Source organism: Sebastes umbrosus, chromosome 13 (assembly GCF_015220745.1).
Source record: "Sebastes umbrosus isolate fSebUmb1 chromosome 13, fSebUmb1.pri, whole genome shotgun sequence".
NCBI classification, from domain to species: Eukaryota; Metazoa; Chordata; class Actinopteri; order Perciformes; family Sebastidae; genus Sebastes; species Sebastes umbrosus.
Genome location: NC_051281.1, coordinates 10,398,200 through 10,830,375, shown reverse-complemented (window position 1 = coordinate 10,830,375; position 432,176 = coordinate 10,398,200). Strand labels below are relative to the sequence as shown.

Sequence of the window (432,176 nt, the reverse complement as noted above, 5' to 3'; positions counted from 1 at the left end):
AAGAAGGACTAGTGCAAAAAAGTGGGATTTATTAACAAAAGGATCACTGAAACAAATGGAAAAAAATTTAACCCAGGATATTCAATAAAACTATGTTTAAACTGAATCAAAAGAACACAAAAAAATAAAAAAAAGCTGCAGCATCACAGCAAGCTGCCAACTCTCTTCACCCCTCCTCCTCATACTTCAGTGAATGGGATGTTACCTTCTCAGCCTCACCTTATTAGAACCACCTGCCCAGGTACGTATAGGGTGAGCTAAACCGTGCAATCATTCTCTCACTCAAGTTGATGCTGACATCTCAATCTATCTATGGGCACCTATCTATATCAATGAGCCCATCAAATATTACAGATTGTCATTTACTGCAAAACTATCCTACATATCTAACATCTTAACAGGCCCAGCCCCTCCATGCTAAGAGGACACAATGAGACAAACCTGTTAACACTTTCCTAAATTGAGCTGCTGGGCAGCTGGTCTACCCCAACATCCCAGGTAGGACAACAACAATCCTATAAACCCATAAAATAAACAAACTTTACACGCTGGTGTCATTTACACACCTTAATTGATAATGCATTAAATTAACTGAAACTTTGGACTGAAATTAATAGCTAAGCAGACACAAAAGCATGGTTAATTTTGGGGAATAGGGAAAAGTGAAAAGGGAGAAAGGCAACCTTTGAATGGATAATAAATATTTATTGATTGGCAGGCCAGGGCTTCCACAGAGCGACCCCTTCCACTCTTTGGTGTCTACCTACTTTCAGTTCTTAATTTCCCTACTGTACGCTTAACCAAATGTTTTAGTTACCGAAACATAACCATGTTTTTAGTAATATAGGTATCAGTGGTCTTCCAGAGTCCGAGATCAAAACTGCGTCCATAGCAATGGTCTGCTATTAAGAAATAACTGACCGTAGAATGTTGAGACTGACCAATCACAATCGAGTATTCAACAAAGATGTGTAATAACTATAGTAAAGTCATGATCGTTTTCTAACCATTACCATATCATATGGTTGCTATGCGTGGCCATTGTAGAAATAAATAACTTTTAAAATTATCATTGCATATCTGGGGTTTCGTAAATTGTCCAATCTCAGCATCCTGTCTGGTTATAGGATTGTCACAAGACATATCTTTCACTGTACCTGTCTATACTGGACCTGCACTTTGTCCACAAACCCTCCAACATCTGTTAACCAGCTTCCAACTGAACCACCTCAACCTCTGTTTCTAATCCCTTCCTCCTCCTTGTTCCCCCGGCCACATCCAATAAAGCATTTTGTTTCCGATCATGCATGGTTAAAGTCAACTTGTTGTGTGATTTTAATGTGGAAGATCTGCGTTGTCTCTTTTTTTTTATTTTTGCTGACTGGGAGGAGATGAGATGTGTCAGATAGGGGAAAGAGTGATGGTCGCTCTGCACAATGTTGAAAGGCTGACACTATCCAGATGTTCCCAGGCAGATGTGCACGGAGAGAAAACAGGACACTGCCCTCCGCAATTCAGGAAACAATGAACACAGTATGCTTGACAACGCCACCAATTTGGTCTTTGTTTTTCATCTTAAAAAGCCTCCATGGTACTGAAACCACCGGGGTGATGGGGAAGACAGAGGGAGGGCGGAAGTGGGGGAGGTAGAGAGGGAACCGTAGAGAGGAGGATGGAAGGCAGGTGTGCTGGAGGTGTGTTGGATGGGTTCTGTCCAAGTAGATAAGAACTTTTGGAACAAAGGCGATACGATAACGCAGGAGAAGATTAACCAGCACCATTCATCATCTTGCCTGGCAGCGCACTGTTGAAATGCGCTCCCCTAGCTGCAACACATACAGAAAGCCTGGTTCCACTTGGAGAGTAATGATAATGAGAAAACAAAGTCATGATGTGTAAAATTCATTTCCCAGTTTGAACAGGGGTAATATGCAATCATCAGAAGTACAGCTCCGCGTTTTTCAGATTTTTGACATCCACCATTGTTTCTATATGGACTCGGATGTCTCTGAACAGTCACTGACAGATTTACTGCAGTGGTTTTTAACTTTTATTTGAGTAAATAACGTACGCTCTTCATGGCAGTGGTGGAATGTAATTAAGTACTTTTACTCAAGCACTGTACTTAAGCACAATTTTGAGGTATGTGTCTTGAGTATTTCCATTTAATGCCAATTTATACTTCTACTCCACTACATCTGACAGCTATAGTTACTAGTTACAAAAAAACAAATATATGATCAGTTTATAAAATACAATTTGTTAAGAAGTAAACCAGTGGCAGCTCTAGTTTGAGTAGTTCCGAGTACTTCTTCCACCACTGCTTTATGGGCCAAACCTCCTCAAGCCTATATGCACATGCACACATCAAAGCAAGGAAAAAAAGAGTAAAATGTTTATGCTGACTTGACAATATTTTTCTTTTCCTTTTCTTTTAAGAAGCTTTTATTTTTTAAATTATGTGTCAAACATTATCTTCATAGTTATTGTGGGTCCCAAGTTTGAATTTTGGCCTGTGCATTCATTTGTTTTCATTTTAAAGCAGGAAATATAGTCATCATTAACTTCCACCAAAGAACTGTAAGAATTCCTCAAGTCATTTTTTAATTTTCTACTGTCTGTATGCATGTTTCATTTCTTAAATACAGCTGATGGATTTGTTGGGATAAAGAGCAGGACAGTATCCCAGCCTTCACATGTAGAGATATCTCCTCCCTTTGAAGCCTGTTCCTTGGCCTCATCCCTCTATCTCCTCTCTCTCTTCCCTCTCTGTTCCTGGTAAACTGGCCTCCAGCTGTGTGCAGCTGCTTTGCAGGGCCTGACGCCATGTTGCGCACTCACACTGCTCCGTTCAGCTACCCCCGCGTCCTGCTGTGAAAATGTCATCCTAGTGAGCTCACTTCCTGGGTTCAAAGTTCACTGATAAAGGACCGGGATGTCGTGTGTTAATTATCTTTGTTGCAACATGTTTATCTGTCTGCAGCAGTAGATTGTGGAAGAATTAAGGCTTTCCCCCTCCAGCTGTGCAAGAACACACACGAAGTGAGGCAGTGCTGACACAAAGTGGGTCTCATATGTACACATGTACACTGCAGGGAGCACTAAGCTGTCACAATACTGTCTCCGCCACACACACACATGTTCACGTGCACACATACAAAGATAGATGGATGTTTTTTAACGCCTGTGCTCTCAATGGAACCTGAGCACACACTGACTCTTCAATCATTTTATTACCAAAGTAACATGCAGTGTTATCATCACACACACACACACACACACACACACACAGGTCCCAGAACTGCAGTGCTCAGGCCGCTTCTGTCACTTTAACAAATGGTGCCATCTCAAAGGGAAGTGAAGCTATCATCACAGCATCCCCACTAGTGGTGGTACGGTGTTCAGACGACTACAACATATTTGTCTTTTCAAGTGGAAAGTACAGGTAGGTGTGTGTTTTGATCAAGCAAGGTAAAGTCACTGTCACCACAGCGTCTCAAGTGGGATGAAATAGTAAAGAAACTGTGTTTGTGTTTGCTACAAGTTCATCAGAAGTTTAAAATCACCCTCCGGATTTTTGCATGTCAACACAATGTTCTTGCTGTCAAATATTGGATTGGGTTTTCCCACAGCTCCATCCATGTGGGCACATGACAACACAGAAGTCTCAGAGGCCTGAGAGATGCTGTAAAGCTAAACAAGCCAGGTAAGACATCAATCCCATCAAATTAGTTCACTATATTTACGGTATTTACCCAAAATGTGTGGTTTCAGCTATTGTCTTAAGAGGAAATCGAAAAAAGAAAATGAATACTGAGCTGTCCAAAGCAAGCTCATTACGACGTGACCTTGTCACCTCTTCGACCCACACTACACACTGAGAAGAGGACATTTAGCTCTTTGAATGACAAGTAATAGCTTCTTTTTTTTCCCCCCATGTTTTTCACCACAATATTCATGTGACTCAAAGTTGAATTATATTGTGCCTTTGATTTAATGCTCGCAGCTAGCAGTGGAGCATGATGAATGTCATGGTCTTGGGTTTTTGTTGGAGCTGCTTTAATTTGAAAGATATTCTCCTCTGTGTTTTGTCTTGCTTCACTTCCTGTCTTTGTTTGTTTCCCGCCTGTGTGATAGTCTGCCCCGCCCTGATTAATTTCACCTGTTCCTCGTCAGCCCTGCCATCACCTGGCCCTCGTTATCTCCCTCCTTTCCTTGTGGATTTAGTCTCTGTCTGCGCTGTCCATCAGGTTTACTCAATTCATCTTCATTGCTGTGTGGAGTTTTTTAGTTTCTGTCGCCTTTTTATCTGTTACTTGCCTGCTAGAGCCTATACTGCCTGCTAAACATTAACATGTTAACATTGTTGTCACAGCATGCTGACATTAGCATACAGCTCAAAGCAACACTGTGCATTGGTACAGCCTCATAAACTGAGGTTAGTGTACTTAGCTTAGCTTGTTTAATGATGAACTAGATTTATTTCAATATAGTAACTCATTGTTTGCACAAATAGTGATATTTAATGTCCAGCAAATATTGCAACACATTCTCATTATTCCCCTTGGCGTCACTTCACTCAGGTTCAGGCAACAAAAACACTTGGGCTTAAAACTACTGCGTCTGTAAAATGAAAATGAAACTGAATGATGTGAACATGGGACACGAACGAACAGCTGATTGTAACATGAAAGTGAAACTTAACGCACGGGACACAAACGGTGGTCTCCTGGATGAAAGCCCTGTGTATTTTGGACCCATCCACCTCCCCTCCCGCCCACCTGCCTTTAGTGTGTATTTTCGCTCTTTAAACTACATCACCACACTCTTTCCCAGCACACTTACTCTGACCATTTACTGCTGCCTTGGATGGGTTTACATTGTATATAATGGAAAGCCTTGTGCGTCTCATTCAGGTGCGGTGCTATCACACGCCAACGGCCGTGATAAAGCATCGGTATTTGACACCCTGGGAATGAGAACAGGCTGAACATTGGTATAGCCACTAGCCTATATTGCCTAAAGTTACAGATGAGGGATTTTTACATTTTACAGAACCTCCATGGCCACCAATTAAAAATAAACCATCTATTGTGGATTAAACACATGACAAAATTGTGGCTTTATTAAAGACATTATTTCTGCCCATACAACAAGACAAATGCAGGTTTTATGGTTGAATTGAAAAAACTTTTGCCTTTTTGTAGTTATATTCAATATTCATACATGTATTTTATTTTGTTTTTCCCCTCAAAATTCCACAAAATTACCTCTTAAAACTTCATCATGCTATACATTACCACAAACCTCTTCTGGAGCCAAGCCCAGAACCCTATATGAAGATCAGAGTGACTGTGATGATACCTGAAGAGTGCTATTACCACTCTGTCTGTTAATGTTAATGGTGGAAGCGAAGCTATAGAGCTGCTGCTGGTCCGTCCTGCCTGCTGTTGACACCGCTGTCCATACCGGAGAGAATTGATTTTCCATGAAGGCTGAGTGATGTGGAGGGACTGCTGGCCCTCTGATGTCAGCACTCTGTCATCTCTCTCTCTCTTTCTTTCTCTCTCTCTACAGTACATCATCTCTGTCACTCTCTCCAGTCTTTTTTTCCTCCTTTTCTTCCTCAGTTTCTTTTTAGTTCACTATCTTTTCCTCTCTCACCTCTCTGCCCTCTGTCTTCAGTTTTCAGCTTCTCCTCTACTTCTCTCTCATCTCCTCGCCTCTTGTGCTTTATGGGCATCACGTATGTAGTATTCATTAAGATCAATATACAGCTAATTAGTATCAATTAAACAGAAGTAAATAGCCAACCCTCTCTCTCTTTCTCTCTCTCTCTCTTTCTCTCTGTCCTATATCAGCAGGCAGGATGATTACATGTTAATCACGATGCTAAATAAGAGCCTGATTTCCACTGCTGTCACACTCTTTGCATCATTCCCATGAATGAATTTCACACAGTTGAGTGAGATAGAGTCTTTATTTTGGAACAAGATTGCCTTTTGTTTAGTTCGCATCCAGCTCTTTGCATAAAGGGAGGATGTGGATGTTAGAAAAAGTCTTTTCTTCTTCTGCATTCCTCAACAAATACATGTAAACAGGAAAAGGCCTAATCTGTGTGTATTGACATACACTGATGGCGATGGGAAAAACTTCTTGTATTGTTGTTGGACTGAAATTTCAGCCTTTGGGATATTGAAACCATTTAAGGTTTCTCGATATGCAGATGATCACGATTTATATTTGAATTAAAAAAAGTTTAAAATATATGAACGTGTTTGTATATATTAAAAAGTGTTAATATGATTTTGATATAGTTTACTGTAAATCACAATTAGGAAATCTAAATTGCATATGAATTACTGAAATTTATGTTTTATTCAGTGATTTTAAAGGCCCTCTTAAAAACCACATAATTAGCATGAAGTTTCATCTTATCTTGTTGACTTTTTAAGAACATTTCCTAACAGTCTACATTATCTAGAGTTGCAGAGTCGTGCTGTAGTTAAATTAAGTTAAATTATTCTAAATCTAGGTTGAGTGAATCTGTGCATGGCATTGCTGATTATTTGATTCATACCTAAACATCCTATCAAACATATTTGTAAGCACACATAGCTATTTGCAATGTCACAACTCAAATTATAGTTCTATGTTATTATTATGAAGTTTTCTTCTGATGCACACACTTTCACACAATCTCAAAAGTTTCTCTCTCTGTGCCACTCTTCTTCTTCTCTCTCTTTGTGTCTGTCTTGCATTCTCTCCACTGCCCAATCTTTCCATCCACATATTAAAGCCATACATCACCGGGATCAAACCCAGTGTGTGAGAGCCAGCGACAGGCTGATTTACTGGTGGCTTTCCTCTGTGTCTGTGAGTTTTATGATTGGGGTCGAGGGCCAGGGACACAGGGATACATTTCTGACAAGGTCTCTCTTTGACTACTGGTGTTTCTAGCGCTTTTCATGCAGTCCTGCTCGGATTGACCTCCGTGAATTGCAAGGCCACATGTTAATGCCACTTTTGACTTAAACAGCTGAGTTCCAGAAGATGTGTCGCAGCCAGCGATCACCAGCTGCTGCGGTGGTTAAGGAATGATCGTATATTTTCTCAAGTGGGTTGCGATATTGTTGAAAAAAAGTCTGCACTACTATTTGGTTAGAGAGGCTGGATTCCACTTAAAATCAAGCTTATTTAAAAAATTATTGGTGAATGGGTGATATGTAGAGTGACTGAAATTAAAGAGTAGCTTTTTATAAAAGAAAAAAAAGGCAGAACTTTACAGCAATCTCATACAAATAGTACTAAAATCAGAATACAATGCAAATGGCTGTTACACATGAGATTTCAATGATTTTTTTTCCCCATAATGAGCTGTTGATAGCCTGTTGAACCTACCTATCAGTAGTGAACTTCACATTTCTTAAATTCCTTAAACCAGATTATACTCCACATATAAGCGTAAAATACTTTTTTAGACAAATTCATAAATTTGTTAGATAATTATTTCCAAAGTGTTGGTATAAGTGTCGCTGCATCCTGTGCTTAGCAACACCCAACATAATCGTGATTTTAAAGAACTACAAACAAGCCATAGCTTTTTAAAATAAGAAGTAAAATAATTAATTTTCACACATCAAACTCTGTTAATATGTCTTGTAGAGTACTGCATACTGTATGTGCAAGAGAATGTATGCCTTTTGTGGCTCCAGAGGGAGCTGCATGAAGTCTGATAATTTGCCTCACGTGATGTCACTTGAGTCAGTGTTGGTTGAGGCTGAAGACTACAAGTATGAAAATGAAAAAAAAAAAAAAAATCTGAGGTTGTGGAGTTAGAAAGATGGGAGTTTACCAGACCTCTGTAACCCGCTCCTTGGTGTTGGGAGGCTACATTAGTCGCTACTAGCTTAGCAACCAAACTGTCGTTGGTTGAGTTGCATTGTGGGTAATGTAGGCAACAAAGAAGAGGAATTCACGGATGCAGCTTCTGCTGCAGTGATCTCATTACCCAACACACATTAACATTTCAGTCTAACGTTAATACAACGCAACATATCGTGATGTCATGCTGAGTTTAGTTATTTTTCAATGATACTTTTGCTTTCCAGCTAATTCTCTGAATGTTCCCGATGGAGCTGCTGTGTGGGCAGCTCTTCCCAGAACAATCATAAGCTAATCCATACCCAGTCTAGAAGGACTCGGGCCAGGAACCATGACCTAACCAGTGAACACAACACTGCGCTTGCACACATAAATACCGAGCACTGGGCAACTGGGACATAACACAGTGAAAACAACAAATGACACAAGCAGACGCACTGCTGAGACCATAAGGCATGCATGCATGAACGCTTCCACATAGTGCGTAAAGATCTCTATCTCTCATTCTTTTCCTCTCCCTCCCCTTTATCCGTCCGTCCTCTTGTGTGTCTCCATGTCAGCGGAGGAGACATGACAAGTTCTTTCCGGCCTTTCCCCGAAGCGAGCCAGTTCAGATTTTTACCACAGTCCGTCTGTCAGCCAGCCAGCCAGTCAGTCAGTCATACCACACTAGTCCTGCAGGAATGTGGAAGAAGAGTCCAGCCCTGGGTTAGTCCTTTCATCATCACTCATTTCAACTGCAATTTGATCACACTGAGGAAGAGAATGTGGAAAAATACACATACAAGTGTAATGGCATGGTCAATGTGTTCCGTTGAAAAGCCATAAATGTTACATGGTTCACATATGTGTAATCTGTTTACACTGTCAAAATGTATAATTTGATGCTTTTGTGGACGGATCATATTCCCTTTAAGATTTTAATGATACAGAAGACATGCTATGAGGCAAGTTGACGACTGACTTGTGTAAAGCTGTGTCTTAGCTTAGGGTTGTGCTGCAACGTTTCTCCCTTCCTACTTCTCATATACACACATAAGGAACGTGAAGCTATTTATTCTTGTGTTAATTCTGCCTGACATTTACAATTACCGCCGTGTTTGGTTGCAGCGGGGCCTGCTTTAATAGGGCTGTTGACTGTCAAACTTGGTTAAGTCCCCTCAGATCTCAGCCCTCCTTTCATGGGGACCTTATTGTTTGTGTGTGTGTGCGGGGGAGGGAGGGAGGTATGTGTGTGGAAACGTGTGCTCACACATGTGCTTTTATTGTACAGTTCTAAATGAATGTGAGCAATGACAAGAACGCCAAAGCTCTGTTGGCATATATGGGACATTTTTGTGTGGAACTTTTTTTTTTGTGCACCTGTATATATGTAGAAGGACTTTTGCAGGCCCAGCGAGGGCCCTCAGGAACCGGATGCAGCTTATTGCTACAACGAGAAATGATAAAACCATTCCACTTCCGATGATTGTCATAAGAGGGAAAACGACATTAACGAGCCAGGGCCGTATCGGCCGGCTTTTCATGCTCTGATTTTGACTTCCTCTCCAGTTACAGCCGTCCAAACAGTTCAGGGAAGTGCCTGCCGTAATGCACTAATGACATGACCAGTTAGCAGGGGACAGACAGACGGACAGACAGACTCGTGGGGACTGTCAGACATGTCGGTATTGATCTGGTAAGATGACACTTTGTCCTAATGGAGGCATTATGTTGTTAATACAGCATTATAGCAAGCCACTGGAGGAACGAACCTAACATTTAGGGGTAATAAAAGCCTTTTTGCTCTATTGATTACATGTCTGACTACATGTACACTTATACTTGCATGTATGGAGAGTACTACGCTTAAAGTTGTGATATATATTGTGTTTTGCAGGGATTTAACACGTAGTAGTATTGACTGTTGCCGAAGGAAGTCTTTGGCATTGATAGATACAAAAAAATCAATCAGGTGCAAAAGTAAATGTGGTTTGAAATTCATAAAGCTATGATAAAACAACATCCAAAACTGCTATGCTTGCCCTTACAAAAAAGTAGCATACTTAAAGTTTATTTTATGAAGTAAACTTAAATTTACTTTAAGAAAATTCCCAAGAATATTTTATGTAATAAGTATAATAATATCAATGTACTTGGAGTGTAATTGTAAGTGTACTAATTCAATACTTCTTGTGACTAAATTGGGCCACTTTTTAGTTTATAAAAGTATATGTTTAAGTAAACTTTAAATGTAAGAGAAGTACACTTTGAGTAGACAAATATTTTACATTCAAGTTGTAGTTTGTACTGCAACTATAATATGAACTATACTACAAGTGAACTTATACTGTAGATATACTGTTAGTTTACTAGTTATATACATGTAGCCCATTTTTTATTTTATGAAGTAGACTTTAAAGTATACTCTCTGTAAACTACTAGTTCAAAGCTTTTACTGCAAGTTTTTTTAAGTGCACTTATAGTACTTAGCCAAATATACTTTTCTGTATACTTTTCAGTATAAGCCAGGTATACTTAAATATAATTTTGTTAAATTTATCTCTGATAAGTACAGGTATAATGTGAAAGCGTACTCTCTTATTTTAAGTTCAGTATACTAATAGCACACTTGAATAAACCTTGTTTTTTTTTTTAAGGGTCACATTTATACATAGTCACAGTTCTACTAGTCGCTGAGTAGCCCCACTGGGTTTGTTTGAGAATACACATCTTGATTAAAGGGCTTTTAAATAACAGCGCTCGAGGATTAAACTATGAAAATGATTAAAATTATAACCTTCTGTGAGCCCACTTCAACAACGAGACTATTAACATCCCTGCTTTAAGGACACTACTGGAAAGATATCAGATGATTACATTCAAACTGATTGATCCCTGAGGTAAAAGCATGAACAGAACGAATAGCATGATAAGAAAAAGTGAAAAAAAAAACATAAGTAAAATGAGAGCAAGCTTTAATCACACAGACTTTGAGCACACAGGCATAATGAGTTAGGAAAAATTACTTTAAACACGACACTATCCCTAATGAATTATGATCATATTCAGTATTTTGCATAATCAAAACATTTTTAGGGTTATGTAATGCACATTCATTGAAAGCTGTCTCGGCCCATTGGACCAAAAAGTAGTTTTCAACATAATGGGTGCAAAGATATCTTTGCATTTTTTTGCATTTCTAAATCGCTTCTCAAGATATTAGACAGAAGTTGGATATAAAAACACGCCAAATTTGTGAAAAATGACACATTTAAAATTCTACACACAGTGTCAGCGAGCAATATGTGACAAACTAAAATAAAATGAGGCGTTAAAAAAAACAATTTGTGTATTTACAGAATTACAACACTTACAGATCACAATATGTTTTGGGTTATTTCAAAGTGTCAATGAGGAAGAGACAGAAAACAGTTTAAGACTGCACGAGAAGGAGTGAGCATACATTTAAGACAAATGTCAGATCTTGACAAAATCTTATATTTCAGCCTGGAGCACACCTTGGCAAACTGAAACGGGCCAAACTGGTGGATGAGACACAGACAGACACACACACAGACAGGGCACCGTGCCTACTTTCCTTTATAACAGAGGTATGGCTATCACAGCCCTTGTAATGATGTGATGGTCTGCTAGCGCCTCAGCCTTTTTGGATGGAAAATGTGAGAAGAGAACCTAGTAAAGGTCCAGTCTGATCAAATACAATCCACACAAACCCTCCAAATCCTCCCTCCCCCGCCCCCCCGTCTCCCTTCTGAGAAGCAAGGTGGAGAGATCGAGAGGAATATTTTCATTGTATTAAAGCGGCTTCGTTCGGATACCCTGGTCCTCGTCAAGCTTGTAAGCTCTACGAGCAGAAGACCTAAAGGGATGATCACTTCATCCCACTTGGAAAGTCCTTCTTCCTCCCTCATTTCTGGTCCGGAGAATATGCACTGTTCTTGTAAGATGACATCATTAGATGGAAGAATACCGTCAGTGTATGAAGAATGTGAAGGAAGGTGGACAGTGTGAGTAAAGGTCAAAGACATTTGGTTCTCATTAAGGCCGGGCCCTGCACTCTGTCACAGCATAGGCTACAGCAGTTGCAGGGAAAATGCATGGTTTATACTATACAATTAAACAAGAGAGGTTCTTGATTGTTATAGTAAACATTCAGTATAAACCAATAATGACTTAAGAATCTTCAGAATTTAGTTATAAAGCTGGTTAATGACCTTCTTTTTGCAAAATGATTGAGATATTGGTGTTTGAAGTGAAATGGTCAAACATGTTGTGTCTAAAAACGCGTGGAAAACGCCAACTGTGCCGCTTTCATCCTTTTATTGTTGGTTGTGCTCTTGTTGCAACTGCCATTACCAAGCAACCAAAACCTGCATGCTGGGATAATGATGATGATGAGGTTGCGGAAATTTAAAAGTAACCTAACCATTACTCACTAAACTAAACAAATTCAAAACCAAGATGATTTCCAGCACTGTAAATCCCACACAGTAGCTTTAGCTCTTTTTGTCTGTGTCAGTTTGGCTCACCTTTCAACTGGATGTCGTGACGTCCTTGGACGGAAAGGGTGAAGCAAGTAAAATAGTCTGTGGGAAAGATTGGAAAGCTCTGGGTAGCGCTGCACTAAAATGATTAACTTCTCCATGTATTAACCATAAACCAATATTTATGGAAGTAGGAAAAGATATCTGTGAGTTGTGATTGTTGTCACATGACATGCAGAGCGCACTGCAGCATTCCAAAAGTTGAATTATTTTTGTCTCGGAGCACGGCCGGGAAAATAGGCGCTTGGGAAAGCTGTCACGCTCGCTTTGGAGTGAAACATCCACGCATCTACATTGAGAACGATGGATTTGAGGGTGCAAAAAATGTGGCATGTGAACGGCCCCTATAAGGAAACTTTGTCTTCTCTCACAGCAAGACTGGCAGTAGTAGTAGTACTAGTAGGGTAGGAATCCTATGGTAGTCTTAAGAAACCTAAAGTCACAGAGACACTAATATACAAAAAAGGCATAACTAAAACTAAACCATATTTATTATGTTACAGGGGACAGATAATGTTCAGTTGATGGTCAAAATTAGTTCATAGTAAAACTAATTGTCTAGCTAACAGTTAGCCTTAAGTGCCATATAACTGACATCTAACTGATACATGACACAAATGTCAAGACACATAATGGATATAGATATAGTAGCAAGACAGTACACTACACATTCACAAAACCATGGGTAGAGCTTTTCACTCTTCACACAGGTTGATTGTGATTATCTAAATAGAGGTTCTTCCAGGAAATCGGACCTGGGCCTTTATTTACACTCCGCATATTTCAACCCGTTGCAGTCGTCTCACCTCCGTAGAGCTTGGAATCCCTATCTGGGTGAGATCAGAAGTTAGTCATCAGAGCCGAGACCATCTGTTTACACCAAGACAGGCCACAGAGCTCTGAGTCAGGGTTACCCAACACCGGCAGACCAGGCAGCTGACTTCCAGTGAAAAAAGCAGACCTTGTGGGGTAGCGGCCGCCACTTTTATGAGCATTCTGATCGGAGATTTTCCAAACAATAGAAATGAAGTGGAGCGCTGTTATGAATAAGGTTAAGCTGATATAATGAGCTGCCAAAATGATAGCTCACTCTGTCAGCATTCTCCATGTCTTGTGTGGTGGATACAGTGCAGTTTGGTTGAATATATACTGAAGATTTATTTTACATCAACAATCCATCTAATACATTGGTTTTCTATGGGAATTCTGCTATTATTATTTTTTATTTTTTTTATTTTATTCTATTTTTTATATAGTAATAGTTATAGTATAGTATCAATAGAACATAATAAAATAAAAAAATCATTCCTTTCCATTCTGTATATATGTGTTCATTTTGTTTTTTGTTCTTATGACAGAAGTACAAGGGCTGAAAGATGGGAAATAGTTTGTTGAGGGCTAGGATTATAGGGAATTAGGTGTTGTTTTAGTGTTATTGTTGTGTGAGCACAATGTATTGTTGTGGGAGGGTGTGTAGAACACCCACTAGGAAAGCTCTTACAGCTATGATATTGTCGGCCGTGTTCGACTCAGCTGGTAATATTGTCTCAGTCAAACATTTATGTCTGGGAGAAAGAGTTATTGTTCACTTTGTTGTTGGGTCTCACCCAGAGGTGCCTCAGGAAATTCTGGAAATCAAGTTAAGTCACAAAGAAAGATGTTCTTTTTTGTAACAGCCCTCTTGGCAGTCCAGACGCTACCTAATAACAGTTTTTTTAGCTGCTTTTTCAGTTTACTTGTTTTATGTTCTTATTAAAATTATAATTTAAAGCAGTTCACCAAAACTTGCAGTAAATTGATTGGTCTTTATTTGTGCTAATCTTTGATCAGATTTTATTTTTAGGAGTTGAAATATTTTTTTTTTCCTATTGAGTAACTTGGAGCAAAACAATTTCTAATTAGTGACAGAAATAAAGTTTCAGCGGATAGTGCCTATGATTATATATATATATATATATATAGTATATATATACAGTATATATGCATATATATACTGTATATATATATTTTTTTTAAGAAATACATCATTATTGATTTTTCATATATCCATCTGTGTGGTGGGGTGCTGTAATAAATAAATAAATGATTAAACATGACACATTCATTTTGTCTTCTCCGTATTCTACTGTTTAGACGTAATTGCTTGGCTTGTCGCGTTTCACGTGTTCCGGTTGACGAAGCAAAAAATACTTGTTAAAAAAGTTTAAGTTATTTATGTCCTTTAATTAGAAAAATACGCCTGTTGTTTTCAGTATTTGTATCCTGTTTTTCTTTCTAAATTTACTACAGAGCAAAAAACAGAACAACTGAAAGTGATGAGTTTGACACCATTGTTTGTATTCTCTGAAATCAACAGCAGGAGCTCAGTAGTATCACACTTCACTCACTGGTGCATCTTCCAAGATTAGCTCATTCAATAAACAACAGGCTTGCACACAAGTCTTCACAACAATTCTACCGTATACGTGTGAGTTCTCACCTACTTTCAATTTTCCCTTCCTTCCCATTGGAAAGGGAAACAATGTGTGGAAATTATGTCAGTGTTAACTTACTTTAATCTTTTGGTTCAGTCTGCAGCACGTCAGTCTCTATTCTCGCCGTCCAAAATCACTTCAAACCTCCCATGTCATTAATTGAATAAAAAAACAAAACTTGTTTATTTCATGAATATCCATCACATGATTTACTGCAGACGCAGCCTGTCTGAATATAAAACCTTATAATAAACAAATTTCCAGCGGGTCAGCCAACAACAACAGACATTAGCAAGCAATTGTCTCATTCCCCAGCTCCATTATTCCCATACACTGGGTAATTCCCCCTTTGGCGTAATTGCATGTAAAAGCCATTATCATCTGGGTCCATGCTAATCATATTTTGAGGCTGGGCTCTGGGGTAATTGTTGAACTTTCTGTCAATGTGTGGAGATAGAAATGCAATCCTGGCAGTGGCATCGCTGCAGCTGCTTCCCTTCTTTGGTCTGAACCCCTAAAACCGCTACAGATTGGTTTTCACCCCGCCCTATCGGACTACTGAGTTCTTTTAGATGACTTGGAGTTTTATTCTTGTTACTGTACTTTGAGAGTTTGGCGCTTCGGTCCTCGGGATGAAAGATTGACTCCAGCGTGGCTCAGCCAGAGCGGAAAGACAGAGAGAGAGAGAAGTGCCAGCAAAAGTGGGATGGAGAGAAGAGGGAAAAGAACAAAGGGAAGGCAGAGCGGGATGGAGAGTTTCATGTTAACAGTGTATGTAGAGACAGCTGTCACAGAGCGCCTCGCTCTTTGGAAACACTTACAGGCTCATCAGTCAAAAGAGCTGCACCTGCACCAGTGTTTGTGTGAGACGTACATATGCAAGCATATGTCACTGTTACATTTAAAGTGCGTGTGGGCACATTTGTGTGTGTGAGATGAATTACATTTTCGGAAACACTGAGTAGTCTGTGTTTACATTGCTTTATGCTCAGTTTACATCTGTTGCACGAGGATTATTGTACTTTAAATTTCCTCCCACTCGGCATAAACTCGCTGTTTCCACAATGCTTTCACTGATCCAGAGTCTGATATAGATGATTTACTGAAGGGCCCTACAAACACTGGAAAAGTTTGGGGTGATCCTGCCAATAGTTGGCAGTGTGTGCCAACGTTAGTAAGGCTAGGAAATTACTCAGGAATTCATCATCTTCTGCAGAACCTTCACTGAAAGATCCAGCAACAACAATAAGAGTAATGATACATCATAAAATAGAAAACATACCATAATTTATCTATTTATTAATTAGTTTGTTTGTTTTTTAGCAGCATCGAGCCTACAGCTGGTACCGATGCCTGGACAGCAACTTGCATCTAAATGTTCTCAAACAACCTCTCAGTGGAACTTTCCATAATTTTAATATGTACATACAAAATGCGTACAAATATATTCATAACCACTAAGTCTCATGAAACATTCATCACAGCGATATGCGGTAATGATCCTGGCGTCACATTGCTGGGGAAAATATATGGCTTCTAATTACAACGCCATCAAGCATATTTTGCCTCCCGATATATCATCCATAATGTGGGCTGGGATCACAACCACAGGCAGGTTTGTGCTGTCACTCTCTCTCCTGCTACCACATCTATTTTATTTTAAGACACTTTAAAGGGAAAATGCCATCCTTTGGATATAATTTCAAACTTTCAGTACCTACTGGTCATTTGGGTGTTACAGTTTAAAGGTTTCCTGGTGCACTTATTTTTTTGTCAGGTCATTTTAAGATGATTTGATGAAAGACAAATTAGATCATTTGGCCTAAAATTTCAGTAGAAGCTGATATAAACATCTCAGTTTTATGTAAAGTAGACTGAGTTTTCACTTACTTTACATTTAAGTAAATATTTTACAAATTAAAAGATGAGTTGTTGTTGTTATTAATTGATTTATTTATCGGTATAGTTAGTGGTTTATATAGCCTTCCTTACCACATGTCTCAACCTCATTTACAGTCATAAACAAAAAAGACTTTAGAAGAAAATAACTTCTTCATCTCAGCTATATCAACAACATTCTCAATATATTACATCATAATACATATTTTTTTGTTGTTTAATAATTGATGAATCATAAAAAAAAAACTTGTTTCTCTCAAAAATTCCAACAAAATCCTAATACTCATACACATAATACTGTATATGTGTATCTATCCTTATTTTATACGGTACACTTCAAAGATTTTGTCTGTGAGCAACAACATAATTTTCCCTGTAAACTCTTAAATTTACTTTTTAATAAATGTTTATTTTTCAAAAAACTTAATACCTCTGTTTTGAAATGTTAATATCCTTGAATATAACTCCAGCTTTTTTTTTTTAGCAAACTAAATTTTTTATTATTATTTTTAATAGCTTGTCACTTTGGATTTGCATTTTGACATATGCTCTTAATGTACTGCATTTTTTATATTCTGCAGTGAGATTCATTGGTTCATTTAACCTCGTCAAGTCTGGTCAGTTTACATTCCTTTGCTCTATTTGTTTTCAGTCACTCTTGATTTATTGTTCTCTAATTCCACTTGTGATCTCTGTATATTGTATATTTTCTGTACTTAATTATTCTGCAGACAACTTGGCTTTTTTTTATCCGACTTGAACCCAAAGAACTGCTAACCAGCTGCAGTAGCATGTCTGCTTCCCCTCAGAGTGGCTGTCTCAAGTTTGACACTGGCCCGAGGGAACAACAGTGTAAGTACTTGCAGTGGTGTTGTTACACACACGCATTAAATTGAAAGCATAATGCGGTATTTTAATAGAATTCAGATTTATAAAAGATAGACAATGCAATACTGAGTAGGATACGGTTTAACAGTTTACATGCCTTCCCACACATTCAAACAATCTGCCTCCAAAGACAAAAAAGAAGAAGGCATTGAGGGACGGGAGGCAGGAGGAGGAGAGTGAATGATGACGAGAACAGAAATGCAACAAGTTTCATACCGTACCTAAACGACAAACCACCAATATCGTTGAAAGAAACCAAAGTTGACTGTTGATGTGAGACGAGATGTGAGCCACAGCCTCCAGTGTCAAAAGCTTGATCCAATCATCCACCCTGACCTCCAATATAAAATATAATGTGACAGTAAAACAACTTCACGCTGCTTGTATGAGAACTCCAAAGTCAGCACCTTAATTTAAAGTTAGAAAAACTGAAACATTGCTGTGGCTGTGGTAGCAGTCTCAAATATCCTAATAACATCCTGGACTTCTTTTTTACAGAGTCAAAAGCCAATTTGGAAGCGTATAAAAGAAAGTTTACATCACATGAACTCTGCAATCTGCTCCTGATAAAGCAGATTATCCAGCTTTCAATTAATACCAGAGTTGAACTGCAAACCGCTGAGCGGTGCAGCCTAATTCCTGGCTTTAAACAGGACCAGGCTTTGGATGTGCGTGCGTACAGTATGTGGCATAGAGTGTGCCGTTCTGGGGAAAAGGTTCACTGAAAGTCTTCCTTTATGTTTTGCTCTGCCAAGTCGGCATTCTGTCACCAGTGCAGAAGTGTAGTAGAAAAGTCATATCCTCAATGTCGACCACCGCACTCAGCAACACACAAACACTCTCACGCACAAAGCACACAGGCTAATCATCAGCCATCACCAGGAGGCTTCCACAGCAGAGGTTACATGGCAATCATTGTCTGTTGAAAAGAGACGGGATGTGTGGTTAACTAATGAATCCCATGATCTCAGTAGCATTCAGCACCAGGAGTTGTGTCACTGGATCTTGCCAACCAGTCATTTCCAAATGCCTCACTGAAAGACACGGGATTGAAGTGGAAATGATGTGATTAATGACTTTAAAATGTCATCTAATACACCCCTCCTACACAATGTAACCACGTCAGTAGAATAAAAATGAAGTGAACATTTGACTAGTGACTGGAAATGACTGATAATTTTTTCTCACGTGATCAGAGCTTGATCAGGATCACACATACTGTGTTTTGGTCGTACCTTTAGATTCTTAGCTTAAAAATAATCAGAATGGTAGAAAAAAAGTCTCAAAACATCCACAAAAAATCCTCAACCACTCCAGCACACCCGATTTGACTGTTATTAGGCCATTAAATAGGCGTTATCAGTCGCAATAAGCACCATAGATGTGGATCATTATGGGCCTACTACGCCTACTACATTGTAAACTTGAATGTGAAACCTAAAAGCAACACGTTCTAACACGTTGTAAAACTGAATGAAACGTCACGTTTTGAACACAAACAAAAGAGCTTATTTAGGTTTAGGCAACAAAACTACAACTTCTTTAGTTTTAGGCAATAAAACACAGTTAAGTTTAGGCAATGAAACTACAACTTCTTTAGGTTTAGGCAACAAAAAAACAGCCACTAAGTTTAGGGTAAAACATCGTGTTTTGGGTTAGATAACTACTAACACAAAGACAATTACACATTGATGGTTTCACACGGGATGCGAATTCCAGTCTCCTCGGTGAAAGTCCTGTGTTTTGTGTCCCATCCATCATCCCCCAACCTCCATAGTGACATCCAACCCTTACGGAGTTTCAGGCTGTCTATACTACAGCACCTGAGTTCCACTTCTGCTCCTGCTATAATTACTATGGTTTCTAGAAGTTGCTGTTGTGTTCTTTTATACATTCTTTTGGTGATCTATTATGTGAATATATGATAAAAGCTACTAGTGGGGAGAGTAGGCCCCTATTGACCCACATCTATGGTGCTTATAGCGACTGATAACACCTATTTAATAGCCTGATAACAATCTACTCGGCTGTCCTGCAGCACAATCCACTCCTCCATATGTCCATCCATATGTTCAGTATGTTGCAAACACTTGCCAAAATATGTCTTTATTCGCTACTTCAGAGCTTCAGAGCACGAGCCAATTAGCATGCTCACTGTGAAACCATCACCTGCAACCACAAAAAATGTGTTGTCCCTTGTGTAATGCATACATTATTGTAAACCAGCATGCCCTCGACAGGAACCGCACTGCTAAAGTAGCAGACAAAATGTTCAAAGTGACCAGATGCACTTGTGTCGTCATTGAAGCGGCGCACTCTGTGGCTGATGTACTCTGTTCAGAAGAAAGCGAGATGTGTGTTGCTTAACTCTCTGTTTGGGCTGTAGGACCGGGCTGTTGGCTCACATGAAGGAATAGAGTGCTGGATTACAGGCCTATATAGAGCCAGTGTTAATGTTTAATGCGTGCCTTAAGGCTGAGTATGCTTATTACAGATCGGTCAAAGCAACTGTTGCCTTTCAGAAGGTCTGGTGTGTGGATGGAGCTGTTTATACTGTACTTCTTAATGTAAGCTGTATAACTATTACAGAGCGTGGTGGCTGATGCGGCTGGCGTGATGTCTGCAGCTCTAATGTGTGAAGAGCCGGCCTGCTGGAGTTTCTGAGGGGATTTGCTGGTCCCGTTATTGATGTTTAAGGCTGCAGTTGTGTATGTGGGGAAACGGGAGTGAGCTTATAGTGGAAAGGGTGTGAGAAGATTGTGAAGGGTGAGTTTGCACTCTACAACAATCTTTAACTTACATACAGGCAAACATATCGAACAGTCAGATGACGATGACTTGAAAACAGTTGCTACTAAAAACTTGATAACATTTAGTAAAAGAAAAAACATATTGTCACACTTTCAGATACAATTAAAAAAAATCAATGTATTTAAACACATATTTTAACATACAGTATATATTAACTTCAATGATAAATGCATGATTTTCACACTCCCCCTTAACTCAGTGTGAAACAAAATGATCCACTTGCCAGTCACATGAGCTAAAATGAAAACAACATTCAGGATCTGCTTCAGGCTGCCAACAGTTCCACTGGCATGCAAGGGTGTAATTTCCACTGTGGAATGGTGTGTGTGTGTGTGCGTGAGAGTGAGTGTGTCATTTTACTGCCCACCCTCCATAAAATGTGTGTGAATGAAGATCTGAGTGGATAAATATGCTGATATCTGAGTCACCATCAGTTATTTCCTTTGGCTCAGAGCAGAAAACTTAAAGGGACCGTGTGTTGGATTTGGTGGCATAGTGGTGTGGTCGCATATTGGTTTGTCTGTTCTGGGCTACTGTGGAAACATAGCGGAGCAACATGTCGGACTCCTTGATGCAGATATGATGGGCTCATAACAAAAACACAATGAGGTGATTATACACAAACATAATTATTAATATTACATTCCATTTCTGCTAATAGATCCCCTGAAATGTTACACATTGTTCCTTTATTAAGCATCAGAGGGTGATGCAGCAAGGGATTTGTATATACAGTATATATACACTTTCAGTGTCCGCAAGGGTCTGCTTTGGTCTGCCTGACAAAAATGATTCTGTAGTGTTCTATTTAATATGTTAATTTTTACAGTAGTGAGTCAGGCTTCTGATACCAATTACTAATTTAAAAGAATAACCAAAAGTAAACCGTGTTTTGGGAACCTAGCTCTCACTATAGGCTTTAAAAGTGTCTCTGAAATGTTTGTAGTTTTCTCCTTCACGGAGGATAGCCACTGTATAGCTTGTTTCATGATGATGAAATGTTACATAAAAGCCGCTCTTTGCTCTCAGAACACAACAAGTAGCATAGCTGTTTGATAGAAAGAAAATACATCATGAGAAGGGATAAGACTAGGTGTTACTTTTTAGTGTAATGATGTAAATGTTGGTGAATCAGTGAATCATTTGCTTTAATTTTGTGCAATATATCATTTAGTAAGTGAGTGTCATTTTATGTAAATAGATCACAATTTGAAAGGAACTTCTCAGTACGAGTGTTTATATGATGCGTGAGCTTTTCCCCTCATATGGAAAAAAGCAAAACATCCGTGGAATAAAATTGATGATGTTTGTTTGAGTAAAGCCCTAAACATGAACAAAACTGAACACATGTCTAGCACTCAGCTGTCTGTTTAGTGTGAGCTGTCATTAGGTGATCTGACTTTGTTTCTAAACATGTCAGAAGGGGCTCATGTTTGTTATGGGACAAATCCGTGTGATTCCTATACCCTGGCTGAATTAATGACTGCCATATGATTAATAGAGGCAATAAATGAAGGACCACCATGATGGAGAGGCTGGAGGCAGGGCTAGAAGCAACATTCAGCATTTTTATACAAGTCATTTTTGTTGACAGTCAAATTATACAGTAAAGTTCTGTATTATGCCAAAAGTAGTTGGGAATATGAATTTACTGTAAACTGTGTATTTCCGAGGCTTTACGGGATAACTGAGATGGACCTTGCTCTTTGTCCATCGGTGATGACTTCACCATTATATCATATGTTAGCAGTGTATTAAATATAAATTGATGAAAATGCTTTGAAATATACAGTAATGATAATATACATTATATATATAGTACTGTAAGCATTACAATATCCACATTGTAGCATAAGGGTGTAGATTTGGGTTGAGTAATAATTGTAATCAATCAATCAATCAGAGCTAACTTATGTAAGTATCTATACGATCAGAGAGTTCAAAACCCATTCGGTTAAATGATGTACAATATATTGAGTATTTGTAATATATAAAATTGAAACCTCATGGTAAGTTAAATTGATGTTTTCTTATAACATAACTCTCTCTGTGTCTATATTGATAGCTTGACAGCTCACTTGAGTGATTAAACTGCATGCAAATCCCACTTTATTAAATGTTTTTATTGAATTTATTTACTGAAATGTATTGAAACATTCCGGTACAGGATATAAATCCTCCACACCGAACTCTCCAACTACAACAAACAAACAATACAGCAAAAATGAATACCACTTGTTTAAAATCACACTTCCACGAGCCAGTTAAACGCAGTGCAAGGGAGTACTGGACTGGGTGAGATGCCAGGTTGGTTGATGAGGTACTGTGGTGCTTTTTCATCTAAAAATATGATGGCAGATGGATGATGCTAATTGGTTCTTTGAATATCTAAAAGGGACAAAGTGATGGAGAGGACACATGGTTCTGTCACACAATGTGTTTAATCCCCTCTGCCAGATAAACAAACACACACACACACTCTGATAACATACAGGAGAGATGCAGAATGTGGAGCTAATCCATGAAGATTGGGTTTTATCTAAATCCACAACTCCCTCTATCTGTTCTCTGGTGTATGAATGTCCGCAGGGTTTCTCCGTGTACGAGTCCAACCTGTCACACAACTGTTTACTTATTACTTTGGCGTATACTGTATCTCTGCCTCCCTATGCTTTTTCAGCACACTTTAAATAAACTAATACAACTACATACAGTATACTATTGTAAATGGGTGACATTTGAGCTTGAATATTTAAGGGAAAAAACTACAAAGCAAGAAAAAGTTGTTTGAAACTCTTTCCATATTTTTGTAATGTTAAATGAAGTCTGACCAAAATAAAAGCAGTCACATGAAAAACAAGTTAAAACAAAAAAGGAGAATTTTGTGTTTGTTTTTTTCAAAGAAAACACAATATCTTATAATATGCTAAAGTCATGAATCCAAACATTTGCATTTCATAAAAGTATGGTTTACACAGAGTTCTTCTAAGTTATGGGACATTACTTCCAAGATATGTCATTGAAATGTTCAACATTTCTCATTACGACAACCGTATTATTTGATCTTTCTCAACAACAGCTGTATAAGGCAAATAAATGTGTGCCAGAAATCTAGATCTTGGCCATCACTGAGATGGGCCTGAACATTTTCCACCTCCAGCGGTGCAGCTTTGTAGTTGACCCTGACCTCTGACCTTTCTGTAAAAGGGGGCAAGAGAGAAATCATTTCCCTGCAGGGACCAATAAAGTGTCATGTTAACATTATGGCTTCCTTCCTTATTTTTAACCTCAGCCTTTAGAACAGAAATTTAAAAAATAAGTTTTGTAGATGCGGTTCATAAACACCATGCACATACCTAATGGAGGGTTGCACCACAGCCAGAAGCCATTGGCTCTGTGTGAAGTTGAACAAAGGTACTTACTTTACTGATCACATTGAATTTCTGTCGCAAAAAACATGTACTTTTCTAATAAACAATAACAGTAAACCCTCTAAAACCACCAGCCTGAATATCTAAAAATATTTTAATGCTTATAACTAGAGAGAATACTTTAATACCACGAGACTGAAACCTCATTGCACAGAAACCACCGAATAACTGAACCATGAGCCGCTCCCCTCCCATCCCCTGCTGCCTGTCTCAGATGATGGAGGTGCAAACAGAGAAAAAGCTCAGTTGCAACACACGTCTCCGATTTCTACAAGTCTCCCACATGTCCTCTGACATTGCGCCTCAGATCCAGGACACCCTATCACTAAATCACCACTAACCCAGAATACAGGCCTAGTTCGTGGGATAGTGAGGCAATGCGAGCCCCCTGCTGACCTCCCTGGAGCTCTACCATCCCGTGTTTCGGTAAATCAGTCAGCTGGCGCTTTCCCAAGGCTGCTCTGACTCGGAGGGTCAGGGACGGGGAGGATGTGACCTGAGAGGGTTATAGGCCATAGGGAAAGTAGCTTAGGGCCCTGAATCCCACTGAGAGAGAGTAAGAGACAGACAGGGAGAGAGAGCGAGAGAGAGATGGGGTCTGATATATAGAGGCAAAAACAACAGAAAGGCGAGGGTTGAGTGTTTGATGGATAGAGGAATAAAGTTGTGAAAACGACATCCTACTGTGGTTTGGTATGCATGGAGGGAAGCACAGACACACACCAACAGTACAGACCCCCACACAGCCTACAGCAGCTGGAAGTTAAGGGAAAATGAACAGTATTATTTAAGAGTATTACTTATTTGGTTTAAACTACTGATCCCAAAAGGAGCAGCTTTTAAAGCCAGCCAGTTGCACACATTGTATTTCTCAGACGTCACCCAAACTTTAATATGCTCCTACCTACTGAGTACTTCTACATGTACAGACGACCCAGCTTTTGCACACACTTGGTGTTATTCAAGTTACTGAACCATCCTGTGATTGAATCTTCCCGTTGCCATGAACAACCCGTCCAATTTATCAGAAAATACCATCCAGAGGTGTCCGTTGTTACTGGTAGAGTTGTGTTGTGTTGTATTGTATTGAGAGGTGTCTCTAATATTCTGTCCCATTCATGTGTGGAAGTATTGGTATACAAAACAATACAAACACCAAAAGAGACCTGATAGAATGTGTTGAGTTATTACAGTATTGGACTCCATTAGATAAGACTGGTACAGGTGTAGCTGATAAAGTGGTTACTCTGTAATTAGATGGTCTTGGTTGTAAGAAAGCAATCTCTGACTGAGAATAGAGCACACACACACACACACACGCACACACACGCACACACATAGCTCATAGCGAAGCCACTTCTGGCCCAGGAGTGAGGTGAAAATAGCATTTTCTTCTCATCTGAGGCGTCATTCAAGGTTAGTCAAGTGAGAAAGAGCTTACCACACGATGTGTTGTAGCCCAGCCTCACAGTTATCTGTCTCTCAGAAAGGTGTCAAATTGACTCTTCTACCTCCCTTTGTTTTGCTGGGGACTTTTTGATAGCGTACAGTGGGGGATCCCTGATGTTTGAGGTACTATATATTCGGTTTGTGTGAGCAGTGTTAGTGTAGAGTGATAATTAAATAAATTCCACAGGGATGTACACAGCCTCTAGGCTGGAGGTTTCTGAAAACTTCAGAGGGGGGTGGATCAGTTTGCTTGTTTCAGAAATGTATTTTTCATAAGAATGTGTCCGAGACAAACAGTAGAAGTGTTACCTGTATGTATATGTTAACGAAAACTATGTGTTCATTAGCAACCTTTTTTTCCATGACTAAAATAATGTGATGACGAGACGGCAATGATGTCATTAAACACTAACTGTCACTATACATGCAGGATTGTTGAAAAAAGACGAGATGTCATGGTCAGGGTTTTTGCTATAGTTTGTTTCCTGTTTTATTTTGAAAGTCCTCTCCTCTTGTGTCTTGTCATGTTTTACTTCCTGCCTTTGTCTGTTTCTCGCCTCTGTGATTGTCCGCCCTGCACTGTTTAGTTTCACCTGTTCCTCGTCAGCTGCTTTCACCTGTCCCTCGTTATCTCCCTCCTCTCCTTGTGGATTTAGTCTCCGTGCTGTCTCTTGTGTTTCGTTGGTTCGTCTTCATCTTCTAATGTTTACAAAAGCAAACTTACAAATCACATTTTCTAAACTATGAGTTATTAATCAAAGCGATCCAAGTATATGCTCTAAACATCACATGTCTGTGTTACATCAGGAAATACTTACAATCAATATTAAGACTTAAGAGATTGTTGCCGGCTTCTTTTCACTGTTCTGCGGAGGCTTTTTTTAAACGCATAAGCAGAAACGGGAGGAAAGAGGGTGAAAGCCTCACAGAAAGGTCGTGAACCTCTACCATTGATTGGAAGACATAAACGTGTGAGAAGAACTTGACTCTGTGTTTGAACCTGGGAAAATTGATGCCCTGCATGTGTTGAGAACACGTTATATCTGAAGAGATTAGAGGTGTGAAACAACATTTAGTGAGCAGTAATCAATTATTTATTGAAAGGGGATTCATTAAACATGTGGAGTTGGATAATAGGGTTAGACATACACATACTCCAGTCCAGTAGAAACTCGGTAAGGAAGGTAACACGATGGTGATTGAGTCTATGGTCCACCTTGCATTTGCAGTACTTATATAGTCTTAGCTTTTCACATTACATTACAACCAGTAGATTTAACTTAAAGCTACTGGCCTTAATGGTAAAATACAAATAAATGCTGATGGTTTTGAGGCACAGCTTCTCTCCCTTGCCTCAGTTCGTTCTCCTCTTCATTGCCTCTTCATCACTGTGTCAGTTCTGCAGTCAGTGGAGCAATATTTCCAAACAGACAGTTCAAATGAGTGATCCCATCAATATCCGTGTTCCCTCATCAGCAGTTTTATACTCACTTTCTATGGCAGTGTGTACGTGAGTTTGTGTGTGTGTGTCTGTACAACAGATGGGCCTCTGTAGGGAGCAAGGTGAGTATGTGCCCATCTCCTGTCGCCCCCCCAGGACCCATAAAGCATGTAGAACAAACAAGCTAATTAGTCCTCTACACACACACACACACACTTCCTGGGTCAGATTCATATGAATCAGTGTAGTCATATGAAAACTTCACATCTACGTACAGTATATATACTGTGTACTTTAACCTTTTTATGACCTCTTTCTTTGCACCTCATAAATTAGCTATTGTTGCCTATATGTTGTCTTTTATTAAAATAATAAAAGTAAAATCATGCCAAACATAATTCTCTGATTGGAATAGCAGAGGCGCTACTATACTATAGCTCTATAGAGTGCTGCAGGAATGAGTCCTCATCTCGAAGTCAATGGGTTTTTTGAATGTGTTTTTGCTTATGGACCAACATGTAATATAAATCTAAGTTACGGTAGCTACTGTGTCTGTTTCCTTCCTTTTGTTGTGACAAATGCTCAGGCCAACAGATATGATTCATCAGATTTACGGGACACTGATAGGAGCTGTGTTTACTCAAGCACAAACCGGATTATTCAAACACGTCAGGCGGAGACACCAAGGCCACGCTGCTGACAAATAAGAGGAGCCGGCCAACGCTAGTTGTTTGTTGACTATATGTCACATAAGCTGCATTTTGTGTCTCTGCATCGACGCTCCATATCATGTACGGCATGTCTGCATATTTCAGTATTTTGCGTGGACGGATTACGTTTAATCCCATCCACATCAACAAGCAAGTTTCTCCATTTCACATTGGCACAGAAAACAAGTAAACACGAGGATTTACATTGTTTTAAATGTAAACTGTTAAAGAGAAATTTAAGCTTATGTCAGCGCTGTGCCAGAAAGAGCTTCTTGGATCCACACAAGGTCAACGACAGAGATGGTGTGTGTGTGTGTGTCTGTGTTTAGCTCTCCCTTAGGGGCCCTTTTGTTAAGCCACTGTCATGCACCTCCAGTCATCAGACAGAAACTAATCTGTGTAGAGCTGGTGGCTACCTCTGCTGCTCTCTGACTTTTCTGTCATGTATGTTGTTATCCGTGTGTGTGTGTGTGTGTGTGTGTGTGTGTGTGTGCACAAACATGCATGCGTGTGCCTGTGAGTGTGTTTTCCACAGGGTAAGGCCTGAGATGAATGTGTGTTTGTCAGTGATGAATCTCCTAAATCTGTGAAACACTGGTGTCCTTGAACTTCAAGGTCTGCCATATGCTGCCCAGGACAGAGCCAGGGGTAATGTATGTGTGTGCGTGTGTGCGTGTGTGTGTGTGTGTGTGTGTGTGTTGCAAAGGGTAATACCCCCAGGCAGTACTCTCAGACCAGCATGATGTCCAGTAGACGCCGTCTGTTTCACAGAGGTCATCGGGTCACTCAGGGAAGTCTGAAATGTTGCGCTGACTGGCTTGATTGGTGGTGTTGATTTATCGCCATATTTGGCACATTTGTCATGATGTGTGAAGTATGGTAGGGTTGGTGTTAATATTACCTTGCCCAGGAAGACAATTTAACAATTTAAGTGCATAACAAAATATTACTTGTATAATTAAATTGTTCTTTTTTCTTTTACATCAAATATTCACAATTTAGAACATAACCTTTCCCTCACTCTGTTTTGTTTTTCTTTTATCTCCTGTTCTCTAAAAAGTTCTGATGACCTTGAATTTAATATCCCCTCATTAACTGAAAAACAAGCAATGCATGCACAATTCATTATATATAGGATGTGAACTAAGTAAACCTCTAGCAAAATCTATTAGAATGAGATTGGCTCTAATCTTCTTGAATAATATTGAATCACATTTTCAATTTTCTTCCTGGCTTGACTAAACTGAAAATGAATGAACCCTCAATAAGACGTACTTAGTGGCTCTTATTTCCCCTCAGCTTGTTCTGTCTGAAGTGTTTACACTTTCTACTTTCACACTTTGACTGTGGAAAGTGAAGTGTAAAAAAAAAAAAAAGCCTTTCTCCAACTAAGTCTTTTTGTTGTGGGAAGTTTAGAAAAAAAATCTGTGGAGAGGTATATCCATATCCAATGTCATCCGTTTCCTTTAGAAGATGGATGATAATGTAAGGTATGATCCAAACACTGGATGGGTTTTAGAGGGCCAGGGAGACATTATTTAGGTAGGACGTTGGAGTGATATATACAATCAAATCTTACAAGAAGGAAAAAAAGAGCTTTGTTTAGACTAATACGTCCTCATACCTAAATGACAGAACTTAGGTTGTTTGACTCCCAAAAACGACATATATGACTGTTGGAGAGTGCCAGCAACAGGCGCTCGCTGTGAAATGGTCACATGGTTAACGTTGTGAATTGAAATTGTATTTTTGTTTTGTACTTAGATGCTTTGGCAACATTGTTTTCTGAAACTTTCATACCAATAAAGCCACTTGGAATTGAATTGAATCAAATTGAATTGAAACAAACTGATTTTTTTGGGTTTAGGAAAAGATCATGGTTTGGGCTTAAAATAAGTATTTTGTTATATAATTTATGTTACATATGCAAGTTAAGTATGTTACGTAAGTTAAAGGACCAATATCTTATACATTTGCGATAATAAATCATAAAATGACCATTATATGTCATAAAATATTAAGGAAACGTGCTTAGTTGAAATATTGGCTTCCCCGACAACAATGCAGCCAGTATGTTCTCCTCTGAAATGTTCATTTTGAATTTGAGCTGCAGTACCCATTTTAAAACGTTAGCTGTCAGTGCTACATATTGTTCCTTTAACTTACGTACATAAGCTGAAATACGTCAACGCTGACTTCTGGCTTCACGTGGGACACGAGCAGCGGTCTCCTGGGGGATTTGACTCACCTATTGACCTCCTACCAACACAGACTTTATCTATAGTATGTCACCTGACTTCCACCTTTGCTGCCGTCATAATTACTGCGGCCACTAGAGGTCGCTGCTTAACAATAAACGCAAATATGGGTCATAAGAAGTTGCATGCAGAGACAACCTATAGAGCCGTTTTGTCGGTGAGGACGGTCTGGTTTAGAGACCTCAGTCAACCAGTAGGAGTCACTAGTGCTGTGACATGGATGTGATCCCCCTCTGGCTTCCCACCCACTGTATGAACACTGCCAATTATGTTAGTCAACACATGTCTGGAACCAGAGATACCACTGCAAACATTTTAACTGAAATTGTATTTCACATTTATCTAGAACAATGTGTTTCAATATAAGGTTTAGTGTCAGTTTAAACAGTGTTAAGGAGGGTCTATTCTACGGAGTAAATTATCATCAACATTATGTATTTGTGGACAAGGTAAAGTTTAATGGTGGAATCATATGGCGTAAGCATTTGGTTTAACTGTATTGAATTCTCACTATAACATCATGAGTCTTGGGATGATTTATATCTGCTGTACCGTTCATGTCTATTCATCATGCCAATTTGTAAAGAGGGTTCAGAGGAGACCTGCTTTCTATTAATTAAAAGCTGTCATTGAATTTTACACTCGCCATCCATCGAATCTACTTCAGAGGGAGGAGATGACAGAGAGCAGATTAATGACGGTTTTTACCTCTGAGAGTGAAGTAGAAGGTTGAGAATCACTGCTTTTTCTCTCTAACTCTAGCTGCTAAATAACCAGCGTTCCAGTGAGACCAAAAGCCCAGATGAGCATCATATTTGCCTATCTGCACAACAATATCAACATCCTGTCAGTGATAATGTTTAATGCAATACTTGACATTGCACTTTGCACTTTCATCCATAAGATGAGACTTTGCTGACATCGCATTTGCCACCATTCCGTAAATCATTGACCTGCAAAAATGACCCATATTAGATCAATTTTGTAGTTGTAGTTAATAACAAATATATAGATAACAATAGCCAACTGATGAGGTGCAAAAAATAAATAAAATCGGAATCCACTAAAAACACTACGCTGATTAATATGAATTTGACCCTCCATGTGTGTGTGTGTGTTACGTGCAGGCTTCTTGCCAAGAGGGCTGGACGTAAAGCGGGCCGTATGGAAACAGCAGGTTTATTTCTCCTGAGTTTATTGTTTATATGGAACATAATTCAATTACTTGTCTTCTCCTGTTTCAAGTCATGAATAATTGCTCCATGCACATATACAGTATGTGCATGTGTGTGTGTGTGTGTGTGTGTGTACGTCTGAGGAAATGAATTACTAACAGTCTGCATGAGCTAATGGACTGCAGCCAGTAAACACGATGTTTAAGATGTCCACAAACTGCAGCCATGTGCTAAATAGAATAATGGAATTGTCTTCCCTTCTTGCTGGCCTGCTCTCTTTCTTTTACTTTCTCAGCCTGCCTACGCTACTTATGAAAAGAAAATAGCACTCAGAGTCCTTTGTGATGCCAGTTTTATTCCCTGAGCATGTTCAGTATTGTGCTTGCTGGATAATTGTTGAGTTTTTTCAAAAGAAAAAGTCAGATCCTTGGAGGACTTGCATGCAGGCAAAGTTGCTTGCCAATGCAGATGTGTGTGCTGTGCATGCATGTTATCAGTACATGAATATGAACAGACTTTATACAGTATGATGGACAAGTATAGACGTCATGATGAGCTTAGAAGTTGAGTAGCTTTGGAATTTAATTTGTGAAATGATGCATTCTCACCTGCTTACTGTGTCAATATAAGGTATTTGTATAATTTCCCCATTAAACATGTTTTGTTTTTCATTTCTATTCATTGTCTATTGTCATAATATCCCATCTGGCCTGGGAACGCAGGATCAGGATCTACCAGGAAGAGCTGGAGGACACGTCTAGCGAAAAGGACTTATGGGCTTTTGGGGTTTTATATTTTTGGACATTCCCCTTTCTTCTTTAATCTTTGGGATCAGATTAAGATTAGAAATTCAAACTTCTAAGAATTTCCCTTTCACCCTGAAATAAAACCCTGGTATTTCTCTCCGAAAAGTTATGATTACAGTGATTACAAAGGCCATTTGAATATAAATGACAGCTATGAATTTATAATCACTGTATGTGCAAAGGCACATTACAATATATGACTGGGGGAAAAATCTTAGTCTCTAATGACGGTAGCGGTTCAGAATCACTGATGGAACAGATGAAGTTCAATGAGGTTTTGCTAATTAAATAGCGGCATTATAATTCCCTCTCAGTGGCATTCACTCTGCCTCTCTCTTTCTCTCTCTCTCACACACACACACACACACACACACACAATGGCACACAGTGCTGCGTGTGCGGCAGAGCAGGAGGTCTCGGAGGCCTAATCTCTGAGCTAGCAAGGTACAGCCATAAAACTGACAGGCCAACTAATTATCCCAAAAATTACAACATCTTAATGTTCGCGCTCACAGCAATGTTCACTAGGAACTGAGGCTGCGTGCGAACGTGCACACTCAGGCTCGCATATTTGCTCGTTTTTGGTGTGTATGCGTGTGTGTGTGTGTGTGTGTGTGTGTGTGTGTGTGTGTGTGTTGGAGAGAGTGTTTATTATGCAGACAGCTGGAGGTGGTCGCCTGCATGCAGAGTAGAGAGGACAGATGTGTGTTGCGGCTCTTTGTTCTGGTTCTGCACTTCTTACAATACACTTACTCTAAAGAAAACAACAAAAAAGCAAAGGAGTTTAGTGCTCATCAAAGTTTAAAAAAAAAATCTTTTCAATACCTCTTTTAATTGACATTCTTAAAATGTGTTATTTTCCTCCATTCACTGGCTTTGTATCCCTCTCAGTTTGCCTCCTACCCCCTCCTCTCCTATTGTGTCTTGGTCTTTGTTGCATGTTGTGAGCCCCATGTAATCCCTTAGCTCTGTTCTTGTCTGATGTCCCGTAATGTTCACATCCGTACCTAATCTTGCTGTTCTGTGATCAGCTGACTGAACTGAATCCTTTATCAGTTTATTCTGTCAGGATTCATTTCAGGTGAGACAAAGAAGAAACACAATATAAACCAAAAGAGATCCTTGATTTCAATAAACATGTATGTGCCTCTTATATGTATTCTTGTATAGCATGGTAGCCAGACAGAGAGACAGACAGACAGACAGACAGACAGAGAGACAGACAGAAAGAAAAAGAAAACAAATCATAGTAGCCACCTCTCTCCTTCCATCGCTGTCAGCGGTAAGCCGGAGGTGAATGTAATCCCTGGGTTTCTATGACAGTAGATAGGCAGTGTGATAAGAACTGTGCAAATACCATCATCGATTCATCTCTGCTAAGGCTCCAATACCCTGTCGGAGAGCAGACACAGGATTACAAAAGGAACAAGAAGGGATTTTCCCCGATCTCATTCTGCTCCTGATAAAATACCACAATGACATATCAAGCTACCATATTACTGGAAGTGTGGTTACAATAATTAACAAGAAGTGTTGACATAAAAGTCTCTACCGTTGCTGCGGGAAGACTCCCATATTGAGATGCTGATATACAGTATTATGCTCAGTGAGGGCCTTTAACAAAATAAAATGTCTTTCTAAAGGAATCTGGAGTCAAGTTTTGGCCTGTGAAACGCAAAGTCAGCTAAAATAAAATGAATTTTAAGACATAGAAGTAGCTGCTTCTCTCCTGAGAGTTTCATCAGTGTTGATTCCAACAGTGAGTTTTTAATTCTAAACTTATTCTACAGGTGCATTCAGAGAGAAAGGAAAGTTAATTTTACCCCGCATCATTTGCGCATTCACATACTCCAGTGATAAGTATGGGCCGTGTATCCGTTTAACTGCAGCTTTTACAGTTTTTGATAATGCATTGCAAAAGAGGAAGAAAAAGAAAAAGAAACTTCTCCTTCCTACGCACATACACACACACACACACGCACACACTCAGGTCACACTGTTGTGCTAATGCCTCAAGGTCATTAACTGTGTCCCTGATTAGTTAGTAAGAAAACTAAAGCAAAGCTAGGGAGAGTTCACGGAGAATATGAATACTGCATGAGAGCTACAGAACAAAAGGTTTCAGGGCAAACTTCTTTTGAAAGTCCAATTCCTTCTCGTGTATTCCTTTCTTCTCTAAAGTACGGCGCACAAAGACAAACTTTTTTTTTTTTCTCTCTGTCAAGAAAGTCTGACTGTAGTAATTTTGCGAGAAAAGATGAGAGCAGAGAATGGAGATGGAGAGACTGATGAATGGAGATTGGCAAGAGATAGGGAGGGGGAAGAGAGATGGACATCTGGGTCGCGGTGATGGAACGCTAGATTGATTTGGAACGAGTTTGAGGAGTCTCTACAGGTCAAAGCCACCATCTATATTACTGTCCCAGACTATTCATCTCATCCACTGATAAACTATCTTGTCTGGTCATTGGAGGAAAGAAGAGAACAGAAGAGAAGGCGAGACAAAAGAAGATATACAAATACAGGCAGAGAGTAGAGGAATGGTAGCAGGAGAGAAAATGAAGAAGGTGATATGGGTGAAGGATGTAGACAGCTGACGACAGCTGATAGCTTGTAAAAACAAATGCTATTTTCTTTGTAATTATTACACAGAGATCGTGATTTCAAGTCAAACTGAAATTTAAATTCTCCTCACTCTTTGCATGAGGAATTACAATTTACGTCACACTTTGCAGGTCTATGACTGATTAGCAATTACTTTGTATTTGTACTTAGAAATCGATCAAGTGAATGGTCACATGAGGTTTGCCTGCAGTGAATGCTGACACCTATGAGCTTGTTATGATGGCATAGCCAAATGTCTGCTTTAACTGGTGGGTTGTAGCATCATTTTCTATCTGTATGGCGCCCTGGCAGGAATGTGAACCCAGCATGTTGCACAGATTGTAATACCTTTTTTTCTGTGTATTGGGGAATGTAGTGATGGGTAATTTATGCTTGATTAACAAGTCATATAAATGTAAGGAAGTGTAAAACACAGTTAAAATGTAACTTTATGGTTTTAAACAGTTTTTATAACATTGCACTGTGGCAGACTCCAAAGCGCAAAGGCGCTAATGTATTGGTGTACATAGGCAGTGTGTGTGACCGAAGCTGATAGTTTTATGTCTCACATAAGGTTGGAGTGCTCTTCAAAAAGTAAGTACTGCAGTAAATCTCAAGTGAAAAAGAAGTAGCTAATATTTACTTATACTTTGCACCAGTGGCTTGAAATATGTCTCGTCTTGCCTCCATGCGCAGTGAGGTCAGAGATTCAAGTTAAACACAGAACATTCAGTGGTTTACACAAGGATACTTCAGCAGGGTGTTTGTCTGCTAATATGTGCACTGTTATGTGGTTATCCATCTCTTTATGCCACTTCACAAAAGCAAAAGTCCAAAATACATTAGAGAATACATTATGCAGTGACATTTCCACTGGATGGCAATACAAATACACAAACAGAAGCAAAGAATAAGCATAGAAACAGAGATGGAACATACAGACGGACGGATTCGTGGCATGAGAGATAGTAGAAAAAAAGAAGGAGAGGGATCAAAGTTCAACATCAAAAGTACGCCCATGAGATGCACAGAGATGGCAAGAGTGGCTTTACTGAAAATACATTGATACATCAATCCACAAACACACACACAGCAACAACAGGTGTATCTGAAGTGCTGCTCCAGTAGCTACTGTATATAGAGCACAGATAAAAACATGAGGCCACCCACAGATAGAAAAAGAAAGACTGGAGAGCAGGAGAGGGCAGGTTGAAAAGCATGAGATCATGTGAAAAGAGAAGTGCACTGGCTGTGTTCTTATTGATCCAGTCTTGTGTCTCACACCATCCGGTCATTGTTTTACCTCATTTTTCCAGCTTTTGTACTAATTTCCTGTGCTAAAGTAGCCGGTATCAACACCAGCGCAGACTCCCTGTCTGCAGCAATCACAACTTTAGCCTCAAGCCACATGTGACCGTCTCCTCTCACACCTTGAACTCAACCACTGACAAAGGTGTGTATGAGGCTGCCTCCGTGTGAATTGTGGGTGGCGGTGAAGGAAGCGCGTGGAGTGAATTAATGCGGGAGCAGGTGGTCAGACGGCGAGCTGAGAATGATGTGTTACAGTTGTGCGACGGCACGATTTGCTGTCATTGTCATCACATACACGAGAAGATGTGGCATCATCTTTTGTTGACACATCCTACAGTATGTCCATGAGAGGGGCCGTGGGAAAGAGTAAGAAATACAGTGTGTGAAAAAGGGAATTACTCTTTCCTTCCCAGTGGCGTCACAGAGTGAAGTAAACACGGGAAGTGAGGAATTATCTACAGGTGGGACTCAGTTGTAAAGTGGTTTGTTCTTCTTGCCAGTGATAATGGACCTGGCCTTGGTGCTTCAAATTGCTTCATGTCTGAGTGTTTTGCTTCCCGTATATTCACTTTGGAGTTGCAAGGTTTTTGTTTCAGTATTAAAGACAATCATCATGTCCTACTTCATTTAACACAGTGACACCTTTTGGCAACGGATATGACTGTAAGCTGTTATCTGTTATCAGATTGTTGTCATCAAGTTCTAGGCAACAAAACCACAAAAACATAAGGATTTGGCTTAAAATGACCTCTTTGTAAAGTGAAAGCGAAATTTAACGTCGTGAACATGGTACACAAACAGCTGTTTGTAATGTGAAAGTGAAACTTAAGGACAAACAAGACGTTTCTTTCACACGGGAAAGAAACACTCCTGGATGAAAGTTCTGTGTTTGTTGGATAATAAGTTCCTTATTTTGGAGATGAGACATGAAATCAGAATCAGTGGGTATGGAGCATTTTCATCAAAAACAAACATTCTCTGCAGCCATTAAGCCAACAATGTACTGACTTGGCATTGACTAAAAGCAACAGCAGCCCCTGCTGTTATATTATGTCCAGTTTGTGCAAAGAGGCAGTAAACGTGTTCTTTTATGTTAGATATGGGACACGTGTGCTGGCCATGACTTCAATGGAAAGTTGTTTCAAGGAATTACCAGCCACGACAACAACGTGAGTCCGTGTGTGTCATCATGGCACACCCAGCTCAATCTGAACGTGTACCAGCATTGTTATTAGCATTGCATCATGAAATAGCCATTTGAATAAAGGCTTTTTATTTTCTGCCAGAAGAGTGCTTTTAGAGAGCGACACCCCCTTTTTTGATGTCAAAATGTGGTCCTTGAGACACCTACTGTAGCGGGAACTACCACAGAGTTGGTTCTGAGTACTTTACCCGGTGTTCACATGTCTGTCTGTCTGTGGACAGATTTTGTCACCATGATAGCTTCACAACCGTGTAAGAAGCAGTCTTGAAACGTTAGAGGTGTGTAGTTGAGATCAAAATGAAGGCAGAGTTTGGAGATGGGTGTGGTCCGAGCAAGGGGGATAGGAAGTAGGGAAGGGGCCATTGCCCCACCACTTTATGCCTCTGGCTCAATTTGACGTCACTGCTGGTGTGATCCCATTGCAGGATAGCTCTAAGGTTTAATTACTGTAAAACATACCGGACATAAACAACAAACTCAACAAGACCAGTGCACGTAGAGTCTAAAACATGAAGATTATATGTTTTGTTAGTAATTTCTATTTCATTAGAAGTCTCTGAGATGTATTCACATCAGACCCTGGGTTTTCCTTGTGTTTCATTGTGTTTCACCCTTCCCCTGTCTGTATATCTGTCTAATGTCTGTTTAATGTGGGCGTGGTGCTCCTTGGCTCCCTCCTGGCTTCCAGTATTGTTGATTAACCACACCGTGCTGATTATTCACATCTGCCTTCCATCAAGCTCAATACCATGCACTCAATCAACACTGGTTCTCCAGTCGCTCGTCGCCCGACCATTGTTGCAACCACAGGGGATCACTTACCTTTGTCTCTTCAGCTTGCCTGCCACTCCAGCCACACACCCATTACCCTCAGACTGCCTCTCATACTGACGCTAAAGGGTGCCTTAAGCGTTGGTATCTAACGCTGACGGCCGTGATAAAGCATTGGTATTTGATGCTGTGAGAATGAGAACGGGCTTTTACCCTCCACTTACTGTCAATGTCTGTATTTGGGTCCACCTGCACCACTCATAACACAACCACCTCTATGGTGCTGGCATGGTTGAGTGGTTAGGTTCCATCTATTTTCATAAAGATTGAACTAGAACAGAGAAATATTTGTAGAGAAAAATTAAAACATTTATGTTTTTTTTAATCTAAAAAGCCTGTGTTGCCTTTACCTTAATGTTAGCTCTTTACTGCAGTTACAGCCCTCAGAGGTGCGTTTACAGATGCCAGAGTTATAATCATATTAGTATACATGGGGGATTGATTGCTGCACGCCTCATACCAAAACATCAGACACCTACAGTAGGGCACAAGCCCATTTGGACCTGTTCCCAGTCCCAGAGTGGATTAATGGCTTTTTGCCGTCATTTAGTACTTTGTCTGTGTGAATGTGTGTTTCCTTTGTGCTGCCTGTTTCCATATGGCTGTGCATGTGTGCAAAATGCAAAAGACTGTCTCCACGTGATGTATGGTTTGGGGATGATAATCCTGCGTTATGAATGAGGAGCACGGAGAGTAATTTATTGTGTTTTCTTTGAGCACCCCAAGTACATTTTCTCTTCAGCACGATCCAAACCAGACAGATGACAGAGCGTCCCTCTTCTCCGTCTCTCTTCCTCTCTCCAGCAGAGATCTTTCTCTTCCATCCTCTCAATTCTCACTCGACTCCCTTCGCTAAAGACTATTTGTCATATAAATTTGGGATAATGGATCATGCTGTGCTGGAATGACAGATGACTCAACGCTGGAGGTATGAGTATCTAGTTGGCATGTCGAAACTATTACAGTTGCAGATATTTTTCATAGATATATCATACATGTGTTGTAGAATGTACCTCCGTGAGCGACTGTGTGTGTGTGTGTGTGTGTGTGTCCAGTTTGTATGTGGGTCATGGGATCACTCTGGTAACGAGGACCTCGGGGAGTGTGATCGTTACACATGAGTTTGATTGAGAGGTAGACTAGAACATGGACCATAAATCACCAATACATCAAACGTCTCCTATCATATATAACTTTTTTATGAGACTTTCCCATGAACTCGTCTGAAGGAAACAATTGTGTCGTTATTTAAGACTGTTATCTTTGTCCAAGTGATCTGCCTTATAAGACTGAAGGGAATTAAATGTAGAATGGTAATGTTTGAGATGGATGTTTGCATCAAAGTGGATTATATAAACATATGTACTATAAACTAAACACATATATGATGCCGTCCTGCCTCTGAAGTATAATGATATGCAAACATTTTGTATCAGTTTTAAATGCAATTTTTTACCTAAAGTACCTTAAGTGTCAGTATGTTTTTTAAGTGTATCTTTTGTCAGAAAGAACCACTCTTTATAGCTAATCACTGCGTTGTATAGTTTTATCAATTAAATATGCACATCTTGAGACCAATAATCTAATACAGATGTGTCTGGCTTGGCTTGAAGTTCACAGTATGTTTCTGGTGATTTCATAATTTTATGAGATCAAAACTACACTAAACTGGCAGCTCAAAGTACTGTGAATTGGCTTCTTTTAAAGTCATATTTTATATTTTTCATATGGTAAGGTGCATGTTCGTTTATCTTATATTGTGACATCAGATGACCACAGCAGAAACTTGTCAGAGGTTAATTTACTACATGGTTCAGAGGGCAACCGTCTTTCTAATTACGTATTTTCAGTCTTATACTTAAACAGTTTTACAACAAACTGCGACTTTATTGACTTGCAAAATTATGTTTTAAATTGACAATTATCATATGTGATATGTGGCGCAATTCAAACAGGATCAAAAAATGATAGGTCCCAAAATAAGGTCCCTTGGTGGTCCACCTGAAGGGGCGGGACTTCACCTCTCTATTATGTTCCCATACAACTAAACTGCCTTCTCAATTTTGTGTCATGGGAAACATTTTCTCCCGGGTTACAGTTCCATATTTAAACAGTTTTAAGCATGTGGTTAATGTTGTAAATTGAAACAAAAGAGAACATAAAAAATCAACAAAACTGCTTGGTTAGGGTTAGTAAAAAATATTTTTTTTATGGTTTGGTTAAAATTACCTTTTGTTACGTTATTAAGCTACGGACGTAAATTAAAATAAGTGAAGGTTGACTTTTAGTTTCACACCGGACACAAACAGCAGTTACTAGCTGCCACTCATCAGTCTGGTTGGGTTAATTATCAGTGAGGAGGAGCAGCTGTGGAGTCTGATTGTCCCTGATGAGGATCAGGTGTGTGGAGCCGATATCTACCCCTGGTTTCAGTGTTCAGATGCTGCCTCACTGTCTCACTGTGAGAGCTTCACTCTGTTGCTTGTGTCTAGCTGTGTAGAGGTGTGTGAACTGGCAGAAGTTACCACGTGAACCTATCTGTCTGATTTGCTCACCATTTTCTGGCTTCTCAGTTTTGACCTGACACTGCTGCCAGTGTCTTTTTCTTTAACTTCACTCTGTTTCCCCGAGAGTTTATTCTCCAGTCAGCTGCTCTGCAGGCAGTGGTGTTTTAGTTTACTATCTGAGTCCACTAAAATAAATATCTTAGTGAGGGTGGGGAGCATTTCTTTTTAGGCTCATTTTTATTTGCCGTTTCCCCTCTTCCTTTCAATCACGTGTGATTTTTGTGGTTACCCTTCTGGGGCTAACTTGGTCGCAATTGCGTCCCACTCTCCGATACCCTGACAAAGTACTTTGTTGAATATTATTACAAAACATATTTGTAATGTGTGAAAAACAATCATAATCCACATCAAAATATGTTTCCCTCGAAACCTAACTCACAAAGCAGTTTTGGTGTATTAGGACGTAATTTTTCAGAGACAGGGCTGCAAAGGGATGGGACTACATTTGCCAGGCAAGATGTAGGAAAAGCTCCAATGACATCCTATTGTCTGTTGATATTAAGACTTACAATAGATATCAGTATTATACATTTACAGTAAAATATATATATTATATCAGAGGTGTTGCACGGACTACAGCTGATATCCCATATTTAATATGAGACTGATATTTCACTCAAACTATAATTGTGTCCATTCATTTTTTCCACTCATCTTACCAACCACCAGCACATTGTTGAAAGCCGTGGAAAGGGGGCCGCACCTGCCGTGGGTTTGCGAGCCTTATGAAACACGTCGGGCTGTCTTTGACTTGAATTGATTTGCCGTGACATCTGGATGCAATATGAGATTCCAGACACATGCGAGTCGATGCACTCGGATAGTCATGCACGGACAAGCACGCACAAACGCATACACACGGACTGTTATCGTTCACACGGCTACGCTATATCTCACACGCACACACATTTGTGTGTCCTTACTTGTGAGGACTGTCTATCAACTCCATACACGCTATAATTCCTTACTACTATGTGCAAAATCACACCATTAAGTTACACACAGTAAAACACCATTAAGCACAACAGTGACTTATCCATATTCATATTTAAGAGAAGATTTTACGGAACAAAGAAAAATCAGTGTGAAGCATTTCACTAAAGGAAAACTTAAATCGGTATAAAACATTAAAAATTAAAGATTTATTAGTTAAAATTCTACCCTTTTTAACCTTTGCCCTCCATAAACCCCGAACTCCTTCAACAAAAATGATCTCACATCACAAGAATGTCTCCACTCCAAACGTCTAAATCTCAAATTGGTTCTCACAAAGATGGAAGCATAAAAGCGCGCGCACACAGACACACACACACACACACACACACACACACACACACAGACACACAAGCTCGTGCTATTCAATCCTTGCCGTCCTGTTTTAATTTATGGCAAAGGAGGCTGCTCCAGACATCGGTTCCAATTCCCCGTCCCCGCCTCGCCGCTCGGCTCCCACTGGCGTCTCATCATCCATCAGCGGGGGCTGAAGTTGAAGACGACACCCAACTGGGGCATAGCAAGACACCGCGGCTGTGTTTCCTGTCAAACACACCTCTGAGATCTCTTTCTAACTGCAGTACGTTTCTGTGCATCATCGCTTCACTCTTAAGTCTTGTTCTCTTGTGTCTCTTTGTCATTTGGCCCTTCTTTCTACAGCAACCTCCCCTGTGTTATCTCACTCTCTGCCCCCGTCTTTATCCTCCTAATCCCAGCTAGTCTTAGTTTTGACGGAACGCCGCGTAGCACATTTTTGGTACGTGCAGATTTATCGTGTAAAATCTAACTCAACTTATCTGATCAGACATTTTGTAGAGACGTGAAGCAGTGATGCATTAGAGAATCATTTAAAGTTGAACCTCAGCAGCTGGCATCTACTTGAAGGGGTATAATGATATCAACAAGACATGCTCCAATCAGAAGACTAGCAGCCCCTATGTTACTGACTCCGTCGTCTCCATGAAGCAGGCCTCCCATGCGCTCCTTTTTGTGGTGAAGGGATACTTTTCACAAGTATCTGCTTCAAAACCGCGGGCAGATTTTCTGTACACCTACCTGAAATTTAAGATTTTACAGCACGCATCAAACAATTTAGATTCCCCACTTAGACATTTCCACAAGTAATCAGTGATGTAGGGTGGATTCAACCACGCTGACCACTCTGTTCATTTGCAGTTCACCACATTTTTTGGGCCGTTCTCACACACCATTTGTAGCTATACCTATGAAAAGTAATGCACTGTAATTCGTATACATCCCATGAGATCATTTCATATTCAATCCATATAATTTTGAACCAGGAAGTATAAAGACCAACAAATGCCACAAAGGGAGAAGTTCTGGGTGAACGGGTGGGCCCAAAAATATCTGACTTTTGTCCAGGAGGTTGCTGTTCAAGTACCGTGTGAGCCCAGATGTCAATGTTGATTTATTTGTCATGTAACTACTGTATTTAAGTTACGTCACTTCTGTAGTTATTTTAACCCAAACCATGATCTTTTCCTAAACCTGACCAAGTAGTTTTGCTGCCTAAACCTAACCAATTCTTTCAAACATAGTTATTTTAACCCAAACCACAATCTTTTCCTAAGCCTAACTAAGTATTTATGTTGCGTAAACCTAACCAAGTTGTTTCTTGTGAAGGCAGAAGTTTATTTTGAAAAGCACGTAATGCACGGAAATTGGAATTGAGTGTTGTTGGACATTTGTAGGAAAATGCACGAAAAATTAAGAATAACTTTCCGTTAGATATCATACCAACTGTTGTATGAGGATACATTGACATGATACAACTTAAACTTGTATAAAACTTAAAATTTAAAGATTCAATTAAAACAGCATACTGGGCTATTTCAAGGTTTAAACTAAGGGGCCGTGCACATGCTGTCTCTAAAAACAAATAGAAAATGCCAGCTATGCCTCTTTTTTTTTTTTTTTCTTTCCAAGGTGCTCGAGAGGTTTCGCTCCTGTCGCTCCTGCTGTTACTAAGAAACCAAAACCTGTGTGCTGTGATGACAATGATGATTGCGGTAATTTTGTCGGAAGCTTCCCTGACTAAACTAAACACAATCAAAACAAAGAAATGCATTTCTATAAATCCCTCAAAGTAGCTTTACTGCTTGACTTCTGTCAGTTTGGCTTTCCAACCGGGTGTTGTGCTGTCCTCTGTCAGAAAGGGTGAAACAAGTAAAATAAGATTTCTGCCATACATGTCACATGACATGTGTTGCGCGCTGCTGTGTTCCAAAATGTTTTACTATTTTTATCTAAGGGCTCAGCCGTCACTGCCCGGAAAATAGGCGCTGGGGAATGCTTGCGTTTCCGTGACGGCATCGCTCAACAATGGATTTGAACGTGCAAAAGACGTGGCATGTGTACGACCCTAAATCAGAAAACCGGTTTATGTTGATTTTGGTGATTGGTTCACATTATTGATCGCTGTATGAAGTCACAGCCCTCCATTTGACTTCACACCACATCTGTGTTAATTCTACGGAAGTAAACATTTCATTTTATAAGGCTTTTATACGATTCTGGCCACAAGAGAAAAGTTTTAATGTCTGAGATGTTTCCTCCTCCCTACTGGGACTCTCCTACATCCTGTCATCCTCTCAGTGTGTGTGTTTGTGTATACAGTACAGATGTGTGCTTATGTGTCTGTCTGATGATGATGATGATGTACGATGTGAGTGTTTCACTTTTTCCGTGTGGCAGATGACAGACGCTCCACACAGCACTTGCTCTGGGTTTCCTGCATTCTCAGCTGTTCGATACTCAAAAGCTGAATGTAAACCATCTTTTTCTTACCCCGTACGTACAGATGTGCACTGGCGCACACACACACACGCACGCACACACAAACCACACACACACACATACAAGTCCGGCGTCATTTTTTCCTTCTCTTTCCTTTGAATGTAGGCCAAATGTTAAATGGAATCTGTGATAAGAGAATAAGATGTGGGTGTGTGTAAGTGTGTGTTAAGACGCCCCCAGCGTTTTGTAACGCACGGACAGAGGCACATCACCATTCATTTATTTTAATTGCTCTCCACCTGCTATGATAATCAGGACTTAAATAGAGAAATTTCCATTTTCAATTAAAACCTCCACCACATGCGTATGGGAATGAAGCCCACCTTATTATGAAATGGAATAAAAGATATTAGTCCCTCACTCCTGTGTAGTTTTGCTCCGCGCTGCATGATCTCAAATGTCAAAAACAGCAATGCTGGAATTCCCCATCTAAAGTAGCTTGTGTTTGTGTTCATGATGCAGCTCCAAATTTGAGGAAATGTATCTCTTGTTGGCTGTTTCATGTTATACTTTATTCTTTATTTGTCGTCTGACACTAACTGAATGCTTTGCCATTGTCATGTCTGTGGACAATTAATCACACAGGTTTCTCTGATGTACCGATCTTGTATTCAATTACAAATCTAGAATGAAGCAGAAACAAAAAAAGCTGGAAAGAAAACAACGGCTCTAAGAAGTTCTGATTATTAAATAATGAATACACATCCAGTTTTTGCAACATTTGCGAAAGCTTGCAGTTTTGTCCTGTCGCCACAATATTGTTTTGCAATGAATGGACTATTATTATGCACCAGAAGATCAGTTTCGCCCTCACCGATTTAAATATTATCACAATAAATTGCAAAATAACATTAAGAATGCAAGCTGTGATGCAAGTTTGTAAAAAAAATCTCCCAATAATTATTGTAATTGAGTGGGAAAACTGAATTTAATTTACAAAATATATCCTGAAAACTGAATAAAACACTGTCTGTGTGCTTTCCATGTTTGGTTCTTTGTTTTAGTTCCATGTTTGGCTTTGGCCCATCTCCAGCACTAACACATATTCTCTCCCTGCTCAGCCCCTCAGCCTTTGTTTGATGCATAGTAGAGATTTTTGGGGGCACACACACACACCAGCAGCTCCTCAGTGAGCTGCCATAACACCTTCGCTGCTTTCCTAAATATGGATCACATGGATTTTTGCAGGAGCATGATACAGCCTTAAAGGGAGCAGTGATACGTCTGCTGGAGACATCTTTCCTAATACGTATGATCGCAGAGTGTTTGAGATCAATCATAATCTTTGGCTACTCGAAGGCTCACCGGATTGAGGTCTGTGTGTGTGTGTGTGCGTGTGCGTGCGTGTGTGTGCGTGTGTGTGTATGTGTGTGTGGCCTGTGTCTCCCTATAGAGATCATTAGCAATGGAGCGCCTCTTGGTCAATACTACTCCTCAATGCACTGTCTCCCTCTCTGTGTAATAGAGAGAAAACTAATTCACAGGAATCCCAAATGTGTTAGACAATAAATGTACCACAACACCCAGAGAACTGTGAGATCACTCGGAGGCCCTCAGGGGGTGAATTGAGGTGGTTTTACACCTTCTGATGTGGTATTCCTCTTCGCTGTGGTGTGAAAGTTCAAACTGCAGTCTGTTGTAGGGTTAGAGGCAAGCAATCTACACGTACACTGGGGCTGTGTATGAAATGTGACAGCTGATACCAGCACTTCAAATTGTAATGACTCAGATTTATTCTAAACGGCGTGAGAAATCCTTTGAATCAGAGTTTAGGTTACCGGATACAGGGCATGCAATCACAGTGAGTTGGCCGTCTTGGTTGATGTTTTTTTTTTTTCCAGAATTTTTGTTTTGGGTTGTTTAAGATCACACAAATAAATTAGCTTTTATTAAAAGATAAGGCTTGTGTTAATCTGCATTTTACAATTTGACAAAACACTCTAAAAGACACATAAATAAACACCACTGGTGGCTTATTTATGTTTTCCTTTATTGGGCATTGTATTTTATTTTGAGTCAATCACACACACTGGTATAAATACTCACTAGTGCACAAAATGGGTATTAATCCGCAGCTGAAAATAGTCCCCAATAAATGCACTAGTTACTCCTGATTGAGTAAATTTATGCAGTACTCTATTTTTTTATTATTATTATGTTTTTTAAATGAAAATATTTCTGATCATTAATTAAAGATTTGTGCCTTCAGTAAGAATGAACAAAACGTATTGAGAGATGGACTAGTGCATTGGTTTATATGACATTTATTGACAATGAGAAAAAAACATGGAATAACGACCATCTGTAGAACAGAATGACATTGACATGACAATGTCATTTGACACCCATGTTAAACCTTTTAATCAATTACATTTATTTAAAAAAAACATATATTATATTTAAATGTAAAAATAACATATATATTACAAAATGTAATATAATATGTAAAATAGTTAAATATTCAATCAATGTTTTTAAAGAATGCATTTTACTGCCAATAAAACATCATTGATGTACTAATGCACATGTAAAGCAACTCTCTCACATATTCACTTCAGTTTAAAGCCTGTTTACACACACAAAATAGATTCTACCTTTATAAACCTACTCAAGCCTGCCTCCATACTTGCTTTATTTGTTACACGGAGGAAGTTTTAAGGAATATATGAAGTAAAAGTCCAACAAGCCACAGTACAGAAGGACAGATGCAGAGACAAGGAGGGCATCGTAATGACTATATCCATCACTGTGACACACACCGGCACTCTTCATGGATCAGAGACTTTAAGTGTTGAGCTATGGTGGGTTCAACAATAATGCACAATACAATACCAACCAGGGAACTGATTTATTACGGAGCTGACCTGCCCCCACGCTGCTTGTAGGAACATAACCTTGAGCGTGTTTACAGTATGTGTGTGTGTGATCTTCTCTGAATGGAACTGATAATGAAATGTAATGGCATTTCCTCACACAATGATGATTCTGATGAATAGGACTACACAGAGGTGTGTGTCTGCACCAGCTTTCACTTTCCCCTTAACTATAGAATTGTCAGTGCAAACACAACCCAAGGTATTACACAATCTGCCTTGGACAACTTACTGAAAGTGTCTCACATACAGCTCAAATTCTCCATCAAGAGGAAGACATGTATAGTGCAGACTGAAATCTTATTCACATGATTTTTTTGCAGTGACTCACTTGTACCCACTTTGCTGTCTGTTTTAGAGGAGACTAGAAGTAAAGAAGGGAAATTACCATGACATTTTTGTTGCCATTCTAAATGCTCCATCATAAAAGATGAGGCTAACCAGTGCCACCATATCAAAGGCGTTCTGTGTCATAAAGAAGTTTCCCTGCTGCTCCGCAACAAAACACCATTATTATCTGTGAGGGCTAAATTATTTCCATGGGAAATATGCAATTAGTGTTCATCTAAAAATATTTGCACTGTTGTGGAAGGGACTGAATTAAAAAAAAAGAACAGCAGTTATGAAAATTAAAGATGCTAACCCAATTGTTCCTCATCTGGAGGATCTTTTTTATATATATTGAGGGTGGGGGTACAGTTATCTCACACAGCAGCTGGATTATCGCGGTGTCACAAAGGCAGGATCACATATTACACAAAAATCCATCTTGTCAGGCTTCAAGTATTGCATTTGTGGCCAGCAAGCCAGAGCACGGACCAATCGGCGTCCTGTGAGGAACTAAGCCCCATCAGTTAGATCAGAATTAGAGAGTATTTCTTCATTGAAAGAAGAGCAAAAAACAGTGTTTTGGCTTTTCTCCCGACTGGCTTTGGCAAGAGTTTGATTGACGGATAGTTCATCCAATCACCTGCCAAGTATTTTTTGAAAGTGCCTGCCCTTTTCCAAACAGTTTCCAGTGACGGCTTCTTGGATGGTTATGTCTGTGTAACAAACCATTTGGAGGGTCAGGTTAAGGGTACAGTGATACCTGGCTGACACAATTCTAGTTTTCATTTTTTCTGTAGATTATGTAGATTCTATGGGAGCAACTTAATTGGGATCAAACTACAGGTCCTACATGTCCCACTAGCGTATTGCTGGTTAGGCCTACTGTTTTATATGTTTATATGTAACTAAAAAGACACTGCATAGGCTGCACAAATAGTGCTGATGCTGAACTGCATGGAGTGAAGAGCGTGACCTCCCTTCAGCCTATAGACTTCAGCTCTTTGTGTACTTATATCAAGGCAAGCGGCATAGCGTGTACACCGTCTATTGGAAGGGTGAACACATTAACCTTTTAACAAGGATCTCTCAACAGCATGTTGTATAGGAAATGAGAGTTTGACTGCATTGTAACCATGAAAAGATGATACAATTCAGCATAGAAGTGACCTAACTTAAGAAATTTGTTCCGTATTCCAAAGATAAAATTCACTCAAAATGTTCAACAAAAGTCTTATGACTCTTTTTTCCTCAAAATGAAACGAAAATAAAAACGATGCACAATATTAATGGCGAACAATGTTATCACTGTTCAGTTAGAATAGAAGACACACTACACACACAATTATCAGCTCATCAAGGTCAAATACTGTATAATTGTATTGCTATTTGCACAAATGGAGCAACATGAACATGCCTTTCAAGTGTCTTGCTGAATGAACCAAGAAATGTTATACAATCTCAGAATACACTCACTATACCATTTAACCCTTTGCTTGTCTCTATAGAGAAGCATTCGCAAGGAATTGTTCCTTAATTTTTTGCTGCCTCTGCTGTTTCTACGTCGTGTCTGTTGACCCTCCGCTAATCTCTTTCTTTGACCCTCTCTGTCCGTCAATTAATTTCTCTCTCTTTCTGTTTCTGTCTGTCTCTATCCGTCGTTATCTCTCCGTCAAAGTGTGCCACCGTCTCCAGCTTTGCCTTACGTGACTGGAGCTCATATCAGGGAGAATAATTTATGGCTAGCATGAATAAGAGATGCTGTGGAGTTTCCAATGATTCAGGTCTGATATGGAAACAGTCTGAAATATTTGGACAGCGGAGGATTGAGTGATCAGTGTTCGCCAGCCTGTTGTTGGCAAACACATGTCAGTGAAACCAGCTGTCAGGAAGACCCATGAGGCCGGAGGCAAGAAGAGGGGAGGAGGAGAGGGGGAAAAGACAGAAGAAATGAGCACAATACAAAAATGAGGAAGAATGTTTGGGGACAGAAAGAAAGAGAAATAAAAATAATTAGAAATTTGAATTACATTTTCTTTTATCATATTAAGTCACAATTCCTATCAATCACCACATGGTGACACATAAGTGGATAAGTGGTGTACAGGTGTCCCTGTGAGTAGCTGGTAATGGAAAGGTTAATGGAAGTGTTAACACAATCATCACAAGGACACTCAGGTGTCTATCACCTGTCGTTCTCCCAGCAAATGCTTGCTGATGATGAAAGATTTATTCGCTTCACCGCACACAAGCTCCCATACGTCTTCCAGAAACTCCAATAATAATAATAAATGTGCTCTAGCTCTGTAAACCTGTCATGTTGTGTCTTCCTACCTATTGTTCAGGAGATAGGGATATTCATGTGTAAATGTACACCCACGGACAAAATAATGGGTAAATAGAGTTCATCCTACAATAGTATTAGTTCATGTAAGATACTAAGATGAGATAAAAGCATGTATATAAGAAGTGGACGTAGTCACAGTGACGTCACCCATTGGTTTGTTGTGGACTGCCGTTTTGAAGCATTGGGTTCTGCATTTTAGCCGTAGCCATCTTGGTTTTTGGCCCTCGCCTTCTTGGGTTTCTGCAGCCAAAAGTGACAACAGTGGAAGGAGCTAATTACAACTGAACACTGAATAAAACATTTTTAGGTGACCAAAAAGATTCAAATTAACTTTCATGAACTGAAAAAAACACTGTGAAAGGATTAAAGCTGTAACACGAAAAACACGGACAACTCCCAGACCGGACAACGCTGTGGTAGCAACCTGTCAATCACAAGGTAGCCACGCCCTAAAGCATACCCTGCTTTAGGGCGTGGCTACAATGCAATGTTTACTGAGGTGATAAATCAAGTGAGAAGTAGGGTCATTTTCTCATAGACTTCTATACAATCAGACTTCTTTTTGCAACCAGAGGAGTCGCCCCCTGCTGGCAATTAGAAAGATTGCAAGTTTAAGGCACTTCCACATTGGCTTCACTTTTCAGACCCGTAGGTTGCTGCCTGGATAAAATTAAACTGCATGTTCATATTCAGTACTTTGGTCCAGACTGAAATGTCATGCTAAACTATCCTAGTGAACATGGTAAACATCACACCTGCTAAACATCAGCATGTTAGCATTGTCTCTGATAGCATGCTGGCATTAGTATTTAGCCTATAGCGTCATTGTGCCTGAGTAGCTACAGCTTCACAGAGCGGCTTGTGTGGCTGTAGACTCTTAAGTCTTGTTAAATGATCTATAGCCAAATTATTTTTCAAGGAACTTAATTGCTAATGAGATAAAGCTGGGAATTAATCAGTCAATAATATGACACCTATTGTTTGTCAGTGCCCTCCAAAACTCATCACAAAAATGATTCATATGCGCGTCCGCTGATCTGCCACCTCCACCAGTAGGATTTGGAGAGAGGCAGATTGAGGCCCAGGTTAAAAGATTATGATAAATGTCCAATGTAAGTAAGTTTTTCCCTTCACTGTGGGACTCCTGACAAGATAGATTAGTACCACTACCTGGTTCCTGACGTCCACTGTGAAGAAACGTCCAAAAGCCTTTAAAACCATTATCTGAAGAACGCTGGTGCATTAGAAAACCAGCTGTCCAAAAGTCAAAACGTCCACTGAGTATTTATGAGTGCTATTCAGATAGGAAATTTTAGAAGCACAACTGTGGCAGCTGTGTCATTTTGATGTCACGGGCTGATGTCTGCATACATTTTTCTTGCATGGAATCCATAGGTATTGGTTTCAGTGGAACCTGGACAGACACATGATGGCCTCATTGGGGAGGGACCGAGTGGTGGGCCAGCTGAGACATCCACAGGAAGAGGAAGGGATGGACAATAAGTACAGTGTAGCATGGGATGACAGGCTGTATCCAGATGCACTATAACTCACTTCATGAAAAATTACGACATATTTTACAATATAATGGCTTGTTAATCCAGATAGGCTACATGTCTAATACACCGTGGTTATGAAAATCACTTGGATCTGATTGGCTGGTATATGTGTCCGTTAAAGTCATATAACAGGTTGACTTAAAGTTTATTAAACTGCAAGTAACCATGGTGACAGTACTTCTGCTTTAAGGCACATGGCTGCAGTTCTGATTTATACATTTTAAAGTTATCTTTTAACGCTCATCAGTGTTCATCGACGTCTCCTAGATTATTTAACAATACTATAGATTTATGTTATGGCTCAGTTTTGATTATTGCAACTCGCATTTTTCATGTCAGTTTGGCAAAAGGCTCCAAATATGATACCCATGAACCTCAGCCGTCATTGCTATGGAGAATAATCCAGTTAGAGGTGCAAATCTGACTCTAAATGTATTATCAGGTTTCAAAGAAGCGTAATATTTAGCTTCCACCTGTCATGAGCTGACCTGATATTTCTTACTGAAATGCTCCTTGGGAGGTTTAGTTGATATCTCTCCCTAGATTTTTAAATGTCAGTTGACTTATTTTGCCTTACTTTTCTTACGTAACTTACGTAATTAACTAATTCCACCTTTGTAAATTAAGAAACAAAAATGCTTTATGTAACAAACATTCTTATTTTCACCCAAACCACAATGTTTTCCTAAACCTAACCAAGTAGTTTTGTTGCCTAAACAGGTTCTGCACTGTGTTGCTGGACATTCGTACGCACAACAAATGAGAAATAACGTTTCGTAAGATATCATATGAACCGTTGTATGAGGATAGGTCGACAGGCTTGGCTTTTCATCAAATACTAAGTACATCATTTCTTAATGTAAAGTACTGATGATAAACATTCAGGCCTTGGAAGTGCACTGCCAGTCACAATATGGGTGAAACATGCTGACAAACTTGGAAATAATAAATCATTTTACCAAAGCTTCTTTTTGGCCTGTGGTAAGCCACATTATAATAAACAAAATACATGAAAAATAATGGACTTGTACACTCCCTCTTCCATTATTGTTTTATATATCAATATAATTTTAGTTTCCCCATAAAGTGTATGAAATGGAGTAAACATTACCATTGTGAAATGTATTTAAATCACAGTGATATATGTGCAGTGTCATTGTGTTATGGATATCACAACAGTCTGGACAGTAGTAAAGTAAACATGTTGAACTGTATGATTCCTTCTAAAATGTCCATAATGTTGGATACAAATTGTTGCCTGTGACACTTCATCCAGAAATCTACTCTGACTTTTCCAGTCTTGCAGTCCCTGTTGAAATGTAATGGGGTGTCACAGAGGGTGCTGTCAGCGTTTGGCAGGTCCCCTGTGGATGGGCCCCGGAGCCCCTGGCCCTTCAGATCTCACATACAGTTGATCCCCCCCTCTGTCTCTCTGTCTCTCACTCACACTATACCGTAGGTCTCATGGAGAAACCCTGATGTCCTCTCAGACTCATCACTATTCTTTCCTGTGGTGGTCTCCATTGGGGTCGCATGTGTTTCTCTTCTTGTACGCTACACTTTATGAGGACTAAATGTCTTATCATGAGTAGGAAGGGGAGAGAAAGTGGTTAGTTCAGGCTTAAGGTTTGAGATTAATGTTACAGTAAACAAATAATCTGCGTAAAGTAATGATTCAAGTCCTTTTAGAGGAGGGGTTAACATATTGTTTTGGGGTTAGCACATGTACTATCAATACACAACGTACATTACAAATATACAGTGTGCAGACAGTTTATGCCCAAATATATGCGTGCATATACAATATTCCTTAGGAATAGGAGACATGAAATGAATGGAAGAGAGGGATTCAAGATATATTTAAACTTATTTTGGATTTGTCATCTTTTACAACATTATTAACATTTTTTAAATACAAATTAGACCCAGTTAAATTTTGAGAATATGTCTGTTAGTTTGTCCCCTATTTCCTACCAGCACTATTAGATCAGATTGTGCAACATGTTGGGATTGATTGAATACTCTTTTCCAAATATGCACATGTGTGTAGTCGTATTCAGGAAATAAACAGATGTATGTGAGATTATGTTCTGTGGCAAAATGTTTTTGTTCTCACTTTATTCAATAGGACATTCACAGTAGAAATCAGAGCTAAAAGGATTATAGGTTTGTGTGACAGAATGATTAAAAACACAAGGCTACTCACTCTCGAACACAGCTCTTCATCTCCTCTAATATTGGCATCCTTTCACACCTCTCCTCTTTTCTTTTCCACACCACACCTTCACCAGATTAAAAGTCTCAAACCCTCAAACAGTCCTCACCAGCGCCTGCCGCTTATTGCATTTCCCAGAACCTCTCTGTTCACCGAACGCAGCGGCTCCGGTAATAGCTCTTCTGTCATCTGGTGGAATCCCTCCCTTTTCCAGTGCCATGCCTCCAGACTGAAGAGCAATTTAAATGCCGTTCACTTCACATTTATTTGAAATCTCATTAACTGGATATAAAGACCCAAAGAAATGTGTTGTAAATAGAATATCTTGGCCACGTGGATGAGGGGAAATTTATTCATGATTAGTCTTTTTTTCCTCCACTTCCATTCCGTGGAGTTCAGTGAATGTCTGTAAAGTGTCAGCAGTCATTTTCAGGGTGAAGCCCAGTATCTCCTCTAAATACACTCTATTTAAACAGACACAAGAGGCTGCTCACAGACACAGAGAAATTGAATGCATAATGAAAAGGGAATGTGAATGACATTGCTGCTCAACTGACAAGCATGGAGGAGAAATAGTGTAAAGTCTCATATATTGGGCAAATTAAAGGGAAACTTTATCCAAGTTGACAAAGATAAAATCATGGGGAATATATTGTAACTTCTTTTATTAAATCTGCATCATGCACCTTCATCTTCAAATAGTAAACATTTCTTACCTTGTTTATTTTTATGTTGGAAATTCGAAAATCAAGTAACTTGACATAAAATGCTGATGCTTATCAGCCTGGCCAGTGTGTTATATTTTGAGCCAAAAGACACCAAAAGGATAAGAAAGGAAAAATACCTATTTAGCTTTCTAAAAGCAGAGTGTTTGTTGTCATTTATATGCTCTTATGTTTACAGCCTCCTGAGGTTGTAAATTGTTTTAGTCACAAATGGACGGATTTACAAGATCTTGAGTGGGAGTAACAGGAGAAGCCACATTATTCTGATTTCTGTCATGGCCCCACTTGTTGATTTAAAGGCTGCAATATTGAGTTTATTTGTATTTATTTTACTGCAATTTACAGAGCAGTCTGCAATTCTTTTGACCCTATAAATTGGATTTCTTTATGCATAATAAAATATACAGTATAATTGTATACATAATTAAATAGTTTAAGATATAGATAGTGAATTGGTGTTTATTTGTCAAACAGGCTTACAAATATTGTAATATTCCTGTATTTTTCAAACCGACTTTAAACAAAACTTGAACAGCAACTTGAATAACTTCTTTTAACTTTTTTCCAAATTCAAATCTGTCAGTTAGTTTAAGAGTGAAAGCAGGTTAAAATAGTAGCTTTGAATGTGATGGTGGGGTTAGGGCATTCAGAAAAATAAATTGGGAAGAATAACTGTAAAAACTATAATAATCAATGTGTGCTGTGGAAGAAACGTCTGTTTCTGTGCCTGGGAAAATAATCACAACGCGCCAAAGCCTTTAGTCCCACTCTGTCTCTCATCTCATTGTTTCACCACGCTGCATACATCCTGAGCTCCCTGGAGCCTCGTGGCCCCTAACGAGTAGTGGCGATAAATAAATAATTGGCAGAATTTGGGAAGATTATGCTTATGAAGTGACATGTTTCACACAGAGGCTGTCCTCACTACTGTAAATCATCTCAGGCACCGCACTGTGTCTTTGTGTGTCGTCATCAGCGAGCCGCGATGCGCTTGGTTTGGCCTTACAAATCTAGACATTCAACACACACACACACATTTCTACGACACTTGCCAAGGGCTGTCAGATGGAGGGCAAAGGGATGTGTGGGCCTAATGAGAGCCTGGCCAGGAGTCAGGAGCTTTATGAAGTCCCTGAGGTGAGTCCTGGACTGGGGCGAAACCACCGTAATCCATAACCCAGTGACACTTATGATTGTTGGCCGCTCAACTCTCTCACTGGAGCTATACAGCACATATTTCATCGGGGAGAAAGAAAGAAAGAAAAAATACACTGAGGAGATTATAATCGTATGAATCAATTTTTCCATTTTAATTTGAGGCACAATTTTGCGGACAAGTTTAAGTGTTGTCTCATTATCTTTTACTGGCTAATGGAAAAGCTTCTCTGCATTCCCTCAGGTGCAGTGTGTATGAAGACAGATGATATCAGTGGGACAGGGGAAATATTGGATAGATGGATGAAGAGACAGATGGAGGATAAGAGCCAGAACAAATAATGTTTGCCTCTAGTCTATACTATATACAGTACATGCACACATACAACCAAGCATGAAAACATTCATTCAGAAAATGATTTTTTTTCTATGCTTGTTTGGTTTGGGATGGTGTTTATATGTTCAACCACAATGACTCAAAAAACCTGTTTGATTTGTTGAAATAATAATACAAAAAAAACGTTTAAATCAATATGACATTTCACAACCCATGACATTTATGTATATATATATATATATATATATATATACGGTTTCTTACTCTAATGGAGCCAACCTTAAAGTGTCCAATGTTAACTTGAGAGTCAATGGGCTCCAGGCAAATTAATTGCATTTTATTTTATAGCCCAATATTGTATTATATTGCAATGCAAAATTATATGTACAGTAAGTCACTTGTTTTTTTATATAGTATCATAAAATAATTTATATAAAAAAATTATTAAAAAACAAAGTAAAATATTTTCATCTTGTTGCGGTATCTTTTTTTCCATAATAACATTCAGTAAAGTACCGTTCTTTTTTTTTTTTTTTTTTAGTTAGATTGATAGAAGATAGACAATACATCCTGTCTGTGAATTTTATTGATGGTAAGAGCAGATACGACAGATGTTTTCTTTGCCCGGTTCAACAGAAGAACGGGACTCTGAATACAGATACGGTGACGTTTTGTGACTTTTATTGTTGTTCACTTCAAATGAAATCCCACATGTTACTTCCTGTTATAAAATAATGCTTTATCACTCTGCTTATTGGGGAGGAAATGTGCGTTTTGACTTTTCACTTAAGAAAACTTATCGATAATTTACAGACGTTTCATTGATAGAAAGGCAGAACTCCTAGTTATGCTAAAACTTGTACTGTAAATATATTTAACACATGAGCCCGGTATTACAGTGGAAATAATTTGTTATATTAAATAATACTGTCTAGACTTACTACACACATGCGAATGCACGCAGTTTACAATATATCTTCATGTCAGCGGAGCACTTCAGTCTGGCCTGTAGACTAGACACAACTTTCCACTTTTGATTATGATAGCAGAAATTGTGCTGAATGCACTTACCGCTCCTGCACCGGACCACACAACTGTTTCCCCACACGGTTATCCAATAGAGTAAATAACATTATGAAGCTTAGGGAGCCATCTAATCAATTTCTGCAGAGTTTGATGACAAGGTGGAGTAGAGCATGGAGTCAGGATCATGTTACTTGTTACGCAGACTGGCCTGGACCGAGACAACATCAGGTCAATTGGTCTTAATAGCTTGTGTGCTGTTTCACAAGGTCAGACGATTGTCTATACGAAGGGAAAAAAATGTATGGAAAATTATAAATTGGTGAAATATTGTACTTGCTCAGACTTTTTTCTACTTTGGGGTAGATAAAAGTAGAAAGTAGAAAGATAAAATTCAGCAATTTCACTCATGTACTCTATGCACAAAGCAGAAGACAGTCAGGATTGGGGGTACAGCTGTGTGTGCATCTTGTGTGTTTGCTTATGACTAATTTCTGTGTACACGCCTAAGAGTGTGAGTGCCTGTGATGCTGAACGTGTTCGCCCTTTCATTACAGAGAGGATTAACCATCAGGGAGGCTCACAGTTCCCTCTGAGCCCAGACAGCGGTAAAACAAGGCAACGTCCTCAGAGACATGTTTTATTCACCCACGTCTCAGCTCATTTTCACCTCTCCTCCGCGCTGATGTGTGCGTGTCAGCTGGGCCCTCCCACTGTTCACCCTTTTGTCGTCGAGTACATTAATCAATACTGAAGAACAGAAAGGGATGCTATTGAGGTTGAGGTAACAGAACATCAATGGGGCGCTATATACAGGTTGACTGTGTAAGACCATTAACAACTGAAATATTCAAAGCTGGAGTGAAAAGCCTGAGGAGAGCTGCTTTATTACTTCGGAGAGAAGTAATGGGCAGGACAGTACACCAACGGGGACTGGATTTGAGATATCATAATTCTTGGATATCAGCTCCCTCTGCTGGCCATTTCCCACTTCCCTGAGGGTCCAAGAGGAAACTGATTAATAGTTTAGTCATTAAAATTGCACTCTCATGTAGAGCAGTTGCATTGAATATGAGAGTGGAATAGAAAATGTAATCCATAATCATCAAGAAGTTACAAGAAATGAAACATAAATCAGAGGTCAGGGACTTCTTCAATTAAGTTTTACATCCATTCAAACTACTGAATGCTGTTGCTTTATGTTACAATGACACAAAGATGTGAGAGCAGTTTTCTTTCATTTACACTTCTCAAAGGATCATCTGAAAAATGTCATTCCTTATGTTTAATTTCATGAAAGAAAAGCCCAGTACAATGCAGATCGAGCATTTCCTCCGTTCATTGGATGTGACTGACAGGATGATTGCTGGCTCTATTCACAGCTGCAGCTGTGGCAGTATGCATCATCTCCGCTCAGAGTGTTCCCACATCTTCTCATGTCTTGTTTTACATCTGTCAATATCACAACATCATTTGGTAGAGAAATGGAGAGATTCTGAAGGAAACAGCTTGTTTGAGCCTGAGCCAAGGGGAGAGTCTAGTGTGTTGAGTATCTGTAAAGTAGGTGAAAATAAACAAAGACCTGATTATAGAGACCATCTTGCGATGGGGATCACACCAGCTGCGACTCCAAAATGGGCCAGGGGCGTAAAGTCCGGGGCAATATCCCTTCCACTTCCTTCCCCCCTACTTCCTGCATCATTGCTCGGACTCAGGGGCTTTTCTGCATCAAGTTATGGGGTAAATGTCTTTATTTATGTAAAGGAAAATCACAAAATACAGGCACCACGTGACAATTCAATTTACTGGATCCACAAGAGTCTCAGCTTTCCAGTGATACCCAATTTATGCAATTCCCAGACTGTTTAGGGATCCGCTTTTACAGAAATATTCAAATACACCATTATTAGAATAGGCAAAAATAACACATTAACGGCATGCAAAAAAACAGCATGGTTTTTGCCCCAAACTGCATGTGATTATTATAAAGTGGGCATGTCTGTAAAGGAGAGACTCGTGGGTACCCATAAAACCCATTTTCATTCCCATATCTTGAGGTCAGAGGTCAAGGGACCCATGGGAAAATGGCCATGCCAGTTTTTCCTCACCAAAATTTAGCCCAACTTTGGAGCATTATTTAGCCTCCGTCCCGACAGTTAACATGACACGGTTGATACCGATGCATTCCTTATGTTGTCTAGATTCACTCTAGCTTTAAGACTGAGCCTGAAACAGCCTCTTAAAGACGATAATGTTGGCCAGGATTGTCGGCGATCCCGCAGGTCTTATTTTTTAGGGGTGCTGAGATTAAATTTAGTTTTTCTTGATCACCCCTAAAAAATGTTTAAAATCGCCACTGCTTGGACCAAACCATCATCGAATTCGGCCTTCATTTTGATATCAACACTAAAGTTTGGTGACTGCTTCTTGCACGGTTGCGACGCTATCGTGGTGACAAAATCTGCCTACAGACATATAAACACCTGGCAGAGTTCTCAGAACCGCCTCTGTAGTAGTTCCTGCTTCAGTATTTGTGTTCAGGACCACATTTTGCCATAATGACACACACACACAGACTCACAAGGTGAAAATAATACCGGCGTCGCTGTCGCTGCTGGTAATAAATCCTGCAAAACTACCCAACTCATAATTTGAATATTGTCGTGGTTATTCTTGGGGAACTGATACAAGGCCAGCGTCACAGTCTGGATATACTGTACCATAATATTATTCCGTTGTCTTGTCCTTCCATCACTGCGTACTACAGAACAGTGGCCATAACAACCATAATGTGTGACAGTGAGCTGACATACACACAACTTAAAATGCTCCCCTTTGTTATACACCAGTTCCACATGTGCTGAGCATTAAACCCAGTGTTCATTCATTCACCCACCTGTCAAAAAAGATGAAAACATTTTAAGTCAGTGTAGCAGCTACACACATATGTGTCTATTAACATTGACTCTATCTGCATGGGATCTACACAGATGGCTTACACACAGATGTCACGCACCGACCTTCCCAGAGCTCTTATTACTGGAGCTCATATATCACTCTGACAGAATATTTAAGTTTGAACATTTATCCTTCGATAGGTGATAAATAATATTCTGACATTAGCTGGTTTACAAAACAGGGGCTACTAAAGTTTACCTTTACATCTCAAGCAGTCTGTTATTAAGAGCTTCTTGAAATGAATAACTAAGTCAAAGATGCCAGAAGTGTTAACATTTACAAAGAGTTCCAAGGAGCATAAAGGTCAAGGCCTCACTGGTTTTATAACATTGCTGTAGTCATAATCGAGGTATTAATTGTGCCTTTTACCTAAATCTCCTGATGAACATTCATTTCTAAAAAGTCTGCAGAATATATAAGCCATGATAAAAGTCTGAGATGTCCAGTCCTAAAGGTCTTATTGATAACATGTTAATTGAAATTTAAAAAAATTATGATCGTGAACTAATCATTTAAAAAATGTTGGTCGGTCCAAAATTATTTTTTTATTTATCTCTGTGGAAAATATCTGAGGTTTGGTTCCCACTTCTAACAAGGCTTGTGAGCCAATAGAAAAACAATGTTGGTATCATGTGGTACCTCTTGGTCGTCAGATAAATGGTTGAGATTGATGTTAAGTGCCTGGCAATGACTTGTTGTGAAGTGAATGCAATGAAACGGGAAAAGGGAAAAGGGAAAAGGGAAAAGGTGACATCTAGTGGCTGAATGTTATCAAAGTTACATATAGCACCTTTAAATGAAAAGGATAGTGATATAATCCCATGTTACACCAAAACATCCACTGTACCTACAATATATGTATACATATGCAATATCTATTCCAGCACTGTTGCTGTCACAGTTTTGCTCTGTGTCCAGATGTCTTCAGACCTTTTCTAGACTGGAGTGAGTTGTTTTCTGTTCCATTCTCAAACAGGATGCGACTTTTGTTTTAACCCTCGGAGACCTGTAGGATAATCACAGCCTCACGGAACTTTACAACCACAAACAATAGACCTAGGACATTCAGAGGATGGATGGCTTTCCTAGGTAGATTGACAATAAGGGGGTTTCTGAACAGTTTCCAGAACAGAAGCGCTCAACATTCAATCGCTGAAAAATGCAATTCTTGCAGAAATTTCAAAAGTGTTTGTCACCAAATCACAGCATGGCTTTTCCATGGTGTTCCTCAAGGGCTTGGTGTCTCAATGTGGTATTTTGGAGGGATTTCTGATCATTTTTTATCAATTCTCAATAGATGAAAAATTGTTAAATTTAGCACCAAATCTGTGTAACAAATGGTATCAACCCAAAAATTGCTGCGACAACTCTTGAGACATAAATAAGCATGGGAATGGTCATCACTTCAATCATAATGTTCTTAACCCTTATACACTTTTACAATTCATTTTAAACAATAAATTAATTAATTAATTCATGTTTATTTCTGATTTATTACTAGAATAACTTTACACACAGTGCTGAGCAGCAACTCAAATGAATCTTCAGGTTCCCAGCTTTGAGATGATGTACACCACTTCTATGTGACATCTACTGTATAGTGCTGACCTGCTATCTCCCCCTCAAGACCCTCTGTACCCCCCTAAAAAATTGTGGTTCTCAGAGGGTTAACTCTGTAATGGATGCGACTTGAAATGTTGCAAAGTACAAAACTTGTGATAAAAAGTCAAATTAACAATACTCAAAAAAAGTACGAGTACATCAAAAAACAACTTTGTTACAGCAACGACAATAAATGTAATTCTTTACTTAAACCCCTGTCAGAGTCTTCTATAAGAAGCTGAGATAAACTCAGCACTGTTGCAACTAGCAACAAAAATGTTCATTCAACTTTGAAGACAGTATTTACATCATGCAAACTCAAGACTCTAAATCAGTGCATCCGTTGTATCATTGCTGGTGCTCTAGCTGCTACTGCTGCTGCCAGGCTCACTGTGCAGTGATTTATGACATTGTGAGGGTCCTGATATCTCTCTGTTCACATTTTGATGGGAGCGATAAAACCAGGCAGTAAAGTAATGTCAGCTCTCTATAACCACAGCTGGTGTTACTCACAGGAGGGCTGCTTTGATGTTCTTCAGACATTTGAAGAGAAGTCTTTGGGATCCACGCCGTGACTGACAGGGCAGATAGAGGAAATATAGGTACAGTACATAGCCACGTACAGACGTCACTGGATCTCTGTCAGCCGTGATCAGCACCGTAAACTCTCATGTGTCTCAGATGTTCACATTATCGTTAAATCACGAGTGATTGATGGGCTTTGTCTGGAAAGTGGGCAGAGGCTCTCACAATGAATGTGGTTGCTGTATTCAAATGTGGAGCAAGTACAAAAATAAAAGTTACTTATTTAGAAAAAAAAAGCCATAATTAAACACTGAATTACAGTAATCTTTCCTTATCCTTCATCAGCATAATTCTGTTGCTGTGAACAGCTTTTTATTATATTTAGATGGTGGAAAATAAAGGTAACCTAAGAACCTATAATATACATTTAAATTTTGTTTAGAAGTTAATTACACAACCACATAATGATGGGTGATGAATGGTGTGTATGTCAGTAATTCTGTTGTGTGTTTAGCCAAGTCAAAATAGAAGATTGTCAGAAACACAACAATGCTGCTTTGTAGCCAAAATATTATAAAGAAGCTGTGACAAATACGGCCGTCTTTGAGTGCAAAGTAGATAGAAATCACATCGGGGGAACAGGCGTTATGTCTGTGCAGAGTTAAAACACAATGGTAGAGAGTCAAAGGTTAAATCTGATTCGGCCGAGGAACAAACTCCCGGTTGGCTCCAGGCTCGGTGGTTTCAGATGAAATATTGGATAACAACTTCGGAGCTGTGGGTAAGCAAGACGAATCCACAGAGGAACCTATAAACATTAGAAAACTGTTGTTGTACAGGGCAGCTCCCAGAGTGTGTAACTGACTGAATTTGAAGCAGCTGGGAAAAGAGCAGCCCTTACCCAGCCTTACTCAGAGAGAGAGTTTTGCTAGGGGGTCAGACGTCCAGAGGCTTCTGAACTGACCACTGTGCAGTCTCCCATGGCCTGGTGTTCTCAAGGACGGCTTTTATAAACCCCAGAAGCTTCCTCTCTGGTCCGCAGACGCTCTCCTCCCTGCTGCTCTGCTGTGCTTCTGTGCATTTGGAGAAATCCCACTTAATTTTATCTAGTTGATTTTCTACTTCCATTTGTTGCCACTGTTCTTTGTGATGCTGGCTTTGAATTTGCTGCTGTTTCTGTGTTTTGTGTTACATTCACCCTTAGGTATTATCAAGAGAAAATACTTTGTTCCACAATTTTCTTCCTGAGATGGCAAGACATTCAACAAAATTAAAAAAAAAATTGGTAGAGCAGGAGTTATACTTGTGGCAAGTGATGTTCTTGTTTTGAGTAATGACCTCCATGAGCTGTTTATAATGGCTCAACAACACTGACCACACCACAACAATATCTATATTTTCATTCTAAGGACATTTGGGAGTGAATTTCACACTGTGCAGTTGTGTTTTCCAAGTATAACACTTGCATTGTTACATATTTATGTGGTAATATGCCCTTTAACAGTTCAAACATTAAGTGATAACCTATTTCTTAACTGGCAATTATCTCTGTGAACACTGGATGGCATTGTTGCTGTTCAGGAACCCTGCAATTTGCAGCTGTACTTCATCTTTTTCTCACTACGGTACAGTATATGTCTGGGAAGAGGCAGACACTACGCCGTGCTGCATTGCAATGTATTGTTAGTCAATTTAAATATTCAAATTTACATATCTGATGCATTTATGGCTTCGTTTCAAAATGCCGAGAGTGAGACTGATAGACGACGCAGACGATCAGATTCAGGAAAAGACTTTTCCAGTCAGACAACACGCAGAAGTCATCTAACACCTCAGATCACACACGTTACACCTGGTTCCTCCACTAGACCTGAGAGAGGAGTGTAAATACCGGTAAACTAAATAAAGCACCTCATTGACAGGTAGTGTTTCTGTAGGTGTCACATGAGTCATCAATACCCTTGAGAGCCAACTAACTTACAAAAAGGTAATTTTATGGTACTTATGTGTTGTCCGTCAGCCTTTAAGTCAAACTAAAGTCATGTATGTATGCTTTTAATGTTTTTGTACACCTATAGGAGTCATTTTATTTAACAAGAAGACTATTTGTTTCCTCAGAAGCAGTCGTAAGAAGATTGGTGATGCGGCCTTTGTCAACTGTGCCCCAAAATTATGGAACGCACTACCCATAAATATTAGGGAAGCAAACACGCTAGACATTTTCAAAAGACATCTTAAAACCTATCTTTTTACCAGCGCATTTTCTCTGTAACTTGCACTACGAATTTTATCCTGCACTATTTATATTTTACTATTTCTACTGTTCTAAAATGTTTTATTATTTTTATCATGATTTTGTTGACTCCATGCACTGCTCTTGCTGCTTGTTTTTAATTTATTTTATGTAAAGCACTTTGAACTGCAACTCCTGTATGAAATGTGCTATATAAATAAAGTCTTACTTACTTACTTACTTACTTACTCTACAAGTTAACGGTTCTGTTTACTCACTGTTCCCTACAGGAACTTACAGTATACTCTTTGGAAGATAGCCTGGAATAGTAGACAAACCAGATTTTCCAGTCTGACTCTGGCACACCCAGTTCACCTGTATTTTGTCCCAGACACCAGACACCATGGGTCACTGACTCACTAAAGAGCATCACTGTCACTGCTGAGGAGAGGCCAGTTTAGAGCCATTCAGCCAGTAAGTGAGATCAAGTATAAAGTCTCCAGGAATTAATTACTGATTTATCATAGCTTAGTCACTATTGCCGCAGGGAAAATGAGTTGGTATGTTCAACACAACATGAAGTAAAAGGCGAAAGGTGAAACAGGATTACCTGTCAACAGGTGTGAGTGTATTGATTGGTTATACAGCATATTCCCAGTATTATAGTCTATACTGCTGCTTCTCCCGCAGGCGAGAGCTTTCCAACCGGTTATTTTTGTGCGACACAATCATTTTAATAATAATGACACATTATGGATGCCAGCGTTTTTCATCCGAACAATGTAACAGTTCCAACATTCATAAATCGAAGCTCCACTCAAAAATACAAAAACATCTAGAGAAATTAAATATTTCCTGAAATGTAGAACTTCAATGGTTTTCATCACTATGGTGGACATATTTTGATCAAGGCTCGTTATTCAAAGTTTTACTTGAATCCCCGCCTCTGTGAAACCGAATAAAGGAATAATATTTTTTTTTGTTCACAGAAAAATTATCATACTTTGAAATGCAAATGAGACTGGTGACTAATGGTGAAACAAGTTCTTTTTTCATCAGCATGTGGACCAAGAATGAAATGAATACATAATGGCTCAAAATCTCTCTCTCCACGACCTCGAAATTTAGTTTGTGCTGAAAGGACAAAAATATATAGATAAGTCTTAAAGTGCACGTACTGTATAAAAAAATAAATGGTCATTAACTAGAGCTCCTGTAGCAGAAAAAAAAAAACATGAGAGGCTCTTTCGTCTTGCTGATGTAGCAGTGGCGGAGGCAGTGGTCTCCCCTTGTTTGTGACCTCTGTCAGATGACAGTGAAGGTCTCCAATAAGCAGCAGTGTTGGTGAGTAGCACTCACTGAACTGTCTCTTCCAATAGAAGTCGCCTCACATCCTCTTGAAAGAAACAATTGCCTCAAATACCAATTCTGGCTTTTCCCCCTAATTGTTTTCTATGCTCCGCTGGATCCGTCTTCACCGTCGCTCTGTTCAACAGCGAAAACTGCAGTGCCTTAACCTCCACCGTAATGGTACTTGAATCCAACGTTGCTCACTCCCAAAAGGTAAGTGAGACTTTTGAAATAAAACATTATTCAGAACAACCATTGAGGTAAAAAAAAGAAAAAATGCACGTTTTATAAGCAGCATCTCCAGGGAGGGCAGCAGCAGCAGCACAGCTGTCGAAGTGGGTTCTTCTTCTTGTATCTGGCGGCCGTCTTGAACTTCTCATTAGACACAGCCACGTAATCCTGCGTCCTCTCTACGTTGGTCTGGATGTTTTCAATGTAGGCCCCTTGTTGCTCCACCAGCATGAAAATGTCCACGAACAGGTCCTTGAGCTCCTTCATGTTGTTCTCCAGACTCAACAGCTCCTGTTGGTGGAGAAGGATACTGGGATTGATACTGGAGATATGGGGAACATTAGTCAAAGGATAGAGGTGGTGGGAGACAATGGAACACATTTTCATCCCAACTCGTCACATACTGACGCTTTGTCAGATCCCTCGGCATCACTTTTTCCGTCGCACTAAACACATGCTTAACGACCCCTCAGCGTCACCCTTTTCGGTCGCAGTAAACACATGCTTAATGTTGTGAATCAAACAAACACTTGTTTAGGTTTAGGCAACAAAACCACTGAGTAAGGTTTAACAAAAAAACAACAGTTGTAACGAACGAGACGGCCGGGACAAAGCATTGGCATTTGACGCCCTGGGAATGAGAACGGGCTAGACAACCAGGAGACAGATCCAGCTCTTTATACAACATAACCATCATCATTTTATACTTTGTTGTGCTGGTTCCTTTGAATATCTTGTGGTTGCCAAGTTATAGTCATAAGTTATAGATTATCTGTCCTCCCACAAAGTTCATTTTATTGGTTGGTCCACTTCCAATTTCCACTTCCATTTATTTCCTTTCCTTCACCCATGTCTGTCAGTTAGACATGGTAATGTGTAAGATATGCTATGATGGCACTTTCTGTCATCCCAAGTTATGGGAAAGGTTCTCATGTTTAGGACTTCATTCATTTCATTGATTCATTATCCATAATCATCCTATTCAGGGTCGCGGGGCAGCTGGAGCCGATCCCAGCTGCCATTGGGCGAAGGCGTTTAGGACTTGCAAACAATCATTGTGTATGAGTGCAAACCTTGTTATTGGCTATGAGCTACAGTTATATGATGGTTATTTAGCTTGAATGAGGCATTTTAGCTGACTTCTGGCACTGAAGGTTGTTTGATTTATTTCCATATTGAGCGCCTACTTGGATAAATTACAGCTTCCAAGACTAAGAGAGAGAGATTCCCAGCAATATATCATATCTAACAAATCTACCACTATCCTCACCTTGTGTCGCTGTTCAATCTCAGATAGTTGCGACCGTGTGATTCTGGCATCATTCAGCAGGTTTTCATTGAAGACTTCCCATTTTCCCGTGTCCACCATCTCATTCACCTCCTCCTCCGTCGTATCCCTTCCAGATACCTCCAGCTGACGGATAATGAAGTGCTTACAGCGCTCCTGCTTGGTCAGCAGACCCTCATTATGCTGCAGCATTACCTGGACATAATGATAGAAAATGAAAAATGAGAAGCTATTTGAGTTCCACCGTGCCACTGCTATAATGTCACTCATAAAATTCAGTTTTATATCCAGTATTGTATCCAGTATTGTTTGGTATGTATTTTTATCTTTTAATGTGTTACTGTATTTGCTCTCTTTCCTGTCTGCCAACAGTCATTGCGTTGCCCTCTAAATTATACCAAATTATGTGATAAATATGCCTCACAAAACATTTTTTAGTTTTGTAAACCAAGTATAAATGTTAAAAATTCATAACTTCCTGTGAACTCAAAAGAAAAAAAAAGTGTTATATAAAGTTCCCATAGCATAGCGGTAGGGTCATCTTCCCAACCTGCTGGAATTTGCGGTAGAGCGCTGTATGCTGGGAGCGCTGTATTCGCGTTGTAATAGCAGTGGGTCCCTGCTGGTCCGCAGTCCTTTGGACCTGTTTTGAAAGGGCTTCTAAGCGTCGATGGATGCTCTCAGCCTTGAGCTTGATGTCCCGGGTTATACTGCTCTCTTTCTTCATCACACTGAAGCGACGCATGGTTGCCACCAAGGTCTTCTGCTGCTGGCCAAACTTCAGGACCTGTTTGTGATTGAGGATAGACAGAATGTTGTGTTCTGTGTCACTTATGACTAAATATTAGAATTCAACCACGAACTACATGATCATACAGACTTAATCTTCCATTCTTTGTCAAGTTTTACAATAATGAAAATTATGAAAAAAAAGGACCAACAATCATAAAAATCATCAGCAATAGCATTGCAACCGAGGTTGGGTATCTAACTAAAATGGAGTCTCTGTATGTTTGTCCTTCAAGTTTCTCAACAACCGTTCATCCGATCCACTTCACACTTGGCAGGTGTATTGCTGAGGACCCAAGGACGTGCAGTGTTGAGTATGAAGTTGTTTGTATTATCGGTTCTTTGAGAAAACTGAAAGCAGAAATACCGGACGCCAAAAAAATCTACCGAATGGGCACCACAAATGCAGTGCAACAATTATCAACAAAAATAATTGCATACTCCATCCAAAGAAACCTCAAAACAAATTACCTCTATGTCCAGTATTGTGATATCATCTCTGATTTGCTGAGCTTCAGACAGGAAACTCTCAATGATTGGCTCTTCCTCGAACACCACAGCCTGAGGCGTGATGACCGCCACAGAGTCGTCATTATCACCCTCCGCTGAGAAAGGGCTGGGATTCTCACTCTGTGCCTCAGAAAACTCTTGAGCCCTCTGCTGCAGCTCCTCCAAGCGGTCTCTCATTGTCGCTCCTCAGGACACAGAGTTATTATAGAATGTACCGTTGTTGTCAATGCTGACGAGAAGATGCTGGAAAAAAAAAAATACCATATAACTTAAATGATTCCTGTTGGCTAACTGGGTTGTTGCAGAAGATAACAGAATAAAGCAAAGCAGAGAATATTGAAATTAAAGAGGATAAAAAGGAATACATCAACTCATGCTAAACTGAACAGAGTTAGGAGTAAAAGTGCAGATGGCATTATTATTAACTTGTAAACAAGAGAAACTCACGGATGCCTTATTTCTGTCTACATGAAGTTTAAAGAGATAGTTTACGTAATTAGTGACTTTATAAATATAGAAACCACATGTGTATCAAGTTGATAATTTAAAGGTAACAACTGCAAACACTGCAAATGAGTGCATTGTATGAACCCACTTTCGGTATTTCGGTACAGTCAGACTAAATTCAGATTGAATACAGGCCTCCATGAGATGTCTGTAGTAGAAGCAATGTGGGGGGTAATGAGTAAATATGGTATAATCTTCCCCCAAAAACTAATTACTCCATTCCATGACACATGGACTATACATGTAGATAATTAAGTTCATATAAATAAAAAATTACAAATAATAGAAAACCACCACCACTATATATTTGGTTGGCATTTAGTAATGAGGGTGATTTGGAAGTAATAATCTGCGTATACCGTCTCCTGATTTGTTGTTCCAGTTATGTAATTGCTGCCAGGAATATATATATAAATGGGAAGATATTTTCCAGGGAACGAAGTGGATTATTATTTTCCCCTGTCCTTATCCGGGTGCTGTGAGTGCACAAACCTAACCATACAAAAGTTTAATAATGGGCGGATATAACAGGAAAACAAATAAAATATGTTGTCAGTGAACATCTTACTGATACGTTCAGTAGCAACATTTTAGCAACTCGCTGGATATGTTAATTTTCTCATCATGTTTCAACAAAACATGATTTTAAACTTAGCAGTATATAAAATGTGATATATAAAAGATGGGGATGGCTTCCTTTACAAAATACAGCTCCTGTAGTTCAAGCAGTGGTGGAAAGCAACTAAAGTACTGTACTTAAAATGTTGAGGTTGACTTGTACTTAACTTATTATTACCATTTCATGTTACTTTATACTTCTACTCCAGTACATTTCAGAAAGAAAAATTGTTCTTTTTATTCCATTACATTTATCTGACAGCTTTATTTACTAGTTACTTTTCAGATTAAGATTTTTCTAACAAAACATTTTATTTTTTTATTTTTTTATTTATTTGTGTATTTATTTATTTTTTTATTTTTTTATTTTTTTTATTTATTTATTTATTTTTTTTATTTATTTGGCAAGGATAATACCTGTAGGCATTGTTACATTTAAATAAAGTGTAACCGATGCAATATATGTAGGACTCTTAGCCATGGCTTGTTTGCAGGCCTTGTCCCTGGTTAGGCTTTTAAGAAATAAAATTACATAATACAACATCATACATGGCCTATATGATCAATTTATATAACATGATAGTTATAGATTAAACTATCCAACAGTATATAAAGTATTTCAAATTAGTATCACCTCCACCAGCTGTAACATTAAAATGCTGCTTGTGTGTTACAGTAATGCTTCAGTAATAACAGTCAAATAATATCTGATATTATAACACTCTAAAATGGACCATTATGCCTAACAAGTACTTTTACTTTTGATATTTTAAGTAGATTTTACTGATACATTTGTACTTTTACTTAAGTCAAATCTTGAATGTAAGACTTTTACTTGTATCGAAATATTTTTTGACATTGTGGTATTTCCACTTTTACACGAGTAAAATCTATCTTCCCACACTGAGTTGATACATATGCACCTGCAGTTAAGTGTGTACCCTGGTGTGTCCGGTGTGAGTCAAAGCCTGATCAGTGTTTGTTTACATCATTATAAGTTCATCCGTCCCGAGCATAACTGATGAGCCATGTCTGCACTCTGCCGCTGCACACCCAGATATATTTTTAACTGTATGAAAAACAACATAAGCAGAAAGTTTATCTGCGACATCAGTCAAATTGACTCGAGTTCCTTTTCCCATGAGAACGGAGCGGGTTGTTTATGTTCAACTCAGCAAAAACGAGAGAAGAAAAAAGATTGTCTCACTTTTTAAACATTGACACGTCTAGGAAAAGTGACCTTGATAAACACATTCACTAAAACAAGCACAGACACAACATATCCAATCTGACTGTTGTGTACGAAATATTTTTGAAAAATATCTTCACAGCAACTGCTAAACATTGAACACATTTCACTTTCAAGTCTCCCACTCCAGCTTGATGATATCTGCCAAAACTGAAGTAAACAAGTGAGGGGCTTATGATTAAAACCAGAATCTGACTTCCTGAATGCCTTTGACAAGTGAAGTGTAATTCAACCACACATTCCTTTTCATTCAAATGGGCACACCGGAAAATGTGAAACTGCCTAAGCAACACAAGGATTTGGGTTTTTAGAGGCCCTAAACATAATCTCCTGGAAGCACATGATTGTGTGGGGGGGGACAGAGAGTTCGGCTGCTGAGAAATGGAGCATTTCGAATCACAGACTATCCCATTTCTGGATAGATTTCAAACAGGAAAGACCCTATTTTGTGTGTGTGTGTGGGGAAGGGAGGGGGGTTGTAACTACAAACTTCTCAGAGCTCAAAGAATGTAAAAGTATCTTTTATTTTCTTGCCTGAACTCTCTCTCCTTTCCTCTCCCTACCTGCCCGACACAGAAGAGCCGATTAAAATAATTGCTCAAAGGATTTGGGAGCACATTCTTATGTGTTTAGCCTAAAAACCTGGAAGAAGTGGAGCAGGGTTCGCGAAGGAGTCTAGCCTCTCTCTGTTTGATTGAATGCTTTGTTTCTCTAAAACAAGCCAATGTTTTCTTCCTGCTACCCATCTGCTCCTTTGTCTCTGCTTCTGAAGGAAATGTTATGTTGACATTCTCTCATCTCCACGCAGGTGGAACAGTAGGAGTCCCCAAATGTTGTATTTTATCGCAGGTCAAACAATTGTTCTGTGCTTGCTTGTCTTTTAACTTCACCAAAAACAATTAATTCTGCTTAAAATATTCCAAAAGTTATAGATAGTCAAGCAAGTGGTCTTACTTCCATTAATAAACTGAAAGCATACAACAGTGAAAAACTACCAAAAAAGATAAAGCCTATATGGATTCATTACCACTGACTTGCTCTTCAATCACGGCACACTTTTACACACATTAACAGTCTGAGGCTGTAGCAGGCATTCAGTCTGAAATAAGGATCTTACCTTAATGTTAGTATTCCATCACTGCTGATATTCCCATTCAGAGTTGATCAGGACTATAATCCAAAAACAAGCTCACACATTCCTTCATATCATCACGTCATCTTCAGATCTCCTTACACTCACTGACGCCCATCAGCTGTGAGTTACAGGTCTGAATACTCTGCTACAGTTGTGCCACCAACAAGCAGGGAAAGTTTTGAAGAAGTCTGGTTGAGTCCGAACCAAGCACCTCCCCTCCTTTTGAAGACAGGCCAATAGGAGAGGAGCTCATTTGCTTATCTAAAGAAATGAGAGGTGACGTGATAAAGTAAATGAGGAGGGAGAGCCAGCATGGAGAGCACATAAACCCTGCCCTCAGGCTTATTCCTGAACAGGAATAATAGAGCAAATAGAAGTGTATTGTATGCACTGGTAATGCCAAACAATGGGGACCGCAGTTAGAGTGTCAACGAGAGCGTTTGGTTTCTGATCCGCAAAGTTAATTTCTGTGTGAAGTGTCTGGGTTGGCGGGGTAAGCCCTCTTGGTCTGGGGGTATTGTACTCTTTAGGCCCCAGTAACTCCGCTGAGCACTTTTGACAGATTTCTACTGACAAGCTCTCTAAAACCCAGGCGCCTTTTCAGCAACGGGAAGGGACGCAGTCACTCTTTGCTATGCAGCATATACCACGCTGTGAGAAAGCTGTTTGAAGTGCGCCGTCAGAGGGAGAGAGGGGAGACAAGTTTGGAGGATGAGAGGAGTTCGGTGGGGACAAGAGTTCAGTCTTCGTCACTTGAAACTTTGGAGGCTGGTTGCAGAATTTCACCCCCGACTGTAGGGTGAAAATCTTGCAAGATCAAAATGTTGCAGTCATGTTATTAGTTTGGTGGCCAGTGATGTATGGGAGGACATTCCTTAGTCTCTCTCCAAAGTGTATTTTTGAGTTCATCCAAGTGTCATGGGTCTGTTTTTACCAAACAAAGAGCACCATTTCATCCTTTTAACTAAAGTTTGGAAAGCACCAAAAACTGTAATGATGAACAAATACCTTCCAGTGGGTGGTGGTGTGTTACTTCAGAAAGAAATGAAAAGCACATTAACCACTTGATGACTAAGCAGAATGCTGAGGTTTTATCTCTGTTGTACCAGATGCTACTCTATGTCTGTAATAACGCCGCAGCGGTGTGTTAACTGTGAGTCATCTATCCCTTATGGCAAGATATTATGGCAACAAAGCAAAACCAGTTTTCCAAGTGTCAGAATACTCCTTCATCAGCAACACAGGAACAAGCTAACTGTACTTTATATGAACCTGTTTCCTGTAGCTGATCAGTCGTCTAACATTTTTCGTTGATTCTCGGATGATTAAAGGGATTTGCTTTCTCTCTCAGACCTTGCAGCGAAACGGCTCTCATCTAAACTTCTTTTAATTGTTTCTACTCCATGTGTAGAATTTAGATTTATATAGAACAACAACACTGGAAAAGAAATATCAACTAAGTAGCTGAAGTCTGCTGAGGTCAGAAGACTCAGGTGTGTTTCCTCACTGGCTGTAAACTAGTTTACTCCAACAGGTGCTACCAATCTAAAGCTTGGGATAAACGGTAAGACTAGCTGAAACCTACAAAGACTGGACAAACCACCATAAAGATGGTTTCCACCAATTTACGCAGATTTTTTTTGTCCTATTTACTGAGTAAATACACTAGACGACACACTGAATGACAGTAGTAGTAATGTCTGGAATTCTTAAAATATGTATGTACAGTATACACTGTATAAAAGTGGAAATCACACAGTAAAAGTAAAAGTAAAATGATAATCTAAGACATAAAATAGTACAGTTAAAGTTTGTAAAACAAAGCTAACTTTGGATAAATCTGTTTCTTTACTGGTATGTCTCCCTCAAGTGACATACAAGAGATGTCATCGGTCGCTGATGTCATTCACAAATATCCATGTTTTAAGAAACGTTATCAGAACGACTGGCAATCGCTGGATGTGAAGACTTAACATACAAAAAAACACAAATATAGCAAGGCAAAAAAGCCAAGAGGACAAAGCTCGTTCCAAAACGAGAGTGAATCTGGGGTTGGCTTTCACTTTCGCTACCTATGTGATGCTGTGGGAGGTACACTAGGCTGTGTTCTGTGTTCAACCGTGGCCGGGGGGAGCAAAGGCCAACTTTCAATGTTGTGTTTACCAACAGTATAGCGACAATTACTGCATAGTATGCCTTTAATTAAGCAAGTGGTTTTTCACCTCAAATACACCCAATATGAAAGAGTGTGTCCAGGTGTCTTGGTCACTGTATCAAGTAGAGTTTGTCTCAAAATATAGCTGTTGGAGAGCTCTCTGGGTATAACTGTAATTGAAGGGATGTCAGAAGCGGTGCTTTGATATTCTTCAGTGTAGAGTCCAGAGAGAGAGTGAGAGACAGAGATAGAGAGGGAAGTAAGACAACAACTCCCAAACAGCCTCTCAGCCACAACCTTGAGAGCGATATTTAAACATTGCCAGAGAAAATATGCAGTGTTTTCTCTCCGAAGGGGGGGATTAGATGAAACTGATAGGGCGTTGGAGGCCAATACTGATACGGACATAGTGATACTGTTAGACTTAACAGCATATTCAGTAGTTGACCATTTTAATGTCGCAATTCAAAATAGACCTTTAAAGGCGAAAAAGTCCACATGTTGCCTCCAGTTCTTTCTGGTCAGTGTGGAATTCCCCTGCAGAAGGTGTCCACTGATTTCATCGCAGCATCTATTAGGTATCCACAGTATAAACTTGAACTTGCTGCAGTCACAGAGGAACCTCCATCATACCATACGAGGATGACATGACAGGGCAATATCCTACTTTTAAAAAGAGTACCCAATATCAGCCTGATATACGGGTCTAACACTGGGAGAACGAGAGAAAGGAAAGATTAATTGGTGAGGAGAGAGACGGTCAGAGGTGCAAGGATAATGAGGTCAAAATCATCGTTATTAAGCCAATCAGAGAGATTGATGCTGAGGTCTGTGACCTTGCCGACTAAAACGAGGCAATCGGAGATCTGGATATTAAATGTTCCTATTGGGCACTGTATGAGATTGTGCCTGGGGTCATTTAAGCTTTAATTTACAGTTGAGCAGCATAGACTTTAATTGCTAACCCAGCCAAAATCCCCTGTGTTACACAAGCAATACAAGTCTCTGTTCACCTATACTTACTTATCTCACAAGCCAGACATACTGTACTGTAAAGGCCACAGAGGTAGACGTGTAGAGGGAGCAAACAATTGGTAAACCATGTTTGAAACCAATGCAAAGAATTATGAAATAGCCGTCCTGCCAGCTATAGGCTTCAGGGGTGTTAATTCAAGCACGTAATTTCGACAATGTTATTGTCAACAAAATCCTGCTCGCAACCAAGCGGCAACCTCTGGGTCTGAGAAGTGAAGCCAATGCTGAAGCGCCTTAAACTTGCATTCTTTCTTATAGCCAGCAGGGGGCGACTCCTCTGGTTGCAAAAAGAAGTCAGATTGTATAGAAGTCTATGAGGAAGTAACCGTACTTCTCACTTGATTTATTACCTTAGTAAACATTGTAAACATGAGTTTATCGCTAGTTCAAGTCTTCTTCAATACAGCATGATGTTCATTTTGTAAATTATGGACCAATTTAGAGTCAAATAGACCATAAAGCAGAGTAGGCTTTAGGGCGTGGCTACCTTGGGATTGACAGGTCGCAACCACGGCGTTGTCTGGTTTGGGATTTGTCCGCGCTTTCATCTTACAACTTCAACCCTTTCACAGTGTTTTCAGTTCTTGAACATTGTTTATTATAACATTTTGGTTGCCTAAAAATATCTTATGTCCACTTCTTATATACAGTCTATGCTCGCAACACACAATGGTAGTTAACATGAGCGTAAACTGGACATACTATATGCCAGAAAAATCAAGTACAAATGTGTGTAAAAATAAACACAGCGTTCTTCGAGGGAAAAGCTTTGTGTATAACCACCATCGCTACACTGGTGGGTGAGGTGAATGATGGGATACAGGTGGCTGTATGTGGCCTTAGAGCAGAGGCCCTAACACGCTGCCAGTCATCACCAAGAACTGTCAACTAGTTGCCTTCATATGTGCATTGTAGTCACAAAGTGTCCCTGCTGAGGAAAACTTTATTAGAAACTTGACTAAAAATTCAATCCCACATATCTGTTTCATTACAAATGATGATCATTATTATTATGGGCCTCAGGAGAGCTAAGGACGGCTAGTTTACAATCCCTGCAGCTAATTAATTGTATCCCCTTCTATCCCCTATTTAAATCAGCCCCTACTTTTGTTGAATGTCTGGAATGAAAAGCAGCAGGCCTTTATCCTCTCCTGAGAGCCGGGATAAAGATCCACTGCTGCTCCACACACACTCAACACTGTGGAGCTTTGGACTCTCCTTCTCTCTTTAAGCAAGCACTTCAACCGTGGGTCATTTCACCCCCTAGTGCCAAGAGGCTGGTATATCATCCTCTGGCCTGTGTGGCAAAAAGGGAGGGTGCATAGCTAGAAGCAACAGTGCAGGAAGATAAGCTATCGTGAGTGCAGCACATCAGACAGAATGACTTTCTCAACAGTTGGTGTTGATTTCTTTCAATTTGCTCTACATGTAGAGTGTACCAAAACTGACCGACTGTTGTTCTTTTCTATTTCCTGATACTTCTTTCTGAACAAAGCAAGGAAACAGGAATAACTGCTGTTACTATAGTAACACTACCAAAGTAAATATTGGCACCAAATTCTTGACTATGCTGTCATGTTCATTTTTAATATATAACAAAATAAAGACACCTTAAACACACATTGAATAAGAAGATGCAAGGTTCCAAAATTGAAAAAAACATCCCTAACACACACACGTATACACGCATGCACCTTCCCAACCTAGAGCCTATAGATTACTCCAGTGCAGCCAGTGCCTTCTGAAGGACACCAGTATGACAGAAAACTATAGGTGGTGATAGATCCTGGATAGACTGGCGAGCATTGTGTCCACCTGAGGAGAGGAGCAAACACATTTAGTCCGGACAAACAGACAGCTTGGTGTGTGTGTGGTTGTGTGTATGTGTGGTCCCTGTCTCTCCCTGTTTGCTCCAACAGGGATTTAACAGAATGAATTAAGCAAACAGTGGCTACAGAAACAGGCCCATTTCAGTAAATAAACATTTATCCACCAGGCGATGGTAGACCTGAGCCTCGATAAAACACAGTTAAGGTGAAGGTATGCGCAAGGTGACGCAGAGTCTCTATTCTGGTGATTGTAACATGTGTAATGTCTGTATGTTTACTGAAATTCCCCATGTGTATGTATAGTATGCAAGTGTGTGCACAAGGATTTGCCCAATATGATCGTTACAGAATTAGTTGACATTGTTTCTAATTTAACCTTCTTTCCACTGTGTAATAACAACAAACATTTTCATTTTAGAGGATATAGAGGATATTCATTTTAGTTGCAGAAATTTGGAGCATCTTGTAAATGAGGAACTTCCAAAAATTCAAACAGAGGATGCAAATTCTGTCATTTCTGGATTCATTTTGTCAATTTCCGCACATGAAACAAACTGTAATACAATGTATTAAATGTCAAATGTCATAGAAGTACATGCAGTGAGTCAGAAGAATGATGTAAGGTATATTTTTCACTGACGTCAGGGACAGACAAAGAGAGGTGCTTTTATTGGAAGGAACTTGGGATGAGCTGAGGTTGCTTTAGTGGAAGATGAAATGCAGACAGAAGATATGAAGGAACATGAATAGAGAGCTGAAGATTAAAAGGAGTCATATTAGGCCAATTATAACCATATTGAACATTTGAGATGCCTCCAAATCAAATTACCGTACCACAAGAGACTCAGTTGATATTAAAACTGTAATTTAGCCAAGAAGAATAAGAATAAACTGGAAAAGGGAGGAGTGGAAGGGGTTAAAAATGCAGCAGAAGTATTCAGTATATCTCACATGTAGAAAAATTCTTTGTGCACGCATGTGCAAGTAAAAAGCTGCCATAGTCAGCTAGTGTAGTATTGATCACGCCTAAAAACAGCATCATATGCGTCATTTCAGAGGTGGACGATATTGACACATGGGTCACATGTGTGTGCATCCATTTCTCTAACATCAATAAAAAATAATAATAATAAAAAAAAAAGATTCACACCATTTCGTCAATTATCAGAAAATGCCAGATCTGAGATTGTCTGCTGTTAGCTGCCATTTCCCATCTCCAGGGGACAGTAATTGTCATTGTGGAGGTGAAGTGGCGATGTTCTTCAGATCCACACCATGACAATGGCTTTGGCTTTGACAGGTGGATGACAGGGAGTAGGAAGAGGGGGATGTTGCAGCACCGGCTAGTTCAGCCTTAGACCACACGCCCCCCACTTCCCCAATACACACACATACATGCACTTAACACATACACAGGCTCGCCTCCCGCCAGCAGGCCACCCCTAATCGAGATGGAGGAGCGCTGTGGCAGATCGAAATGCCTGCAGATGACAAGGTGGGAATGGATTGGCTCCCGTGCCCTTGTCATGTTGCTCCATCTGCACCAAACAGAGAGGAAGACAGATGGATTCCATGGCAGAAGGCCGGGTGGTATGCAGGCAGACACATGTAGGAGGAGACAGACAGTGACTTATGTAAATGACATTAAAGAAAATAAAAACTCTTAGAAAATTTAAATTTTTAAAATAAATCAATCATATATCTTTTTGGTGGAGTATATACACTAGTATATTTTCTGTGATTGGAGACTCTCTTCATACTCTATTGAAATAGGTGGCTTGTTGGGTCACATGTCCTAGCCGCCACTGTAGTAAAGTCTCTTTTCTACAACATTTAAAACCGAGCCATGGGTCACATCTCACTGCACAACAAATGCGAGGCTGCTAAGAATTTCAGCTCTCATTGCAGCTTCAGGAACAACATTTAATGTGTAATGTTTGGCTTCACTTCTTCTGAATTTACCATGCCAGGTTGGAAGCTTGTCATACCCTAATAGTGTTCAAATTGAAACACAAGGAGTGTACGATATGTGCTAGTCATTGGGTGGCATTGGTGAAAGGCACAAATTCTTCATCCATTTCCTTACCTTTAGCCTCATTTGGGACTGTCCTAGATGCTTCCCATCCAAAATTTTTGTTTCTATGGGAAACTTTCAGAAGTGGGGACGAACATTTGCACTGCCAACCAGCTAATCCTCATCCTTGAAGGCTTCTGTCTCATTGACAAAGCATAACTTGCACTTTTGTGGCTAGTCCGAGGTTGTTTTCACGCGAGGAATGGGCTAATGGCTGCCCCTAGTTTCACAATAGGAAAAATAAACACCCACTAAAACTGTGGTTCTCACCGTAGTTGTAAAATGTGTTTTCTGCTCTGTGACCTCAGGCGACAGTAATGAGCCCATTAGGGCTCGGCAAACCAGAAGGAAGCAAAGATAATACTGCTTTCAATAAGCAACTCAGTGGTGAGATTCAATTCATGCGTTATCGTGAGTGTTTTCTAACACCATGTTTCAGTTTTACAAGAGAGGCTTCAAGGATGAGGACCAGACGCATGTATGATTGAGACTGTGCCAAATGGGGCTACCTTACCTTGAGCTGTTGAGCACATTTGGTTACGACTTTCACTAAGCTCTTGAAGGCTTGAAGGTTATTTCTGTAACACGCGATAATTGCAGTTGTCAACACAGCGCCTTTCTTTATTAAAATGCATTCTTGTAGGCATCTTAATTTTTCATTTGTCCATATAAAAATAAAGTCTTTTTTTTGTTTTTCACTATTTCATCATTGTTTAAGCTCTTTCTCTGGAAATAAATTGTACTGGACACAGAATTCCTGCTGTAGTGAGCTTTTTTAACAGTTAACATATCACTGCAAAATCCTCTCCTATATAAAGTGCTGGAGGTGCTGGAGGGCATACTTAGTGTGGATGTTACCCAATATCTACCTACACAGACTACAGTGGTGATCCCTTTCTATCCCTGGCAGTCTTTTACAGGTCAGTGATCTCCCATTACTGCTACAGGAGATCTGAACCATGTTCCTAACAATCCTTTTCCTTTTTTAGCTGCACCAGATAAGGCCATCAGTCTCATGAGGGGAATAGTACTGTACTTTACACCGGTAGGAGAGATCATTCATAGTCAGAAGGTTGCTCGCTTGCTGATCAAAAAAACTTCTTGAAGTACAGCAGCACCAGTTAACCATGACCCGGGTCAATCCTATTTATTTCTAGGTAATGGCATCTCCGAGGGTGAAGAAAACAGAGTTATCTTAGAATTTGTATTCAATTAATTCCAATTAAACTGCACGACCCAAATTTTGAGGAATATGGGAGTTGTCACTCACTCACGCTAGCCTCATCATCCCCGACAGTCCAGTTAAAGTAGAGGGCTGATGTTTTAATTAGTTCAAGGATTCTGTGAAAAATGCCACGGTGCTTATGATCCAACCTTTATGGGATAATATGCTGTGGGCCGTTAGACTGGTGTGGTTTTTCTAAGGCGATGTGGTGGCAAATGCTGAGAGGCAGGTTAATGTTGTTTCCCTCCCCGGGGGATTAATCACCTGGTCTCATAACTACACTACCTGCCAACATAATCATCCTGGAGAGATAGGGAGACTGTGCCAACAGCAGACCTGGCAGAGCGCAGGGGAAACACAGCGGGACTGGCGGAAAGAGAAATTAACCACTTACATTTTGTCATATTACCACTAAATATTTTTGTCACTGTCTGTTACTCGGCTTGTCTGTCTGTGTGCACGTCTCTATCTATTTCTTTCTTGTCTCAGTCCAGGCCGGTCGCACAGCAGTTCCTGAAATAGTCACAAAATAAAGTAAAGTATTGATTCGTATACATAGACATGAATTTCACATCACTTTGTGATGGCCAGCACAAAATCAATTCGTATGTAATCGGCGCAATTGTGAACCGGGAAGTATAGAGAGCAGCGAGCACCACGAAGGGAGGAGGTCAAGGTTGACAAGTGGGTGAAATAACACAAGACATTCGCTCACGAGACCGGTGTTTGTGTCCCGTGTGACAGAGGTCAAATTTGATTTATTTGGCACGTAACTTCCGTACTTAAGTTACGACACTTCTAGAGTAATTTTAACCCAAACCACAATGTTTTTGTAAAGCTAACTAAATAGTTATTGTCACAGAACGTCTGTACTTAAGTCACAGCACTTCCAGTGTTATTTTAACCCGAACCACAATCTTTACCTAACTAAGTAGTTTTGTTGCTTAAACCTAACCAAGTCGATCTTGCCTAAACCTAACTAAGTAGTTTTATTTTTGAAAAGACTGGAGCGGAAATTGACACGTGCGTCATGAGTTGTTGAAAGTCGTGCTGAGCGTCACAAAAAAAAAGGGAAATTTGTGTCTATATACACGAATCAAATACATTTTATGACTATTTCACGAACTGCTGTGAGACTGTGTTGCTCAGTTACAGGGTTTTACCCATTTAACCCAGTAAAAAGAACACACTGAAATACTGATGTACTGGTTTAAGTGATGAAGAAATGGTGGTTTCATTTATTGTTGAGACACATAGGAAATTACACTTTGAATTTCGAGACTTTCAACACAACTTTGAGACCTCAACATCTTATTATTCTTTTACATCTTATTGTGAGAATTAGAAGAAAAAATAATCAGGGGAGGTATTGTTTTATAGCCGATATATGTTTTCCATCTGTCTTGTAAGCTGTCAGTAAGACAGGCGTGTGGGCTTGCTCAATATTTTACATAGAGAATGGATGTCAGAGAGAAAGAAAGACAGGGAATGTAAAGCGTAGGAGGGCTTTCTAAAACAACATGTCAGATTGAGATCGAATCCATCCCATTTGTTCCTGTTAGCTGGGCGTCTCCCATCGACATCTGCTGATGAGAGTTTGTCTTGGACGACGTCCTTCATTTCACCTCCCAAGGTCTCTCCCGGTACTCCCTCCCCTCTCCTCCCCTTTACACTGCCTTCCCCCGCGTTGAGATCATAAATTGCTGAATATAAAGCCTTGTTTCCAGTCCGTTAGACGCGCCGGCCGATGCCAAGGGCCTTCACATCCCGTTTTGCACCTCTGAAGGCACTTAGGTGGAAAAATCTGCCTCTCTCTCCTTGTCTCTGATATGTGCATACATCATTCAAGCAGCAGCCCAGCTTAAACCGCATCCCCGAACAAGGCCACGTCGTAGCGACGCCATTTATTGTAAGGGGACACTTTGTTAGAAAACCTTAGATTAACAAATTGCTTCCCCAAAAGACAATATATATCTTTCCTGACAATTTATCCTGTAATGGCCCAGTGTCCCGGAAGTTTCCTTATTGATGCTCAGGCAGAATCTGTTGAACTGACCAAATATAATACATGGAAAGAAATTGTGTGGATGTTTCTGGAGCAAATGGAAACTTTATATTGAATAAATGAGATAATAATCCCATTTAGAGAATGTATTGCGTCATCATTTTTCTGATTTTGTTGTCTTTTATGCTCAGTCTTTCACACTACTATACTGTATATCACACAGTAAAACGTAAAGCTGTGGTAACCCTGCACTCTTCAAGGCTGAGACATGCATCTCTGGGCTGCACGTAGGTGAACATACATGGATCAATGGATCAGTTTACTTGACGCCATGTCTGCACTAAGCATTGTTAAGATTTTAGAGGAGTTGGCATTGGTTGTCTTCGACCTATGATAACCATGTAAGTCCCCAAAAGAGATGGCTGTAGCTCAGGTGACCCAAGAATGTGGCTTCACTAATTGTAGAGTTGTCAGCTCAATCCTCTGCTCCTCCTGTCCACATGTCAAATTGTCCTTGAACAAGACACTTAACCCGGATTGCTTCTGACAGGTGAATGTGAGGCTAATTGTAAAGCACTTTGTCCTGTTGAGATAAAAAAAAAAGTTACATACTGTATATACGCAGTCTGTTTACTATTTCACCCTTCTCTACGTCTCTACGGCTGTTCTCATACACCGTTCGTAGCTATACCTACGAAAAGTAATGCACTGTAATTTATATACTGTATATCCCACAAAATAATTTTGTATTAAATCTCCGTAGTCGTGAACCACGAAGTATAAAGAGTGTCAAACGCCGCATTTAGGGAGGAGGTCTGAGTGTGTGGGTGCAAAAACACAGGATTGTCGCCCAGGAGACTGGTGTTCGTACCCCGTGTGAAACCAGAAGTTGACATTGATTTAATCATTTGTATTTCAAATCTAGTTAGTTAAACCTAAACTACAATATTTTCCTAAACCTAACTAAGTAGCTTTGTTGCCTAAACCTAACTAAGTTGTTTCCTGACGGATGTTTATTTTGAAAAGACTGTATGCATGTAATGAGCGTTGCTAGACATTCCTTGGAGAATGCATGAAAAATGAAGAATGACTTTGTGTAAGATATCACACGAACCGTTGTATGAGGATGCGTTGCTCTCGATGTTGCCCCCTCTTCTCAGCACTATGACAGCACGGACAGATGGTGCTTGATTGACAGCTCCCTGACTCTCCTTTGAGACATGACTTGTGTGGTACCCATGCCAATCATACTGTGAATGTAAAACTTATTGAGGCAGCTTAACTCAGTGGGTGAGTCGTGTGTTAAAGTTAATGCCTGAAATTGACCTTCACATTACATACTCTTTGCAGATCATCATTATAGAGTCCAATCAAAGTTATTGCTGGTATGGACGAACCTGAATCCTCATGCATTTTCCCGATGCAGCCTGAGGTGATGGGTACAATTGATGGGGGACATTTTTTCTGATGTGGCCCCACTTAACACTAGCCATGTGTTCTCATGAACTCAACAGTGAGATGGGTATTCTGTCATTTGAATCACAGGCTAATCTCCATGCACAGAGGGGGGTGGATAAAACAGAGAGGGAAACTAGTTGAGTTATTTACTGGGAATTGTCACAACTCAGCGATCAAAGCACAACACAGATGTGGTATGACCTCTATAAACAAATCATCGCACGCATCGTACATCACATAACATCAAAATGACCCTGTATGAGTATGTGTGCTGGTGTGTACAGATGCCCATTAGTTCTTATAGATCTGTGACAAACAGGCGCCACACCGCTGCTCCCCACACACAGCTGAGCTGTTGTCAGGCTGTCATCGCGAGACAATTTCAGTGTCAAATAAACAGTTATGAATCTCACCTTGCAAAAGTAATTCGAGTACAGTATTCCACATTTTGTTGGAGCGTGGAGACATTTGAGCGAAAAGGTGGCCTTGGTATTAAACAGAGAGAGTACTGAGCCAAACACTGAAGTCGAATATCTTTCATTAGGAAAGATGGCTTATTCAAGCATATCAGTACAAAATAGATTCTTCTATTCACCTCTTCAGTATTACCTTTTGGAATATCAACATTGAGCTGCAGAGAGAGAGAAAGGTGAGAAGCTAAATGAAACTGATGGCATTTCTGTCATCAATTCATTTTTCATCAGAAGGCCGGGGATAATATACAAAATTTGTCATCCATTTCTTTCTCACTTTATTCCACCTCAACAGGCTATCTATCTCAAAATAGAAATGCTGCTCTTTACGTCTTGCTCTCTCAGGTGGATTTCTGTCTTTGGTAAAACTCTGGCAGTTTGTCACTTTTTCTCCACTACTTTTTCATATTCTGCATTTAGTTGAGCCTCTTTATCCAGAGCAATTTAAAAAAGAAAGCATTGTTTTAGTGTTGTACTGAAGAATAGACTACTCTACTAGACACTCTTTTAGGCTACAACTCTGGGCTACATGTAGGCGAACGCCCATAGGCGTCATTAGGAGACATTTGTTTGTTTCTTGCATAGATTTTCAGTATGGCTACACTTCTTCTCTGTATTTTTCTGCACCCACCTCTGGACAGAAGTTCAACCAATCAGCTTGCTTTACATGCAGTTCCGCGCAACGCCTTGTTGAGATTTGAGAGGTGTCTGCAACCCCACTGTTACTCATAACATTTTTCTTTGCGTAGGTCCACAAAGATGTTTTTATGTATCTTCACAGAAGCATAAGCATGTTTCCCTGCATTGGCAATACAGATTTCATGCTTCTTCATTATTTTTCTTCCGACATTTTTTTCTAAAAGTGATGTCAAAAAGTTATGTCTTGTTTATAACATGTTTAAATAAATACTCAAAAACATCTAAACTAAATAACCACAGTCCTTAAAGCTACTCTGTGGAACTTTGATTTTGTGTTGATTTTTGGCGGTCCCTCTGGACAAAAGCGGTAATGTTTCCAAGCACCAGATTCCCTTTGGAAAACCTCTCATTTTGCTGCAGCAGTCTGCCCTGCACAGTCCTGGTTCTGGTTCTCCTGAAACTACCTTCCTTCCAGCAGCATGGTGTCCGTCTTGCCTCCCAGCGGGGACCGGCAGAGCAGAGAGGCGAAGCTCTTCTCCTGGTCGGAGGAGGAGCTGCTGCTGCCACAAAGCTCCCTACCTCACCGTCAGAGCTCCGACTGCAGGTCAAAGGTGGCAGCAAAGTGGCAGCAATTAAGCCGGATCTGTTCGTGGCGGACTGGTCACTGAGTCTGAGCTGAAGGAGTTTCTGGTGGACCTGCACCAACGACAGGCATTAAGTATAACTATATAGAAATAGCCAATCTGTTCGCTGATGGTCTCACTTACTTATGTATGTCATATAGAGGCATCAGTATTAAACTGTTTCATGATGTTAAAAACTCCTCAAAGTAACTTTCTCTATAAATACCTGAACATAAGTGCAGTACACTTGCATAACTGTACTGGCAGGTGGTTGATTCAGCCCAAAACTCACTCATAATGTTGGTTGATTATTCATACAGTATGTCTATAAATCATCTTTCTCAAAGTATGTCTTTTTGTGTGTCTCTTGCTCTTGCTTTGAATATTTCGTAGCACCAGTATGCTTTTGGAGAATGATCAAAATCTTCTTGACTATCAAAAGCAGCAACTCCAGAGGCTTTACGGCATTTAGCATCTTACAAACCCTATATAGACAGCCTTCTTCCTGCCAAGACAGATGTCTGCAGGTTTGCAAACAGAGCGCCAGGTGAAAAACAAATGTTGTGCACCAGGCCTCGTTTAACCCAGGTAAGAAGGCTCATCAACTGCTGCCTTAAGGCTGTTTATACCTCCTCTACTTTTGGCAGCAAAGTGTATACAGTGCTGCTGCATCTCTCTGATAGTTTGATATGTTGTTTTGTCTGGGTAAGTTGTCATGCCCTCTATTTAAACCCTTGGTAATGTCAGCTGGAGAAGACAGTTTGCTGAGGGATTTGTTTGTTGTAGTTTTGTTGCTGAATGTCTACGGTGTTGAACACCCTTCGTGTAAGAGACAAACAACTCTCAGTGGGATTTCTTCAGAGTAAAAATTCAAATCTGTGTCCTAAACTAAAATGTATGTAAATCTAAGGTGACTTATTCTATCTATACTGACTTTCAAATCCACTCTAACGTGGTGTGTTAACGATGTCCTGAATGACCTCCAGTAACAAGGCATTTAGGATTTCTTGGAAGAAAAAAGAATACAGCAACACCTCACTATCGGTTCATCAAATCTTTCCGTCAAAGGATAAAATGTGCTGCCATGCCTGCTATACGACTTTAAACGTTAAGGCTGTTTCATTTGCAGTCCCGGAGGAATTACTCATTTCCTATCAACGTTAGCCCCTCTGCTGGCATAAAACCCCGACTCAGAGTCTATTAAAGTCATGTAGGACACAGGTAATTTAATTCATAAGCCAAGATTACATCGGAGTTGTAATGGCCCTAATGATGAAGCATGATGTTTGAGTTTCAGTAATAGGATCGCCTAATAGATGACAGGGACCAGGCTATTATCAGCTACTAAAGAGCACAACATACAGCGAGCAACACATTTTGCCAAGAATCTCATTCTCTCCTGCTGGCGTACAGTTACCAAGGGCTGGATGTACCGTTCACGTCCTTCACCAATCGCACGTCCTTGACATTCAAAATTCCATTGTAGGTTGTAAAAATATTGTTTATTATCTTTAACCCTCTGAGACCCACAACAGACACATTTTTGTCTTTTTTAGGGTGGTACAGGAGATAACAGGTCAACAGTAGATGCCATATAGATGTGGTGTACGTCATCTGAAAGCTGGGAACCTGAAGACTAATTTATATGCAGCTCAGCACTGTGTCAAGTTGTTCTAGTCATAAATCAGAAATAAACATTAAAATTAATTAATTAATTAATTAATTAACTGATTAAAATAAATTGTTAAAGTTTATAAGGGAATAGAAAAAGCCATGCTGTAAATTGGTATCAAAGACTTTAGATACATATGTGGAGATTTCTGTAAGAATTACATTTTTTGGTTGGATGGTGAGCACTTCTGTTCTGGAAACTGCTCAGAAACCCCCTTATTGTCAATCTACCTAGGGGAGCTATCCATCCTCTGAATGCTCTAGGTCTTTAGTTTGTTGTTGTAAAGTTTCATGAGGCTGTGATTATCCTAGAGGTCACCACAGGTCATTTAATACAGTGAGGTCAAGTTTCAAATATTGGTCTTACTACAATAACAATGCTACTATGGGGACTAACATCTTCACACATGAATACAGTTGGGCTCAGAGAGTCTCAGCTTTACAGCGAAACCCAATCTATGTAATTCCAAGACTATTTAGGGACCCCAGTATGCAGAAATATCCAAATACACCATTTTTAGAATAGGCCAAAATAACACATTAATACTTCATGCAAAAAACTGCATGGTTTTTGCCCAAAACTGCATGTGATTATCATAAAGTGGGCATGTCTGTAAAGGTGAGTGGGTACCCATAGAACCCCTTTTTAAGTCACATATCTTGAGGTCAGACATCAAGGTACCCCTTTGAATGTTAGCACGACATGGTTGGTACCAATGGATTCCTTAGTCTTTCTTATTTCATATGATATCTGTACTTCTACTGCTACTACTCCTTCACTCTAGCTCTAAAACTGAACCTTCTACAGCCTCTGAAAGACAGTAAAGTAGGTCGGGATTGGGCCTCTAATATTCCACAGACAGTGAAGAGAGCACTTTCCAAAAACACTGGGCGCCACATTTCTACAACTTATGTGCACTGGGAGCTGCACATTACAACCATAGCTTAATATTCTCAACCCCTAATAAGCACTTTTGAAACACTTATGGGCCCAGCTCAAGGGCATTTTGTCAGGAGGTGTTTAGGAAAGGAAGAGTGTGTCTTACATTTCCCCAAGCCGGGGGCTCGGATTGCAGTCTTCCTTTTACAAGACCTCCAGGCTACTTTTGTTGGGCACAAAGGAGTATTTGAGTATCTTGTTGAAATGTATCACACCCGGCTTCAATACAAATGCTTATTCCTCGAATCAGTTAGATTCAGGTTCAGCCACCTCAGCTATCATCCTTTTGGAAAACTAAAAAGTGAATTTGTGATTGACAGATTACACGTTGTCATCTTGCTCTCGACTCTTGCCTTTTTTTTCTATCTCTACTTCTGCCTTTTATTCCTCCATCCTTCAGTGTAGACAGGTAAAGTTGTTTAAAGCTGAGAATCTAGAGCTTAGATAACCCTGAATTTCCACCCCGGAGGTGTAGGAAGAGAGGTGCTGACACACAGATTAATAACGCTCTCTCTCTCTCACACTCTTTTTTTCTCTGCCTCGCTCTTTCTCTCTCTCTATTTCGGCTGGCTGCATATCAGCAGCTTCCTTTCCTATTTGTCAAACATATGAATAATAATTACACGCCGTGCTAATTCATTGTTTCTCTCGACCAGTATTCTTCGGAATTCATGCATACTTAAACTGCCATTATTCTGATATGGGTCATTTCATGGCAACAATAGGCTCTGCTTTTCCAGGTCTGTGGTTTCTCTTTGGTCTCCTTGGACGTTTCATTGCCTGCAGGATCCATGGATCCATTTTATTGTACTGCATCAGCACACGGGTTTGCAGAAATATGCATTTTTCATATCCCCAAGAATGAACAGTGTTATATTGTTAGAATGAACAAAATAAGGTTTGCACAAAAATGACTGAATGGCAATTCATGTTTAAACAATGTTGCTATTCTTTGTGATCAAATATCTTTCTTTAGTAACTAGTAATTATTTTTTCTTTCTTTTATAACATGAGTAACAATAAGTTTGTTTATTAACACCAATAACTGTGTTCAAAAGTAATTTTCATAAAATTTCACTAGCTGTGAGAACAAAACAACTTTAAATAGTCCAAATAAATGACGTGGCTTCACCAACTGTTCCACCCTGTTGAAACAGAAGACACTGCAGAGAATGCAGTTTTTCCTGTTCATATATCGCCACCGGTAATTTAACTTTAATTGTGGCAATTTTCATCCATCGGATAATTGGCTTTTAAGACTGAACTCCGCATTATCCCCGGCATTTACAGTATGATAAACAACATTTAGTATAGGGAAAAACAGTGAGAAGTTGTGAGGCGCTCAGAGGGGATGCTCATTCACCAGAGTCTTCACATGCAGAGGTAATGAGTCCAGACACACGGGCTGCACAACAGAAGTAGAGGAAGAGGACAGAGAAGGTTGCTAGAGTGCCTACAGAAGGAAATAATATGGTACACAGTAAGAGAATATAGTCTTGTCAGTGTCGCAACATCATCATCACTGGAATAGAGCATCATTTTAAATGATAGGTGAATGTTAAGTGCACTGTGATCCATGGTAAGCAGGCAAAAACATTTAGTTACTGCATAATATAGTGTTGATTATAATTGGCAATTCTCTTTAGAATAAGAGAAGCGAGCCAACTTTACAGGAAGTAGTTCCTCCTCCACCTTAACCTACAGCAGCTTCCACATGCGTCTCCTAAACCCTCTAAATACTTGTGTCAGAATGTAATTCTTAGGAGAAAGGTTATTTATGCACAAGCCTACCACATGCATAAACATTTAACAAGCATCTCTTGTTGAACCCGTATTCACTGTTAGTATTTCACACCCTGCTAATGGTGAGACAATTTCCCTTTTAACTGCTGAACTTTATTGGTATTCGATTGTTAACACCCTGAAATTGTACTTATAACGTGTGATAGAAACCCCATAATAACTCAATGAGGTGACAGACTCTTAGCTGCAGGTTGCACCACTGTTTAAGCACAGCACATTTTAGGAAGATGCATTTGCATCATGGAAAGTTCAACTCGTTCCCCGCGTCCTCCATCTGAACTCTGTGTTTATCTCTGCAGCAACCCCTCTTCCATCCTCATTCCGTACATTTCAAAGGGAAGCATGAGCCGCTGATTTGCATAATCCAGAATGTACCGCGCGCGTGCACGTGTGTGCATGTGTATTGGGATGAGCATTGACTTATTCTCTGCATTCCCAAATCTAATTATCCCTGTTGGCCTGGGGACAGGGCCCACTCAACGAGCAAGAGAAAGAAGCTGGTCACAGATGAAAATGGGACGGACAAAAAGCAGTAGATCTGCAGAGGAAGACGGAGAGGAAGGAATATAAAGAATACGCCGAGTTCTCCAGAACTGGGTCACTGTTTTTCTATAGCTCCATCCATTTTTGGACCGAAATGATGTCCAAAAACTGACTGACCCAGACAATTAGGGAAGCACAACTGCAACCTGCCATGCAATTTAGTGAGAATTGAAAGACCCACTTTTTTTGGCTACACTTGATTAATTGCACCTGTAGGAAAACAGCATACAGACACAAAGGAGAAAATAGAAATAAAGCTGCACAATATATTGGTGTTCTCTGTGTCATCCATAAAAGTAGTCATGTTGTGTTGATAATATTTTGACTTCAACCTCATTAGCTTTAAGAAAAGAAAATGCATTCAACTAAAAGAAGAGTTGATGGATAGTTTAAGCCCTAATACAATCCATTATGTTGATGATGTCGATCATTCATTTCACTTATCGTTTATTACAAGACTTGGACTAACTATAAGTTATGAAATGGCTCTGATGGCGGTAATTGGAAAACTTAAGTTGACCTGAATTAAAATCAGCAAACAACATCTATGATACTAACTTGCATAAGTTGGTCATGTAGAATGAGTTAACTGACCTTGTTGTTCTCATACACCATTTGTAGCTATACCTACGAAAAGTAATGCACTGTAATTTATATATCCCATGAAGTCAATTCGTAATCCATGTAATCGTGAACCAGGAAATATAAAGAGCGACAAACGTTGCGTAGGGACGAGGTCGGGGTGGACAGGTGTGTCGAAAAACACCAGACTTTCGCCCAGGAGATCGGTGTTCATGTCCCGTTTGAAACCAGATGTCAACGTTGATTTATTCTTCCCATAACTTCCGTACTTAAGTTACGTCACTTCTGAAATAAGTTTAACCCAAACCATAATCTTTTCCTAAATGTAAGTTTTGTTGCCTAAACCTAACCAAGTTGATCTTTTCCTAAGTCTAACTATGTAGTTGTTGCCTAATCCTAACTAATTAGTTTTATTAGCTAAACCTAACCAAGTCAATATTTTCCTAAACCTAACTAAGTAGTTTTGCTCTCTGAAATTGAAATGTGTTGCTGGATACTTGGAGGAAAACACACAAAAAATGAGGAATAACTTTTTGTAAGACATCATACGAACCGTTGTATGAGGATACATTGAACTCGATGCAAAGCTGTGGATATTAAAATGGAACACGCTCCAATGAATTATCAAATCATGTGCAGTCATACTTCCTAGAAGTTACTTCCTAGAAAGTTTTCAGACAACAGGACCACCTTTAGGAAATGCATACTGTATAAGAAACAACATCAGATGATGATGAAAAGGACATTAGATGCTTCATGCTGCAGCAAAGTTCCCCACCAAAGAAGCCTGTCTATATCTTCATCCTCTCTTCAACCAAGTTATAATGGAGACTCCACAGACAGGGTGAGCAAGAAGTGGCAGAAGCAGACAGACAGGCACTCAGACTACTGAGAGCCGGCGCTTGGCAGAGATCCGATCCACATGAGAGCCTCCTTAGATCAGAATCCTGCCTTCACTAAGGTGCGCAGATTCACTTCCACCTCCCCCTCCACAGCACCCCCTCTCTCCCCTTCTCCTCGCCTTCCTTCATCCTGGCCTCCCCCTCATTAAAACTCTTAATTGACTCATTCACACCTGCTCGTGCACTGGCTCATTTGGGACAAGCCTCCACCACCAGAGCAGATTTTCTCATCAACTGCGAGTTCACTCCGGTGCACACTGTCCTTCACTCACCTACAGGGCAAAACAATGATCTCAGGCTGTGTGTGGGCGTGGGTGGATGTAAGTGTGTTCAATGCCGCCAATATGTGAGCGCACACACATAGGACAAAGTCGAAGATTCTTCGAGAAACACAAGGGTCTGATAGAGGTTGTAAATAATGTATATTAGTGATATCAAAGAGGAGTTATCTTTAAACCATGCATTGGAATGTACATACACGTTTATTGCTATGTAAAACTGCATCCACATAGATGTAGTAAATTATGTTAGGTGAATATGGAACCAGGAAGCACAGTAGCTCTGCTAGATGAGGTTCCCTCATAACTTCTCTTGGGAACGCTACCTCGATGGTATGTTGTTGTCCCTTTCATAGCTCATTTAATCTGAGCTAGCTTTGTCATTCTCATGCTTCAGCTCTGGTTTTAAATAAAAAACGAATTCCTCATCCGTAGCCTCAGATAGCTACATCTTCATTTCCAGAGCTACTGTCATCAAAACCCTCCAATATCAAAGAAAATGCTGCTCTGCACTAAACCTGACATCTACAGTGGGCGCTGCACCATCAAGTTACTGTGCAGGCTGGACTCATACATTGTTCATAACTACAAAAAGTGATGTGCCGTTATTCGTGTATATCCCACGAAATCAGTTCTTGTGTAATTCAAGTAATCGTGTACCAGGAAATATAGATAGCAGCGAACGCCGCGTAGGGAGGAAGATGGGGTGGATGGGTGGGTCAAAAAATACCAGACTTTCTTCCAGGAGGCCAGTATCCGTATTCTATTTGAAACCAGAAGTCACCGTTGATTCATCTGTCATGTAACTGATGTACTTAAGTAACACTTCCGGAGTTATTATATATGGAGGACGGAACCTGCCAAAAAACAAAAATAAATGAATGAATAAATAAATGACTTGATAAATAAATATGGTATTAAGTATAGCTAAAATATTATTAAAAATAATTTCAAATAAAAATATTTATGTATGTATTTATTTCTATTGTTTTTTTACATTTATTTATTTAGTTTTGCATTTATTTGTATTCTTTTATTTTTGCATTTATTTTTTAATGTGTATATTTATGTATGTATTTATGCATTTATCTATTTATTTATTTATGCATGATTTTCTCTTCGTATTTCACCCCTTTTTTGTTTCCCCAAACTTATATATTTAGAATTATATATACATTATTGTATTGTATGATATTTATGTATTATTTCCTTTATGCATTTCTTTTGACATTTCTTTATGGATTTCTGCCTCATTACGCATAATGAAGGGGCTGTCACTAGACATGTGTCATGGGGTCAGAGCATGGGTCGGAGTGCATAGATCGACTATTGATCAACTAGTGTGTGTGACTGTTAGAGCCTTTTTTGATAGAGTGCGCAAGCAACCTACAGATATAGTGATAGTGACACCTGGCGTTCACAGTAGGAACTGCTTTTTAATATAGTCAGTGGGCAAAATATTATTTAAAATTTTAAAAAACTCTCAGGCCGTATATAGTGAAGTGTCAGGCCACACATGACTCGTAGGCTCATAGTAGCCATATGCTTACAAAGATGATGTACAACTACAAGCAGCAGGTGAATAGAGGTACTTATCTGTTTTTAACCTTGTGTGAGATAAACCATCAAGTCTTTAGCTTTTCAGCTTTCCATCTCTCTCAGCTCTCAACCTCTCTCCTCCCTCTAGTCCGTCTCTAGCACCACTAATAAATGCCTCATCAAAATCACATTTCCTAAATGTAGATGGTAACCTTTGGGAAGCGGCAGGAAATGAGGTTTCCCAAAATACATCACAGAAGCAGGTCAGTGGAAGCAAGTGGCCAGTTGTTAAGTGTCCAAACTGTCATCCGTCACACAAAGACATATCCTGTCATGTCAAGGTCTATGTCCCCAGTATATCATCATGTCTCACTGTTAATGGCCTCTCTTTCTCTATGCAGTCTGTTGCTGCTGTCTCTCTTTTTCTCCCCCCTTGATCCACCTTTTTCGGAATATTTTTCCTGGGAAAATTGACTGAAAGCCTTTCAATGTATGGATCTATCCAGCTCCCTATTATTCCAGTTTGCACAAATTGAGTCCTAGAACAAGCACACTTCTCCATCGCCTCAGCTACTACTCCTTCCTTTCTCTTAACTCTCCCTTAGTCTTGTTTTCCCTCATTCTTTCTCTCCTTCTCCCACAGTGAAGTGAATGTTGTGGCTTTAATGAGACTTTGCAGTGCCCTATGAGGGTAAGAGGTCACAATGCTAATGCTGAGGTCACAGCATGTGTGTGCATGTGTGTAGGCCTATGAATGTGTTTTGGCAGAGAAGATGGGCTAATTGACTGTGTGCATTTGCAGGTGTACATCTTATCAGTGTGTGTTTGCTGATGCTGGCCTTCTTGATTATCTAAGTCAATAATCAGTCCACCAACCTAAATTCTTATGCATTCAGATCACATCGCACAAACAAGTATGAATGAATTTGATTTCATTATAACTTTTAGCAAGGGATGGCAATGTCTGCCAGTCAGTTGGCTGGTCTGTAGGTCATTCCAGACTGAAATATCTCACCATTGGATGGAGGATTGCCATAACATTTTTGCACAAACATGCATTCTCACCAGAGGATGAAGGTTACTACAAACTTTGGTTATCCACTGGCTTTCCTATCCTGTGAAATATATCAACATCTTCTGAATAGATTGGAACTTTTCTTTTTTTTTTATTACAGACATTCATACATTCGTTTCCAGAGGATGATGCCTAACTAAATTGGTGATCCTCTCTCTTTTCCTCGAGTTGTTACGGGGGAGTAAACTGACTGAACCCAAATGAAAAAACACAGAACACTGAGACAGAGAGCTGGTGCAAATGAAGAATTTATTAACAACACTTAAATGTGAAAGGTGGGCAGAGAGCCTCTCGGTCAGGGGAGTGCAGGGACTGAGCCGTGAGGCGGAGGATTGAGCTGAGCTAGGCAGGAAAGTGAGCAGGGAAGCCAGACAGAGTGAGTCCTTAATCCCAGGGGAGAATCTTTGGGGATCCGGGAGAAAACAGGAGTGGGATGAAGGCAGGAGTTGGGGCAAGACAGCTGCAGACACAAGAGACAACAATTAGGGTGGGGCGGCTGTAGCTCAGTGGGTAGAGCAGGTCGTCCTTTAACCGCAAGGTTGGCGGTTGGATCCCGAGCTCCTCCTGTCTGCATGTCAAAGTGTCCTTGAGCGAGACACTGAACCCCAGGTTGCTCTCCGGTGCTCCATGTATGTTCCAAGCCCCGAGGAAGAGTGCCGGGCTTTAAAGCAAATTTCCGTAGTGGCCAAACGGATAACTTCCATGTCCGTCACGTGATGCCATTGGGCCCAAAATACTTTTTCCTATAGACTTACATTGGGATAGAGACGACTGCAATTCAGCAGATAATTGTTTTATCCCACTATAAACACTTAAAAAACCCATATTCAAATCATTAGGTCCTAAAATTCTGAATCCAGAGTTTTTTCCCTTCATCTGTTCATGTGAATGAGACCCAGACCGAGACTGGACCGCGGGCTGGGAGGCGGAGTTAAAGGAAACGCTGCTGCGCCTGCTCTATGCGCCCAATGGATGAGGAAGATCGCCGGAAGATCCCGGTACTTATGGCTTGGTATTTTGGCTTCATGCGCCACTGAGCAACTCTCATAGGAATGAACAGGAAGCCGCCTCTGACGCTCTATCCAGTTCTCTTTATACATCCATGGTATGTACCTGTATGAATATGACAAATGTAATAAAGTTAAAAAAAAAGAAGACCAGAATTAGCTAAATATTCATTTAAACAAACAAGACAATCATGTACTAAAAGTAGCAGTGTTTAAAGCAGCGTTGATTGAAGATGATTAGCACCTTGCCAACCGACACCCACACACCTGATCCCACTCCTGTAATCCTAAAACACCCAGACAGACACTAACAAAGAAGCTCCAGGCTGGGAGAAAGCAGAGGTTAGGATACGAGTGGCATTATAAGGTTCATATTTACGGACATTCATGTCCTCATCAGGATGAATTAACCTGACCTTTTATCTGGCATGATTGTCAGGTCAATTTTTATTTTTTTACCCCAATCCCTTAACACCAAATACCTGCAGATCTGCTGGAATTCCCATCAGCTCAGCTGTGCTCTGTGTTGTATTAATTAGCATATGTTAGTATGCTAACACACTAAACTTTGCAAACTGTTAAATGAAATGAAACCCTTCTTAACCAGCCTGACGGATTTGTTAACCCCCTGAGAGATTTTTTTTTTCTGTTTTGATTATGTTTCAACACTTACCCACAGAACAGTCAGTCAGTAGAAAACACTGAAACCTTTTGTTAGATGCTTTAAAGACTAACACTGTAGATTTCAAAATACTAAATGTTAGCTGCATCTTCCATCAGCAGTCTTATAAAAAATGAACAAACAAAATCATTATCTTTATCTCTTGGTAACATTATTAATTTCCCCCTCTTCACACGGACACACAGTAACTCAATCATCTGCAAAATGTCTGCAGTGAAACAAGATCATTCACGTCTGTGTTTTGTGTAGCAGAGAGACTGCCAGTTTATCAGCAATAAAACTGTTATCTGTGAATAAAATTCACATCCTCATCACAGGAACTCTTTCTAACACCCCCTCCCACTCACCAATTTACACTCCGTCATTTTTTTCCAAGTAATTGGTGTTTAATATTCAGACTCGTGTATGCTGTTATATATTGCAGTCAATACATTATTTGACAAAGCCACGTTGGGCTCAGGCTGCTGAAGACGAATTTGGTGTAAATTTAATAAAGGAAATCTAGATGCTTAAAAGCTCCTATTAATCATCAGCAGACAGCCAAATTATTTCAGCACATTAGTGAATCCAATAAATTAGACTCATTTGCCGATATGTCTATTGACAGGGAGCAGAGTGAAATAAGCTTTTAATGTTTGAGATTATTTAGGGTATACAGGGAGTGTGCGCTCTTGTACTTCTATTTATGTAGGGACCTATTTGAGATATAGACCTTGAGAGTAAGGACATTTTTGCAGAGTGGGGACATTTTGGCTGGTCCTCAGTTGTTAAAAGGGCCGTTTGGTAATTGGTTTTAGGGTTCAGGCTAGAACTAGGTTTAGGTCACAGTCAAGGTAAGGGCTGGGGTTCGGCATGTTGTTGGGATGGCAGAAGTCAGAGTTAGAGGCTTGGGAATATCCATGTATGTGTGTGCAAGTTCAAATAAGTTACAGTGAGGATGTACACAGAAAGGTTATGAGAAGATATTCAATGAGGTGTTATGTGTAATTCACTGAGATGAAACTATGAAGTCATTGTGCTACCACCAAATTCATACAAACAAAGCCCAAGAAAGCTGAGAAAGCCTTACTCTGCCAGACAACACCGTTGATATCGCATGATGCTGCAAAACCCTGGATTATGTTCCAATGCCGGCATTTTTAAAATTGATTTTTCTACATTATCTGCACATGGCACCTACAGTATGGTTAAAGGTACAGTGTGTAGGATTTAGTGATATCTAGTGGTGTGGTTGCAGATTGCAACCAACTGAGTACGCTCACTCCTCCATTTCATTACAAATCCATGGTAACGCTGTTTGCCGTTATGCGACGCACCGGGCTTTCTATTAACTACAATGTAAACCCATCCGTGGCAACAGTAAACACTCAGATAAGTGCTGTGGTGACGTATTTTAAAGAGCGAAAATACACTCGGGGTGGGCGGGAGGTGAGGGGAGGAAGATGAGCCCAGCAAACTGTTTGTGTCCCGTAACACTGAATGTAAACATAACTTTTGTTCATCTCAGAAAACTCCACAGGGCACCTTTAACATACAGTGCAAAAGCAGACGGTAACTAAACCAAACTACTACAGGACATGAAGGTTATTCTTCACTGTCCATCACGGATGTCAGCAAAAGAGTTCTGCAGTCTGCAGCATGACAACTGTATTGTGTTTGTGTTTCCTTCCTCGTCTCCTCTCCTTCTCCTCTCTTGGCAGCTGCCCTCTGACAGGCTCGAAGATCAAATCTGCACTCTTGTCATTCAGCAACCAATCAATAGGACAAATGACAACCTGTGACGGAGACACAATGTTACTTTGCACTTGTGCTTACCAAATTTGAGGCCACAGGGATATAATATTAAGTTTCTGCAAGATTGGAAATAAAAAAAAAAAAACAATGTCTAAACTGATTTTAACAGCATCAGTACATGTCTGTTTACATATTATATACAAATACTTTAATAAAGTCTTTAGCCAGCCATTCACCATGTTGCATGTGGTAATGATATTTCTTCAAGGTTTTACATACATCATGCTCCAACACATTCTCTCTCCCAACTCATCATATGCCGTCGCTTGGTCAGTGCCCTTCAACATCAGAGAGCGATGCACGGGGTACCCCACTTTCATTACTTTTGGACGGACCAGGGATGTCGTGACAAGATACACTTGTTACATGCATAGTGTCCTTTCAAAATAAACTTCAGTTTTCACAGGAAGTTCGGTTTAGGCAACATAACTAGTTGGAGGGTTAGGGTTAGGGAAACGGTTGTGGTTGATGTTAACTTCACAGACTTGACTCACGTGACTAGCGACTCACAGGATTGACAATAACAGATAAGTCAACGTTACTTTCAGTTTCACGAACACCAGTCTCCTGGTTGAAAGTCTTGTGTTTGTTTGACCCATCCACCAACCGTCCAACCCGCCCTAAGCGGACTTTTACGATATTAATACTACGTCACTTGCTGCGACCATCGAATTACGCCGCGTGTGGATTTACATTGAAGTAAGTCAGTTTGTCACAAACTGGCGCTAAAGAGTACCTCCGTGCGTCGGTCTCCGATGCCGAGGGGCGCTGCCCAGTCGGCAGTGTTTTACCAGTTTGGAGTGTGAACGGGTTGCATACCTCGATAAATGAATGATGATGCCAGCCTGAGGCTGCAGGCTGCAATTGTGTGACATCCAAGAAGCGTTGTTATCTGACTCCCTCAGATCCCCTAAAAGACAGCAAATAAAGTAGCTTAAAAAAACCAAGTGGTCTTGCAGCTATTTTCATGCTCAGTGCCTTTCTCTGCCCCCTCTGCACCCTGTACTTCACACCACTCAGAGATTAGTTCCCCCTGAGTGGTGCTCGCTCCAGGAAAATGGCCTCATTAACAGCCAACGAAGCCACGCTGAGGGCAATCTGACTCTGTCTGCGATTAGGCCGCACAGGGCCCTTAGCCTGCCCAGCGCATGATGGACACTGGCGGAGAAATTGAAACCGTCCATGGCAGGGCAGCCCTGTGTTATTATAACATAAAGAACAGTTATTAAAGTGTCTGCAGTGTGGGGGAGTCAATCCTAATAAGCTCCACAGTGCTGCCTCTGCTCTCTCGCTGTGTACTCGCTCTCGTTTCCTTCTCGTCGTATCACTCTCTTCTCCTCACATGCACTTCTCTTTCCAAGCTTTCACTTCTGTCTCTATACTCCGTGTGTGTGCCAGGAAAGTGCTGTGAAAAGTATATTTATCCCTGGTATGATATTTTTGACAATGAACATCAAATCAACCTCCTGGATAGTTGGTTGTATCAGTTTGTATTTTTTTTCTGTGAATAAGCATTTAAATGTTGTTTGTTTCAATATCACAGTGACTCATCATAAACACAGACAGGTTAGTCATTTACAATGTCAGGTTTTTCACTTATACCTAAGTTTTACCTTTCTAAGAGTTTTCAGATAAAGACTGTTTAGTATTGTGTTTTCATGGCTTCCAATTCTTTTAGGCCCAGCTAGAGCAAAACGACATTTTTGACACGAGATAAGACATGTAGGTTTTGAGTTTAACTCGATGTAATGAGGCATGTGTGAAATTGAAAGACACAATGCTGTGGTGAATAAAACATTGTTCCAGAAATCACGACAATCATTCAGATGCTTTTTGACAAATTTGGCAAGGGTGAAGTTTGTCATGAATCCCATTTATTCCCACTATCTCACTGATGGTGGAAACATGATCACAGCAAAAACGGCACATATTTGTAATGGTTGAAAATGGTCGAGTTTGAACCCTTCTTCACCCACACATTCAAACTTTGGAATTGGAGAGGCTGTGTTCGACTGTAACTTTGCAAAACCGTCAATCAAACCAATTTGCCCACTTCACGTAGTGTTTGTTCATTCTTTACACAACCATTTTTGTTACTTTCCGTCTGTACAAACAAGTGCAACACTATGAATACCTTCCGGGGGAGACTTAAGAGAGTCTGAAAGGGTGTGCACAGCTGATGGCTGGCTTTTCGTTGGCTGTTCGGAAATAGTTCTTTTGGAGTAAAACCAAAGCTTTATCGGTTTTGGTCTGGTTTTAACAGATGCTAATGTGGTGGCATCTGCTGTTTCATGTGTTCATTCAGCTGTACTCCATAAAAAAGACAGAGAACTGATGTTGAAAGCTCCTAAAAGCTAGACATTTGAAATTTGATTATTTTGTGGCGTACTGTTCCTAAAGGTCAAGAACAAACTTTCAGTTCAGTTAAAAGGAGTTTAATTCCTTTAAACTGATCTGTTTTCAATGAGACGGTGAGAATTATCTTTTACACATATAAACACTTCAGTCTTGATGACCTCGTGGAAAAGATGAATAAGGCAAACCTTGGATGTTGATTATTTTTCTATTTGTTAGACTACTGTGAAGTGGAAAATGTGCCAACATGCTAAAATGTAGCTATTATATATATGTTTTGTCACATTCAGCTAAATTATTGTTTACCCCAAAGTGCAAAGTTGTTTAACGTACCCTCATACAGCGTTCGTATGATTTCTTACGGAAATGTATTCCTCATTTTTCCTTTGTTTCCCTACGAATATCCTGTGTCAAATTCCACTCCAGGCTTTTCAAAATAAACTTATGTCTTCACAGAAAACAACTTGGTTAGGTTTAGGCGACAGAACTAGTTAGTTAGGTTTAGGAAAAGATTGACTTGGTTAAGTTCCGCCACACCGGAAGTGGTTACGCGCACCGGAAGTGGCGTGACTTAAGTACGTAAGTTAAGTGACAAAAACTACTTAGTTAGGTAAAGCAAAAGATCGTGGCTTGGGCTAAAATAACACCAGAAGTGGCGTGATTTTAGTACGTAAGTTAACGTGACAAATTAATCAACGTTCGCTTCTGCCTTCACACAGGGTCTCCTGGGTGAAAGTCCAGTGTGTTTTGACCCACTCCGACCTCCTCCCTACCCGCCGTTCACCTCTCTTTATACTTCCTTGTTCATAATTGCATCGATTACATACATTGATTTCATGGTATATATAGGGATTACAGTGCATTTACTTTTCGTGTAGCTACAAACAGTTTGTGAGAACAGCTTGTGTAACGTCATTCTCTATAGGTGTAGTTAGGAAACAAAAACTTTCTCCAGTCCATTTAACAATTATCTTCTTGAACCTTCTATGCAAAAGAGTGGTAGTTAACAGTGAATAATTAGGTTATCCTACACTGTGAATTTGATATAGTCAGTGTATCCTCCCGATCAGAGGCGATATTCATAATCCCCAGGCTTGTGACGCTAACATACAGCATGCTGTGGTCCAAGTTATCTGTTAATGTTTCGTTTAAGGCCCCTCCATACCGTTGCCTCTCCAGATTGCTTAATTTGTCAACATGCCAGGGCCTTGCATACAATGCATAATTACAAAATGATTTATGTGTAGAGCAACTACCCTATAGAAGTTCCTTCCCTCGCCGAGGCACAGTATCGGTGATGAAACTGTGTGAAAGGCATCAAGCTGCAGAAGATTTGTTTAAGGTTGTGTCACTCGGCACAGCGGTGGCAGATTTGCAGTTGATCACCGGGAGAGTGTTACTCTCTTGATCGGAGTGCATCGCGATGGTCACACTCAGTGATCATAGATGAGTTATTGACCTCCCACAGAACAAAGGCTTAGTGGAACTGCAGCAATTCATCACATGCCTCGCGGCTGGAGATAAAAGGCTTCTCGTATGACTTTCAGGAATTAAAGGAAACTCAAGGTTCCATTTTGCTTCTTGTCTCTTGTATGTTGCGTTGTCAATTTTAAATGTAGTTTCCAGTTACGCCAGTAGACTACACATGTGAACTACACCCCAAATATGCCATCTATAGCTATTTCATTAAACTACTGCAGTTCAGTACGGCTCCAGAGTGTGACCACCTTACTTGCATACAAATTTATTTGATGCCACTAAACATTTTTGTTGGTCACAGCAGTTTGACGGAGAATCTAGTCGGCTTGATTGACGTTTGATTGATGTCTCTGCTGTGAGTGCACAAACAAGTCTACTCTCCCTACTCTAACTCCTTTTTTAGGCACAGAGACAACAGAAAATTTGGACTGTGCAGAGCACACTGCAGGCGAAACATAACGGATCATATTTGCAGGTTATATTACTTATTTACATTTATTAACAGTTTTTATCTTAACAACTAAGGACATGAAGTTCTATGGGAAAATAGTATCAACGTTATCATCTGTTTATCCAAAAAATCAACTAGAAATGATAGTAAGTGTGGTAGAAATCACCTGCTGGGACATATCTGAATAGGTGTTGCTAGAAGTGCAACACCCTTAAAAAATTCCACACACAGTGAGCAGCAGCACTTTCCTGTGTTATAGGATTCTCTGTTGATAGACTTTAAATTGGATTCTCCAATCACTGTCAGCGAAGCAGCACTGTCATCTGTCTTGCATTTCTCTCTGATAGGTCAGGCTTTGGGAGGATATATATGACAAATGCCACTAATACAAGCTCTCATACACCGTTTATAGCTATACCTACAAAAAATAATGCATTGTAATTAGTATATATCCCGTGAAATGAATTCAATCCACATAATCAGGTATCAGGAAATATAAAAAGCGACCAACTCTGCATACGGAGGAGGTCGGGGTGGATGGATCTAAAAACACTGGACTTTTGTCCAGGAGACTGGCGTTGGTATCCTGTGTGAGTCATGTAACATTAGTACTTAGCAACACCACTTCCATGATCTTTTCCTAAACCTAACCTAAGTGTTTTTGCCTAAACCTAACCAAGTATTTCAAGCATAGTTATTTTAACCCAAACCACGACCGTTTCCTAAAACTAAGTAGTTTTGTTGCCTAAACCTAACCAAGTTGTTTCCTGGGTAGACTGAAGTTTATTTTGAAAGACTATGCATGCAAAGAGCGGGAAATTGACAAGTGTTGCTGGATATTCAAATGAGGAAAAAATGAGGAATCATTTTGTAAGCTATCATACAAACTGTTGTATGAGGATAGTTGACTAATAGCTTACAGCATGTATTTTATATTTTGTAGTTGGGGTTTGTAATCACAACAAGACTGCAGAGGTTATTATAGTAGTCTGATTCCCTCAAAATCAGTCGTCGTCGCAGGGATTCGATGCCCCTAAAGGCAAGATGTTTTATTTTTTAAGTTGATAAGAAGTAACACAATTGTGCAGTGACACACACTTACAACAAAATACTACACAACCATATTTTGATAAGACAGTGGCATTGACTGAAGTCCAATAGGCCTAGAACCCCATGAGATTACATCTGTTACATTTAGTGTCAATTTTTGTGTTTTTGTGTGCTTGCACCATGGTCTGTGAGCATATTTGTTTGTACGTGCACATACGTACATGTGTGCGTAAGGAAAGGATTTGATCTGAGATGTATCTCCGTTTGAAAGTGTGTGTGTATGTGTGTACACACGCAGGAGGACTACCCACAAGGTGAACCCAGCTCAATTAGGAAGAACAAACAGAATGTGTGTATTGCTCACCGTTAGAGCAGGGACGGGTCCTGATCAATAGCTGCCTCTCCGGGCAGAGCTATTAGCAAACAGCGCCATGCCTAATAACTGAGGGCTGACCTTTTAGTTTAATGCTTTCTCCGCTCAGCTCCCGGTCCCAGCCACCGTGCAATAGCTGTGCGGCAAGGAGAAAAGGTGAGTGTTGTTTTAGTAGTTTGTAAATGTAATGCAGATTGATCACTGTCTTGCAGCTGTTATTGCTGTTCGTCAAGGCTGCGGGGAATAAAAGGGACAGGGCTGAAGTTCTATACTAAAGTGATTCATGGACCTGCCTGTCTTTATTTATATTCAGGCATGGCATGTATCTATAGAGGGCCTGGCATTTTTACACTTGAAGTCATTTTCATCTTGCATGCATAATCGTGTCCCATACATCACTTAAACTGTTCCATGGACATGGCTGATGTGTTTTCCGTAGGAATAATCCTCCTACTGCCGCACTTGAATTGAAAATCTTTATGAAGTTAGTAAAAAGTGAATTGCAAGAAGTTAAATCGAAACTACAGAACATTACAGACTGTTAAAGTGAAAAGACTGTGAACCTCTCTTAAAAGAAAGGTGACAATGGCATAACACCAATCTGACTTTCTCCCAATTTATTTCCTTCCTTCATCCAGTAACTCACACATTCTCCTGCTGCTTTTTGGAGGAGTACTTTGCATAAAGTAGCAGATGGACATCTCCATTAGGAACCCCTGACTGGGCCACTTCATCAGACTGTCTATCAAACTCGTATTTTCTCTCTGATCTCTACTCTTCCACAGGCGTGACAGAGGACAGTAAAGGCCCCGGTCCCCCCGCAGTGAGCACTTCTGCTGGGAGTCAAGCTGATACTCAATAATGATATCACTTCCACTGGCTCCGTCTTGTTGGGGTGACGGGCCTGACGACGGCCCGGGAAAACTCACATCTATCTCGATGATAAATTGGCGCATGTTTGGGCAAACGACAGCTGGCGAACAGCCTCGGATGTGTATGCAGTTTTGTGTATGTGTGTGAGACAAACATGGCGAACTGTGTGGATTCTGCGGTTGGCAGCAGCTGCTCTTCTACAACGCTGAGAGCTTGTCGATAAACATCCATTCCGAGATTAGTCTTCTCTCCCACTTGCAACATCCAATTCCACACTATTTCCCAAGTGGAAAACGTGTTTAGTTATGAAAATATTACTTCCAGCAGCAGTTAAGTAACAATACTTGTTGTGAATTAGGTCGCAAATGAGCCTGCACTGTGGCAGGGGATATTCAATATATTGACTATTACTTTGCTAATGTTACCTTACAAATTAGATTGCAGATTGATTGAAGTAAATAAGTCTTGCTCCGGGTAAAGCACATTCAGTTCTGTAAGAAGAAATCCATCATGGTTACAACTAGAAGAGACCAAACTGTACAACGCAGTCTCACGGCAGTTTGTGAAATAGTCATGAAAATTTAATCTATTTGATTTGTGTACATAGATACGAATTTGCCTTTTTTTCATGACGCTCAGCACGACTTTCAAAAACATATTTTTCATGTGTTTTTATTTTCGCTTCAGTCTTTTCAAAATAAAACTACTTAGTTAGGTTTAGGAAAATAGCGACTTGGTTAGGCTTAGGCAACAAACTATTTAGTTTGGCTTAGGCAAAGATCGCGGTTTGGGTTAAAATAACACCGGGAGTGCCATAAAACACCTGAAGTGCCGTAACTTAAGTATGTCAATTATGTGACAAAAGCTACTTAGATAGTTTCAGGAAAAGATTGTGATTTGTGTGAAAATTACTCTTGAAGTGGCGTAACTTAAGTACGGACGTTACCTGACAAAAAATCAACTTTGACTTGTGGTTTCACACGGGACATAAACATAGGTCTACTGGGTGAAAGTCCTGTGTTTTTTGACCTGCCCATCCATCTGTTCACCTCTCTTTATACTTCTCGTTTCACAATTACATGGATTACATACGAATTGATTTTGTGCTGACCATCACGGAAAAAAAATTTAAATTCATGTCTATGTACACAAGTCAATACACTAAATTTCTTGACTATTTCACGAACTGCTGTGCGACTGGGCAGCACTTTACCATGCTGCCTTATAGGATGCCTCCTCAAATAGCTGCACAGCAGGAAAAAGTAGCATCTCGGATATGCCTGTTCAGTCAAAGTTGATCAAACATCACAAGTATAAAACCAGCAATCGTGTTTACGCATGCTAATTGTTGGCCGGCTTGTGCACTTGTCTCTCTACTTGAGTTTACATACCTCGCCATTCACCCGTTCCATCTGCTTTGAAGCAGAACTCATTTGCATGCAGCCTACTCGAAGCAGAAACACGACAGGCGAGGCTCAAGCCGGATTAGATTTGACAGTGCCCCCGAGACAATGGCAAAGGTAAACAGGCACTTCACAAGAGTTTACACAGTCATTTACAGCTCTTTGCCATAGGTAGAGGAACTTGCTAATTCAGCATTCTCGCTCAAGGGATGCCTTTTGTTGTTTTCTGGTTTTGTGCCCTAAAACTCCAAAACTAAAGCAGGACAGGGAAACAGCAGAGGTTCAAAAGGAGTACTAAGAAACACCCAACAGGGCTATGCATACACTCCATATTTTACTGGCATGTCAGCTAAGGGAGAATGTGGCAGATGTAGTGTGCACTCAATTTACAGTATGTGTCTGAAAATAACTCAGAATTGAGTATGGCCATAGGGTGATGTGACATATTGTGAGAAATTAGCAAGTTTTTCTTTGTTCTCCATGTTTTGTATCTATTTGCACATTGAGTTTAATTGTAATGACATGTGCTGTATAAATAGAAGAGCCTTGCCTCTCAGTTTGGTTTGTTGAGTTTGGTGTGAAAGTTGTCGACAACATCACTTCCAGTCAGACTCTGCTGTGGTTTGTGGTGTGAAAGCTGAGGAAAGGTGTTTCATGGCAGTCCATCCAATAGTTGTTGATATATTTTCAGTCTGGGCCAAAGTGGTGGACTGCCATCCCTAGAAATAAGGAAGTGCAAATCAAAAAGTTTGCACTTAACTGTATTCAGAGATGATTGGGCAATGTTGCTCGATATATATCAACTTGACTCAAATGAACTGTCACGGCGTGAAAAGTGTGGAGGCCACATCAATCAAAAGTGATGTCCTAACAATAACCAGCCCGAACACAGCTGTGATGTGTGTGTGTGTAAAACTGTGAGTGTGTGTGTGATCTGTCTCGGGATGTAACAGCCACTGAAGTGGGAGTGTGTCAGCTCATCTGTAGTGTCAGCAGATGGAGAGGGAAGAATATAGATAACACAGCTGGTCCTGTGCTGCACCGCTCATATTGATCACCAGGGAGTTTACCATCATTTCCCAGGCTAGAGATGTCCTTTGTATATCGGTGTCCAGATATAGAAAATACAGACACATTAGTCATGCTTATGCAACGCCTATTTATCACAGTATCATGTTAAAATCATAAGGCGTTTATCAGTAAGTGAAACAACCCTACCATATACTTTCCAATCATATTCGTAAGATCTTCTTAAGGTGATTGGTATCTTGTACGGTGAATGGTTAGAAGAAGAAAAATAGGATCTGTGGAAGTAATTCGCAACACCTCCTAGGAGCAAAAGAATATGAAAATCTTACATTCACGAATCCGTGCAAAAGCTCCTCAGATCATTTTGTGTTGGTCTCGTGAAAATTTACTTTCAAGAGTCCACCTGGTCTCTTCTGAGACCATCTTCTCTGAGAGTCTGCTGCTGATTAGAAATTATACCCATGCTCCTTTAGGAACCCTTTGCTATCAAATTACTTCTCGAGTTCCAGTCCAGTGCATGCCGTACACACCCAGGAGAACGGCATTTCACAATCTGAAGAATACTTCAACCAGTTTGCATGTACCTAAATGGACTTCTCCAGAGAAATTACTTTACCGGGAGGTTTATAGTATATTTTGATCATTCATTTTATAAAGTTTTACATTAAATAGAGGTCACTTGAGGGCTTATAGTGGCTGGCGCTGCTGCCTTACAGTTAGAAGTGGATGGCTTCACTCTCGCGGCTGTTTTGAATCTTGAAGCCTTTCTGTGTTGAGCTTGCGTGTTCTCCTCCCCTGTGGTTGTGTGTATTCCCTGCAGTCTGAGGACATACAACTCGGGTGAAGTGGAAAACTTATTTGTGTATCTTATGTATTAACCTTGCCATAGCCTGAAAACAAGTCTGGGTTGTAGCCTGCCTTTCCATCTGCCAGTGACCCTGAGCAGAGCAGGCTGTTCTCATACAATGTTTGTAGCTATATCTACAAAAAGTAATGCACTGTAATTTGTATATATCCCACAAAATCTATTTGTATGTAATCCACAAAATTGTGAACCAGGAAGTATAAAGAGCAACAAACTCTGTGTAGGACGGAGGTCAGGGTGGACGGGTGGGTCAAAAAACACCGGACGCTGTTTGTACCCCATGTGAATCCAAAAGTTGACTTTGATTTATTTGTCACAAAGTTACTACATGCTACTTACAGAGTTATTTTAACCCAAACCACAATCTTTTTCTAAACCTAACTAGTTAGTTGTGTTGTCTAAACCTAACCAAGTTGTTTCCTGAGAAGATGGAAGTTTATTTTGAGAAGACTGTATGCATATAACAAGCGGACATGTACATCACGTGTTGCTGGACATTCGTAGGAAAACGCATATCATGCGAACCGTCGCAGGTTCAAATCTGGTTTGGGGCCCTTATGTGTGGAGTTTGCATGTTCTCCGGCTTCCTCCCACAGTCCAAAGACATGTGCAGGGTGTACTTCGCCTTCGCCCAATGTCAGCTGGGATCGGCTCCCTATCGGAGGATACGTTGCGCAGGAATGAGGGTATAATTCTGTAAATGGATGGCTGCACAGAATTGTACATGGTCTCAACAGTTTAAATATGCAGAAATGCAACGTGTCACAGTCTGAGGCAAGAAGGAGTGAAATGTGATAATTGAGTTGACAGTAGCAGCAGTTGAAGTGAGCGAGAGAGAGCGTAGCTGTGTGAGGAGGTTTGTTTAGGTGTGATACAGTAATGTATGTGAAGAATGAGAGCAATACCTTGACAGGACAGAACACATGCACAGCCCCATATCATCAGAGCTTTAGTGTAACTATTTTATATATCACTGCCCTAATGCATTTATTACCGTGTACAAATCTGCTCTGGTTTTATGAAGCTGTAAAAGCTAGAATGAATGAGGAACGCATGAATAAATGTTCAATGAGCTAATCCTACTTTGTGGAGAGATCTAAAACACGGTTACAGAGTGGGTTGCTTTTAAATACAATAGCCTGTTACACGTTGTTGCTGTTGTCATGGTCTTGGGTTTTTGTTTGGTCTGTTTCCTGTTTTATTTGATTGGTCCCTCCTCTCATGTCATGTTTGGTTTTCCCGCCTTTTTGATTGTCTGCCCTGCCCTGATCAGTTTCACTTGTCTCTCATTAGTCCTGTACTCACCTCACCCCCTGCTCACCTGTTCTCACTTCTCCAGTTAGTCAGTCACTACTTATACCACCTCAGTTCCTTTGTTGGTTCGTCTTTCATTCAACACATTCTTGCCCAACTCGTCACATACGGCCACTTTGTCACGCACTTTGATGCCCTTTTATTTTTGACATCAAAAACACAACTCCTTGGCATCACTTTAGGTTTAGGCAAGAAAACCATGTAGTTAGGTTTAGGAAAAAACTACATGTTTGGGCTTAAAACTACTACATTTATAAAGTGAAAATGAAAGTGAACATACCCAAACATATATCTTTTTTTGTCTTCTTACGAGTTTCATTCACCAAATACCAATTGCCATGGCCTATTGATCGTGGGAACGCCACTACTCTACAGCAGTTCCACATGGGGAGGTGTATTGACTGTTGTGTGTTGCAACATTAAGGAGAAAAGATGAGTGTGTCTGTCCTGTTATGATGGATGGCCGTGGGCTGCGGAGGAGCTAATTGGCTCTTGATGAGGCTGGTGTTGCAGAGAGAAAGCATACCAGGCTAGATTAGCACATTAGCAGGGTTAATCAATGAGGAAATTAAGGTGTGCTGTTTCCCCCCTCACTGTTTCTCTTTTCTGTTTTCCCTACACTTTATTTTCTTCAAGTACGCTACTCATTTTGCCCTATCTGATCTACACTTCATTCTGCTTCTAATAAACAAACTCTCATAAATGGTATTCACGTTAAAAAATAAGCAGTGTCAACTTACATTTTGTAAATATTTTTAAAAATCTGTAAGGCTCTTGTACAGAAATGTATTCAGATAGGCCTAACTGGCATTTGGACACTCAAGAAAGCTACAGCAAGTTAAAGCTTTTGCACATCAATGCTGTATTTTTCGTATATGTTTTTTTGTTTTTAATCCATCATCCAATAAAAAATTGTTATGCGCAGAAACCTCGCACACTGAGTCTGATGCATTTCATTATTCTCTTCATTGCGAAAATTCGCAATACAAGACAAAAACTGAATTAATTACGTGGGTGCCGCACAATGGATAATGCTAGTTGGGGCTAATGAATGAATGACATTAGCAGGAAGCTATTGCTTAGCTGCCTAAAGCACAATCACTACTCTCTAATCTTTCCTACATCTTTAGTGTTGCGACCATCCCCGATGCCAAGCTGTTCAGCAATCACCTGCCACTTTAAATTCCACATCTCTGTATTCTCTGATTTCTTTATCGTACAGTGGTTTGTGCTGGGAGACGAAGTGAATCAGTTTATCACATGCAATTTATGATGATGACGTTTGTGCAGAAGGTGGCTCTGAGCGGTCCAACCACCTACTTTTCGCTTTTGATGCGGAAAAATCAAACCTGTTCTGAAAACTTTAATGAGTTTCAGAACTTTAAGAGTCGGTTTGTAAACATGATTGACACAATGTGAGGTCATATTTTTTTTAAACGTGTGACAGTATGGGACGAAAAATACTGCTACTTGGTGTGCAAAAGCCTTAAGAGTTCCCGATCAGTTGCGGGTATACTTTGCCCGTGCATATAAATTTGGGGTTACCTAACAGCAATATGTTGTCCATCCACCAGACATTGATTTCAAAAGGCACATACTGTCTTCAAAAGCAAGACAATCTATATAATAGCCATGTCACACAGATGAATGACGAGGGAGGTGTCACACTGGTGATTGTTTTCTCCAGTTTCCCTAGTTTCCCAGTGTGTTCTTGCCAAAACAATTGGACCCCCAAAAGTTTGATGAAACCCCATGTTTCTCTTTGCCATATCAGTCCATACGAGTTGCACAGTTTGAAGGTTTGAGGATATTGGTGACATTTGACTAAACATTAACAATGTCAGTTAAATTGCAACTGTACTGGAACTGTGCAAGTTGGGGTTGCCACAATAATGTTTAACTGAAACCAACCGCTGGTGCCAGAATAGTGGAATACCAAAGAATTGCGTAGAGTCCTGTTATAGAGCACTTGAGCAAGGCCCTGAACCCCCAATCTGTTCACTTGTTGTAATTCCCCTAAAATACAGGCTCTTAGCTCAGCACAGTGTAACAAATAGGATAAAAACTAATAGGGTTTATAAAAACACGACAGAACTACTCTATGTGAAAAAATAATTTCAGATATTACAACAAAACAAACCTACACATTGTCTTTAATTATAGGGGCTAAATAAAGCGTGTGCCATTTCCTTGCATTTCACCACAGCTTCTACTGAGCAGAGGAAGAGTGAGATGAGCAGTGGCGCAGTATTCTAATTTCAACTCTGGCTGAACCCTGCATTTGAATTCTTTTGAAATCCTCTACAGCCCCGTCATGCAATTTTAAACACTTCTATACAATAGTTGCCGCCTTTCATGTCTATCCGCATATCCTCTTTTTCCACTTATTGTAGCATATTTCAAAAATAGATTTTGCTGAATTTTTTTAACCGGTTTCATCCTTCTTATAATTTGTTTAATTTATACATATTCATCCAAAACCTTTGTGTGGATCACTGCCCTCACACTCACTCATACCTGCACTCATTCTCCCACATATGTATCTACATGTATAACTATAGCACTTGTTGTTTCCTTTCCACCCAATAAACTGTACATATTATCAATCATCTGAATTGATGGGAGACCACAATATACACCTTATAGTACAAAATAATAAAATGAAATAACAGTAAGGAGGACTATAAGGAGGACTTAAAGGCCCTGACACGCCAAGTCGACGTTCGCCCGTTGGACAGATTGGGGCCGTCGGAGAGCGCCTGTCACCTTAGTTTTTGCAGTGTGTCACGCACACACTGTGTCTGCTCTAGTCTGCCCATGTTGGAGTTTTTTGGCAAATTCAGCATGTTAAATTGGCGGCGGAGCCCGTCGGTGAGAGAAATCTCGCTCTGAGATTGATGTGAAAATGGTCGGTAAAAGTCGCTTTGTTTCATGTACGTATCATAACAACAGCCTGTATATCTGTAGTCCTCTGTCTTCAGGTTTCCTTTTTGAATGATGAATACAGACTACCGCGACCTACTGGTATTGAGAGTTATTTCATCTAAAGCAGGCACAGAATGTATGTGCTAACTGGCCGTTGGCTGTCGTCTTTGCGGTGTGTTCAAGTGCAACTTGTCGGCCAAGTAAAAGGCAACATGGGGCAACTTTATCGCTGTTAGTTCGTTGATGTCGGGTTAGTGTGTCTGGCCCATAAAACTAGTACAACACACAGCAGCCCACAACACCAGACTATTAGACTTGAAAGATGGAATAACAGTCTCAAGTTTTGGAGAAAAAGCCAAACTGAAAAGGTTAGTGGAGGATTTTACACCTTCAGTCACTGAAATCATCTGGATAGGCACCAAGTTATTTGAGGATGCTGAGAAAGATGTCAGTGTCGACATCTTATAGCCTCAATGAAGAGCTGGAACAAACTGATACAGAATGTGTTTGTGATACTGTCAGAAAGTGTGGAATAAAATGATTTTCCAACCTGGCAGCTCAAACTGAAAAAAACGGTAAACTGTATGTTGATGGATTAATTATATGAGGAGACATGTGTGGCAGGGAGGCTTTGACGAAACCAGTGGGGAGGGGATCAAGCTGACAGGTGGTGGACTCATCTCTGTTTCTGTTTTGCCTCCACTTCTTTTCCTTCTATGTTGCTATTCTGCCGTTCTCAAGTACTCATGTTGCCTTCTCTCATCTACCCCTCATTTACTTACATGTAGCAGCAAACAGGGAATTCTTGAAGTGACCATGCATTAGGAGTACTGTAGGTGACAGTACACAGTGTGTGAGTAAAAGAGACAATCATTAATAATGATTACATGGTGACTGGTCTATTTAGCCCATGCTAAAGTAGCTTCATTTAACAGATACATACAGTATCTCATTAACACCATCCTTTCTAATTAGTATCAGGATGTCCTACTCAGTACTCAGTTCTGTCTTCACCCACCACTGATCATTGTAACTGGAGCTGGTGGAGCGCCCATGATGAGGAGACTGATAACAGCAACAAGCAGCATCTGGCATTCTGGGTGCAGCTGCATATTTGGTGTACTTTAGTGAATTTCCAGTACTTTTCAAACTAATTATTCTCATAGTTGTGGCCATTATGAGCATGGGTCATTCTACCACCTGAGTTATAGGGATTCGGGAAACGTTAATTACGGCAAAGCTATGAACTGTAAGGAGTGCGATCCTCTTAAAGCTATTCAAAAATTCAGTAATAATTCTGCTCAACGCTTTGTCAAACCGGCGTCTCAGTAGACATGGAAAATATAGACTCTGAACTACTTGCTACTTTACCAACATATACAAGTAGACATTGGCTGCATCATTGTTCACATACTGTACTTGCTTATGTACTTTGTGTATATCTGGAGAGATCACAGCAGAAAAAATGGCAGGGCAGACAATGTAGATGGTTTCTCAGGCCCTTAAATCAAGAACGTTGTGATGAATGTCGTGTATATTTCCCTACCGCCAACGAGAGAAATTGATGATGAGAACCACCGTCAACATTTTTGCATGTCCGCCAGAACGTTTGTTGACTTGCTCAGTCGGATTTTTCCACAACACACATATCAATCCAGTCAGTGCAGCAGAGCGACTTGTCATCAACCTCCGCTTTATAACGGGCAATGCCATGTCAACAAGCCTCAAAGTGGGATCTGCAATGATTGGCTATAGAGTCGGCAAAGTGTGCATAACAATATGGACAGTTCTAAAATACAAGTGTGTGGCCTCCCAAAATATAGATCAGTGGAAATGCATTCAGAAAGATTTGTGGAACTATCCGAACTGTGTCGGAGCTATAGATGGTACACATGTCTGGATCCGTGCACCAGCAGATTCTAAAGGTGTGTGGACATAGAAGCATATGGCCGTGATAGTGATGGTGGGGTGTTCTCAAGAAGCCCGTTTGGATCCTATTTTTCATTCAGGGCAAGCTTCTCATGCCACCAACATCTTCTCTGCCTGGGAGAGTCCTGATAGCCCTGTGTTCGTGGCTGATGAGGCCTTTCCACTGAATGTTAACCTGATGCACCCATTGTCAAGTGATTGATTAACTAAATTGTCCTCAACATGAAAATATGATTTCTCAGAAACAAAGTTGAAATTATAACTGATGGCCATGACATATTGTTAAATATCAAAGAAACCCTCATGTTTTTGTTGATGAATATTGGGGATATCGTAAAAAGAAAAAAACATGAAAGTGAAATTTCCTGTTGGGAAACATACTTCCGTAAGGTGGGTCCTCCCAATGACTCCCTTATTTGGTTCAGAAAATGTGTGTCAGGTGGGCTAACATTAGGGTCAATGGATGGCTCGAGCACTTACTCTGGGCGTCTAATATTGACGCGGGTGGGTGGATTGGGTTGAAAACCATATGAGTCACTGTATATATGCCAAAGGGAACCTTTTGCAAGTCTGAAACACCGACAGGTTTGTAAAAATGGCGGAATGAGAATAGGTTGTCCATTCACATACTGCAGTATGTTAAAATCATGCTCAGGAGAGCCTCTTAAAGGTAATCACTATGTAAAAATATCAGTCCACATTAACACATACAAATAAACGCACCTATATATTCACACACTCCACAAGAAAACCCCACTTTAAAAGGATGGACAGAAGAAAAGGTAAGTGAGCTATGCATAGTCATGGGTATTCCCAGTTGTGGATCAATTAGCAAGATCAGAGAGGCCTTCATCATTCTTCTCAGAACCATGGAGGGGCCTTGGGGAGTCACCTGAGAATAGAGGTGGAAGGTTTGATTGGGGCTTTCCAAAGAATCACTCCTAGAAGAGATGATGGCGGAAATCAGAGGTCAATGCTCCTCTGAGACAGTTGTCATTTCAAATGTTTTTAGAGTTGAAATATAAGCCCTCAGACAAGGTTGAGAAGGGAGAGGATCACACTGCCATACTGAAAATGTACTCACTCTGTGTGTGCAATATACTGTATGTTTAATCAATTTGACAAATATCAACTAAAGGTCCACTTATTCTTTTGGTCTGGACCTTTTGATCATAACACGCAGTCTTCATCAGCAGATTGAGTTTGCTCAGTTGCCGTGGAAGTGTCAAATGATTCTGAGCACGTCTAGGGCTTTTCATCCATGTTGACTTAAAGGTGAAATGTGTGATGTGTAATGACTGGGTCCATACAATCTAAACATCAGTTATATTAAAAAAAAAGCCAACTACTAACTAACAACAGGGAAAGAATACGCAAAATTTGACCAGACTGCTGAAACTCTGACCTTAGCAAGAACATAGTAGCAAGAAAACAGCCACATCAAAACCGTATATCGATGCCATTTTGGATGTTATTTGCTACGTCTGTGTTGTTATTGCACTAAAGATATATTTTTTTAAATAGCCAATGTTAGATGTTACTTACCAGTCTAAAAGAAACGTTGCAAGTTTAGCATCTAAGAGTTGTCTCCAGCAGTAGAAAGCCACACCAATGTTTACTCTTGTTTCTTTTTATACCACTTCTTTTCTTTTCCGCCGAACGTGGTTTCTTGCCAGGAGCAGGTGGTTTGGATGGCGATAAAGGTCGCTTACCAAGAGCTTTAGCCATCTTTGTGTTTACTGTGCCACTAACTGGGGGCTGTACCTTCAACGTAATTGACAATCCCACGGGGCAGCTCTACTTCTTCGTCCCCTCATGATGGACTGAGGTGGTATTACAAGACAGGACTGGCTAGGGCTAGCTGGTTATCATGCTCATTACAGTAGATATATCTGCAACACAATACATAAACGTCTTTGACATATCAAAACTTTACTTCTTCACATTCTGTTGGTAATGTTTTTGAATGTTTTAAGCTAAAATTCTGGCCATATCTTACACATTTCACCTTTTAAAGATCATCTAAAAATCAGATAATTAACTCGTTATCTTGATTTACAAAAAAAAAAAAAGAATGTAGCCGCTATAGGCTTCCATATGCAACATTGCTTTAAAATGACAATGTCTTTTATTCCCAGTAATTTAAAGTGATTGCTAACAATTTAACAACATTTAATAAACCTTTTTATTTGAATAGATGGTGAACTGAAAAATTAAATGGAAGCCTTCCAAACCCAATGTGTAATTGACAGGAAAGCAGAAACCAAACTATTCATATGATAGCTTGTCTTTCTAGAAAACCTTGTCGCTGGCGAACTGGCTGTCTGCCTGCTGACAACCAGCACCCATTGTGATTGGCTTCTTCTGTCCTGACTTCCTGTCAGGTTGACCCTTGTGTGAACCAGCTGCTTTGCATTTGCATAATACCAAGATGACAGCTCATCAGCAGCACACTAGGTTCACAGGCTCCCTATTTCTCTCTCACTGTCTCACACAACCAGTCTCCCTGCCACTCTCGCTTTTTCTCAGACACTATATATCAGTGAAGTAGTCTAATGACTGGGATGACTGCCCTGTAGTGAGGTATCAGAGCTTTTTGTGTTTATGGCTATTGTTGTGTCAAGGCTTTAAGTCTGCATTCTGAGGTTTAGGGATTAGTTGAAATGTGGGTTATATTCTGAAATCACTTCAGATCAATCAGGTTTTGTGACTCTTTGGGTCAAATGCATTTAATTCTAAGCCCTAGTTGATTTAGAGACACTACATCATCTAACTGACACTTAGATTTGGTGAAAACAGCTGTCAAAGAATATTAGACACTTCAAGGATTGTGCTCATAAAACAAATCCCACATAAACAAAGATACATGGACATGTCCCTGTGTCCTTGGCTGCAGACAATAGCTTGTCTTTCAGTGGTTCGTCATTAAACTACGAGGACAGACTGGTCCATAAGTTTTTAGAACTTAAATAAGATAAGACATAAGCCTAACACCTTGTCTGAGCAGATGTGTTTCATCTATTTGTCTGAAATTCATCTGATGGAACAGCAACACTTCAAGTTTAAACAATGCAGCTGTTTATGCAGGCCATATAAGGACTTGGGCTTCACTCTTCATTCATATTTTTAATCATCATAGCCTTACTCAACAGTACAATCTGCCATGTTTTTTCTTCTGAAATCAGTAGTACCATATGTCTGATGCTCACAAATGTTGCCATTTAAAACTATCCATCCGTTATCTGTAACCACTTATCCTATTCAGGGTCGCAGGGGGGGCTGGAGCCGATCCGAGCTGACATTGGGCGAAGGCGGGGAACACCCTGGACAGGTCGCCAGACTATCACAGGGCTGACACATAGAGACCGACAACCATTCACACTCACATTCACACCTACGGGCAATTTAGAGTCAACAATTAAACTAACCTGCATGTCTTTGGACTGTGGGAGGAAGCCAGAGAACCCGCAGAAAACCCATGCTGACACTGTGAGGCGGCGGTGCTAACCATTGCACCACCATACCACTCCCCATTTAAAACTAATTTAGACATTTTAAATCACCACTGTTTTTTGTTGTTTATTATATTTTTTGTGGATTTTATCTACACCAATATACCTCCTTGCTGGTTAAAAAAAAAAGATGTATTTTTGTGATAAATCTGTTTTCTGTCAATGAGCATTCGTGGTCAGCAGACCTACAGTAACCTGGATAAATAAAGGTTATAAACTGAGCGATGCAGCAGTAACATAAAGGTTAGAGAGGCAGGCTTTTGTGGGCTTGTGTGGGCTTGTGATGGCAAGATCGATCTCCAGATGGGCTCAGAAGTGAAAGCCTGCTCTGCTGCTAATAGATCACACTTTGGTCTTTGCAGGTGTGAATGTTTGTGACTGTGTGTGGATCAAGTCCTTCCAAGAAAAGAGCATTGGTGCTCAGGTAAGATGAAGGTCAAATTTTATACGCATGGGCACACCATTCGATATTAACTACCGATTTGAAGTGTTTTTTCTCACTCATGAGACAATGATACTTGCCTAGTATCACTCATTGTAATGTACTGTATGTTAGTAAGTTAACCAGTGGGACAATCTCCCCAAACCAATTACACACCCTCTCTCCTCCTACTCCTCCTCCCTCTTTTCCTCTCCTCCCCCCCATCATGTGTGATAGGTTTTACCATCTCCTGAGACTCCAGGTTGATTGACAGGTGGGAATTAGCCATGTGTAAACACTTCACGCATCCATTTGCATCCCATCATCCCTGGCATCACCGGTCTCAAACACCCTCCACCCCCACTGGTCCTTTGCACATTGCCGTTTCTGCTGTTTCCTGCATTTTCACTGTTAGTTGGAGAGAGACATGGATAGACAGAGCGAGAGAGAGAGAGTATGGGCTGCGGTGGGTCCTGTACACAGTTTGACTGCAGGGGTCACCTTTCTAGATGGAGCGGAGGTCTCAGCGAAGCTGCTTTGAAAGTTGTCAGACCCAGAACTCAGATACAACCAAAAGAAGCTCATATATTCAACATGAATTATGATAATATGTAAAAACTTGTGGAAACTGAAAATCTGACCAAATAACCCATATAAACACAGGACCTTCACCCAGGAGACTGCTGTTTGTGTCCCGCGTGAATCCAAGTCAACATTGACTTATTTCACCTTAGTTTTGTTACATTTCCTGTGAACACAAAAGTTTATTTTGAAAATTCACTATGTACCGAGCGGAAACTGACACACCTTCCCTGACTATTACCAATGCTGCCTTCCAGTTACGTTGGAAATCGGAGGTCGGAGCTGGGAATGACATCTCACTCGAGTTGACTTTGTTCCAGTACAACAAGTCCAAGAACTTAATGGGGTTTGCTCCAGCCAGGTTAGTCATTGTTAGTAATATAGTTGATAACAATTACAACATTACTCTGGTATTTTGCGCATACAAACACCGTAGCAACATAGATGGAAGTTGGAGAGTACCATGTGTACGATTGACTTAATGAGACACAAATAAGACAGAAGTGCTAATAATCAGTATTTACTTTCGGACTTTCCCTCCTTTCCCAATCACCTGACTGCCACACCCATCTACACACCTGTTCCCAGTTTCTTCATCTGCTCTGGCTGGCCTTCCCCACTCACCTCCTCAACTGCATCACCTAATCACCTACCTGCTTCTCATTCCCTCTGATTATATCCACCTCCACATATACGGGCTCTTTGTTCCTATGTCAGCTTGTCATTGCCTGCCAAACCTACTGCCATTTGGACTCTCTGTCTGTAATCTATTCACAATAAATCACTGAATTCATCCTGCTGCTTCCAACTGTTTGCATTTGGATCCAATCCCTGTTGTCCTGCATTACCAACCTTGACATTTTGAGGATGTTTACCCTGTACTATACCGGGGTAAACAAATAAACTGATACACAGAAATGGCTGATGTTGGGAATACCAGATATAACATATTTTAATAAGGGGAGTAAAACAGTTTCACAGTGTGTTACTTTGATTCCATTAGGTAAGACCAGGCTGAAAGAGGAGGGACTACACAAGCAAACAAGAAGCACAACTGAAGTACAACATTCATACAGATGGGAGAATGATCGAGCACACAGAGGGAGAGAGACGGAGAGGCTGAATCTCCTGGAAGAAGGAGATGTGGAATGAGGCTCAAACAGCCAGGAGAAAAAAATGTCCCAGGATGGCTGATGGTCCACCACAGACAAGCCTGAGTTAGAGAAAGAGAGACAGACTCAGCTGTGCTTGTGGGACACAAACAAGTAGAAGGTTATTGAGATGCACTGGCTTTCAGAAAGTTAACATTATTCTCATCCGCAGGACAAACAAGGATTGAGACTGAGACTGACCCACCAGCCTAATAATAAAAGAGCGTTGCACAGCATGTCTAATCCTGAATGTTAACATCCTGCAGAAGTGTTAAGAACTGCATGTTAGCAGTTGTGCTTTTGACACATTTTTGTATTGCAGACCGGCGCTCTCTCCATCTATTTCTAGTTTGTCCCTCACCAGGAGAGGCGATCATGCTGGTTGAATCCCAGCAAATTGAGGCAATAGTGTTATTGATCTGCAGTCATTTTACTCACCAAGTTCAAAGCTATTGATTACCCCTCAGAAGGTTGTCCGCACAACAAGGGGAAACTCTGAATCCTGGAGGCAAAAATACAGCAAGACAACATAAGAAAACATCCACAAGGTCGGCCACAGCACGCTATTAATTTCAAAAGCTTTCATTCCCAATATAGAAGCATTAATAGGTACATTTTCTTTCAACAAGGGGACAATGCTCTGATCAACAACAGGCATCTCCTATCCTCCTCCATCACCTACAAATGTGCTGTCATCTCACTGGTTCATACACATGCACACAACCTGAGAGCAATTGTATCAGGCTATAAAAGACAAATAAATAGATCAAATTAGAATGTCTGTTTTTGTCTAGGTAGAGTATGCATATTACCATAAATGGGTGCATGCCATGTGTCCATGTGTGGTGTTTTAGGAGGCTGTAGTCATGCATGCATTAAGTACAGGGAGCCCAGAGTTTTATAGCACTATTATCCTCACCCTGATAATATGAACAAACCATTACTCTCACCAGCCCTGACATTAATGCCCAAATGAGCGATAATTAACTCAGACACTAAACCACACGCATGAGCAGCTTTGCAGAAACACATATACATACACACTTAAGAGGAAATGTGTGTATTTGGGTATGTTAATTTGTTTTTACCCCCTCTTGGAGCATGTAAGCATATACTGTACATACACACATTTTGAAAATTAAAAAAAATAAATTTCATTTAATTAATGAGACTGAAAGTAGATTATTTTTTAATGCCGTATTATTTTGTCAGCCCTTATCATCAATGCTTACCCAAGCAAAAGGCACTAAAGTGTTATGGAAATGAGTAGGGGATGTGCAGAGATAGATGTAAAGGGATGCCTGAGCCATTCCATTAAGCGTCAGGGTGCCCGTATTATGTGCACAAATTAGTGCCTTACCCTTAGCATGAATGAACTTGCACATTGAGTATTTCTCATAAACAAGTGAAAATTAAAATATCCACTTGAGTGAGTTTTGTGGCTGTACAAGCAAGTGGTGTCTTGTTTTGTCTTGTATTGCACCATGATAAGGCTGTTCCCGCCTTATCATGGTGCAATACAGCCTTATGTATAAATCAAGCCGCGGCACACAAGCTGCACTCGCACTCTTTCTCTGATACACGAGCATGCCTGCGCTCCCTTGTCGGGAGACTGTTTGAGCTGCCAGAGCGCTGTGAGTTTGAGCACGTCCTAATGACTGACAAGCAAGCAGCGGCTCATGCAAATCAGGCAGTGGTACCAGAGTTGAACCCCTGCATCTGTCTTGCTGAATTCACATCTGCACTGCTCACAGTCCCAATTACAACAGTCCGTCTGTGTGCATATGTGTGTGTGTGTGTGTGCTTGTGTGTGAGTGCACTTCTACTATTGCTGTTAATTATTGCCATTTATTAGCTTAGAACTCAAACAGTTAAAAATATGTTTTCTTTTTACGCAATGAGGAAGTGGTGTTTGTGTTGTCAGCTTAGAAACCGTCAAAATCACTACATGGCATGTATAAGAATAATTTAGGGGAACAATATCGAGATGTCTTGTGTCACAGTAATCTGACAGTAGTGTGTTTATTAGGGCTTTGCCAATGTGGGGGGGGAACAGCCGCGACAGTGTGAGTGTTTTTTCCACTGCACAAGGTAAAATTGTTGTTCAGTTTGCATCAGCAGTAAGTTAACACAGCTCTGATACAGCTGAAAGCGATCAGATCATCACAGTAAAATAAGGCTGGTATCGGGTTGACTGCTTCGTCAGGCATCATTACCGGTGTCGGGGATGACGCGTTAGTTTGTATTCAGTTATTTAGTTACATTTTCAAATAAGCAATCCATTACAAGAACATCATAATGAAATACAAATTGTGCCTGGGGGATAAGTGTCTCTCAGTTGCGAAGAACTATACTTCAAATTTGGAGAAGCACCTGCATACGCACAGCTCCACAACGCTGGTGGGCGGCGAGGTGCATCGATGAGGAGAACGACGCCGGTGCTACAGCTTTCGAAACAGCAGCGGCTTTCGGCTGTCACTCTGAGAGAAATTAACGAGCCTGTAGCTGGTTACGTGGTGGAGGAGATGCTACCAATATCAACTGTAGAGTCTCCATCTTTCCGTGAGATCATTAATAAAATCCCTATGAGGCGTAACATGGAGGGAACAGTGCCTGACAGAAAAGCACATGTGCTAGCTACCTCGATATAATAAAGAGCTGTAAAGGGGATATAGCGTCTGTCATTCCAACATGTTCTCATCCAAACCCGACATATACCGCCGCTTTGTCACACCCCTTGGCGTCATCTTATTTTCCAGCCCAGTCGCACAGCAGTTTGTGAAATAGTCATGAAATTTAATGTATTGATTCGTATACATAGACACAAATTGCTAATTTTTTTGTGATGGTCAGCACAAAATCAATTTGTATGTAATCCACGTAATAGTGAAACGGGAAGTATAAAGAGCGAGGAATGGATGGATGGGCGGGTCAAAAAACACAGGACTTTCGCCCAGGAAAAGTTGATTTATTCAGCATGTAACTTCCGTAAATTACGTCACTTCCAGAGTTATTTTAGCCCAAACCACAATCTTTTTCTAAAGCTAACTAAGTAGGTTTTGTCACGGAACTTCCGTACTTAAGTTACGACACTTCTGGTGTTATTTTAACCCAAACCACGATCTTTTCCTAAACCTAAGTAGTTTTGTTGCCTAAGCCTAACCAAATTGATATTTTCCTAAACCTAACTAAGTAGTTTTGTTGCCTAAGCCTAACCAAGTCGATCTTTTCCTAAGCCTAATTAAGTGGATTTATTTTGAAAAGACTGGAGCGGAAATTGACACGTGCGTCGAGTGCTCAGTGTAACGAAAAAAAGGCAAATTCGTGTCTATGTACACGAATTGAATAGATTCAGTTTTGTGACTATTTCACAAACTGCCTTGAGACTATGTTGCATTTAGCGCATCAAAACCACTATAGTTACCTTTGGCGCCACATTTGGATTATGCAAAAAAACATAGTTAGGTTTAGGAAAGAACTATATGTTTGGGCTTAAAACTACTACGTTTGTATAGTGAAAGCAGCAGACAGCAGTCTCCTGGATGACATCCTTAGGTTTGTTGGACCCATCCACCCCCCTCCAAACCACCCAGTGTGTCTTTACGCTCTTTAAACTACATCACCACACTCCCGGCGCACTTTCTTGAAGTGTTTACTGTTGCCGCGGATGGGTTTACATTGTAGTTAATGGAAAGTTTCATACCGGCACTAAGGGGTGCCTTGTGCAATGGTATCAAATGCCAGTGGCCGTGAATGGCCGTCAATGGCTTTGAATTTGCCAACCCGTGCGATTGTGCACACTCACTGTATTCATGAATGCATTTTCTCACATTCCAGCACAACTCACATCGGCATCATCACAGCTGTACTTATCTGCCACTTAATGAAAATAGCTCTCTGCTCTAACAATTGTAAAGCCCTGTGGCTTCGGCAGGATGATTGCAGCGAGCAAGTAACCCTCTCATCTGTCCTCTGCAATCTGAAGGTGCGATCTCATCCTCAACAGATGGCACACAACACCAAGACTGACTGAATACCAATTTAGCTCCCCCATCTGTTTTCTCCTGCTCACTTCCGATAACAGACACTCAACAGAGCGCCGGGATGTTCCTTTATCCCTTTTGTTACTTCTAGGCATGTTAAGAGTGGTTTTGGCATCGTCTCCGGTTGTTTTGTTATGTCGTCTTGGCTATGGTTGTTTCCTGCTTGAATGAGGACTTGGGCAGGCACTCAGAATGTTATGGATGCAACAAAAATCACCGGGGCTTGTTTGATATTTTGCGCTGACGTTGAATGGTATCTAAATATAAAATCGCTGCTATTCCATATCATATCAGCCTCTGGGTTATAACATAAATAATATTGAGAGTATGAGAGCAACAGGGAAGGGATGGGACTGGCCTCTCAACCCTCAGAGGTGTCATCACTCATCCAACCTCTTTCACCTTTCCTCCCTCTGTCCCCATCTTTTACCCCCCACTCATTATACAAATAATCATTTCATTGCCAGCATTCTGCACATCTCTTTTACCTGCATAACAATGACTTAATGTGGTTTAATGGTGAGGGCTGTATCGAAGTAGGGCCTTGGGAGTAATATGGTGTGTACTGGCTGACAGGGAAGCCAACAGCTGGGTCAGAAGCCAAAGAAATGCTGCCTCGGAGGCTGTTTGTTATGGGAGGCACACCTCAAGACATACAGTAACTAGGCAGGTAGCTGCACACACACATGAAGCAGCTGGGCAAATAAATTAACAACACATTATATGGAATATAGTGCATTAAATATGTGATATACACGCACACACCCAAAACACATCTACACAAACACATGCACACTAGTGAACCCATTGGAGGAGTGACCCCAATGAGTGTTAATGAGGGGTCATAAACCCTGAGAAGCCTCCGTCTCCCAGAGTCCAGGGTCAGCAGGGCCACAGTCTTAAACCCATGAATTAAACATCAGTCTATCTGTCTGGCAGGTATAAATATTTCTCTTCCATTCTGACTGGACTAGTGTGACACAAGGCCAAAGCCCTTCCACAGAGTCCCCGACACAGTTTGACATAGGGAGGGAAGATGATGATTGTCGGCGTAATGGGATACAGGGTGAAGCGCAGTTGTAGAGTAGGTTTCATATTAGGCCTGTGAAATGATGTACTACTGCAGAGGGGGTTGTAGAGGGTGGTGTATGTGTGCGTGTATGTTTAGAGGTTGTCGTTGTTGCTCTTAACCAAACTCATGACTGCTTCTCGAGGTACGCTGCACTGATCATGCTGCCACTTCATGAACTTCCAAACTCATATGCCTGGTGCTCGTATGAGCTCTTTTTTATTAAACTCATCGGCAGCCATGTCAGTCTTCCACTTCCCTAAAGAATGTGCTTATCTTAGAGGCTTCCATTGCATCTGCGGTACAATATGCCAGTGGAGTGTGGAATAATCTAATGCTGCAATACCAGACAGATAGAGATGTCAATAAAAAAAGGGGGAAAACTTGTGATGCAGAAGTTATTGAAATGATGCAATGACATCACAAATGAAAAAAAAAAAGTATAACCCTGATCGCTTGAAGTCACTGGAACATCATAGAGGGATAATCTACAATCAGTTTAAGAGACAGAGGGGCTGCCCTGATGGAACATACTGTGTGATTCAAGTGGTAGAGACTATTTTCAATCCTTTAATCTGCATTTGGTCATTTTGTTCCTCGGAGATGGTTGTGCTCAGGTGAGAATTCAGCAAGAACCAATGCACCAAACACAGAACCTGATGGAACTGACAACAATAACCTTAACAACCTCAGAATGCCAGTTAGCAGGTAGAAAAATCTGTGTTGGCCCATGAGGAATTGTTTTATTCTAGTCTGGTTCTAGTCTGGATTTTCTGCATTCTGGTGAATTTTTTTGTAACAATTTATGGTGGAAATGTTTTCATTTATGTTAAGGAAAACACAAAATCCTCTGTGACACACTCACAGGCTTTCCCCACACACACTTTTTTTCTAACAAAATGTGTCAGATTGTGTCAATGTGTGCACTGTCCACACGAGGCATAAAAAAAGCACCTCTGGATGCCGTTTTTACGCCTCGTGTGGACGGTGCACACACGCCTCTGTCTGCTGTTAGCATCTCCTCTCCTGTAGATGTAGGTTATTTCAGAGTTTGCAGGCTCTCTCCCCCTAAATGGCGGAATTTTGAGGCTGATGTCTCCGCGCATTATGCACCTCCACTCCAGCTGTGCCCGGCTGCAAGTTTGTACGTAATGCAGCCTCCGGAATCCGCACATCCTGTAAATAGACAGCGACAAATAGTAAATGGAGTGCACTCATCATCAGTAAACAAAATATAGAATTCACCAATTATTTTTTTGCATGTCTATTTATACTACTTAAACCCAGTATTAACGCACAGTTGCAGATAAAGATCAGGCTACACTAAAATGATATCGAGTCGTGGCTGTGATTGTTTCCATCTCGTGTGAGCCGGACATTTCAAATAACTCCAGAGCGTTGTAAAGTCCAAAAAAAGATAGATGTCATTTCCAAAATTCATATGTTTTTATCTAAGGAAATATTGTGCTTCAATCCATATTTGTTGGCATTTAGCCTTTCAAAAAACAAAATTTTCGCTGCAGAAAACCGCTCGCTTCTCCAGTTTGCCAAATCTGCCATTCAGGCAATGCGAAAGGCAATGTGCAGATGCACCTTCCATGGGATAACAATAAATACAACCCCTTTGCCCCTCCATTGTGCCTTATGTTGCGCCCAGATAATGTGCAGTTTAACTAGCAAAAGTGAAACTGGACACGTCCTAAATACACTTGCAGCATGCACTTTAGTCCATGCGCAATTTAAATAGGGCCCGGTGTCTCTCCTACCCCTAACTAAATTCTTCCCATACTCCCCAGTCTTCAAACTTTGGAGTTTGTACTCATCTGGCTCCTTCCTGAGGTCTGACAATGAGAACATAGGCCTTTGTTTGAAATCAGGAGGTCGACTGGAGGTCAAGCCAATAGACGATCAAAGCATGTGTTCCCCGGCACTGAGGAAGAACCGCTGCCTTTGATCTCCACCTTTCTGTGGACAGGATGGTGAACTGCTGCTGGCTGCTTTGGATCTGTGTTTACTTTACCTCAAGGGTACTTTTCAGAAAGAGAATTTGATATGCTCCGACATTGTGTTAGAGGAAAGAGAACGCGCACAAGCACGGCGATTTGGCTAAGTAGAAAGAAATTAGTCAGGCCAACTTCAAAGCTCTTAGATATGAACACTTTGGATTTTCATATTCAATAAACATGGATGATCAGATTTGTCAGCCTTTTCACAACCTTCAATTGTGGGTCATGGGCTCAGATAATGACTCAGCTACATATGCAGTACTTCAGAGTTTTTACGTGGTTCAGAATAATTCAGAACAGTTCAAGTTATAGAGTAGTCAATTTAGAAGAAGCTGGAGCATAGGAATGTGTTGCTGAAGTGTTACGTAAAAGTGTATTTTAGTATAACTAGTAGATGTACCTTTGTGATGTTACTGTGTTTAACATATGCAAGTAAATATAGTTCCACTGTTTGCATCCGTAGGGACTGTTAATTTTCATTCTTTGTTTCTTCGAAGAATTTAACAAGTGGAAATCAAGTTAGGTTTACTTTCCAACCCCTCTATGAGAAGCTGCAGCTCAGCACACTCACTGTTGCAGAAATAGAAATGGAACAATACAACAAGGGATAAGAAGGAGGAATAAGATGTCCTGGTTCATGATGCAGACAGTCTGAACACTTCTTCCCACATTATGCGTCTCTGCATGTCTTCCCTTCCCTGTCTCCTCAGTGTCTACCAATATAAACTCATACCTTGTGCAGTTCTCACATGAGGTGCTGTCATTAAAGTGCTCCCTTTTCTCTCTCTTTGAAAAACATATCTTAGCAAAGATGATGGCTTCATTTTGCCACTGCTGAGCTATTGCCTATAGATGTGCTGACAAAATTACAGCTCTTGTATTGTCAGCCATCAGGGTTTGGAAACAAAGCTTGAAAATGCACCAGACAGATTGTTTCACACAATTATCTGCTAAGTGAAATGTATTTTAGTTGAAGATCTGTTTTTTTTTTTTTGTTTGAACTTGATCTCTTGTGTGCTTGTAAAGCAAGAACATATCCACACAATTCTGTTAACAATCAATCACTTGGAAGAAGAGCACCTCCCTCTTCTTCCTCTTTAATTACACCTCTCTTTCAGGCTATCATAACCCAGATAGACATATATTTTGGAAGTGGTCTTGAGTGGTTAAGAGTTCATGCAACTTCTAGGTCTCAAGGTGGTTGCCCAATCTGGTGGTGGCACTGTATGGGATGAGCACTCACATGGCTTTTGACATTTAAAGCCTCATTTAATGTGTCAAAAGCATTGCCTGCCAACTATTTCCCAGATAGTCCAGATAGAGTTAGGATTATTCACACCACACCATTGTATTTACACCGTGGAGAAAACCAACTGTGTTTGGGCTCTAATTGAGGATTGCTACATCAACTTATGGTAGAGATGATAACGGTGTTGAGAGCATAGACTGTATATAAGAAGAGGATGTAGACATCGTGACATCACCCATTGGTTTGTGGACTGTCATTTTGAAGCATTGAGTTCGGCATTTTGGCCTTTGCCATCTTGTTTTTTTGCAACCACAAGTGGCACGAGAGGGTTGAGTACAACCGAACACTGAATAAGACATTTTTTAGGCGACCAACAAGGTTACAATTAACTCTCATGAGCGAAAACTTTGAAGTTTTAAGATGAAAACGCAGACAACACCCAGATCAGACAGCGCTGTGGTGCTTTATTTACTTCATTGTCTATCTTAGCCTACTTTACAATGTTTACTGAGGTAATAAATCAAATGTGAAGTAGGGTCATTTTCTCATAGATTTCTATGCAATCGTACTTTTAACCAGAAGAGTCGCCCCCTGCTGGCAATTAGAAAGAATGCAAGGCACTTCCGCATTGGCTTTACTTTTCAGACCCGGAGGTTTCCCACTGGTTGAGAGTCCGGCAACATTTCCTGCTCTTCCTCAAGGGCAGAGATGTCTTAGTACCACAAGACTGTGGCAACACACGTCAACAGGCAGAGATGTGTTGGATCGCCTCTGCTGTTGACAACTTGTGGTCCAAGTGTTGCACATCCCCAATCTCTAAAACATCAGTACACACATAGTGCTCATGGGCAGCTGAGGACATGTTCTTCTCAAGCCAGAACACCACTTACACTATGCGGTCCATTCTAAAAAAGCCAAATGTTTCTCTTCACAAAAGTGGTAAGGACACAGGGATGGACCAGCCAAGTTTCCCCATCAGGTGCATTCTGTCATTCCATGAACTTCTACTGAGAAGAGACCTTTCATTCTTCCTTGCGTCAATGTAGCCTACAGTATTTCAGCTCCACTTTTCGAAAGACAGCCATCCCCCCATGAGGTACTTCTTGAATGGGGTCAGGTAGTTACACATGTAGTCCTCATGGCACTGTCTGGGTAGTCTTTTAGAAACCAATGGCAAAATCCATCTCGACCTGTTGTTTATTAAGACAGTGCCGCTGTTTGCTTTACGTCAGCCAAGAGGGATGATGAAACAGCTCCCCTCTGGGCTGCAATGTGTGGTCAAAGACGATATTGTGCTGCAATAGTCGTTTTCCAGGTAAAGTGGATACGCAAATGAATACAAAAATATTCATAAAACTGACCAGTAATTGAAGGCTAACATAGTTATAGCAGCAAGAGGCTGAGACTGGCAAGATAAAAAAAAAAACATATTTCTTTCCTCCGTCATGTTTTCCGTAGTTCTTCATCTCTTCCTGCTGCTAGATCTTACCCCCACGGTGACCTCGTCCTTATCTATTAAATCTTGATCTTTTTCTGCCTTTGTTTTCGCAGATTTCAGCAGCATACTGGGCCTAACTATGTAATGACTGCACAACTGGTTCAATGCAGTTTTCGGTTTATTGGCAGGTTCATTCAGGATTCAATTTAGTGGAGCAGGGATAAAAAAAAAAAACGTGATTGTTCAGTGCTGGGGTTTTTTTCACTTACACTCACTCTGCACTTCTCCATCCCAAGTGATTCAAGTGTTTCATTAATTTCATGTTTTTCTATTGCCAGCCTTTTCAGCTATCCAAAGTAATACCCCTATAACCATAATCATGCTGTCAGCATACCCATCATTGTAGTACAACAAAGGACTGAAGTCTGGAGACAGCAGCAGAGGACGCTCTCTGACTTTTTTCAGCACAGCCTGACCTGAAATCTTATAATAGAGTGATGTGTGTGTGTGTTGCTAAAAGCTCTCTCCACTTCCACCCCTCCTCCTCTCCAGTCTGTAACACCAACTTCATTTAACATTTGTTTTGCTTGCACCATCAAACTCTGTCACCATCAGAAACTGTGATATTCGAGGAGAAGTCACGCCGGAGCGCTAACCCCCCTCCCTAACGCGAGGATGGAGAGGCTTGTTAAATCACTTCTTGTCACGCAAGCCTCCACTTCTTCTCTCATTTATTTATGACTTAGTCACTAAAAAGTGAGGCGTTGTCATCACTGCCTCTGGTGGCAGAAACCTATGGAGCGTTATGGGAGTTTAAAACATCATGAAACCCGTCCACAGAGGATGTGTGTATACAGTATGACTGTTCATCCATGTCTCATTTCAAGATCAATACAAAGTTTGTTCTGTCTGCAGTCTGTGCTTGTATTCTGCATGGTCCCATATTTTGGGCTGCACAGGGACAGTCCACATGGAACCTCCTGGACAGGAGCAGATGCTTAAATGCATTCATGGCCACGTGGAAAAAGGGAAAAAGCAATGCTCTCATTGTCCGCCCAGTGTTGCTAAGTGAGCATTTAACTACAAATGGCAATTTTCTCACAACACCAATGGTTAAGGACCTCAAAGTAACATTTAAGGGTAATAGCTTCCTATAAAAAAGCTGCACTTTTACTATTTGCGAGGACTCAGAGTTACAGATTTGATTCCTATAATGTAAGTATATGCTATAGAACAAAGCTATTAAAGCAAAAATGGTGTTACAGTGCTGCTAATTAATATGTGGTTTAAACTAAATACCACTGAATGAGTGCAATGGAACAAAATTAATGTAATTATCATTATTGTTAATAATAATTATAAATAATTATATAATTATATTTTTCATATTCAGCTTATAAAATTTTAAGATTTTCTTTTTTCCACAATCAACTATACTCCTCCTCATTGTCCTCTAATTCACTATACTTCTCTTTCTTTTCCCGACTTCTCTTCTTATACTTACCGTGTCATTTTCTTGTTCCTCCTATTTGCCACATCTTCTCTGTCATGTCGTCTTCCTCTCCTCTCTTGTCGTCTATTTGTTGAGGGCTGTGTGTGTCATCACTCTAAGACAATGTTTGAACAGTTTGCTTGTCAAAATACAGTAACATCCAACACATTCGTGACCCCTCCGCCCCAGACTTCTCTATAAAGTGAGCCGTATAGATGCCCCAGGCTCTGGTCTGTGCACTGGGAACAAAATCCAGCCCTGGCTATTTTCATTTGGCAGTGCAGGTACACTGACTTGCAGCCAACAGCACAATAACTAAATTCCCCAACACATGCGTTCACTTGCATCTGAACAGGATTTGCAGTACAGGAACACTCAAAGTTAACAGCACAATAACTAGAAATATATTCACTTACTGTATATCTCAATAAAACAGGATTTACAGCGCAGGTACACTCAATTAAAGCCAACAGCACATTAACAAAATACATCACTCTCAACCAAAAATAAGCGATGCGCTTAAGCGAGTGGTACATCACTGGCAGCGCTGCTGCTAACTGGCTAGCTGCGTTAACACTCACTGCATGCTGGGAGGTCCTTAACGGCAGCCTCCTCTTGCCTCCGTTCTCCGCTGGAATCAGATTGCTGCTGGTCATCTGTCAACACTCTTTTCCTTCTCCTCAGACTGTAAATGTTAAAAATAACAATGTTATTTTTGAATAATAAATGTGTTATCTTAAAACATTTTTTCAGCATCAGCCCCAAAATGTTGTTGTCTTTTTCTCTCTGACCTTTTCTGCTCCACCTTTTTCATTTTTTGGTCCTTTTTTTATCCATTTCATTTGTGTTTTCATTCAACTCCACTCTTCCTGTCTTGATTTCATTTGATTATTTCCCGTTTTACCTCTGACATTATGTGGACAGATCCACTTGAAGGGTTGGGGGGAGGTGACAGCGGTCACTTCCACTGCACATGCTGCAGCCTATTGACAATTTAGAGACCGTCTAACCCCTAATCAAATGGGCTGTTCCAATAAGAAGTGGGCGACGACCGGCAGGTCAATTTTATTTTTCACACAATTTTTTTCCCCACATTGTTGGTGGTGGCCTTGCGGCCCATTGGGCATTTGCCAGAATTTCCACATTGCCAGTTTTCTCTGTTTGCTTTGAAAGATTCCTATATAGGAGAAGCAGAATGGAGTTGCCAAAGCTTACAGCCAATATTTGGAAACCACTGAAACAGTATTGATTCCTGCAGGGAAATTGAAAAATATATGGCAAAAAAAATAAAATGTGTGTGAATAGAAAGACAGAGGTGCAGTATAAGTATTATTTTGGACTTCCCTTACCATATCAGTTCAAGTATGAATGAATTGTACATTTATCATACAATGTATGACCTTCCAGTCTTAACTCTAATGACGGATGATATCAAAATGTCCTCTTATGCAGCATAATCAAAGTCTCAATGATTACATCTATATTTCTGTTTTTTTTTTTTTTTTTCAATGTATTGGTGACTTCTATGAGCCCAACCAAGTGGAAAGACGAATACACTTGGAAAAAACCAAGGGACGGGTGGTGTAGAAGAGTGAAGTGGCAGAGCGTGTTGCACCATAAATAGCTGTCGGTGACACAGTTGGAGCAAAGCCTGTAGCAACAGAAGGCTAGAGGGTGGCTGTTTAATAGTCCTTATACAGGTCAGTATTGTCATGTATTTTAATAAGATATTTCAAAATATACCTTTTTTCATCTTTTGCATCCCACCAAACAAAACATAAAATAAACATGTTACTTTGATTTATGATATATTTGTGTAATTATTTTCACAGCCAGTCACATTATTCATCTCAACCTTTAACAGCTGTGCTAATTAAAGAAATGATTGATGGAAATGGCACAACACACAAAGATAATCAAAACCAGTTTTGTTTATGAAAATGAATAAATTAAAAGTATGAAAATAATATCATTTGTTCTTTAGGTTCACAATGTGTGAATATACCACTCCACACATACTGTATGCAGGAATCTATATGGATTATAGATAGGTTATAAATGAATGATAACTTAAATGCTGCAAGTCAAATATTCAATTAAGGTCTGTAATCAGCTTTCGGTGGCTGAGTGACAGAACCAGCACAGCTTTGATTAGTAGTCTCATAATTAATGCTATAATCTGTGACTACAAAATTAAAAAGAGATCTGAGCAGCATCAGGTACAAATTGTTAGCTGAGAGATGGAATAAAAAGTGTTCAGAAAAACTGCAACAACGGGTGTAGCCTTTTTTTTTTTTTTTATCATCATTATTTATTTTGCACACCTCATTGTTCAGGGTTTTGTTAATTGTATAATTCATAAACTCAAATTTGATTCAAAAGCAAAATCAGCGATATTTACATATACAAATGTTGTTGTATAATGTCAAATTTAGCTCCACACTGGAGCACTTTATAGGCTAACATTTATTTTACAGAATTAGATGCTTCACAGCTCAAAATTCTCAAAACATTATATGATATACATGAACTATTTAACTGAACAATTAATGCATTATGCGATCAGACAGATTGTTTAACTCATTATGAAGAAAAACATCCTAGTCCACTTACTTTTGTATTAAAATGATGGTTTAACATTTTTTTGAACATTTATATTTTATGTTGTTTTCAAATAATCAAAAATATTTCAGAAAATGTGGCTGTTAAATAAAATATTTTAGAGTTATTATCGACATTCAAAAGCCCACATCGACCAAACCAGACTGTGTATGTGTTTTCTTCCAGTTTCTTACTCTTTCTGCCCTTCTGCACACATCTGTCTCTGTGCCTGCATGTGAGAGACTGAGTTGGAAGTGCAAATTATCCTCTCAGCATGCCCTTGCCCTTGTAGCCCTGTTTTGATTCCTCTGTCCTCCTCTTTCCCTTCCTTCTCCTTTCCTCCCGCTTCCTACGTTTAATTTCCCACTTCACAGTGTCCTGGACAGGTTCTGGCTTTATCACAAGCACCATTTAATCTGCTATGGAAAATACATTGTACACAATTGGGGGGCCCTAATTGATTTATACAATGTAATTACTCCATTCTCGATCGTCTCATGAACGACAAACCTGGTCCCAGAGCCACTAATTAGAAGGGAACAGGATTTGCGGCTAATATAATTCATTATTTCCAAATTAGAGGCAGAGAAGTTGTCACAATATAATGATCAGGCAAATGAACGCAGTTGTTTTCTGCTGTTGGGCCTCGTGTTTTGTTGTGAAAAGAAAACAGAGAGTTGGTCGCAGTGTTTGCCTCCATAGCTGTGGCGATGGCGGTTCCCTGGGGTGGCGCTCTTTTGGCACACTTGCAAGGAAAAACAAGAACATGGCTCTTCCTTTTTTCCATTTTTTCCTTTTTTTTCTATTTTATTTGGAACATTAATGCTAAACACATGATTAACTATTTGCGCAACCAATTTTTTGCTTCATTGTGTCAGAACCTGATGCTTAAATAATGAAGGTTTAGTTCCCTTTTCCAATGAAATTAACATACATTTCATACATATGTTTCTGATTTCTTAGAAAATCTTCTACAGAACTATTTCTTGAAAATAAATAGTGTACATTTGGGCTGTCACTTTTTATTCAAAGTTTCAATGGGAAATATCCAAATATTCAATCTGTAATGATTTTACTAAATTTGAAATTCACAGTGATTAAACAGAGCCCGCCAACGCGTGTGTAAGGTTGTCTGCTAATGTCACTCTAATCTATTGTAAACGCTGTTGCTCTATCGGTAAACTGGGTTATTGTTCTTCTCTTTGATAACACTAAAAGGAGGAAACTAGCAAGGCCTGTTCATTCATCTGAGAAGTAGTGTATAGAAGCTTTTTGAATTATTGTGCTATCACACTATTGTGCTATTATGGATTAACACTAGGACCGGCAGGATCTTTAGTGGTACTATTTTCTCCAAATTCCATGCCAAAGAGCGTCTGCATCCTTTTGTCCATGCTGATGGGCCATTAACGCCTCATCAGTCTCCATCTCTTTAGAACATTGTGGTGACTCAGCCTGTGCCGCTGGGTTTCCGTAGAGCAGCAATGACATCAGTTGATACGCAGACCCCACATACCATACACAGCTAATCCAACAGTTAGAACCTACATAAAACTGGTATACTCCTAGCAGTGTAAAATATGCTATTTTTATAATGCGGTGGCAAATCCATGGCAAAGCAAAAGTACCGGAAACAAAATGTTGTTTTTGAAAGGCTAAATACCAACAAATAAGGATTGAAGCAGATTATTTCGTTAGATAAAAACAATGTGAGGCTACTTGCTGACTTTGAAAAATGCAAATGCCTAACAGTCGCATCACCACGATAAGAAATCTAAAGTCAACTGTCAGTTTGTCACTCAAGTAAAGCGAATGAAAAAAAATAATGTCAATTCAACTACATGATTTAGGATTAGGCAGCACACTTCAAACAAATTACAGTTACATAACAGCCGTAATATCTATGTAGTGTATTTGTACATTAGTTTGTTGATGATTTGATGTTTTGACAGGGTGACATTTTTTCAACGTATGTTGAAGATGTCATGAAAATGTTTGGCGGCCAATTGCAGCATCCCAACATCAACTTCTTGGTAAACGTCTCTCAGTGACCATCCCCATGGATGTACGGACCATCCCAATGCACTGCACAGTGGCACAAGTGGGCTTTAACCAATTTGTGCACCCAAATTCAATATTTTTATTTCCTTTGGCGGAAATGCAGCACAAATAATGTGAAGAAATTTTCAAAATTGATCAAACTGTTTGGTTGAAAAGTTAATTTTTCTTATCTCTATATCTAGTCTTTGGGCACATGGGACTACTGTTTTTGCAAATGACTCCATTATATTTAAGGAAATATTTTAGTATGAAAAAAAATGGCTGTATCTCAGAAACTTCAAGGAGCACATACAAGTGTCTGGTAACTATGAATTCAAATCAAGTTGAATATCAAAGGTATACACACATATACAGTATTGAAAAAATCATACGGAAAACATTGAATAAACACAATGTCAGCAATTTTCCTAATTTTTCAAAAATTCAAAAATGTTCATGTGATCTAAAAATTCCAAACTTGTACTGTTAGACTTACCCAAAGTATGTCTGTACCAAATTTCAAGACTTCTGGCCAATCAGGACAAATGTTGTGGCATTTTTCCTTATCATACTAAATATAGTCTTCACAACCACAAATGGGTTTTTACAGTTTGAAGACTTCCCTCATATTTCAGTAACTATGGAGATAATGTTGTACACTGAGGTTATTAAATGCATCATTTTTGCTATTACATTTCCATATTAATTAATCAATCAATTGATAGAGTCCCATTAATCAGACACAGGTGCTCAAAAGTGGTAATGCAGGCTTACATTAAACAACATACATGTACAGCTCAAATTAAAATGCATTTCCTTGGTTCATGTTGTAAATGGATTTAAAGCAGTGGTAGTTTGACATGTCATAAAGCACTCTATGTTACTGTATGATTAACTGAAGTGTAATGCACTGAAACATGTCCCCAAGTGACCAATTAACTGTGAGTGTCATTTGGAAACCGATGAATCAGAGAAATGTTTACAGCTAGATATTACCCAGGATGCATATTTAATACCACGTGAGTCAGTCATAAAAGCAGTTTTATAACATGAAAGTTGCAGACTTGAAGCCCCAGACAAGAAGAGAAAAAAAGCTAGACGCAGAAAAATGCTCTACTCGAGATGTCCTTGAACAAGGTGTACAACCCCCAACTGTTAGAGCGAGATGCTCAGAAGCAGCAGGCCGAGGTTGTACTGGGTGAGAATGAATGTAACAGCATGAATGTAATCTTGTTGCAAAAGAGCCGGCAAGTCCAGTCAACCTTCTGTGGATAAGGAGGATAATTGTAATTTGAATAATTGTGCATATTCAAAGATGCATATCTGTGTTTTTGTGTGCATGCACAAATATGCACATTAGTGTTTGTGTCAAAATGCTTGCTTGTGTGTGTGTGTGTGCAAGACAGAGAAAAGTAATTCATTCGATGTCTGATGTTTGGGCTATTAGAACAAACAGCCATAGGGGTGTGGCTGTCAACACTCATTAGTGCTGCTGTCACCGTCGCCACTCCAATAATTACTGCCACTGTAAACCCACCAGCGTCACTGCACCCAGCACGCCGCTACCTGAGATAGCATTAGCCCAGTTCTGTGCAGCCACTTGGGCCTGTCAATTAGCGCGAGTCACAACAGATTTATTTGCACGAGAATGTCCTTATTTAATGTCCCGGTGAGAGACGGGGCCGTTTCGCAGAAGTATGGGGTCGTCAGATGTCTTGATGTTCTTTCATTTTCCTGTCAACTTCAATGAGTGTGCACGTTGGTCGGTGTGCAGCGTGTGCTCCTTACTGTGCGTAAAGCAATATGAGTTGCATGAAGGATTTAAAATAGGATTGCTTTTGTTTGATTTTGTACTTTTTTGTAATTACACATGGCTTTGACATTAGGATTTTTTATTCTTGATTTGTGTTTTGCAACATATTTGTGTTTGCAGCTATTTATTTTTATGCTGAAGATGCTGTCAAGTATCATGCTGGTAATATTGTGGTTTGTACCAGGACACAAACAAGTTGTTGTGGTTAATTAGGCTTGCTCTGTTTTGTGTTTCTCAGTGAAAAAAAGATGACATTTGATGTTTCTCAATAGGTTTAAGATAAATTATAAAAAATACAGTTTGTACTGTAAGCATGACAGTACAGGATATATCAAACCCTTGTGGTTACTATTATATTAATAGCCTAATCCCTTTGGCATTTATGTCATTTTCATAATAGTTATGAATTTTCGGTTCACATTTCATAATCCTTGTGGTTTAATAATAAGTCTGTCATTGTAGTACAGATTTCTCTAAGAACTTGCAGGATTTTAATAAGAGATACCATGAAGGAGAATCAGCCGACAGGAACATTTTTTTTTTATCTTTTTAATTTCTTCTGTTTAATATGTACTTTAATAGACAAAGGGCCTCGTTAGAAAGTGAGCTGAATATATTACCTCTCCACATAAGCCATTTCTGAGCCCTCAGTCCCTTTTACAGTCCAAAAATGTGGTGGCTTTTTCCTTTATTTGTCCTACTGAGGTTATTATATTCCATTCTGATTTGAATGTGCTGCGTAACAAATTATGTATGTATGTTTCTTATTGTTTACATAAAGTAGGAGGCAGCATTTGACTTTGGCAAATCTGTGTGGGTCTTGTTTACCCAGTCATTGTTTTGCAATGCATGCGCTGAGCACATTTAGTTTTAGTAATTTGACATTTCTAATATGCATGTTCTCAATTGTTATGGAATAATTGGTTGGCTGTAATGTTGCTGGATGCTGGGTGCTCTAACTAGAGCACACCATGAATACCAATGTGGCATTCGCAGCATGAAGAGACACGCAGACATACTGTGGCTGTCAGGTGCAAAACATTGGGTTTTCTAGAAAAATTAGATATATTTACAGAAAGACAAAATACTTTAATTAGACTAGTAAGTAGTGCTGAAATGTGCCTGCTATTCAAAATAAGATTTGGATCAGTCAGTGTTGCCACAAGGGTTGATGGAGTTTGAATGTATTGTTTAATTGTACAATGTTATATTACACAATTGTGATAATGCAGCATTGATTATTGGTTACAGTCAGAAGGCGATTTGAGGGGGGATGAGGGCGGATGCCACCCCCCTTGACAGCAAAATGACCAAAACACATCCCCCTTGTTAACCTGCCATACCCCCTCTCCATCCCCTAGTAGCAGATACAGTGCAGGTACAAAATATGTCTGTCTAGTCTGTCTGATTTATTCATCCTTTATAAAGTTATGCAGTAGCAGACAGATTTGTAATTGCCTAAATCCGTACCCCCTGGAAACAGACCAAAATATATGTCTTGTAGCAGGCTGGTCTCATACACTGTTTGTAGCTATACCTACAAAGGAAATATACCAGGAAATAAGAAGAGCGGCAAATGCTGCATGGATGGATGGGTCAAGAAATACTGGACTTTTGTCCAGGAAACCGGTGTTCATGGCCGTACTTAAGTATTGCCACTTCCGGAGCTATTTTTAAGCCAAACCACAATCTTTTCCTGAACCTAATTTTGTAGTTCTGTTGACTAAACCTAATTAAGTAGTTTTGTTTCCTAATCCTAACCAAGTCGATCTTTCCCTAAGACTAAATAGTTTGACTGCCTAAACCTAAGGAAGTTGTTTCCTGTGAAGACGGAAGTTTATTTTGAAAAGACTTTATGCATGTAACGATTGACATGTGTTGCTGGACATTCGTAGGAAAACAAACAAAAAAGGAATAACTTTTTCGTAAGATATCATACGAACCGTTGTATGAGAATATGTTGCCTGTAACCATGTATATTGTGTTTACTATCTGTTCACATCAGCCCCCCAGGTGTACTAAATCAAGGATGTTTTATTTTTCATTATTTCAGCTTTTCATTTTCTGAGGAAGACTGTGCTCTTTTTTCACCACAAATTTATGTAGGCTTGCTTTCAATTCGAACGACTGGATATGCCATGACATTGGGAGCGAGACAGAGAGTGAGAGTAAGAGGGAGCGAAAGTGAGTGAGAGAGGATAAAACGGGCCAGCAAGGCTAGAAGAGGAGAACCAAGGAGAGGTCGATCCAGGGTCGGTGAAGGCCCGGCGGCCATGGATCCTTCTCTAGGAGGACAGACGCTGATAAGGCCCAGGTAGCTCATACAGTGCTGAGGTTTAAGAGGGCACCAAGATAACAGCCTGCTGATAGGACCAACCAACGCAGCTGGACTGCAGATAAGAGGCAAGGACTTGTTGCCCTCAACAGGAACAAGACTTCTAATTTGAGCAGGACTCGCGCTGGTATTCTGCGGTGGCAGCATTACTGTTTCTGGTGTATTGAGTGGTATGAAATCCTAAATACACCAGTAGGCTGACTTGATTTTGTGATCCATAGAATACATTCAAATACCATAATGCTTTTCTTTTGTTTATTTATTGACCATTGTTTTATGTTTTAACATAATTCCTATTTGATAATTTCTTCCCTTGACTTCATAGTATTGTTTCTACTAAATATCAAAATATTTTATTTCTTGCATTGTTCTGTCAATAGCAGTTTTTTATTGGAGAGTATACATAAAATTCATAATTATATTGACTTCTTCTTAGAGTAGAGATTGAACTTACTTTCTTTAAAGTGTGTTTTAGTCAATGTGCAGCCTCGAGGTCTGAAAAGTGAAGCCAATGCAGAAGTGTCTTGCATTCTTTCTAATAGCCAGCAGGGGGCGACTCCTCTGGTTGCAAAAAGAAGTCCACAAATGTCATGGTCGACTACATCCACTACAGTCTATGGTTTTAGTTTGTTTAGTTTGAGGTGTTTCACGCCTTCTAATAGTGACATTGAGCGAAACACTGAAGGTTTTGGGAATGAAAGGTTAACATTATTTTGTCAGCATTGTTCCAAACATACTGGCAATGGTATTGGCCCCTTCAAAACCCGTATCAGTCAAAGCCTGATTTCAGCTGCTCTAATACTATGTTTATTATTTATGACACACAGCTGTGTGTGGTGTACACTTCTACCCAGAGGCGTGATGAACCTGAGCTGTGCTCTTTTACCTTTCTCCTTTATTGTGCGTCAGCTGAAACACAGAAGTCAAACCTCCAAATGGAGCCCCAAGGACAAAAGACATTAGGTAGGAAATGTTTCATTTTGGAGGGAAGCACGCTCATTCTCTGATCTCTCCCGTTTAGCATTCGTCTCACTCTGCGTGCTCCTCCTACAAGCTGTGCTCCCGTTGTTTGATGTTAACCCAGGCTACCGACCGCCTTGTTAGCTTAATAGTTTGGATATGCAATCTCGGAGTGATTTATCACCGGCCACTAAAGCAGCCTCCCCACGTACTCGTGGCGTTTGTTGATTTATTTATTTTTTTCTTTTATGACAAATTGCAGCAAGTGGTGCGCACTCAACTCAGTCCACACTCAACTCATAGTGCGTGTGGAGTCACTGCACTTGTCATCCACAGTATGGCTGCTTCCATTGTGAGATAAACCTCAGCGTCAGCTAAATTACACCATAGATAAAAGTATAATATATGAAATAATGAATTCATGCACATTCTGATAATGAATGAATGGTTATTCAAGGAATCTGAGCCTCAAATCTACGTGTGCATCTGAATAAATTAATTATTTTTTTAAAGAGCAGAAGGTTATGTGGTTGGACTGGGAAGCTCCCAGTGCAGCCTGGTTTCCTAAAATTTACATTCCCAAACAACGAAGCTGCATTGTCAATTATGTTTCAAGGGAAACGTATTTTCTCCCTGATTATGTTCTTTTTTTCTTTTTTAAGTTTATTTATTAGGGCTTTTATTGCTTTTAGCTTGAGAATGGGAGAAAAGGGGGGAGAGAGAGAGAGGGGATGACAAGCAGCAAAGGACCACGGGTCAGAATCAAACCCTGGGCCACTGCCTTTGCCTACATGGGGCGCACGCTCTACCCGGTGAGGTAGAGGTCGCCCAAATTATGTTTGTTTTGACGTATCACAAATACTTTGCTAATCATAGGCCATGGAGGTTGTGTCGTATGCGTGGGTCAAACAAACACAGGGCTTTCACCCAGGAGGTCGCTGTTCGTGTCCCGTGTGAAACCAAAAGTCAACGTTGACTTATTATAATTCATGTCCGTTACTTCAATATGGTAACAAATGCCTTTTAAGCCAAACCATGATGTTTTGCTAAGCCTAGCAAGTGTTGCCTAAACATAACCAAGTAGTTTTGTTGTCTTTTTGTTTGTTTTGTTTTGTTTCAATTTACGACGTTTAAGGTTCAAAATGTGAAATTGGGAGCATCTCTATTGTCTCTGCACGGCTCTCAACATGGTGACAGCTGAGCTAACAGTGCTAACAATGCTAACAGGGCTAACGGTGAAAACAAAGGCAACGGTGCTGACTGAGCTAACAGTGTTAGCCTGGGGGGGACGGCGGTCAGGGCGACGTTATCAGCTGTAACCGCCGTATGAGAGCAGTGCAGAACGGCGGCAGTGAGCTAGCCAGTGGGGCACGCTCACATGCACGAACATGCTCTAAAGGGCAGACGTGGCCGGCCCAGCTATGTCAACAAAGCACAGAGAATCTCGGATTACAACACACACAGAGGGAGAATTACTTCATTCTCTGCTCAGGTAGACATTATTCCTCTATATATTTATATAGCAAATCGTAGTTTGCTGCTATATTAATGCCTTAAATATCTTATAGAAAACCTTCAACCACATGGTTAAAACTGCAACCAGGAGAAAATGTTTCCCTCGAAACGTAATTGAGAATGAAGTTTAGTTGTATAACATAATTTTACAGGAGACAATGTTGCCCAATGAGAACTGAACATGGTGGTGGAGTTTATCATTACTGTATATATATATATATATATATATATATGTGTGTGTGTGTCTCGTGTACACACGTCTGTATAGCTGAGGCCATTATGTATTTACGAGAGATGAATAATGTACTATAAAGAATAGTTTTACAGGACTAGTTACATCCGCTCCATAATTTACTGTTGGCAGAGGTGTTCAGGGAGGCCAGTCACGCAATGGGCAAAGTATTACGACTCAACGCTGTTCCATTTAGTCGGCCAACTTCTGATACCACCAAAGTTAACTCTCCAACTTCACCATATTACCATTCATGCTGTGGTAGGACATCATTAATCAGTGCCATATGTTTATCTCAACGTCCACTGATGTGTCAGACCAATTACATGATGTTTATCTTTATGAAGGATAAAGGAAAGTACATTCTGTTGAAGATCAGGTTCTTTATAAGGTAATAATGAAGTGCTGAGACAGTATACAGTATGTGGGACATAGATGGTATAAAAATGTGTACTGTAAGCTGTAATATCAGAACACAGCCAACACTTTTACTCATCAAGTGCATTTGCACATCTGCTGTTTAAGTTTACTGCATCTCTATCCCATCAAAGTTTGTCGATTTCTCTTACATCCCCTCTCTTGATTGAATTTTCAGTGGAACTCCTGTAAAAGTTCTGTCCACTCATCCAGCTTCCATCCTTGCATATATTATCTGTCCATCTGTCCATCTATCCAGGGGGTGGCTGAGGGTTATTCATCAATCACAATGAGAATGAGAAAGACTGATGAAGATTTGTGTTAGTGTGTGTGCATGTATCTACAGTATGTGTGTGTTCCTCGCCAGTACGAGACAGATGTGGATTATTATTTGTATGTGTTCTGTGTGTGTTAGGCCAGACTCCTGCTACTCTGTCAGCCATCTCCCTCTGTTCTATCTATGGCTCCACCCCTGCTGTTTTCTGCACAGGGAACAACTGGTAGGTGGCGAGGAACGGGTATCAATAATGCTACAAACCCCTGTGGATACGCTCCATTATTGATGACAGTGCGCTCCCCCTTTCACCACTGTATTACGGCAAGGTGTCTGGGTACAAATTCAGGTGAGCAAGAGGAGTTTGCATACTATATGTAGTCAGGAACAAGAAGTGTGTGAGCATATGTGTGTGTGTGTGTGTGTGTGTGTGTGTGTGTGTGTTAGGGCTGTCTAAGTTAACGCAATAATAACGCGTTAACAGAATTTTTTTTTTAATTCAGTTTTTAAAAACTGGCATGGCCATTTTCAAAGGGGTCCCTTGACCTCTGACCTCAAGATATGTGAACGAAAATGGGTTCTATGGGTACCCACGAGTCTCCCCTTTACAGACATGCCCACTTTGTGATAATCACATGCAGTTTGTGGCAAGTCATAGTCAAGTCAGCACACTGACACACTGACAACTGTTGTTGCCTGTTAGAATTGAGTTTGCCATGTTATGATTTGAGCATATTTTTCATGCTAAATGCAGTACCACTTAGGGTTTCTGGACAATATTTGTCTTTTTTTTGTTGTTGTTAATTGATTTCCAGTAATAAATATATACATACATTTTCACAAAGCAGGCACATTTGTCCTCTCCCATGTCGATAAGAGTATTAAATACTTGACAAATCTTCCTTTAAGGTACATTTTGAACAGATAAAAAATGGGTGATTAATTTGAGATTAATCGTGATTAACTATGGACAATAATGCAATTAATTGCGATATTTTAATCGATTGCCAGCCCTAGTGTGTGTGTGTGTGTGTGTGTGTGTGTGTGTGTGGAGAGGATGCTCCCATTAGACAGCCTTAAGGAATCATTTTAAATGCACAAAGACGGTGGGTTTGGCAGATGTTCTGCGCAACCGTCTCATTTCATGCCCTCTTGGTTTCTTTTATCTGGAGGTTTGTTTTTCTCTTGATGTCTTCAAATCAAATCAGAGAAAGCAACAAAAGAAAAAAATAACTTCAGGTGCGACGGCTAATTCTCTGATGAGTGCCGAAAAGACAATGAAGAGATGTGTTTAATTTAAATTTATGATGTCAGCCTCTGATGTACACTATTTGGGATTTGATTACAGATGTTCTCTGTCAATAGGGAGCCGTACGGGTGTGTAACGGTTTATGGGAATGCGGGCCCAATAATTCAGTGCTTTTTTTTTATATAGGAACAACTCAGCCGGGAGCCATGTAAAAAAAACCTCTGGGCGCAATCTGTCTCGATTACTGGCCAGACGCCTCCTTGTGTGCTATCTTGAAGCAATTAGACCACACTTAAACATCCTCAGTCTGAATCATTTGCTCGCCTCCCTGAACGTTGTTGCTGTCATTTTTCCAGTTGGTCTTACACATTCTTTATTTTCCCCGATTTCCCCTCTTCTTCTTTTTCTCACATCTGTCCTGCTGAACTCTGTTTATCCATTACTTTAGCCAGCGCTCTCACACTATGTCTCGTTCTCTCCTGAGTCACCTTCACTCCTCCTCCTCCTCCTCCTTTTCGTCCTCCTCCTCCTACTCTGCTGTGTTTTATGGCTAAAAGCTGTTATTCCGCTCGGCTGCAGCCCGACTCCTCTCTGTAATATTTCATTCATCAGAACAATTAAAGCGGAACATTGGTTTCCAGGGTGATAATTAGGGTTTGATGAGTGAACCTGAACGCCACCAGGACAAGACAGCTTGATTACTCTCATTTGCCGGTCTCTGTGCTATTCCAGGGGTTATTATCCATTGTCTTGTCAAGCAAATAGAGGAAGAAAACAGGCATGAAATGGAGAGTGGTGGGACTTAGAGAGACAGTTAGAAATAGAAGTGTGGAGGTAGAAAGAGTCATGGGAGAGTTTGTTGGAGATGAGTGGCTTGTTATAGGAGCAGGTCTTTGTGATAGTGATACACCACATTAACTCCGTCTCCTGCTGCTTTTCAGTAAAACACCTATGGCATCTCTAACCCTGCAGTGCCCTGCACCGGGGAACTTCCTCACAACTTTTCAACCTGCTTAAAATCCTGTTTTAATCTTTTGATGATTCTACTTTTATGTAGGCCTTTATTCATGAGACAGGTCACCTCCACTTCCTGATTGAGAGGCACATGGGATTTTTGCACCTGACCAAATCCTTATGTAAAGTGTAATACAGTATGTTTTCTGTTATTACAGAAACTCCAACACGTCCTCATCCTAACTCGTCACATAGGGCCGCTTTATTTCACTTTATGTTTGGCATCAAAATCACTATAGTTACCCTTGGCATCACTTTAGGATTAGGCAACAAAACCACTATAGTTAGGTTTAGGAAAGAACTACATGGTTGGGCTAAAAACTACTACGTTTGCACAGTCAAAATGACACTGAATGTTTTGAACACAAGGCACGAATGAATAGCTGATTGTAACGTGATGCACGAGACATGAACAGCGGTCTCGTGGATAAAAGCCTTGTGTTGGTTGGACCCATCCACTTCCCCTCCCGCCCACCTGGTGTGTGTCTTTTTGCTCTTTGCTCTACGTCAACCCATTCCTGGCACACTTTCTCTGAGAGTTCACTGATGCCACAGATGGGTTAACAATATAGTTAATGGACCACCCAAAGGGGGCGCTAAGGGGTTCCTTGTGCCTCGGTATTTGATTCCCTGGAAATGAGAACGGGCTGGAAGCTCAGATGCCAAAAAGAAGAAAAAAATGACAAATAATTACAGTAGTTTGTCAAATAAAAAAAAAATCCTCACTCAGCAAAATTATTTTTAAATATTTATGTAATGAAAAGGCTACTTTACATTATGAAAATTGTAATCTACGCAGCAGAGTGTCATTGTGATGAACATATGAACTCAGACTCTGGTTGTAACGTAGCATAAATAGTACAACTGCCGACTGATTTGGGCATAAAGAGTCTTTGTCGCAGCAAATAATTCAAATTAGAATCAAGCATGCATGAATTAACAGACTCTGGCATTGTTTGATTTGCTTCAATACGACTGTGTTGTTCTGCACCACTTCAGATCGCACACATATGTCTCAATTGCAAAGTTGTAGAGGCCAATTTCAGTACGCAGGGGGGCATGGTGGTACACATACGTGCACTGCAGTGTGCGTTTATCTGCTTCAATTATTTATCCCTAGTCAATATGCTCTATATATTCTCTCAGAAGTATCAACCAATCAATTAATCTGTCTTTACCTAGTCAAGGTTGTGACCTGGGAGGATCAACCAATGAAAGAGCCGTTTAATCTTGACCCCATGAATACCAAACAGCACTGTGCATTTGTCGATATGTGTTTGTGCTTTTGTTTTCTGGTGTGGACTTGTATGCATATGCATGTATGCCTATATGTACACTAAGGTATGCACAAGTCAATACAGAAACTCTAACGGTGTTAATGTATACTGGTGTGTGTGTGTGTTTTTGTTTTCTGGTGTGGACTTGTATGCATATGCATGTAGGCCTATATGTACACTAAGGTATGCACAAGTCAATACACAAACTCTGAAGGTTTTAATGTATACTGGTGTGTGTGGTTGTGATGGTGAATGGGGGGCTGTAGTGGGAGTGACCCAAATGCTCCAGAAGTTTTGCATTAGCTCGACAGGTAAGCAGCTGTCAGCCTTTTTTTTTCTGGATGTAAATGTTGTTGACCTTCTGGAGAAGCTGTTTCTCGCAGCGTGCAGCGCTAGAATAATAGCCGTGTGATGTTTGAAGCTGGAGCTGACCTCTCCGTGCTGCTTTCCCACCAAGTGGAAGTAAATTGCTTCCAGTCCTTCTTCCCTCTCTCGTTTTTTTTTTTTTTTTTTTAGGCCAGCTGAGTGACATTTCACGGGGCCGTGGCACTTACATCTCAATAGTAATCACTTCAAACTTGTGACGCTCCATTTGCTTAACGATTAAGCACAGAGAGGAGGCTGAAAGAGTTTTGCTGCTAATTCGATGCTTTAATGAGCCTGGTAATTAGAGCTAAATGTTAGTGAACGGTAGGTAGTGCAGTTCAGAGCCCAAGCAGGGGTTTCCAGCTAAACCCAATGGGATGGGATGTCTCTGAACAGATATGATGCCATGAGATGAATACGAACAACACAGAACTCCTGCACTAACGTTGTGACTGCTCCTATGGATAGCCAGAAATAACTAACAAAAACCACTACCAAAATAGATACAGGTGATGAGAGAGATGCATAATCACTTAAAATGATTTGCAGGGAAGCTCACCAGAATGGAATAGAAAAATAAACTTGATATCTAGAAAGAATATGCACCATCCACCACATTATCCACATTATCTAACAATGGTTTTAATTCAATTACAGAGTCATGAATCTCTTTAAATTTGCTGAACCCGAACGACTTGAAAATATTTAAAAATCTAAAAATATTCAAATTGATCTTCAAATCTAATTGTACTAAAAATGGGTCTCTGGAGGAGCACTAACTGGGAGTTAAGGAGGGGTGAGGGGGAAAGAAAGCCGATGTGGGGTAAGGATGCAGTCTCTCTCTTTGTGTGTGTGTGCCAGAGAGAAAGAGAAGGAGAGAGGAAGTGGTGTTCCCCCTGCAGCAGTCTGTCGGCTCGGCGTTCACGGTGGCTGAGCAGAGTGGAAGGCACAGCCGGCCCGCAGGGAGCACTTGGCACGCCATCAGCTCTGCACCGGGCACGCTCGCCGCCCAGCCAGCACAGCCCAAACACACAAGCACTGGCGATCAAAACAACGCCAAACAAACACACGCCGAACACACTGACAACATGTGGGGGGGAGGAGGGGACACAGACACAGCAGAGCAGCAGTGGAGCTACTGTGTCTGCTGCTGGTGCCTCGTCCTGCTCAGCCATATTTACAGGCTGAGGTGGAAGCAGCACTCAACTATACTGCTGACATTTTACTCAGGTTAAAATGCATAAATTACTAATAATACTCTATTAAATGTAGTGTTGTATTTACAACAACATACATTTACATATGAAGAAATTAGAACCCTGTACTGTATTGATTGGAGCTACGTTGATTTTATTTAGTAATATAAGTTTAAAAATATGGAAATAAAGTTAAATAAAATACAAAAACTTTTTTTTTTTAACGTTTTTTTTTTTTTTTTTATCAATGTGTTGCACCCCGAGAGACATGGGGTGCCTCCTTAAGCTTAAACATATTTCAGATACAATGTATTGACTGTATTTTAGAATGGAATAGCTGATAAACAGCCAAAACATCATATAATAATTTAATAATTTTAGATTTCTGTATGATCAGCGATATAAAATGTTTACTTGTGTCACTTCTAAATAATATATTCATGAATTAAAAGGTGTGACTGTGTACATTTCTGTATGCTTTTCATTATATTACATCCTATTAGATTAATACTAAAACTATGTTCAATGGCAATGTTTTTGAAAATTTTTGCTTTGCACAATAACAAAACTTAGGTTTAGGAAAAAGCATCATGGTTTGACTTAAAATTACTGTGTTTGTTTAGTGAAAATGAAACTTAACGTATCAAACACAAAGACAAACAACACGTTGATGGAACACCAACAGCGGTCTTCTGTATGAAAGCCAACACGTTCTCATCCCAACTCGCCACATACTGAGACTTTGTCAGACCCTCCGGCGTCACTTTATGGTCGCAATAAACACATACTTAATGTTGTGAATTCAAACTAAAACACTTGCTTAGGTTTAGGCAACAAAACCACTTAATTAGGTCTAGGAAAAAAAAACACATCATGGTTGGGTTTAAACTGACTACGTTCATAAAGTGAAAATGAAACGTCACGTTATGAAAACGGGACACGAACGAACAGCTGATTTTAAGGTGAAAATGAAACGTAACGCTCGGCACACAATCAGCGATCTCCTAGATGAAAGCCCTGTTTTTGTTGGACCCATCCATCTCCCCTCCCGCATGCATTTTGTGTCTTTTCGCTCTTTAAACTACGTTGCACATTCCCATACCACTTTCTCTGATATTGATGTGTATGGATTTACATTGTGGTTGCTTGAAAGCCTGGTGTGTCTCATATCGAAGCTCAAGGGTGCCTTGTGCGCTGGTATCACACAGCGAGGGGCGTGACAAAACAGCGGTACTTTACGCCTTGGGAATGAGACAGGGAAAGACCATGGGTATATCAAATAAAATATGGTTGAGGTATGTTTGGGTTTAGACAACTTAAACCCTTAAATGTTATATAGACATACAGACAATATAGACATAATTGCTAGGGATACTGTTCTGGAAAATTTAATCTTTTAATTAGAGGGCCCCTGTAGAGATAACCTATGCATCTATCACTTCCAACTCCATATTTCTGAGCATTACGTCAGTTTCACATCCTGGAGAGTATTTCGACATCCTGCGGCGTGGAGTAAACTCTCGTTCTCCTTCCCGCCCTCCTCATAAAGGAGAGGCACTGTGTCCCTCCTTTCCCTTTTCTTTCTACTCAGTGCCAGTTGTCTATGTGCCAGTAAAGCAAAATAAAAAGAGACGTAAATGGCAGCACCATCTGGAGTCTGCCCTGCTGAAGAGCGAACAGAGAGGTGGAGGGGGGTTGATTTCCAGTTGATTTCAATCAGCTCCTTTACAGCACAGGAGCCACTCTATCAGCAGTCCCCAGGCAGCAGCTCTTAGAATGCCTAAATATGCCAACACAAGTGCCAATGGGAACCAAGTCCCAGGTTTCAGATTCCCTAAGGACGTACTGATGATGGACAAAGCAGGGCTATTTATTGCCTATTCTGCCTTAGGTTTGAAAACTAAAAAGAGCAGTTATTTTGAGGTTCACTTTGCAGCCTGGAGGGTGAGACAGAAACACCTCAGCATGGGATGGGGATGACTAAAGTGAAGAAAAATTGTGGGATGCAGTCCAATGAGCATTCTGGGCTTTTAAATTAGAAGTTTGAAAACAGTTGTTAACTTTCTGACTCAGTTGCAGGCTATTCCTAATGAAGGCTACACTGGCACTACAAGTTAAATTTGAATTTCTAGTGTGAATACTTCGGGGTTTTTTGTTTTTGTTAGATCATATGCATTATATTTTGATGGTAAAGCAAGATAACTTATTTTTTCAGGTCTATCTTAATGTAACACTTACATGTCCAGGTTGAAAGAGTTTTTGGTAGGTGTCATTGTTCCTGTCATAATGGCTGTGAAGTGATCCCTTCTTTGTGCAACTATATACGCTGCAAAAAATGGAACCAAAATCCAAAGTCCATGTTTCTAATTTTTAGTACAAGATTTGCTCTTTGTGTTTCTATGGACAGTTTCCATCCAAATTTAGTGTCAATTCCAACCAAATTCACAGTTAATCAACAAAATAAAATGCAAATGAATACTGTTCATCTTCCAGCTGCTCTGGTTAGAGGCCGCCACAGTCGATCATCTGAGACCTGATTTTATAATCTGCATATTTATATCTAGGGGGAATATATATTTTTTTGGTGCTGGGAGGAAACTGGAGAACCCAGAGGAACCCACACAAACACATTGAGAACATGCAAACTCTACACAGAAAGGCTCCGCCCAGACCGGACATCGAATCCCGGACCTTCTTGCTGTGCTGATATTAGGAGTTAGGAGATAAACAGCTGGTTGCACTAGCAGGAAACCATTAAACCATTGCAGAAGAAGATGGAGCATAGAGATGACATAGTTAAAAAAGTGACGGTCAAATCTCAAACAAGGGGGAAAAAATGAATGAGAACATAATGAAAATATTGTATTTAAGATCATTTCATGTATTAATTTGAGAAATATTACAGTGTCCTCAGCTGTCAGCATATATTGGATGTTTTTGTCTGCTGCTTTTTTTCATCTCTTCTGTGGAGCGGACGCTTGAGTAATAAGCGCTAAATGGACATCATGATTTATTTGCTTTGTCTTTTTGCATTGTGCTTATTCGCGCTTTGTTTTTATCAATACACCAACTTTTCCAGCCATGTATAAATGCTTTTTCAATGGGCAAAGTGAGAATGTGCATTAAAGACAGGTGGATTGAAACTGCAGCTGAGATACAGTTATATAGAGGGGACATTTCTTACTAACAAAGACTGCAACTTTGGAAGATTCTTATTTTATCTTTTAACTTAGCATACTGAACCCTTACATTAGCTTTGGTTGAATACAAAATGTACTGTATTTTAAACAGAAGGACTGTAGATTTTCCAACAAACACATGACTTTTAACCAGGAGACTGGTGTTTTGTTTTGTGAGTTATGTTTGTTACGTTTGTGACGTATTTTCCGTACTCATGCTACGTTGTTTACGTACCCATTTTACTTAGATGACGTTTATCCTAAACCTAACTAAGTGGTTTTGTTACCTAAACCTAATTGGAGACATTACTGTAGTTTTGTTGAGTAGAAATGACACGCGAAAAGGCTAAATTGCGTCCTCGTGACATCCAGAATGTCCGCGAAATGTCATGCTATTTATACACTTTCCTGTGAGACAGAGTTCATATCTTTTAATGTACATATAGGCATGTGAGCAATGTATTAAGATGGATTTAATACCTATCCTTTTAAAGTTCACATCTAATTCTTCCTCAGAACATTTTTTTGAAAGTCATTAGGACATTACTTGAGAAGAATATGATTTTGGACTAAACTCATTATGCGGAGACGTAACATGTAAATGTCCTTGTAAAAGTCTCAGTGTTCCCGAGAAGTTTTTTTTTTTACCACAGGTCTTCAAAGCACCCACCAACTCTGTCCATGAAGATTTCAACGCCGGTCAACCATGATACACTAATTAATTAACAACTTCCTGTTTAATCTAATTAAACAGGTTGTCAGCATGGGAGCCTAGCCTCGAGACTTTCATCACTCACCTTTTCTTGGATCCAACCCCACACAGTTTGACTTGGATATAATTAGACAGGTGTAGCCATTTTGATTGCTTTTTCTTCCCATTAATTAGCGGTGGATAATTAGTTAAGACGAGCACTAATCTGGGTAGGCTACTACAGCTCTTTATCCTCCCGACCTGAGGGAAGTCACGTAATGGAGTGAAAAGTTCAAATGCCAGAGTCAGCAACACAGCCATCGCCTTTTACGATAAGACTCTTTTTATCGCTTTAAATGTCAGTTCGAACCAAACCATTCGTGGCACACACATACAGGTGTGATGATGGAGTTGTCTATTTAAAAGCAGCTTTACATTTGATTTCTAACTATTCATTAATATAAATTTACAGCGCAGTGACAATTATAGTGTACAAAATACAATATTTTTCTTCAAATATAAACAATACAGTTGCAACAGAAATTCCCTCGAGTATGTAATTGAAGGAATCAGAATATAATGAAGGTTCCCCATGGGAGAAAATGTGACTCGGGTGGCAGTGAGACAAGAACAAATCAAATGTTACTTTCATTTTTCAAACCAACCAATTGATTTTGCAGTAGGTATTAAAAGTGTTACATAAAAGACTAAAGGCACAATGTGAACAGACACTTGCCAATAGCCTACATGGTGTCAGACAAGCAGCATAAATTATGTTTTTCGTCACCGTCAAACATCACTGCCGTCAAACATAGCTTCTCTATGCCTACTCTGGGTTATAAAAGTATGAGAGATGGAGGGAAGTGAATTTAGGAGGGTAGTACAGAGAGCATAGAGGATGATGATGGGCAGACAGAGGAGGAAGAGAAAGTGGGGTATACAGAGGACTTTAATAGGTGTAGAAAATGTGAGAAAGGAGATGATGCAGAGAACAGGTTGGTAGGGAGGGAGGTTGGCCAGAGGACAAGATGAGAAGAGATGACGAAAGAAAGCAAAGTCAGCCTGGGAAACTGTGGAGGAGGAGAGGCGAGAGAAGGGGGAGGAAGAAGAAGGGGAAGAGAAGACTGAGCACCGGCGTTCTTGGCAAGTTCACATGTGTCTTCAGTATTTTCTAACTTCTTAATTTTCAAGAAGCAATTCCAAGTCTATAACAGGTACTTGGAGAGTTTACAGAAACCTACGCACCATTAACGACCCAGGATCCACAGTAAATGTAATATAGGCTACCTCTCACTCCTGCAATACTGTAGCTAAACTATATTCGTAAAGATAAAAAAGAAAAACATTTTCACTAATATTTCTGCGATAACAGGATTTGCAACAGGTTTTCATCCCAAGTCAAATACTGGCGCTTTGTCAGACCACCCCGGCGTCACTTTTCGGTCGCAGTACACACACGCTTAATGTTGTGAATTAAACAAAAACACTTGCTTAGGATTAGGCAACAAAACCACTATAGTTGTCGTGGCTTTCTGAACACAGTACACAAACGAACAGCTGATTGTAACTTTAAAGTGAAACGTAACGCATGGGACATGATTTGATCGAACTTCATTCTCTGCTCAGGTAGACATTACTCCTCTATATCTTTACATATAGTTGTTTGATGCCATATTAATGCTCTGGATATTGAATAGAGCACCTCTAAATGCAGGGACTAAATGAAACATCATCAAAAGTTACATCACGCCACTGTTGTATGGCCACTGAATTAGAACTTATGAATTATATATTTCCTTTTTGGTTCTGGTAAAGACTTTTGAAGCAGCAAGGGCTGAGCAGAAACGGCCTTCTTTCCTTCATTAATAAATCATCTGAACTTTCACACATGCACACGCACAAGAACTGCAAATGAAATACGTATAACACACAGTGACTGTACAGCATGTAATTGGCTGTTTCCAAAGAAATGTATCTAAATGGGTTACATCCACGTGTACAACTTTACGACAGAGCTAATGTACAAATTAGCCAATATAATATGCAGCAGCTTTTAACAATTTATTGTATAACTGACTGTGTAACCTAAATAAAACCCTCAACCAAAGACTATTTAATACAGTTTTATTGCCATCATCTTTCATTTCATAGTTCTGTAGTCAACATGCTGCCTTAGGGGCTTTTTGGAGTTGGAGTTTTGGGCTACTTGTCTTATTTTTTAATGATATATTTGATGCAGATATTTATAACCTTTACATTTATGTTTAGATTTAAATACGCCAAAAACAGCATATGAATATATAGCTATGGAAATGTCAAAAACCACATCAGTCAAATGGTATTTTTCAAACGCTTGGCAGAAAAACAGCAACAGGGAGGTTATAATGAAATCAATTCATTGCTGCTCTGCGGAGGCACTGTAAATTGGACTGTCACTGGTTACCAATGCCTTTCTCACCCAGTAGGACCCGGTTTGTCTACATGGCATAGAGCCAGGTCCCAGTGCTTGTTGTGTATGGGGATGGTTAAAGATGGAGGTGGTGGTGAAAGGAGGGTTGGGGGTATTGGCTGACACTCAAAAACACATGTGAGACCTGGCACGCCACGCGTCGCTCTGGCACTTGTGCACTCCCTCTGCTGTGCTGGAATTAGTTAAATGATCACTGGATGACACATACAGGTGGCTTACTGTGTTTATAGGTGTGTGGTTTACATACTTGTACGTCACTGTCTGCTCTGCCTATCAACAAAGTTTCACTATTGATACCTCAGCAATTGCACAACTCACTCTTTGGTGTTCCACCCTAAAAGGTTCCTGATCGAGGCCACCACTGACTCTGTGAGGTATAGGAGTACGATGGTTTCCATCTCCGGAGCCTGCTGTCAGCGATCATGCGGCTGTAGTAAGCCATCAGTCAAAATTAACAGCCTCATCGAGCATTCAGGACGGGCATCAATTAAAACCAGTGGAGCTCAATATTGTTTTATGGTATATTTACATTTTAAAGCTTGATTTAATTATCCCGGGAGCAGAGAGCTTCCACAGTGGCCCTCCCCCACTCAACGCCCACACATCACATCCTTCCATTAAAATATGGATGGGTAATAAAGGACAGACTTAGTGCTGAGCTGGCTACAGCAACCACTTGGTGCAGGATGTAGAGTTAATGGAAAACCTTTAATCAACAAATGGGGAAAAAAAATTCAATAAGGTCTGGATATTCAACCCAATGTCATGGGTAGGCGTATGAATGACACATATACTATGGACATTTGTACGCCCCTTTTTGTGTTAGAACGGCAATGAAATAAATGATATCAAATAGCACCTAGCTCTATCAGTCTAGCTAGCTACACAGAATACTGTATAACACCATGATTACTGCTGGACACCAGGCTGATCCAGGGCCTGTTGTTTCTGTAGAAGGTGCTGACAGCGCTGCTTAATAAGCTTCCACAGTGCATTGCCACTGGGCAGTATCTGTCCGTGGTGCTGAAAAGGCTCTGCTGCATGTTTCCACAGTGCTGTGATTTTGTTCTGTTGGCTCACAGGATAACTTGTCCGGGTCATCGTATTGTCTTTGCTCTCGCTCAGGGGACTGGTATGCCTTCTAAAGGCTCACCTCTTGATTGGTGTTGTATCAGAGTGTTACAGCACAAAGCAACACTGTTTGTCCGTAACATGTGATTATGTGCAAATAATGTGATGATGTTATTGTTCAGGTGATTATTGTAAAATTTTAACACAATATGTTATACAATAATGCTCTAATTTTGTAATATATTTCTTTAAACAATGGTTTGTATGATATCTTACGAAAAGTTATTCCTCATTTTTCATGCATTTTCCTACAAATGTCCATTGTCAATTTCTCCTCCAGTCTTTTCAAAATAAACTTCTGTCTTCACAGGAAACAACTTGGTTCAGTTTAGGCAACAAAAACACTTAGTTAGGTTTAGGAAGAGATCGTGTTTAAGTCACGCCACACCGGTAGTGGCGTGACTTATGTACGGAAGTTCCGTGACAAAACTACTTAGTTAGGTTTAGGAAAAGATTGCAGTATTCTCGTAACTTAAATACGGAACTTATGTGACGAATAAATCAAAGCTGACTTCAAGCTTCACAGTCTCCTGGGTCCGGTGTTTTTTGACCCACCCATCCACCCCAACCTCCGCTCTTTATACTTGTTCACAATTGTGTGGTATATATACGAATCACATTGCATTACTTTTCGTAGGTATAGCTATGAATGGTGCATGAGAACAGCCTGACTAAAGTTGACTCTTTCCTCTTTCTTAAGTGGGCAGTTGTGATGGTGCTTTCTACTTGCATGCAGGGAGTTCCTCAGATTTTCAGGAATTGAGAAAGATGTGGGAGTATCTATTGAAAGGTCTGCTCCTGATGCCATCCAGAGTCAACAGTAAAGAACACCTTCCACTTGACAACCCCGCTTCCTGTCTATATTCTGGAGGGATACACACTCTGAGCTCTGCTTTTTACTGGCTTAAGTGCAAAAATGAAAGAACAGGGCTCCTGTGGGCGCGGACTGCATGGGCTATATTTGCTCATATAGGTGCAGTCTAGGTGCCCTTTGCCTCTGTTTTCTTTGATTTTATGTGTGTGATTTTATGTGTGTGCGCATGTACTCTAGTTTTTATACTTTTTCCAGAATGGGCCATCAAAGCTCTCCCCCAGTGCAGAGCAGTGCAGAAGTGACATTCAGGGGCCCTTTAAATTTGCGTTATAGATGGCAATTAAGACTTGGAAGTGAAAACACCGTTCTGGCAGTGAAATGCACAATACAGAGAAAAAAAAGCAAAGGTTTCTCTTTATTCAATCTGGGATTTGATTTTTGTTTTAGGGCCATTAACTTGTCTTCAGTGGAAGAGGGAGGAGCTGGCACAGACTGAGAGAGCAGCAGAGAAAACAAAGAAGGTGCAGGGAGAGAATGACAAAGGAGGAGGATAATATAAAAGAAGAGGCACTCAATGCGGAGATGAATAGAGTGCATTAAAGGTGTGAGAATCTGGGGGGAAGAAGTAATAGCAGAAAACTGAGAGGAGGTAGATGGACAAAGTGATTGGGAGAGAGGATTAAGAGATGAGAAGCTAAGGGACTACTGCGGGTGGTATGGTAGGGGTGAATAGTGGGGAAAGCATACAGGGATCTACGGGCACATGTGCAATATATGGAAGGTAGAAGAGAGAGAGGCGGGGGGGGTAAGGTAGTGGGGAAACCATGTATTAAGTCAATGGGGTAATGATGTGTCAGAGCATGACCATGCTGTGAAAATGGGAAAATGTCTTTCATCATCACTAAAGTGTCCTCTCCCTGACCCCTTCAGGTGAAAATTAAAATGGTGGCGACTCGATGGAAAAACTGTTTCAATTTACTTCTAAGTGGAGTAACATTGATTCTGGGTTGAAAGCAGAGCCTGGAGGCTCACAGACACAGGAGGCCAGTCTCCGTCTCCCTCTCTCTGATAGAAACACAGATCATCATGACATCTATCTGCGTCTGGATATTGCCTAATTGATTTCCTGTATTTAATCACGACTTCCTTAATCGTTAAAACCTGCCCCTAATAACAAGTTTATTACAACATTTTTCATTTGCAAGTCCCACAACTGTGTTTACTGTATCTTCATCCAGATCAATATACAAAGTGAAAAAAACATTGGAAGGAAAAGACATTATAGAAAAGAAGGAAAGATAAATCATATATCTATTTTAACTGATATATCACAGTAGTGATGCAAGCTTTTTCCCCAGTTCATGCACACTTTTACATTTTATGTATTGATCATGTATCTGGATGTTTTTTTCAAGGCACTTTCCTCTATTTTCCTCTTTGTTTGGGATACAGACAGGACAGGACAGTTGACTACAACACTGGATTTTCAAAGCAGAAAAAAACATAGTAAAGGACAAATCTCCTAAACTAATCACCAAAGGGCATATAGGCTATGTATTTGCACAATAATGCTTTATTTTATACATTTGGTATAACATTGTAATTGTTTATCAAGTGCTGGATATCATCTGACTAATATCTGGCCTGCTCTAATCCCTTCTAAGCACATGTTTTGAAGATTAAAGTCTAAATTAGAAACTGGCTTTCAAGGAAATTGTACACTGGCTGTGAGGCTCCTGGGGGACTTCAGCTGGTCCCACAGCCCCATAGCGTGTTGCGTGTGCTGTAACCCAGCATGAAGGTTTAGCCTGTAGCGTGACCAAGCAGTGCCTTGAGAGCAAGGGTGAGAAGGTAAAAGAGTAGACCACCCCAGGCATTCACACACACACACACACACACACACACACACACACACACACACACACACACACATTCACAGAGACACACACACATGAACATAACCTGCAACATTTCCTCAGGTACAAAATAAGAAGCGTAAACACACACACACACCCACTCACAAAATTGAAGGCATTCATCAACACATACATAAGTGAATGTGTCAACACACAAACACACACATTCTTGTTTTGGCGGCAAAGAGAGACCCAGGTTAAAATGCCGATAAATGAGGACCTATATTTTTGTGGATAACAGATGCTTTATTCTGACAATAGGTTATGTTTTTAGCCATGTGGAAAACACAATCAAGCTTCTTTTTCTGTAAAATACAATACGCCAACTTTATCAGGGAGAAATTTGCTTAATCGTCAATAAAAAGGCCACAGATTTCAGCTAATATTCCTAGATGTTCTAATTTTATTAAGCAATTCAAATTTAGCTCATGCAAAAGTCAGAAAGTAGGTGTGGACTATTTAGGGTGAAGTTTGAATGGAAGGCTTGATTTTTAGCAGCTAAGGTTACTGCTAAACGACTGAAATTGAATGGAAAATCCCTGGTAATACATTATGTTCATATGTCTCTAAATCCAGACGTTCAATGTCACAAATTTGTTTGCTCAAACCTACAACAGCATTGTAAAAACATACACTAATAAACTACAACCTTTTGAGATAAAGACCAGCAAATTGGCCTTACTTTGGAGGGCTTGCTATCTATTTGTCTGAAAACAAGGCATTCTGATATCCGATTGGCCTCAGTGTGCTCACACAGTCACGGCTATGCGACACTTATGAATGCTTGGAGAGAAAAGGCACAGTGACACATATTGACTTCTGCTGGGCTGGAGACAGTATTGATTTCCCAGTCAGAGATCCAGAGACAGAGGCATACAGCGGGGGAGAGAGAGAGGGCATATTAACTCACCGGATGCATTCCAGGCAACATTACTGCTCTTACAAAATATTTTCTGAACCAGTCCAAACCAAATTTCTTCTGCACATTTATACAGGTGGAACTTTGTGGCCATCTTATTATTTATAGTTTTGGTCTGCTGTGTAGTTTTGCGAGCAGGAAAAACACCTTCTATGTCCTACTAGAATGACTCTAAGTGTCTATCAGGAAAAAGGCACACCTGACGTGTGCGCTTGTGTGCACTGATGGCGTGTTTGACATACGTTGTGCTGTATAGTGTTCACCTTGGTCAAGCGCAGCGAGGTTAATGGCGGCCACATCAGTGGGTGACTTAAAAAGCGTTTAGCAGATATAATTGATGATGCAATTACTGTCCGGATAAAGCAGAAGTCTGTTTCCCCTCTAGCATTACGCCCGAGGAGCCATACATCTTGCTGCAGGCTGGCCTCTCCTCCTCATTCCTCCACTCTGCCAGCTCCCCTTTAGGGGAAATCATGTTCTCACCAGAAGGGTTTTAGTTCAGTGTGGTTAGTGCACATCATGTAGCTATTAGGTCAATATTGGCAAAGGGCTGAAGGAGAGGTAGACTATTACTCATGTACCATTACATAAAACTCTATTTTCAGTTTGGCACCAATATTACACGTATGTATGAAGATGCAGTACCAGCAGGAGGCAACAAAACCACTTAGTTAGGTTTAGGAAAAACGTCACGGTTGAGCTTAAGTGCGTAAATTAAGTACAGTACATACAGAAACAACATAAGTACGGAAAACACATCACAAAGGTCACTAATGTAATTTACAAAACTAAACACCGTGCTCCTAGTTGAAAGTCCTGTGTTTGTTGGATCCAATCCACCTCCCATAAGCAGATTTTCTAACTTTTTATTCTACGTCATTAGCTCTGAGCGTGGCATATTTACGTGGATGCATTTACATTGCAGTCAATACAGACTACATGGCGTTCAAATGATACAGCAACAGCAAGAACGGCGTTATTATTGCCATTTCTGCTTTGTGCATTATGGTGTCATTTGCGTGCGAACGGGCTGAAAAATGTATTAACATTGGCAAATATATTTCTCAGATATGGATTTAGCCTCCTGAATTTGCCTTTAATTAAATAGATTTGTATATAAATTCAAAATAATCCATTTAAAGCTTCATCTACACTAAACAGAATGCAAAGGTAAGTCATACTTACAATCCCTAACTAATAAAGTCAGGGGAACATGGTAAAAACATGCCAGAAAGTTTCAGAAACCCTGAGTCAAATACATCAAAGGTGGGCTATATTGACAGGGAAGCACCTGACTGAATTAAAGATGATATCCTCATTTAACCCGAACTGCCGGCCACATGACAATAATTACCCCCTGCTCAGGTTCATCCACCAGGTGAACCAGTCCAATGATGGGTCAAGACAAAACTCATTCAAGCCGTCGGGTGTGTTGATGTGGGTTTGGATAGCCCACCCTTCACCTAATTAGAGCCTTGTGAGACCCCCTGGGTGGCCGCTGGTGGTAACCTGCAATATAAGCACAACCTGTCCGTGAGAGGAGTGTGTGTGAGTGGCACCGAGTTCATTTCGCACAGCAGGTGGGGACTTTTACTGTTATTACCTGAGGGCTGTTATGCAGACAGATGCCTTCTCAGCAGGAGATATTCAGGTGAGAAACACACACTTATGGATGCCAGGGTGCACACTCACACCCACATAGTTTCATTTGTACCGACTCAAAACACACACTTTGTAAGGTCGATATTAGTTTGGCCTTTTAATAAAGCAGCCATTAGTAACTTAGTGGATGGATGTTTTTAAAGGTAATTAAAAATAAATGACTATGTGTGATAATCAAAAATTGAGCCGAAACTCAGAAACACTTGTAGTCACCTTTTCGCTGACTATTCTTTTATTACTACTGATACTGGTTACAACATTTTCCTCATCTGCTTCATTTCAGAGATACAGGGTTTCAGCAGGACCACTAGACACATAACTTTGCTTTGTACTACAGGATAACTTTTCCAAGTACATGCCAGCACCAAGCTGTAAATATGACATGCAACATGCTGTCCTGCTGCTGATGACACATCTCTCTCCCCTGGTATCTCTTCTCAGTTCATTAGCTCTCTGTATGCTTGGCTTTCAGGACAGAAATCTGAACATAGGGATGGGTGATGATAATGGTTGTAATACATTTTCTCCTTGTTACACGCACTATTCAAGTTGTCATAGCTGTTTTCACAGTTTTATTACTGGTTTACCTGGCAGTTCCTCTTTGGCTCCATGTTTTTCAGACTCACTGTGGGTGGTGGCAGGCAAAGAGACAGGGGCTTTTGGCTCACCAATTTACTAATTGGTAAGCCTGTCAACCTGTGCTGCCGTGTCATTGACCTTGTCTTTGCTTCTGTGTTTTTCTATGCAGAGAGTGCCACTATTATGCCATGGATTTAAATAGAAGCTTTTCACAGCATGTTATGAAATTCCCTCTGTGCAAAACAATGTTACTAAATGTATTCATATGATAAATATCATAAAGCACTAAACTGGATTTTGTGAGAGGGGTGGGATGAGCAGTCAGATCCAATTTTCTAATTCCTACTTTAGGTTGTATTTTGTAGGCAACTCGTTTAAAGTCTTGTGTGTAATCTTGTGTGTGTGTGTGTGTGTGTAATATAGTAGAGTATATTATAGTACATTATAGCATAGCATAGCATAGTATAGTATAGTGCACTATAGTGCAGTATAATATAAAGAGGTATAGTTTAGTATAGTATTGTACTGTAATAGAAAGTGTAGTATAGTATAGTGCAGTATAGTATAATGAAGTATAATATAGTTTAGTATAGTATAGTTTAGTATAAAGAAGTATAGTATAGTATAGTATAGTGAAGTATAGTATAGCGCAGTATAGTACAGTATAGTATAGTGTAAAAACATGATAAAACACTTGCTCTCTAGATATCTAATTCATCAACATACGTTGTTGTTTTTGTAGCCTTATTTTCAGAAACAAGCTATTGTTATTCTGTTTTAATGTCAGTGTCACTGCACAGTGTGTTTGATGAGCTGTGAAATCACCCATGGGCTCCCAATATGTCTGTCATTGGAATGTCCTTACCTGTTAACAAGTGCCTGTGGATCTGTCTGCTTGTAGGTGCAGCTTGTTGGCTTTATGTGGCATATCTGTGTGATTCTGCGTGTGCATAGGCAACATTGTGCAAGAGTGGCTTTTATTGTAGAAGTGTTCAAATAGTTTGCAGGTTGAGTGCTATAGGTGGATGCACGTGTGCCAGGGCTATCACAACTGTTTCCTCTGTGGAGGGAGAGATGATGTTCATAAAGCTTTTAGTGACAACTGAAAGTTGATTGATAAACAGGAAAAACACTGATATGTATTAACGTTATGGTCTTAAAACCTGCCCTGTATGTAGCAACTGGCTCATCCTGTGCAGATTGAGAGCCCAAACTACTTTTTTGTGAGACAATCTGACACTGTATGTTATCCAGTTTGGACGTGCAAAGAATAGTGAACAAATCATTTTAAAGCTTCAGTGGGTAGAAATTGAGCGAATATGATTTAAAAAAGTTATTTTTATAAAACGGTTACTTTTTCCCAACAGTAGTGCATGAAACAGGTAATCTGAAAAAAAAGCACGTGTCTCTGTGTCCTCCGGTGCTAATAATGGCATTTGCACTATTTCTCAGACCAACCAATCAGAGCCGAGCTGGAGTCTGCCGTCTCTGAGCAGCTGTCAATCACTCATGAACTCTGATCAAACAGTCAAACTAGGCAGCGCTGATCAAATATTAATCAATATTCTGTTACTGCAATGCCTATTTCTCGCCTCACAAATGTTTTCAGAAACATCTTGTAGTGTACTGTTTAGCTGTAAAATTAAAGTTTGTGACCCGGCAGCCACGTTGAGATCAGTTAAGGAAATACAAAGCACCGCCCACCAGCCAGAGCACAGCCAATAGGAACGCTCTCTCTGAAATGGCCTGTGATTGGCCAAAGTCTCTAGATTTTTTAAAGCCTGAAAAGTCATGAAGAGATTCAGAAGTCTAGTTATCTCTCAGAACACAGACAAATTAAAATGAGTTGATGGGAAAAGGTTTTCTGTTCACATCTAAACACTGCACTGTCTAACAGATCAAATATCCCAACTCTTTTCCAGAACTTAAAAAATCAGCATGCGTCATAATCTGCCCTGCTCAGTGTTTTCCATTCATGTTTAGTGTTTCCTGTTTTATTTTGTTATTCTCCTCTCGTTTCAGATCACGTTTGTGTGTTTTCCCGCCTGTTTTGGATGTCTGCCCTGCCCAGATTAGTTTCACCTGTCCCTCATTAGCCCGGCACTCACCTCACCTCCCCCCCACCTGTTCTCACTTCCCCAATCAGTCATTCTCTATATAAACCGGCCCAGTTCCTTTGTTCTCAGTTTGTCAAAATTGCTATGTGGTGTTCTGCTGCCTGGTTTCCTGTAACCTTCAGCCTATTTGGACGTTTTCACCTGCTAAAACTTCAATAACTCACTTAAGTAATCCTGCTGCCTCCTCAACTCTGAGTATTCCCTGCACCGTGACAGCATGAAAAAGTTGGTGGTGTGAACCAAAGGGCTCAAAAAAAGAAGCGAACAGACAACTCATTCAACTGAACAGTGCCCTCTAGCAATGACATTCTCAATTTATTGTGCAAAAGCACAAAATGTGAAGGAATTCTATGGCGTGAACGGTAATGTCAAACCCTGCTGCAAATGTAATGATGGATTCCCGCTTCCCGAGCACGTGGAAAAATAATCAAGGAAAAAGCACCCACTTCCTCATATTGAAATGTCTCTTGTCTTTTTCTGCCTCTCTCTCCGTGTCTCTTTTTTTTTTTACTCTCATCGCTCTCTCATTACTCACATAATTCTGTTACCTAGCCCCAAGATGAGACATCAATTCTTCTGCCACTGAGAATTGCAAATTAGCTTTGAGTTAGCTCTTGAGGAGATGGGAGGAGACAGGAGTGGGAGGCGGAGAAGAGATAAGCTGATGAGTATGTTTGAATTAGCCCTCGCACGCAGTGGGAGAGAAACAATGCTGGGAAATTTGAGAGACTTTCAGTGACAAATTGGGGTGTTTTAATGTCATGAGTGACGATTTGCATCAGAGCGGCGTGCTGTGTCGGCTTCATTCCAGTGTGGTCCGGGTCTCGCCGAGCAGCCAGCGAGAAATTAGCATGCCACCGAGGCTCAAACTGGCTGTGCAAGGTCAGTTGACTGGAAAATAATGAGCAATGAGCTAAACATGGGGGAAATTAGACCAACCGGTCTGCTCAACGTAGAGCAGAGATTTTATTATTGATTGCAAAATGATTTGCAGGCTTTCAATATCTTTAGAAAAATTTCAAGAATATTCAATAAAAACATTAAATGGAAAATCTCACAAGCGTGTTAAAACACACTGATATTTTATTAAAGCACTCTGCCTCTCTTTGCATGTTTAGTCAAACACTGCCTCCTTTTGATATTTCAGCATTTTTCCTCATTCTCTTACACAAAGGCCAGACAGGGACAGATTAAATTTCAAGCATAAATAAATATTGTGAAAAGGTCACCTTTCCATCTGTTATTTGTGCAACCTCTAAAAGTAATTACATACAGAATGGTGTCGGCAAAGCTGTTTGTGTGCTTTCGTTGTCCAAACAGCATATCTCCCAGAGCTCATTCCATATACACCTGAGGACTGTGCAATGGTAAACAGGTGAAGTAAACAAGAGTAAATAAATGCTAAGTCTGATTGCCTGCACGCTGATATACAGGCTTATTTAAAGGTATTAATTATAAATTGTGAAAAACTGTTTCTTTTTTTGTTGACTTCTTTGGAAAATATATACACTGGTTGGGATTTAGTCAACTTTGATATTTATTTGCAATATGTTTTTGAGTCATATTAGTAATTGAGAGACATTTTCCTTTTCTCTAATCCTACTGTAAATATCAAAGTGGCCCTTTACAGAAAAGACCATCATACAAATGTGTAAAGCTTTTAACACCAAAGGTACAGTATATTAAAACATGTGTTGTCACAGCGCTGTGGAATTAGACGTCATGAGCTAATAGACAATAATGCATGCATTATGAATGACATAATAGGCCGCGTCTTCCCTGCAGCACAGCATCGCGTGCTTGCCTCCTTTTAGGAGAGGCAACAGAAAGAGGTCAAACGTGACATCAGGGGAAGGCAAGTGATGGCACTGAAGCACCACACTGCACTTTGAAGAGAGAGAGAGAGAAAGAGAGAGAGGGAGAGAGAGAGAGAGATGGAGAGAGAATTTTCTCTTGGGAATGATTTTAAAGGCCAGGTGGCTTTCTATGTTGTCTAACTTTAGATCCAGGTTATATTGGTTGTTCTCACCAGGGAAGTTTCTGAATAGAATTGAATTTGGTACTATTTCTGAAAATCAAGCACTGGTATGTCATTAACACATAAAAAAATATATGTTTTTATTGTTAATATAAATGTGACATTTTATAAATAATTTATATTATTTTTTTTTTATTCATTATATTCATTATTCATATTAACACAAATTACTCAGTATAATCACTCATCACAGTCGAACCCGATCTCACAGTAAGGTGTATAAATAGCATGACATTACAAAGACATTGAGAATGTCACGAGAATGCATTTTAGCCTTTTTGCATGTCATTTTTACGCAACAAAACGACAACAAAACATGATGGCTGGGCTTCAAATAAGTACATGAACTAAGTAAAATACGTACGTAAACAACGTAACAGGAGTACGGAAAACAAACGTCTCAAAAAAAAAAAACGCTTCCCAAATGTCACTGACGTAACTTCACTAAAAACAATACTCTAGGACACGAACATCAGTCTCCTGGTTGAAAGTCCTGTTTTTGTTGGACCCATCCACCTTAAGCAGTCTTTCTCGCTTTTTACTCTACGTAGCTCTGAGCGTAGCATATTTACACGGAAGTGTTTACATTGCAGTCAATACAGACTATATGGCGTACAAAAGACACACCAAAAGCAAGAACAGCGTTCTTATTGCACACTAAAATTACTGGCACATTTAGTCATTTAATCATAATTTTCCTGTTCGTAGCGGGAAGGTCGAGGCAGTTGAGGTAACTACGTATATGAGATTCCGTCATCAATTCTCACTTCTCTGGGGATCACTAGCCACCTCCATCATTCTCATGCTCCGGTTCTGTCTTTAAATGTTCTGACCAATAAATGGCACAAAAACTAATTCCTTATCACCAGCAGCCTCAGGTACATCTTCATTTCCAGAGCTACTGTCATCAAAACCCTCCAATATCAAAGAAAATTATGCTCTGCACTATCACATCCTGTTACCGTGACAGTAAGCTAATGATTGTGTCTATATCTATTCATAGTAACAGCGAGACAACAGTGCAGTTGGAACCAAACATTCTAGCTGTGTCTATTGTGACATGTAAATCTCATTGTGATCACTCTTTAGGCCAACTAATTATGTGACCATACAGACCATTTGCCACCATAATAAGACTATTTGACGGCCCAAATGATGCCTACAGTATGTCCGGGTACCTATTACATTCATATTCATCTGTGAAAGCTTTTCAGATGAGTAAAGCTATTGAGGAGCTGAGTGCGTGAATGGAGTTGAGTGACAGAAATGTCTGCGGCTCACTCAAAGAACACTGTTTATCTCCGTGCTCTCAGCCGCTTCGGGCTGTTTGTTTGCCGTTCCCCAACAGGTTTGTGCTCATGCTCAGAGGAAACCTGCTTCTTTTTGCTCCATAGCAAATGTGGAGAATGCTACCCCTTAACTGCATTATACAAGGCAGAGCGAAACTTAGGCATGAAAGCGTCATGGAAAGACGAAACAGAGGTGAACAGTTGCCAATTCATTCTAGACAGCATGAACTGAAGTGAGGACATGCTTGATCGAGTTGCAAATATTTAAACTTCAGCAATTATCCTGAGTTTTACAACTCCAACTCCTTAATGTTAGAGGTAAATAAAGTCAGACAAAACTCTGCTTCACTTTGTATCTAAACAGATGCTCACTGGATCTCAGAGCAAGAGATATCATCGATGTTCTGAAGCCATTCCACACTCGTTCTCAGCACCGCCTACATATCCAGCTGGGGAGCCATGTTAGTTCCTTCTAAACAGGACTGATGATTTGTATTGGACTCCAATGGTGGTCAAGAAACTGACAGATCTGCCACTACTTTTGGTAGTTGACAGAAATAACAAAGCCAACATTTTCACAAAAGAGAGAGTTATCACACTTATACTTTCTAAAGCAATACACATGGCAATAACAATATCCAACCATTATCTGTAACTGCTTATCCTATTCAGGATAGGGGGGGGGGACACCCTGGACAGGTCGCCAGACTATCTCAAAGCTAGAGACAGACAACCATTCACGCTCACATTCACACCTACGGGCAATTTGGAGTCAAAAATTAACCTAACCCGCATGTCTTTGGACTGTGGGAGGAAGCCGGAGAAAACCCACGCTAACACGGGGAGAACATACAACCTGCATTTGAACATGGTTTGAACCTGCAACCCTCTTTCTGTGCCGCCCGTAATATGCATTTAATGAGCGCTGTTGCTTGACATTCGTCACATGCTGCTGGGCAAAAGATGCTGCTGGGTAAAACGCACAAAAAAACTTTTCATAAGACATCATATGAACCGTTGTATTTGCAAATGGAAGATGGGTGTGCTTTAAATGAATTGGGTGCTTTACTGAAATGACAACTTATAAACTGGTATAGCATCATTTCAAAACCCCAGGGAGATCTCTATAATAATAATATTACTACTGCTATTTGCATGCAGCATCCTGCACTGAAATGGTTGAAAACGATTAAGACACTGTATGTATACACTTTCTGAAAAATTTGTAAAGGTGCATGAAATATCCACTCTGGGGTTGCGTAGTGCTGTTTTGACACTCTAGGATTGCAGTTTTAAAACCTGAGCCATCTGTGCCAAGGTCTAATGTGAAGCAGCTTGTCGTAAACTCTTTGTTGGCCTCGCAGTCCAGGAACCATGAGGCTAATAACATCACTGTTGTTAAAATTTACTGTGTTTCTACTCGCCAGAGTCAGATCCCTCATTGATCAGAGTAAATCAACTCTCACCAAACCGTAAAACATCATCTCGAAGTGATACCGCTAATGATCTGCCCCAGCAGACGACACCCGCCCGCCGTCTGAAGGGTTGCTGCTGTATCAAAGCCATGCCGTCTGTCTCCTCTCCCCCTATGGCCTCATCACACTTCATCTAATAATGGGAATTTACTGCAGGTCTTTTTTTTCCTTTGCTCGCTTGGCGAGATAAACAGGCGATTGATGAATCAGGCGTAATGCACAGGCTTACGGGCACAGACAGCACGCAGCCCACAGTAAATATGTGCAGACAGGATCGGATTTCGGCATTAGCAGTGAGGAGATGCATTTATTTGCCTCTCACCCAGACTCATAACAGCACTGAGTCTCAATTACCACGTCTGAGAGGTGCAGATAATACATGCAAACGGCACCACTCCCAACCATTACCAGCACACATATACAGTTTGCTTCTCACACTGTCTGTCTGAACTGCACTTCATTGAGCGGTGTCCGTAACATCTACAGTAGAGTGATTATTCTCGGAGTGATGTGCGAGTGTGTGTGGTTGTTGCATGTGTTTGAACATGTGCATTTAGCTACCCAGCCTTTGCATGGGGAAATAAAAGCATCACATGGTCTTGCCTTCTGCTAGTAAATTTCTCTGATCACTATCACATCATCTAAAATGGGTCTACTCCAGGCGAGAGCCCATGTGTCATAAAGTACATGCTTCAGCTATACTTTTTCATGTCACGTTTCCTTTTTACTTATGGAGCATGGGTAATTTATGAGGGCTAATAAGCTCCAGGCCAATATGTCATGTGAAAAGAAGTAGAAATAAAACTTTTAACATCTTGGCCCTCGGGACTCGCACTGTATCTCAAGTTAATGCTACATACTAATTCTACCTGGGTTTCAGCTAGAAAAGTGCCAAAGTTACTATAAATTAGGCAGCAACAGGGAGGCCTTGCATAGCCAAGAAGCTTGAGAATTACATTTTCCGGGCTATGTATTGAAACAAGTTAGTCGGGCTGTGTAAAAAATACTTTAAATACAGCACTGACAGGAAGATATTCTAATGTCACATACCGACATTTTAATAGTCAACATTCAGACCCAAGTATCTTGACTTGCAATTTCTGAATAAAGACTTGTGATTTGACTTGAACTTTACCTAAAATACTGACTTGGCTTGAGATTTGTCTATAATGAATTGAGACTCAATTTGAGCATGCAGAAGCTAGCAAGAGTATCCTGGATTTTTAAAAACCCTCCAACTAAAAATCCCAGCCTAGTGTTGCCCATACTTTTCCAATGAAAGTAGCTAGCAGCACTAGCTCCAAAAGTTGCTAAATCTAACGAGAAAGTCACTAAATCGGCAACACTGACAGTCCATCCCTTCAGGCCTCCCTCCAAAGCCACACAAAGCCACAGCCCAAAATTATCATTCTGAATGTAAACGTATCCGTCATCCCAACTCGTCACATACTGATGCTTTGTGAGACCGCTCGGCGTCACTTCTCAGTCTCAGTAAACACATGCTTAATGTTGTGAATTAAACAACAACACCTGCTTAGGTTTAGGCAACCAAACTACTTAGTTAGGCTGAGGAAAAATTAACATGGTTGGGCTAAAAAATTAATACAGTTTTACAGTAAAAATGTGAGCACAAGACATGCAAGACAGCTGATTGAAAAGTGAAAGTGAAACATACTTTACGGGACACGAACAGCGGTCTCCTGGATGAAAGACTAGCATTTGTTGTTCCCTCCCGCCCTGTGTGTCTCTTTCGCTCTTTAAACTAAGTCACCACAGCACTTTCCCTGAGCATTTACTGTTGCCGCGGATGGGTTTACATTGTAGTTAATGGAAAGCCTGATGTGTGTCAGACCACCGCTAGAGGGTGCCTTGTGCAGCGTATCGAACGCTGATGGTTGTTACAAAGTGTCGGTATTTGACGCCCTGGGAATGAGAACGGATCGACATATCATAATGACCGTAAACAACGAACATGGCTATTGTTAGTACTCACAGCTGTCAAGCTTGCAGCTTGTGGAAGACTGCGGTAACGTGCAACGAGTGCACAGCATTTCATCGTCATTGGTCAGGCTTATTGCAGTCCTACGACAGCCACAGATACCAGGTTTTTTTCTTTCTTTTTTGAGACTTTCTCTGTCAAAATTGAAACTTGAACTTTTCTTGAATGATTTAAGACTTGAGTTGGGACTTACTCTCCAAGACTTGAGACTTGACCTGGACTTGCCTCAAATGATTTGAGACTTGACTAGACTTGCCTTGGACTTGCCCCAAAAGACTTACAAAACGGCCCTCATAAGAGTTGCAGACATCATATTACAGCAACTTTGAGCCTCTTCACCCTCACTGAGTTCTCAGTCTCTCTGCGTTGAGCACCAGGAAAAGGCCTCGCTAAGCCAGCAGCTTAGCCGCAGTGCAGTGCTTGCAGCCTGGGTACGCTGTCAGCCCCCTCCCCTCTCCTCCGCCCACTGGATGTCAGCCCTGAATTGTGTTTTGATGTTTCTTCAGACCTACAATTGAGCTCCATTCTCAGCAGCCAAAACAGACATTTGTCAATTCATATGCATCAGGGCACTTTTTTTCCCTCTCATCCGCTGCCACTTTCTGTCTCAGCTGTGCCTTCCCCAGTTTTAACTCCACCACTGCACTCAGTAACACCAACCAGTATGAGGATATGAGTGGCCACGAGCCCCCCTGCTGCGAGCGGTGTCACATGTGATTACCATTATTTATAAAACTCACTCAGGCTCGGTTGCGCAGTCGGCCCTTCCCGGCCCTCGGCCCTGCACACTACAGTCAATATTTGCACGCAATCCTGAACTGTTGAGAGTTTCCATGGTGGTGAGAGCCTCCATTACATGAAATATTCAGGGCGCGCGGAGACTCCCGTGAGGCCCAGCGCAGGGTTTTTACTCCGATTTGATTATACGACATGATTTTTTCATGAGCTATGACAGTCCTGTTGAATTAGAGTCAGCTCTGAATCCTTGTGATAGTCACGGAAGCCAGAGAGGAGGAGGAGGAGGAGGAGCAGGCTGTCCTCTTCCCTTAGTCCATCTTTAACTCTCTCTGTCTGAATAAGGGGAGAACAAGTTTAACCAGAAAAAAAGAAGGATCCCTTATAGAAAACACAAGACATACATCATGTGGACACATGCTGGGTATTACATAATATCATCATGTCATATATAATAGATCATACCTGTACCAATCCCCTTTTGTACTGTCTCCTTTGAAAGGTGTTACAGATATCAATGTTTTTAGGCCATAACCAACAATTGGTTCCTATATTTTTTTCCTTGGCATCATGTTAAAGTCTGTGAAAGAGCTTTTAAAATGTATAGAACAGTAAAATTAGGTTTTATTTGCATTTAAATATATAAGTTAAATAAATAAGAAATTATCTAAAACTTAAAGGAACAGTTTGTAACATTTGGATCTATTCGCAAAAACGGAATATAATATTCAAAACTATGTTTTTATTAGTTTATAATCACCTGAAACTAAGAATCGTTGTGTTTTCGTTAGCTTAGAATGAGCACTTCATATCTACATGGGAGCGGATCTTCTTAATGGAGTCCGCCTTGTTGCTTCGCCATGTTTCAGCAGCCCAGAAAAGACCTTTTGCATTTTCACGTTACCTGAAGGCCACTGTAGTTCTCCGACACGCTTGTGAAGTAACTTGAGCTACAGAGTGCAAAACCGTGGTACCGCCAGCCGCCGCCTGACTTCCGTTGCTCCTAAAGTAATGTTATTATGGTAAGGATGGCCTCTGAGCGAGGCGGTCTTAGAAAGGGAGGAGTGAGCGGAGAGGTACTCAGTTGGTTGCAATCTGCAACCACATCACTAGACGCCGCCAAATCCTACACACTGCCCCTTTAAATCATTTTCACATTCATAACTATATTAAACAATCACCAATAGTTGTATGGAAACCAGTATAAATATCAAATTTTTGTCAGTGTAGGGTATAGGGCATCCCATTAGAAAGTCAATGTACTATAAGTCATTGAATATTTTACCAAACAAACTGCATCACATCCATAATTTCAGAGTTGCATGACACCGAGAGACTGATCTCCACTTTTAATATGAGTTATGTGAACTGGTCTAACCTTATGAACCAGACCTCTATTTCTGCTGCACTCGTTCACATTTTAATGCCCGATGCTGCCACATATTGTAATTATCTGTAACTTTCTTATGATACGCTGCAGCTTTCATAAAGTAGTAAAGCAGTAATTTACTCTAAACCATTTAAGACAACAGTAATTACAACTAAGCTGTGCATGATATCAAGGACTAAGTGTTTGTTGAAATGGTCAGCTTGAAAGCCTTGAGTACATGAATATATGAGGGAGGGAGTGTGAACAGAGAGAGAGAAAAAACGAGGGTAATGCATAATGAAGTATTTGACGATAACAGTGGTACCACAGACAGTTATGGTATAATGAGCGTAAAATGATCATTAGGGGGCTTCTAATGGCAAAATCAGTCATGCTACCACACACAAACACCGCCTGTGTAAAGGGAAGTTAACAACATTGTGTTGTTGCTGTGTGATCATTTTATGCTCCATAAAGATATGCTATATGTTCTGAGATCGTCGAGAAGCAGAACCTGACATGTTTTAAACATCTTGCTAAATGAAATAACAACACTCAAAATAGAAATGCTATGTTGTTATGTAAAAACAAATGTGATTAAAAATGTATTCACTGATTTATTAATAGAATTACTTTTATACCACATAAGCTCCAAATCATGCACCATTTGACTGGTTTGATAAACACATTCTTGTTTGGAATACAGATTATTTAATAATGATTATATGAAACAATATGTAATTATTAAACAGTGGTGAGGGCAAATCTGATTTGGCTGAAGTTATTATAGGTCCACAACATGATGTTGAATAAAAGCTGAATGGAAATATATTATGACTAATTGTGGTGAAGAGAGAGCAGATTAATCTATTAGTTGGCTGACGGAAAATTAATCGTCAACTAATTCTGTATTCAATTAATTGTTTTAGTCATTTATAAAGTAAAAACTTGCAACATTCTCTGGTTCCAGCTTTTCTAATGTGAGATTTTCTCTATTTATATCTAACCGTAAAGCAAGGAATCTCTGTCTGTCTGCCTGTCTGTCTGTATGTGGGTATGTCCTTCACATATCTCGAGAACCGTTCATCTGATCTACTTCACACTTGGTGGGTGTGTTGCTGGGGACCCAAGGACGTGCAGTGTTGAATTTGGTGCAAGGACATGGACACGTTCAATATTAATAAACTTTGAATAAACAAGCTCTGTTCAGCAGCAGGGGGCGGGGCTTCAGAGCTATGCAGACTGGGTCGAGCATGTCGTCTGCAGCGGGCCTTTACAGGCCGCAGCTCATTGACCGCAGTTCACTTTTGCTGTTGGATGCTGGATATACTAACGTTACAACTGAAGTCTTCTTCATTTCACTTCGTCAACAAGTGATAAGCGGTTCTCGACAATGCTGCAAGCAGCACTTCCGGGGGGCCAAGCAATCGGCAACTCCAAACGGCCAAGGGCTCCAAAACGGGCATGCCTCCCAACACCGGTATAAGCAGCAATACCAAAAGCCAATGGGACAGTTACGAACAGAACAAAAGCTCCGAATGGCCACATCCTCAATGGCCGCTGCACTAGTCATAGCAAATTGACCAGCTTTGGCTTTTTGACTTTTGATCAAACAAAACAGGCAATATGAAGACGACACCTTGGACTCTGAGAAATTGGCATTTTTGACTACCTTCTGATATCTAACATTATCCATCAAATTTATTACATCATCAGTTTTAAAAAAAAAAAAAAATACCCGACTAAAATGGCCTTAATGACACTTTAAATATCAACCACAGTCATGAAGTAGATAGCAGTCTACCAGATTCCCTTTTTCAAAGATTTCCAACATTTTGACAGCAGTACCTTGAGAAAATCTTATCTCCTTTTATTATTCACAGAGTTGCTCAGTGATGAAGACTTGCTGTGATATCTTTCAGTTACTGTGGGAGTCTGCTCCTCACTAGGACAGTCAAGGTCATTCTCAACACATGCCTTTGGTCCACTGCACCGGATGATTGTCAGTTGAGTCCAACATTGTCGATTTGGCCTTTTGATTCACACAAACACGCATTTAAACACGCACACATACATGCACACGCACACAGAGTGAGCGTGAGAGATTATTGGCTCCTGGCTTTGACAGACTGAATCCTGGCTTCCCGAACACGGACCTGTTTATGTGTGAGCCAGCTCGAAACGATATGATTGGTCAGGGTCAGAATGACAGCACGGGGAGTGTACACACACACACACACACACACACGCACACACACACTGGATGGCAGTCTGGGTTGAATACAGATGGAAAGTCGTCCTTCTTTTTTCTCCAGACTAATTACTTTCCTTATAGCTCCATATAGTGACAACAGCTTACAATACGTTTCTAATAACAGCATACATTAACAGGATAGAGCTGCTTGATTCTCCTTTTTACATCCATAATAAGGAACCTTTTAACGTCTGATGACTGTAGTGTATTCTATAACCTGATCTTATTATTAGAGTTGTCTTTTATGGTAACATTTTTTGCATTATGAAAACTGAAAATAAAATCAACACTTCCTGCCAGAAGTGGATCAGACGCATTGATAAAAAAAAGCTCTGGACTAAATTATAATCATGCTTGCATTTCCTTCCTATAATGTTTGGATTCTCATGCGCCACAATTACCAAACATTTTAAGAAAGATCTACATTAATTTATCCAACATTTTTTAAATGAATACTGCAATTAATTTAATATTTCAACATATATTACATAATGCTCCTGCATGGCTAGTCTTTGTCAAATGACAGCTTCTATGTGTTGGACTAGAGCACAGTCCTGTTAATTAATAATCAGTATTATTCATATCAAGTATTTTTTTTTCATGCTGCTACAGTGGCATATTATTTTATAATATAACCGCAGTGAACTATTTGCCCTAGACCTTTTTTTGCTATATAATATCTTTTGATTAAAAAAAGTCTGCAACAATCAGTTTAATACATAATAATGACAGGATGACATTACTTAAATAAAATAATTGAACCGTGTCACTATAAATGAGAATGCCATTGTATTTTCAAGGAAGTGGACAGCCTCAGTAGCCTCTGCTTTAAATATTACACTATATTTGTCCATATTTTCTTTAGCAATAGACTGTTAAAACAATTAGCAAAAGTGTCACTTGGACACCTTTATAAGCGGTGGCCCACAGTATAATTTTCATGACATAATTAAATATGGAATGTTGGTAATTCATATAAAACATTTATTTTCATGTTCATTGTATTATATTACACATTTTAAAGTGTAGCTCATGTGAGATTTAGGCTAGCTTACAGCTTGAGTTGTTAAAATAAGTTTAATTTTCTAAAAAAAATATTGCAATAAAATATTGAATATTTATTTCATATTGTTCATGAAAGAATGAACAAACATGCTAATGAAGTGCAGCGTCACTCAGTGTTGTTCTGGATATTATAAACTTGTTGATACTATTACGCTGTGTTTGCAGAACCACATCATCTTCAGTCTAGAAAACTGTTTCCATCAAATCTCCATCTGTGTCTCTGCAGAGCTCTTAAAGAGGCTGCAAAACCTGCAGATGGAACATTTTGATGAACCAGGTTTGGCAGAGTGAGGAGACATTCATATTAAAAATACCTCTTTTATCCCAGTGATGTAATGAACCTTAGTACATTTACTCAAGTACTGTGTAGACATTTGAGTACTTTACTTGAGTATTTCCATTTTCTGCTACTTTATACTTCTGCTCCACTACACCTTGAACACACACTACATTTATCTAACAGCTTAAGTTACCTTACAGATATATAGTTTGTATTAATAATCTGAATCAACTAATACATTATTATATATTATCGTAGATTAAGCTGCCCAGCAGTTACGTATTTAAAATTTCCCGGACCATAACCAGCTGCAATATTAATGTGATGTATAGGCCTGCATCAATAATTATAATCCAATAATATAACATGTTCTGACATGGGCCATTCATTTTTATTCATAACAATAAATATTTGATACTTTAAGTATATTTTGATTCTAATATTTTTGTACTTTTACTCAAGTAAGATTTTGAGTGCAGGACTTTTACTTGTAACAGAGTATTTCTATACTGTGGTATTATTACTTTTACTTAACTATAGGTTCTGAGTACTCCTTCCACAACTGTCTTATCCTAACTTGTCCTAAATCACAATAACAAAATCAAACTTACTGCATAATATTAAGACAAATAAATGTTTTATAAACACAAGCATGATGCTAAAATCTTGGGAATTAATAGTTATTTTTAAAAAATTCAGTCACTGAATCATTCTGACATAATATTCATATTTCAAACACTGGTTTGTTGTTTTGTTAATTTGAATGTTGGTTGCTGTCTGACAATGCCATTGCATCGCAGTGTTTTTTTAAGTAAATCTCACGAATATGCATATGGAACACTATACACTATATGCATATTTATATTTGACCGTCTAGCCAGGCCATCACAAATCTATGATTCCTCTTGGCTGCTCTCATCAAACCCATCCATGCAGATCTCCAATTAATCAATTTTGTCAGGAGAAAAGGTCAAGTTTGCATATTTGCTATTCAAGGAGCCATACTTACCATTTCATTTCAAACAGTAGTGCCGAGGGAAGCCTGCTGCTCTGGAACAAATCAGACCCATCACTTGAGAGCGCTGCTCTTTCTGATGACTGCGGGGATCGGACTGAGCAACTGTGGCTGATTGTTCAAGTCACTCTGTCAAACAATGTGACTGTCCCTCCTCACTCAGGACTTTGCATGTCCTCTTTTGTACTTATTGATCATTTAATGGCACTAGTGCACTGAGCTGTGATAAAATATGAACATTTATAATGCATTGATCCTCAGGAAATTCAGGCTAAAGCCACAACGTACCTCATAAATGATAAACAGTGGCCCAGAATGTAGGATGGTAGAAGACTGTTGTGTGTTATCACTGGTCTAATTGAAGTGGTAACAGCTTCATCACTACAGCCGCAGGGTGTGGAGAAATGAAGAGTACAGACTGTGGTTATCTATTATGCTGCTAATTATAGGAATACGCCTTGGGCTTAGCAACTGTCCCTGGCGCTACGCTATCTGTAATCTATTCCAAAACTTGAGAGTGCTTTACAAGGTTAGAAATGAGATGCAATAGACGGCACAGTGGATGGAGCTGATGCAGTATTATCTGACGGCATTATCTTCAAACAAAAACAACAAAATTAGCTTTGAAATGAAAGAAAAGTTTGATTGGGACTATTATCTGCGTGTGTGTGTGTGCGCAGCTGTGTGAGGGTGATTATGGTGTGACAGCTGCTGACAGAGAGTCCGACTTGAGGCAAGTGAAGAGGTCTTAAATAAGGCAGTAGCTTTCTGAGTAGCTACTCTCTTCTCTGCACACTTTCCCCCTCTCTGAAAGGCTGCAATTACCATGTCAGCTGCCATAATGCTAACATGAAGAAGATAGCTCCAGCTAATTATTCACTCTCTTGTTCAGTCAGTAAGAAAGGGGAGGACTGGGAAACATAAAAACTGAGAAATGGACAAAGGCATGGTAATGATTCAATCTGATGACAGATTAAATATGCAATGTTGATCATTGATGTGAATGTTCTGCCAGCTTTATGAAAATAGGCCTACTTTTGCCCTCTAAGAAAGAGAGACACTAACTAGAGTCAAGACTTGAATACTGACACGCAGCTTGACTTCATGGCTGCATCACCTCACCACTATAATGTAGAAATTATTTAAAAGTTTTGATATTTGAATTATGATGACGTTTAGACTGTGTAAGACCAATGGTAGTGCAGAAATGGCCTTGCAACCATCACATGGCTAGCCTAAACTTGGGCTAAATTTGTTTTAGCTTAGCTCCCTCTCCTAACTTATAAATCAAATAACTCGTACTTTAATATAGTGTAAGAACAATGCCTAAACTACATCCAAAACTTTTCTTCAAAGACGTGCAAGAAAACATAAAGTAATAAAAGTAGATTGAGATTTTAATGCATTAACAGTTTGGATTTATTAATGCTTTGCATAGGTTCAATTGGCACAGACAACTCAAAGACAACTGGTGCAGCAAGCCAAAAGGATCTGCATGGTTTATTTTAATTTATTTTTTGTGGTGATGGTGTTGGTTGAACTTGGTTGACTGACGTTACAGGAGTAGCAATGTCATCAAGAATGTTTGATTTATTTTTACATTTTGAAGGAAACTAACTTTATACATTATACTATATATCATCAGAGGTGTTAAAAAAAAATAAAAAACAATAAATGTGTGTTCATCTCATCTAATCTGATGTTACCACAAAGCTTCATACAGGATATTTCAACATTACACTTGCTGAACAGACCTTTGAATCTGCCCACTCCACCGCCACGGGTGGGTCTAACGCCATTGTCAAGCTGTTGTGAAGCTGTGTGCTGGAAGAAGGCAGCAACCTCCGGTTCTGAAAAGTGAAGCCAATGCAGAAGTGAATAACATTCTTTCTAACAGCCAGCAGGGGGCGACTCCTCTGGTTGCAGAAAGAAGTCTGATTGTATCGAAGTCTATGAGAAAATGAGCCTACTTCTCTCTTGATTTATTACCTCAGTAAACATTGTTAACATGAGTTTATGGTCTCAATCGCTAGTTTCAAGTCTTCTTCAATACAGCATGATGTTCATTTAGTAAATTATGGTCCCATTTAGAGTCAAATAGACCATAAAGCAGGGTGTGATTTAAGGCTACCTTGTGACTGACAGGTCGCTACCATGCCGTTGTCCGGTTTGGGTGATGTCTGTGTTTTCATCCTAAACTTTAACCCTTTCACAGTGTGTTTACAGTTCATCAAAGTTAATGGTAACATTTTGGTCGCCTAAAAATGTGTTATTCAGTGTTCGGTTGTACTTAGCTCCACCCTCTTGAGTCAGTTCTGGTTGCAGAAGACCAAGATGGCGAAGGCCAAAAACCAAGATGCCTACGGCCAAAGTGCCAAACTCGAGGCTTCAAAACTGTAGTCCGCAAACCAATGGGTGACGTCACGGTGACTAGGTACACTTGTTATATACAGTCTATGGTCAGAAACAAGGAGGAGTAATAACAACAATGGCAACCACTGTAGACAAGATAGACGCTCCTATCGAGGCTGTTCTAAATCATCACAGGCTGTTCACACAATGACTTAAATGGTTTTCCATTCATATAACTGTAAACTGACCAAAAAGAGCTAATAGCCACAGTGTCTTTATCTATCAAAAACACTCAATAACACAATTAAGTGTGCCTGCACAGTATGAATTCTGTAGAAATGAACCAGGAGTTATCTTTTCTCAGATCCCTTAATGAAGATGTTTTTAAGGGCTGGCTCAAAGTGTTTGAAGTGTAAATACTCTATTTATAATCTTAATAAAGTAGCTGTGCAGAATTGGTCTCTCACTTTTTTTCAAAGACTTTTCTGGATGTTACCTCTGAACTTGTTCCTTTATTGTCTCCTGTATTTGCATTTTTGCAGTACACTCTGTTTACTTCTCTGCTCATCAAAAGGTAATAGTCCTCTCACTGTATATAAATTTGTTTTTTTCTTGTTTTCCGTTGTGAAGCGAACCGATTATATCAAGTTGAGATACTTTCCTTTGAGGAAAAAACTTCCCAAAGATTTAATAACACCAGGAGTAAAGTCTTCTTATCAAAATCACTCAAACCTAAAGGTCATTCAGAAATTCTGCCACTGCTCACAATTAAGCGCCCCCCCTGGTGAGAGGTGTATTTAAGTGGCTTAAAAGATTTTATGTGGTCTGATGTCTGTCTTCCTTCTCAGTGAAGTTACTTACAAGTACTTTTCACACATGACGCATTAGTCTAATAAGACAGCTCTTCGAGTCTCACTGTTTCTATCTGTCCTCTGAAATAACCCTATCCTCATATAACCATTTCAAACAAAGTTAGTGAAGTCTTATAGATGAATAACAGGGTCCATGCATGCTTCTTTCTGTAAGAGAGCACAGTAAAACACACATGAATAGTAGCAAAAACAGTCAGCACTTTAAGTGTTTTAGATGCATGCTCAGGTATGTTATTGTCATTTCACTTCACACGTTAGTTTACAGTGATTACCCCACTGTGTATGATTATGTGATGACTATATCTTTTCTATATCTAGCAGAGGCAGGCAGCAACACAGACACATTGCCATTACATTATTTATCCGGCTGTTGCACTTAACTACACACATGCATGTTGGCACTATACATGCTTGGCCACACTCTCACACCACACAGTCACGTGCACACACACGAACATGCACCTGTCGATGACTGACAGAACATTTTTGCCTTGTCATTGTTTATCTCCCCGACGCCATTGATTTAACTGAGTTGGACGGGTCCCTCTAATCCCTCGGGTTATTGGAATTTTGCTAAAAAAAAAAAAAAAAAAGGCTTATGGGAATGGACAGGCATCTTAAAAGGGACAAGAAATTCTCCCAGAATCCATCAAATCACTGTGAAACAGTGCTGATGTAGAGGTATTGATGCCATCCCCTTGTCCGGATGATTTTATCTAACACGCAAAGACAAAATGATAAAGAATCACCAATATTTATTGTCACACTTTACAGCAGCTTCTACCAAAGAATTAAATGACTTGCAGTGTGTCTTTTCTAAGTCAGGATGTCACAAGAGTGCTCTGGATAGATAATACAATGATCGAGAATGCACATTATTTGGATTACTCCACCAAAGCTCAATTTATTTCTTTTCATTTGAGTTAAATTGATACATGTCAGAATCAGCAATTACACATCCATTTATCTTTCATTGTTTTGAGTCTTTTAAACCCTTAAATTGTTAATATTTCTGTGTTAGGACAATTACAGTATAATATTAGTCATTGTTTTTACACAGAAATGTTGTTTGTATGGTATTTGTATGATTGTTAAATGGCATTGGTTTGCCTGGTAGGAGGGGCTTCCTGTATAAAAAGCAGAGATAGAAGCTCCTGAGAGGGTTGAAGGTTGGTTGAGTTCAGGTGCAGACCTGCTGGAAGCAGTATGTGCTACAGTAGCTTCCCAAGAATCATGGGGCCTAGTGCAGGTTTTCTTATGTTGACCAATGAATTGCTGTATGCTCTTTTGACAACTGCTTTGAGCTGCTTTGTTTGTCTGTTGTAAACTACAAATAAAACATACGCCGGGTGAAAATGACTGTTTGTTCTCCCTTCACCACTCCACCAATCCTTTACACCCACACTTATTAGAAATCCATAATAGAGTCAGCCTTATTACCACATATAGTTAACAATTCAGCATTAAGCAACTTCATGACAACTAGAAATTTTATGCACATTTTTTTCATTTTTCTTCACTTTTTGCTGACACATCATGAAGAAAAGATTAGCATCCTGAAGGCAGCCACAACTTGGAGGTGAACTTGTCAGTCAGTGTCAAAGAGAATGTGGCCACTTTGTTATTTTACGCCTTATAGTTTTGTTATTCTTTTTTTGAGTATTACTTTATTGACCATTAGATTTACATAAAATGGAAAATTGTCTTTGGTACCGGCATATAAGACAACACACACCATACTAAAAAAATACACAACATACACACACAACAATTCATCATTCTTTTCTCTGATGAAAGTTAAGGGCAATGCTACCTAGAGGAGACGCATCTTCAATGACTTGCAAATGCATCAGTTCTATCAGTACTTAGTGTTGTTTTTAGCACAAATTCAATCAACTTACAATTTATAACAGCAGAAAAATGTGTCTTTATAGCTGAAATAGTTGTTTTAGAGCAGGAAAAATGAAAACAACCACAGTGCTGTATCCAGTAACACAGAGGTCATGAGAACCAGGCTCTAAAAAGGCTTGTCAGACAGAGTGATGCTCTCTCACCCCATTTAGCCCCTGTGATGGATGGATCATTTTATACACCATTAATCCATCCATTTGTCAATTACTAATGGAAATTTTGGGGGTTGAGGGTGGTGTGGTGGCAGGTTTCAGGAACTGTCAAGTCACTGAATGCCACGTTGCATCACTGCTGACTGTAATTACAGAACCTGTCTGGAAAGTGGAAACACTCAAAACACACACAAAAAAAAAAGGTGCAACGGGGTGATAATGATGTTGCTCTTCATGATTATCATCAACACCATCATTTCCAGTGGGAATTCATTTTGCATTTGTACTGTGAACATGATTGGTTGAGTATCATACATTGTTTGGTTGTATAATAAGCATTCACGGCAAGACAAGTGGAATGCTGATGGCACTCCGCTGAGAAAATTATACTCTGTTTCGACTAGAGAACATTGCATTTAGACACAATGGAGAACAGAGATGGATTTGTTCCCAGACACCTTTCAGAACTCCTTTAATGAGAGAGAATGTGCAGGAATTATAGGAGATTATGCAAATAAGTGTGCAATGGTATACTCAAGGGTTTGTTATGTTGTTCCATCCCTTTAAACCAAAGTCTGAAGAGTAGACGAGCACATTAGAAGAGTCTTTATTTCTTGCAATCCGCTGAATAACATTCAACTAAATATATTTACAAAAGAATTATACAAGGTGTCAATCAATTATATACAAAACATAACCCATTGTTCTTTTTTATTGGTTCTATGGTATACAAAAAGTATTACTGTAAGGGTAAAATAATAAATCTAGTGACAACAAATAGTCTTAAAATGTCTTCTCCAGGAGATGGAGAAGAGAAACAAAGCCTCTTGAAAAGCTGAAGGGACATTATGGAGGTTGAAAAAAAAAAAACAGGTTTATGAGAAGCTATCTGCTGTCAGTCCGTGGAAATTACCCCGGCCTGTGAAGGCATCCCGTTTCCTTCCCTCATCTCTGAACGATGGGCGGATGTCTCTTTAACAGCTGGGGTTACCGACACACTGGCTCGCAGGCCTGATGAGCTGCTCTCTCTATTTGCTCTGCTCATTCTCCTGAGCACCGTGGCCATCCAGATTAGAGCCTATGGCCCATTAGGCAGCCAGGGAGGTGGGCAACCACAGAGGTGTAGCACGAGTGTGTACTGTATGAGAGTGTGCATGTCGGTGTGCAGTAAGATAGACACCACAAGTCATTCTAGAGGGAAAAAATTGGTCTGTAGGAGAGTTTGTGCTCTTGTATCTCTATTCTGTATGGGGCCGAAATGCTCTAACAAAGACAAAAACCTGAGGAAAATAGACTTCACTTTACAGTTTAACATACATAAGGATAAGTAAGATAAGTAGTAAGGGTTAATCAAGATTTCATGTTTGGTGAACACACTAACTTGAGAAGAATACAGGATAGAAATGTCATTTGGGTCACAAGAATTGAGCAAGTCACTTGTGAATTGGTGTCACCTAGACTGTGACATTACAAAGATTTTCTTTGAATGAAATTGGAGTTTCTGTAAGTAGGGCTCTTTTCTTTTCATCACATTTCATACTGACCATCCTAGTCTTCCTATCCCTCTTCCATTCGAAATGAACCCACTCAAAAAATATTTCAAAGGTTAGTAAAGGTGTGAAACTGTTCAGTGTGTTCAATGTGTCCTCAAATTGACATGTCCTCAAAGTATATCAAAATTATAATATACAGTTTGAGCTGTGTGCATAATGAAAACCCAATTTCTGTCACGTTCTGTGTACAATGCTACTTCAGAGAAAAATATTTTAAAACATCCCACTGGGAATGGATTACTGGAAAACAGGCCAGATGCTGGCAGGTTTTACAGACTTGCCTAAAGCTATAGATGAAATTAGCTTAGAAAGCTTCCAGCTTCATGCTACACTGAAGGCATTTTGTCTTTTTTTCACAAACTTTAGACAAATACACATTGTTGCAAATTTATACAAGCCAAGTCAGCAATCACTCTTTCTCATGCCACCCCTTTTGAATGTTATCAGCCAATTGAACGAGCATTAGTGGTTATCTGCTTCAGGCGGACCAAACTGCAAGTACCATGTTGTGAAATTAAATCTTAACACTGTGAATTGAAACAAAACCGCTTTAGGTTTAGGCCACAAAACTACTTGGTTATGTTTAGGAAAGGATCGTGGTTTGGGTTAAAATAAGTACGCAAGTTACGTAACAAAAGTACAGTAAAATAAGTCAAAGTTGACTTTTGGTTTCACACGGAACACAAACAGCGGCCTCCCGGGTGAGAGTACTGTGTTTATTTGACTCACACATCGACTCCGACTGCCACCCAATGCAGGCTTCGTTTCTTTTTATATCACGTCAACGGACTTCCTCCTTTGCTCCCGTCATAATTACTACGGCCACTAGAGGTCTTATTGTATTTGTATCAGCGATAATGGCCTTCTGAACCTATAGTAGGTGTAGCAGGCCCCTTTTATCCATATATATGAGGCTGATAACCATAACACCCATTCAATCGACTAATAACATTCAAAGTGGGTGCTCACACTCACATTGGTGCACAGGGCAGTAGTCTTAACCTTCACAGTCCCTTCTGGGATATGTATTATGCAAGCTCCTGTGTTAAAGTTCCCAAAAAATGTCTATAATCAATATTTCTATAATAACAATGTATCAAATGACAATGTGAAAACAATTCAACAATGTGTAAAGGGTCACTTGTAGTGAAGAACCTACAGATAATTTACCCCCAAAATCAGAGGTTGGTAGCGAGTTTGAGCTTATTGTTTGGCTGCCTGATCCAAAACTTTACTGTTTTGGTTCACTCTCACTCATCCTCACTTTCATAGCGTTGTTGTCCTCCGCAGCAGGCAGCTGCATAAAGCAGCTCATTAAAAAAAACAACTCCAAAAACCCACTGTACACTAACAGGTCAGCACCAAACAGCAGACCGACACAGTTAGCGATTCGCTGGTGAACACAGCCAGATTTTCTCCTCAGGAGTTGGTAGAGCCCAAAACAGAGCTAAAGAGAGATTGAACATTGGACTTACATTCACAGAGTGGCCATAAACGTGGATGATAATGTTGCTCTGTAACTCTGTAACTGGATGTGTCAATAAGCATCTGTTTGCTAACAAGCTGCCAGATCAACTTAAGTGATATGTCAATGTCGTGGTCAAGTTTCTGCCCATGGGACACTGCTATGCTTCATTTTTACCCTAATGGCAATGGAGCTATTGTTTGTCTTGTTTGCCTAAATGCCCTCGTGGCAATAAAAATTAAACTCTTGGCTTAACAGTATGCGTGGAAGAAGTCCCTGATGGAGTCGGCGCACAGCAATACATCCACCCATGCGTGTACATGTGTAGGTTAATGCTCTCAAATGTGCTCCACCCTCAGGGGCCTGAGTTTCTAGACCAGACAGCTCCATACCAACGTGTCATGTAAATCAAAAGCTGAGCTTGATTTTGAAAAGCAAATCGGAAGACGAGGCAGACTGTAAATTGCTGCCGGCAATTTCGAAGCACTGTAATCATGGTTTGTTTTTTCAGCAATTGTTTTTTTCCACTGTCACCACTTTGCGTTATGCTATTTGAAAATATTCAATGTCATCTTCGCCTTGGGCAACAGAATGAAGCTTCACATAGATAACCGAATGTTCCCTCAGGGCCATTGCAATAATCAAGAATAGGGAAATGGGTTTACTGCTGCAGTGCAAATCCTTTGAATCTCAAAAGTTTATGGAGGATGAGGTGCAATGTATCTCCTACCATGGGAACGAATATGCTAACACTTCATTAAATCACTGCTGAGGGAATGTCTATAAAATGTACAAAATTCACACATCTAATCAGCAACACATCAATGTTGTATTGTGTATTTTCTATAATTGGTACACTAGAGCAATGTGTAATACACACAGAGATTCAGATGTCGATTTTTGTTTTGCTAAACCATAACAACACAGTTTAACAGCCCTATAAGTCCTTAGACAGCACTTCTTCACAACAGTTTAATTACTGTATCTTTACTTGGCTTGAACTGGAGAGTTGGGCTGAATTGGGCTTCTGATGCTGAATACCAATGCTGTTATTCAGCTGACATATTCATTATTTTTAATTTTGTCAATTTTTCTTTCAGACTAAAATGTGTTTATGGATTCCCACAGAATTGTATTAATGTCAGTTCCCCCTTAGAAATCACTTAATAAGCTAAAACTCTTGATTAAACCCTTACCAATTCAATTATTATAGGTGTGTGAGCAGCTCTGTTCAATGTGATGCAGGTTTCATTGCATATCTTACAGAAAGACACCCCAGACGCTGTTGAGATGCTTTCTTGCTTCACTGCAATCACATCATTTTATTATAGCTTTCTCCATTGGACTTATAGAGTTAGAGTTATATAGTGGACAGCACTGAATTGTTGTGTGGTTCTTTGTAGTAGTAACAAATAGGACTTGTTTGAAATTAACGTTCAAATTACTTATTAAATTCAAATTTAATAAAATTGATATGGCCTGATATTTATAGATATATATGTATGAACATGCTTATGCCCTGAATGTAGCCCTACTAGCGCCTATAATGTAAGCTTCTACATCAAACATACTTTTTAATTTACATCTTCTATATATATACACTGCAACCCCAGGGAGCAAGTCTGAACTTGCTGCATCCAGCTGTGCTTTGGTAAAAAAAGGAAATTATTGAGAGATCAGGGAATGTTGGAAAGATAGGCCGTATCTTGAAAGTCAGTGTCTTCGGGTCTAAGTGGAGAAATTGATATTTCTGCTTCTTTATGACAATTAAGTTTGTTTAAACCATACTAAGAATTTGACAGAGACACCACAATTATAAGTAATATGCCACTTAACGTGAAGTCATGTCATCTACATTGTTGTACTCATCTAGGAATAACTATGCTAACATGCTGATGTTGACAGCTGAAGTTAATGTGACGGTTATCAGATTTGCAGGCACTTGAACATTAAACCAAATTATTGAGTAAATTCAAATTTTGACCTGATGATGGGCCTTGATGGAAAGTCAGCGGATCACCAAAGTTATTGTAATTCATCCTGTGGGGAACATGAATGTCTGTACCAAATGTCATGGCAATAGTTGTGCAGTTATACGGAATAAAGTTACCCTTTTGTGAACGTCAATTGACGAGGTAAGTAGCCTACAGTAGGCAAGCAAGAGGATGAAAATCTTGGCTGTTAAGTCTGGTTGGAATATTTTTGCAGTATAGAGTTATTTTAGTCACATTAGTAACGTATACAGCTTGTTAAGGAGCTACTTCTTTGATCTGCCGAGTTGCCTAAATCCATGATATGTAATTATTAGCCCGCTAACTATTCTGCTAACGCTTGCTACCTAAAACATCACAACGTGTATTTTTCGGGGATGAAAATCTGGAAGGTCGCCTTCAGCTGAATGCTTTGAAATGCTCTCTGCCATCTTGCTCTCTTAGTCTCTTTATAAACACGCAGCAGTTCTAAAGGGAGGTACTCAGATGCATTAACATGCACACACAGCTGGCCCGTCTTGTCACTTCTGGCTGCAAAAACACTAGATGGTGACAGACAAAATGCCGAACTCGAGGCTTCAAAACGTCAATCAACAAACCACCTGGGTGACGTCACAGTGACTATGTCCACTTGAGTTTTATGTGCTAGAGGAAAAGGCAGGGGATTACTAAAGTCGTTGTGATTCATCCTCTGGGGAACATGAATGTCAGTACAACATCTCATGGCTATGTATCCAATAGTGGTTGAGGTATTTCAGTCTGAACTAAAGTGTTGGACCAACCAAACTATACATGACCAACATTGCCATAAAGCCAAAAATACTTGACCAATCACCATGCTGCAATAGCCCCAGGAAAAAATACATTGCTCCTATTAACAGTGTTAAAGGCATTTGGGGTGAAAATGTTCCTTTAGGCCTCAGTCTTTAACAGTTTGGATTCATGTGGGTTCAGTTCTGTATGGGCTGGCACTTCATCGTGATGAGGACATTAGCCAAGCTATTAGCGTTATAAAGTCTCATTGTCTCTGTCAGTTGTGCTGATGCGGTCTCGTTCCAGTTCTTTGCTTGTGATGAGTACAGATGGACGGAGCTTGTTCTCTCTGGACGCGGGTAATCATAGCTCACAGTTAGGCCCCCTGTACACTACAGTCACACCTCATTGACCAACATTACAGCAAAGGAAACCAAATCATTGCAGCGAAGGGGGCATTAGAGGACCTCTTCTCAACAGTTTGTCCTTTTTTCCTCATCATTCTCAGTTATCACCCTCTACAGGGGTGAGAGATGATTTACGTCATCGGTAATATGTTCTAGTTTGTATTTTTAGAAGTAGTATTAGTAGTAATAGCTTAAGAACTAGTAGATCATGTATTCATATTGGAAATAATAGTGGTCAAGGTAGCAGTAAAAGAAGAAGTTGATGTACTCATTACCAATATAGTGAAAATAAAGAATTCCAGGCAAACATTTGCTGACATGTAATAGGTTGCTGTTGAGGTATAAAGGCCCAAAATAGTGGCAAGTGTGAAAGTGCTAAGAATATTTAATTCTGTGTCCCCATCAATGACAAATCTAGTACACGCACTGTTACCACCAGTCTAAAATTTCTACATTTAGCCATCTTTTTATAGCTGCAATGCATCTGCCCGCTGACGTTAATAGCTTGATCCATTTGTGTGCGGCCTCCCTCCAGCTACAACAGACACAAACAGGCCGCTGTGGTCAATGTATTCTACTCTACAACCCTCCGTCCTCCAATGTGTTTGCACGTTGCGCCGCACAAAGTCGGTAGTCGGTTGGCAGCTTCTCTGCATTGTTTGGTGATTGGCTTGGAGGTAAGTGGGGGTGACGGATTGTGATGTTGATGTATTTACCTCCACTGTGCTGACAGGAAGCTGTTCCTATATGTCCTGATTGACTGGGTCTCATCACAGCAGCCAGCGTTGCTTTGTTTAACCCGGTCAGGTTGGGGAGGGTTTGCTTACTCGCTCGATGAGACGTCCATGAAGATGAGAAGAAGACCTTCCCTAATCTTGGCTGACATTGGCCGCTTGGCAAGCAGAGCAGCTCACTGGTGCACTGCAAATGGGTTTATATGTATATACGCTTCCTCTGAGACAAAGTTTCTTGTTTACACGTGTTGAACATCGGATGGCTGCTCCACATCAGCACTGTTGGTTGAATAGTTACTATCTGTAAAATAAAACTTTTTTCAGGAGATAACATTATAACACCACCTCCAAATAAATTAAGTTATTCCAATGACTACATCAGTTAAAACCTAATAGCTTACTTCTAGCTCTTTTTGCCAAGTAAAAAAAATAAAAAAGTATTTTTTTGTAATTAATAGTATTTGAAGTAGTTTGAAGTATTTTTTTTCTTTTAAATACTGGGTCAAGAAATAGAAATACCCAAACACATACACCTTTGGAATAACCCATTGCCCAAAACTATTCAGAACGCCCATCTATAGATGTGTATAAACAGTGGAATTCAGAAATGATTGGATATTATAAAACAGAATTCAGCACTTTTAATTCGGGAACAAAATAATAAATATAAAGTTAAATAGGGCCTACATATATATTTTTTTTAAGTATTTACAATTGAAAAAAATGGATAACAGAAATGTTTGACCTTGGAAAAAGAGTTTCTACTGAGATTGGTGAAATTCTCAATGTGTGGGTGAGGATGTTAAAAAGCATTATTTTGTTGTTTTTTTACATTTGACATTTGATTTCTTGAAGAAAGGAGTACTATGTGTATCATGTGGACTATTGTATTCAGACTCTTCTTCACTCAATACAAAAAAATATTTAAAAAAATATATTCCAATGACTACGAAATAAGTGTGATCAAATCACTGTCCCTAAGCAGGATATCAGTGCATTATGATTTTAAGTGAGGGATTCATTGGATGTTTTCAGTTGGACAGTTCACACTGAATTAATTGACTGTAGACTAATTTTGTTTATTTGCATGCAGCACTTCCAGGCTGCGAATCAAAAATGTGCCCATATCCCAATAAATCACTGTGCTGCCAATGGAAATTTCTATTATTCACAGTCGACTGGGAAGTCCCAGAATTTGTCTCTAGGACATCATCACCACAGTCTGTCTGATTTAGATGTATCTTCCCTTTAACTGCTGATAAAAGAGGCTGCAGGCAACAAAGTGTTATGCACATAATATATGTCTCAATGCATAAACCTGTATTTTAATTGACACACTGATTTTATAAAGGGGGTCAAAATTAAATATTAAAAGAAGAATGAATGCATTTTATTAAGTTTCATTGGTTGATTTAATTGCTATTTAATACACCAAACCATGTACAAGAAACGTATAATAACGTCCATATGTTACCACCCTGGAAACATTTGACATCCCACAGTAATTTGTCTCCAGGTGACATCATCACCACAGTCTGTCTGATTTAGATGTTCCTTCCCTTTAACTGCTTATAAAATAGGCTAATGTATGTCTCCATGCATAAACCTGTATTTAAATAGACACACTGATTTTATAAAAGGGGGTCAAAATTAAATTTTAAAACAAGAATGAATGCATTTTATTAAGTCTAATTGATCATTGATTTCAAGTACAGTTTAAATTGTTATTTAATTCACCATAACCATGTACAAGAAACGTATAATAACCTCCATATGTTACCACCCCTGTAGACTGTAGACTCATTTTGTTTATTTGCATGCAGCACTTCCAGGCTGTGAATCAAAAAATGTGCCAATATCCCAATAAATCACTGTGCTGCCAATGGAAATGTCTATTATTCACAGTTGATGTGGAAGTCCCAGAATTTGTCTCCAGATGACATCATCACCACAGTCTATCTGATTTAGATGTCTGTTCCCTTTAATTGCTGATAAAAGAGGCTGCAGGCCACAAAGTGTTACAGTAGATGCACATAATGTATGTCTCTATGCATTTTAATAGACACACTGATTTTATAAAGGGGGTCAAAATTAAATATTAAATCAAGAATGAATGCATTTTATTAAGTCTAATTGGTCATTGATTTCAAGTACAGTTAAAATTGTTATTTAATTCACCAAAAACCATGTACAAGAAACGTCTAAGAACCTCCATATGTTACCACCCTGGAAACATCAGTAACAGGCACTAACAGCATGTTCTCTCACATGGGAGTTCATCAGGGTGACGGTCAAAGTCACATCATCACACAGCTCTATATTTTACCATCCTGAGGTCCTTGTGGAGACATTTAGGAAGCTCTGCACTTGAACCAATGAGATACCACACACACACACACACAAACACACACATACAAGCCACAGCCTTGTCAGCTAACCCCCTCTAGTGCCGAGCATCCTGCACAGATGCGCACAGTCTCCCAGAGAGTGTAGCCGCCGCTTTCAGCTGCTGCTCCTCCGCTGCATCCCATCACTCCTCCTCCTCCTCCTCTTCCTCCGTTCACCGTCACCGTGTCGCTACTGCAGCGGACCGGACCGGACCGGGGCTGCAGACACCGGAGGATTTCTAAAGTCTGTCAAGCCCCCTGTGCGCTCCTGGAGACGCACTATTGATAGAGAGTATATCTTTGAAACCATGCACAACTGAAGTCCGTGGGAATTACGCAAAGTTGTTAGGAGCTAGAGGTGTTTCTCTCACCTGTCTGAACAATTTTTGATTGCACTTTCAAATATTTTCGCCACTTTATCCAAAAAAATCTGTCCTTTACCTCGCCATCGCCGCTGCCTCCTCCTCCAGGTAAAAGGGATGGATCTCCTTTTTCTCTCCTACCGGGACCGAATGTAAAGGACCAGTGGATCGGTGCTTGTTGGAGGATCCAGCTGCGCTTTTTTCACTCTCTTCGCTAGAAGTATACCTCGTATAAAGCCGGTGATAAATGTTGCAGCAGACATGAGTTTTGGAAACAGATTTGTCCTCGTTTCACTCTTTCTTGGAATTGTCCTCACGCGCTTGAGCCACTGCAACCAAGGTGAGTTCAATGATTCCCTCCTCAGATAACCTGAACTTGTTTATCCTCTATATACACTGACAATTTATTAAACCAACTCTTGCTGTGCTTTCCCACTTAATACCTCATTTCAATAATGTTCAATGTGGACACTGACATGCAGCACTGTTATCACTGTAAGAACCACGAGCATCCACAAAAGTAAGTTAGACCAATAAACTGATGACATCCCTGCAGCAGACCATCACTGAGAAAAGATCATGCACTACTGACTTAATCCCTCAGGGTCAGGTGACTTGATTTGTACCCGTAGGTAGATTTGTGTTGCAGCAAAAATAGAGGATGACATCCGTATTGACAATAAGGTAGAGCACCAGACAAAAGAAAGACATACCAAAAACATGACAAAGAGTACTCAGCAAAAAGAAAAGCAGGCCACAAGAACAATATAAAAAAAACACTGAAATATCAGGACAAAAAATACACAATAAATGAGAAAAGGGATAAACTTCCCATAGATATGTGCAAAAGCCATAAGTATGTGCAAAAGCTGCTAGGACTTATTTAAAGGGAGAAGCTGGAACTCAACAGATAGAGGATGAGAGTCAACGTGTGACACTGTTTGGGCTACATGCCGCACTGTTATCACTGCAAGAACCACTAGAATCCACAAAAAGTAAGTAGTTAAACCAATAATCTGATAACATCCCTGCAGCAAACCATCACTGAGAAAAAGATCCTGCACTACTAACATTCATGCAAGTGGTGCGCAAAAATAGAGAACTTTTTGTTTTGCATTTGTCTATATCTATCCTCTTTGATTTATTTGTGAAATAAAATATAAAATATAGCCTATTATTACTCTCTTAACAATCTCGAATTAAGCCTTCTGTTTGCACATAAATGCACTATGGGATTCAGACTTAAAGTTTATTATTTCCCAGGAGAGTTCAATGGATTGCCTCAGCTCTGTTTTTATCCCAACACTGAATCAGATAATAAAATGAAATACTGCTTTTTATGGAAATCAGCTGCTGAAGTGACAACCCGGAGGCTGCTTTAATTACACATTCTGCATAACACACACACACACAGACAGTAGACAGCAGAGCAGCCACATATTGAATCATTAAGTGGGTGACAGAGTGAGAATGTGTGTGCACAGTTTGAGTGTGTATGTTTTGTGTTTTGTGGGTGTTGCAGGATATTTTAGAAGCACAGTAAAAGGCTCTGAGCTGCCAAAGGTGCACTTATTCCGTGAGAGTGTGTGCATGTGTTAATGTACTTGTGTGTGCACTTTATCTTGCTCTTAAATGCACATGATGTCTGTATGTGTACGGTGTGAAAGTGTCACTGTGCACACACAGGGCATCGCTCCTGCATGTGTACTTCTTGTGCAATAGCTTGCACTCCACCTGCCTTTTTATATGATGCTCACATGTGTGTGGGTATGCATGGTCACACGCTTTTGTGCGTGTGTGTGTGTGTGTGTGTGTGTGTTCCTCAATGTGCACACACACATGCACTTGCAGCATCATTGAGGTTTAAAATAGTCTTATTGATTGTGCGGGACACAGCGGGATCTGCCCCCCCCAGGTTATATTTTATTGTTCTCTCAGTTCAATAAGAGCGATGCTACTCCCTGTCCTCCCAGACAGCTGCTACATAACAGCCTCACTCTGTGTTTTTCTCTGCCACAGATTGAATGATTGAACTGATGTCTGCTTTCTGTTGTACTTTAGTCTCTCATATTGACTGATCTGGGACTTCAGTGGCACAATCGCAAGTCGTTGTCGACCACAGAGCGGTGCGGCTCAGAATAGAAAAAGCCGATAATAACTCAGATGACAGAGGAAAGTGTCTCATTAGGTGCTGAAGCGTAAATGTTTCTCACTTTTCCACATCACGCTTGTTTCTCAATGTGTTGCTTTTGAATTAGCCAGAATCCTTTTAGGTTCCTGCTGTGTACGGTGGCTTGTCGAGGACAATTCAGTTCCAGCCACTTCATAACCATGAAAAGGAAAACATTGTTTTTTTCCTTCTCAGCTACAGTACACACTGTTATGAAGGTAGACTGGGGACAACACCATTACACGGAGGCGTTTTAGTGTAGTTTGATGCGTCTGAACACGGACAAACAGAACTCAAAAGATTGGGGATTTCACAGACAAAATTGGGCGAGATGTCAGCTGTTAGGAGAACAATGAAAACCAATCACCTTTTGCTTCTCGCCTGTGTGCTTCCTCTCACAGCAACACATCAGATAATCCCTCGCATCAACCCAACTGGGATTGCAGACAGTTATTAACAAAGCTTTACTCACTCACTGCCAAGTTTGAACAAGCCCGTTTCCCCCATCAGTAGATTTCCCATCATCTTTACTTTTATTAATCATTTTTTCCCCGTTTTCCTCCCCTGTGAAGTCGGCAGCAGCTATATTTATTATAATGAACATTCACAAATCTCATTTCGTAAGCTGATTTCTTGAGCCCTCGTAGATTTTTCCCGAGCAGAAGATTGCTCACACCCAGTAAATCGGGAGATGATGTCTTTGTTCCACACTTCTGACATTGTTCAGATTGTTGTTTTTTTTCCTGACAGAGAGATTCAGGCATGAAAAATCAAGAAAGCAATCCATCCTTGGAAATGGATGAGTCAGATCAAAGCGCCACATGTGAATGTTGTTTTCGTTGGTCAAATGCACACTGCTGGATCTTTGAAAGTTTGAAGCCAGTCAGCAACACATGGGAGGAAACTGTCGGCCGAGCTGCTTACGGTTACAGATTGCAAGACAAAAGAAACTCGCTATGAAATCATCATCAAAATAAAGCAGCTTTTTGCATTGATTTATGCAGACGGATGATTGAAGCTTTTGCTCTCACTGGCACGTCCCACAGAGCAACAAGATCACCATCACTGCTGCAGATGAAGCAGATATTCACCAGCAGTGTGCTGTCAGGGGAAATCAATCAATCAGTCAATCCAGAGCAGCTGCAAAAAATGTTAACGCTGCACCTTTGACTCGCACGCCACACTGTGTGTTTGTGTGCTGCGACCATGTGTGGACGTGGATTCCTATCACACTGGGAGATTCTTCAGATTTGTCTTCATATTTGTTCACAGGTGTGCGTGTACTGGTACGCTACGTTAAGGCTGTGAAATGTACTTTTATCCAAGTGAAAGTTGTTTCTACCTAAGTGGAGCACATGCAGCTACCTGTAATAAAAGGTGTTTCCACAAAGGTCCCTTGCATAGAGAGACTGAGATGACTCCAGGCTGGAGACTGTTCATTTTGTCCGGGCTCGGCCTCCTCAGAGGCGTTCCTGCATTAAGATAATGACTGTTGAGTTGTACTGTATGTGAGCTTTATGGCCACCTGGTGAGCAACATCCACTTCATACTATACACTTGAGGAAAATAACTCCTTGAAATGTCATTTTTATGAATAAGCTTTGGCATTAAATGGACCGTGCTGGTGGATGGTGCATATCTTAGCCAATTAACTACAAGTCGTATGTGTTTACCTGCATATGTAGTATATTAATGGTGACCATTATGCAAAACACAGACTTATACTATGAAGGCGTACACCCACACAGGTGTTTTTGCATATAATTAGACCTCCTCTGAGGACTGTGAGGACATGTAGAGACTGAGCTTGACTGACAAAGTCCCCAGTGCTCTTTTCTAGCTTTGTTCCACCAGTGAGGGCGGAGCTTTATCCCTTTATCATCCTTATTGGTTCACAGAGTTTGGAGACCTCATGTAATTCTCAGCATAGCTCCACCCAACTTCAACCTTAGCACAGGTCTAATTAGCCCAAATAAGTGAAAACACCTATTGCAGGGCCTTTAAAGGTGCAGTGTGTAGGATCTGGCAGAATTTAAGTGAGGTGGCAGATTGTAACCAACTGAAACTTTTCTCTTATGTGCCAAGTGTGTAGGAGGATAAGAAAACGTGAAAATGCAAAAAACACCCTTTCAGGCTCCATGAAGAGGACCCGCTCCGTATGTAGATCTAAGGGAACGAAAATACAATGATTCTTATTTTCAGATGATTATACACTCAAGAAAATATACTTTAAGAGGACCTATTATGCTTATTTTCAGGTGCCTACTTGTATTTTAGGTTGTTACTAGAACCCCCCCTGGAGCAGTGTTTCTGTGGGGGATAGTAACTCTTTTTGGCGTGGAATATGGGCTTTGTAACTTTGCAGATCTTTTACATGCACAAAAAACTACATAACACATTAAAGGAAAGGGGAAACGCACAAAAGCATAATAGGTCCCCTTTAATATTATATTATATTTCTGCCAATAGATCCCCCTAAATGTTACAAATTGGTCCTTTAAGTAACGAATGACTTTTACAGTTTGGGAAAAATATCAAATGATAAAAATGTAACTTTTATCATGTGGTATCATGTGGCAGGGAGTTGATTACAGTTGTGCATTTATTGTTTATTATAGCATCTGGCATAGTAGGAAATAATTTTACAAACTTGTGTCATGCTTTGAAAAAGGGTCAGAAATGTTATGGGAACATTGTGAAGTATCTGCAAGTAAGTGTTTCAATAAATTAAATATGTGCAAAAAAAGATTTGTACATTTCTGTATGCAATTTTTGAAAACATTTTTTAAAAAGTATTCTTACTTGTGAGTAATTGGGAGAACAGGGTTGGCTGTCACATTCATTGGATCTCACTCCTTAGAGGGCGCTGTTAAAAATGTTGATGCTGACATTTTCAGATTTGGGGTCAGAGGTCACCCACATTCATTTCAAGAGTAAACACTGGACATTAAGGTGAGAGGACTTTTAGTGTTTTTTATGTCAAAATGTAAATATTCAGCTCTTCTGTGCTTCTTCACGATGGGTTTATAATAAAACAAACATTACCATTATAAAGAATGAAGGGAGAGCTAGTTTAACTAGGGTTTGTTTTATTATCTAGGCTACAACAAATGTGGTTTTTACCTTAGTTGCTTGCAAAAAAATCCCTGTTGGGGATACTTGTCACAATCTCTTCAAGGTTGGATGTGAGTGACTGACAAAAGGAGGAGTTGAGTGTTAATATAGGCCTACAATGATAAAAAAAAATGCACTTAGAGGGATGATTTCTCCGGTTTATGTTCTCTTGATGCAGGAGATGTTAGGTTGTCAATGGAATTAAATTTTTGAAATTAACTTTTAAGATTGCCTCCATTTTTAAAACATTTTCTCCATTAAAATAAAATAGGGACAACCCCATAGTGTGTGAAAACCAACCCCACAATGGGGATAAATCACAAGTGCACAAGACCTATTTGAGAGTCCTTATCTTTTGAAGAAAATAAGCTTAAGCAGAGTCAGGTCACTCCATTCCTACTTGACACTTTAGGCTTCCATTATACATTGAAAGGGAATCTATTACAATTTTTGAGGGATTCAATTTTAAGTAAAACGTGTGATGACCAACCCCATTCTCCCATACTCTGTGGGTATATGTATATATTGTATAACACTGCTGTTGCACTCTGTGGGCACTTCTAGCTGTGCCCTAATCAGTGACATCACTGATTGATGTGCGGCCAGAACCGCAACATACTTATACTCCACATTGTAGCAGCAGTGCTTCAGTGTTGAATGGCCGATTCACATGATATTAGCATGAATCCCCTTCACTAATGTCTCATTTAAAAACACTTACAGCCTATATCAGATTTAATCAACCACATTCGAAGATTTGCTCTGCTGCCATGTGTTACGTTGTTGATTGTTTGATCTTGGTGGGGTGTGGAGAGCGTGTTGAAAATCGTGTCATGCCTGTCAGGTTGCCTCTGCTATGGATAGTCTTCCATTTCACAGCATATCATCCCCCTGTGTTGAGAGCCCATCGCTTTGTTTACACCACTAAATGACAGTGTGCAATCCTCACTTAAATACTCACCAAAATCAATTTTCACGAGTCTCTGTTCATCAAATGCTGTTGTTTGTCTTTCTTGCTGTTTACCGGAATGGGTACGTAGGGAGCTTGCAAATTAAAAGCTTTTGTTCAGAGGTAAGGCTTGCTTTGCTTTTTGAACCATAGGCGGAAAAAAAAAATTCTACTGCATACAAAAAATGTTTCATTAATCTTTCACCACAACAGAAACCAGTGTGCTGCTATAAGCAAATGCATGACTACATGAAGATGTACACACCTGTAGACAGCCAGTATCATTGTTGACTGAATACTCAAACGGCTCCCAGTTCTAATTTGCATGATGTAACACTGGTTGAGACTGTATGCCTTTGGGTCTTTTGTTTGGGCTGTAGTTATTTTGAGGTGTTTGTGTGGCCTGAGAAGGCTGTAGGCCAGACAGGAGATGTCATCATTCTACTGGAGCTCCATATATTTATGAGTCGGCCAGCTCGTGTTCTATTTATATCGAACCAGTGGAAGTCCCAGAGGACCCTCGGCTCCAGGCAGCGTCTGTGGGTGCCTCGCTGAGAGATAACTCTATGGGGGATAGAGGGAGAGGGAGAGAGAGAGAGAGGATGGATGGTTATGTACATGCAGGCAGTTTTACTGTACACTGCTCAGTAGACATTTACCCAAACTACAATACACACACACGGTCAAGTAAAAGTGCACACACAAATATGTACTAACATGTGCACATGAATACACATGCACACCTGGCGGCAACCTATGGTTTTGAAAAGTGAAGCCAATGTTGAAGTGCCTCAAACTTTAATTATTTCTAATAGCCAGCAGGGGGCGACTCCTCTGGTAGTAAAAAGAAGTCTGATTTTATATAAGTCTATGAGAAAATGAGCCTACTTCTCACTTGATTTATTACCTCAGTAAACATTGTAAACATGAATTTATGGTCTCAATCGCTAGTTTCAAGTCTTCTTCAATACAGCATGATGTTCATTTGGTAAATTATGGTCCCGTTTAGAGTCTAATAGACCATAAAGCAGGGGATGCTTTATAGCGTGGCTACCTTGTGATTGATAGGTTGCCACCACGGCGTTGTCCGATCTGGGTATTGTCTGTGTTTTTGTCTCAGAACTTTAACTCTTTCACAGTGTGTTTTCAGTAGACAAAAATGTCTTATCAAGCATTTGGTTGTTCTTAGCTCCACCCTCTTGTGTCACATCTGGTTGCAAAAAGCCAAGATGGCGATGGCCAGAACGCCAAACTCAAGGCTTAAAAACAGCAGGCCACAAAACAATGGGTGACGTCACGATGACTACATCCACAATACTGTTATCTGGAAACCATGTAACTACATTTTGTATTATAAAATATGTTTATTAATGAATAAATAGGTCAGTTTCTGTTGTCAGGTCACACCTGTAACTCCTGTAATGTCAGTTCAAAGTAGTGTTTTATTCCAAACATGTTTTGTCTTTTGTACTAATCAAGCACTTCTGTACTGTAACATTAAGATATACAGTATGGAGCGTTGTACAAGTTGTACAGCGAATAAACACCTCATACAACTTTTCCATCAAGACTATTTTTCTTAGCTCTTACAAAGTTCGAAACACAAGGTTTTGACCCAACAGTGCAATGTTCCCTGCTGGATATTTCTCCACGCTGCCTCCTAATGTACATCAGCTGTGTCTTTATTTATGGCAAAGTGAAGTGTGAAACTGCTCACTGCAGTGAGCGACACGGCCAATTCTCAGTAATTAAGCCGTCCTCTGGGGTCTGTGCTGCTTACCTGCCCACAGTAGCCTAATGGTGTCCATTAACACCATTGGCATTGCCAGCTAGTCCTCCAGCCTGGCACTGGCACTGACATGGCACAGACCCGGCATTGGTGGGCAGAAAAAGACACTGGAACTGATCCAAAACCAGCCAACATGGAGGAAATATTAAACTAAGCTAGCAGAGCAGAGAGGACATGATTGGAAGAAGAGTATGAAATGATCAGCGTGGAGACTTCCCTTGCTGTGCTGGACAGGATGGTCAATTAATAGAATAATCTGCTACGTTTTCATATAAATCAATGTCCATTTTCTCCAATTTAGCTCAGATAGATATAACAGAACAGGATTCATTAAATGCTTTGTGTTTGCTTTTAGTATGAAATATCATCTGGTGTACATGATTTGATTTACTTAATGCTTTCAATTTGTCTGAACAGAGGAAGAACTGGGTAGGTAGCATGACCAGTGATGTCACGATGGTCTGACAAAGAAAAAAACACTGCCTACTGAAATTCAGACTTTCTCAACAAAAAACTAGAAGGGCACTCATAGCGTGCACACCTCCGCCAAGGCCAAATGCCTTATCTTGCAGTGTTAACGAAATTAAAAAGTAACGTGTGTAGCCGCCCCATGATTTGGATATGCTCCAAAATTTAAAGAGGACCTATTATGCTCATTTTCAGGTGCATACTTGTATTTTGGGTTTCTATTAGAACATGTTTACATACTTTAATGATAAAAAAATGCTATACTTTTCTCATGCTGGCTGTGCTGCGGCACCTCTTTTCACCCTCTGTCTGAAACGCTCTGTTTGAGCTCCTGCTCTGATTGGTCAGCTGGCCCACTCTGTTGTGATTGGTCAACCGAACCAAACTCTTCAGACTCCACTCCAACTCCACTCTAATTAACTTTGTTTGAGGGTCCGTGAAACTAGCCGCTATAGGAAGGTATTATGTGTTAAATGTGTTACTTAGTGACATCATCATGTTACGGAAGAAAAGGCAGGATTTCAAGCAAGGCATTTCAGGCAGTTCACGAGCAGTGTTTCTGTGGGGGAGAGTAACTCCCTTTGGCGTGGACTTTAGGCTTTGTGACATTGCAGACCTTTTACATGCACAAAAAAATAATATAACACACTAAAGGAAATGTAAAAGAACAAAAGTATAATAGTTCCTCTTTAATGAATGGGTTCTTCCTTGGCCTATGCGACATCCTTCCAATAAGTTTCATGGAAATTGGGCCAGTAGTTTTTCCGTAATCCTGCTGACAAACAGACAGACAAACAAACTGAAGTGAAAACATAACCTCCTTGGCGGAGGTAATAAGAGGAGTAAAATGTTTTATGTTGGTCCTTCTGATGGGATTTGTGAAGCGCTGAAAGTTCACAGCAATTCCCCTCGATAGCATTTTTGTGTCCCACCATGATTTTCTAAATTTTGTTTCAGAGGTCGACCCAAAAAGTAATCAAATCCTGGGGTAAATGCATTCTGAAAATGGATGAATTTACAGCCCCTAAATATCATAATAACATTTATCAGAAACCTTAGTCAAAATATATCCGTACTGATCAAAATGCATATAGGGCAAGCCTTAGATACGACTAGTAAACTGTCAAATACCGTATGTCTCTGCACAGCGTGTCTGTCTCTCTTTTTCTGTGTCCTCCCTTTTGCTCAGTGAATCTGATTTTACCAATCCCCAGCTGTCAGTCATGCACACAGCATATGGATTTTTACAGATGACATTTCTATAATGCTAGCTTGAAATCTTAGGGAGAACACATTTCTCTCTCCTTAAAAACCTCAAGTTAACCGAGGTTCCTGGAAGCACACATAGCCATTATGCTTTAGAATACATTGTCTGGCACACCAGGAGTTCCCACTCCATTAACATGACCTCAGCAGCTCATTGCTTTTACCTCTCCTTGCATATGTCAATGGATTTTTGGTTGGTGAGGCAATAAGGCCAGAGTGCATAAAAATGTGTACTAAGTAGTAAAATAAGGATATATATATATATATATATATATACTGTATTGTATATTAGCAATGGATTAAATGTTTTAACATTTAGCTCATTATAGCAGCAGCAATTCATTATTAGTTGTATGATATTTTACATCATCATATTAGCATGAGAAATCATTGTCTGTCAGTTCATATATGAACAGGTTATATTACATTTTTGACAATTTCTTTAATGATATTTTGTAAATCAGTTGAAGATACAAAATTTGTTGCAGAGCACCTCACAAGAATTTCCTTTCTTCCACACTGACGCTGTCAGATCTGTATTTTTGGCCTCTGTTTTGTTTGTTGACTCTGACAACACGCCGGTCCCACATCCTGGATGGTTTTCTTAACTCTTGGATGTCGTGATACATCCGTTTGGCTCGATCCAAAACAGGTGTTACATTGTGTCACTGCAGCGTGTCCTGTAGCAGCTCTCTGGGAGACGAGTGGAAGTAGAGGAGCATTTAGTTGTGTATGACAGACGCATACATGCACACACAATGAAAACCTCAGTGAGCAGATGCTTGGACAATCTCTGTCAACCACGCTCCATCAGAGGTGTACTGGCTCATAACTGGAGAGGAGACGCATTCAGAAATGTCCCTTCTCCCTTTATGCTTGCCTTGATCTTGTCAGAGTACATTCACAGATATAAATATCACTTTTCTTCTGCCTTGACATTGTAATTCGCAAATGATAATACTAAAGCATTGAAACTATTACCTCCTTTGATGCACATTCAGCTCTAATAACTATCTATCCCAAAGCAATGATGTTAATGGAGATTTATTCAGGAATTATTGTCACTGATAGAAATTTGTGTTGGCATAATGAGCCCCCCAAGGACCACTTACAGAGCTATAAGTGGACATTCGTGACTGACTGACACTTTAAACTCTGTCGTTATCCAAGTAGAAAAATACACTCTGATTTGTCAGAAATCAGTGTCACTATAAAGCGTGTGGGATCCACAGCTTGACATTTAAGGTCTAAGTCAATGGCTGCTCAAGGACAAGTTTAAAGATGAGATTTTTGGCGACTGATTTTTGATGACTCATAGCGTGTGAGAGAAATGATTGGCTTTAACCAAGCCTCTCGAGTCTAGTGTTGTTTTTCTGCCAGCTATCACTCTCTCCCTGAATACCAATTGCTTTCTTATACCCACTTCATGATGCAGTGCATCTACACATAATTAGGAGCTAACTGTATTTTCACACATACTGTGCATTTGACAAGGTGACTGGATGGGCTCCATGTAATATTTATGGGTTGTGAAAATGAAATATCTACTGTCTATTCCCTAATGTTGTCGCAAGTGTAGGTAAAAGCATTTTTTTAATTTAGTGGCGTCATGCTGGCATCACACTGAATGTAAACTCAGGAAGCCATGTCTGCTCCTTTTCACTGTAGATCACTTGTCGCTGGGAGAGACACTTTCCTCCTGAATTATTAAATCTACTGTCCTTGAGAACAAGACAAAATATTGTCAAGGATGGCAATATTTTCCAGGGTGAAATTGCTTTGCTTTTTAACACTACCAGGAAGGTTAGAGTCAACTGACAATGATATTATTTTGCTGCACAGATTAATATATTAATCTCTGGGAAAATGCAATACCAAGGCTCTAATTTGCATACCTAAAGTCGTGATTAATATTTAGCATAATGAAACACATATTCTCATGGCATAAGAAGAGATGAGGATCCCTGATTATATCTCTTGAACAGGCTCAGTTATAGGCAGAAGAAAAGCATATTGTTGTTAGTGATGGGAGAAAGCGAAGGCGGGGGAGGGAATGGACTGTTGACAGCAATCTGACTGTAATCCATCAGTCCCCAAATTGTGTCACAAGTGGCAAAAATGTTGCTCCCACTGTATACGCCGCCACGCTCATAAATATTCATCTGAGAAACTCATTCCTGTTAATACAAAAAAAATGTCTAAATGGACACGTTTATGACTGATATTTCAATTTCCAGTGTGAAAATAGGACTTTTTGTGTGTTGACAGATTGCTAATGGTTGTATTTTCCTCTCGCCTCTTTTTCCCATTTCAGTTGTGCTGCTGGATACGACGTCTGTGCTTGGAGAGCTTGGATGGAAGACATATCCTATAAACGGGGTAAGGAGGGAAACTCTTCTCCCAATTATTGCCTTCGGTCTTACTGTCCAGTGTGCCTTGTTCAAAATGCAAGACCGTTTCTGCATCAATGAGATCAATTATATTGATTGTAACAGGTCAGAGTGGGTAGCAGTGATCTGTTTCGTATTCACATCCCTGTTTTTGTTCAGAGCCCTTTATCTACATAGGAAATACTGTAACTTGGAGACAGATAATGAGCCAAGGTCTCTAAGGAAGTTTCCCTTATGCTGTTCAATCTTCTCCTACCAATTGTGTGTGTCCCTTTAGGGACACAGAAATATTTACTATTTAAATGTTAGCTAAAGGAAAGAGTATATAGAGTGGCGATCAGTCAAAGCCATGCTCACAAAGCTAACTGCAAAAACGTAGTGTTCTCCATTTCACCTCTCTTTGCCTCTCACTTACTAGAGAAACTGCATATCCTGTACTTTTTTCTGCATTTTGGCCAGTCAACTACCCAAAAGGGTATTCCCATTTTGTTCTGGCAGAAAGTGTCTCCAGCTCCCCAACAGTACATTTTCCGTCTGAAAATAAAAACTTTGGAAACGGCCGCGAGTGCCAAACTGAAGGTATCATAATAATGAAATATAGATGTGCTGACACCAAACTGTAACATCTTCAGATCAAAACCTTTATGTTGCATCAAAACCTCTCTGCGCTGTCTGGATACCTGAGGGATTGATTGAAAATGTCTTCTCGTTATATAGTGAGCAACAAATGCAGAATTGGCCGACTTCCACCTCTTTGTTCACCTCCATTGTCCTGGTTCTGTCCATTTAAGATAGAGACTGATTACGCGACAGAGGCAAAGGCTATACAAATGTGTCCATACAACTCTGACTATGTTCAGTCCTTGTTTCAGCGTGTTTAACTCTCGATTTTCCCAGAATATAAGGGTAACCAATCCATTTTATTGTCTGTTTTATTGTCAGGAAAATGCCTGGGGCTTTAACCTTCTTTTATGTAGTGTCTTTCAAAATGTCAAGTGCTTTACTCAATGAGGTTACTGCTTGTGGTTGCAATTTCGATCTGTGTCATATCTTATCAGTTGTGATCTCTCATGACATAATAGAGATTAATTAGTAAGTCTGTTGAGGAGAACAATCGTGTTTCGAATTTTTCTGTAAGCAGTACAGTGTGAGCAGAAATTATTAGTTGCTAATGCGCCATTCACCCAAATGTATTGTTTGTATGATTAAATATCAGTCAAATCGGGTGTTGGATGTTATAAAGCCATTAAAAAGGCATTATTGCTCGCTATAAGCACCATAGATTTGGGTTTATAGATACCTACGACTTTGTAAAAGTGAAAGCAAAACTTAAAAGCAACACGTTCTAACACGTAGAACCTAATGGAACGTTATGTTCTTAACACAAACAAAATGTATTCTTTAGGTTTAGGCAACAAAACCAATTATTTAAAGGAAAAACATCATGTTTTGGCTTAAAATCACTATGTTTCAATTGTGAAAGTGAAACTTAACACCTGTGAACACAAAGACAACTACACGTTGGTTTCACACAGGATGTGAACCCTCATCTCCATACTACAGCGCCTGACTTCCACTTCTGATCCTGTCATAATTACTACGGCCCCTAGAGGTCGCTGTCGTCTTCTTTTATTCCTTCTTTCAGTGTTCGACCATATGAATAGATGATAAAACCTACTAGTGGGTGTAGCAGGCCCCTTCTGACCCACATCTATGAGGCCTATAAGCACCGATAACACCTATTTAACGGCCTGACTACAGTCTAATCAGCTAATACAACCTAAGTTAATAAAACAGACCTGAGGTGGCAACATCACACTTCCTGTTTACATCATCTAAAGCTAAATGGATTCTGTAGTGCCAATAATCTGAACATATATAAAATCTATCCAAAATATAAAAAGGAATCAGTGAAAATCAACTTTTCTTTGCACATTTTTGTCACTGCAAAGCCAGAACACTGACGTTCTCCTAAAAAGCTGAGGGCTCAAAGTTTTTATCATTTACTAGAAGTTCCGGCAACATATAGTACAGATAGCATATTAGTTAGCTGAAAACCAAACTTTCAAGTAGGGGATGATCTATCTATCTCACAGGAATACAATAATGACAATGTTATTGTGAGAAAGTGCACTATCTGTAAAAAGAGAAAAGCAGATAAATGTGTTGTGGTGTAGAGATGATAGGGATCCGAAAACAGAAGCACCAAGCGCACTAGATAGGGGAAAGTACACCGACAGTTAACAGCTCTAAATCTATAGTATAGCAACACTGACGGTTCGAGTAACCCTCTTACTCTTGTTGAGGATGTGTTCAAGTGTTTGAGAGGCCTAGCAGTAAGTACAACTTTCTGCCTTTTTTTCTTTCTTCTTGGAGCTATGCAGTGTTTCCTCCATCCTCCACTATCCTTACGACTTACCACAGTAAGTCTCCGCGGGTTTTGACTTTAAATGATCCTCTGCTGGAAGATCCCTAAGGTCCCCCCAGCCCTTCTCTGTCTCTCTATCTCTCCCTGCGAGGCCCTCGGTGGCCCATATCAGGGTTATGGAGGTGATTACATCATGTAGGTCGTGGTGACAGCCGCCCACAGCGTTAAGGAAGAGGAGAGAGGGAGGCTGCTGCCTCCATGATTAAGCTGTCAGCCCTCTCCCATCCTCACTCATCCACTATCCTCCGATTTACCATTAATATTTAAGGCATCGAGGTGAGAGGGCCTGGGGGAAGGTGTGAAGATCTGGGGAGGTAAAATAGTTTAAATCCCCCTCACTACCTGGGAGCCAGCAAGAGGAAGTCAATCCCCACCATATTAGACACAGCCTGGTATCAGGCCGATACAGCAGCACACCATGTAGCTGCCTATCAGAGTCACACACTGGTTCTAGTTCTGGATATAAAATGCTGTCAGTCAGTCCTGCCCAATGCACATCTTAAAATAATTTCATATGCAGTAACTGCTCCAACATGATTACCCGATGATGAGTTTGCCGGGAATATAGCTGGTCGTATGATATGAATTTGAAGGTGAAGTGGAAATTGGGGTGTATATTTATGGATGAGTTTTTATCAAAAGCCAGTAAACAACCTTTGTAAAGGGAGGAAGGTGGGTGGTTTTGTAGAAGAGGAAGGTTAACCACAAGTACACAGTGGTGGTCTGCCAGCATTACAACATAGGACACTGTGGCAATCTGCATGATCCCAACAACAGCGATTTTGAAGTGTCCTTGAGCAAGACACAGACACCCTATAGCTGCTTACTCACTGTCAAATATTATGAATAAGAGCGTCAGCCAAATAACCAAAATATAAATTCTATTGTTAAGAGGAGGGAAAGTTGTCAGTGCCAAAGCATGATTTACACCAGGGGCAGGGGTGGAAGCAACTTATACTCATACAATATCTCACAAAAAAGTTATTCCTCCTTTTTTGTTCATTTTCCTACGAATGTCCAACAACACGTGTCGATTTCCGCTCGTTACATACATACATTCTTTTCAAAATAAACTTCCGTCTTCACTGGAAACAACTTCCTTAGGTTTAGGCAGTAAAACCACTTAGTTAGGCTCAGAAAAAGAACGACTTGATTAGGATTAGGCAACAAAAATGCTTAGTTAAAGATCATGGTTTGGCTTAAAATAACTCCGGAAGTGGCGTTACTTAAGTACATAACTCACGTGACAAATAAATTAACGTTGACTTCTTGTTTCACACGGGACACAAACACCGGTCTCCTGGGCGAAAGTCTGGTATATTTTGACCCACCCATCCACCTGAACCTCATCCCTACTCGGCGTGTGCTGCTCTTTATATTCCCTGGTTCACGATTACATTAGTTATACACAAATTGATTTTGTGGGCTATGTACGAATTACATTACTATTTATCACAAATATAGTATTTCGCGACATTTCAAGTCATATCCGTTACAGAATAAAAACAAAAGTCACATGAAAAAGTTTTGATAAACTGTGTAAAAAAGCAGGTGTGTCTGCGGCCGCTGGAGAGCAGAGCTCAGGTCCAGAGTGGTGACACTCTGGAAATGATTCGTTATAAATGCGTTAACGGGCCGACGAGTTCACGGGCCGGGGCTACTTCAACACAATCAAATTAAGGGGGTTTGGTTATAATTAGCATTATTGTACCTCTGCATAGTTAAAAAAACAGTTGCATCTATCTTAATTAATGACTGATTTAATGCACCTCGAGGTGATCACTCTAAATGACACACCCACGTTGTTCTTGACCAGTACATTAGGGGAATGCTGGGTCCGGCTAACATGCTCATGGTGGATCCTCCAGCGGTCTGGCTAGTGTAAGAGTTCATTAGTAATGCTGGACTGTGAATACCTTGCTACGGGCACACTTGTGTGTGATTATCACCGTTGCCTGGGAATAGTTTTCATTAAAGTGAAAATTACAGGAAAAGACTGAGGCGCTTCAATCAATGAATTAATTGTGCTGCTTGGTCTCCCTCCTCACTAGCATACATTTCCCTGTAGGTCCAGGCATCTCCAGAACACTGGAAAGCTGCAAATATATGTTTACATGCGCGATCATACGACTTGGTCATGCGTAGCCTTCACTGCAAGGTGCCTTTTGATTATTTTACCTGCTTTGCTTGGAAAGTAAATAGACGTATTTCAATTGGCCCACAAGGGGAAACCATGCCAGGAGGACTGTTGTTATGTTTGTTAATGACTTTACCGAATGTGGGAATATCCTCAGAGTTAGAAAACACATTCACCCTCAAAGGTTTTACTCATTAGATGTGTGCATATTGAACAGCAATTGATCTATACTCTTTCTTTCAAGGACTCAGCAAACTTTTGCCTCCAGTAGAAGTTAATAATTGTGCGCGCTTGAGAACGCCAACGGCAAGCTGATTCTTCGGCGAAAAAGATGTTGAGAGGTTGTTTCCACGGGGCAGAGATGTGTGTCTCTATTCTCAGTCCGTCTCTCCATGTTCTGAAATGCTGAATAGTGATGAAGAACAGGGCGTCAGAGGGGTGAATGAGGGAGAGACAGGAGAGAGGAGAAGGAAAAGAGGGTTGATTTGGCGTCTGCATGCAGCCACAATAAGCTCCACTCAGAATGGGCAGACACACTGCTGAAATATGCATGAGTCATTTCCCAGTGGTGGGAGTGGGGGGAGAGAGCGGAGCCGAGAGGGGAGCAGTTTATTTATTAAATTACATGAAACAGCTTTAAGGGATTAAGAATGCCTAATGTTGCCTTTTGTTTTCAATCATTGACATCAGAATGGCAATTGAGCGTCGGCAGGTTGGGGCGACAAAGAGCGATGGTTGTCCGTTATAAAGGGAGGGAATAATCCTATTTTAATCTGTTGTCAGAGATCCCAAGCAGCCAATAAGTCAGATCTACCGGGGGCGTATAAACACAGCGTTATGTAAGCGGGGAGCACAACGCTGGCACATTGGTTTACTGATGCCAGAACACTGCTTAGTTAAATATTAGGCTGTGCAACCCTGATGCCTCACAAGTGCTCAGCTCAGAGCAAGACATTTATCTCAGAGTGTTTGTGTGTGTGTGTGTGCAGATTATATTTAAGGGAGATTTGTTTTTAATAGCAGCCAACTACTGTGTCATGCATCACTGTCAACTGTAATGCGGATATGATGCATGGATTTTGAATGAAATTGTGATTGAATACAACAATTATAAGAAAGTCTACTGTAAAATAAGTCTGATGCATCAGCAGTTTCAGTCGAGTCCTCTGTTTGTCAGCCCGCTGCTGATAACTGGCCTCTTCGCTCAACCTGCATGTATTGTCCATTCCCATTGATGGAAGTGGGGTGAAGGAATGGGTCTTACCTTCATTACAATACGGTCACCATTAAGCCTCAAAAGTCAGGACAGGCTTCAACATTGGAAAACCTGTTATTAATTTGCTATTGTGTCTAGTACGATGACATAGTGAGAAGTGATTGATTCCATTAAATAAAACAGTCATAATCTTTTTCTATTTAACAAAATGAACTAGCCTGGTAATGTATTGTATGATAACTTATTAATTATTAGAATCCTACTTGGAGTGGTTTGTGGGGATGCACCAATACCGATACTGATATCCGATATCGGCCCGATATCGGATATCAGCTCAAATAGCTGCTTACTGACTCAAATAGCTGGATTGGGTATTGGTTACAATGGGGCTGATCTATTCAATTCAGTTCTATGTATATATATATATATATATATATAATATATACACTATAGTATATACTGGAATTTTAATCTGTTGCTGTCTTAAAAGGTTTACTTGTAATTCCTGTTAATTTTGAAGCTTTGTTACCAAGTTGCTGGTGTACAATTTATTATTTTAATAACAACTAACAATTCAATAAATGTATTTATTTCTTACATTTTGTTTTACAAAGTTAAAAAAGCAAGGTTTAAGTCAAGCCTGATGTTGCCTTAAACATAAAATAATGATCCTAACCACTTCCACACAGCAACGTATATCCTCATACAACGGTTTCTATGATATCTTATAAAAGTTATTCCTAGTTTTTCGTGCAACGCGTGACGAATGTCCCGCAGTGCGTGTTTGGGTCACGATTATGTGGATTACATATGAATTGTGCATTACTTTCCGTAGATAAAGCTACGGTCTGTGTTTGAGAACAGCCTGCACATGTTGAGGCATACAGCTTATTAATTAAACACTGGTATCGGATCGGTACTTTGTATCAGCCGATACCCAGGTATCGGTATCGGGACTGAAAAAATTGGATCAGCGCATCTCTAGTGGTCAGTATTTCATGTTACATGTGCTGTTTGTAAATATTCCTAATAATAACAAATTGGAGGAATAACTTTAAATGTTTCATATATCTTATTCCTCTGTGACTGGAGCTCCACTGTTGTCCAAAAACGACACCCCTCCCTCCCCATTATTTAAGAAGGATGCAGTAGAAACAAACAGACTTGGGATTGACAGACTGGGGGAAGCAAAGTATTTTATCCACACCGTTTTGGATGCCAAATCGTTTATGATTTTCCCACTGTAGCTCTGACATCCATCATGCGGCCTCCCACTGTGTTATTGTGTGATGATGCACCACGATAATACCCAGCTTTCTTTATCATTCTCACAATACAACAAGAGCAAGCTCAGGCAGCCGCTGGTTGACATAAAGTCCTCTGAACAAATCGGTCTGTCAGTTTTGGGGAAAGTTTTCAGAGACTTGCCGTCAGATTCAGGCTTTGAGTTTGGGGGCAGGGAGAGACGGGGCTGAAAAGAGAGAGAGAGAGAGAGACAAAGGAAGATAGGAGGCCATGTCGGGGAGCGATTGAATATAACGAGTGAAAGTGAATAAGATGACTAACACGCATTCAAGTGCTTACACACTGCGCGAAGGCATTTGCACGCCCTCTCAAGCCTCTTTACTTTCCCCCAATACTAATCCTTAATCTTTTTATTGCAATATTTAACCACAGTAATTGATTGCAACTACGTGACCTGGCTTATCTCAAAGCACTTCCTCCATCCCTAATACTATTAGCCTTGAGAGTGAGCCCTGAACAACAGAGAGGAGGAGAGAGAGGGAAATCAGTATGTCAGTGTCCTTCATAGCTCAGATAAACTTCTCTAAAGGCGCGCTGCTGAGTGATGGCCGGCAGCGCTGCGAGAAAGAAAGAAAAAAAAAGGGAATAATCCAGAATCACTCCACTTCTCCCCACGGAGGCTCTAATATAAAAAAGGTATGATGATTTAGCACACCAGTGTTCGTCTCAGGGACCTCTGCCATAACCGGGCTTAAGCAGTGCCGGGGGATTCCTTAATTGGCTTGTTTCTTGTCAGGGACACACCGAGGCCAATATCTAATGCGCTCCCACTCGGCATCTCGCTGACAGCAGAACATATTCTGACAGCTTTTTGGGCTTACCCCCAGCGTGTGAGGAATACAGTGAGGCTGACTTAGAGAAAGAGAGTGGGAGCAGGGGGGATCGAGGCACTGGATGGATGCAAATGGGAAGAAGAGGAGAAAATAGAGGGAGGGAAGAGTGAGGAGGTTATTAGCGCCTTGCTGAATGCAGGAGCTGAATACATGAATATGGGAAGTAGCAGAGAAAATAAAAGTAAGACAGCAGAGTTTAGACAGACAGACGTGTGTTTCTTTTGAAGAGTAAAAAAGCCCTGGAAACCTTTATAGAACATTATGTTTTCAAATGCAAACAGGTCAATAGTTCAGTCTTAATAAAGAATATTTTAAGGTGAGGTTTATATTAGGGCTGTCAAAGTTAACGCGGTAATAACACAAATTCATTTTAACGCCACTAATTTCTTTAACGCATTAATACAATATTCTGGAGGATTGTACCAGGCTCAGTTTTAAAGCTAGAGTGAAGGTTCTGGCATCATATGAAACTACAAATCGTAAATCCATTGGTACCAACAATGTCATACTAGCTTGTTGATAAGGAGGCTAAATAACGCTCCAAACTTTCGCTAAATTTTGGCAAGGAAAAACTGTCATTGCTATTTTCAAAGGGGTCCCTTGACCTCTGACCTCAAGATATATGAATGAAAATGGGTTCTCTGGGTACCCACGAGTTTCCTCTTTACAGACATGATATCTGGTTTTGTTTTAGATTGGGTTTATGGTTGCTAAAGTACCCCAAATTGTCCTTTTTAGTTATTTTCTATCAGTAAGGAGCTTTGCACACAATATACAAGTAGCAGGTTTCTCTTTTACTTGTGCTGATTATCACTTTTGCTGACTGTAATGACAAATGGAGCCGCTGGCAGATTATATCAGCTGTATCTAATTGACATTATTGCCGTAAGTAACCCAAAGGCCAAAATGAAACTCGGCTAATGTAGTCAGTGTGACTCTCTGCAAGTTGGTGTCAGCCAAAGATAGTTTGTTAGAGAGAGGAGCACCACTGTGTAACATGTAACATGTAACATGTTAGGTGTTCTTGCATTTCAACAAGACCAACAGAGTTGTTGTCTTCTTTGGTGAAGTGAGCGGCTGATCATGACACCGCAATTTCGTATTTGGAATTTCCCACTTAAGCCTTCTTACTGTGAAATATAAGTCCAGTGTTTAGGCTGTTTAACCTTGAGGAAAGATAAATCCTCAAGTGTCAGTGTAATTTTACTGACTCTCTCCCTCTTCAGTTGTCTTGGTCTGTCAACCATTTCTTCTTATTCTGTTGTCCTCTTCTCTCCTCCCTGTGTCTCCCTCCCTTAGTTTGACCACCCTTATCCCCTCCCCTCGTCCTACCTTTGGTGCATGTTGACGTCAATGCACTGGAAGGGAAAATAACTAGGAGTGTGTGTGTGTGTGTGTGTGTTTGGTTTAAGATGAGCCGACAAATGCTGGCAGAAAACTCCTGCTTTAAATGCTCAGCCAAAATGAGACAGAAAGAGAGAAAGAGAGGCAGCGAGACAGGGAGAGGTTAAAGCTGGGAAACCATTCATTTTTTTATATAGGTAGTTAGACAAGCAGTTACACAGTTATGCAGGTATTCAAACAGTCAATCATACATTATAGCACAGACAGGCAGATAATCAGAAGGTATATATTCAGACAGGAGGGCAGCCATTAAGACACAGACAGTCGTATATATTCAGACGGAAGAAAATATCTCTTTAGGCTTACATTTTTGTATCTTACAAAGTGTATACGATGCTGGAAAAAATAGCCTCTTAAACGTTTTTCTTTAGTTCCATGATGAACTGGTGCTTTAAAGGTGCTAATTATGGGATTGGGAGCATTTCTATTGCCTCTCAACGGCTCTCAACATGGCGACAGCGAGCCGGCGGATAGCAGCTAACGGTGCTAACAGCGCTAAGAGATAACAGTGTTAAACTAGGTTGGGATGGGTAGGACGCTTCTGTGACGATGACGCCGTGAGTCGGGACGGCGTTATTAGCTGTAACCGGAGTATTAGAGCATTGCAGCGCGGAGGCTGTGAGCGACCCAGTGGGTCACGCTCACGTGCACGAACATGCACGAAAAGCATGCACGGCCGGACCAGCTATGTCAACAAAATACAGAGAAGCTCGGATAATGTATCAAGTAAGATTCGATACATTTTGAGGTAAATATTGGGGTAATTTGGCAGTAATTCCAAAGAAATTTTAATTATCATTATTATTAAAATTGGTAATTATCACCTAATTACCATGACATTTGCGGACCTTTAAAATGAAGTGTTACTTTTGTTTTTATTAAACAGTAGTGGACTAATACACTATGCATTCTTAAATGGTTCCTTATTGTACTACAGAGAGCAGGAAACCTGATTTAGTAAAACATGTATAGAGTAAAACTAAGAGACTGGTTCTGGTTCTGGTACTGCGGTCAGTCAGGTAGGAAGGGTTGGGCTCGGCTGGGAATTGACTAAGAACACTGTAATACTGTAAAGGGACAGCCTGCTGATACTCACTCACACACAACCACACACACACACACACACACGATAACACACAGGAACAGGATCACACAAACTATTTTTTGCACATTGAGATGTCTCTTCCTTCTCAACACATTCAGGTGCACTGGGAGTTTTTTTTCCTCAAACATCACCAGTTCCTTTCTGTCTCTATCTTGCTGTTCATGCACACACACAGGTACACATGCACACACACACACATGCTGTTGCACACATTCTCATGCGCACATGCACTCCAAAAGAACAGCGAGGTGGCCCAGTTAGATGAAACCTGCCCAAGGTCACAGTGCTTTATCTCTACTAGGCTGTTTACTCCTGTCTGTTTCACTTGACTTGCATCAAAAAAATAAATATTACAGTGACACTGACGAATGTCTACGGTATTCCAAACCTGAACCTCAACTCTGCACTTTACTAGCAATGAATTTACTGCAGTGCCAGCAGGCTGATCACAGCCCCAAAAAAAGACATTACATCTCCGTCACACCAGACAAACACTTGGCTAACCGAGGCAAGAAACGTGGAAGTATTAGTGGAAGCACTCACTTATCATTTCTTCTAAAAAACTGTATTACTGGTTAGAGGTTCAACCAGGAATTCTGGCACTTTGTTACAGTGTGTGTAGATGCTACATTGTGCCATGATGCTAGTTGATTGATTCTGGAGCTGCAGGTTCACAGAGGCTTTCTGCTCTGTTATTTCTACCTCGTATTAGAACCTTTTAAAGTCAGTCTTTTGTGTCAAAATATTTTAGTGCCTTTAAGCCCTGACAAGCTCTATGTACATAATCCTGCTAAATGGCACGCCGCCTTTATAATATCTCTGACATTTGAGATGTCTGAGTGTTGAAATCATTTCAGTGTGGTGTGAGAAGACTTAGTGATATTTGAAGTGCCAGAAATCTGCACTGGAACTTACCTTGCATACCTTGAGAATTTTATTTGTTTATATTTCGGTGGAAAATGGTATTATGTAATTGTTTAAAATACAATTCTAGGGGAATCACTGAATGAAAGGTACGTTGGCAAATATAAATATGTTATTATTTCTAAAGATAACATAAGCAAAATTACCAGTTACGTTTTATAATATACATTTTTATAACCCAATTTGTACAGGAAGATCTACAGAAAAAGAATAGCTTTTACTTTGGTGAGTGGTGAACCAGACAAAGGTCTAAGAAATCAGCCTCCTATTCATTGTCACTGGAGCAGCTCTAGAAAGTATTACTTGTCCATCTCCAAGATAACATTTCCAGGTGTCTTCCTGCTATAGAGGGACACACAATTGTACACAAATCTGAATTCAACCTTCTGAGATACTCACGGATTTAAAGTCGGTATTAGAAAACGGTCTTCCTTCAGGACGAGGGCCCCGACTCTTTCTATCAACAGTTGAACATCTTTCTTTGTCTCCCAGATTATGTGTGGTTGATTGAAACAGGATTTTTCTTTGGGGCTGTCTATATAGTCTTGTAATAGCTTTGTGCCTAGCAGAGCAATCGCAGTGCTCCATCAAGCTCTGACACATCCATTTGTCACACTCTCTGTGGTCTGATAGAAAACCAAGGGAAGATGCACACACACACACACACACACACATACTGTGCACTGTGATGTAACTCCCAGTCTACAGTACATATGGCTTATTGTATTTTCTTGTCAGAATAGAACAAAATGCATCTTCACCTGTTGTATTGTTTGGACATGGACATGTCAGTGAGCTGCTGAAAGAGCCATTGAAGAAAATCACACCTGACACTTTCAAATGGAAAAGAAATTGTTACAAACAGAAATTAATCAACACAAAGTTGACATTTAATATAGCTGGTTTGATAAATGAAGTGACAAGCTTGAGTGGAAAAATGCATTATCTGTAGTAGAACTAAAGGAAAGCACCGTTGATTAGGTCATTTGTAAATGTTAGATACATATCAGTTTATTGAAATGCTTCCGTTTGTAGCAATCAGCAATTTTAATATTTCCTTTTCATCTTTTTATGCCTCGAAAAATAATGTCAGTGAAAAATAATGCAGGCAGCAGCAATGGCCAGCATTATTTTCTAAGTTGTCCGTTCCATCGCACGTTCCATTCTCGTGAACGCAATATCTCAGGATCGCCTGGGGAATTTCTTCAAAGGCACAAACATCCACCTGGAAATAAGGATGAACGGATTAGATTCTTGTGGTCAAAGGTCAAAGGTCAAGGTCACTGTGACCTCATATCCATTCTATTCTCATGAATATGATATCTCAGGAGTGCCTTAAGCAATTTTTTTCACATTTGGCACAAACATCCACTTGGACTAAAGAATGAACGGATTAGAATTTGGTGGTCAAAGGTCAAGTCTGATTTCACAGTGGGACAGTCCTGAGCCCTTGTGAACTTAGCCGGAGGCACGTCCGTAAATCTGGGTTTTAGTTCCCATCTGGTTTGATTCTGCGTCACTGTTGTCAGGTTTCACAAAAACATAAAAATACGATTATTAAAATACTTCACCCACAAAATACCATTTGTATATCAATTACTCGCCCTGCGTTGCCTTGAATTCTTGAAGAAATCTTAATTTTTCTCGCATGCCTCCATGGTGAACGGAGAATCAAAAAACAATTTGATTAAACGTGGCCCCCATTTACTTTACTTTGCCTTACACTATATCAAGACTTTTCTCTGTTTTTTGATTCTACATTCAACGGGAAGGCATGTGAGAAAACATTTTATTCTTCAAGAATTCAAGTTAACACAGGGTAAGTAATTGATATACAAATGGACATTTGTGGGTGAGGTATTCCTTTAAAAAGCTGTCAAATGAATTGCAATGGAGATGTTTGATGAATTTAATTGAATAATTTTGGTATATCTTGCCAACCATGACTATTTTACATTATGACACTATATGATCAAACCACTGAACATTAGTTGAGACCAATCAGAAGCCCAAGATCATGATACTTATTATACAGTGAACTGTATACAGTGAAAAACCCTTTCCTGGACCAGGATAAATTCTGGATTACCCTATATTTACCACCTCTAATCACACCCACAGACAGCAACATATACTACAAAGTACACATTTTCCCTCTTAAAGATAATAACCTCATAATCTGCCCAAGTGTGTGACATCTCCGTCCTCCTTCACTCCTCTATCACTCACCATCTCTCCACTCTTCCGGGACACATTGTGGCATCTCAGCAGGAGTTTATACAATAAAGATGGCCACCATCCATCTGCGTTACACATGGATTACACCCTTTACAGCCGCTACTGCTGCTGCTTCAGTGCGCCGTTGCAGCTGGTGAAGGTCACGTATCCTGTCATGCCGAAAATTGAAATGGTTCTCTTACATATTCAAAAAGTCAAATGGTTTCCAATGGGTTCAAATAATTTGCATCCATATTCATAGTTTGTGTCGACAAGGAGAAATGTGCCAGTTTGCAGGGTCTTTCAGATTCAAATGATATTTGAGCTTATTTCTCTTGGTAGCTAAGTAGAGTTTACATGTTTCTGTGTAAAACTGCTGGTGGGGCAAACCGGAAACCTTCCATTTCAGCTCAGTCAATCTGAATATAAGTCACCGCTCGCCTCCCAAACCACCTCAATCCCAATTCAAACCAGTGGAGGGAATGGATGGATAGGGGTTCTGCTGCATGTTGTAACAAAATGCTGGGGTAGAATGATCACAGCACCGCAGGACAAAACCGCCTCCTTTCTCTTCTCTCTTTCACCTTTGGTTTCAATTTACTAAACCCTCAGCGATGGCAAAGTCCCCGCATCTAATATCATTTGTCTCCAAGGCTTCCAAAACCCATTTATAAACTACATATCTGGGGAGAGCAAAGACACATCACTGGCATATTATTAGCCAGTGATCAAGTGCTATAGTAGGTTTATATTTCAGTGCATTGCTATTTTATAGTGGGAAAACATTTATGCAAATAATTCCAGAGTTACCATTCCCTGCATGTGGTTGTTTCTCATTTATATTCTTCACATTCTTCAATGAAATAGAGTTGGAGTTGTGATAGAAGAGAGACAGGGTCACTTGGCTTAGATCCCTCCCCTGAAGCTCCAGTTTATCTTCTTTGTCTCTTTTACAAGCAGAGGCAGAATAACGGGGGGGAGAAATATCTTGTTTTCGTCTCAGCTCTCGAGTTTGACTTCAGTCCAGATCTCAGATGTTACACGGGAAGGTGTGTGGGGGCGTTTGGGGTCAGAAGACGGTTCCCGTTAAAGGGATCTGGTTTCATTGGAGATGCATGTTATGTCTGGCAAGCTTTCTGAAATGCACTTAACATTTTATACAAATTCTGAGGATGCTGAGAGCCGTGCCTCACCGCACGCTTTCTCGGCCTATCTCTTCGCTGCTCCCTCTGTCCTAATTGATCGAGCAGGCCAGACAATCCCGTTTTGTCTGCACTCATTTCCAGTCAGGCTTGTTTAAGCGTTACAGACTGGAGTCAGATGGCTTTGCTAAGGGAAGATGTCTCCTTACGTTACCAGACAGAGACACAGCACCATGCTAACTTAAAACCCAGAAGGCAAAGGCTAAAACTATGTTGTTCATCCTGGAAGTATCAAAGAGTCCTAATGGATATTTGGCCTAACCTTTATATGCACCTTTCTTTAGATGTCAAAATAGCTGCTGTTTTATAATTCAACATTTCAATGTTTCATTTAAAGTCTCTTACCGACATGTATTGCATATGTTATTAAAGGAACAGTGCATAGCATTTAGGGGGATCTATGGGCAGGAATGTAATATAATATTAATACATATGGAGAGGGTCCTTTTCACGGAGCTGGCCACGTTTCTACAGTAGCCCAGAAAGGACAAACCAAACACTGGCTCTAGATAGGGCCATTCACGTTTTCATGTTTGCAATCTGCAACCTCACCCCTAGATGCCGCCAGATCCTACACACTGCACCTTTGAAGCCTTACAAATGAACTCAGTTGCCAGTTTATTAGGTACACCTAGCTCAAACCAATGCAATGTAAGACAACAGCCCCACAATAAATCCTACCTTAATGTAAGTTCTAACGTTCAGGTGGCGATTCGACCAATCATTTTAGAGGCTGCCGTCTGTGGTGCTGTTGAACGGTACTGTGTTATACTGACAGGTGTTTCTGTTATTTTGTCCACCCCATTTATATCAATGGAGGTAAGTTAACAAATCCTCTAGTTTTTAGTCATTATTTCCATGGCAAAAAAAGGTCACTTATCAGGAAAATGTATTAGATGAATATTTTTAATCTGTCTATTTAAATATCTTTCAAAAAGGCAAGACAATTAATGGTATTATTATTATAAAAATATCAGAGGACTTGTTAGAATAATCCATTTTATATTTTGGACCTTTTTCTGGAAATGTAATGGCTTTGCAAGCTTACAATTCTTTATTTTGTTTTTCTCCCTATTTCGAGTTTTACTTTTTCATTAAATTCAATGTCAGGTATCACAGGCTGTTTGCAGCAATCACTATGTTTAAGCCTCATCCCACTAGCTAAGCCTACAGTAATCCTGATTCTCACCTTAACCTTCAGTCTTCATCCTAAAGCATTCCTTGAAAACTGTCCTCTGCTGAGTATTTTCCTTATCGTTTCTATTGTTATGAGAGAATATTTGGCCTTCGAGCGTACAGAAGTGCTGCGACACACACACACATACACACCATCCTCACACACTGGTACATACAGCTCAGCATGCGCCTCCCTCTCTTTACCTCTTGTCCGCTCTGTCTTACTGTCTTGTGCCTCCGTTGCTGTTCATCATCCCCATCCTCTTGATATCTTTCTCCAGCTTCTTCCTTTTCACTACCTCTCTCTCTCTCACCCCCTTCTCTCTGTCTCTCTGACAGCCTCTTCTTAACAGAGAGCAGCAGACTGTGAAAACAGGCGAGAGGCAATGTGTCGTGGGTGTGTTTGTGAATGTTTCATCCTGTATGTCTGCAGAGGGAGGACAGCATAATTAACTAAATGAAACATTACAATTAAAGTGATATTCATTATGTTACTCCAGATGACGTTTTTTTTATTATTTACATTTAATCAGGTCTTCCCTCCTCATGATACTGCTGCCTTCAGGTGCACTTTGAGATATTCACTCAAGAGGTTTTAGTAGGAAATCAAATGGACAAGGCGTTGTTTTGATCTGTGGTGGAAAGTAACATTTACTCAAGTGTTGTATTTAAGTACAGTTTTGAGGTATTTGTACTTTACTTGAGTATTTCCATTTTTTGCTACTTTATACTTCTACTCCATTACATCTCAGAGGTTAATATTGTACTTTTTACTTCACTACATTTATCTGATAACTTTAGTTGGTTTGCAGATTCAGATTAATAATTCAAAATATAATCAAAAAATTAATTATGATAAATAGAATATTACTATAAATTAAGATTAGACTTAGTTGAAATAAACTCCAACTTTATCAGCTGCAACATTAACACACAAATGCATCAATAATTATAATCCAATAATATAATAAACATTATTCTAAAATGAGCCATTCTGCTTAGTAAGTACTTTTTCGTTTGGTATTTTGATGCTGATACTTTAGTACTTTTACTTAAGTACATTTTTGAATGTAGGACTATTACTTAACAGAGTATTTCTGCACTGTAGTATTTCTACTTTCACTTAAGTAAAAGTACTTCTTCCATCACTAGTATGTAGAGGTGCTGCAAAGACCAAAGTGAACAGGAAAAAAAGTATACTGATTTAGCAAAGATCACACATGTAATAAACAGCATAACCTTTACTAGAGTCTGTTTTCTTTGCTATAAGGATCGTTTTGTATTGACTCCTTCAATGGCAGCATAATATTACTGTAACTCAATCAATACAATATTGTTTCAGCAAGACAGGTTTCTTGTGTGTCAGACCAATACAGCAGATTTGAATTTAAGTGAATTGGGACTGAGAGAAAGAAAAGAAATGAGATAGGGCTGACCTTTTCTACAGCTTTAAAATGCCAACGTTGTCTTTATCATTGACTCCAGTGTTTGGCTAAAGTTGATATCAGTTAGACCTCTGCTTTTGACTCATGAGTGCACATCAAAGAATATAGCTTTCAATACTGATTAGGTTAGAGGGTATACAGAACTGAGAGTCACAGAGAAACCTCTCATTTATTAAAGACCCATAAAATAGAGCAGTGTAACATTTGCGATAGCTCCCAAGAACAATGTTTGAGAGCAACCTTTTTGTGTAAAGACAATTCGACTTTGGATTCATGTTGTGGGTATAGACTCTATTTGTGTGTGTCCGGGCAGCATGCTTCCCTCCACCTGGGTGACCTGGTCTTATCTAAGCTGTCTATGGCTGCTACCTCACCCACTGGCAAAGTCTGTGTGTGTGTGTTCATTGTGCCGCTGTGTGCAGCCGTCACTGTGATCTCACATCAGTCAGAGGCTGCTGAGCCACACATTGACATTCCAGACTGCCTGCCTGCCTGCCTCTTTGGCAAAAATAGATATGTAAAACGACAAGCTCTTTCCCCCTCGTTTTTCCCACGCACAGTTTGCCTGAGCTGGTGGGGGGAGGAAGAAAAAAATAAAAAAGGTCTCTGGTCTGTGTCAGCTCAGATGAGAAAGAGCCAGCGTTTTGTAGAGGGCAATGACATATCACCGTTTAGGCAAATGAGATAGAGGAGAAGAGGTTGAAAGGAGACGAGGTTCGTGCCCTCAGCGCAGTGTTGATCCTGCAGGTAGATAGGCTTTTTACTGGCGTGTGGGTTTTCAAGCTGCTGATAAATCATATTTTTGCCAACAATGAAGATACTGTGTGTTCGCTGCGACTTGAGATCTTGCAGTTTTTATATGCAAAAAAATAGGAATTCGCTGTTTTTTGTTAGCCTGAGGGTTGAATTTGCCCCAAGACAACTATTATCCAATAAAAGAGACATTAAATGCATTGGATAGAACCTGACTCTTACTTGGAACATTATAATTCTGTTTGCTACATTTAAGAAACCAAATTCCTGTCACTTTTGCTCAAAACACATTTTCTTTTAGTACAAAGGAAGATTTACTTGTGAATTTTGATCTATTTCTTGCTGATAAGACAGTTTAAAAAAGATGCAAGTAAACATAAAGTACAGCTGAAGCTGATGGGAATGTCCTTTTTGCAGGTATTTGGTCATAAAAAAAAAAAGAATCAGACAAATAAACATTTGAACCCAATGACGACGCTAGATGAAAAGTTAAGGGATCACTCAAGTTATTAGAGGTCATCCTGAGAGAGATTAATGTATGTACCAAAAATCATGGACAGCGGAACGCATCTTAACAAGGAGGATAATGATTTCCAGATTTGCGGAGAGGATGGGGGGCATTGAAACAGACAGGCCTATAGTACTGATGTGTGAGTATTGAGTAATATTACAGAACAGTTTTTTAATCTGACACCCAGGCGCCAGTGTGAAGTGACTGAGGGGGCTGTTAAAAATTGCAGAGGCAATTTTAATACAAACTAAATTCATTGATTTAAGCATGCAATAGCCTCAGGAATAGCATCAGCATAAGGGTACTGTGTTAATCAGAGCACTCGCATAAGAATGTTGAACTACCAGAGCACTAAATATGTTTTGAATCTATATGAATGATGGCGCTATAAACAACTATTTGCGCCCGCTTGAGCAACAGCTACAGTATTTGTGGCTTTCAGCTCTCTTTCTTTCTCTTTACAACCATGAAAAGCAAGCAGGTTAAGAAACCGAACTAAGAAACTATGTTCTGTCTATCGATCGCTCTGCTCCGTTTCAGCAGTACGGGCAGCGCCGCATCTACACACACACACACACACACACACACCCTTTACACACAACAAACAGTGCTGTCCATGGTTCTGTGTCTTTAAATTGCATAGCTGTGGTGAATGGGTGATGGTGACCAATATCGTTTGGCTCGTTTAAAGTAGGCTACAAGTTTTGAGGGGAAAAAAACAGATACAATTCAGGCTTTTATTCATTAAAATATGCTACCAGGCTTTCACGGCCTATGCTAAAAATCATGGCATCACATCCAATAGTTGTCGAGACATTCACTCAAAATTATAATGTCAAACTGCTGGTGATGCTACAGGAAAAGTCAGTTGAATCTATATTGTGAAAAGCCAACATCAGCCTATGTGTGTAACCCTTAAATCATGCATGTGACACAGTGGATTTTTTTAATTAACATTCAGTCAGAGGTGAGAACAGCATCCCCAGAGGTGGTGGGACTCTTGCTCATGGACCATTCATCAGGGTGGATGTTTATGGTGCAGTGTGGGAAACAGAGCTGTCTTTTCTTAAAGGACAGCCTCTTTGACTCGTTGACTTCAATAAATGGTGCTTGTTTGCATCCATTAATGCCAGTCGTGATTGATTTAATATCAGCAAGAGGAGCGATCTACAGCTGACACACATGCATGATAGATGGGGACCCTCTCCAGAGGCCGTCACTGTAACGGACATTATACTATGCTGAATGGCATAAATGTGTTACTGCAACAGCTCGTGCTAAATGAAAGGTGCGGATACGGAATTGAGGGCATTTCTGCTGGGACCTTGGCTGAAAGGAAAGCTTTCCGCGATGACATGGTGAACGCGGGGCTGACTCGTCACGCTCCTACGGCGCCATTTGCGGAAACCGGTTACAATGGCTTATCTATCCACCAGTTGGAGCAGTGATTATCGAAGCTGAAGTGGTTAGAGGCTACTGCACCTGAAATCAGCTGTTCTGTTCTTATCATATCCAAAGCACAGAGAAGACAGATTAGCACAAACAGAGGGAGAGTGACTTCATCCTCTGCTCAGGTAGACATTACTCTTCTGTATCCTTTCATAGCAACTAGGTGTTTTCTGCTATAATAATGCTCTGGATATTATATAGAGAACCTTTAAATCAATTACACAACAAACACATACTGTGAGGTGGTGACAGAGCCAAACATGTTGAATGTCAAAGCACGCTGCTTTTGCAGAAAGTCTCCTATTATTTTCCATTATAACAATGACATTTATCATCAGCCACTCCGCTGTCTGTTTAAGGAAAACATATATGGGGCTTTACATGACAAATCCATTTTGCATAGATGAGTTCTGTTATGCAGGGATCAATAACATTTTGATGGATGGCCCTGATCATTGCGCTGGGCTGGTGAAATGGTTGTTACACAGCGAGGCTCAGTCTCAATGGTGCTATCCTCTTTCCCCATTGTCTCAAGCTTGAGGTTGAGTTCAGGTTCAGTTCTAATACATTTAGAAATGTGAAACTGTTATCTCTTCTTTCTCCTGCACCCTCAATGCCTCAACATAATATCGTATCTCAAAGAAGTGTATATACAAGCATACTCTGCAAAGATGTCACAGAGGGCAGAAAGTATAATAACCTAAGCTGCTTTGTTTGCTTTGGTCTGGCGTCTCTCAGATCTGAGAACTGTGATAGTTTGCTCTGCGTGCTGCAGCTTCGCCCTCTTCGCTTGTCCAAACAAGATGGCAAAAGCGCAGTTCAAATCGGGTTAGAAAGGGGTCAATACGGTATTGTATGGTCAATACATTGGCTTATATTTGAAATCTAAATCAAACAGCAGCCAGGCTGTGCTACTCTAATAAGAGGTATATGGCTGATTATTATGTTGTCAATGTCTGACCAAAGAAATCATTCCACTGTAATGGGAGGAATTTACTCAACAGGCTGTTAAACCTGCAATCAAATATGTCTCAAGGGAACTACAAACACTTAACAGGATTTTATTAACCTTGCTCTCACTGGTTGTCATTAATTTTCTGAGGTGTTTACACAATACAGCTCTAGAAGAAATACTTAATCTGTGTCATTTGGGTGTTGCGTTGACTTTCAAAAAATGGCCAACAACACACAGAAAGATACTGAACATCAGCTGCAAACATCAGTCCAACATGAGCGGTCTTTAAAATGTCACACGGGTCGAACTCTATCTTCAGCGCCCTCGGCTCTCTTTCGGAGGATGACTGAGGCCATGACCAACAGGGTGTCACTGTGTGAGAGCACCACAGGGATGACAGATGGGTGCGGGCGCTCTGGCTCCACCCTGCTGCTGGCGACCCATCCACCGTGATGGATGTAGGACTGAGTGAAGCACAGGGCCTTTGGATTCCATTTGCTCACCACTGTTCACTTGTTCCTATTGATTTAGGGGTGTGCTGGAGACGGCCAGTGGGATACCGCGTGTGTGTGTGTGTGTGGAAGAGTAATGTGGGTTGCATCTTACTTGTTTTAAATTGAAGAATCAGTCCCTAAAGAGCAGTGACAAACAACCAGATATCTAAGAAGAACTTTATCAAACTTACAAGTCAAACGATAAGCAGCATTCTCTGGTAGCCTACAACCGAATCATCTAATAAATAACTACAGAAACTAGTTTACTTGATATGGAGAGCAGTGTTCATACTTACAGTATATGTTTGGATCATAGCTGCCGATTACTGACATTTTGCTGTAAGATTCATTATTTTAAAGGGACAATATTTCCCATTTGTTTAGTACTTATTTGTTGAACATCTATATTTTCTATTTTCATCAATGTTTTCACTGTATATATACAAGAATGCTCTGGATTGATGTAGCCAACTTTCTAAAAAAGAAACTTAAGAACACTTAAACATACATCAGCATGATAAGAACTATCTAAAATGTAATAAATCATCTTTGGGAAAAATGTATTTAGTGTGTAGCCTACTTTGAATGTTAGTTTTGCCCATGACCCATCGCTAACATGGAGGGGCGGGATATTAGAAGGATTTTGCGAGATGATTTAGGTTAGGCATTGATCTTGAATAGTTAAGAATAGGTTGTTGGGCAGTGAGTCTCGTGAGAGTTTTTGCAGATCAGATTTTGCAATTTTTGTGTTACCTTCTAGACATGAACCATACTGCAGCCTGCCACCAGGGGGCGATTGATATTTTTTTTTGCCTCACTTTTGGGGAGCTGTCATGTTGTCCATCTTTATATACAGTCCATGCTTTGGAGTCTTTTTCATTGAGAAATAGAAATGTGTTAGTAAAGAGGTGTGGTTAAGCTTTGTGTTGATTAAAGGACGTTACTGTGAGTTAACTAATGAAGTGACAAGGCTCAGATGAGAGAGCGGCTTGGCAGTTGAATGCATCGAGTGTAGTCAGCAGGGAGATGCCAGATTTGAAAGTGTCAGGGCGCACTACGACTTCACATGTTTCCAGATCATGGATTTTTGTGGAAGACCAGCACTGTTGTATTTTTGGGGATCCATCCACCAACATCCTAAATTGAACTGAAGTAACGTACCAGAAAGAGGCCTCGTCTGAGGGACCCACTAACTGCTAGCCCACCGACAGGCCTGTTAACTCGGTAATCCAACCTGCCTCCCTAACCTTAGAAATCGGTCCTGTTTTGGTTTCTCTCCTCGTTTCCCCTTTTCTACACTCTCCAGTGTAGGACTAGTATTGGAGCACTTAACCCTGACTAGTCTTTAACACAAGGAATCAACCATTTGTAGCAAAAGCTTATACAGTTAGATTTGTGAATGAATATGAATATGAATATGGGACGCTACTAATCAGCTGATCGCCACACAGCTGAGAATGAACCGGTGATTTGAAGCATGCATGAAACAGATGATGCCAGTCAGCTAGTGCAAGTGCAACTTCAGTGCTGTCTGAACTTACACTATGCTCCATCTGGCATATGGGGTCTGGGTCTGAATGATAAAGAGATGAATTTACTGAAATATCCAAGTCATAGTCCAGCCTGCTCCCTGTGAGTTTGAATGCTGTTTTGCATATCATTGAGAAAAACGTCTGTTTAATTTTCTGATGTTTTCAAGATGTTTGATGTAGCAGACGTCTGGGTTTCTTGCAGTCCGCTTCTTGCATAATCTTATTTTTATATTTCTGCATCCCACCAGCACAGCCTCATGATTATATAATGCAACCATTAGTAATTCTGCTTATAGAGCCATTAAAGAGAATAGAGCAAGTGCAGGCTATGTGTGTGAATGTTTGGCCTCCTCGTGACCGCAAACTTAATGCGTTGATCTAACTTTTAACAAAGGTGTTTCAAAGTTATGTCTGTTATTTTACACCAACCTGACAAACTGACCGCTACACACCAAGGAGACGTTGGAAATAAAAGAGAGAGAAATCTGACTACAAAGTTAGGATTCAAACTAACATTACATGCTATGTATGCATGAGGAGTAGTTTCCCATCAGGCTGTCATATGGAAGATAGTGTGTTCATTCCATTTCACTAAAGTGTCAATATAAAGTATTTTCTGACACGTTCAATATTGTTATGCAGCTTCTCTCCAGTGTCAAATCCTGTCAATATTCCTCACTAGCACACCTTTAGTTATTGAACTGGAAGTCCTGAAGTACACAGTGAAAATCTATTTCCATAATTCTCCAATCAAAGTATGGATTGTCTTGTTGGCACTGTTAGACACAATGACACAGCCGAGGTTGCCAGATATTGACACAATCCCCCAAGTTAACCCCCGCTTGTCCCTAATGAGCCCTCTATAGACCAACTGCAGATGGCCATATGATTTAAGCCAAGCTTATACTTGAGAACAGTCTGTCTATAATGTGAGAAAGTGGAAGTTTTTAATATTGAATATATCAAATATCATATGTGTAATATTTCAGTCTTGCTGATGGTGTTTTACATGTTCCAATGAAACAGTGAACATTGGTATTGTAAAATGCATTTTATTATATAAGTGCTTTTTGGTGAGTGAGTGAGTGACTTTGGAGTTAATGAGGTGCTTTGAATGTAAAAATGTTCCTGATAGTCTCTGAGACTAAATCTTATCAAATGGGGGGTGAAGGGGTGGGGTGGGTGATTTTATTCACTCTCTCTAACAGTCAAAATTTCCAGCCAGTGATCATTAATATTCATAAGTCATAAAAATGCCGGAAGAACACATTTAATTTGGTAGTTGCAGCTTTTTTTTTTCTTACTTTCTCCCACTTAGTTTTTAGTTGTTTTACTTTCTTCTCGTTGTTTGTTCTTTTCTCATAAAGTCAAAGAGCTGACATCAAGTTCCCTAGTGAGCAAAGACTCTTCATCCATCTCCCTCATTTCTATTACTAGTTTGTGTGTGTGTGCAGGAGGTGGAGGTTTTTCATCCATCACTGAGGGAGGCTCTGGGATTAAATAAAAAATCTCTCAATCCCAGTGACAGTGGCATCGCACTCACGCACACACACACACACACACACACACACAGTTCAGCATGCGGAAGACAGAGATAGAGAAGGCATCAGGTAGAAAGAATGAGACAAACAGAGAGACATGGGAATAGAGAGGGAAAGGAGAGAGAGGGAGGAATAATGGATAGATAGATAGATAGATAGAGGCAAAGAAAATGCAGATGAATTTTAAGAGTTTGAGTTTTAGCAAACTTTGCAAGAAATACTATTAATTAATTTGTCCTATTTGCTGAGTGTTTAAGAAAGCACACAGGTATCGAGAAATAATGAGTCTCCTAAGAGAAGCAATTCTTCTTGTTAGAATAAGAACAAATTAAAATTCCTAAATAGACTTTACTGAATCAAATCGGACCCTTCAAAACTGAGTGATCCCTTTCTGCCACTTGGGGAGGATTAAGTGTGTTATGTTGTTTTTAGAAACAGAACTAGTGTTAACATACCATTAATGGGGTTAAATATGTATTTAGAGCTGCACTCGGCAGCGTTCCATGTTCGTGTTGCCAAATGGCTCTAAGTGGTAACTTTTCCCGTGCAGACATACTGTAATGTGATATGTAATTAATATTTAATCACCCGGGTGATGTGTGATGTTAATGCCAAAAAGGAAAAGAGAGATAAATGGACCAACAGGGGAGAGTCCGGCGTTCTGCAGAGGGAGTGATTTTTTTAAAAGAGTTTATTAGTTCTTCCTTATATGTAAATTTGTCACTTTTTGTGTATCAAACATGACATTTAAAGTATAGCAGGTTTTGCTTTTACCTCAAGTTCCTGTCTGGTGCAGCTTTAATTGTGTCAGAGATTGCAAAGGGAATTTTAATGTTAATAATGTTTTTGAGTAGAAGTGTTTGTCTGGAGGAGGGAAAGAAAATACACACAAACAAAAAGATGGATAGTGGGAGTGATCTAAAGAAAGAAAGCCGCTGTGGGTGATCACGCCTGCCAGTGTTTTTTTTCTTCTCCCCAGTATTTATCTTTGCTTTAATTGAGAGAGGAAGTCTCTAGAGACCGAGGGAAAACGCACCTGCTCCCAACTCCACTAACTCTGTAACACACTGTGTTCTAAGTAAAGCAGGTGAGGCTATGGGACACTTTGTACTGTCCTAGAAGAGAAAAAAGAGATTATAAATATTTATACAGATCTAGTCTCCTGTGGCCTAAATGGACACCTGTGATTTCACTGTATTCTTCTTTGCCACCAACATTATACAATATGCAGTGTCCTGTTTGTTTCTCGTAGGACATTTGTAATTCCTCCCTAAAATTGCTGTGGGGCCTGCTAAATTCCAGCCACCGGATGAAAATATGCACTGTTATTTTGTATTATTTATTATTTAGGCACACAAATAGCTCATAGGGATGTCACAATGCCAGAAATTTAGCAGTCGATATCAATGATTCTTAAAACCAAATTGGATACCATGGTAAAAAAACAAAAACAATGAATACTTTGAGCTAGTGTTAGGAAGTTAAACAGGTCATAATTCCCTTTCTATTATCTATTTTATATTGCTGTAGAAAACATCTCCTTCAAACAACTGTATTAATTCAGATTTCTCACCAAAAACTACAATTTACAAGATTACATTTGAACACATCATGATAACGTTAGAAATTACCTTCGCCTAATACTCATTTTTATTCGAACGCATCATAAGAAAACTCAATGCAACCTCCGTAAACGTTAGCTGTTAGCTCCGCAGGACTCTGCTGCCCACCGGCTGCTAACAGCTAATGTTAACTAACTTTCCTCTTGCCGATTTCAACGCGGATCAGGGAAAAAATAGGATGCGTCCCCCCGGATGCGTTGATAATGAGTTTACTGCGTCCTTTCGGATTTAAGACGCCGTTAGTCTTGAGTACCTGACGTACTGTAGAAAAACGAGTACCGCCATGTTTTCCGAATTTTGGCAACGGTCTGGTATCAAAGCATTGGTATTCTCGTGACATCCCCAATAGCTCATATATTTCAGGAAGGCTCAGTAACCTTATATCTAATCATTTCCATACTTTGGAATGTTTAGACTTGTTAACTGTCATTAATTGAAATATACAGTATAATGGGTGTGTGTACACATGCATCCTTGGAATGGATGAAGCAAGTGTTTGTGTTTGTGCTTCTGTTGTGTGTATCAATGAATTTGGGAATTATAGTTCATACTACGCATGAAAAGACACACAGTCTCATGGTATCAATATAACAGCTGCCAGTCATATCTCCAATGGCCACTTGCTCCCAGTTGGTTCACACCAACAAAATGTGCAGGAGCCATGCTAACTGCAGGAGACTTTCCCAAATAACAAAATGGCATATGCCTTGCTGCCACCCTTCAGTGTGTAAGATACTGACTATTTAATCAACTGGAATTAGTGACCTTGACCTCTGACCACCAATATCTAAAGTAGATGTTTGTGCCACATTTGAAGAAATTCCTTCAAGGTGTCACTGAGATATCGTGTTCACAAGGATGGGAAGGATGGGAGGTCACGGTGACCTTGACCTTTGGCCTTTTAACACAAAATGTAATCAGTTCATCCTTGAGTCCAAGTGGACGTTTTTGCCAAATTTGAATAAATTCCCTCCAGGCGTTCCTGAGATATTGTGTTCACAAGAATGGGATGGACGAAAGGACAAGCCTACGGACAGACGGACAGAAGGACAGACATAAAAACATAATGCCTCCGGCCACGGCTGTCCCGGCGCGGAAGCATAATAAAACTGTGTGTGTGCATGTGTGTTAGCCAAATCTGTAACTATTTAAATGTTTCACACAATGAGCACTTCCATCTCCTGCCAGTCTGACAGTAGACCTTTTAAAGCTTCACTCCTGAACCTGCCCCACTGGTTTCTGTCAGTAGTATAGTTATTAAGTAATTATTTAATAGTAGGTCATAACACTCTCTCATTTACACAGAGGGATATTTGACTTTTAATTTGTGTTTAATTCTTTTTTTTTTTTAGACCCTAGTACCAAGTGGTGGGAACATTGAGGATCGCTAAATGTTTCATTTCGATGGAGGACGAGCGGAGCGGGTTATGACACTATAGTTAAAAGTGCTGTTCTCAATAGGGCTCCGGGTTTCACAGCTTAAATAAAAGGAGCTCATCTCCGGGCGAGTGGCCAGTAAAATGACTGGCTCTCTTTCATGTGAGAGAGAAATGGGCTATGAGGGCCTTGGTCTCAGGCTGCAATCAATCAACCACATTTTCTGACCGTTTTTCAATTATGCATGTTAGGGCTGGATGGCAAGGTATTGAGGTGGCCAGGCAGGGCTTCACTTAAAGTTTTACACTTTGAAAAAGAAGTTCACGTTCAGATTACAAATCAGCGCCGCACACACAACAAAGAGCCTCAGATCCTGTCAGGTTGGTGACTCAAGAGGATACAGGCTTTGGCCCAAAGGTGTGATGCTGTCGCTTTTATTTTGAAGTCAATTAAGAAAGAATCAATTTCATTGCTTGTAAGACAATTTAGAAAGAAACAATTCGTAGCTATTGTAAATGCGAAGCTGCAGAGTGACTTATTTAAAAGTGCTGACACCACATAGCTGCTTGACATTATCAGCCGACAAAATGTGAAAGAGGCTTTTAGATCAGCTGTGAATGGTGTTTAGTCGAGGACTCAAGCAGCAAAGTGTTCCCATCACCGTGGATTGTTTTCCCCCTTTGGGACAAATGACACTATCTCTGCCTTTATCTCTCTCTCTCTCTGGCCACAGTTTATCTACGATGGCGTTTGAGCTTGTTTAAATGCCTCCTAACTTTAGTAATTCTCTTGTATCTCCTGATAAACACTCTCCAGCATAGACCTCCATACATTCTTAACATATTTTGTATTTCATCTCCTCGTTCTTTGTCTCCTGCTTTCTATCTTCTCTTTCTCCGTCTCCCACGACTCTCACACTTCACTTTGTTATTAAAGAATGTAGTCTAACCGAAGGAATGTCTTCAATATTAAAACTCCAATCCCTTCAGTACAGAAAAAAGCCTTGATACATTATAAAATGTCCTGATTAGAGAGGCTGAAGGCCATGTCTGACCTTTATCTGAGTGCACGTGTGTATAAAGGCTTATACATACACACTGGTGTTGCTCAGTAACTGTTAAGTGGCTTGTTTGATTTCCCTTAAGCAAGGAACATAAAGTTTAACTTAGACGCTTAACATCACTCCTCACTTTTATGTCGGTGAAGCATCATAAACTGAATTGAAAGTAATTGACAGAAACTGAAAACATTTTTTGTATTTGGTCGAGAAAAATTCTGACAAATACACAGAATTTGCAGCAATATTGATCATCTGGCTTATCAAATACAAGTTTCATCTTTTCTTTATTAGGGGAGACAATCACCCCGTGGGCGTCCCAACAATACGATATTATCACAATACTTACGTCATGATGCAATCTTATTACAATTTTAAACATTTTGTGACATGCTGAGTTTTGCAATAAGATATATTGCAATTTGTTACCTTTTTTCAACTTCAAATTATGCAGTTTGTCAACATCTGTTTTATCAAATAAGATCTCTTTTCATCTCAGAGTTTTCATTCACATATCTTGAGATCAGAGGTCAGGGGACCCCTTTGAAAATGGCCATGCCAGTTTTTCCTCGCCAAAATGTAGCGTACCTTTGGAGTGTTATGTAGCATTCTTCCCAAGTTAGCATTACATGGTTGGTACCGATTGATTTCTTAGGTTTACTAGTTTCATATGATACCATGATCTTCACTCTAGCTTTAAGACTGAGCCCGCTACAACCTCTGAAAGACAGAATAGCTGCCCGGGATTGTTAAAAGGTTAATAGTTTATATAATAAAAGGTCGATACTTTAGGTCCATGTATCGATACAATATTGCCACGCAAAATATCCCCCACCCCTATTCTTTATCTCTTTGAGCTTGAAGCTATTGATACAGTTACAAAAAAACCTTTATCACCAATCTCAGTTTGTTTGTGTCTTCAGCAAAGACATGCTTGCTCTTGTTTCTATACATCTTTATGATGACCTTTTTCAATTCCCAGGTCTCTTATGTGGAAATGTCAAACATTTTCTTTTTAAACCAAGACAAGCTATTCTCCGGTATATTTTCAATTTCTTCAGCAACACTCCTAAACTGGAGAGCTTTACCACTGTTGAAAGAAAGTGTTGGAGCCCAAGGGTGCTGATGCATCTTTCCTCCTACAAACACCTCTGCAGGTCAACGGCTGACTAAGTGGTCAAATCACATTTGAAAAGGCCTGAAGGGTGGATTGAATCAGCACATTTCAGACCAAGCTGAGTATCTGTGTAATAAAAGCCATGGAAACCACCTAAAAAAATTAAAAAGTATTGTTGGAAAAGAAAGTAGGTCCATTTTTAAAATGGTGTATGTAGATGGTTGTGAGACAAGCAAGGAGGTTGACTATGGATACATTGATAGATCAATGTGGTAGAAGTTTCAGTTCACTAAAACACAATAGCAAAAACATATTTTAAATACAATTAATAAAATGTTCCGTATAATGGTGCCACATGTATGTTGTTACATATTGCATATGTCTATACCCATGTGTGTTCTATTATAAGTCTTCAAACTGGGTGATGGGTTAGGCATTTTAATGTTTTAATGTAGGGTATTACAATAATGTATGAGGTGGGTGCCCTTTTAATCCTCTCATCTAACTCTAATATCATACAATGTTGAACTATTCCTTTAAGTCAGAATATAAACTAACATACGTACAATAGATCAAGGAAATTATGTAGGTAGATATGTAAATGAGTAAAACGGGTTATTAACTTACCCAAGAAATTGATTCTGAATATTTTATTTGAATTATACTAAAATTAAATATTCATGCCCCACTGTTAATAATATTAATGTGGAAAGTTGGACACAATGGTTGAGTAGTCTTTGTTACTGTTCCTTATTTCCTGGGAAGTTAACATAGCTGTGTGATTTTTGGCCAAAGTTACAGCAACTTCCTTTTTTTGGCGAAAACCGCTTTTTCGTCACCACGCCATGGCAACATAGTTCCATAAAAACTCAAGCTTTTAATAACTTTTCATCACAAAGGTCTTCAGATTGTACTGACCAAATATGGAGTTGTTTGGGATAAATCTCTAGGAGGAGTTCGTTAAAGTACAGAGCCTGGAAATCGACTAAAATGACACATGAAATTAAAAATAACGGACTTCCTGTTGGGTTTACAGTAAACATCCAAAAGGCTTTTTTGTAGCTCTCAACATGTTACACATTTCTACCAGGATTTGTGTATGCCCAACAAAATTCACCGTGCATAGCCCCTCACGTGTGATGGGCAATATCACATCTAATCAAAATCAATTTGTTTGACTGTAATGCTTCAATTACACCTTGAGGGAAGAGCAGATTAAAGCCTGTCGTCTTTGGATGATTGAATTAGAACATGTTATTAAAAAGGATAATGAGTATGTGAAAGCAAACATCAAGCTTTGATTACTACTCTCATCAAGAGGTAATATTTAGCTAAGTGCAAAACAGCTTATTAAATGCACGAGCTTATCAGGCAAATAGTATTGGTAAATTAACCAGCAGCTCTATCGCAACTCTCTGGACTGTGTTTGCCTATAAAGGAGTTGTTTTCCAGCCATTAATTAGAATGGGGATCTCTTCTCTCAGACCGGAGAATGGGAACATTAAGTGTGTGTGCGTGTGTGTGTTTGTTGTCGGTTCACTTTTAAATACAAAATGATAGTTACGTGAATGTGTTGGTTGGTAATTAATAGCTTCATGGTTGGCCTTCCTCACCTAAACTCCCACATGCATCTCTTACTTGTCTCTGAGAAAATGTGTTGATTATAGTGTTTGGCTCATACCAGGAGACAGTACTGGGTGTGCAGCTATGGGTAAAGTAATAGTAGTATTAGTAAAAGTAGAAGCAAAATCTTTTTTATTATCAGTCTGAATATAAAACACACACACACACAAAGGCAAACGATGCAGCTTATGGAAGGTCCAGTGCTGCATTGTAAGCGAAGTGATTTGAGAGCCCTTTTTCCCAGGCAAGTAATTTGATTCTTGGAGGTCGGTGTTGGTTGGTTTTGGGGTCGCCCGTGTAGCCAGTCCCCACTCTAATAAAACCAGAGAGCCGAGCGGGACCAGGAGGCTAAAAACCCCCATTAACTTCTCTCCCATCAACATGGGGACAGGTAACCTCATGACCCTGCAAAGCTGCCATGCGCCCTGATCATGTGACCTGGGAGTTGCAGAGCTGATGACTAGGCAGCTGGAGTCAGACAGCATTCTAAGAGAAAAGCTTCCCTGAAATACCTGAAGGAATAAGAGGAAAAGTTTGTTTGTTCGTTTTTTTGGGGTTTTTTTTGCCCTGCCAGTGTTGAGGATAATATTCTGTCCGTCCATAATTTTGGTCCATTTCCAAATGTCTTGACAAATCAAATATTCATGCTCTTTTGAGTTCCACTTGACCAACATGCCACTGTATTTCAACAATAATGGGTACCTAAATGTAAAGACATTTGATGTAATGGTCCCGAGAAGAAGAATCCTTTTTTTATGATTAATTATTTATTTAAACTTTGTATAAGGGAGGGGAAGCACCATCACAGTTACAGATGTGACATGAGGAAAAGTGATATACCCGCAACTTTTAGGGGAAGAGCATGGTTTGGGTTGAGAAATATGTCGATCAGGTTAGGAAAACAACGTGGTTTGGTTGGTTGAAATTAGTGCGGTAAGGATGGGGGAGCTTTGTCATTATGGTTACAGTAACAAACAAACAAACAAAGATGCTGATTGATGGTTGGAAACTGGAAACGAACAGCAGTCTCCTGTGTTAAAGTCCGATGTTTTGTTGACCCATCCGTCCACCCTGATGTCCTATCTACACAGACTTTGTCGAGCTAAAATCACCCGACTTCCTCCTTTGCTCCGTCATAATTGCTATGGCCACTAGAGGGCGATGTCACTTGAACATAAATATGTCATTTAAGGCCACTTGCTGAAACAACTAACACAGGTGTTGCTCTTGGGAGGACATTCTCAACTCACTTGAGCTTTCTTCTCATGCAGTTTGTAGCCCACCATCTTTACACAAGGTGTCTCATATTAGGTAGAAACGGGCAGATTGCAATTAAATTTGCTGATCACATTCATGCTCTAAAAGATATGAAACTTGTGGATTTCAATGACCCCACGGCGTATCCTTCAGTGCCACAATAAGGACAAAATTAACATTTTAAGCCTAACTAGTAAAAACAACAAAGTGTTCTTGATTCTGTCCGTCACCTTTTGTATTGAACAGAGTTGCTGATGGGGCCACCAGAGGGACTGAAGACTTTTGGTCTTATCATTTAATTACTATTGATTAATTAATTCTTTGCTTTTCCCTCTTCTATCCCCCACCCCATTCTTATTTCCTGTTTAGTGGGACGCCATCACGGAGATGGACGAGCACAACCGGCCCATCCACACGTTCCAGGTTTGCAACGTGATGGAGCCCAACCAGAACAACTGGCTTCGCTCCAACTGGATCTCTCGGCAGGCCGCCCAGAAGATCTACGTGGAGCTTCGCTTCACCCTGCGTGACTGCAACTCCATCCCCTGGGTGTCTGGCACCTGCAAGGAGACCTTCAACCTCTTCTACCATGAGACCGATGAGGCTCACGGTGTCAAATTCAAGCCCCAGCAGTACACCAAGATCGACACCATCGCTGCCGACGAGAGCTTCACTCAGATGGATCTCGGAGATCGCATCCTCAAGCTCAACACGGAGGTGCGCGAGGTGGGTCCCATGACCAGGAAGGGCTTCTATCTGGCGTTCCAGGACATCGGTGCCTGCATCGCTTTGGTTTCAGTGAGGATTTACTATAAGAAATGTCCGTTCACGCTGAGGAACCTGGCCTCATTTCCAGACACAGTGCCTCGTGTGGACTCTTCCTCATTGGTGGAGGTGAGGGGGGCTTGTATTGACCACGCTGAAGAAAAAGACACACCCAAACTGTTCTGTGGAGCTGATGGAGACTGGTTGGTCCCCTTGGGAAGATGCATCTGCAGCGTTGCGTATGAGGAGATCGATGGCTCATGTGCTGGTGAGTTTTTCATTTTGCTTTTCATTCATCAATGTAGCATATGTTGAGACTCCAGCAAGTCTTGCAATACTGTGAAGCTATTGTTAGTGAAACAGTCTCTGGTTTAGAGTGTGGACCTTGTCAGTCATATGCTCCAGCTAATGGGTGTAGCTAGCATGGGTTTTGTCTGATAAGCTTTTTCCCACTTGAAACACAAGTTCATGTAGTCAGGATTTTGTACCTAAACTCAAGGATACATGTTATATTCTTTGAGGGTTCACCACCTGGAAACTAACATGAAGGGTATTCTTTTAGAGTTTGCAACTTGAAACTGAGGGTTACAGTATTTTTTGCACTATTTGCTGTCTGAAAACTGAGGTGAATTGCACTGTCAAGGAGGAAGCTGATATCTCCTGTCCAGTCCATTAAACATGAATGCAGCACTCTTTTTATTTTTTACTGAAATGCTTCCCTCACTTTCACACTTTCTGTATCTTATTCACAGTTTTCTGTCTGTCCCCATTTATTCATATAATCTCTTATCAACATGGTGCGACATACAGTGTGCTATAGTAACTTGGCCAATTCTTTCATTTGATCTACTTAACATACTGCTCGTATTGAGGCATTAGCCAGTCAGATAGATAAGCAATGTAGATAGATGATATAATGTCTGCAGGGCTTCATTTCCATTTACTTCATGTGTTATTACAACGCATGCAACAACTACAAATGATGCCTTATAAGTCAGTCCATCTTTCTATTGCTGTGCTCTCACACATAAACGATTTACAAAAGCAAGTTTATCTTTCACCTCCCCTCTCCATTCTCTCCTTATCCTCATCACCCTCCTTCATTTTCCTCTGCTACCCTGTTATTGTTTGCTGCTAACTCTATGGAGAATAAGATGAGATCTAATGTGAGGGGATTAGAGTGTTTAGGGTTGTTAGTGTGACGGCATGGAGCTTCCCCAATTCTGTGTAAGGCTTTATTAGTATGTGTGCCAGCCACTGTCAGCCCAACAGCCAGAGATTGCCGATATATTCGCAGACAGGAGATGTTCTGCCATAAAGGGTTTATATTAACCAAACCATGCTCTTTTCCTATCCAAGTAAGTTTGTTGCCTAAACCTAAGGAGATTTCTGACAGAAAGCTCTGAAGGCAAACTTCTTCACCGTAGTAGAGTGCTGCAGGGATGACGTATTTTTTGTAGGCCAACCCGGAACTTAGCATCACCCTGGTTCCCTCGACAAAAAGCCAATGGGATTTTAGCATTGGGATTTAAATTATTGCCGAAATCTCTGTGGCAAACTATGATACTTACATGTTTTGTTCCGTAAAATAATCTCCACAAATGAACACCACTTTCATGATTTTTGAAGTGCGAATGCAATTGACAGAAGTAAAAAGCTAACGTTAGGCTATAAACAAACTACACCACAGTCGCATGAACGTGAGTATACACAATGTGTCTGTAAAGGCAGACGAGTCAACGGGATGACGTTTTGTAGTCTCATTTAGCCACTTGTTAGCAACCGCCTTTTTTAACCTACATAAAGGCTTCAAAATTCACACGTGGGTTATTTATTGACGTATTTCATATCGTAGAACAAAACGTTAAAATTCCTTAAGCTTGTCTTAACCGCAGACCTTATTTCAGGCATTTAACTAAAAACCCATTTTAAAAAAAATGGAACCGGAACCGGAAGTACTAAACAACTAATTAAATTCTGTCTTTAAGGACTCATTCCTGCACCTGTTTCAGCCGGAAGATGTGTTCGAGAGTTCACTGCGTGTGCACTTTGTTTTAGTGCTGTGCAAGCTGCCTGCTGAGCAGCTGCTCATCACTCGTTCTTCGGAGGCAGACCATTGCAAAATAAAATTACAAAAATAAATCCCCTAAAAAACACAACCGGCAATGTACTCGGCCGATAGCCGATATATTCGTCCAATCGCCCAATGCATGCATGTAAATATATATTTTATATTTAAAATATCTTGAACTTGGTTACTGTGTGCGTTATTACCACTTTCTGTTTTTCTATCAAACATGTTTTATTCTATGAGATTAATTTTGCTAGACACTTTTGAATACTACAGGGATTCCAAAGAGATCATTTTTGCATGGCTCAAATGCACTCCGCAGTATCTCTGGTTATAGTACATGCTAGATTAGTGGAGGGGCTTGCTATGATAACACAAATCCTAAACAGTGTTATCAAGAAAAGTGAATGCTTGAATAGTTGCCTTTGGGTTTAAAATTCACCCAAACGGTTCAAATGACAAAAAGTATTGTTCTGTGTGTTTGTCATGGTGAATTTTATTCCAACTGTTGTGTATTACTTGAGAGGCAAACATGAAGATCTTGTTTGTGTGATGTACAAGGAGCAGTGCATTAGGGACTTGTCATAAAGTGAATCATAGTGCTGTGTCTTGTGTCGAAGTTGAAGATCCAGGAATCAGAACTCTTTCAGTGGATTTGTAATCTGTGTGTGTGTGTGTGTCCGTGTGATTTATATATACAGAGAAAATGGAGTGTGTGTGTCAAGAAATGTTGTGTATATCAGTGGTCTACCTCCCGCTGTCCCAGGGGCTACCTCGGTGTGACAGATTACCCCGGCTGGCTTGGTAGCAGTTTGATCCTCAACTCTCTGATATGAGCTTTGGGTTATCGCTGGTAGCACCGCTCACTGGGAATGCTATAGTACAAAAAAAACATACCTTCATGAAGGTCCAACGCAACTTCCTTTCAAGCCACATAGCGGCCTGATGTCAGGTCAACTGGTGCACATGTCTGTAATGTATAGTAGATAAATCTGCAATCTACAAGCTTCCCAATGTACTTACAGAGAAACTAACTGCTCCATTCACTGACTAAACGCTGAAGTCTGAGCATTCATCCCTGACAAGTAGCAATATATCATATGGTCTTACGTGATTAACAGTGATTTTAACACCTGCAAGTGCTAAATTCACTGCAAACAGTTTAAAATGAAGAAAGACGCTGGCACTCAGAGAAAAGTGCCAGTTGGACACAAACCCAATCTTTCATCAGTATCGAGCTGACATTTGTTAGATTTAAATAAACACAATGTACCCTCGCTTTGCTTTTACCACAATGAACGGGATGCACAATAGCTGGAAGTATTGACACAAATTGGATGACACAGTGCAATTTCGTTCCCCTCCACATCTATCCAACACCACACCACAAACTACAGCCTTGCTTAGTGCTCTTTGGAAAAATGATTTCAAGACTATTCACCGCTCTTCTTCTGCCATCCAGAACCAGATGTCCTTGTACAGTTGATTACGATTCATCTTGTGACACGGGCCGGCGCAGCTTCCCAGCTGCACTCGCAGCTGCATCGCAATCAACGGGCCAGGGGTTAAACCACAGCTGTGATTAGAGCCGGACTGTACCAAACTGGCTGCTTCATTCGCCGCCCGTCCCTTTTGTTATTTTTCCCTACTTTAATAGATCATTTTTGTGTTGCCAGAACAAGCTTAGTAATGATGAATAAACTCGCTCTTGAGAACTTGGAGGGGAAAATGGATTGCAAAGTGAGTTTGCTTGGTGGTTGAAATGTATTTGCAGGTTTTGTTCTTTAAAGAGGTGATGGTTTGATGTGGTCCATCCCAAAATGTACATGTACAGTGTACTCAGTGTAACAGTTTGAAAGGCAAGAACTGACGCCATGTTTATCTATTTACCTTAAATCTGTCTTGGCGTTTGCTTCACATCATATCCATCATAGTTTTGTTGAATAACTAATTTCTGCTCTTTGCCATTTACAACAATAAGCATCCACAACAAGGTCACCTATCTGCATCCCTATAGGCCCTATAGACTACAATAATGTGCCTTCCCTCCTCTCTCTCCTTCACCCCTCACTCTCTAAGAAGCAGATTTCACAGTTGGGTTAAGTTTAGCCCTTCGGGCAATGTGATGGCATTTTACTGCAATGTCAGCCCTGAAATGCAGCCCTTGCTCATTGTTCCAGGATTCAAACAAGCGTCGTTATTAAAAGCCTCCGCACAAGGTACCACTGGAGCGCCTTGGGCATTGAAGGAGAAAGACTGAGGTGGCTGGCTAAGCTAATGCTTCAATTCCCAGTTTACAAGCGACCGGTGCTTTAAATGCTACGGCTGCTTGACTATAGGCTGGAAAGAAATGACAGGTTTGAATGATTCGTGATTTCAGTAAAACAATATCGTTTGAGTCTTTTTAAAAGCATAGCATTGACCTGTGTGCTCCTCATCTCTGGTTGCTTATGTGTTATGAGATTTAATGTTTATGCAGTTCATGCACTCACTGTAAATCGCTCTTAACAAGAGCACAGGTTACAGCCTAAACTGTAACTGTTGAAAGTCTGTTTGACCGTTGCCATGGTAATCAACCTCCAAATTAGCAGTTGAATGCTTCATTTGTTTGTTCATTTAATATATAAATATGCAGTAATAATGTATAAATCCCCAAATAGCCCATGAAATAAGGAATAATCCCACAATATAATTTAATATTCATACTCAACAGACGGATATCGCTGTTTTTTGTGTGCAGAGATGCGTTTGTGTACAGTAGTGCGGCAGCGGCGCTGTCACGGGCACTGAAACGAGGGAAATGGAGACAGACAGACAGAAGAACATGTCAGCAAGTTGCACCGCGCCGCACCACAAAGCTCCGAATACCTTTGAATATTCCTCACCAAAGCTTCGAAGCCCAAAAAATGGTATTCAGGACAGCCCTAATTGTTATGTAGAAGAATAATACATATATATATAAACATCCACAGAGCTTTTAGAACGGTGCCGAATAAAAGTATCACTTTTCCTAAAAAAAAAAAAAAAAATAAAAAATAGGATTGTGAATTAATTACTTTAAAAATGTTGACAAAATGAAAAAAAATAACGGCTTCAATCCCTGAGGAGCTACATTAGCATTTTAGCATTAGAGCCAGTTGCATCCAGTTACCTAATGTTATAGTTCCCTCAAACAATGTGTAAAAAGATGCGCATCAGAGGCAATTTAGAAGTGGGTGGCCAACTGAAAAATAAGTATGCCGTATACCTGCGTTTTCGCTGCATTACACTACTGCTTTTATGACAAGCTAAATGTTACCTAAAACTAGATAGCCATATCCTGAGATTACCATGGATTACGTTACATGAATCTTGAAACGCCACCGCACAAAGTAACCTGAATCTGTAGCTAAACATGTTACAAAATGACTTCATACTCTACCACGAAAGATTCATCACTTGACATGACCGATCAATGACATCTGTCTCACTCCACTTGACCATAACATGCAGGTAGTGAATGCAATGGATCGGAGGAAGGAGAGTGTGACATCTACTGGCTGAATGTTATTAATGTTAATTGCACCTTTAAATAGAAGAAATGATTTGCTGTTTCCAATCCTGACTGACTGTGTTTGAGAGGAGAGAGGCTAAATGTTGAATAATCTTTCGAGTTAACGTATTTCACTCTGTAATTGCAACAGATTCCTGTTATATTGTCTGTGGTCTGAGCAGATGTGTGGGCCAAAGTTCTCCTTCTCACATTACTTTGTTCCGGTCTCACTAACAGAGCTGCAGATCAGTTTAGTATTTGAATTCTTTTTATTACATGACCCCAAACACCAACCCAGATATGTGTCAAACACTCCAGTTCTGACTTGCGAACCTTCATTTATCCAAGAGAACAGACGAGCTGTGTGAAGTCTAAATAAAAGGATTTAGCTCCACTGAGGTAGGAAAAAGGACATGCTCTCCACCTAGCTAAAGCCAAATAATCTTTTTCTCTAATTCAAACCCAGTGCTTTTGGTCACAATAGTACTCTAATCCCCTATTCATTTCCTGGATGAAGTCTGGAGTGTCAGTGTGCTGCAGTGAGGCTGAAGTTAATCAACTCTATCAGCTAACAATAACCCCACGTATCATCTGGCATGCTCCTCATCTAGACCTCGTTTTAGCACACATTTTCTTGTTTGGGCTTTTTAGAGGATTTCCAATTTCATAAAGACTTAAATGTACAATTACCAGTTTGGTTATGAGACCGAAAAATTTGAGTCATGTTTTGATCACATGGCTCAAATGAGACAGCAGCTGGTTTTGTGGTACAGAAGTGGAGTTTTTGACCACTAGTAGCACTATGGATGTGTTTTTATGAACGGGCCACAATCTTGTTTGCTCAGTGCACGTGGATTCACACGCATGAGCATGCCAATTGACGCAATACACAGTTTTGCTAAAGGTTCGGTACTATTCCTCTAATCTACAGCTGTCAGTAACACATTGGTTCTTTAATGGATTGGTTTGATCTGCCCTAATTAATCATTCATAATGTAGCTTTGCAGTTAGAAGATTAGATGGAGGGACACTTTTTTAATAAAATAAAGAAATAAGTAAATCAATAAATAATTGTTTTGTTGCAGGGGCAGAGTAAAATATAAAGTATGGGTACATACTAATGCACCTTTTTGACCAAATAGTTCCAGACATAACCAACAACACAAAGTCATCAAGTTGTTCTTTGTATTCACTGTGGAGGGACTCTTCTGTTTGAATGGATGTAATGAATGAATGAAAAGGAGACATGCAGAGGTGGACAGGTGGACTGAATTCTCCAGAATGTCTCAGTCTACTGAGTGATTTATTTATTTCTTAGTATGTAACCGCATCGAATCAATGTCCAGTGAGCGATGTTCAGACAGCACAGCCAACTCCACCACAATAACTCCTGGGCCATCACAAAGTTATATAACCGGGTCAGAGACTTTTGAAGGGCCAGGAACTATGGCAGAGGAACAAAATGTAGACCCTGGTTCCCCCTTTCAAAATGCAGGTCAACTTCCTGAATTCCTTGAGGGCAACTTTCACTTAACACATTAGACAGTGTATTTCACTTTCTTACTGTACTTGTTGCTGTGTCAGGTTTTCCTAAAGTCCATTCAAAATGCTACTTTCTTCATATTCTCTCTCTCTCTTGGTCTCTCTCTCTCTTTCTTTCTCACATGCACATGTGGACTTTATAGATAACACTCATGTTCCACATCTGAACCCTTGATGGTCACATTGCTTACTGGATAGTGGTGCTAAGGGACCTTTTAATAGGAGTTAAATAGGAGTAAATCATTATTTTGGCTGAGATGGACACATAGGAGCATTTAGATTGCAGATAATAGTGGCCTATAGTTGCTTGTTTTCTTTGTCCTAAATCTGAGACAAATAAATAAGAAGAATTATTTATATTACAAATAATGGTTCTCCTTGCTGTTGACACTTGCCGTGCTCCTCTTCAATGGTGATGTCAGTGTTGGCATTAATTTCTTTCAGAATGAGCGTAACACCATCAAACTTGTCTGGAAATAAATTACAAGGTTATATTTCATTCCTAATTGGTTCTAATTAATCATTTCATTAGCTCAAAGTCCATCACATGCAGGCTATAAATATTATGTGATGTACTGTTAAACCGCTAGCCTTGAGCTCATGTAATGTGTAGGCGAATATTCTGTAATTTCTTTATACTGATTTCATTAGGTTGTGTTAGATATTCTTGAGCCCTTCATTGTAATGCAGCTTTCACAAGTAACATAAAGCTTTATAAACAAAGTTTCTTGATGCACATCCCTTCTCTAAAGAGAGGCAACAGAGGAAGAGAAAGAAAAAGCTGAGGAAGGCAGAGAAAGAGGTGCTTCTTTGTAAAGCAACACAATTTATCTCCATTAAGTCTTTTTGTCTCCATGCCTTTTGTTACAGGTGTAGGTGAGCATTGTTCTTTGGACTGCACTACGACTATTTTGTTATATATATTCTGCATTATGGCAGTTTGTTTTTACATGCATGTAAGTGGACATTGTGTGGTGCTGAATAACATATCCTATTGTTAATACTTTTTTTCTTCCAAGGACATAGTTAATGGGTGTGTGTGCATGCCACACATCATTTGATGACATACTGTTATTTAATAAAAGTATATAGCATAATATATACCTCCGCCACCTGCTTGGCACCCCTCCAGCACTCTACCGGCTTGTATGCCTATATGTCTAAATATAGGCCTGCACACAGACACATACACAAACAGACCAAAACATCAATAAGAGCAATCCTTGTTGTTAATGCAAGAAGACACCTTGCTCCACCTAAATGATTGACACACACACAGACATGCATTCAGTCTCTCTCTCTCTCCATCCCTCTCACTGTAAGACAATCTAGCTGATGCTGTTACCACTCAGTGTTTTACAGCAGCTCTCGCGTGTTCGCCGGGCTCCGTGTAAGAGCTCTCTGCAGTGCTATGAATAATGTAATCACAGTGTGTTTATTTATATGTGCATGTGCACCAGCGTGTTTGTAGCTGGGCGCTATTTGTTATATGCTGAACCAAAGTGGTTTTCCCCTGTGTTAGGCTGGAGCGACGTAAGAGCAATCTATTTACATTTTAAACTAATGCCATGCCACACACATTGAGAATTACTGTGCACCTCTCATATTAAAGAATGATGAATACCCCCGAGGAATGAAAATAACACAACATGCTGTGACATTTTGTTACTTGACTTGTGCTATTTTAAAGTCCATTCAATTTTAAAAACAAAACACAATGCAGTGTTTCACCAAAACAAAAAAAAAAGAATAAAGCAGGACTGGATTGCTCTGTAAGCTTGCTCTCCGTATGGTAGCGGAAACTTTTTTGGCCTGTTATCTTGAGATCACAGATGAATTATCTCATTCATTTGTTGGGGTGGGGTGAAAAATTTATACAGCGTAGTGTCGCAATATTTTGCATGGCAATATTGTATTGATATACTGACGTCAAGTATCAACGTTTATTTAACAATCTGGCTGCTATTATGTCTTTCAGAGGTCGTTGTGGGCTCAGTCTTAAAGCTAGAATGAAGATAAAGATATCATACGAAACTAGAAAACCTAAGGAATCAATAACCATTTCAGCTTGCCGGGAAGAACATTAAATAACGCTCCAAAGTTACGGAAAATTTTGCCAAGGAATAACTGGCATGGCCATTTTCAAAGGGGTCCCTTGATCTCTGACCTCAAGATATGTGAATGAAAACTCTGAGATGAACAGAGTGAAAACTTTATCTTATTAGACAAAACAGATGTTGACAAACTGCATAATTTGTAGTTGAAAGAAAGTTATAAATCGCAACATATATTATCACAATACTATATCTTAAAATGTTTAAAATCGCAATAAAATTGCATTGTGACTTTAAAGTATCGTGATAATATCGTATCATGAGGCTTCTGGGAATTCCCACCCCTATTAATTTGAGATCACAATTTATCTCAAAATATTTAAATCATAAATTGTTCCGACAGTTTATGTAAGCCTTCAATTTTGAGGCAACATTTAAGACATGTCCAGCATGGCATTGGATGCACATCGGGCGCCTAAGGTGGGCTACACATAGGTAATTGGGCGGCTACCAGGAGCGGCTGTATTAATCTTAATTGGCATGCTGGTATACACATCCTGAAGAGAGTTAAGACATTTTCAATTACAGCATGAAGACAGTCAGACAACAATTACAGCACATATCCTTCAACCTGTCAGCTCACTAAATGAGATGTCACACACAAGAGAGGGGGAGGCTGCACCGGCGAAGACACACATAATGAATCGCATGAAACGCACACAAACACCGGGGCAAAGACACAACAGCCCGTACCACATGCTAAACCACCTGGCATCTTGGTCAACAACAAACAACACACACACACAAAAGCCCCAGATTCTCTCAAGCATTCACGACGGAGTGTTGATGCGAGAGGCAACATTTTGCTCTAACAAACGCACACAAGGAGACACACCAGGGGGCTCGGGCTGGCATCAGCAACAGAGCTGTTTACAGACGGGCCACACTGCAGGGAGACACTGTGACATTTCAGAAAAGGATGGTTTTAGTTTAACAAGCATGACCCTTCAGGCTTAATTGGGAGTGTCTGGAGAGAGAGAAAGAGAGAGAGAGTGTGTGTGTGTGTGTGTGTGTGTGTGTGTGTGTGTGTGTATGCTGGTAGTGGATCTGGAGATTGTCAGAAGAGTTTAACCCCACTTCATTCAGCATCAACACACACAGAGTTCTGAAGGATGCGTCTCTTCCTAAGGGCAGAGCTGATGTATATAAAAGGCACGGTCTCCCAGTGGGCAACCTCCGGGTCTGAAAAGTGAAGCCGATGCGTAAGTGGCTTAAACTTGTATTATTTCTAACAGCCAGCAGGGGGCGACTCCTCTGGTTGCAAAAAGAAGTCAGATTGTATAGAAGTCTATGAGAAAATGAGCCTACTTCTCACTTGATTTATTCCCTCAGTAAACATTGTAAACATGAATTTATGGTCTCAGTCACTAGTTTCAAGTCTTCTTCTATACAGCATGAGGTTCATTTAGTAAATTATGGTCCCATCTAGAGTCAAATAGACCATAAAGCAGGGTATGATTTAGGGGCGTGGCTACCTTGTGATTGACAGGTCGCTACCACGGTTTGTCCGGTCTGGGAGTTGTCCCAGATCATTTTAACCCTTTCACAGTGTGTTTTCAGTTCATGAAAGTTAGTGATAACATTTTGGTCGCCTAAAAATGTCTTATTCAGCGTTTGGTTGTACTTAGCTCCCCTGCCTCGTGTCACTTCTGGTTGCAAAAAAATACTCAGAGATGGCGACGGCCAAAATACCAAACTCAAGGCTTCAAAACGGCAGTCCATAAACCAATGGGTGATGTCATGGTGACTATGTCTACTTCTTATATAAAGTCTATGGTTTCTCCTTAATCCGGCATGATGACAACTCTCTTAGTCTTTTTCTCTTTCTCTCTCCCTACATATCCAGTGCTTCTCAGTAAATGACAACATTTCCTATCAGACATGACATTTTTATAAATTTCCCATCATGTAACTAACTTTGAATTCACAGTCGTATGTACTTTATACTTGCGTGGATGCAAATCCCACAGTCTGGCTGAACTTGAATGCATGGCATTTTGTGTATTGTCTACACAGCCATTGTATTAGCATTTGCCTCTGCAGCCATCACAAATAATATAATGGAAAGCTCTTTGAACACCGACGGTATGCTAATGCATATTTCCCCTTCCCTCATTAAGTGTACCACTGAAAGGCGTGGAGTTTCCCTGCCGAAGGCGTGATGTGTCTTGAATTATGCCCAGTGTAAATAGCTGCTGTCATCCCACTGCTCCTTTGTCTGTCACTACATGCTGTCAACATGCACGGCGAATAATCACTGAAAATGTAAAACATTCATCAGACATTATTCCAAATCAAAACATTTAATGTTACATGTGAATACTCGTAAAGTTGATGAATTCTGGCAACACAGGAATTTACAGTAGAGTTGTTGATGTTTGAAACACGCAAGAACAATCTTCTTGTTGAAGAAAAAGTTATTACTTACCTTAATGTCATAATCTCCCTGCACGATTTGTATGTGACAGGTGGCTATATGCACCTGATTGCACCTGTTATCAGCTCATTAAATGTGCGTTTTCAGTCATTATAAGCCTCATAGATATGAACTCAAACAAAACAGCTTGTTTAGGTTTCGGCACCAAACCACTTTTTTAAGTTTAGGCGAAAAAAATATTGTGTTTTGGCTTAAAATAACTATGTTTCAAAAGTGAAAGTGAAACTTAAGGTCGTGAACACAACGTAGTTATTGGTTTCACACGGGATTCAAACCTCCGTCTTTACGCTGTCTCTACTACAGCGACTAACTTCCGCTTTTGCTCCTGTCATAATTACTACGGTTGCTAGAGGTCGATGTTGTCTTCTTTTATTCCTTCTTTCTGTGATCTACCATGTGAATCGATGATAAAACCTATTAGTGGGTGAAGCAGGCCCCTTCTGACCCACATCTATGAGGCTTATAATCACTGATAATGCCCATTTAATGACATGATAACAGTCTAACCAGCTGCTATATGACTTTTTACAACTTGGAATGAGAAGTTGTTTGGCTTAAGTTTAAATTGACTTGTGATTGCTTTTGTAAGAGGACGTGCTCTTTGAATCTTGCAGACTTTGACTGAGTTCTCGCCATGTGAGACTCCTTTGTCCCACTGATAGGTGTTGACCAGGCAGTAGGGATCAATGGCCTCTTGGCATAGTGAAAAATGGGCTCCATCTGGACGAGGCCAGGGAGGTCATTGTGTGGGTTGCAGTGATGGAGGGCGGTGGGGTCCTCCTCATGAACTCAGTGGTCATCTTCCTATTCATGCCACAGCTTGATCTTTTCCACTGACTCGCTCACTGACATTTCACTGGTGTGGAAGAGAGAATTGCCGTCGCAGACAGGGAGAAACCTCGTGTGACCCCGGCATAGCTGATAAGCTTTAAACCAATAGTGAAATGTGTTAGATAGCATGTGTACAAAATAGAGGTAGTTGACCATAACACTGGTACGGTAACTCCACCATCCATCATGGTCCTTTTCTGCAATAACAGCTGACCTGTATTAGTCGACAGTCAACAGCAGACTTGATGAATTTATCTTATCGGGCTATGTTATAGAGGCCATTATCCAATGTAACATCCTTCTTTTTAAATAAGTTTTGTTATTACAAACATGGCTAGGTTTTGAACACGAAATTTGAGTTAGGATGCCATCTTTAAATCAGTGACCAACTTCTTCATGTAAACATTGTGCAAGTCTGACTGGATCTACTCGACACTCTGTTCTGTGTGATGCAGTGACCTTCAGTCTAGTTCAGAGTCTAGGTGAAGAGGCTGTTTGCCCCTGACTCCAAGCTTATCTGTCCTTGTGAGGACCCATTTTTGACAGTTCATTGTTCTTGTGAGGACATTATGGGCAGATATTCACATTAAGAAAAATTATAGAGTTTGCGATAAAGCTAACGGCTCGAGATAATTAGAGTTACAGTAGATTAGAACAGGGGTTGGGTTAAGGTTAAGTAGTTATAGAAATAAGCTCAATGCTCAAAGGTTGTAATAGTGTTATAACGTGTTCTAAATGTAATGTTAGTGAGGCAATCAAGGTTTAGTTTCATTTAAGGGTTTTGGGGTGAGGAAATAGGATTTGATTCTAAAATAAATATTTGGTACTGACAAATATCGGAAAACTATGTGGGTGTGTTTGTCTAGAAGGTCCGCTTTGAGGCATTTGATTGATGTGATATTTGCTGAGATCTGACGGAACATCCATAAACAAACAGAAACTCAGTTAAAACTATCAAATTGAATGAACACATACGTATCGGCCTACTTTCCCCCCTGCCCGAAAAGCTTGAAAACAAAACTTGCTATAGTTCAATAATAATTTTATTATTCACACACATCACAGCCTTCGTCTGAACATTTAATTCTTCTGGAAATGTTTGCCATGTAAAATCGTATTCAGTAAATCAATAGAGCAGATTAAGTAAGCTTTGAAATATTGTTTCATTAACTATATTTATTCTAGCCTATAGCCTAGACCCTGGGTTCCCAGCTCCAGACCTCCAGACCTCCCTACCTGCCCTTTTCCACTTCTCTCTGCTCTAGCACACCTGAACCAGCTGATGCTCAGCCCTGATCCAACAGTAAAGGCTGCTGAGTTGTATCAGGTGCACACACAAAGTAAAAACTGTCTGCACAATGTCTTGTCTAAATGTCTGAAATGTGTTGTACTGACAGGGCTGGAGAGCAAAAATATGTTGATAGTTGATTGTGCATTCATGTTCTTTTGGGTGTCCAAATCAGTGGTGCTTTACCTTCCACTGTCTCTCTTTAAATCAGTCACTTGATGAGCATAAGAGGCTCTCGTGTTGTCGCTCTTCAAGCTGTAATTGAGAACAAATGTGGAGAGGGAGAGTGTTTAATTGGGGTTGTCAAGCAGGGGGGCGGGTTTGTTGGGTACCTAGAGATCTCCTCATCTCTTTGCATTTCAACAGTTTAAGGAATAAATTATGCAGATTGCAGTTTTTTGCGAGTCCTAGTTGCGATGTGAACTTGCGGTGACTTCTGCTCGGCTTCTACCCCCTCCTTCGCTGAGAGTTACTTCAAAGCTGGGAAGTGATCAAAGACAGTTGAAAAAAAATAAATTCCCCAACGTACCAGCACCCTGCATACATACATGCAGCGCCTGCCTGTCTCGACACCGAACACTCTCTCGCTCTGAAAACAAAAGCAAGCGACACCGTCTGATGTTTTTCTTTGCTTTTTTTTTGTCTCCTCGAGCACAGTCCTGTCAGACGTTGCAACATTTCAATTGATTTCCCTTTTTTCTCACATGTGTGTGTTCTATTTTAGTACATAAGAGAGAGAGAGAGAGAGAGACTGAATTAGTCATTAAAGGGTATGTATAGCACGACATGGCCCAGATAAGACATCACAGGGCTGGATTGAAGAGCAGACTTGTCATAAATGAAAGAACATTTTAGGAGCTGGAGACAGCTCCTCCCCAGCAAAAAACAAGAAAGAGAAAAAAACAGGGGTTATTGGGGGTTCAGCGTCGATGATGACTGTGTTTCGTCTCCGTGACAGTTTGTTTATCCTGCAGATATAAAGTAGAAGAGTTAATACTCTTGTGTACAACAATTAAAACATATAATCATGTTTCATCTGCCATGTAAAAAAATGAATGATTTATCAGCCGCCCTCATTAGCGTGAGAGGTGGAGAAGGGGTTTTGAAAGTTTTTTCTAATTAAGATATCAACATCACTATTTTGATTTTTCTCATGCATACTGATACATGAGGCAGGATTTCTCGACTCAACACAATTACCCATCTAATGCACAAGCAAGCTCCACACCTGTACACAGAGATCAATCTCTAACCTGTTCATGCATTCACCCCATCATCACTTTTCTATTCCTTAAGGCAATATTTTTTGTTATTTTAGTGCACAGGTGTAGCTGACTTTTATCACATTGGCTTTGAAGTTACTTTTGCTAAATACAAGTGAAACATTTCAAACTCAGTTTTTTATTATTTGTCACATGCAGCAACTCAGACATCAGTGTCACATTTAGACAAAACATGGGGATGTAATTAATCGACCACTTTGTTGGAGAAAGATTGACACGTTTGTTAAAGTCTGGCCCAGAAAGTGATTCAGTTTTCTTTTCATTAAACTCAATGGCCTTAATTTTCATGTTGGCACATATCTGGCAGTAGTGAAGCGACGCCACTTTCGTTTGGCCGCTTGTTGATTTCTTTGCACCTGCACTCGTTTTCTGGCTCCAAGCGAAACTGCTTGCGCCAAAGTGGGTGGAGTGGCACGGATGAGGTTGTGTTTTCATAGAACAGACGGCACAGTGCTATTTTGGTCATTTTGGCATGAAGCTGTTTTTGCGTTTCCACCTGCTCAAAAAAAACCTTGAATCATAAATGCAAGTATAAATCCTAGTTTTTGTCACAAAACATCATCCATGTGTGCAATTTAAATCTTCCAAAATGGTGCTGGGATGTGACCACAACATACTGATAATCTATTGCTGATAGATTCCAACTTTATACAGTGAGTACAGCAGGGACTCTGAGCTCTATCAAAGCTGTGTGGACATTTTTTTAATTAAAAAAACATTTTTTTGTGTCATGTCAATGCAATTATTAAGGTGAGTTTTTGCTGCTTACATGCAATTATGTCTCACAGTATTTTCAGTAAAGGCATTGTTGTGAACATGGACATGTGGAGCCAGAACAATGACTTTGAAAAAAGGCTATGAAAGTCAAATTTGGCATTCAAAACACTCGAACAAATTGTATTCGCAGTGAAAAAGTTCCACTGAAGAATAAAGAACGAATGATATTGATATTTTTTGTATTCTGATGGATACAAGTGTTTCAATCATGGACTATAAGAAGTAGTCACTGTGACATTATCCACTGGTTCTTGGCCTGCCATGTCGCTCTTCATGGTTTTTGTCAGTTGCCATCTTTATTATTTGCAACCAGAAGTGATACGAGAGGGTGGAGCTAAGTACAACCAAACGCTGCATACTTGACTTCTATACAATCTGACTTCTTTTTGCAGCAAGAGGAGTCGCCCCCTGCTGGCTAGTAGAAAGAATGCAAGATTAATGAACTTACGAATTGGCTTCACTTTTCTTACCACTGGTTTCAATGCTAATATTTCCTTTTTCAGGTCAGGTTTTGTTTTCTAAAGTCACTGTCCTGGCTTCATAGACATGTACCCAGTTGTGTGAACAACAGCAAAAAAGTCAGTGTTAGTATAAGGTTGATATTGTCACTGAGAGCATATTTGGGTACAGTATATTGTTGTTGTTTAAACCCACCCCCAAGTCTGGTTTAAATCACACATCATAATATTCTGTGATTTTGCTGCATTTCATATGTTACCATTTGACAAAATATGTGACTGTGTCTCTATTTCAACTTTTACAAAAATGTCAGCCCAGTGACAGTACTTTCACCTCGTTGATACTCTTCCTCACCCCATGAGGGGAAGATGACCCCAGGGTACAAAAGGCTTTAACTAGCAGTAGGTGTCTCTCAATCTGCCGGACTGCAACAGCCAAGCTTGTTAGTCACACTGGTGGAATTGCTCTCACACACACACACTCTCTCTCACACACACACATACACACACGTGCACAAGTGTCCCGTGGATAGACTTAATCCAGCCATTGAATGCGGCAAGCAGCGATAGCAGAAGTGGGTCACTTCTAGAGAAGACCGCGGTGTGAAACCGTTCCCCTCGCGGTGCATTGGGGTCTGAACTTTGGCTGACCCCCCCCCGACAAGTACAGACGTACAATGAATCCTCAGAATTTGCCGGATGGAATCTGTTTGAATTCATGCTGACAACTTCATTGATCAGGCTAAAACGTGGGCTTAAGCCGTAGGAAGAGTATTTTGGACATGGATAGAATAGAGTAGCTGTAATTGGGTTTTCTTCATGGTGAGATTAAGTGGTGAGAGGAGGAAGTTTAAAGCTGAAGAGCTGGGAACGATGATGACTCACTCCTCTCGCGGTTCGTACTTCACATAGACATTTTAGGAATAACACTTCCTGCTAGAAATATTAAGGGTTGATTTAAGACGCCATGTTTTAAGTCTGTTTTGTACATGCGTCTCTTCTTGTACTAGCTGAGTTTAGGTTAGTTTACATTTAGTTTTCTGTCTTTGTTAGCTACAAGTTGATTTCCATAACTAGCTAAAGGGAAGGTAAAGGTTAAAATAAAATGGACTTGTTTAGGTATTGCTAATTATTTTGTTGTGCATGTTATATAAGCAAATTGTTTACCTGATTTTACAGTGTGAAGTTGGAAATTTACTGATGAATTCAGTTACAGGAAGCTTAATTTAAAGGGGCTTTCATGTATAATTTTCACCCATATTTAAGACCCATGAGATCATACATTTTCTTCCACAGTGTGCGTGCATAGAGCAATGTTTGGTTTGATGAAAATGTTACTAAGGGTCAGGGTTCAAAATTAATGTTTTGGGGGTTTTTTTTCACTTGCTCGGTTGGGCATGTGGGTTAGAAATCGACTTGCCCAATGTCAATTGTTACTTGCCCCTATACAAATTGTTTTATTTATTATTGTTTTATTTATTAGTGGTTATCAAATAACAACAAAGACCAAAGTTAATTGTCATGTTTAATCTTTATTTAAGTGAATTAATCTAAAGTTTTGCCCATGTCCTTTAACGCCTCCCAAATAAATTCCCGTTTCCAGGATAATTGAAATGCTCGCTTGCCCTTCAGCTCATAAACTTTGTCTTTAGCTGACACCATTTCTTTGTGAGTGCGCGATTGGTACTGCACAAATCCAACTCTCAACAGAGATAAGATGGAAGTGAGATGGCTCACACTTTACCTACTTCATGTTAGCTTGTTGGGAAGAACACAAAATAATGCTCAAAAGTTACGCTAAATTTTGGCAAGGAAAAACTGGCATTGCCATTTACAAAAGATTCCTTTGACCTCTGACCTCAACATATGTAAATGAAAACTCTGAGATGAACAGAGTAAAAACTATATCTTATTAGATAAAACATATGTTGGCAAACTGCATAATTTGCAGTTGTAAAAAGCTAATAAATCAAAATATATCTTATCGCAATACTCAGCAAATTGCAAAATGTTTATAATCACAATAAAATCATATCGTAACTTAAGTATTGTGAGAATATCATTTTTATTATGGTGAAGAAAAACTTGAATGCAGTTACAAAACTTCCCATTGCTGGAACACTCCATCACCAGTGCGTATGGAACAGCAGAGGCCTGAAGGTAACGTCGCAATACGCAGAACAGGGAGAAATATCTGAAGCAATCGACATATCACACAAAACCACCACATCCTTCACTGAGGACTGAGTGTTGGCAGCAATAATGCAATACTTATACTGTGTTTGTCTGTACATCTTGCCAGGTACAATAAGATAAATAATGGCAGTACTGCCACTACGGATACAGCTATTCTCATTGGGTTAAACGGCTCCAGCTTTGGGACTATTGACTTTAACAATCTAAAAGTGTTCAGTCATTGAGCGGGAATATTAGCCTATAGTGATGGAGGAAAATCAGAAAGTAAACGTACAAAACAAAACATGTATATTCATTTTTCTGTACGTACACTTTTTACTTTTACTGGTTTCCCCCCGTGTGCAATTTGAGGTTGCAATTTAAGTGGTAGTACTTGGCCACAAATCAGCTGAACATTAGAATATTGCCCTTAGTGGAGCCATTTCAACCCGTCATTACTCTTTGTAATGGTAACACTCTGCACCATTAGGCTTCAGCAACTGGTCAAAAGGATGGTTCATCTGAAATCTGTATAACCCCCAAAAATGCAAAGTGGCTTTTTATACCACAGTAAAGGCCAACAGTTACAGAGACAAAGGAGCACTTTGCAATCTTATACTGTATATTTATTATATATGTGTGTGTCTGAATAGGAGAAGGAAGAGCAGTGGTGGTGTGTGAGTATGATACTCTTCCTCTTAGTGTATGGATAGTCTGCGAGTGTCTTTCTGTGTCCGTTTACATGCAGGAGATTGTGTGTGAGACCGAATCTCTTCTAGATGTGTGTATTTCTTTCTCATATTCTGTGTTGTGTGTGTGTGAACTTCTGTGGTTGCGCGTCCTTATTATCTATCACCAGCTGCAGCTAGCAGGCAGCTCATCCCACTCCAGCTGATGTATGCTTATTGGGCAGCCGGAGGCAGAGACTGCAGACCTGATTTATAAACCAATACAGCTTGTTTTATGGGGGATTGATCCGCCCGTGTCTCCATCAGTGAAGCATTCTCCTTGTCTTTATTCAGAGTGACAGCAGGTAATAAAGGCATGGCGATGAAAGAAAACGATGAAAGTGTTTACAATTATGCTGCTTAGTGCCATCACCTTTTCTGACATCCATACAGTATATTACGCTGCATTCCAGACATGTAGAAAAGTCGCAAACTTTTTTTGTACTAGGAAAACACAATAAAGCACAGACACACGAGAGGCAGACACTCTTACAGTATCGCTTAGTATTATTTATATTATTTATAGCCTGCTTATATTATAAAGATCTAATGAAATCACAGTAGAAGTAGTTCATATCCTATTCTGTGTGCTTTGCTTTAGCTTACTTTTGCAGAATGTTATAGGCAGCCCAGAATAAACATGTTTTGAGCTGAAAAAAACGTCTGGCATTAAAGCTGCAGTGGGTAGAATTGGAGCAAATATGATTTAAAAAAAAGTTATTTTTATAAAACGGTCACTATATCCTGACAGTAGTGCATGAGACAGATAATCTGAAAAAGATCATGTGCCTCTGTGTCTTCCGATGCTCCTAATGGCATCTGCAAGATTTCACAGACCGAAGGAAAACAACCAATCAGAGCCAAGCTGGAGCCTTGTCGTCTCTGAGGAGCTGTCAATCACTCGCAAACTCCGATCAAACGGTCAAACTAAGGCGCGCTGATCAAATATGAATCAATTTTCTGTTACTGCAATGCCTATTTCTCGCATAAAATGTTTTCAGAAACATATTTTAGTGTACTGTTTAGCTGTAAAATGAGAAAGTTTGTGACCCAGCCATTTGTTGAGATCAATTGATGACATACCAAGCACCGCCCACCAGCCGGAGCAAAGTTTCTAAGCTTTACAGTACAGTACAAGATGTTTCTGGAAACATTTGAGGCGAGAAATAGGCATTACAGTAACAGAATATTAATTAATTTGATAAGCTCCCTAGTTTGACGATTTGTTCGAAGTTGGCGAGTGATTGCAAGCTGCTTCCATTGAATGAACAGCCAATAGGAACGCTCTCTCTCAATGAAATGACCTGTGATTGGCCAAAGTCTCCTGTCACGGGCTGGATTTTTTAAAGCCTGAAAACAGAGCCATGATGAGGTGCAGGAGTCTAGTTTTCTCTCAGAACACTTGAATAACAATATGCTGAAAGGTTATTATGGGTTTTTTGCCTAATGATGCAAAAAAAACATTCTTCCTACTGTAGGTTTAAGGTTCATTTTGTAGCTTTTCTTGAGCTTTTGATCATAACGCATGATCTTCCGCAGCAGATGAAATTCTCCCAGTTGTCATGAAAGTATAGATGTTTTTCTAAGAACTTTTAAACCATCCATGTTGGCTTAGATTCACTATTTATTTTTGACCTTGAAAACAAAATCAAGGTCAATGCAAAATATGGACTGTGACTGACCCTTTAGGACACACACATAGCTGCATAAACATGGGTGGCATTATTTGAATATTAAATTACTTTATATTAACTGTTATTATTATTATTATTATTATTATTATTATTATTATTAAAGGAAAAAAGGCTGAACTACATATCTGCCTCTAAGCAAAGGTGTCACTGTACTGCTGCCAGTGTCATACTGCAAGAGAGTATTGCCAGTTATATAAATAACCTTTATGTTAATCTGTGTCTAAAAATGGACTGTAAATTGAGTGTGAAAAGTAACGCTCACTTGCCTGTTAACACAACCAATACTATTAACTTGAAAGTTGCTAATAGATGCATCTTGAGTTCATTAATAATACATCTGTTACGCAATTATATGTGTGACACCCTGCTATAGGCTGCATCACACTCAAGATGACTCATAATGTAAAGCATAGCTCATTGATGGATGCAAATTTCTTTCGTGAAAGTGCCCAATTTAGTATTTTTCATGCAATACATAATTTATAAGTCGGGCCCCAGACTCTTGTCTAAGCTTAGAATACGTTTGTTAAAGGAGTCTCTTCCTCCTGTGTGTTAACAGCAGCAGGACAGGATCATGGACAGTGATTAACATTATGTGGGTGTCAGGGCACCAGAAGACCTCAGGGTGTCGGACCCAAACCTCTGCACCTGACTGCCGTCTGTTTGCTGCCTCACACACACACACTGATAAAACACACACTCAACTGCACACAGAATCAATAAAGAGGCCACTTACTGGCCACCTGGTTCTCTCTCTCTCAGTGTCGGTTTCTCTTTCTTTGTCTCCTTTCAATCAACCCGAGTTAAAAAGAAATGGTGCTGTAAGTGAAAAATACCTGCAGCCACTGTGGTTTTCAAAGACAGAAGAGTAGTGGCCTACAGAACAAACACGCACACACATAGTCTCAGTATCGAAGTTGCAGTGCTGCAGAAGTAACTGGGGTCCAGTTCATGTGTGAGGATATGAAAGGGATCATTTTGTTTCATGCTGTGTGTGTGCGTGTGCGTGTGTGTATGTGTGTATGTGCCGATGCACTAATCCAACTGATACTGATCTCTCTTCCAGGGAGTAGGATGGGCAGTGGGGCCGGGCAGTAATTCAATCATTTATCGTCTTTTCATAAAAATCTGATCTTGATTTGCTGACATCATATTTCTATTTCTACATTATTCTTATTTAGGCTGACAATAACAAAAGCATTTAATTAAAATAACAGTGTGTAACATTGCGAGATTCTATTAGCAGAAATGGAATATAACATTCATAACTATGTTTTCATTAGTGTATAATCACCTGAAACTATGAATCTTTGTGTTTTTCGTTATCTTAGAATGAGCCCTTCATATCTATATAGGGAGGGTGTCCTCTTGTCGGAGTCCGTCGTGTTTCTACAGTAGCCCAGAATGGACAAACCAAACATTGGCTCTAGAGAGAACCTTTAGCGTTTTTATGTTACCTGAAGGCCACTGTAGTTCTCCAACATGCTTGCAAACTGCAATAACGTGAGCCGCAGAGTGTAAAACCGTGATACCGCCAGACGCCGCCTGACTTCCGTTGCTCCTAAAGTAGTGTTATTATGGTAAGGATGACCTCTGAGCGAGGGCGAACGGTGTTACCAGTTTTGCACTTGTTACCGCAGTCTTGGAAACGGCGGAGTGAGCGGAGGGGTACTCAGTTGGTTGCAATCTGCAACCACACCACTATCCTACACACTGTACCTTTAAAAGTTTATCATTAAGGTCTCACATCAATCCTTATATTTACACCACAACCTCAAGTTATTGTTACTGAAAATGCTTTCATAAAACAATTAAGTTCCATTCCACGTAGTTACCAGTAACCAAACCATTTAGATTCATCCAGTCCTGGTCATTCAGTGACCTCTCTGCCTCTGGACATCCAACAAACTTTGAATAGAAGTTGAATGGAAGCAATAAGCTTCCGTCCACATGAATGAGAGCTGGTTGACATCCTGACATATTGGTCTCATTTTGTAGAGCTTTAAAACAGCATTTGGCTCGTATTCCCTCTGTCACTCTGCTGTATATGGAAGTCTCTTTCCCCACCTGCTTGTCCTATAGAGAAGTCCACTGCTACAGTAGCATATATTCCTTCCCAGACCTTGCAGCAGATGGTATGATAATAACTTTACTTTCCTAAAGGTGTGATAAGTCATTTGAAACTAGACTAAACAGCAGCACACTACAAAGTGAAAGCCTAATGCTTCTCGTAGATTTATAGAGTTTTAAACCCCTTGCTTTTTGTTCTGTCGGCAAGTAAACAATAGAGACCTCGGTCATGTTTCACCAGACAAATTATGCAGCGCCTACAACCTAATTGAATGTTGTCTAATGCACACCAGGTGGACGTGTGCGTAGGAGAATTAAGTCCCTGCAAATGAAGGAAGTGGACTCCTGCACACTGTCAGCACTAACTTCATCACTGTCTCTGACCAAAACATATTTTTAATAAACCTACCGCTGAGGAGTTCATTACCTTCATTTGCGAGTCTACAAGGGAAAACTGTTTATCTTCCTTATGACACGCTCGTTCAAACCTGGAAATTAGTCGGTAGAACTGCAAGAACAGGGCTGCAGGGAAGGCTCCGTGTGGAAATAGCGCTTATCAGCAAGGGGCAAGAAACACCTAACAACACTGTTAATGTTGGATGGGACTGTTTAAAGGCCTTATCAGAATTTCTGGACGACACACATTTGAGGTATTTTCAGTTTTTCACAAACGTATTTGAAGAGTTTAAGTCATAAAACATATCTGCATTATGTGTGTTTGTGTGTTCTTGTGTATCTGGATGACTTTTAATGATCCAGAATCCAATGATTGCAAATATCACTGATCAGCTTTACAAAAGAACTTGTACAGAAATGTGCATAATCTGATTGCGTATCCCTTTAAATCCCTTTAATAGTTCACGCTTGTCAACCCTCCCAATTTGCATTGCCTTCTGCTTTATTTCTCCTGATTTATGACAATATTTCACATCTTTTTTTCCCTTTTCTTTATCACAACCTGTTTCTGTCACTATGCAGCATATATAAGCCTTGCTGTTTCCACCCAGACAACAATACAGCTACACCGAATGTCATTTCCTGGCAGAAGAGAGCTGCTTAAGACAGCGCACATCACAGAGCACATCACAGCGCACATCACAGCTCGCAGCGCCCGAAATTGGGCTTTTCTTGATGCTACAAAATGCCGTCGTGGTGTGATTGCAAGCCACTGGAAATGATGGGTTTCAGAGCGCAGTGGCGCCATTGTCGCGTTGTGTCTAAAAGGGCCTTCAGTGAGTGAGAGATGGAGAGTACGAGAGAAAGAAACACTCAAGGAGGGGCAAAAAATATATGAATGAAAAGAGTTATTAATGAAAACTGATGAATAGTTTATGCCGGAGATTCACACAAGTTCACAGCAGAGGGGTAAATTAATCTGTGTCCTTTCTTGAGAAATTGAAAGCTTTGGCTTCCTCTCTATTTTTGAAGTCTCAGGGTTGGCAAATATGTTATAGTTTAACATACATGAACACAAACTAACTGGTATATTTGTGAGTATCTGTGTGTGTTGTTGCTTGTGTCCGTCTCTATATAGGAACATAGCCAGGTACTGTACTGTCCTTTGTTCTGGGTGTTGGCACAGGCACAAAGAGAGGTGGAGGGTTTGAATTAATGCTGCAGTAATGCTGTTTCTGTGTGCTCAGTTGTCATAGCCTTACACAGAGACCTTTGGTTAGTTATATTGTTCAACAGTGTTGTTGCACAGTTCAAAGCTTCCAACTCTGGTTTTCCCAACAAAGAAAGAGTTCATCTGTGTTTCTTACAGCACAACACAGAGAGAGAGAGAGAGAGAGAGAGTTTGTGCTCTCCTTTGCACTTCAGTGATTTATTTTTTTATGCAGACAATTTCCTCACATCTGCAGTTCGCTCTGCATGGAGGAAGAGAGGCTTTTTGTCACCGGCCTAAAGAGACAGGAGGGAGCACAGGTCTCTGGCCTTTCTGTGGGTTCCACTCACGGCGGCTGCTCCAGAGTGCAGGAGGAGGGAAACTTCAGCTTCTTCTGGAAATCCAGCAGGCAAGAGAAGATGAGACAGAGGAAAAGGGAAAAGAACAATGGCGGCGGTTGATTCAGTTGAAAGGTTTTTAGACTTCTGTTTGAAATTGATTGCAGCTGCTTGGGAGCTCAGGAGGGTCACCTACTGGAAAACAGGTGTTTGTCAGAGTCACAGCTGCTGGCAGTTTTTTTACAAAAGGAATTATAGTTTTCAGGACAGCTGATTGCGATGGCAGGTCCTCATACCCCAAATGAAGTTGTAAAATATTTTTTATGTGAATGTGTTAACAATGGTTGTGTCCATACGTGCGTCTGCACATTAGGGCTGATCGATATGGAGGAAATCAAATATCACTATATTTTTTAACGAATATCTCTATCGATAATGCAACGATATTGTTGGCTGACTATTGGTGCTTTCACAAAATATTTACACAGTGACATTTTTGATGAATAATCATCAGTAATATATGGATATAATGACTAATTGGGTAAAGGCAAATAATAGAACAGTCTGGTAAGTTCAGAAAAGTACTTCACTTTACTGTAATGCAGCCTTTAAAACCAGTAAAAGACACGCCATGTTACAATATCCAAAATCTAAGACGATATCTAGTCTAGGGGTGTAAGAAAATATCGATCGAGTATCGCGATATTATGTTTTGTGATACTGTATCGATTCTCAAAGACAATATAAGTTTTTAATTAAAAGTTAGATAAATGCAAACACATGTCCCACTGTTCTGATTGCATAAAAAGTAAAACTTTTTTTACTCAGATTTTATGCATAAGGTAGTGCAGTTTTCTTAAAATTGGATTTTAAAAATCGCAATATATCTCCTTGCTTACAGTATGCATCATGATACGTATCGTATTCTTGCTCATACATAGTCCTAATATAGTCTCACAATATCAATATAGTATTAATATATTGCCCAGCCTTACTGTACAACACTGATTAGATTTTGACCTTTTACTGCATATGTGTGCAGGTTACTGAGTAACTGTAAGGAAATCAAGTGCTTCTTGTGAAGGTAATTCTTAATATGAACTGAGGAAATGTGCAAACCCTGCTTACAGATGAAAGAGGCTACTGTACAGATATTCATATTCCATTCCACATAATGGATCCATCCAGCACACGCTCACATTTTCCATCTCATATCTCCATCTTTTTTTGTTTTTTAGTTTAGTATTGAATTGCCCACGTTTGAGCTCATGTCCAACAAAACGGTAGGAAATGGGTATTGCAGAGCCTCAATCTGCTTTTCTCTCGCTTCTAAGCAATCACACAGATGTCTGACCGTCCTGAACCTGCCAGGTTGAGGGCTGAAGCAGCCCACACACACAAACACACTCAGTGTTCTGATTTGTCTGTCTGATAGTGCTGTCAGTGAGACTGGATGTCAGATAGAAGGAATCTATTACAGGATCGATTTGGCCATGCAATTAGGTGGCAATGGGAATTTCTCATTTCACTTTTCTCTCTGTAACAGTCGTCTCTCGGGAGCTTTGAAGGAGGGATACAGTGATGCACTGTGATGGCTGGCAGAGGAATAGAAAAGAGGCCGGATTATGGGAAGAGATGGGAAAGTGTGAGTGTATTTGTGCTCCTTTGATAGATGTGGGAGGTGTTTATGCTATCTATAGAGGCACAGAAAGTAATGGTAGGTGGATCATATTCATCTGTCAGAGTGTGAGAGCACACATTATATGACTTACTCACTTTGTAATTTGTCCGTTACTCATCCTCCTCTTCAGACTGCTCATCCTCCTTCTACCGCTCATCCTATTTGCTCGTCTCTTTTTCACTGTTTAGGAATTGCTCACTAATTGGTCATCCTGCAAACTTAACAAGTGCATGAGCAGCATTTCTCTATACACTTGCTTTTCAACTGGCATCACTGAAACATAGATAAATTAAACCAAAAAAAATGCGACAGATGTCAAAGTTTGGAAACGGGCCGAACACTTCTTCCGATTTTACATCACAAGCGTTTTTGTATGTGTGATGTTCAAATGTGTGTGTATGTTGGTACTGAAATGAAAGCCTCCTTACATCATCCATTCCTAACGCACATTCATGTTGTTGGCAATCACTCAAGCTTAAAGTGCTGTACTTCCTAAGTAGTGCTCAGTGGTGCTAGAATATCCAGCTGTTACACAACTTTAGGCAACTTTTCAGTTGAAATATGAACACTGACTATCCCTATTACTGGATGGGGGCTGTTTTGAGGCAAAAATAATTTTTTAACACATTTAATGTAGCCGCAACATATGAAGTCCATCTGGTGCAAAACCTTGAGCTCTCCATAGACTGTATATAAGAAGTGGACATAGTCACAGTGTCGTCACCCATTGGTTTGTGGACTGCCGTTTTATAGCCTTGAGTGGGTGGAGCTAAGTACAACCGAATGCTGAATAACACATTTTTAGGCAAACGAAAAGGTTATAATTAACTTTTATGAACTGAAAACAAACAATGGAAAGGGTTAAAGTTCTATGACAAAAAAGCAGACAACACCCAGACCGGACAACGCCGTGGTAGCGACCTGTCAATCACAAGGTAGCCACACCCTAAAGCATCCCCTGCTTTATGGTCTATTTGACTCTAAATGGGACCATAATTTACTAAATGAACATCATGCTGTATTGAAGAAGACTTGAAACTACCGATTGAGACCATAAACTCATGTTTACAATGTTTACTATATAATGTTGCTTATGTTACCTTGTTTCTATACATATAGTAGTTAGTTTACGTAAGTGGTTTTGTTGTCTAAACCTAAGTGAGTGGTTTTGTTGGACAGGTGGGCCTATTGTACGCTTTGGCGTGAAACATGCCCACATACCGCTAAAGACTCACATGACGCAATTGGCGGCGTTGACAGCGCAAAGATTTACATCCCCCATATACCAGAAAAATTGCCAAGCCATCAGCAGTGTCAAGCTGAGTGGAAGATTTATCTGATTTCCCCTTGCCACCATGTAGTCCTACCTAATGGCAGTGAGAGTTTTGAATCAGGACAGCGCCTGGCAGGACGGAAGAGGAGAGATTTAATGAAGCTTCCTCTGCTGGCTAATTAAAATCTTCCTCTCCCCCGCTCTGTCATTAAGCAATGTTTTAACAGGAAGACAGGAGAGAAGATAGCCTGGGAGGTTTCATTTTGTAGCTCTCCTGCTGTACCAGGTTTGTGTGTGTGTGTGTGGTGAATATATTTACAGCATATACACTGCATGCCTTTGTATGGCTGTTTGTATGGCACTGCCACTACCCGCCAAAGGTTTACCTATATCCTGTGTTGTTCCGATTACATTGGACCTGAGGGGGTGGTTCTGAAAACATACACACACACACTTGCAGCAAAAGTGCTCCTTAAAAAACAGAAATAAAGTCTTACCCAACATTCATTCTTCTCCACACCCTCTCTGAGCCTGTGGATAGGCTAATGGGCTGCGGCATCATCCTCTGACACCAGACATTTTTCTAATATGTTTGAACTGCTGGAGGACTCCACTGGGGTTTAATTGCCAGGGAAGTGCACAGATATGTACATAATTAAATCCCTTTACTGAGCCATGTTGTCTTATATTTGCATTTTATTTAGAGGTTGAGCTACTCTGTTAACTACGTCGTGATTTACAGGAGATCTCCCCAGTTCTTTATTAAGGAACATTCAGGGGTTTTTCTCTCTTTTTTTTTATGCAGCAGAGACAGGGGCTGGCTCAAGGGAGCTTTTTGGCTCAGTGAACTTGTTGGAGAGCTGCACATTCAACAACTTTTAAATGATTTCAATATGCTTATTTTGATCTACTGCATGTCTGCTACAGGGAGTACCTAGCCCTAGAGCCTTTGCGACTGTATTAAACTTTACTACGCAGGCTCTGAGCTGCATATTGGCAAATACACTAAGCTCGAAATGAATAGAAAGCAGTGCCCTGGAGTGTGAAGCTTAAACTATCATAGTAATAAACTATTTGAAAATGGGGAAAACCTCATATTTGGCTCTTGAGTCACTTCATTTGTGCATTGACTTTCAGCTCCTCAGTCTGCCTCTCTCAGTTTAACAACTGTATTATCGTGGCAGCTTGGTCCATGCTGTACAAACTGTTTGCAGAATGATGTATAAACAACACCGTGTAGCCACAATGACCAATATGGGTTACACTCCTGCCATAATGTCAAATCATCCACCATTTTCACACAGCTCTGAAGTGTTTTCCAGCAAATCAATCGTTTGAAAAATCTTTGAAAAATCTGCACTAAATGATCCATCTGTAGTATTGTGAACACTATAAGTATGCACACTAAGCATGCTTACTTTTTCCGTTACAGAAATACCATTCAAAGACCCAAGAAAGGATGAAAGCATCTAAATTACAAAGTTTTGCAATTTCATCCTTAAAATAAGCTGAATAACAAAAGAGTACTTTGAGCATCCAAACGTCGTGCCAACCATTATGCAAACATTTTCAGACTAAATATGTTTTGTAATTTTTCTCTCCGTACCCTCCAGGCAGCCTTTGGTTTCCATTCATTTCAGTAGCATATATGGAAATTAACTTTGAGACATTTAAACCTAGCTGTGGTTAGGTAATCCATCACAGGATACTCTAGGTCCTCTTTTGTTTTGGTCACAGTTAAATTATTGTTACATGTTAATGTGGTAGGTGGCGGGGAAAGAAAACTCTTCCTTTCGTTCAAGGGCTTGTGGGAAAGCAGGGATCTTTGTTTCTCTCCCCTTTGTATCTATTTACACTACAGTTTGTAGTAGTAATAGTGCTGTAAATTAACTATCATGTAAGGTTATCCAAATGTGAATGGTCAAATCAACCAAATGTTGGTCAGATGTCTTAAACCAAAGAGGAACATCATATTTTATACAGACATGGTGCACTAAAATCCAGAGTCGTGTTTCCATTCACTTATTTTTATGCACATTTTGAAGTATTGCATTGAAAAGCGACAAAACTCAACGAAACCTCAATTGCAAAAAAAAAAAAAAACGTTTTTACTGTCACCTAAGGTGGTTTTTGCTTTGTCAAAAAATAGCTGATGCACTAAATAAAGTATGGAAACGCTTTTGCATAATAAATTCTGATATAGCGAACATTTAACTCACAGGACTGATCAGCTGAACAGCTTGTTTTGTTTCCGGTTCGCAACCTCTTCTTCTTCTACTCTGTTAACTGGTGGATTACAGCCATGCATAGCCTACAGCACCAACTTCTGACCAACCTACACTGTAGTCAAGTTTATTCGCCCCAAACTAGTTGATTTTTTTTTTTTGCGACATTTTAAAAGTTAGCTTAAAATTTGCTCAACAATTGAATGTAAACACGGCTACTAAAAGCTGCTTCATTGCTGAACTGTATTGCAGAGATGAAACATTAGTATTGTGTCCACAAGGAAAACACTGACGCCATGCCAATACGAATGCAACACAACATCTGTAGTCAAATCTGACATAAATCCTTTATTTGAAGAGAACACAAGAAAATCTTCCCAAAATTGAATTCACAAGGCTTTCACGTGACAGAACTGTCTGTGAGACAGACTGTGATAGGAACGGCCCCTTGCGGTGGATCCATTTAACCACTGGAAGCCACATTGCTCGGACCGACGGCGTCCAGCAGCGGCAGTGACAGCTTTAATTTGGTAGCTGGCGGTCAACATGATTAGCGAACTGCAGGAGGCTTTTACAAAGTGGACCAACTGCCTCAGCCGCCCACGGTGTGGGAGGAGAGCAGCACAGGACGAGCAATGAGAAGATTGTTAAGGCAGATACACACAGACTGTGAAGATCATGTGTGGCGCTGCTCTTAACACATATTATTATTATTATTTTATGAAACACTGTGAGGAAAGGTGTTGTGTATTAATGCATGTAAACAGCACAAACAGTATGCAGAAAGTGTGTACTCATTACATTGGACAAGATGTATGACATGCACATAATGCACAATGTTTTTACATATTATATTCTACATGCACACACACCATTCACACCTTTTATTTCATATGCAAGCAGAGGCCCAGCCACTGCTTAATTTTCCAGTTGGCGGGGAGTTGATGTGTTCAGATATGATTTATTGATCATGTTGAGCACATTAGTTTACCCACTGTGTTCAGTTAAAAAGCAATAACACATTTTACACCCTGTGCTCCGTGCGAATGCAATAACGCTAAACTAATTACGCAAACTGGGGACAGCGGTGTGATTTGTAAAAGCCCGAGCTGCATGCCGACTCTGCGAGAATATTGGAAGTAATGCGCAGATATTTGATTAATTCATACACACCTTAGCTCTCTCCATTCACTGACTTATATGGGAAGAGAGCCATAGGGCAGAGAATGTGTTTACATGTCAGAGCAGCCCAGATAGTGGCTATCGTTTTGTCTTGTTAGTCAATGACACTCTCCAGATCCATTAATAATTCAAAATCAACTGTTCAATATAGTAATATTAGGGATCAAAACCATCAACAAGAAAAAGGTCAGGATTTAATGTCAGAGCACCAGAACCAAAGAATAAGAGTTTTGATAATAGACTAAGCATTTCACACCAACATTACCCTATTTTGAAATCCGTCTTGGGAGATACAGGGACACAGATTTCTGCAGGCAAAGCAGACGAGACTGCAATGAACACATGTTGTGTTTTGTAAGTAAGGAGCCCAGCTCACTTTTGCTCCACTGAAATAAAATGCATTCATCCAAAACAGTTACATAACATGAGGTTCCACAAGAATCAATTCCTGGCCCTTTTTAATCAAATTTCTACATGCTGCATCTCAGACATTTCATATAGAGAATATTTAATAAATATTCAGTATATACACAGATGTGTCTCTCCAACACGCTCTCATCCAAACTCGTCACATACTGACACTTTGTCATGGCCGTCGGCATCACTTTTTGGTTGCAGTAAACACATGCTTAATGTTGTGAATTAAACAAAAACACTTACTTAGGTTTAGGTAAAAACATCATGCTTAAATCTGCTATGTTTGTACAGTGAAAATGTGACTGGACGTTGTGAACACGGGACACGAACAAACAGCTGACTGTAAAGTGAAACGTAACGCATGGGACATGAACAGCGGCCTCCTGGATGAAAACCTTGTGTTTGTTGAACTCATCCACCTCCCCTCCTGCCCGCCCTGTATGTCTTTTCACTGTTTAAACTACGTTACCACAGCACTTTCTCCTAGCATTTAATATTGATGGGTTTAAATTGTAGTTAATGGTACATCTCAAAAGCGCCGCTTAAGGGTGCCTTGTGCGGTATATGGAACGCCGATGGACATGACAAAGCGTTGGTATTTGAAACGTAACAACGTCACGTAACAACGGAACGGAACAACGGAACGGAACAACGGAACAACGGAAAGGAACAACGGAAAGAAACAACGGAACAGAACCACTATAGTTAGGTTTAGGAAAGAACTTGAGCTTAAAACTACTACGCTTGTAAAGTGAAAATGACACTGAATGTTGTGAAAACGGGACACGAACGTACAGCTGATTGTAACGTGGCGCACGGGACACGAACAGCGGTCTCCTGGATGAAATGCCTTGTGTTTGTTGGACCCATCCACCTCTACTTCCGCCCACCCGGTGTGTCTCTTTTCGCTATATAAACTACGTTACTTGCTCTGACCAAATGCAAAAACGTACACATTCAACGTATCCCTGGTTTGCAGAAACATCCAATGCCATAATTTTTTCCTGGCAACTGGGCTGGGTATTTGACGAGAACGGGCTGGTCTCTATAGGCTGGATTGCTAACCGGCCAAAGTGGGCACAAACAATTTGCACTACTGAAGTAAAATATCAACGAGGTCTTGCTTTATTATGTCATATTTTTTGACCCCGTCTTGTAGAGGTGCCATCTAACATCTTTATTCTTTTAGTTTATATTGTGCACACATGGTGTTTTTTCCTAAATAAAGTCATGTTTCATCCACAAACTAACTGACACACAGAAAACCTTGAGCCAGGTAGTTTTCCAATATAGCAGTGTGGTGTCTGGCTCGCTGTGCAAAATACAAGGCAGCTGCAATCTATAGTGTACTGTGTGCACTGTGCGTGATGGTAACTTAAAGGCAACAGGGACCCAATAACAAAGTTCTTTCACCTGCTGGTGTACCTAAGCAGGTTAATCTGGTCATGGACATACTGCACACCTCTGGATGTTTTTATCTCAGACAAAAAGAGGTGAAACTTCGGTGATAAAAAAACAAGGGAATACATTAAGGTTTATCTTGGTTCATTGCATCTTCACTTTTCTGAAACCATACCAACAGTGGTACAAGATCGATGATTTATCACTTAAGAAACATTGCAGGAATAAGAGGATTCTTACCAAAGCCACCAGGCTTTTGAAATGTTAAAGTATACAACTATAATGGTCTTTCTCAGAAGACCGTAGGGAGGCTGCACCCAGAGTTTTGACAGGGATTTTCAAAGAGAGCATATTACTTCTGTCCTCAAAACAATACATTGGCTTCAACTACGTACTGGAATTCGCTTTAAGATAGTTTAGCTTGTCTATAAAGCATTGAATGGCCTTGTTCCGCTATGTTAGACATGCTGAAAAGCCATGAGACTCACATTTCTCAGGTCATTTGGCACCAACACACTCTAACTCCCAACTCGTCAAACACAGAGGCTTGGTCAATGGCCCTAAGCCTCAAATTATGAAGTTCTAGTTACCCCTCTAGCGTCAGTTTTGGATGTGTGGATTGCATGTCAATATACACTCGTTACGTGCATAGACTCCTTTCAAAATAAACTTCTGTGTTCACAGGAAGTTAGGGTTGCCTCAGACAATATCCCCTTTTTATTTGATTTTTTTCCTTCTCACTTATCACATGACATTATGATGGTTTATACCTGATGTTTGGTGATATTTAAGTTGTATATCTCTGTACAGATTCTGTGTATATTTTTTTGTGTATCAACTATAATTTATTTACATAATGCATTATAGTGTTTATATATACAGTCACACAGTGACTAGTTTTCACTATGTACTGTACTTTAGTGTGACCATGTGTATATCATCTTGTATATGATGTATACTGTGTATCCGAGGGAGCCTATTAGGACCAGGAGACCTGCCAGGTGACCTGGCCTAGTATGTATTAATAGGTGTGTCTCTATATTGCAATCTTTGCCTGAAGAAGAGCTAGATGCTCGAAACGTCACTGGTGGTAATCAATTAAATGTTCATGGGGATCAGTATCTAGTGTACGGACTCCATTCTTCTGTCCTTTACATGTTTTTTTGTCCAGCAGCTAGTATTTATCGTCTGAATGTGCGTGCTTTTGTAAATACATGAACAGCGGTCAGCTGGGTGAAAGTCCTGTGTTTGTTTAACTCATCCTCCACCCACTGACGTACTGACCCAGCTGCGGTATTTGACGAGTTGGGAGAGAGAACGGGTTGTTGGCACTGCTCTTCTTGATGTGTTGTTATTTTTGGTGAACTTTGCTGAAGCTGCTTTTAGTCTTTATACTCTTAGTCGCTAAGGCAGCCTTCCTGAGGATTTGAAATGTGCTCAGTCTCTCACATATTTTCTCCGTTGCCTCCTTAGAATCAATATTCCCTCTTTGTTGCTGAATAGCTTGTGTGCTTGCTGCGGGCAAATAGATGTAAATGAATCTTTTTAATATCTATCTTGTAACCTATTTTCAGTATTGGTTTCTCATTTTGTTTCATCTTATTTTCTTTTATCTAAAGCACGTTCTCCAGTGTTTGAAATGTAATATGAATAGATATTGCCCTGTTTTGCCTTTTCATAGTAAAGCTTCATCTCACCCAGGTTAAGTTGTGACTAGGGCTGTCAGTCGATTAATATTTAACCATGATTAATCGCACATAAATCACACATTTTTATCAGTTCAAAACCTTATAAGGAGTTTATCGAGTATTTAATACTCAAATATGCTTGCTTTATGCAAATGTATGTATATATTTATTATTTAACCTCCTTCCCAACAAGCTACTATGACATGGTTGGTAACAATTGATTCTTTAGTTTTTCTAGTTTGGTGCCAGTATCACTCTAGTTTATCTTACTCTAACTTCCAAAAGATCGATTTGCATTAATGTGTTAAAGAAATCAGTGGCGTTAAAACAACTTTGCATTAGCATGTTATCTTTATATACCCCTAGTTGTGACATTTTGTTATGTTTCATAACCAAGTGATGAAATTTACTCATAAAAACTCAAAACCAGAGAGTTGCAGAATTTTCCTTGAATCCTCCCTTCATGCAAATACAATCCAACTGTTTCTTTCTGTCCACACACAACCATAGGATACAAACACATTCCCGCCCGTACACATTTTGAAGGCTCTGCATTTTTGCCACTCCTAGGTCTCATATTAGGCCAATCAGTATAATTTTTCCTCATCATATGCTGTTATCGCTCTATAATATAAAAACATATTAAACTAAAATGAAAAGAACAGCGAAGGATTTGAGGAAATGTAGCATCCATCAGCTTTTTCCCCCTCTCTCCCATCAGTGGTAATTGATATTTGAGGCCTCGTTTTGCGCCCCGGCCTCCTTTTCTTGAAATGAGCTTTTGGAGCGCGGAGAAAACAGCTGAGGCGGTGGAAATGGAATTGGTTGTGTGTCGGTGCATGAGAGAGCGGGATTATCCCGGCGTAATGTCAGCCTTATTAAACACTATTACACTCTATAGATCAGAGAGGGATCTGAAAAGGATATACTGCAAGCTCATCTGTGTGTGGAAGTGTGTGTAAATTGGGATTATATGCCCATAAATTAGAGTTTTTTACTAAGTGTCAGATGTGATCCAGTGAATGTGATCCACCTCTGATGCAATGCAATATGTCTGAGGATGTATTATAGCTATTATTTATCATTATTATTATTAGGAGCAGTAGTAGTATTTATAATAATTGCAGGACAATGCAATTATGCTACAACAATGCATATGTTTATTCTATGTTTCTAACAATCAAAATGATTAATAAACCAAACCCTGGCATTAAGCTTGATCATACTGGGCTACATAAGTTTCACTTTGTAATTTTATGTATGGAAATGATTTCACTACACAAACAAGCTTTGCTGTAAAGGATATTTTGCCATCACCATATGCCAGATCAAAGTAGCTATAGCTTTAGAGCCAGAGACCAGCTGCCATTCTGCTATCCGATGTAGCGTTAATACTGGCTGTTTGTCAAAAACAAAAAGAGAGAGAAATCAAAGCAATGAAAAATAAATTAGCAACTGTTGAAAAACATCTGACTTATATTAGCAATAATATTAACAAGCACATTATTCATGACTGGTTTCACACCAAGAGGCAGCCTGGTTGTTGTGCGCGGTCCCATGAGGCTCAGCAGGAGAACACTAAGACATCTCACCGTGCATCATATTGTTCAGGTGATAACTGAGCTGCTGTTGGAGAATCAGTGCAGGGGAGGGAGGGCTAGCACAACAGCTAAACTGTGTTACACTTCGAGCCAATCAGCTCAACCTGAAGGCAACTTCAACTCTCAATGTTTGTCTCGAGCCGTGGACACACACTGACAAAGACGACCCCTGGTCTTCAGATAAAATACTCAGATTTTTCAAATCTAAACAGATGTTGAAAGTGTGAGAGACCCCAAACATAACGACATGATAAATGTAACCATTTTGTTCCTATAGTGTGTGTGGAGAGCTACAATTTGGCCAAAACAGCCCACCATACATTAACAGATTCCATTCATGAACAACAAGAGTCCCGACTCTCAAAACCGGAAATCTCTCAAAATCAACAAGTTGGTCTTCCATTTTTGAGGTCCATTTTACTACTACTTTTATGCTTTGCGTTTTGCATTAGCTGCGGGCATCGTGACGGCAGTTGTTGTACTTCCGCTTGGGTCCCAATTGGCTCACGATCTTTCCCACATGACTGCGTCCTCGGCTGTCCTCGGGGTTCCACACACACACAACAGGATATCCGATCGTAAATACTGAACATATTTAATATTGGCGATTTGAAATTGGTGCAGCCAGGATTGGGAGTTTTAAAAAACACTCTTAACATACCTTACACCACAGGAATATCTGGAAATATAATTTAGAACCATCAAAAAATCAAGGCTTTGCTGACCGTTGTCGGAAGGGTCCCAAAATCGTCTTGATTCTTGTGTAGTTCTCTGCATTAGAAAAGTGTGAATGTAGAGTCTGAGCCATGCCTTTGTATGTAACTGCCACAGCATGGCTGTAATTAGCATGCAAGGACCCTCATTTACTGATTGGACCCTTCCCTTATTGCTGTAGATGGGAGGCAGGTAAGGGGAAAGCAGAATTAATCCCTGATTTTGTCCTGTGGGGAGGAAATGAAGACATGCTGGAAGTATAACATGAGCATTAAACCCATGAACAGTACTTCCGGTAAACTCAGCACCTCCTACATACAGCATATTGCGTCTTTGATAGATTTCCCCGAGAGTACATATGTTCTCTACGTTCAGTTCAGGGAAATGAATGCTGTGCGAATGTTGGAACATTTCCTGGCTCTGCCTCAATGTATCTCCCTCCGTTCATGCTTTGGTGTTTTGATTGGCATATCACTGTAGCGTTGAAAGGAAATAAGATTCAATCTGTTCCACTCGTCAGATGTCACTTGATGAAGCTGCTTTTGATATAACAGAACTGCCATGACGTCAAAGAACTTTGGTAATATGAGTGAGTTTGGAGAATGTGTGTGTTTGTGATTTGAGTCAGCGCTCAGGGAGAGCGTGTTGTCCTCAGATCATTAACAAGAGAAGCTCGTGCTCCAATTGTGCTCATTCTCCCCTAATTACTGGCAAATGCTTCCCGCTAGTCCCATGAAGGCACACTCCATCATCCCAGATGACTGCACTTGGAGTGCTTTCTGTCCTTTGCTAAGCAAGTTAACTAAGTCACAAACTGCAACTGGACCAGAAAGGCTCATAGTCTTCATTAGCACTCCAACCATAAAGAAAAGCAAGTGCAATATAAAATGAAAATAACAATAATTATTTTTATATATATATATATATATATATATATATATATAATGACCTTTTATCTTATTGTCATTTATCTCATAATTTTTTATAATTTTCCAATTAATACTCTAAGTCCAATTGCCACTGAAAATGTATTGACAGTGGCTAATAAATAGTATTAATTGTTCCTGGCGGTATTAAACCCTCACCCACTGCAGATCTGAGTAATAGCTGTAAAAAAAAACAGGCATTTTGTTCTCCATGGAGAAAGGCAGCTGTGGTCAGCTTTAATTCATGTTGGTTAAAATGGGTTTCTATAATGAACACATGTATCAAACTGTTAAAGAAACCACTTCGGCAGTATAATCAACTTCATTGCTGTCCCCCTGAATGCTCTGTATATCCCAAACACTATTTAATGGCCAAAATGCGGTCAAAATCAACACTTCTGTGTCATTTGCCATCTATGATCTAGTCTCGCATAGCCAGTGGGGCTGCAACTAATGTTTATTTTCATTGTCGATTAATCTGTTGATTATGTTCTCGATTAATTGATTAGTTGTTTGGTCTATAAAATGTCAAAACATTTTGTAAAATGTCCATCAGGTGTTTCTCAAAGCCCGAGATGACGGCAGAAATAGGAGGCAAATGGCAGACTTATACCCACAGCTTACATCTGGTGAGTCAGACTACAATCTGACACATGAGCAGATGCGAACAATAGAGTGCCTTCCTCCTGCAGCGCTCACAATTAAGGATGTCCTGTTGTCCCGGGGACAATAAACATAGCACCTGGGATACAAAGATAACGTGTCTAGGACAATTCTGGGACAGTGGAGAAACTAACTAACTCATTAAAATATGAAATTATTATGTTCATGCGTCATGGTTGGTAGTTACCAACTTTTTAAACGAGAAAACAAGACGAGTTGTGTAAAAGTTGTAAAAGCTGCCAGAGAGTAAGTATGTCCATCACGGGTAACAGACATATTGCACACTTCGGCGTGTGTATTTTATACTGCTTCATCAAGATGTAGTGTGTTAAACTCAGATGCTAATTGCAATTAGCACATTGGTGCGCTAGTGACAATAGCACCTTTTTCAATGTAGTAGCAGCTAATGTATATGTGTTGCTATGTGTGTGTTAACGTTGTAATGTTTATAGCTCAAACAAACTTGACATGAGAAGTAAGGAGCTTTGGGAAGTGAAAAGTGGCTGAGAAAAAGAGGTTTGCATTTTTGCACTGCAGTTTGTAGTGATACATTTATGAATCAAACAGTTAGACATAAACAAGAAACAGTAACTCAACCTATGACTAAAAGAATAACAAAAAGATAGAGTAGATAGTGCAGGGAACTACTAGCAGAACTTCCATGGTGGACCAGAAACCAGAGTAAGTCAGTGAAGTAATGTGTGTTAACTCGCTAATAAATTGTTTATAGAATTAAAAAAAAAAACTTTAATTTGGGACATTGGTTGTCAAGCTGGGACAGTTGAAAGTAGAATCCGTGACGGTTGCGAGACACTGAGGAAAAAAGTTATTCCTTCACTTCCGTCGGCCTCTGGCTCATTCATTGGCCTTAATTCTAATGGTGGTTTACGGTTATTTTTTAGCAAAGAAAAATAACTTGTCAGTCCAAAATTGTACACTAAATATACCAAAATTTCATGGGCAGATTGTTATGAAATTAACCAGTGGGCAACTCTGGGGTCTGAGAAGTGAAGCCAATGCTGAAGTGCCTTAAACCTGCATTCTTTCTAACAGCCAACAGGGGGCGACTCCTCTGGTTGCAAAAATAAGTCTGATTGTATAGAAGTATATGAGAAAATGACCCTACTTCTCACTTGATTTATTACCTCATTAAACATTGTAAACATGAGTTTATGGTCTCAATTGCTAGTTTCAAGTCTTCTTCAATACAGCATGATGTTCATTTAGTAAATTATTTCCTTTTACCATTTTTACCATCCCCATGCCAAAATGACAAAGTTGCCCACATCGCTTCAAATACTCTCCCGGGCAGACTGTCGTAAAATTGTCACTGTTTACACAAAACCATTTTACCTTCATTTAAAATAAACTTCTATTCTTCTCTTTTACTATTAATAGCTGCCAGTACATTGTAAAAATAATCACCATCAGTTACCAAGTCTTTTCACATGTCTGAATACAAGAGAATAAGATCATGCTCCTCCTAGAGATGCTGATACTCAACAGTGTAATCACGCTGTCGTCTTTTCCCTCCTCCTGTTTTGCCAATCAGAGTGGCACTTGCTCTTATCAATTTCTGCAAAGTTGTTTCTAAATAGATGCAACGCCTTCGCACTCACGATGTGACAGCAAGATTTTCTCACTTCTCACTAACCACACTGCACGTCTCGACATCCTACAGCTGCTTCACGGAAATGTAATTTGACACTTTTTTATCCATTACAGTATCACTATAATCATTATTTTGTATTATACCTTTATATTTTCTGGACTCCAAAATTGATTTGTTTTGAAATAAACTGGTTTATCTGAGAAGTAGACCTGTGAGACAGCACTTTTTCAAAGCCTTTCGGGCATCTTTTGAGTTTTTCTTCAGGTTTTATTCTGCCACCTCCTTCGTTTTTGTCAACAGCAACAACTTTTCTCTTAGTTCTCTTTGTCCATTAGAGACGCTGCAGGAGCCTGCTTGTCTCGATGGAAAATAAATGTTTACAGATCTTGATACTCATGGTATACAGTATACTTCTTTGCATCTGTAAATATGTTTCTCTTATGCATACACTTGATTTGAGCCTGTTTGCGTAAGGAAAAAGAAAACGGAGAGAGAGAGAGAGAGAGAGAGCATCACCAAAGGCATTTAAATTGACTGATCCATTTTAATTTCACTCCAGCTCCATTATGTTGTTGTTGATGTTACTTAAGGGCTGCCGTGTCATTATCTCCCTCCTTTGTTTGTGCTGTTTTTGAGAAGACATTGCTGTTGTTTATTTTCCACAAGAAGGCCTCTATGCTAATGCGACCTCTGCTAAAGACGATTTGCTGTCGATTTAACGGCGTGTTAAAATCACAATCACCATCAATCATGCGGAAGGGAGGCAGCGAGCGAGCGAGGGAGAAGTTTGGGTCTAAGTCATGCTAATCTTCATAACACCTTCTAATACATTCATTAGGCCTCTGTGCACACACACATTGACACGCATCCTCTCTTCTTCAAGAGGCATATAGCCTTGCGAGTTTCATAATTAAACTTAGGAACAGTGAATACGGGGATGAATACGAATACAGAGGCAGTGAATGAAGGGCTGTGCTATAAAGGAGCTGCTTTATTTTTTTTATTTAATTTTTTTATCCCCTCTCATAGTGATATCACAAAACCTATTCACAGCCTGAATTTCAGTTGATTACACCACATTATGTACCTGGTGTCTTCACAGAAGATTGAATCTGCTTTCAATAAACTGACATTCACACAGAGGAACAAAAGCGTACTGCAGACATCTCTGGTAGAGCACGAGACAGAGAAGTGACACGCAACGGAAGAACAGTAGAGGTGAAGTGAAAGTAAATAGGTAGTAATAATGGGAAAGGACTGACACAAGAAAAAAAAAAAAAAACTACAGTTGAGAGTTGTGCCATGCATACTCTAACCTGATCCACCAGATGGTTTGTCACACAGAACATAGTACATGGCAAGTGATTGGATGCAACATCTGTCAATCAAACTCTTGCAGAGAAGAGCGAAAACATGGCCTTCAGGAAGTTTGTAGTGATGCGCGTCCCACAGGTTGATCCATAGGTTGGGCCATAAGTTATTAATAACTTACAGAAACATTGTGTGCAATAGTCCACCTTCTCTTCCCCTCTCTCTGTCTCTCTCTCAAACACACACACACACACACACACACACACACTAGCCGTGTTGGCGGCACATCATTTTAACACATTCCATGCCACCACCATGTAATGCACTGTCAAGAGGTCATGGTCATTTCACGTATGTCTGTGAAATGATGTTGCTCACGCACACCCACACAGATACCTCGAGCCGTGGCGCTCCAGTCCACTTGTCTCTGACCTCAGTCCTTACAATTGTGTTAATGCATAAAGTTGGCGCTTTGGGGGTCGGGTTCAGGTGGTCGATCAACGCATATTTTTGGCTCTCATAATGGGTCAGATAAAAAAAACAAAAACTGACTCGAGCATCACTAATAGTTTGACAATTTGGTGGATTTTGTTACTTTTGAACAGAACCAGGTTAGCTGTTTACCCGTGTTTCCAGTCTTTATTCTAAGCTAAGCACAAAAAGGTCACCTGTCTGTAGATCATATACCATACTCACATGAGAGTGGTATCGACCTTCTCATCTGACTCTTGGCAAGAAAGATGTCCGACTATTCCTTTAAGACTTCTTACTCTGGACTAAAGTGATAAAGAGATGGACGGAGCAACCATCTGACATCACCATCCTTAAACTCCACCGTCTGCTTGGCAACAAGTGTCACATTCCACCAGTAGTTGATGGCGTCTGTGCCCACTAGCCAACGATAAGCACTATAGATTTACTGTTATGATCATACATTAGAGCTATCTTAATACAGGTCCGCGCTGTCTGGGCGCCAGTCAGGACATTATCTCAGCAGTGGAGCTCTGACTATAAAAACACTGCTTTACTGTCCATCCCGAAGCCTCTACCAGACACCGTTTTGTCTCCAAAGTGAGATTTAGAGAGGAGCTCATGCTCTCTCTGAGTTATCGGATGTCTTTTGCGAAGTTTACTACTCCGTTAGTTCATTTGGCACAAGACTCTCTCTACGCTGCTATAAACATTGCCATAAAGGGATCAGTGAGGCTGACCTCTGTAAAGTCCATAAAAAGATCTTTGTCTCTGATAATGTCACTGATATATCAGTGATGGCTGCCCCTGAATGAGCCCATCCAGCATTGTCTTTGGTGAAAACAGGCTCTTACTCTCTTGCTTTTTTTGTGTTTTCATCTTCGTCTCATTGTCTGGTTGTTTATTAGCTCTTATGTTTTCCTGTGTGTTCGTCTCTGTTCCCCTCTCACCTTTTAAAATGATTAAAATCCAGTGTACCGATACATTTTACTAAGCTGGATACCAACATTGAAACTTTATGAATAAAATCATACTCTTCTATTGATGCCAGGCGTCTCTGTTGTTGCTGTAATTAATCTTCCTGCAGTGTAGAAATCTACATGGCCATTCACATCACACAGCAACAGGAACAAATTGTGTCTAATTTTGATACACCTAATTGTCTAGTAGTATGTGAGGACATTTTTGCATCAATAATTTGAGAGGACACATGCTGGTTGATGGGTTGTTTGTCCAAAAAATCACAATAACTGAACCTGAATCAGTGCACACAGTACAGACAATATCCCAGTTGTGTTGATGTCTCCACTTTTCAACAGTCACAGATAAATGTAAGATCTCCTGTGGAGGTTATAACCACTAGTAGCACTATGGAGCAATGATTTTGTGTGCAGGTCCCTGTTTGGTTTGCAGTGGTGGGATACTTGTACTTTAATTGAGTATTTCCATTTTATGCTACTTTATACTCCACTAGAGGGAAATATTGTACTTTTATATGAACGCTTTAGTAACTTTTTCTTTTTAACAGATTCAGATTACTACAAAACGTAATTAATATTCAGCAACAATCAACCAATAAATTCTGATGTATTATTGTAGATTAAAGATGCTCTATATGATATACAGAGCATTAATTTAGCATCAAACAACTATTTGCTATGTAAAGATATAATGGAATAATGTCTACCTGAGCAGAGAATGAAGTCGCTCTCCATCTGTATGTGTTGTAATCTGAGTTTCTCCGCGATTTGTTGAAAAAGCCAGGTCGGCCACACGTGCATGTGAGCACTGTTTGTTCCGTCAGCAGTGTTTGTCGTTTCACCGTTAGCATCGTTAGCTACGCGCCGCCAGCTCAGCCATCAAAATGTTGAGAGCTGTGGGGAGGTTATAGAAATGCTCCCAATCTCCCATTTAGCACCTTTAAGCTATCTGATAGTATATAAAATAGATAAAATTAGCTCCACCTTTACCAGCAACAACATCAGTGATGCTTACACATTAATACAGCAATAATTATAATCCGGTAATGTAATATATATTATTCTGAAATGAGACATTCTGCATAATGAGTACTTTTAATTTTGCTACTTTAGTATATATTAGATGCATAATGTACTTTTAAGTCAGTACAATTTAGTATTTCTACGCTGTGGTATTGCTACTTTTACTTATGTAAAAAGATCTGAATACTTCTTCCACCACTGTTGGTTTGTCACATGTATGTGTACACAGGTGATGCAATATACATTCCTGCCAATGGTTTCACACTATCACTGGTCTACAGGTGGACCAAGATATGCAGTAATGTGCAAGCAAAGGCAAGGAAGAAGAAGAAGACTGCTAGCAAGTAAACATGGATGTCAACTATGCAGGATTTAAAATACTGTTTTATGAGGAAGGGAATACGTTGAGGTGAGGGAATAAGGAAGAGGCGTGCAGAGAGGAGATGATTGGCAGGAGTGAGAAACTCAAGAGGGGTGAGCGGTGGTGAGATCAGAAGAAGAGTCTGGAAAGTACCACAGTGAAAACAGGGCCTTGAGAAGGAAAAGAGTTTGCAGCGGGAGAAGTATTTAACAAAAACATTGTGGTATTGTAGTTGAAGTAGACATTGCATTAAGCAGCGACTTTAATGGTGCTGCTGGAGAGCGTAGTAAAGTGTAAGTGATTCAAATCCTTTAACGTCTCAAACACCCCCCAGTCTGCATGTTGTCAATGGAAGAGATAATTAGCTCTGATTATCCTAGTTAATAGTATTGTTTTTTTTCCTACTTACAAAAATGGCCTGCATTAAAAGAGCTTATTACCTCTATTACCTGTGATCGCCAATTATGAATCTCCAGTCATTGTATCTTATCAAAGCCTGATTCAACGCAATAAACCTTCATGCTACAAAATACCAGTCTAATTAAACTGAGAAATAAAAATCAAAGCAATAGATGGAAGTTCAAATAATTGTCGCAAGAAGGTACATAAAGGAACAAATTAAGCACAAGTAGTGAATGATTTGCATTAATGACATTACATTTATTCAGAGACGGGAAGATGATACAAACACAATAGTTAGTGGGGAGAGACTCACTCCTTCATCATTGAGGCAAGCTCGCTGTGTCCAAGCTAGCCTTCGCTATACGTTGCTTGTAAACATTGGTGCTTTGCAAAGCCGACAGCCTCCGTGATCCGTAAATGCCGTGATGGAGATTAAAATCAGGAAGCAAGCAAGAGAGAGTGAATACAAGAAGGTAACAACCAGCCTGTACAAGAGATGGCTGAAATAGCAGGTTGTAAACACGGGTGAGGTCGTGCAAACATGTGCATGTTGAGTGGAAGGATATGAGGTAAAATTGATTTTATTATTTTAAGATCATTTAAAATTTAAGGGTAGCTACTATTTGTACTTGACTAGCACATATTGGATGTGTCTGATATGATGCAGTACAGAAGAGGTATTCATACAAAACATAAATATGCCATGCATACATCACATAGAGGAAAATACTAATATCCCACAGGAAATGCAATGTCAATGCACTGTACAGTCATATATGCTGTGTCTAAATTTGGATACTTCCGTTAATTCATTTCCATGTAGCACACTGTGCACACTATGTACTTACTTGCGTAGCGGTGAATTTCGATAGGGTAGCGTCGTCTCAAATTGCACACTCTCTCGTACTGTAGTGCACTCACTAGAAGCTCGGTAGATCTGCTGGCGACCGTTGAGGCTGAGAAGTGTCCCGCGTTCCACACTCAATGTTTTGACCGTTTTGAGTACAACATCCAGGTAATTAGAGTGCACTGCAATTTGCCATACTCAGTGTGAACGCACTTCTGCATTCAAAATAGCAAGTGGAAGTACTTGAATTGAGACACAGCAATAATCTTTAAAATATGTCAACTTTATTACAATCGTCATATACATACAGGTACATATATGAAATTTGACCTCTGCATTTAACCCATCCTAAGCATTAGGAGCAGTAGGCTGCTGTAAAGCGCCCAGGGAGCAACTTGGGGTTCAGTGTCTCACTCAAGGACATTTCAACATGCAGACAGGAGGAGCCGGGGATCGAACCTTGTGATTACAGGGTGACCTGCTCTATAGGTTGACATTATAAGACTGGCTGGAGTGCAGTGGCTGAAAGTTGCTTGACAAACCTTTGACGCGAGGGTTAAAGTTCACGATACTGATTGACGATGATGACGTAGATGATCACAATATATCTGATATAATAAGTAATGAAAAGAAGATCAAAGTTTTATAGTTATTAATAACTTTAATAACTAGCTCGCACACAGCGGGCCTGCTTTTCCTCTGTCACCTTCTGCCGCTAATTGAGAAAACATCATTCTCAAAACTTGAGCAGCGATGTGTCGAAAAGGGCCGCTAATCCTCGAATCAGAGATAGCACTCACTGCTCTCTAATGAAGAGGGGGAGAGGAGAGCTTTTCATGTTGAGTGAGAGTGTGCGATAACTAAGTACTGTTTATCTGACTTGTATCACGGCACTGTATCATCTTAATGTATCTCGCTCATATTGGCTGGATTTGTTTGTTTTGTTTGAAAGTGAATCTGACTATCATGTTGCATGAGCAAAGGAATAGGGTTATAATTTTCCCCTGGAGGAGTATGATGAATATGGAGAAGGAAAAGGGACTATGCATTCTGATAGTATGTAAGATATGCATGGACAACATGTGTACTGTGTCAGCACAGAGAAAAAGCAATAAGGCTTTTATTTGTATTGTTATATAGTTTCTATAGAAGGGAGACTGAGGAGGGGGATGTTTGTGTGGAATGAAAACTGAAAACGGTCTTGCTTTTTTTTTTTTCATTTGCAATAAGTTTCAGGCTGCATCTCGCCTCTAACGCCACCATCTCTGCAATGATCTCTCATCCTTTGCATCGCCTCCTCACCGCGCTCGCTGCCTTTGATTTCAAGAGCTGAACTATTCTGCAACATTTGTTGATGTGGTTCTGCAAGTAAATGCTGCAGAATTGTGCTCCTCTTGGAATTGTTCTTCTTCGCTGACCACCAGGAGAGGCACCCACCGTCATCGGCTATACGCACTGCGAAGAGCCAGAGAGTCATTTTCGCATGCAAACAGGCCTGCAGACACAAATATGCAGATACCATTGAATGTGTTGCGCTGGACAGATTGGCAGTGATAGGTTGAATTTTATACTAATATTCTATTCAATGATTTTTGTTAGGATGTTTAAAACAGCATTTAGACCCTTATGGGACACTAAAACTTTAACCTCTCAAAGCTACTTTAAGTGAGCTCAGTTTATACATCAAGATCTAAGTCTGGAAACATTCACCGACTAAGGATTGATAGAGCCGGATTGCATAAACTATTAAACAAGGTGTAATGATAATAAAATGATTATGAAATAAAGCATATTTTTAATGCATGCATATACATATTGTTTTTAGATAGATGACAGGAAGTTAGGGGGGAGAGAGATGAGGAATGACCAGCAACAGAGGTCTGAACCAGGGATGTTGTGGTCCATGGTTGTCACTTTAACCTATAGGTCACCAGGGTTCACCAAAACATCATTCAGAACATGGTGGGATGAATAGTTTAGGCAAAATATTTAAGTGTTTCCAGAGAAACTGCCATGTTTTGTTCATGTTTAAAAATCGAATTTAAAGTTCAGTGATTCGTCCAATGTAGTAAGGGTTATGGTTGATGCTTGACTGAATGAGAAATGTGTTGTTTATGGTACAGCTCAATTGAAATCTTAAGTAAATGTCCATAGGTTGTGGAAGTTGGCTATTGAATTTTTCAACCTTGAATGTCAATATTGGACGATTTTGCCAAACCTCAGGTTCAATGCCAACGTTTTCTTTCAAATTCTTTCTGTTTCTACGATATGGCATGGATACTACCTGTATGGTACAAGGATAGCGAAAGATCGTGGTTATGGAAAATAAATGACGTGTACTGTATGGTTGGGGTCGGGCAACTAATACATTTGATTAAGGTCAGGGAAAGATGTGGTTACAGTTAAAAAGCCCATGCACCACACCAACCACCAACCTTTATATCAGTTGATTCTGCCTCAGTACATAAGAGCACATTACTTTCTGTGCTGCTGGCTTTGAATGTTGGCAGTGGACACAAATTGTCCACAATGGAAATAATTCCTAGGGATACCGGGCTAACAATTTCCAATAGAAAGTGAACCAATTGTGGTCAGCACCTGTCTTTAGACGGGATGTGTTTCATATAGTTTTTATGCATAAAAACCCCTCTCACATTTTACTTCTGTTCCTAAAAACATTGGTGGAACCACCATATTGTCCAACTACTTTAAACAACAGAACCACTGCTTAGCTAACCAATATATTTATTTAATCAATTAGAGAGGCAAACTGAGTAGAAGTTCCAGCAGATGGTCATACAGTACAATATAGCCAGTAGAGAGACAGACAGACAGACAGAGAGTCAGAGGAAGACAGACAGGTCTACTCCCCACACATGATCTGCCTGCCAGTTGCTCTGGTGTTGTTCAGGTCCAGTGAGTATGAAGTGGCAGGCCTCACCAACCAATCTGCTGCCTCTGGGTCTCAGGGCCCGACTCGAGGCTCTGAGATGTAGATTTACTGGATGACTTCCAGATCTCATTAACCTTGGGCTGAGGGCCCAGAGTTAGATCAGAGCCCCAAAGGCCAGTGGGTTAAGATGCTACTCTCTCATCGCCTGCTCAGCTCTAGTCTACTGACCTCAGAGGTGTGTACAGTAAACCTCACACCTATGGAGGGAATCCACACAACATGGAAGATTTTTGTTTTTAGTTCTACTGTATCTTTAATAACACTTTATATAAAGCGCATATCTGTAATTGAATACCTGCATTGTAATGTATGCATAATACATTTTAAGAATTGATAAAAAGCCTTCATAATATATTATGATGGGTTATATACATTAAGATATATATAAGACATGTTGACTTTATCTTAGGCATGCAGTCAGATGAAAAGCTTTGCAATTCAGTGACCCTCATGCTTGATAAATTTCATAATCTAATGATACGTCATTATATGTGATGTCTTCTGAATCCCACTCAATAGCTGTGGTTGTGTTTCCTCTGTGCTCCCACATGTTCACTGAAAATATCTGTCATGGGCTCTGGTGTCAGGATCAACAAACAGCATGACGGGGCAGAGAAAAATACAGTACAATATGTTCTCACAATATCAGTACAGCTCTAGTACAGCTGATGCAGACAGGAGCTCACATGAGGCATCATGATGGTCATAACACCGTATAACCGTTATCTTTCTAAAGGAGTTGAGTGAATATGATCAACTATGGTTTGTAATTGTACTTATAATCCTTAAAGGGATAGTACAGGTGTTTTGAAGTGGGGTTGTATGAGGTACTTATTCATAGTCAGTGTATTTCCTAAAGTAGATGACGGTCGGCACACCCCCAGTTTGGAGAAGCAGTCAGGAGATACCGCACGGAAGCAAAGCAATGTACTGCTGTGGACGGGGCCGGCAGCAAAACACATTTCAGGCACATAAAAGAAAGCCTCACCTAAAAAACATAATTATCAGTCTAAGTGTATGCTATGTATTGTGTGACTTTGGTTAGTTTGGATTCACCAAAGTCCCACAATAGCACAAAAAATGTCTGTGAAACAACGGTAGACCCACAACCCATGTGTTTTGCGAGGTAAAATGAGAGTTTTTTTCAATGGAGTCTGGTGGTTTTGGCGAGAGTATAGACTGATACATCTTCAGTTCCCATTCGGAAAATTCCGTCTAAAATGTAATAATAATGTATAATAAAACACATAATATTGTACGTATACATTACAACCTGTGCTTATTTATATAGCTGTTTTTATAAGACATCTTCATTATGAAGGTTCATAACTTTATTTATTGCCTCATGCATGTTCCATTCAGTACATTCAGTTTAGGTATGAGCTTCACAGAAAATGGTTACCTTACTTTTGTTTTGATACTTGTATGACCATGATGAAACTGTTACAAAAGGGATTCACTTTAGTAACACACACACACACATGACACACACATTCAGCCTTGTTCTTCTGCTTCCTTCTACTGTGCTATTTTGTTTTGGCTTTCATACTTACTAGTCACCTGACCATCAGCAGCCTTATGTACAAACTCTATCCAATACAGAGTTATTTTCATCTGTATGGATCAGACGTATATTCACAGGGGAAATAACAGAGATTCATTGTAATGATTGTAATATTGCTCATACAGTCTATATAACAGCTCGAACGTCAAAATCCCCATGAGTCATTCATTTGACAAGCCTTCTAGTTCAATGTTCTGTTTGTCATTGCTGTTGCCGTGTCCACTGGTGTGTGTGTGTGTGTGTGTGAGTACCAGCATGTGTGTGCTAACCTCCTTGCCACCGTGTGCGTGTCCATCCTCGGGTGATGCATGGTCAGCCACTGTACAGCACCACTGTGGCCTTGGAACAGAGCCTGGCCAGACAGATTGCAGCAGGACGCTGTGAGGTTCGAAAGGGAACATCCCCTCAGTTCAGCGAAGGTCGAGGCAGAGGCATCGTTAGGTTGACAGAGTCTGAAACAGGGTCCAGTGGGGTGGGGGAGTTGACTGACGGTTTTTGACTCAAGGACACGCCGGTATCAGAGGTTAATGACGGAGGCAGCCTTGGTACGCCATAGGGTACGCCGCTTATCATACTGATGTATAGTATGTGTGTGTGTGTGTTTCATGTCAAGTTTTTGAAGGCAAATAACAGATGGAGTATTTTGAAATTGAACTAGTCAATGATCAATATTAGGCATTTTTTGAATTTGAACATTTTTAATACCATTTATTTTACTCAGTCATGGGATATTGAGACTTTTGATTGAAATGAAGGATATCAATAATTGTAAAATACAAATAGTCTTGTATAGAGTCTGATCAATACAACATAAAAGGCCTGATTCTGATATATTTCAACTGTAATATTTGTCATTATACAATAAATGTGTAAATTAATTAGGGATGTCAAACGATTGAAATATTTAATCGTAAATGAATCACACATTTTTCATCTGTTCAAAATTAAGTATTTAATAGTCTTATCAACATGGGAGTGGGCAAATATGCTTGCTTTATGCAAATGTATGTTTATGTTTATTATTGGAAATCAATTAATAACACAAAACAATGGCAAATATTGTCCAGAAACCCTCACAGGTACTGCATTTAGCATAAAAAAAATATGCTCAAATCATAACATGGCAACCTTCACAACAAGCTAGTATGACATGGTTGGTCCCAATTGATTCCTTAGGTTTTCTAGTTACATATGATGTAAGTATTTTCACTCTAGCTTTAAAGCCTGCTACAACCTTAAGATTGCAAGTTGCGTTAATGCGTTAAAGAAATTAGTGGCGTTAAAACAAATTTGCATCAACGCGTTGTCACATTAATGAACAATCCTTGTACAGATAAACACTAAAAAAGTCCACGCCGACTTGTGCCTCATGTGTGTGTGTGCGTGCGTGTGCGTGTGCGTGTGTGCGTGTGTGCGTGTTAACCTCTTTGCCTCTGTCCTAATTGTCCCCATTTGATGAGAGCGGTCGTGGTTTAGAGCGCTTCCTTGTCCTCCCTACAGCTCCATTTATCACAGGCAGCAATGGAGACACACAAAGGCACTGCTTGAAGGTGAATCCCAAATGGCTCAGCTTGTGTTACCTTGTTAAATCGATGTGCTTGGTGACAACCGGCAGCAATGGAAATCTCACCAGGCAGGAGACTTTTACACGTCTCGGTGACATGGAAGTGCATAGCAGGTTGAGAAAATGCTATTAAAAGCCGTTGCAGTTGGTTTCTAATGACTTTTGTAAACTCTTGTAAGCTTTTAGTTAATTTTCTTTATAATAAGGGAAGCTGCTTTAATGTGTTATGCTTTATCAGACAAGAAACATACTTTCATGCTGTGGCGGTACAAAACTCACAATGCATGCATTCTTGTCCATTTTCCTCTATTCATTCTGTGAATTTTAATACCAAAAAATGTGGGTTTGATAGTAATACATGTGTTTTGTGTGAATGTGGAAACAGAGAGCCTCTTCATTACACGCTTTCATACACAGAGCTTCTGGAAAAAATTCAGCAGCTAGCGTTGGATTAGAACCAAATACTCGTTTTGCAACATTTTTCATGCACCAAGCCAACGAGTTTAAAACCCCTCTCTCTGTTTGGAAAGAGTACAGGGAGTAACAGCTTTACACATATTCTCTCTAAATTATTGAAAGGTTATGCAAGTATCACTTGTGTTCTTAGTGGCTAAGCTGAATGTTTCTTCTAAATTAAATTACTATTTGTTTTCTTAAAGTATTTCAACAAGGTTTTATTTCCTCAGCTTTAACACTTGACTGATATTATGTGTCTGCTGAGAGCAGAGAGGTTTTTATCCTTACTTTCCAATGCCACGCCAGTATGTTTTCTTTGCAAACTGCTGTTTAATAAGGCCATATGGATTTGTTTTCATTCATGAATGTGAGACACAATCACTTCTGGTTTAATGGTGCTGTGAGTTTATCACACTTTTGTTCAGCATGTACCATCTCTATTACTGTAAATAGCCTGGTGTCGAATGAGGCGTGCTATGCAACTGCAAGCTATAAATTAAGGTCCCTTTGTCCCTTTTTCCTTTTTTTATTCAGTGCCACAGCACTTGTCAGATCAGATTCTATGTTTTTAATATTATACTTTGTGTTTTTATTGTAATATGCCTACTATTAGCATTAACAAAGGCTCTGTTCTGTTTGAGTGTCACAGTTTGCCAGCTATTAAGCCATCATTCATGTTACCATTTGCATTTAATTTTGCAGTTCATGATGACTGTTTGCAAAATGTTTTTTGATAGATATTAGCCTACATATTTGCATTGGTTAATTTAAGTTGAAGGCCCAGTGTGTAACAATTGGAGGGATCTATTGGCAGAAATGGAATATAACATTCAAACGTATGTTTTCTTTGGTATATAATCACCCTTAATAAGAATTGTTGAGTTTTCATTACCTTAAAATGAGCCGTTTATAGCTACATAGGGAGCGGGTCCTCTCCACAGAGTCCGCCATGTTGTACCGCCATGTTTTCGCCAACTTTTCCTGCTTGGGCCGGAGTCGATAACGTTACTCGCTCCCGTTGCCGCCGCTCTCTCTCTCTTGCTTCACCACTCACTTCCCATATACACACACGCACACACACACTCAAAGCATTTTATTCTTACAAAAACTGTCTCTAGAGAAGGCCATTCCAGTTTTCACCTTGGCCACCGTAGCAATCCTACACGCTTGGCACACGGGAGAGGTTGTAATCTGCAACCTCACCGCTAAATACCGCCAGATCCTACACACTGTTCCTTTAAGTCAAATTCTGTTGGCATCGTTGATTCTTTGCAACTTTTCATATTCTTTGACCCCATGATGTTTTTCTGTTGAAGGTAAAACACTCAGAGCAAACCAACTGTAGTTGTAAAAACTCATCCTAAGCAAGGCGTAACTCGTTATGTTTTTGTATGTTTTCTATTAAAAAGCCTTTCTATCATCACATTTAATCATTCAGCTTTAATTATTCATTGAGAGTAACACACCAGCAGTAAATATAAATTAGGCATTAAAGCTGTGTCTAATGCTATCCGCAGGGTTAAGCTTTTTCTCTCATTCAGGAAGGGAGGAGAATAATTTGTGTCTATTGATTCTGCATTGCAAGTGTTTTCGATTGCAGTTGAGAAAAGTCAGATAATTTTCATTGAAGTCATGAATATCTGTGTCCACTAAGCTTATTTTTTTATGTAAAATGTAAATCTCACTTTTTAATACTAAGTTTCCAAAAGCAGAGCAGATGGCCTCATTATATTTTAGTGAACCTTGCTGCATTGATTTCCATATTTGAAAAGAAAATCTGTTTTCATGAATCTGTTAAAACATATTTAGTCCTCTGAAATATGAATTTCTGATAAATACCAGACTTGGTTAGCATAAGTGGTGATGCAAAACTCATGATGATTGACCGACACCAGATCACTCCAATGCCTCTTGTTTAGGTATGGCTGCTTTAATACTATGATATAATATTTTAGAAACATGATGTCATTGCTGGTTTCTCGTCAGCAAACAATATGTGTCCACTTGGGTCCTCATGCATTGGGAGGATATGTGATGTTTGCATGTGATATTCTTACCCGTACGTCCATAACGTGGTATGGCTTTGCTCTCATATATTGTCATATTGTCTTCCTGTCACCCCCAGCATGCCACCCAGGCTTCTACAAGGCACTCTCTGGAAACGTCAAGTGTTCAAAGTGCCCTCCACATAGTTTCAGCTATGGAGAAGGGGCCGCTAGCTGCCGCTGTGAAACGGGCTTCTTCAGGGCCGAGAGAGATCCTCCAACTATGGCTTGTACACGTGAGTATACCAAATACTTACTTATTGCTAGGGGTGTAAATCAGCAGTTTCATCACGATACAATATATAGATTCTTTGGACAACGATACGATATTTTCCCGATATCAAAAAGTCTGTCACGATGCAATTTTAGATTGATGGATCTACTTATTACACATAACCACATTGATGTTCAGGGCTTTTAGTCCTCCTGTCTGATATGAAGAGGATCATGGCAGAACTTTGAGCCTCACTGCAACTTTCTTAATTGTGAATTCACGTTAAAGATCTTTATACTTGGGTATGCCCGACAGTCTGGCTAAGTTATTGCTTTGTCTCTATAGAGCCGGTGGATTACTCCAGTGCTCTCTCAGAATTAGCTGTGTCTCGTCTGCAGGACTTATCTGGTGTGAAACTGTGCATTAGAGAGTCTCTGGATGAATTACATGGCTTTTGTTCAGCTGCCTCGTCTTCATTGATGATTCACCGACTGTCATTACAACTTCATATTTGCATTAAATTACAGTTTAACCGGACTAATTCTCCTTTAATTAAAAAGCCATTTAGCTGTCAGTGAGATAGACGGGGGCCACGTCTGAGAGCTCTACAGGGTGGAGGAGTGTATTTGTCTTTTACGGCGAGACAAAGCCGAGTCATTGTGGGGAAGCTGTGAGTTTACTGTTCCCCTGCAAGATGCGCTGTTTGTGGAGGAAATCTTCAGAAAGGCCTGGCTCTATATACATTGTCGTCATCTCTAAATTAAGACTCAGATGATGCAACTATGAGCAGAAGCTCATAGAAACCCATACATTTATACTTGCAGACAACAGTCTCTTACTGTTTGAAAGCTATTATATATCCAACAGTACTGTGTAATAGGGGTGGGAAAAAAATCAATTAATTGTATCGTGTTTTGTTTTTTACGATTTTGTAATAATCTTTTTTTAACGGTGGAATCTACCTAATTGCTCTATTTTAGTCTATGCGGACTTAGAAGGAAGTTACTGCTTTTATTTTTATAGTCTGAGTAACGTGACATCATATAAATAAAAAATAAAAAAATGAAGTGAGAAAGCAGAAAATGGCGAAGGGCCCAGAGGAATACAACCTGCACCCTCACATGTTAAATCCAAAGTGGTAAACACTACACATACAGTAAAGTATGGAAACACTTTGGGTTTCACACATTTCCAGGAAAAGCAGAGCTAGACATCATGGCTATAGCTGCATGCTAATTGTATTGCGGTAACGTGCAGTCAAGCCAACCGTCACTCGCATCTCCGGGGTCAAATCAGCCGATGCTACAATCGTAGAGCACCCATATACTGACATTTATGTTTGTTAATTGCATTCAAATGGCCCCGATGGAGCTGACCATGGGTGTATAAAGAGAACGGAGCTGATGGGTGAGCTGAGGACGGACTTGGTGAAGTTAGCGGAAGTATACACGTGTGAATACGTCCTGTACTGAACTGTATATACAAAATATATATATGGAAATAAGATTGATAGATTATATTCACCAGTAGTTTAAAACATTACATGTCCCTTATAAATGAATAGAAAATACCACTGATTTGTGAGGGAAAAATATTAATAAATATTTTTTGACAATGACTGATATATTTGACTTCAGGACATCTTACTACATAAACGCTGAAAATCAAATATTTTTACTGTATTAATTTAGGTATTTTCCAAAATAAAAGTCCCTATAAGTGTATGATTTAACTTTTTCCCATGGTCTAGTGTAAAAAAAAGTTAACAAAAATCCCAATAAATCATAATATCGAACCGCAATACTTAAAAAACGCAATACATTTTTAATCGGCACCCATGTATCGTGATAGTGTTGAATTGGGAGATGGCATATCGTCCCAGCCCTACTGTATATAGCTATTATATACTGATCAAACATGTTTAGATGCCCAAAAAAAAACCAGCATAAAAACTGTTCTAGTTTATTTCAAGACCTCTTTTTCACCCCTGGAATATGAAGAAGACATTATACCAACGACCAGGCTGATGGCATCTAAATGAACAATATTTACATTTAATATAACATATAACACCAGCACAAAGCCAACTCTACTTTGAAACTGGGTGGGTAATTTATCTCTGTGCGAGCATTGAATTGAATTTTGGAGATTAAGTTGAAGTAAAATATACAGTACAGAAATGAATGTTGTTTTGTGGCTCTACAGCAGTTGTTGTTTGTTGTTGAACTATATCTTCCAGGCAAAAGAACATCCTAAATCTCCCAGGCCACTTTTTGCTCCCAGTAAACATTGTATATAAAGGCGTGTGGTGGTGTGACAACCCAGCAAACTAAAAGGTGCAGACTACCACATCTATTCTAACAAGCTGTGAGTTCTGTGTTTACTCATATTGCATTTTAATCAGCAGCGTGTAGGCCAGAGCATAAACTATTTGCTTGATGTCTAAGTAAAAAAAAAAAAAGAAAGAAATGGAGATTAAAGACTGAGGGCCTGAGAGGAAGACAAAGGCAGAGAGCAAGAAAGAAAGGATGTCACAGGAGGAGAGATAAAGGTGGAGAGCGAGACAGTGTAAAGGCTGGATGGAGTAGACAGTGAGGAGAGAAAGGAAGGAGGGTGCTGATACCAATCTGCCCCTAGAGGAGAATAGGAGCTGATTGATGGCAGTGGGGTTGCTCTGCAGGAGGGGACTTGGGTGGATTCTCCTCGATGGAGAGAATAGAGGAGGTGAGATAATGGCCGATAGACGCAGAAAGAGATAAAGAGAGAGAGAATGGACCTTCGCTGACAGAAGTGGAGGATGGGTAGGAGGAGCTTTCCTGTCTGCTGAGACTTTTAGCAAAGGTATGGAGGGAGAGGGATGGAGGGATGGCGGAGGAGAGGGAAGCATCCCATTGTTGAGGCAGACAGTGAGCTTGGCAGGACGGGAGTGTTCAAATCCCTTCGGCCTTTTAACTCCACCCTGTTGACAGCTGGCTGCCTGCTATAGCACAATACTTACCCCGACACACAAACACACTCACACACACACATGCAGAGATCATAAAACAATACCTCAACAAGTGAATGTGAGGGAGGTGAAATAACTTATTGTTTACTGCACAACTTATATGAAGATGTGGTGCAGCAGTAATATGTGATATTTAACAATTAAATACTGCAATGTACCTGTGTGAATTACAGCTGTCTTTAGATATAGATTCAAGCAGCAGTGGAGCCAATATGATTCAAAAAGTTATTTTTATAAAACGGTCACTATATCCTGACAGTAGTGTATGAGACAGGTAATCTGAAAAGAAATCATGTCCCTCTGTGTCCTCCGGTGCTCCTAATGGCATCTGCAAGATTTCACAAAACAACCAATCACAGCCGAGCTGGAGTCTGCCGTCTCTGAACAGCTGTCAATCACTCGCCAACTCCGACTGAACGGTCAAACTAGGCAGCGCTGATCAAATATGAATCAATATACTGTAACTGTAATGCCTATTTCTAGCATAACATGTTTTCAGAAACATCTTGTAGTGTACTGTTTAACTGTAAAATGAGAACGTTTTTGACCCGGCAGCTATGTTGAGGAAATACCAAGCACCGCCCACCAGCCGGAGCACAGCCAATAGGAACGCTCTTTCTCTTTGAAATGACCTGTGATTGGCCAAAGTACATTTTTTAACGCCTGAAAACAGAGCCATGAGAAGGTGCAGAAGTCTGGTTTTCTCTCAGAACACTTGAATTACTATATGCTGAAAGGTTATTATGGACTTTTTGATCAATGATGCCAAAAATATACCGTCTACTGCAGATTTAAGGCAGAGGTATTCAATTAATATTCAAAGTGGCAGTTTAGAAGGTTTATTTCCTGTGCTCTCAGTTTATATTTGAGTGTTTACTCAAAGGATTTGTGCTTTGTCTCGTAGTGGCCGCTTTTAATAATCGCCTCGGTCCGGGAACATATGGTTTTGATCTGCCCGTGGGAAGAATGAACATGCAACAGTCTGTCCATTCTTGATTAAAAGCACTGTTTGTCTTCTTTTCTCTTTTTTAGAGCCCACCAACTGAAATAACCTTTCTTTGACTAACTTATTATACTCGTCGTATGATGTTTTTTACTAAACCTAACCCAGCAGTTTTGTTGCATAAACCTAACTAAGTAGTGTTATTTAATTTTTTCTTTTTTGTTTACAATGTTAACCACATGTTTAAAACTGCGATCGTAATGGTGGTCAATGGTGGATTGTGCAATTGTAGGTCTTAAAGAGAGAAAATAGAAGATGAAGAAATAGCAGAAATTCACTCACAGAGGAATAAAAACAGAAGGTGAAAGAAAAGATCACCCTCATGTAACTTTCTACAAAACCTCATTTGGGTCAAAACCAGCTGCTAGGCTGTTAAATGGATCTATAGGAAGAGGAGACATTATGTCATTGCCACCAGGGCTTATAAGCCATAAAATGATCCACTGTTTCAACCCACACACATCTAATCATGGCTCTTCTTTTCTTAACATCAGTTAAAACATTTTAAAAGTACCTTATAACTGATTTATCTATTCATTATTTTTTTTTCTACTACTGCAGGGCCTCCATCTCCTCCCCGTAACTTGATTTTTACCCTGAACGACACCTGTGTGATGCTGGAGTGGTCTCCTCCCAGCGACACCGGGGGCCGCGTGGATCTCACCTACAACGTCCAGTGCAAGCGCTGTGGCCCCGAGCCCGACCAGTGCCAGTTCTGTGAGGAGGAGTTGCGTTTCCTCCCACGGCCACAAGGCCTGACCAACGCCACCGTCACCGTCATGGACTTCTCAGCGCACGCCAACTACACCTTTGAGATCGAGTCTCTCAACGGCGTGTCAGACATGAGCTCCTTCCCTCGCCAGGTAGCCCTCATCACCGTCAGCACTGATCAGGGTGGTGAGTAGTATTTGAATTTGACTTGATGTTTAGAGTTGTATGTTGCGTCACTTTTACTACAACACTGTGATATTTAAATGGTAGATTCTGCTTTAGATTAGTGTGAAAATCTTCCCATTTATATCTACCTTACCTCAAGTATACAGTAGAGCCACATTTCATGTTTTATTTCATGACTCGTAACCCTGAAGATAAAGCTTTTTTCTCTTGAAACTTAACATAAAACAAACTTTTTAAAGGCACCCTGTGGAGTTTTTGACCACCAGTAGCGCTGAGGAGCAATAGTTTTATCAGGCAATACACATTCCTGCAAAGTAAACATGAATGCAAATGCGTTCAACACATTTTTTAGAACTCAAAGATGCTTTTTGGTGAGAAATACTGAATATAATAGGAAAATTCGTTTACACGAAAACTCCACAGGGCACCTTTTAATTTTTCAACATTTGTACTGCAAATTTCATGTATTTTCCTTTAATTGTTTGCCACATTCATCTACTGTTGGTACACAATAGCTTTTTTATACGTGATTAAATTGTAATCAAATTCAGAGGACAGGTGCACTCAGGTCTACTTGGAGACACTTGATAAATTTGAATAACCATAACTCATTGGTCATAAGTCTGAGTGTAGACTTTTCACACTTCATCCTTGAACCCTTTTCCAAGACAGGAGTTCTCTATTCTCTAAAATTCATTACCACCGTAATCCAGTCAGCATTTGCAATTGTTAAAATGTATAGTACTGTCAGGCTGTTCTCATACATTCTTTGTAGCTATACCTATGAAAAGTAATGCTCTTTAATACGTATCCACAAAATCAGTTCGTAAGTAATCCACATACAGTAATCGTGAAGTGGGAAGTTTAAAGAGCGTACAGGCACAGGCATTCCTGTCCTGTGTGAAATCAGAAGTCAACGTTGACTTATTTGTCACGTAACTTCTGCACTTAAGTTACGTCACTTCAGTCTTCATTTTATCACATTTTTATTTTGCATATTTTGCTAATAACACAATATTTACTGTTGTCGTATATGTAGTCTTTGATGCAAATGGCAGAGAAAGTCAGGGTTAAAGTCAGAATGACATCAAAGTTAATGTTCTTTCGTATTTTTAGTTTTTCATCCTTAACTGCTGTAAATGATGACAGGAGGCGAGGAGAGGAGAGGTTCTCTCTACCTGCCTACTTGCTCCAAATAAGGTTTTTATGCTGAAAGGCCCATATTTCCTCTGGGACAGCGGTCTGTATGGGAACACTTATGCTTTTAATTTGCGATTTGCAAACACTGTGTTTTCTGTTTTCTCCCTCCTCCTCCCTCTTTCCTCCCTTGACTATTCTCTCTCTCCATTTTTCTATTGGTTGTTTGTCTCTCCTGTTTCTATACATATTTGTTTTTTCTTTCTTCTCTCCTCCCTTCTTTCTCTCCTTCCCTCCATCCTTGTGTTGTTGTGGGAGTCTGGGAGCAATACATTTTCTCATACAGCCAAAACACATTAAATGCATTATTCTGTGTCACAGGGGACAGCTCGAGTCTTTACAGGTAACTCAATGTTACACGCAGCCTTTTTATATCATTAGGATGCCCAGTTTAGCACGTAGTCCTGGCAGGTCCCCGAGCTGTACACAAGACCCACTTCATCACTAATACACCCAGCTGCAGCTGTTTAAAATGCTCAAGGGAAGAGGCAGATTCCTGGCCATCAGCCACTGATAAACAGCCTGATGATGTATTTTACCTTGACAGAAATGAGAGGTTGGTCAGAGAGTCAATGGCAGGTGTCATTCATGTGCAATTTGATTCCACAGCCGGTTGCATGTAGGCTATAATTGTACACTTAGCAATCCAGCCCATGTGCTGATGATCCTGCTTTGGATTTCAAAATAGTTGTGAATATTTAAACAGTGCAATATCTGCTTTTTGTGACAGGTGGTCAGTGGTGGTTTCAAATCCTTTACTTAAATGGAAATACTATAGTTTGAAAAAAAACTCTATTATAAGTCCATATTTAAAAGTCCTGCATTCAACATGTTACTTTAGTAAAAGTACTAATGTTTATCAGTGAAATGTAATTAAAGTATCAAAAGAAAAAATACTCAATATGCAGAAACACACCTAAGAGAGTGTAATAATGCATGGTATTATTGGATATTACTACTTAGTGTTGTTATTTACGTAGGTAATTCTAGGTACTTGGTAAACTACTGGTTAATTTAATAGCAAAGCTCTGTGTCATATTTTATAAGCTCTTCATATGTTTTGCATGTAAAATCTTAATCTGAAAAGCATCTGAAAATTGACCTCTGACAGCTTTAACAAAAGTAGTACAATATTTATCTCGTAGTGTAGTAAGATAAGATAAGATATACTTTATTATCCCAAAGGGAAATTTTGCTTGGGCAACAGTGCTCCACATAGCTGCAAACAACTTGAAATAATACATAGCCAACAAGACATTAGAGTAGTACACCTGAAGACGCAGTAGAAAAAACATGTCAAATATTGCACATTCCCTGAGAACAATATATATAAATACATATGCAGTAAAGAGTAAGTATAATGTAGCATAAAAAATTCAAATTCTCAAGTAAAGTAAATGTACCTCAAAATTATACTAAAGTCCAGTACTTGAGTAAATGTTCGTAGTTACATTCCACCGTAGCAGATTTGCTCCTGTACTAGTGTCAAACACTGGCCAGATGTTGTTGTTTTCTGCTTCACATCTTCCCAACCTTGTGCTTTCTAAATATTTTACACACTTCTTAGTCTAACTTCTTATTTTCACACTTCAACTCGGAGCTAATTTGAAAGGATTTGTTACAGAGGCGGATATTAACATGCATATATGAGACCTGCTGTCTCTGCTGGGAATGGAGGACGATGATTCATGCACACAAATAGCCCACACAGTAGTACCAAGTACCTAGACTGAATTAGAGCTTAATATACAATTATTTATGGATTAAACCAGTATAGGCTATGGTTTACAAACTGCATCAGCCATTTATCCTCAAGCTTTGTGAAATATAATGTATCTAAGGAGCTTTTTGACAATTACACAATACATCTCAAAGGGGTTTATCCTATAAAACAATAAATCTGAAACATTACGGTATATCATTGGTTGCTTTTGTGAAATAACTGTAATGCAAAATACATCAATCTCAACAAGTAATTTGGCCTCATCTTCAGTGCAATTTCTTTGTTCCATGAATCCTCAAGTTGCAAATTGAATCTGAAAAAGACTTATTCATAGATAACTCTTAAAACAAGTTGTTTTTGTTTTTTTCAAAAACTGGAAGTATAAAAGTAATCTTACACCACTGACACATTTGCCACTTTGGACACACATACATGAGATGCATACACCAGGCTGTTCTCATACACCGTTCGTAAGCTATGTCTACGAAAAGTAATGCGCTGTACTTTGTATATACTGTATCCCACAAAATCAATGTGTTTGTAATCAAAGTAATTGTGAAGCAGGAAGTATAAAGAGTGGCAAACGCCGTGTAAGGAGGATGTCGGGGTTGATGGGTGGGTCAAAAAACACCACACTTTTGCTCAGGAGACCGATGTTCGAGTCCCGTATGAAACCAGAAGTTGATTTATTTGTCATGTAACTCCGCTTCCGGAGTTATTTTAACCCAAACCACAATCTTTTCCTAAACCTAACTAAGTAGTTTTGTTGCATAAACCTAACCAAGTAACTAACCTGTGAAGACGGGAGTTTATTTTAAAATGAATGTACGCATGTAACGAGTGTAAATTGACACATGTTGCTGGACATTTGTAGGAAAACACACAAAAAATGAGGAATAACTTTGTACGATATCATACGAATCGTTGTGTGAGGGTACGTTGCCATACACATACAGTCAAGCACTTGTAGTAGGAACAGACTGTGTTTTACTGTGAAATGATACGTACTCTTCATCTAAAAATGATTTTTCTGCTGTTGTAGTACCGGGCTATTGTAGCAGTGATTACATACAGCACTGTGAAACCCAAGATTCATTATCAACAACAGAGCATTTATGTTATTCTAACGTATGTTACAGTGCTGCAAATACTGATTAACAGGAGCTACAACATGACCCTGGAGGAAGAATCAGGACCGTCAACCAGGCACATTGTTTTAATGAAGAATGCCTATCGCATTGGCAGTAATATAAAACCTGCAGTGGTTTTTGAAAAGGTTTTAAAGCGTGCATAAGGTCAATATATTCACTACAACCATGCAAGCCTTATTAAGAAAAGGAAAACTCGCATGCTGCAGTGAGCCGTTTTTCTGCGACTGCACTGATATGCATACATACAAATACGGTTGCACATATGCTTCCCTAGACACATCCACCTAAACCACTCTGTGATGGGCTTGTTTGGAAAGGTGCACAGAAAATTCTAACACCATTAGCATAGCGTTGCCATCAGCAGAAATGAGACAGCCATGTGCATTTCTCTGTGTTGTGAGGAATCAAGAGTCTCCTGTAATAATGTAGGCTGGCCATAGATAAATTAGGCGTAGTCATTAAAATGCAGATGGCCCTTTCGGTAAACGCTTAGTGTCAGTGGGGTTAGTATATGATTTGTTGTGCCTATGATAGGCTGTTTTGCAAACACACACACACACAAACACACCAGTACTGTGCACATTCATGAGTGACACATAGAAGTTAAGGCGTGTGATAATTTCCTGTCAGCCATAACCTTTTCAATATTTTATGATTTATACAGTGAAGCATATCTGATGTATGCACAAGCATCAATCTCTACAACACACACACATGCACTGAGACATTGTGTGGAGAATTATAAAGCATAAGGATTAACAGCAGGGGAGTGTCTTGGCCTGGAGTAAATCCCCTTCATATTTGGAGAAAGAGAAAAAGAGTCTGGGGAAATTATGTGTGCATTTGCAGTTCTTGAAGTCGGCACCAGGAACGTGGCACTGCCGTGATCTGGCAGACTTAAAAGTTTACAGCTCGGGGAGGTTCACATCCGCCATAATGGTGTTTTTTCTCCACCAGATAGAAGGAACTCTTGAAGGCCATCAAGAGCAGGCGGAAACTCAACCTCTCATTAGCTGCACCTCGGCACTCTGGAAGTTTTCCTTGCACATAGCTCTAAAAGCAGAATTATTTTTCATCTGTGAAACAGATTAAAGGGGCCATATCATGAAAAACTCACTTTTTCAGTGTTTGTGCACTACGGGTGGGAATTGCCAGAGACCCCACGATACGATATTATCACGATACTTAAGTCACGATATGATCATACTGCGATTTTAAACATTTTGCGATATGCTGAGTATTGTTATAAGATAGATTGCAATATATTGCGATATTACCTTTTTTGTTGTTGTTTTTTTCCGTTTGTCTTCGGTCGTGTCTAGAAGGGAACCAGCAAATTGGGGAAATTCTTGCGAGATGGTTAAGGTTAGGCATTGACCTTGTATAGTTAAGGTTAGGCATTGAACTCGAATAGTTAAGGTTAGGCATTGACCTTGTATAGTTAAGGTTAGGCATTGAACTCGAATAGTTAAGTTTAGGCATTGACCTTGAATAGTTAAGGTTAGGATACGTCGTCGGGCAGCACGTTTTTTGCAGATCTCAGATCAGATTTCAAAATATGCAAGTTACCTTTTAGACACAACCTTTTTCCTAGCCAAACTTTTGCATAACTTTAGAGCGTTATTTAGCGTTCTTCCCGACAACCTGATATGGTTGGTACCAATTGATTCCTTAGGTTTTTTTAGTTTCATATGATACTAATATCTTCTTACTGAACTCACTACAACCTCTGAAAGACAGAATAGTGGACGTTGGATTGTTAAAAGGTTAATAGTTAATGTAATGAAAGATCGATACTTGACATCCGTGTATCGATACAATATTGCCAAGCAAATTGATTTTTTTCCTCCACTCCTTGTATGCACATATTTGGGTATCTGGAGTGCCGACAAAACCAACAAACTGTGAAATAAGACAACCCAGTCAGTTTTTTAGAGATCTAGATCAGAAAACATGTGATTCAACAAGCCATTCAGATTTGGCTCCCCTTCCTATGTCACTTGCATTAGAATATACCGCCCCCCCATCTTAGTATCTCAACCCACGGCTTGAGAACCTGTGCAAAGGTGCACCATATTTTTCAAGCAAACCAATCTCGGCAGACTGGACTTTTGTTTGGAGGGGGGCTTAAAAAGGATCCCAAATATCAGAAAAGAGGTGTAATTGCCCATGCACTGCCTTGCTCAAGGAACCCTGGGTGTCTTCCTAAAGTAGGTGATGGGGTCAGGAGGAAAAGAAAAGAGCCGGAGGCAGGCGGAGGACAAGTGACAGCTGGATGAGGATGTGGAAGGTTAAGTGAACAGAGGAGATGTGAAATGAGGGAGTAAGCCTGAGAGGTAAATAGAGAGGAAGAGAGAAAGAGAGAGAGACTTAGGGAAAGAAATGAAAGAGGGAGAGAGCGGTGTTATGAGAGCAGGAGAAGGGTGAGACAGAGACAGATGAAGTGACAGAGGAAGAAGAAGAGGGTGAAAGAAGATGAGAAGCAGAGAATGAGAGGATGATTGAGTGAGGAGACGATCGAAAGAGTAAAGAAGGCGGGGCAGAATGAAAAAGCGGGTAAATTAGCTGACAAGAAATGTGGTCAGAGGATAAAGAGTGCGGGGGAAGAGATGCAGACACTCACAGACATCTGTGCACTTGTGTGTGAGCATTGGGAAAACTTGAAGTTATTGTTCGCCTTAATGCATTTTTTGACTAACCTAAAAAAATATATGCTCATCACCGAAACATATAGGTCCATCAGGCAGAATCCAGCTGTGGTTTAGTTAACTACTTTGCTCATGTTGTCATCTTGGTTACAACGGAGTCTTGTGGATTTTGCAAGGGTTGGCATCCACCATATTTTCATCTCCCCCGATTGCTTGGAAGTGGAAACACATTTCTGTCAGATGCAATTCAAGACAGCACCAACACACTAATGGACTTTGACACTAAATTGCATTTTCGCTGATATGCATTACATTTCATTGTACAGACATCTCTACTTGTTTGGCCACAGATCTAAGTTTAGTTTAGAAATGCTTTTAGTTTATTATCATACCAAACAGCATGTATTTTATTAAAAATCTCCAGAATATAAACAAGATAGGTATCCACTTCAATCACTCTCCTTTGTAAGGCACTTTTGGCACAGATTTCTAATTTGTGATTCAGCATCCATCGTGGTTTTTAATGTGACTTCCAGCAATACAGCAATTCAACCTGTATTAATTAACTACCAACTCTTGTCAATATATCTAAACAGTTGTTAATTGATCCTAATTTTTTAATAAGGCCAGTTTGTAATATAGGATTTGGGGGGATCTATTTGCAGAAATGAAACATAATATAATCACCTGAAACTAAGAATCGTTGTGTTTTCGTTATGAGCCCTTCATATCTACATAGGGAGCGGGTCCTCTTCACGGAGTCCACCATGCATGTTGCTCCGCCATGTTTCTACAGTAGCCCAGAACGTATAAACCAAACACTGACTCTAGAGAGAGCCTTTCAAGTTTTTACGTTACCTTAAGGCCACTTTAGTTCTCCGACACGCTTGTGAAACTGCGGTAACGTGAGCCGCAGAGTGCAAAACTGTGGTACCGCCAGCCGCCGCCTGACTTCCGTTGCTCCTAAAGCAGTGTTATTATGATAAGGATGGCATTCTGAACGAGGCGAGTGGCGTTAAAACAGTTTTGAACTCGGCGGCTCACGTTACTGAAGTCTTGGAAAGGGAGGAGTGAGCGGAGGGGTAGTCAGATGTTTGCAATCTGCAACCACACCACTAGATGGCGCCAAATCCTACACACTGTCCTTTTAAGTTTTAGGCTCAAGCTAAAAAATAAGCAAACTTTTCATAGTTTTGTTTAATACTTGAAAACTTGTGTTCTGTAATCACACTCAAAACTTAAACCTTTTTAGAGGAAGGTTTATATTGCATTAGCCTTTTTGTTTTTACAGCATGTGTTTTTTCTATACAGGTGTATTAATTCTGTAAATTAAATCAAATATAGTGTGTATGTTGATGTATATGTGTGGTTACATTTAGTTTGTTTGACAAATATTATCTATTTGCATATGGATAGGGGGGATTTGCAATGCAATCTTGGAAATAAATGGTGAAAGGGGGTGGACAGGTGGATGACGCAAAGGACGAGGAGGAAGAGAAGGAGAAGGAGGAAATGGCCTAGAAACAGGAGAGTTGCTTTAATCATAGGAAGCAGCTGGATAATTGTGTATGTCACTGAGAGCAATCAGAGACCGATCAGGTTCTCAGTTGCAGCGACGCATCAGAACATTCATGCAGCAAACTTGAGCGACTATAATCAGACGGTCTTTTGTAGATGACAAGCCGGTGGGTAAATTTAACAATCTGAGATCTGCATGCTGATATGGAATAACTTGGGAGGAGCTGGCGAGGTGAATGAAGCTCATTGATTGCAAGTGTCCAGATCATTTTCATTAGCCTCACTCACCTGAAGGAAGATGTAGAAATTGTGCAAATATATTATACCATCATCCACAAAATCAAAGTTAAACCATGCATAACCTCAGGGTTAATGTTGATGTCGTGTTAGTGCGACTATCATAGCAAAACTGAATGAAAGCATGCAATCAAACCTGTGTATAACTGGTGTAATGTCAGTCTTTCATATAGCACTGATTACATTGGCTTTAACCATTACTATCCTTATCATCTTCATCTGTCTTTCTCCAGTAAACGGTGCAGACCGCACGGATATGCCAACACCGTGCATAATCTGAGACTTCATCAAAATCTAAATTGATTTGAAAATGTGCTTACCTGGCATGCAAGCTTACTACACCATGCACACAGAGGTTCGGGAGTTAATGGTGTGCAGAATAGGGTGTAGTAATGAAAGATGAATAAAAATGATGATTCGATGTTGGTGCAGAATGCTCGGGGATGCCGCCCATCACAGCAAACCTTATCCACACATATGGTCAGTATTCTCGTGCCAGTATCAAGATATTATATAGTGTCATCGCATCTTCAATTGTAGATCACTGTGGGTAGTCGATTACTCGTCTCTAATTTCTTATGAAATATTTAATTTAAATTCCATTGTAAGGAATGGTTAAAGGAGCAATATGTAGCACAGCTACATTTAAAATGGGTAACAGCAGTCCAAATTCAAAACATTGGTGTGACTGATAACAGTTAGCGCCAATTTACGCAATTTGAGGGTTACCTTCCATACATGACCGCGTTAGCCTCTGGCCACCAGCAGTAGTCAGAATCACTTCACCGGCTGTGTGTCTCAAATACTCGCTGCCTTGACAACCCAGCTGCACAAAGACCACAGAGGGATGTGCCGAAGCTTTTCAGGTCGGTAGAACCTAATGTAAATGTTATCTCTGTTGGTTCAGTTCGTTTGCTTGCTTCCATGGCTGCAGAAGGCTGCGTTTGCGTGCCAGTTTGTTTCATATGTGGAAACGGGCAGTGGACAGGATCACACCGAGCAAAACAAAAACATACGTTCCGGACCGGAATCAAAATTTCTAAGGAGAACATGCTGATCGGAGAAGCCAGTATTTCAATTTCCTTAATCTCTGATGACATAATGGTCTTTTTGTGATTTATTGCAGTAAATATATTACATATTGGTCCTTTAAAATGTAGACATCCTAAACCCACTGCAGTAATAAACTCCAAATATGCCAGACTTAACAGGATTACTGTTTTAACAACTTTTTAAAATGTGGCACTGACTCGGCTGACCTGACCTGAGACTGAGAGGAGGTTGTGTTGTTGTGTTAGAGCTTAAACAGTAAAAGCTTGATCTTTGTCCTTCTGTCCTGCAGTGCTTTGACTGTGGATCTTTTAACAGCATTTGGTTTCCAGACCTCAGGAATATATAAAAGAGACGAACCGCAGAGGGCTTTAAATATAATCAAAACTATATTTAAATGAATTCTGAAATGAAAAGGAAGCCAATGCAGAACTGGAGACGTGCGTTCATAAGCCTAAGACCTCTCCCCTGTGTACTTTATTTTCGTGATGAATATTTCATTTGCTAACAACAACAAAAAAAACAACTAGGGCAATCGATGGTGTTGGACATTTAAGAATATTGACACTGACATTCCTCTTAGCAGTTCTTTTTATTTTACATGCCAGACTCTTTAACTCTGACTCTGTTATAAATAATAGATATAACTAATGTTGCCATGTAGTAAATGCTGTTATATTGACATTTTGTTCAGGTACTCCATAAAGGCTCTGTCCAATGGTAATCTTTGTATGAAATGAAGTTTTAGCATCTGACAATCCCTGCACTACAAAACCTTTATCACTTGTCTTTTATAAGCACGGGCACTACGAATGTGTCCACATTATAGCTTCTCTTTCTCTGGACCCACAATTTCTCCTAAAATGATTAACTTCTCGGTTATATGAGTAGTGCTCATTCTACTCTTCAGGCTTATTGCTGTTTTAGTCTGTAAAAAGTGAATGAGCCGGATGATAAATCTTATCTATGTCTCTTAAACCTAAATTTGCCTCACCAATTATTTTTTTTTTTTTGCACATTTTTGCTCCTGGATGCTATGACTCATTCAGACACGGCTTTCAAGATTTGCTGACATATTGAGAAAGAGAGACAAATATAAAGACGACAGTCGACAGACAGACGAGGATTTTTAAGAGTTCTCGGTTTAAAGAGACAGGTCACCGGTTAAACACTGGTATGTCGGCACATTTAATACGTTTAAGGCAAAGTAAATGTCACCCACCTAGGGTTCACAGACTCAAATATATGTAGGACCAGAATCTAAGTCTGTAGGAGAGGATGAAGGAGAGAATGACAGACACAATAAACAACTGGAGCCACAGGGTACTTTCAACTTAAACTATATTGAAGACTTCTGCAGAAAAAAGCATTCTAGTGTTAATTAAACAGTGGATACAGTATTCAATGCATCCAGTGCAACAATAATTGTTTTAATTGGTGAAAATGAAGTGTAACAGAGTTCAGGATTCCTTTGGTTCGTACATTTAAGTCATTATAGCTTCAGTCAGATAGGGTAGTGTGTCAAGTTAGTTTCTGTGCAAAGTGCCCTTAGGTTTGTTCAAAGAAAGTCAAGTAGTAAGATGTGGGCTTTAAAGGGTAACCAGTATTTTTCAACCTGGACCCTAGTTTCCCATGTTTTTGTGTCTAAGTGATTAATGGGGACAACAACCTTTGAAACTGGTCCAGTATTGAGGGAGAGCGCTGTAGATGGCAGCTGCTAAACGAGCTGCGAGGGCAAGAGAGCAGCGTCAGTGTAACGTTACGTTCACTAAAAGTGCTTGTTTTTGTCACTGACAGGCTCAGATTGTTATTATAAGTGTCTGACAACATTATGGAAAGGACCCTACAGAGAAATAAAAAACATTTCTTACCTTTTACTCTATCCGGTCTGTTTGTTATTGTGTCCAAGTCCTGCTCAAGGAGACTTGACTTAATGTCAGACACTTATAATAACATAATATCAGAGCCTGTCATGGCAAAAACAAGCACTTTTCGTGGATGTAAATGACGGTGCCAGCTTGCCCCAATAGCACCATATTGCAGCCCGTGAGCAGCTGCCGTCTACAGCGTTCTCCCTCAATACTGGACCAGTTTCAGAAATTATTGTCGCTATCAGTCAGTTAGACACAAAAACATGAGAAAATAGGGTTCAGGTTGAACAATTCTGAAGTAACCCTTTAACAGTCCTACCACAATGAATGAAGGAATGGGTGGTCTCCTCCTCTTGGGAAAAAGATCCTCTCAGTCCAGCTTCTCTGGCTAAGGAGGGTGATCAGAATCAATGTTGGCTCGCCGTCTCCTTCGTCAAGTAGAATCCAAAATCTAAGAGTCTTTCAGGGAATCTCAAAACGTAGCCAAGACGCTGCCAAAAGTGATTAACTCCTGGCACACAGGTCCTTGGATCACCACTTTCTCTTTACATAAGTGCCATCATACGCTTAGCATTCACAACAAAGATATCCACTTCCACTTGTTTTAGTTGGTGTAGTTTCTAACTCGAGTAGCACTCGTCTGCTTGAGTTGTTTTCTTTTAATCTGTACTGTCGAACTTCTACCTGAAAGGGGGGGAACTTAGTTCCCCTCTACGATAGGAAGTCTGCATTGCATGATATAGCCAATAAGAACCAAGTCTGAGAAAAATAACTCTGACTGACACATTGTTTAGCAAACAGGAAATAATATTGGAAATAAAGTTATCTAACAGCCCAATTCTCTACTCGGTTCGATAAACATTTAGCCAGCGTCAGCCCAATATCACAAATCACAATCTGTACAGCATACGACATCCTTAGATCCTCAAGTTTAGTTTAATTTACCTAAGACATGAGGTATTGTGTTTTTAAATTCAAATGGTCAGATTCAAAGATTTAAGTCCTGGCAGAGAGTCTTGGTTTTAAAATAAATTAAAGTTGTGACTGGTTGTCAAACACACATAAATGTCAAACCTTGTGTACACAAAATTGACAGATTCAAGGAAAACCTCTGGCCCACCTTGATCTGCGATGGCCCCGTGCCATGCCCCGAGCCAGCGCCAACGTCATTATGCAGCACTGGCGATAAATGAATAGTGTGTGTTAAAGTCCTGCCCTTCTCAGCGACGTTATACCCCTCCTCTCCCAGGCAGGCAGCCCTCTGCCGGCATCGCGCCACGCTCTAACTAACTATGACAAATTAGCCCCACACTTAATTACCAGCCTGGGAAAATCACAATGATGTTTATTAGGCGCGGCATCATAAAGCGGTGTGTCCGTGCCCCAAGACCAAAGCGCTGTGCTGGAGAAACACTAATAATAACAACAACCATACAAATTGGCTGAGTGGAATGACCGGGGTTCCCGAGGCGCCGGCCGGGCCGGGGTGAAGGGGAAGGTGACTTTCCGTGGATGAATCAATACTGTTCTCCGCTGTGCTGCGCTGAGCTCCGGCTAGCACTGTAGATCTGCCTGAGACGGCTGAAATCTACTCTGCGTGTGTGTGGCTGTGTGTGTGTCAGTGATGTAGATTTAGCTGCGATCCTTACTCCATTATGGGTTAATAGGAAAAAGGAGCCGCTGATGAAAAATGCTGAATATATCACATTATGAGTTTTTTTTCCTCCCTTGACATACAGTTATATGGGCACGTGTATCTTGGGGGTCTTCTGTCTGATAAAGATTAAGTGTATATGTGTGTGTGTGTGTGTGTGTGTGTGTGTGTGCGTGTGTGTGTGTGTGTGACCACAGCTGGGCTGGTGGCACTGGCCTTGTGAAGAGAGCGGTCGTAAATAGAGCCCCCATGCTCGCCGGCTTATTAACGGTTGATTTATCTGCCTCTCTGTAAGGAATGCGCGCCCTTGGCACCCGCGCCCAGAGTTTGGCCCCAGGGGGCCCCAATTACCCGCCGCCATGTGTGTACGTGAAGATGTGTCAAGGGAACGCTTTGCGTCATGGATGTTGTGCGTGTGCACGTGTCTCATGCTGCTGTATACATCAATGCGACTATTCAGTACCAGGGTCATCTTCATCATCACTCTCTCTCACGCACACACACTCGCACACTCACACACTTTTGTATGCCAACTGTGGAGAGAGATACAGGGGGGGGACAATAGGATGGGATAAATTTATCCGACAGCTTTCTCCCCCCACAGTGATTTATCAGAGTATTTATCCCGCTGATGTGCCTTTATCTTTCCCTCTCTTCCCTCTCTGCCTCTGCCTCGTCTTTCTTTCACTCCCGTACTTTTACATTAAGGCCATGTGTGTGTTTGAATTGTGTGTGTTCATCATTGTAAGCACCAACACTACATGCCATTTATAGTTTACTGTGTTAAGACAGCTGTGTGTTGCATTGATTTACTGCATTAAAGGGGAACTGCGTCCATTTTCAAAATTCATGTTGTCTGAGAAAGTCCAAAAATATATGCAAACATGAACAACTCTCTCCCAAATCCAAACACTAGAGTGCCAAAACTCAAATTTGTGATCTCATAGGGTATAAAGTGTGGAGCTGCTCCAGAGACAATGAATAAAGAAGGATGTTACTGATGACACTGACAGCACCCGGGAGAATGTTCTGAGTATATGGTACATTTTTTGTTTCACAACTGAGAACACTACAGTAGTATAAAGCTCATTTAAGAAAACAAACATCCTGTCGGTCCACAAAATCAGCTCCAGACTTTATACCCTATGACATCACTAGATTGAGACTTACTCCTCTGGTTTCTGGATTTGAGAGCGAGTAGCTCATGTTCACAAATATTGATTGAACTTTCCTTGGCCATGGAAATAACATATTGAAAATCTTAATTTGGGTGGTGTTCCCCTTTGAGGCTGAAGTTTAAAGGCCTCGTCTCATTATATTCATAATCTTTGCCTTTCTTCCTTTGTGCATTTCAAGGATATGTTTCCTCTATACTCTTATCTGTAACACGTCACGATGATCAAATATGTTGTTTCTTTTTAATCTTCCCCTGTCTGATCTTTTTATCTTGTGAAAGCAATATTTCACATATTTTGTTTGCATCTTTTTTTATCACCCTGTCACAATTATGATGTCAATACGGTTTGATTATGATAAGTGCAGAAAATTGTAATGAGTTATGAATCCTGTTTAAAGCTTTACTCGCAGAAAATAAAGAGTTCTAAGATGATACTTGAAGGAATACATTTACTGTCATATTCATGTTGCACGTTGTATTTTTTTCTATGAGGTTATTATATTGCCATTATACAATTTTATTTTTTTGTTGTGACAGCAGATTTTCAATTGGTTTGTGAATTGTTGGTTCCCCAGAGCTACTGATTGTACCACCATGCTGACTGCTCTACAAATTTCCCCCCAGTTAAGCCTCTACATTTAGAAAAGCTGTATAGCAGTTTATGGTCTATCTTTGCCTGCAGGTACACTATATGTTCCACATAATATATGATACAATTACTGTAATTAAATGAATTGTAATCACTGGTGGGTAGAATACAAAATAATCATAACTCTTCTCAAAGTTTGACAGTTGGCTCCTAAAATTGAAAATTGTATTATTCCCTAATAACCCTCTTTTACACGGCATATTACATGATCATATTCATTATCATCAAAAGTGTTCGCTCTCTAATCCCAGTTAGTGATTAGTTGTGTTTGAACACCATGTTTGGTTTTCATGTGGCATGTTCAGTTGAATGTTTGGTCAATATGTTAATCTACTTCAGATTTTATTTCAGTTTGATCACATTTGATTGAGTGTCCCTTTTGTGTTGTGTTGCACCCTCTTGTCGTCCCCAAACACTACGGCGCGTGTATACTCTCGGCACCATACTGGGTCTGCGATACAGCGCTTCCGATGATCAGTGAAGTGCAAGATGAAAGACTCGCATTATTCCATGAAAGTGTTACCTGGGGGAAATTGAGTGTATCAACACTTTGCAGCATGAAAAGATATTTGCTGTTTGTCACTACAGCAAAAAAAAAAGTGTTGAAAGTGTTATTTTCACAAATGTCCCTGTGAATCCCATCTAGCATCGTGTGTGAGAGATTTTACTGTTTCAATGTGGAGGTGTTTGGAAAATGTGATTAAAATAGCGCATGCATCTGGAACCTGTGATCCAAATTTATGCAGATGATTGTTTTTTGGGTGCAATATGAGAGATTACACCTCAGCTCAAAACAGTGTGTTAATTTGTTATGAAACAAGGACATTTTTGGAAAAGGTGGAGATGGAAATTTCATCAGCTCTAGTTTCTAGTTTGTACACCTTCCCATGAGATTGGGTTGTACTGTACCACTCTCTCCAGCGCTGCTTAACTTTTGATAATAATCAGAAATATGTTACCAAATAGACAGCAGACCTTATCTTTGCTTTTCTTGTGGAATCAAGGTCAGTCTTTTCATCGCTGTTATTGCAGAAGAGCACTCCAAAAGCTGAAAGATTCACCTGCTGTGGAAGTTTGTACTGTAAGTACACCAGTGTAATGGTTTCTCTGTGGTCTTTTCCGGCCCTATCCAACACCTTCTGACTGACATCAGCACCCAGGGGTGACTGATCCCATCACACACACACACACACACACCAGCAATTCCCTACACTGGCATCCCCACAGTCATCATCACTCTACGTTCACACTCTGTAACACTGGTGATGAATAACAAACACATCAGATCAGGCTTCAGCTCTATTATTGGACGTAATGAAGTGTTCGCTTTATGTTGCTTTGTTGTCATGTTTCTCCTAACATGAAGAACACAGAGGATTTTCTCCCACAGTAGTCAGCCTTGTGTATGTACATGATGTGTTGCAGTCTTGTTTTCTTTTTGAAGTGATGATTAATCATACTAGAACAGAGAGCTGTGTGGCCAGATGAAAGGGAGATGGACGTGACATATGGATAGTCGAGCCTCTTATTTTTATGCGTGTGTGTGTGTGAGTGGTTGGTTGTTTGTAGATGTGTTTGAGCTTATAGGTATTTGAGCATATGCATATAAAGTATAAAAGTGCAATGCATCACAAGATACATTTTAGATCCTTTACTGAAGTAAAAGTAACAATACCACAGTGTAAAAATATTACAAATACAAGAAAAAGTCCTGCATTCGAAATTCTGCTTGACTCAAAGTATATAAGTATTACCAACAAAGTGTACTTAATGTAGCAAAAGTAAAAGTACTCACTATGCAAAATTACCGCTTTCAGAGTGTTAAATTATGGAGCCTTCAAGGTCATGAAAGATGATATATATATATATTTGTATCTTATGCACACAAGATTATAATTTGTACAAGCAGGTTATTATCGTGTGGAACAAGATACAAATATTTCTTTCAGGACTTCAGGGGCTTCTCTCCTTTTGTTCTGGGTAATTTACAACTTCTACAAGTACATGATGACCTCATGTAAATCCCAGCAGAGCTTCGCACAACTCCAGCCTCAGCAGGTCTAATCAGCCACATATCTGAAAAGAGCAGTAATCTATAACAATGCATCATATTTCATACGTTGATCATGTGTTGTCATATGTATATTAGAAGTGACTATTTCAGTTAAATAAATGTAGTGAAGTAAAAAGTACAATATTTCCCTATGAGATGTAGTGGAATAGAAAAATAAAGTATAAATTGGATATACTCAAGTAAAGTACCTAAAAAGTGTACTTAAGTACAGTACTTGAGTGAATGTACTTAGTTACATTCAACCACTGGTAGATTGGCAAAAGAAAATCCAATGTTATGATTTCTTAAACCTGAAATAACTTTTTTAGTTTTGCCTCTTTGTCACCCAAAGTAGTAAAATTATGGGTCAAGAAAACCAAACCAGTGGGCTGAAAGACAGTAAAGAGCTGCTGAGGGAGAACTGCGGAGTTGATTGATTATTATCTGTGACCTCATCACTGCAAGCAACCTTTTTTCACATACAAGTGCTTTGATCCATTGTTAATATAAAAATATCGATTAAAGCCGTTTTAACTTTTAAACCAACACAGACAAGAAGTCCTTGTAGTCATCACGATTTCTTGTCTTTGATTTTGTATCTGTGATATTTGGAGCATTCAGGGTTGTAACATCCTCTGTGTGTTTGATGCTTACTTGAAGGTTCTTTTCACGAACTTGTCCTGCTTTCCCAGTAGTGTCGTAGCAAAGGATTTATTCAGTCTTAACTGCTACAAAAAACTGTCTAAAATATAATAAGCTAAACAGAAAACTTCCTCCATCATGGCTTCTCTAGTGTGACCGCCTCAGACATCATCACAGTAAAGACAGCTTGCTATCGGCCAATAATGTTAAATCACATGTTCACCAAAGGTCCCCCACACTTGAGTTAACTACAGAAGCAGTGACTTCACCCCTGCAGGAGTGTCCTGGTAGCCATGGTGTCTAAACGCAAATGTAACCACAACATCCCTGCTGCATTCAGCTCTGGACATTTTTTACATCTCCAAGATGTGTATGTAGTCATGTATTGATTTAAATACATATCATTCTCATGACATGTACATACAGTACATGCATATAGGACGCCTCTACATGCCTATTGTGCAGCTCAGTCGTTCGTGGATGTACTTGGTATTATTAGAACCCGTTGACGTATATGTGAAAGCAAACCCACACATGCTTCACCCACCCACCCGGCTTATTATACGGTGGGAAATATGGAGATATAGATATATATTTCATAGAATATTTAAAGCTGGAGGAGAAAAGATCAAATCTAAGAAGATTCAAACCCACTCGTAGTATGCCATGTCTCCTACTAATCCTATTCCAAAAACATGTCAAGGACATAGCATGGAAATGACATGACAATGCTCAAACTTCCCATCACTGAGGAGAGCAGCTGGATGTAGCTACCGACATATTATCCAGCTAATCTTTGACTTCAAGATTTGGTGATTTATATTCACCATTTCTAAATAAATGAAAACAGATTTACTTTACCTACTGTTGCTTTTAGATTATAGATTTTACTCAACATTTGAATTCAAAATTGAATCATAAATATATCTTCATTGTTGGCATGCTCTCTGTGCATAAACTAAATGGTATGCGCAGAGAGCAGTCTGTACAAGAACTACTGTACCAAATAGAGTGCAACATATATTTAGTAGGGCTGTCAAAGTTAACGCGATAACAACGCATTTACGCAAATTTGTTTTAACGCCACTAATTTCTTTAACGCAATAACGTAAATTGAGATTTTTAGGTTGAATAATATAAACTATTAGTCTCTTAACAATCCAATGGCCGCTCCTCTGTCTTTTAGAGGTCACAGACTCGGTCTTTAATCTAGAGTGAAGATACTGGTGTCATATGAAACTATAAAACCTAATGAATCCATCGGTACCAACCATGTCATACTAGCTTTTCGCAAAGGAGGTTAAATAACATTACCTCAAGATATGTGAATGAAAATGGGTTCTATGGTTACCCACGAGTCTCCCCTTTACAGACATGCCCACTTTATGATAATCACATGCAGTTTGAGGCAAGTCATAGTCAAGTCAGCCCACTGACACACTGACAGCTGTTGTTGCCTGTTGGGCTGCAGTTTACCATGTTATGATTTGAGCATATTTTTTTATGCTAAATGCAGTACCTGTGAGGGTACCTTGACAATATTTGTCACTGTTCTGTGTTGTTAATTGATTTCCAATACTAAATATGTGCATACATTTGCATAAAGCAAGCATATTTGCTCACTCCCATGTTGATAAGAGTATTAAATACTTGACAAATCTCCCTTTAAGGTATTTTGAACAATACAAAAAAATGTGTGATTAATTTGCGATTAACTGTGGACAATCATGTGATTAATCGCGATTAAACATTTGAATCGATTAACAGCCCTAAAATGTAGCTTTATTTATTGATATTGCAGGACTCACCAGCCATAGATCCACACTATCCCGGCACATGGCAGTTGAACTGGGACCAACACTGACAAATGTGACTCACTGACACCTACTGTACTGTCTGCCAGCAAACCAAAGGAGCTCTCGTGCTTTGGAGTAAAAATCTGCTTTGAAGGTGTTCACCCTCAGTGTACCCCTGCCCTCAGACTGGACCTCTTCTCCTCTTCTTCAATCTACTGTATCACTACAGTACCTCTCTCTGCTCCCCAGTCTGTAATCATGAGAGAAACCTTTGAAGTAGGACACAAACAGATGAAAGAGAGTAGGAATAAAGGAAGACAGTTTTTCAGAAAAGGTGTAGATAGTGGAGGTGAGGACAGAAAAGATGACACTATATCATCTTTGTTCTGCGGGTTTAAAAGTTCAATTTGGCGTTCAAATCTTGGTGTATTTTAAAAAGATGATTTGGTCCTTGGTGGAAAATGTAACAATTCTTTGTAGGCAGATGTATTTTCTGCTAGATGACACTTTTGCAGATACAATGCTCTCACTTGATGGGTGTGAAATCATCAGTGAAACTTCCAACCGTGCTCATATCCCCCGTCTGACAGAGCGTTGATATTGGACCATCTGCAAAACCCCAGATTACGTTCAATTACAATGGGTTTTTTTAGCATCATTGTCAACATTTTTAAAATTGCTTCCACACTTCCACAACATGTGGGCATAGCAAGTACTGTTGAGCTTTGGGGACTTTTTTAAATATACTTCTATACACCACTGCACATAATACACAAAATGTATTTCCAAAGCTGTTTTTGTTGTTGCATTCAAGTGCTCGCTACTCACAGAAATGCTAGTATAATTTCAAACTCTTTATAGTCGCTCTGTGCTGCGAAGCTCCTCTCATCTCTATTGAGCAGATGAGAAGGTCTCGGCGGTAAATATGTGTTTGATTTTTACACACTTTATAAAGGGGATGAACTTTCAAACTCACCTATCACTTTGAGTGCTTTGGGGAGAAGGTGGGTGCTTGTGCGCGTGTGTGACAGTAAGTTCTTTCAGTGTGTGCATAATGCTGTTTGTTCTCTGGCACTCCTGACTTTTAATAGATTCATTCAAACGTCCGCAAGGAGAGCGAGGAGTCACACACACACAGACTCACACACACAATGGGCTCACACTTTTTTCAACTCTCTTCAAGACACATTATTTATTTCCACATAGAAAGTGGTCTGTCCATGAACCCATCAATTTCAGACTGCACCAAGCTCCTTTAGTTTAGTTGTGTTTTTTAATAAGGAAGCACAAAGAAATTAAACTGAAATTAAACTTTAACTTGACCTTTACCACCCATTTATCTAACTTTCCATTTAAATCTTTCACAATATCCACTCTCACACACAAATTACTTTATATAACTTCATTCTGGTCTCTTTGCCTTTGTTTGTGCATGCATTGCTCTTAATATTTATAATATATGTGCGTCTATTTGACCCTTTTTATGATGGTAAGACATCAAGTCATGTCCAAATCCCCTTCTATAAACAGTGCCTCCATAATATACTATACTAATATGCTGTAAATCATAGAAATGAAAGCAGATGTCTGAGTTGAGCGCCAGAAACCTCAAACCAGATTAATTATCACTTTTGTTGGTGATAATTAATCAGGTCTGCATGTCATTGTCACAAAATGCAGCATGGCAAACAGAATTTGTTCTTGTTATATCCAAAATAAAGTTTTAGTAGCAATAAACTTTGTGCATTTTGTGTGTTAGTGGCAGCTCTTGGCATCATTGTGAAGCTACAAACAACCCGGTCTCGTGTGAAGTTGTATAAATAGCACGACATTACAAGGACATTCTGCGTGTCATGAGGACGCATTTTAGGCTTTTTGCGTGTCATTCGTACGCCACGCAACAAAACTACGGTAACGTCCATAGTTAGGTCAAAACGGCAGTCCACAAACCAATGGGTGTCGTCACAGCGACTAGATCCACTTCTTATAAAGGTCACAAACGTCACTAAAGACATGTGACAAACATCATGTGACAAACGTCACTAACATAACTTACAAAATAAAACACCGGTCTCCTGGTTGAAAGTCCTGTGTTTGTTGGACTCATCCACCTCCCCACCCGCCCACCGTTTTATTCTACGTCACTAGCTCTGACCGTAGCATATTCACGCGGATACATTTACATTGCACTCAGTATGGACTACATGGCGTATAAATGACATGCCAAAAGCAAGAAAGGCATTCCTATTTCACACTAAATGCCTTGCAGATTACCGTGTCAGTCATATGCCTTTTCATGAGAACGGCCTGTTACAAAATAGTTGATTTACCCTCTATTGGTGTTGCCAAACTAACAATCTGATGAAATATCCTACTTAATACATGTTCTTCAAAAGTTTATATTAATTGACCTGAAAGCCAAATATAAGTGTCCTGGTAACTCGTCAACCTTTCACAAAAGCTTGTGGAGGTAAACTCACAGTTTTGTCCTCGCCAGTTGAATAATGCTGTATTCGTAAAAAATTAGCATGATTGAGTGCACTTGTCAGGAGAGACCGCTGTATGTATTAGGAGAGTGGAGTGCTGTGTTTGCAATTGTGCAAATAGCACTGTACACACAAACACACACATGCAGACACACGCAGGCATAACAGACTCGCAACAGAACGAGGGTTGTGTGAAAAACCCTGCACCTGTAATGGAGTGATAATGCTGAGTAAGACACACACCAACACACACACACACACACACAAAGACATAATGACTATAGCTCCATCAAGCTGGCGTGGGCTGCAGAGTAGTGACCTAAATGGGTTGGGATTGCAGCATCATTGGTGATTACCATTGAAAGCCTTGTGATATATAGCACCTATAAACAGTCTATAGGGGAACAAATTCACACTGGAGCGCAGAGCTATGTGCAGCTCTGCAGTCTGAGACAAATACTGTAAATCCATCATTAAGAGACATCTCTGCACAACGGGTTCACAACATCATATAATAAGTTAAAGCAATTTAACTTTTGTAGCAAGAATTACTTCCAAATTGGCTTATATTATGTTGTCAATTTGTGTGATGCCTATGTGCCGCATATTTTACCATATTCACTATATCCCTGTTGGTTAGTGTACAAATGAGTTGCAGTTGGCATGTGTTGTCATGACTATCCAGATTAACGATTCCCAGAACTCAGTCTCAGTGCTGTACAGTATGATGGAGCCTCTCTGGGGTCATATGATAGAAAAAAGCTGAATGTGTAGATCCGTGCAAATGGATTTTCAAACCATGCCCTCGGATTCACAAAAGATTTTGTAATCCATGCCCTCTGATTTACAGATAATTTTACATCCATCTGGAATTACATCTGCTTGTAGGCCTATGCATGTGTGTAATACCCAGTCACTTTCCTTTCTACTGTAGTTGTTCTGCAGTGTGCTGAGATGTCCCACTACAGTGTCTTTATAGTATTTTTATAACTAAGCCTACCCATTGTATATTTATAGCACTCAGTAAATTCAATATGACCTTACTGTACTTTGTAATTTTATCTGCTGTTGTATCACTACAATATTTCTAAAGGGAACTTATGAGTCTGTGGTACTTAATAATACATTTATACTGACCTCTCTGTACTTTTGGACATTTTTATCTACTATGGTATCCATTTAATAAGGTTCCTACAGGGAGTTATATCAGACCATGCAGTGTAGTTATGTTCAAGTTTATAGTGAACATATTATTCCCATATAGTACATTTTGTTTTCTATGTTGTATATATTGATGTATTAGTCTCTATATTTTTGCCACATAGTAGTCATGCTGTAATATTTATTCATTCATTCAGGCTTACTTATTCATTTATATGTTTATTGTTTTGTTTAATAATAATAATAATGGTTTGTGTCCTGGACTTTTTCTCCTGTTCTGAGTGGTGGAAGAAGAAGCCATATCCTTTATTTATGTAAAAGTAGCAATTCTGCAATATAAAAAAACTACTACATTAGCAGTAAAAGTTATATTAAAGTAAACGTATGTAAGTATCATGAGCCAAGTATTCCATGTGTAGGGATTGTGAATCCGAGGGCATCATACTCATTTGGCGACACTGATATATAAATTTGAGTATCGTCAGCATATTATGATATGCATTGTTCCTGTTATGCATAAAACTCTCTTGTAGTTGTTTAATAAAAGGGGCCCAAGGGTTGAGTTATGGGGAACTTCACGTGATTTTAGTTCTTTCTGATACATTTACCACAAAGTTCCACCACACCAGAAACAGTGCTACTGTACTACTACTACCTGTACACAACTTAAGCATTGGTACTGTTCTACTACTGCTTCTTTACATCTGACAAAACATCCAGTCAAACAGGCACTATTTTAGATAATGCACAAGAGGGAGTGCTACACCTGGCCTTTGACTTAATGCCACAGTGCACCGCTCCCAATATCAAGTGCATTATTGTATTGAGTGTATGAAATTATTATTTCCAGGTTAGAAATTAATAATCTGGTAACAAAAATTATCAAAGACTTCCCCCCCTGATACCTTCTGGGCTCTGTAAATTAAATGATATAGTAAGTACACTGTATTTTGGGAGAGATGAGTCAGTTTGAGAGGAATTCTGACAAAAATACTTCCAATATAAGGGCATCTGACCTTCAGAGTAAAAGCTTTAATAACCATCCAATTACAGGTTTAGCAGTAACATTGAGGGTAGCACTGTAAAAATTGTAAGGTCAGCGGACAAATGTAATGGAAGCCGGTGCTGAAGGACTTAGAAACTAAAGTACAATGAGAGTAGAGGAAGTTGAGAAATGAGGAAGTTGATAGAAAAGAACAGATTAACCGTTCAGTCAGAGTTTCAGACTTTTATTTGAAGTTTTCCACATCTCATGAATAGTGTGGGGATTTTAACCATTTAAAATCTTTCCACTGGCTTAGAGGACAGAAATTAGTTGGATGGGTTAACAACACTTAAGTCATGATTTACTTGTTTGGCTTTTCAGTCTGGTCTTCAGCAAGTGAAACAACTGCTCTGTTGGATTGAGATCATTTGATTGACTTGGTCACTCAAGAATATCTCACTGTTGGTTGCGTTTGCTCTATATATGTAGGATCATTGTATTTGAAAAATGACAGACTATTTATAAAAATGGCCTATGAGTCGTACACTGTTCACCCAATACAAATGTGAAGACTTAATGCACTCTTAAAATTTTAATTCAGCACTTAAAACTCATCATCGTTTTTTCACTTTAAATCCAATGTACGGAGTACAGAGCTAAACATACATCTGTCATAATGTTTTCTTCCTTCAACATTAAATCAATACTGGAAATATAAAATCAAGAGCCTAGAAAAAAAGCCCAGAGATGTTTCAAGGAATGTCCCGTGGTAGATGTTTTAAAAATAAAAAAACATAAAAAGGGGACAGAAACTCAGCCGGAGCTTTACTGACTGATCTAAATCAGTTTAGTTTGTGGAGAAACTTCTATAATGTGCCCCTTAGACCTGTGTTGGGGTACACGTCTTTGTGTGTTAATTTCCATTTAGACACCTTATGCATTATTGATTCTCACACTATTAACACATTAGAGCCTGCAGATGGCGTGGTCTCTGATATTCTCCAAGTCTCACGGAGAAAGAACATCTATTAGTTCTTGTATGTGTGTGTGGACATTGAATGCCCATCTATTAGACTATTCACCACTGTGTGTGTGTGTGTGTGTGTGTGTGTGTGTGTGCAACCGAACCACAGATGGATGACACACACAACTCACACACACATGCTTCACTAGCAGTAAATCCCCCACAGGCTACACAGTCCTGTTACCAGAAGGTTTTCCTGTCAAAGTGTCCTTGAGTGCGACAGTCAACCCCAGCCGGGTCCCTCATCACCAGTCAGATAGGAACCTCTGCAAGATTTGTAAAATATGATGTGAATATTCTTGTAAAGAGCTGCATGCTGTAGAACCACAGAAGCACGTAGAGGGAAACTGTGTCAGACTGTTGTAGATGTAATTTTATCGAATTCCTCTGGGATAGAAAGCAATTTTCTTCATCAGTGTTTTCACCTCAGCCGTACTTTTCTTTATCAAGCACAACAGTCTCATTAGAAAATATTGCAACGGTAATTAGTTATGACTTCACACACAGACGCAGATTAACTGTTCATTATTTTACCAGTAGACTTTTATTACTGATAGTGTATCAGATTTCTGGATTATCTTATTTATGTATCTTATCATGCAATCATGCATTGACATCTTTAAAAACATTTTATGAACCACAATGATGTCAGCTAAGTCTAAAGTGATTTTTTCTTTAGTTCTTTTATTTGGTTGGGAGTTTTCACAATGTCTTCTCAAATCAACCCTGAAATGTTTCATCTAAATGCGCTTAGAGGAAGAACTGTTCAACTCTGAAGTGAGATGTGTCCAAGACAGCTGTCTTGGAACATCTTCAGGGTTTTATCCACCAATAGCCAAGGGACAGAGGGTTGTGTTGAGGGGGTTGATGGACAGAAAAAAAAAACATGACGTTTGAGACAAGGGAGACTGAGGGATTAAAAGACAGAGTGAGGATGAAGGTCCCCTGTGTGATTAGAGCCCAGAGAGACATGAAGGAATGGAGACCGAGGGGACGGGTGGGTTATACAGAACAGAGCTGTCCACTTTATAAGAGGCTCATATCCAATTTTTCATGCCAATAATATGGTACGTCCTCTGAAATATATAACGGCATATTAGGTCCATTGTAGGTAAAAAAAAAAAAAAAAAAAAAAGCCAGGGGAGGGGGGTAATATTCAAAGAAAATACTCAGATTTTCCAATATTAACATCATAAATTTACAAGAAAAACACTCAGATATTCTCTGAGATTTAAGTGGCAAATTTACGTGAAAAAAAACACAAATTTGCGAGATTACAAAGTAAATTTACAAAAAAAAAACTCTGAAAATAATGGAGTACAAAACCATGGTGCCTCACTTTGCAAGGTTGGATCTACCTAATCACACTCATGCCACTGTTAAACACTGCACATTGCACACACACACACACACACACATTATATATTTTACTAGCGAACTCTCCATTCATCCATTCTAATCTGTTTAACCGGGGAAGGCTAAAAAGGGTATTCCAGACGTCCTCTCCCAGCAAATGGACATAAAGGACATAATTCACCCTAATATGTGGTTCAACACAAGCAGTTATGCTGTGTGCCTTTTATTAGTTGTTTTCCCTTCACACTGACACAGTGACAGTTTAAAGCGTCAGTGTGTAACCATGGTAACGGTGTTCTCGTCTTCTCAGCAGATAGTTTTTAGTGTTAGCTGTGCTGAAATAAAAGACACGTCGTTGTGTAGTCAAAGATAGAAGTTGTTCGTCTGTAATTTCCTGTAATTTCTATAATATTAGTACGTATGTTCATTAAAGACCCATTAAGAACATGAAAGAAAACATGTTTATGTATCTTTCAGGACCTTCGCCTCGCTCAGTTTTCTGAGTTTTTGTCTCGTAAATTTATGACTTTATGATCTGGCAAATGAAGACTTTTTTCTTATAAATTTGCCACTCTAATCTCAGAGAATATCCAAGTTTTTTCTCGTAAATCTTCTTGTAATTTAACCCCCCTCCCCCGGCTCCATAATTATTATTTTTTTACCTACAATGGCCCTAATACACATATACATAGAAATATATGCAAACCTTTTACAAAAAATGTTTGTTTGGAAATCGGTTACATTTATTTTGTAAAGTTGCAATGTGGCCAAGACCAGTTTACTAAACTTACTAACCCACTCGTCACCCATTCGAGCTACGCCATGTAAGCACAGAATTAACTGACACATGGTTGACGACCATTTAACAGAAGTAACTATTAAACTATTAGATTAATCACCAACTATTTTGATAATCGATTAATCAGTTTTAGTTAATTTTTTAAGAAGAAAAAAAGTAAAAAATTCTCTGATTCCAGCTTCTTAAATGTGAATATTTATTGGTTTCAGTAAACTGAATATCTTTGAGTTGTGGACACAATAACACTTTTCAGGACATCATCTTGGGCTTTTGGAAACACTGAGTGACATTTTTCACCATTTTCTCACATTTTATATAAACAATTAATCAACATATCGAGAAAATAATCCACAGATTAATCAGCAACTCTAATAATCATTAGTTGCATCCAAGCCAAGTTACACTTGCCTATTTGAGAGAGTGTTCATGCTTGTATGTAACACTCAACATAGTGCGACAGTGAGAATCGTGGAGCCCAGAGAGGGTGCAGACTTAATAAAACAATAATATCTATTATTTATTAACAAAAGTACTGTGTCAGTCCAGGAAATTGCTCTAACCCTTGCAGAGAGCCGGAATGAGTAAGCAGAACAAAGTGCCTCCTTCCCTCAACAAACATTTTCTCTGCAACAAGTCAATTCCCCCAAGGGATTCATTAAAGTTTCATCTTATAAGCGGAAGATTTTTTGGGGGGAGGTGAGGATGAGTAGAGATGGGTCAGGAATAGATACAATGGGAAGATGTCAGGTAGAGCGATACAGACAAAAACAGGAGGAGAGAGAGAGAGAGAGTGATTTAGACTCAGTGGTGCGTAGCGGCTACCAGCCCATGTTGTCATTGACAGGAAGTGAAGGGTACATGCCTTCCTCAAGCCAGCTTATCCCGCTGACCTCATGGGGACAGTGTGTGTATGCATGTGTGTATATACGTTACAGAAAGAGAGTCTCTCTCTCTCCCACCAGGACTGAGTGATGCTCCCAGTGGCTTGGTTTCACCCCAGTGAACACACACACACTGAGCTAATGGTGAAGCTGTGGGACCAGATGTGTGTGTGTGTCTGTACTCAAAAAGTGGGTGCAAACTAAATAAACTTCTCACATGCATCTGTATGTGTGGGTTCATGTATGCAGGGAGGAAATATACATTGGGGCTTGACCAGTGTTTCTCCTTTTTGAAGCGACTGCCAATGCAAAGTATGCCCAGAATCATGATGATACGAGTTGGAAGCGGCTCTGTAAGGAGGATGTGTTTGTTTCAAATCTAGATCTTTGTTGTTATAAGCAAGGTTTGCTCATTAAGGCTTTTTAAAATTGCTACTGTTCATTCATGGAATGAATAGTGGATATTTGTCCCGGTGTTCAATTTTATTGGTTTTAGACTCCATTCTTAGCTCACAAACATTTTTAATGATGAGAATTCTAGGAATCAAAAGGATCCAACCCACGCTTTAGTAAAAGTTGGTAGAAATTTTCCAACAAGGTTAGACAACAATTATAATCTGGATCAATAAAATGTAATAAAAACTGACTGGACAGAATTAGATGTTTAATTAAGGACAAAACACTAGTAGGTGTGCAGGGAAATTATTCTTCTCTGTTGTTTTGGGAGCACTTCAGGACATTTTCAATACATTGTGAAGAAACCTCTTGCATTCTTTCTAGTAGCCAGCAGGGGGCGACTCCTCTGGTTGCAAAAAGAAGTCAGATTGTATAGAAGTCTATGAGAAAATGACCCTACTTCTCACCTGATTTATTACCTCAGTAAACATTGTAAACATGAGTTTATGGTCTCAATCGCTAGTTTCAAGTCTTCTTCAATACAGCATGATGTTCATTTAGTAAATTATGGTCCCATTTAGAGTCAAATAGACCATAAAGCAGGGTATGCTTTAGGGCGTGACTACCTTGTGATTGACAGGTCGCTACCACGGCGTTGTGCAGTATGGGTGTTGTACGCGTTTTCGTCTTACAACTTTAACCCTTTCACAGTGTGTTTTTAGTTCATGAAAGTTGATTATAACATTTTTGGTCACCTAAAAATGTCTTATTCAGCGTTTGCTTGTACTTAGCTCCACAGTCTTGTGTCACTTCTGGTTGCAAAAAAACAAGATGGTGACGGCTAAACAATGGGTGACGTCACGGTGACTACATCTTATATACAGTCTATGGTCTGGACACATACACATAAATTCACAGATATATAAATAAACTTAACAGTAGGTTCTTCTAGATACATTGGCCCAGTAGGACAATAAAAGACCGGATGTACAGTAGGAGTAGGATGAAGAACTCTGCTGTGGCAGCTACAGTGTGAGATACACAGTCTCACAGCTCTGAAGTTGAGATGCTTCGGATGCAGGTCACAGAATAAAGGATGGTAATTGGCTTTCTCACATCACCAAAGTGTTGTGTTACCTCCTGGAGATTATTGACAGTGATAATAAATTCCTGTGAGCTGAAATTCAAGAGAGGTGGAGCAGCCTTAGGCGAGAATAAACACAAGTTGGCACTGGAAGAAAGGAGCAGAGTGGCTGATTGTATGTTCATAAAGACCCGTGACTACGTCCACTTCTTATATACAGTCTGTGCTCTGTACACCAATGAAACCTCAATAACTCCTTGTACCTACCTGACAGAATCTTTACTATGAATACTTCCACACCTGTACAGTTAATTTTAATAGACACCTATAGGAAAACGCTCAGGTTACTGGTAGACATCTTATTTGTCCTTACACAACTTCACAGATGTAGGACAAGGACACTGTAAATAGGACATACAGCAGGTTACGGGCTGATGCAACATGCTGAACAATGCAGAAAGTAAGGATGCAAAAATTAGAATTTGAAATCCAAGATGCAGAACACGGGACATTAGATGTAACACCCAGCCTTATTAAGGCCTTGTTTCTTGTATTAACTGTCCAAGGCACAATATATGTGCATGATTATAGGGGACCTGTTGTGAGAATAGGGGAAAAAAGTACCAAACACACACGCACACAGAGATTTGGATTCTTTCTTTAGCCACTCGTGTGTGCATTTATGTATGAGTTATTGTATTTTTCATGAAGAGCACCTGTGCGTATTGACTAATTACATTTTCTCTTCTCTCTCATATGGTTATCCATGCTAGAAGGCAAATCAAACCTCCACTGTTACCTGTGAGTATTTGGGGGATTCAGCCGTGATATTGTGCCTTGAAGATTACCTTTTCCTCTCTGGATGTTTAAATATGAGAGTTAAAGCTCAGCTTATTGATCTGGGAGTTTGGGCTGCAGCGAGTGTAGCTTTGCTGCATTCACTTATATTTTACTTCATCCTGTCCTTTTGTGCGCTGGCGAGGTGTTGCAGGGCTAGGATGCAGTCTTGCATCATATTCTAAGATGTATTGATGCACATGTTTTTACTGTACATGTGCGCGCGTACATACGGCGAAGCTAAAAGCATACAGACACACACACACACAAGATGAATAACATCAGATACAGAAGTAGAGCTGAGCGACTGCTCTTTTCCTCTTTGTTGTTCAATCATTGCTATCCAACCACACACATTCATAGGGAACTTCTGTACAGAGAATGAAAGCAATGATGTGGAGTCAAGAAGTGTGATATAGATGCAGAGAGAAAGGAAGAAAGTCTATGTGTGTGTATGTGGGTGTGCATCAGTATGACAGCTTTCAGAGCAGCCCTTCTTGGCCAGCTGATTCTCTCCCATCTGAGATCCTGAGTGAGGATTATAAAACCAATCAGCAGACGGTGATTGCTGCAGCCAGCCTGTGATTGGATCACAACCCAGCCTCCGTCGTCAGCTCTGCAAAGAGAAAGAGTGAGAGAAGAGCAGAACGAGACGCAGGGAAAGAGAGAGATAAATAAAGAGAGTCGTCAGAGGGGAGGCCAGTGGTGGGTGCAAGAGAAAAAAGAGAAGAGGAGACTGAGAGCATAAGATCAGGATCTTTGGTGTTTCCCATCAGCCTTCGCTTTCCAAGTCATATTTATGACCAGCACACGCAGCAGATTTACTCCGTGTGTGGCCTCTGTTGGTTACCTATCATATGGACCACTTTCACTCTCTTCACTTCCCTATTCAGCTAAAAAAAATTATTTATTATGTCCAAACAGGGTTTCCACAGCATGCTGTATGTCCTTGTTATCCTAGCATGTTAAATGAAAAGACTAGGCTAAAGGAAAAGGCCCAGGTCTGACCAGCAGGCTTCAAGTGATGAAATGGTGTCTTTTTATTCATGTATTTTTCCCAGTGAGCTACCTCCGGGTCTGAAAAGTGAAGCCAATGCTGAAGTGCCTTAAACTTGCTTTCTTTCTAACAGCCAGCAGGGGGCGACTCTTCTGGTTGCAATAAGAAGTCTGATTGTGTAGAAGTCTATGAGAAAATGACCCTACTTCTCTCTTGATTTATTACCTCAGTAAACATTGTTAACATGAGTTTATGGTCACAATCACTAGTTTCAAGTCTTCTTCAATACAGCATGATGTTCATTTGGTAAATTATGGTCCCATTTAGAGTCAAATAGACCATAAAGCAGGGTATGTTTAAGGGCTACCTTGTGATTGACAGGTCGCTACCATGGCGTTGTCCGGTCTGGGTGTTGACCGTGTTTTCGTCTCACAACTTTGACCCTCTCACTGTGTGTTTTCAGTTCATGAAAGTTAATTGTAACATTTTGGTCGCCTGAAAATGTTGTATTCAGCGTTTGGTTGTACTTATCTCCACCCTCTTGTGTTACTTCTGGTTGCAAAAAACCAAGATAGTGACAGCCAAAATGCTGACCTTCAAAACGGCAGTCCACAAACCAATGGGTGATGCCACGGTGACTACGTCCACTTCTTATATACTGTCTAATTTTTCCTTGTTTAAGGCTGATTCTAATGCTGGTTAGTTTGGTGGTTAGGGCTCCTGCCTCACCGCAACAAGGTGTTAGGCTTTAATACATACTGTAGCCCCGGTCCTTTCTGTGTGAAGTTTGAATGTTAGTTTTGTGTTTGTGTGGCTTTCCTCAAGGTTCTCAGTTTGCAACAGTCTAAAAACAATGTAGATCAGGCTGGTCTGTCTGTGTTTGTCTGTGTAACAGTCCTGTGGTAGACTGGAGACCTGTCCCAAGTTATTTCCGTGCCTTTCACCTGATGCATGCTGGGAGAAGCTCCAGCAGAGTGATATATAGTAAATTATAGTCCTGGCTCCCCACAGTCTTCTAAGAAAGTGGAAAGGGCAAAAGCTACTTTGAAAACTACATTATTATTTGATATGGTATAGACCTCTTTCATCAACTGGAACAGTATTAGACTCTTGAGGCATGATATCATGGGATTTCATGCTCCTTTACACATGAGAGTAGTAACAACTTAATTAAATTAATTGGCTCAACCTGTGTGGTGATACAGGTAACTGGAGAAAGCACCAAAAAATAGAAAGTTGTTTTTGTCACTCAAACGTTCCTCATCTTACTTTCATTCACACATATATCACATTAAAGGCTCTCCAATGCCAAACCAACACAAGGCTTTTATTGTAAGTGTTGATGTATAGTCACAGACATTAACAGCTACCCTCTCGTTCAATTGAGATTTGGACATTTCCTGGAACGTTTTTGTTCAGTTCAGTTTCCATCTTTGTGTTCTTGTTGCTGTCTCAGCAAACGTGAAGCCTCCAACACTTCATCAAGATAAGTCCAAAAATGTACTGTGCTTTTCATATAGTCGGAAAAGCCACTGGCTCCATGCCGACATCAAGGGCTTTGTTCACAGGTTTTTCTGGCACTGGTTTGACCAATATGTGGATTTGAAGAGTAACTGTATAATCAGCACTTTTCACTTAAAGCAGTAAATAGTGATTTTTATCCAATATTCAGTGCATTTAAATGATAACTTTCTTGAAAAAAAGGTCTTTGCTTAGAAATAAATGAAGGTGTCTCACATTGACAAGTGTAGTATGGATCAAATTTTAATGAATTTGTAATCAAATAAACTACATCATTTAAGAAGTGGCCAGACAATTAGCTCAATATATGATTCCTACAAGAGAAAAAATAACATAGGCTCTGCAGATATGAACAAGAAAGCGAGGAATCTGTCTTTCTGTATGTGCTTCGCATATCTCGTGAAGTGCTCATTCGATCTACTTCACACTTGGCGGGTGTATTGCTGGGGACCCCATGGAGTGCTTTGTCGAATTTGGTGCAAATTGGACTCGCGACACGTTCAATACTAATAAACAAGCGCTCTGATCCGCAGCTGGGACGGGGCTTCAAGGCTCTGTGAATGAGCATGTCTTCCGCAGCGGGTAGATCGCGGCTCATTGATTTTCAGTTTTGCTTCTGGATGCTGGATATACTAACGTTACAACCAAACTCTTCTTCGCTTCCCTGGAGTCAACGAGCACCGAGTAGTACTTCCATGGGGCAAAGCAATGGATGGGCACTGCACTAGTGTTTATAATGGTATACACTGTACATAACAAGATGAGTATGTGTGCTTGTGTAGACATAATGAATGTGTGCATCTGCGATATGATGCTAGCAGGTGTTTGCTCACTGTTTTTGTTGGCAGGTTTGTTTAGCTGGCTTCCCATGGGGCTCGATGTGACCTGGGGCATCTGCTGCCCCCTGCCCATTCTCTGCCCTTCAGCGCCCCCTTTTATCTTTGTCCGTGACCTGCTGCTACCAGACACACACACACACACACACATACATAAGGTCAGACTAGCTCAGTTTGTGGAGAAAAACAACAGATGTGGAGTCAATTAATTACAATACAAGAGGTGATTGCCATAAATACTAAATGTCTGAACTTTGACATATCTGCATTTCGCTTTTAGGTAGAAAATGTGGACTGAGACAGTAACATTCAGGCTGTTATACAGTATATGGGATAGAGTTGGTTTTGGGTGTACTTTTTGTGGAGGACAATGAGAGCGAGGTGATAAGGGCTGGAAGAAGTGAAAATGAGGTGATGAGGGGCATATTAGCACAGCTGGGCCCAGTTGGGAGATCTGTGCCTATGTTGGCCTTGTATCTGTTTATTTGTATTCAGGTTACAGCAAACATTCACCTGCTTAATATGGGTAACATCAGAGTTGGGGTGGGCAAGGGACAAAGTCATACAGTTAACACAAACTTTAGGGATGCACATAAAGGATTAGTGTGAATTACTTGAGAGATCAGTATGAAGTCCCAAGTAATTGATATGCTTTAGTGCAGTGTAAAATCACCCCAAGGCTTATCTTTTGTCGTAGCGTTGCAGGTCCTGACACCAGCGACAAGAATGATTCAAAAAGCCTGATTTGTTCAGGGACGGAGATGAGTTTGTTTGAGGAGTTTGCTTTACTGGATAAACATCATTTATTAGATTTAGCCACCCACACCGATCTATTGTGATCACTTTTTCTGAATAAGCTTTTGTTCATGTGTTGAAAGTACAGGTGGGCTGCATTAACATGTCCACAATGACAATGCTAACGTACTAATATTTACCAGGGTAACCATCTTAGTTTAGCATGTTAGCCAGAAAGCGTTTGCTAAAGTACAGTCAAAGTTGATGGAAATGTTTTGCAGGTATTTGGAAGAGTTGTGGACTCAAGTCGCACGACTTGGACTCGAGTCAGACTCGAGTCACAAATTTGACTTTAGACTTGACTTGACAAAATCAAAAAAGACGTTTAACTCGACTTGGACTTAAACACCAGTGACTCATGACTTTGCTTGGGCTTGAGTCCTTTGACTTGAAAATACACCACGAATCAATTCTTTTCCCTTCATTTCCTGAATCAACAAATTAACACGTTAACGCTTTTCATTCTCAGCAAGTCGACACTTAATTCCCCAGATCCACTATGTTTGAACCGATCCGACAGCATCCAATCAAGTTGCAGGAAAGAAAGGAAAGAAGGATGAAGAACGTTACATTATTTAGCGGCAGTGGAAAAAAAAATGATACCAAAGAAATTTTCGTTAGCGTACAAAAACTACACGGACAACAACATGAATTGCAGTATGCAAAAAGTGTGCGTCGAAAATTAGAGACTGGGACACATATGGCATTCCATTTGTTGAAGAGTGCACTATGACTTGTTTAGGACTCAAAACTCAAAGTTTAGGACTTAGGAATTGATTCGGGACTAGCCCGTCTTGACTTGGGACTTGAGTGCAAAGACTTCAGACTTACTTGCAAAACAATGACTTGGCCCCATCTCTGGTATTTGTTGATGATGGCACTAGTAGATGAAAACTCACCACCAAAGTTATTACAATTAATCATGGAAGGCATGTGAATGTCTGCACCAAATTTCATGGCAATCCAGTCAGTAGTTGTTGAGATATTTCAGTCTGAACCAAAGATGCATTTGCAGAAAACAAACTCAGTGTTGCTCAGTTCAGGAGTGTCTAGAAGGTAACCCGCAAATTGCCAAAACAACCTATCCTATTTTAACCATTCCAGGTTAAGGCCTAATCTTAACCATCTCGCGAGAGTTTCACAATTTGAGTTGTTCTCGTCTAGTTATAACGAGAAATAATGGTGTTGCACCTCTATTTAAAATGCCATAGAGCCCCTACAGAAGCAGCCACGAGTAAATCATATGTTGTGATCTCTATCGCTATAAATCTGCTTGATAAATCATTCAGCCTTCTGGACAGTGGTGAATTACAGAAAGACCTTCAAGCCTTTTTGAAGGCTGTCAATGAGCTGCCCACATCTACAGTGTTGTGTGTGGTCATACAGTATATCTTCAGCCAGCCCCTCTGAGCCTTCCAGACGTACAGTAAGTCACCTATTCACCAGTCAGCGTTAAGAATAGCTATTCCCCAACATCGCTATTCAGCAGTGTTCGGAGCAGGTGGGGAGTTCGAGGAAAAGAGATTAGCTATTTCTACTCCACAAAATGATTTATGCCCAGACTTTTATCAGGAAACTTCGTTCCCCCCCCTGCAAAGATCATTTCCCCTGACTTCACCTCACAACGGGAACTATTTTAAGCATTGGCTCATTAATACAGAGTGATTGGATTCATTGTTCTGCAATCCTGATGGATGTTCTCTGAAGTTTCCTCTCTCTCTACTCCCACCTCAATCCCCTCTTCAATCTTCGGGTTGAATTTCCTCCCCAGAATGCACCGCCATTGTCTTCTGAAAGTTAGATAAATCAGTTGCCAATGCCTTTTGTCGCTTCAGTTCATTTAAATGAATTTGCATTAGCCTCACTCCATAAAGCCATTCATAATGACAGCAGTTCTAACTTCAATCTCTGTAGGCCTTTATATATTTTAACAACCATTGAAGACACACTCAGCTTAAGGCCTTACAGTTTATACTCCATTTCCTGTGTATTGAAATATAGTCAGAGTGAGACATCAAATACAACCGAAACAATTGACAAGCTTTCTTTTAATAAGCTTCTTTTTGTGAAATGCATCATGTACACGACTACGTCAGTCACCACTCATTCATTTGTTCATAAGTTCTTCTCATGTCAGACATTCTTTATTAAACTGTGAATCTGTCAGTACTGTAGAAGTGATATTAGCCTTTAGTTCACCATCACTCCGCAAATGTGCCCCCTTGAGCAATAGACTGTTAATATTGATTAGTCAGACACTTTTCTTAAGTATCAGTTTGTCCCACTTTTGCTGGCTGGTAAATGAAAGTGCCAGCAAGTAAAAAAAAAAAACAGTTGTGTATACCAATGTGAGGCGCCACACCAACCGACAAAAGAAAAAGATTAACAGGTACGAGAAACATCCCTGCAAAATGGCATTTTCTTTGTTCCATAGAAAACATGGAACCGTGACCTTTTACACATTTGTAGAAGTTGCGAGCGATTGGTCCAAACGGGAACTGCATTATTCTCCTACACGTTTACTGTCACCTTGTGCATCATGAGTGCTTTTAAAGTACATGCTGCCTGCTTTATTCAAGCAATCCTTCATTGTATCAATTGTGTGGGCTATTTTAACTCCAGGAGGGCTGACTTTGACAGCAGGGTTGTGTATGGATGGCTCTGCTTGAAATGAGCTCTATAGGAAAGAGCGTATTGCCACTCCGCCTGCTGTGTGTTCTGCTGCAGTAAGTCTGCTCTGGGTGCTATAGGAGGGTCGACTGCTATTTATACTGTACCTCCACTGCAGTGGCACTCCACTCCTCTCCCTATGCACTCCTATTCACAGAGGAGAGGAGATTTGGAAGCTACTGAAAGTTTTTAATCTGTTCTCAAATGCAGGGCTACATTTATGTGTAACAAGTATTTTCTTTTTCACCACAATTTTGGTCCCTGTATGTGTAGGAACCCGCTGAAACAGAAATTATGTAAAGTAAGGATTCACCAATCTGACTTTTTCAGTCCCGATAGCGATACCAAGTACCGATCCACTAGCACTGTTTAATTAAATATGTTGTATGCCAAATAATACTAGTGATAATAGTATTGTTTTTTATCCAATATTATGCATTTAAATGACAACTTTCTTGGTGAAAAAAGAACATATTCAGTTGTCTCTGCTCAGAAATATATTAAGGAGGTTTCCACGTAGACGAGCAGTGTAGCGTGGATCAAATTTAAATAAGTTTATAATGAAATAAACTACATCATATAAGAAGTGGCCTCACTGTGTGGAAGTGACTGGGATCATGCTTTTACTGTATGTGTAAGGCAACAGCAGGCTGGACTTAAACATTGCCTTCTTCACTTTGTAAAACAAAATGTAATAAATAAATGCATAGATTTGCTTACATCTATTTACATAAATTTACTGAATTGTTAATTATTAAAATAATAAATTGTGCACCAGCAACTTGGTAAAAGATCTTCAAAATTAACAGGAATTCAAGTGTAAACCTTTTTAATGCAGCAACAAATTGGTCAAAACTTGCACAGGAATTTAAATTCAGCAAGTGCATGTAGTATAAAAACATAGAATTGAATTTAATAGATTGGCCCCATTGTCACCGATATCCAATTCAGCTTTTTGAGTCAGTATCGGCCCGATATCGGTATCAGTGCATAGTAAAAGTACATTTGCCTTCTAAAACCCATAATCATAATAATCAAAACCATCACTACCATTGCCATCACCATCAAGTGAACCATGATAGTGAAATGTGAATTAAATGTTTGAGTAGAATCCATTCAAGTCAAAGACTAGGCGAGTGGCGTGGTTTGGGGCTGTGAGTTTTTCTTTTTAATTAAGTTTAAAGAAATCAAACTAACATTAACACATCAAACACAGAATTCACTTGATTGAATCCTACGTAGCCTAATCCCTTGTTGTAGAATTAACAGACTTATTTTATCCACAATTCTTCCATTGATGGTCCAAAATGCTTCCATATATTACTTCACCGATGGTTAGGTGTCTTAAGTTGGAGAATGAAAATGAAAGTGCAATGTGTGTTTTATGTAACGACACTAAACTGGTGAGAATGAGGCCTCTTTTTTTAGGTTCTTATCCTAAAAGGACATTATGCGCATCGACATCTGTGTCTGCCCATATCTGTGTCACTTTCCAATACTGAATGCTTGGTTTCAACCATAATGAAGCTTTTAAGTAGCAGCATGAGAAGTGGACAGGGTGTTAAGGACGGGGACCGGCAGGGAAATCAGCTGTCAGCGGCCAGATACTTCCGTTCTTCTCATTAATTACTTTTGGGGAATGAGAGGTGGAGGCCAAATGAGTATTGATTGTGGTGGGCCAGTATAGGGCCGGTTCCACTGGCCTTTCCCACACGTCATTGCTTCTCCACGTCCTCATTAAGTGGGAACAAGAGGGATCAGAGGCAAGCGGGGACCCTATTAAAGACGGGACCTCGGAGTGTCAGACAGGCTAGCTAGCACACAAACGTCCTCCACGAGACAGTAGACAACACTTCTTTTCGCTTTTTATTAAGGGTGATCCGATCAGGAGTTTTCGCGCCGATCACTGGAAGCAGTATCGACCGATTCTGATCACGGGGTCTATTTGAAGCCTTCTCTTCACATCGTGTAACACTATTACCTCCGCCAAGGCCAAAGGCCTAGAAAGAGGTATTGTTTTCACCAGCGTCTGTGTGTCTGTCTGTCTTTCTGTCCTTCTGTTAGCAGGATTACTCCAGAAGTTCGCGATGGATTTGAATGACATATTTTGGAGGGGTGGAATGTAGCGCAATGAACAATCCATCATATTTCGGTGGCGATCCGGATCATGATTCGGATTCAGGAATTTTTTTAAGAATTCCGATTAGCCTGAGCATTAAGACCTCAGGGTATAACACATGTGCAGTGCAACTGATGACGCGTTGATGACGCATGACCCCATCTTCTTCCTCCCTCTGAGAGCAGAGAGATACGTGTGTGGCTGTGTGTGCGAGAGCTGCTGGCCGTCTGCAGTGAGAAAGAAAAAAGCGGTACATGACGGGATGAGAGACAACGTAGTGTTACGTTGTACAAACATAACACGGCTGCTGAACGAGAGAGGCATCCGCCAATACGTTACACAGAAACACATCAGTTAATTTATTAATAATAAGCCAACCACCTCACGACCTCAGACAATAACCTTATATTTTTATGTTAATGAAATATAAAATACCGCACACACACCTGCTCGTATATATCGGCAATCGCTGGTTGTTGGGCTGACGATGGTCGGTTGGAAAATTTTAACATATCGCCCAACCCTAGTGACTCCCTCCGCTGCCGGCTTAGCAGCGCAGCAACGATACCCCCCCATTCCGTGTCCGTACCTACCTGCGCTACAGTCCCGCCTTGAACAGGCTTTAAAAGGGGCTTTAGAGACACAACTCACAACTTCGGTGAAGCCACTTTAGCACCGCATAGGGAAATTGTCTCGCATGTTTTGCGTCCTCTAACCTTATAGAGACCGCCGATGAAGTTATTTACAACGAATATTGGCCAACACCGGTCGGAGGCCGATCGATCGGAGCATCCTTACGGTGTATCTGTCGGCCTGTCTTTTAATCCCTCTTCTGCTGCTGTCAATAAGAAGACAAAGGTTTAAATGTTTCAGGCTGTTTGCAGGTCAAAGACCATCCAAAGTCACACTTTAATCTCACTAGGTATCTTTGATTTGCCTCTCTTTCCTTGATCTTTTTTTTGTTACTTTCCTTACTGCTCTTTTCCACTCCACTCTCCCACAACTCAAATCCACAGAAAGAGGAAATAGCTCTGAATTCGCAGCAAAGGTCTCTTTCCTTTTTCTCTTTTCCTCTCCGCCTTACCGATCCCTGCTTTTGTTGCGTGACTGATGATTTTAATTACCTGTTAACTCCCCGTACTCAGCAGATACACATGATAAATGGTCCGGGTGACTGTTGCAGCCACCATCTGGATGGGGCAAAGGAGGCTTAGGAGCTTTTCTCCACTGTCATACCAGAGACAGCCGCCACAGCAGGGGGGGATTGCAGGTGTACCGAGGGAGAACAAGAAACTGTCCCAGTTTAGATCCAGTTGACAGCTATTTAGTGTCATAGGGGTCACATCCATTTTTCCTGTCTGAGACTGCAGGGAGCAACAATATGCCTCTAAAAGAAAACAGCCCATATCACCACAGTGGGGAGAGAGATTGCTATAGACGATTGGCCAGCAAATTGCAACACTTTATATGGAGATTGTAGAGAAGGAGATAGAGGAAGGAATGTGTAGCTACCATAGGTAGTGTGCACAGTGCAATGGATTCAGAAACAGGCACTATGGGCCATGTACAGGTGCTATGCTATGACCGGTATCATCTTTGAAGACTGAATTCAAAGCTCCCAAAAGTTCTTGAAGCAAACTTGCCGCAAAAGTGCAAGAGTAGCAGAAATCTCCTGATGAAATGGATAGCAACCCTGTACAGGAAACGGATAGTCACCAATATGAAAGGCATTATTAACAAAAGCTGTTTCCAAAGGCGGATATTTCATTTCACTGTTGGAGGGGGGCAATAAACAAGCAATTCCTGCTCCTGAAGGGGACACTAAAGGAGGCAATCTTTGGAGACTTCAAGATGTTGAGGGGGTCAACTCATGTGTTTCCCAGGAACGGTGGTGTCCAAAATGACTCTTTATTTGTAAAACCACAAATAAACTAACAAAACAACACATTAATTGTGCATTTTAGAGGTGCTGGTGGACAGATTTTTGGACTTTGGACAGAGCCAGGCTAACTGTTTCCCCCTGCTTGCAGTCTTAATGCTAAGCTGAGCTAACAACCTCCTGTCTCCAGCTCCAAACTTAAAGGGAAACTTTGCAGATCATCGTTGTGTTGTGGGTAGTATGTGCAAATGAATGATGCTCGGTTTCTAGGGCTATCCTCGGCCAAAGAAATTCTTAGTCGACTGACACGATTTTGTCAACTAATCAAATCAAATCAACAGATCTGTTTCTCCACAAAGAATCTCACAAAAGCACCACTTTAAATCTTGTGTTTACCAGAGATGTGATCATAAGATTCTTGGAAATAAGTCAGTCAGCATGAAAGTGCATAAAAAATGATGTATCAACTAAAGAAGTCTTAGTCAACTGAGATCAAAACGACCAATTAGTATTGAGTAAGAGAGAGCAGCCCTGACGGTTTCCCTTTGTGTTGCCAGCGCCCAAAGCTCCCCACTCATTTGACGGCAGTCATTTTGCATCATGCGTACGTTTGTCAGCGGGTGAGCGGGGGGCTCTGGTTGCTCGCAGCGTGGAGGAAGGAGGAACGGCATGTTTGGGCTTAAAATAAGTAGTAAGTAAACTAAGTAAAACACGTACGGACACAACGTAACACAACTACAGAAATCATGTGACCATCGTCACATGACAAACGTCACTAACATAACACTTACAAAACAAAACACCAGTCAACAACGGTCTCGAAATCGGGTCTCTTGGTCAAAAGTCCTGCCAACCTTAAGGGGTCTTTCTTGCTTTTTATGCTACATCACTCTTACCGTAGCATATATATATTGCAGTCATATGACACGTGGAAATCAAGAAAGGCGTTCTTATTGCATGCTAAACGCCTTGCACATTACCATGACATTTATATGTGGTTTTTATGTGAACAGGCTGACTATCCGCATTGTAGTGATACGAAGCTGGTTAAAAATCAGCAAAGTTGCCCTTTAATGCACAAACATAGATAGGTATCAATCTTATCATCTAACTCTCAGCAAGCAAGCTGAAAATGTCAAACTATTCCTTAAACACATATCTTGACAACCCAACAAACAGGCCCATGTTGCAGGGAGATGTGATTCTCAGGTGGATACCACCGAGTTCAGTGTTAATGAGGCAACAATTCCAATTATACTGTGCTTGATTGAGTTGAGCAGATCAGTCACTTATTTATACTCTATAATTAGACTCAGACCCAACAGTTGATTTGACAGTCGGGTCTCTGTGGTGTGGCCTGTGTGTTTATGCATGGAGTTCATGGCAGAGAGCAGATGACCCATAGTGCAATGGGAATGACCTCCAGCATTAATGAAGGGTAACGATGATAGTGCCCAAAGCAGACCCCATGTCACTTTAATTTGGTCTTGTGGTTTGTAAAAGCAGCACACACACGCACACATACCCACACAGACGTTCAGACACACACACATTACAGATTCTACAAATGTGACGTTGCTCCAACTGATTACTTGAGGTCCCAGTGGTAACGTTGGAGATGGCTTCAATTCATTCATTCATTCCCTTAGTTCCCTGAGGCAAATATGAAGTGCTTCTGAAGCACGCCACGTACTCGTCGATGGCGGGCGGCGCTCGGAATCGAGTCGAATTGCATTAAATTGAACTAATTTGAATCAAATCAAAATCAGGTGAATTAAATATTTGTGCAGCAAGTGTGCGCATGCAGGTGTTTGTTCCAGTAAATCTTTTTCATTCTACTCACCCATGAAAATGCATGCCGAAAGAGCAATTTGGGTCGGCCGCAAGACAAAGACAACCAGACACCTAGAAGAGAGACAGACGTATCAATATGACTGTTGTAAACAAGAGCGCCTATATTGTGTATGTGTGTTTCTCTCCATCTAGTCTCTCTATCAGCAGTGAATCAGTGGAGTGTTAGGACATCGTTTAAGCTCTCGCACAGCATCAATACTGGCTCTATTGATTTTTTTCAAACAGTTAATGGAAGCCTTTAGGGCAGGAAAGCTAATTAAAATCATATGCAGGTCAAGCTCATTTAAAGACTCCCCATTAGTTTATGTTTAGCTTAACCACGCTTGACTGGAAAATCCATCCATCGGGCATCGTAATTGACTGGTGTTTCTAATGGCTTTCCAATGCTCCCGAGTTCCTCTGGCATATTTCATGCTGCAGCTCTAATAACCCACATACAGAATCATTAAAGACAGTTGCAGCGTGTCCTGTATCCTCAAAGTATCTCGCCGATGCCTGGAGACAGTGATGTGTTTCATTCTCCAGCCTTTAGAAAAATGCAACCACAATGCAAACAGAGGCAGACGCTGTAGTTTCTAGTGTGTGTGTGTGTGTGTGTGTGTGTCTATGCTTCGATGTCATGAGTCTTCATTGATTGTTTGTCCACAATAGAAATACTATCCACTCATGTAGATGAGTTTCTACTGTAGCAATGTATTGTTACAGTCACTTCGAGTTTAAGGCTTCTCCGCCTCAAACTCTATTTATATAAATAAATAAATTACATTACATCTAGACAGCACTAACTCATCAATTATCAAGAGACCAATACTTATACTTTATTTAATGAACAATGTATTCAACACTAATTGTAGTCCAAAAGTCCATTACATACAGTACATAGAAGGAATCTAGATCACATAAGTCAGCCCTGTCTCCTCAAAAAATTACATTCCCATACAACTAAACTGCATTCTCAATTACACTTGGAAAGAAACGTAACGTAACTATTATTATTTTTAATATAGACTTAAAAATGAAAAAGTACAAAGTTAACTGAAGAGCTAATAGAATAATGGCATGATTGTTACAATTTTAAAAAAAAATGGATAATACAGACAGAGATTTTTATTAAAAGTTCCAAATAATTTGCTAAAAATTCATCCAAATCGCTCGTTTGACACAAACTTCCTAATGCGTTAACTATTTGGGTTAATTGTGCAGTTTATCAGTTGTTCTGTACTGTTATTGTTATGCATTAAATATAATGTGATATATCCATAAAATCTGGCTCTTAGTCAGGAGTCATCAGGTTACTCAATGGCTGAAAAGGAAAACGATTGGAAACCACTGTCCAATGAAACCGCTGTTCATGTCCCATGTGAAACAAAAAGTCAACGTTCACTTACGTTGCCAAACCATGATGTTGTTTTTCTAAACCTAACCCAATAGTTTTGTTGCCTAAACTTAACTAAGTAATGTTGTTGCGATTTTTTTTTGTGTTTGTTTCAATTTACAACGTTAATCACGTGTCAAAAACTGTTTAAAACTGCGAACATAATCCGGGAAGAAAACACGTTTCCCTCAAGATATAATGAGAATGTAGTTTAGTTGTATGGGAACATAATTTTGTAGGAGACAAGATTATATCCACAACGTGAGCTCAGGAAGGAACATAGGAACATATAGACTCTAGCTGGAAAATAGACTGTATATGTTTTTCTTTAGGTTTGTGAAAATGGCTCAATTAGAGCAACTGTGGCTTTTGTATGATTGCTGTGGGAAGGAATGTGAAAGTGTCATGATGAGTTCTGTCTTGACATGCAAACACAGCTGTCACATTTCCACTGGCTATTATTTTCTTCCAGTCCTGCTTCTCCAACAAACACATTGTTTTTACACACGTCAGACTATTTGTGTGCAAGCACACGTCTTGTGTGCTTTTGCTTCCTGCAGACTGTGTTCCCTTGTTTGCTTGCACAGCTCGTGCGAGTGTGCGTTGTGCGGTGCCTTGCGGTGGGAGGCTGATTTGAATCTGTGAGTCAGAGGGAGATTGTATTTAGGCTGTGTTTATTGTTCCCTATCAGGGGCCAATATGCTAACAGCAGATGCCAGCCATCTTGCCGTGTCTTAGTTTGATGCCTCCGCTGCATGACTCTAGCCGCAAACCACACCGCCCTGCCGCCACTGTTGTATCCAGCTGGCAGAAGCAGCGCAGGAAACCTTGCAACGTCGCAGCCTCAACAGAGTGCTTCATTAGACAGAGTTAGATCAGATAAAATCCCCCTGAGATGAATTTTCTCTGCCACTGAGGAGAGACGGAGCAGAGGATATGAGCACGCTCTGACTGAAATGGGCATATGAGAGGTTATATGTGGTAATAACACCTAATAAGATGTCAAAAGCATTGGCTTAATGCTTTATTTTCTACTCCAGCTGCTCCATACTCTCTTTTTAAGATAAAAAATTATACACATGCACTCACAGTAAACCCCTACATACACATGTATGCATACACACACACACACACTGCCCTTTCAGCCTGCTGATTATGCTGATATTATTAGCCATTTTCACTCACGCATGATATTATGTTGTTCTATTTTTGCTAACATCTCAGACAACCTACCAAATTTGAAATGGCTATTAAGTTGGTGGTTATTAAGGAGAAGCCAAGCATTAAAATGCATTTAATGTAAAAGTGCTGTATGCTGCACAGTGCTGTACACCTATCCCCTCCAGCCCTGTTTCATCCGTCACCACGTTTTGATCCAGTTCAAGTTATTGACCTGAGTTGTTGGTTGCTTGATTAACTGCATGTTTTAGTCATTTGTAATCACAGTCATCATGAGTTGGGCATGTGAATAATGTCCTACATGTTTGTGAATTATTTCCATAAAATGAGAGTTGTTTTATAGATATTCCTCTTTTGCAAATACACTTACTTTTACTTTTGCTAACACATTTTAGAATACAATACAATCACAATCTCACAGATTATTGAAATGTTATTCTTATTATAATAAAACCACAGCACCATAGGGGGCAACTGAAATTAGTCTTTTGAATACTCACGTCTTTTAAACACAGAATTTGAGAATTTCTGCTCCTCTTCTGCAAAACCTTGTCTCAAAGTCATATTTAAATCTCCATTACTCTCATTAGTTCAAACTCTTCACCTATTGGAGCTCCTGCTTCCCAATATACCAATAGTAAATTTGTTCCCACTCTGAGCACCCGATTTGGTCAGCTCATTAAATGTGTGTTATCAGTCGTTATATGCCCGATAGATGTGGGTCAGTAGGGGCCTACTACAACTACTTTGTGAAAGTGAAACATGTTCTAACCAACGTATACTCATACAGCGGTTCGTATCATATCTTTTTCGTTCGTTTTCCTACGAATGTCCAGCAACACGTGTCAGTTTCCACTTGTTACATGCATACAGTCTTTTCAAAACACACTTCCGTCTTCACAGGAAACAACTTTATTAGGTTTAGGCAACAAAACTACTCAGGTAGGGTTAGGAAAAGATCCTGGTTTGGCTTAAAATAACACCAGAAGCAGCGTTACTTAAGTACATAAGTTACGTGACAAATAAATCAACGTTGACTTCTGGTTTCACAAGGGGACGCGAACGCCAGTCTCCTGAGCGAAAGTCCGATATTTTTAGACCCACCCATCCATCCTAACTTCCTACCTAAGCGGCGTACGCCGCTCTTTATACTTCCTGGTCCACGATTACGTGCACATACAAATTTATTTTGTGGAATATACACAAATTACAGTGCATTACTTTTTGTCAGGAAAGCTACAAACAGTGTATGAGACCAGCCTGATTCTAACACATTGTCAAACTGAATAAAGCGTTACATTTTGAACACAAACAAAACAACTCGTTTAGGTTTAGGCAACAAAACCACCTAGTTAAGTTTAGGGGAAAAGATAGTGTTTTTGGCTTAAAATAACTATGTTTGAAAAGTGAAACTTAAGGTTGTGGGTTGTGAACATAAAGACAAGTAAACGTTATTGGTTTCAGATGGGATGCAAACCCCGGTCTCCTGGGAGAAAACCCTGTGTTTTGTGTCCTATCAATCACCCCATATGGTGTTTTAAATTGTCGTCAGAGCCTGACTTCCGCTTTTGCTCTGCATAATTACTACCATCGCTAAAGGTCACCGTTTTCTTTTATTCCTTCTTTCGGTGATAGGCCATGTGAATAGATGACAAAACCTACTTGTACTGTAGCAGGGCCCTTCTGACGCACATCCATGAGGCTTATAATCACTGATGACGGCCATTTAATGACCTGATAACGGTCTAATCGGCTGCTCTGAGTGGGGAGGGAGATTTGGAGATGAGCAGGAAAGGAAGGACCAGAGGACATAGCGTTAAAACCATCACATGTGTGAGGATATAAAGAGATAAAGCCAACCACAGATGGAGAGCGAATGGACAAAAAGAAGCAGGTGGTGAGGGAAAAGAGAGATGAAAATAAGAGGAATGAAGGGAACAGAGGTGTTCATTTTCTATCAGATTTGTAGCAGTAGGTCTCTAGCTAACAAGCTCAAACCCCTACAGCCCACAGCTTTCATGTCATCTAGCCCCCTGACCCCCAAACCCTAAACCTCCATCCCTGATCCCCCATGCTTCCCCCTAATACCCAGCCTCAGACAAAGAGAGAGCTGCATTCCCCCGGCTCGCTACTGTAGAACAAATGAAAAATAGTGTCTGTGGCATCATTTTACTTTGAATACACCTGAGTAAAGCGGGCCTGCATTGTATATCCACATAATGAGTCAGCTCTGTAACATTAGATGATATAATACACAATAATGGCTCTCAGGGCAGTTACATCTGCTGACCTCTCTTGGGAGCACCAGCGCAATTATTCACCCAGCAGAAATTCATAGAGCAAAGCTAATGCAATTCAGCCCAAGAAAAGAAGATGTAGCTTTCCTCGACTTATTTTCAATTAAAACAAGATGATCTTATGGGAGAATAGCTGTGTGGAGGTTTATTCCCAGAGACTTGAAAGGACTACAGCCTATATTTGAAATGCAATAATTGAGCATCAGCATGGATGTGTGAAGATTATTGCTGACAAGGTGGACAGGTGTTGATCTACTATGTGTGTGTGTGTGTGTGTGTGTGTATGCACACACGTTGTCAGCCATTGGATTTCTTGGTGTGCTATACAGCCTCATTGTATACTGGCTGCATCATAGAAAAACTCCTCGCTCTGTATTCAGTGCACATTCTTATCAAACTGACTGCTTGCTGAGGTCAACTGGTTCTCTCTAGATCAACAAGTCTAAGAGTCTGCAGCTATGTGAGGCTACAACATCACAATGCTTACACTAACAATGTTAGCATGCTGGTTGCAAAAAGAAGTCTGATTGTATAGAAGTCTATGAGAAAATGAGCCTACTTCTCACTTCATTTATTACCTCAGTAAACATTGTAAACATGAGTTTATGGTCTCAATCGCTAGTTTCAAGTCTTCTTCAATACAGCATGATGTTCATTTAGTAAATTATGGTTCCATTTAGAGTCAAATAGACCATAAAGCAGGGGATGCTGAGAGTTGTCCGTGTTTTTGTCTTACAACTTTAACCCTTTCACAGTGTGTTTTCTGGTCATGAAAGTTAATTATAACCTTTTTGGACGCCTAAAAATGTCTTATTCAGCCTTAAGTTGTACTTAGCTCATGTGTCACTTCTGGTTGCAAGGAACCAACATGGCGACGGACAAATTGCCAAACTCAAGGCCTCAAAACGACAGTCCACAAACCAATGGGTGACATCATGGTGACTACGTCCACTTGTTATAAACAATCTATGGTTAATTGGCACAAACTACACTGAGAGGATATCATTATTTTTACAGATATTTGGTCCTAAACCAAAGTATTGAACAATAAAGGAACAAAACGCTACATTAACTCACATTAACTTAATGCATTACAACTTAATTTGAATATAATCCATTACCCATGGACCATACCAGCAGCAGCAACCTGTAACATAAACATCACAGTACACAAATGGTTTACAGACCTCAAGTAAAACTGAATCAACAACATCATCTTATTGGGCTCTTAACCTTCAATTGATTGCGTAGTCCTATATTTCCCCTTGTGCATCTTTAGAAATAGAAATAGGTCAAGCGCCTTGGTAGCTGAATGGTTACAGCGCATGTTGCCATGTAACCGCAACGTCACCTTGAAACTGCAGAGCTACATCAACCACACACTTGAAAAATCTAATTTTATCAAGCAGCAGGGAGGTGTTCAGTCTTTCCTATATATAATTAAGCAGCACGCCCAAGCATATTTCATTTGTGGTATTTTTGTAGTTATCATTTTTTCCTTTAATTCTCTGTGGAAAGCAGATGGGCCGAATGTTTGGAGGGGAATCGTGCATACATGTGAAAATCAGCTTCGAATTCAAATCTGTTTTGCAGCTCAGTGCTGTTTATATTTGCACACATCTGAAGGATAAGTTTGCACAAAATCAATAACAATATTAATTTGATTCACTTTATTCATCAGGATACTCACCAGAGATGGCCGGAGTCATTCAACTCTTGTGACTATAGTAAAGACATTGACGCTGAAGCTATGTATTTTGTGTTCAAACCAGGTCCGTCTCAGGTTGGGACTCTTAAGAAGGACTGGGCCTCTCCAAACAGCATCGCTCTCTCCTGGCAGCAGCCCGAACAAACAACACTGCTCATCCTCGACTACGAGATCAAATACTATGAGAAGGTACAGTTACTTCTGTTTATGTCCAGATCCAGTCTTAAATTGAAGGGCATTATGTAGGTATAGACATATTATTATTCTGATCCTTGTTCAGGTGAGAGACTTATTTGTAGCAATTTATTTAGCTGAGATTTCAAGAAAAAATAAGGATCATGCAAGTGTGTCAAATTTGTTAAAGGTCCTCCGTTGTTTTGTTATTCATAAGAAAATCAACAGATATTTCTAGGTCTTTACGGTTAAACAAGAACATCTGGCATCAGACCAAAAAATTGTCATGCTCTTGCTAACTGCACATCTTGGCACAACAATATAGTCCACTGATTAAACTAGGATTTGATCCTGCTAAATCGTGTTATCCATGATTTTGTCCAAATAAACAGAAGTAGTGCATGAAATGTTGAGCTCTTCAACACAGCATCAGCGGAGATTGTTTGTGCATCCTAATGGGCTAAGTGATCAAATATCTTGTGGAGGTCTCCAGTTCAAAATCACACTGTTCTGAATTATTGTTGGACAGCTACTGTATATTCAGTTGTAGATATAGTATGGTTTCAATGTTAATCATCAATTAAAATCTAGCTTTTTTAGTTGTTTTTCCTGAAACGGGTTGTGAGTGCATAAGGTAACTTTGTTTTTTTGTGTAACCAGCAAATTCTTTTTTGCAATTTTGAGATTCAAGCACAATCCTTGTGCAGCATGGCAATATCTGGAATATTTAGGAGAAGAAATACAGTATGAGCTGCTGTCGTTGGGCTGAGTTTCAATAACAGCCAACCACATCAGCTCCTCTTATCTAATCAGTCCAAAGAATGGCTTTCTAAGGGGAAAAGAAACTGTTATTTTGCTGCAGTTTAAGGGTCCCAAGGCACAAATACAGTCTATAGTACCCATTATATGATTATAAAGCACTTCAAATATGCTTCCAAGGACATATAATAACCTTATAAGCTAATCTTTTTAAGCTGAATAGACAATTCATAATGCTCCTTCTGCATGATTATGTGCACATTTATTTTGACAGACATTTAATCTATTCAGTGGTTGTTCCATGAAAAAAAATTAAACTTGTCTATTGCCTGTGTTAAAGTGATAAAGTCTGAAGGCAGTCCTTGTCACTGGTTGTGCAATCAGCAGCCGCCAAGAGACAGTAACACATATTGAGTGTAAATTGAGTCAAATCTGGCCGTCAGTCATTAAATAATGTTAGGTGGAAATCTGTTAATTAGATTATTTTGATCATCTTCCACAGGAACATGAGCAGTTGAGCTACTCATCGACGCGCACCAAGGCTCCCAGTGTGATCATCTCAGGTTTAAAACCAGCCACCTGGTACGTCTTCTGTGTACGCACCCGCACGCCAGCTGGATACAGTTCCTATACCCCGAAATATGAGTACAAGACTACAGGAGACTGTAAGTACCTGGGACCATTGACAGCACTTGTTACTGGGGAGGGATGCAGCTGTCTCAGTTTGTATCTGTGCTTCTTTTCACGGCAAAATGATATAGAAAATGGGATATTCTCCAAAACATGTTGCTGCGTCTCACCCCTGAAAACGAGTACAATAAAATTAAAACTTTGGTCTGGGGTTAAGATCATGATTAGCATTAGGTTTATGTGAGGTTAAAAGAACAGTTTTTCTTCATCGTAGAGAATATTTAAGGTGAAGTATGCAGAAATCATGTAAAGTGATGGCAGCAAACAAAACATTTCACTCTCAGTGTCAGGTTGGGATGATGCTTCATGTTGAAAAGGGTCAGCCATCCATCCATTATTAATCTACATTGTATGAGCAAACACAAGCAGTCTCAAAATCCATCAACAAATGTATTGGCAGTCTCACAGCAAAGTGTGTAATAGACCAGCCCGTCCACCAGAAAAAAGTGTGTCAGTGTCACGTTTTGTGTTGCCGAGGCGTGAATATTACACGCCTGCATGAAGGTACAATGTTACGAAGGGACGGGTGTCACGTGTTTTCTGTACTCCATACAAAGCTCTGAGCTAGTGACGTAGTATAAAAAGTTAGAAAGACCACATATGGTGGGCGGGTGGGTGGGTGACGTTTCTCACGTGTCAACCGTTTTCCATTCTGACATTACGTTGTTTCCGTACAAGTTTTACTTAGTTTACGTACTTATTTTAAGCCCAACCATGATGTTTTTTCCTTAACCTAAGTAAGAGGTTTTCTTGCCTGATCCTAAGTCCATGGCTTTGTTTTGCTTTGTGCAAATACGTGACACTGACGGCTATCCTCTGATGGACAGGCGGGTCTATTACACGCTTTGGCGTGATATCGGGTTGCAAAGTTAGTTAAGACCTTTACTTGTGCATAAAAAAAATCACAATTTCGGCTGAGAAGCAGCAGGAGATCGGGCTGCAAGCATCAGTTCAGGGTCACATGAAGTTCATGTATTGTAGCCTGGAGCAGCGCTCAGGGCAGCCTGCACCAAGAGCACAGCAGCAGATAATAAGGCTGGATGTGATCCCACCAACTGGAGCAGAGTAGGATAGCAACTGGCAACTACTTCATGAGATCCCAGTCACAAAATCACAAACATTATAATATCACGCTGTCATGTGTCAATCCTAGCAACAGATTCACTTTGTTTAAAGTGAAGAGAACTCCCATGATTCCCTATTAAGCGCAACTGCCATACACAGGAAGTGTGGGTGTCTATTTTTCCACTCTTACTACAACATCAAATATATTACTGCTGATATAAGTAAGTAAGTTATACTACGGCACAGAAATACACTGTAGATTAAATAAAGTGTAGATTGATTTAGTATGTGCAATATTTAGATTTGATATCTGCTGAACAGCCACGTTTTGCAAGAAGCTACCAAATTCACATTATCCTTTTCACAATTCCCATGTTTTCTCATACTGTTTGCTTCTGGATTGGCTTTTCTAAGAATATAGTTCACAATTGCAATGTTATGCACAAAAAAAAGGTAGAAAGAAATTATTTAAAAATTCTAGGACTTTATATTTGGAAAGTGTTTGGCAATAATGTGAAATGTTTGTGATTGTCCTTTTATAATATTGCATCTTATTTTATTAAAAAATGTCTTATTGTTACATTTTTATCTGTTTCCAGATTTTGCTTAAAATATGTTTCTTGTGCTTGTTGCAGACATATTTTTTTGTCCCTTTAATATGATTTTTTATATATTTTAGTCAACTTTTTTTAGTCAACAACTCACAAATTGCCACATGTCTAACTAAAGGACGGTGCAGCATTCCCAAATAGACTGAAACATCCGTAATGATTATTCGACCCGTGAAACAGTTCATGGTAGACATTGATGTGTTTTTTTAGGATAATATATTTCATTATTTCAAATTGGGTAAATCACACATTAGTCACATATTTCAGTCCTTTTAATGCAAAATGTGAGTTAAAGCATTGTAATACTTGCAGGTATATAAAACAATGCTATGTTTTAGTAGTAAATAAAGATTAGAAAGATTTATATATCTTTGATTACAACTGATTTCATTTTTTAATTTTTGTTCGATATCTGTTAACTATGATTGCATTACCTCCAAAACATCTGGCCTCCCTACAGTATGAATTTCATATAGGTTGAAATTACAAACCCTTAAAGGTCAGGATATCTGTTGCGATGGCAGTTGAAAAATTGAATACAATCATCACGGGAGTCCGACAACACCGCCTTGATGTTCGATGTATTTTGAATCAATGTTTTGTGTGTGTGTGTGTGTGTGTCTGAACAGTAGCAAGTCTACTCATAAAATACAAAGGCCCAGCTGCCCTTTTATGTTGGTTCAGGTATTGTTGAGGGCTGATTTGGCTCAGTGGTCCTCTCCCTTCCAAAGCTGCAGAGCTTTGCTTTATCTGCGGATCAGACGGTGCTTGGCCAAGCCTTTGTATTGCCTGGCCTTTTATCTGAAAGAGAAAGCAGATTTGGCCCCTGTCGCTCTCTCCCTCTCTGTCAGTCTGTCCGTCCGCCTGTCACTCACTGTCTCATGCGCTCCTTCTTCCATCCGTCTGTCACTTCCGCCTCTCTCTGTCTCTCTTGTTTGTCTTTGCTTCTCTTCTGTCATCTGTTTTCCTCATCGCTCACCTTGCATTCTGCATCCTGTCCTCTGCTACCCTTCCCTCTCTCTCCACACACACACACACACACGCACACACACACACACACATACACATCATTACAGCAGCATCAGTCCAACACATCTGCTTAGTTAGTGATGTGAAGAGTGTGTGAAGTTGACGTCTGGGAGAATTGTCTCATGTGATCTGTGCACCGCCACTTTCACTCTCCCTCCCTCTGAGTGGTCTGTAATTACTTTTATCCAGCCAAACACACACACACACACACACACACACACACACACACACACATACATTCATGACACCCTGCCTGCGCACACACACGTGCTCGTGACTCAACACCCACATACTGTAGAAACCCACATGAGCCTCCCTCTTTGGGCTGGCGACCACGCACCCTGATCTCCAATTCATATTCATTAAGCGTGAAATATTATAGAAATAAGTTTGGTAATAGCAATCATCTTTCAATTATCTCGGATTCGTTAGCCTTGTGACAAGACACAGAAAAGGGAAAATCATGAATATCAAATGGGACCAATTTAACCAAATGATCATGGACTAAATCACAATTTCATGAATGAATAATATTAATTAAACAGCAGCAGGCATATATGAATCATTCCCATACCAAAGCTGACGAAGGGTCTTTGCATTACAAAGAGCTGATCAAACCTCCTGCCTATCATGAGAGCGAACATGGTCTATGTGTGGCGCATTGATGGAGGGGAATATTGAAGATGATGTTGAATGAGAATTTGCTCTTTCTTCTCACTTTATCCTGCCCACTGAGTAATTTCCTTCTTTTCTCCCCTCACTGCTTTTATCACCTGCTCTTTACATTCAACTTCTCCTACTTCTCATCTTCCTTCCTTCTTTACCTTCTTTTCCACATCTCCTCTGCCTAACCCTACATCCTTTCCCTACTTCTTAACCATCCTCCATGCTCCTCCACTTTCAGCATCAGACATCGCCTCTGACCAAGGCCAGGTGTTGGTCATCGTCACAGCAGCGGTTGGTGGCTTCACCCTCCTCGTCATCCTCACCCTCTTCCTCCTGATCACTGGAAGGTAAGAACAACCCTTGATTTCACTTTATGCAAAGGGAGTGTCATTCAGTGTGTTTCTACTTTACTGTGTGGTTGTTAAACCACATATTAAGTTGACACAGACTTTTAAAATCAACCAGTCAGTGTTCTCTGCCCCTGATATATTGGTACATGATCCATTTAGGTTTATCCATAAGCCTTGTCAGTGACATTTTCATGCACAAAATATTCAAATATTTGCCCTTGTTCCAAAAAAGACGATATTCCTTCTAAGCTGTTTACATGGCTAATGAAAATGAATAATTCCACTAATATTCCCGTTTACATGCAGCCTTTCATACTCTGATTAACGTAGATGGTGGCGGACTTGTACAACCACAGCCTCCTTCTTTCATTCCTTCAAACACCTTCTTGAAAAGGTCGGCGTTGCGATATTTGCACATATCCAAAATGCTGTTGATTTCCAAGTCTTTCATAATGTGTAAAAGTAGGTGTGTTTCTACTTCCGACAAGAACTGTGGGCTTTTCTTTTGGTCATGCATCTCTGTAAACTGTCGTCTAGTTGGTTTGTGTACAACACAGAGAGCTGACCGTAAACAGGCAAGAGGCTGTGTGTCGTAAACTGCCGTAAAAACCCCAACTGAGACACATATGTGCTGTATACATACTGTCCAAAGAATGCTCCTAAAACCTGAATAATATCAACATATCCCACATGTCTTAATCGGAAAATGCTCCATTCGGATTAAGGCCTAATTCAGAATAGTCAAATGGAATATGCTGTTTACATGATTTGTATGTGCATCCCTTATTTATAATATTAATTGCACATGTGATGTTCTTGCAAAGTCATGTCAAAATGTCTGCTTTGAAAAAGGCCGATGTGGTTGGTGCACCAACTTCATGTTCCTTCCTTTTCCTCCAGAACTGTATAACCTTCATATTCCTTAGCTTACAGTTTAATTGTTCAATATTTCCTCCAGGAAATTGGTAAAACCTTACGCTACAAAAGACTGTATTACATTTCGCTTCAACAGTTGCCTCTGGACTTTGTATGCCTCTAAATTGAAGTGATGACAAAGACATCTTGAGGAAGGCTGGTACGATGTTTGCACCGTCTCTTAGTTTCGATCTGTGTGTGACCTTACACACATGTTCAGTATATAGATGCATGTGTATGAAGGTGTTTTGCAGCCTTGATTATACAAGACAAGACATACATGCATGAACATAGCTCTATAATGGAGGAGGTGAAAAAACAGATACACATGGACAGAAATATTCAAAGAAGGAATGAAAGGCAAAGCAAGACTATTTTTTTAGTGAGCGTAAACGTGTCAGAAAACATGTATTTCTGAAGTGTGAAGGTGAGAAGGTGTGGAGATTAAATAACCACCCTGAAGTTACTGAATACAAATAAATAGAGTTGCTCACAAACAAAGACAGAAACATTCAACACCACACATCCATCACCTGTTTCACTTAATACTGACATATTTTCTTGATATGTTTGTCTGTTTTTCCATAAAAGATTCACAGGAGCCATGTTTATAGAGAATAACACAACTATTTATAGTTCCCCTGTTAAGACTATGAAACAAATGTACCGTATGATCACATTCAGGATTATATAACAAACAATAATACAAGAGCTCACATCAGTTAATTCAAATATTCAGTGTTCAAATATGGTAAGGTTAACTAATTACCATTAACTACTGTATAATCAACAAAACTCAAACACCAAAAAGGATTCATTAAATCTGCAATAACTGTTTTTTGGGCCACTTGGGAGCAGTGGTTTAAAGACGTGAACACAACATTGACATTTTATCACCTTTTAAGTTTGACCACCTCATGAATGTAAGATATTCACTCTCTTTTTGCTCTGGTTTGATCTCTACCAACTCCTAAATATTTGTCTCTTTAGCTGCTATAAGCTCCACTATGTTCACCAGCCGGTCGCTGACTGTGTCTGTATGCTGTTTGGTGCTGAGCAGGTATACTAGTGCACACTGGGTTTTTAGAGTTTTTTTACTGAAAACAGATGCCTGCTGCAAGCAACAACAAAAAAGCCATGACATGGGAGCAGTGAGAGTGAACCAAAACAGTAAATAATTCACTGAATCTCCCAATAAAGCTCTGTAAAGCAGAGGGGTGCTTTTATTATAATAATAATTTTTATTATAATGGTGCCAAGATGTTGTGAATGGTACCCATTATTGCTCCAGATCAACCTCTCTGTCAACACTGCTGTTGCTTCAAATATTTCTTTCTTGGTGTTATCTTCGGTGTAACACAAAGTTCAAGGAAATATGCTCGTATTGTGTGTCACATCAAAATCTGATTTTGTTGACAGAGACATTGAGAGAGACATTTACAAATTTGAAGTCCAGTATTTCTTAGGTACAATGAACTCAGACCTTTACGCACGTGACAGTGGGTGGCACAAAAACAGGAGCAGATATGATAATTATGGCTGATTGCACATTCTGCTGAATTGACCAGAGTTCACATGATTTGCTGGGGTTAGATTTGCATAGAAATATCTCATCCTCTGAGGGCATGTTCAAAATAATGAGTGTAATTCAAAGGACAGTTATGGTGGGAAAGACGACCTCAAATTAACCTTTATTCTACAGAAATCTAAATGTCAGCAAGAATGATTAGAGATGAAATGAAACTGATTCTTCTATTGTAATATGGATCCATCTATCATTTTCTAGAAACTCTGGAGGACACATCCTAAAAGCAGCTCTGTCAAAAAGACATAAAAATCGCTTCACATGTCCTGCAACAGAAATATGACGGTATAAAACATTCAATAGAGAAGTCCTTGAGCAGACAGTCAAGCACAAAAAATATAAGACTGATGGGTCCAGTAGTTTAGAGATTAGCTGTGGACAGACAGACAGATGCACACGCATGAACGAACATATAATCTCCTCCCAGGTTTAGGTCTGGGGGAGATAACAATAACATATAAACAAGTTCAAAATACAAAAAGAGGAAACAAAGTGTTAGAGAATTCAGTTATGACATTAAAAAAAAAATTTAAAATACATTCGGCACACTTGTAACGTAGCATAAGCTATGGACGTAACGTCATGTGACTCAGTGACATAGCGTCACATGGCATAACACTGTCAGTAAAAATTACTCAACTTTTGGTTTCACATGAGACACGAACGCCGGTCCCCTGAGTAAAAGTCCTGTGATTGTTTGTTTCGCCCGTTTTTATCAAACATTGTGTACATCTACTCACCCATGTCCTTATAAAATCTTTTGATTTTTAGAAAATTCCAGGATTTCTGAAATTATTGCTTGTGCTTTTTTATTATTTATTGTTTATTATTTATTATTTATTATTTATTATTTATTATTTATTATTTATTATTTATTATTTATTATTATTATTTATTATTATTTATTATTATTATTTATTATTTGAGCAATCTTTTTTTCCTAAGGAAATAGCCAAATTTCTAATTTCAAACTTTACCACCATCACCTGGCAATGGAGACAGAAGACAATGAAATTAAGGAATAACACTGTTCCTGGTAACGAGTATCACTATTACACATGCCCCAGGCATATTGTTTGACCATGACTAGCTCCAAATCCACAAAACCAGCCTGAAAATGAAGAAAATCTGCAGCAGGAGAGTCTATGTAGCAGAGCCATATAGTTGTGAGACCCTGGTAGAAGCTAGCCGATGCCATTGGCCAATCTGAGTTCGATGGGCGGGACTTAGCAAAAGGTCAATTGTGGTGGCCTTATGGTCAGTTACTGGATCGATGGAGACTTCCTTAACCTTGTTAGTAATGTCATTAGTGATCAGCTAGAAGTCAATTCTAGACTGTTGTGGAAGAGCTTAGTTGCTCCAAGTAAATAAATAGTAATATTGTGACGCCAAATATCTATAAGATTGAAACGTAAACACACGCTATGTGTAGCATTCTGGCCTCTGATCGGCTCCTTGGGACGTCCAAGTCGATGAACAACATCGATGGCAGCAACAAAGCGCAGATTTCTTTCACTTTCAAACGAATGTTCTCATCAGTTTTCTCTGTGATGCCATGTAGCCTCGGGTTCCATCTTCTGCTGTATCTGTTAGTTTCATTGACTTTTTGTTCGATCTCAAGGACTTTCCTCTCAAGGCCATTGCACTTCCTTTTCAGTGTGGCGTTTTCTTGTTTTAGATCATACACCTCAAAAATGCCGTGGTCGATGGATTTTTTTTAAAACCCTCAATACTCAAGGTATTTTTGTTCACCATGCGTTTAAGGTCATCCACGCTCTCATTGATTTTATTAGTTTTGTTTGTCAGGACACAAATAATGTCATCCTGTACTTCACTTTGACATGACTCATAATCAGGATTCATCTTTGCTTTCTTTGCCTTAGCTAATCCGTTCCTGACTGGTGGGTTGGGGGACAAATCACATTTGCCACATCTGTTGGATTTACAGGAATAGGAATGAGTCATACTTATGTTCCTCTTTTCACTTGAAGTGTCAGTGTCAGTTTCCATATACCTAATTAAGTTGACATTTAAGTGGTAACATAATATCAGTGAGGAAAACCCAAAGTGTCGCTCCTCAGTTTAGGTCCATATGACAGCCAGCGCAGTCTTGGCTCCACTGTGGTGATGTTCTGTCTGTATTTAGGACTGTGACATCATTAGCCTAAAGTTATTGATGCACGCTGGTACACTTGTTATTTATTAGCCATTGTTTCCAAGAGGCCCAGTCACACTAAAGTTTTAAAACAGAAAAATGGATCCAGTGGATTCGCCTGTGGGGGGCGAAGTAAATCTTCAGAATGTAACATAACATTTAGACATAAACCTTCTCATTTTACAGTTAAACAGTACACTACAAGATGTTTCTGAAAACATTTGAGGCAAGAAATAGGTATAACAGTAACAGAATATTGATTAATATTAGATCAGCGCTGCCAAGTTTGACAGTTTTATAAAAATATATTTTTTGAATCATATTTGCGCCAATTCTGCCCACTGCAGGTTTAAAGGTGTCCTGTGTTTTAACACGCATGTGATAAGTAATTAATAGTGGAAAGCAACATGAAAATACATAAGCTGCTTTTAATTATAAAAAGTATCTGTAGCGGCGATTCTGGCGCTGTATTACTTGGTATCGGATCAAAACCAAATTTTGTGGTATCGCCCACCCCTAATAAATTTAATGAACACAGCAGTGTTCAGTCTTTCTGGAGCCAGGATCTGGCACCCATTCGAGAAACTGCAGCCTACAACACTTGCATATTGGTTTTTCACATTGAACTGTGCTGGTTGCCAGAGAATTTCCACGAGTGAGCAGTGAACTTCACAGATATGAGATCAGTGTTTCCATCAGACAAGGTGCACTACCTCATAGTGAAGTCCTTTAGCGTTGGCAGGATGTGAATGTCAAAGGAACTCTAAGTCCATCACCTTAAAAAAAAAAGCTGAAAGCAGCAGATTTATGGCAGGGATTTACGGTGTTTTTCTTATTTTTATGATGTGATCCCATGTGTGTGTAGGAGTGTCTGTGTTCCTGGTTTACTTATTAAAAACTCTCTCACACACACACACACCAGGTGTGAGCGATAAAGCAAGCCCTTTAGGCTTTTTGCGTTCTAGCACAAGAAGGACCTTTTTTACCTGAATCCAGCTAAAAGCAATCGCAGCAGTTGGAGTGTTTTTTTTTACTTTATCACGATCCGTCATATCTGCGATCCCTCTGCCCTGTGTAGGAGGGACTTTCACTCTCTTTCGGTTTTAAAAAAGCTCCGAACGTACTTGAGCTGCCTGAGAAAAGATGAGAGCTTTCAGTCACACGGCTGGTTGTACAACACAAGCGAGGATATAAGAGGACCCGCGCTGTACGGGGAGTTTTAACACCTGGTTGCTCTAAAATCATCTATGTTTGCATCTGCTCATGCTAAACTTGAAGAGCGATACTAGAGCAAAGCTGTCACGACTGCACAGATGTTTCCTAGCTGAAGAGTTTTACTGTGTGCTCTTTATCCTTGAGCTTTCTTCTGTCAGTCTCTGCAACTGTTTTTTTTTTTTATGGTTTTCTTCATATTTCCTTTCATCCTTCCTGTCTGTGCCCTCAGTCGCAGCAGAGGGATGTGCCACGGTGAGGTGACGGTGAGGGATGTTAGGGCAAGAGAGGAGTGGTTTGAATTACACTGATGCTTTGATTAAGGCTCTCGGGAAGGTTGTTTTACTGAGGTGCATGCGTCTGTGTGGGTGTGTAGAGTGCTTGTGAATATGTACCGTGACAATGCTCAACAGCCCAGAGAGCAGTGGCAGAAGCCAAGGTCTTTGTGTGTGATAACTGTCTTTGTGTGTGTCTGGATGTGCGGCCGCTTTTCAACATGAAAGCCGGTGAGACAGAGGGATAGGCGGATGAATGGGATCAGAGGATAGGACTGGAAAAGACTGATAAAGGCACATGCCAACATTTCTTTAATGAACAGCTTGACCCCATCAGCAGAGGTCAACAGTAGCTTTCCAAATCCCCTTCTTGTCCTCTCTGCCAGTATTACCCGCCATGTTATCTGCTCTGTCTATCAGTGTCCAGGATCCCACAGACTTCACTTAGCCAAAGCCCAATCTGGCAACCCGCGGCTCGTGGCCCTCTGACACCTGCTCTAATGTGGCAACCCGGATTATGTTAAGTCTTCAAAGAGGAGGAGGCTCACACATGACCACATGAACCCACACACATGTCATACAAGCAAGCGCTTACACACACTTTCTCCGCTAGCACATTGTGAGCTTTTCGCTCCTAATGTATTCAATCTTACGCTGCATTATCGAATCATTTAGCCACTTTATTAGGCAATACAATACTCTCTAGCATCGTTTGTTGTTTTTGTTGATTAGAGCAGTTACTGAGGCAGCAGGCTCGCTTCACATCACATTTTAAAAGAGGAAATTTATCCTTTCAGAAAATCAGAAATCTGCACAATTCATTTGGATGCTGATCAAGCATGACGACAAAATATATAAAACTCTGCGCTGGACATATTTCCCTCAGAAGATGGTGGAGACCAAAACAAGAAAAAAAAATTACAAATTTACGAGATTATAAAGTCATACATTTACAAAAAAAAACTCTGATATTCTCTGAGATTAAAGTGGCAAAATTACAAGAAAAAACTCAAATTTGCAAGATTATAAAATCATAAATTTACGAGAAAAAAACTGAGTGAGGCAAAGGTCCTGAAAGATGCATATACACGTATATATAAACTGAATCCAAGATTTTTTTCAGAAATTTGTGAGTTTTTTTCTCGTTAATTTACCACTTTATCTCGTGAATTTATGACTTTCATTTTTCTTATTTTAATATACCACAAAAATGTATGTTGTTGAGAAGATTCTTTACGTGTCAGATTATTATATAATTGATTTATTTATTATGTTTGTTTGTTTGTTTTCCAGTGCGGGGAAATAAATTCAAAGCCTTCCAAAAATTGTCAGCTTTCATCCGTGCCAACTGCCGACAGCATTATTAGCAGATAAAAACACATACAGCGTGTGAGCAAATAGGAATTAAGTCACAACCTGGAGTGTTGTCATTTCTAAATATACTCAGCTGCTGTGGGAGTTTATGAAACGGGCAGCCGAGTTCTATATTTGCTATCTAATAAATGATGAAATATGAGAAAATTTAGGGGATCCACTAGTGAGAAGTGGGAGCGAGCGTCCCCGGTGCTCACGGTCATTAATGAAGCCCTTTACTGCAAAATAGGTTTTAAAATTCATCAGCCTGTGAGAGAACTCGGAGCACCTTTCTTCATATCAGTATTTTCCATCTCACTGCTCTTCTCCAGCCGTGCCACCTCCTCTCGCACAAAGTATTTCGTTAACATCGCATGTCCATTTTGTAACAGTCAATTATCAACATTTAAGTCAATGGTCAACTACATTTGAAATGACAAAAAGCCACCACAGATGTTTGACTTTGAAGGCAGATTGTTTTTATATTTAAAGCCTCTGATAATTCACTACCATTGTATTTGGGTTGGAGCAGAGTTTAGACCTTTTCATTTAGTTGAAGCTTAGTGTTGTGTAACTGTGAAAAACCTGCAGATCAAATTGAAAGTATTAGAAGGTTTTGTGTTTTTAGTGGTGGGGTGACCCTTTTTAAATTATGTCTAAATGCTCATAATGATGTTCACCTTGAAAATGCCATTTCAGTAATGAAAATTTCGAAAATGACAGACCACAGGTATAAATTATCATTTAGTTTCGGCTTTAATGACTGTAATTTTTGTAGGAGTTTGATGCTTTAAATCGTTTGCAAAAGAACCGCTAATGGAGCCAAATCCCTTTACAGCAGCAGAATATGACTGCAGAGAAGGAAATCATTTCTGTTACGAGAATCATCATGAAGTAGTTCTGATGGTCCTAACACGGGATTTAATCTGATCTAATGCAACTCTTTCCTATGACTTCCAAATGGTCAACACATTTTATTACAGTTGCAAGCACAATATCACACTGAAGATGTGAACTTTTAAATGTAATCCAATACATCACCACAAACTACGCCCCTACAATATGGCTCATCCGCAGTTTATAGTCCCTTTACACTGTATTTGAGAGTGTGTCCTCAGCAGAAAAACGGCAGCATTGATTATTGGTTCAAACACTTATAATGACCTACTGTATGTCTACTACGATATTTGTATAAGATCCTCTTTAAAGGCACAAGTAGTATGTCGTTATTATACAGTTGCAAAAAGGAGAGGATGGTTTGATGCACAAAGTGTGTGACATGGGAGGTTGTGGTTGCTGTCCTGTCATGTACCAACAGTCAATATTAGTTTCTTTCAACCACGACGGTGATGTGTTCATAACCGTAAACATGACCGTATTCTTTCACTATAACCACATAGCTTTAGTTGCCTAAACTTAACCAAATTTGCGTATGTATCTGTGTCTATAACACTTTGTGAGCTGTTAGTCGTTGGGTTTTTGTTGAATCATGGAGTGGAAGGGTAAAACAAAATGTTATCAAATATTGGAGCAAAGTAGGCTATGCATGAAATACGATTTAAATTGAATAGTATTGGTAATGAATAAATAATGACACGTCACTTCATCACATTTTCTCCGCTGGAAGGATACCCCAGAGGGCACTTCATCACATTTTATCTACCATAGGGGCATCCAAGAGAGCACTTTTGTGGCATTTTTATGAACATGGGGTTGACCAGTGTATGCAACACTCAACAGTTGCTGTTCTTTTTGACTGCTTTGTGTTAAAGTGTTGTGAGCTGTGGGTCAAATTCCTGTGTGCACACTGCAATTTGCCATGAACAAGCTATTCTTGGTGCTCCGTGTGATTCTAAAAAGGGTGCTTTGTTTTCTTCACTTTTTTATTTTCAGAGTAACATCCAAGCATCTATTTGGATAAATTCTTCTGTGGTATTTTGCAGATGCTGTCATCTAATCTCTCAGCTTTTCAGACTTTCTTGGCAGCAGCTTTTTATCAGTCGTTGGCTGTCTCTCGGTATCTCGGTGCCCAGATAAACTCTCACACACACACACAGGAGGACGAGGGAGTATTTGCATCAGTGGATGCAAGTGTTCTTCCCTTCTATTGTAGTGTGTTGAGAGAAAAAACACATTTAATTCTCTCTCTGTGAAAGAGTTTCTGCTCCTTTAAGTTCCAATTACCTAAATTTATCAAGAATTTTGAATCTGTGTGTTTATGTGTAAACACCACTTCCATCTGCATTACTTAATCTCATCTTTTCCAGGGCCAGACTCTCACTGTCTGCCAACATCTCTCTTCAAATGATGAGTTCCAATGATCAACCTTGCAATATTGTTTAGTTTTATTCTATTTTATCTTAGGTAATATAGTTTTGTTTCATTTCTCAATGTGTTTTCCAGGTGTCAGTGGTACTTTAAGGCCAAGATGACTTCAGAGGAGAAAAGGAGGACCACTTATCAGAATGGACATGGTAAATCAATCAGTCTCTTCTCTGTTGTTTTGGATATTTGTTTCTCTCACTGTGACCCTTATTTTTCACAAATTTCACATAGCAAAAAGATTGAGTCAATAATTAATTTCCATATTTATGGTAATGATGGTAGGAGGACGTCTGCAAGGTCTAAGTTTTAGATTTTAATGAAATGTAAAATCTGTTTTGGCACATTACATAAGTGTTGAAAATCACTTTTGCCAGAATACCCAACCATTTGGTGAGAAAGTGTCAGGTTTTATTTAGTGTTGCGTTTTTGCCAATAAGCAGAGAAGAAGTAGAAAGATTCACAGTTAGCAGCTAGCAGGATAGCCACATGCTCCTCTCTTTGCATTCAACATGCACGTCGTACTGCTGTATGGATCATTTCCCATGTGTTTCTGTGCCTATATGCATATTTGAATTTTGGGAATGACGGTCCCCTCCACTAAAGCTGGTACAGAATGCAAAAACACCGACTTGCTTTTGTTACAAATGCTGGCAAGAAAAGTAATGTGGTATTTATACGATAGTTTCAGGAATTAAGACGTCAGACATGTCAACAGAGCAAAATTCTTTAAACCGCCGTGCTCCTTCATCTCTCCTTCCTCTTCAGCGCTCCTCCTCACCTCCCCTCAAGTTTCATTTGATGTTCTTTTTTTGATTAATCTGGTTACAACACTGCATCCCTGAGCTGTCTGCTTCTGCACTCCTGTACCTTTTTCCCCGTCTCTTTTGTCTTTTAATACCCAACTTTTCATTCCCGACATGAAAAACAAAAATTGAAATGAGAGCTGTAAAGTGAAAAAAAAAAAAGATGTTTGAAAGTGAGCATAAAGACGAAGATTGGGGCGAGACATTGGAAGATTGCTCGAGGAGAAACAGAGAGGAGAGAAACAAGAATAGGAAGGGCAACCGGGTCGAAAGGTAGAGATGGAGAGAGGAGGGGACGAAGAGAAATGAGGCAGTTTTCAGAGGACAGGCAAGAACAGATAGCCAAAGGTAAGAGAGGAAATATGAAATTAGTTTTGTGAAGGTGGCTAACAAGCTGCCACATCGTTCTCTGATATTCAAGATTAAAACACACCTTATACCTCAGTTTGTGTGTGTGTTCAAAACCCCATATCTCCTGTCTTGTCTTAGCCCTGGCTGTGGTGTTGAGCAGAAGCTTTGAGAGGAGACCAGGCTCCTCGGGGTTTTATCAGACAACTGCTTGTCGTTTTTTTTTGTTTTGTGACACTGTATCGATCCCTGAAGGAGAAACACAGCTTTTGTCTAGCCAACCCCCCCTCCCTCCTCTCCACTGGGAGGTCAGGGTCAGAGGCAGAACAGCAGCAGCCTGTTAAAGAGTCACTGACTTGCTCAAGGACACTTCAACAGTGTGGCCGCTCGCTTAAAGCGAGGGGCTAAAAAACCTTGCCCCGGTTAAAAGACTGGCTCAGCGTGATACTACCCTGCTGCTTCTCAGCAAAAGACAGAGCAGTAACAAGCTACCAGTGTGTGTGTGTGTGTGTTTTGGTTTATGTGTCTCAGAGTGAGGTAACACTCTCGAGTTTTGCTAGAAAGCAGATATTGAACATCTGACTCGTCTAAGGGAAATGTGTCCCCCGTGTGTCAAAAACGGATGCTAAGGTGTTACAACTTATTCAGATTGGTAGGAGGTGCAGTCAGCGTATTGTAGCTGGTAGTTTTTTGGGGTTATTTTGACAATAAATCTATTAAAGATCAGCTTTGCATTTATTTGTTTTCCTATTTGTGTGTTTATTTTCCACCTCAACCAAAATATGTCCATGTATTTTTTAATCAAATCATAATTTATATTATTTTAAATTCCACAATCTTTCCAATCCACCAAAATATCCACTGCTGTTGTTCTAATTATAATTCTTACCGTCTTTAATGTTCTTTTTTTAAACATGTGTATATCATCTGTCACTGCCAATATAAATCCTACACACTGTACATACAGATATACATCAAATACATGTACATACTGTACATAATCCACTCACGTATATCCATTCGGTATTTATTCTTGGCACTATTCGTGTTGTTTTCACTTAAAGAACATTTGACTTGTATAAAGACGTTTTTATTCTTATTTTATTGTTGTCATTTGTGCTTTATATATATATATATATATATTTATATAATATTTATATAAACACCTATTTTTTCCACACCTTGTGTACATAACAGTCCTGTCTATTATTTTCCTTTGTTTGTCCAGCTTTGTTGTCCTTTTCCATCGCTGTTATTTCTATTTCTGTGTAAGCACGTTTAGAGAGACGCATAAAAGCTGGAGTCAAATTCCTTTTATGTGTGTAGTTGGTGAATAAAACCGATTCTGATTTCCACATCTCTCCTGGTAACTGCAGATGTATCCCCCTGGGTACCAGTACCCCTGGTTGGGTGGTATTTATAGCCACAGCAGCAGCAGCAGCAGCAGTATAGTAGAAGTAGTAGTAGTATTAGCAGTACTCTAGCAGTTATTGGCAGTAGCAGTCTATTTTTTATACATTCTTTAATTTAATTTGAATTCCAAATTTTTGTGAGTTTTAAAATCTTTTAATGTTGTGTTAATATTCCTATTAATGTCACTGTGTACTTTTGAATTTTGATTACGGCTATCAATTGATTAAAATATTGAATCGCAATTAATTCTCTGTTCAAAATGTACCTTAAAGGGAGATTTGTCAAGTGTGTAATACTCTTATAAACATGGGAGTGGGCAAATATGCTTGCTTTATGCAAATGTATGTATACATGTATTATTGGAAATCAATTAACAACACAAAACAATGACAAAACCCTCACAGGTACTGCATTTAGAATAAAGGATATGCTCAAATCATAACATGGCAAACTGCAGCCCAACAGGCAACAACAGCTGTCAGTGTGTCAGTGTGCTGACTTGACTATGACTTGCCCCAAACTGCATGTGATTATCATAAAGTGGGCATGTCTGTAAAGGGGAGACTCGTGGGTACCCATAGAACCCATTTTCATTCACATATGTTGAGGTCAGAGGTCAAGGGACCCCTTTGAAAATGGCCATTGCGTTAAAGAAATTAGTGGCGATAAAACTAATTTGCATTAACGCGTTATTAGCACTAATTTTGATGCTTTGGCAATTGAATTTAAAAATTAGCCATCTTGTTTAGCTAATTTAACCTTCCAGCCTGGTCAAGATACATAGCTCACTGTCTCTGCATCTTTCTCTCTGTCCCCACAGTCCCTTTCCCAGGAATAAAGACCTACGTGGACCCTGATACATATGAAGACCCCACGCAGGCCGTCCACGAGTTCACCAAGGAGATCGACCCCTCCAGGATCCGCATCGAGAGGGTGATCGGAGCCGGTATACACACACACACAGTTAAACACTCATCCACTTGGGTTTTTCACCATGTGGGTGGAAGAGGATCATTTCATGTTGGTGAGAATAACAATAGCTTTAAATGTGCCATAGGAGACTATCTATTTTCATTCCTCACGTATAATTGCTGTGAACCGCCTCTACTCTATTGTACACACTAAAGAGGACGCCTTTTTTCCATTTCCCAGTGTCTCACTGTCATTTTCTCTGCGCACACTGTAGGAATATTAAAGCTTAACAGGTTTAGAGAACAAAAGAAAGTATAAGAATAGATTCAAGTTTTTTTAGAAGGTGAAAGTGAGAATTTCATGAAGTTGAACTAATCAGAGAAGAAGCAATGATGCTGGAGTTTAGATGGGAACTGCAACAGTGCCCCCAGGTGGCAGACCACGCTGCCTGCTGATGGTGTGTGTGTCCTCACTGTGTTTATTCATGTGTGTGTGTGTGCTGCAGGTGAGTTTGGCGAGGTGTGCAGTGGCCGCCTGAGAACGCCGGGGAAGAAGGAGATCGCTGTGGCCATAAAGACACTGAAGGGCGGATATGTGGAGCGTCAGAGGCGGGACTTCCTGCGCGAGGCGTCAATCATGGGCCAGTTTGATCATCCCAACATCATCAGACTGGAGGGCGTGGTCACCAAAAGTAAGTAGATGTGATCAGATTACATCCTTGTTACCAATACATTTCCTGCAGCAACACATTATGTCCAGTAACATCTAACGTATACTGTAAGTTACTGATATGAAACCAAGCAAATTTGAACTCTCCTATGTGTCAGACTCTACTTTAAATGTGGATTTATTGGAAAAAAGTATTTAGAGATATGCTAAATACAGAAATGTTCAGTCGCAATGTGGTTATAAACATGAGAAATCAAACTTTAGACCAGATTTTATGTAAATAAGCATTAGAAACATACTACTGTAATCATTACTTCCCAATTGTCTATGACGTATATTGTATGTTTTGTATTATTTTTTTATTTTATTTTATTATAATTTTCATGCTCAAAAGGTCAGTTTCTGTTCATTTTGTATCTCTGAAAATCAAGAAAAAGAAAATTACAAGAAAAGAACCATGAGAAACAACCACTCCCTCGTCCCAGCCAAAATTAGGCATGAATTAGGTTGATGCTATAAAACAACGATCCAAAGACTCTCTCCTTCTTCTTCTTTCTGTCATATGTGAGATGCATTTTCCCATGTAGAGTTCCAGTAACTCACAGAGACAAAAATAAGAACACCGTGTCATATAAACATGTGCACTATCTTTCTATAAAAACGACTCCCTCCAGTTGTGTTATCCGGGGGCGACCCAGATGCTGCACTCGCATTAAAGCGCTTCGCTTTAAAAGCAAAATAAAAAGTAACAAGAGCATACCATCATTACCCACCGCACTGTTTACCACAGTCTGATGGAGAAAATTCATGTCTTTGCTTGTCTGAGTGGTAAATTGCAGTAAAACTGCTTTTTAAGGTTGACTTTTTTATGGTATGGAATAGCAAGTCACTGTGTGTTTTTCTTGGTATTTACAAGATTTAGCGACTCGGTTCTGCTTATACACATAGTTTACGCCTTGTGTGGAGTATGCATTATTCTCAACATACCTCTGGTGCTTGTGCATGTTTATATTGTGTGTGATCGCATCCATGTTCAAGTTTTTTCGTGCGGGAATATCTACAAAAGATGTGTGTGTGATTGTGAGAACTTGTTAACGAGCTCTGTTTTACGGGGCTCACCCAGCGCAACATATGGTTGTTTTTACAGGGGTTGTATAAACTGAGACATCGCTGTGAATATGAATGTGTCCCCTGAAGACAGAAGACACCCCCCCGCCCACTCCCCTGAATATAGATAGAGGACAGTCCTCAGCTGTGACCCCGCTGACGAGGATTCAGCCGATAAGGGTCTTTAAAGGCCGATACTGCCATTGTTACATTAAAGCAGCTGATTGCTGATGTTTTGCACCGATAGATTTGACTGTAGTTTTTATATTCGAGCATCTCTGAAGCTGTTGAGGGAAAAAAAACACTGAGATGATTTCTCTGGTTAGACATCTGATGATAAAAGAATAAAAACACTTTGAGTCACTGTAGGAGGTCTTTTCATCACATCAGAGGTCAACAGCACTGACTGGCTGGTTATTTCTGAATAACGGCTTTTTCACAGCTGCTGATCACTCCACAGTCAGAATGTTGTATCTGGCCTTTTTGTAGATTTCTTCATATGTTTTTTTTTTATTTCTTAATACATTTTATCATGTAAAAAACATCATAAGCCCTTGACCTCTTCATTTTCCTCTTATGCTTTCCCTTGAGTAGCTTTAAAGTAAAACAAAAATCCACTCTGAATGTCAGTTTCACTCATATAGACTGCCTATCCAATGGTGCATGCACACACACACACACACAATACACACCAAATCATGCAATCATGCACCATTTGTGCTTGGCAGTGAGGTATTATATATAGAGAGACATTAATTGTGAGTATCCCTTCTCTGTCTGCCTGCCTTTCTGTTTGTCTTTCACTCTCTTCCTCCATCTTTCTCTCCCTACATCTGTTGTTGTTCTTCAGAGACTAATTATAGAGAGTATTGTACTGTGACTGACTGCTATACCTGCTTGGAAATAACAGGTGACACATTTGACTCTGGCGAACAGGTGCGTTTGTTTTTGTTCAGGCGCTGCGCTGCATAAGTATATATTGTTTCCAGGCCTTGCTAATTAGCTCAGGAGAGCCAAGCTTGATCAAATAATTTCCTGTCAATCCCTCCTGGATTGGTGTTCGGGGGGAAAGTATCTGCAAATTTAAGGGTACGATGATGCGATTTTGCAGATAAAAAAGAAACATCATGTGCCTGTTTGGTCTGAAGTAAGTCTGCTGATCTGTCCATCCATATACCCAGAGTGCGTACTTGTCTCTGGTGACAGGAATGTGGGGTTAGGATCAGCATTTCCTTGTTGACGTTATGCTTGATTCGCCTTTAATTATTTTAAATGTTAAGCTGTTTAAAAGGGAATGTTAACAAAGTCAATATTGCTGTTTTCCGAAGGTGTATGCCACAGTATACTTGTTCATCAGTTTTGTTCCTTTACTGCAAAAGATTAAAACTCAAAATATAAAATGTTCAATAATAATAACACTACTTGTTTCAGCATTTGTTGTGAACCTCCGTGGAAGGTGCGGTAGGAGATGAGTCCATGGCCATGTCCAAGGCTTGCACCATCTTTTGTTATAATTATGTTGCATTATGGGCAGTCCCAGATGCTTAGTTCTCATCCTTAAAGGGATAGTTGGGGTGTTTAACCATCTAAATATAGATATATATATATTTTTTTTTAGGTGAGCCTTTCTTTTAGGTGGCTAAAATATGTTTTGCTGCTGCCCCCATCCACAGCAGTACATTGCTTTGCTCTTGTGTCGGTAATTCCTGCCTGTTTCTCCAAACTGGGTGCGTGCCGACAGCCATCCACTGTAGGTAATACACTGACTATGGATAAGTACCTCATATAACCTCACTTCAAAACACCCGCACTATCCCTTTAAAGCCTCGCCTCTTGTAAAAAACAAAACATGCTATTTTATTGAAGCATAAATCTGACTTTGTGTGGGATGTTGTTTGTTTTTCAAGTGCAGGCAGAATGGTCTTATTGCTGCCAGCAGTCTCACCTGCTGTCTCCTGTCTCTCTAATGAGGTGTTGAGTCCCTTAACCCTATCAGTCCCAACGGAGCGCTGTCCACTAATAAAGTCTAGCTCACTGTCAATCGACACATCATTAGCCCTGGTCCTTACAAGCAAAATGAGCTATCATGCTTGTTTATAACACCTCCTTATGTGTTATTATGCCGATCCAATCGACATGTGAGCATCAAAGTTTGGGTGTGTCCCATTCTCCCTAATGGGAAATGAGAATAGTTGTCCATGTTATTTATTGGTTATGATGTTATTATGATTCACATTCTCGGTGCTGACCCTTGACCCCATGAAGTCAGAAATATCAGTGACATGGTTTGATTTGAGTGGGTTGTTGTAAGCCCATAGATGTCAGTTTCACCAAAAACCTCAGAGAGTTAGTTAGTTGTGTTACTGTGAGCTGTCATATTTGATACCTTCAGATTTCTGATAAAATGCATTTTGTAACATCATAAATCTTGAATGAAACTATTTGCATGAAATCAATCTTCAGGTCCAAACAGTCCTGGTGATTCTGGAAAAGAAAATGGGGAATACATCCATATTCGAAGCAAGTAAGAGACTTTGAGAGGCTGATAGATGGAAGTTCAGTAGTGCAAAACACTAACATCGTGGTCTGTCACAGCAATTATCAAAAAAATGTTTTGGAGGGGTTTAAGCCGTGGTGACAGATGTCAGTTAGACCAGTTGTGACATGACACAAGATGTGTTATATCTCTTTGTGACTGAAATTCGGATCAGATGCCTTTACTCTCAAGTGACACTGCATTGTGCTCTTATGAAACAAACAACATCCTGTATCCTATAAAGCCATTCATAGGTATTAAGGAACCTTTTTACAAATCTTTGCTTTGACATCATACATTAGAGTGATACTCTATCTTTCGCTATGTGATTTTTCACATTCCCATGTGAGGAAAGAAAGCTGTCTTGAATCTGGAGTGTGATATCACGGTGCTACTTCACTACAGTACCACTTTTATTTCTCTTCCCAGCAGCTCAGAATGTTTTACAGCTCGCCAGCGGCACGCGGGCCTGGACAACTGCCTCCCAGCTGTAAACCAGTCAATCTGTAACACCGTAGGGATCCTCTGTGGGGAAATAATAACATTTGGAAAGAGAGGCTGCGCTTGCACCTGTTTCTAACTAATGTTTCATGTCATGCATGGGACTGAATACTGAACAGGTCCCGTTCGGAAGGTTGGGAAAGTTTTATGAATCAAGCGTCTTGACTCGATGCATCAATCACCTTGCTGATGGTCTGTGTGTTTTCTCCAACCCTCTCTTTGCTTTTCTCCGTCTCAAACTGACAGCGACACACACACACACACACACCGACCGTGTTTACCAGAACCCAATATGTCACCTACATGACTCAGAACATTATCTTGTGCTTCATCAGAGGATCATTTGGGACCGGTGTCCCTTGACTAACAGTTTGATGACCTTCATTCAACCATTTATCATGCTGACCAGTCTTTGCTCCACGCGGTCCTCTGATATCTGTATGCACAAGCAAGTTAAATGCTTACATAATAGATGATAATAGATGCCAAGACATTTTAAAATTCGGGAATTTTGCATATTAGCTGCCGAGAATGTGTCCCTTTTGTTGAAAATCACAGATTCATTCAGCATCGTGCACATCTAATATGATTGATATAATTGCAGTTCATTGGAATGTCATTTTTAATGGTCCAATTTAAAATATATTGATTTTCAACACAGCCTAAGAGCATCTTATATCAAAAAAATATTAACCCTGACATTTACCTTTAAAAACCTGTAAGAAAATCTAATCACAGACAAAGAGCCTCTCAGTTTATGAGCTTTTAATTGTACCTTACAGTCTTTATTAAAGGATAACCTTGGTATTTTTCAACCTGGACCCTATTTTCCCATGTTTTTGTGTCTAATGAGGACAACAATCTGAAACTGGTCCAGTATTGAGAGATGATGCTGTAACCTTCAGCCACGAAAGCTGAAAGTGCTAGTGAGCAGGGTCAATGTAACGTTATGTTACATTCACTAAAAGTGCTCGTTTTCGCCACTGACAGGCTCAGATTGTTATTATAAGTGTCTGACAACATTATGGAAAAGACCCTACAGAGAAGGTTATTGAATTCAGAGACCTCGTCCACATTGTCGAAATCATCTAAATATTCAGCCATGACATTGAAAATCTTTTAGATAACACTAAGCTACGCTTTCTGTACTCCAATACAACAAACTCTGCCCGGCTATTACACCGTTGTCTTCCGGAAACACGTCACCTCTCCAGGTTTCAGAACAAGACTTCTGCTTGAGCGAGACTCTTTCCATAATGTCAGACACTCATAATAACAATCGGAGCCTGTCGTGGCAAAAACAAGCACTTTTAGTGGACATAAATGACGGTGCCAGCTTCCCCCAATAGCACCATATTGTAGCCCGTGAGCAGCTGACATCTACAGCGCTCTCCCTCAATAATGGACCAACTTCAGAAATTGTTGTCCCTATGAGTCAGTTCGACACAAAAACATAAGAAAATAGGGTTGAAAAATACCAAAGTTACCCTTACAGCAAATGGAAGAGGCTCAGGTGGCATCGCATTCTTCTGTTTCGTTTCTTCTGTCTTGTTTTTCTCCCTCTACAAAAGAAATCCGTGAATAAAAAGAAATCATCTTTGGAGAAATAACCAGCATGTGTGCTTTGTTTGTGTGTTTGCAGGCCGGCCTGTGATGATTGTGGTGGAGTACATGGAAAATGGATCGCTGGACTCATTTCTGAGGGTGAGTGCTGAGACTCAAGTGTGATTATCTCGGTTTCCTGCCTCAGGTGGTATTTCTGTGGGAAATAAACACATGGCAAAAATGCTGATATAAATATAGTTTTGAAAAAGACAAAGCCATAACGTATCTGCTGAAGGCTTTTGTCTCGGTCTGTGAAAGCAACACTACCTCGTAGGTCTTTTTTGCATGCAGGATAACAAGGTCATCCTCAGGTTGCATTGATTGCAAGATTTGTAAGAAAAACAGTTACATTTTGTCTCTGTTTTGGCTCTCAAGAAGCTAAAATGGGAACATATTGTCCTGCCAATAAACTGCCAGCATAATTCTGAACAAACTAGTTTTTTTTCTGCAAAAATCACCCAAGTATTCACTATGATATATTCTGTTCTCCATACATATCATTATGTATTTGTCAGTGTCATTCCTTTGTCTTATTGTTTTTCCTATCGACCCTCCTTTTCTCCCTCGTTGTGTCTGTGCTGTCTCTGGTTTCTTGCAATGGCTCCTCATTTTCCTCTGTATCCTGCTCTCCCTGTCAGCAACACGACGGTCACTTCACTGTCATCCAGTTGGTTGGCATGCTGCGTGGCATCGCCTCGGGCATGAAGTATCTGTCAGACATGGGCTACGTTCACCGAGACCTGGCAGCTCGAAACATCCTGGTCAACAGCAACCTGGTGTGTAAAGTGTCAGACTTCGGCCTGTCCCGAATCCTGGAGGACGACCCGGAGGCTGCGTACACCACGACGGTACACACCTGACACAACCCTCTAAAACCAAGCAGCTGCTGCTAATTTATTACAGGTTTTAACAAAGCTGACTTAATCCTGGAAAATACATCCTCGAAGTACAGGCTCCTAAATGGGATTAAATAGATCCATTCATTTGGTGTGAGTGACATTTTGTGTCAGATATGATGGGCATAATACCATTAGTTTTATTTAATACTCCACTTAAATTGGAAGCCATCAACCTGGATGGATGGAGACTTTTAATCGTAGTTACATAGCTTTGTGTTTTCAACCTAACAAGGATGCAGTTCTATGGGAAAAACTGAAATGCTGCGTTAATGAATTAGTCAGATATTAAGATTTTGTATCAGCAGTTCACACCACAGTGACATATTGGCTCAAGTCCAGTTTCTCTGCTCTCTCTGCTTCTCTGAAACACTTGATTGGGGTGGAAGGAAGGCATGTTGCTGAATTTAACTATAATATTTGGTAAAGTGTGTTCAGTATTTGCATTCAAAAGCCTATGGTGAAAATATTGCTATAGTCCACCAAAGATAACTGTTATCTTCCTTTTCTTAGAGGCAAGTTTAGCACGTTTTAGCTCTACAAATATAGAGATACATAGCAACACTAAACATATCTGGGAATGATGTAAAAAGTCATCATGCAGATGGGATATCAGAACAAAACAGTGATTTTAAAAGAATATATACATACAGTAGATAGTTCAACAGCACCACAACAGTAATAACAAGGATATCATTTTTTTTTCTCAGTTCAGTGCCAGTTGGCTCAGCTGGTCTGTTCCTGAACCGCATTAGAAGTAGAGCTTAAAGTCTTGAACTATGAAAGCAACAGGAGTAGATACCCAGCAAACAGCAACTCAATTTACTGAGATATACTGAGAGTTTACAAGACACTCCCCAGCTGTTCTGTGGCTGATCCTCCCTGTATCACCACACGACAACAACAAAAACAACCGTTACCTCATCATTTTTTATTTTCCAAATATATGTTTCTCCCAAGTCTTGCTGGAGTGGAAAGGCATTTGGAATTTGAGACACTTCCATTTTCCATTCAAAGACTGTATTTACAGAAAGACGTAAGCTTGGGACATCAGCAAACTGATACTCTGCACTCTCCTCCTACTGAAATGTTGATTTTTCCACCTTCCCTCCTGAGGCCAGCGAGAGATGAAGTTGCCTTAGATAGCAAAAAGCTAAACTTCAGAAACTGAAATGACGCTGTTCTGTAAATCTGTCTGAGCCCTCGGTGACCTCCATTTCCTGGTTTGTATTGAGGTTATTGTGTGAGGGAAATGTTGTGTTTATGGTTTGTTAGTTTGACGCACTGGGTGAAATCCACAGACGGGAAGCGAAGGGAGAGGTGAGGTGAGGTGAGGTGAGGAGAGGGACTGGGGAAAAGATGATGTGAGGTGGATACTGGAGGTGATAAACAGATGATTCAGGATTACAGAATAGGAGAGCACTTGGACAGCAGTATTTAATATTATAAGTGTGTTTTAAAATGGCTTAGTACGCTTTAACAGCTACTTTCTTCAGTGGAATGTAAGGTTTGCAGGGTTGAGGCTACTTTGAATGATTTACCAGATGCTATTAAACATTTTTACAATCTGATCTGATCCATAAGTGTGTTTTTTATTTGTGTGTGAACAGGGTGGCAAGATCCCCATCCGATGGACCGCTCCTGAGGCCATCTCATACAGGAAGTTCTCCTCAGCCAGCGACGCGTGGAGTTACGGCATCGTCATGTGGGAAGTGATGTCATATGGGGAGCGGCCGTACTGGGAGATGTCCAATCAGGATGTGAGTATTGTATAGTCGTCACAACGGTTGTTTATGTTGCTTTTGTGTCACATGGGAAACAATTTAGAGTTACAAAAAGAACGATATGATTATCTCATTATCTCCTCCTCACTCTCCCCTCTCAATCAAAAAGCTCTCGAGTCTCACTGACTTAATCCGAAAAGCTTCTGCCACCAAGTTTGTAAGTCCTCCTACAAATTTTTAACAACCTGTACCAAGTCGGGAAAAGTTAGTTTTTTGGATTGTTGACCTTACATACAGTTTTGCTATAGCTGGCCCTCACAGTTAGCTCAAATGCTCTGAGCAGGGGGCTTTATTACAAACAATGTCATATCTCCTGAACGCTTTGTGCTATTGGGACCACATTTGGTGGACATGTGTATATATGATGTCTGAGTGACTATGGCAAATTTGGTGCCATTTGGCTTATAGGTGTTGCAGTAACGGCATCATCAAACTATAAAGGAAGAAATCTCTGTCTGTCTGTGATATGACTGCCCTTTGCATATCTCGAGAACCGTTCATCCGATCAACTTCACACTCCGCGGGTGCAAGCCTTCATCCCGTGGTTCTCGACAACTGAACTTTTTGGGCCAATGAATCGGCTCGTTCCGGACGGGCACTGCACTAGTACAGTATATCCAATTCGTACTTACTACATGAGGCTTAGGCATACTCTATCAGTACTTACAATTCTGCTTAAAGCTTTTTGGACAAATTCTGTATTTTTGGAAATATAAAGAAACAGTTCCTGGCAAAGTTGGTAGACACAGCTGCATTACTTTCTCACTGAGTGTATTTTGAACATGCTGGTGTTTTATCTATTGAGTGAACTATTCCTTTAAGTGATTTTCTCTGAGGCGTCTCTATGAGGATGGAAGAGAGTGGTTCATGTTGTTTCCACAAATATTCCCCTCACAAGCCTGTTTCTCTAACCTCTAGCACCACAGCGTGCCTCAATATTGACTCTTCAATACAAGTCCTGCTCCACTGGGGAAATGCTGAGTTTATTTTCCATTATATCTGTTAAAATTGCCGCCCTTTAACCTGCTCCCTGACTGTTTCCTCACATCAAAAGCCTACCTCTGAGAGAGAAGAGGCGAGGAACAGAAATGCTGGTGAGATTCACCAAATGGATGCAAAAAGATGAGTGAGAGGGAAAGCAAAAGAGCATTGAAGGTCAGAGGTTCAGAGGACTTTGGTCCGAAAGAGGGGGAGTTTAAAGCTGTGGATTCAGTGTGGCTGAGCAACCCGCTGATCCCTGGGCTGTGGTCAGGGATTGGAGGGACCAGGGAGGAAGCAGATCCATCCTCCTCTCTCCGCTGAGTGTGAAAGCTCCACCGTAATCCCTTCAACCCCTTACACACAGACTCCTACACATCTATACACCCACACACGCACATCCACTAAGGTCCCAGGGTTTGGGGAGGATTTGTGCTGTTTGGGAATTGCTTAGAAGTGCTTTCCAAGGCAAAAGGCCGGCCAAGCCGCAAAACCAGCCAAACACTATCTCATCCTGGTCAGCCGCTTACCACTGCTCCCTACAAAGATACATGGATCTCTACTTTCCCATAGACTCACAGATATGATATGGAGATCTACGGTATGGATGCTACAGTAATACACGCTATCCGCTCAGATAAAAAGGGATTTACGTGCGTGCGATACATGTTGGAAGTGATTGTCGGCACAGATTAGGTTTGGGCACATGAATAAAAGACCAAGTTCAAATGTATTTGTACGACACAGGAAATCAAACACCCAAGGAGGAGGTTATGGGAAATAATAGATGCTTACACAGAGCATTAAATATGATGATGCTTGCTGTTTTGACCTGAAGTAAGTAATCTGTCTCTTTGCTGCAGGCTTATGCTGCATTCACATGGATTCAGTTAGACGGTAGATGGCCAATTTAGCGGAAACAAATTAGGTGAGGCCGGCAGAGAATACCGGCAACGGTAACAGTAGACTGCATTAAATATTTTCCCTTTTTTTCCGTCCCCCGTGATGGAATTTACAAGCGGATGTTAGGTAGCTCCCTCATACCGGAGAAAGTTGTTTAAGTTTACAATAAGGTTTGTGCAGGCTAGTAGCCTCCCACAGTTACAACTGCAACGTGTTGAGTGTGCAACGTGGCTGCCGCAGCTGATCCAGGCACTTTAGACAATGCTTGTGATTCCACCAGACACGCCACAGTGCGTCCCAGAAGCGGCTTGGTATTGATAAATGTGTATATATTTAAATGTGATATTGATAAATCCATGACACTTCAGCACCACGGAGAGTGCCATTGATAAATCTGTGGCGCTCTTCGTGGTGCTGATGTAGCACGCCCTGTTAAAAATGAACAAATCCCCTACTGAATATAAAGCTTTGTAAATTCAACCCCAGATCCTCAGACCTTACATGTAAATCTATATAATGGAAACAATGATGTACTGATGTATGTTATTCAGTGGGTTTCTTGTCTTTGTTTGGTCTGCTGCAGCCTCTAAGATCATAGAAAAAAAACTCAATTTCAAGTCTCTAACTAAAACTTTCCAACTGAATAGATCAATTTTCAAGCCAATTAAATTCTAATACAGCATCCATCTTCCACATTTCGACTTCATCCTTCATCACATCCGACTGTGTCTCCAGGTGATTCTGTCTATTGAAGAGGGCTACCGGCTGCCTGCACCGATGGGCTGCCCCGTGGCCCTGCACCAGCTGATGCTGCACTGCTGGCAGAAGGAGAGAAGTCATCGGCCCAAATTCACCGATGTCGTTTCCTTCTTGGATAAACTGATCCGTAACCCCAGCAGCCTGCTCCCACTGGTAGAGGACATTCAGAGGTACAGTATTGATCATGAAATGCTTTAGTGGAGGTGACAGGGGAACCTATTTTTTTCTGAACTCAGAGCAGAAGTTATTTGAGTTACAGTAAACAGTGAGCTATGATAGGACATGTCTCCTAAATCCAGGCAACTTTAGAGGTTTCGAAAGTTTATAAAATGTTCTTACTCCTACAGCTAAAAGTAGTACCAAGTGTGTTTCACTCTGAGGACTTTAAGCCAGTAATGTCAGTTGTCCACCTCTGAGATGCTTTAGAAATACTGGGCAGGATCTGAGTTTTTTCTTTTTTTGTATCAGTCCACCAGAGTCTCCGGGGGAGGAAATGGACTACCCAATGTTCATCTCCATTGGCGACTGGCTGGACTCCATTAAGATGAGTCAGTACAAGAGCAATTTCATGGCAGCTGGCTACAATACATTGGATTCTGTGGCGAGGATGAGTATTGAGTGAGTAGCAGAGCCAAAACAACCATTATTAAATTGCATGAAACCAAATAGGACCCATCTTTGTGGCAGCAGTGGTGATTTAAAGGGACCGATTTTACTCATGAAGTTCAGTTTACTTGTTACGAGGAGTACTATTCACAATGTGAATGGCTCTAGGGGAAGCTTTTAAAAGTCTGAAAAAATATGATGATGATGATGATGTCATAGTGATGTCATCAGGGTTATCTCAAATTCAGCTAGAGCCCTGTGGTTGTAGTATAAAAGTGTTTTGCTTCACATTGTGACCGAAACGTGTCTCATATAAACTGTGTCTAAATGTTCTGTCATGGTCTTGGGTTTTTGTTAGTATGTTTCCTGTTTTGGTTTGAAAATCCTCTCCTCTTGTGTCTTGTCTGGTTTTACTTCCTGCCTTTGTTTGTTTCCCGCCTTTTTGCTAGTCTTCCCCGCCCTGATCAGTTTCACCTGTCCCTCATTAGTCCTGCACTCACCTGACCTCCCGCTCACCTGTTCTCACTTCCCCAGTTAGTCAGTCACTATTTATACCACCTCAGTTCCTTTGTTCTTTGTCGGTTCATCTTTCATTGTATGAAGTTTGTGTTTGCCTGTGTCTGCCAGCTGTACCTGCCTGCCTTTTGTACCTGAAGACTTTTATTCTATAAAACTATCTGGTTGAATCTGCCCCTGCACCGTGACATGTTCTTGAATACATAAGATGTTTTTACAAGGATAGAAAAATGAGGAATGAACTTCAAAGTGAGATCTTTTAGTTAATCTTTACTCAGCCCCTATATGAAGCGTATAGCACATTTGTGATCAAAACATCACCACCTTTTATGAGACAATGGGCTTCATGCAGCAACATCCTCTTAAATTTGTCTTATATTGTCTCTTAATTTTCTGTTAAGAGAGAATATAACAGAAGTCAACTCCAGATGCACCAAACATTCATAACATCCAAATCTGCTCTTACCCAGGTGTGCTGAATGATAAATCCTATTGATTGGTGGCATGTGGCTGAATGTTTATTATTAGCATAGGTAACACCCCCTATATAAGGACAGCTGTTGTTTCGTGTGCAAATACTCTGGCACATGCCCAAGAATTGGAGAGATACCACCAAAAAAAGGCTGTGAGAAGAACTTCAGCGGTAATGAAATTGAGGTGTTAATTAAAGTTAAACAAAGTAAACATGATTTTCCAGTTTTTCAGTACTGGCATTACAGGAAAATCAGATAGCATCAAAGAGCAGAATGTAAACCGTTCAGAAGCTGAACGCACGCAATATCATCCAAGGGTTTTATAGTCTTAATGCACAGTAGTGCATGAGATAGGTAATCTGAAAAAATCATGTGCCTCGGTGTCCTCTGGTGTCTTCTGGTGGCATCTGCAAGATTTCACAGACCGGAGGAAAACAACCAATCAGAGCCGAGCTGGAGCCTGTCGTCTCTGAGCAGCTGTCAATCACTCGCAAACTCAGATCAAACGGTCAAACTAGGCAGCGCTGATCAAATATGAATCAATATTCTGTTACTGTAATGCCCATTTCTCACCTCAAATGTTTTCAGAAACATCTTGTAGTGTGTTAGCTGTAAAATGAGCCATTTTGAGATCAGTTGAGGAAATACCAAGCACCGCCCACCAGCCAAAGCACAGCCAATAGGAACACTCTCTCTCTGAAATGACCTGTGATTGGCCAAAGTCTTCCATCACGGCACTCGTAACATTTTCTTTTAACTAAGAGAAGGTCAAATAAGAAAACATTGGTGAATCCCAGAAATCAATGGGTACTAATAAAAAAATAAAAATAAGAGGAAATTTGTTCTTATATCACTTCCTGCATGAATCCCAATGTAAACACTGCCTACCCGACTTGGAGGTCCTCCCTGAAAAGAATTACAGTATGCAATGAAAAGTCCTCACAAGTAAGACTTAAAGCGTTTTGTGCGTGTGTTTGTATTTGTGTTTCCCCTCTCGGCCTAGAGATGTGAGGCGTATAGGGGTGGAGCTGATCGGCCACCAGAGGCGGATCTCCAGCAGCGTAGAGACCCTCCGCCTCCAGCTACTGCACGAACAGGAGAAGGGTTTCCATGTATGAGGACACCCTTTAACACAACCTGGGATGGACAGATAGACGGACCAGAGGGAAGTGAAGTCTAAACCGTTGGACAGACAGACAGACAGACAGACAGACAGTCTACAGCCTGTGCCTGAGTCTCAACCCCTCGTACAGGAGGTCAATGGACAGACTACCACAGCAGACTGCCCCCTGGTCTCCCTCACATCCAGTAGTAACAGACTCTTTCCTACTATACACCCCTTACCCAGACTATTGCAGCCTGATAGACTTTAAAGACTGGCCCAGGCCCTCACTTAGGGGAATGTAATGCCTTGTTGCAGCAGCAGTAATTTGTGTGTGGAGCAACAATATCTAGAGACGTAGATTTGCAATCGTAATCTACTGAATCTTTTGACTCTTTTCTTTTTGTTGTTCTTCTTTTCTCGTTATGTGCTCATGTAGCTGCTATTTGGGTGTGCAATCGAAAAAGTGTTTGAAAAACTTTTTAATTTGGAGTTTGATGATTTATCATGAAGGTATTATTTGCGTCGCTTTAGTTTACCCTCTCTCCAGAGAATCTGGTACGCTAATACTTGAAGAAAGAAGCAAGTTGCGGAGATTTCTTGAATGTTTTAAAAGTGTATAGACAATTAATCGATAATTATTATCATAACCTAATATCTATATATGTGCAGTCCTGTATGTGAAAGCCCTAGTAAATCTGGATTTTATTTATTTGAGATTTTTATCCAAATCAGCAATACGGTATTATGCAGTCACCTCAGTATCTCAGAGAGAGATGAAGAATCGTGCAATGAGAGAGCTCTTGTTGTGAACATGAGTCTCACACCACACCATCCACCTGTTTTTATCGTCACATGCTGAGCTTGCAGAACTGGATCCTTCAGATTAACAACCATACAAGTCTACTCCGACGGGTTTCTTTAGCAACCAGTGTGCTCACAGTTGTGCGATACGCCTGATTTTATTTTGGATTGTGAATGTTATACATTGCCTGAAAGTACACAATCTCCACCGTCTTAACATATGAATGTTCACAGAACTTAGATAGGAGACGCTTGACATTGTCTGGAGACTTAATAACATGGACTCATATGGTTCTTCAGAATTAGCCGCTGTCATATACATGCATTTTTTTCTTTTTGCTTGCACACTAATGCAGTGCACTTCTGGGACAAAGTTGATCCAAGATGTCAGAGCGGAATAATCCGACGTAGGTGCAAAGCTACTGGAAGTAATTCTCCTCCGGTCTGTTCTTACATTGTGGTCATGTTGGTTGTGGCGTTTGTGGCAGAATGGGAAACAGTGTACATAGATGTTGGATCTGAAGTAGATGGTGTCAAGTTGTCAGACGTTTGCCATTAAAATCAAAATGTTTATTAATTAAGTCAGTGGTGAATAGATAAGTGCTGCAGAATATAATAAGTTAGAAATAGCTAAAAGCTAGTGGATGGAGACCGGTGAGAAACGGAAGTAGTCTTTGTGTGATCCGGACGTACAGAGCTGTCCGGTAGAGACAGTTTAGGACGGCAGAGAGAGAACGAACATAAACAGGAGCATCATAACTCATCATGTGTCATTCAACAGTAACACACACACACACACATACACGCAGAATGCCTTACAGTCCGTTAACCATGCAAGACAGAAACACTTCCGAGTGGTTCATAAGTTTCAGTGCAGTCACAGGACCTAGCCATTAGTTTGAGTTGTATTCCATATTCAAGAGAGCAGCTGTGGTTTTTCTTACAAACTGGGGCTCCGATGATTTAATGTCGAAGGCAAACTGGATCCAGAGATCTGTGCCTTTCGGTCACAGCGTAGTTATGCATCCAGCAGGCCTGCAGGAGTAGGAAAGGAGCACACACACATTCAAACACACACACACACGCACACACGCTCACGGTCACCACCCCTCTACAGAATAAGGAGAATATCAGATGCTGTTTGTTTAGCATGTTCTACTGCTGAGCAATGTTAGAACGTTCTTTTGTACAAAGTACAAGTATACTTATAATTCTTGTATTTTATTTTTCTATAATTTCCAAAGAGATGTTGTAGATCTTGCACACTGTAAGAGGCAGTTACAGCGAATATTTATTTGCAAATAAAGATGAACAGTTCTGGTGGTTGACTGCTCATTTAATTTTGTTTCCGTTTTTAACTCGAAATCAGAATGTAAATGTAAATGTTTTAATGTAAATTATTGTCAAATATATCAATCAAACATTATTTCATCAAACTTTCTTTGTATAGCACCTTTCATACGGGTTAGTGCAGTTCAAAGTGCTTCGCAGATGACTGACAAGCTGAAAATATGTCAGAACAAGACAAAATAAATCAGTAATTTAACAATTTGATCATTTGAAACCAATGCACGCAAGACAATAAAATGATACAAATGTAATACAACAGAATTAAAAGTTATAATAACAGTAATAGTAGTAAAACAGTGTGAAATTTTAAAAAAAAAAGATTAATAAAATAACAATAAAATAGAGCAACATTTTGAAACTTAAATGCAATCAAATAAATCATTAATAAAATAACAATAAAATAGAATACAAGTTCACAATTTAAATAAATAAATAAAAATAAGTGATTAATACAATAATAATAAAACAGAATTAAGCTTTACATTTTAAATATGATAAAAATAAGTGATTAATAAAATAACATTAAAATGCTTAAATATAATAAAAATAAGTGATTAATAAAATAATAATAAAATAGAAAAAAGCTTTACATCTTAAATACAATAAAATAAGTTATTAATAATATAACAATAAAATAGAATACAGTTTAACAACTTAAATACAATGAAATAAGTGAATAAAATAACCAGTTTCTCTCTCAAAGCTTTATGAGTCTTGTACCACCCCTTCAACCTGGTAACTACATGAAGTCGAGCACATAACTGATAACCAAAAGATGGGGCTGTTGGACCGCTGACCAGCTCCACACCTGCCATGTGAGAAGCCCAAATTAAATTCCTGCAATCATTCTGAAAATGTAATATTAGATGTATAATTTTCAGATTGGATACATGATACTTTGCCTCATCCCTTCTTTAAAACACATATGTTTCCTTTATGGTTACATATACTTTCATATGGCCATATACATGTAGTTTATGGTGACCTCATTAAGATATGTATGGCCTCGTACTCCTAGTTTACTGTGACATTTGTGTGTATGTGTCTGTGATTTCAAATTCATTGTAGATCACAGATTGAATTAGTTTAAAGCACACAAACTGACACATTAGATAGTGGCTCCTTAATTAAGGTGATGTAAGGTGAGGTGTAAGAGTAGTAAATCAAATGCTTCATACTCCATGATCAGGTCACCGGGTGGTTCATAGAGCTTAATGTGCCTTAATAGGATTACCTGTCAGCTGGGACGCCCAGGCGGCATCTCAGCTGCTGACACTATTCACAGCAAGTACTGGGAACACACGGCTATGTTTGTCATTATCGCTTGCTTGGATGAGAATTTGTGCATTTAGTGTATTTCATTTCCAGACTATTTATGGGGTGATGTGTTAAAATTTAAATGGTGTAGCGTCAATCAGGTCTAATGGGGCTGCTGGATAAACTGTCGGGCTGGCTCGGCCTCAGGAAGAAAGAGGTCAACGTCTTGTGTATCGGGTTGGACAACAGCGGCAAAACTACCATCATCAACCAACTCAAACCGTCTAATGTAAGTACATGAAACTGGGCGTCATTGTGAGAATTAACATATTTTGTAAGAGTCCCTTGTGTACTGTAGTCTGCCATGTGGGTACACATAAAAAAAATTCTAATTTGGGTTAAATATTGTGACACGGCCTGTCAAAATCTCACTGCAATCATTCACTGATTGCTTGTTTTCAGCATTCGAATCATTTAGGCCCATTGTCAGAAGACTGGAAACATGTTAGTCAGGTAAAGCCCATATCATACTCTCCTTATACCGCTTACTTGTTGACATACTTTTGCCGTTACTTGTCTGTTTTTGTGTGCGCATGTGTGTCTCTGTGCATGTTTGTTTGTGTGTGAATGCAGACACAGGCACAAGAAATAGTCCCAACAATTGGCTTCAACATTGAAAAGTTCAAGAGTTCCAGGTAGATTTTATTTACATTTATTATATATATTTACTAGTTTTTTAACAGTTTACAGACGTAGACTAATCTGTTCTCTCTCTGCATGCAGCCTGTCTTTTACAGTCTTTGATATGTCTGGGCAAAGCAGATATAGAAACCTATGGGAGCATTACTACAAGTATGAACCCACACAACATGCCCGTCAAATATTAAAACACGCTACGGTAACATGACTGTGTCTATTCTAACTTCTTCTCTTGTCCTCCTCAGAGAAAGCCATGCCATCATATTTGTCATTGACAGCGGTGACAAACTGAGAATGGTTGTTGCCAAAGAGGAGCTGGATACTCTTCTCAATCACGAAGGTACCAAATACCTGCAATATACTGTTTTAACTCCTTTGTATAAAGACACAGTGCCGATGCAATTTTTTTTCTGTAGAAAGCATAATTGATATATACTGTATGCCTCGTGCGTTCAGCCTTTCATAAAATATGTTATGGTTCAGGGTTCATATTGTGAAATCTATGAAATGATCAACTAATTGACAAAGAGGCCCTAAAGACTAACATAAGTTTATACACTAAAGTGTCACTTTTGGTTGAGTGAAAACCTGCTAGTTTTAGTTGTCCGTTATGCCACATGGTCTAATATGGTACACATTTTTAATGTATCATTTTAAGAAAATGTTCACATTTAAGATATATGCAGTATATATGTCTACACAAACTATTGATTATCTGCCGATACTCCTTAAAGGGACTGTTTGTAAGAATCAGAAATGCTTGTTAACAGCGTCACCTGTGGCCGTTAAGTCAACGAAAGTCAGCGTTCTGTTGCTCGCGCTTGTGCTCGCTCTACATAGACATGAACGAGCATCGCTCAAAACAGTGAGGCGAAACACATCAGCTAAAACCCCAATATCACTCTATATTTCACCTGCTTGGCAGTAATGTTAGCTGACCAGACGAAGGTCTCTCCATGAATCAATGCTGATCCTAGTGTTGGCTTTTCCTGCTTCCGCCTCCCGACCGCGGAAACAGGGTAGACACTGGAGTTTTGGTCGGAGACGATAACGTTTCTCGCTGCAGAGCCCCAACACTTCACAAGACACAGGAAACCTCTGTTGCGGAGCCCCGTCACAGCAGAGACTCCGGCCCTGTAGACCAAAGCTACGGTCTCCCCCATGTCCTCCGACCGCGGCCAACACTGTTTAACAGACGGGCTTCACTAGATATAACTTTGCGGTTTTGGTGCTTCTGGCAGTGTAGTTTGTGTTGGAGTCTCGTCTGAACATCGTAGCCACACGCGAGCGCGCATGGGACACCGACCCGGATTGATTTATCCGTGTAAGAAGTTACAAACAGTCCCTTTAACTCATTATTGGATAAACAAAACAAATTAAAATGATCTTCCTCTTGGCCGATGATTCACTGGCCTTCATGTCTGTCTTACTATCCAGATATCCGCAGCAAAAAGATGCCAGTATTGTTCTTCGCTAACAAGACGGATCTGCGGGACGCCATGTCTTCTGTCAAGGTCTCACAGATGTTGTCTTTGGAGAACATCAAAGACAAACCCTGGAACATCTGGTAAAATATCTGTCTGCGCACAGTCAGTCCATAACCAATATTTAGTTTGTTATTTCTTCTGATTCTCACTGGTCACACATATAGTCCCGCAGGGATTTGTAAAATATTCACTGTGATGAAGGGTCTGTAAGCAAAGACAAAGATTACCACTTCCAGAGACATTGTTGAGTAGTTTGCCACAGAAATCACGCTAGTGTTGGGTAGCCTTGAGTGAAGTGCACGTGGATTAAATATGCTGAACTGAGCCAAGCCCTGTCTCTTCTCCGTCCACAACATTTTGTGCTTCCAGAATAACAGCTTAAAGTCTTAAACAGAGACAATAAAGTGACCAGGCGTGTTTACTCGCTCCTTCCTGGGCCTGTTTCCAATATCTGCTTGCGTGTCCCTTTCCATGGCTCGGGTTAAACATTATTAGGAGGCACAGCATCGTGGTTAGCTTATACATACATGTGTTTACCACCCTGTTTACTCATTAGACAGATGGAAGGCAGATGGTTAAACAGCTAGGCAGCTTTAAACATCCGGGATCCAAGAGAAGTCATAAGAAAGTGAATGTGTGCCAAGAGGAGATTAACTTCTCGACATCCCCTTGTTTTTTTCAGTGCCAGTAATGCTATCAAAGGAGAGGGCCTACAGGAAGGGCTGGACTGGCTACAAGGTAATTTAATAAAACTATGATACTAGGCTAAAAGAAAGAAAAGGCCATGTTAAATCAGAATTTCAATGGCAATGCTGTCTGTATTAAGACATATCTTCTTTCACACCCATAGAACAAATTGCACAGTAAGTAAATCACGCTGTATCATGTCAACATGTAATGTGGTTGCAGTGGTAGATTGTATCTAAGCATCTCTCTGAATGGGATTTAAGTCACGGTAGGCCAAATGAGCATTACCAAAAACAGTACATATTTGTGACTGTAATTAACATTAAAGAGAAAAGTCATGTAATATTGAAATTGGTCAACTACAGAAATAAATCCCATCCAAATGGGGCTTTTGTGTGGTATATAGAGGTGAAGTCCCGCCCCTTCCAGTTGACCCCATGGGACCATATTTTGGAAAAAATATGAATGGTAGTCAACGGCGAAAGCCAAAAATATTTTTTTTGATCCTGTTTGAATTGCGCCATGACATGCACACATATGATGTTTGTCAATTTAAAAGATAACTTTGCAAGTCAAGAAAGACGCAGTTTGTTGTAAAACTGTTGAAGTATGACCTGGATAAAACACATCAGGTAAGATAACGGTTCATTTGTACGTGGAACAAAGCTAAGTTAGGTAGCTACCTAGTGTTGGTGACGTGTATTGTGCGAGACAGGAGATGTAGTTCACTGAGCGGTTACACACAAAACTAAATGATACTACGACAAACTGCGACTTTCTTGACTTGCAAAATGATCTTTTAAATTGACAAACATAATATTTGTGATTCATGGCGCAAATCAAATAGGATCAAAAAAATGTTTATCTCTCGCCGTTGACTACCGTTCATATTTTTCTGAAATAAGGTCCCATGGTGGTCCACCGGAAGGGACGAGACTTCGCCTCTCTATACTGTAGAGCGTTCAGTTATTTTTTTGATCTTCCCTTGTCCAGTTTGAATGTAAATCTTACGTGTTGTGTACATGTCCTGACGTTACCACCCATCGAACCCTCTCAAAATCTGTCTTATTTTTGCAAAAATGCCACAAAGATCAGATATGGTTTTGAATTCTTGAGTGTTTTGTATCAATTATATGTTTGATTCCCTCCAAATCAGTCATATACAAAGACAGCACAACCAGATTTCATTAAAAAAAATCTATTTTTCGGTTTTCCCTGCCAGATCATATCAAAACAATGAACACATGAATCATTGAAATGCCTGCAACCACGGACACGATGTGTACGTGGTAACTGGATCTAATTCACCACTTGGAGTATTCGTCACACTTGACGTTGTAGGCCTTGAACTTCAATGTCAAATAGCCTCGTACTTCTTTGGAAAAACTAAATCCTGCTGATATTATAATTGGTATATGACAATAAAGTGATTACTTAAAGCTCCCACTAATAGTTAGTTACCTATGTTACACATCATTACTGACACAAATGTGAATGCAGTCTGAACAACATACTGTAAACTGTTGTTTCTGTATACAGTAACATTTACAACATTTTTATTTTTTATTCCATGACACATCATTTACTTAAACACATTTCATCAACTGAACTTTTTTTTGAAAATGCTGTAAGTGCTGAATATTGTACTACCTGGAGGATAATAAAAACGTGTTATTTGCTGAGTGCCTGCTGTGTCTCTATTTTTATAAGGCAAAATAAAGACAAATTAAAATTGGAAATACCATTTTAATAAATTATGCAAAAACAATGTAATCATTGTATCACAACTATATTTACAGAAAGGTTCAATGTGAATAAATAATGTGAATAAATATTGCTACTGTTGCTACTTACTGTTTATAAACATGAACATGCAAGATGTTTACGTAGAACAAGATTGTAAAACTTGGAGAAATATAAAATTTGTATAAATACCCATGCTGTTTAGTCAAAATAATTAAACAGCTCTCTTTGCAACCAACAAATGTTGTGTTGTTAATAGCATGTAGTGAACTGTAAATTCAATCTTAGATTTCTCTGAATTTTCATGGCCACCATGACAACCCCCACGTTCAGGTTTTGCTATTGTTTTCGTTCACTTCTTTAGTTAACCCCCTTCATTATTGACGTTTGTTTCTTCCTCTTTGAATCTGCATCAGTCCTATTTGAGGAACATGTGGAGGAATTTAGTGTGGAAGCGAGCGCTGGAGTCCAAGAGGAAACACAGGGTCTGGAAAGTCTCCCTGTCCTCCAGATGGTTCCCTGAGAACAGATGATGGTATTAATTACTTTGTATTTGAATCAGAGACACTGCGGAGGTATTCAAACCCAAGATAAATCTAGGCAAGGTAGCAAAGACAAAGAAAAAACATTTGTTTTTTCTAGCTTTTAATAAATCCACCTCAGAGAGCTTGAAACAGGTTTCTTTTTTCATGTATTCACATTAGCAGAGAGTTAAATAATGTAATGAATGCACCGCTCTATTGTCGACCGTGCTCGAATATACCCTGAATACACTTGAGTATTTTTTCTACAGATACAAAAATTCATATACATTTAATTTAAGATTGTACATCTCAACATCTGCAAATTAATGTCTATGTAATGTAATCTATGTGCCTGCCCCTCAGCATGGTTTGCACTATCTACACATATGATGTCATTCCCTTGTTTGTTATTTATCTTTCAATGTTTTATTATTGTAGATTTGCCCACCATCTTAATGCTGTGGTTATTGTTTCTTCATACTTTTATGATTGCAATATCACAATAATATGGTATATTATTGGATGCAAGGAACCATTTTTTTCAAGATTAATTTTTGGTGTCAAGACTAAAGAACGAAGCTGTCCCACCTCACCTGTTACAGAAAACTCAAAGAACTCCCTGGTGACCACTGAGAACATGCTCTCCAAATGTTGGATGAAGCAGAACCTCTCGGGGGCCGTGCTGAACACCTTGCAGATCTGCTGCACCATTTTCACCGCCCACGTCATGTGATAGCCGTCCTTCTCACACACCTGAGGACAAAACAGAACCAATATGCCTTTTCACAGAACAAATGTTGTCGCAGCTTTAATTAATAAAATTAACAACTGTAAGTTAATAATAATGTCGATAAAGTGTGTCAGCTCCAAGGTCCTGGTATTGTGCACATGTTATCTGTCATAGCTGACTGCTTTTCCTGCAGTGACGAGTCGAATTGTAGAAAAGCCAGAAAGAAATGTTCGATCAAAATCAAGGAAATCAAGCATATAATAAAACCTAGATGAAACAGATGCATGCATTGTTAACAGAGCGGAATACCCTCTCCATGACGATATCAACCAGCTTACTTTGAAGGCTGATACTGACGCGTTTAAATTAAAACTGCTATGGTGACCCTATGAGGAGGTAACAGAATAACTAATCAAACGTAGCACCACAGACAGCACAAGTGACTCTAATAGCCCACAGATGACAGTACTGTTGTAATAGAAGAGAGACCTGTCCGTCTGCCTTCTGCCTAGTGCATGTTGGGTAAGGCTCCAGCCCCTGACCCTGAACGGGAATGAGTCACATCGACCTGGGCAAAGCAATCGGTGATGAATTTAAGATGACTCATTTTACTGTCTGCCTCAAGCTATTCCTGGATGCACACTTGTCCTGAATCAATGTTTAATCTGATATGAATCAACTATACAATGACTTTGTAGTCTAACTGCATCATATTAGGGCTGCACAATTAATCAAATAATAATCGCGATCACAATTTTGGCTTCCCACAATTAAATTAACTCGATCGACTGCGATATTGGCGTTTAAAATGCTGCAACCCTACTCACCAGTATGATGTACACCATGAGTCTAGAGATCTCGATAAGTCGTCCGTTGACGGCCTTGCTGGCTAGAACGGTGTAGCAGAGACTGCTGCCGCACAGCACCAACAGACGAGCCACATTCTCCACATGCCATGGCTGAGGAATGACTGCAGATGATGAGGAGGAGAACCAAGTCCACCGTCAGTTACATTTCTTATCACATGGGTCTGTAACCCTACTATCTGTGACATGAAAACATTTGAGAACCACTGAAGTATGATACCAATGAGCTCCTCCAAGATTGCCAGCAGTGAATTGGTGGTATGGCCTTTGTCTTCTACTTTGCCGAAAAGCAGGAGGATGGCCCGGGCCAGGTCCCCCAGAGCGCTGAGAGGAAGCCCCCTCTCCACCAGATCCTGCCAACCCAGGGCACCTGCATGGAGGAGAGCACCTCGCTTACTAACTGTGTCATGCTACACCACATCACAATGGGGAAAAAAACAGACAACAAGCTAAATAGAAGGTGAGTTTTCCAACACCAGTGTACAACACTATAGGTGGTTTGTTTGTAGGGCTGCTTCCTCTTAGTCGATTAGTTGACTTGTCGGTTGTTTTGGTCTCAGTCGACTAAGATTTCTTTAGTTGATTAGTCATTTTTTAAGCTTTTTTCATGCTGAATGACTTATTTCCAAGAGGCTTATGAGCACATCTCTAGTCAACACAAGATTTAAAGTGGTGCTTTTGTCTGATTATTTGTGGAGAAATTCAGCCTTACATTGTACATTGCAATCAAATTTCAACATAATTAAAAAACCTCAGCCAAGAGATAGGAGTCATTTTTTCACTGGTGAAAAATCGAGTGCAGAAAGCAAATCATTTCAAGACAAAACTCCCCACTAACCTATCATTTATAGCATTTTTAAACTACACTGCGCAGCGCTTACTGTAGGCAAAGAGGATTACAGTTTGATAACTAACTGATTGTTTTCATTTACTGCAAGTATAAAAGTAATGTTACCCTGAGGCAGCAGAGGTCCATAGAGAATGAACAGCAGGTGTGCCTGGCAGACCATGGGCCAAGGCTTCAGGAGTTGCGTTAGCCAGAAGTGACACTCTGACTGGTTCAGCCACGGGTCCAACAGCACCTGACGGCAGAATAGACGGAGCTGCAGCTTTTGGTACCACCCCACACCTGAGGACAGACAGACGCATAAAGAAACATGTTTTTTTGTATTATGTCTTTTAAGATATTTACAAAGCTTAACAGGAAAAAGGCCAAGAGTCAGTACAAATCTGTGAAGTCACTTTACCCCTATGCAATGCTGTTTTTGTAAACATTCAGATTTAAACCACCTCAGTGACCTATGCATGCTGCTAAACCCACCGCCGCAATAAATATGACCCGGAGGAACTGAGATGAATAGCTTAAACACGACGCAGACTTCACCGGTTTTCACCAGGATTGTGTGATCTTTCCACAAAAAAAACATACGCCATCAGAATAATTTGGAAGGTGTAATAATCACATAAAAAATCCACACATTGTAGCTCTAGTAGAGAGAATGATGTCCTCTCTGATGGACTGTTCTCCATATTACACTTCTACACTGTCCTGTTCTATATTCAGCAGCATTTCTCACTTCCAGACACTGAGACACACACCTGGTTTTCCAGTGATGACTGCCTCTATTTTCTGCAGCAGATTTGTGTGATCACACAGGAAGGTGAACACTCTGTGGCACTCCAGCTCATCCCACCCTGCGATCAGTGTCTGTGAAGTATTCAACAAAACATACCTGAGCATTTTCAATAACAGAAAAAAGTCCCTGCTAAAATGAAGGTCACAAAGGTGAGACGTGATTCATAAGAAGCCTATAATTTCTCAACGGTATATATATCCAGTGTTTACCGGGAGTTTATCCACCCTTAGCCGTATCTTGTTTGGCATTTCCTTTAATTACAACCAAGTTTCACAATTGTCTGTTTTTATAATGAGGCCCTCACCTGGAGGAAGACTCCGTAGCTGGAGAAGCCGATGCAGTCTGGTGCCAAACACTGCTCCAACAGGAAGCAGGGAATCTGAAACGGATCAGTTGATGTTTGCCTCATCATTAGCATAGGTTATGATCAGTAGATATTAGGGCTGAATAATATACAGTATAACATTGCAATGTGCGCATGTGCAGCATTCCAAAGGTAATGAGGCAAATTACACTATGTACACCATTAGTCTTAAAGTTGAATCCGTCGGTCACAGTAAACACTTGCTTAACGTTGTGAATTAAACAAAAACACTTACTTAGAATTAGGCAACAAAACCACTTAGTTAGGTTTAGGAAAAAACAACATGGCTGGGCTTAAAATTATTACTTTTTTACAATAAAAATGTGACTGGATGTTGTGAACACGAACGAACGATTGTAACATGACAGTTAAAACTTAACGCATGTGACATGAACAGCGGTCTCCTGGATGAAAGCCTTGTGTTGGACCGATCCAGCTCCCCTCCCGCCCACCCACACTGTGTGTCTTTTTCGCTCTTGAAAGTACGTCACCACAGCGCTTTCTCTGAGCATTTACTGTTGCCGCGGATGGGTTTACATTACAGTTAATGTAAAGTCCGGTGCGTTGCATATCAAACGCCGACAGCCGTGACAAAGCGTCGATATTTGATGCCCTCGGAATGAGAACGGGCTGGATATTTAATGCATCACATTCTCTGATCTTGCTTGTCCTCTCACTTCTCCTTTTCTTACCTGTGAAAACTTGCTAAAGATAAACTTTAACCTGTCCTTTGTTGGATGCAACAGGGTGCATCTCTTGAACAACAAACCTGAGACATTGAACACAAAAGCACATTATCAAATTATTAATTCTGGTCTTTCCTATCCCTTCACTTGACAGGGAAGCTTATCCATAGTACTGTTTCAAGTTTGAATATACAAAATAAATCATTTAGCTAAATATATGTTGCCACATACCCAGGTCTCTGTAGTGTCCAATAGTGGATGACTGCTCAAGGCAGGTGGAACGGTGAAAGCTTTGAATGATCGTTTTATTCTTCCAGGCCAGGGTGGAGATGTAGTCCACAACGTATCTAGTGATGTCCTTGGACACCATGCTGAACACACTGATCTCCATCACTGGCAGACACACAGTTTCATCTCATAAATTTGCAATATTGAAATTGAGCATTGTTTTCTTTATTAAAGGGACTGTTCGTAACTTTTTACACATATAAATCAATCCGGGTCGGTGTCCCATGCGTGCTCGCGTGTGGCTACGCTGCTCAGACTCAGACTCCAACACAAACTACACGGAAGCACCAAAACCGCAAAGTTCTATGTAGTGAAGCCCGTCTGTTAAACAGTGTTGGCCGCGGTCGGAGGACGCGGGCGAGACCGTAGCTTTGGTCTCCAGGGCCGGAGTCTCTGCTGTACTCTGCTCCTCTGCCTGCCTGCTTGCCTTCATTCACACACCGCGCTCGTTCTTGCTATTTCGCTCCACTCTTATGTGCATGCGCGCACACTACACACTGCAGAAGAGTTAGTTTAGCTCTGAGAATATCTAGTGAATGTACAGTGGACGTTTGTGCAGAAATAAATGCTGCAGCTCCTCCAGACCAACAGAGGTTTCCCGTGTCTTGTGAAGTGACGGGGCTCCGCAGCAAGAAACGTTATCGTCTCCGACCAAAACTCCGGTGTCTCTCCGGCCGCGGTCGGGAGGCTGAAGCAGGAAAAGCCAACACTAGGATCAGCAGTGATTCATGGAGAGACCTTTGTCTGGTCAGCTAACATTACTGTCAAGCAGATGAAATATAGTTATATTGTTGTTTTAGCTGACGTGTGTCGCCTCACTGTGTTGAGCGATGCTCGTTCATGTCTATGTAGAGCGAACTCAAGCGCGAGCAACAGGACGCTGACTTTCATTGACTTAACGGCCACAGGTGTCGCTGTTAACAAGCATTTCTGATTCTTACAAACAGTCCCTTTAAATTGAAGAAATGGACATAATATTTGGTACACACATGCAAAAACTGTTTGGTACATAGGTCCTACTCTGTATATGCAATGCAAACCTCAATATTATTTATTATATTATTGATAATTAATGTACATATTAACCTTTAGTGTAAAATATCCAAATGAGTGCTGATAAACACTAAAAGCACTGTACAAAATATCAGGACTTTAATCCAATCAGGTTATTTTTTCTAATCCTCAAGAAATTTAGTTCAGATGCAAATACATAAGTGTCAATGACACTCTGAAGGTCAAGGTAGCTCAAAGGTTATGCCACAAGGTTAACCAGTTGCACCTACCAGTCAGTTTATCCAGGATCATGTCAAAGACCTCTGAGGGGAGCCTGTGAAAGAAGCAGCCGCTGGTGTGACTCTGGCTGCGGGTCATGATGGTTCTGGTGGGATTGGGCCGGTGATGATGATGATGATGATGATATTGATGAGCCCTCTTGTGGGATTTGTGTGTCAGGATGAATTTCACAGCATTTCTGGAGGCTTTCCTCACCATTACTACCACCAGCTGAGATTACTGTATGACATAAAGATAGGGCAAAATTTGACTTGAAAAGTAAAAGAAACTCTCAAACTAACCTTTAAAAAAACACAGAAGCAGGTAATGCTAAGACAGTATAACTAACTAACATAACGAACTAAATATCTAAAAATTCCCCATAACTCCCAAAGCAAAAGAAATCCATTTTAACATATTAAACGGAGTGTATCCATCCAGTGATTTGTTGCGACAACGATTTGTAATTGAAACCAATAACTGTGTATTTTGTGATGATACTGAAACTACTGATCATTTATTTTTTCATTGTATGTATTCTGTAGCTTTATGGCTTTATGATATACATGACTGGCTTTTCCCAAAAGTTTCTCATCTGGGAAACTTCTCTCAAAAGGACATTGTTTATGGACTTGTCATGGACAATAACAAAGATGACTTTCTGGTGAATAACATTCTCATTCTTGGAAAATGTTATTTGCACAAATCCAAGTATATGAAAGTGGAACCTATGTTTAATGTGTTTCATTCTGAGTTTCTTTCTTACATAAAAGCCCTTAAAGTCATGAAAAACAAAAATGCATTGAAACTTCTTAGCATAATAGAAGAATATGAATTACAGGTACAGCCCTTAATTTAATTTATTATTATTTTCATGTATAATTTTACATATTTTATTTGTTCTTGTTCTGTATGTAATTTTTTTTTAATGCATTTAAAAGACAAAAAAAGGTTATAGCTAGCTAGGTTATAGCTAGTATAGGTTATAGCTAGTATAGGTTATAGCTAGGTTATAGCTAGTATAGGTTATAGCTAGGTTATAGCTAGTATAGGTTATAGCTAGGTTATAGCTAGTATAGGTTATAGCTAGTATAGGTTATAGCTAGGTTATAGCTAGTATAGGCTATAGCTAGTATAGGTTATAGCTAGTATAGGTTATAGCTAGTATAGGTTATAGCTAGCTAGGTTATAGCTAGTATAGGTTATAGCTAGGTTATAGCTAGTATAGGTTATAGCTAGTATAGGTTATAGCTAGGTTATAGCTAGTATAGGTTATAGCTAGTATAGGTTATAGCTAGGTTATAGCTAGTATAGGCTATAGCTAGTATAGGTTATAGCTAGTATAGGTTATAGCTAGCTAGGTTATAGCTAGTATAGGTTATAGCTAGGTTATAGCTAGTATATGTTATAGCTAGGTTATAGCTAGTATAGGTTATAGCTAGTATAGGTTATAGCTAGTATAGGTTATAGCTAGGTTATAGCTAGTATAGGTTATAGCTAGGTTATAGCTAGTATAGGCTATAGCTAGTATAGGTTATAGCTAGTATAGGTTATAGCTAGCTAGGTTATAGCTAGTATAGGTTATAGCTAGTATAGGTTATAGCTAGGTTATAGCTAGTATAGGTTATAGCTAGGTTATAGCTAGTATAGGCTATAGCTAGTATAGGTTATAGCTAGTATAGGTTATAGCTAGCTAGGTTATAGCTAGTATAGGTTATAGCTAGTATAGGTTATAGCTAGGTTATAGCTAGTATAGGTTATAGCTAGTATAGGTTATAGCTAGGTTATAGCTAGTATAGGTTATAGCTAGGTTATAGCTAGTATAGGTTATAGCTAGGTTATAGCTAGTATAGGTTATAGCTAGTATAGGTTATAGCTAGCTAGGTTATAGCTAGTATAGGCTATAGCTAGTATAGGTTATAGCTAGCTAGGTTATAGCTAGTATAGGTTATAGCTAGGTTATAGCTAGTATAGGTTATAGCTAGGTTGTAGTTAGGTTATAGCTAGTATAGGTTATAGCTAGTATAGGTTATAGCTAGTATAGGTTATAGCTAGTATAGGTTATAGCTAACTAGGTTATAGCTAGTATAGGTTATAGCTAGGTTATAGCTAGTATAGGTTATAGCTAGGTTATAGCTAGTATAGGTTATAGCTAGTATAGGTTATAGCTAGGTTATAGCTAGTATAGGTTATAGCTAGGTTATAGCTAGTATAGGTTATAGCTAGTATAGGTTATAGCTAGGTTATAGCTAGTATAGGTTATAGCTAGGTTATAGCTAGTATAGGTTATAGCTAGGTTATAGCTAACTAGGTTATAGCTAGGTTGTAGCTAGGTTAGTTAGCTAACTAGGTAAACAGCTAAACTGAACTCTTGACAAACTAGTTTATCTAATAATAGTTGTCGTTTCATAAACAGGTCACAGACTGAGACATATAATTAACAGCTAACATTAAAGCAATAGAGTTTCTTACCAACACTATGAACTTAGTAAAGTCGATAAAAGGCAGCTGTAAAGGTTCAGTCAGCTGTGTGCTAGCTAGGTTAGTAAACAATTACACAACGGCGCGAAATCAATGACTTTACAGCCAAAGAAGCGTCTCCCTCCTCTCATCTCTGAGGTAAGAACAGAAGACATGTTCAGTGAAGTATCCATAATACACATTACTAACCACAAGTAAGGTTAAAGTGTTCAAAGTGTCACTAAAGAAACATTAAAGTTAAAAGCAAGGAACTATTTATAGCAGGGGAGTTAACTGTGAAGTTTCTGATGTTTGGTATTTAATCACACAGTTACCTGTTAACAGTAAGTTAACGTTAGATCAAGGTAACACTAGTAAAGCTATATTATACATGATCTCCATGTGTAACTGGAGCCATCAGATACATGTAGTCAGTAGTTAGACTAAAGAGTATTTGCCCTTGTCCCATAATGTATTAGATATTGATAATAGTACACCAGCTTTTCTGTTATTTTTTGATAAGATGCGTTTTTTACAGGTGAAGTTTTTAGTTTGGTAACACTTTGTATGACTCCCATGTCTATAATGCATTAAAAACATCATTTGAATGTGTTATATTCTGCTCATAGCACTGTATAATCACAGTGATAAGCACTCATAATTATTCATAATGCCCTATATATCAACATTCAGTGTTATTCTTGCATGGATTTAATTATATATATTTTGTTGCTTTACTTAACTTAATGCTAACAATGACCACTTAGAGTAATTTATAATGACATTATAAAGCAGTAGACTATGATTCTTGCAATAAATGAGTGAGTAATCAACAATTATGAAATATTATGATACTTGACCTTATAAATCATTCTAAAATTATTTATTATTATATATTGTGATTATAGTTATAATAATTAATTTCTCAAATATCAAATAGTAATCCAGCAATAGTAATTACCATAAATTATATGATTTATTGCATAAATATTTTTGGCTTATTAGTGATGAGTTTCTCTCATCAATGTTTTGTTCGTTTGGGTTTTTTAAGATTTTTTTTTTATTTTATTGTCTTTATTAGAGCAGCTGGAGAGTGACAGAGAGGGGATGACACGCTGCAAAGGGCCACAGGTAGGAATCAAACCTGGGCTGCTGCTAAGGACTCAGCCTACATGGGGCGCACGCTCTACTTGGTGAGCTAAAAGACACTCCTTCTCCTTTGTCCGTGCTATTAGTTCATGAAGTTCCTGTGACCTCACGGTAACTCCCATCATCACGCCTCCCAACCTCAACCTGAGCTGAGGTCTAATCAGCCAGAACACCTGTGTGGGAATGCAGGGCCTTTAAGATACCGTATGCTAGTTTGTACTTTATTTTGAGAATGTTGTGTATATCTGCATCATTGAAAAGGTATGTGCAGTACAAAGAAAGAGTGCAGCTTCTCAGACCTCTGAAGACACAAAAAACAAAAAAATGAAGTCCTGTGCTACACACACCATCATGGTTGTGTTACCCTCCAGCACTGTGCACAACAGACCAGCTATGCTCAGCTGCTAATCATGGGATTATTCTGCTTAACTAAGACTATTAAGTGTTCCACATTCAAATGGCGTCTCCCACAGGCAGACCTCGGAGAGGATCATCCCTTCGCTATAGAGCTCTGACAGAGACCTGAATGCTACACAAGGGACCCAGGGGAAGGGCCGGGAAAATGCCCTTGTATACCAACAGGATGTCACGGTAGGCTACACTCGGGGTGCAGAGGGAGACAGAGAGAGGTACTGCAAAGGATGAAGATGGACCTCAGAGGAAACCCAGAGATAAAACTGCAGTTTTGAGTGACCTCACCTGGCTTGCAGAACAGTATGTACCACACAAACGCATAGTACAGTGTTGCTTTTAACTGCTTAAATACCTGCTGATTGAACCCTAATTGTAATTAGTATATTCATGTTTTTCTACAAGTTGCTATGCTAATAAATTCATTGATTCTTTCTTTTCATTTTGTCCATTATTCGTTCAACAGATGTGGAGCTGCAGAGAGCAGAATTATTGAGACAAAAACAGCCCAACCAGTGAGGACAATATCTCTTCTGTACGTCTCTGCTTGGCAACACTGCTCTGCCTCCGGGTGCACGGGTTTATCTGACTGGAGCAACAAGCCATCACTGGGACTGTCTCTCATGTCATCTCTGACATGATGCTGCTGCTGATGATGATGATGATGATGATGGTGATGATATCTAACTCGGACCAGTCACATTTCTGACACTCCTGCAGCACAGACACATATTCCTTGTGTGTTGAGGCAGCAGCAGAGACAGAAGGAGCTGGTCGGTGTGGAATCAGTGGCCTATTTATCTGGAAGTGTAGCGTCTGGACACCTGTGACCATGGATCTGTAGTCCCCCTGTGACCTAGTTGGTGAGTATCCAAATGTGGAGAGTTTTTACTAAATACTAAAATGTGAAAGATTAAGCAGCAGTGTAGATATTGCAATTGGCAAGTGACAAAAAGTTATGAATATTATATAAGCTCTGCTGCTAATTTGTGGGTAAACCAACATGAAACAAAGATGCCTGTCGCAGCCTTGTCTTTGTCCTTTTGCTCACTTGTTATGCCTTCAGCGTAGTCAATCATTAAGTAAACACAATGAGGCTTGTTGTATCTGTGATATTTTAAGAGGCCCCAACAGTGCCAGGTCTAACGCTGAACAATAAACAGGCTTTATAACACAGCCTCTGTTCTCTGAGGAAGTTAAAACAATATATGAGCACAGATTGGTTTCCTTGCTTTAAAATTCATTCTTGCGGGTACAGCAAGGAATTTTGCATTTAGGTGTGTTTTATTCGTCAGTTAATGAAAACATATTTTCATTGTTGACATTGTGTTTTTTCAGAGACTTGGGTTGTCATTGTTTGAAAAATTGTCCCCTCCTTATTCCGGGTATTTTTTTCACCTAGAGGACATTTTGTTCAAAACATTTAGAAGGAACAAAAGTAAATGCATAACCACCAATGAGTTTATTACTGTGGCCTAGAGCTTCCTGGGCAGTTGTGGAATTTTTACAATTGTGTCCAGAAGGTAACACCCAAACTATGAAACTCTCACGAGATGGTTATGATTAAGTAGGATAGGTTGTTGGACAGCGAAAAAGTTTTCGCAGTTTTGGGGTTACCTTCTAGACATGACCAATTTTAATTAATCATCTGTGAATTTAAAAATTCAGTGGTGGACTGTAACAAAGTACATTTACTCAAGTACTGCACATCAGTACAATTTAGAGTAATACTTTTACATTACTTGAGTGTTTCCATTTTTAATGGCTTATATAACATGATGCAGTACTATACTACTAACATACCCAGTAGTATATAAAGTATCTAAAATGTGCTCCATATTGACAAACTACTACATTAAAATACTAATAACAGAATAATATAATACTCTATGATAATATAACAATTTTAAAGGAGCCATTCTGCACAATGACTACTTTTAGTTTTCATACTTTAAGTACATTTTGCTGATAATACCGTACTTTTAGGCCATGGTATTTCTACTTTTACTCAAGTTTATGATCGGAGTACTTCTTCCACCACTGTATAAATGTAAAACTGAGTGCCAGGTGATGTCATGTCAGAGGTTAAGTTGGACATAATGTAAGTTGGTCAATTATTACAACAAAAGTCACTACTATTCCTTATCGTCATAGCTAGAAGTGCTCTGTCATCAAGTCACTCAGTCCCTTTCTCTATCAAATACCCTGCAGAGCTGTGAAAAATGTTCAAAGTTAGTGGTTTATAACAGCACTCTCAGCTTGGGTGGTTCCTGTAAATGTTTAATTTCCTCTCTCTCTCTCTCTCCTTTCCTGAGGGGCGGCGGGGAGCTTAACAAATAGACTGCTGTGGTTTGCCCTCCAGAGGAGAGCGTTAAACAGGTGAAGCTGAACGCTGCTCTCATTAGTTACAGATGCAGTCACCTGCCACTCACCAGAGACTGATGCCAGAAAGTTTCCACAGCTATTTCTGCCGGAGACACTTGAGGAATGGCTCAGACTCTGTGACTGGATGTAAGCTCAGTGGAATTTACTGTACTGCTGGAGACCATGCAGATAACAGAAGGAATATCCAGCCTCGTCTTCAGCCTGGGGGACTGTAGTTTTGTTCTTAAAGTGTTTCTTTTTTAATGTGGTGATATGTTTATCATCGACAGTGATTTCAAAGTGTAACTTTATATTTTGCAGTTTTTTGAGCATCTGTCCGAGTGAGCCAATCATGGCCAGCATGGCGGTCCAACTCCTCGGCTTCTTCTTGGGGCTGTTGGGGTTCGTAGGGACTGTCGTTGCGACTCTGCTCCCCCACTGGCGCAGCACAGCCTACGTGGGCGCCAACATCATCACAACCACCGCCTATATGAAAGGCCTGTGGATGGAGTGTGTGTGGCACAGCACTGGCATCTACCAATGTGAGGTGTACAGATCTCTACTGGCACTGCCACGCGACCTGCAGGTACCACACAGTCACCATTTAGTGAACGTTTTTACCCAAAGCACCTTATCATGGGAAACAGCAAAAAAATGAATCACCAGTTTGATAATTCATTAATCGCTTAAGTTGTTTTTCAAACAAAAACTACACAGGGGATGCTTTAGGGTGGGGCTACCTTGTGATTGACAGGTCGCTACCACGGTGTTGTCCGGTCTGGGAGTTGTCCATGTTTTCGTCTTACAACCTTAACCCTTTCATAGTGTGTTTTCAGTTCATCAAAGTTAATTGTAATATTTAGGTCGCCTAAAAATGTTTTTATTCAGAGTTCATTTGTACTTAGCTCCATCCTCTCGTGTCACTTCTGGTTCCAAAAAAACAAGATGGTGGCTGAACTCGAGGCTTAAAAACAGCAGTCCACAAACAAATGGGTGATGTCTCGATGACTTTGTCCACTTCTTATATACAGTCTATGGCAAAAACGCCTAATATTTTCTAATTTCAGCTTCTCAGATGTGAAGATTTGTTGCTTTTCTCTGTTTTATATCATTGTAAACTAAATATCTTTGAGGTTTTATCTGTTGGTCAGACAATACAAAGAATTTGAAGATGCTTCCTTGGACTATTTTATAGACAAAACAGTTAAATGATTACTCAAGAAAGATATTCAGCAGATTAATCGATAATTAGAATTATTTCTCAGTTAGTTAGTTAGTTAGTTAGTTAGTTAGTTAGTTAGTTAGTTAGTTAGTTAGTTGCAGCCCTAATGATTAGCCATAGACTGTATATAAGAAGTGGACATAGTCACTGTTACAATTATTATTCAAGAACTGAAAAGTTCTAAGACGAAAACACAGACAACTTCCAGACCGGACAACGCCGTGGTAACGACCTGTTAATCACAAGGTAGCCACGTCCTAAACCATACTCTGCTTTATGGTCTATTTGACTCTAAATGGGACCATAACTTACTAAATGAACATCATGCTGTATTGAAAAAGACTTGAAACTAACTATTGAGACCATAAACTCATGTTTACAATGTTTACTGAGGTAATTAATCAAGTGAGAAGTAGAGTCATTTTCTCATAGACTTCTATACAGTCAGACTTGTTTTTGCAACCAGAAGAGTCGCCCCCTGCTGGCTATTAGAAAGAATACAAGTTTAAGGTACTTCAGCCTTGGCTTCACTTCTCAGAGCCGGAGGTAGCCCACTGTGATTAGCAAATAATCATTTAGAAATGCATTGCCCAGATGGATAGATGATGGTCTGGTATGACCAAGTAGTGCAGTTGCAGTTTTCTAACCCTACAGGCTACTATCAGAATCTTTTATAATGTTAAAGTGCTTGTCTATTCTCCTCCACGTTAGGCTGCCCGGGCGCTCATGGTGCTCTCCTGCGTCACCTCAGTCCTGGCGTCTCTGGTGTCCGTGATGGGGATGAAGTGTACCCGCTTCGCCCGTGACTCATTGATCAAGTCTCCCCTGGTGCTGAGTGGGGGGATCTGTTTCCTCTGTGCCGGCCTGCTCTGCCTGGTCACCGTGTCCTGGACCACCAACGATGTCATCATGGATTTCTACGACCCCTTCCTTCCAAGCGGCTTGAAGTACGAGATCGGCCTGGCCGTGTACCTCGGCTACGCCTCGGCCTGCCTCAGTCTGGCCGGAGGACTGGTACTATGCTGGAGCAGCAATGGTGGCAGGTCACAGAGGCCCCCCTATGTGCAGAGGAGTCAGCCAATTTCACCTCCACCTGCCTTCAACCACATATATCCTCCTGCTCCACCCTACAAGCCCCCCGAGGCCCTGAAGGACAATCGCGCTCCTTCACTTTGCTCCCTTTCCAGCAGCGGCTATAGGCTCAACAACTACGTCTAAGCCTGGGGGAAACACAATAACTGCAGAACTATGGGGACTGTTATGAGCGAAAAAGATACTGCATAGACCAAAACAGTCCACTGAACACTTCTCCAACATTATTTTTAATGTCTTAACACGTATTTTAGCCTTCTCTATACCCAAAAAACAAGTTTAAAAATGAAAAAAGTGAAGACCAGTTTGTTACATCACCATGTTTGACCAAAGATCAGATTTTGAAAGGATATCAAAATTTGACAAACTGCTCAGGCTTTCCTCGAACTTTAACATGACCCAGATCTGAGAGCCAGATCTGAGAGCCAGTGTGTGTGAGAGAACTGAGACTCTGCTATGTACCTGAAGGACCAGAAGGTGGCGATATTTTACTGCACATAGCCACAAAGGAGAGTACATAAGCATACAGATTCAACGTCCTATGCTGTAACACACTTGTTAATGGATGAGCTATTGTTCTGTCACTTCCTTGTTGTAGCCTACTTTCTTGTTGGGATTAACTTTTTTTCTGAAAGTCAGTTCAAATATGATAGTTCTTTTAAAGGGAATGGATGATATTTTATCTCAGTATTCAATATTTTAATGCCAAAGAAAATAAAAACTGACAGTTTCTGATGATTTAAACATTGATTAGTACTTTATACATTATTGTTTTCATAAGGCTTTTTAAAGCCGATATTTTGGCATGTAATTAATAACATTAATTGACCTGGGAGAGCCATTGTTAGTATTATTTTCACCTGTGTTTTTCCTGCTATGGCGAGTCCAAACGTCTGCTGTGACAAAGACCTACAGTTGGTGACATAGTGACACTTTTTGATTGTTGATTATTTACTTTTAACACTCAGGAAACCCTGCTGCAGTTAGTGGATCTCTATCAAACTTTAATTTGCATGTATAGTAACATTTAAAATACGTTTTTTAAAGCTTTACAAAGCCACTGGATGGCGACAAAGGTCTTTTGATAAGGCAACCTAAAGCCTTCAGTTAAAACTTCTTTTTATTCATTTAGACATTTGATCGATATAGTTTATATCGTAGCACTTTTTATGAATGGCTCTAACATGGAGCCTGAGAAGTCATATATGGGGAAAATTATTATCATTTGTGGATGGTGAATGTGACTCCTCTGAGGCTTCCCTTTAACTACCTGTAACACCGTGGATGTGTCTCTGAGGCTTATTTGTTATAAAACCTTCCAATTAGAGCTGCCCTCCTTCCGGCAGCCTGTCAGCCACACAGACACTCAATTAGAGGACGTGTCACAATTCAAGCAAGTCACTTATTTTATTTCACAGCAGTCACACTAGTCAGCACCAACATCTTTACATCAAGGAGCTCATTTATATTGCTGGTGAAGCCCAAACAATGAATTATATTTAGCTCGGAGTTCAGTAAAGGAAAATACCTGTTGTGGTGATTGCTTATGAAAATTTGCCATATGAAACTGTTCTAAAAAATGTGAATATATTTTCGAAAAAAGCTGCAGAAATATCACCACAGAGTTGAAGGGACGTTTTCAGCACCATGGACAGCTCCAAGGAAACCTCAATAGATGTTGTAGTAGGGATTGTAGATCCTTTATTACTGTTTCCAGTTGTGGTTTGAAGGCAGGCTATATACATAGGTATATGTAGCATCTAAAGAGAATTTGATCACTCAAATGATACTTGCAATACATATGCAATACAAGTTACTTATTCTATTATTTTAATCATCTTTATATAATAAAATAGTTGCAGTCTCTTAAAACAGAATAAATATTGATGCATCCAAGGCAGGATTTGGTGACATATGACTTCAAGTGTACTAAAAGTGACCAAAACAATGTTCTGTGAGTCGCCATTGTTCCATCATTGTGACTCATGTCTATTTATACAAAGTTGATTTGAACGTTTTGATGTAAAAATGCAAAATCTTGTGACTGGAGTAATGTTCTTAGACGTAAAAAAAAAAAAATGCATGCATGCGTAAAGTGGGTTTCCATCCTCACCATATCCCACCATCCATCCATCCAGCCAGCATTTGCAGAATAATGCTTTAATTGTGGAGCAAGCTCATAAATCAGGTCTGCAGATGTAACCTAAAGGTTTCATCCGTTGCCAATATGACATTATGATATTGGAAAGCTTTTCCTGAACAGGTTGTGCGTCACGTCACTCTCTATTAGGTGCTATTTTCGTCCTGCCCTGGAAGACATTCATCCACCATCTACTCACCCTGACAGCACCCAATAAACCCACCACTCCCATTCATCTCCACCCACCTCCACCCTCTCTCTCTCTCCCATTCATCTCCACCCACCTCCACCCTCTCTCTCTCTCTCTACCAGATCCACTCCCTCTCCCTCTCCTCCCTCTCCATCTCCCTCTCTCTCCAGTTCCAGCTGGAGCACTGGTGACTTAAAATACAACATAAGAGAATCGTCCAAGAGGATTACTTTGCTGTACCTTAACAGTTTTCCAACAAAATTGTCGTTGTACATCTTCTTTTGGAGGCCCTGCTCCTGTTTAGAACTGTTTTCTCCAAAGGAAAGGTAAGATAATGTCAATTTTTTCTTCTTTTACTCACACTGTTAAGAATTTCCTAGTAAAATAACAGTAAAGAACTGGCAGCAGGGTTGCCTTTATGTTACTGTAAAAGTAATATTATACTGTCGCTGAAATGTACAGCTTTGTACTGTTAATGAAAAATATATATTTTTATTAATTTCACAGTATTTTACAGTTAATTTATTTACTGTTTAAAGATACATTATATAGCTGTTTTTCACCTTTCTTTTACATTATCTTACTAATTTGTTTTAATGCACTATTTAGGTTGTATTTTTTACATACATTTTAATAAACATTATTTTTTTGCCTAGATGAATAGACTTAGCAGGTTACAGACATAGGAATAGTCACACTAAATACAATTAAAGGCACTTGTTAGGAAAAAGTCTATAATAGACTTGTTGACACTTTTTCCAAAATGTATGTCTATAGCTGGCTACAAGCACAGAATGCAAACCATAACAACATGTGAGTGAAGAACAATGAAGCTAATTCACTGATTTTACAATCATGTACAATGTACAAGCCTCACATGTGCAGATCAGGTCCCAGAATTAAACAAATACTGCATGAAACTGTTACTGATGATACTTTAGACAGTTGATCAGCAGTAAAGTGATGTTTTTTAAGAATGCATTATAGTTCAGTTAAAAAACGGCCTATGAGCGTAATTTAACAGGTTTTCTTTTGTATTAACAGTAAAGCACTGTTTTTTACTAATAACAGGTTAATACTGTTGAAATCCTGCTGTAAATTAACAGCAACTGTTTACAGTGTATGTATGTGTTGGCTGACTGGAAACTGTATTTGACCAAAGTGACAGATGTTGATTTAAAGAGAGATCAATAATGCAATACTGACCTCCTGGAACCATGGTGTCAGCTCAATGGGGAGCTGAAAAAACCCACAGGTTTGACTCTAGTGATGCAGCACATCGGACACAAAACCCCCTATGCATCTGTTTAGGTCTCTTCCTCTGGCAGTTTTTTGACGGTGCGACAAATTGACTTTTACGCACGAAACAACCATGTAGGTCCACATCTTTTAGACCATATTGTGCTATACAGAGCACCCTGAACACTTTGTTAAGAATACATTGAAATGTAACAGACACTGTGTGAGTAAACTAGCACAATAATTGGAGTAAGTCATGTCTGTAAAGTGAGCAGCAAGGCGTGCGTAAAACATCTTGGAAAAACTAATAATATACCATTTGGGATTTTTCTCTGATTCCTATCTTTTGATTTGATGACACATGATGGAGAGCCTTTTGTTCCTCTTCCTTTGCTCTGTGTGTGACACGGTAAGGTATCCACTCTTCGTAGCTTCAAATATATTTTATGGTCACAATATTAAACGAAGATCAAAGTGGAAAAGGCACCAAAGTATTTCAGATTTTTTTTTTTTTTTTTTTTAATCAAAGAGGTTTCAGCACCAGCTGCTCGTTTGTCAAATAATTTATTGTGTTGGGTAAAATATATGGCCAGCGAACAGGAATGTAAGCAGTTTTGCGTATTTGTGGTTGCATGTATTGGATGCAGGGACTGAAGGAATTTGACATCCCTGAGTGGAGCTTACTAACAAAAGTTATACAGGAAAAATACAGTTTTTGTCAGCCTGAAACGTGGGTTACTTTCATTCATTCATTTAATTATCCTAATGTTGTTTTCTTTCATTGTAATTTGTAGGAAAATTGGAACAGAGTTCGAAAGATTTCAATTTATGTGCGTTTATACTACTTTGGTAAAGCCTGAAAAATTTCTCAAAAAAGTAAAAAAAAAAAAAAAATCTGAAAAAGTAAGAACATTTTTTTCCCAAAAAGTAAAGAATAAAATGCCTAAAAAATGTCTGGAAAAAGTAAAAAAAAAAAAAAAGTTTCAAAAAAAGGTAAAAAATAAAATGCCTAAAAAATGTCAGAAAAAGTTAAAAAAAAAAAAAAAAAAAAATGTCTGGAAAATAAATAAAATAAAAGCCTGAAAAATGTCTGAAAAAGTACAAAAAAAAAAATGTCTGAAAAAAGTAAAAAAAAAAAAAATTCCCAAAAAAAGTTAAAAATAAAATGCCTAAAAAAGGTTGGAAAAAGTAAAAGAAAAAAAACATGTAGGAAAAAGTAAAAAAAAAAAAAAAGTTGGAAAAAGTAAAAAGAAAAAATGTCGGAAAAAGTAAAAAAAAAAGGTAAAAAATAAAATGCCTAAAAAATGTCAGAAAAAGTTAAAAAAAAAAAAAAAATGTCGGGAAAAAGTAAAAAAAAAAAAAATTCCAAAGAAAGGTAAAAAATAAAATGCCTAAAAAATGTCGGGAAAAAGTTAAAAAAATAAAAAAAATTATAGCTTATAAGAATTTGTAAAAAAAAAAAGTCCGGAAAACGTACCCAAAAAAGTTAAAAAAAAAAATGCCTAAAAAAAGTTGGAAAAAGTAAAAAGGAAAAATGTCGGAAAAAGTAAAAAAAAAAAAAAAAAAAATTCCAAAGAAAGGTAAAAAAAAAAAAAAAAATGCCTGAAAAATGCCTGAAAAAAGTAAAAAAAAAAAAAAAAAATGTCTGGAAAATAAATAAAATAAAAGCCTGAAAAATGTCTGAAAAATTACAAAAAAAAGAATGTCTGAAAAAAGTAAAAAAAAAAAAAATTCCCAAAAAAAGTAAAAAAATAAAATGCCTAAAAAAATGTCGGAAAAAATTAAAAAAAAAAAAAAAAAAAGTTTAAAAAAAAAGTAAAAAATAAAATGCCTAAAAAATTTCACTATAGAAATGATTTTTTTTTTTTTTTCCTTCAAAGTTTTCTTCATGAGCTTCCAGTCCTCTGCTCGCAGTAGCACCTGATCTCTGCAGGAGGAAGCAGGACTAAAGGAAGAAGATGGCCATCCACGCTGAAGGTCTGGTGGCCATCGTGATCTTCTACCTCCTGATCCTGACTGTGGGGATCTGGGCCGCCTGGAAGAACAAGAACTCCGGGGTGACAGAGGGAGGAGACCGGAGTGAGAGCATCATGGTCGGTGGAAGAGACATCGGACTGTTCGTTGGTGGATTCACAATGACCGGTGATTTAGGGTTAACTAGGGGGGGTCTTTGAATGTTTGTTTGTTGGTATAGGTGTTCAACATTGGGTGTTCACACATTGGTGTCATATGAGATCAGAAAAAGATAATAAATTCCACCAACTCAGTCTTTTACGCACGGGCACCACTGCAGCCACAGATATAATGTATTACCACAACGTCCAGCATTACATTCAGTAGATTTCTGAGCACCAAAGAAGCAACAACTGATGACTGAATAGTTTTAAATTATTAAATTATAATCACAACTGCAATCTAAGGTCTAGTGAATCCCTTTCCATCCACAATAGACAACCATGACTTGTAGTTTTGTTATTACAATCAATTTATGCAACATGACATGCACTAAAATAATCTTTACAAATTTTTCTTTCTTGGTTTCAGTCACTTGGGTGTTAAGTTATGCAATATATGCACACATTTCTTTCCAGAAAAAGACAATAAATTCCACCAACTCAGTCTTTTACGCACAGGCACCACTACAGCCACAGATATAATTTATTACCACAACATCCAGCATTACATTCATTAGATTTCTGAACACTTAAAGATATAACAACTGTTGACTTTTAAAGTGTTATTAAATGATAATCAACTACAAGCTGGTTTAGTGAATCCCTTCCATCCACACTATAAACAACCACGGCTTGTAGGGTTCTTTTTTACTAGAATTAACTTATGCAATATTTATAATTTTTTACAAGCTTTTCTTTCTTGGTTTCAGCCACTTGGGTGGGTGGGGGATACATCAATGGGACAGCAGAGTATGTCTACCTGCCAGACTTCGGCCTGGCCTGGGCACAGGCACCCTTTGGTTACGCTCTCAGCCTGGTAGTAGGTAAGAACCACTGTCTTTAATTTTACTGTAAAAAGCAAGTGTATATAAAGTGTAAAGAACCATGTCTAGTAAGAAGGCAGGAGTTGCTGCAAATTAACAGCATTGAGGTGCTTTTTTCAAAGAACCATACCAGTAGTTTTGCATCTTTTAGGCCATTTAATAGGTTAATTGAATGTGCTTTTTGACTCCAGACATTCATTTTATAGTATTGTTAGTTACAGTAGGAATCTATTACAGTGATCATCATATCAGCTTTTATTTTTGTCACTTTGCATCATTGCTGTGTGGTGATTCAGACTTTTCAAATCAATATGCTGTAAATAAAACTGTCATAATATCACATGATAATAACAACACATGTTGATATTTATAGAGCTCAACAGTGAGTTTCCAGAAGTGGAAAATCCCATTCATATTCTGCATTGCGCATTAGATTATCATCCATAACGTCGTAACCATCCAAGGTAAACTCACCACGAGTTGTGAGATTGTGAAACGATGGTATATGCTCCCGTAGAAGCCACAAGTATGTATGACATCAACCTTATTTAAAGAAAAAACATGTTTCATTCGCGATGTCATGGAGAAGTACTACATTACCCAGAATGCAACAGTGCAACAGCGACGTCTCTGGTTGGCGGAGCTCGCTGTCACCCGCGAAACTGGACCAACCGGTTCTGATAACTAACGGCTCGTTTGGTAACTATATCTTTTATTACGATACAATTCGTATATAATTCGTATATATTACGATATGATTCGTATATATTACGAAAATAGTTCACATAAATGTGTTTCTGAAAACATTTGAGACGAGAAATAAGGCATGTATTTGCTGAATCTGTCTTCATTATATGTAGACAACGGTTGGTTTAAACGGTTTTTGTTGCCATGGTTTTAATTATGTACACAGTCTTGTTCTTTTTTCACTTTTTTTTTACGTTTTCCAATGTTTTGTTGCTCTGAAGCAGTTTTTCTATGGTCACTGTTCTTCTCGTAGCTGTTTGGCTTGGTTTCATGCTTAAAAAAACACTTTATATATGGATTTTCTGAAATGGAAATGGAGTAACTGAATTGGGAAATTCACTTCCTTTACCGTTCACAAAGTGTGCGGTCACTGTTGAGCTCTATTGCATTGGATTAAAGGGACTGTTTGTAAGAATCAGAAATTGCTTGTTAACAGCGACACCTGTGGCCGTTAAGTCAACGAAAGTCGGCGTCCTGTTGCTCGCGCTCGCTCGTGTGCGAATGTGAGCGAGCATCGTCAAAACAGTGATGGTACGTGTCCACAGGTTCCGTGCTTTCCACGCTCCCCATTCATTGTCTATGCAAGCAGCCGCGCAATGCATTCTGGTAGCGTGGCGTCGCGATTCGAGAGACTAGGCGTGCAGGAAGCCCGCTCCTCATTTGCATAAAGTTGAAGTCCTGGCTACTTTATGCAAATCACGGGCGTCCGACGCGACGCGCCGCCTCTCGAAACTCCCGATAATCTTTTAAACTAAACGTTGTTGAGCCAAAATAAAGACAGATTCATCAACTGCATGGATTATTTCTCGCCTCAAATGTTTTCAGAAACACATTTCAGTGAACTATTTACGTGAAATAAGAGAAGATAGTTTCCAAACGAGCCTCCATACTGGTTCCGGTTTGAGCAGCAGCCAACGGAGGGAAAACGTTCGTCCAATCAGGAGCCGAGTGCCTTATTTCTAGGGACAGCCCACCAAGCGTCCAATGTTGGGAAGCGTCGCGTCCCCTCGCGATAAAAAACGCCCCTGTGGACACGTACCATGAGGCGACACACATCAGCTAAAACCACAATATCACTCTATATTTCACCAGCTTGGCAGTAATGTTAGCTGACCAGACGAAGGTCTCTCCATGAATCAGTGCTGATCCTAGTGTTGGCTTTTCCTGCTTCAGCCTCCCGAACGCGGTCGGAGGAAACGGGAGACACCGGCACCCGGTCGGAGACGATAATGTTTCTCGCTGCGGAGCCCCGTCACTTCACAAGACACGGAAAACCTCTGTTGGTCTGGATGAGCTGCAGCAGTTATTTCTGCACAAACGTCCACTGTACATTTATAGGTATTCTCAGAGCTAAACTAACTCTTCTGCAGTATGTAGTGTGCGCGCATGCACGTGAGGTGGAGCAAGAGAGCGAGAACGAGCGCGGTGTGTGAGTGAAGGCAAGCAGGCAGGCAGTGGAGCGGAGTACAGCAGAGACTCCGGCCCTGGAGACCAAAGCTACGGTCTCCCCCGCGTCCTCCAACCGCGACCAACACTGTTTTGCAAGACGGGTTTCACTAGATAGAACTTTGCGGTTTTGGTGCTTCCAGTTAACAATATTATACAATTTAATTGATTCAGGGATTGTAAAATACACTTTTTTGTCTGCCTTACCTTAATGTCTGACATCATTCAGGTGGCCTTTTCTTTGCCAAGCCCATGCGTTCCCGTGGATACGTCACCATGCTGGATCCCTTCCAGCAGCTGTATGGAAAAAGGATGGGCGGCCTGCTCTTCATCCCCGCACTCATGGGGGAAATCTTCTGGTCTGCAGCCATTTTATCTGCCCTGGGTAAGGGATTATTGGACAGGAACACCTCCATGTTAGAAATATGCTTATATGTCTAAACTCATGAACTGAACGCGTTGTGCTGCAGGTGCCACTCTGAGTGTGATCGTGGACATAAACATCAACATGTCGGTGGTGATCTCCGCCCTCATAGCTATCTTCTACACACTCGTTGGAGGACTCTACTCTGTTGCATACACAGATGTGGTCCAGCTCTTCTGCATCTTTTTGGGCTTGGTGAGTTTCACTGTCAACATCTTCCCAGCCAGGGAAATTCCAGCATTAGATAGACTTCAGTATGATTAAATGGGGATTTTATCAGTATAAACTGAAAGCCCAAACTATTTTTCCTCTGAAGCTGTCATTAGCCAATGTTTATCATCTTTGAAGTGTTTGTGATCATTTTTTCTTGCCCAAAATTTCTAAACTATATCAAGCATCTATATATACACTTTGACTCTGATCAAATGCTGATTTAAATGCATTAACCATGCAAAAAAGCATCATATTCTTCATATCATAAATGTTTCACATTGGCAGGAATATACTGATTTACATCTAAAGACATTAGTCTGCAGTGTTCCTCATTAAAATTATATAAAACTTTGTGGAACAATAAGTAGTACTTGGATCCAATGTCAGAGTTCAACAACTTCTACGGTAGAAACATATTAAAATCACAGAATATCTTTATAACAATAATAATATTTGCATTGTGATACCTTCCCCTCCATCAGTGGATCAGCGTACCTTTTGCCCTGTCCAATCCTGCCGTGGCGGACATCAGTATTACAGCCAAGGAAGAAATCTACCAATCACCCTGGCTGGGGAGGATTGAGCCTGAAGACAAATGGCTCTGGGCGGACAACTTCTGTTTGTTGGTAAAACTTTATTTTTTATCAGAAGATTCATCAAAAAAACGTATATTACTGTTAAGTAAATAGCATTGTGATTGTCAAGGGTTGCAGGCAGGGTGGGTTAAGGGAAGTGGTGCAGAACAGATTTGTCTCATTTTGTTGTACCAAGAGTGAGTTTCAGAACTGTGCCAGTGGTGGTCTAGCAGACTGTTATATGCATTGGTTTGGTGTCTGTATTTACTATGGTGTTTCTGTTTCTAGATCTTGGGTGGAATTCCCTGGCAGGTCTATTTTCAACGGGTTCTTTCTGCCTCTTCAGCTACCTACGCCCAGGTCCTCTCCTTCCTCGCCGCCTTCGGCTGTTTGGTCATGGCCATCCCTTCTGTCCTCATAGGAGCTATAGGGGCCTCCACTGGTAAATATATACACACACACACACACACTGGGGCTCTGCTAGACTTCAACCTATTATGGGGATGCCAACACTCAAGTCCTGTTAGTCAATTTTGTGGATGCTTTAGAATGGACCATATTTTAAGCCTGTCACATGCTGTCAGTGCATGTGGAAGTTGGTTTATACAATGTGAGAAAGTAGAGCTCTTGCTGTATGTATTTATTCTAATACCTAGCAGATATCACCCACCTTAAACAGCAATAAATAGAAGCTGTTTGGCTGTGAATAGAAATGACTTAAAACAGGCCACTTACAGTATTTCTATTCGTCTTAAAAAGTGCTAATACTAGCATTAGATTTAATTGTATTTATTTGATTTTTTAATACTAATATTGATTGATTTGCTTTGTTTCGTCACATTGTATGTTACAGATTTGTGTAAAATACTATTAAAAAAAATTAAGATTATTGTCCTCAGGTTGTAAATGGAAGTAAGCCATGTATTGATTCAGTATTGATCAAATAGCTACGATTGCATGTTATTTACATCTGGATTAGCTGCCTACAAATGGCACAAAAATGACCAAACTGCAATGTCACCCAATATTTCTATTCTGCACTCACACACACAGTTACGTCTGGATTGCAGCTGTTGAACAAAAAAATATCACTGATCCATGAATGATGTGCATTCTCACACAGACACACACATTGATTAAGCAGTTAATGAAAGATCACAAGACAATCGAAACATCCAGGAAGCCGATCCTTTATTCAAACAGGAAACTGTGATCAAAGGAAACACGGTGCCTTCCTGGGTTGTTTGCACCCCAACAGCTATATTTTCAGATGTGTATAAAATGCAGATGCATACAGTATCTGGAGGGTGAACAACATCAGATGGATCCTGTCACGACGGGCAGAGGAGAGAGTCATCAGTGCATGCCGATTTAGTGAATATTACATCTGAAGAGGAGCTAATTAATCTGGTCCGTCTGAAGCAGTTTCATGTGTAACCAGTGCTAATCAGCCTTGTGAATATCCAGGGGAAGGAAAGAAAGACACAGATTGTATACCTCTGGAGGATGAACAGGAGGATGAAAAAATTGGCAGAAAGATAGAAGGATACAAGGACTTTGATGATCCCCTCACTTTTCCTCTAGCGCCACCATGAGCACATTTGTAGTTTTGACTGACATATCTCAGCAACTATTGGATGAATTTCCATTAAATTTGGTACACACATTCATGTTCCTATCAGGGTGATATGTGTTCCCTTGACTTGTTATCTAGGGCCATCATCAATCAATATTTAAACTACGATATCCAGAGCATTAACATAGCATCAAACAGCTATTTGCTATATAAAGAGAGAGAGGAATAATGTCTACTTGAGTAGAGAATGAAGTCACTCTCCCTCTGTGTGTCACTGAAAACTCTACATAGTATATCTATGCAAACTTCTGTAGTTCATCAGCTCAAAATGTCTCGTTAGAATCAATGGCTTTCGCAGACGTGGATCATTATTAATGAAATGATTATCAATAACATGTACAATTAAAATGCAATTAAACTACATAATGAATTCCACAATGCTGGCTCATATTTCATATTAGGATCAATGATCCAATAGGCACAAACCAGTGTATTAACCATAGTTAATACTGCATGGATGTCATATTTTCAATAAGTATCCATTATTTCTGGCATTCCTCTTATTACTGTGGTTTTTTTCCCTGTATTTTGAGTAACAGCACAGCATTACATTGATAATCCTTGCTGTATTTCAGCATGTTTGTTTCTCAGCAACTAAAACAGGTGTATCCACAGGGAGCATCATAATAAGGTCTCAAAGTCGAGCCTTTTGTTTGAAACGCTAAGGGATCAGTACAAAAATTACAATGTAGTAATCAATCCACTTAAAATTTCACAAGTTGGCCAAGAACATAATTTTTACTAATCCCAACATAGGAATGTGCGCCAAGTACAGCCTGCTCAACTTGAGTTATGTTGTGTTATTGCCTCTCACAAGTTGCTGCATTGTTTTTCGTTGTTTATCTGAATAATTCAGGCAAATATTTTTTTGTAATTTTGGTTTGCCTTGATATTTCTATTGACATTTGCATCTTTTACCATTTTCTTCTTCCAGACTGGAATCAGACTACTTATGGGTCGCTTCCTCCGAAGGACAGGGATCAATCAGACATGATCCTTCCCATAGTGCTTCAGCACCTCTGCCCGTCCTACGTCTCCTTCTTTGGTCTGGGGGCGGTGTCGGCTGCCGTCATGTCATCAGCAGACTCATCCATTCTCTCGGCCAGCTCCATGTTTGCCAGGAACATCTATCAGCTCGCCTTTCGGCAGTCGGTAAGAGTGCCAACATTAATAACACACATCTGCACCGTTTAAGCCAGTGGTTGCAAGCATCAGTCAAATCATCGATAAATCAATTCTAGTTTCATCCCAGTGGTTTACAAATGTGACAGATGATTGTACTTGACTCCAAACCTTCAGACAACATTCAAGCAGACAAGCTCAGACTCAAAAAGCTGAAAAATTCAAATTCTTTCAAAATTGTATATTAATCCCCTGCTGATGAGAAAATGACCCTACTTCTCACTTGATTTATTACCTCAGTAAACATTATAAACATGAGTTTATGGTCTCAATCACTAGTTTCAAGTCGTCTTCAATACAACATGATGTTCATTTAGTAAATTATGGTCCCATTTAGTGTCAAATAGATCATAAAGCAGTGATCCTATGACTTTTCATCTAGTAATGCTAATTAGCAAATGTTAGCATGCTAACACTAAACGAAGATGGTGAACATTACACCTGCTAAACATCGGCAGGTTGACATTTTCATTGTGAGCATGTTAGCTGACATTCACATTTAGTTCACCGCTGTGCTTACTGTAAGTACAGCTTCATAGAGCCTCTAGCTTATCTGTAGGCTTGTTTTACTTTCACCTCTCTTTTCATACCTTTACCTTACCTTCTCAACTTTGTCTTATCCACATTTCCCACGTTATCTCTTTCCTCTTTCCTCTCTCCTCCTCTAGGCCTCTGATAATGAGATTGTTTGGGTGATGCGCTGCACTATCTTTGTATTCGGGGCTCTCGCCACTGCTATGGCGTTGTTAACAGGATCCGTGTATGGCCTGTGGTACCTGAGCTCCGACTTGGTCTACGTCATCATCTTTCCCCAACTTCTCAGTGTGTTATTCGTCAAGGGCACCAACACCTATGGCTCTGTGGCTGCCTATATCTTTGGGCTTTTGCTGCGCATTGGTGGAGGGGAGCCCTACCTCAAACTCCCTCCCTTCATCTACTACCCCGGCTGGGTGCACCAGGAGAGGATCCACCACGTCACTGGGGATGTAGAGCACTTTATCCAGCAGAGGTTCCCATTCAAGACTGTGTCCATGCTGGCGTCCTTCTTGGCAAACGTGGGCTTTTCTTACCTGACAAAGTACCTATTTGAAAGCGGTACGTGGTCACACAAGTACGACTTCCTGGACGCCGTGGTGTCCAAGCATAGCAAGGAGATCATGGACAAGGCCACGCTGGTGAGCAATCAAGATAACATCATTCTGTCAGAGATGGCGCCCGTCAAGCAGGCCCTGGGCGGGTCACTCGCTGGGACATTCATCAACACTGAGGTCCTCAGTGACGATGAGGCGTCCAGTCCAGAGGCTTTTCACAATGACAACTAGGCAACAAAGGCACAAAGGAATTTGAAGAAGAAGGAGTAATCTAAGAGGCATCGACATTCTTCAGGAAACTTGCAACTGCCGCACTCGAAGCCAAACCAACAGAAATCTGCTGTGGCTTCCGAGTGACTCCACAAGTTTGTTTTATGCTGATTACATGGTGCCTCCTTCTTTGTTAAGATCCCTTGCCTAGAACCAGGAAGTTGACTCTCAATCAGCTGTGTCAAGCATACAATAGTCATTCTTTTTTTTTAATCATGACTGTGAATCTACAACCATTTTAATTTAAGTGCTGCAACAGTGATTGGAGGGACTTTCTGGGGAAAACAAAAAGTGACTTCAGTGGACGTCACTGTCTACAAGGGTTTGCTGTGGGTAATGAGAATAGTGCAATATCTAACTGTGTCCACGTCTACATAGCAGTGTGTGTGTGCGTGCGTGTGTGTTTGTTGATGTACATGCACATGAGTATACCTGACAACAAAGCAGTGAATGCTCCGGAAACATTTCAGACCTTGAGTTTTAAGTTTGCGTAGAGTATCTTTATTAATAGAGCAATAATATTTGTAGTTGTATAGATAGATGCATTGTACTGAGTTTGCAAGTTACCATCATTATTTTTTTAACTTGAAGATCAAAAGATATTTCTCATTTTTCATGTTTCATGTTCACCTTGCTCTTAATCCTCCTGTCATACTTGTTAATTCCAGACACAGTAAGTGTTGAGTTAAGAACCACATGCCGCCATGATATTACCAAACCCTTGACTCGCCAAACAGAAGGTTGATATTGGATGATTCTGCAGATTACCTTCAGTCATAACGATTTTTAACATTCACTGGCAACTTATGTGAAATTAATAGGTCAATACAATATCCTCATGTTGCAACTATAATCGAGATCCACCTGATGAATGTAAGTCTAATATTCACTCTCCTTTTATATCTGTTTTGGTCTCCACCAACTCCTGAGGTAAAGATCTGTCTTTTTGGCTGCTAAATACTCCACTATGTTCACCAGCTAGTCGCCATCTATGGCAGGTAGTGGACAGTGGGTTTATCAGAGAGTTTTGCTGTAAACAGCTTGAACACCTTGAACTCAACACTTTTGGCTCTGAACATGGACATAAAACATGTACTGCAGAATCATCATGTATGAATGTAATTCCATAAGCTCAGCGTTCGTAACACACCACCCTGATGTCTACACAGATTCAAATATCCAATATAAACCAAGCAGCCATTGGCTTCCATTCATTCCCATACGTTGTGAAAATCAATTTGCAATCTTTCTCTTTGTCAAACTTACGATTGTGTCGTACATCTTTGAATTTATGTGCATTTACAACTACATTACCACATAATGATAACAGTGACAACAATTAAAGCACACAAGATGTTAATTTTGCAAGTTAATTTTCATATATAAATGAATGAAAGACAATGGCAGCCTGTGAAGTATGACGATTCAGAAATCTAAAACACTAATCTTTGAAAATGATTGGCATTAAATGGTAACCTCAATATTTATCAACCTGGATCCTTTTTTCCCATGCTTTTGTGTCTAACTGACTAATGGGGACAACCATTTTTTTAAAATGATCCAGTATTGAGGGATAACGCTGTAACCAGCAGCCACAAAACATGTTGTGAGGGCAAGCGAGCAGCGTCAATGTAATGTTACGCCACTGACAGGCTCAGATAGTTATTATACGTTTCTGACAACATTATGGAAAGGACCCTACAGAGAATTGAAACACTTTTCTTACCTTTTGTTTGATCTTTGATCCGGTCTATTTGTTATTGTGTCTAAGTCCCGCTCAAGGAGAGGTCTCTATGTCAAATCTAAATATCTGTATACTTTGGCTCAAATAAATCTGGGCGGACATCAAATTCAAAGACCTCATCCACACTGTCGAAATCATCTATATATTCAGCCATGACATTACAAATCTTTTTTTTTCAATAACACTAAGCTACGCTTTCTGTACTCCAACACAACAAACTCTTGCCAGCTGGCACACTCCACATTTCCACTGTTGTCTTCACGTCACCTCGCCAGATTTCAGAATGAAACTCTTTCATAATGTCAGACATTTATAATAACAATCAGAGCCTGTCATGGCAAAAACAAGGACTTTGCCAGCTTCCCCCAATAGCACCATATTGCAGCCTTTGAGCAGCTGCTGTCTACAGCGCTCTCCTTCAATACTGAACCAATTTCAGAAATTGTTGTCCCTTTTTAGTCACAAAAACATGGGAAAATAGGGTCCAGGTTGAAAAATACCGGTTACCCTTTAACAAACAGTATACTTCATCAATATATGAAATTATCACACAGAAGCTATTCCGAAATATGTGTGAGTGTGTTTGTCTATGATGGTTTGTTTTGCTCATCCTTAACCTGTATTGACTGGCCAGCCACAGCAGGTTAGCGGAGACAGGAAATGATTGTTCCTCCTGGGATGGTGTCAGTAGCACCGGTCTTTATCGATCCAATCCCCAGTCGATTAGCCCTCAGGACATTTGATTAATGCTGCAAAGAGGTTTGAAATTGTGGTTTATAGGGGTTTGTTTGACAGTGCGTCATATACAGCGATGAAAGTTGAAATGTTGTTACTGATTTAGCACCCTCATACATAAATCCCCCAATGTCAGTTCTCACATTCTCCCAGGTTTGGTTGTTTCAAAATACCCGTCACACTGCTGCTCTGTACTGTATGACCACAATCAAGTAAAGTCACTTCATACAGTGATTTTTGGCATTACGTGTTACCATTGTCCAGTTGACTCTCTGTGTTTATTCCTCTCAGAATTGTTGTGGTTTATTGGCGTCTTTTTGAATCTATGGAATTGACTTAATTCAAAGGTCAGCCATGGAAAAAATGACCAGGTTTGCAATGCTGAAATCATTTTTCAGTTAAAGAATAAGGCTGTTGATATTCTGTATTTTATTTATTGGCAACAATTAAGATCAAAATCAACACTATATTAATCTGTCTCTCAGTGTTCTATGACTTCCCGACCCCATCTATGGCACTCAACCGCAAGGCAATTGAGTCCGACTGGAGACGCACATCTTTAAAAAGGGGTCATAAATATAAAGTGTAATTTGTTTTTATGAGGTGGAGCAATTTCCTTACACAGCTGGGCACTGTAGTTTCCAGAAAATGTTACTCAAACAGGAGTAAATGGTGCATTTGTTGGGGACTATTTCCATGTGTTGATTAATACGCAGTAGGCATCCTATTGGGTATTTATTTAGCAGAGGTGTGGACTCGAGTCACAAATTTGATGACTTTATACTTAACGAGACAAAATACAAATGACTCGTGACTTAACTTGGACTCGAGCCTTTTGACTTGAAAATACTTGATCCCTTCCCACAAACCCAAAGATTAGAAAATATGGTATTTTAAAAGTTTGTGCAGGGAAACGATCAACTGCCTGGTACCGGAGGCAACTCCGACAGCATCATTGGGTTCATTTACTTTTTGAAAGATCCTTCATTGATTTGTTTGGAAAGAGGATTTACTCGTGTGGAAATAACTGAACTTAACAAACTGAACAGAGATCCTTAATTTGTTTGGGAAGAGGATTTACTGATGGAGGAAAAACTGAACTGAACTGAACAAACTCAATTTCTATCTTTTGTTGTTTAATGCTGAATCCATGCAAAAAGTTGTGTTCTTATTTTGAACCCTGGACTCTTTTTATTTTTGGTGTCTATTAATTGGGCGTTTTCCCAAGGTCCACTTTGTTTGAACTAATTCGACAGCATCCAATCAAGTTGCTGGAGAAAACCATTAAGAATTAACGTTACTGAGCACCAGTTGGCGCCAGTTACTCTGTTGTTAAAATGGCATTACATTTGGTGGAGAGCACATTATGACTTGTTCAGGACTCAAAACTGAAAGTGTAGGACTTGACTTAGGACTTGATTGCAAAGACTTGAGACTTACTTGGATTTGCAAAACAATGACTTGGTCCCACCTCTGGTATTCAGAGGTAGGACTCAAATTAAACTAGTGCCCATGTTGATGTTGATGAAGGAATATGCCATCCAGTGAAAAGGTGTGATGTGTTTTAAATAGTTCTTTGGACAACAACGGAGCTCTATGTCACAGAGGAACAAGCTATCAGGCTTTGGCTGCTCAGACAACACTTGTTTGTTGGATCAATCCATGTTGATTTTGGTCTTTTCAAGGGATCTGGTGACAATAAGAAAAATTTAGTATAACGCCAGCCTTATCCTTTAAGGTGGCAAGATTGCCTTCTAGTTCGTCTTTAGAGTGAAGAGGACTTGATCCTCGTATGCAGCCATATCTGCTGAGGTACAGTAAGTCACACTGAATCCCAACCTGATCCCATCTCGTCTCCAAAACATAAATAACAGTTGTGTGATTTATGATTTGCCACCAAGGTGACGTCAGCTTCAAACTGAATGGAGTGACTGCTGGTCTGATGCTATGCAAAGTGTCAGGCGATCTCATTGGACTTCAATGTGAATGTAAACTCTTCTCCTCATCAGATAAGCCTCATAATAACGAGTGTGTCGTAGCTTATAGGTTCATTCACAAACCTGAACGCACACAGAAAACACAGTCAGACGTCGAGCTGGCACATTTGTGGCTATATGTCGTAAAACTGCAATGATGCTGTATTTTTGTGTGATAAATGTATATACCAAAAATAAAGCGTATAGGAACAAATTAGTACACTTTTAAATGCAGCATTGAAAATGATGTTTGTTGACGGTGAAATTACAGCTATTTATTTATTCATGCAGTGTCTATAAGAGTATAGTTGTAAACAAATGTGAGGTCAGTTGAATAAATTATATTATTTAGCACAGTCATGATTTGGTTTTCTCTCTCCATGTGCACATACTTGCATTATAGCATTTTACATTTATACAGATTGCATGTTTTTCACATATGTCAACTTTCAATTATTGTTTTGTTCTCAACCATTTGATAAGATATGAAACAAAGATGGATAAGTGTGTGTGTTTGCGTGTGTGGACTGACTGGTGAAGGGTTTAATCTCGGGGTTGCCGCCTGCGTGGACGCATCAATCAAAACGCCCACCTCTGAATCTTATAACTGCCGAAACTGTCAGTGCTGTCAATCTCTCTCTCCCAGCATGACTACAACAGTCTGACCCCGCTCTGATGGAAGAAGCCTTCAGATTGTGTTTTTCCCTCAAAATACAAATAACAAAAGGAAGAATTAAATCTTTATTGTTTTTGTGGTTGAAAAAATATATAATATTTTCTGAAGTTCCTTTTTTTACTGTATCTAAAGTAGTAGTGTATTATGAGGTTCAAACTGCAGCCAGACCAGTACGGATGAGGGATATCCGAAGCAGAAGATTTTTGTTTGAAGCTTTATTATGTGAGGGAATATTCACTCATACCTATTTTTATTTTATTTGACCTTTATTCAACCAGATAAGTCAATTGAGAACCAATTCTCATTTACATTGACAACCTGTCCAAGAGGCAGCGACAGAAGGCAAGTCGATACAAGACATTAGTACCATCCTCAATAAAACAACATTAGACAAAATTAAAACATTACAATATATATGGTATATACAAAATCATTCCAGTCAATCAGAGCTGCAAACTGGAATGAATGATGACCAAAGGAGGTGCAGACTTTAGGAATGACCATACTAATGAATTTGCTAGAACGTAAACTGCGGTTACCATTGGAGATATTGAGTAGTGAGTGGAGATATGGAGGGGTTTTGCCAATGATAGTTTTATAAATGGACTGATACTAATGGATCTGACGCCTGGTATGGAGTGATGACCAGTTGACTGAGAATGCAGGTAACAGTGATGAGTGTTGAAAGGGGCACCAGTGACAAAGCAAATAGCAGTATGGTAGATGACGTAAAGTTTATTGAGAAGGCAAATCTGTAGATTAAGTCAAGAAACCAAGATGAACAAAAATAAATAAAATGCAACTGGGCAAGTTCAGGAGAAAATGTTGGTCCTGTGCATTTCAAACTCTTTTATTATTGACCATATCTGTAATTTCATACAAAACCCTTTTAATTTGTGAGATGAAATCTATTCCAAGCAAACAAAACCACATTAATAACAATGATACACCACTTGACTGAATAATTTATTCATCATCTTGCCGCACAGGATTTATAATAGCAAACCTTAGTTCAACTAACTGCTTCATCTACTTTAATATAATTTGAGGGTGTTGCATGAAATGAAAGCACGGCTCCTCTTATCTGAGTTCATTCAGTTCTTTTCACTTTCTTCGTTCACGTCTCTCTCTCGCTCTACGCCTTTCTGGGATTTCTATATTTGAAGTCTCCAAGTGCTTCTATATAGACACTTATTATTGCAAAGAGTAATAAGAATCCATGAAAGAGCTCCGCAATTTTTTTTTTAATCTTGATAAGTATTTTTTCACTAATGATATGGTTCGTTGAGTCATTATGGTGCCATTTAGAGCCACTTCTATCACAATCCCTTATGTGCTTTTCAGTCTTGCTATATTTAATTGAGACAGTCGTGTTTTAGTCTCTAGAGCTGATAGGAGGGAGTTGATTCATGTGTAGATGTTACACCTCTCCTTGTCGTGGCTTCATCTTGTGGGAATCATGTATGCACCTTCCACGCCTCCAGACAGCAAGCTATTATTCTGTCTGTAGGAAGGAAATGGAGGCATGTGAGTAGGTTTAATAGTTATGAGTGTAAATGTCAATGAAACCTGCCACAGTGGCAGATGATTCGCCTGCAGGTGACAGACATGAGATTGGACCGATATCATCGGAATTACAAATCAGCAGCATGTTTAAGGTGTGTTATCGTCTCACAAAAACACTCACTGGAAAATAGTAATTTATTTTCCAATTCATTATAAAGCAATTTTTTAAAAAACAAATTTTAACTATGAAAATGTTAATGTAAAATTGGCAAAGATTCATGCAGTTTGACCATTTTTTGCAGAGGATTTGCAGGAATAAAAAATAAATAAAAAATACTGAGCCACATCTTGAATTGCTGGAGAAACAATACATGAAACGTTCCCGCTTTAATGCAACAATTTTATGATTCTGTCATGGCAATAATGCTCCATAGCCGGCTAATACTGGCACGTCCATCAAATAAAACCGGGTGTAAAACTTGTGCTTGGTAAGATAAGCTGAATATTTATATTATATTACCATTTAATGGTTCATGATACATGTATGATCGTTTAGGCTTTGACACAGGACAGATTTAATGTTGTGTTGTATAAAGCAGCTTATACAGCATAGTGCAAAATCTGTTGTTTTTGCATTGTAGTGTGAATTGTCAGGTTCAAATAAACAGATGTCTTATGTTATGTTTGACGTATCATTGGCGCCTTCGTAAGCCATGGAAAAAACATACAACCTCTGATGAGCTACAGTACGTTCGTCATGTGTTTATCCCCAAAATCCTCTGATTGAACTCCCAGCTGGTCGAGTGAGCACTTTGTGTTTGAAATGTTTCCACTCTCTATGTGTCTTATCTTATCTTATCCAACCCTACAGCCAAGCCGCGGGGCTTCACGACTCAAGCTTTGTCCTCGCTGATGCTTCCTCTGTGTTTAAAACAACAGCAAATTCCCTGAACGTCATCAGCAGCATGCAATTCACACACACATACATTCAGCCCTGCAGCACAGCTCATGACTTATTCTCTCTAAAATGACAAAAAAAAGAAGTAAGGAAGGCAGTTTGAAGTGCTGATGAACTCATGACACACTTTGATATCTTTTATTTATCAGTGACATATTATTCTACTTTTTAATTGCTTTTAGCTTTTAATAACAGCTGTGATTTAATGTTTAATAATATATGTTTTATGCCTCCAGACAGTTTAATTAAAAGCTTTTCTTGGCCGTTACATTACACTGGCATATGGAAGCACTGACTGGCAATGTTGCATTCTGGGCTGGAAATATCAATCTACAGAGGCAGCTGCTTGGGTTAATAAACTGAATAAATTGTCTCCAACGTGGAAAAGAGAGAGGATTTTTTTTTTCTTGAAGCTATCCATACTTCTTTATGGGGCGGCGTGAGACAAGAGAAGGTAGCCTCATACATTTTAAACTGATAGGATAATAGGAAACGGTGGTAAAATCTATGAATGGCTCGGAGCCAAGAGGCGTATAACTGGAAGGAAATGAAGGAGCGGAAGAGAAGGAATCAAGTTGTCTTAGTTAATAAAATGCATTGTGGAAAATCCACTCCGGTACCCATACACTGTAGTAGCAGGAGAGTATGTTACTAATGTCACTTTTTTAAATTATATTTAGATGTGTTGGCTATCCACACTGAGGTGAATTCATCTAAGAGACAGAACAGGGCGTCATAACTGCACCATAAAAGAAACCATAACTGGAAAAGTGAGCAAGTAAAATTGAGACATCAAATAAATGAGTACAAGGGTCTATAGCTAAAGAAGAGAGAGAGGGGTGATGTAATTTATAGCAATAAATCTTGGCTCATTTACTGCTTTTTCAATACGGCCAGCAGTTAATGGCCAGCCTGGAAAACAGTCATCGTCATTATTCGCATTAGACTAAGTGCTCCACTTCTCAGGACAGAAGGAGGGAGAAATGAATGGGAAGGCCAGACATTTACTGTCGCAGCCTTAGCTCATATGAGGCATGGGCTGGACTCAGAGTCTCCACCCACCCACCGGCTATGTCCTTGCTTCTGTCCTTCATCATTTAAGAGCTAATTCTCATGGGAAACTCAAGTTTCTTCAGGAGTAAAACCAGTGTCAGTCTAAGGTTATTATTCATATAGTTTATTTACAGTTTATTGTCTTTTTATTTTCATGTTTATCCAGTTTTTTAGAGCACTAATTACTGAGAGCTTTTGCATTGCACTTCCCCGTGATCACTTGGCAATCCAACAATCTGTTAATTACCTTGATGCCCTTTTCCATTAATTTTCTGTGACTGATTGTTGGCGAGAGAGAGAGCTGTGCTTACACATGTAACCTTCTGATATATTTTGCTGCTGATAACCTTTTCTTGCCTGGTCTGGTCAAACAACTTTGAGTAGCGTGGAGCTGGAGAGTAGCTGTGTTTCAATTTGGATACTTCCATTAGTACACTTCCATGTAGTACACAGTGCACACTATATACTTATTTGCATAGTGCATGAATTTCAACATAGTAGTGTGGTCTCAAATTGCACATGGCTGTTGTGCACTCACCACGAACATCACGCCGTATCGGCAGTGATTCAATTCAGATGGATAAATGAACCCTATAATTTCTTCTATCCGTACAGTATAGTGGTACTTGGAGAAAAAAAAAAAAAATTGTATAGCTCCGTGTTCGCCGTTTCAATCGCAACCACTGCTGCTTCCTCACCCACCATTTTCACAAGTTTGAAATAGGTTGTTTGCTCCTCCTTTTCAGCTACGTGAATGCACTTATATCCTCAAAATAGCAAGTGTTAGTACAGAAGTATGTGAATTGAGACACAGCACAGAACCAATTTACGTACGTAACCATCCATTTTTTATTATATAAGGACGTTTCCACACAATTACGGCATTATTCTATCATTTTTTTATTGTTAACATATCCTGTGCCTTGAGAAACCAAACCCAACAATACATTAGTCTGACTTTTTAAAATGTTATATACAGTAAATAGTATGCTGGTTGATGTGTAATTTGTACATCCTCACTATGTTACATAGTGTTTGCTTTGAGTAGTTTTATTTTTCATGGTATTCACACATGTGCATGTATAAACAAATATAAATGCAGTCCATTCACCATGCAGTCATACTCAGAAATTGGATACACACAAATAGCCACCCTGTCCCCAGGGTACATTTTATTAATGCTGGCAATACTGTAGACAGGAACATTTAAATTATCGGAGGATTTATTACAGCTGGAGCTGTGGCGAGAATATTATAGCAGCACTGCAACAAACTGGAACTGGGAAAACAGACATGTATCACTTACTGTAGTAAGCACATTGTTCTGCAAGCAAACCTCAAATGCCATAGTTCAACTGTTCATTGCATCATCATGCTACATGTCATTTGTATAAATAACCTGTCATTTTGAAATATTCCTACTTCATGTAACAAAGGCAACAGACACAAGCTCTAGGAAAAAATACTATACTCCGCTATCAACCACCCCGTTCTCACCAAACTGTAATTTGTATGTCATTTCGCATGAAATAACAACGCCGTTCTTGTTTTTGGTGTGTTATTCAATGCCATGTAGTGTGACTGCAATGTAAATGTATCTGTGTGAATATGCTGCGCTCAGAGCTAGTGATGTAGAATAAAAAGTGAGAAAGACTGCTTACAGTGGACGGGAGGGAAGGTGGATGGGTCCAACAAACATAGGACTTTCAACCAGGAGACTAGTGTTCGTGTCCCAAAGTGTTTTTGAGTTTTTAAGTTATTTTGAAGTTACGTTGGTGACATTTGTGACATGTTTTAAGTACTTATGTTAAGTTGTTAATGTACGTATTTTACTTAGTTTACGTACCTTATTTTAAGCCCAACCATGACGTTTTTCCGAAACCTAACTAAGTGGTTTTGTTGCCCAAACATAACCGCGACTTACCGTTTCACGGTAATGACGTGGCATTAGATGGCACCTGAAAAGCCAAAAATGTGTTATCTTTCTATTTATAAGCTTTCCCATAAGATCAGGTTAGAGAAAGAGCTAGCCTGGCTGTTTCCAATATGAATGAAATCCACCTACCAGCACCTCTAAAGATCACTAATTAACATCTTAATTTCATTTGTTTAATTCATATATTCACATGAGGTAATTACGGTCTAAATGATATGACGTGAACACGGCAATAAGCCAACCTGGTTGGAAGATTGTGTTCGTTTCTTTGGACAAAGTCAAGCTATGCCCCGTTTCCAGTCGATATGCTAAACCACGCTTCAATATCATAAATAAGCTTATTTTAGGAGGCTTCAAGTTTACTTATTAATATTATTAAGTCCTACTTTGTGAGACAGCTGGATCTGAGCTGTGAAAGACTAAAGTCTTTGAATAAAGATCCTCCTGATATCACATTCTGCTATTTCAGTAATTACTGTTGCGCTGGGAGAGAAAAGTTTCAGTTTGTCTTCATTCCTTTGTGTTTTAAATGAGCTCAGATCTGTATCATTAGCAGTCTGTTTTCAGTCTCAAGTGGCTTTCATATTAGACAGTTAGCCACAACAAATACACACACAAAGAGAGAGACAGAGCTCTTCCTGACAGTTAAACATTATCCCTTGTGGTCCAACCTGCCATTTTTAAAAAGGTAACAAACAATTCCTAATTTTTTCCCTTGACATTTCTCGCAACACTCTCTGATTTGTAAAATGATAAAGTACTAAATCGAGCATGTCGAAACATTGTAAACACCTTTATTAGACTCTGCGTCATTGTTACGGTTGATGATAATGTCTAATGTACCTCCTCTAAGAGAAGTTATTCTTCCGGGAGTGTAATGAAATTATGCCTGTGGTGTGTGATCTGGATGTACTCTGGACAATACCTTCGGACAGGTAGATAATGAGACATGGAGAATATCACATGGCTGTAATTGAGTTAACTCCAGTCACACTAACGTACATCATTTATTATATTCTCTCTCAATGCCACGTTTACTGAAGGTGGTCACAGATTCTGGTGTAACACCGGTACTAGGTCAGTCGGGCTCAAGGGGAATCAGAAGTAAGTGTGTCTGTATATAATTATAATCATGTAAACAATGACTGGATATTTGTCTGAAATATTAAAACAATGTGATTTTAAGCTCAAAAAACAATACAATAAAGGCAAAATCATCATAACTGTCATATTTTAAGGGTTTATGTGAGCAGTCATACATACATAGTGTGTATGAGATGTATTGACAGGCCTGTCTGGTCTGGTGTGTGTTTCTGGTCTTTTCTCTTCTGCTGCATGTCACGCTTTCAGCTGTCAGACCCACTGGGACTAGTTTCTTTTACTTATTGACATCCCTTTTGTTTTTATTTTTTTTAAGTCTTGAAAAGAGCATGTTCCAAGGTGTTCCAGTGAAAGGTATGATGGACATTTTTGGTAGGCTCACCTCAAATTATAAATTTCTTAGGCCAGACAGAACGCTCTTTTACGTAATATTGCCTCCAAAGCAATCAAACAAGTTTTTTTTTGTTTAGACAAACCACGGGTGTTTTTATTTGTGAAGCCAAATCAATTGTTCTCTCTAATCTGTTTGCAAATTGGATTTTTGTTTTTCCTGATTGCAACAAAAAAATGTTCTCAAACATCTTCTTTTGTTCCAGCTGCAGTGAGACTGAGTTTTGACGGATAGCACCATGTTTCACAATTTGATGTGATTGACAGTGTTCTCGTGCACATTTGACTGATACACCGCACCTATTGATTTCCTATCACTGTAACACCGCAAGGAAAGACCATCTTATACAACACACACGTCTCATGGGAGCTGCAATTTGAGTTTGTGTGTGTGTGTGTGTACATTTCGCAAATGAAAAACCTACCATTTACCATCTTCTTTATTCTTCATTTTTTAATTGTGCTACCACTCTCATCTGGATTCACTGCATATCATCAATGATTTTAACGCATTGCAATGCACTTTAAGTCATTTTTAGTTATTCAGCCATATTCGGTTCCCTTACAGAAAATCACTACGACCCGTCCACATTATGGAATATAATTCAGCTGCACCTCCTTGTTTTGACAGATTCTGCAGCCTTTCTTATTACTGCTGCACTCACTGATTGCTGCGGTGGCTGCCTATGTATTAACCTACGGTAAGTAATGAAAATGGTGTGTGTCCACTGTTGCTTCTCCCATTGATCCCATCTGTGGTAAGTAGCTCTGCTCCAATTAGGCCTTAATAGGCCCAAGGGAGGGGAGGGAAGAGGAGACGAAAGGAGAGGAGAGGAGATTCTGAGTGTAATGTGTGAAGCAAAGGATTCCCTGTAAAAAAGATTCCCTTTTTCCCCTCAATACAGCTCAACAAACGTCACATTATACATGCATATACTTCACAATAAATCATTGTAATGAGCACAGTGGTGTGGGACTATTCTGACGGCCAATCATTAAATCTTAAAGTCTAACGTGAAAACAAATTTTCCCCCTGTGACAATATAGAGTATTTATCTTATTATTTCTATGTAAAGCTAGTCACAGTGCAGAATCACTGATAATTCCCCTCTTTCTCGCCAATTTATACCTCCATCTCCTAAAGCCTGCTTTTCCTCCTTGTTGAAGAGCTGACAGGAGCTGACTTTCGTCACAGCAATGCTAACGTAATCAGCTGAACCCACACAACCTTCGATGCACAAATTATATTACAGCACAGTTTGAGGCAGGGCGGAGGGGTGGGGGATCCTTCAGAGTGATTTAGTTAATGTCTGGACTCACCATCAATGTTGAGTTGGGGAAGGAGGTGCAGCCTTGAAGCCACATTAGAGATACAGTAGAGTGAAAAGACAGCCATGCGTCTATGTGTCTTTCTGCTTCGCTGCTGCTGAACATCTGGCGTCCTCTAACAGCCGCTACCGAACGAGTTAAGACGCCTGTTCTGCTTCAAACATAGCAAATAAATAAGAACCATCTGAGACTAAGATAAAAAGATAAAAGCTGGCAGATATGATGCTTATTCATTAATATGGAAGAAATCAAAGATTTCAAACTGAAAAAAAGTTTTCAATTCTCATATAATGACACATTCACTTGGCACAGATGAAATGATTCTTTATTCAAGCTCCACTTTGAGGATGAAGAGACAAATAAATGATTTATCCCATTTGAAATTATAATTTGAGAGGTTTACATAAAAATGTCTGACTGTGCCATTTTGGAAAGAAAAGTAAGTCTCTCAATCCACCTCTTCTCCACTGATTATTTGATTTCCCCGCAGCTCAAAAGGAAATTTGACAGAAGTTAGTGAGAAGTACATGAACTTAACTACAAAACGTAAAATTACCTGAAATTTCTTCTGAGCAACCTCTGGGTCTGAAAAGTGAAGCTAATGCAGAAGTATTGATATCCAGCAGGGGGCGACTCCTCTGGTTGCAAAAAGAAGTCTGATTGTATAGAAGTCTATGAGAAAATGTCCCTACTTCTCAGTTGATTTATTACCTCAGTAAACATTGAAAACATGAGTTTATGGTCTCAATCGCTAGTTTCAAGTCGTCTTCAATACAGCATGATGTTCATTTAGTAAATTATGGTCCCGTTTAGAGTATCAATCAATCAAACTTTATTTATATAGCACAAGTCATACATCAAATGCAACTCCAAGTGCTGAACATAAAAAACAAATGATATAAAGCAGGGGATGCTTTAGGGCGTGGCTACCTTGTGATTGACAGGTTGCTACCACGGCGTTGTCCGGTCTGGGAGTTGTCGTGTTTTCGTCTTGCAACTTTAACCCTTTCACAGTGTGTTTTTAGTTCATGAAAATGAATTGTAATATTTTGTTTGCTTAGAAATTCCTTATTCAGCGTTCAGTTGTACTTAGCTCCACCCTCTTATGTGACTTCTGGTTGCAAAAAAATAAGACGACGATGCAGGGACTTGTTGGAGTCTTGCAGAGACTCCACTTTGGACAGAGCCAGGTTAGCTGTTTCTTCATTTCCAGTCTTTATGCTGAGCTAAGCTCAGCTAATTGCCTCCTAGATTTAGCTCCGTGCTTAACGCATAGATGTAAGTGAATCGTTCCAAAAATGAATACATTTAGAATACAATAGAATTGAATATTTGCTATCGGTCAAACCGTATCTGTATTCTTTTATCCTGCTGCAGGGCACCTGTTGCAGCAGGCAGGATGTGTTTCTGATTAGAAGTGATACCAGCTGCCGGCTAACAGGCTATCGGGGCAGAAACATTTATCTGGCTAACAAAGCCCTGGCAGGGCCCCTCTCCTCCGCTCTGCTCTCTGTAATGCTTTACGACACTGTCATTTAAAGATGACATATG

The 432,176-nt window shown here is 39.8% G+C and overlaps 6 protein-coding genes and 1 long non-coding RNA gene across 20 annotated transcripts; 5 read left to right on the top strand and 2 right to left on the bottom strand.

Moving 5' to 3' along the window:
* Positions 1–43,493: 43,493 nt before the first annotated feature.
* On the top strand, positions 43,494–66,820 carry LOC119500930. Its single transcript, XR_005209728.1, has 3 exons — positions 43,494–43,507; positions 57,175–57,179; positions 65,928–66,820. It is a non-coding gene; the product is annotated as an uncharacterized LOC119500930 (long non-coding RNA).
* Positions 64,863–71,807, bottom strand: stx19 (syntaxin 19). The gene is made up of 5 exons (XM_037790976.1): positions 71,639–71,807; positions 68,109–68,390; positions 67,399–67,635; positions 66,831–67,043; positions 64,863–65,851 (listed from the first exon to the last, which is right to left on the bottom strand). The coding sequence occupies exons 2-5, from the start codon at positions 68,322–68,324 to the stop codon at positions 65,615–65,617; spliced, it is 903 nt and encodes a 300-aa protein (XP_037646904.1). The 5' UTR covers positions 68,325–68,390; positions 71,639–71,807; the 3' UTR covers positions 64,863–65,614.
* Positions 71,808–191,866: 120,059 nt separating this feature from the next.
* LOC119500253 (ephrin type-A receptor 6-like) lies at positions 191,867–382,122 on the top strand. 2 transcript variants are annotated; one of them, XM_037789902.1, is made up of 17 exons: positions 191,867–192,562; positions 204,293–204,357; positions 237,418–238,081; positions 292,198–292,353; positions 296,903–297,238; positions 346,968–347,092; positions 348,339–348,501; positions 352,142–352,244; positions 362,146–362,216; positions 365,452–365,577; positions 366,049–366,234; positions 371,999–372,060; positions 372,600–372,809; positions 374,468–374,617; positions 377,258–377,451; positions 377,750–377,899; positions 379,882–382,122. In XM_037789902.1, the coding sequence occupies exons 1-17, from the start codon at positions 192,484–192,486 to the stop codon at positions 380,054–380,056; spliced, it is 3,015 nt and encodes a 1,004-aa protein (XP_037645830.1). In that variant the 5' UTR covers positions 191,867–192,483; the 3' UTR covers positions 380,057–382,122. The 2 variants fall into 2 exon arrangements, with proteins under 2 accessions (XP_037645830.1, XP_037645831.1); XM_037789903.1 differs by having other exon boundaries at positions 191,868–192,562; positions 352,136–352,244; positions 379,880–382,122.
* A 1,039-nt stretch (positions 382,123–383,161) lies between these two features.
* LOC119500485 (ADP-ribosylation factor-like protein 6) lies at positions 383,162–387,947 on the top strand. 4 transcript variants are annotated; one of them, XM_037790221.1, is made up of 9 exons: positions 383,162–383,678; positions 383,852–383,902; positions 384,023–384,084; positions 384,173–384,241; positions 384,334–384,428; positions 385,526–385,655; positions 386,258–386,313; positions 386,426–386,438; positions 387,485–387,947. In XM_037790221.1, exons 1-9 carry the CDS (start codon positions 383,556–383,558, stop codon positions 387,516–387,518), a joined length of 633 nt encoding a protein of 210 aa, XP_037646149.1. In that variant the 5' UTR covers positions 383,162–383,555; the 3' UTR covers positions 387,519–387,947. The 4 variants fall into 4 exon arrangements, with proteins under 4 accessions (XP_037646149.1, XP_037646150.1, XP_037646151.1 ...); XM_037790222.1 differs by lacking the exon at positions 386,426–386,438 and having other exon boundaries at positions 383,165–383,678; positions 387,485–387,944; XM_037790223.1 differs by lacking the exon at positions 383,852–383,902 and having other exon boundaries at positions 383,166–383,678; positions 387,485–387,944.
* An 87-nt stretch (positions 387,948–388,034) lies between these two features.
* Positions 388,035–396,968, bottom strand: LOC119500482 (F-box only protein 47-like). The gene is made up of 11 exons (XM_037790211.1): positions 396,845–396,968; positions 394,384–394,612; positions 393,044–393,205; positions 392,819–392,895; positions 392,067–392,141; positions 391,725–391,833; positions 391,081–391,254; positions 390,346–390,495; positions 390,087–390,229; positions 389,123–389,282; positions 388,035–388,524 (listed from the first exon to the last, which is right to left on the bottom strand). The coding sequence occupies exons 2-11, from the start codon at positions 394,589–394,591 to the stop codon at positions 388,424–388,426; spliced, it is 1,359 nt and encodes a 452-aa protein (XP_037646139.1). The 5' UTR covers positions 394,592–394,612; positions 396,845–396,968; the 3' UTR covers positions 388,035–388,423.
* On the top strand, positions 394,323–403,800 carry LOC119500483 (claudin-14-like). 9 transcript variants are annotated; one of them, XM_037790212.1, is made up of 7 exons: positions 394,323–394,334; positions 396,965–396,991; positions 397,914–398,025; positions 398,455–398,695; positions 398,859–399,255; positions 400,708–401,342; positions 402,690–403,800. In XM_037790212.1, exons 6-7 carry the CDS (start codon positions 401,109–401,111, stop codon positions 403,194–403,196), a joined length of 741 nt encoding a protein of 246 aa, XP_037646140.1. In that variant the 5' UTR covers positions 394,323–394,334; positions 396,965–396,991; positions 397,914–398,025; positions 398,455–398,695; positions 398,859–399,255; positions 400,708–401,108; the 3' UTR covers positions 403,197–403,800. The 9 variants fall into 9 exon arrangements, with proteins under 9 accessions (XP_037646140.1, XP_037646143.1, XP_037646147.1 ...); XM_037790215.1 differs by lacking the exon at positions 394,323–394,334 and having other exon boundaries at positions 396,866–396,991; positions 398,859–398,907; positions 399,145–399,255; XM_037790219.1 differs by lacking the exon at positions 394,323–394,334 and having other exon boundaries at positions 396,866–396,991; positions 400,798–400,903; positions 401,078–401,342.
* A 1,798-nt stretch (positions 403,801–405,598) lies between these two features.
* On the top strand, positions 405,599–418,565 carry LOC119500476 (high-affinity choline transporter 1-like). Of its 2 annotated transcripts, XM_037790200.1 has the most exons (9): positions 405,599–405,726; positions 408,554–408,781; positions 409,524–409,637; positions 412,060–412,215; positions 412,301–412,449; positions 412,950–413,093; positions 413,331–413,484; positions 415,613–415,830; positions 416,529–418,565. In XM_037790200.1, the coding sequence occupies exons 2-9, from the start codon at positions 408,598–408,600 to the stop codon at positions 417,180–417,182; spliced, it is 1,773 nt and encodes a 590-aa protein (XP_037646128.1). In that variant the 5' UTR covers positions 405,599–405,726; positions 408,554–408,597; the 3' UTR covers positions 417,183–418,565. The 2 variants fall into 2 exon arrangements, with proteins under 2 accessions (XP_037646128.1, XP_037646129.1); XM_037790201.1 differs by lacking the exons at positions 405,599–405,726; positions 408,554–408,781; positions 409,524–409,637 and adding an exon at positions 410,231–410,336.
* Positions 418,566–432,176: the final 13,611 nt, after the last annotated feature.

Excerpts from the sequence above, each read along its gene's own strand:
- stx19 (XM_037790976.1), bottom strand. The coding sequence starts at position 68,324 with ATGAGAGACCGCTTGGAGGAGCTGCAGCAGAGGGCTCAAGAGTTTTCT. Across the intron at positions 67,636-68,108 it reads TCACAATACTGGACATAGAG|GTCCTGAAGTTTGGCCAGCA; the intron begins GTAATTTGTTTT and ends AATCACAAACAG. Across the intron at positions 65,852-66,830 it reads AGATTGAACAGCGACACAAG|GAGCTGTTGAGTCTGGAGAA; the intron begins GTGAGGATAGTG and ends CTCCACCAACAG.
- LOC119500253 (XM_037789902.1), top strand. The coding sequence starts at position 192,484 with ATGAGTTTTGGAAACAGATTTGTCCTCGTTTCACTCTTTCTTGGAATT. Across the intron at positions 192,563-204,292 it reads CTTGAGCCACTGCAACCAAG|TTGTGCTGCTGGATACGACG; the intron begins GTGAGTTCAATG and ends TTCCCATTTCAG. Across the intron at positions 292,354-296,902 it reads TCCAACTATGGCTTGTACAC|GGCCTCCATCTCCTCCCCGT; the intron begins GTGAGTATACCA and ends CTACTACTGCAG.
- LOC119500485 (XM_037790221.1), top strand. The coding sequence starts at position 383,556 with ATGGGGCTGCTGGATAAACTGTCGGGCTGGCTCGGCCTCAGGAAGAAA. Across the intron at positions 383,903-384,022 it reads ACTGGAAACATGTTAGTCAG|ACACAGGCACAAGAAATAGT; the intron begins GTAAAGCCCATA and ends GTGTGAATGCAG. Across the intron at positions 384,242-384,333 it reads CTATGGGAGCATTACTACAA|AGAAAGCCATGCCATCATAT; the intron begins GTATGAACCCAC and ends TGTCCTCCTCAG.
- LOC119500482 (XM_037790211.1), bottom strand. The coding sequence starts at position 394,591 with ATGGTGAGGAAAGCCTCCAGAAATGCTGTGAAATTCATCCTGACACAC. Across the intron at positions 393,206-394,383 it reads GATCCTGGATAAACTGACTG|TGATGGAGATCAGTGTGTTC; the intron begins GTAGGTGCAACT and ends TGTGTCTGCCAG. Across the intron at positions 392,896-393,043 it reads TGGACACTACAGAGACCTGG|GTTTGTTGTTCAAGAGATGC; the intron begins GTATGTGGCAAC and ends TCAATGTCTCAG.
- LOC119500483 (XM_037790212.1), top strand. The coding sequence starts at position 401,109 with ATGGCCAGCATGGCGGTCCAACTCCTCGGCTTCTTCTTGGGGCTGTTG. Across the intron at positions 401,343-402,689 it reads CACTGCCACGCGACCTGCAG|GCTGCCCGGGCGCTCATGGT; the intron begins GTACCACACAGT and ends CCTCCACGTTAG.
- LOC119500476 (XM_037790200.1), top strand. The coding sequence starts at position 408,598 with ATGGCCATCCACGCTGAAGGTCTGGTGGCCATCGTGATCTTCTACCTC. Across the intron at positions 408,782-409,523 it reads TGGTGGATTCACAATGACCG|CCACTTGGGTGGGTGGGGGA; the intron begins GTGATTTAGGGT and ends TCTTGGTTTCAG. Across the intron at positions 413,485-415,612 it reads AGCTATAGGGGCCTCCACTG|ACTGGAATCAGACTACTTAT; the intron begins GTAAATATATAC and ends TTCTTCTTCCAG.